The 453448-nt window shown below is 43.7% G+C and overlaps 2 protein-coding genes across 2 annotated transcripts; one reads left to right on the top strand and one right to left on the bottom strand.

Annotated features, from left to right (window-relative positions):
* Positions 1–13202: 13202 nt before the first annotated feature.
* Positions 13203–43191, bottom strand: SERINC1 (serine incorporator 1). Its single transcript, XM_077487018.1, has 10 exons — positions 43024–43191; positions 33260–33421; positions 32981–33174; positions 30771–30850; positions 27340–27477; positions 26998–27167; positions 25507–25597; positions 25265–25406; positions 21682–21909; positions 13203–14502 (listed from the first exon to the last, which is right to left on the bottom strand). Exons 1-10 carry the CDS (start codon positions 43060–43062, stop codon positions 14364–14366), a joined length of 1383 nt encoding a protein of 460 aa, XP_077343144.1. The 5' UTR covers positions 43063–43191; the 3' UTR covers positions 13203–14363.
* A 125420-nt stretch (positions 43192–168611) lies between these two features.
* PKIB (cAMP-dependent protein kinase inhibitor beta) lies at positions 168612–413425 on the top strand. Its single transcript, XM_077487017.1, has 4 exons — positions 168612–168855; positions 235524–235663; positions 387791–387963; positions 412615–413425. The coding sequence occupies exons 2-4, from the start codon at positions 235653–235655 to the stop codon at positions 412686–412688; spliced, it is 258 nt and encodes an 85-aa protein (XP_077343143.1). The 5' UTR covers positions 168612–168855; positions 235524–235652; the 3' UTR covers positions 412689–413425.
* Positions 413426–453448: the final 40023 nt, after the last annotated feature.

Raw genomic sequence — 453448 nt, 5'->3', positions numbered from 1 at the left:
TAATAGGTTAGTGACACTTCAGACTCAAGATGACAGTTAAATTAAATTCTGATTTTCAGGTATGATCTTAGAGGAAGTAAACTATAATAAGGCTTACCTATAGGTAGTGTAAATATCTCCTAAACGTACCATTTTAGAAAAGATTTACATTACATGCAGCCAGTGAAATCGCTGACGCATGCACTCCGAAGGAACGGCCTCAGGTGCTGTTCCTTTCGAGCCCTGTGCCGTGAATGGCGGCTCCTGCGTGCATGCACTGGAGTGACATAATTGCAACTCCGGCCACCCACATCGCCGGAAGCCCACAAACCCAGAAGAAATTCTGGGGAAAACGTCAGCAGCCTCAGTGCACAGGTGCCACTGGAAGGCTTCGTTCTAAGGCAAGCATTTTATGAGCTAGTGTGCGATGCATACTAGCGCATTATGCCTTTATAAAAAAAAATAATTTACAACCTCTTTTAATTGCGTAGTTTCATTGGTCCAGCTTGCATATATGAACATCTGTGCAAGCTGATGATCTCCCTTGTAGTCGGCGCCATGACATTGATCATGGAAAATTTCTGTTTCCTGTACTGGGCGACTGCCCCACTGCATAGTAACCACAGATAGTCATTCTCAGCATTGCCACATTCATAGAATGCCTTGTCATTTTTTGACCAACACAAGGTATTCTCTGATTAGATGGGGAGATTGTCATTTCACATCCCTGCCTCTCCACCTCATCCAAACAAGGAATGCATTGTGTTCACTGGAAAAAAAAAAGGCTTTTTTGAATGGCAGTGGTGCCCAGCATACAGCCCCCTGTGGTCCGCATGCAGTGAGGCAGCTGTAAAAAAGACCCAGGAGGGTCTGCCATACCTGTACTAGCGCCAGCTACTAGAGATGCTCAAATTCCATAGCGGTCGCCAGGTATGAGATATGTATACAGTACTTGCATTGGTCCAAGCAGCACCAATATAACAATTCAGTTAAGATCATGGCTGGGATTTAGCTTTAAGATTTTTATATGGAGTTATGTAATGTACAGTACTGTGCAAATGCTTTAGGCAGGTGTGAACAAATGTCGTGAGGTAAAAAAAATAAAAATGCTTTCAAAAATTTTATTTCTCTTTCGTTCATTGACAGACACAGCTCCTTTTTAATTCTTAACCTTAGGGTTATCACGCCACCTTCAGGAGAGGACTAGGCAGAATATGTAACATATGTAAAAACGGCAAGACTGCACAGCACCGCCCAGGGGGTGATCCGTCTGGCTATAGCCCCTCACCCTGCTTCCTGCAGCTCAGTTTTTTCTGCCTAATGTAGGAGAAGGACCTGACTCCCTGAGGGGATCATTGGTCCTGGGAATTTTTTCTACAATTTTGATCCTGCGATCTTCTATCAACAGCCGGGCTGGGTGACAGGCTGGATAATATAGATTCTTGTCTCCCCAGCCTGGCCATCAAGCTTGAGCAGTCCCTAGCTATGCGCTGGGTCTGCTCCAGGGGCGGCCGATGAGCTATATGCTCCGGGGCACACACATGACCGGGCTACTGCTGTCCGTGTCAGTGTGCCGTGGTCAGCAGCCATCCCGTACTGCTTGAGTGATGGATCTGTGGTGGAATGCATCCAGCAATACTGACAGGAGGGGTAAGTACAGCTCTGCCTGCCTCGGCAGGATAGAGCAGCTGGGCATTCCCAGGGAGGGTTGACTAAGGGGTCTCTCACTCTCCCTTTCCTCTCTCCCTATCCCTCATCCCCTCCTACCCCTGCGGGGGTCGCTGTGTGACTGGACATGAGGCGCAGTGTATGTATCTGGCCGGGGGGGCTCCGGGTTTGGCGAGGGGCTGAGCTGGCTGTTGGGGTCCGGTTTTTTTTTACCTCTAGTGCTGGGTCTGTGTACCTCCAGAACAGCGCGGTTTTTACTCTGGGCACTTTGTGACTGACACAGGGCAGAGCGGTCAGCGGCAGCGCAGTACTCAGTCAGGGGAGGGGCCCCTCAGTCTGTGAGCAGCTAGGAGGGTGGGATTTTGTGTACCTTGCCTTAAGTCCCTAAGTTGTGGCAGGCGAGTGAGTGTCAGCATGGCGTCAGAAGCTGGTACTTCTTCCCCAGACATCCCTGCTATTGTAACTGGCTCGCCTACTAAAAATGTGCATATGAACGCTTTTTTTCGGCGGTCCTGGAGACCTTTGTTGCCATGTTGGAAGCAGCGTGCGGACGCAAGGGTGAGTAACAAATGCCCCCCCTGCGCCCCCCCCCCCTTCTGTGGAGAGCTCTGATTCGGATCCCACGGTGACTGGCGGCCCCTTTTCTGACGTGTCAGAGGATGCAGACCAGAACAGTGAGAATGACTCTGTCCAGATTAGCGCAGGAAAAAGCACTAGTAGGAGCACTTCTCACTGCAGTGTGGGATACCCTGAAAATGCAGGATGCAGCAGGAACTTTTGCTGAGGCGGCGGTCCCTTTTTGGGTCCAGAAAACCAGTGTGCACGCCTAAGGTGTTTCCGTATTTGACTTCTTTTGATAAGTTCATCTACAATGAATGGGGAAGCCCGCAACAGGCCTTTTCGGTCCCGAGAAGAATGGCGGTGCACTACCCTTTTGAGGAGAGCCTCCTGAAAAAAATGGGCGTCTGCCGAAGCAGTGGCCCGGTCCATGTTTGCGGCGGTGGGGTCAACGCTACGACCTGTGCTGGCCACGGCCTTGGTGTTGCAGACGCTTGCTGAATGGGCAAAGTTGTTGCACCGTCTCTCCCGGTCTGCGTACAACTGGCAGATCAGTTGGTGTATGGCCTTAAGTGTCTGTGATGCGGCCCTGGATACGGTCCCTCTGCTTTCTAGAGTATTAGCAGTGGTGCTACGGCGCCTGATTTGGCTGAAATGCTGGTCTGCGGACCAGGCATCTAAAAAAATAAAAGTTAAAAAAAAACTGTCGATTTGCCCTTCCAAGATGAGAGGCTATTTGGAGCTTCGCTGGATTACCATTATTAAAAATGTTACCGGTGGGAAGAGCACATTGTTCCCACAACCCAGGATGGGTAAGGAGCCACGCCGTAAGCAAGGGGCCCTCCTTTATCGCTAAAACTGCTTTTTTGCCGGCCCAGGTCGGCAGGTAAGTGTTCCCAGTCCGACAAGGCACCTGCTGAAGGACAGATGTGTCCCTTGTTTTTTAAGCCAAACAAGTCTGCGAACAAAAATGTTACCACTTGAAGGTTTGCCCCCACCCATCTCTCGGGTGGGGGGGTTGTCTTTGGGAGTTTGCAGCTCGGTGGACCTCCCTACTGTCCGACCAATGAGTTTGCGAACTGGTTTCATCGGGATACAAGCTGGTTTCTTTCTTGTCCACCAAACAGATTTTTTTTTCCCTCGAACCTACCTCTACTTCTGGCTCATCGGGGAGCCCTGTTTGGGGCAATACCTGTACCTGCTGCTGCGCGGGATGATAGTACCTGTACCGAAGCTGGAAAGGTTTCAGGAATTCTACGCCAATCTGTTTGTAGTCCCCAAAAAGGAAGGGGTACGTCCAATGCTGGGCTTGAAGGCCCTCAACAGCTTTATGAAAGTGCAAAGGTTCAGGATGGAATCAGTTTGCTCCGTGGTCGCTGCACTCAATCGGGGGGACTTTCTGGCGTCCCTGGATATCCAGGATGTGTACTTAAATGTACCCATATGCCTCAGAGGTTTCTGCGATTTGCAGTCAGGGAAGAGCACTATCAGTTTGACTCTCCCTTTTGGCCTGGTGTCGGCACCCCGAGTCTTTACCAAGGTGTTGGCTCCAATTCTGGCGCTGTTAAGGCAACGTGGGATCACAATCGTGGGTTACCTAGACGAGCTCCTTCTCTGAGCTTCCACCTCAGAATTAAGGGAAGCTGTAGCGATCACCATGCAGACTCTCCGGGAGTTTGGTTGGGTGCTGAACCTAAAGAAGTCGGTGTTGGTGCCAACTCAACGCCTGGCGTACCTAGGCTTACTGTTGGACTCCTCAGAAGCAAGATTTATTTTCTCCCTTCAGACTCTTCAAGCTGCGGTGAAGTTGTTGGTGAACCGCAGGTGGTTGTTGCTGCGCTTCTGCATGTGAGTTCTGTGCCTCATGGTAGCCACTTTCGAATCGGTACCATACGCTCAATTTCGCCCTAGAGTCTTGCAGAAGGAGATTTTGTCAAAATAGAACAAATCTCCATTATCACTGGGTTGTCAAATTCGGGTGAGCCAGTTAGTCAGGGATTACCTTCTGGTGGCTGAGGTCTCTAGCCCTTCCTCTCCATTGGATCACAACGTACACCAGCCTGACCAGTGAGGGGGAGTTTTGGGCGTACAGTCAGCCCAGGGCCTCTGGTCGCGGGAAGAATCCCAACTGCCGATCAATGTGCTTGAGCTTCGACTGATCAGACGGTGCCTCGCCACATGGTCCAGGAGGCTGCAGGGGTGTCCGATCAGTATCCAGACGGACAACGTCGCGGCATATTTCAACCCTCAAGGAGGAACGAGGAGCTCGGCCGCAGCACGGGAGGTTGCTCACATCCTCCAGTGAGCAGAGCAGCACGTGCCAGCCCTGTCGGCCATATACACTCTGGATGTAGAAAACTGGCAGGCAGACTACCTAAGTCATCAGATGCTGGACCCAGGGGAATGGTCGTTGCATCTGGATGTAATCCGGCTCCTTTGCCTAAAGTGGTGCACACCAGATGTGGACCTCTTGGCTCAATCAGCAGGTGCAGAGGTTTGTGTCCAAGACGAGAAACCCCTGGGCAGATGTGTCAAACGCGTTGGTGGCTCCATGGGGGTATTATCGGCTGATTGATGCCTCCCCCCCCCCCACTTTAAACTTCTACCACATCTGCTGCGCAGAGTGGAGGCCGAGGGGATTCCGGTGATTCTAATTGCCCCAGATTGTCTTTGACGTTCTTGGTACGCCGACCTAGTACGACTGGTGGTGGATGTTGCTTGGCGGCTGCCAATGCGAGAAGTCCTTCTATCGCAAGGTCTGATACTTCATCCTACTTTACAGTCACTGGTTTTAATGGCATGGTTGTTGAAAACCAGGTACTAAGGGGCCGAGGTCTGTTGGACTTAGCATTTTCCACTATGCTGAGGAATGTGGAAGGCTTACGTCTCCATGTTTGAGGAGATGGAGTGACGTCTGCTCACATACTCAGTTTCCAGGATCCTGCGGTTTTTTGCAGCAAGGAGTGGATCAGAAACTTGCCTTAAGCACCATCAAGGGCAGATATCAGCCTTGGCTGTCTTTTTTTCCAACATCTCTTGGCGACTTGCTCATTGGTGACTATTTTTTTGCAAGGGGTTCGGCACGTAGTTCCTCCTGTTCAACCACCGCTACCTCCATGGGATCTGAATCTGGTGCTATCAGCGCTTCAGAAACAGACGTTTGAAAACATCAGGGCGATTCCCTTGTTAACTCTCTCAGAAAGTAGTCTTTCTAGTGGCTATTACATCTGCCAGGAGGGTTTCTGAGTTGGCAGCCTTGTCATGCAAGTCTCCCTACCTGGTCATCCACAAGGATAAAGCGGTGCTACGTCCGCAGCCATCTTTCCTTCCAAAGGTGGTTTTGGCATTTCATCTAAATGAGCACATAGTGTTACCATCCCTATGTCCTAAGCCGACACACCTGAAATAATTTGCCTTACATTCCCTGGATGTATCTATCTGCTACGGCTCCTTTCTGGAAGTCAGACTCTGTCTCGGTGGCTGGTCTGAAAAAAGGTCTGGCAGTCTCATCTGACACAATTTCTTGGTGGATCAGACAGATTGTGGTTCAGGCCTATTCCTTAAAGGGGTGGGTGCCCCTTTTCCTGTCATGGCTGATTCCGCCAGGGCAATTTGGAACCTCCTGGGCTTTCTGGCATCAAGCGTCTGCCTCTCAGTGTAAGGTGGCAACTTAGTCGTCCGTTCACACTTTCGCTGTTGACGTAAGCGCATCTTCGGATGCTTGCTTTGGCCGCAAGGTTTTACAGGTGGCTGTGTAAGGTTGCAATTTACACTTTCTTTCAGTTACACGTTTGTTGCAAAATGCATCTTTTGATGCATAAGTTTGGCTGCAGGTTTTGATGGTGGCCATTTTAAGTTGGCAACTCCTCTGTTGAGGTGTTTCTTTTGTTGTCGGTGACATTATGTTTTTCCTTTTTCCACCCCTCATTTTTTTTGACACTGCTTGGGGATGTCCCTAAGGTCAAGAATTAAAGGAGCTGTGTCTGTAAATGAATGAAAAAGAAAATGGGATTTTTGTACTCGCCGTAAAATCCTTTTTTCTGTATTTTATTGACTGACACGGCACCCACCCCTTCTATTTATGTTTGTACTGCTTTTTGACAAACTGAACTGCAGGAAGCAGGGTGAGGGGTTATAGCCAGAGGGGCCATCCACTGGGCGGTGCTGTGCAGTCTTGCTGTTTTTACATGTTATGCCTAGTCCTCTCCTGAAGGTGGCGTGATAACCCTAAGGTCAAGAATTAAAGGAGCTGTGTCCATTAATGAACTTCAGAAAAAAGGATTTTACGGTGAGTACAAAATGCGAAGTGAGCAAGCAGAAGAATCAAAATCAAATCAATATTTGTGACTACCCTTTAGCTTCATACCAGCATCAATATTGGAAATTAAGGCAGAGATTTTGTAGGATTAGGCTAGGTTCACACTGATACAATTGCAGACGATTCACACTCCATTGCTGTTTACATCACATGCAATGTCTGTGCGGTGTGAATTCTGCCAGTTTGTATGGCTAAAGTTGCATCACATTTGCACCACAATGGTGCACCTGAATCAGACTAGGTGTTCACACCGATGCCAATGCACTGCCTTTTGCAATCTGGTGTGTTTTTGTGTGTTAAGATAACATATAGATGCTGTGCAATGTGATGTGGGGAAAGCATGGGATTTGTTAAGTTTCCCACATTGCATAAGTGTGACCTGAGCCATTCCACGAGCGGGCGCAATTTTGAAGCGTGACATGTTGGGTGTCAATTTACGTGGCATTACTTTTTATAACGGTTTTATTTATTTTTTATTCAAAAAAGTGAAATTTTTCCCCCCCAAAAAAGTGTGCTTATAAGACTGGTGTGAAAAAAAAAAAAAAGTATTGCAATGACTGCCATTTTATTCTCTAGGGTGTTAGAACCCCCAAACATTACATATTGTTTTTTTCCTAAGTAATTTTCTAGCAAAAAAAAAAAAATGTAAACAGAGTCTGAAAAAGAGGCCTAGTCCTTAAGTAGTTGATCAATAGCACCTGTTTGGTAAAATTGGTTATCAATTTCATATGTAGGTTGAAACAGTCATTAACTGGAATGGAAATAGTGGTGTAAAAAGCTTAAAACTGGGTGAGGAACAGCCATCTGCTACTAAGCTGAGGTTGTGGAAGATAGATTCAGGTCACAAGTCATATCAAATTCGCACAGGACCCTTTTTTTGGCCCGCAGCAGAATCGGATCGCATGGGTGTTCACACCATGCGATCCGAGTTTGCAGATCGCACTGCGATATGCGAACTGATCTGGGGGTGTCATTAACATTTCACTGACACTCCCAGCAGTTCGCATAGGGCAGTGTGAACTGCCGCCGGGAGGCATGCGATGCGGGAACCCGCCGCGGATTCGTGGCGTTCCCACATCGCTCCAGTGTGAACCCAGCCTAATAAGCGATCGTTTTTCTGATCGCTGTATTAGTGTCACAGGTGACGCTAGTTAGGCAGGTAGGTATTTAGGTTCGTCGCAGCTTTTTATAGCGCCAGGGACCCCCATATACTACCGCATAAAGCCCCCTGATTGCCCCCTAGTTAACCCTTTCACCAGTGATCACCATATAACTGTTACAGGTGACGCTGGTTGGTTAGTTATTTTTTTTATAGTTTCAGGGCACCCGCCATTTATTACCTAATAAAGGTTTAACCCCCTGATCACCCGGCGGGTGTCATTTGTGACTGTAATAACTGTTAGGGCAGTTAGGGTTAGCCCCCTTTAGTTCTAAGGTACCCCCCTAACCCCCCCCCAATAAAGGTTTAACCCCGTGATCACCCCCCGTCGCCAGTGTTACTAAGGCTGGGTTCACATTGCAGCGGTTTATGAGAACGGATGTGATTCGCACCGCACTGCAGTGCAAATCACATCCGATCTCTGTGCGATTCGAGTTCAGCCATACAGATAGTATGGCTGAATTCGCGTCGCACCCGCCGCAAACTCGCACGGGACCCTTTTTTTGGTTCGCAGCAGAATCGGATCGCATGGGTGTTCACACCATGCGATCCGAGTTAGCAGATCGCACTGCGATATGCGAACTGATCTGGGGGTGTCATTAACATTTCACTGACACTCCCAGCAGTTCGCATAGGGCAGTGTGAACTGCCGCCGGGAGGCATGTGATGCGGGAACCCGCCGCGGATTCGTGGCGTTCCCGCATCGCTCCAGTGTGAACCCAGCCTAATAAGCGATCGTTTTTCTGATCGCTGTATTAGTGTCACAGGTGACGCTAGTTAGGCAGGTAGGTATTTAGGTTCGCCGCAGCTTTTTATAGCGCCAGGGACCCCCATATACTACCGCATAAAGCCCCCTGATTGCCCCCTAGTTAACCCTTTCACCAGTGATCACCATATAACTGTTACAGGTGACGCTGGTTGGTTAGTTATTTTTTTTATAGTTTCAGGGCACCCACCATTTATTACCTAGTCTCACTAGTGTACCCCTAAATTTAGGGGTGTCTACTTTCCAAAATGGGGTCATTTTGGGGGGGGGGGGGGGTTGTGCCATCTTGGCATTTTATGGCCTTCAAAACTGTAACGCCCTTAGAAAGCCTGAAGGCGGTGCTTGGTTTTCGGGGCCCCGTACGCGGCTAGGCTCCCAAAAAGTCCCACATATGTGGTATCCCCGTACTCAGGAGAAGCAGCAGAATTTATTTTGGGGTGTCATTTCACATATGCCCATGGCATGCGTGAGCAATATATCATTTAGTGACAACTTTGTGAAAAAAAAAAAAAAAAAAGTTTGTAATTTTCTCGCAACTTGTGGCAAAATATAAAATATTCCATGGACTCAACATGCCTCTCCGCAAATAGCTTGGGGTGTCTACTTTCTAAAATGGGGTCATTTGTGGGGGTTTTGTGCCATCTTGGCATTTTATAGCCTTCAAAACTGTAATAGGTAGTGAGGAGTGAAGTCAAATATTTACGCCCTTAGAAAAGCTGAAGGCAGTTCTTGGCTTTCGGGGCCCCGTACGCGGCTAGGCTCCCAAAAAATCCCACACATGTGGTATCCCCGTACTCAGGAGAAGCAGAATTTATTTTGGGGTGTCATTTCACATATGCCCATGGCATGTGTGAGCAATATATCATTTAGTGACAACTTTGTGAAAAAAAAATAAAAAAAAATTTTTTTTTGTCATTATTCGATCGCTTGAGGCAAAAAAATAAAATATTCAATGGGCTCATTTGGGGGGGTTTTGTACTGCCCTGCCATTTTAGCACCTCAAGAAATGAGATAGGCAGTCGTAAACTAAAAGCTGCGTAAATTCCAGAAAACGTACCTTAGTTTGTAGATGTGACAACTTTTGCGCAAACCAATAAATATACAATTATTGACTTTTTTTTTTTACCAAAGACATGTGGCTGAATACATTTTGGCAGAAAAATATATGACTAAAATTGAGTTTATTGGATTTTTCTAATAACAAAAAGTAGAAAATATAATTTTTTTTCAAAATTTTCGGTCTTTTTACGTTTATATCGCAAAAAATAAAAATCGCAGAGGCAATCAAATACCATCAAAAGAAAGCTCTATTTGTGGGAAGAAAAGGACGCAAATTTTGTTTGGGTACAACATTGCATGACCGCGCAATTACCAGTTAAAGCAGCGCAGTGCCAAATTGTAAAAAGACCTCTGGTCATTTACCAGCAAAATGGTCTGGTCTGAAAGTGGTTAAATATCACTATGCAGTGGTAAATATAAATAACAAACTATATTTTTGGGGAGCAAAATCTCAACTCCACTCTGAGAATAAACAGACAGAAGAGATATACTATTAGAGGTTAAATCAGGTAAATATCAGACTCGGAGATCTATTTTTTTTTTTTTTTTTTTAACCACTTCTGCCCAAGAAAAATTTATCTCCTTCCTCACCAGAGCAATTTTTGCGATTCGGCACAGCGTCGCTTTAACTGACAATGGCTCCCAAACAAAATTGACGTTCCCCCCACAAATAGAGCTTTCTTTTGGTAGTATTTGATCACCCCTGCGGGTTTTATTTTTGCGCTATAAAACAAAAAAAAAAAAAAGCGACAATTTTGAAAAAAAAACGTTTTGCTCTAATATCCCCCAAAAATATATAAAAAAAAAATTTCCTCCGTTTAGGCTGATACGTATGCTACATATTAATTTTTTTTTTTTTTTTACCAAATTCACAATAAGCGATTGATTTGCGCAAGTTATAGCGTTTACAAAATAGGGGCTAGTTTTATGGCATTTTTATTCATAATATATATATATATATATATATATATATATATATATATATATATATATATATATATATATATATATATATATATATATATATATTTTTTTTTTTTTTAAATGGCGGCGATCAGCGATTTTTATCGTGACTGCAACATTATGACGGAGACATCTGACATTTTTGGGACCATTGTCATTAATACAGCAGTCCGTGCTATACAAATGCACAGATTCCTGTGTAAATGACACTGGCAGTGATGGAGTTAACCAGGAGGTGGCAGTGTAGGGGTTAAGTGCGTCCTAGGGGCATGTTTCTAACTGGGGGGCATGGCTGTGTACATCACTGACCTCTGCTCCAATCACAGGGAGTAGAGATCAGGGTCACTTGTTGCTGGGCAGAACTGGGAAATGCTTGTTTACTATAGCATCTCCCCTTTCTTCCTCTCCGTGAGGCGATCGCAAGTATCCCCGCGGCGATAGAGTCCATGGGACCCGACTCACGGAGCTTCCCGCGAGCGCGCGTCCCCGCCGCCTCTTAAAAGGCAAAGTACAGGTATGTGATTCTGCCTGTATGTGCCCTTCTGCCGACGTATAGCGGCGTGAGCCGGTCGGGAAACTGTTAAAGAGAAGAAAAAGTTTGAAAATCTGCAAAACAGAATTGTAATATATTATATGCTAGCCATACAAAAACAATGTCTTCCTTCAAAAAAGTCATTTTAAGAACGTTCATTTGATTTTCAAATTGTTAGTGGGGTCAAATCGGCGTTTGTTTTCAGCCACAGTGATGGGAAAATTTAGAAATGAAAAATTCCTTTGACCAAGAAGTTTTCTGATGGTTTGTGGTTTTCGTTCACAAATTATATTATAAAAACAATGTTAAAAGCAAGTGGCGTTTTCAAACAAAATGCTTTCATTCAGCAAATGTAAAGATTTTTCATATGAATATCCATGTGGTTAGCATAAGGCTCGGTACACACTAATGCAATTTGCACACGTGATTTTGGACAGTTTTGTTGGGCAGATAAAAAAAAAAAAAACATTGCTACAAAAAAGCATTACATGCTTTTCTTCATTGAAGTCTATTGAACCAAAAAAACAGTTGTGTTGAAAAAGTCCTTGATCGTTTCCAAATACGCAGCAGCTGAAAAAAAAAAGCATAGATGTTAAAGTGTCCCATGGGAACCATGTTAAATAAACTGTAGCAGGTTTCTGCAAAAAGCACCAAAAAAAACCACATAGGTGTGATCCAGGTCTAAGACGTTTAGTAACAAAATCGGGGTAAAAAAAATAAAATAAGGCCTTTTGTAGTACGAAAAGAGCAAATAATAGCTACTATAAAAGGTTTTTTTTTTTATTTTACTGTGGAACAATGAGTAATATTTACAGTAGCAGTTTGCTCTCTGTACTATAAAGGGCTAATTTTTGTTTTTTTTAACCCCATTATGTTACTGCCTGATTAATCGATTAGTTGTTTCAGCCCTACTCGAGACGTACAGCAGTGCTATTAGCACAGAACTGGCAGAAACCAGTGGGACCCAGGTCTACTCATCCACTGTCTGGAGAAGTCTGGCCAGAAGTGGTCTTCATGGAAGAATTGCGGCCAAAAAGTCATACCTTCAATGTGGAAACAAGGCTACAACTATGCATGAATTGGGGTACAGAAAAATGGCAGCAGGTGCTCTGGACTAATGTGTCAAAACGTATAATGTATTTGGCTGTAGCAAGAGGCAGTTTGTTAGCCAAAGGGCTGGAGAGACATACGACAATGTGTCTGCAGGCAACAGTGAAGCCTGGCAATTCCCTACAAGTTTGGAGCTGCATTTCTGTAACTGGAGTTTGTCAGGATTGAGGGTGTCGTCAATGCTGAATAATGCAGAGATATACATATATATATATATATATATATATATATATACACACACATATACACACACACGAGGCAGGCGACTGCCCTAAAACAGTCCCAAATATACAGCCAATGTCATTAGGATCTCCATTTCCAAGACTGGAGCCCGGTATGAAGACTGCCTAAAGGTGGAAGACATATCCGTAATGACAGCATGCCGCTGAAGGGCTTTGTTTTAAGGCAAGTCTTTCATAAACGTGCCATTTATGCCATTACCTTTCAGGAAACCTTAACTTTAAGAGGGAAGTTTCAGAAAAAAAAAAACTTAACATTTAAAAAAAAAGGGTAAGTGCTCATCAATGCAACCTGATGTATGCCCATCTGCAGCCTCTAACACATGCCCATCACTGCAGCTCGTTTAGTATCCATCTGCAAACTCACTAGTGCTGGATTACACACAGTCGCGATCTCTTGTGTATCCAGCGTTCAGTCATTCACAGTCCCGCCCAGCTCATATGATGGACAGAACACTGGTCCAATGCCGGGCCAGGGGGGGTGGGACTGTGTGTGACTGAGCGCTGGATACACAAGAGATCGCGGCTGTGTGTAATCCAGCAATGCTCATCCACTCCGAGGCAGCAGAAATGGGCGTATAACACACACACACACACACACACACACACACACACACACACACACACACACACACACGCACACACACGCACACGCACACACACGCACACACACACACACGCGCGCGCAATTTTCCCCTGAAAAACGCATGTGAGCTATGCACTAATTTGCAAAGGATTTGAATACCTGTACCATTTCACATGGAAGTGGACTGCACACTATTACTGAAGATTGTTCAGAAAAAAAATATTTTATTTTAAGATAGCAGCAAGAAAACCAGTGCACAATGAAGTTCAGTTTACTGCTTTATTCAATAGGATAAACAGTAATGGTTCCACAGAGTTAGGTACAAATAAGATGAGCTAATGAATCATTCTGGAAACAACAATATTGGTTTTAACACATATGTAGGACACACACATACAAAGTAACAAGTACTAAGCATGTCTTATTCATAAACAAAATATATATAAAATCACACACTTGCTGTATTACATAATACAATGAAAATTGCACATGCTGACTACACTGTCAGTTTAACATATTGTAGAGAATCTATAACCACACAATGTAAATAGAAATACAAATACCATCTCTCAATATGCATTAATCACTACAACTACTGACCTGTATGTCACCTCTCTAATTTATTCAGCAAAATGTTTTTGTAGATCTCCTCAAACAGAACAAAAGTGAAATGGTGTGTCATACAAGCCGAGTCCGCTGAGTGCTCTTTTAAAGGAGATCCAAAAACCATGCATGGATGTTGACAAGAGGTTAGATAATACACTGCACTATAACTTACTAGGTCACTAACCTTCCCTTGTGATTTTCTAGATATCATCAATATACCCAATACGATGGAGCTGCTCCATATAATGCTCTCTGATAAAAATGGCCGTGCCTACAATTTGGAGTCAATTTTGAAAAATCTGGTTTAAACAGGAAATATCCCATCTGCCATAATGTGGATTATATTGGAGTGAGCTGTATTTGTTTTCTACTGGCCTGCGATGGGTATGCTTTAGGTAAAGCTTTATTCCTGGGTAAGTAGTCCAGTACCAGCAAACACTAGACTAAATATGTTCAAGTGAGGAATCACTTTAATTTTACCACAGCATATGACTTGTGATCACATTCATACCAAAAATGTGACAAAAACACTAATACCAACGGATCATTGAATGAATACAGTGACAACATTTCTTGCCTCAATACTACTGTTCAGTAAGTCAAAACTACAGGAGCAATTAAATATTAGACTGCAATGCATATGGTTAATACAAATGCCTAAAGAACACAGCTTCAAGTAGCTAGTTTTACTGTCCATATACTGTGGCATCATGCAAGGGAATTGTTAAGACAAAGCATGCAAAACTGGCAAATGTCTATATAGCTTAGTGCTCCTGGCACAGTCAGAGAAATTGCACACAACACTTTTGTCTTCCCTTTGCTAATCAAAGTCACGATTGGTTAACACCAATGGAGCAGCAAGTGTCCACACATACAGAACAATGCACACCCAGCTGGACGACATCTTCACCCAGACTGAAGGCCACTTACTAGTCATAGTCTCGTAAGTAGAGTCAGGACTGAAAAGATAAGAAGATTCACGTTATTAAACTGTTGTCACACCAGAATATCATACATATTAGAAGAATCAAACTAATCAGCACTTTGTTACTACGATGGCTATAAACCCGCCATATCTTTAAAGCGGTTCTTCACCCTAAAGGGGAAGTTCCGCTAGTATTATCCCTCCCCCCCCGAAAGGTGCCGATTGTGGCACCGGATAATCCAGGTAACTGCACCCACTTCCGGCCAGACTGCCGCATGGCTCCGCCCCCCCCGTTGTGTTCTGGGAAACACAGAGTTCCCAGAGACACAGCGGGGAACCAGCGCAGCGCGACTCGCGCATGCACAGTAGGGAACCGGGCAGTGAAGCCCTCTTGCTTCACTTCCCGATTCCCTGACAGAGGATGGCGGCGGTGGCTGCAGCGAGACGAGCGATCGCTCGTCATCTGCCGCCGACATCGCTGGAACCTGGGACAGGTAAGTGTGATATTATTAAAAGTCAGCAGCTGCAATATTAGTAGCTGCTGGCTTTTAATATTTTTTTTTTTTGTGCAGCTCCTCTTTAAAGTATGGCTGTTACTTATTAAAATTTGTGTTCGATTAATAGTTTTTCCTTAAATCTATTTCAATTTAAAATTAGATCTCGGCAAGGATGCCAGATCATGGGTAGAAAGAAAAGATCTAAGTGCTCGCCGCTTAATTATAAGATTTCATTTTTGTGTTCAAACACAAGCTACTCATAATAAAAACAGCATGTAAAGCTGACAATTGTGTTAGTTACGTAGGGCAGCAGCAGGCGACATCGTGTGTAGCTCCTCCCCCGTACACGTTCAATCAGAACTTTGACGTCACCGGACTCCCCCCCCCCTCTTCGTTAGCAGATGGAGGCACTTGGGGAAGGGAGGGGGCGGAGAGGTGAGTACTGATCAAAAAAATTCATAGATTAATCGATCTTTGCTTTCCACAGCCCTACTTTAAAGCAATTGTAAAAGGCAGGAGAGATATAGAATATGAATATAAATATATATATATTTTTTTTCATATTATTCTATCTATATCTATCTTATTGCATAGTAGGCAAGGCTGAAAAAAATAAAATAAAAAAAAACACGACAATAGTCCATCCAGTTGACCCCGTGTAGGTGTACGTGTGTTAGTGTCTATAATAGTTTAATATTCATGAAGATAAAAAGCAGTCTGTGTGCAACAGCAGAACCCACCTAACACCTGAGGTCCCTCTCTGTCCACGAGTGTCTCAGTCATCCAAGATTCTCCCTCATTGGCCGAGGCACAGCAGCGGCGCCATTGGCTGTCATTCAGCTAGCCAAATCAGGGGAGAGAGAGGGCAGGGTAGGGGGCTCAGTGTGTGAATGGACACAGGGAGCTAGTCTGGTTGGGTGCCTTCTTGGCAAGCTGCTTTCTGTGGGGGCACTGAACAGGAGGGAGGTGCCAGGAGCACAGAAGAGGGAATCGAGAAGAGGAGAATCCACTCCAACAGAGCAGGTTAGTATATCTTTTTTTTTGTCCCCATAAAAATAACACTTTAGTATCACATTAAGGTTGGTCTTTCTTCATAAAAACACCTGACCCATGTGACAGTTGGGGGTTGATTCACTAAAACTGGAGCGTGCAAAATATGGTGCAGCTGCACATGGTAGCCAATCAGCTTCTAATTTCAGCTGGTTCAATTAAACTTTCACAATAAAACCTCAAAGCCGATTGGTTTCTATGCAGCGCTTCACCAGATTTTGCATGCTCTAGTATTAGTAAATCAACCTCTTCTGTTCAGGCACTTGCTATCATATAAAGACACAGTGGTAGAATTGTCAGATCCTATAGATTTTTTTTTTATTGCTTTTCATGCCAGGTAAACAGATTAGAGAAACAATGGGAACAAACATACTCACCTTGATGAATTTATAAAAGAGTTCAAACAAAAAGGTTTAAGCTCCTGACAAGATGAAAAACTATTAAGTCACATGTGACTTAAGCCAAATCGGCAGGAATTTGAGTCATGGGTGACCCTGTCTGAACCATCCTGTTTAAAGGATACGTTCACCCTTCGTTAACACCCATATTCAGGGTGTAACATGTTACGAACTGACCAGTCCTCACACCTCCCCGAATCTCCAAATCTGACCACTAGCAGGGGATCTTCTACCTCCCTGCTAGCGTTCACAATAATAATAATAATAATAATAATAATAATAATAAAATAAAAAGTGGCTGAGCGGCACTCATTCACAGCATCCTGTGAATGGGAAAACTACAAGGTCTGGCAGCCTTTGTGCCTGTCGTTTTCAACGAACGACTATGGCACATTCTCTCTTCCTGTCAGATTGTATCTGCTTGCCTGTATGGGATGTACAGGCACACAGATATACTGGCAGATCTGCTGATGCAATGCTTTACAGGCCATAAAAAAAAAAAAAAAAAAAAAATATATGCAGGTTTTTACCTGCAAAAGAACATGCATTTGTTATTTTTTTTCTAAAAAAAGGGAACTTATCCTTCATCCACTTATCTGGCACTTTTTATTTACAAGTTTAAAATTAGTAGTTTTTGCTAGAAAATTACTTAACCCCCTAAACATAAAAAAAAAAAAAAAAAGTTTTTAAACAAGGACCCTGTGGAAAAAAAAATTGAAATTTGATGTCTCATGGTATTTGCGCAGTGTTTCGCAAACATTTCCCCCCCCCCCCCCCCCCCCAAAAAGTAAAGTACTTTAAACCACTTTATTCCTTATAATAGAAAGGAAGGATGGATGAAAGGTCCTCTTCATGGAGAGATCTGGGGTCAAAAGACCCCAAATCTCTTTACCCCTAACCACTTCAGCTCTGTAAGGTTTACCCCCTTCACGACCAAGTCATTTTTTTGAGATATGGCACTGCATTATTTTATCTGACAATTGCAAGGTCGTTGTGTATCCAAATAGTTTGTCCTCCCCCCCCCCCACAATTAGAGCTTTTTTTTGGTGGTGGTATTTGATAGCTTCTGCAAAAGACCAATTTTGAAAAAAAAAAAAAAAAAAAGAAGAAGGCTAAATCCCTTTCTCTGTAATTCACCGACTGACACAGCTTCTTCTCTTTAGACCATTGGGTTGTTATGCCACCTCCAGGAGAAGACTAGGCACTACATGTTAACATGTGATAATAAAACTAGAACTTTCTAGTTCCGCCCAAGGGGCGGTCCCTTAGGTAACAACCCCTCACCTATTTTCTCTTATATTCACCGACTGACACAGCTTCTTCTCTCTAGACCAGTGATGGCGAACCTTGGCACTCCAGATGTTTTAGAATTACGTTTCCCATGAGGCTCATGCACTCTGCAGTGTAGTGGAGCATCATGGGAGATGTAGTTCCAAAACATCTGGGGTGCCAAGGTTCGCCATCACTGCTCTAGACCATTGGGATGTCCCCAAGCAGTGCCAAAACGAGGGATGGGAAACCAGCATAAAACTCCATCCACCATGGCATGTGGGAACTAGTACAAACTTTACCCACAAAAAAGGGTGTGGAAAAACCACCACAAAATATATATAAAAAAAACAAAAAAAACAAAAAAACACGGTGCTCCTCAACGGAGAAGCACTACCCTCAAACCACACCAAAACTGCGGTAACGAATGCAACAGTGCATTAACTTAAAAAAGGTACTGCATGTTTTTTTGGGGTAAAAAGGAAACAAAAATTGCATATGCAATTGCAACTATACAGCCGCCTGCAAAACTTTGTGGCCAAAACAGGCATCACTCAATGCGCTGACATCTACCTTGTAAAACTTTGTAAACGTGTGGATAGACAACCAGGTCGCCGCTTTACACACTTGAGCGACAGACGCTTGATGTCGGAAGGTCCAAAAACGTTCCGAATGCACTCATAAAGTTGGCTGTGACCGGAAAGGGGGGCACCTGCCCGTTCAAGGCGTAGAATCTCTCTGATCCACCTGGAAATGGTGGCCGACGAGACCACCATGCCTTTCTGTGGACCAGCCACTGAAACAAACAGTGAGTCTGACTTCCGGAAGGGAACCGTGGCAGACAAATACACCTTCAGAGCCCGAACCATGTCCAGAGCATAAAGGGCCACCTCCTTAGGATGTGTCAGCTTATGACACAGAGATGGTAACACAATGTCCTCATTGATGTGAAAACGCCGAGACTACCTTCTGCAGGAAAGACTGTTGCGGACGCAACACCACCTTATCCTTGTGGATAACCAGATAGGGCGACTTGCAGGACAGTTCCAAAACCCTCCTGGCCAATGTAATGGCCACTAGAAAGACCACTTTCTGGGAAAGAGTCAACAGGGGAAACTTATATTTTCAAATGGTGGTTCAGATCCCACGGGGGTAGCAGTGGACGCAACCCCTTGTGCAAAAGTACTCACTATAGAGTGAGATGCCAGGGGTCGCTGAAAAAGGAAAGCCAAAGCCCTTTAATGGTGCTCAACACCAATTTCAGGTTCACCCCTTGCTGAAGAAACAGCAGGATCCTGGATATAGAAAAGGAGAGTGGATGCCATCCTTTCTCCTCACACATGGAGATGCAGGCCTTCCAGGTACGAAGCTATATCTTTAAAGAAGATTTGTGCTCTCATAGTTGGAATCACCGTGTCCGACAGACCCCGGTTCCTCAACTGGCTCTCGATAGCCATGCCATTAAAGCAGAATGGAGAATCAGACCTTGAGACAGAAGGTCCTCTTGCAACGGCAGTCGACAGGGAGCGTCTCCCACCAGGCGCATTAGGTCTGCGTACCAAGGACACTGAGGCTAATCTGGGGCAATCAGTATTATTGGGATCCCCTCGGCTTCCACTCTGCGAAGGCGTAGATCAGCTGGTACTGATCCCACGGGGGCCACCAGCGCGTCTGCCCACGGATCTCTTGTCCTGGACACGAATATCGGTACCTTCCGATTGAGATGGGAGGCCAGAAGATTCATGTCTGGTGTGCCCCACCTCAGGCACAGTAGCTTGAACACCTCAGGATGCAACGCCCATTCTCCTGGATCCAGCATCTGACGACTTAGTCCGCTTGCCAGTTCTCCACACCCGGGATGTAAATGGCCGACAGGGCGGTACATGTCGCTCTGCCCACCGAAGTATGTGAGCGACCTCCCGTGCGGCGGCCGAGCTCCCTGTTCCTCCTTGGTGATTGACGTATGCCACAGCAGTGGCTTTGTCTGACTGGATCCTGATCAGACGCCCATGCAGTCTCATTGACCATGTGGAGAGGCATAGCCCGATTGCTCTCAGTTCGAGCAGATTGATCGGCAACTTGGATTCCTTTTTAGCACCGTGCGCCTACGAACCGCCTCCATCTTAGCAACGAACGAATTGAGGACCACTGACAAGGCGTCCAAGGCCACTGCTCATTCCGCAGGTGAAACGGTTGCCTGGACTTCGGGGGAAGAAACACCAGTGTCTGAAGCCATGCTGACCCTACCCTGCCACCCGAATGGGACTTAAAACAGTGACAGTCCCACCCTCCTTACTGATGCTGGCTGAGGGGCTCTTTCCCGCAGGACTCACCACCCTGAAGGGTTCTGCACTATCCAGCAAATAGTGCCAGTGTTCTCTGTTGGCTCCCAGGTGCAGAGGAATCCGCTCTGTGTCAGTGAAAGCTGCTGCTAATGGCGCTGAAACCGCTCTGCAATGTGCTCAGGCTCAAAGGAAATGGCCACCCAGGGTCCAGTATAGGGACAAAAAACACTGGGAAAATGGCCGCCAGAGCACAGGGATACATGCTGCCACTAGAGAAAGCGGAAAAACGTGTTCAGGCTTCTAGAAAATGTCCGCCGGCATCCAGTATAAGGACAATCACAGGGAACATGGCCACCGAACCACAGGAGAGCATGGTTTGCCTTGCCCAAACCTAAGATGGCCGCTGATGCAGAAACCATGAGGGACAGAGCTAAACAAATGGCGGTGATCATCGCTGCAAGGGACACAGGCACCTCCAGGGACATGAGAAACAGGACTCAGGCCACAGCCAGTCCCTCCCACAGTTGAGGGGGGGGGGGGGATAGGGAGAGAAGAGAGGGAGGTGAGGGACCCCCAAATTGACCTCCCAGGGAATGCCCAGCTGCTCAGCCCCACCGAGGCAGGGAGAGCTGTACTTACCAGTCCTGAAGAGCTGGGAGACATTCCATTACAGACCCACTCTCTGATCAGTACAGGGTGGCTGCTGGCCTCGGCACACTGACGCAGACATCAGTAGTCCGGTCATATGTGCGCCCTGGAGCATAAAAGTCACCGACCATCTCTGGAGATGAGGTTTCTCGTGGCCGACCCAGCATAGAGCGCTGGTCTGCACACGCTCCATAGCCAGGCTGGGGAGACTACAAGGATAAGATTATCCAGCCTGTCACCCAGCTGGCTGTTGATAGCAGATCACAGGATCTATCATCTTGCGCAAAAAGCCAAGCTTCTGCAGAAAAAGGGTTAGTAGGTCCTTCACTAGGCAAAATAAAACTGAAGCTGCAGAAGCATGCTGAGGGGTTGTTACCTAAGGGACCGCGCCTTGGGCAGAACTAGAAAGTTCTAGTTTTATTATCAAATGTTAACATGTGGTGCCTAGTCTTCTCCTGAAGGTGGCATAACAACCCAATGGTCTAAAGAGAAGAAGCTGTGTCAGTCGGTGAATAAGAGAAAATTCTAATTTCTTCATAAATTTCGGTCAAATAGGCATTCTACATATTGTTGGACAAAAAAATCCCAATAAGCGTATATTGATTGGCTTGTGCAAAAGTTATCTACAAACTATGGGATATTTTTCAGGTTATTTCTATATATATATATATAAAGTTTATGCATTATGAATTCTAGAATAACTGAATCAAATGAAATACTTCGGTCAAGATGGCCTTTTCCCAAAAGACAGAATTTTTTTCCTGAAAAATAAATAACTCGGGGGGGGGGGGGGGGGAAGTCCCGCAATGTACATTCACTTTCAATCAAGTCATCCAGCGATGCAGGTCCAAGTAGAGTATGATGAATGACACTGGTTGAAACACTCCCATTCCATTGCTACCCTTGCACCCAATGACATCTTTGGGTCCCTGCCGCTAAAGTAAACAAAAAAGGTGCAGGATCCTGTATGAACAGGAAAGTATTTTGCACATTTTCTTATAAAAAATATAAATACAACGCACAAGAAAATGGTAACATGACTAACATAGCAGTACATCTAACTCACCTGTACCAGTTGGTAAGAGTCATCATAATATAGAGTGAGGCCAGGAAAAGCATGAAGTGAAAGAAGGAATAGCTGTAAGTAACTCCATCACGTTCATTATCAACAGCACGGTGAATATCATCAGAGTCGCTTAGAGAACCATCACTCCTGGCTCCATCCTCTATGAGTGTGGTCTCATCACTGGTCAAAGTCAGCTTGTTAACTTGGCTGTTATTTGAGGTCCGAATACTAAAAATGTACAAACAGAACATAAACATTAGAATAAGGACTTCAGTATGTAATAAATATTGCTTAGATCAAAATAAATGTTACGAAAAGCGGAATGACTGATTTGTTAAAATTTCAGATCTTGAAGTACAGGACAGAGGCTGAATACACCATGGATTGTAGGCATGTGCTTTCATGAGACTGGACACTGGAAAAGATTTAGAGGACATGCCCTCTGGGCACCTCCCCTTTAACTCTACCCCCCTCTGCAAGTCCTCAGTTTGTTAGGAAACAATGAAGAATAAACCAAGGAATTGAAGGGTGGCCCATATCCTGTACTGCAATTTATGGAATTTATAGGCATGTCAAAATTACTTATCTCAGTCGTGCAGGACACAGGCAGAACATTCACACATCATAGGACACCACAAACAATGAAGAAGTGTGAGCAACAATGAGACAGAGTACTGTGCCAACAGTTTCCACAAATCGTTCGATAAAACTTTGACAAGGTATGAACAGAAGGCCAGGTGGCGGCCTTACACAACTGGACTAGAGGCTTGGTGCTGAAAAGCCCCTGAATGCCTACTGATCTGGTAGAATGGACAAGAAAAAGTGCAGAAGATTTCTGAGAATGTAAGCTTTTGCAATTCGATTTCGAGGTCCAGAGAACAGAAAAAAAAAAAAAAAACAAAAAAAAAAAAAAAAAAAAAAAGTATACCTAAAGACTACCGCTTCAGTCAGACAGATGGATTCCTAATGACTAATTACATCCAGGCACCGTAGAGAGATTTCCTGATAAACTGAATGTTTAGCAGCAGGGCATACAGATGGGACGACATGTCCTCACTGAGGTGGTATTTCAAGACCACTTTCAAAAGAAAGGATGGCCTTGGACATAAAAGACAACTTTGTCATTGTGAACTATACGGAGAAGCTCTTTACAGGAAAGGGCTGCCATTTCAGAAACAGGTCTAGCAGATGTGACAGCAATCAAAAAGGCTATTTTGCATGTAAAATCCTCTGAGTGGATATGCCCGATAAGCTCAAAAACTGTGGTTTCTGCAGAGAAGAGAAGCCCAGGTTGGGATCCTAAGGAAGAGCTAGAGGATACCTGGTTCTGACAACAAGCCAAAGGTAGTTTGTTGTTGAATCTGGAGGCTAGGATATCTACATTCGAAATCCCCCATTTTAACCACATCAGATCAAAGATATCTGGATGAAGGGCCCATTTCCCTTGATTTGGTGATGGCAGCTGAGAATCTGCTTTCCAGTTCTCACCTGTGATGTGGACCACCGAGATCACTGGACAGTGAGTTTTTGTCCAAAAGATGATCGTGTTTGCTTCCTTCAAGGCAGCCAAGTTCTTGCCACTGCCCTGGCATTCTCTGACTGTACACTGATTGGGTGCCCTTTCAGAAGGCAGGTCTGGTGCTGCAGAGCCAGCAATAGATTCAATTTCAGCCGGAACCAGCCAAGATCGGAATCATGTATGGGCAGGCTAAATTTACCCAAAATTATTGATCAATTTGGGTACAACCAGCCTGTCGGATTTTACATGCACATTATAGCTAGTGGCTGTTATAGTCACGGATATACAGTTATAGTCATGGGGGAGGCTTTTCCCACCAGGAGAACAGAAGGTCTCCGCAGGAGGAATTCCCCATCAGCACTGACTGTATATAAAGCCCAGGTATTGCCTGTCATGGTGGGTATATCCCTAAAGGAATCCTTAGGGACCAGGTTCCATAGTGATGGACCATGGCCCTGGATCTGTATAGCACCCTGTGGCTAACTCACACAATTGCCAGGGTGAGTACACACACACAGGATCCAGTGCCCGAAGCAACAGGCCATTCCTCACAGTATAGGGTTTGGATATGGCTCCCAAGGTTTTACAGAGGTTGCGCCAATCCAGATATGCTGCTTCTATGTTGGCAGTAGAAGACTGGGTTTGATTGAAGAATCAGAACAAAAAATAATAAATTGCTCTTTTGGCCTTGCTTTTCCTGTGGGTAGGAGTGCACTTAGTTCTACACTCCTGTGACTTGTATTCAGCTGAGAGCATGCTAAAAAGTCTGCTGTTGGTCCAGAGAAAATCCTGACTTTAAATGTCGAGATTCACCCAGATGCCTAACTCCAGCCCCCTCCACAGCCCAGTGCTCTAGTGAGTGTTGGAGGGGCAGAGCAGAGAGCTGGCTCTCCGCTCTAAGAAGACTACAGTCTTTGATTGCTCAGTTCTTGGTCTTAGAGGCAGCAAGGGACAGATGACGCATCATAATGCTTCAACCACCCAGGTAAGCATGTATGTTTGTTAGTTGAAATCACCTTACTTCTCTTTTAAGCTAAGGCTGATTTTCTCTGAAGGAGAGAAAGTCCATCACCTTCAGAAACTAGCACAAAACTGAGGATTCACAGAGTGGGGTAGGGTTATATGGAAGGCACCCAGAGGGTGTCCTCTAAAGTTTTGCCAGTGTCCAATCATCTTAAGGCACATTCCTATAAATACTGTGCCGTGTCTTGTGCTGCACTATTAAAACATCTAAAATTGTGACACAAATACCAAGGATTAAGATTACCAGTATGTATGATGTAAACAATTACATCAGCTCGGTGTCAAATAGCAGGACCTTGGTTATCAGGATGGAAAATATGCCCAATATCTGAAATTAAAATTTGATTTCTGAAAGGGCCATCAGTGGACTGAGTTTAACAACAATTTCATGCTGTGCCACCAATGCCATAATGAGCTCTCTGAATACCGGCAGACAGTGTGTCAAAAGGGGTCTAAACAAAACCGTAATACTGTATTAGTGCTCTAGTTACTGACAAGATGGAGGTTAGTGACAGTTGGTTTCCTCTTACTAAGCAGACACAAAGTTACAGTGTCTCAGAAGTTGACACTGGGAAAAAAAAAAAAAAACAGAAGTAAATTATTTCTATTGTACAGATGACAGGGGTTAGTTTCATTACACATTCACAGTCCCTAAAGTAGCCATCAAGTCAGATATCAGCACTCAGTCTAAACAGTAGAACACCACTGCCACCAGAAACCTGTCATCACTGACAAGGAGAAGTCAAACAAATCCATGTTAAAAAGCAACATCGAATTTTTTGGGGAGTTTGCCTCATCACCAGAAGCACACTAAAAGTTTTGGTTCAATAATACAAAATATTACAAATTCTGGTTCATGAAAATATTGCATACTTCATTTTCTGATGCTTAGGGTTGAGTGTCTTGTGGCAGCAGTCGTACTAGAGATAGACGGAAAAGGGAGTGCTGGGGTAGATCATTCTTTAACGTTACAAATTTTGCATATGATTTTCACTGAAAAGGGAAAATGCCACATGGATACTATACGATAATTTACTTTACCTGGAGTATAGGACACAGAGGAGAAAGAGGACAAGTCCCACAATTCCTTGAGCATCCCACCATTGCACAACCTGAACCTGGCCTGGAGTGGTTGTGGTATTGTATCCGATTATGCCAAGCAGGCTTGGATTGCATTTGCGATCTTAGAGTGGGGAAAAAAAAAAAAAAAAGTATCAACTATGTATATAGACATAAAGCACATGCACCCATTACGTCATAATGACATGATCTTATATGAATACCTGGTTCATTAGTCATGGCTGACCAGGTCAAATACATTGTGTAAATGGTTATTACAGATGACTGTAGAAGACCGGATCTAGGCTGAGATTCCTATAGGGTAAAAAGAATACAAAATTAAATAGGAGTGTGTTGTAACAACCTTTAAAGTGACACTGAACTCCTTAAAAAAAAAAAAATAATAAATAAAAATCCAAATTTAGCCAGATATGTATTCTTGGATTTTTTTTCCAACTGTATTATTCTACTGCAGTGTTATGCCCTGTGTGGCAACCAATTTTGTTACTTGTGCTATGCATAAACAAATTTGCAAAAAAAAAAAAAAAAAAAACATTCCAGGAAAAATAGGATTACAGGATGTGTATTATGTTTGGGAGAATAAGACCATCGCTTAGTGTAACTAATATAACACTAAACAACAGCCTTATTCTCCCACAAATAATACACATCCACCACTTAATCTGTAATATATTTTTCATGAAATTCTCTTTTCTGCAAAAAGAAAACAGATCTTTGACATACCTATCCCCATGGTGGTCTATAAGGCATATTTTCCAATTCTACTAAGAATTAAAACAGTATAGAATATCTAAAGAAACAGCACTGTAGAGCAACATTCTCTGCAGCTCTGTTTGATACAAAGCTTGAACAGATTTATGGGTGGTCCTGTCGGGCAGCTCTTGCCTGGCATCCTTCATAAAAACAAAACCAAAAAAAAAAAAAAAACAACACCTTTTTACTTTTTTTTACATGTAGGAGAGGAATGTCAGAATTTGCCTAAACTGGAAGTGATTAAAGTCCACGTACATCAAAGTTCAAACTTTGAAAGAAGGAGCAGCACAAGGTTGCAATCAGTTGATGTGCTGAAAAGGAAGCAGAGTAACATATGAGCCCTTCATTGTGCTGCTTCTCTTCCACTGTCCACTCACAGACAGTGGCAGCCAAATTACAGCCTGGGCTCAGAAATAGGTTGAATGATGCTGACCATCATTAAGATAGCAGGAGAGGGGGACATATACCTATTAACCCCTTCTCACCCAACATCTCTGTATACAGAGGGGGCTTGAAGAATTGGAAATCAACTGACCACTATGATTGGCAGTCACAAGATCAGGAGCCAGTCATGCAGGCTACTGATCGTTAGTGGGGAAGAAGAACTGTCTGACACAGTCCCTGTGCTGGGTGTGCGCAATAAGAACGCTCTCTGCACAGAAGTCTCGGCTGTCCAGTTGTGCGATGTGATGTGTTAAGTGGGCAGCAACAAGTTACAAAGTTACAAATGTGAATATTGCAGCAAAATATATTTTTTATTTGATCTTGAATGGGGTTTTTTTTTTTTTTTTTTTTTTTAAACTGGTGTTTTGCTTTAAATACAGTGCAGCCTATACTGATCAAGAAAGTCTAAGATAGATTAACATGTGGTAATATGGTTTTATCTGTTGTTACAATACCACACCTTCTGTGTTCACAAAAAGGAAAAAAAGTGAACCTACCTGGATTTTAGGTAGGACAGACAATACAGAGGATCCAAGACACAATAGCATATTCACGCTTATAAAAGCTTTGTTTTCAGCGCAGCCTTCAGGGTGAGTGTAGTAGACATAGAAAAGCACTATTGCAACCAGTGATAAGGCATAGTTAATGGCAGTAGCCGAGAGCAGAGCTATGGAAAGAAGGGTACAGACAATCAGTATTTCATTGATGACACACATAAATAAAATGGTTTTATGTAATGTGTCATCCAACACACACTTATATCTGTGTTACATGTGACGTTTGTGAACCATCATCACAGTAATTAAGAACATCTGTAAAAACATTTGAGTGTTGCTCACCTGCATACCAGCATCGAGAATTGCCCTCTTCCATCTTTTCAACCCAGGATTCATTCCATGAGTGAGCAAAGTCAATCAGCAGCACAAGTTGGATAAGAATGAAGCAAAATGCACCTCCCATTCCAACATAGAACCAGACTGTATTCAGAAGGAAGCAACAATAAAAAGTGTGTCAGGTCGAGAAAAAAAAAAAAAAAAAAAAAAAAAAAAAAAAAAAACACAGTACATTACATGCACATTTACTCATTTTATACTTTTAAAAATGCAACAAGTACAGAAATATACCTGTTGATATGCCAGAAATCCAGTGTGTTCCTAATTTCCTATGTGTGGACAGGACAGTTCAGTTCCTTAGCTGCTCTGAAATCCCAACCAGCATCGTCAGCCTAGCCTGATAGGAGTAGTTCTGTAACCTATCTACCAATGCATTCTGTCTCTCTGCACAAGCATAGATTTGATCTTTCCCAGCAAAACAATGCCATTGTCTTGACTCCACACACCATGTTTAACCACTTCCCACCCGGCCAATGCGTATATACGGCCGGGTGGGAGCCGCCTGCTCCTGATAGGACGTTTGGGAACGTCATTCAGGAGCAGCGGGATCGCGCGCGCGCGCGCCCGCGCAGCGGCGCGATCCCGATGTGCTCGTGTCACCCGGACACGGCACATCTCAGATCGGCAGGAGGGCTCTGTGATTGGCCCTCCTGATCACATGACGGCCGTGTCCAATCACGGCCGTCATGTGATGTAAACAAACAGCCGGTTGCTAGGCAATCGGCTCTCCTCTCCTCACACGGAAGTCACCGCTGAGGAGAAGAGAGCAGATCGCTGCAGCCGGCTGATGATCAGTGAGTATGGGCTGCTTTTTACAGCTTTTTACTCACTGATCATCAGTGTAGTGTACACACACAACACACCACACAGTACAAACACAGTCCCCACATATGTCCCCAAAACACACATGTCCCCAAAACATACATGTCCCCAAATAATAAAAACACATGTCCCTAATAATAAAAACATGTCCCCCACATATGTCCCACTAAAATCACATGTCCCAATGATTATCTGCACACATATGTACGTGATCACCTGCACACATATGTACATGATCATTTGCGTACATATGTCCGTGATCACACAAACCAATTATTATACACTTAACGGAATTTTTTTTACCAAAAACATGTAGCAGAATACATTTTGGCTTAAATTTATGACAAAATTTGATTTTATTGGATTTCTTTTCAAATAGAAAAAAGAAAATATAGTTTTTTTTCCAAATTTCCGCTATTTTTGCGCTTATATCGCAAAAAAAAAAAAAACGGAGTCGTGAATAAATAACACCAAAATAAAGCTCTATTTGTGCGAAAAAAATGATAACAATTTCATTTGGGTACAGTGTAGCATGACCGCGCAATTGTCACTGAAAGAGCGAGAGCGCTGAAAGCTGAAAATTGGGCTGGGAAGGAAGGGGGTGAAAGTGCCCTGTATTGTAGTGGTTAAGGACAGGGCTCTCAATAGATATATTTCTAGAGGCATGCCTACATCATTAGCAGCATCATTTTACAAGCCTGTTGAGGACATCACAGGGTGTAATAAAAACCTGTCTGCCTCTACTGGAATAAAAATTATATAATATATATATATATATATATATATATATATATATATATATATATATATATATTTTAGGGGGAAGGTGGTGTATTGCGGGTACATTTTGGTCATGCCTATAAATATCCTTTAACCACACGCCACATGAAAAAAATAAAAAATAAAAAATCTACCTTACAGCTTCCCAAGCTGTGTTCCCACACACCACACTCTAGTAACCATTCTGAATTCAGCTTTAAAAAAACAATCGGACTACTACACCAATAATTCATAGCTCTGGGTTGCTCCGCACTACAACAGAAAAAAAAAAAAAAAAAATTGTGTGTGAACCCAGGCTTAAAGTTACCTATGTACAACTAACTGAAATCTATCTTTTAGGTGGCAGGAAGTAAAAATAAAATGGTTGCATAAGTGTGCACACCCTTAATCTAAATACTTTGTTGAAGCACCTATTGGTTGTATTACAGCACTCAGTCTTTTTGGGTATGAGTATCAGCATGGCACATCTTGACTTGGCAATATTTGCCCACTCTTTGCAAAAACACTCCAAGTCTGTCGGATTGCAAGGGCATCTCCTGTGCACAGCCCTCTTCAGATTGCCCCACAGATTTTCAATCAGGTTCAGGGCTGGGCCATTCCAAAACTTTAATCTTCTGGTGAAGTCATTCCCTTGTTGATTTGGATGTATGAAGATGAAGTTCCTCTTCATGTTCAGTTTTCTAGCAGAAGCCTGAAGGTTTTGTGCCAATATTGACTGATATTTGGAACTGTTCATAATTCCCTCTACCTTGCCTAAGGCCCCTGTTCTAGCTGAAGAAAAACAGCCCCAAAGAATGCTACCACCACCATGCTTCACTGTGGGTATGTTGTTCTTTTGGTGATGTACAGTGTTGTTTTTGAGCCAAACATCTTTTGGAATTATAACCAAAAAGTTCAACCTTGGATTCAGACCAGAAAACATTTTCCCCACATGCTTTTGGGAGTCTTCAGATGCGTTTTTGCAAAATTTAGTCAGGCTTCCGCCTTGGCACTCTACCCTATAGCCCAGACATATGAAGAATATGGGGAGGTTGTCACATGTACCACACGGCCAGTACTTTCCAGATATTCCCGCAACTCCTTTAATGTTGCTGTAGGCCACATGGAAGCCTCCCTGACCTGTTTTCTTCTAGTCTTCATTAATTTTGGAGGAACGTCCGGTTCTTGATAATGTCACTGTAGTACCATACTGTCTCCACTCGATGATGAATGTCTTCACTGTGTTCCACGGTATATCTAATGCCTTGGAAATTCTTTTGTACCCTTCTTAAACAAAGAGATCCCTCTGATGCTTTGGAAGCTCTCTACGGACCATGGCTTTTGCTGTAGGATGCAACTAAGAAAATGTCTTGAAAAGACCTAAGAGAACAGCTGAACTTTATTTGGGGTTAATCAGAGGCACTTTAAATGATGGCAGGTATGTACTGACTCGATTTAACATGAGTTTGAATGTGATTGCTTAATTCTGAACACAGCTACATCCCCAGTTATAAGAGGTGTGCACACTTATGCAACCACATTATTTTAGTTTTACTCCCCCACCCCACTAAAAAGATTTGTTTTTTTTTCCAATTGAGTTGTAGAGTTTATAGGTCACATTAAAAAATAAAAATAAAATAAAAAAAAAGGAAGGTGGAAAAAGTTCTGAAAGGATTTCTCTTTGTCTAATATTTTTACATCACAGAAACCTAACATTTTAACAGGGGGGGGGGGGGTGTATGCGCATGTATACACACACACACACACAGATAGATCTATCAATTGAAAGAGCTCACCTGTTGTAAAGGGTCCTTCTGGAATGAAAAATGCACCAACAGTAATTGCAATGGCTGCAGCAAACTTAAAGAACCAGAAGCTGGGGAAAAGGAATGTGAATAATCAGAAAATTAAAAACTTCATCTAAATGTTATACCTGTACCTAATGCAATTGTTACTTCTGAGGAGAAAACAATGTAGACATTTTTTCCTCATACTGTAGGCTGGATACATTACTTACATTATTGATCTTAGCACTAACACGAAACAGTAGTGCTAAGTACAGCAGTAAATAACAGTTAGGCCTCATGCACACTGGAGATATTTACAGCTGCTCCTAGGTGCCTGCCCCTCCAAGTTAGCCCATGTACACATAGTCTTTAAGCAGAGTTTAGTGGTAGGAGTTTAGAGGCAAAAAATAAAAAAAAATAAAAAAAAATAAAAAAACACTGCCAGTGTGTCCAGCAGCTGCAGTTTGGGCAGAAAAAAAACTAAAACAAAATGCATGATACTTCTAAATGCGCGTTAACCCTAAGGCTCGGTTCACACAGTACGCGGCACGACTTGCAGCGCCGCGACCTGCACACGATCAGCGGCGACTTGCAAAACGACTTCTGTATAGAAGTCAATGCAAGTCGCCGCAAAAGTAGTACAGGAACCTTTTTTCTAAGTCGGAGCGACTTGAGTCGCTCCTATTAGAACGGTTCCGTAGTACAGAACGGGGCGTGACTTGTCAGGTGGCGAAGTCGCCTGGACAAGTCGCCCCTGTGTGAACCACTAGCCACACTTGGTGAAAATGAATAAATGCTGCTAAACATTTACAATAAGTGTCAAAAAACACCTTGAAATCAAATTACTCTAAATGATGCAGTGCACCCTTTTTCTAAAACATAACGAAAAACAATTAATCAAACTATAAACTACGTAACAATGTGTACCTTTAAAGCTATGTTGTACAGACATTATATAAAGCGTAACAATATTGTATTTAATATTAATTCTACGTAGTCTTTGTATCTAGCGGAGACCTCCAAATTGTGCAATTCAATCCTGTGCGAACAAAGTAATATTAAACCCTTATATATTTTAAGCACTGACAGCAGGCAGGCAGCTGATTTAATCACTTACTGAATATGCAGCTTTATCACTTAATCCTTCCCAATGTTCTCATTTAAGTGGTTGCCATGACCACTGCGCACCCCAGGTTTCCCATTTCAAGGTGGCTCCTTTCCCTTGCAGCATCCTATGGAGCCACCCTTGCATGCAGAGACTAGAAGCTGTTTCACCCTACACTGTGTGCATCAACAGAAACACAGTCCAGCAGCCTAGGTGGTAAGGCACTTCTTTGATCCTCTCTTCACCAGGCTAATAGGCAGTACACAGGCCGAATATCGGACAGCATCAGCACGGTCATCCTGAAGGGGTATGACGAAGAAAAAAAAAAAAAAAAAAAAGTCTGCCGATCAGCACGTTAAGCCAATGGATGAGAGCTCTGACCAGTGTGTTCTGGCAGAACACAATAGCTCAGCTGGATAATACACAGCAAATTCTTCCTATGCTCCTCAGGTTTTTTTCTTTTCATTCAGCCCACTGGAATTTACCTTCACTTCCTGTCCCATAGTCAAAACAGGAAATCTCTCCAATATAAGAGAATCTACTTTGCTCCTGCATTTTGGTCAAACTGCATACCAGTTTACATATTCTATATTAAATATTAGTAGACCCCCTCACCATAACCTGCTTAGTTATACTTTATTGATCCCAATCCACGCTACTACATAGAAGACATGACACAGATGATGGCTAACAATCCTGAAACATCTCTATGCACTATGAAATAACTGACCCTATGATATTAGTAGCCCTTTTTACCATACCTTGTTCCCCAACTCCTACTCCACTGAAGCCATGGCTTCCTTACACAACACACATATCATGGTCAACAAGTCTGAAACTAGTCTATACATTGTTGAAAAAATGGCTTTAGCATAATGTACTATATTTGTAGACCAGCAGTTCTAGTTGTATAGTTGGCCCAGAGGCATTAAGGAATAATTTGTATGGTCATATTCACTACAATAAAATAAGATTGAACACATTTTCAGGATTTGTGATGGAAAGACATACAGATACTTTGTTTTATGAAGGCCCTATGGTGCTTTGCATTTGGTTATAAACAAAAGCTACTACTTTGAATGTTTAGAATTTTGAACATCAAACTGTATCTTACCCATTATGTACAGAAGCCCTGGGATCCTGGCTACTCTTCACTTTAATCATAAGAAGAGAAAAGAGGAGGAAAAACATGGCCATTCCAAAGCACACACGATATACAGCTTTGTACCCAACCAGCACGTCACAGTTAACATGGCCGCTTACTCCTGGGATCGACGTACCCATTCCATCCTCACAAAAGCCAGGAATCTGCAAAATAAAATGTGATTTTTTTAAATCTCACAACAGTACATATTACAACACATTTTCCTATTTTCATTTACAGCTTCCAAACCTTTTTAAGGTGTTCCTCCATTCCTGGCATCAACATTACGCAGGCAACTACAACTCCAAGAAGTAAAAAGGCAGCATAGATTAGGCGAGTCACTGTGGAATTGTTCCCACTTGGGCAGCAGCGGCACAGCAGGCATGGTGCACTGCCACACAGGCAAGGGATCTGAAAAAAATAAAACATGGCTTTAACACACCATAAACAACCAGGACCTACAGCGGTGTTTGTTTCTTTTCAGTCATGGCACCCTTTGCAAGCATTTTTAGTCTTGATTCACTCCAGTCTAAGTGCCAGCTTACACCGGGTCATGTGTATTGGAAGGCTGTCAAGCGCATTCCATTGTTGACAGTCTATTCATTTCAATGGACTGCCAAATGCATGGGAACACACAAAGTAGGACAGGTGCCGCTTTTTAAAATTTGCCGCACCAAACCACATGGTACCAGGAACCATGCCCTTTTGTGGCCAAAAATGCGCCACATTTGCTAGCTGCGTTTGGGGTGCCATCAAAAAATAAATAAATCTTTTTTAGCCTGTAGGCCAAGTGAAAAAAGGGATTTCTTCATCCATGTTATGCAACACAGATGGACGAATCACCCACTGCAGCTATTGCATCCAAACATTAAGGGTTCATGTCACACAGGTGTTGAAAATAGGAGGTTGGGTCGCTTTAAGGCTTCCCGAATACCCATCAATGGAACTCAAAACAATAGGGAGTGGATGGAGGCGGTTACACTGCAGTTAGCATTGCCTTGTGTTGCAGCGAGGGAAAAATAATGCTGCCTGCAGAGTTTTGCAGGCATTGACGCTTTACAACTGCCTCCATTCACTTCTATGGAAATGCAACACAAGCACGCCGTAAATGCACTGTAAACACACGTGTGACGTTTACAGTGCATTTAAGGTGTGGTTGCAATATGTCAAAAGTGATCATTTCCCACTTTAGCTTTGTACAAAAAATAAATAAAAAAAACATCCCACAGTGCATTTGAGGAGTGTTGCCTGACACATGAATGCCTGTACAATACATCCAAAACGCTCATTAAGGCTATAAAAGCGTTATTACGCTTTAAAATTCAACACCTGTCTGAAAGAGCCCTTGCTCTTTGCACTGAAGGGCCACTGCAAAGTGAATTGTTACAGCTGAATGGAGTATGGCTACATAAAGATAATCAGCCTTTGGCACTTTAATCCAGGAATGATAAATCACCTTGCATGCAGAAAATGTCACCATGAAAGTGAAGGTCACCTAAGGGAATTTGTACACACTCCATACAAACCGAGCAGACTGGATAAACCAGGTTAAGCGTCGCACAGCAGACTGGAAATTGTGTTGGCTGTACACACTAAGGCCGGCCATAGAATGAGGAAATTTGGTTGCAGGAAAGAATTTCACTTGGATTCCCCCACCAACACAGACAGTGATAATGGGGGAATCCCTACAGTGGAACCATTGTGTTCTCCCAGTAGGAGGGTGAGAGAAGCCATCCCTGCCAAGAGAACACAGTGATTAGTGCTAGGTTATAAAAGCCACTAGCAATGATAGCATGTAAAATCTGGCAGGCTGGTTGTACCCAAGTTAATAGATCAACTTGGGTACATTCAGCCTGCCTCTACATGCTTCCAGCTGAACTGGCCAGGCTTAAAACTGTCCATGGCTGACTTAAGATCATTGGTTTGCTCTGAACAAGCATTAGGTTAGGCAAGAAATAGTGAGTGGTGGTGTCAGGTGAAGTATTAAGACGGATTATTTACAGACAACAACCTAAACACATAACTGGGTAGTTCAGTAGTAAAGCAAAATACTGGCAGAGAGGACTGGAGCCAATAACCAGTTAATTCCTCAACATTCTAGATTAGTAACCGGATTATTATTTTTTTTTTTAAGCAATGTGGACATGTGACCACACAAGTGGTGCACGATTACAGCTCTTGTACAAGTATTCCCATTTAACGTTTAAGAATGTGGGCAGTAGTCAGCACCCACCTAGATTATCCATAGTTCTTAGGACACATTCACACTTGTATTCTGTCACAATGCATGGCATTTACTCTCTGTGTATTGCATTGCCATTGATGGTGACTGGCACCCCACACACACACAATCAAAGAGTACAACAGAGATCAAAACATGCAACACAATATGCTGTGTGTTGTGTGCTGGGTTCATTTCCATTTGTGAAGGTGCATAATTAATAATCATTGATAATGAATGGGCTGCCCTAAAGCAAACCACATTAATAGTGTGAATGGATGCTCTGCGTTGGCCATCACCAGCGGTAAACAAATCCATTGCAGGTTGGACTACCCACACCTTTGTATACAGCAGTATGCAATGCCAACCTCTCTTGCTGAACACCACCCAAAAAACACATTCCACTATCCGACGAGGGTGTCCTCACAACTGACGGACTTCTACCAGATAGGGGGATAAGGGGAGAGTGCGGTTTAGCTCTTTTAGTGTTCAGCCGATTCCTTGAAGCAGAACTTCACTTAGTAAATAGAAAAAGTATATTATACTTACTTGTTTTAGACTTTTTTTTTTTTAATATAAATATATATATATATATAATTTCTTCAGTTACTTCCTGGTTTCCAGGCCTAGGCAAATTATGTCATACATCCCAGAAGTCTTCGGGAGAGAAGGAGGGGCTATCCCAACTAAGCATACCCTCCTGCCTGTATGCCCGAGTTAAGGGCAGGTGGATCCCAGGAAGTAAATGCTCCATGAATCATCTGCCCTTACTCAAAAGCAATTTCTAAAGCAAAATAAAGCATGGAGACATGGATGGATGGTTGGATGGAGTTTGATTTGAATAATAAAAAATAATTTGCGTTTGTGGTGCTCAGATGCAGTGAAGATTCATTTTAATGAAAGATCACTCAGGCATACAGAAGAACATTTTTAAGCCAACAAGCTCCTTGTGGCTCTTGATTTTTTTTTAACATAAAAAGGTCGTTAAAGCGGAGCTCCACCCGATTTAAAGACAATAGCTTCTGACGATTCTATCGCTGTTCTAATTATAAAACAACTTTTTTTTTTTCACTGTACCTTTGTTTTTCTTCACATTTATTCTATTTCTTGGATCTAGGGATTGCGGATATGGGCGGGGTTGGTGCGGCCATTTCATCAGTTCCTCTAGTTCTGCACTGTCTCCTGGGATCTTTTGCGTTTGTTCCCAGGAGTCTGTGTGGCGGCCTGGCGTAAGTTATCGCGCAATTTAGAAACCAAAGCTGTTGATGGCGCTCCTCTTTCCTTACTGCGCATGCGTGAGATCTGAGCTACAATGGCCGTTGCATGATGGGAGATGGACGTCACAGAATCCCAGAAGAGAATGCCCGTGGGCTTCACATGCCCACAGGCAAGATGAAAACGATCTATATCTTTTTTATAAAGCTGTCTTTTACTGAGAGAAATCAATGGGCAAAAGTACCAAAAACGGAACATGTGAGTAACAGATTTAAACCCTAAATTGATTTTAATTCTCCCCCCCAAAAAAAAAAAAAAAAAAAAAAAAAAAAAAAAATAAAAGTCGTCAGAGGCAGTGGAACCCCGCTTTAAACCCAAAATCTTGCAGGTTACCTAGTGAGTCACAGACCTAGAACAATGCAGCCAGTAAAGCTTGACCTCTTCTGCTCGTTTGGTCAGTGACTTTCTAGATGGCAAAACCATGGCCAAGAGGACAGGCATAGCCTACACAGGTTATTTTCATCAAATTTTTTTTTTTTTAATCAATCGATTTTTATTGATTTAAAAAAATAAAGCAAATAGAAAATACATCGTACATCGTATTTTCATCAATCTTAATTTCCACTCTTGAAATGCCTGCATATACCTGAAGCAGCTTTTGTGACTTCAGCTACACCCGTTTGCTCGCCTCCTCTTACACAATTCTACTGGCCAGTGAGGCACCCCAAAATAGTAATGGGTAAACCAATACCATATCCCGCCCGAAGCAGGAGACGAACACCATCCAACCACTCCCCACTTTGATTGACTGGGAAGGGAATCAGTGTGAGAATAGCGAATATTTATATTTAATTGCCGTTATCACACACTTGAGTGGGCTTAGAGCACAGTACTCTGTGCCCCAAACCTACCCTTTTTTGAAGCCTACTAGAGCCTCTGCCTCTAATCATGTGCTTCAACCCCCCCCCCCCCCCCTTCACCATTGGAAGCCATAGTCTGGCATCCTGTATATAGATCAGTGGGGTCAGACGCATGGTTAGGGCGTGGCGGCACCCGTGTGCCCCTAATGGATGGGCCTCCACTGCTGGGAAGGCTGAAGCCTCACCAATCTGAGTGCTGATAACTAAGGCCTCCTGTACACATGTAATTACCCAAAAGCATCGGATTACAGTGACAATAATCAGAAGATTCTTACGGCTGGGATGGCAGGTTTATTTGAATAGCGGTGGCCGCACGCACAGTCTGTACAAAGTAACGACAGGATAACAGCAGCAATTGCTGCTCGCATGTATCCGATTACCTGTGGTTCATAATGGATTTTCGAGCCTGGACTCAAACAGCGATGGCTGCCATTACATCACACAGGCTGTGTGTAGAATACACCCTGCCACCCCAGATGTAAGAATCTTCAGATTCTTGCCACTGGAATCCGGTGTATGCAAATAATCACCAGTGTGAAGGACAACTAACACTTTTGTCCAGGCTTCTGAAGGAGGGTGAAACTGCCAATGAACTAATATTGTAGCTTTTTTCCATGCAATCCTGCCAGTATCTTTGTAAGTATCAAGTTTCTAAGTGTCTGTTTTCAGCTGTTAGAAAATAGGGCAGACGGTCAAATCGCCCTGGATACCAGGAGAATACAATCAGAAGTCAAGCAACACCTGAGAAGTAAAGCGGTTCTAATAATTTATTAACCACTTTCAGACCGGACCAATTTGCTGGTCAAAGACCAGACCACTTTTTGCGATTCGGCACTGCGTCGCTTTAACTGACAATTGCGCGGTCGTGCGACGTGGCTCCCAAACAAAATTAACGTCCTTTTTTTCCCACAAATAGAGCTTTCTTTTGGTGGTATTTGATCACCCTGCGGTTTTTATTTTTTGCGCTATAAACAAAAATAGAGCGATAATTTTGAAAAAAACGCATTATTTTTTACTTTTTGTAATAATAAATATCCCCCAAAAATATATAAAAAAAACATTTTTTTCCCTCAGTTTAGGCCGATACGTATTCTTCTACATATTTTTGGTAAAAAAAAAAAAAAAAATCGCAATAAGCGATTATTGATTGGTTTGCGCAAAAGTTATAGCGTTTACAAAATAGGGATAGTTTTATAGCATTTTTATTAATCATTTTTTATTATTATTTTTTTACTAGTAATGGCGGCGATCTGCGATTTTTATTGTGACTGCGACATTGTGTGGGACCCATCGGACATTTTTGACACATTTTTGGGACCATTGTCATTTATACAGTAATCACTGATATATAAATGCAGTGATTCCTGTGTAAATGACACTGGCAGTGAAAGGGTTAACTAGTGGGTGGCAGTGTAGGGGTTAAGTGTTCCTAGGGGTGTGTTACTAACTGTGGGGGGGTTGGGCTGTCATTTAGTGTACACTGATCTCTGCTCCAATCACATGGAGTAGAGATCAGCGTCACTAGTTGCTAGGCAGAATGGGAAAATGTTGTTTATACAGCATTTCCTCCATTCGGCCGCTCCGTGAGACGATCGCGGGGATGCCCGCGGCGATCGAGTCCGCGGGTCCCGCGACCGGACTCACGGGGGTCCCGACCAGCGCGGGAGCGCGCCGCCGGCGGCGCGCTCCCGATGGCATGGTGGCAACGAATATTGGACGTACATGTACGCCAATATGCCTGCCCGTGCCATTCTGTCGACGTACATCGTCGTGCGCTGGTCGGGAAGTGGTTAAGCGGGATTCAGATTATGACACATGCTCATTAGTTGCTTTATTTTTAAAATGCAGCATTAGAAACTCCTGAATTTCTATCCTTAACGGGTAAATCTTAAATTCCTATCACAGGCAAGAAAGGAAGTAACTCAGCTACTTGCTGTTTACATGATCAGTTCTAAAACATGATCTCCTCAGTCTGCTGAAACATTTCTTCATCACATGCAAAGTCTTGGCTCCATCTGATAAACCTGTTGTGCTGCGTTCACCCATTCAAATCAATAGGCTGCCTTAACACGATGAAGGTTAAAATACTGGGTATAATGTGCGTTTGTCAACGTACCACAATGGTATGCATGGGGCCCATTTCACATCTACCTGTGTAATACCACATAGCTGTGAATGGGCCCTTAAAGTGGAAGTCCATCCAAAAGGGGAAGCTCTGCTTGTTTGCTTCCTCCCCCTCTCCATTGCCACATTTGGTGGGGGGCTGGAGCTCCAATTTGACCCCACAGCTCTCTCTCTATATGTGGTGACATCCTTCTAACATGACTCACAGATTTTCAAAATTTGCAACGACATGTACAATACTGCATACAGTGGACATGGTACCCCTAAACTAAGTATATATAAAAATATGTGTGTGTGTGTGTGTGTGTGTTTGTGTTTGTGTAACGTTTGCACCAGCTCCTGCCCTCAAAGAGCTTACCATCTAAGGTCCCCAAATCACGTTCATACATACAATTTAGACAGGAACGAATTAACTAACCAGCATGTCTTTGAAGTGTGGGATGAAACCAGAGCACCCAGAGGAAACCCGCACAAGGAGAACATGCAGACTCCAGGTAGTGTCATGGCTGGGATTTGAACAGATGACCCTAGTGCCCCTAGGTGGAAGTGCTAAACACTTAGTCAATATATACTACATATTGATAAGAATTAAAGTGGAACTACAGTGTATCGGAGCACCACAAACCAAAAACACTATTTAATTGTTTACATTTCAAGGCAAACTCCCCCATCCATGTCTCCATGATTTTGCTAAGAATATACTTTGAAAAACACCCCCTAAGGCCCCTTTCACACTGGGGCGGTGCAGGCGAACCGAAAAAGGGTTAAAACCGCCCGCAAAGCGCCGCTCTAGCGCTGGTATAGCCACGCTGCCCCATTGATTTCAATGGGTAGGAGCGGTGAATACACCACTCATTTCACCTTTCTAAAGATGTGGCTAGCAGGACTTTTTTCACCATCTTGCTAGCGCACAGCTACAGTGAAAGGGGCCGTTTTTTTCAGGCGCTACACAGGTGCTATTGAAAACCGCCCCAGTGTGAAAGGGGCCTAACATTTCTGCCCATATTAAAGGATGAGTTCAGGCACCTTCGCAACACCACATGCCCACCATGAAGCCGACACTCCACAGCGCTAATCACAGGCATTGAGACATTTCCTGAACTGCGGCTGCACAGATCGGGAAATGTCTCACTACCTGTGATTAGGGCTGCGGAGTGTCAGCTTCCTGTCGGGCACATTGTGTTTTGCGAACACGCCCGGGCTCATCCTTAATGTTAAGTAAGGGCAGATGATTCATGTAGCATTTACTTCCTGGAATCCATCTCCCCTTCGCTCAGGCATGCAGGCAGGAGGGTGTGCTTGGAGAGAGCAAGGTTACACCGCTCCAGGTGAGACTAATCCTTCCTCTGATGAACCAGGTGCAGGTCCAGTCCGCGATCTGGGTAAGTACCCAAACAAATGGAGGGCGTGCTTAGCTGAGAAACCTCTCCTCCCCTCCTGAAGACTCTTAGGTTGTACGACTTCAGTTGCCTAGGCCTGCAAACCAGAAAGTAACTGAATACATGGAAAAAAATCTTAAAACAAGTAAACGTGATCTACTTTCCTATCTATTTACCAATGTTAGCAGCATAGGGATTAAAAATAGTCAATGTTGATTGAGAGAATGCTGCTTTAAGCTGGCCATACATGGGTCTGTTTTATTTTTGTTCAACCACCAGGTCCAACAAAGGCTGTCCACATCAATGACACTTGAGCTGGATGGAGGAATCCTCCCCGCTATGTCATTGTATTATAATGGCGGGGCGGGGTGGAAGAGACTCCGATATGGTCAAAATACAGAGATCAGTGCTGCAGTCTAATGCCTACAGTGCTGATTGCGGAAAAAATTACCGACAGGGTGGTTGAACAGAAGTCAATCAGTAGATCAATTTCTGTTTAACCACAGTGGTCACACATTTACCAATCAATTTGTGTACAACCACCCTGTGGGGGGGTTTTCCCAAATCGATCAATGCCACCGGCTATAGCTGGCAGTGCTGATCAGGGAAGCCTCTCTGCTGTCAGAATACAATAACGTAGTGGGAAGGATTTCCCCATCTACATTTAAACATGTGGATGGGGGGGGGGAGTCTTTTTTTTTTTATTATTGTGCAATCCACTGGTTGAACAGAAAATGTGACTAACGTATGGGCTGCCTAACTTTTGCATCTCCCTGGCAGGCTAGGGTTGCCATCTCATCCCTTTAGACCCAAACACATATTACCACAGAACCTGTTTAATTAATATATGTTTGGGTTTAACAGGACAAGGTGGCAACCCTACCCTGGCAACAGAGTTTGTCCTATCACCCCCATGCGTTTCTTCCCTCTCTCGCTAAGCTGTCTTCCTGCAGCACAGTCTGCGATTCCCGTTTCCTCCCCTCACTGTAAAGCTTAAAGCTATCAGCTGATTGGCCTCTACTGGCTCAGATTTTTAGGCAGTGCTGAGAATAGAGAACAATTGAGCATGTACAGAGCAGGGTGAGACAGTGTATTACTGGATTTTAGGCATATAGTACACAGTATAGGCCAGTGATGGCGAACCTTGGCACCCCAGATGTTTTGGAACTACATTTCCCATGATGCTCTGGCACTCTGCAGTGTAGTGGTGCATCATGGGAAATGTAGTTCCAAAACATCTGGGGTGCCAAGGTTCGCCATCACTGGTATAGGCTCTTCTGTGCAGTGTTTTACGTCGCTATACCTGCAAAAGGAGCCAGCCTGACGCTATCTAGCAGGACTTAATTTTCTGACTAAAGTTCTACTTTAAACACATTTTTTTAGTTTTGAATAGACTGAGGAGAGGCTGAACCCACTCTCAGGTTTTTATTATTGTCTGGGGCCCCTGCTATGCAGATTCCCCCTCATGGCCTGTCCCTGAGTCAACACATAATGGAAAACGAGCTACATCCAGTTATCACCAGAACAGGGATCAATGGGAAATGTTCACATAGGGGACACATACCTCCAAACATTTTGAGATGGGAATGAGGGTCAACTACTAGCAAATGTATGTAGGCATAGGAATCGCCCTCTGCCACACCCCTTAAAAGGAGAATTAAACCCCCCCCCCCCCAAAAAGGTTAATTAAATCCACAAGTATTTTTTTTTACCACTCCTATTCCTTTATATTTGCTTTTAAAGTGTACAAATGCAGCAATTTAGAAATTGGATGAAAGGTTTAGTGTTGGAAAACACCTTTTAAAAGATAAAAAAGTGCATTTTATATATACACAACTATATAGATCAGACCAAAATGAGGGACAAATGAGGAGAAAAGAGGGGCATTGCTCCAAATCAGGGACAGTTGGGAAGTATGGGGACACGCGTTCCTCCCACTTTCTAATGTCACCAGGTCAGGAAGTGAAGGGAAATCTAACTAAGGGACATAAACAGCAAAAAAATTCTTTATCCAAAACTGGCTTTAAATATACTTAGTTTCTTGAAGTCACTATTACATCACATATACTAAAACTGAATTCATTTCTAACATCTTAAGATGTTTCACTCATATACATGACCTGCTCGTGGCAAATGTCCCCAGTCAGTAATTACCCAGCTCGCTGCGGTGCACAGACCAAGGACTCCCCCCATGGCGGCCTCGGCGTCGCACAATAAAAATGGAGCCTTGCTACAAAAGCCTTGTTTACAAATGAGACAAGCAGAACTGGCAGCCAAACCAGCCTGTCACTTCCGTCTCTGGGGCCACCTCCTCTCGCGGTGGAAAGGAGCCTGATAAGAAAACAGGTTTAGCGGCCATTTTATTGAAGACCGGCGTTATCTATCATAGGCAGAAGACCACGGTATGATGGCTTCCTCAGAGAAGACTGCTCAGCACAAAACTCTCCGCTCTCTTGTGCATGGCAGAGGATTCGGGTCACATGTTGGTCTGGTGTTGTGTTGATGTCATTCCAGCTGACTAATGGCATTGTGGATGCTTGTAATCAGTGTATACATTCTGCTGAGGGACAGCATTTGTAAACACAATACCTGCACAACCAGTGAGCTTGTGTTGGATAGTTACAGATTTCCTGTGATACATGCACGTTCCAGCAATAGCAGTGTAAAGTTAGCTGGGGTGTCCTTGAGCATTGTAATGCACTGACGATTTCTGATAGTGAGCAATCACTTAAAGTGGAACTAAACTCAATATGAACTATATTTAACACCTTGGCTGCTGGGCACTTTCTCCCCCTTCCTGCCCAGGACAATTTTCAGCTTTCAGAGCTGTCACTTAGAATGACAATTATGCAGTCATACAACACTGTAACCATGTTACATTTTTATCATTTTTTTTTTACACAAATAGAGCTTCCTTTTAGTGGTATTTAACCCCTTCCAGACCAGCAGCCGAAGTTGTACTGCGACACGTTGGCTCCCCAGGGCGAAACTACATTACCTTATGTAGAGCCCTGCTCCTGATGAGCAGACACTCATTCGGCTGCTAGGTCAAGTGAGAGGGGCCTATCCGGTGACTGCTGGATCCAGTCTGTGGAGCTGTTTGTCCACTGGATCTGACTAATACCTCTAACCCGCAATTACTAGGTGCCTGAACTCCCCTTTATCCATTATTAAGTGTCAGATTTATCATAATTTGGGCTACTTTCCAACGGGACCCCCTTAAGACGAAGAGGCGAGCAGGTGAGGTAACAGTAAGCCCGAATAAAACCAGCAGCTCCTTCGTGGGTTAGTGCTACACTTACATTGCTTTGCCTTTTGACCACTAGGGCTCCCGCGATCGCTCATGACAGAGCGAGAACAAGGATCTGTGTGTGTGTGTAAACAAGGGAGAGGAGACAGATTGTGTGTTCATACTATGTATGGCAGACACCCCAACCTGCAAAAACTAATTTCAGGGAGGTTTCAAACTCATTTCAGGGAGGTGAGGCTTCATGCCAGTGTCGACCCCCCCCCAATTAAATGCAGCCTTACCAGCACCAATTAAATGCAGCTATACCAGTGCCTAATGAAGTGCAGCCTGATCACAAAGCTGCTGGGGCTAAAGCTGCTGGGGCTGGGCTACTGGCCCTAGGGTCTGGCTGCTAGGGCCAAGGATCTGGCTGCTGGTTCTGGAGTCTGGCTGTTGGTTCTGGAGTCTGGCTGCTGAGGCCAGGGGTCTGGCTTCTGGAGTTGGGCTGCTGGGGCCAGGGGTCTGGCTGCTGAGACCAAGGGTCTGGCTTCTGGAGCTGGGCTGCTGGTCCTGGAGTCTGGCTGCTGGGGCCAGGGGTCTGGCTACTAGGAACAAGGGTCTGGCTTCTGGAGCTGGGCTGCTGATCCTAGAGTCTGGCTACTGGGGCAAGGGGTCTGGCGGCTGGGCTGCTGATCCTGGAGTCTGGCTGCTGGTCCTGGAGTCTGGCTGCTGGTCCTGGAGTCTGGCTGCTGGTCCTCTGGCTGCTTGGAACAAAGGTCTGGTTTCTGGAGCTGGGCTGCTGGGGCAAGGGGTCTGGCTGCTGGAGCTGGGCTGCTAGTCCTGGAGTCTGGCTGCTGGGACCAAGGGTCTGGCTGCTGGGACCAAGGGTCTGGCAGCTGGAGCTGGGCTGCTGGTCCTGGGGTCTGGCTGCTGGGGCCAAGGGTCTGGCTGCTGGGGCCAAGGGTCTGGCTGCTGGTCATGGGGTCCAGCTGCAATGGGGCTGGTGAGTAATCCCAGTCAGAGAATTCCCCAGAAGGAAGGGGGTGAACTGAGGCGGGGGGGGGGGGCAGGCCATACTGCTGTCCACAGCCTGCTGCATGGGTACTTTTTTGGGGGGTTGGTCCAGCCGATTCAGCAGGAAAGGAGAGGTTGGGTGGAGGGAGAGAGAAGACTGTGATCTGCAGGCTGTAGCAATTAAAAGGGAAAAAAAGAACAAAGAACTTTCCCTGTCAAGGGGACTCTTTCTTCATTTTTGTGTGCTGCTGCGCAGTGATCTCCTGTGTGATAAGTACATGACAGTACTGGTCTGCCTGGCGGATTGATATAGAAGCGACTGTCATGTACTTGTCGCACAGGAGATTACTGTGCAGCGGCACCCGAAATTGGAAAACTAGTCTACTTGACAGGGGAAAGTTTTCTTTTCTTTTAATTGCTACAGCCTGCAGATCACAGTCTTCTCTCTGCCTCTACCCACCCCCTCTCCTTCCCTGCTGAATCAACCGAACTGACCCCCAAAAAAGTACCCATACAGCAGCCAAAGCAGGCTGGGGACTGCAGTATGGCCTGTCCCCCCCCCCCCCCTCTGCCTCAGCTCGTAGTGCCTTGCATCTGCCTGTCATTCAGCCACAGACAAAGCGGCCGTCAGTGGCGTCGGCAGGGGGGGACTGACGGTGGCTGGGGCCCCCGAGTGGCCACTAGGCTATCTGGGTATGTTTTGATTTTGATTTTTTGCCCTCAAACATCATGAAGCCTGTGGTATCCTGTGGCCGCCATGTTGGTATGACATACTTCCGGTTTTCCGAGGTCTCCGACATACGGCCATTGAACTAATCTAGTATGTTTTGATTTGTATTTTTGTTCACATTCAGCATGGAGCCTGTAGTACCATGTGGCTGCCATGTTAGTATGACGCACTTCCGGTTTTTGATATTTCCGGTTTTCTCTTCCCTCAGTTATTCTATTCTATTTTTGCCCTCATTTAGCATCGAGCCTTTGGCATCATGTGGCTGCCATGTTAATATGACATGTTAGATGCTAGAAAATGACATAAAAAAACATATATAATGTTTTGGGGTTCTATCAAAGACCCTAGAGAATACAATGGCGGTCGTTGCAACTTTTTATCTCGCACGGTATTTGCGCAGGAATTTTATCGAACGCATTTGTTTTGGAAAAAAAGTTTTGTGCTTAAAAAAAAAAAAAAAAAACAGTAAGTTAGCCCAATGTTTTTGCATAACTTGAAAGATGAAGTTACGCTGAGTAAATAGATACCTAACATGTCACCCTTAAAAATTGCATACACTCGTGGAATGGCGCCAAACTTTGCTACATAAAAATACCCATAGGTGACGATTTACATTTTTTTACTGGTTACATGTTTTGAGTTACAGAGGAGGTCTAGGGCCAAAATTATTGCTCTCGCTCTAACTTTTGCAGCGATACCCCACATGTGTGGTTTGAACAGTTTTCATATGTGGGCGGGCAGGCCTGTACTGGGACAAAAAATAGGCCCAGGCATTTTAGACTTCGTGGGGGTGGTTGATGATGGGATGTGGGGTTCCAGCACCTTGTACCTCTGGACCCCTTTACATTACACAGCACCCCACAGCTCTGGATCCCTGTTTGTTACACAGAGACACCCCCCTAACAAGTCTGGGCCCCCTGCATGTTACACAGACCCCCTCCCTACAATACAGAACCCCCCTACATACAGAACCCCCCTACATACAGAACCCCCCACTACATTACAGAACCCCCTCACTACGGAACCCCCCTACATTACAGTCTGGCCCTCAGGCCGCAATTTGGAGACCATTGATTTGCATTCATGTTTGACCTATTTAGCTTGATGAGACTGTTAGGATATTTGTTTGGTATTATTTTCAATCAAGATTATCTGCTTTGTACTGTGAATTATTATGTTCTACTATTTAGCTTCCCTCACCTCCTTAAGAAGTTGGGTACTTCCGCGAAACGCATTGAGATTAAGCAAGACTGCCTACCCACAGAAGACACTTCACATGCTATTATATTCTCAGTTGTGAATTTGTCAGTTTGATATATTATATGTCTATTATTCTGTGGGATGTACCTGAGGTCCATTTTATAATATTGTCTTTGTCTTTTACTAAGATGTTTTTACACATGTTTGGAATGTTTGGAATAATAAAATGTATTGATATTATTTGTGCGTTCTTGCTGGCACCTTAAAAAGTCCACCTTGTTCTTCTATCTTTTTGACTATAGTATAGGATCTTGGTGCTTTTTGGCAATCCTTAAAGTGCTAGTAAAGTCTGCTTTCTGATTTTTACCTACAGGTAAGCCTATAATGGGGCTTTCCTTTCATAAAATGAATATCCGTTTTGGAGAGATTTTCACCATGAATGCTGCCAGCGACGTCACATGTGCTCTGAAGGTCCAGCATACCATGCCTGACTTTCAGAGCTTCGCACGGAGCTGAGGGCTCCTGCGTGCATGTGCAGGAGTGACATACAGCTGGAGCCTGCGAACCCGGAACAATGAACATTACTATATTTTAATAACATATATATCCCTGTTATTCAGTGTTATAGATAATTATCTTTATCTCTCTGGTACACTTTAAGTGTGCAATAATCATACTAGCAATGCATTGCTTTAATACAAATATTTTCATGGTAGTACTCTTTTTTAACCACTAGATGGTGCACATTGCATGTCTGTATGATGCAATACATAAGCTTTACATACAATAGGTTTTTTCTATATTAAATAACAGAAAACATGTGCTTCTATAAATCTATGCAATTTCCAATAAATCAGGTTTAAATATACCTATTTAGAAAGGTTTAGTGTTTATCATAGACATTTGTTCTGACTAATGCAGTATTTTCATGTTCTTATGCACTTTTCCCTTGTTTCTGACACATGCTGTTCTAAACTTCTAATTACAGCAAAACTATAGCATAAAATCTGCTGAGACTTTTTCTGCATCTGCTCAAGATGTTTAGGAATCTTTCTATTACAGGTTAATACAGATTAGGAACAATTTAGAGTACATACCTGCAAAGAATCACACAAACAGCATGAGATATGACCACTGACTTTATGGCTGGAAGTAGTTTAATTTCCAGTCACATGGTGTGTGGCCTTATATAGACTCTGTTTGTGTACCTTCTCTGCCATCTACTGGTTATTAATAGAATAGAAGGGAGATGTTTAGAAATATAAAAAAAAATGAATATGTACTTTGCTTTGGGGTGTCTGTTTTGTGACCATATAAACCCCAGTCCGTCACACTCTCCCCTCCTTCAGTTAATGGCTCCCGACATTAAACTCAATTGGTATCTGAACACTATTTCGTGATTTAAGTAACCCAAATAGGTACTTGTTGCCACCAAGGAGCTACGTTAACTACCTGGCATGTCCTGGGAGTAGCTAGCATTGTAGGAGTTTGTATGGTGTGAACCTGACTTGGTATGTATCTTGGCTGACCTAGTGTGTCATATGTAAAGATCTCTTTAGGCTTAACTTGTCTGGTAGATCTTCTGACAGGAGTTGAGTCTTCTCCATCAACATCATTCTCCATTTGCATATCTTGGTTCACAGGTAAGTCTTGACTTAATGAGGGTAATTCTGCAGTGTCTAGTCCCACCATGTCTGTAGCCCAGAGTTGGTTGCCAACTACTGTTCCATCATTTTGTTCTTGTTCAAGATTGGGTGTGGTAGTTGTAGGATAGAACTCTTCAGCAGAAACTCTTAATGGAATTTTCTGTACGTTTTGAGAGTTTGGTTGAGACACAACACAATCATGACTTTCTGTAGTCTCTGGTATATAAGGATAATACCATCTTTCTTCATCTGAACATTCCTCCTCCTGGTCCACATCCATTCTGGTATCCTTTCTGTTACTTGATTGTCTTTGTTTCATCGGTACTCTTGGAATGTGTCCTTCAATTGGTAGGTCATTTACTGATAGTAAAAGATTTCTGTGCAGTACTCGAATAGTCTTTTTACCACTTTCAGGCTGAATTTTGTACACAGGCCCATCTTTGATTCTTTCTACCACTTTGTGTACTGATTCTTCCCAGTATGAACGAAGTTTACCAGGTCCTCCTCTTTCAGAGAGATTTCGTACTAAGACCCGATCACCCGGTTGAAGAGGTGCTCCTTTTATCTTTTTGTCATAGTACTTCTTCCCTTTAGCAGATGATTTTTTGCTATTCTCGGATGCGATTTTGTAAGCTTCTTGCATTCTAGATGCCCATTTCTGAGTAAATGTTGGTTGACTTTCTGATTCCTTTTTCAAATTTAGGTTGAGCATTAGGTCAATTGGCAAACGAGGAGATCTTCCATACAATAGAAAGAATGGCGAGTATCCTGTGGCTTCATGCCTGGTGCAATTGTATGCATGAACCATATGTGGAAGATGTTCTTTCCAATCTGACTTTTTCTCTTCCTCTAAGGTGCGAAGCATCTGTAACAAAGTACGGTTCAGTCTCTCCACTGGGTTACCCTGTGGATGGTATGGAGTAGTTCTTGAATGAGAAATCCCTGCCAATCGTTGCAATGTCTGAAATAAGTTGTTTTCAAATTCTCTTCCTTGGTCATGGTGGAGTTTCTCTGGATAGCCAAAACGTGGTATGAAATCTTGAAAGATCTTTTCTGCCGCCGTTTTTCCAGATTTGTTCTTAGTTGGATACGCTTGTGCAAAGCGTGTGAAATGGTCAACTATTACAAGTATATACTCATATCCTCCTTTGCTTTTCTCCAAGTGAAGATAATCAATGGATACTAACTCCAAAGGTGAACTGGTAGTAATCGAACCCATAGGTGCTCTTTCGGTGATATTTGGACGCTTTTGTTTGATGCAGCTGCACTTCTTCAGCACATATTCATCAATGTCTTTTTGCATAAATGGCCAGTAAAATCGTTCACATGCTAGGTGGGTTACCTTGTCAGTACCAATGTGACCCATGTCATCATGAAGATTTCTTAAGACCAATGGTTTTAACTTTTCTGGTAGAACTAGCTGTTTTCGGGTTCCAGAGTGTCGGTAGAGGATTCCTTCATCGACTCTGAGTTTATTCCATTCATGTATCAAACGTCTTGTTTTGCTGGTCATACTCTCCTTTTCTTTGTGGTTTGGAATCCAGTCGTTCTCCTTAAGCCAGACCACTTCTCTAATGTTGGTATCGTCTTGTTGTAATGCTCTGATATTCTCCTGAGTCATTGGGCAGATTGTCTGTCCTTTCAGCAATTCTTCGGCCACATCACTTTCTGAGTGAAGAGTCAATGAAGCCACCCATAATGCCTCTTCTTCGTCAACAGCTTCGCTCCCTTGCCAAATAGCTGACACAACCTCAGATGGTACAAGCTCTGTGTACTCACTCAGATTCTTTGTGAGTTCCACCGGAAATCGTGACAGTGTATCTGCGTCTGCATTCTGTTTACCTGGCCTGTACTTGATATCAAAGTGGAAATCAGCCAACTCGCCAACCCAGCGATGACCCACAGCATTCAGTCTGGCAGTACTCAATACATATGTCAATGGGTTGTTGTCTGTGTAAACGGTGAATGTTGGAGCGTAGTACAAGTAATCTCTGAATTTGTCACAGACTGCCCACTTGAGAGCTAAAAACTCAAGTTTACCAGAGTGAAGATGGTAATTGCGCTCTGCTGGAGTCAATGTTCTGGAGCCAAACCCAATAACACGAAGTTTTTCTCCTTGTCGTTGGTATAGTACAGCACCTAGGCCTTCATTGGAAGCATCAGTGTGTAAGACGAAGGGTAAATCAAAATCAGGGTATGCTAGAATTGGTGGATTGGTTAGCATGTCCACCAGTCTGGATACTACAGCTTGATGTTTGGGTGTCCATTGAATCAGTGTTTTAGATGGCACTTGTTCTTTGTTCCTGTTTTTCTTCATAGATTCCATCCGATTGTTTTTGGGGATGGATGTAGCAGATTCTTTCTCAGTGTTCTGCAAAAGTTCATACAGTGGTTTAGCAAGTCGAGAGAAATCTTGAATGAAGGACCTGTAGTAGCTCAGGAATCCTAACAAAGATCTGACTCCGCCCACTGTTTTTGGTTCTTTCCTTTTCAAATGTAATACCGCTTCAAGATCTTTTGGGTCAATTTTTATGCCTTCTTCTGACACCATTCGTCCAAGGTATCGAATCTGTCGTTTAAAGAGTTCACACTTCTTCGGTCTAAGTTTGATACCATGCTCACGCATTCGACTAAGCACTTGCCTAATATCATTGACATGCTCCTGAAAAGTTTTGGAGTAGCAAAGTACGTCATCCAAGTATGGAGAACAACATTTGTCTCTGATGCCCTCTAATACATTCTCCATGCATCTCTGAAAAGCTGCTGGGGCATTCGTTAATCCAAATGGAATACGGTTCCACTCCAGGAGTCCCCAGGGGGTGCTGAAAGCCGTCAGATGTCTGGAGTCTTCATGCACAAAGCCTTGATGATACGCACTACCCTGGTCCAGGATTGAGAACCACGTAAATCCTCCTAAGCTATCCAGCAGATCTTGTATTCTGGGTAGTGGATGTCTATCTGGAATAGTCTTTCGGTTTAACTCCCTAAAGTCAACACATAGTCGTAGGCTACTGTCCTTCTTTCGAACACAAACAACTGGTGATGAGTATGCGGAAGAAGATTTTGTTACCCAACCTCGGTCAAGAAGGTTTTGTATATATTCTTTCACTTCTTTGTATAGGGGTTTCGGTATCGAATTGTAGCGTTTCTGGACAGGAGTTTCATCTTTCAGATTTATCCTCAGTTTCAGGTTAGGGATGCATCCTATGTCTCCCTCATCTCGAGCAAAGACATCTGATTCATCATATAACATTTGTCTCGCTATCTCCTGTTCTTCTTCTGAGAGATCTTCCAAATTGACAGGTGGGTGCCACTTAACAGATTTGTTAGTGGGTAGCTGATTTCCAGTGTCCACTTGATTCAACTGGTTTACATGAAACACCCTTTTCTTCTGGTCAATTCCCTTTCCATCGTCTTTGTTTGGAGACAATGGTAGAATCTCAGCTGCTGGAGAGATGGTACCCAATACTGTTCTGGGTGGAAGGTAGATGTCATGTTGAGCACCGTTCAGTATAGGTATCTTCACCAGTTTAGAGAACCCATCTGGCACATCTACCACTGAAGGAAATAGTTCAAGTCCTTCGTCAACTGGATATTCGGGAAGTGGTTCAAATGACATGATTCCTCCTTTCGGCCACGCTCTAATTCTGCATTTGACTTCACAGAGCTCGCCTCCTTTAATCTGGAGTCCCTTCTTCCCCACTTTGACCATACGACTATCGAATATTTCTCCTGGGCCAGTTGCTTGACTGACAGCATTGACAATGTTATTCGCTACACTCTGTCTTACTTTCATAGCTTCACTCAGCAAGATAGTCAGGTTTTGGGTGCTGTTTGGTCGGTCACGGTTTTCTCTGATCAATTCTTCGATAACATTAAACCCAAGAATTGGATTGTCATTACAGCAGTCACTCACCAGTATTGGCACATCAATGGCTGAGTTTCCATGTCCACTACTTTCGAATTCCAGGCAGACTTCAATCCATCCGATGAATGGAATGATAGAACCATTTGCAGCTGTAATGGATAAGTTGTCATCACAAAGTAAATCTTGTATGTGCCTAATGGAGACGCTGGGTAGAAACTTTTCTAACCATGCCTTCCTGACAATGCTGACCTGAGCTCCTGTATCCATCAACATGTCAACCGGTACACCATTCATCCGACATGACAGTAGGCATTTTCCTCCAATTAATTGTGCTACGTGTTGTTTGGAGAATCCATTCTCTTTTGGGAGTGTTCTAGTTGACCGGTGGGTGAATACCCTGTTTACCTTAGCATGGGACAGATCATTTGAGGTGGGCACTGGTTGTCCCTTTCCCAGTGACCGTCTGTCGTTTCCCGACTGCCTTCTTTTCTTCAAGCAATCAACCGCTCTGTGTCCTGTCCAACCACAGTAGAAACAATGGTAGCAGTTCTGACTCTCTCGTTTAATGCAATCATCACACCTGGGCTTGCAGTGAGTTGTATCTGGAACTTGAACATTGGTTAGTGGCTTAGTCATTTGGTTTCCAACAAGAGGAGTTAGCTTCATCATCTTTTCCAGGTTCTTTGTGAGAGCAGAGACCTGTGTTGTTAGTTCCATTAATGCAGTGTGATTTGCTTTAACATCTCCCTCAACTCTCTTTTGCAAGGTGTCTTTTTCACTATTACCTGGTGTCTGTGATGAATGAACAGTAAGAGGTTTATGTTTAGGTGCACTGTTTAAGCGTCTCTGCCTTTCTGTTTCCTCATCAACTGATCTGGTGACTTGCTCTATGATAAAGTCATCCGTTACTGTCAAATCAGACACGTAAGGCTTGATATCTCATCTAACATTAGAATTTTTCTCATTTAGTCCCTGATACAGTGTATGAAGGAATATGCCTTGCACCAGTTTTTTGTCATAGTTAAACTCTTGCCTATCATGTTGTGATGTAGACAGAACTTTTTGTTTTAACCCCACTAGCCTGTAAACAAATTGTTGTGCTGTTTCTCTTTCTTGCTGGGTAGCATTGCTAAGGTCCTGAAATGACTCATTACCACTTCGTTCTCTCATGTGTGACTTCAAAAACCTTTTCAATTCAGCAACAGTAAGATCATCTTTGTCAGTCAACATATCTTTAAAATTACCAGGTTTGATTATTCTCAACACTGTGCGTATAATTTCAGATTCAGGGAATTTTTCTGTTAGACCCTCATCAATTTGTCTGCACACGCTACTGTAACTCATGTCCGAACCATGATCTGAAATTACACCACCATGCATTTTAAATTCTCTACGTGGCAATAAAGCAACAACATCAGTTAATCTCACCACCTCCGATACCTGTTCAGTCCTTGCAGTTCCACTACTTATTTTTTTTGCCGCGGTTGCAATGTCCACAGTTGGTGTACTTTCTTTGTTAAGTTTTAGTTCATTGATCTTGTCTTGGATGATGAGTAGGTAAGACATACCTTGATCTTCCAACTTTTCCAGCTGATCACTTCTCAAGTAGCCTTTAATAAATTCAACAAGTTCCATTTCGTTGGTACCAGTCACTGATGGAACGTCCACGTCTCTTTCATCTTCCAGCGTAATAGCGAGGCTATGCAGCTGTTCTTCATTAAGCAGATGAATTTGTTTCCGGATATCCCACATCAGCGCACGATGAGGAGACGCCATCTCTGTTGCAATCTGAAGACTTGCACTCACGAGGCAGACGACTCTCACGACTCTCCTTGTAGCTCTGTAGCAGGCTCACGCTTGTCTCGCACTTCCTTCTCACTGGTAACACAACGAATCCCGGCACACGAGCCCCCAAAATGTTACCGGCCTCAAAATGTGAATTAAGAGAGCCGATGATTGTAGACGCGATGAGATAAGGTGATCAGCTTGGCGTGGACTGCAAAGAATCACACAAACAGCATGAGATATGACCACTGACTTTATGGCTGGAAGTAGTTTAATTTTTACATAACAATACATCTTTTACATTTTTATAGTCACATATTTATAAACATTAACAATATATATAATACCGATTTTAACTAAAGTATTTTAAAACGTAGTTATAACAATGAACATTACTATATTTTAATAACATATATATCCCTGTTATTCAGTGTTATAGATAATTATCTTTATCTCTCTGGTACACTTTAAGTGTGCAATAATCATACTAGCAATGCATTGCTTTAATACAAATATTTTCATGGTAGTACTCTTTTTTAACCACTAGATGGTGCACATTGCATGTCTGTATGATGCAATACATAAGCTTTACATACAATAGGTTTTTTCTATATTAAATAACAGAAAACATGTGCTTCTATAAATCTATGCAATTTCCAATAAATCAGGTTTAAATATACCTATTTAGAAAGGTTTAGTGTTTATCATAGACATTTGTTCTGACTAATGCAGTATTTTCATGTTCTTATGCACTTTTCCCTTGTTTCTGACACATGCTGTTCTAAACTTCTAATTACAGCAAAACTATAGCATAAAATCTGCTGAGACTTTTTCTGCATCTGCTCAAGATGTTTAGGAATCTTTCTATTACAGGTTAATACAGATTAGGAACAATTTAGAGTACATACCTGCAAAGAATCACACAAACAGCATGAGATATGACCACTGACTTTATGGCTGGAAGTAGTTTAATTTCCAGTCACATGGTGTGTGGCCTTATATAGACTCTGTGTACCTTCTCTGCCATCTACTGGTTATTAATAGAATAGAAGGGAGATGTTTAGAAATATAAAAAAAAATGAATATGTACTTTGCTTTGGGGTGTCTGTTTTGTGACCATATAAACCCCAGTCCGTCACACATGCGATGCATACTAGCACGTTATGCAATTGCCTTAAGCCCTGTACACACGAGCGGACTTTTCAACATCCAAAGTCTGACGGAATGATTCTGTCAGACTTTTCGATCGTGTGTGGGCTGCAACGGACTTTTGATTCGCAAAAGTCTGACAGACTTTAGAAAATGGAACATGCTTTAAATTTTTCCGACGGAACATCGCCGGACCCAGTTCCTACCGAAAAATTTGCTCGTGTGTATGCTATTCCGACGGACTAAAACCGACGCTAGGGCAGCTATTGGCTACTGGATATGAACTTCCTTATTCGAGTCCAGTCGTACGTCATCACGTTCGAATCCGTCGGAGTTTGGTGTGATTGTGTGTGGCCAAGTCCGCTCATTCGAAAAGTCCGTCAGAACTCTGTCGGAACTCCGGCAGAACTCCGGCAGAACTTCTTCGGAAGTCTGTCGGACATAAGTCTGGTCGTGTGTACGCGGCATTAGTTTTTTTTTTTTAAACTGCCGTAATTTACTACTGCTTTAACCTTTTCACACACACTAGTCTGCATGCAACAGAATGTGTGTAAAAAATGATGTCACATGAAGAGTCCGGTGAGGTTTAAAAATGATCCAAGTCTAAAATACAGATCCTTATCCTTGTGTTACAGTTTTGTGGATTAAGTCCTATGTCTCCCTTTAGAAATTGGCTTAAAACACATGTAAAAAGAACAAAATTCAACAAAAACATTTTGTCATGTGTAATGTTCTAATTCTTTCACTAGATGGCACAATACATCAATGAAATGTGTGATATTCATTAAGTGATCACACAGGAATAGATCATGGAAAAAGTATTTCAAAGCAGCAATGGTACAAAGTCTCTCTTTTAAATGAAGACTAATATACTATCATGTTTAATTGTATAGATTATTAAAACACAACGGAGTGTTTTTCCACATTAATCCAAAAATGAATTGAAATTGAAAAAAACAGAACCATTATTGTTTCATGATCTGTCTATATTGTAGTAGACAAAGACTGTCCTCTGAAATAGGATAGTGCTTGTACTATTATGACTTAAAGTGGAACAAGTTTGAAAAAATTAAATAAAAATCAACTACAAATATTGTAGATTCTGACTTCTGACTGAGTTAGGTACTTACCAATCCATGGATTCCATCGCTGTCTTCCAGAGTTGATTCTTCTCACTGCTGTGAGTCCTCGGCGATACCATCTTGGATTAAGGAGCCGGATGTGACTTCTTAATCTTCACAATGCACATGTGCAAGATCAAGTGGCGCAGGGAGACTGGTCCTGCAGCCGCCTGAAATGTGTCCCCGGCGGCTGTAGACAGGGAGGGGGACGGGAACGGTGAAGTCATTGAGGATCGAGGAATTAAGCACTTTCTTACTGGGTAATTGAACCCCCTCCTGCCCAGACCGGGGTGGATTCAAGATCTACTACTAGTGCCGGCAGCATCCTTACATTATGCCATTGACGGCATGGGTGGCACTGTCTGCAGGTTGCACATGCGTTATGGGAAATAACGCATGCGGCATGGGTGGCACTGTTACAGCACAATATGGCATTGGCGTCATGGGTGGCATGGTCTCTGCTGGCAACACATGCACTATGGGCCATAACACATGTGCTGCCTGCAGAGACATTGCCGCCCATGCCGCCAATGCCATAATGTGCTGCAGACAGTGCCACCCATGACGCTAATGCCATAACGCATGTTCTGCCTGCAGAGACAGTGCCATCCATGCCATTATGCCATTGGCAGCATGGGTGGCACTGTCTACAGCACAATATGGCATGGGTGGCACTGTCTGCAGCACATTATGGCATTGGTGGCATGGGTGGCACTGTCTGCAGGTATCATGTGCCGCCTGCAGAGACCGTGCCACCCATGCCGCCAATGCCGTAATGTGCTGCAGACAGTGTCACCCATGCCGCCAATGCCATATTGTGCTGCAGACAATGCCACCCACGCTGCAAATGGCACTTTGCCATCGGCGGCATGGGTGCCACTGTCTGCAGCACAATATGGCATTGATGGGCAGCATGGCATTGGTGGCACTGTCTGCAGCACAATATGGCATCTGGGGAAGGGCCAGGGGTGGGGCTAAAGGAGGGACCAAGGGTGGAGCTGAAGGGGGGCCCAGTCAGGTAGGCTGTACGGGGCCCCATGATTTCTATCAGTGGCCCTGCGAACCGGGGGGTGTTCAGCTCATCCTTATCTACTAATGTTGGAACATCTCTTGTCCAGCTTTCACATAGCTTGCTTATATCTGAAAATGTAGATTTGGATAGGTAGCTATATAAAATTGAAATTTGCTTTTTATCTATAAATTGTAGGATCCCCTCTGGGAACTGAGCCAATAGAGCATGGACCAACTGCATGTATCTAAAAGTGTAGTTCCCAGGTATATTTCAAAATTTTCTTAATTCGGCAAATGAAATACCGTATTAATCGGCGTATAACACGCACTTTTTCCCCCCTAAAATCAGGGGGAAATCGGGGGTGTGTGTTATACGCCGATTCCCCCCGCTGTTTCTATACCCTTCTGCCGCCTCTCTGCAGCTTCCGGGTATTTTCGGCTATCTTCGGCCGTTCTCGGCTATCTTCGGCCACTCTCGGCTATTTTCGGCCATTCTCGGCCGTTCTTGGCGGCTTTTAGAAAGCCGAAAGCCGCCAAGTGCGGCCAAAAATAGCCGAGAACGGCCGATTGCGGCCGAAAATACCCAAAGGCCGCCGAGAATGACCAAGAACATTTTCAAATGACTGGCAAGGCTACAATAGAAGGCTGCAAATGACTGACAAGGCTGAAAATGATTGGCAAGGCTGCAATAGAAGGCTGCAAATGACTGGCAAGGCTACAATAGAAGGCTGCAAATGACTGACAAGGCTGCAATGGAAGGCTGCAAATGACTGGCAAGGCTACAATAGAAGGCTGCAAATGACTGACAAGGCTGCAATGCAAGGCTGCAAATGACTGACAAGGCTGCAAATGACTGATAAGGCTGCAATGCAAGGCTGCAATTGACACTGACAAGGCTGCATTGATGGGCATTTAAATGTAAGTTTTTTTCCTTAGCCCTTGTACACACGGTCGGACATTCTGACAACCAAATCCGTTGGGTTGTGTCCGATGGATTTTGTCCGACGGATTTTGTCCGAAACTGTTGCATACACACGGTCGGACAAAGTTGTCGGAAAATCTGATTGTACATAACGTGATGACGTTATTTCGTTACGACGAGACCACGTTCAGGCTAGTAGCCAATAGCTTTGGTGTAGGAATTTGATCTGAGCATGCGTGGCACTTTGTCCGTCGGAGTAAGCTACACATGATCGGAGTATGTCCAATCGGAGCATTTTGTCGGAAATTTTTAAGGACAAGTTGGAAAACTTGGTCCATCGGTTACCCTGACGGAAACAGTCCGATGGAGACCACACACAGTCGGATTATCCAACAAAACGGTCCGATAGGACACATTCCGTCGGAATTTCCGACCATGTGTACAAGGGCTAAAACTTCCCTCCTAAAAGTTTTTTTCCTTTTAAATTCCCTGCTAAACTTGGGGTGCGTGTTATGCGCCGGTGCGTGTTATACGCTGATAAATACAGTAATTCTCCCTTCGGGTACAACTTGTGATAGTTTTTTAATCCCAAATCTACTCCATGCCCCTGGATCTTGGATGGAATCCAAATGTGGGAGCTCTGGATTTCTCCATAGTGGAGTGTTTGAGGATAAATCCCCTCTCAAATGGTCCTCTTTTGCCATGGATGCTCTCCATATTTTTACTGTCGTAATCATCGAGGGAGTCAGATCTGGCCTATATTTTAATCCATGAAACGGCAATCACTGCAGTGCCTCCAGTGACTGGACCACTGCAGCCTCTACCATTGTGGCAGAGTCAAGCCATCTCCCTGTCACCAACTGTGTAGCCATATAATATTTATAAAGGTCTAGGAAAGCCAATCCCCCCTGTACCACCAGACGCATAAGTATGCTTAGTTTAATTCTAGCTGGTTTGCCTTTCCATATAAATGTAGAAAACATACCATGTAGCTGTGTAAAAAAACTTCTTATGCAACCACTGCGGAGAATTTCTAAATAAATACAGAAATTTAAGAAGAATCTTTATCTTTATTAAATTTATATCTCCCAGCAGCGACAGGGGCCTCCCAGATCTTTAACCTTTTTTTACACTCCTGTATTACTGAATCTAAATTCAGCATTTTAAAGTCTTTGACCTGTTGAGATATTATTATGCCTAGATACTTAAAATTTAATGGTAGATCGGGGGAGCTGTATCTTGTGCCCCTTTGTCAATAGAGAATAACAAATACTTATACCAATTCACTTTAAGCCCTGTAAACATTGAAAAAATATTCAGTAGTTCTAGAGCTCCTTTCAATGAAGGACCTGCATCTCTCAAAAACAGCAACATACCATCAGCATACAGGGCTACCCTCTCCTCTAGCCCCCCAATCCGAAGTCCCTGAATATTTGGCGAGGTCCTAAGAGCCTCTGCCACTAGCTCTATTGCAATCGCAAAGAGTGCCGGAGAGAGAGGACAGCCCTGCCTCATGCCTCTATGCAGCTGAAATGGGGACGAGAGCCTTCCTACCAATTTTACCGATGACATGGGTTTTTTATATATTGTTTGTATCCATTTAATAAATATTAATGGAAATCCCATCCTTCTAAGTATTTCCCAAAGAAAAGGCCATTCGACAGTATCGAAGGCCTTCTCTATGTCCAGAGAGGCCACCGTTCTAGATCCCTCATTTATACGTGGTGGGTATGTATGTTTGTATGTAATCTATGTAGATTAACATCTGTCATTCTCTCTGGTATGAATCCTGTCTGATCCGAATCTATGATATTCTTTAATAAAAGTTGTAATCTCAATGTTAATATTTTTCGTCAGTATTTTTAGATCTATATTTAATAAAGCTATCGGCCTATATGAAGAACATAGTTTTGGGTCTTTCATTTCCTTGTATAGTAAGGTTATATGTGCATGCCTCATTGAGTCTGGAAAGACTCCTTTCAATAGACCACTTGTAAATACTTCTGCTAATTTTGGAGCTAGCAAAGCTCCATATTTCTTATAATATTCCATAGGAATTCCATCTGGGCCTGGTGCTTTCTCCCCTGAGAATGTATGTATGTATGACCTTTATGATCTCTTCACCTGTAATCGGGCATATCAGTGCCTCTCTCTCCCTATCCGACAACCACCCGAGGGCTACCCGGTCCAAAGGGTCCACCAAAGCTGTTGGGTGGAAGTCGGAGGAGAGAGAAGAAGCATATAACAGACTATAGTACTCTCTGAAAGTCTCTAAAATGTCCTCAGGTTCTTTTTCTGTAGGGTTTCGATTTCTGATATAGTTGTAGTTTGATATTCTTGTTGCGCTAATCTTGCTAGAAATCTCCCACCTTTATCTCCTTGCTCAAAAATATTTTGTCTGTTTTTATGTAGTTCCAACCTTGTTATTTCTTCCATATGTAAATGGAGGTCTCTTTGTGCAGCCATCATTTGCTCAAAATTTACACCACTGGAGTCTTGACCATATTTCTCCTTTTTTTATCTCTATCTGTTTTTGTAATTGTTCTCGTATATACGCTTTAAACGCATCCCAGACAATGTCCACTGAGGACGACCCTGCATTATTTTCCCAGTACTCCATTATTAGGGATGCCATTTTTTCTTCTATCTTGGGGTGTGACACCCACTGCGGAGTTAACCTCCACAATGATGCACTCCTTAGGGTGGGGACACGTATTGACAAAAATAAGGGAGATTGATCTGATAGGCCACTCGGTGAGTATGTTACTTCTGAAAGAGAACTTGAAGAGAGAACTTGTGTGTGTTTTTTATAGGGCAGCTGTAACCAACGCCTCCAATCTCATCTCATTGATTGGACTCCAGTTGGCTGACACCTCGCTCCAATTAGCTTTTGGAGATCTCATTAGTCTACGGGTTCACATACTTTTTTCACCTGCTCTGTGAATATTTACATGGTGTGTTCAATAAAAACATGGTAATATTTAATTCTTTGTGTGTTATTAGTTTAAGCAGACCATGAATGTCTATTGTTGTGAAGATCAGATCATTTTATGACCAATTTGTGCAGAAATTCATATCATTCCAAAGGGGTTAACATACTTTTTTTGCAACTGTATATTGAAAAGATATAAAGTGGAACCAAAGTGTATCTGAGCACCCCAAACCAAAAACACTATTTAATTAATGTTTAAATTTCAAAGCAAACTCCCCCATCCATGTCTCATTGCTATATTTTGCTATGAAAATACTTTGAAAAACATTCCTCTAGCATTTCTGGCTGTGGCCATCTTGAGTAGGGGCAGATGATTAATATAGCATTTACTTTCTGGAATACATCTGCCCTTAGCTCAGGCATTCACGTAGGAGGGTGTGCTTAGCTGAAGACTCTGGGGATGTATGACATCATTTGTCTAGGTCTGGAAACAAGGAAATTACTAAAACATTTGTATAAAAAAGTTTACAATAAGTAAATATAATATACCCTTCTATCTATATCCTAATGCTAGCAAACTAATGATAAAAAAAGGCTTTTTTTTTTTTTGCTGTAACTGCCCTCTGCTCCCTTTACTGATCTGTAGAAAGATGGCACACCTTATTAAAGGCCAAGTTCATCTTTATAAAAAATATAATAAATGCACATATTTTTGTAAGAAAAAATGTGTATTTTTGTTATTTCTTTTCAGAGGAGCCTGTAGAGAGTTGCATCAAATCGTGTGTGCAGCACACGATCGGAAATTCCAACAACAAGTTTTTTGGTGTCTGACGCATTTCACGCTACAAATAAGCGCTGTTTGTAGCGTGAAACGCTTCAGACACTTTGTTCAAAAATCTTTTTTGTTCCCTTTTTGCTGTGATGTGTTGTTCATTGGAGTTTTGCACTTGCATTTGAAGAAATAAAGGCATCTAATTTTTACTCAGCCCGGAGTGCGGCTATCCAGAGTTTTGTCCTGTTTCTACACATTTGGCTTATGCAATCAGCCTGCACCTGGAACCCCTATCTACTTGGAGAGCTAGCAGCCTGTCAGTGGTTTTGACCTGGAGCGGGGAAATCTCTGTTCGTTTTGTTGACTTTCTGGATTCTTAACAAGTTTTGTTGTCGGAAAATTTGAGAACCTGCTCTCAAACATTTGTTGGCAGAAATTCCGAGAACAAATGTTCTATGGAGCATACACACGGTCGGACTTTCGGACAACAAGCTCACATCCAACATTTGTTGTCAGAAAATCCGACCGTGTGTACAGGGCATTAGAGTGTTCAGAGGAAAAGGCGGATTCTGAGATGTCAAATGGTGGCCTTCATTGAAATTGATGCATTTGTAGCCCATATGTGGTGGTCACATAAGTTGCTTTATGACTAGCAGCACAAAGACTGTAAAGCCCCTTACACAGTTTTTCTGCTGAGTTTTTCTTTCAGATTTACCAAAACCATATAATATGAGGTTAAACCTTAGGAGTTTCAATTTGTATGCAATCAGGCAGGCCCTTGCACTACATGGTTTTGGTAAATCTGAAGGAAAAATGCAGCAGAAAAACCGATAGTGTGCATGGGGCTTTAGGACAACAGAAAAGCAAAGCCCTGGTGTGAAGACAGACAGCATCTGAAATCTACACAAACTGGGAACAGAAAATAAATTCGTAGTAAGTTGCCACTGGGTTGTGGTTCCGCCACCATTGTATGCTGCCATGAAGATGCACCAGGAAAGGAAAATGACAGAAAAAAGGTTAGTATACACTTTTCGGTTTTTCTGACACACTGTGTACCAGGCATTGCACTTTCTCAAATAATGACAATGAAATAAAAAAATGGGCACCTAGATTTGAGAACAGTACCCAGCATGTTTTCCAGCCAGGAAGAGTGAAGGATTTCTTATGCTGCGTACACACGACTGATTTTCCCGTCGCAATAAACTTTGAAGGTGAAACTGTCGTGCGTACACACGATCACACCAAAGTCCGATCGTTAAGAACGTGGTGACGTACAGCACGTACGACAGGACTAGAAAAAGGAAGTTCAATAGCCAGTAGCCAATAGCTTCCTTCTGGTACTTGCTTCAGAGCATGCGTAGTTTTTGGTCCATCAGAACAGCATACAGACGAGCGGTTTTCCTGATAGGAATTGGTTCCGTCGGAAAGATTTAAAACATGTTCTATTTCTAGGTCCATCAGAATTTTTTTTAAATAAAAGTCTGATGAGGCATACACACAATTGGAATATACGATGAAAAGCTTCCGTCTGACTTTTTCTGTCGGACATTTTGCTCATGTGTACATGGCATGTCTTTTCTTCAACTTTTTAACCCGCACAAAAAGAACATTGACTAATGCCTATATCTAGCATCCTTTTTTTTTTTTTCAAGCACGTTTTTGCACTAATTAATGTTATTCATTTTTTATATATCCATTTTTGTATACAAAAAAAGTAACATTTTAGATTACAATTAATTTTACAAGCCAAAATCCACAAAAAATCTTGTTTAAAGTACTGAATACATTGTAACACAAGAGCTAGTTTTATTAAAAAATTGTAAAATACTGCAAATTAAACAACTGTTGTAGAAACATTTTTCAGTATCCCCCCAAAAGCCCTACTCTTTCTATGGCAAGAGCTCAAATAATGGGGGTAATTACATGCCACCATATCAACACCAAATCCAGGGACAGGAGCAGATCCTCACTTACCATGTGCTCTCTACCCCAGCACAAGTTCCAGAGAGTGGCCATTTAACAAGCGGCGCATGCTCCCTTGCAACACCACCCCAGTTTTTTAATTATTTTTATAGTTTCATTTTTTGTCGTTTTTGTTATTTATGTTATTATTGATATATTTATTTTTTGATGGCGACAATTTAATTGCCTTTGCTCAGTTGTGCCTATTTGTATTATAATTGTTCTTCATCAAATTGTTTCTTGACAATTTTATGTTTACTTTTGTTTAACAAGTGGTTTAAGAGCCCCATAAAAACAATTTGTTTTTAAACTTATGGTATGATTGTTTTCTGTAGTATAACATACCTATGTTTTATGTACATACAATTAATTGTATGTGCAATAAGATGTCAAAGGTAGCAAAGACTGTACAAAAAAAATGAGCTCTTTGGATTGAAATACTGACCGGAGGTAAAAAAAACAGGTGCTTGTTAGGTGACGCTGCCTTTCGGGTATGTTGTGTCCTGCAGCTTAAGGTTAGGTGTGAGGATCTCAAAAAGGTTGTCAAAACTGAAAAAGAAGTGTTTTCATCGTTGTGGCTTTGTGTGTCACATAATTGTGAGGGAACACAGTTTACAGTGACTTACCTTGCAATGGACATATGTGCATAAGCAAAGTCGTTTACTGGGTGATGTTGTAAAACCTGGTATAAGTTTCCAAAACTGCCCTTTACTCTCACATTGTGTGAGCAATGGGTGCACTCAATAGCGCCATTTAGCTTGCCCTAATTTCCTCATCTGCCTCTTCCTTCTCAATATAACTGTAGCACCCCGGAATTTAAGCAGGGTGGCTCCCAAATTTACTTGCCAGGTATAGCTTCCTTGGCTAATTATTGAGGATCAATTGATTTCACTCTAAGTCTGTAATTGCTGCACTCCTCTCTTTTGCCGTTAGGTGGCCGGGTAACTGGTTGCATTAGATATGAGAAGGGCACTGCAAAGTTAGATTATGGGTATTTGGGGTATCCCAGCCAATGGGCAGGGGTTTTCTTAAACCCCTTGGCCTGCTGGGAGAATCTATATATTTGGGTGGAGTCAGGTGATCTATATTCTGTGCCACCTGGACGACTGTCTGGGTGGAGGTGTGTTGTATTCCCCGGGCTGCTAGGCTGGAGATTGGGCCTATCCTGGGGGCATCTGGCTCTTAGGCTGTCTGAGGGCCTATCCAGAAGCAAGAGAGTAGCGCAGGGTTGGGATTGTGGCTTGCAGTCCAACCAGAAGTCTGCCATGGTCAGAGGTAGAAGGGAAGCTGTCGCCATTAAGGGACCAACCATCTTATTATTACCAGGGACCACAAGGAGTATTCTCACCAACCAGGGATGGTGAAGAATCGGACAACTTCAGTGGGTATCAAGCAAGGGACTCAGCCAGCAGAGGTGATGTTTGAGTAGTATCTTGAATGCCAAGCTAGGGACCCAGCAGGGGTGACGTTTGAGGAAGATACTACAGTGAAGATTGGAAGAGCTCAAGGGGTTGAGTGGCAGAGAATCATCTAGTCTAGTGAGAGAGACCGGGAGCTCAGTGATCTGAAGAACTACAAGAAGTGTTTCTAGTGTAAGTGAAGGAACTGGTACAACTCGTGTTAGGAACTGTTATTTACATGTGCCATAGAAGACAGCATTCCTACACATGCAGAAGCTGAATGCCTTTCCCTGCATGGCTGTCGGTAGAGATGCCACAGCTGATTTAATAAATTACTTAAAAAATGTGTGTAGTGTTTTCATTTATTGCCACTTTCTTTGGTGAATTGGTAGGGGTACCATGTACCCCATACTCATTCACCTAGGGTGGGGGGCCGCTATCTGGGAGCTGCCCTAGCCCTGCCAACCACTGGCTAGGGTTGTTGGGAAGAGGCTCTTGTCCTCATCAACATGGGGACAAGATGCTTTGGGGTAGAGGGCCCCCCTGCCCCACAGCGCCCATCCCCCCATAGTGAGGGCATGTGGCCTGGTATGGTCCGAGGGGGGCTCGCTTGTCCCCCCCCTTTCCTGACCTGCCGAGCTGCATGTTTGGATAAGGGTCTGGTGTGGATTTTGGGGGGACCCCACGTAATTTTTTTGCCATTGGGGTTCCCCTTAAAATCCATACCAGATCGAAGGGTCTGGTATCATCCATTCCATTTTTTTTTTCATTTTGGTGGGGTTCCCCCTCAAGATCCTCAGCACTCAAGTTCCACCGCAACTCGGATCATCATGATCCGACTTCTATTTAAATCAATGGGCTCCCATAGGGAACCATTGATTTTGAATAGAGTCAGAGAAACACTGCTAAAAGCTAGCACGGCAACGGCACTTTTTTTACTGGCGTTGGTAATAGCTTTACAGCTCGTTTTTTATAACGCCCGTGGGAATGAGGCCTTACTTCTAAACAAATGCCTTTTAAATTGCCGCTAAATGGCAGTTCACAGTTACTTATCTCTTATGCCGCATACACACGATCAAACAATCGGGTGGAAAAGTCCGGCAAACTCAAGTCCGCCGGACAATCCCCCCGTGTGTAGCCTCCGGCGTACTTTTTTGACCTGAAAGTACGGCGGACTTAGAAAGTAGTTTTGCACTCCAATCTTCCTGCCGGACCTGGCGGACAATCCGGCCGTGCGTATGCCAGTTCGCCGTACTTTTGAAATGAACAGACTTTTCCCGCCCGGAGAAAAGTCCGCTCATTTTGAGCACGTCTCCAGGTAGGCGGGGCCCGCGAAGGATGCGTCGCTGGCCCCCCCACCTGGTATGGACTTAAAGGGGAACCCCAACGCCGAAAAAATTGGTGTGGCGGTCCCCCCCAGGTCCACATCAAACCCTTGTCCGAGCACGCTACCCGGCCTGCCAGGAAAGGGGGGGGGCGATCGAGCATCCCCCCTCCTGAGCCGTACCAGGCCGCGTGCCTTCAACATGGGGGGTGTCTTGGGGAAGGGGGGCCGCGCGGCCCCCCCACCCAAAGCACCTTGTCCCCATGTTGATGAGGACAAGGGCCTCTTCCTGACAACCCTGGCCGTTGGTTGTCGGGGTCTGCGGGCGGGGGGCTTATCAGTATCCGGGAGCCCCCTTTAATAAGGGGGCTCCCGGATACCGCCCCCCACCCTATGTGAATGATTATGGGGTACAATGTACCCCTACCCATTCACCTGTAAAATAAAGTACAAAAAAACACAACACACAAGGGTTAAAATCGTTTATTGCACAGCTCCGGGGGTCTTCCGTCTTCGGGGTTCTTGTCGCCGGACTCCTCCGCTATCTTCTTCTAGCTCTTTTACTAGCGGAGGAGCCCAGCTTTCTTCCTCGCCGCCGCCCTCTTCTTATGACTTCAGGGGTCTTGTCCCCCTCTTCGGTTCTTCTGCCGGGCCACCGCGCCTTCTTCTAGCTCTTTCACAGGCGGTGGCCCGGTCTTCAGTCGCCGCTGTCGTCGCCGCCTTCTGTTCTTCTCTTCAGATGTTGCCTCATCGCTCCCTCCGCTCACAATGACGGGGACCGGGGAGAAGACCCCCGAAGACAGAAGACCCCCGGAGCTGTGCAATAAACTATTTTAACCCTTGTGTGTTGTGTTTTTTTGTACTTTAATTTACAGGTGAATGGGTAGGGGTACATTGTACCCCATACTCATTCACATAGGGTGGAGGGCCAGTATCCGGGGGCCCCCTTATTAAAGGGGGCTCCCGGATTCTGATAAGCCCCCCGCCCGCAGACCCCGACAACCAATGGCCAGGGTTGTCGGGAAGAGGCCCTTGTCCTCATCAACATGGGGACAAGGTGCTTTGGGATGGGGGGCTGCGCGGCCCCCCTTCCCCAAGGCACCCCCCATGTTGAGGGCACGCGGCCTGGTACGGCTCAGGAGGGGGGGCGCTTGCTCGTCCCCCCCCCTTTCCTGGCCGGCCGGGTAGCGTGCTCGGACAAGGGTCTGATGTGGAACTGGGGGGGACCCCCACGCCGATTTTTTCGGCGTTAGGTTTCCCCTTTAAGTCCATACCAGGTGGCGGGGCTAGTGACGTCTCCTTCACGGGCCCCGCCTACCTGGAGACGTGCTCAAAATGAGCGGACTTTCCTCCGCGTGTGTGGGCGAGTCCATTCATTTCAAAAGTACGGCGGATAGTACGGTGGACTTAGTACGCTGTATTAGTCCTCTGATAAAGTGCCGTGTGTGGGCAAGTAGCCGTTCGAAAAGTCCGGCGGGAAGTCCGTCAGACTAAGTCCGCCGGATAGTCAGCTACGTGTGTACGCGGCATTAATGTAAATTTATACCAAAAAATGGTGCCCTAATGGTGGGAAATAAGAATTAATAAACAGCTACTCCTTTAAGGTGGTGAAATCACCAAAGGAATGTGAATAAAATGAATGAATAAAGCGCTAGTTCTGTTCAAGTGTGTAACAATAGATATAAAAAAAAATACAATGTCATAAATTCCAACACTGCATTGTGAATTATATAACAAAACTTTAGCAAGCTTAAAGTCCATGTGTGATAGTAATCCCAACACCAGAAATTGATTGCTTTTAGATATAACTTCCAGTTCTTCTGCCACAAATGCTCAATAGAAAGGTGGCAACTCATCACAGGTGTTTGACCCTTTTTACAGGATGGTCAAATTATGCATTTGGAATACCAATTTGATTCCACTTTCAGCACCACTCCCCTCCAATGGCCCCTCAGGATGAAGCTAGGATAGGAAAATTGACTTCACAAGAGACATATATGAAAGTCTTATAGTGTAGTCATTTTAAGAAAAGTTTTAAAAGCAGTTACAAAAAAGATTGCACTCACATGGTCTAGCGCCTAGCCTGACACTAGGTATAAACAGCGTGTGCGGATATGGCTTAACTGGAGTCTAAGCCCTTGTACATATGGTCGGACATTCCAACAACCAAATCCGTCGGATTTTGTCCGAAACTGTTGCATACACACGGTCGGACAAAGTTGTCGGAATGTCCGATCGTTCAGGACGTGATGACGTTATTTCATTACGACGGGACTAAGTTCAGGCTAGTAGCCAATAGCTTTGGTGTAGGAATTTGATCTGAGCATGCGTGGTACTTTGTCCGATCGGAATTCTCTACACATGATCGGACAAGGTCCGATTGGATCATGTTGTCGGAAAGTTTTATAGCCAAGCTGGAAAACTTGGTCCGTCGGATATTACAACGGAAACAGTCCGATGGAGCCCACACACAGTTGGATTATCCGACAACACGGTCCGATCGGACCATTTCCGTCGGAATGTCTGGCCGTGTGTACAAGGGCTAACCAATATCCGCACACACTGTTTATACCTAGTGTCAGGCCAGGTGCTAGACCATGTGAGTGCTATCTTTTTGTAACTGCTTTTAGGCTACTTTCTCACTGGGGTGGGCGGGCACTGGCGGTAAAGCGGTGATATATTTAGCGCTGCTTTACCATCGTTTTAGTGGCGCTATTCAGCCACTAGAGGGGCTAGCAGCCGAAAAGGGTTAAAACCGCCTGCAAAACGCCGCTTTGCCGGCGGGTTTGCAGCACTGCCCCATTGTTTTCAATGGGAAGGGGCGCTTTAGGAGCGGTGAATAAACCGCCTCTATAGTGCTGCAAAGATGCGGCTTGCAGGACTATTTTGACTGTCCTGCAAGCGCACGGCTTCAGTGTGAAAGTCCTCCGGCTAGAGTGAATTGAGCACCTGCAAAGCGCCTCAGTGTGAAAGTAGCCTTAAAGCTTTTATTAAAATGTCTACAAATTGCTTACCTCTGTTTGAAAACAAAGCATCTGGGGATTGCATTCACTTATTTCAGACCCTTATAGTAGATAAGGGTCTGGTATAGATGTTGATGGGGGACCCCACACAGAAAACTGCATGTAGTTTCCCCTAAAACTACATACCACAACCCTAACCTGAATGAGGGTCTGGTATGGATGTCAAGGGGTACCCCACACAAAAAAAACTCATGGGGTTCCCCCCTAAATCCATACCAAACCCTTATCTGAGCATGCAGCCTGGCAGGCCAGGAAAGGGGCAGAATGAGTGTGCAGGCCCCCTCCTGAACCATACCAAGTCATACTGCTACAGTACAAGATGTTCAAATCCTGGCAAACAAAAAAAAGGTCTGGCAGTCGGACAAACACCCAACAGGCAAAGTTCAGTACCAACCTGTTTTTGGACCAAACCTTGAGCTCATCCCTATTTGTGACTAGTGTACTGTATACATAGACTATCCACTGGGGCAATATACTATATATGACGTTACTTATTGTAACACATGTAACACTCGTGTATTATATATAGTACATTATGATCATTGATTGTATCATTTGGACATATTGTTTTTGATTGCTGAAAAAGCATATAATGTAAATGTGTGGAATGCACTTATTGCTAATTTTACATTGAGCTCTATTGAGTTCTTGGGAAAGAGTTCTAGGGAAAGAGTTTTATATTAGATATATTAGTATGCTTACTATTTGCAAATGTTCCTAAATATAAGGATAATATCTGATTGATCTAAAACATACAGTATCTCACAAAAGTGAGTACACCCCTCACAATTTTGTAAATATTTTATTATATCTTTTCATGTGACAATACTGAAGAAATTACCCTTTGCTACAATGTAAAGTAGTGAGTGTACAGCTTATATAACAGTGTAAATTTGCTGTTCCCTCAAAATAACTCAACACACAGCCATTAATGTCTAAAGCACTGGCAACAAAAGTGAGTACACCCCTAAGTGAAAATGTCCAAATTGGGCCCAAAGTGTCAATATTTTGTGTGGCCACAATTATTTTCCAGCAATGGCTTAACCCTCTTGGGCATGGAGTTCACCAGAGCTTAACAGGTTGCCACTGGAGTCCTCTTCCACTCCTCCATGACGACATCAAGAGCTGGTGTATGTTTGAGACCTTGTGCTCCTCCACCTTCCACTTGAGGATGCCCAACAGGTGATCAATAGGGTTTAGGTTTGGAGACATGCTTGGCCAGTCCATCACCTTTACTCTTACCTTCTTTAACAAGGCAGTGGTCATCTTGGAGTTATGTTTGGGGTCATTATCATGTTGGTATACTGCCCTGTGGCCCAGTCTCTTAAGGGGGCGGATCATGCTCTGCTTCAGTATGTCACAGTACATGTTGGCATTCATGGTTCCCTAAATGAACTGTAGCTCCCCAGTGACTGCAGCACTTATGCAGCCCCAGATCATGACACTCCCACCTCCATGATTGACTGTAGGCAAGACACAATTGTCTTTGTACTCCTCACCTGGTTTCTAGCACACACGCTTGATACCATCTGAACCAAATACGTTTATTTTAGTCTCATCAGATCACAGGACGTGACATGGTTCCTGTAATCCATGTCCTTAGTCTGCTTGTCTTCAGCAGACTGTTTGCAGGCTTTCTTGTGCATCATCTTTACAAGAGGCTTCCTCCTGGGACGACAGCCATGCAGACCAATTTGAGGCAGTGTTTGGTGTATGTTCTCAGTAGTGACAGGCTGACCCCCCACCCCCTTCAACTTCTGCAGCAATGCTGGCAGCACTCATATGTCTGTTTCCCAAAGACAACCTCTGGATATGACGCTGAGCATGTGCACTCAACTTCTTTGGTCAACCATGGCAAGGTCTTCTGAGTGGAATCTGTCCTGTTAAACTGCTGTATGGTCTTGGCCACTGTGCTGCAGCTCAGTTTCAGGGTCTTGACAATCTTCTTATAGCCTAGGCCATCTTTATGTAGAGCAACAATTCTTTTTTTTCAGATCCTCTGAGAGTTCTTTGCCATGAGCTGCCATGTTGAAATTCCAGTGACCAGCATGAGAGAGTGATAACACCAAATTGAACACACCTGCTTCCCATTCATACCCGAGACCTTGTAACGCTAATAAATCACATGACACCGGAGAGGGGAAATAGCTAATTGGTCCCAATTTTGTTCAGGAAAATCTAAGCTTCTCCCTGTAAGCATACAATTTCTTTTCACTTAAAAGCACAAAAAGCTCTCTTATATAATGCTGGGAAAGGGTGCCCTTCTTTCTCTCCAAGTAACACAAACAGATGTTGGTATAGTCTCAGTATCAATCCTGAACCAGGTAGCCAAGTGGCTTTTATTTAGGCTGCTTTCACACTGCAGCGGGAGCGGCGTCGGCGGTAAAGTGCCGTTATTTTTAGCGGCGCTTTACCGTCGTTTTAGCGGCGGTGTGCGGGCGCTAGCGGGGTGGTTTTAACCCCCGCTAGCGGCCGAAAAGGGGTTAAACCCGCCCGCAAAGCGCCGCTGCAGCGGCGCTTTGCCGGCGGTATTGCCGGCGGTATTGCCGCGGTGTCCCATTGATTTCAATGGGTAGGAGCAGTTTAGGAGCGGTGAATACACCGCTCCTTCACCGCTGCAAAGATGCGGCTAGCAGGACTTTTTTCATCGTCCTGCCAGCGCATCGCTCCAGTGTGAAAGCCCTCCGACTTTCACACTGGAGTTAAAGGGGCCGGTTTTTTTCAGGCGTTACACAGGCGCTATTTTTAGCGCTGTAACGCCTGAATACCGCCCCAGTGTGAAAGCAGCCTTACTATATACTAAACACATCAATAACAAAAGAGGCTGCTGATTTCAGAATCAGACACTTGTATTCATTCAAAAGAACCAATGACACACATGCATATATTCAAATAGAAATACAGTAGTGACGTGTGCAGACGGTGGTATGGAAAACTATGTGGCAAGCACAAGGTTTTGAACACAACCGTGTGCACATTCCCACTGTTACCAGTGATGCAAGCCATACCACACTATGGCCCAGTGGGCCATAGTTTTGTATGTTTATGCTATGGTTCCCAAAGTACACAGACCTGTTTACTTAGGAGTTTAAATGCAGTCGCCATGGATTGGCCAGTTCCTTGGTGTGGCATAAACAGACATCCTTAAAAGAGCAAACAGATCCGCCGTGTCCACGGGAAGGTTTCCACATCCAATGATCTTCCACCAACGTCTGTATGTGCGAATACCCTCACCTGAGTGTATTGCAGCAAAACCGACCTCCAAACAAACCTCATTTGGCAATAACTCACACATGTGGGAACTTAATGACTGTTGTCACTGCATCTTACTCTCTGGGGTGTAATAAATACCTGGAACCATTGAAAAAAAGGTTCTTATGGGAGTGTCCTTCACCAGACTGCTGACTCAAATTCCATCAAAGGAAAAAAGTCGTGGAGCCTGACGTTCCTACTAGGTGACAAACTTGGCTAGAATTAAAGTGGTTAGTATTATTGGTTTGAAAATTTGTCATTCTCACCACTCTCATCCCCCCTTTTACTCCTCATTACAAACTGGGTTTAGAATGGTGCAGATAAAAACAGTGAAATAGCCTATGATACTTTTACCTTCTTATACACCTGCTTTCTATGTACATACACTTTCAGAAACTCCTTGGACCTGAAAAGATACTTATAAACAAAAGTTATTACTCTATCCTTCATATTTAACCTGCAAAGAATGGTAAACAATACATTTGTGTGCATTGGTAAATTGTCACTGCCATTCCTCAAAATCGATAACAACTAAACTATCTATAACCCTTATGCCGCGTACACACGATCAGACTATCCGGCGGACTTAGTCTGGCGGACAAACCGCCGCAAAGTCCTCCGGACTTACCAAACGAACGGACCTGCCCACACACAACCGGACTTTTCCAGTGGACTAGGTCTTCCGTACTTTTGAAATGAACGGACTTGCCCACACATGGAGGAAAGTCCGTTCATTTTGAACTCGGCTCCAGGTAGCCTTCGGCAGCGAGATTGACACGTCGCTAGCCCCGTCACCTGGTATGGACTTAAAGGGGAAGCCCTACGCTGAAAAAACGGCGTGGGGGTACCCCCAAGGTCCATATAAGACCCTTATCCGAGCACGCAACACGGCCGGTCAGGAAAGGAGGTGGGGATGAGCGAGCGCCCCCCCCCCCCCCCCTCCTGAGCTGTACCAGGTTGCGTGTCCTCAACATGGGGGGGTGCTTTGGGGAAGGGGGGTCCCTGCGGCCCTCCCACCCCAAAGCACCTTGTCCCCATGTTGATGAGGACAAGGGCCTCTTCCCGACAACCCTGGCCGTTGGTTGTTGGGGTCTGCGGGCGGGGGGCTTATCGGAATCCGGGAGCCCCCTTTAATAAGGGGAGCCCCAGATACCGGCCCCCCACCCTATGCGAATGAGTATTGGGGTACAATGTACCCCTACCCATTCACCTGGTGAAAAAAATAAAAAATAAAAAACACCACACAAGGGTTTAAAATAATTTATTGCACAGCTCCGGGGTTCTTCTTCCGTCTTGGGGGGTCCATTTATAACTAGGGTGCTTTGCCACTGGTTTATAATATTATCATTTTATTGTTTTAATTTCTAGCGCTGTTTTGGTATTTATATGATTCAGGGATTGGACTGTTTCTATAAATATATTATTTGTCTCCATTTTATTTGTTTTTAACAGCTGCTTTGTTTCCTTTTTAGTATTTTTGAATATTTTACACATCATATTTTTTAAAATACTGTTATTTATACATATATTCTGTCTTGGTGTGAACACTGCTATCAGAGTCGTGGGATTTATCTGGCACTGACTAGGAGTATTGCAGGCCTATTATATACTCCTTTCTTTTGTATATTTGCAAGCTTGTTTTTTTAATTACTATATTTTTTTCTCACAAAAGTGGATTTACGCTTTAAGTATTTATTTTTCTGGACAAGCAGTGAAAGCATTTAAAACAAGCCCTCATTCCCCTCCTATAGACATTGTTAATAAATAAAATTGACTCAGCAGGTGTTTCTAATGCCGCGTACACGCGATCAGACTATCCGGCGGACTTAGTCTGGCGGACAAACCGCCGTAAAGTCCGCCGGACTTTCCGAACGGGCAGACCTGCCCACACGGCCGATCAGGAAAGGGGGTGGGGATGAGCGAGCGCCCCCCCCCCCTCCTGAGCCGTAGCAGGCCACGTGCCCTCAACATGGGGGGGTGCTTTGGGAAAGGGGGGGCCGCGCGGCCCCCCCACCCCAAAGCACCTTGTCCCCATGTTGATGAGGACAAGGGCCTCTTCCTGACAACCCTGGCCGTTGGTTGTCGGGGTCTGCGGGCGGGGGGCTTATCGGAATCCGTGAGACCCCTTTAATAAGTATGTGTACAAAAAACACAACACACAAGGGTTAAAATAGTTTATTGCACAGCTCTGGGGGTCTTCTTGCCATACTCTTCTGCTCTTTTGCTAGCTCTTTTACTAGCGGAGTAGCCCAGCTTTCTTCTTTGTCGCCGCCCTCTTCTTCCAACTTTGGGGGTCTTGTCCCCCTCTTCGGTTATTCTTGCCGGGCCTCTGCTCCTTCTTCCAGCTCTTTTACTAGCGGTGGCCCGGTCTTCTGTCGCTGTCGCTGCCGCCTTCTCTTTTCTTCTTTTTCCTCTTCTTCCTTTAGATGTTGACTCGATGCTCTCTCTGCACAGAGAGCATCCGCTGGCACTGTGACATCATAAGAGGCGGGGACATCACCCGGTGACCCCGCCCATTGTCCCTATATAAGTCGCCGCGCAACACTGTCATTGCGGCCAGAGACAGTGTCGAGTCAACATCTCAAGGAAGAAGAAGAGAAGAAGAGAAGGCGGTGACATCAGCGACAGAAGACCGGGCCACAGCTAGTAAAAGAGCTGGAAGAAGAAAGCGGAGGCCCGGCAAGAAGAACCGAAGAGGGGAACAAGACCCCCAAAGTCAGAAGAAGAGGCAGCGGCGACAGAAGCCCGGGCCACCGTTAGTAAAAGAGCTATAGGAAGAAAGCGGAGGCCCGGCAAGAAGAACCGAAGAGAAGGACAAGACCCCCGAAGAGGGGGACAAGACCCCCGGAGTCAGAAGACGATGAAGAAGAAAGCCGGGCTCCTCCGCTAGTAAAAGAGCTAGCAAAAGAGCATAAGATAGCGGAAGAGTCCTGCGAGAAGACCCCCCAAGACGGAAGAAGACCTCCAGAGCTGTGCAATAAATTATTTTAAAACTTTGTGTTGTATTTACATTTTTTTCACCAGGTGAATGGGTAGGGGTGCATTGTACCCCATACTCATTCACATAGGGTGGGGGCCCATTATCTGGGGGCCCCCTTATAAAAGAGAGCTCCTGGATTCCGATAAGCCCCCCGCCCGCAGACCCCGACAACCAACGGCCAGGGTTGTCGGGAAGAGGCCCTTGTCCTCATCAACATGGGGACAAGGTGCTTTGGGGCCCCCCCTTCCCCAAAGCACTCCCCCATGTTGAGGGCACACGGCCTGGTACAGCTCGGGGGGGGGGGGGGGGCTCGCTCGTCCCTACCCCCTTTCCTGAGCGGCCGGGTTGCGTGCTCGGATAAGGGTCTCATATGGACCTCGGGGGACCCCCACGCCATTTTTTCGCCGTAAGGCTTCCCCTTTAAGACCATACCAGGTGATGGGGCTAGCAACGTGTCAATGTCGCCGCCTTCGGCGGCGACATTGACTTCCTTCGCTAGTCCTGGCTACCTGGAGCCGTGTTCAAAATGAACGGACTTTTCTCCCTGTGCGGGAAAGTTCGTTCATTTCAAAAGTCCGGCGGACTAGCACACAGACGGCCGGATCGGCCAACAATTTTTGAGTCAAAACTACTTTCTAAGTCCGCCGGACTTTTGGGAAAAGTCGGAGCCCACACACGGGCGGATTGTCCGGCGGATTCCGGTCCGCCGGATACTCTGATCGTGTGTACGCGGCATTACTTTCATGTTCTTACTAAAATACAACACCCGCAACACGTAAGAGGGCTGTCGCAGTAGGTTCAAACATATTCTTGTTACCATATACAAATATTGAGAAGACTAATACATGAGACAAACATTTAAATACAAATGTGGGGGAGATATTTCATAGTTCCCAAAACGAAAACAACCAGATGGAATGCTGCCTTCACTTGGTTAGCGATAGAAAAAAGTACAATGGGAAAGACACAAGAACATATCGGAATATTGTATGGACCAGCCACGCAAAGTCCAAAAACAGGGATGATCATTTTTAAACACACAAACGTGTACTACACATCCATCAACTCATTCATCATTACAGATTTCTGAAGCCATAGCTGAACTACTTCCAACTACTTCCAAGGTATTTTTAGTCTGGGGTCTCGATGGGTGCTAGATAGAAATACAGTAGTGACGTGTGCAGACGGTGGTGTGCAAAACCATGAGGCAAGCACATGGTTTTGAGCACAACCGTGTGCACATTCCCACTGTTACTAGTGATGCGAGCCATACCACACTATGGCTCAGTGGGCCATAGTTATGTATGGTTATGCTATGGTTCCCAAAGTACACAAACCTGTTTACTTAGGAGTTTAACCTCCCTGGCGGTATGATTCTGTCAGGAATTCTATTCCAAAAGCGGTACAATTCTTTTGCATGAAAATTTGGTGTTATGTATCATAGGCCTGTAATTCTTAGTAATTACTTACTAAAACCTGACCAAACAAGGCTCTAGTAGACATCCCAGATGTGATAAAGTTAGAAACACAAAATCATGAATTATAATCTTATAAATAATATAATTTTATTCAATAATGTAATGTGAAATAATGAAATTTGTCAAACAAAGAAAATTCAATAAACATCCTGAGTGTGATACACTTTGAAGCAAGGTACAGCACACAGTCCAACATCACAATCCGGACAATAGAACCGGCTTTCTTTTCGGACTTTTTTTCCACTGCTATCTCTCTTTGAGCAGCAAACCACGCACATCCTGGTAGGTGCTGCCTTTTTTGCGGTTGGTGGTATGTAGTCCACAAAGTGACGACCTGTTAGTCGTTCTGGGTTGACAACATCAACAGCATGTCGTCCAGGTCTGATCCCAGATCCTGATGGTGTCTGGTGTTGGAGGAAAATCTGCTCAGCCACCTTCCAGGTAAAATCAGCATGAATAAGAGGCTTGCGACTCTGTGCTCTATATAGGACATATGCGTTCCAAAGGCATTGCTCCAGAAGATGCCGGAAAATCTTTTTATAATATTTTTTTTGCTGCTTGCGCATAGCCGGATAAAATGTCATTGCCTGATCGGCTCTGTCCACGCCTCCCATAGTGCAATTATAGTCTATGACGACTTGCGGCTTCAGCACATCTCTCCCACGTTTGGTGTGGACCATGGCAGTGGCGGTATTGTGCACGGTACTCATGAGACACACGTCCTTCTTATCTCGCCATCGCATTGCCATCATCTTACCCTTCTGCCAGGCAACCATTTCTCTGGTTTTTAGATTTTTCCGGGAGAACAGAGATGGCATGTCACGTCGATTGGGCCTAACAGTACCATACGCATCGGTCTTGTTTTTTAGCAAAACATCAAAAAGTTCCGGAGACGTATAGAAGTTGTCCATGGTGACACAATATCCCTGGTTCAGCAATGGCTCCAGCAGTGTGAGGACTGATGATGTGGCCATCCCATAGCCGCTGTACCTGGGGTTGAACTTCGTGCCTTTACCGGTGTAAATGACCGAATTCCATATGTACCCGGTGGATGACTCGCAGAGCATGTAGGACTTTATGCCAAATCTCGCTCTATTGGATGCAATAAATTGTATCCAGCTCAGGCGTCCCTTGTAGGCCATCAAGCTTTCGTCCACGCAGACGTCCCTTTCTGGCATGTAGGTCCGCTGGAAGTTGCTCACAATAATTTGCGATACCTCCCAGATTTTTTTCAGTTTGGGTGCAGGATGCGTGGCCTCATCAAACTCTTCATTGTTCGTGAAATGGAAATTTTTCATGATGAGGGAAAAACGGTATTCGGACATTACGGTGCCAAAAAACGGAGTGGCCAGTAATTTATTGGTGGTCCAGTACCATTTTTGGAGCGGTTTTCCCACCACTCCCTGAAGAATGATGAGTCCCAGGAACTGCCAGATGTCCTCTTTGGTCACTGGTTCCCACTTTCTGTTTCGGGAAAACCTGGCATGCAGCGTAGCGGATTGCTGTACCTGGTAGCAATTTGTCTCTGTGACAATTTTTTCAATTACATCCTCAGTGAGAAATAATTGCAGGTATGCCAGAGCATTGTCACGTTCGACATCTACCTTCATCCCAGGTGATCCAGTGAAAGGGAATCTTGGCGGCGCTACCTGGTCTGTATCGCAGTCGATAGGGCACCAATTGTGCACATCGCTGAGGTCAGGTGCAGGATCATCACCGCTGTCACTTGTCAGATCCGTGTCAGTGTCAGACGACAAATCTCCCCACGACTCGCTATCGCTAATTTCTGCGAGCAACTCCGTGTCGCTATCGCTGTCACTCAGCTGGTCCAATGGCGATTTTGTAGCGAATTGGCGCTTTTTTGATGCCATGTTATATTTTATTTCATTGGAGGCAAAGGGCACTGTATGGTTTATCAGTCAGATAGAGATGATACAGTGTAATCCTCTCAGATTACAATGTATCACCTCTATTTATGTGTTTGTGTTGTGTTAACTTTTTGAATTTCCCGCCCAGTTCCGCTCCCGTGCGCCGCTGCTGCTCGCAGAAAACGGAACCAGGAAGTCTGAATGGCGTGATCTCGCCGGCGATCGCGTCGGCGATCACAGGGGAGGACACGGAGGACAGCGGAGAACATCGCTGGAGCGCAGGGAGAAGGTAAGATCTCCGCTCGCCGCTCTGCAATGTTACCCCGAGCGTGACTCGGGGTTACCGATAGTACAAGAAAAAACCAAACCCGAGTCACGCTCGGGGATACCGCTAGGGAGGTTAAATGCGGTCACCATGGAGTAGCCAGTTCCTTGGTGAGGCATAAACAGACATCCTTAAAAGAGCAAACAGATCCGCCGTGTCCACTGGAAGGTTTCCGCATCCAATGATCTTCCACCAACGTCTGTATGTGTGAATACCCTTACATGAGCGTATTGCAGCAAAACTGACACTGGGGGCATCTGACAACATACATTAATAAAATTTTCCACAACAATTTAGACATTTACACTTAGGGGTGTACTCACTTTTGTTGCCAGTGGTTTAGACATTAATGGCTGAGTGCTGAGTTATTTTGAGGGGACAGCAAATTTACACTGTTATACAAGCTGTGTACTCACTACTTTACATTATTATAAAAGTGTAAGGTCTTCAGTGTTGTCACATGAAAAGATATAATAAAATATTTATGAAAATGTGAGGGGTGTACTCACTTTTGTGAGATACTGTATATCTTGCGTTTAGTGAATACTCCAGCTCACGTATGTGCTAAATCTTACACTGAACATGTCTGTACTAAATAATGATTCTACAGGCAAAAAAAATAAAATAAAGATAATAATAAGACTTGGAACTTGGAAACGTCAATTTAGGATGTACGGTATTAGCCATAAATTCAGAAACACACCTAAAAAGCTTTAGATAAAGAATTTCAGGACTGGAAATAATTTACTAAAATGATACTTAACAAAATAACTGGAAACTTGAAAATATGTACAATGTATTATTTTTATTACAGAATGTAAACTGAAATAAAAAACCCATCATTGATGAAGTCAACACAATTGATTGAGCATAGTAAATAAGTAATATTAGCCAATGTAAGGCCTTCATCAAGTTCGCTGGTTAACATAAAAGACTTTTCTATGGGGTCCACTCTGTCCATGGTGCTAGAATAATTTATGTGCTTGAATTTTACAGATGCTGTGAATTCATTACATAACATCTAGGGAATTTGGCGTATCATTCATCTCGGAGACCCTCAATCTGCTTTATATGCTTTTGGCAACATGCCGCATGGCAGTTAATCTCATTTATCTTTAAAAGGAAAAAAATGCTTTTCTCCCAGCTAGCTATCTATTCTTTTCACAAGAGAGTGATTCATACACACTGAAGTACAGAATTTGTGTTGCAGAGGCTTAATATGTTTCTTAAAAAAAGGATTATGTAAAATGTAATTAGTGTAACTAAATTAAATATGTCTGATTATTTTCTATGCTACTAAAACCAGTAGAAACCAATAGAAATGTAGTGGAGTCCCTTTTCTGTGAATTTTTGTCGTTTATAATACAAGTTTTAAAGACCAGTTGCAATTTTTCAATGACCAGTTCTCTATTTTTCAAGTATGTCAGTTAGCTGTTAGATTCCTTTCAGATATAGTTTAAATGGCTGGCTTCCACAAAAAAAGGCATTCAAGTTTTAGGACCCTTCTATGTTATATACAGACTTCTGAAGCTTTCTGGTATCCTTGTTTTCTAAATGCCAGACACCCGAACATATAAAAATACCTGTTTTCTGAAGCTACTGCAGCCTTTCCTGCAATCTTTGGAGCATGCTTATTATCAAATTCTAGGGGCAGGAGGTTGCAACCCCCCAAGAAGAATAAATCTGATGACAAGTACATACATGAAACATAGAGGAAAGCAAATATATGCTTTATCCATGCTCCCCTTACCCGCAGCACATACTCACCTTTCCTTTGCATCCCCTCTACTCTGTTCAGCTGCTAGGGGCAACGAAAATACCTATCATATTAAGTGTGTTTGCATCAGCACAGGGTGGTACTATGGATACAGAAACAATAGCAAAGTGCCACGTCCTAACTTGGTTTATATGAAGTATTAGAAAGCTCATGGACTTTTATAGGCACCAAAGTACACCGGATTCTTTAAAAAATGATCTTCTTTATTAAAAAATATCTAAAACATAGACATGAATGAAAATATCATAATATGAATATTGCCTAGATAGAAATAATCACACCACCATGTACACCAGGGCCCATCCCCTTATATCGTATAAGCCCCAAAGGTTTGTAGCTGCCAGTATCAAGGCGGTCTTGGTGTAAGTTGATGTGACTTATTCAAGCTCTACGCGTTTTGCGCACCAGTGCTTCCTGGAGCCTAAGCAGATAATAATGTATGGTAGCACACAATGAAGTTGTGATAAACAGGTAAAACGTCATTTGATGGGGGAACGGAGCATGTCATCAATCATAATAATTATCCATGAAGCAATGATATTTGCTACCACAAGATACTCATTCAATCTTGATAAAGATCGAGGTATGTACAGTTGTGCTCATAAGTTTACATACTCTGGCAGAATTTATGATTATCATATGACCTGATAACATGCACACAAGTTGACACAAAGGGGTTTAAATGGCTACTAAAGGTAACCACCATCACTTGTGATCTGTTTGCTTGTAATTAATGTGTGTGTATGTGTATATATAAAAGGTCAATAAGTTTCTGGACACCTGACAGACCCTTGCATCTTTCATCCAGTGCTGCACTGACATTTCTGTATTCTGAGTCATGGATAAAGCAAAAGAATTGTCAAAGGATCTGCAGGAAAAGGTAGTTGAACTGTATAAAACAGGAAAGGGATAAATGCACTTGCAGTGCAAAGTGGATTTGCCTTTCGTAAATAACCCCCATTGTGTTTTGTTTTTTTCAAAATTGCCATGCACCTAGACTTATCTCTTCCTCTTCTGTACCAGTGTACATGATGAGAGCCCCGGCGGGTTAGCTCTGTTCTCGTTTCAATATATATTTTTTTGCATCAATAAAATGTAACAGAGACATTGTAGAAAATATTAAAACACAGCAAAAGGTAATACAGATGTGTAACCATTCATCGTCCTGAATCGCCTAGAGGGTGAACAGGCAATCAATATAATTGGAGAAGAACCATGAGCCCATATAAAGTAAGGGTTATAGGGAGTACAAACTTAAACATCTGGAAAAGTCAATAGCCTCCAACAGGCCAGAACTAACTAATACATTTGTGAAGAATCCTAGTAAGAAGAAATGTCCAGGAAGAAGGTAGAGTCCTCCACCACCCCATAAGGGCTCTTGCTGTGGCCGAGAACCCCCCACCCCCCGCCGTAACTCAGATCAGAGTAGACCAGGAACATGCACATCAGAGGTATTGATCTATTCAATGAAACCAAAATAGGAAACCCAAACAAATTGCATCTGGGGGTCCAACATAACTAGTTAGGTGTAAAGGAGCCCAGGTTCCCGGAAACCGAGAACAACAAACTGAGGTCAACATGGTAGCGCAAGGGCAGGTATTGAGTTCAATGGACTTGACCTCGCTCCACAATGAAGCGTCTATTGCAGATTGTACCACTCTAGGCGTCATAGAAGAAAGCTAAAAGTGGGGGAAAAGAAAGGGAACGGAGAAGAGGGAATAAGAAAGAAAAGAAAAGGAAAATAAAGATAAAAAGATGAAGGACAACTACCAGCAGGAGTCGACCGTGGGGGGATAAAATCATATCCAGGGTCCAAATCCTAGCGCAATTATGGGGAAAGGGCTACTCCCACGAAGCTCGCCCAGGGCTCCCAAATGGCCCTGAATTTGTCCGAGCGGTCCAGGAGTACGCTTGCCGACTTTTCTTGGAGCATGATCCAGGACACTTTTCTCTTGGCCAATACAGTGGAAATAGTGGGTTGTTTCCAGGCCTTGGCAAGAGTAAGCTTAGCTCCTAGTAAAATAAAAGTGATGAGGCGTTGCGTATTCCTGGAGGCTCCCTCTACAGGGAAATTGAGGAGCGCCACCAGAGGAGACATCTGAACCGGTATGGTAGAGATTTTGGAGATCCAGGTAAAAATCCTGTACCAGAACTGCCGTATTCTAGGGCAAGTCCACCAGGTATGTATCATGTCACCCCGTAGGCCGCAACCCCGGAAACACAGAGGGGAAGTGGATGGAAACATTTTAGCTAATTTCGAAGGAACCAAGTACCATCTTGTTATCACCTTGACACCGGCTTCTATCATACTCGAGTTAAGAATGCCTTTGAAGGATTTGAGAAAAAGCCCTTGCCATAAGTCAATGCTCCAGGATTGGTTAAGATCCTCTTCCCATGCTAGCATGTAAGTTGTTTTGGAGCGTGTAGAAGAGAGTGCCTTATAAACAACTGAAATCCCCCCCCCTCTGCTCGCTGGACTGACCGCACCATGTTTCATATGGAGTCACTTGGGGACCACTAGGAAGATGTCTACATTTTTTGTGCAGGAAATTCGTAATCTGAGTGAAACGAAAGAGTTCAGTAGAGGGCATGTCAAGTTTGCTGATACAATAGGCTTTAGAAACAGGGCCCAAAGGTCTAAGGAAGTGACCTATTCTATACATCCCCTTGTCCAGCCACCATTGAAAGGCTTTAATGTCCCGTCCCGGAGGAAATTCTGGGTTATGAAAGAGGTGGGACAAAGGTTTTAACGGGGAAATAAGGCAACAATTATTTTTTAGACCATCCCAAACTGAAAAGGAGTGGGAAAGAGTTGGGGACAGTATCGGGGGCCTCATTTTTTTGGGGCACCACATAAGAAAGTCCAGCGTGTGCCTGGGAACCGCCTGTCTCTCGATCTGTATCCCGTCCGGCTTCTCCCATCTAGAATAGATAGCTGATAGCTGTGCCAGCTGGGCTGCTTGGTAGTATAGACGTAAATTTGGGAGACCCAAGCCTCCTTCCGATTTGGATCTGAACAAAATGGATTTAGAGAATCTATGTCCTCCCTTTCCCCAAACAAATTTAACAACTTTAGCTTGAAAACGTTCTAAGCGCACCCTGTCTACTGGGATGGGAAGAGCTCTGAAATGATACAGAATACGAGGGAGCAGCGTCATCTTAATTGTGTTGATTCTACCTAGCCAGCCCAGGGACAGCCCAGACCACCTGTTTAGATCCTCCTCCAGTTTGTGGAATAACGGTGGGTAATTAGCTTGATGGAGGAGATCAATCCTGGAGGTTAATTTGATCCCCAGGTATGATATCGTAGTATCACTCCAGGTGAATTTAAAGCTGTCCCTGAGCCTATCCATAAGTGGGCCAGGGATATTAACATTGAGAGCCTGAGATTTATGATAATTGACCCTGAGACCTGATACTAAACCAAATTCCGTAAGGAGACTGCAAATGTTGGGCAACGAGGTCAGGGGAGACGAGACGAACATCAGAATGTCGTCTGCAAATAAGGCACATTTGTGCTGTTGAGAACCACAGTGAATACCTTGAATATTTGGATTATGCCTAATGGCTATAGCCAAAGATTCGATTGCTATTGCAAAAACCAAAGGGGATAGTGGACAACCTTGTCTGGTACCTCTTGATATGGGGAAAGATTCTGAGTAAAATCCCTGCATACGAACCTGGGCTGTAGGAGACGAGTATAGGGCACGCAAAACATTGAGGAAGGAATCGCCAAAACCCCAACGTTGTAATGTTGTAAAAATATATGACCAGTGCACGGAGTCGAACGCTTTTTGGAGATCTAAAGATAAGAGGCAACCCTGCCTGGCAGAATTCCCGTCCCAATTGGAATTAAGAAGCGACACGATGTCTATGGCCCTACGCGTTTGATCAGGGCCCTGTCGTCCCGGAATGAATCCTACTTGATCTTTGTGTATGTATAAACTAATGAAGGAAGCCAGACGGTCCGCAAGGATTTTGGTCAGAATCTTCAAATCATTGTTGATGAGGGAAATCGGTCTATAATTACTGACTGAACTAGCATCTTTATTTGGTTTAGGGAGGACCGTGATATAAGCCTCATTGAGAGAGGAATCAAGACTTCCCCCCCTACGGAGGTTGTTGAAGAAACGGGCCATGTATGGTGCAAGAGTGGGGGCGAACGCTTTATAGTATGGTATCGAAAAGCCATCCGGTCCAGGGGCCGAATGCATTTTCAAATGTTTAATCACTGCACACACCTCCTCTGCTGAGATGGGCGAATCCAACCTTGCTTTGTGTCTATCCTCTAATGAGGGGATCGGGAGGGTGTCAAGGAATTTGTTGATGTCCGCAGGGGATGGGCTGTGGGTACCACTGTATAATGATGTGTAGAAGTCACGGAATTCGTGCATGATGCGCTGGGGGTTTTGGGACATGGAGCCGCCTTGGATTCTAATTTTAGGGAAGGCCGGGGCTCGGAATTTAGGTGTTAGTCTCTTGGCCAGCATAGAACCAATATTATCGCCCTGATAGTAAAATCAGGCTCTGTTCCAGCGCAACCATTTTTCGGCTTTGGTGGTCAGGGCCAGGTTCAAAGCCAATTTAGCAGCATCCAGTTTGGAGACTGGAACAGAACTTGGGTTCTTTTTATGTTGTTTGGCTAGCTTTGTGTATTCCCAGTCTAAATTATCAATATTAGTTTTGTTGGTTTTGTTAATTTGGGAAGAAATATGAATAAGATGACCCCTAATTACTGCCTTATGGGCTGCCCACAGACAGGTATCATCTATGTCGGGAGTGTCATTAGTAGCAAAGTATTGTAGGATACTTTGTTCAATTTCCTGAGCTCTAGCGGGATCACTCAAAATAGACTCGTTGAGTCTCCAACGTCTACTTGGTCTGTGGCATGCAGGACGAGAGAGAGTCAAGACAACCATTGAGTGATCCGACCAGACCACTTCCTTAATACTAGCCCTTTGAGCAAGAGAAATGGAAGCAGATTCAACAAGAATGTGGTCTATCCGGGAGAAGGAACCGTGAGGGTTAGAATAGTGTGTAAAGTCTCTTAAAGTCGGGTTAACCTCTCTCCAGACATCAACCAGACCCTGCTGGAAAAGCAGCTTGGCTATACGTAAGCTTTGATTAGTGGGTCTAGTCAAGCGTTTGCCCAAGGGGCGTGATGTGTCCAAACCCTGGTCAAACGCGATGTTGGAGTCCCCTCCAAAAAGAACTGTACCCTCAAGTAACGGTGTTAAGGTGGAGAGCATACGGTGGAAAAAGGCTAACTGGCCCTTGTTGGGGGCATAGTAAGATACAAAGGAGTATAGTTTACCATCAAGCTCACCCACTAATAACAAAAACCTACCCTCCGCATCCTGGAATTCAGATTTCAGTGTGAATTTGCATCTATTAGAGATAAAGATGCCCACTCCCCTAGTTTTATCCTCTGCATTGGCCAGAAAAAATAGGGGAAATTTGGAGTGTATAAAGGAGGGGTTAAATCTTTTAGGGAAGTGTGTTTCCTGAAGCAGAGCTACATCCACCCCATGTTTGTGTAGATACTGAAATACTTTGCGCCGTTTAAGGGGAGAGTTTAGACCTTGGGAATTGTGGGAAATTATTTTGAGTGGAGTTAGTGGAGGTAAGGTCGCATCAGCCATTGAGCAGAGAGGGAGGACCGCCAGCAAAAACAAAAGCACTTACTCTGCAAAATCCTCTATTTCCAAACCAACTTACATTCCATGGAGGAGGACCCTGATGAGGATAAGCGCTGCTCCGAAAGGTCCCCCCGGCTACTCCTGCAATGATAATGATAAGAGAATAATTAGTACAGATAGAAGGAAGAAAGGGAAGAGGAATGAAGAGAAAGACGGGTGACAAGAGAGTCATCCGTAGAGTGGAGGGGACAGAGTCCTCCACCTGTGAGGACAAATCAATCAAACAACCCAACCCTACTAAAAGTAGGGATAAGGTTTGTCCAGTTCCCAGGACCAAAAAGTCCCAGTGAGCCAGACAAATGGGGGGTACATGAGCACCGCCCCAGCAGGAAGGCCTCAACAATTATGGAAAACCATAATACATAGTAAAATAATCTTGAACTTAAACACGGCACCCATAGAGCGATGGCCCTCATGTCTCCTCCATTGGCAATAAATTGGGATAAACTAAAAATGACATAAGGAAGGAGGACCGTGAGCCCATTATGTAGCAATAATTGTAATACATATGAACAGAACTATATATAACACCTGAAACTTAGGGGAAGCGAAAGTCTCGGATATTTGGCAGGGGAAATGGTGAAAAACAGCAATAAGGGGAGGCAGGGAGAGGGGCCTCCGGGACCACCCCCAGAGCCATCACAGGAGAAAAAAAAGAACCAATCTTCTTCTCCCTCCCCACCCCCTGAAAAAAATTATTAGGATTGGATGGGGCATTGTAAGCAACAATGGAAAGTCCCATGAGGGTAGCACGGCCTAGATACCCTCCAATGCCCGCCGCACCACCTCTATAGATGGGTGCTAAAATAGAGGACAGAGGAAAGGTCTAGAGTCCAAGGCACAAGTAAGGTGGTAATTACTCCCAGGGAGCATCTGAGAAGTTGCAAAATACTCGAAGGTCCTGTGGTTGATACACTCAGGGGGGACCAGTTTCCTTAGATTTCTTGGATCGTACAGTCTCCCACACTGGAGGTAGGGGGCTGGTGGGCAGTTGTCGTTTGGCTGACTGGAACGTGTTTCCTTGAGGAGTAGGATTTGGAATTTGGCTGATAAGGCCTAGCTGCAGCAGGAGTTTTTCCCCTTCATGTAGGGAACCAAAAGTGTAGGCTTTGCCACGCAACATGAATTTGAGTTGGAAAGGAAAAAGCCACCAGTATTTAATTTCTTTGTCCAGCAAAACTTGAAGCAGGGGTTTCAGGGCTCTTCTTTTTTGGATAGTGGACGGGGATAAGTCTGCAAAGATCTGTAAATGATGCCCTTGGAAAATGATCTTTGGTAGGGATCTTGATTTGCGCATTATTTCCTCTTTGACTGAAAAAAAGTGGGGCTTAACCACAATGTCTCGGGGGAGCCCATCCGCTCTGGGGGGCCTGAGAGCCCTGTGAGCTCTGTCTAGTTCCAGTCGGTGGTGCGGGATATCCGGAATAAGTGTTTTGATGAGAGATGAGACCGTTTCAGGAACATCCTTGTAGGATTCAGGGAGCCCCCTGATCCTAAAATTATACCTTCGATTTCTATTTTCGAGATCGTCAATTTTAGCTTGTGCAGTCTCCAATTGCTCCTGTAGATTCTGTATGCAAGCCGTATTTTGATTGGTCCTAGAAATTGTGGTTTCCAAATTAGATTCCACTATTTCTATGCGGGAGCCAATATTGTGAAGGTCTGCCTTAATATCGCTTGTAATTTTATTCGCTGTTATGTTCAGGAGATCTGCAAATTTTGCAAAGAGATCAGCCACATTCAGATTTTGCGGTAGGCCTGAAGCCTCAGGCTGTAGTGTGTGAGGAGACTGAGGTGGGCCAGCCTCCATTGGTGAGAGTCCCAGGTCTGCTAGGGTATGCTCCAGGAGGGATGCTGTAGAAGCAGGAGAAGTGGCTCCCAGGGGGGGAAGTCAGGCAAGGGGTCTGGTGCCAAAATGGATGGGGATGCAGCATTGTTTGAGTTAGACAGGCGAGCGGGGCCCGGGCAGCGCGAGGCCGCCGCCATCTTGGCTGAATCTGACAGGGACACTGCGGCGTCAAAAGCGGTCGTTAAATTTCTTCTCACCGCTCCCGCGTACATCGGAGGTGTCCCCGAGGCTTCCGCTCGTTTAGAGGCTTCGTTTCAGGCGAAGATTGCGTCCGAGGGTGCCGGTATAGAGGCCGGAGCTGCTGCGGCGGGACGGAGCTCTCAGACTAAGCGTCCATCTTCGGAGCCTCCGCGCATGCGCCCTTTAGCTCTGTTCTCATTGCTATGGGAGATGGATCATGGATAAAGGAGTGCCGACAACATTTCCTTCCTGCAAGAGGCTATCCCACCTGCCACACATACACTCTTAACGACTGGCTGCTAGAGAAACCTTTGTTACCCTTGGTAACCACTGTATCTTTGTCTTCATACCCAAATGTGTTTAGTGATCCAAACTGTAGACTATATATGCCAGTTAGTTAAATTGCACTTCTTTAGTAACTTCAGAACAGGCAAGGGCAGTTTCAAAAAGATTTACTGAAGAATTAATTAACATGATGACATTCACAGGTTACAGTTCAGAATAAAGTGCAGACATTCCCCTAGCATCCCTAGTCCCTAACTACAGGCTTGTGGTTGCCCCAGCATACCTGCTTAGATTAAGTCCATAATTGTATGAGTCCATAGTGGGTTAATCTCCAATTCCAGCAATTCCCTGGTCTCCAGACTCTGGTGACAGCATGGCAGAATTCAATACCCCTCATCTCTGTGCCATGGTTATGCAGTGATCTTCCTGTTTGCTTACCTTCCCTCATGTGTTCAGACTAAGAGGCCAGCCACTTCCACCTGGTGGTTTTTATAACCTCTCCTCTAAGCATGGCTCCACCCCAGGCCCTATCAGGGAACCTTATATTAACCTGTGCACTGCAAGCCAACAGTGCTGATCAACCATTGTGTATTCCTTTGTGTGTTTAGCTTCCTGTTACCTGCCGTGTGCTCTTCTGTTGTTCCGTTACCGACTTTGGCGTGTCTTTGACTATCCCTGTTTGCCTGTGATCCTGAACTTTTGGCGTGTTCCTGACTATTCCTGTCTGCTTGTGGCCCCGACCTTGGCTTTGTCCCTCACCATCCCTATCCTTCTGTTGCCTACTGTGGGTGTGAGCTGGGGGACCCTGGGGGTCGCGACTTGGAGCTAGTTGCAGCCAAGTCCATCCTCACCACCCGAGGCTCTGGTGAACACCTGCTGGCTCTTAGACTCCGCGCCCCAGGGAATCTTATGCTCTAACCCCCGGTGAGACCTGTCTCCCATCCGCAGCAGTCAGCCGTAGGGTCCACAACCTTGCGGTGCACTCCTGATCCCTACGGTGTGCATCTGTCACCTCACCTCAAGGTGACCTGACAGTTTGATCAGCCATGGACCCGGCTGACGTGCCGCTTCCTGCAGATGATCCATTGCAGAGCTTAGTTCGCAGACTTGAGACCCAAGAATCGCATCAGACCCAGGTGATGCGATTCCTTCAGGATTTGGCATCCCGTGTTGAACAGGTTCAGGCCTCATTAGGACCCCCGGTTCAACAACCTCAACCGCTATCTGCCGCTGCACCTATCGCATCAGTCGCAGCCACACATTCATTGCAACTACCAGCTCCGCCCCGTTTCTCTGGGGACTCCAAGGCTTGCAGGGGGTTCCTTAGCCAGTGCACAATTCATTTTGAACTTCAGCCCCAAAACTTCCTGTCCGATCGGGCAAAAGTTGCATATATCATATCCCTCCTGTCCGGCGAGACGTTAGCTTGGCCTGCCCCTCTGTGGGAACTGAATGATCCAGTGGTTTTTAGCCTGTCTGATTTCTTGAAACTTTTTCAGAATATCTTCGAGGAACCGGGTCCTGTTTCCTCAGCGGCTAGCACTCTTTTACGTCTCCGTCAAGAGTCCGCGTCTGTGGGACAGTATGCTCTTCAGTTCCGTCTCCTCACAGCTGAATTGAGCTGGAATAATGAGACCCTAGTTGCAACCTTTTTACATGGCCTCTCTGATAGAGTGAAGGATTAATTAGAAGGAAGATCCCTTCCTGCTGATCTGGACAGTGTTATCACCTTGTGTAACCAGATCGATATTCGCTTTCAGGAGAGGGCCCTGGAAAAAAGACGCCAGCACTCCCCATTCTTTAGGCAGCCTGAGCCCCCAGTCCCTTCTCTTCGATCTGAGGAGCACCCCCTGCCTACCGAGGAACCTATGCAGTTGGGCTGGACTAAGTTATCTCCCGAAGAACGTGCTAGGCGCAGAACTCTGGGCCTATGTCTCTATTGTGGGGCCAAAGGTCATTTCCGTGACACCTGTTCTCTTCGTCCGGAAAAACGCTCAGGGCTAATACATCTGGAAGGTGGAGTATTAGACCCTGAAATATCACCTTCACCTTCTCGTCTTCTCCTTTCTGTGTTGCTTCATGTCGGTGCTTGCTCTCGTTCGGTCTCAGCACATCTGGATTCCGGAGCCGCTGCCAATTTCATGGATTGGGAAACTGCATCCTCCATGAGACTTACCCTTTTGCCCCTTACAACACCATTGGTGGTCTTGGTGATTGATGGCACGGTTCTCCCAGGGGGCCCTATCTGTTTTCAGACTCTTCCTGTTAAGATGTCAATAGGGACACTCCACTAGGAGTGGATATCCTTCCTTGTCTTACCTAAGGCTTCATCTCCTATCATATTAGGTCTTCCTTGGTTACGGCTCCATTCTCCACACGTTGACTGGTCTGCTGGACAGATCCTGGCTTTGGGTTCCTCCTGTTCCTCTTCCTGCCTACTCAAGGGTACCCCAAAGGAGAAACTTCCTGTTACCACCATCCCAGTATCTTCTGCTCTTCCCGATGTATCTAGCGATCTCTTGGATGCATCCTGCAATAGCCGGACTGATGCACTCTCTAGGTCATGTGGTACTCTGGATGAGGGGCCCACCTATGAACCTGAGTCGATCATTCACTCCAGTTCGCATAACCATTTACCTTTGCCTGTCCCTAATCTCCCTTGGACGCACAGCCAGGCTAACTTGTCTGCAAGTTCCACAGTTGCTATGCCCTGTGATGCGATTGAGATGGTCGCTACACCTGACAATACTATTCAGTCGACCTCTGCAACAGTTATGCCAGTCCAGCCCATGCCCAATGAGCTTCCTGCTTCTTGTTCAGCACCTTCTGTGACCTGGCCTCACCCTACTGCTACTATGTCCATTCAAACCCGTTTAAGAGGCTCAATCCATCCTTTGGATAGAATACCTCATTCGGCCAGGAGGGGTTTTTAATCTTTTTCTCAGGGTTCTCTGCATCCTGTTGGTGTTGCAGCTATCCAGCTTGACTCTTGTGACATGTCACCTTCTAACCAACCTGACCTCAGGGATCCACTGACCTCTGCCCAGTCTGGTGGTCCTGTTATGGATGCCCATCTCATCTTTAAGGGTGTGGGGGACCCTGCTCAGACTCCGGATCTTCTCATGCCCTTACCCATTCCTAAAAAGCCTTTAGTCCTCAAGTCCTCTCGTCCTCTCCTTACCTCGGTTTCGGTCTCTGAGGATAATCTAAAATACGAGGTTAGTCAAGTTTTGGATTCCCGACTCCATAAAGGCATTCTTCAGTACCTCGTACTTTGGAAAGGGTTGGGCCCTGAGGAGAGGTCTTGGATCACTGCATCTGAGGTCTTTGCTCCTCGTCTGTTGAGGAGGTTCCATCTGGAGTTTCCCTTTAAGCCTGGACCCAGGCGGGGGAGGGGGAGGCCTCGTAAGAGGGAGGGTACTGTCATGGTTATGCAGTGATCTTCCTGTTTGCTTACCTTCCCTCATGTGTTCAGACTAAGAGGCCAGCCACTTCCACCTGGTGGTTTTTATAACCTCTCCTCTAAGCATGGCTCCACCCCAGGCCCTATCAGGGAACCTTATATTAACCTGTGCACTGCAAGCCAACAGTGCTGATCAACCATTGTGTATTCTTTTGTGTGTTTAGCTTCCTGTTACCTGCCGCGTGCTCTTCTGTTGTTCCGTTACCGACTTTGGTGTGTCTTTGACTATCCCTGTTTGCCTGTGATCCTGACCTTTTGGCGTGTTCCTGACTATTCCTGTCTGCTTGTGGCCCCGACCTTGGCTTTGTCCCTCACCATCCCTATCCTTCTGTTGCCTACTGTGGGTGTGAGCTGGGGGACCCTGTGGGTCGCGACCTGGAGCCAGTTGCAGCCAAGTCCATCCTCACCACTCGAGGCTCTGGTGAACACCTGCTGGCTCTTAGACTCTGCGCCCCAGGGAATCTTACGTTCTTACCCCAGTGGGACCTGTCTCCCATCCGCAGCAGTCAGCCGTAGGGTCCACAACCTTGCGGTGCACTCCTGATCCCTACGGTGTGCATCTGTCACCTCGCCTCAAGGTGACCTGACACTCTGGGCTCCATCCAACTCGGTTGTCCCTTCATTTCTTCCCCTTTTTTAGGCTCAGGCTTTCTCCCCTTGGGTGTGGACCCTGCATTCCTTTTATATCACATGCAACCAGTGGGCTGGACCCAGCAAAACCTGCCAAGCAGAAAACCAGGAAACACACTGATCGTTTAGCTTTCAGACTAGGCAGTGTAAACAGGCAGCACCTTTGGCAACAGACAGAGGAGCTGCAACATTGCTGGGTTACGAATATTTACGTCCCCCTGGCCAACCACTAGTAGGTACAGTATCCACAAAAGTGAGTACACCCCTCACATTTTTGTAAATATTTTATTATATCTTTTCATGATAACACTAAAGAAATTACACTTTGAGTGTACAGCTTGTATAACAGTGTAAATTTGCTATCCCTCAAAATAAGTCAACACACAGCCATTAATGTCTAAATGGCTGGCAACAAAAGTGAGTACACCCCTAAGTGAAAATGTACAAATTGGGCCCAACTAGCCATTTCCCCCCCCCCCCCCGTGTCATGTGACTCGTTAGTGTTACAAGGTGTCAGGTGTGAATGGGGAGCAGGTGTGTTAAATTTGGTGTTATCGCTCCCACTCTCTCATACTGGTCACTGGAAGTTCAACATGGCACCTCAGAGATACTGTATATTGCCAGTGGCACATTCCTGGGAAGGATATAAATATTTGGGAACTAGCCTGGTCAGGGGGTCTTTCTTCCTAGGCTTTGGCATGAGGAGGTGTGCGCAGAGGGGATGCATGACTTGGCCAGAAACCTGTTGAACCTAGAACAGAATCCTGGAGCTGTCCTGCCTGGCTGAGGAGGACACAGCATACAAGTTGGCGAGCCAGGGGGCAATGTCATGCTGGTGGGGGAATGAGTTAGACCCTCAGAGGAATCTGGTGTTTCCTTGGAGGAAGCATGAAAGCACCCACCCAGTGGCGTTCTAAAGTTAGTGCTACTGGTGTTTGCCTGATGGTCTTTATTTTTGCACTACACCGTGGTCCTTTTTCAGTGTAAATACTGTGACAGCAGGAGTGGAGTCAGAGTCTGGGGAAAAAAATGTTGCAGAATATAATTATCAACCCTGTGTCTCCTGTTCTGATGAGCCTAGAGCAAACATTCTGTTAGAAAAGACAAAAAGTGACTTGCACCCAATGTTCCGTTTGATCCATGGATCCACTCTAGGGTCCTAGCATCGGGGGTTCTCTTTCTAACCAGGGGTTGCTTCACATGGGGCGTTCATAGCTCTGTTTAAGCTTAAATTTTGGCAACTCATACCTTACACTGGACTTTCTTTCATGCCTGATGGCTAAATGACATAGATGTTGATGCAGGCACATGCACTTGTCCTGGCACATTGCCCTTCAAATTTGGCCACCGCTAGCCACGTATCAATCGTTCAAAAGTGTTTGGCGGTACCCACACCCAACACTGACGTTGATGTCAAACAGACAATTACGGCTCAGCCTTCACTGGGACCAGTACAAAGTGGCATTCATTGATGATATAATTATTATATGGGCTGGTGATAAGGATAGCCTGATTGAATTTGGTCTTGATTTACAGTAAATATTAATAATAAAAACATCAAACTGTCATGGAAGATCAGTGAAGAGAAGATTAATTTCTTGGATTTGGAGATAAGAAAGGAGGGAGGAAAACTAAAAATGCAAACATATTTCAAACCAGTAGACAGAAATAGCTACCTATCCTATAGATAGTTGCCACTATGCACCTTGGTTAACCAATATACCAAAAGGTCAACTAGTGAGATTAAAGCGGAGGTCCACCCTAAAATGGACCTTCCGCTCACCGGAATCCTCCCCCCCTCTAGCGCCACAATTGGCACCTTTCAGGGGGGAGGGGGGTGCAGTTACCTGGATAATCCAGGTAACTGCACCCACTTCCGGGATAGCTCTCTGCGGAAAGGGGCGTAGATTACGCCCCTTTCCTCAAGTGCCTGCCCCCTTCTGCAAGTGCCCCGCTGCCTGCTGGGAAACACACAGATCTCAGAGGCAGCGAGGACCGTCCTTATTGCGCAGTGCGACTCGCGCATGCGCAGTAGGGAACCGGGAAATTAAGCCGAAAGATGGCGGCGGCAGCACCCGAGTGACGATCTAGAGATCGGCTTCGGGTGCCGACATCGCGGGCGCGCTGGACAGGTAAGTGTCACTATTTTAAAAGTCAGCAGCTGCAGTATTTGTAGCGGACTCCCACTTTAAAGAGGGATTTCACTGGAAACAAAAATATTAAAAGCCAGCAGCTATAAATACTACAGCTCGGCTCTTGGCTGCTGCCGCCGCCATTCTCGGTGAGGGAATCAGGAAGTGAAGCGTTCCCGTGGGAGTCTATTCCCGGAAGTGGGTGCAAATACCTGTCTTAGACAGGTATCTGCACCCCCTCCCCCCTGAAAGGTGCCAACTGTGACACCGGAGGGAGGGAGGGTTCCGATGAGTGGAAGTTCCACTTTAGGGTTTAAGAAGGAACTGAACTGTACTGAAAAGACAGAATTCAATGAACAAGCAAAATTGATTGGAGATTTATACAGAAAGGATACCAACAAGAATACAGGAAGTATCAGAGATGGAGAGATATGGATTGATTAGGGATACAATAAAAGTGAATGAAGGAAACCAAGCTATTCCCATTATAATGGATTATCATATCCAGCATAAATAAATTGAGAGTATTTAAAAAAAAAAAACATTGGGGGTATTAAAATCCAACCGACACCTTGGACAAATATTATGTGACATTCCTAGATTTACATATAGAAGAGCACCTACTTTGAGAGATACAATGGCAAAAAATGTGGTAGATCCACCATCAAAAAAGAAATTTAGTCTAAGGAAAGGGTTTTTACCCATGTAAGGAAAGCTGCACTTGCAGACATACTAAAGAAAATAAGAGGGAAAAGGTTTAATTTAGGTCTGTAATAACTGGTATGGAATATAAAATTTATGATTTTATATCATGTAAAACGAGGGGAGTGGTCTACCTTCTAGAATGTCAATGCCTTATTCAATACTGTATGTAGGGAGAACTAAGACACCATTATGAAAGTGTTTTAGGGAACATACTCAGAATATTTAAAAAAGCTTTCCCAAACATAGCCTATTGAGGCATTATACTCAATACCATAACAAGGATGCCTCATCACTCATGGTCTGTGGTATAGAAAAATATAAACCCCATTGGAAAGGTGATAATAATTAAACCTAGCCAAATGGAATCTCGGTGGATCCACAAATTACAGTCCTTGATGCCCTTTGGGCATAATTTAGACTTTGATTTGAATTGTTTCATATCAGATTTTTAAATTGTTTATTTTTATTAGATTAAGAGGGGTCTTTTTACTATATATATTTTTTATTATTTAGTGTCACTTACTTTGAATATGAAAATCCTGCATTTTTTACTATTCACCACTAGATGTCCCTGTCAGAGAGTCTGTTCATTTTGTTTATTTTTAGGAATTTTTTAGTCTCTATTTTGTATATTGTTATATTGTCATATATGTTTTGAGTTTATATACCAGTTTTATATACAGCTTCGATAGGATTAGAATTTATTTTTTTCTATAGAAGGTTCATGAATGGCTGCTATCAGGTTACCATGACATTAGGAAGCAAATTTAATTCCAGCTGCGTCTACCTAACTCCAGCCCTTGAGAAAGTCACGTGATCTGTGACGCAACGTGTCAGTTGGAGCCGGAGGGGATGACGTTTCACTTCTGGATACTGGAGGTTTTCCCTTGATTTTATCAATGCCGAATGATCTTAATTTATATGTAAATTGCTCCTGTGATTAAATTTATGTTTATGAAATCACTGCACTAAGTTTTTTCTTGTATGAGCTCTATATGGAGGAGAGTGGAGGAGATTGAGGAGCATATATATTAAAACAGCAGGAGATTTTTATCGCACCCGCTTACACCTCATCATCATCAGACCTGTTGGGATCTTTATTTGAGGTGAGAGGCTGGGGCACACTTTTGGTGGATTGCGGATGGTGGAAGAAATTGTGACTACACGTTAGGATTTGCTGCGTTTCCTGCACGTTGTTACCGGACTTCTACTTATTGCCACTTGCATGATTTTTGGATTTGATATCTGCACTTGCACATCATGTATTTTTGATTTTTATTGAATGGACTATTTACATGGACTTTGAATTTTTATTTATTTTTATTGATCTGCAGATTTTTGCACATGCACCTTATATTTGTCAACACTTATTGTTCACAATTTTTCACATATATTATATTATTATTATTGTTTAGAGTTAGCGCCACATTAATATTATTAATTCATTAGTATACTGTGACCCATGATCTGTGACCTGATTTGCTATTTTGCCTCCTGTTACTGTCCGTTCTTTGAATTTGTTTTGTTTTGGTGATCTATATCTCTGCCTACTGACTTTACACATCATTGCACGCTCGACTGTGGTCTGTGTTGTGATCTTGCTCTTACTGTGTAGCCTCCTGTCCATCAATTCTACAGCTGTCATGGTTCTGTTATCATCTGCATCAGAGCCTCCCATTTCTATTGAACTCTGTAACACACCATTAGTATTTATGCAGATCCATATTTCTTGCACCACCTGTCATATCACTCAGGAGTGTTTGAACTGTAGTTGCTATTGAGAAATGGCTCACAGGCACCAAATATATTAAAACCTGCCTTTCGTTTGTAGCAAAGAGGGATCAATACATAGCACAGACACACACAGAACATGCTGTACAAGGGGCTCTGAACAGGCTTTTAAAATGGTCAAGTTGTAAAGAATGATTTGCACCACAGTGATTTCTGAAGCTAAAACTTCAGACTAAAACTATTATTAAGTCCTCAGTGTATTTTTTTTTTATAAGTTAATACATTGAGCACAAAAAAATAATAAATCTCTTGTAAGCAATTTTTTTTTAATTCTTACCCAAGTACTTGACGTTTATAACTTTCAATGCTGCTGGCTCATGCTTTGTCAGTACTGCTTCCCTGAGCTTCCAGCCCCCACAAGAAAAAGTTAACAGTGCAGTTTCTAAGCCAGTCTGGTAGCTTGGATAATGAAGGGTGAGGGAAGAGCAGGGCAGTGCTTTGCCATCCTCAACTACTGGGCTGTGGGTTTCTATTGATGCACACAGTGTAGGGAGACGCAACCCTAATTTCTGAATGTCAGAGTAGCTCCATAAAACGCTGCAAGGGAAAGAAGACACACTAACACAGGAAACCTTGGGCAGCAGTGATGGCATCAGCTTAAACAGGAACATACAGTAGGCAATGATTTAGCCCTTGTACACACGGTCGGAGATTCAGGCGGAATGTGTTCTATCGGACCGTTTTGTAGGATAATCCGACTGTGTGTGGTCTCCATCGGACTGTTTCTGTCGGAGTATCCGATGGACCAAGTTTTCAAACTTGTCCGTAAAATTTTCCGACAAAATGCTCCGATCGGACATACTCCGATCATGTGTAGCCTACTCCGATGGACAAAGTGCCACGCATGCTCAGATCAAATTCCTAGAACAAAGCTATTGGCTACTAGCCTGAACGTAGTCCCGTCGTAACGAAATAACGTCATCACGTTATGTACAATCGGATTTTCCGACAACTGTGTCCGACCGTGTGTATGCAACAGTTTCTGACAAAATCCGTCGGACAAAATCCGTCGGACAAAATCCAACGGATTTGGTTGTCAGAATGTCCGACCGTGTGTACAAGGGCTAAGAGATGAAGAAGCTGCATATTCAATAAGTGATTAAATCGGCTGCTAAAAGTGTTTAAAAAGGGTTTCATATCACTTTCATGTTTCATTTTGCATAAAGTAGGGTATGGTTATTTAGTACAATCCCCTATATGAGCCGCTGGGTAGATAGATCCTCTGTTCTTTGCCTCAACCTTCCCAAGGGCCTCAGCTCCTCTGACACATCAAGTTGAGATGGAGAGCAGATAAACACTGCAAATAATTCCTATTGCTAGGCCTAAACCACCCCGGAAAGCGCACTTAGATTTGAACAATATAAATAAAATAGGGGAATGTCAAGGAAACCTGTAAGGTTAATATTAGGGGCAATCCTTCAAGTTAGTCTTCTGCCGGTTTTAAATGAGCGTTAGTGCACTTAGGATAGTCCTGCAACCCTGCAAGCAGTAAGGTGACCACAAGTGCTACTCAGTCCAGTGCAGGGTAGAACAGAATCGTGCTGGAGATAAGAATAATTATGCAGTATGGCCATAGCCCTGAGTTAGTAGTGATGCAGTACAGACTTCAAAGCGACAGAGTACCATATTGCTATAAATGAATGTACGTTGGATGCTATTATTGTCCTGCTTTCAGTGGCTTATCTACGTATAACAGTACAAGGTGGGCTGGTGGCCCTCTCACCAAGTCCTGATTAGGCAATGGGCTCTTGCGATGGAAGGAGCTCCTTCAGTCTGGTTCTGGAATGGCTGTAACTTGAATGGTAGGAGCATAAGGTCTAGCGAATGCTCTAAACTCTCAAAGGCAACCCCAAAAGATGGACTAGACCAGTGGTTCTTAAATCCTGTCCTCAGGGCCCACTAACCGGCCAGATTTTAAGTATTAACTTGGGGAGATGCAGACTAGAATACTGCAATCACTGAGCAGCAAATTATATCACCTGTGATGTATTTCAGTTATCTTGCAAACCTGGCCTGTTAGTGGATCCTGAGGACAGGAGTTGAGAACCACTGAACTAGACTAACAGAGTTGCTAATCCCCGGAATGTTCCTCTCCACCGTAGGTTTCATGAGTTACCTTGTCTACGGGTCTGTATGCTTTGACTCCGGCTGCTCGAAGAGAGTGGGCTTTCCTGCTCTCTGATGCTCCTCCTACTTGTACAAGGTCTTGTGGGGCCTGTAGTTCAGAAAGTTGATGTCACGATCGCCCTAACGTCTCGACTAGACATAGAAACCTTACCCGCCGGAGCCTGTCGTGGAGAGTCCGTCGTTTCCCGTCAACGCGCGTCAAAGCTAACGAACGCACTCGCGTCGACACGAACGCGCGCACGCGCACACGTAGGTCACGAACGGGTGCACGTCTACGTGCGAGGGCGCGCTGACCCGTCGTACGTTCGCTTGGCGCCCTGAAGCCTTCTTTAGTCATTGGCTCCCTTCCATCTGTGCTGTCCAGGCTACAGCGTGTCCGTGATCCGTGCTGCTTGTATCCGAAACCTGTTATCTGATTCCTGACATCCGGCTTGTTCCTTGACTCTGATTGATTGCTGCCTGCCTACGACCTCTGCCTGTTTGACCACGTCTTCTGCCTCATCCCTTTGTACCTTGCTGATCGTCTCCTGCTGACCCGGCCTGTATCTGATTCCGCTGTTCCTGCTACCTACCTGAGTTCCTGCTTTACGGAACATCTGCCCACAGCCAGTTCCCGCACTTGTGCCTGCCAGCGACAGTCAAGCACCATCCGCTATACCAGCCTGTTATCTGTGCCCAGCTGACCTCCCGGACTAATACCATCTACCAGGCACTTGTGCCCTCTGGACTGTTGAATACCTGTCTCCACCTTCAGGGGTTCAATAGCCAGGGGATACGAGGGGCCGCTCCCTGCACTCCAGGCTCGACCATCAGGTACGTGACAGTACTGGACAGCCATGTCCGAGCCTGCGCAGGGAGCCTCCCCCATGGATGAACTCTGCCACCATCTGGCCGGCCTTACACAGGCAGTTAAGAATCTACAAGAGGGCTACGGCAGACTGGAGGAACAAATCCAGGCGCTATCCGCCTCTGCACCAGCGGCTCCTGGGGCCCATGCCCCGCCGTCAGTCGTAATGCTGCCACCGGAACCCAGGGTCCCAACCCCGGAACGGTTCACAGGGGACCGGAGCAAGTTCAGGGCATTCCGCAACTCCTGCGAACTCTACTTCGCCCTACAGCCCAGAACTTTCTCCCTTGAGGCAACGAAGGTGGGGTTCGTCATCTCCCTATTAAGCAATGAACCCCAGGCCTGGGCTCACCGACTGTTGGAACAGAAGGATCCGTCCCTAGACTCCATGGACACCTTCTTCCGGGCAATGTCCAGGCTTTATGAGGATCCCCAGCTAGCCGCCACTGCCGAAGCAGCCCTACATGCCCTACAACAAGGACGCAGACCCGTAGAAGACTACGTCTCTGAATTCCGACGTTGGAGTGCAGACACGGACTGGAACAATGCGGCCCTGCGGTACCAGTTCCGCATGGGGCTTTCCGAGGCCCTGAAAGACGAGCTGGCACGAGTGGGTGTTCCTGAGACCCTGGAGGCCCTGATTGACATTGCTATCCAGATTGACAGGCGTTTGAGGGAGCGCCGCCAAGAACGATCCACCACGACTCCCCGTCCGGTTTGGATGTTACCACGGGTGCCTAGTCACCCACCTCCGCCTGTTCCAGTTGCATCCACATCGGACGCTCCGGAGCCTATGCAGCTGGGGCTACTACGCCCGTCCCTGACCCTGGAAGAACGCCAGCGTCGTCGGGTCAATAACCTATGCCTATACTGCGGGGAACCAGGGCACTTTGCTCGTTCCTGCCCGGCGAAGATGCGTAAGTGCCTCCGTGTTCCACCTGTCTCGTCTCCTATGTTGCCAGATAACATCTCCCATCTAGCTGTTCCTGTTCTCTTGCAGCTCCCAGGAAGGACTATCTCAACCCACGCGGTAATTGATTCCGGGGCATGCAGTGGCTTTATTGACTCGTCTTTCGCCCGAATGAACAGGATCCCTCTTAGACCACGAGAGAAGGGGCTCTCGGTATACTTGGCTGATGGGTCTACCTTGGAATCAGGACCAGTAATTCAGGAGACCAGTCCTCTACCCGCCATCATCGCCGGGTCTCACCAAGAACTCCTTTGCCTGGATGTCATCCAGTCTCCCCTGTTCCCCATCATCCTAGGCATGCCTTGGCTGAGGGCACACAATCCACACATCAACTGGGCCACCGGAGTAATCAAGTTCCCCTCTGACTACTGCCACCAGCATTGTTGTCCGACTCCCAATGGGGACTCGTCAGTCCTTCTCTGTCTGGATGCGGATGAAGAAACCCGACAGGCTGTACCTGAGCAATACCATGCGTTTCTCGATGTTTTCAGCAAGAAGGGCGCAGAGACTCTCCCTCCGCATAGGCCTTATGATTGCCCTATTGAACTGCTCCCGGGGGCAGAAATTCCGTTCGGAAGGATCTTCCCACTGTCCGAATCCGAATTAAGTACTCTAAAGACCTACCTGGACGATAATCTTAGAAAAGGGTTCATCCGACCTTCCACCTCCCCAGCTGGCGCTGGAATCTTCTTTGTCGAGAAGAAGGACCAATCCTTACGTCCGTGTGTGGACTATCGGGCACTAAATAAAATCACAGTTAAAAATCGCTACCCTCTGCCATTAGTACCCGAGCTTTTCCAGAGACTGGGTTCCGCTAAACTCTTTACCAAGCTGGACCTTCGGGGGGCTTACAACCTCGTCCGTATCAGAAAAGGCGATGAGTGGAAAACAGCTTTTCGTACCCGCTTCGGACACTATGAATATTTAGTGATGCCTTTCGGGTTATGTAACGCCCCGGCTACGTTCCAGCATTTTGTGAACGACATCTTCAGAGACTATTTAGATTTGTTTGTTATCATTTATTTGGATGATATACTAATCTTTTCCTCCACTTTAGTCACCCACAGAGAACATGTCAAGAAGGTCCTGACTCGCCTCCGCTCTCACGGCCTGTATGCCAAGCCAGAAAAATGCGTTTTCGAGAAGGAAAGTATCCAGTTCCTTGGTCTGATTATCTCGATTCGAGGGGTCGAGATGGATCCCCAGAAGATAACTGCAATCCAGGACTGGCCTGCCCCATCCGATAGAAAAGGAGTTCAGCGGTTTGTGGGCTTCGCGAATTTCTATCGCAAATTTATAAAGGGATTCTCCTCCATCATCGCCCCCATTACCGGGCTAACCAAGCTGGGCACCAAGTTCCGCTGGACACCTGAGGCACAAGAGGCCTTCGAAGCCCTGAAAAAGCTATTCGTTTCAGCTTCGATTCTGAAACATCCTGATCCTACCCTGCCATACACCCTTGAGGTTGACGCTTCGGAGGTGGCAGTCGGAGCTGTGCTGTCCCAGAGGCAGGGACCTAAGTCCGTACTCCACCCAGTTGCGTTCTTCTCCCGCAAACTATCCGAAGCCGAGAGAAACTACGACGTGGGCGACCGTGAGCTACTGGCAATTAAGTCGGCACTGGAGGAGTGGCGCTATCTGTTAGAAGGGGCTATCCACCCAATCCTGATTTATACAGATCACAAAAACCTCGAATATCTGAAGACAGCTAAAAGGTTGAAGCCTCGTCAAGCCAGGTGGGCACTCTTTTTCTCACGGTTCGTATTCCACATAACCTTCCGCCCCGGATCCAAGAACACGAAGCCAGATGCTTTATCTCGCATGTTTAGCCAGCCGGAAGATCCACCTCTCAGTGACACCATCCTTCCTGCTGGAAACTTCCTCTTACTCCAAGGAGATGTGGTCTCTCAAGTTAAACAGGCTTCCAGAGGCGCCTCACCTCCACCCGGTATCCCGCTGTCCTCCAGCGATGATCTTATGTGGCATGGGAACAGGATCTTCGTCCCCCCAGACAGCTCGGACCTTAGTTCTGGCTTCCTGTCATGACCATCCCATGGCTGGCCACTTTGGAACGTTCAAAACATTAGAATTACTCAGGCGTAACTTCTGGTGGCCGAAGATGAAGAACGACTGCAAGAGTTACGTACAGACCTGCACGACCTGCATTCGGAGTAAGGGCAACAAGTCCAGAGCCTGGGGCTTACTAAAACCTCTACCTGTCCCTGATAGACCATGGAGAATGATCTCCATGGATTTTATCGTCGAACTCCCCCCTTCGGAGAACCATACAGCGATCTTCGTCGTAGTCGACAGGTTCACGAAGATGGCTCATTTCTTGCCCATGAAGGGCACTCCCTCTGCCGCGGAGACAGCTAACGTCTTCATAAAGGAAGTTATAAGACTTCATGGCATCCCCACCAATATCACGTCTGACAGGGGGGTGCAGTTCACATCTAGATTTTGGAAGGCACTCTGTGCAACTCTGAAGATCGACCTCTGCATGTCCTCAGCCTACCATCCGCAGACCAACGGTCAGACCGAGAGGACGAATCAGACCTTAGAGCAGTACCTGCGTTGCTTCTCGTCCTTCTCACAAGACGATTGGGTCTCCCTGCTACCTATGGCCGAGTTCGCCTACAATAATTCAGTCCATTCAGCCACCAAACAGTCCCCTTTTTATGCAAATTTCGGGTACCATCCGTTGTTCTTGTCTGGCGATCTTCCTGAATGTCCGGTGCCAGCGCTTCAGAAGAGACTTGCTTTCTTTGAAGAGAATAATAAACTCTTACAGGAAACCTTGACTAAGTCGCAGGAACATAATAAGAAAGTCTTCGACAGAAGAAGAAGAGGGGAGCTGGATCTCAAGACCGGGGATAGGGTCTGGCTGTCCACCTTAAATCTCAAGTTAACCTGTCCCTCCAAGAAACTGGGTCCAAAATTCCTGGGTCCCTTCCCGATCAAAAGGAAGCTAAATGATGTGGCATTTGAGTTGGAACTCCCTGAGTCTTTCCGAATTCACCCGGTGTTCCACGTATCGCTCCTCAAGCCTGCAGTTGAGGATCCTTTCTCTGACAGGACTTCCTGCCCTCCGGAACCGGTGTTGGTCGATGGAGAGATCGAGTTCGAAGTTGAGGCCATCATGGACTGTAGGAAAAGAGGAAACCAGGTCCAATTCTTAGTTAAATGGAAGGGCTACGGACCCGAGGAGAATTCCTGGGAGCCAGAGGCTAATATTCATGCCAAGAGACTCATCCGCGCCTTCAAGAACTCTCACCCGAACAAGTGGGCTCGGTTGGGCATCCGGGGGCTGCCCCTTGGGGGGGGCAATGTCACGATCGCCCTAACGTCTCGACTAGACATAGAAACCTTACCCGCCGGAGCCTGTCGTGGAGAGTCCGTCGTTTCCCGTCAACGCGCGTCAAAGCTAACGAACGCACTCGCGTCGACACGAACGCGCGCACGCGCACACGTAGGTCACGAATGGGTGCACGTCTACGTGCGAGGGCGCGCTGACCCGTCGTACGTTCGCTTGGCGCCCTGAAGCCTTCTTTAGTCATTGGCTCCCTTCCATCTGTGCTGTCCAGGCTACAGCGTGTCCGTGATCCGTGCTGCTTGTATCCGAAACCTGTTATCTGATTCCTGACATCCGGCTTGTTCCTTGACTCTGATTGATTGCTGCCTGCCTACGACCTCTGCCTGTTTGACCACGTCTTCTGCCTCATCCCTTTGTACCTTGCTGATCGTCTCCTGCTGACCCGGCCTGTATCTGATTCCGCTGTTCCTGCTACCTACCTGAGTTCCTGCTTTACGGAACATCTGCCCACAGCCAGTTCCCGCACTTGTGCCTGCCAGCGACAGTCAAGCACCATCCGCTATACCAGCCTGTTATCTGTGCCCAGCTGACCTCCCGGACTAATACCATCTACCAGGCACTTGTGCCCTCTGGACTGTTGAATACCTGTCTCCACCTTCAGGGGTTCAATAGCCAGGGGATACGAGGGGCCGCTCCCTGCACTCCAGGCTCGACCATCAGGTACGTGACAGTTGATTATGTCAACATATGGTTGCAGCCTCCAATAGATAGACCTTCACTTCCTGTCCTGTAGTCATAACAAGAAGTGAGGCCAAACTGCTGCAATTGGATGATGTCCTGTTTTTTGTGTTCTAATGGCAATTTAAAATTGAATATTTCCTCCCCACTTTTAGTCTCAGCGACATTCATCACCAGGAAGCATAATGTCAGGGTCTCTCCCGCACAGAACGGGCGGATGCGTGAGTGCGCGTACGCGGCGTTTGGTGCCAGTGGGCCTATTTAAAGGAGGCTGCTGCATCTACTCAGTGCTGTTTGTCTGCAGCTCTGTACCCAAACTACCTGCTATCTGCCTGCTGTTGTGATATCTGACCCGGCTACCGTCTGACCTCGCTGACCTCCCCTGCTCTGACCCTGGCCTGCCTGACCTTGCTTGGACTGTACCTCTGTTGCCAAACCTCTGCCTGCCTGCACTTCTCTTCTGCCTACTGTACTTACCTGTCTGCTTATCCGTTGTGACCTGGCCCGCCTGACTATTCTTCTGCTGTTTAAGTGTGCTGTACCCGGTCCTTGCTGCCGCTGCCTTGCCTGCTGAACGCTGCCTGCCTGTCTACCATCTTCTCTGCAGTTCCAGCATCCAGAAGTTACCAGCCGCTGTTTCCAGTCAGACACTCCTACGCCGCTGCGCTCACGGGGCCACTGTCTCCATTCCAGTGGTCCCTGAACCAGAGCTTTAAGAGAAGTCTTTTTCCGTCAAGTCGGGCTCATCACCAGGTACCTAACAGTACAAACAGCCATGACTGAGCCTGCGGGAGAAGCTTCTGCCATGAAGGAGATCTGCACCCACCTAGCGGCCCTTACACAGGCTGTGAAGTCACTCCAAGAGGGATATACCAGACTGGAAGAGCGAGTTCAGCACCTTTCCAGTACCAGTCCTTCCACCTCAGCATCACCTCCTCTTCCTACTCCTGCTACCCAGCCTGCAGTGGTGATGCTCCCTCCTGAACCGAGAGTACCTGTTCCAGAAAGGTTCTCGGGAGACCGATCCAAGTTCCGGGCCTTTCGTAATGCCTGTCAGCTATACTTCGCCCTCCAACCCAGGACTTTTTCACTTGAAGCTACCAAGGTGGGGTTTGTGATATCGCTACTACAGGGAGAACCCCAGACGTGGGCCCACCGTCTCCTGGAGGGTGACAGTCCTATTACCCATTCCCTTTCTTCATTCTTCGAGGCTATGGAACAGCTTTATGAAGATCCTCAGCGAACTGCCACAGCCGAATCCGCTCTGTCTGCGTTCCAGCAGGGCCGCCGTGCGGCCGAGGACTATGTTACTGACTTTCGGCGCTGGAGCGCAGACACCCAATGGAATGACTCTGCTCTAAGACATCAGTTCCGCATGGGCCTCTCTGAGGGACTGCAAGATGAACTGGCCCGTGTCGGTATCCCGGACTCTTTGGAGGAGTTGATCACCTTGGCCATACAAATTCACCGTCGACTTCGGGAACAGCTGGCCGAGCGCTCAACTCAGCCCCATCGCTCGAATTGGATGACTGCAAGGGTTCCTATTCCCGCCTTCTGTTCTCAGCCTGCTCCGCAAAGGGACCCTGCCAGTCCTGCTCCTGACACTCCTGAGCCAATGCAGCTGGGATTGATGCGTCCCACCTTGTCTCCAGAGGAACGTGCCTGTCGTCGCCAGCTGAACTTGTGTCTTTACTGCGGGGGGTCCGGACATTATGTTAACAACTGCCCTGTTAAGACACGTAAGTGCCTTTCCTCTGTGTCTCCTGTTCCTGTTTCCCTGCCAGCCAGCACAACCCACCTTGCTCTCCCTCTCTCATTGCAGTTCCAGGGAAGGACGGTCTCCACCAGCACCATCGTTGATTCTGGGGCTTGCAGTTGTTTTGTCAATGCCACCTTTGCCAGTCTGCAAGCCTTGCCCCTTCAGAAGAAAACCCACGGACTGTCTGTGTTCTTGGCTGATGGGTCCCGCATCAAGTCGGGACAAGTAACCCAAAAGAAGCTACCCCTGATGGCTTGTACCCCTTCTCAGCACAAGGAGCTCCTCCTGTGATCCTGGGCATCCTCTGGCTTCAGGCCCATAATCCCTGCATCAACTGGGCCACAGGGGAGATCAAGTTCCAGTCCAGCTACTGCCAAGAGCACTGTCTTCATGTGAACTCTGTTGTGCCCTCTACCCTTCGTTGCTTTGATTCTGATCAGGACTTGTGCCATCTTCTCTGCAGTTCCAGCATCCAGAAGTAACCAGCCGCTGCTTCCAGTCAGACACTCCTACCCCGCTGCGCTCACGGGGCCACTGTCTCCATTCCAGTGGTCCCTGAACCAGAGCTGTAAGAGAAGTCTTCTTCCATCAAGTCGGGCTCATCACCAGGTACCTAACACATAGAGATAGTAAATCTCTCTATTCTGTTCAAGACAAAAAAGTTTTGCCTTCAGATATACTTTGTTATTTTTCTCTAATAAACATGGAACAGTACTTCATAGCTGTGAGCTGGAAAAACATTTTACATTTAAGCAGTTCCAATCTCTGATGAACTTTGCATCTTTAAAACCATGTTCTTGAAGCATATTCAAAATCTGTATCTGGAAACTAAATTTGCAAACATGTCCATGATTTCACTATTGACCTTTAAGGGATACTTAGTTGATATCAAAGAACATGATAAAATTGAAAGATAGGACACGAGACAAACTTTTGTAATTCATTTGTCCTCAAGGCCAGGAGCCAAGTGCTCATAGTTTTGGCACCCGGCTCCTGGCAATGACACCATGGAAAAATCTGCAGTTCCTCTTATTTCCCCTACTGAATGCCATCTCGGTAATAGATCTTTACTGCGACACTAAACTCTGCTTTAAATTTTTTTTAATTAAGTATGTATTCCTAAAGTGTAACTATAGGCAAAACCTTATTTTTTAGTTTTAGATTTTAAGTTTATAGATTAGAACACCTGTCAGGTTTTTATTATGGTTTGTGTCCCCATTAGGGGAGATTCACTCTCTCCGTTTGTCATGTTTACCACTGTCAATGAAAGTGAAAGTGAAAGTAAAAGGAAATTTTGGGTTGTCACCAGAACAGGAATAGGGAACATAGTTCTGGTGACCAGGGGTGTAACTATAGGGGTGCAGCAGTCGCAACCGCAACTGGGCCCTGTGCTGCAGGGGGCCCATGCAGCCCCCTCTACATATGGCCGGCAGCAGCATAGGCAGCTAGGGGTACCAGTGCGCCATGCACACGGGTGGCTGGAGGTGGAGGGTGACTAGCAGAGCTCCATGCTCGACTATCGCACTGGCTGCTCTTTAGTTGTGCATTTCCCGCATGACCTGTGTCCTCGGCTGGCTCCTCAGAGTACCCCTCTCCTGCTCCATGCATTGCCGCTCAGACTTCTCCTGGGTACACAAACTTTAAGCACACAGATGCAGTGCAGCCCTATGAGAGCTCCCCGGAGGACACTGCAGGCTTGTCTGCCAGCCCCCCTCCTCCCCCGTCATACACAGATGATGAAAGGTCTTTCTGGGAGATATGCTGATCACCCGTCCAGCACACTGGATGGAGCCCAGGCCAACATAGATGAGTGCCCGGCCTGCAGCTTGGTCATGGTGAGTGAGAGGACCCCATCCCCCACACACCATCACTTACCCCCTCCATCTCCCCCTGGGGACAGGGGCCCCTTCTCACATGGGGACAAGGACCCCCCATCTCCCCTGGGGACAGGAACCCCTTCTCACCTGGGGGCAGTAACTTCCTCTGCCCTGGAGAAAAGGACGTCATCTCTTCTGGGCATGGGGACCCCATCCTGCCTAGGGACAGTCCCCCAATTGGACACCTAAAAATGAAAAAAAAAATAATAAAAAAAAACAACTGATGACAGCGGTGGAACTACAGGGCTCACAAAGGTCATACCTGTGACCACTCCCTGGAGTTCCACCGCCGGACTCAGGGGGAAGGGCCCTGGCTGGGAATCAGGGGGGCCCTTCATGGTTTCTTGCATCGGGGGCCCTGAAGGTTCTAGTTATGCCACTGCTGGTGACCCTAATGACAGTCATGGATACCCTCACTCTGAAGGGATTTCTCATTACTTTCTATTCTGGCTCTGTCACAGGAAGCAAAAAAAAAAACAAAAAAAAAAACTGACAGCAGTTATAACCCTCCCTTATTCTATTCAAAAATTCTAAGTTCAGCTTTGTGAAAAAAATTCTAGAGGCACATATTTTCACAGGTGCCTGCAGAGCATTGCACCCATGATCAATAGATCAATTATAGGCAGCAGCCACGTGACATCACCATACCCCGAAAGTTGTGTAGCGCCTATTGTAACATATCGTCTCCAGATGTCCATACTTAAGGGGGCAATATACATGTAATAAACTTCTTGCTTTTAAAGTTGTGCACAGGATTCTTAGTGGACTTTGTGAGTATTATTTAATATTTTGCTGAATACATGGTTTTGATCTAAACATATTACACTACGGAAGGTTTTTTGTTTCATTTATGCTACTGAGTGATACGTATCCTGAGGCATTGTTTGGGGATCTGATCTCACCTGTTCTTTGGAGTATTGCTGCAATAATTTACACCCAGGTGTCTTGATTACACCAAGTACTGACGGCCTATCTCATTTCTTGAGACCCTAACAAGCCAGGAAAATACAAATACCCCCCAAATGTCCCCTTTATGGAAAGTAGACAGCCCAATGTATTTAGTTAGAGGCATGATGAGTTTTTTGAAGTTGTAATTTTTTCCCACAATTCTTTGCAAAATCAAGATTTTTTTTTTCATTTATTTTACAAAATTGTTATATTAGCAGGTTATTTCTCACACACAGCATATGCATAGCACAAAGTACACCCCAAAACATATTCTGCTACTCCTCCTGAGTATGGCGATACCACATGTGTGAGACTTTTACTCACCGTGGCCACATACAGAGGCCCAACATGTAGGGAGCACCAATTTTAGGCTTTCTCTGAGCATAAATTATATATATCATTTCTTGACTACCTCTTACAATTTTGAAGGCCCTAGAGCACCAGGACAATGGAAACGCTCCAAAAATGACCTCATTTTGGAAAGAAAACAACCCAATGTATAATCTAGGAGGCATATCGAGTCTTTTGAACATGTCATTTTTTTCCTAACGTTTTTGGAAAATGTGTAAAGAAAATGAAGGCACATTTTTTTTACACAAAGTTGTCCATTTATACAATATTTCTAACACATAGCATGTACATACCAAAAATAACACCCCAAGATAGATTTTCCTACTCCTCCCAAGTACAGCTATACCACATGTGGCAGACTTTTACACAGCCTGGCCACACACCGAGACCCAACATGCAGGGAGCACCATCAGGTGTTCTAGGGGCATAAATGTCAAAATCGAATTTGACTACCTATTACACTTTTGTGAGGCACTCTAGTGGCATGGATGAGAACTGATGCGGCATGGATGAGCATGAATGGGGGTGGATGAGTCATGGATGAGGATGGCTGAGTATGGATGGGATGACTGAGCATGAAAAAGTATGGCTGAGTATGGCTGGTATGGCTGAGTATGGCTGGGTATGGCTGGGTATGGATAGGGGTGGATGGGATGACTGAGCATGGATGGATGAGTGAGTATTGCTGAGTATGGATGGATGGCTGAGCATGGATGAGTAATGCTGATTAGGGATGGATGGCTGAGCATGGATGGATGAGTATTGCTTAGTATGGATGGATGGATGAGTATTGCTGAGTATGGATGGATGGAATAATATTGTTGAGTATGTTGAGTATGGATGGATGGCTGAGCATGGATGAGTATTGCTGATTAGGGATGGATGGATGAGTATTGCTGAGCATAGATGGATGAGTAGTGATGAGGATGGATGGGGATAGATGGGATGGCTGAGCATGGATGGATGAGTATTGATGAGGATGGATGGCTGAGCATGAATGGATGAGTATTGATGAGAATGAATGGGGATTAGATTGGATGGCTGAGCATGGATGGATGGATGAGGCAACAATTGTCACATATTTGCGCTGTGGGCATCCAACCCACAGCGCTGCTGCATCTGATCTCTTCCCTCTCCACTCACACTGTACTGATCGGTACAGAGAGGGGAGAGATGAACCGGACATGCCGGTTTGTTTACAAGTCATTAGATGGAGCGATCACGTGGCACCGGGACCTGATCCGATGAACGCAACGGCCTTGGGCGGCCAACATCACGGGCACCCTGGACAGGTAAGTGTGCTTATTAAAAGTCAGCAGCTACAGTGTTTGTAGCTGCTGACTTTTAACAAAAAAATGTTTCAGCTGCCCCCCCCCCGCTTTAATGTATATAGTATTATAGAAAAAGCATTGCATGTCACAGTTTCTATTAACATACAGTAGCAAAAAAAATAAAACTACTTTTGTTGTTTCCATTGACTGACTTATAAAATAGTCAATACTTAGTAAATGGTAATGTATTTATTTACCATTTCTTCTAATAGCTGCATTCGTTTTCACATTTTAGGCTACGAACATTTTCAGGAAGTACAGAAAATACCTGATGATCTTGCCAGCAATGCAGTATCGTTTTCACTCCCTATTAATTTAAAAGAAAGCACAAAAAAATGTATCTTTATTGTGTGAACTACTAGTCCCTTCAATCAACTATGTAAAGGAGAACAAAAGCAGATGTACTTAAAGTCCAGCTTGTCTGGTAACCATGACTCTCTATAGGTACAATAAAGTAAATAGGGTATACATGAGGGAACAGAAAATGTGGTATTATCAGAATAAAGAGGTGAAAATAAAGCTGAAATATAAATCTAATAAAGCCACTACATCTTTGTACTGGTAAGGTGCTAAGGCCAGTCATTTTTTTAATATAAAAACTTAATGGGTAAATCCACTTTTGTGGGGAAAAATATAACAAATTAAAAAAAATATAGCATATACTATTGCTACACAAGCCATAAATTAATTCATTGTTTTTACAACTTACCTTTCCTTTTCAATCTGCAGCACTGTAATTTTCTACAAAATGCAATGCAAGGTGGTAACCTAGAGGCGTTCCCAGAAATGTAATTTCCTGCTTGTGTGATTGGCTCACTGAATTTCCCTGAAGTCTGCACAAAGATACAAGTCAGATTTTAGGCATCCTCTGCAACAAAAAAGAATCATTTTTGGTGAAATATTCCAAAATAGAGATGGGTGAACTGTTTGGGCTGAGCACTGGTTTGGCCCTGAACAGCACTCGTTTGGGTGAATAGCTGCCGGTTGTTAAGGAGCGGGCCGGGAAGATGGCCTTAACAACGGATGAGTCATCAGCTGTCAGCAGGCTTCCTGTTTAAACGGCATGGGGTCCCCCCCAAAATCCATAACAGACCCTTACCTGAGCATGCAGCCTGGCAGGCCAAGAAAGGGGGATGAGTGAGCACCCCCTCTCCTTAACTATTTCAGGCCACATGCCCTCAACATGGGGGGGGGGTGCTTTGGGGCAGTGAGACTCTGATGCATCATCAATCACGATGCCTGCTGCACCACCAGACCCAAAAACAGGAAAAAAAAGCTGTGCCCATGACAAAGGAACCTTCCATCTGAAGGTTCTTAAATAGGTAAGGGGCAGGGCCACCTGGCAATGTCATCTGGTGGCACCGCCCCATGTGACATCACCGATCCAGCATGCACCAGTTGGTGACATCACAAGGGGGCAGTGGCCCCACCCCTTACCTATTTCAGAAATGTCAGACAGTGGAACAGGCAGTCGGCAGTTTGTCTTCATCGCGGGCGGAGCTTTTTTTTTTTTAGGTCTGACGGTGTGGCGGCTGTCATGAATGGCATCTACTAAAGCAATTGTCAAAAACTGTGTGTGTGTTTTTATTTCTTTTTTGGGTGAATGAGTAGGGATACAGTGTACCCCTACTCATTCACATGGGGGACAGGATCTGGGGGTCCCTTTGTTAAAGGGGGCTTCTGGATTCTGATAAGCACCCTGCCCGCAGACTCCAACAATCACCACCAAGGGGTGGGGAAGAGGACCTTGTCCCCATCAACATGGCCTCAAGGTACTTTTGGGCAAGGGAGGTAGAGCCCCCCTCCCCAAAGCACCCCCCCATTTTGAGGGCATTTGGCCAGGACACTTGGAAATGCTAAACGCAGCGTCTTTGCACGTTTATGTGCTTTTATTAGGATTAAGTATTTTTTTCTGTACAAAAGCTCCTCTCAAAAATGCAATTCTGAAGAGTTTTTTTCTCTGCCTCTAAACGCTCCTCAGAAAATATGCCTGTAAACTCCCTAATGCGCATGGACACAGAGGCTAACATAGAGCTGCTTCTACAAAAACACAAAGCGCCAGTATAAGCAGTATAATTTTTATGCCCAGTGTGCATGGACCTTAAAAAGATACAAAATATGTCTGAAAACTGCACGCATGCTTGAAATGGCAAAAAAACTACTCAAACTTGTCCATAGGGGACACTTTACAGCTTATCAATTTAGGCCTTATGCCAGGACTTTTGGAAACTCTACTAAAAGCCTTTCCTCCTGGCAGCAGCTTTTTGGCAGGAAAAACGCCTAACACTTGTAAAAGTGTTTAACGAGTCAAGGTGAATTTACAGGCGTCAAACATTTGGGCGTTAGGGAGATCATGCTTCTCATCCTGACACCCACCATGGAAGTCCAGAGCAGAAGTCCTTCACCCAGGACACGTAAGAGGGGTGACATGACAGGCAGGGTGTGTAGCTGCATTACTAGTGTAGCTATAAAGCCACCTGAATTACTTTTATGTAAAAGCTGGCAATTTACTGTGAAAATATAAATAAACTCCCGACTGCTATACAGTGCCTTGCGAAAGGATTCGGCCCCCTTGAACTTTTCAACCTTTTGCCACATTTCAGGCTTCAAACATAAAGATATACAATTTAAATTTTTTGTGAAGAATCACCAACAAGTGGGACACAATTGTGAAGTGGAACGAAATCTATTGGATAATTTAAACTTTTTTAGCAAATAAAAAACTGAAAAGTGGTGTGTGCAAAATTATTCGGCCCCTTTACTTTCAGTGCAGAAAACTCACTCCAGAAGTTCAGCGAGGATCTCTGAATGATCCAATGTTGTCCTAAATGACTGATGGTGATAAATAGAATCCACCTGTGTGCAATCAAGTCTCTGTATAAATGCACCTGCTCTGTGATAGTCTCAGGGTTCTGTTGAAAGTGCAGAGAGCATCATGAAGACCAAGGAACACACCAGGCAAGTACATAATACTGTTGTGGAGAAGTTTAAAGCCGGATTTGAATAAAAAAAGATTTCCCAAGCTTTAAACATCCCAAGGAGCACTGTGCAAGTGATCATTTTGAAATGGAAGGAGTATCAGACCACTGCAAATCTACCAAGACCTGGCTATCCCTCTAAACTTTCAGCTCATACAAGAAGACTGTTCAGAGATGCAGCCAAGAGGCCCATGATCACTCTGGATGAACTGCAGAGAACTACAGCTGAGGTGGGAGAGTCTGTCCATAGGACAACAATCAGTCGTACACTGCAGAAATCTGGCCTTTATGGAAGAGTGGCAAGAAGAAAGCCATTTCTCAAAGATATCCATAAAAAGTCTCGTCTAAAGTTTGCCACAAGCCACCTGGGAGACACACCAAACATGTGGAAGAAGGTGCTCTGGTCAGATGAAACCAAAATCAAACTTTTTGCCCACAATGCAAAACGATATGTTTGGCGTAAAAGCATCACAGCTCATCACCCTCAACACACCATCCCCACTGTCAAACATGGTGGTGGCAGCATCATGGTTTGGGCCTGCTTTTCTTCAGCAGGGACAGGGAAGATGGTTAAAATTGAGGGGAAGATGAATGCAGCCAAATACAGGACCATTCTGGATGAAAACCTGTTGGAGTCTGCAAAAGACCTGAAACTGGGACAGAGATTTATCTTCCAACAAGACAATGATCCCAAACATACAGCAAAATCTACAAAGGAATGGTTCACAAATAAACGTATCCAGGTGTTAGAATGGCCAAGTCAAAGTCCAGACCTGAATCCAATCGAGAATCTGTGAAAAGAGCTAAAAACTGCTGTTCACAAACGCTCTCCATCCAACCTCACTGAGCTCGAGCTGTTTTGCAAGGAAGAATGGGTAAGAATTTCAGTCTCTCGATGTGCAAAACTGATAGAGACATACCCCAAGCGACTTGCAGCTGTAATCGCAGCAAAAGGTGGCTCTACAAAGTATTAACGCAAGGGGGCCGAATAATTTTGCACGCCCCACTTTTCATTGTTTTATTAGTTAAAAAAGTTCAAAAATCCAATAGATTTCGTTCCACTTCACAATTGTGTCCCACTTGTTGGTGATTCTTCACAAAAAATAAAAATTTTATATCTTTATGTTTGAAGCCTGAAATGTGGCAAAAGGTTGAAAAGTTCAAGGGGGCCGAATACTTTCGCAAGGCACTGTATATGCCAGGAAACTATGTACACTCAGGCGCTGCTGTCAATGTAATAGTTATGTCAGCAGCAATGAAAGCGTTAAGGGATTTGTGTATTTTCAGTGTTGACCTTGAACTATGTCCCTGATAGCAGTGCACAGCTTTCCATACTTTTTTCTTTTTTACAGTAGTTGCCTTAAATTGACCATTTACTGTACTAACATGATTCAGTCCCCATAGACTTTAATGCGAAACACCAAATTAAAGTGTTACTAAATCCACAACAGTAAAATTGATTTGTATATGCAGTAAAGCATGCTTATTACAGTCACAGTGGAACCTGAGGGGTTAATCCTTTGCATTATGTAAAAAGACTGTTTGACCCTGTTTTCTCTGATCCTCCCTTCTTCCACTGTCCCCAATCCATCTCCTGATAAGAGAGCCTTTGGAGTCACTCTGCACATGCTCAGTTTGGTGTGTATTGCTAGAGGTTTTTTTTGCTTCGGAGGATGCATGTGATCAGCACATGCCCAATCAGCACTGCCCAGACAGAGGGTCAGGGGTCCTGCAGGCTCATAGGACAGTCAGAGTAGAATGAAAACTCCTCCTACAAGCTTTAACCAGACACTGATAGAAGTCCCAAGACTTATATACTTATATACTGCTGTTAGGAAAATATAGTTAGCAGAATATATTTACTAAAATAATTGCATTTCCATGTTCAGTGTACTGTGGGAGACCAGATATAATGAATGCAGGGTCCTGGGTTTAGTAACACTTTAAGCCCAGACTTTGTGCGTAACACTTCCCCTGGGGGGCTGTGCAAACAACAGGTTGGGCTCCAAGGGAATGGGCAGAAAGATGCAAGTGTCATTCTGCCCTAAGAAGACCACCAGCTCTAGACCTAAGAGAAAGTCAGTGACAGCTTTGCAATTTGGATAGGGGAAGTGGAGATTAGCAATGATTTTCTTTTTCTTTTTATGGCAGGAGTATCAGAAAAATTAAAATAATCTTGCAGTTATACTTTAAGGGATTTGCCACTTATGAGGGTTTGCCAGATTTAAACAGAATCAACAAGTCGCATCTAGGCAGATTCACTCATATGTATAAAGTATAAAGCTATACAGATTGCTGGTAGAATTTTGCAACCATACCTGTACCAAACAACAGATATTGACTTACAATTCTAAGTTGAAATGGACCTACTGTTGACTCCTTAGATTTTAGTAGTGTAGCACCCTGATCCTAAACAGGGCTGCTAATAAATCTAGTTGTACTAGGTGGTAACTAACCTGGCTAATTGGTAGTCTTTAATCCCCTGATTTCTGTCCTAAGTCTGAGTTTAATTTGTAGCCTCTCTCTTCTGTCAACAGGTGGCACTGTTGCCTTTGGCATTAGGATGATGGATTACAGTGAATTCATGTGATGGGTAAATAAGTTGTCTCAGCCAATTGGCAGGAATTTCTTTGGCTGATTTGCATGCTGGGATAGGTTATTTATTCAGGAGGAGTCAGGTGATCCAGTTCTTCCCATCCGGGGCTGCAGCCTGGGTGGATGTGTGTCAAACAGCTCCTGGCTGCTGGGCCTGAAGCCTGAGGCTTATCCAGGTGTCCTACTGGTTGCTAGGCATACTTGAGGCCTATCCAGTAATTCAAGGTTCCGCAAAGGAGGAGCAGCAGAGGTTAGGCCTGAAGCCTGGGGCAGAACCACGTGTGTTAAAGGCTTAGCCCCAGGGGAGCCTGATTGTTGCGAGGGGATAAAGGAGAAGCAGTTGCTGGAGTTACCAGAGGCAAGTTTGGAAGGGATTACGTTCTGAGTACCAGAGCAGAAGCTTCACTAGCCGGGGACTGTGCAATCTTCAGTGGAGCCTCATTCAGGAATACAGCGGGTAGCTGTTATTAAAGCTTGAAGATAAGTACAGCGGTTAGCTGTGGGTGAAGCTTGAGGGATCCAGCAGGTAGCTGAGAGTCCAAGAAGTCTATTGAGAGATGACGAACTGAGCTTGAGTTTACCTGATTGCTATTGCATTTGCCTACAGATGTCCTGTGCCCTAACCCTCTCTCTCACCAGTTCCTGTTAAGACAAATAAAATCTCTTTGTTAATTTTTACAAAAAGTGACTGGCGCCCAATCTTTCCACCTTGCACCATGCCCACTATGCCTAGTAACCTGCACCCTGAGGAGGAATGTCAGTTCTCCCTGGCTCTGAGGGTCACCATCAGGCCCTTGGAAGTCTGGGAGACCGCTACAGTAGTATAAATGCTACAAAGATATTGCTACATCTAATTTTTGACTGGTGAAAAAAACTGGATGATATAGGGTATATTTAGCTGTTATAGGTCTTATTTTGTTCTGGCACAGGAATTAGTACCATTAGAGAAGATGAGTTAAGCAATTTGTTCGATAGCATTAGGTCAGATACAAAAGAAAAAGCCATTAATGTGCTGGAAGAAGCTAAAGAGTTATAGGAAAACACAAAACATTAGAGAAGGGGGAATTAGAGTCATTATATATTGCTCAAGCGTGCTTGTTTTTTTCATCACAGTGAAGGGAAAAAGCAGAAGCTAAAAATACAGCGACTGTTCTACTATGATGTGGAGAAATTGGAGAAAATTACACATATGGAATGGTTTGTCTCAGGGACAGTTTGAGACAGAATGGGTAAAAACAAAAATGGAAAGCCCCCAATTTATAACTAGCTTTTAAATTAGGTGCATGAGGAAGGGCTTTGCACTGTCTGGGATATAAACAAAACATATTTTCCAGCACACTTACTAGCTATCTAGCAAAAAAATATATATATGATACTGTCTTGTTTAACAATTTTCATTAAAAACAGAGGTTTTAGTTGCACAACATTTGCAAATCAATGTGTAAGCCACACTCTGCCTCATTCAGGCCCTTCTTTATAGTGTGGTCAATAAATCTAGTCTATGAGGGCCTCCATTTATGAGCATATAGGGGAATGGATAAATTGAAAGCAGGTATGCTTGAAGGCAGCTCATTCCTTCTTCAAGTCAAAGGGACATACCAGAATCCCAGTGCCAATTGGGATAAGCTAAACCAAAAATGGCAATCGCCCAATCTACAATTAGCTTTTAAAGTAAGATGAACGCGTAAGGCAGAATGAGACCCTAGGCCTGGTAACAGCTCTGCCCCCCCCCGCCCCCCCCATTCCAACCCATCAACTGTTTTTAATAAGGGCTGAAATAGGCACAAAGAAGCCACTCCATCTGCATTGTGTATAGTGGCATGACCTGCTCCATCAAACACCAATAGCCTTATAAGTGCATCTTCCCCTGTAGAGTGACATGCAAGTATACAGTTTAGACCCTTTGCGCAATCCCCTGGTTAACTATAGGAGCATAAATGTTTTAATATATATTAGCTAGGCCTCTTGGACACCCTTTGCTCCCTAGGCACCTTCCTAGATTGTCTTGAGATGAACCAGTTCTGCTCTGTGTATGCAAGTATTCCATAAGCCAGTAGTATAAAACTATGGGTTTGCACTCTCACATTTTGTGGTCCACAGAAAAAAAAAATTTCTTTGCTTTCATATGCTTCTGTAGCGCTATCCCCATAGGGGTCTCTGGTTAAGATGAGTCTACTGCACATGTACCAAGCCTATAGGTTTGCTTGGCTTTAGCACTCCCCCTGCTGGCCAGAGGGGAATGGTGCAGCACAATATCAGTATCGCAGTTGAAATGAAAAACTAAGTGATTATAACAGGGACAATGTCTCCTTCTACATGTCTCTGTAGTCCAGCACGTGGGTATGCTCCTCTTGGGAGCAATATGTTAATGAGAACCACAACAATGACAAACTTACAGTTAAGATTTTTTTTTTTTTAAATGAACATTCATTTAGGATCCCATCATAAAAACCTTAAGTGCTGCTGCCATGTTGTACATAACTTTGCACAGTCTTATCATAATAATCTATATCTAGCCACTTTAAACATAGCCAACACTTTAGTGGCTGAATGATTGAAGATGAGACCTAAACTCCACATGATCTCTCCCTCCCAACTATCAAGTAAACATTCAAGCTCAGATCTCATGAGAATGACTGCTTATGAGCATTACAGATGCCCCTGACATTCCATGATCACTGGAAACAAAATGCCACTGAAAACATTCCAACATACTTGAAAGCAATTTTTTTTTAACTAAACATAGACTAAAAAGCGTATTGTTTGCATTTCAACATATTTTGTTTTATACAATATTCATTTATGATATGATAAAAGGATAGCTCAAATTATTAGGGTTGTCTTGCTAAAAAAACACAGCCGCACGCTGAAAAAGGGTCCTTGTCTAGGTGACAGGTGAGCTATTGCAAGAAGCAGAGAAAATATGAAATAATTTTAAGAACTGTACTAAATACTATTTGTATCTAAAACTGCAACATCATATAACTCTTATGCCCTATACACACTGTCGGACTTTCCGATGGAAAATGTGCGATCGGATCGTGTTGTCAGAAAATCCGATCGTGTGTATGCTCCATCTGACTTTTTCCTTCGGAATTTCCAACACACAAAGTTTGAGAGCAGGATCTAAAACAAAATCTGATCCTTTAAATTCCAATTGTCTTTAGACAATTCTGACGGACAAAGTGCCACACATGCTCAGAATAAATTACGAGACGAAAGATATTGGCTACTGCCCTTTTTATAGTCCCGTCGTACGTGTTGTACGTCACCTCGTTCTGAACGATCGGATTTTCTGACAACTTTGTGCGACCGTGTGTATGCAAGACAAGTTTGGGCCAAAATCCGTCAGAAAAAATCTGACTGATTTTGTCGTCGGAATGTCCAATCGTGTGTACAAGGCATAATAATTCTGAAGTACAATACCAGCCAAAACATTTCTGTTTCGTTTTGGATAGAGATGAGAAAGGTCAGACCTTTGGTCAGGTTTTATAGCTGTTTGTGACCCCACTGTCTTGTCCTGGGAAGAGAGTTGAGAGGGACAGGAAGGGATATGAAATCTCTCCAGTGGGAACAGGGACAGAAAAAAAGAACACTTTTCACACTTTAGTGCAGTTATCCTTTAAATGTCGCACCACAGATTCGCCAAAAGTCTCTTGGGCCCTACTTTTAACTCTCATGTGTGGAAGATTCTCTAGTTATTCCTATGGAAAAGTGTAAAATAATATGCACGCTTAGTAAAAATTAAACAAAAACAGCAGCTGAACACTATAACCCAGATATTGGGCACTAAGTCAAATGTGAAAATATAAAGTGCAGCACTAAAAATACAATTCAAAATAATGCAAATGTGAATATAGCATATAATAACTATAAAGTGCAGATGTGCAAAAGTAGCTATGACTACTATACAATAATGATTTCATATGTGACCAACAAAATACATTAGATACACACGTTATATTATAAAGTGCAGTAACATATAAAGTGCCAAATAATAAATCATTCAAAAGTGTGAATATGAAAAAGTTCATTAAAGGGGAGTTCCAGGCCTTTTATGTTTGTTAAAAGTCACAGCTACAACAAGTGTAGTTGCTGACCTCTAAGAAACAGACACTTACCTGTTCCACGGTCCAGCGATGCAGCCAAACAGGGTGTCGCTCCTCTCCCCCTCCTTTCCGCCGGCGCCTCCATCGACACTCTGGGCACACATGACGCATGCGCGAGTCGCGCTGCGCTCCCGGAGTGGACAGGTGATCTCCTGGGACCTGTCACGTGTCCCAGGAGATCGCCTAGAAGGAGGTGAAAGGAGGAATCGCCTTGGTGGTCCCTGGGCGGAAGGAGGAAGTGGGACAGGAAGTCCCCCTCCTAATCAAGCCCCACTCCACCCCAAAAAAAATTACATGCCAAATGTGGCATGTAAGGGGGTGAGGAGTGCTTAAAGCAGAAGTTCCATTTTTGGGTGGAACTCCGCTTTAATAGGTGGAATTTAATGAAAAAGATCCCACGTGAGCCTGGATCAAAAGCTTGACCGCGTGATACCCGTCACCACAGTAAGGTAAAAGGATTACCAGAAACACCTGACACATCTGACACTTTTGTGTACTGTATGTCAGATTGTTAAACCCATCTGTGGTATATGGTTCAATTTGTTGGCCCCTACGTCACTACAGGGCACAGAAGTGTCGGGTGCTGAAGATTTTTTAGCAAGCATTAAATCTTTAAGAGATCAAAGCTTAGCAGTGCAAATCATGGCATGGGTACGTATTCATTTTTCTTTACAGGGCGTGCCTATTTTTAAGTTTTCATCCTAGTAACAGATCACTTTAATTTGTTATAATTAGGGAAGTCAATATCTTATTTTAAAAATATCCTGCTTCTTAATTAGCCCAGGGTTCTTTAAAGGGCCGAGAAAGGTGTTCTAGCTCTTAGAAGATAAAGGGCAAAATGCCATATGAATTGCTAATAAATGCCTTTAGATTGATATTTTGCAGTCAATAAACTGAGCATGTGGATATCTGCAATGCTGATGGAAACACAAAGACACTTTGAAAATTTTCAGTAATGTCGTTTACACTGAAGACAAAGTGCTCTATTTATCAGTTTCAAATACTACAGTTTCTTCTGCTGATCCTCTACACTGGAAAGCAACAGTAATAAATCATGCCATGTTTTCCATGCTTCCATTAGTGCAAAGTTTCACTTGTATCAGCAAATACTACGTAAAGTTAGCAAACCAAAAATGACTGCTTCATGTGTCCAATTATGCATGTTATGCTCTGTTTTATAGAATACACAGAGGTGTTCAATAATGGTTTATGCGGGGCTGGGCCAAGGGGTAGGTTGAAGAGGTAACTGCCTTGGACTCCTTAGTAGGAGCAAGGGTGCAAAAATTGTAGGACATGCACCTTTTGCTGCTGAAGTAGTTCACAGTTTATTGGGTGCGAGATTGCATTGTGGCTATTTTGCATTGGGCACTAAAGGATTTTGTTCTGGCACTGAGTATATGGAAATTGTCGCAGCTATGGCAATCCCTTTCTTCTGTAGATACATGTAGCATAAAGGCTGGGGCCCAAATTCCACTGCTGTTTGTCAAGCATAGTTGTCCCCTAAACATATAAATTATTTGATGATGTTCTGGTTAATTACATTATCTGCTTTTTTAGCCCTTTGCAGAATCTATTACTTACGGTACATCTTTGCAGATTTTTTGAGAATTCTTCACTTGATAAATCACCTGAAATTTTATAGTAGATCTAACGTCAATAATGATGAATGCAGATTTTTTTTGGGGGGGGGGGGGGAGACACCCATGCCATTTTTTAAATTATATTAGCGTGGGGTTCCCCTCAAATCTTTACCAGGGGTCTGGTATGGATTTGCGGGGGGCCCACATGCAATTTAAAAAAAATTGAGGGGGGTGAGGTTCCCCTTTAAATCCATACCAGACCCCAAGTGCCTGGTATGGATTGAGGGAGAGCCCCATGCTGTTATATTTCGCTTTTTTTATTACCAGCAATTATTTTGTGTACTTATAGACAGCTGGTGAGTTATCCATTGTTAATAACGTGGCAGCCTCCTGCATAGAGAAAAAAAAACGTGGACACCGGCTCTTAGTAGCGGTTAGCAGAGTTTAGGAGAGTTTAGGAGCTGTTAGCATTTTTTGTTTTTTTTTCTGCCACTAAAATCTCCTGCCACAAAAGGTTGCTAAAAGCCTATTTGTGCATGAACACATAGGATAACATGCAGGGGAGTTTAGAGGCAGGAACAAAAACTAATATTCACTGTAATATATTTAATAACACAATTTTAAAGGTTTGTGTGGTTAAATAAGAAGAATACATGATATTATTTTTAAACAAAATGGAAGAAAAAGCGGGCCTTGCTCTGCTTTATTCTCTCGGCAATTAAACTCTTGAGGGTCCAATAGGGACAATTCATCCCAAACAAGAGATGGGTCATATAAGAACTGTAGTTTATCTATCTGCTTGTGATAAAAAAAAGATTCAAAAGAAAATGTAATCAACAATAACATTTTGGACCTAGATAAATTCAAACACTGGTCATTCATTTAGGCTAGCTGTGCTTCCTAACACCCTGATAACCTGATTTAAATTAAAAAATGTCCACATGAAACAACAAATTCCACTTTTATACACCTTATAAATAATACATGTGTAAAAAATCGTTTTTTAAAGTGCGATACAAAACTGAACCAAAAAATTAGTTAAAATATTAATATTTCTTTAATAATAGGCTAAAATATTATGTCCACATAAAAACATATACATATATAACCTGTATAGTACAGTCCTTATATTTATAGCGGCATTTATGTAGATCTGACATGTTTCGCCCTGATACTGGGCTTCCTCAGGGTACTGTCACGTACCTGATAGTAGACTGAATTGATGAGGTCGGCCTCTCTTATATCTCCTGCCCTGACCCCACTGAAGATGAGACAGAGGGCATCGAGAGACAGGAGGGACATGAGTGCCTGTAGATGTTGATTTCAGAACCTGCAGCAGGGAATGCGACTCCAACGAGACTGTGAAACCAGAGGAGCAGGAACAGCAGTAAGGTTCAGAGGACTGGTTCAGACTAAAAGGGCACACGGCTTATGCTGATGGATCTGGATAGGCAGCTTGTCAGCACTCTGGAGGGTGGAAAATACAGCAATGTAAAGAGCTGGTGCGGCAGAGAGCCAGGCAAGCACTCGAGTAGTACAGAGAGCCAGGACCAGAGGCAGAAGTAGAGTCTCAGGAATAGCCAGGTTCATCAATAGGCACGCAGCTACGTACCAAGTCATGTCCAGAGTGAAAGTCAGCAACGGAGCTGGGTCAAGGGTAAACAATGCAGCAAAAGCAGAATCCAAGATCAGGTCAAGAACACACCAGGTAAGCAACGGGGAGCACATGCAGGATCAATCAGGGCACAATGCACAGCTGAAGATCAGTCAGCAAAGGATATGAGAATGAGCTCCCTTTAAAAACCCCGTCTGGCGCCAAGAAGGGTTGTGCCTGTGCGCATTCACGTCCGCATCTGCAATTTCCTGCACGCATGCCACACCTGTTAGACGTTCTATGGGAAATACCGCGCGCATGCGCATATCTACGCGTTAGACATCTCACTGTGATTCCCTGACAGGTACGCTATACTCCTAGAATCAGAGCCATCTAATGAATAAAAAATACACTATGAATAACACAAAGACAACATTCAAAAAGGCTTTTATATTTAAAAAAATAGTACACATGTGTGTATTAATCTTTTTTGGGTACAGCATCGCAATTGTTGGTTAAAGAGAAGCAGTGCCGTATCGCAAAAAATGGCCTGGCCATTAAGGGGGAAAATGTTCTGGTCTGTAAGTGATTAAACAACTAGTTGACACACTGGTATAGACAACTTTAAATAAACTCCTGTAAGACCTTGAAATTATTATGTATGTTAAATTATCCTTACAACGTGTTTCATAAATATATAAAATTATTTTTTCAAATATTTATACATACCCCAGTTACATAAAACACAACCTTAAAATAAAGTTCTCAGGAATGCAAAACCCCACAGAAATTATTAATAAAATGTCCATATAACTGTTTATGGGAACACTGTTGTAAGCTTACGGTGATTCATTACTCCAAGTGGTTATACACTTTATATTGTTTATCTAACCCCACCATGCTAGAGGTGTAAACTAAGCACTGGAACCTACTTACACATATAATTTACATACCCTGTAATTTATATTTTTGGAGCAAAAGTGATTTTTACACAATTGTTATAACACAATCGTCTTTTAAACTATTGACAGCGATTGCTCTTTTAAATATAGAGTCTTAAAGTGAAAAATATATAGTAATTATTAAATGAGTAATTCTAGAATATTTAATCAACTAAGATCTTCACATTTAGATAATTGGCTAAAAGAAATAAATGCTTATAATGGTCAGCTTTTATTCCTTTATGTAAAAGAAAAAAATGTTTGCTGTAACTGAATGAAAAGGTTTAGCTGGAGTCTGACTTCACTTTGTTTGTGTATCCAAATCCAATGCTGCTATGTGCTGACCAAAGGTGCCTTCCTGTGCTCCTTTATACAGACGGGAGGCACTTTACCACTTGCCATCAGGGCAATTTCTGACACTTCGCTCCTACAGGTAAAAATCTTTTTTTTGCTAGAAAATTACTTAGAACCACCAAACATTTTATATATATATATATATATATATATATATATATATATATATATATATATATTATTTAGCCCATATAAAATAAAATGGTGGGCATTGCAATTTTTTTATGTCATACAGTATTTGCGCAGCTTTTTTTTCAAAAAAAAAATGTTGAAAAAAAACTTTCATAAAAAAAAAAAAACACTAAAGTTAGCCCAATTTTTTTTGTATAATGTGAAAGATGATGTTAAGCCGAGTAAACAGATACCTAAGATGTCATGCTTTGAAATTGCGTCTGCCCATGAAATGGCGGCAAACTACGGTGCTTAAAATTCTCCATAGGCGATGCTTTAAATGGCTTTACAGGTTACCAGTTTAGAATTGCACAGGAGGTCTGGTGCTAGAATTATTGCTCTTGCTCTGATATTCGCAACAATACCTCACATGTGTAGTTTGATCGTCATTTACATATGCGTCCGGGAGTAACGTATGTGTTCGCATTTGCATGTAAGCGCAGAGGGATGGGGCACTTTAAATTTTTTTATTATTATTTATTTATTTATTTTATAGAAAAATATAATTTTTTACACTTTTTTTTTTTTTGCACTAACTTTATTGCTGCTGTAAGGGATGAACAACATTCCTTGTAATAGCATGGATCGTGACAGGTCCTATTTATGAAAGATTTGAGGTCTGTAGCTGATCAGACACATATCGGTCTGATCAGCTACTTACCTGCCCGTTGGTGACCAGGTAAACAAAGGGGCGGAAATGGAAGTGATGAACTACACGTCACTCCCAGGTTTCCAGGGTTACAGAGAGAGGTGAAGGACGTCCGTTTCTCTCTCTCTGTACAGGGCAGCCATTGCCGCCGGCCACATCGCTCCCAGCCTTTGGAGGACCAGAGACCCCGGGAGAGGGAGCGGAAGGGGGTCCCATCTAATTAGCAACTCAGATTTCTTCTGCCTTGTACAGAATCATTGGGCTGAAAAGATTGATAACGGGATGATGCCTGTAGGTGCAGGCATCATCCCGGCATAACCACTGAAATCGGAGGACGTCCATGTACGTCCTGCCGACGGGAAGTGGTTAACACAGCAAGTGTGTTACTGGTCAGATCACTAGGAGAAAACAGAGGGAAAGAAAAAAAAAGAAAACAAATGCAGCCACCACATCTAATTATTATTAAGCTGCAATATATTACATTTTTGGTTTTGGGTTTAATACCACTTTAAAGTCAAAATATCTTTTTGTCTTTTAAATTAAAGTAAATAAACTACCAGACCTATTTTATTACATTGCAGAAACAATTAGAATATGTTTCATAAGTGACTGTGAAATTTAAATTTGACGGTGAGATTGTTTGACATTCTTTTACATGGTATACATACAATGGAAGTACAGTATCATGGAATACCACGAATCTCTGGTATTTTTTGTACCCTGTTGTTCTCATTACTTGCAATATTATGTATAATCCTTGGTTAAATTTGAATCTATCCAAAAAGGAAAAAATAAAACAGGGAGGCCCATTGACAGAATCAAAGTATGAGCTAAGATTATAGTTGGAGGATGTACCAGGCAACAACCAACTGACCCAGAAATGCATCAAACCAAAATGTGGCACATTGTTAAAGTTATGTCAGGGTAGGGGGAGATCAATCAAGACGGAACAGGACAAGGTCCAAAAATCACAAATAGAATCATATTCATGAACTAGTAATTGTCACTACAGGCAATCAGCACGTGAAATTAGTCAATCAGGGCACGCATTTTTGTGGGTATATATAGCCATGCCCCCCCCCCAAAAAAAAAACTTTTCTTCATCAGTTTAGGCCAATATATATTCTTCTACATATTTTTGGTTAAAAAAATTGCAATAAGTGTATATTGATTTTTATATATATATATATATATATATATATATATATATATATATATATATATATATATAGTGTTCGCAAAAGTTATAGCCTCTACAAACTATGGGAAAGATTTGTGTCCTTTTTATGGCATTTTTTTTTTTTTACTAGTAGTGGCGGTGATCTGCGATTTTTAGCAGTACTGCAACATTGCGACGGACAGATCGGACACTTTTGACACATTTTTGGGACCATTGACAATCATACAGCGATCAGTGGTATAAATACAGTGATTACTGTGTAAATGTCACTGGAGGGGAAGGGGTTAACACTAGGGGGCGATCAAGGGGTTAACTGTGTGTCCCCTAGATGTGTTCTAATTGTATGGGGATAGGACTGACTGGGGGAGGAGACATATTGTTGTTCCTACTTAGTAGGAACTAGTGATGGACGAACTTCCGACGGGACGTTCCGCGAACGCGAACCTCGAACACGGCCAAAAGTTTGCGAACCAAAAACCTCCGGGTCATATTTTCAGCCACAAAATACTTACTAGCTGTGCACACATAGTCCCACAACAGGGACACTGACATAACAAAAGTATTAAGTGAATCTGGGATCGACAACGACAAGCATTCTTTTTTTATCTGTGAAAATTTGACAATTCAGGAGTGCATGAAGGGCATGGAGGAGAGGCAAAGTCAGGCCAGGCTATGAAGGGGGTGCAGGAGATGATCAGTGCCACAGTCAGGGCAGCGCAGTCCTGTGCCAGTGTCCCAGTGTGCCAACCTGTGCTTGAGCCCCTCCCTCTGCCCGGCCCTTACTGCCACCTATGCAGGGCTCCACTGCGGTGGTCCGGAGGTGCCAGTCCAGTGCTGATCCTCAGCCATGGTGCTGGCACTGCCTGCTAATTGGCTTCTCCGCTGCTATTTCTCTCACTGCCTGAAACCAGCACCGCGATAGAGACTGAGCACTGACACCAGCACCATGATAGATAGCACTGACACCAGCACCGAGATAGAGAGCACTGACACCAGCACCGTGATAGAGAGCACTGACACCAGCACCGAGATAGAGAGCACTGACACAAGCACCGAGATAGAGAGCACTGACACCAGTACCATGATAGAGAGCACTGACACCAACACCGAGATAGAGAGCACTGACACCAGTACCATGATAGAGAGCACTGACACCAGCACCAAGATAGAGAGAGAGCACTGACACCAGCACCGTGATAGAGAGCACTGAGACCACATCAGCACCGAGATAGAGAGCACTGACACCACACCAGCACTGAGATAGAGAGCACTGACACCAGCACCGTGATAGAGAGCACTGACACCAGCACCGTTATAAAGACTGAGCACTGACACCAGCACCAAGATAGAGAGCACTGACACAAGCACCGGGATAGAGAGTACTGACACCAGCACCGAGATAGAGAGCACTGACACCAGCACCGAGAAAGAGAGCACTGACACCAGCACCGTGATAGAGAGCACTGACACTAGCACCGTGATAGAGAGCACTGACACTAGCACCGTGATAGAGAGCACTGACACCAGCACCGAGATAGAAAACACTGACACCAGCACCGAGATAGAGAGCACTGACACCAGTACCGTGATAGAGAGCACTGACACCAGCACCGAGATAGAGAGAGAGCACTGACTCCAGCATTGTGATAGAGAGCACTGACACCACACCAGCACTGAGATAGAGAGCACTGACACCAGCACTGATACCAGCAACTCACTGCGGGACCCAAAAATATGACACCGCTCAATCTCTTCAAACAGGAGGGTACGGGCATATAGTACGGTGTGCTTTTTTGTACAAGGAAGTGAGCCAAAGGTATAAAAAAGGTCCGTAAGCTCGATTAAATAAATCGTTTATAGAGTTATGCATATACATGGTCTACTGGTAACATGTGTTGAATTCCTCCGAGATCCATTCCTCATTCATTTTTAAAAATGTGAGGAAGTCAACACTGTCGTGAGCTAGGCGAGTGCACTTATTGATCACGATCCCTCCTGCTGCGCTGAACGTCCTTTCGGACAGGACACTGGGCAAGGGGCAAGCCAACAGTTCCATTGCAAATTGGGCAAGCTCTGGCCAGAGGTAAAGCCTGCCCACCCAGTAGTCCAGGGGTTCATCACTTTTCAGAGTGTCCAAATCGGGCGTTAAACCGATGTAGTTGGATACCTGCCGGTCTAAGCATTCCCTGATACTGGATCTGGATGAGACCTGTCGATGGGTCGGCTGAAAGAATGATCTCATTTTAGAAGTCAACAACACATCTTCAAACCGCCCTCTTCTTGCAGGTGCTGTTGGATTGGTACCCGCAACTCTTTCTCTGGCAGTGGGAATTCCTCCTCTGCCAGAGCACGCAAAAGCAGAATGCAGCATTTCCTCGAAGCAAGGCCTGTAAGTGCTCCATTCTGACAGCCCTCTGTGATGGTGGTAACATTTCCACCATTTTGTGTTTGTACCGGGGGTCTAAGTACGTTGCCACCCAGTACTGGTCCTTGACCTTTATGCTTTATATATGGGGGTCCCTGTTAAAACACTGGAGCATGAAGGCCCCCATTTGCACTAAACTGGAAGTGGTGTGGTGGCCTGGTTCCTGCTCATCATCCAGGATAATGTCGTCCTCCTCGTTCTCCTCTCCCCATCCATGGACAACAACAGGGATCCCAGAAAGGTTTAAAGCATGCTCTTCTTGCTCCTCCTCATCCGCCCGGCACCATCCTCCTCTGACTCCTCTTCAGACTCCTGTTGTTGACTTGTCTCAGATAGAGTAGCCCCCCTTGGGAATTCATCCATCATTGCGACTTCCTCATCTTCCTGCTCCTGCTCCTCCACGGCTTGATCAATGACACGATGCAATGCACGCTCCATAAAGAAGGCATAAGGTACGATGTCACTGATGGCGCCATGGCTGCGACTAACCAGTTTGGTGATCTCATCAAATGGCCGCAGAAGCCTGCATGCATCGCGCATGAGCAGCCACTGGCGCGGTGAAAAAAACCAAGCTCCCCAGAAACTGTTCTGCCGAAGAGTTCGTACAGGTAGTCGTTAACTGCACGTTTCTGCTGGAGTAGCCTATCAAGCATATAGAAGGTTGAGTTCCATCACATCGGGCAATCGCAAATAAGACGTCTGACCAGCAGATTGTGTCGCCGCTGAATGTCAGCAAGGCGAGCCATGGCCGTGTAAGATCTTCTGAAATGGACCGAGATTTTCCTTGCCTGCCGCAAGATGTCCTGGACCCCAGGGTATTTGACAACAAATCGCTGCACGACCAAGTTTAAGACGTGTGCCATGCATGGCACGTGTGTAATTTTGCCCTTCTTCAATGAGCTAAGCAGATTGGCACCGTTGTCACACACCACTTTACCAACTTTCAAATTGAGCGGTGTTAGCCACTGATCTGCCTGTGAACGCAAAGCTGAAAGGAGTGCAGGGCCAGTGTGGCTCTTGGCTTCCAGGCACAACAGATGCAGCACAGCATGGCAACGTTTCACCTGGCATGTCGAATAGGTTCTGGGGATCTTGGATGGCACAGCAGAAGAGACGCTAGCAGCGGAAAAGGAGGAGTCAGCCGAGGAGGAGAGGGAAGATGGAGTAGGAGGAGGAGAAGAAGAGCCAGGTCTGCATGCAATCTGTGGCGGTAAAACCAAATCTACACGGGTGCCACGGGTTACATGCTTGACGGCCGTCAGAAGGTTCACCCAGTGGGCAGTAAAAGTTATATACCTTCCCAGCCCGTGTTTACTAGACCACGTGTCTGTGGTCAGATGTATCTTGGCACTGACACTGTGTGCCAGAGATACATTCACTTGCCGCCGAACATGGCCATATAGCTCTGGGATGCCCTTCTGTGAGAAATACTTCCTTCCTGGGACCTTCCATTGTGGTGTTCCAATGGCCACAGATTTTCGAAAGGCCTCCAAGTCCACCAGTTTATATGGCAGTAGTTGGCGGGCTATCAGTTCTGACAGTTCTGACAGCCGTCAACCGTTGGGCAAGAGGGTTATCCCGCGTCATCATTTTTTTATGCTCGAACATTTGGCCACGGAAGCCTGCCTTTTTCCAGAAAAATGTGAGGACGTCATGATGGAAGGTGGAGTGGAGGACAATTGTGAGGAGAGAGGAGAAGGAGAAGTAGAAGACAAGGCAGGATGGTGAGAGCCTGGAGTGTGGCTTTGTGGGTTCCGTTGCTCCCACTGGGCTTGGTGATGGCAGCTCATGTGCCTTCTTAAGGCGGTCATCCCTAGGTGAGTGTTGGGCTTACCGCGACTTATGCGTTGACTGCAAAGGCTGCAGATGGGAACACTATTGTCAGCAGCGGACACGTTAAAAAAGCCCACACTGCGGAGCCATGTGCCAGCATCCTGGGAGCACCAGATGTGACCGTATATGGTTGATGCCTTGCTCCTGATACATTAGCAGTCTGCTTTGTTCCTCCTGTGCAATCTAAGTTCCACCTGCTTCTCCTCCCTATCTGCTGGTCCATATCTCCCTCTGAACTCCCCTCCTCTTCCTCTCTTGTGGGCACCCACGTGACATCACTAGACACGTCATCATCGGCGTCACATTCCCCACCGCTATAATTAGAGATCTCGGAGTAGGCAGCAATACCGGGGACCAACCTCCTCCTTGGGCTGATCTGGGTACTGTCGTTGTGGTTGTTGCTACCTCCTCTTCCTGATCCAATGCCAAGAGTGGCTGCGCATCGGCAATGTCTTGTGATGGATCAGAAAATAATTCCTGTGACCCAAGCGGAGGGTATATGGTGGTGGTGTTGGTGGTAGTGTCTTTGGGGGTGCACACAGCAGAGAGTGAAGAAGAGGGTGCAGATCAAGAGGATGAGGAGGGTGCAGAAGAGTAAGGCTGAGTGAGCCACTCAACCAAGTCTGGTGCGTCCTTTGACGTAATCGAATGCACCTTCTGTAATTTGCACTTTGGCTCAAGCCTGTTGCTCCTGCCCTACCCCTACCACCCCTGCGGAAGGGCCTGCCTCTTCCTCTGCCTATCATTTTTTAAATGACCCTGTGACAAAAGTCTCTAGAGAAGTGCAGTATATGTGGAAGAAGGTATATAACACCCCGCTTCAATCTGTCGTTTTGGGGAGCCACTGGTCTATCACACCAGTTATAATACTTTTTTCTAATTGCTTTTGTCACTCTTTGTAGTATCGCTGCAGAACCGCTCAGCAGTCACATGCTGCACAGTGGAAATGTACTATACTATGCTTTCTATATGTGCAAGTATTTTATACATGTATTACACCCCTATATACTGCACACCAAATAGTACACCTATACCAGTCCTTAAAAGGACCTTTGTGGACCTAATAGTAGCTAGCTAGTAGCTAGTGAATTGCAGACTGTCCCTGCTCCAAAAACCAAACTGTCACTCCCTACACTGAGAAATGACAGCTGCAGAATCGGTCAGCAGCACTGCATGCAGTGCACTATAATATGCTTTCTATATTTGAAAGAAAGTATATTATACGTGTACAACCCTATATGCTGTACACCTATACCAGTCCTTAAAAGGTCTTTTGTGGACCTAGTAGCTAGTGATTTGCAGACTGTCCCTGCTCCAAACACCTAAATGTCCCTCAGTCCCTACACTGAAAAAGACAGCTGCAGGATCGGTCAGCACTCAGCTCAGCAGCACAGCAGTCAAGTATAATATGCTTTCTATATTTGTAAGAAAGTATATTATATGTGTACAACCCTATATACTGTACACCTATACCAGTCCTTAAAGGGACCTTTGTGGACCTAGTAGCTAGTGATTTGCAGACTGTCCCTGCTCCAAACACCAAACTGTCCCTCAGTCCCTACACTGATAAAAGACAGCTGCAGAATCGGTCAGCACTCAGCAGCACAGCAGTGAAGTATAATAGGCTTTCTATAGTTGAAAGAAAGTATATTATTTGTGTACAACCCTATATACTGTACACCTATACCAGTCCTTAAAAGGGCCTTTGTGGACCTAGTAGCTAGTGATTTGCAGACTGTCCCTGCTCCAAACACCAAACTGTCCCTCCCTACACTAATAAAAGACAGCTGCAGAATCGGTCAGCACTCAGCAGCACAGCAGTGCACCATAATATACTTTCTATATTTGAAAGAAAGTATATTATAAGTGTATTACAACCCTATATACTGTACACCAATACCAGTCCTTAAAAGGACTTTTGTGGACCTAATAGTAATAGCTAATTAGCTAACTAGTGATTAGACTGACTGCCCCTGCTCCACACAGCGTCTTTTCCCTACACTGACAAAAGACAGAATATAAAATGGCCGCCAGATCAGGTCTATTTAAAAGGTAGGGGGTATGTCCAATTGTCCATGTGCTGAAATGTCTCAATTGGCTGTCCTGTACCCCATGATGGATGTGTCATGGGTCAAAGTTCTTCACAATGTAAACAAATATGGCTGCCGCAAACAGCGCCAGAAGTCCGCCGGTTTGGCGAATCGCGAATGAGCAAAGTTCGCCGCGAACCGTCCGCCGGGTGAATCGCAAGGCCATCTCTAGTAGGAACAAACAATATGTCTCCTCTCCCCTGACAGAACAGGGATTTGTGTGTTTACACACACAAATCCCCATGCTGGCTCTCGTGCACGTGATCGCATCCGCCGGCCACGCACATCATGAACCCCCGCTGTGCAGCAGGCATGCACGCGCCCTCCGGCGGATTTTAAAGGCAAAGACGTACCCTACGGGGTTTTGCCCAGGAGAGCCATTTTGCAGCAGTATATCTACATGAGCCAGTCGAGAACCAGTTAATGAATTTACCTGCACAAAAACACAGTATAATACCCAATTGTTTGATAAAAAAATAAAAGCTGTTAAAAGATACCAAACATGTATGTAAAACGCTCCTAATAATGGTACCAAATGATGGTACTTAAAAATCTCCATAGGTGACACTTTAAAAGCCTTTTCAGGTTATGAATTTAGAGTTACACAGGAGGTCTGGTGGTAGAATTATTGCTCTTGCTATGAAGTTCATGACAATACCTCACATGACATGTGTGGTGCGAACACAGGGGGATGAGGGTGCTTTAAAAAATGCTTTTATTATTTATTTGATTAATTTTTTTTTTTTTACACTGCCCCTTTACATTTTTTTTTTAATCACTTTAATTGTTATCACAAGGAATGTAAACATCCCTTGTGATAACAATAGGCAGTGACAGTTTCTCTTTACTGAGACATCTGGAGTCTATCAGACCTCAGATTTCTCCTGTGCCCTTGAAAGCTGCGGATCAAACTCAGTCTCAGATTGGTTCCATCCAAAGCTTTCCCTTGCCGGTATTCTGTTGAGAAATGCTCCCCATCGGATAGTGCCCGGCCTGAAGGGCGCATGCATCATACATAACAGCAAAACAGCGGATCGGCTGTTGTGACGGCGAGACGGAGAAGGCGCACACTAGCTGATAGAATTTTTTTTTTCTGTCAGCTTGTGTCCCGCGCTCTGCCACGCTCCTGCGGCGAGTTCTTGTCCATGATGGGTGGTTTTCTACACATTGTAGGCGGAATTTACATTTCAAAATGTAAAAATCTGCCCATCACAAAGATTTATTTTCCGCTCACAAGAAATCTAAAAATCCGCCCATCACAAAGTTTTTATTTTCCGCCCACAAGAAATCAAAAAATCCTCCCCTCATAAAGTTTTCTTTTTTTGCTGGACAGGCCATCTAATTCTGCCCACAATCCACCCACAACGTGTAGAAAACCGCCCATCATGGACATGAACACACGGAGCTTGGCAGAGCGTAGGGCACAATCTGACAAAAAATAAAAATTGTATCGGATATTGTGCGCCTGCGTCGTCTCGCCGTCACAACAGCTGATGTTAAAATCAGCTGTTGTGCTGTTACGTATTGCGCATCTGCCCTTGCACTATCCGATGGGGGGCATTTCTCAACAGAAAACCGGTAATGACCAGTAAACAAAAGATGAAAACCGAAAGTGACAAAATACCTGTCGCTTCTGGTTTTGTATACCATAGAGATGGGGAATGTTTTGGTCGCCCGATCAGCTCTATGGTAAGCTGGAGGAACAGTGACAGGCTGCCGGTGGGATGGAATAGCCTGAAAAGGGAGCGGTAAGAGGCAGGGGTAAGACAACCCCTCTAGCCAATTGCCTGCAATTGTGACAAACAACATTGTGCGAAGCTTGTTGCCCCAAAAGAAGCTCCTTCTCCTTTTTAAGCTTGGTGCGGTTTTGCCGAGATTGCAGCATAATTTGTTTCGCACAACAATCGCAGAAAAATATCACCACGTTTAGGTGCTATTGAAAACGAATGCACCCGAACACGAGTGCTGCATTTTGCCAGCATCGCAGTGCGATTTGGATTTGAGGACAGAATCATGGCAATTGCGCTCGCGATCCCAAATCGCTAGATGTGAACAGGGCCTAACACAGCTGATGTTTTGATGCATCTGGAATGTATTTAGGCCGATTTAAACTGTAGGTTCAGTTGGGCTTTAAAGATTACTGACTTATTTATGTAAGACTTCTACAAAATAATACATTTCTGCAGACTGTTTATAAGAAATATAGAAAATTGTAGAAGTTGCTGTATGTAGGTTTTTTATTTTTTATTTCATGTAGGTTGTGTTGTATACTGTATATTAATATTATTACACAGAATTTGGTTGATTGGAAACATATACGGAATTTGGCCTGTAAAAATACACTTTCTGTCTTGTTGCTAGGAACCTTTGTTTCCTAAAAAGAAAAATCTATTTATTATAGTTTTGAGCAGCATGACAGCTGTGCAATTGTATATATTCACATTGAATAAACCTATGAAAAAAGACATATGGGCCCTTCAGAAAAATGCCTAAGTTGGATCATAACAGCCATAAATACAACAATAAATGTCTCTCATTTCTAAATCACATTCATCTTGTATAAATATAAGGGATGTAAAACTTGTGGGAAAGTGTAGCATCCATTTCATTATCCCACACATTCATTGTTTCTGGCCACATGAAGACTACGACATCCATCACTGCCTGGGGGAAATCTTCAATCTTTGTTAGATGCTGTGTAAAGGCCTTTCTATATAGACAAGAAATCTTTAATCTTCTCAGTGTCAGGGGTCTCTGTTGTTTAATCTACATAATGTATCTATTATTTCTGAGAAATCTGCTTATCCAATCAGCATACAATTAGGATAACCCCAAAGTGAAGGCTTGGCAATGAGCTGAGTATTGTATATGCTGCTCCTTCAATCATACTCAAATTAGAGATTTTAACGCAAGGATGACAAATTGAAAATGTTTGAATAGAAACTACTTTATTTTAAAGTTGCCATTTTTATTTATTTTTCATAAATGATTTAAATGAAGCGACTTTTTCAGCCTTGAACTGATCCTTTAGGTTTTATAATAGACCTAGTACAGAGATAAACTGGTAAAGCTGTATGTTGATACTAAAGATATATGGCCATTTTCAGAGTAAATGATGGTACTGATTGGATTGTAATACGCAGTGCCTGCAAATTATTATAGATGTGGAAACTGATCTGTTGCCTTATGGTTGCAATTTGGATTTGACTAATGAAGGGCTTGAGAATATCCACAACAAATTGAATTTTTTTTCAGGATTCTGTGCACGGGATTTGTTTATCTTTTGAGCCTATTTTTTTTTTTTTTTTTACTGCCCATTACATTTATCACATCAGACACAGGGGCTGAAATTCCTATAGCAGGAAGCTACAACAATGTGAACGCAATGCTTTGTTAGTATCAGGCTATATACTGTTTAAAATTGGGCACGTATAATAACAAACATTAGGCCAGACATACACGGTTTGAACCGCTAATGGGCAGACTGCATGTACCCTGTGGATCGATCAACTTGGGTACAACCAGCCTGCCGGATTTGCTTTCGATTATCATAAGTAGCTGCTATGCCCACTCCCTGTCTTCTCCTGGTGGGGATGGGTTTCTCCTGGGATGACTCCCCTGTCTGCATTGTCTGTGTTGATGGGAGAATCTTGCGAATTTCTTTCCTGCATGAAAGAAATTTGCTCCGTGTATGGCTGGCCTTATGCCGCATACACACGATCGGAAATTACATAGTTACATAGTTAGTCAGGTTGAAAAAAAGACACAAGTCCATCTAGTTCAACCACAAAAAAAATTCCGCCAGCAAAAGTCTGATGTGAGCTCTTGGTCGGAAATTCCAACCGTGTTTATGTTCCAACACACTTTTGCTGGCGGAATTTCCGCCAGGAAAAGATTGAGAGCAGGTTCTCTATTTTTCCATTGGAAAAAATTCCTATCGGAAATTTTGTTCGTCTGTATGCAGTTCTGACTCGCAAAAAAAACGCATTCTCAGAATGGAGAAGGAGCCCACAGGGTGGCGTGCTTCATATGGAACTTCCCTTTTCTAGTGCTGTCGTACATGTTGTAAGTTACCGTGTTCTTGACGGTTGAAAGTTCAGAGAACTTTTGTGTGACTATGTGTATGCAAGCCAAGCTTGAGCGGAATTCCGTTGGAAAAACCATCCAAGGTTTTTCTGACAGAAATTCTGATCGTATGTACGGGGCATTAACCTCTTTTACACTAAAAGATGGTGTGGAGATTGGAAGGATTTATGTGGAACTTCCTCCTAACTGCTATCCTCTGTTTAGGTGAAGAGACACTACTACTTACTTAAAGGGAACTACTTACCCAGGGATCCTCAAACTACAGCCCTACAGCTGTTGCTGAACAACACATCCCATGAGGCATTGTAAAACTCTGACATTCACAGACATGACTAGGCATTATGGGAATTGTAGTTCCTGAAAAACTGGAGGGCCATAGTTTGAAGACCCCTTCACTTACCTGTTCCCCTAAAACCATGTGAATGTGTAGAAACAGATTTGGTAAAAAACAACCTTAGTTTCAATAATGGAAAACCACAATCTTCACAGTTACTTACTGATTTATTAAAGTGACTCAAACACTAAAAAGTAGTTAAAGTGATTGTATTTTTTTAAAATAACAAACATGTGATACTTACCTGCTCTGTCCAATGGTTTTGGACAGAGCAGCCCTGGTCCTCCTCTTCTGGGGTCTCCCACCAATGCTCCTGGCTCCTACCCCCTTTCGAGAGCCCCCATAGCAAGCCACATATATGCAATCATGTGGGCACAATCCTGAGCCAGGTTCTGTGTGTCCATTGACACACAAAGTGCAGCCTGGCCCCACCCCCTCCACCTCCTCACTTACTGTGATTGACAGCAGCAGGAGCCAATGCCTCCCGCTGCTGCCTCCAAGTCCAGTGAGAAGAGAGAGAGCTGCTGCTCTCTGGAACAGTGCTGGTTTGAGATTGGGCTCAGGTAAAAATTTAAGGAGGGCTTGGGGGGAGTTGAGCACAAAAGGGTTTTTACCTTAATGCTGAGTATGCAAATAAAAAGAAAATCTGACTTTACAACCACTTTAATAATCACCATTTCTGCACCATTGTTATCCTCTGTATTAAAAGAGAAGCAATCGCTTGAAGAGTCTTTGTAATCTACTATGTTGTGGATAGGCAGATTTCTTGTTTCCCATGGTACACAAGGTTCATTCCGCTGGCACCTACATCACTATAGGACAAATTAGTGACAGGTGGTTTGAAGCACTGAGCTCAGCCCCATGTAATTTTTCAGATGGGCCTCCAGAGAAATGGGAGGGGTCTGCAGGCAGTGAAAACGATAAGGTGGTTTTATAGCTCGTTAGATCACTTCTACAATACAGCATTGACCAAGATATAAACACAAGCTCATCACAGCTATTGTAACCACGAGGTTGTTTTCATCCCTTTACTGCCATGCTTTAGAATTTAAAATGGTAGTAAAAGTTGCCCATAGATGGAATTAAATTCAGCTGATTCAGAAGGGACCGAACAAATTTCGATCCATATATGTGTGCACATTGGTTGTTCTACCAATTGACTTCTGTACAACCTTCCTGCTAAAATATTTATATTCATCAGCACTGCAGATTATAACCTGCAGAGCTGATCCAGACATGAAATTATCCCCACTATCAGAACACGACGAGAAAAATCCCTCATCCACACATTCAAGGTGAATCCCTTTTTGTTCAACCCGCTGAATGAACCAAAAAACCGACCTGTCTATGGCCAGCTCTATTGTGACAAATTGAGTAAGTAAAAATGTACTTCCAACATACTATTCCAGTTTAGAAACAGTAAAACACTTCCACACAAATATACCATTTTATTTACCTTACTGATATTTTACTTGTGTTGCCACTCATGGTAGAATTGGGGAATAGTTTGCAAGCTTGAGCACAAGAAAAAATGACTATAGATGGCCTGATTATTATAAGGAATGCTTGTCCTCTGAGCATTACATTTTAAATTATATTAATTCCATCTTTGATCTTCTGTCATGGAGATTTTCTGATCAGTTGGAAAATCTTTGTGAAAACAAGACCCAGGCACTTGGCTGTGCTCAGGAGGAATGGATGAAAAATCTGGTGCTTAAACTGGTGTCAGTAAAGATGAGCTACAGTCTGCTGCTCAAAAATGCAATAAAAACATCTCCGTGATCCTTAAAAACACTTTTTTAGATTTGGACACTGTCAATATGAAGTGCTTACTTGCCAAATCTCTGGATTACTAACCCCTGATGAAATGCTTGCGGTGGCCATTATAGGTGTGGACATCTAAAGCTGGTGCTGGGATGCAGTGCAGCTGATTTACCCAGCGTGAACCCCCGATCTCGTGCTTGCACGTTAGTGACAGTGTCCACATCATATAGGTGTGACGGACTGGGGTTTATACAGTCACAAAACAGACACCCCAAAGCAAAGTACATATTCATTTTTTTAAATTTTATTTCTAAGCAAAGAAATACCTTCCTGCTATTCTATTAATAACCAGTAGATGGCAGAGAAGGTACACAAACAGAGTCTATATAAGGCCACACACCATGTGACTGGAAATGAAACTACTTCCAGCCATAAAGTCAGTGGTCATATCTCATGCTGTTTGTGTGATTCTTTGCAGGTATGTACTCTAAATCCTTCCTAATCTGTATTAACCTGTGATAGAAAGATTCCTAAACATCTTGAGCAGATACAGGAAAAGTATCAGCAGATTTTATGCTATAGTTTTGCTGTAATTAGAAGTTTAGAACAGCATGTGTGAGAAACAAGTCAAAAGGGCATAAAAACATGAAAATACTGCATTAGTCAGAACAACTGTCTATTATAAGCACTAAACCATTCTAAATAATTATATTTAAACCTGATTTATGAAAAATTACATAGATTTAGAAAGCACATGTTGAAAACTGATATTAAAATGGGTAAAAAAAAACTATTGTATGTAAAGATTATGCAATGTGCACCATCTAGTGGTTAAAAAAGAGTACTACCAAAATAATGCCTGTATTGAAGCAATGCATTGCCAGTATGATTATTGCACAGTTAAAGTGTACCAGAGAGATAAAGATAATTATCCATAACACTGAATAACAGGAATATATATGTTATTAAAATATAGTAATGTTCATTGTTGTAACTAAGTTTTAAAATACTTTAGTTAAAATCTGTATTATATGTTGTTAATGGTTATAAACATGTGACTATAAAAATGTAAAAGAGTAAAAGATGTATTGTTATGTAAAAGTCAAACTACTTCCAGCCATAAAGTCAGTGGTCATATCTCATGCTGTTTGTGTGATTCTTTGCAGTCCACGCCAAGCTGATCACCTTATCTCATCGCGTCTACAATCATCGGCTCTCTTAATTCACATTTTGAGGCTGGTAACATAGACAGTCCCTGGATTACAGTGTCCACTTACAATGCTCAATTAGTCATGTGATGTCCTGATTACAGAGCCTGTCCTTCCTACTGGCAGATCCTGTTCTTCAAAAATGGTGCCTAATTCTCGAAATACCGCAAGAGTACACTTTTAAGCTGTGTACACACGATCAGATTTGCGACGGGAAACGTTTGATGACAGGCTGTTGGTGGAAAATCCAACCGTTGTGTATGCTCCACTGGACAATTGTCGGATTTTCCACATACAAATGTTGGATGGCAGGTTTTCAAATTTTCCACAGAAAAATGTCTGTTGCCGGATTTTCTGAGCGTGTGTACACAAGTCCGTTGGACAAAAGTCCAAAGTACAAACACACATGCTCGGAAGCAAGGAATAGCAAGGACAAACACACATGCTCGGTCTTGTAAACTAGCGTTCGCAATGGAGAATTAACATATGTGACGTGGCAAATTATGAAATCTTGAAATGCAGCGCACATTCTCTTCTTCTTTAATGGGATAATAATGAAGCTGCTTTGCTGGTGATACTGATGGAGTTATTGCAAACTAATTTTCAAAGGCTTCTTTTTTCTAGTGATATCAAGAATAATATATATATATTTTTTTTATTTAGCAAGTTACCACAACACCATTTTCCTGTAGTTTTTAAGAACAAAAATACAACTATGTTGGTGTGTCCCTTGTTAATTTTACATTGTATTTTTTAAAATATAACTGCCTACTCCCAAAATATCATTTGATATCATTTGATAGGTGTGTTACCCAAACCGTCATTTGAAGTAAAACACATAGCCAAGTATTATTCTATACAATTTTTTTATTGTGCATTAAAAAAATAAAATTAAACATGCTATCTGCCAATAGAACTTAATCAAAAAGTGCATTCTATGCATCCAAAAATATAGAAAATATAACAAATCAAATCATTATTCAACACAAAAAAATAATGTCAAAGCAATAACCCCAAGGCCAATAATAAATAACACCTTATCTCCTCCGATTCCGCAACGTGTCTGGTTGACAAACAGTCGTTCAGAAACAAACTGAAAGGCACAAAATGAAAAGCGAAAAATATAAAGCTTGAAATGAAAAGCATGAAATGAAAAGCATGAATTAACACTCACCAAACTTCAACCAACACGAAATTAGCACAAGGAGCCCAAAGGGTGGCGCTAAAGAGCTGAACAACCATGTAGTACGTTACTACTAGTGATGGCCGAACGGTTCGCCCGGCGGTCGTTTCGCGGCGAATTTCCGACTTTCGCCGTCCGCGGGTTCGAACGCCTTTTTCCGTCGTTCGCCCCGGCGGACTTACGTGTTTAATGTATACAAGAACTTTAACCTTTCGTGACACGTTTATCATGTGTTACAGGACAACCAATTGAGACATGACAGCTCATGGACACTTGGACATTCCCCCTAACCTATAAATACACCCGATCCGGTGGCCATTTTACATTCTTTCTTCTGTCACTGTAGGGAAAGGATCCTGTGTGGAGTAGGGACAGAGAAAACGCTAGCTATTTGGTACACAAAAGTTCTTTTCAGGACTGGTATAGGTGTTAGGTCAGCAGCCTGAGTTTCTTTTGTCAGTTTAGATAAAGGGACAGAGCGCTGTATGCTGCTATTTTAGGGACAGCTCAGCCAGATTAGTCTTTCTTCATCATCATCATCATCATCATCATTAGCTGTTACTATCAGGTCCACAAAAGAGCTGTTCCAGCTAATCGTTCCAGCCTACTCTTTTTTGCCAATTTGTATAGGGACAGGCAGGAAGCAGTGTGTCAGGCAGTGAGGATAATTTTAAAGACTTGCTGTTACTATTAGTTCCACAAAGGTTCTTTTCAGGACTGGTATCAGTGGTACGGTAATAGGCTTGTACACGTATAATATTCTTTCTTCCAAATATAGAAAGAATATTATACTTGACTGCTGCCCTTCTGCTGCAGTCTGCTAATCATTCACAACTCACTTGTTCCACAAAAGTTCTTATAAGGACTGGTAACTTGGTCTGTCTAGGGTGCTACGGTACATAGGCTTGGGTGCGGTACAGTCTGCTGTTCTGTAAGGACCGCTATCGGTCCACAATAGATAGGGTTGCCGTGCACTACTGCTGACCGCTGCCCTATACTGCAGCAGTCCTTCAGCGGTATAGGGACTGACGCACAGTCTGCTAAACACTAATACACAACCTGCTTGGTCCACAAAAGTTCTTATAAGGACTGGTAACTTGGTATAGGGTGCTACGGTACATAGGCCTGAGTGCGTTACAGTCTGCTGTTCTGTAAGGACCGCTATCGGTCCACAATACATAGGGTTGACGTGCACTACTGCTGACCGCTGCCCTATACTGCAGCAGTCCTTCAGCGGTATAGGGACTGACGCACAGTCTGCTAAACACTAACACACAACCTGCTTGGTCCACAAAAGTTCTTATAAGGACTGGTAACTTGGTATAGGGTGCTACGGTACATAGGCCTGAGTGCAGTACAGTCTGCTGTTCTGTAAGGACTGCTATCGGTCCACAATACATAGGGTTGCCGTGCACTACTGCTGACCGCTGCCCTATACTGCAGCAGTCCTTCAGCGGTATAGGGACTGACGCACAGTCTGCTAAACACTAATACACAACCTGCTTGGTCCACAAAAGTTCTTATAAGGACTGGTAACTTGGTATAGGGTGCTACGGTACATAGGCCTGAGTGCGTTACAGTCTGCTGTTCTGTAAGGACCGCTATCGGTCCACAATACATAGGGTTGCCGTGCACTACTGCTGACCGCTGCCCTATACTGCAGCAGTCCTTCATTGGTATAGGGACTGACGTACAGTCTGCTAATCACTAACACACAACCTGCTTGGTCCACAAAAGTTCTTATAAGGACTGGTAACTTGGTATAGGGTGCTACGGTACATAGGCCTGAGTGCGTTACAGTCTGCTGTTCTGTAAGGACCGCTATCGGTCCACAATAGATAGGGTTGCCGTGCACTACTGCTGACCGCTGCCCTATACTGCAGCAGTCCTTCAGCGGTATAGGGACTGACGCACAGTCTGCTAAACACTAATACACAACCTGCTTGGTCCACAAAAGTTCTTATAAGGACTGGTAACTTGGTATAGGGTGCTACGGTACATAGGCCTGAGTGCGTTACAGTCTGCTGTTCTGTAAGGACCGCTATCGGTCCACAATACATAGGGTTGACGTGCACTACTGCTGACCGCTGCCCTATACTGCAGCAGTCCTTCAGCGGTATAGGGACTGACGCACAGTCTGCTAAACACTAACACACAACCTGCTTGGTCCACAAAAGTTCTTATAAGGACTGGTAACTTGGTATAGGGTGCTACGGTACATAGGCCTGAGTGCAGTACAGTCTGCTGTTCTGTAAGGACTGCTATCGGTCCACAATACATAGGGTTGCCGTGCACTACTGCTGACCGCTGCCCTATACTGCAGCAGTCCTTCAGCGGTATAGGGACTGACGCACAGTCTGCTAAACACTAATACACAACCTGCTTGGTCCACAAAAGTTCTTATAAGGACTGGTAACTTGGTATAGGGTGCTACGGTACATAGGCCTGAGTGCGTTACAGTCTGCTGTTCTGTAAGGACCGCTATCGGTCCACAATACATAGGGTTGCCGTGCACTACTGCTGACCGCTGCCCTATACTGCAGCAGTCCTTCATTGGTATAGGGACTGACGTACAGTCTGCTAATCACTAACACACAACCTGCTTGGTCCACAAAAGTTCTTATAAGGACTGGTAACTTGGTATAGGGTGCTACGGTACATAGGCCTGAGTGCGTTACAGTCTGCTGTTCTGTAAGGACCGCTATCGGTCCACAATACATAGGGTTGCCGTGCACTACTGCTGACCGCTGCCCTATACTGCAGCAGTCCTTCATTGGTATAGGGACTGACGTACAGTCTGCTAATCACTAACACACAACCTGCTTGGTCCACAAAAGTTCTTATAAGGACTGGTAACTTGGTATAGGGTGCTACGGTACATAGGCCTGAGTGCGTTACAGTCTGCTGTTCTGTAAGGACCGCTATCGGTCCACAATACATAGGGTTGCCGTGCACTACTGCTGACCGCTGCCCTATACTGCAGCAGTCCTTCATTGGTATAGGGACTGACGTACAGTCTGCTAATCACTAACACACAACCTGCTTGGTCCACAAAAGTTCTTATAAGGACTGGTAACTTGGTATAGGGTGCTACGGTACATAGGCCTGAGTGCGTTACAGTCTGCTGTTCTGTAAGGACCGCTATCGGTCCACAATACATAGGGTTGCCGTGCACTACTGCTGACCGCTGCCCTATACTGCAGCAGTCCTTCAGCGGTATAGGGACTGACGCACAGTCTGCTAAACACTAACACACAACCTGCTTGGTCCACAAAAGTTCTTATAAGGACTGGTAACTTGGTATAGGGTGCTACGGTACATAGGCCTGAGTGCGTTACAGTCTGCTGTTCTGTAAGGACCGCTATCGGTCCACAATACATAGGGTTGCCGTGCACTACTGCTGACCGCTGCCCTATACTGCAGCAGTCCTTCATTGGTATAGGGACTGACGTACAGTCTGCTAATCACTAACACACAACCTGCTTGGTCCACAAAAGTTCTTATAAGGACTGGTAACTTGGTATAGGGTGCTACGGTACATAGGCCTGAGTGCGTTACAGTCTGCTGTTCTGTAAGGACCGCTATCGGTCCACAATACATAGGGTTGCCGTGCACTACTGCTGACCGCTGCCCTATACTGCAGCAGTCCTTCAGCGGTATAGGGACTGACGCACAGTCTGCTAAACACTAACACACAACCTGCTTGGTCCACAAAAGTTCTTATAAGGACTGGTAACTTGGTATAGGGTGCTACGGTACATAGGCCTGAGTGCGTTACAGTCTGCTGTTCTGTAAGGACCGCTATCGGTCCACAATACATAGGGTTGCCGTGCACTACTGCTGACCGCTGCCCTATACTGCAGCAGTCCTTCATTGGTATAGGGACTGACGTACAGTCTGCTAATCACTAACACACAACCTGCTTGGTCCACAAAAGTTTTTATAAGGACTGGTAACTTGGTATAGGGTGCTACGGTACATAGGCCTGAGTGCAGTACAGTCTGCTGTTCTGTAAGGACCGCTATCGGTCCACAATACATAGGGTTGACGTGCACTACTGCTGACCGCTGCCCTATACTGCAGCAGTCCTTCATTGGTATAGGGACTGACGTACAGTCTGCTAATCACTAACACACAACCTGCTTGGTCCACAAAAGTTTTTATAAGGACTGGTAACTTGGTATAGGGTGCTACGGTACATAGGCCTGAGTGCAGTACAGTCTGCTGTTCTGTAAGGACCGCTATCGGTCCACAATACATAGGGTTGACGTGCACTACTGCTGACCGCTGCCCTATACTGCAGCAGTCCTTCATTGGTATAGGGACTGACGTACAGTCTGCTAATCACTAACACACAACCTGCTTGGTCCACAAAAGTTCTTATAAGGACTGGTAACTTGGTATAGGGTGCTACGGTACATAGGCCTGAGTGCGTTACAGTCTGCTGTTCTGTAAGGACCGCTATCGGTCCACAATACATAGGGTTGCCGTGCACTACTGCTGACCGCTGCCCTATACTGCAGCAGTCCTTCAGCGGTATAGGGACTGACGCACAGTCTGCTAAACACTAACACACAACCTGCTTGGTCCACAAAAGTTCTTATAAGGACTGGTAACTTGGTATAGGGTGCTACGGTACATAGGCCTGAGTGCGTTACAGTCTGCTGTTCTGTAAGGACCGCTATCGGTCCACAATACATAGGGTTGCCGTGCACTACTGCTGACCGCTGCCCTATACTGCAGCAGTCCTTCATTGGTATAGGGACTGACGTACAGTCTGCTAATCACTAACACACAACCTGCTTGGTCCACAAAAGTTTTTATAAGGACTGGTAACTTGGTATAGGGTGCTACGGTACATAGGCCTGAGTGCAGTACAGTCTGCTGTTCTGTAAGGACCGCTATCGGTCCACAATACATAGGGTTGACGTGCACTACTGCTGACCGCTGCCCTATACTGCAGCAGTCCTTCATTGGTATAGGGACTGACGTACAGTCTGCTAATCACTAACACACAACCTGCTTGGTCCACAAAAGTTTTTATAAGGACTGGTAACTTGGTATAGGGTGCTACGGTACATAGGCCTGAGTGCAGTACAGTCTGCTGTTCTGTAAGGACCGCTATCGGTCCACAATACATAGGGTTGACGTGCACTACTGCTGACCGCTGCCCTATACTGCAGCAGTCCTTCATTGGTATAGGGACTGACGTACAGTCTGCTAATCACTAACACACAACCTGCTTGGTCCACAAAAGTTCTTATAAGGACTGGTAACTTGGTATAGGGTGCTACGGTACATAGGCCTGAGTGCGTTACAGTCTGCTGTTCTGTAAGGACCGCTATCGGTCCACAATACATAGGGTTGCCGTGCACTACTGCTGACCGCTGCCCTATACTGCAGCAGTCCTTCATTGGTATAGGGACTGACGTACAGTCTGCTAATCACTAACACACAACCTGCTTGGTCCACAAAAGTTTTTATAAGGACTGGTAACTTGGTATAGGGTGCTACGGTACATAGGCCTGAGTGCAGTACAGTCTGCTGTTCTGTAAGGACCGCTATCGGTCCACAATACATAGGGTTGACGTGCACTACTGCTGACCGCTGCCCTATACTGCAGCAGTCCTTCATTGGTATAGGGACTGACGTACAGTCTGCTAATCACTAACACACAACCTGCTTGGTCCACAAAAGTTTTTATAAGGACTGGTAACTTGGTATAGGGTGCTACGGTACATAGGCCTGAGTGCAGTACAGTCTGCTGTTCTGTAAGGACCGCTATCGGTCCACAATACATAGGGTTGACGTGCACTACTGCTGACCGCTGCCCTATACTGCAGCAGTCCTTCATTGGTATAGGGACTGACGTACAGTCTGCTAATCACTAACACACAACCTGCTTGGTCCACAAAAGTTTTTATAAGGACTGGTAACTTGGTATAGGGTGCTACGGTACATAGGCCTGAGTGCAGTACAGTCTGCTGTTCTGTAAGGACCGCTATCGGTCCACAATACATAGGGTTGACGTGCACTACTGCTGACCGCTGCCCTATACTGCAGCAGTCCTTCATTGGTATAGGGACTGACGTACAGTCTGCTAATCACTAACACACAACCTGCTTGGTCCACAAAAGTTCTTATAAGGACTGGTAACTTGGTATAGGGTGCTACGGTACATAGGCCTGAGTGCAGTACAGTCTGCTGTTCTGTAAGGACCGCTATCGGTCCACAATACATAGGGTTGACGTGCACTACTGCTGACCGCTGCCCTATACTGCAGCAGTCCTTCAGCGGTATAGGGACTAAGAGTTTTGTCACAGGGTGATTTAAAAAATGACAGGCAGAGGAAGAGGCAGGCCCTTCCGCAGGGGTGGTAGGGGTAGGGCAGGAGCAACAGCCTTGAGCCAAAGTGGGAAGTTGCAGAAGGTGCGTTCAATTACTTTAAAGGACGCACCAGACTTGGTTGAGTGGCTCACTCAGCCTTATTCTTCTGCACCCTCCTCATCCTCTCGATCTGCACCCTCTTCTTCACTCTCTGCTATGTGCACCCCCAAAGACACTACCACCAACAACACCACCACCACCACATACCTTCCGCTTGAGTGCAAATGGGGGCCTTCATGCTCCAGTGTTTTAATAGGGACCCCCGTATAAAAAGCATGAGGGTCAAGGACCAGTACTGGGTGGCAACGTACTTAGATCCCCGGTACAAACACAAAATGGCGGAAATGTTACCGCCGTCGCAGAGGGCTGTCAGAATGCAGCACTTCCAGGCCTTGCTTCGAGAAATGCTGCATTCTGCTTTTGCGTGCGCTGGCAGAGGAGCAATTCCCACTCCCAGAGAAGGATTTGCGGGTACCAATCCAACAGCGCCTGCAAGAAGAGGCCGGTTTGAAGATGTGTTGGTGACTTCGGATATGAGGTCATTCTTTCAGCCGACCCATCGACAGGTGTCATCCGGATCCAGCATCAGGGAACGCCTAGACCGTCAGGTGTCCGACTACATTGGGTTAACGGCCGATGTGGACGCTCTGAGGAGTGATGAACCCCTAGACTACTGGGTGGGCAGGCTTGACCTCTGGCCAGAGCTTGCCCAATTTGCAATCGAACTGTTGGCTTGCCCCTCATCCAGTGTCCTGTCCGAAAGGACGTTCAGCGCAGCAGGGGGGATTGTGACCGATAAGCGTACTCGCCTAGCTCACGACAGTGTTAACTACCTCACATTTCTAAAAATGAATGAGGCATGGATCTCGGAGGAATTCAACACATGTGATCAGTAGACCATGTATATGTCTATAAACAATTTTTGGAATCAAGCACACAGACCTTCTTAATTCATTTGGCTCACTTCCCTGACCCAAAAAAGCACACCGTACTATATGCCCCTACCCTCCTCTTTGAAGAGGTTGAGCGGTGTCATATTTCTACTGGGGCTGCTTATTATGAGGGGTTCCCACCATCCCTGTGCTGTGCTGACTTCCTCCTGGGTGTTCTTATTATGAGGGGCTCCCACCATCCCTGTGCTGTGCTGACTTCCTCCTGGGGGTTCTTATTATGAGGGGCTCCCACCATCCCTGTGCTGTGCTGACTTCCTCCTGGGGGTTCTTATTATGAGGGGATCACACCATCCCTGTGCTGTGCTGACTTCCTCCTGGGGCTGCTTACGGTGCTGCTGTCAGCGCTGTATGTCACGGAGCTGCTGTCAGCGCTGTATGTCACGGAGCTGCTGTCAGCGCTGTATGTCACGGAGCTGCTGTCAGCGCTGTATGTCACGGAGCTGCTGTCAGCGCTGTATGTCACGGAGCTGCTGTCAGCGCTGTATGTCACGGAGCTGCTGTCAGCGCTGTATGTCACGGAGCTGCTGTCAGCGCTGTATGTCACGGAGCTGCTGTCAGCGCTGTATGTCACGGTGCTGCTGTCAGCGCTGTATGTCACGGAGCTGCTGTCAGCGCTGTATGTCACGGAGCTGCTGTCAGTGCTGTATGTCACGGAGCTGCTGTCAGCGCTGTATGTCACGGAGCTGCTGTCAGCGCTGTATGTCACGGAGCTGCTGTCAGCGCTGTATGTCACGGTGCTGCTGTCAGCGCTGTATGTCACGGAGCTGCTGTCAGCGCTGTATGTCACGGAGCTGCTGTCAGTGCTGTATGTCACGGAGCTGCTGTCAGCGCTGTATGTCACGGAGCTGCTGTCAGCGCTGTATGTCACGGAGCTGCTGTCAGCGCTGTATGTCACGGTGCTGCTGTCAGCGCTGTATGTCACGGAGCTGCTGTCAGCGCTGTATGTCACGGAGCTGCTGTCAGCGCTGTATGTCACGGAGCTGCTGTCAGCGCTGTATGTCACGGAGCTGCTGTCAGCGCTGTATGTCACGGAGCTGCTGTCAGCGCTGTATGTCACGGTGCTGATGTCAGTGCTCTGTATTACGGTGCTGCTGTCAGTGCTCTGTATCTCCTGCACCCTCTTGTTTGCCTACCCTGGTCCCTGACCTTCCCTCTCCTCCATTGCCTTCATTAGCTCCATAGTCCTGAATTGTCAGAACAATTTCCCAAATAAAAAAAAAATGCTTGTAGTTATCGATCCCAAATTCACCTCATACATGTATTATGCTATTGTCCAGGTGGTGGGACTGCGTGCTACCCCCTAATAATTACCCCGTGGCCGCAAATTCGACCTAAAGGTTTGCGAAATTCGCCTCCCATTGAAGTCAATGGAGCCCGCGGCGAACGGTCGTTTTCGCGAACGTTTGTGCCCGTTCGCGTTTCGCGTTCGCGAAACGTCCCGTCGGAAGTTCGTCCATCACTAGTTACTACATTTGGGATTGTTGGCCTACAATTGTGTGCCGTGTGTATGCAAGAGAAGTTTGGGCCAACGCCCTTCGGACAAAAGTCTACGGTTTTGTTGGTGTGTATCAGGCTGTAGGCTACCCGGTGACTCCTAGGATAGATATACCAAGAGTCCAAGGGAATCACCTAATGATGTAACTGCCTAAGCGACCGGGACGGGAAGTACTGGATAACTGCATCATAAAAAAAGGTATTTATAAATAATAATAATTAAAAAAAAAAAATACAATATCCATTTAGCACTGTACTGTGGGCATTATGATACGAGGATGCTGAAAAAAATGGGTGACGCTCCACTTTAAGTGAGAAACCAGGTAGACCCCAACACATTCCAGTTAAAAGTAGGCAGATATTTCCCTGGCTTCCTAAGGCCAGCTATACACTGCTCTAGGTGCAGCAGTATTATACATCCTGTACTCAATAAAAAGTAAACAAAAATGACTGCCAACTTTGATTTACAGCCCCCAAATGTGGAACAGACAGAGCAAATAACAGACTGAAAATATAACTTGAATATGTTTTTTTCTGAAATGAGATACTCATTTCTCTGCTTTTCAGGTAATGAATGTGTCAAGATGTTTAAACATCTCTTTTTCTTTCAGCTTAAATAAACGTTTTTTTTTTGCACTAGGAGGAAACGTGAAAGAAACACATTTCTCGTATTCCCAAATTCATTCCTTGGCAAATTCCTCAGAATTATCTCCTAAATTTTGTCCAAAGACTATAATGTTCTTTACACACTTACGTCATTACCACAACTTCAGTCAGAGCTTTTTCTTGTTTTACTTTGAAGAAAGCTTGGGAGGGTTTGAATCTGGAAAGGACTACCCTTTGTCCCCATTGGGGAGGTTCCTGTTACAATAATGGGGTTGGGAGGACAGCAATTGATTGAAAATATCTCTAGTGGGGACAATATACATATATATTGTACAGGATACCAGAGATGGGTCCTGGAGGGTCCTGAAGAACAGGTCCCCATGATTTGAGTTGTGGTCTCTTTAGGTGGAACAATTTGAATACAGTTTTGGAGTACTCAGGGGTTATTGCCTATGCAAGGTGAGGGGTTCCAAGTAGAGAGGACAAAACTAACAAAGTCCTAAAGTACTTTTTTATGGGATCCAGAATTTGGAGGCTCAGAAAGACGTTGTTTGGGAAAGAGCCTTTTCCAGCTTTTCTTGAACCACCCCACAGTTTATTCTAACCACTGTATATTGTTGTATATTAAACCTAAAACCAAAATGGAATATATTGCAGCTTACCAATTATTAGATGTGGTGGATGCATTTGTTTTCTTATTAAAGGGCTTTTCCATCTCTGTTTTCACTTAGTAATCTGACCAGTAACAGACTTCATGTATGAGTGTCCCCACATGATGAAAGAGCACAGGGGCACCTTTGGATAGCAGCGTTGTCAGTCTGGGGTGAGGGGAGTGTTAGATGTATTAACAGATTTAGATACACTAACACATTTAAGCCAAAGTCCAGCTAATTCTTTAAAAGTGGTTACGGTATTCTGACGAGAAAGGTCCTCCCATCGGATAGTGTCCACCCTTGCGCAGTATGGGGGGACAAAGGAGACTCCGAAAGTCTCCGAACATGAACAGCTGTTCGTGAGCTCTACACGGCACCTGCGCAATTAATAGTATATTCTGTCACACGCTCCTGCGCGCTCTTGATGCTCGTGGGGGTGGATTTCTCAAATGGGCAGATCTTTACGGGGCGTGTTAAGATATAAGCATCATTGTAAAACTCCTTCAGTTCTGTAATCAGCTCTGCCCATTCTGTAGGCACACCGCCCCTTGCAGAGTTGTACCAGCATCGGGAGCGTGTCACAGAATGTACTATTAATTGTGCAGGCGCCGTGTAGAGCTCATGAACAGCTGTTTATGTTCGGAGACTTTCGGCATCTCCTTTGTCCTTCGTACTGCGCAAGCGATGTGCCTTCGCAGTATAGGGCGGACACTATCCGATGGGGAACAGTTCTCGACAGGACAACAGCAGTTTTTTTTTCTTTTGGATAAAGGTTTTACATAAATAAATGAAAGTTGTTCATTGTAAGCACCTCATCAGTGTTAAAGTGGTTGTATACTAATTTTTTTTTACTTTTACCTACAGGAAAGCCTGTAGGTAAAAAAAAAAAATACCTCGGTATGCGCCACTGACTGCAGCGGCGCATGCGCACAAGGGGATTCTCGGCTGAAAGCCCGGCAGTGGCCGGACCCGGCCAGGATGAAATCTCCCCCGCGCATGCGCGGGAGTGGCGATATCGTGGCTCCGGCCACTCACAGCGCCGGAGCTGCGATACCCGGAAGAAACGCTGAGGGAGCATGTTAGCTCCCTCGGCGTGGATCGGACCAGATGTCGGGGCCTCATTCTAAGGTAAGTATTTCATAATGAGCTAGTATGCGGTGCATACTAGCTCATTATGCCTTTTCCTTTGCAGGTAGAAAAAAAAAAAACCCATCTGCGGGTTTACTCCCACATTAAATGGTTTGTCTTAACCCTCCAACTAGTATATCTGCAGGGCAGCTTGTTCTGTTAATATAACAACAGACTTAGTGGCAGAATGTGAAGGATGAAAATAAAGAAAGAAAACCTAAAAAAAGCAAATGCAACCAAGAATTGGTAAGCTGCATAAAATAATAATACATATTTGCTTTTGAGTTTGCATAAAATACTGAAGTCTTTTAGCCCATCGCAAGAAGTCTATTTTTTATCTTTCTATGGCAGCAGATAGTCCTGAATTCTGTAGACAATTAGGGGGATTTACTAAACCTGATTCACTCAGAATCTAGTGCAGTTGTGTAGGTATCCTATCAGCGTTTAAAGCGGGAGTCCGCCGGGACTCCGTGTTTATTTTTTTTAAAAGCCAGCAGCTACAAATTATGCAGCTGCTGACTTTTAAAATAGTGACACTTACCTGTCCAGCGCGCCCGTGATGTCGGCACCCGAAGCCGATCTCTAGATCGTCTCTCGGGTGCTGCCGCCGCCATCTTGGGTATGGCAATCAGGAAATGGAGCCTTTCGGCTTCATTTCCCGGTTCCCTACTGCGCATGCGCGAGTCGCGCTGCGCAATAAGGACGGTCCCCGCTGCCTCTGGGATCTGTGTGTTTCCCAGCAGGCAGTGGGGCACTTGCGGAAAGGGGCATAATCTACGCCCCTTTCTGCAAAGAGCTATCCCGGAAGTGGGTGCAGATACCTGTACTGTACAGGTATCTGCACCCCCCTCCCCCCTGAAAGGTGCCAATTGTGGCACTGGAGGGGGGGAGGGTTCCGATGAGCGGAAGGTCCACTTTAGGGTGGACCTCCGCTTTAATTTCAGCTTGTTCAATTAGGTTTTGACAATAAAACTGGAAGCTGATTGTTTTTTATGCAGCGCTGTACCAAATTTTGCACTCTCCAGTTTTAGTAAATCTCCCTCAATGGCACTATGTTGTAACAATTAAATCAAAAAGAACCGCGCTCTCTTCAAAAAGTGCTTAGAACATACACCTCCCACATGAGACCAATGTCCCAACCGGGAAGCTGTGTATATAAAGAATTTAAATAAATAAATAAAGTGCAATGTAATTAAACAATCATAATAAATGTGACTACCAATAACCCATAATGCGAAATTTCAATCGTGAATTACATATAAAAATAAATACATGTATATGCAAAACTGTTCTAAAAATTAGAAAAAAAGCTTAAATACACATATAAATGAACAATCGAATGTGTCCTTAATAGCAATTAAATGTGTCCTTATGTGGTAGTCCTCAAAGTGGATCCATCTATGAAGTCAAATATTCTCAAATGCAAAACACCACGTGTTAATTATAGTGTTCAGAGAAGGTAAATCTTTGCTTCATATTCCAAGCCGTGAAGCATGCCACAGTGCACCACCACCAGAAGTCAAGATTGGCTCCTTACCAGATGTCACAAAATAATTCGCCTATCAAAGGATCAGACCAGGCTATGTATACTCCTCAATCCTCCAAAACTCCACCCTCCTCCAGCGTCACGGTTCAAAAGGACTCCAGTTTGTATATATTATATGATCCACCATAAAAGAGGGAAAAAAAGGCGCTCCAATAGTGTAAAATCGCTTATTTAATAAAAATCTAAAACTAAAAAACACACTTACAAGCATGCAGTGAGGTATGGCATAACAGGTGGGAAGCGTCGGCCATACGTAAATCTCCACAAGTCTATCCTTCTCCAGCTGGTACAGTTCACAAGGCAATAAACAGCGTGTCACACCGCCTTACGCGTTTCGTGATACTTCACGTTGTCTCGGGGACACACAGATTCCCGTTCTGGCTCTCGTGCCTGTGATCGCGGGTGGCCACGAACATCGTGGCCGCCGTCCACGCACATTTTGCCCTTTAAGGAACCAATGTACACCTATGGCGATTTACAGGAACGAGCCAACCTGCCACAGTATAATGACGGCTGGTCGGCAAGTAGGTAAAGACAGGAAAGGGGATAGCTTAAATTGTATTTCCATTTTTACAACCAAACTAAGATTTGTTCTCAGGGCTTTTTTTTCTCTGAGAATAGGTGCAGGAACTCTCTCCTTCTGGGTCACCCCTTGTATCTGCCCCTACCCACCTCTGGTGACCGTTCCTTGGTTCCACCCCCTAGACTAGATATTCAGTGTAGACTCTATATTCAGTCAGTGCAGGCAGTGTAGTATATAATACAGTGTATTAAAGTGGTTAAGGGGAACACCGTGCCAAAATTAAAAAAAAAAAATGGAGTGGGTGTCCCCCCAAAATCCATACCAGGCCCTTAAGGTCTGGAATGGATCTTAACCTCCCTGGCGGTATGATTCAGTCTGGAATAAGGTGCTGAAAGCGGTACAATTATTTTGCATGGAAATCTGGCTTTTATTTTGTAGTCCTGTAATTCTTAGGAATAACGCTCTGAAATCTCTTCAAACCAGAGTCTAGCGGACATCCCGGGTATGATAAAGTTTATAATATAATAAAGAATAATAAAAATTATTCAATAATGTAATCAAATCCAAAAAAAAATGAAAAAGGGACATGTTTTGGTTGCTATGGACAATCTCCAAATTACAAGCAGTAAAAAACAGTATTTATAATATAAAAGTGCATGCAGGGCATTGCACAGACCACTAGGGACAAAGGGGGTGTGTATTTTTTACTACAGCACTGTAATCTGTAAGATTACAGTGCTGTGTGTCTTTTGTGTCTTTTTACATTTTTGAATTTGCCGCCGCTCTCCGCTCCCGTACGCCGTAACGTCGCAGGGAACGGAGCTCGGCGGCATTCGGCACTGTGAATCGAGCGCAGGACGGCTCGATCACACAGCGCGGCGGACATCGCTGGATCCAGGGGACAAGGTAAGTGACGTTACCTGTGTCCTCCCCTGCATCGAGCGGTGCAAGCCCGAGTCTGGCTCGGGGTTACCGCTATTGTAATGAAATTCCCAACCCGAGCCAGACTCGGGATTACCGCTAAGGAGGTTAAGAGGAACCCTGTGCCAAAAAAAAAAAAAAAAGTTTTTTTAAAAAAAGGAATTGTCCAAAACTGCCTCCTGTCATTTCTACTTTATTTGACACGTTTTTGGTGACTGGGTAGGGGTACAATGTACCCGATACCCATTCACATGGGGGGGCCGAGTTGTTAAAGGGGGCTTTTTTCGATAAGCCTCCCGCCCGCAGACCTCCACAACCACCGGGCAAGGGTTGTGGGGATGAGGACCTTGTCCCCATTAACATGCTCAGATAAGGGTCTGGTATGGATGTTGGGAGGGGCCCCCATGCCATTTTTCTATTACATTTTGGCGTGGGGTTCCCTTTAAAATCCATACTAGACCTGAAGGGCCTGGTATGGATTTTGGGGGGACCCCCACGCCATTTTAAAATAAAGACTTGGCATGGAGTTCCCCTTAATATCCCTAATTGACACTGGGGTTAGTTTACTAAAACTGGAGGGCAAAATCTAGCACAACTCTGCATAGAAACCAATCAGCTTCCAAGTTTTATTGTCAAAGCTTAATTAAACAAGCTGAAGCTAGAAGCTGGTTGGCTACCATGTACAGCTGCACCAGATTTTGAATGCTCCAATTTTGGTAAATCTCCTCCACTGCATGTATTGTGTTTGCAAAACTCTTTGGGTTGGAATCTCCAGCTATGAATACATGCATACCCCACTTTTAAGTACACAATGGGGTTTATTTACTAAAGCTGGAAAGTGAAAAATTAGGCTCACTTCTGCATAGTAACCAAGTGAACCTGATTTTGCACTATACAGCTTTAGTAAATAAACCCCATTGCATACTTAAAAGTGGTGTATGCCTATATATAGATTTACATTTACAGTCTTTGTAAGAAAAAAAAAAACCTTTATATATAAAAGAAACTGAACACATAACTGCAAATATTTCTTCCATTACTTCAATGGGATACTCTCCAGTCTCAGGGGATATGAAATCTTTATAAACTATTCAGGGCTTTTTCTCTCATAGAATAGGTGCAGGAACTCATCCTCTCAGTCCAACTCTCCACCCAACCATGCCCAAACTCCACCCTGACCACACCCAAACCCTGCCCCCAGCCACACCCCCTTAGAGGAGAGAATTATAGCAGCAGAAAAAAATTGTAATGAGCTAAGGCTTAGAACTGTATCACATAATGCGAATCCTCCAACTCTCCTCTCATCACAAATCCCCCCAGCTCTCCTCTCATCACAAATCCCCCAAGATCTCCTCTCATCACAAATCCCACCAGCTCTCCTCTCATCACAAATCCCCCCAGCTCTCCTCTCATCACAAATCCCCCAAGATCTCCTCTCATCACAAATCCCACCAGCTCTCCTCTCATCACAAATCCCCCCAGCTCTCCTCTCATCACAAATCCCCCCAGCTCTCCTCTCATCACAAATCCCCCCAGCTCTCCTCTCATCACAAATCCCCCCAGCTCTCCTCTCATCACAAATCCCCCCAGATCTCCTCTCATCACAAATCCCCCCAGCTCTCCTCTCATCACAAATCCCCCAAGATCTCCTCTCATCACAAATCCCCCCAGTTCTCCTCTCATCTCAAATCCCCCCAGCTCTTCTCTCATCACAAATCCCCCAACTCTCCTCTCATCACAAATCCCCCCAGCTCTCCTCTCATCACAAATCCCCCCAGATCTCCTCTCATCACAAATCCCCCAAGATCTCCTCTCATCACAAATCCCACCAGCTCTTCTCTCATCACAAATCCCCCCAGCTCTCCTCTCATCACAAATCCCCCCCAGCTCTCCTCTCATCACAAATCCCCTAGCTCTCCTCTCATCACAAATCCCCCCCAGCTCTCCTCTCATCACAAATCCCCCCCAGCTCTCCTCTCATCATAAATCCCCCAAGCTCTCCTCTCATCATAAATCCCCCCAGATCTCCTCTCATCACAAATCCCCCAAGATCTCCTCTCATCACAAATCCCACCAGCTCTCCTCTCATCACAAATCCCCCCAGCTCTCCTCTCATCACAAATCCCCCCCAGCTCTCCTCTCATCACAAATCCCCCCCAGCTCTCCTCTCCTCATAAATCCCCCAAGCTCTCCTCTCATCACAAATCCCCCCCAGCTCTCCTCTCATCACAAATCCCCCCCAGCTCTCCTCTCATCACAAACCCCCCCAGCTCTCCTCTAATCATAAATCCCCCCAGCTCTCCTCTCATCATAAATCCCCCCAGCTCTCCTCTCATCACAAATCCCCCCCCAGCTCTCCTCTCATCACAAATCCCCCCCCAGCTCTCCTCTCATCACAAATCCCCCCCAGCTCTCCTCTCATCATAAATCCCCCCCAGCTCTCCTCTCATCACAAATCCCCCCCAGCTCTCCTCTCATCACAAATCCCCCCCAGCTCTCCTCTCATCATAAATCCCCCCAGCTCTCCTCTCATCATAAATCCCCCCAGCTCTCCTCTCATCACAAATATCACAAATCCCCCCAGCTCTCCTCTCATCACAAATCCCCCCCAGCTCTCCTCTCATCATAAATCCCCCCAGCTCTCCTCTCATCACAAATCCCCCCAGCTCTCCTCGCATCATAAATACCCCCAGCTCTCCTCATCACAAATCCCCCCAGTTCTCCTCTCACCCTCACCACAGATCCCCCAGCTCTCCTCTCATCATAAATCTCACCAGCTCTCCTTTCATCATAAATCCCCCCAGCTCTCCTCTCATCACAAATCCCCCCAGTTCTCCTCTCATCACAAATCCCCCCAGCTCTCCTCGCATCATAAATCCCCCCAGCTCTCCTCTCATCACAAATCCCCCCAGCTCTCCTCTCACCCTCACCACAGATCCCCCAGCTCTCCTCTCATCATAAATCCCACCAGCTCTCCTCTCATCCCAAATCCCCCAACTCTCCACTCATCACAAATCCCCCCAGCTCTAACCTCATCACAAATCCCCCCAGATCTCCTCTTATCACAAATCCCCCAACTCTCCTCTCATCACAAATCCCCCCAGCTCTCCTCTCATCACAAATCCCCCCAGATCTCCTCTCATCCCAAATCCCCCCAGCTCTCCTCTCATCACAAATCCCCCCAGCTCTCCTCTCATCACAAATCCCCCCAGCTCTAACCTCATCACAAATCCCAGCAGATCTCCTCTCATCACAAATCCCCCCAGCTCTCCTCTCATCACAAATCCCCCCAGATCTCCTCTCATCCCAAATCCCCCCAGCTCTCCTCTCATCACAAATCCCCCAGCTCTAACCTCATCACAAATCCCCCCAGCTCTCCTCTCATCTCAACCCCCCCCAGCTCTTCTCTCATCACAAATCCCCCAACTCTCCTCTCATCACAAATCGCCCCAGCTCTCCTCTCATCACAAATCCCCCCCAGCTCTCCTCTCATCACAAATCGCCCCAGCTCTCCTCTCATCACAAATCCCCCCAGCTCTCCTCTCATCACAAATCCCCCCAGCTCTCCTCTCATCACAAATCCCCCCAACTCTCCTCTCATCACAAATCCCCCCAGCTCTCCTCTCATCACAAATCCCCCCAGCTCTCCTCTCATCACAAATCCCCCCAACTCTCCTCTCATCACAAATCCCCCCAGCTCTAACCTCATCACAAATCCCCCCAACTCTCCTCTCATCACAAATCCCCCCAGCTCTCCTCTCATCACAAATCCCCCCAGCTCTCCTCTCATCACAAATCCCCCAAGATCTCCTCTCATCACAAATCCCCCCAGTTCTCCTCTCATCTCAAATCCCCCCAGCTCTTCTCTCATCACAAATCCCCCAACTCTCCTCTCATCACAAATCCCCCCAGCTCTCCTCTCATCACAAATCCCCCCAGATCTCCTCTCATCACAAATCCCCCAAGATCTCCTCTCATCACAAATCCCACCAGCTCTTCTCTCATCACAAATCCCCCCAGCTCTCCTCTCATCACAAATCCCCCCCAGCTCTCCTCTCATCACAAATCCCCTAGCTCTCCTCTCATCACAAATCCCCCCCAGCTCTCCTCTCATCACAAATCCCCCCCAGCTCTCCTCTCATCATAAATCCCCCAAGCTCTCCTCTCATCATAAATCCCCCCAGATCTCCTCTCATCACAAATCCCCCAAGATCTCCTCTCATCACAAATCCCACCAGCTCTCCTCTCATCACAAATCCCCCCAGCTCTCCTCTCATCACAAATCCCCCCCAGCTCTCCTCTCATCACAAATCCCCCCCAGCTCTCCTCTCCTCATAAATCCCCCAAGCTCTCCTCTCATCACAAATCCCCCCCAGCTCTCCTCTCATCACAAATCCCCCCAGCTCTCCTCTCATCACAAACCCCCCCAGCTCTCCTCTAATCATAAATCCCCCCAGCTCTCCTCTCATCATAAATCCCCCCAGCTCTCCTCTCATCACAAATCCCCCCCCAGCTCTCCTCTCATCACAAATCCCCCCCAGCTCTCCTCTCATCACAAATCCCCCCAGCTCTCCTCTCATCATAAATCCCCCCCAGCTCTCCTCTCATCACAAATCCCCCCCAGCTCTCCTCTCATCATAAATCCCCCCAGCTCTCCTCTCATCATAAATCCCCCCAGCTCTCCTCTCATCACAAATATCACAAATCCCCCCAGCTCTCCTCTCATCACAAATCCCCCCCAGCTCTCCTCTCATCATAAATCCCCCCAGCTCTCCTCTCATCACAAATCCCCCCAGCTCTCCTCGCATCATAAATACCCCCAGCTCTCCTCATCACAAATCCCCCCAGTTCTCCTCTCACCCTCACCACAGATCCCCCAGCTCTCCTCTCATCATAAATCTCACCAGCTCTCCTTTCATCATAAATCCCCCCAGCTCTCCTCTCATCACAAATCCCCCCAGTTCTCCTCTCATCACAAATCCCCCCAGCTCTCCTCGCATCATAAATCCCCCCAGCTCTCCTCTCATCACAAATCCCCCCAGCTCTCCTCTCACCCTCACCACAGATCCCCCAGCTCTCCTATCATCATAAATCCCACCAGCTCTCCTCTCATCCCAAATCCCCCAACTCTCCACTCATCACAAATCCCCCCAGCTCTAACCTCATCACAAATCCCCCCAGATCTCCTCTTATCACAAATCCCCCAACTCTCCTCTCATCACAAATCCCCCCAGCTCTCCTCTCATCACAAATCCCCCCAGATCTCCTCTCATCCCAAATCCCCCCAGCTCTCCTCTCATCACAAATCCCCCCAGCTCTCCTCTCATCACAAATCCCCCCAGCTCTAACCTCATCACAAATCCCAGCAGATCTCCTCTCATCACAAATCCCCCCAGCTCTCCTCTCATCACAAATCCCCCCAGATCTCCTCTCATCCCAAATCCCCCCAGCTCTCCTCTCATCACAAATCCCCCAGCTCTAACCTCATCACAAATCCCCCCAGCTCTCCTCTCATCTCAACCCCCCCCAGCTCTTCTCTCATCACAAATCCCCCAACTCTCCTCTCATCACAAATCCCCCCAGCTCTCCTCTTATCACAAATCCCCCCAGATCTCCTCTCATCACAAATCCCCCAAGATCTCCTCTCATCACAAATCCCACCAGCTCTCCTCTCATCACAAATCCCCCCAGCTCTCCTCTCATCACAAATCCCCCCCAGCTCTCCTCTCATCACAAATCCCCTAGCTCTCCTCTCATCACAAATCCCCCCCAGCTCTCCTCTCATCACAAATCCCCCCCAGCTCTCCTCTCATCATAAATCCCCCAAGCTCTCCTCTCATCATAAATCCCCCCAGCTCTCCTCTCATCACAAATCCCCCCAGATCTCCTCTCATCACAAATCCCCCAAGATCTCCTCTCATCACAAATCCCACCAGCTCTCCTCTCATCACAAATCCCCCAACTCTCCTCTCATCACAAATCCCCCCAGCTCTCCTCTCATCACAAATCCCCCCAGATCTCCTCTCATCCCAAATCCCCCCAGCTCTCCTCTCATCACAAATCCCCCCAGCTCTCCTCTCATCACAAATCCCCCCAGCTCTAACCTCATCACAAATCCCAGCAGATCTCCTCTCATCACAAATCCCCCCAGCTCTCCTCTTATCACAAATCCCCCAACTCTCCTCTCATCACAAATCCCCCCAGCTCTCCTCTCATCACAAATCCCCCCAGATCTCCTCTCATCCCAAATCCCCCCAGCTCTCCTCTCATCACAAATCCCCCCAGCTCTCCTCTCATCACAAATCCCCCCAGCTATAACCTCATCACAAATCCCAGCAGATCTCCTCTCATCACAAATCCCCCCACATCTCCTCTTATCACAAATCCCCCAACTCTCCTCTCATCACAAATCCCCCCAGCTCTCCTCTCATCACAAATCCCCCCAGATCTCCTCTCATCCCAAATCCCCCCAGCTCTCCTCTCATCACAAATCCCCCCAGATCTCCTCTCATCCCAAATCCCCCCAGCTCTCCTCTCATCACAAATCCCCCCAGCTCTCCTCTCATCACAAATCCCCCCAGCTATAACCTCATCACAAATCCCAGCAGATCTCCTCTCATCACAAATCCCCCCACATCTCCTCTTATCACAAATCCCCCAACTCTCCTCTCATCACAAATCCCCCCAGCTCTCCTCTCATCACAAATCCCCCCAGATCTCCTCTCATCCCAAATCCCCCCAGCTCTCCTCTCATCACAAATCCCCCCAGCTCTCCTCTCATCACAAATCCCCCCAGCTCTAACCTCATCACAAATCCCAGCAGATCTCCTCTCATCACAAATCCCCCCAGCTCTCCTCATCACAAATCCCCCCAGATCTCTTCTCATCCCAAATCCCCCCAGATCTCCTCTCATCCCAAATCCCCCCAGCTCTCCTCTCATCACAAATCCCCCAGCTCTAACCTCATCACAAATCCCCCCAGCTCTCCTCTCATCTCAAATCCCCCCAGCTCTTCTCTCATCACAAATCCCCCAACTCTCCTCTCATCACAAATCCCCCCAGCTCTCCTCTCATCACAAATCCCCCCAGATCTCCTCTCATCACAAATCCCCCAAGATCTCCTCTCATCACAAATCCCACCAGCTCTTCTCTCATCACAAATCCCCCCAGCTCTCCTCTCATCACAAATCCCCCCCAGCTCTCCTCTCATCACAAATCCCCTAGCTCTCCTCTCATCACAAATCCCCCCCAGCTCTCCTCTCATCACAAATCCCCCCCAGCTCTCCTCTCATCATAAATCCCCCAAGCTCTCCTCTCATCATAAATCCCCCCAGCTCTCCTCTCATCACAAATCCCCCCAGATCTCCTCTCATCACAAATCCCCCAAGATCTCCTCTCATCACAAATCCCACCAGCTCTCCTCTCATCACAAATCCCCCCAGCTCTCCTCTCATCACAAATCCCCCCCAGCTCTCCTCTCATCACAAATCCCCCCCAGCTCTCCTCTCATCATAAATCCCCCAAGCTCTCCTCTCATCACAAATCCCCCCCAGCTCTCCTCTCATCACAAATCCCCCCCAGCTCTCCTCTCATCACAAACCCCCCCAGCTCTCCTCTAATCATAAATCCCCCCAGCTCTCCTCTCATCATAAATCCCCCCAGCTCTCCTCTCATCACAAATCCCCCCCCAGCTCTCCTCTCATCACAAATCCCCCCCAGCTCTCCTCTCATCACAAATCCCCCCAGCTCTCCTCTCATCATAAATCCCCCCAGCTCTCCTCTCATCATAAATCCCACCAGCTCTCCTCTCATCACAAATATCACAAATCCCCCCAGCTCTCCTCTCATCACAAATCCCCCCCAGCTCTCCTCTCATCATAAATCCCCCCAGCTCTCCTCTCATCACAAATCCCCCCAGCTCTCCTCGCATCATAAATCCCCCCAGCTCTCCTCATCACAAATCCCCCCAGTTCTCCTCTCACCCTCACCACAGATCCCCCAGCTCTCCTCTCATCATAAATCTCACCAGCTCTCCTCTCATCATAAATCTCACCAGCTCTCCTTTCATCACAAATCCCCCCAGTTCTCCTCTCATCACAAATCCCCCCAGCTCTCCTCGCATCATAAATCCCCCCAGCTCTCCTCTCATCACAAATCCCCCCAGCTCTCCTCTCACCCTCACCACAGATCCCCCAGCTCTCCTCTCATCATAAATCCCACCAGCTCTCCTCTCATCCCAAATCCCCCAACTCTCCACTCATCACAAATCCCCCCAGCTCTAACCTCATCACAAATCCCCCCAGATCTCCTCTTATCACAAATCCCCCAACTCTCCTCTCATCACAAATCCCCCCAGCTCTCCTCTCATCACAAATCCCCCCAGATCTCCTCTCATCCCAAATCCCCCCAGCTCTCCTCTCATCACAAATCCCCCCAGCTCTCCTCTCATCACAAATCCCCCCAGCTCTAACCTCATCACAAATCCCAGCAGATCTCCTCTCATCACAAATCCCCCCAGCTCTCCTCTCATCACAAATCCCCCCAGATCTCCTCTCATCCCAAATCCCCCCAGCTCTCCTCTCATCACAAATCCCCCAGCTCTAACCTCATCACAAATCCCCCCAGCTCTCCTCTCATCTCAAACCCCCCCAGCTCTTCTCTCATCACAAATCCCCCAACTCTCCTCTCATCACAAATCCCCCCAGCTCTCCTCTTATCACAAATCCCCCCAGATCTCCTCTCATCACAAATCCCCCAAGATCTCCTCTCATCACAAATCCCACCAGCTCTCCTCTCATCACAAATCCCCCCAGCTCTCCTCTCATCACAAATCCCCCCCAGCTCTCCTCTCATCACAAATCCCCTAGCTCTCCTCTCATCACAAATCCCCCCCAGCTCTCCTCTCATCACAAATCCCCCCCAGCTCTCCTCTCATCACAAATCCCCCCCAGCTCTCCTCTCATCATAAATCCCCCAAGCTCTCCTCTCATCATAAATCCCCCCAGCTCTCCTCTCATCACAAATCCCCCCAGATCTCCTCTCATCACAAATCCCCCAAGATCTCCTCTCATCACAAATCCCACCAGCTCTCCTCTCATCACAAATCCCCCCAGCTCTCCTCTCATCACAAATCCCCCCCAGCTCTCCTCTCATCACAAATCCCCTAGCTCTCCTCTCATCACAAATCCCCCCCAGCTCTCCTCTCATCACAAATCCCCCCCCCCAGCTCTCCTCTCATCATAAATCCCCCAAGCTCTCCTCTCATCACAAATCCCCCCCAGCTCTCCTCTCATCACAAATCCCCCCCAGCTCCCCTCTCATCACAAACCCCCCCAGCTCTCCTCTCATCATAAATCCCCCCAGCTCTCCTCTCATCATAAATCCCCCCAGCTCTCCTCTCATCACAAATCCCCCCCCAGCTCTCCTCTCATCACAAATCCCCCCCAGCTCTCCTCTCATCACAAATCCCCCCAGCTCTCCTCTCATCATAAATCACCCCAAATCAGGGACAGTAGCTCAAATCTCCCGGCTTCCCTCTCTGTACAAATCCCCCCAGCTCTCCTCTCTGTACAAATCTCCCCCAGCTCTTCTCTCTGTACAAATCCCCCCATATCAGGGACAGTCCCTCCAAATCAGGGACAGTCCCCCCAAATCAGGGACAGTAGCTCCAAATCAGGGACAGTCCCCCCAAATCAGGGACAGTAGCTCCAAATCATGGACAGTCCCCCCAAATCAGGGACAGTAGCTCCAAATCAGGGACAGTCCGTCCAAATCAGGGACAGTCCCCCCAAATCAGGGACAGTCCCCCCAAATCAGGGACAGTAGCTCCAAATCAGGGACAGTCCGTCCAAATCAGGGACAGTCCCCCCAAATCAGGGACAGTAGCTCCAAATCAGGGACAGTCCCCCCAAATCAGGGACAGTAGCTCCAAATCAGGGACAGTAGCTCCAAATCAGGGACAGTCCCCCCAAATCAGGGACAGTAGCTCCAAATCAGGGACAGTCCCCCCAAATCAGGGACAGTAGCTCCAAATCAGGGACAGTCCCCCCAAATCAGGGACAGTAGCTCCAAATCAGGGACAGTCCCCCCAAATCAGGGACAGTAGCTCCAAATCAGGGACAGTCCCCCCAAATCAGGGACAGTAGCTCCAAATCAGGGACAGTCCGTCCAAATCAGGGACAGTCCCACCAAATCAGGGACAGTAGCTCCAAATCAGGGACAGTCCCCCCAAATCAGGGACAGTCCCTCCAAATCAGGGACAGTAGCTCCAAATCAGGAACAATTGGAAGCTATGATACATTAACCAGCTGCATTGCAATGCACGTTAAATAAAAAATCAACAGGCGATTTAAATTACATCTCACCCCCCTCCTTCCATCCTTACAGCCCTTGACTCATGCTTTTTACATTTTGTTGTGATTTTGCATCCAATTTTTTTTCCTTTACAGTATTCTGTTACCTCTTGTTATTATATCCTAATAAAAATCCATATTATCCTGCACTGGAAACGTGGCCAAAGATTTGGCGTAGAAGGTCCAACGCATGATTCATATTAGCTAAGCCACAGGTGAAGTCGCTTCACACGGCAGAAATGTAAAAGCAAATATTATTTCTACGTCCACTTGATGGCAGTGCGATGATTTTGCTGGAATCGCTCATTGCCTAGACAGGGGAGGGAAGGGGGGGAATCTGTCCATTCAAGTCACATAATAAAGACAGTTGACTCAAAGTAAAGGTGTATGTTGGATTACAAGTGTAGCGGTGTCTCAGGAGACGCAGGGAAGCTGTGTGCGGCTGCTGTGCTTTTACATTCTGAGGCTGTGCTGCTAAAAAAATGACCTCCACAGCTATCTGCAGAGGTCTGGATTGTAAAGGCTGAACGCTTCTGAGTCAAGAGGGGCACACAGTCCCACATTGTCCATACTGATCATCTCATTGGTGAGTGACTACATCACAACTTGACCATGGATTAGCAACCGTAGAGGTGTATATATATATATATATATATATATATATATATATATATATATATATATATAATGTGTGTGTGCGCAATTTAATATCTAATCTTTATTTGATTAAAAAAGGCAGTGCATTTCTACCTTCTGTAATAAACTGAAATTTAGACTCAACAGATGGCAAATGGAAAGAAAAGGAGGAGGTGAGGAAGATTATTTCATTCATACTGGTGTTAAAGGATGCCTTAGCTGCTAGCGTGTAAAAAATAAGCATGAGAGATTCAGAGCGCAGAGGTTACGTGTTTGTGTATTGTACCGATGTCCTTGCCCAGTGTTTTTCATGGTTATTTGTGCACATCTTACCGTAGAGCACATTCCATTCTAACCTACGAGAATAAGCTTTGCCCCTTAATATACAAAAAATTTCATAAAGTTTCTTTTTTAATGTATAGTATAATTAACATAATTGATCTTTTGATATATATATATATATTTTTAGGAAGAAGTGTAATGTTGCTTATTAAATCATGTTGGCGAGATTCATTAGAAACAAAAATGAATAATAGATTTATATAATTATCTTTCAATGCACGTTTTTTTTTTTTCTACAAAGTATTTCATAGCTTTTTGACCGATTCATGTAAATGTGGTGTGTTAAAGTCACCTTACCTCCTCGCTCGCCACCGCTTGCTCAACTTAATACACACTGATCGGAATTTCCATCGGAAAAATCTTGGATGGTTTTTCCGACGGAATTCCGCTCAAGCTTGGCTTGCATACACATGGTCTCACAAGTTCTCTGAACTTTCGACCGTCAAGAACACGGTGATGTACAACACTACGACGAGCTGAGAAAATGAAGTTCAATGCTTCAGAGCATGCGTCTAATTATACAGACTATCGGAATTTCGCGTACGACGGGACTAGAGAATGAAGTTCAATACCCAGTAGCCAATAGCTTCCATCTCGTAGTTGAATCTGAGCATGCGTGAGTTTTTGCGCACCGGAATTGCATACACGCAAATGCCTTTTGGGATAGGAACTTTTTCCAACCGAAAAATTGAGAACCTGCTCTCAATCTTTTGCTGGCGGGAATTCCGCCAGCGAAAGTCCGACGGAGCATACACACGGTCGGAATTGCCGACCAAAAGCTCACATCGGACGTTTGCTGACGGAATTTCCGATCGTGTAGTCGGGGCATAACTTTCATTTTTTTCCCCCATGGCTGGGAGTTTAAAAAGGAGTAGTTGAGCACAAACTGGCTGAGCTGAGTGTAAAAGTTGCCGGGGCAGAAATTAAAGCAACGAAAAAAAAAAAATTGCTTAAAGGGGTTGTAAAGGTAAATGGTAATGTGAAAAAACATCTGACACTGCCTGCGCCCCCAGCCCCCCCGTTTTACTTACCTCACCCTTCGAAAGTCCCGCGCTCGTCCCCCGACGTCCTTTCCACCGTTCAGCCTGGCTACTGATTGGCTGGAGTTAATGTATGGAAAGCAGCGCAGCCATTGGCTCGCGCTGCTGTCAATCACATCCACTGACGTGGAGCGCAGGGGGGCGGGGCCGTGTGATACAGCGAGCGGCTATAGCCGCCGGCTGTATCACGGGAGCGCGCCCGCAGATGCTTCTCACCATGCGAGGGAGCTCGCATGAACGTGAGAAGCACCTGCGGGAGGAAGCCGAGACAGCCACCAAGGGACCCCACAACAGCAGGTTCGGGGCCACTTGGTGCAAAACGAGCTGCACAGTGGAGGTAAGTATAACATGTTTGTTATTTAAAAAAAAAAAATTCACTTTACAATCCCTTTAATGTCATATGCCAAGTGGATTAAAAAACATGTAGAGGACAGAATAAAATAGAGCTATGGAAAGACCCAAAGGACACATAACTATGTATTATCTATTGTTGTTTATTTATACTATAATGATTTTATAACCATTAAACATTTTTGATGAAGGATGAGGCACCAACAGATTTTGTCTGGTAAAATGATTAAGTACCGTGTCTCACAAAATAGAGTACACCCCTCACATTTTTGTCAATATCTTACTATATCTTTTTATGTGACAGCACTAAAGAAATAACACTAATAACAATGTAAAGTACTGAGTATACAGCTTGTATAAAAGTGTAAATTTGTTGTCGCTTCAAAATAACTCAACACGCAGCTATTAATGTCTATACCTTTGGCAACAAAAGTGAGTACACCCCTGTGTGAAAATGTCAAAATTGGGCCCAATTAGCCATTTTCCCTCCCCGGTGTCATGTGACTTGTTAGTGTTACAAGGTCTCATGTGTGAATGGGGAGCAGTGTTAAATTTGGTGTTATCGCTCTTTTACTCTCTCATACTGGTCACTGGAAGTCCAACATGGCACCTAATGGCAAAAAAACTCTCTGAGGATCTGAAAAATTTTATTGTTGCTCTACATAAAGATGACCTAGGCTATAAGAAGGTTGCCAAGACCTTGAAACTGAGCTGCAGCATGGTGGCCAAGACCATACAGCGGTTTAACAGGACAGGTTCCGCTCAAAACAGGCCTCGCCATGGTCAGCCAAAGAAGTTGAGTGTACGTGCTCAGTATCATATCCAGAGGTTGTCTTTGGAAATAGATGTATGAGTGTTGCCAGCATTGCTGCATAGGTTGGAGGGGTGGGGGGTCAGCCTGTCAGTGCTCAGACCATATATCGCACGCTGCATCACATTGGTTTGCATGGTTGTCGTCCCAGATGGTAGCCTCTTCTAAAGACAAGAAAGCCAGCAAACAGTTTGCTGAAGACAAGCAGACTAAGGACATGGATTACTGGAACCAAAATAAACTTTTTTGGTTCAGGTGATGTCAAGAATGTGTGGTGGCAACCATGTGAGGAGTACAAAGACAAGTGTGTCTTGCCTACAGTCAAACATAGTGGTGGGAGTGCCATGGTCTGAGGCTACATGAGTGCTGCCAGCACTGGGGAGCTACAGTTCATTGAGGGAACCATGAATGCCAACATGTACTGTGACATACTGAAGCAGAGCATGATCCCCTCCCTTCAGAGACTGGGCCGCAGGGCATTAGTCCAACAGGATAACGACCCAAAAGGTGGATGAGCGCAAGGTCTCTAACATTCACCAGCTCTGTGATGTCATCGGGGAGGAGTGGAAGAGGACTCCAGTGGCAACCTGTGAAGCTCTGGTGAACTCCATGCCCAAGAGGGTTAAGGCAGTGCTGGAAAATAACAGTGGCCACACAAAATATTGACACTTTGGGCCCAATTTGGGCATTTTCACTTAGATGTGTACTCATTTTTGTTGCGAGCGGTTTAGACATTAATGGCTGCGTGTTGAGTTATTTTGAGTGGACAGTAAATTTACACTTTTATACAAGCTGTATACTTCGTACTTTACATTGTTATTAGTGTTATTTATTCAGTGTTGTCACATAAAAAAATATACTAAGATATTAACAAAAATGTGAGGGCTGTACTCACTTTTGTGAGATACTGTACTTAATCATTTTAATAGACAAAATCTATTGGTGCCTCATCCTTCATCAAAAATGTTTAATGGTTATAAAATCATTATAGTGTAAATAAACAACAATAGATAACAATAGATTTCTGGTGGAGGAGAGTGATTAATATTAGTGCCGACTGGGTGGAACATCACAGGTGATCAATGTGTTAACCAATTTGACCTGTTTGATCAGTATAATTTGGGGTCCATCTTGTCCGGTAAGAGGCCATCTGTTTTTTATCCTTCTCCGCTGGGATGTAAAAGCACCCACTATTAATCATTGCAGACATCCAGGTGCTGCATTGGAATCATATATGAATATTCACCATTACTTAATTTATGTTTTTGTTCTGTGGACTTCAAAATACCTTTAATTTTTTATTTTTAAATTAATTTTTTTGTATTTTTTTCTCACTTGTTTTGAATAACATCACTTTTGGGGTTTCACTTGTTTTGCAACTTTATGCGATTTAGAATTGCACAATTCCATTATATATACATATGTTTGAATTGAGTATTTAATTCTTTGGAGTAGCGTTCCCTACACATATATGTATTTTTTTTCACTATTTTTTATGTTTATACAACTAAAATAATATTCACATCACCATCTTGGTAAGCGCAGAATATAAAACTTATATCTCTATTGTATAATATATGTATAATTTGTATCTTTGCTCTGTTGAAGAGGACACAAAACCATTTGAAATGTGTTGGATGTTGAATGATATATGTTTAATAAGCTTATTTTTTAACATTCCTTTCATGAAAAGTTTGGAAATTCTACTTTAATGCTGCATAATTAAGGTGAGGAGGCAAAGGTGAGAGATACACTTTTTTTTATGTTACAATCTGGAGTCAGGCTCGGAGACCAGTAGCTATAGCAGTAGCGAGGCACACACCAACCAGATGGATAAGTACAGAAGCAAATCGCTCTGGCGGTTGACATGGAATCATCTGTGGTGCGGAGTTTAAGTACTAACCGATGTTCATTAGAGCTCTTGTTGGTGAAGATGGATTTTGACGCATGTTAGTACCAGGTTATGGTCTTCAGGGTTGCCCCACCAGGAGGTGAGCAAGCCAGGTTCCAGTAGCAGATAAGCAGATACGGATAAGCAGAAGCATAGTCAGTAAACAAGCCAAAGATTGGTGGTAATAAGTGGTTGCAGGTTGGGATCAAGCAAGAGCATAGGCGAAGAACAAACCAAAAGTCGGTAAGGAGTGATAGCGAAGATACAGATGGCAGCAGCAGACACAAGTGAGAGATGTTGGCTGCAGGGAGCACAATAATCCGGCAAACAGGAAGTGCAAGGGCATGACATAAATAGTAAGTTCATGGGAGGAGCAAGGAGTTCAAAATTCAAGACAAACAAGATTCAAGGCAGGAATTGTCCAGGGAGCTGTCTAGCTCCCTGGACAGTGGCTCAGCAGGAAGAGACTTTGCCAGATGCAACCGAGTTCGCAAGGTTTAGATCCGGGTCCTGCCATTTTACTCAAAATTGGCTTCCCTTGACTTCCAGAGATGGGTAGTAGGAATGAGCATCACAGTTTATTGAATGGACAAACTTGAACCCCCATCATGGTTCCCTCCGAATGCGTGACCCTATTGTCATGTGGGCTACATAGATAAGAAAAAGGGAATGAAAGGCTTAGAAGGAAACTGAAATTGAGGACACCAGCTGGTTTATACAATCTCAGTTTGCAATGGAGAAAGGGAGGGAGCAACCAGGTATATTTCACTCTACACAAAATGAATGCTTTTGTGTGGCTTTGTTAGTACATTCTGTTTTTTAGCATGTAACGAGTTTTTCATAGTCTGGGTTTAATGGCACTTTAACTTTTCAGAACAATAATCTTTCCAGGCTTTGATTTTAGGATCTCTCAAAATGTAATAGATAGTTTTCCAACTATCTAACATACCTAGAGACCCTTCTTGTGCAGAATTGTGTGCCGTGCTATATCCTAGACTGTACCGTGCTGTGCACCCTAGACTAACAATCTACTATGGTGTGGTAGCGATGGAAGGAGTCCTTGATGCAGAGACCTGATTGGTGCATTTATCACAGACACTATACCTTTTTTGGGGTGACCTTTGTGTTGGTGTACATGAGGGGTCATCTGGAAAATGGCTCTCATGCTGCCGGTTAGATACAAAAGGGCTGAGATGATCACTTCCTGATATTTTAGGAAGGATCCAGTTCCTCCAGTATTTTTGTAAATAACAAAAGCATTTTATACAGCCAATTGAAATACATATAGAGGGGGATGTGGCCATTGAGGAGACAAACTTCATATCTGGTGGCCCTACCCCCATCTGGTGGGATTCTGGTCAAGGGTCTTCGGATTGTTGTTCACCCTCTTCCATGTACCTATTTGTGAAGATGCCAAATTAGCACTGCTTAACTGCCCGGTCCCGGGTCTCTCCTCATACCAAGGACCTTCATAATCAATAAGAAGATGAGTAGTATCCTCCACAACCTCACACTAAATTTCTCAAGGTGTGGGCCCTATGGTGGTCTTACGCTCTCCATACTCCCTACTCTGCATCCGACCAGCCTAGGCCTGTCTAATTTACCCCAATCATTTCTAAGCCTGGCAGACCTTTCTCTCTTTTCCTCCCTTTCTCTTCCTCTTCCACTGTCTTTCGTCTTTCTTCTTATCTTTCTCCTCCCCTGTTCCTTGGACCCCCCCTCCATTTTTTTACATTTATTTTTCCCCCTTAACCTCTTTAAATATACAGTCTAAGACTTGTTTCCATCAATTTTTTGTGGTTTAATCCACACCTCAGCCCCTGAGCCCTTAGGCCCAGCACTCTATGTTGACCCCTGGCTTTGGTCAGAGGGCCCCTGTGGATCGATAGCACTTCCTTTAAAACATATTTCATATGTGTACTTGTTCATGCTGTTTTGCTCTAAGCCTACTTTTGGTATCCCCGCGAGGGAATGTTGCATTTGTTTTCTATATTCCAATAAACATATTGTACCAGAAATAAATATATAGATACTTTTTTGTACCAGAGTCTAGCTTTAAATTTGGAAACTGTAAACGGTTCGGCCTCACCTCCTCTCTCTCCTCATTGGCTCGCTGACTTTGAATGACAGCAGCATGAGCCAATGGTGCCCGCTGCTGTATCAGCCATTGAGGGAGAGTCCAGTTCAGATTTGGACTAGGGTTACCTGTCAGAATAGCCATAGATGAACACGGGGATGTAATAAAATACAGCAATTTACATGGAATTTAATGGTAATATAAGCCACACTTTACATTGCCTAAATTGCTATTTACTTCCATTTGTTTTTACATCAAGTGTTCATTGTTACATTAGTTGAATTTTTTATAGTCAAATTATTTATTTCTAAAGTAGTATATCAAGCAGTACTATAGGAATAAGAAATCAAGGCCAATAGGATTTCAGGGGATTAAAAAATGATGTGGTTATGGACCCAGACATAACTAGAGCCTCCTGAGAGCTTGTTGCAAGGTGTAAATGTGCCAGGAATTAGAGCAAACTGTACGATGATCAGACTGCTGTATAGAGTTACTAACTCAAATCATTCAGTCATTCAGATGATCTTTTTGTCATATTATTGGGTTTAGTAACTATTTAACCACTTGCTGACCCAGCCTTTGCTCACAAAGTTAAAATAAGTATTTTTTGCTAGAAAATTACTTGGAACCCCCAAACATTATATATATATTTTTTATCAGAGACCGTAGAGAATAAAATGGCGGTCCTTGCAATAGTTTATGTCACACTGTATTCGTGCAGCTGTCTTTCAAACACATTTTTTGGGGAAAAAAAATACATAAAAAAATAAATAAAAAATAAAACAAAACACAATAATTACCCCAATTTTTTTATATTTTTTTGTATAATTTGAAAGATGATATTATTCTGAGTAAACATGTCATGCTTTAAAATTGTGCATAGCGATTGCGACGATACCTCACATGTGTGGTTTGAGCACTGTTTACATATGCGGGCACGACTTACATATGCGTTCGCTTCTGCGTTTGAGCATGGAGGGATGGGGCAGTTTAAATTTTTATTTTTTTATTTTACTATTTATATTTTATTTTTACACTGTTCCTTTATTTATATATTTATTTTGATCACATGTATTCCTATTACAAGCAATGTAAACATCCCTTGTAATAGAATTAAGCAGGACATGTCCTCTTTATTGAGAGATCTTGAGTCAAAAAGACCCCAGATCTCTCATTTTCCTTTAAAAGCAAAAGAAAATAATTATTTTTTTGACATTTTGACTTTAGGGGGAAAAAAAATCCTTTGTTTATGACATCAGAGGTCACTCCAGTCCTCAAAGGGCATATAGCCGAGTGGTGGCCATCTTGCCCTCACTCAACTCCTGCCCAGCCTGGCCACGGTAAACTCGAAAATAACCAGGAAGCTGTGGGAGGGTGGGGGTGGGGGGGGGGGGGCACCTCTACCACCGTCTATAAAAGTGGTCTTGCAGCAAATTCGTCGTTGGGATCACTTTTTAGCGGAAAGCCAGCCACCTAAGGAAAAAAAAGATACTGAGGTTAGGTTATGGCAGCTAGCTGCAGCCATAACCCTCGTATTACATGTTAAAAAACATGAGGTACATTTACAATTAGGCAGTCGGCAAGTATAACTAAAGGTAATTTTTTAAACTTTTGGATAGCATGGAGGTGGATTAGAACACCTGTCAGGCAGTTATTGCTGTCTGTGTACATTTCATGCGACTTGGGGTCTCACAAGTCAAATTCAAAGTCGTGGCAGTATGAACCGAGCCTTGGTTATACTTTAAGTAAATAAAAAATATCTAAATAAAAAATAGTAAATAATAGTAAGTAAATAATAACATTTCAAATATTGAAAGTATCTATCTATCTATCTATATATCTATCTCTATCTCTATCTCTATCTCTATATATATAAATACCCTTCTTCCACCAGTAAAAAAAGACACCATTGTAGAAGAAGGGTATTTGTATACGTGTGTGATTTTTTTATATTTTCTTTCAATATTTCACATTTTTAAAAATAATTTGTATTTACTGTATTGAACTTAGTTGTTTTTTGTATACCACGTGTCCTGTGAACGCAGCTTCCCTTTGACTGATATTCTAGTCACCCTTTTTTCTTTTGTATTACACCCCTTTCACACCGAGGGCGTTTTGGAGGCGCTATAGCGTTAGAAATAGTGCCTGCAATCTGCCCTCAAACTGCTGCACCATTGTCTCCAGTGTGAAAGCCCGAGGACTTTCACACCGGAGTGGTGCGCTGGCAGGACATTAGGAAAAGTCCTGCCAGCAGCTTCTTTGGAGTGGTGAAGGAGCGGTGTGTTTACTGCTCCTCCGCTGCTGCTCGCCATTGAAATCAATGGGGCAGCGCTGCAATACCGCCGGCAAAACGCCTCTGTTGGTTTTAACCCTTTCTCGGCTGTTAGCAGGGGGTAAAAGCACCCCGCTAGCGGCCAAAATGCGCTGCAAATCTGACTGTAAAACGCAGCTAAAAACAGCGGTGTTTTACTGCCGACGCTGTGGGCGTGGCAGTGTGAAAGGGGTCTAAATACATCCAGTGGGATGGATACAGTGGAGAAGTATTAGAACACCCAGTCAGTTTTTTTTGCTAAGAAACAGGTAAAATGGTTTAAAACATAGAAATATGGCAACTCACTAAGTCAGTTTGGTCCCTGCAGTGTATTTAGTAACCATTTTAAGCCCGAGCCTCTTTTTTAGATGTGCTGTTTACAAGTTAAAAACTGTTTGTTTTTTTTTTGCTAGAAAATTACTTAGAACCCCCAAACATTATCCATTTTTTTTTAACATCCTAGAGAATAAAATGGCAGTCGTTGCAATACTTTCTGTTACACCGTATTTGCGCAGTGGTCTTACCAGCACACTTTAAAAAAAAAAAATCTGCTTTTTTTAATTAAAAAATAGGACACCAGTAAAGTTTGCCCAATTTCTTTTATATTCTGAAAGAAAATGTTACACCAAGTAAATTGATACCCAACATGTCACACTTCAAAATTGCGCCCGCTCATGGAATGGCAACAAACTTTTACCCTTAAAAATCTCCATAGGCGACATTTAAAAAATTCTACCGGTTGCATGTTTTGCGTTACAGGAGGAGGTCTGGGGATAGAATTATTGCTCTCGCTGTACCGCTGTACTCGCTGAAAATTAACAAGTGGGCTTACAATCGCTTTAATTACTGCATGCATTTAATTATTTATTACCTTCTGTGAATTGAGTTTAACATCTTTTCATGCGGTATTTACCTTCAGTTTTGAATGTTTTGCGGTAAATACCACAAAATGGTATAGTGAATTGACAGTTGCAGGATCACATGCAATATTTAGGGACAATGGGGGGTTATTTACGAAAGGCAAATCCACTTTGCAATGAAAGTGCACTTGGAAGTGCAGTCGCTCTAAATCTAAGAGGTAAATGAGTGGAAGCTCTGCTGATTTTATCGTCCAATCATGTGCAAGCTACAATGCTGTTTATTTTCCTTGCATGTCCCTTTCGGATCTACAGCGACTTTACTTCCAAGTGCACTTGCAGTACAAAGTGGATTTTCCTTTAGTAAATAACCCCCAATGTGTCCATACACCTACATACTGCATGCAATCTGGTTTTGTGAATGGGGCCCAGTGTGCATGGACCCTTAGTGAGCCTTTCTCAATGAAAAAAACTCTTGAAATAAATAATGGGTCTTTTGCTAAAAATCTTTATATCTACAGCACATTATCATGATCAGTAGGCTGTAGATATGATAAAAAAAAAAAAGTAATGAAGTGTACCTAGAAGATTTGGCATAGCAGATCATTTTTAATGTGCCCCGCACTACACAACAACTTTACATTCAGTAATAACCATAAAACAAAGCTAATGCTAGTTATGGACAGAAAAGAAATTCAGACAATGAAAATTGTCCCTTTGCATTGATGATCCTAGTCAATGGAAAAATGCCCCCTTGGATTTTAATTTGCAAAGCCCACCCCCTAACTGTGCCCACTAGTGCCGCCTATCAGTGCTTCCACTACTACCTATCAGTGCCCACCAGTGCCGCCTATTAGTGCCTATCAGTGCTCATCAGCGACACATATCAGGGCCACCTATCAGTGCCCATAAGTGCAGCATATTAGTGCCTCCTCATCGGTGCCACCTCATTAGTGCACATCAGTGCCACCTCATCAATGTTCAGCCTATCAGTGCCCATCAGTGCCGTCTTATCAGTGCACATCAGTGAAGGCGAAAAATGACTTAGTTACAAAATTTACTGACAGAAAAAAATTAAAAAACATTTTTTTTTTCAATATTTTTGGTCTTTTTTTTTTGTAAACAATAAAAAACCCAACAGTGATTAAATACCATCAAAAGAAAGCTCTATTTGTGTGAAGAAAATTATAAAAAATTTGTTTGGGTACAGTGTAGCATGACCGTGCAATTGTTATTCAAAGTGCGACAGCGCTGAAAGCTGAAAAATGGCCTGGGCAGGAAGGGAGTGTAAGTGCCCAGTAGGCAAGCGGTTAAAGGTAAATGGGCTGTTCACTTGGCAAGGAAGTGGATTTTTGCAAGGGAATTTCCCAGAGCTTAGTAAATGAGCTCTGTTGACTTCCATTGTCCATACATGTGCAAGCAAAACATTTTTTTATTTCCCTTGCATGTGATTGGGTATTCTTTGGAAAGTAAAACCTTACCACATTCAATAGACTCTGGTGGCTAATTCCCTTGTAATGTGAACAGCCTGTTTGTCTTCAGTTTGTCTTGTGCCAGCCAGTGTTGTAGTGTGGTATGTTAGGAAGGGTTGTGAGCATTTTTTTTGTCCGTTGTTGTGGTGCGTTGGCAGCCCATTCATAAAGAACACACCACAAAGGATCACAAAATTCTATATTCATACAGTGCCTTTAAAAAGTATGATGTAAAACATACATGTATTTTTATTGGGATTTTATATGCTGGATAAACACAAAGTGACATAATTGTGAAGTGGAAGGAAAATGATAAATGGTTTTCAAAATTTCTTACAATGAAATATGTGAAAAGTGTGGGGTGCATTTGTATTCAGCCCCCCTGAGTCAATACTTTGTAGAACCCCCTTTCGAAGCTGCAGGTCTTTTTGGGTATGTCTCTAACAGCTTAGCACATATAGAGAGTGACATTTTTACCCATTCTTCTTTGCAAAATAACTCAAGCTCTGTCAGATTAGAGAGTGTCTGTGAACAGCAATTTTCAAGTGTTGCCACAGATTCTCTAATAGATTTAGGTCTGGACTTTTACTGGGCCACTCTAACTCATAAATATGCTTTGATCTAAACCACTCCATTGTATCTCTGGCTGTATGTTTGTGGTCTTTGTCCTGCTGGAAGGTGAACCTCCGTCCCAGTCTCAAGTCTTTTTCAGATGCTAATGCAGCGTACACATGATCGAAATTTCGGCCAGCAAAAGACTGATGAGAGCTTTTGGGTGGAAAATGCGATCGTGTGTATGCTTCATTGGACTTTTGCTGGCTGAATTTCAGCCAGCAAAAGATTGAGAGCATGTTCTCAATTTTTCGGTCGGAAAAAGTTCCTATCCAAAAATGCATTTGTGTGTATGCAATTCCGGTGCGCAAAAACTCACGCATGCTCAGATTCAACTACGAGACGAAAGCTATTGGCTACTGGGTATTGAACTTTCTTTTTATAGTCCCGTTGTACGTGTTGTACATCTCCGCGTACTTGACGGTCGGAATTTGATGTGACCGTGTGTATGCAAAACAGCTTGAGCGAAATCCCGTCGGAATTCCGTCAGGAAAACCATCAAAGCTTTTTCTGACCAAAATTCCGATCATGTGTACGCAGCATAACAGGTTTTCTTCTAAACTTACTCTGTATTTGTCTCCATCCATCTTCCCATCAACTCTGACCAGCTTCCCTGTCCCTGCTGAAGAAAAGCATCCCCACAACATGATGCTGCCACCACCATGTTTCATAGTGGGGATGGTGTGTTCAGAGTGATGTGCAGTGTTAGTTTTCTGCCACACATAGTGTTTTGCTTTTAGGCCAAATAGTTCAATTTTGGTCTCATCGGACCAGAACACCTTCTTCCACAAGTTTGCAGTGTTCCCCACATGGCTTCTCACAAACTTAAAACTGGACTTTTTATGACTCTATTTCAACAAGGGCTTTCTTCTTGCCACTCTTCCAAAACGATTTGTGGAGTGCACGACTAATAGTTGTCCTGTGGACAGATTCTCCCAGCTGAGCTGTTGATCTCTGCAGCTCCTCCAGAGTTACCATGGGCTTCTTGGCTGCTTCTCTGATTAATGCTCTCCTTGCCTGGCCTTTCAGTTTAGATGGACGGCCATGTCTTTGTGGGTTTGCAGTCATGCCATACTCTTTCCATTTTTGGATGATGGATTGAACAGTGCTCTGTGAGATGTTCAAAGCTGGGGATATTTTTCTATAACCTTACCCTGCTTTAAACTTCTCCACAACTTTATCCCTGACCTGCCTGGTGTATTTCTTGGCCTTCATGATGCCGTTTGTTCACTAAGGTTCTCTAAGAAACTTCTGAGGGCTTCACAGAACAGCTGTGTTTATACAGAGATTAAATTACACAAAGGTGGACCCTATTTACTAATTAGGTGACTTCTGAATGCAATTGGCTCCACTAGATTTTAGTTAGGGGTATCAGAGTAAAGAGTGAAAACTGAATACAAATGCACGCTACACTTTTCAGATATTTATTTGTAAAAGATTTTGAAAACCATTTATGATTTTTTTTCCACACTTATGTGCCACTGTGTGTTGGTCTATCACATAAAATAAACTACATTTACGTTTTTGATTGTAACATGAAAAAATGTTGAAAATGTCAAGGGGTATGAATGGTATTTGAAAAAGTAGGCACTGTACTAATTTATGGTATTTATTTTCCTTTCTTCAAAGAAACATAGCCAAGTAGGGTAGTGTTCATGTTTATATTTTTTTTGTCAAAAAATGGAGGAAAACATGAATGAGTTTATCCTAGTATTCAAGGTGTTCAATGTATAAGTCTGTATCTTAACAGCGGCAATAAAATTCCGATTCTCACTATGAAAGTGGCATAAGAAACACAATGATTCATATCTGGAGACCTGTCACTTGTAATAATGCCATTTTGCGAATACCTCAGCATAGAGCCCGAAGCATTACATGCTCCATGAAAGGCACTGCAGAAAAAGATCTGTCTAAATCAAAATGACACCAGAAGTATTAGCTGGATACAGTTACAGTGCTGGCCTTGAGACCATAAAATAAAACATTTATTTATAGATGTAAATTTGTTCACAGTCTTTGGGTTAATTTCGCAGAGGGCAGATTTTCACTGATTATGGCTTGTTGGTGACAGAGCCATTCACCCTGTAGGAAATTGGCCTTTACTGTGGATCATTGACATTGGTGTTCTGATGTGGATCTAGTTCATTTTTATTTCATATTAGGTTAATTTTATTTATGAAATATAATCAAAACTAGCCATATAAATATTTTTGTGGCTATTTATAAAACGCAACAGTTGTTTCTAAGCTTCCTTCTTGAAGTCCTCCTAAAAATAGAGCTTGTCATAATTTTTTTAAGGAAACCCCCCAAAAAATGGTGATTTCTAAAAAGTAGCAACTCAAAAGTCAATATCTATAAATAATTTCCAAATTTATAGACTGATCTGTTTCTATGGGGTACTGTCCTGTATGATTTATTTATTCCAGGTGCTTATATAGAGCCGTCCATGTATATATATATATATATATATATATATATATATATATATATATATATATAGCTTTTCTTTCAGAGAATAGGTGCAGGAACCCCTCCCTTCCGAGTCACCCCTTGACTCTGCCTCCTACCCACCTCCAAGCAACCATTTCTTTGTCCACTCCTTACCCCTTAAAGAAAACAAGTATCATTTTGTATGGAATCTTTTAATGATGACAAGAAAGGCAGTAAAATAAATCTAGCAACAATGTACACACCAGTGACAATAGATCCACCTTAGCAACAATTGGCTCACAAAAGCCAGCATCATTAGACCCTCCAACAGCAAGGAACATTAGAACCTAACCTTAACAGTAGATCCCTCCCAGCACTGACTGACCCTTGCAACATAAGACCCAACCCAGCAACAATAGATCCTCCACCAGCAACAATAGACCCCACTGCAAAAATAGCTCCCCTCCAGCAACAATAGATTCCCCAGCAGCCAGCATCAATAGACCATCAAGCAGTCGGCAACAAAGACCCCTCCTTCAACAGTAGACCCCCCCACAACGACTGACCCCCCCCAGCAACATAAGACCCACCCCCAGTCACAATAGATCCCCCACAAGCAACAGAAGACCTCCCCAAAAATAGATCCCCTCCAACAACAATAGATCCCCCAGCATCAATAGACCCTCCAGCATGCCCCAGCACCCATTGTGATTACATACATTTAGTGCTGGAGGTGCCGGAGGTGCGTTCCAGCTGAAAAAAGCCCTATATATATATATATATATATATATATATATATATATATATATATATATTGTACATTCACATCAGTCCCTGCCCTCAAGGAGCTTACAATCTAATGTCCCCAACTCGCATTCATACACATATTAGAGCCAATTTATCTACCAGCAGGTTGGAGTGTGGGAGGAAACCCACACAGGCTTAGAGAGAACATGCAAACTCCAGGCAGGTAGTACCGTGGTGGGGATTCAAACTGATGTATCAGTTTTGCACTGATTTTCGTTTTTTTAAATCGTTAGTTTTTTTTTAACTTACTTTGTTAAATAATTTACTTCACATACAAATCATGCAACAGCAGAACATAGCAATGTAAAATAGCAAGAAAAGGCAAACACTAGTATCAGTGGTAAGGATGAGCCCAATGAATTTAGAACATTGTGGGAAGTTTTGCGGGAAATTCAAGCGCCCACGGAACACCCCGTAATGAACTGCGAGACCGTCAATGCACTGCAAGATCGCAGTGCATTGATGGCTGCTGATTGGCCAAGGCATGCACCTGACCTGCAATCACAGCACGCTCTACAGTGAGTGGGTGCCTTTGGCCAATCATGGCTCAGGGGCCACACTATGTATGGCTGCTTACATAGCGGCCGTACATAGCGAAATGAATGAGAGCAGCAAAATTATTAATTATTTGTAAAGGAAAAATGTCATATAAAACTACTTGTGGCTGTAATGTATTGTTGGATCCTGGCAATATACATAAAAATCATTAAAAAAACAACGTGAGTTCCCCCCGCCCCCAGTCCATTACCATGCCCTTTGGGTCTGGTATGGATATTAAGATTTATTAAAATGTACAAAAAAAAATGACGTGGGGGGTCTCCCCTAAAATCCATACCAGGCCCTTCAGGTCTGGTATGGATATTAAGGGGAAACCCATGCCTAAATGTAAACAAAAATGGCATGGGGTCCCCCCAAAATACATACCAGACCCTTATCCGAGCACACAACTTGGCAGGCCGCAGGAAAAGGGGGGGCGAGAGAAACCCCCCTCCTGAACCGTACCAGGCCACATGTCCTCAACATGGGGAGGGTGCTTTGGGGCCACCCCAAAACATTTATGGGGACAAGGACCTCACCCCCACAATCCTTGCCCGGAGGTTGTTGGGGTCTGCTGGCAAGGGGCTTATCGGAATCTGGAAGCCCCCTTTAACAAGGGGACCTCCAGATCCCAACCCCATGTGAATGGGTATCTGGTACATTGTACCCCTACACACCCCTACACATGCACCCCGGAACATGAAAAAAATTTGCACTAGATACCCCCAAGTCTTAGAATTCTGAACTGCACCCCAAAAATGGACACATATTACTAACTTTTCTTCTTTTTCTTGTAGCATATAACCTAGCCTTCTCCCCCTTTCCTTTAATTTTTTATTTTTTAGCTACATACAGCGAAAAGCCTATAGAACCGGGGAGACAGAGGTAGAGCTCAGGTAACATGTTATACAGTTATACCGTTATACCGTTATGATTTGGCCATTTGATGCTGTTTTCTTATGTTACTAGATTAGTCAGGTGAACTATAACCTCCTAGGTTGATAGCTAAAGGGTTTCTAAGTTTGTGGCATAATTCTTGTTTTCACATGTCTAAGGTACACCGTAATTACTGGGTTATATAACTTAATACCCAAAATATCTATCCCTTACACTAATCAAGCTACACACCCCCACAACACACTGTTAAGCACCCAAACATTCAGAAGGGAGAGCTGATGGTGACACTCCTTTCCTTTAACTCCCAGCCTGTATCTACCCCTAACACCCCTCTAAATCAACCAGACCACTTACGAACACGAGATTGACTCCCTCTAGGAACCATAACCAACCACCCTCACCCACAGCGGACTTAGGAAGTTCCAGCTGACCATTACTGGACACCTCTTTTGAAGGTGGGACTGCAGGTTCATTCCCACATCCGGATACCATAACCACATACCCCAGAACTTCCCAATCCACCCTTACCCTCTCTTTTAAGCTCAAGAGAGTTCTTTCTTTCATTGCTACACTTTATCACTCTTCATCTCCTTCAGCCCTCCACCCTTCCTCCCACTTTTCTTCCATCCTTGTCCTCCCCGTTGGTCTAAGTCACCCTCTCTTTCTTACCTCCCCAAAAAAAGTAACTACTAGAGATATATATCAACCCTAAATAATCATGGCCTCCGCCAAAATCAAGACTAAAAATGAGACCCTTAAGCTGATCTCTTTGAACGCCAAAGGCTTAAACATACCAGAAAAATGATTGCAAGTCCTGTCCAGCATGCAGAGCATGCTCAAAAGAAATCCCTAAATTAACAAACCATTTCTTCCCATACAGCTACCATGCTACCTCACCAATTTCCTTTCCAGGTGACAGATACTCTCACTGATGACCAAGGAAGATACATTTTTCTAAAAGGAACTCTAAAAGACAAACTTATCACCTTGGCTAACATGTACAGCCCAACACTGCCCATGTCCCATTCTTTTGTACTATAATGCAACACTTGTCTACTTTCCAAAAGGGAATATTAATCTTAGGTGGAGATTTCAATGTCCCTATAGATCCCATTCTCAATACTTCTTCAGGCACATCTTACCTACCATACAGGGCATTACCTCAAATCAGACTATGCCTCCAAAACCTTCTACCTCATGATACGTGGAGCACACTCCACACTAAAGAAAAAACGTCACCTTCTCTACGCCACATAACAGATACTCCCGCTTAGACTACTTTTTCTTAACACAACAGGACCTCTCATACCTGCAAAAGGCAATGATAGAAACTATGACCCTTGCCGACCACCACCCTATCTCAGTCATACACTCTTTCCCAGACAAGACCCAACATGCGCAGATTTGGAGACTAGACCCCACCATTTTAACAGATAATACTCGCACAACAGAGATACGTAAATGTCTTGGTGACTATTTCAGGGAGAACAATGCGCCGGACACATCAAACTTAACTCAATAGGAGGCACACAAATGCGTAGTGAGAGGGAAACATGCTCAAACTTATTCTATCTTCGTATACTAATCCCGCAGCCAGAATACGAGTTAATAACACCCTGTCGAATGCCTTCACCATCCACAACGGGACAAGTCAGAGCTGCCCCCTTTTTCCCATTCTCTTTATACTTACTCTTGAACCGTTTCTCTGAAACTTAAGGAATAACCCTAATATCCAAGAGATCCAGGCTAGTAAGAAAGAATTCAAACTCGCAGATTTCGCGAACGATATTTTACTATTCCTCACGAAACCACTCACCACACTACCAGTCCTACTAGAGTAATTCCAATACTTCAAAATACTCTCCAATCTCAAAATAAACTTTTCTAAATACTTTGCCCTAAATATATCCCTACCAAAACACCAAGTGGACCAATGCAAAGACAACTTCCCGTTCCACTGGAAATCAGACTCAGTTACATACTTAGGAATACAATTCCCCGCCAAATTAGCGGATTTGTACACAAAAAACGACATCCCAATTCTAAACAAGCTGACTATGGACCTTAAAACCTGGACCAAACCGATCTTTCCTGGTTTGGCAGGGCAGCGATATTAAAAATTGAAGCCTTACCAAGACTACTGTACATAATACAGCCGGTACCTATACACATACCACTGGCCTTCTTCAAAACTTACAAAAGCCTCTGCTCTAAATTTCTCTGGGGAGGAACCAAACCTAGGATAAGCTACGCACAACTCTCCTTACCCAAACACCTAGGAGGGATAAGTCTCCAGGACCTTATAAATGATTACAAAGCAGTACACCTGACTAGAATAATTGACTGGAACATACATGCACCCAACAAAGACTGGGTCAGCCTAGATGCGTATTTTACAGGCTACCACCTTAAGTCTCTTCCATGGACACTAGAACGTCATAGCCCTCCTGAGATAGACTCCCACCCGCTAATCAGGCCTACTATCCAATGCTTCTGCACAGTATGTAAACACACCTCCCTATCATCCATACTGGGCCAGTGACTGGGCGGATGACCCAATTCTAGCCCACCATTTCTATGATGCAGGGAAACTCCGACCTGCCTCTCACCTATCCACCCAAATAGATAAACCCCCCCATTCCTCCATGGACGTACCTACTGATCTCACATTACTTAGGATCCTTGGACAAAAACTCCTCCTGCTCAAGACAGCTTACACCTTTCGAAAGACTCTGTGAACAAAAATCCCCTCCAAAACCACCTCATATCCACCATTCATAACCTTCACTTTATACGCTACCACCCCAATGACACCTTAGCCTGCAAAGCTTGGGAAAAAGACATACCCTTATCCCTTACATTGGAGGACTAGGAACAAATTTACCTTAATATCCATAAGGGCTCTGTTAATGTTTCCACACAAGAAAATGGATACAAAATTCAATCACGTTGGTATCGCACACCAGCCCTATTGCACAAATTTGCACCAACAATCCCAACAATCAATTTGTAAAGAAGTACAACGCATCATCTCTCAAGTGACATCATATGATTTTGATCTCCAGCTCAGTTTCTTCTACACTACTCGCCTCTACCACACAAATCCTACCACAAATCACTTGCAATGCACCTGATAAATGCAGCAAAGCAATGCATCCCAATACATTGAGGATCTGCCAACACTCCTTCACTCAAAGAATGATTTAGTAGAAATAAAAAGATTGCTGAAATGGAAAAGCTGATTCATATTGTACAGGATATCCCCAATAAATTTGGAACCAAATGGGTGTGCTGGACACACTTCGACACTGCAGCAGAATTCTCACAATTAAACACTTAACCTACTTAAATATTGGAATTCCCATACTCTATATCTGGCTATCCTGAGTAGAGACTAGATTTATCGAGATAAGATTTATGCATTGTCAATTGGATTGTAACTTTATGTTTGATTTATTCTACCTACTATTGTTGTACAATCTCTGTTCGAAATACATGTACATTACTTATTGCTATGTGGTTTCATAAATAAAAACATTTGTGAAAAAAACAAAAAAAACAAAAACAAATGAAATCTTGCTAGCATGCCTGTGAATGAAAAATCACCAATTTATGTTTTGATCCCTTCTAGATGCAAGTGGAATATTGAAATGGTCAGTTTGACTTTTGTAAAAGAAATGATCAGATTGAAATGTGCTTAAGCAGCTTCAGAGATCTTAGTTACACATAGGTCTAAAAAGTAAGTGATTAAATCAGAAATCAGATATTTCGATGTAGCAAGAGAATCGCCTTCAGCAATGTGCAGTATGTCAAAACTGTACCCAATGCCAACCAATTAATTATTTTATTATTATTGTTTTGTGTGTATTTTCAGTTTCTTAAATTTCCCTGAACAGTTTTAGCTCTAAAAGTGTCTACTTTATATGTGTATCGTTGTCTTCTGAGCAAAGTTTGAAATCATTGCTCTTTGTGCATGTTAAGGGTTTATAGTAAATAAAGTCTAAAAATACAACTTCTTGTATATGCTAATCCTCTCTAAACCGCCGCACATAAGAAGCTCACAACCAACTTACATAATAGAGTCTCAGTGACAAATCCTTATTAACCTCTCGTCTGCCAAAACTGATGGGGATTCTTAAGATTAGCATATTAGAGAGGAAAATAAGTTCCCATTACATGGCATATGATTAAACAAACTAGTTGTTAAATATGCTCTAAATTATATTTTGCTGTAGTCTCAGTGGTGACATCATAGTCTTTTCTCATGTGTAATGATTAACTGAATAATTGTTTATACCGGTGCTAGTGTTATGCAATAGCTTATTTCTTAAAGCAGACCCATGGAGTTAAAACTATTAAAGCATTACTTCATCTTCAGATGTCTGCATTCTAACTCTGGTCCCTATAGTGCAACCATGCACCCCAAAACTGAGGCAGCTCTGTAATGCAATGTGGTTACTGCTTTGGCAGTTCTTCCTCCAACCTGATACACTGCCATTTGTCCATCACTGTGATTGAGGGCCCTATTAACCATTGGTAATTCTTATGAAGCAGAAACAGCAAGGCGACAGCAGCAACTTTCTTTCAGTTGTCAGTGCATTACAATGACTATATATATATATATATATATATATATATATATATATACATACATACACATTTTTGAAATATAGGTGCTGATTTGGTGCCTGCAGAGCACATAAAATTCATGGTTGTTAATAATGAGCATGTGTATTTACATGCCATCATACAGGTAAAAATATTCAATGCCTAAACCCTTTGTTTAGTGTTTAATACCATCTAATGGCTATAAGTACAGTTAGCTTGTTAGACTGCCTACCTCTATATGATAAATATTAATGTAATCTGTATAAATACTATGTTTTATTTGCCGATATTGTGTCTCTAATGGCTTGTCTTTGTACTACCCCACTACAAGCTTTTGACAATCTGTATGGTTTGCTAGTTGAAGGTCAGACACTGTCCGACCTTCAGAGCTGTGGTCTGAAGATAACATGTTTACTTAAGGCTTGATTTTAATCTTATATATAGTGCTGGTGCTTTTCCTTCAGTCCATCTTATCATTTAATATTGCTGCAACTGCCAAATATATGCCATGTAAGGTCATTTTTGATAAAAACTAGGAAGGGGGGATCTGGGGGCCCTCTTATCATTAAAGGGGCTTTCCAGATTCCAATAAGCCCACCACCTGCATAATCTAACAAGCATCAGACAAGGATTGTGAGCATAAGTCCCTTGTTCACATCAACCTTTGTTGAGGGGCATGCTCCTCCCATGTTGAGGGGCATGCGGCCTGGTAAGATTTAGGAGGGGTGCACAGCACACGATAGTTCCCCTTTTCCTGGTTTCCCAGGCTGCATGCTCAGATTAAGAGTCTGGTATAGATTTTTCATCAATTTGTACTAGACCGAAAGTCTAGTATGGCTATCCTGGGGAATCGCATACTGTTTTTGTTTTTCTTGCATGAGGTACCCCCTTAAATTCCATACCAGACTCAATGGGTCTGCTATGCACTTTATTGGCCAGTCTATGAAATCGTTTTTTTCATTATTGCTACAGCAAAAAGGTAATTTACAGACAAAATAAATGACACCGTTTGAATTGCCAGCTAATAAAACTTCATTGTGGGCTTCTTTTTAACAAAAAAAAGCATAAAAAAATATAAGGCTGAGGCGGCGTACACACGCGGGGACTGTCTGCCGAAACTAAGTTCGTCAAACAGTCCGCTCAAACTTTTGAATGAACGAACACGCCCACACACGGCACTTTTTGAGCGGACAAATACGGCAAACTTTGTTCGTCGTACTAAGTCCGCGCAACTTTTGAAATTTCGAGCGCGTGTGCAGGTAGGCGGGGCCCGCGACGGAGACGTCGCGGGCTCCGCCGCCTGGAATGGACTTAAAGGGGAACCCCAACGCCGAAAAAAATCGGCGTGGGGGTCCCCCCAAAGTCCACAACAGACCCTTGTCCGAGCACGCTACCCGGCCGGCCAGGAAAGGGGGGCGAGCGAGCGCGCCCCCCCTCCTGAGCCGTACCAGGCCGCGTGCCCTCAACATGGGGGGTGCCTTGGGGAAGGGGGGGCCGCGCGGCCCCCCCACCCCAAAGCACCTTGTCCCCATGTTGATGAGGACAAGGGCCTCTTCCCGACAACCCTGGCCGTTGGTTGTCGGGGTCTGTGGGCGGGGGGCTTATCGGAATCCGGGAGCCCCCTTTAATAGGAAGACCCCCGGAGCTGTGCAATAAAATATTTTATCTCGTGTGTTGTGTTTTTTTTTGGGTACTTTTATTTTACAGGTGAATGGGTAGGGGTACATTGTACCCCATACTCATTCACATAGGGTGGGGGGCCGGTATCCGGGGGCCCCCTTATTAAAGGGGGCTCCCGGATTCCGATAAGCCCCCCGCCCACAGACCCCGACAACCAACGGCCAGGGTTGTCGGGAAGAGGCCCTTGTCCTCATCAACATGGGGACAAGGTGCTTTGGGGTGGGGGGGCCGCGCGGCCCCCCCTTCCCCAAGGCACCCCCCATGTTGAGGGCACGCGGCCTGGTACGGCTCAGGAGGGGGGGCGCGCTTGCTCGCCCCCCTTTCCTGGCCGGCCGGGTAGCGTGCTCGGACAAGGGTCTGTTGTGGACTTTGGGGGGACCCCCACGCCGATTTTTTTCGGCGTTGGGGTTCCCTTTTAAGTCCATTCCAGGCGGCAGAGCCCGCGACGTCTCCGTCGCGGGCCCCGCCTACCTGCACACGCGCTCGAAATGAGCAGACTTCCCTCCGAGCGGGAACAGATTGCTCATTTCGAAAGTGGCCTACACACGGGCGGACTGTTCGCTCAAACCAAGTTTCAGCGGACAGTTTTTCGGAATTTCCGAAAAACTTTGTTCGTCAAACTGTCCGCTGAAACTGTCCGCTGAAGCCCCACACACGAGCGGACTGTCCGCTGAAACACTGTTCAGCGGACAAAGTTGAGCCAACAGTCCGCCCGTGTGTACGCGGCCTGAGGGGTCATTGTCAGCAGTCAGCAGTCCAACAATACAAATAATGCAATAAGAAATGTAAGAGCACAATCAGGTCAGCTAAAATTTACCATGAAAGGCATATAGCCTAAAGATAAAAAAAGAAAAACAAGAAGTTTTTAAAATATATTTACAGTGAGAAAGTGAGGCCAGAACATATTGGCCCCATAAGGGACGATGAAGGGAATTTGGTTACAAAAGACAAGGAGAAGGCAAAGGTTTCACAAAGAAAAAAAGGGGGATATAGTAACCAAGACTGTAATGTTAATAACATGGGGGGTGGGCAGGTACTGCTTCTACTTCCGTTCTGGTCAACTAGGCGATCGGAAGCAGAAGCTCTCCCTCCCGCAGTCTTCTGGGACACATGATTAGAAGACTAGAAAACTTCGGGGCCAGTTACAGACCACAGGGCCGCTCACACATGCGTAGTGGGCACCCGGCTGTGAAGCCGCAAACTGTCACAGCCGGGTGCCCATAGTAGAGATGCCAGTGCGAGGGAGGACACTGGGAAGACATGGCTGCGGTGAGTAAACCGCTGGACCATGGGAATGGTAAGTGTCTGTTTATTAAAAGTCAGCAACTACATTTTTAGTAGCTGCTGACTTAATAAACAAACAAATGACTGTGTATTTGGCAGGTGAAAGTAACTCCTGCAGTTTACATCCTGCACTTTGTCTGAATTACCTAGATTTGTGACAGTTCTACTTCAAACAGCGGCATAATCTATCATAGCAAAAGCTTCCTAAAAGTACAAGCAAAAATATAATTTATAATATACCCACTGTTATTCATAAACATGATATATTTAGATTATCGCTTATACTGATGATTCATCAGTCATGCTTTGCTCTGCAGTATGTAAAACTTAACATCTGCATTTATGCAAACAAGTCCCTTTGTATACAATTTCTGTAATTAGAGAGTTCTGCAGACGAATCCCAGGATAAATTATTATATCTTTAAACCACCCATTTCTTTTTCTTGGTTGTTCTGCATCCTGAAGGCAGTCATGCTTCAAATATGTTATGTGCTTGTGTTTGTCATTTACAAGAGAATAAAAATCTTGGTAGTAATTCTACATCATCTTTCTGTACACACTTTGCTATAATGTAAAGTAGTGAGTGTACAGCTTGTATAACAGTGTAAATTTGCTGCCCCCTCAAATTAACACACCATTAATGTCTAAATCGCTGGCAACAAAAGTGAGTACACCCCTAAGTGAAAAGGTCCAAATTGGGCCCAGTTTGCCATTTTCCCTTCCCAGTGTCTCGTAACTTGTTAGTGTTACAAGGTCTCTGTTGTGAATGGGGAGCAGGTGTGTTAAATTTGGTGTTATCACTCTCACTCTCTCATACTGGTCACTGGAAGTTCAACATGGCAGCTCATGGTAAAGAACTCTCTGAGGTTCTGAAAAATAGAATGGTTGCTCTACATAAAGATGGCCTAGGCTATAAAAAGATTTCTAAGACCCTGAAACTGAGCTGCAGCACGGTGGCCAAGAGCATACAGTGGTTTAACAGGACAGGTTCCACTCAGAACAGGCCTCACCATGGTTGACCAAAGAAGTTGAGTGCACATGCTTAGCGTCACATACAGAGGTTCTCTTTGGGAAATAGACGTATGAGTGCTGCCAGCATTGCTGCAGAGGTTGAAGGGGTGGGTGGTCAGTGTTCAGATCATACGCCGCACACTGCATAAAATTGGTCTGCATGCCTGTCGTCCCAGAAGGAAGTCTCTTCTAAAGATGATGCACAAGAAAGCCTGCAAACAGTTTGCTGAAGAGAAGCAGACTAAGGACATGGCTTACTGGAACCATGTCCTGTGGTCTGATGAGACCAAGATAAAATGATTTGGTTCAGATAGTGTCAAGCGTGTGTGGCGGCAACCAGGTGAGGAGTACACAGAAGTGTGTCTTGCCTACAGTCAAGCATGGTGGTGGAAGTGTCTTGGTCTGGGGCTGCATGAGTGCTGCCAGCATTGGGGAGCTGCAGTTCATTGAGGGAACCATGAATGCCAACATATACTGTGACATAATGAAGCAGAGCATGATCCCCTTCCCTTCGGAGAAAGGGCTACCAGGCAGTATTCCAACATGATAATGACCCCAAACACATCTCCAAGTTGACAAAGGTGGAGGAGCGCAAGGTCTCTAACATCCACCAGCTCCATGATATCATCATGGAGGAGTGGAAGAGGACTCCAATGGCAACCTGTGAAGCTCTGGTGAACTCCATGTCCAAGAGGGTTAAAGCAGTTGTATAGTCAAAATTTTAGCTTTTACCTACAGGTAAGCCTATAATAAGGCTTACCGTTAGGTAAAGAAAATATCATACAGGTTTAGGAGATATTCCCCTTGCAATGAGCTGCTGACTGCAGCAGCACATGCGCACAGGGGATACTCAGCTGAAAGCCCGACGGACTTTGCCGGAAAGAAGTCTCCCACGCGCATGTGCGGGAGTGACGACATCGCAGCTCCAGCCACTCATAGCGCTGGAGCTGCAATACCCAGAAGACACGCCGAGGCAAGATTTCAGCTACCTTGGCGTGGACCAGGTGAGATACCGATGCCTTGTTCTAAGGTGAGTATTTCATAATGAGCTAGTATGCGGTGCATACTAGCTTATTATGCCTTTTGCCTTACAGGTGTAGAAAATAAAAACATGTCAGCTGGTTTACTACCGCTTTAAGGCCTTGCTGGAAAATAATGGTGGCTACACGAAATATTGACACTTTGGGCCAATTTGGACATTTTCAATTAGGGGTATACTCACTTTTGTTGCCAGCGGTTTAGACATTAACCACTTATGGACTGCCCGCCCACATTATATGGTGGAATTTTGTAGAGAAATATTGTTGTTATAGCAGCAGATAGCTGCCATAAAACTGGTATCCTCTTCTTCAGAGGACGGTCCTCTTTCAGATAAAAGTTGTCTGTGGCGGATCACCTTTATCGGTGGCGGGAGAGGGACCCCCCTCCTGTCGCGCTTCAGTGGACTCCTGTGTGAGCCAATCACACAAGCAGAAAATTACATTTCTGGGAAAGTTTTGTACACCAACTGTGTATAAAACACCTCTAGGTTGCCATATTGTATTTTACAGAAAACCGCAGCAGCTGCAGATTGAGATGGAAAGATCACTTCTAATAACATTAAATTACAGTATGGCTTGTGTAGCAATTGTATATACTATATTTTTTATTTGCTACATTTTGTTCATGAAAGTGGCATTAATCTATAAAAAAAGACATACTTAATAGAATTTTCTTTTTGAAATCAGAGTTTAGTGTCACTGACACTGCACTTGGAAAAAATATTGTATGTTTAGCAGACAATAGTGTTTACTGTTATAACAGAAGAGCTCATGTTGACCAGATCAGGTTTACCTTAATCCCTGGACAAAAAGGTGTAGCTGGAATCACGTTACATGAAGCTATGTGGAAAAATACAGGGTGCACTATAATTTTCCTTTGATTTTACATTTGTGTACCGCTGCTATTGTATAAATGATATTTACTATTTCATTGTGTGTTGTATTTCTAAAAATGAGCCTGTATCTGATCTAGAACAGTCAATAAAACCCATAGACATAGATGCTTCTGATCCGTTGTTTAAACCAACATGCTTTCTCCTACATTTGGTGTTGTTTTACAAGGGTAAGCAAAGTTTGATGTACTCCAAGATAGAAAATAATAGCTCTAAGCCCTTGTACACATGATCGGACATTCTGACAACAAAATCCGTCGGATTTTGTCCGATGGATTTTGTCCGAAACCGGTGTTGCATACACACGGTTGGACAAAGTTGTCGGAAAATCCGATCGTTCTGAACGTGATGACGTTATTTCGTTATGACGGGACTACGTTCAGGCTAGTAGCCAATAGCTTTGGTCTAGGAATTTGATCTGAGCATGCGTGGCACATTGTCCGATCGGAATTCTCTACACACAATTGGACAAAGTCCGATCGGATCATGTTGTCGGAAAGTTTTATAGCCCAGCTCTAAAACATTGTCTGTTGGATATTCCGATGGAAACAGTCCAATGGAGCCCACACACAGTCGGATTATCCGACAACATGGTCCGACCGGACATTTTCCGTCGGAATGGGCTTAGATTTTTAGGACCAAAAATATTCAGTTAGAGCCACATGTCCTAAATTACTGTCATATGACCATCATCTGCATGTCTCTCTGTAATTGAGACCTGTCCATGCAAATGACTAGTTGCATTATGGCTTTTCACCATGTTCATGATGTTATGACAACAGGGCTGTAAGCTATAGTTGTATACTGCAGAACTTTAGAGTTGATTACTAGAAAGTGGACACTGGACAACTCCTAAGTCAACAGGATGTAATGTTGGCCCCATTAGAACTATCCTTCTGTTACATAATGATGCCATGAGAAGTTTGATGCTGCTTGTTATGTTTACAATTTTAGGTAGGAAATTGTGGCTCTTATTTAAAATATCTTTTTCAAATAAAAATTATAGATTTTTTAAAGCATCTCAAGCAAATTTAAAGTTCAGCTTGGACCCCACATGAGATGTTTGTTGTCTGTGGATTCAGCACCAGTGTCCACAAAACCCCATAGTGTACCTATCTCCCATAGAGTGCTACAGGAGATGGATGTTCTGTACATCTGGAAATGATGGCTTTCACATGGTGTAATAATGGGCTCATATTTGACAGGCTTATATTCACAAAGGCAGCTGAATCTGGTCAAATGCAGGTCAATGACACCTACGATGAATTCAGAATGATCTTAAGAGCATCTCAAACTGTCATTCACAAAGGCCCTTTGTGGAAGTTTTTCCTTTGTTTGGACAATGGCATGGATCAGTGTTTTTCAGACTTGGTTTATAGTGTATGTTTTCAGACTTCCAGGTATAATTGCTGTAATTGCTATTATTGCAAACCAAAGAGCTACTTCTCTTGGTGTGGCTTGTTGTGAGTTACATGAATCCACAATACTAACCACTTAATAGCGCTCTGCTCAAAGGAAAGGAAACTTATCGCAGAGTGCTGACGCCAAATTAATAATTATTATTAACTTATTGCCAAGTGTACACATATATAACTATTATGGCAATCGCTACTTCTTTTTTTGCGATACGGCACTACGTGGATTTAACTGACAATTGTGTGGTCATGCAATGTTGTACCCAAGCAAAATTTACGTCCATTTTTCCCCACAAATACAGCTTTCTTTTGGTGGTATTTGATCACCTCTGTGGTTTTTATTTTTTGCGCTATAAACAAACAAAAACAACAATTTTGAAAAAAAACACAATATTTTGTACTTTTTGCTATAATAAATATCCCCCCAAAAAATATATAAAAAACTAATTTCTTCCTCAGTTTAGGCCAATATGTATTCTTCTACATATTTTGGTTAAAAAAATCGCAATAAGCTTATATTGATTGATTTGCACAAAAGTTATAGTGTCTACAAATTAGGTAATAGATTTGTCATTTTTATTATTATTATTTTTTTTACTAGTAATGGTGGCAATCTGTGATCGGGACTGTGACATTGCGGTTGACAGATCTGACACTTTTGACACTTTTTTGAGACCATTGACATTTATACAGCGATATAGTAGCTAAAAATAGCCACTGATTACTGTATAAATGTTACTGGGAAGGGGTTAACACTAGGGGGCGATCAAGGTGTTAAATGTGTTCCCTCACTGTGTGTTCTAACTGTGGGGGCATGGGATTGACTAGAGGAGGAAACAGATCGTTGTTCCTACTTAATAGGAACACATGATCTGTTTCCTCTTCCCTGACAGAACGCACACAGTTCTCGTTCTGTCATGATCGATCGCGGGTGCCTGGTGAACATCGCGCCCGCCGGGCACGCGCATCGGCTCCGGGGACACGCTGCATGTGCCTGCAATAGCGTCTTAAAGCGTCTTAAAATTTGCACTTCCACCATTAATAAATCTCTTTGAATTTTTTTCAATTATTACAAGGTATTCTGTGATTGAACAAGGCAGAGAAGATTCCACAAATGCCACCTCATCCAACCAGCTGGTGATACAACCTAGCCCAGTCAGATTATGTCTTGTATTCACAAAAAACAAACAAATACCAGGTATTCTACAAACGGATGAGGTGCCAAGCAAACGATCCCCTATGGTCAGTGTGCAGAGGAAAAGCTGTTTGCACAGAAGCTGGAAGAAAACAGCTAACATTGTATGTAGCATAGACTTGCACAGTTATTTACAGCATACCCAAGGTGGCCCAATGCATTTTAAGGGTGGAAAGCAAATTTATTTATTAAAAGGGAATTTACCACCAGGGATAAAAGAAACATTTGATTTTGGTTTCTTTCTTTAAGTGCATGTTCTGAATTGAAATGGCACCACATCTAAATGGGGGTACAATAGAATGCAAAGATATAAAGTTAGAGCAAAATATACCGTAAGCCCCATTTAATGATAAAATATAATAAAAATGGTCTCTGCAAAGGGTGCAACAAACAAGACATGGACTAAAAATAAGAAAAAAAAAGTAGAAGCATCAAAGAGAATTTGAAGAGTTTGTGGTTTTAGTAGGCATATACTGAGCCAAGAAATGTGGTGGAATAAATAAGTGAACATTTTAGTCAAAGAAAAAGGGATTGCAAAAATGCGTGATAAGTTTTCTTGTATTTATATTTGTAGCTGGAACATACAGTATATGTTATATTGTATATAATAGCATGTACTTGGACACACCTCCTGGTGTGAACAAGCCCTCAGACTGGTGTGTCCTAGGGTTGTGCACAGTTGTAAGTGCCTTGTCTGAAAAAAGGTTGAGAAACACTAATATAGAATATACTGTAAGTGCCACAATATATTCTCTGCCACCACCGTGCTATCAACAAATTGAGTTGAAATAAATACATATAGATACATATAAATAAATATAAGCTGCTGTCAAATACAAACAAATTAAAAATCAGGAACCCAACAGCTGACAGCTCTAACAAAAATCAATATAATAAATAAAATACATAACCACTATAGCAAACAACTGGCGTTATGATTAAAAACAATCTCCTGAAACAAGTACAAATAAATCTAGTCTCTCGGCCTCTATTTCTCAGTTGAAAGGCAATCTAGCTTAAATGACTCCACCACAGCAATTCCGATATCTCCCAATGAGTGATAAATTCACATCTCAATCATCCCGCTGTGAGCTCCATTCTCCACCTTTCAGAACGACACTTGCCGAAAATGATGAGTTTATAAAGGTTGTATCACACAATATCCCAAATGTTAAAAGGAAGTTTTCCTTTCTCCAAACTATCCCACATTCTCAGCAATCATCAAATGTAAAAGCTTACGAAACATAAGGGAGGCATCCTCATAGTGCATTAAGGTATTATTGCACATATATATATATATATATATATATATATATATATATATATATATATATATATATATATATATATATATATATATATATCTAAGCCACACACACAAACTGGGGGTTATTTACGAAAGGCAAATCCACTTTGCACTACAAGAGCAAAGTGCACTTGAAATTGAACTGAAAGCGCACTTGGAAGTGCAGTCGCTGTAATCTGAAATGATGGGGAAGCTCTGCTGATTTTATCATCCAATCATGTGCAAGCTAAAATGCTGTTTTTTCTTTTCCTTGCATGTCCCCCTGGGATCTACAGCGACTGCACTTCCAAGTGCACTTTCAGTGCAATTTCAAGTGCACTTTGCACTTGTAGTGCAAAGTGGATTTGCCTTTTGTAAATAACCCCCAATGTGCTGTACATTAAAAAATTCACCAAGTTCTATGTTCAGCGTAAAAGTCAACCAGCAAAAGAGAGGTTAAAAGTTGAAGTCTGATATAAAAAGCTATGAGAATGTTTCCAGCCTATGTCCCCAACAGTAATTGGACAAAAGTCATCTGACTAATACAGTGATATAGCCTGGAGCTGTGAGTTACAATATCAGTTGTTTGAGCTGGATAAATCTTCAATGCAAAATATATTCATGCAAGGCTGCCACACAATGGGCATTTGTAAAAAGGGAACACGAAAGTGCTGAGTGATACAAAATTGGATTATCACTGCGATATTATACACTTCTTTGAATTATTTTTATTGTGTTTAAAAAAAGCCAGTGTTCAAGATGAGGCACCGCTCAAACCAACCCGGTGTTTTAGAAGTGGATGTAACAGTGTATGGCCTCAGCGAGTGCTGCTCCGACTATTCCTTCTGATGCGTTTCACCCTGCCCACCAAGGCTTGGTCACAGAAGTAGGGAAGATGAGCAAGACTGAGGTTTATATGTGCATCACCGGCCATGGAGGACAAAAAGAAACGGGTGTGTGTAACAAGATTCAAAAAGATCAAGCTCCAGAAAGAAGACAAGAGCAAAAACAGAAAATAAAAATGAATGAACGGTGTACTAATATATGAAAAACAAAAGTATGGAGATGTAAAAGTGTATGATCAAATATGGGGAAATATAAAAGAGCAATCTAAAGCCTCGTACACACGATTGGATTTTCTGACAGGAAATGTGTGATGACAGGCTGTTGGTGGAAAATCCGACCATTTGTATGGTCCATCGGACAATTGTTGTTGGATTTTCCACGGACAAATGTTGGATGGCAGGCTTTTTTTTTCTAGTGATATCAAGAATAATATTATGATGCTTTTTTTTTTTTTTTTTAGGCAAGTTACCACAACACCATTATCCTATAGTTTTTAAGATCAAAGATACAACTATGTTGGGGTCCCTTGTCAATTTTACATTGTATTTTTTTAAATGTAACTGCCTGCTCCCCAAACTGTCATTTGAAGTAAAACACATAGCCAAATATTATTCTACACAATTTTTTTTATTGTGCATTAAGAAAAGAAAACAAATAAAATTAGACATGCTATCTGCCAATAGAACTTAACCAAAAAGTGCATTCTATGCATCCAAGAATATAGAAAATATATCAAATCATTATTATTCAACCAAAAAATAAAATAAAAGCCTCATGCATGTGCCTTGCTTCTTAATGTATGGGGTCAACAATGCCAAGAGTTGGTGAAAGCAGGGGTCCGTCATACGGAGATAATTCAGAAAATTATCTGGATTATTCTCCTGGAATGGATTGGTCACGATTAATAAAGCAACCAAATTTTTGGTCCAAGAACTCCTCCTCCTCCTCTTCCTGGACTGGACTTGGGTCAAAGCAATAACTTCAAGGCCAATAATAAATAACTTGTTCCCTCCTCCGATTCCGCAACATGTCTGGTTGACGAACAGGCGTTTAGAGACATACTGAAAAGCACGAAATGAAAAGCGTGAACTGAAAAGCAGTAAATGAAAAGCGCTAAATGAAAAGCGCGAATCAACACTCACCAAGCTTCTACTGACACGAAATTAGTAGAAGGAGCCCAAATTAGCTGAAAAAACACGTAGTACTACACTACGTTCGTGTTTGTTGTCAGACAATTCCTTGCCGTTTGTATGCAAGACAAAATCCAGGCACACGCCTTTGGACAAAAGTCAGAGGTTTTGTCTGAGGAAAATCTGATCGTGTGTATGAGGCTTAAGAGAGATACAATGGAACGATAATGTGAGGTGAAAGACAAAAAGGAATGTAAAAAGGCAAGTGAAAATGAAAAATAAAGATGAAAATGAAAAATGTGTTAAAACAGAAAAGTTAAAATGAATGTTCCACTTGCCGAATGTTCCAAATGAATGTGCTACTTATGAAGATGTTAAAAAAAGACCAAGTAAATTACCAAAAATTAAACACTATTCTTTTTGGAATTCACATCTCAATCATCCCACTGGGAGCTCCATCCTAGACCTTTCAGAAACACACTCGCCGAAAACAATGGGTTTATAAAGGTTGTATCACACAATATCCCAAATGTTAAAATTAAGTTAATCATTCTCCACATTGTCCCACGTTCTCAGCAATCATCAAATGTAAAAAGCACATGAAACAAAAGTGAGGCATCCTCATAGTGCATTAAGGTATTGCACTAATGTTCTAATGTACTAATGTTCAATAAAAAGTGCACCAAGTACTATGTTCAGCTTAAAAGTCAATCAGCAAAAGAGAGGTTAAAAGTTGAAGACTGACATAAAAAGCTATGGGAACGTTTCCAGCTTACATCCCCAACAAAGTAAAAGTCATCTGACTAATCCAGTGATATAGCCTGGAGATGTGAGCTACAATATCAGCAGCTGAATTGATACTTTTTGATACATCCCCAGAAATGCATCAAAAAGTAGAAAATGCAGAAGAGTGAAAAGAACAATGGGACATTACTCATAATAATGAGTGACGTCCCATTCTTAATTGGAATCCAGGTGTCTAGTAAACAATATATTTCTCTTTTACAAAGAGAAGTGCCCCCCCCCCCCCCCGATGGGGTCCATCAGTGCCACCTTATCAGTACAGCCTCATCATTGCCTCTTCATCAGTGCAGCTTATCATTGCCCATCAGTGGCCAATCCATCAGTGCAGCCTCTCAGTGCCCATCAGTGCAGCCTCATCAGCACATCAGTAAAAAGAAAAAAATACTTATTTGCAAAATTTTATATCAGAAACTAAGAAAAATCTGTCTAAAAAAAATGATAAAAATGTAATTTGGGTACGCTGTTGCATGGCTGCGCAATTGCCATTAAAGGTGCGACAGCGTTGAAAGCTGAAAAACTGGCCTGAGCAGGAAGGGGGTAAAAGTGTCTGGTATTGAGATGGAAAATCAGACACCCGAATTCCAAAGGGTATCAGTTACAAACAGGACATCACTCACTCCTGGTTTATAATATGATATGGTACAGTAAATATAATATACTTCCCTATTTATTTACTAATGCTAATGCTGCGGGACTGGCAGGACGTCATATGATGCCCTCACAAAACCACCAGCCATCATATTACTATAGTTTGGATGGGAAGTGGTTAAATATGGGCATGTGTTCATATCAGGGCACTGATGTCTGCAACACCCTGTCTCTTTTTTTATGTGCGTTGTAGAACAGCAAATGACTGGACCCAAAACTGATTAAACTAAAAATGAGTAAAGTTTGGATAGATCATGTGAGTTTAGAGGATTTCCAAACTTATCTCTACTGGTCACTAGTCCTTTTTGGGCACAGCTTCCTGAGATCAGTTCCTTTTTAAGGCTTTATTTTTTTAGCATTTTTTTGCAACTATATCTAGAACAGGTGTCTCCCAAACTTTCTAAGCAAAGGACCAGAACACTGTCCTTCAGGCTTTAGGGAGGCCAGACTGTGGCCAGTGGGAATAGAAAATGCCCCAGCATCAGTGCCTAATCATTGGTTTTAATGGGAGGAATAGTGTCCCATTGTTGGTAACAATGGGAAGACTAGTTCCTCATTGATGGTGCCAGTAGGGGAAATGGTGTCCCATCATTGTGTCCATTGGTGGAAGGGTGCCCCAAGAGCCAGATATAGACAAACAAAGGGCCACATCACCCCCCCTCCTCCCCCCAGGCCACAGTTTGTAGACCACTGATCTAGAGCATGCAATATTTTCTGTTTGGGACTCAGGGAAACATTTTGGTTGTACTTTAAAGAAGAATTGTGTGCAATCTGAGCAATTCAAGCTGAACATATGCCAAAAGAGAAAAATCAAAGTTTACCTTCAGTAAAAATCACATTAAAACAATCAGTAGATCCAGGGATACAGACAGAAGAAATTCTGTGCAAATCTCTACTTGAGCTTGATGCCACCCTCTTCTGCCTCCCCAAACTTCCTTTTGGTCATCAACACCAACCATATCATTAAATTGGTTGTAAAGGCAAAAGGCTCTGTGTGTCTTATGGACACACAGAGCAGGGCCTGGGTGCAAGCACACACAAGTGTGCCCATAGAATATGGCTTGCGACTATGAGAATTCACAACTCCACATGCTGCTGTTTATTATTCTTGATGATAATGCTAGCAGAGAATTGATGTTGTATTACCTGTGCTGCCTTTTTATCTGTAAGCTATGTGGAAAGTATGTAACCTGTTGGTCTATGTGGACCCATTTCTCGTTATAAATAAACAATTAAAAAAATGTAATAAAATATGGCTTTGCTATGAGGGGCACTCTGTGTGTGTGTGTGGGGGGGGGGGGGGGGTGGAGCCCAGAGCGCTGGTGGGGGACCCAAGAAAAGGAGAATCAGGGCTGCTCTGTGCAAAACCATTACACAGAGCAGATAAGTATGATGTATTAGTTGTTTTAATCACTTTAATGATCAAATGGGGAGGATTCAGAGGTGAAAGGGAGTGGGGTCAACCCCAATTATTACAGAAAAAGTCAATATTTGCTATCAGCATAACTTCCTTTATCTCTGCATTTACTGGTCATTGTGATATTCAGTTTTCACTGAAAGTAACCTCAGATTATGCATTTTCTATTATATGCATAATGTAAAATGCCCTGCTTTGTGGCAGTTCAATTATCAAAGGAAGTTAAACCGAGAAAATATTGTTCCCTTAGGCATTGCACGTTGTCAGGAAACCTTTATAATAAAGTCACAAGAGATACATGTCTAATGTGTTAGGAGAATAAATCAATGTAATCATATGTACTCTTTTACTGTATACAATATATACAACATATTTACACAATAAATAAAGGAGGTATCATTTATTCTAGAGCTACAGATTTCAGAATTACAATTCAAAATCATTGTTTTGTCTTTGTCATTTTTTTAGACAGGAGCTTAATAGTAGACTTGTATTTTATAAAGTTCTTGTACATCTGGGCATTTACATGTAATATAAATTTCTCTCCGATGGATCAAAACTTGTCATTTCCCAAGGGTTTCTAATGTTATGGAGACAAGCAGATGCTGTTTAGTTTATGGCTTCGGGTGCAGGTGTTGCTAACTGGAACATTATTAAACATATTGCATGATTCCTTTTGTGAGATGTGTGTGGTTCTCAAAGCACTCGTACTATAGGAAACCAGAACATATCTGTTTTTAGCTACTATTGTTTGATTTGCACTAAAATTATTTAAAGTATGCAGCAGTTATAATCAACCATTGTCCATGGTTTGTTGTAAATCACTTGTAGTTATTTTGGAAGTGCTTTACATTTGTTAAACTTAGCTCTGGCAGTTGGTTGTAAGCTTGCCACCCACTCTTTCAGAAGAGGTCTTTCCTAATAATAGCTTCCAGATGGCCAACGTGGTTATTTAGGGCCTTATTTATGTCCGAGCGCTAGGTCCATGGCCAGCCTACGCCTTATGGGAGAATTTGATTAGTCCCCTATCCACATCTAAGCACCTATTTCTTTGTCTTGTGACATTTATGAGACTTAAAGAAGAAAAATTTAATATCGCTACTCAAGCCATTTTGCAACATTATATTATAAATTACCTTTTACCTCATTTTCTAAATTTTTTAAAAAGATCAATGCAACGTGGCCATAAGGAGGTATTTTGTACATGCTAGTGTATAGAATGCACCCAGAAATGTCTTGCTTATGTGCTTGGCTTGCTGTTTTTCTAACATGTCTGCACTAAGATACAAGTACAATTTACATTTTTTTTTCAAGAATCCTACTTACCTACAGTAAGTGGATGCAGCATCGGTCCGATGCTGCATCTGTCCCCCCTAGCTCTAAGCCCTTGTACACATGGTCGGACATTCCGACAACAAAATCCGTCGGATTTTGTCAGACGGATTTTGTCAGAAACTGGTGTTGCATACACACGGTCGGACAGAGTTGTCGGAAATTCTGATAGTACATAACGTGATGACGTTATTTCGTTACGACGGGACTACGTTCAGGCTAGTAGCCAATAGCTTTGGTCTAGGAATTTGATCTGAGCATGCGTGGCACTTTGTCCAATCGGAATTCTCTACACACAATCGGACAAATTCCGATCGGATTATGTTGTCGGAAAGTTTTATAGCCCAGCTCTAAAACTTTGTCCGTCGGATATTCCGATGGAAACAGTCCGATGGAGCCCACACACGGTCGGATTATCCGACAACACGGTCCGATCGAACATTTTCCTTCAGAATGCCTGACCGTGTGTACAAGGGCTAAGACTGAGAAGAGTGATCGCTCGGTTCTCAGAGCTCCATGAGCAGGGAGGGGGTGACTGTCAGTCACCCCCTCTCTGCTTTGCCCCCCTGGAGCACTGGGCTATGTAGAGATGGGAGCGGCTGGCTTAGTCTCTCAGCGGCTCACTGGCACAGGGTTGTGGGCAGATCCCGACCATATTGTCGCGACCTTGAACCAGCCGGGACTGGCTGTGTGATGCCAGCCAACAGTGTGCTTCAGAGAACGAACTGCACTCCTGTGATCAATAGGAGTAGTACAGCCAAACAAACTTTTGCTTTACTTTTCCTTTAAGGGTTAACGACTTCTACAGGAAAGCAGACACTGCAGCTTTTTTCATTGAAACAAGGTGGTTATAATGAACACAGGCTTTCCTAGTCAGGGTCCTGGAAAGGACATGGTGAAACAAACAGTTTTTCTTCAATACAGAACAAAGTAGGAATTTTCAGCAGAGTTGGTATTGATCTTTATAGCTGGGGAAAAGGTTTTAAGGAAAAAGCGATCCATGCAGTTCTCCTATTTAAAGGGCTCCAAAGCCCTCTCCACCAATGCCGCAGTGGTTCCCTGACTTCCCTGTTCCTCTGGGGAGCTCAGGACCAAGGTAAATAGTCGTAACTAAGAGAGCAGGATGTGATTAGGGAATTTTCATTCCCCAATGCTTCCTTTGATTAATGAACCCCAAAGTGATGTGTGTTACACCATTTACGGGTTCACAGCTGTCATTCCTGGGCTACTGTAACCAAGTATGCAGCTAATCAAGCACAATCTGTGCTTGCTTAGCTGCAGTGGAGGGCAGGAAAGACATGTGGGGTTTAAGGTACCCCTCACTGCTCTATAAAAAGAACCTGTCACCTACCCAATGCTATCAAATAGGGGGTTTGTTAGCCCAATTACTATACCGGATGTGAGGTAATGATTGGTTTAAAAAAATAGGTGGGAAAGGGCAAGCTGGAGCAGGTGTCAGCTAGATTCTGGAGTTATCTCTGAAGGCTGGCAGATGGCATAGCACAGAGGTTGGAGCCCTTTAAATTCAGTCTTCTGGAAAAGTAATGCAAAAGAGGAGGAAGAGAAGATCTTGAGTGGTCCTTTTAAAGGAAAGATGCTTTAAGGAGCGCACGTTGCTGGATAAGTTCACGGATGTTGATACCCTGTAGAAGTACTGTTTATCCCAGGCACTAATCATGGAGATGTATACCCAACTCATAGGGTACCTTAAACCCTCAACCCAGAGAAGCTAGGCCATAACAGCCATGGCTAAATTGCTGGCTGCCTTACACTCTTTTGGAAAAACCTCCTATCAGATGGTATGGTAGCTGGAGAAGCAAGATGCTTGCGATAACTTACTGCACAGTTTTATGTGGTATTTAACCTCTTCATGCTGGCGCCTCCTGGCCCTTTAAGAGGTTTAGGTTGTTTAGGAGGTGGGGCGGGGGCTTAGGATCACATGACAGCCAATCACAGCATTCACGTGATCAGAAAATCAAGATCGCAAGCAACGATAGGGAGCTTTTGGTTAGGCCAGGTAACTGTGCCGGGAGTACACAGAGTGAGTGCTCTCGGCACAGCTGTATTGACCGTAATTTGCGCAAATATGCGTCCTCTCTGTGCCAAAATGTAACGCATGCGAGATTATAAGGAGAGTTTGTTTGTGAATTACACTGTTTTTTTTATGAAACGCTGTGCGTTATTTTACTGTACACTCGAATTGCTTAATGAATTGTGCGCACATTCCTATAAATCTTGGTGCCTGTACATTCTAAGGCCAGCCATAGACGGAGTGATTTTCTTTGTGTCCCCACAGTGAGTATTTCTAGCGATTATTTCTAGCAGCTATAACAGCCGCTAGCAATAATCACATGTAAAATCCAGCAGCCTGGTTGTACCCAAGTTGATTGATCAACTTGAGTAAATTTAGCCTGCCCATACATGGTTCGAATCTCGAGTAGTTCCTGCTGAACTGGCCGATATTTGAACCATCTATGAGACAGATCAGCCTACTGTTGCAGCCTCTCACATTTTGTAACCTGCAATCAAGGTTCCAGTGTTTTCAGTCTGATCACTGGCACATGGGAGATGGAAGAAAAGTTTCCTTCCATTTGTAGCAAAGTGATGTACTGTAATCATCTCAGCCAAGGCAAAGTCACTGGATTGGAGCTCAAATACTGACATTTCATTTTAAAAAGAGTTTGGTCTGAAAGATCATGCTGTGCTGTACGTTGTGACATGTCAAGCATTTATCCATGCAGACTTGTAAAGCTACTGAAAGGTCCACTTTAAAAGAGAAGTTCAGTATTTTTGTTCTTTTACTTATCCTTTAAGTAAGGAAATAAACCAAACAGAGGAAAATTATTGCTCTCGCTCTAATGATTGCGGCAATACCACACATGTGTGGTTTGAACACCGTTTTCATGTGCGGGCACGACTTACATATGCGTTCGCTTTTGCGCACGACCTCGGCAGGTCAGGGCGCTTTAATTTTTTTTTCCTTTTTCTTATTTATTTCTCATTTTATTTTATTTTTTTACACTGTCCTCTTAAAAAAACAAAATGGGTCACTTTTATTCCTATTACAAAGAATGTAAACATCCCTTGTAATAGAAAAAAAGCATGACGGGATCTTTTTAATGTAAGATCTGGGGTCAAAAAGAACTCAGATCTCACATTTACACTTAAATGCAATAAAAAACAAAATAAATAAATATCTTTAAAAAAAAAAAATTCCCCTTTAAGACCATTGGAAGGAAGTGACGCTTGATGTCACTACCGTCATCCAAGCCTGTGATCGTCTCTGCTGCTACTGACAGCTCTGGTAAGCGGTGGAGACGACCGGAGCGCGTTGGAAAGGGACACCTCTCTCGCCAGCCGATAAAAGTGATCTCACGGCAAATCTGCCACAGAGACCACTTTTATCTAAAAGCAAAATGACTTGCTCTGTATTTTTCCCAGCACAGTTGCCTTTAACCATTTGCCAACCATGATATAGCCAAAAGATGGTTACAGTTGCGGCCGCCTGCTGTTTAAGAGGATACCGGGGTTATGGCAGCTATCTGCTGCCATAGCAGCGGTATTCCACGTCAAAGTACCGACCTATAATGATGGAGGCTGGTCCGTAAGTGTTAATATTGAACTTTCTTCTTCTAGTCTGCATGTCCTGGCTTTACTGGAGTGATTTATAATACCGGGGCAAGCGTTCTGGCTGACAAATTTGCATGCACATAGCATATTGAACGAAAAGCGCAAGTGGAAAATGAAGTTTGCAGTAGTAAAAAGGTTAATAGCTGAGAGATGATATGTGCTACATTGCTGAAGAAATAGTTTTGCATGCCTTAAACTCTGAAAAAGAAATGAAAGTGAAAAAAATGTTGCTAGCTGCCGGAGAATGGAAGATGTATTTCCAATTGCAACTGGTAGTTACAAATTCTCATTGTCATTCAGTGAGGTCCGGTCAATCAAAACTTATTAACTTGGGGCATATCAGTTTCACAGACAGGGGAAGCACAAAACTCAAAACAAACGTGGGAGCTGAAACATATTTAAAGTGAAACACAAAAAAAAACAGCAAATAATATATTTACTCCTTTACCTGATTTTCTATCTCTGTTCAACCAATCTTGTCATTAAGCAAAGCTCAACAAAACAGATGGTGCCCTTATTTCCTGGATCAGTAAAGCAGCTTCCTATATCAACTCCCTGTGTAGACAGTTAAAGCAATATTAACCACTTGCCGACCCGCGTACGCCGATATACGTCGGCAGAGTGGCACCACTGCGCAAATGTGCGTACCTGTACGTCTCTCTGTAAAAGAATGATAGCGGGCCTGCGCATGTGCTTTGCCGTGCACCGCGGGTCCCGTGGACTCGATGTCTGCCGGTGGCCCGTGATTGCGGTGAGGAGAGGCAGAACGGGGAACTGCCTATGTAAACAAGGCATTTCTCCATTCTGCCTAGTGACATGACAGGCATCTACTGCTCCCTGTGATCGGAAGCAGTGATCTCTGTCATGTTCTAGTGAGCCCATCACCCCTACACCTAGGGAACACACTTAACCCCTTGATCGCCCCCTAGTGTTAACCTCTTTCCTGCCAGTGTCATTTATACATTGATTAGTGCATTTTTATAGCACTGATCAATGTAATAATGTCGCTGGTCTCTAAAAAGAGTTATTTGGGGTCAGATTTGTCCTCAGATCGCCGCCATTACCAGTAAAAAACAATAAAAAAAAGAAATAAAAGTCCCTAAATCTTTCCCGTAGTTTGTAGACACGATAACTTTTCCTCAAACCAATCAATATACGCCTATTGTAATTTTTTTACCAAACATATGTAGAAGAATATATATTGGCCTAAACTGATGAATACATTTTTTTTTTATATTTTTGATCAAATATCACCAAAAGAAAGATTTCTTTGTGGGAAAAAAAGGACATTTTGTTTGGTTACAATCCTGGTGTGTTCCCAGTGTCACCAGAACTAGTGTCCCCATTGGAAGATTTCCCAACTATTATTGTTGTAATGTCATCCCCAAAAATGTGAGTTTTTTTTACTTTCACTTTTGATGATAACAGTAAACGAGACCAATAGAGCGGGGGAATCTCCCTAACTGTGGCATAGACAGCAATAAAAACCCCTTCCCACTCAACCTTTCCATCTCTTTAACTGGGCTATTCCATCCAGGGATGGCAGGAAGGTCTGCCTGATCACATGATCACTGTGATTGGCTGTCACAGTGGTCACATGATCAGGAGCCAGGGATGGAAGCCCTGGACCTTACTGGGCCATGGCTTCATTTAAAGTCCCAAATCCCTTTTGCCTTGTATTATCAGGAGCCAGTCTCAGTGGCTCCCGATCATTAATAAAGACCAGAAGCTGTCGTTGACAGCTCAGTCTCTGTGCTTTGAGTGCGCACTGAGCATGCGCTCTGCACAGAATCCTTTGCCACCTATAGATGCATCACTGACTTATAGTACGTACAGTATATAAAAGTATGTAGGTAAATAAGTCTAACTCCACTTTTCTGATCTGCATACTTGTTAAAGGTTAGTGTCTCAGAAGGTTTTGCAGCCGGGAACATCCAAGCATCTAGCATTTTCTTAATGAGGTCATTAATGAATTGCTCTGTATTTTTCCCAGCACAAGTTGCCTTTAACCATTTGCCAACCATGATATAGCCAAAAGATGGCTACAGTACGGTTTCTCAGTTCTGGGAAGGCATCCAGTGTCGTCCTCCCAGAACTCCACCCCGACGTGCATTGGGCGTGCTCTGTGATTGCTGTGTCTTGTGGACACAGCTGATCACAGATCTAGGTAAAGCGCCAATCACAGCAGCCCTTTACCATGTGATCAGCTGTGTCCAATCACAGCTGATCCCATGTAAACAAATGCCTGTTAACGTTTCTTTCCTTAGTGCTGTCACTGTGTGCGGAAAGAAAAGTCGATAACCGGCAAACCTGTGGCAGCACACATTAACACTGATATTTAGGGCACTAATCATCAGTTCCTTGATTATCAGTGTAGCCCAATCAATGCCAATCAGTGCCCATCAGTGCAGCTTATTATTGTCCATCAGTGCAGCATATCCACGTCTTTCGGTGCCAGCTATCAGTGCCCATCAGTGTTGTCTACTAATGCCCATCAGCGCCGCCTTATCAGTGCAGCTTCATCAGTGCCCATCAGTGCAGTTTATCAATGCCCATCTGTGGCACCTCATCAGTTCAGGCTCATTAGTGCAGCCTCATCAGTGCCTATAAGTGTAGCAGTGCAGCCTATCAGTGACCATCAGTACAGCCTCATCAGAGCACATCAATGGAGAAGAAAAATTACTTATTTGCAAAATTTGTTTTTTTTTTAGCAAATTTTAGCAAATTTTGAATATTAAAAACCCAGTGGCGATTAAATACCACCAAAAGAAAGCTCTGTGTCTCAAAAACAGGACACAAATTTCATATGGGTACAATGCAATTGTCATTCAAAGTGCAACAGCACTAAAAACCAAAAAATGACCTGGGCAGGAAGGGGGTGAAAGTGCACAGTAGGCAAGTGGTTAACGTCAATGGGTGCCTTAGGAAATTACTGTATCAACAGAAGGAACAATATCTACAAGCACAATATTTATTTTGCTGCAGAATTGTGCAGTATGTTCCTGAGTAGTTTGTACTAGGTAGAACTTTGGGCAAATGAGCTCTTAACATTAAACCATCTGTTTATTTTCTTTCTAAGAATCAATCAACTATGGATCTAATCACTTAGTGTCTATTCATACTTGTAAGTGGGTTGGAATAGCTATTACACCAGGTTTTTATAAATGCACAAGCATATGTTACTGGAGTATATTGCAAAATGAAACATTCATGCAGTTTCTGGGTTTTTATCCCCTGCTGTACAACATACAATATGGACTTTAAGTTGCATTGTGTTACCCCATAATTGTATACCATTTTTTAAATTTCATTTTCTAAAACCAAGACGGTTAACGTACACATTTTGAGGTGATGACAGTTCACACAACCAGAGCAATGTTATGTGCTGTGATAATCAACCTATTAACAGGTTCTTTATAATTGCAACTTTGGCCCGATATTTCCATATTCTTTAAGTAGTATTAAACCAAATACATTGAGCATAAATAAATCACCCTTCCTCAGTGAACTATTTGTCAAAGTTCTTATCCCAGCACCTGCAGTTTACAACTTTCAATGCTGCCGGCTCCTGTTATCTCAGTGCTACTTTCCTGAACTTCCAGTCTTCACAAGTCTTCGTGTTAACTTGGTGATAAGAGTGGGTGGAAAAGTGAGAGGGGAGGGGACAGGGAAGTGCCCTGTCATCCTAGGTGATGTGTGTTTCTATTGATGCACACTGTGTACAGAAACACAGCTCTGATCCCTTCGTTATTAAAAAATAATAAAGCTGCATACTAACGAGTGAATACATCAGCTGCTGAAGATGCTTAAAGGGGTTGTAAAGGTGTTTTTTATTTTTTTTTAAATAACAAACATGTTATACTTACCTCCACTGTGCAGCTCGTTTTGCACAGAGTGGCCCCGAACCTGCTCTTCTGGGTTCCCTTGGTGGCTGTCTCGGCTCCCCCCCACAAGGACTTCTCATATTCATGTGAGTTCCCTTGCATGGTGAGAAGTGTTTGTGGGCGCGCTCCCGTGATATAGCCAGCGGCCATACCCACTCACTGTATCTCTCGGCCCCGCCCCGACGCGCTTTGTCATTGGATGTGATTGACAGCAGCGCAAGCCAATGGCCGCGCTGCTTTCAATCCATCCACTGTAACCAATCAGGGGCCAGGCTGATCGGCGAAGAGCATGTAGGGGGCGAGCGTGGGACTTTCAAAGGGTCAGGTAAGTAAAACGGGGGAGCTGGGGTGGCCGGCATTGTCTGATGTTTATCTACCTTAATGCAAAAAAGGGCAAAATTCTTTAACTTTACAACCCCTTTAAGAAACAGAGTGTTTCATATCACTTTAACAAGCAATAAATCATTTTATAACAGAAACTAAGAAACACATCACGCAAAAATTTTAAAACACAGTGGTGGTAAAATACCACCAAAAGAAAGCTCTGTCTCAAAAAATTATATAAAATTAACTTGGATACAGTGCTGAGTGAATGAGTAATTACCATTCAGAGTGTGACAGAGCTAAAAACTGAAGAATGGCATGGGCAGGAAAGGGCTGAAACAGTCCGGTCTTGAAGCAGTTAAGATTCCCTTGTTTTCCTCCATTGTATGTATAGTCAAATCAGATCTGATTGTGTAACTGATAATGATTTTTTTAGACTTTAAATACAATGTGTTAGACAGTGGCGAAAATACCGGGGTCGCAACAGTCGCACTTGCGACTGGGCCCTGGTGTTCTGCCACTGTGGGAGCCCCAGACAAGTATGAAAGACTTCTAGTATGGCACCTGATGTAACGGTCGCAAGGAGGGTGAGCTCTAACACTGCTGGTAATGACTTCTGGTACTTGGCTCCAGTGACTGGCTCCCAGCTTGTGTGAGAAGTTCTCCATCGACTCGGATGTCACAGACAGGAAAAGGGGGGAGGGGGGGGAATGGACACAGCATCAATGAGACGGGATGTGCTGATCCAAGGTTTGTATAGTGCAACGTGTAGCGAGTACTGGATGATTTCTGTGCGTGTGGGTGCCATGTAATGTGCAGTGCGCACTGGATTTGCGCAGCGGATATGCCATGTGCACTGAAAGGGTGCACTGCGCACTAGTGGGGCAAAGTGCAATGTGCAGCGTGCTTGGATTTGTGTAAGTTGTCAGAGAAGGATACTTGCAGTTATTTGGGGGAGACAAGAGGATGCTGTATGTGCAAGGGAGCACTTTGGGAACAGAGAGAACTTGTGCTAGAAGGGGGGTTTGAATATGATTCCCCCCAGCACAAGTTCTCTCTGCTCCCAAAGTGCTCCCTTGCACATACAGCATCCTCTTATCCCCCCCAAATCACTGCAAGTATCCTTCTCTGACAACTTGCTCCCTCCCCCTTCAGAGAGAGGCTGGCTGCTATTGAGGGGACAATCATGGTTTCTGGGATTCCGAGAACCTCGCTAGACATTTGGGGTAATCACTCCAGGACTCAAGACCAGTTCACACCACGAATCACAAAGAAAAGCACTGTGCGTTCTTAAGTGATGCACATGACTTCCAGGTGCTGTGCGATTTCAGCCCTTTATTTGAATGGGCTTAAATTGTGTTGGTCTGCACCAAGAGCTGTGCATTCACTACTTTACAAAACACACTGCAACTGGATCTGGTGCAGGCAAACACTGCATTTGCAACCTGCATTTGGGGAGTCATTAGGTTGAGACCAGCTGCAGGTCTCCCTCAAGGCATTCTGGTGTGAACAGACCCTTATCCAGAACACAAATATTACAGCGCACACATGCAAAACTAACATTTACCTCCAGCAAGGCTTTTTAAAAACACCTAGACATTTTCAAAAAACATTATCAAAAAATATGGGGATTTGGGTCACACCATATTGCTATACGGTGCTTAAGCCCACTTACTGCGACAAAGTACCCCATGATTAGTGGGTCCTACACTATCCATAGACTAGGAGATCCTGCTTCTCTGAACCATGGGAGCTATACTCCTCTATAAGGGAGAACATGAGGTCTTCACCATGACACAAGTGGACCCTTATCCAGATACACAGGATTTAATTTGTAACAGTTTAGAAGTATGGATTTGTTTTAGAGTGGGAGAAGATTTGTGTTTTGGGGGTTTGTACTGTGAAGGGGGATTTGAGTATTAGGATTTGTGACAGAACTGGGGAGAATACATATGCCGGAATAGGGGGAAGAATTCATGTTGGGGGGGATTTGACCCAGGATGGGGAGAGGGGTTTTACTAGAAGGGAGGACCTGGTGGGGGGATCTATGCTAGAAATGGTGAGAGGATTTTTTGCAGAGAGGGGGATTGGGTGGGGATGGCTTTGTAGAGACGTCCTACACATTGCACCCCATCACAAATACGGGCGTAGTGTGAAGGAGGTTCCAGCGTGGCTGTAGACAGTGAGGGTCAGGGGTTGCATTGTGGAGGGGAGAGGGGTGGCAGGGCATCAAAAATCAAAATGCACCTTCATCTGTGTAGCCAAAAATTCTTGCACTGGCCCAGCTGGTACTGATAACGGCTGCCTGACTTGCCCCCTGCCTCTCCCCACCACTGCTAGCCCAATGCTGCCAATCTGACCTTCCATCCTCCATCAGTGTCCCCAGTGTGAGCCACTTGCTGTCAGAGCTCTCTTCCTGCACCACTGCGGGTTATATTCCTGGGGTCAGCAATGGATATGCTGGTTCTCCAGTCATGGGTGATCTGTTCAAGGTCCGTTCACTGAGCTTATAACATTTTATGGCAGTACCTAAATACAGGTGGAACACAGTGGCAGAACTACCAGGGTCACAATGGTTGCACTTGCGACTGGACCCTGGTGTTCTGCCATGGTGGGCCCAAGATGACAGGAAGGGGGCTGCTGTGGGACCGTAATAAAGGGCCCCAGGTCCAGAGGTCGCGGGGGACCCTTCATTATTTCTTGCATAGGGGCAATGCAGGTTGTAGTTAGGCCTCTGGTGTTAGATGCTGAAGATTCTGCTTGAGGCCAAAACTCTTGAAGATGATACCCCACCTAAGAGGTTTTTATATACTTTTTTACTCGACTGACAAAGTTATTTTTATATAAAACTTAAATTATAGACAGTGTAACTATTCAAGACTTTCCACAAGAATAGTTTAATTTTTTCTTCCTTTTTCCCTTTCAATTGTTTTTTTATCAAGATTTAACATTTGACAAGGCATAAAAAGCATAGACATCATTCAAGTGTTGACAATAGTAGAGTAGTCATTCAAATTATGTGGAAATACTACAGAACTTTTATGGCTTAGAAATGCTTACGTAGTACTTGTCAGTGAATGAGTAAGATTTATCATTCATTTAAAGTCTAGGTAAGGTTGGACCTTCTATAAACAGGAAAGTACAAATGAGAGGCTTTAACATATAAGCCAAAACCAACGAAACAAAAAAGAAAAATAAAGAAATAAAGAAGAGACAAAATTAGACATTACCACTGTCTTGTTTGTTATAAGTCTTCATTTCTTCTGAGAAGAAAATTGATGTTGCCCTTTTGGAGTAGTGATGCTTAACTTAGTGTCGTTTCCTGGACACCCTGAGTTAATTTTTATTTCTCTTTCTCTCTCACTCATGTTAGGTTGGAAAAGGGAGTTGAGAGGCACAGCTCACCTCCCATAGCTTGCCAGTCGTATTAGCAATAACACTATCGGAAAAATACTGAGCTCAAATCCTTTAGCATTTATTCCAAGGACATGGCAGGTCAATTAGAGGTTAGCTGAGGGGCTTTACTTACGCATACTAGAATAAAGGAGACAAATACTACTATATGTCCTGTGACTCTTGTTTTGACACCGCTGAGCTTGATTTTTATCATACTTTGGTATACTGTAGAAAGCCACTTGGGTTTAAATTCTTTTAATGCTGGTATATACTGTTCTTCTAATGGGAAGTATTTTGCCAAAATTGCCTAAATTGATAATAAACAATATCCTTATTGTCTAAAAATAATCTATACATATCCACTACTTATTGCCCCTGCAACTATCTTTCATGATACTGTTTTTTACTGTGCTTTTCTGCCTCCTTGTAACATCTTATGTGAGCTCCCCTTAACCCCCCCAATTTGTTTAAAACAGGCAGTGCACTTTAGTTTCAGTCATGTGCTCTACTTTATGTACTAAGTATGTATAACTTTTGACCCATATTGTAGCCCCTTATTATTGCTACTAAAAATAGTCTGACACCAAAGGGTAGAATAAAACTGTCTGTTCACGGCCCCTTTATTAAATAAAATAATTAACAGTATAAACCAAAACAAAGCATAAACTTTTTGGTTGCCGACCCTTGGAGGCACTATATATCCAACTCTTTACCTTATATCTGCTTAACCACTTATGGTCCCTGTCGCTTTGCATCCAACTCAGGGACGAACCACCTTCAGCAGATAACCATAAACTCCCAGTTAACCACTAACTGGCATTCACCGGGGACCCATACCTCAGATGTGTCCCAACCATAAACTTCCAGTTAACCACGTAACTGGCATTCACCGGGCAGGGCAGCCAGCAGAAATTGTGGGGCCCCTTACACAGCTTTAGGCCTGCCCCCCCCCCCGAGCCTGACCACCAACATTCCCCAGGGTCCCGCCCACTGGCTGTCCCACCGATTCTGCCCACTAGCCATCCCACCAAGTCCTTCAGTGCCTCACCCCCTCTGACACCTGTATGCTCTGAGCCCCCTCACACCTGTATGCTCTGAGCCCCCTTATACCTGTATGTTTTCAGCCCCCTCACACCTGTATGCTCTCAGCCTCCTCACACCTGTATGTGAAGCAGCGCTAAATAACTCATAACTAATCCTTAAATATTAAGTGCTGATAGTAAAGTGCTAATAATGTTCATAGGATAACCTAAACCAATCCTTAGGCATAAAGGGCTAATAATAAAGTGCTGTTAATGTTATTACTTCCCAATGTGCAAAATAGTGCAATACAATGACATCAGAAAAATAATAAATCAAAAAGTCAATATAAGGATAAGTGATCCAAAGTGTATACAAAGTATCTAAAGATACTATGCAATAGTCCCTTTTGGAAATAAACAAATGTGCAAAAAAAGTAAAATAAAAGGGAGAGGGAAAGAGTCCAATTGCAGGTATATAATTAACTTGTAGATATCCTTCTCCAATCCACACCCTGTGTGTGCTAGCCTCTCACCTTAAAAGTAGACCCCAATGGGTCTAGTCGTGCATCAACAGATGTATAACACCGGTGTGTTCTTTCCTCTTCCATGGGTATATCCTGGACAGATGATCACTGCAGTATCAAGGCTGTTTCTCCATAAGATCCAAGCTCCAAAACCAGCTCCTGGTCTGTGGGCTAACCCACAGACCAAGAGCTGGTCATGGAGAAGGAGGACAAGGGGTTCCATGCTGCTCCACACCCGGCGCTAACTCCCAGGACCTGTCCAACTGAAAACGGGAAAGAGCATCATCCTGAAAGCGAGTTAAGAACCTGCACTACCCCCAGGTTGTCACAATGCACCCGTACCTTCTTGTTGCATAGGACTTCCCCCCCAAAGCGCAAAGACAACCAAAACTGGAAAAACTTCCAGCACCCTCAAATTCTTTAAGTATCCCATCTCCTGCCATTCTTTGGGCCAGTGCTCCGCACTCCACAACCCCCCCAAAATGCCCCATACCCAGTAGAACTAGCCGCATCTGTAAAGAGGTCCAAATAATAGTTGTTGATTGGCCCCTCCATGCAGATGGACTACGCATTGAACTCATCCAGAAATGCCTGCTAAACCTGCAGGTCATCCCTATGCTCCCTAGTCAGTATGATAAAATGCCTGGGTGAAGTGACCCCAGCCGTGGCGGCCGAAAGCTGTCTACAAAAAACTCTGCCCATGGGCATAATTCAGCAAGCAAAACTGAGCTTGCCGAGTAAAGACTGCAGGTCCCGCAGTTGAATCTTCTGTTTCTTCTATAGGCCCTTCTATAGGCTGCTTCTATATCCATTTTGGCCATAAGGGCCCCCTTGCCGTATCGACGGACCCCAACACACAGCAGCATTTAACAAAGTATACAATACTGCACATGCCTCTGGGTCAATGGCATCGTTAACAGAATGCCCTTCGGAAACGATAGGTGGTGTATCAAACGGAACTTATTAGGCTCCTTCTTCTGAACTACACCCAACAGTGACACCACTAAATTCTCCAAAGGGGGAAGTGGAAAGGGGTCGCCCATGCAGCCCAAGGATACTTCCTTAGAAAGCTTCTCAGAAACCACTTCAGAGTGTTCCTTAGCAGATCTCAGGTTGTCCGCTACAGGGGGAATCTGTGTAAGTGAACACAGAATAACAAAACCCTTCATGAAACCCTTAGTAACCGATCGGCATGCCAGTCCGGATATTTATTTAGAATGCGTCCTCTTATCTGCAGTATCATCAATACGAGATTTTCCAGCCTTAAAACAGCAAGACAAGGGGTGAGCCCTTCCACAGTGTGAGCATTCATGTTTGTAACGGCAGTTGGCGCCAAACCTACAGGAACCCTCATTGAACTGCCAGCACTGACCTCGCTTTTTTGTTTGGACTCCTGGCCCCCACTTGAAAAAACACCGTAGAGGCTCGTGGGGAGGACATAAGTTTCATCCACAAACTGATGTCCTTATGGTCCCAACGCAGGGAAGGGAATTGTTCGTCATATCGCAGCCAAGCCACACCACCGTACACCCTCTGGGCCTTGCCAATGGAGTCCAGATAGCAAAACAATGCAGACAGGTCAGAGGTGCAGACTTCTTGTCAGCATACGAGGATAGGAAAAGCTAGTGTGCTGACGTGTCTGCCCCTGCTGTCCTCTGCGGATCGATGGCTGAATCTGACAGGATGGCTGAGCAACTCAAGGTAATGACTGTGACTATGGGCACAGCATGGCTGCAGAGCCAGTTCGCAACCATGCAGGGGACGGGTCGCAGACACGGCATGCTTGGCAGGCATGCCTGCCAAAGTGCTACAGCCCATCTGGATCCCCTTGGGCTCAGCGTGGCTCGGGGGCTCTGGCTATCACCCTCAGACACCACTGGCTCTGCCACCATCGGCAGGAGCCGGGGCCCGGTGCCGGGAGGATGCCTCGGCAGGGGCAGGGTCAGACGGGACGGCGACGCAGCACATCCCCACCCCCGGCTTCCATCCACGCACAGACCAGGGGGAGGGCGGCACTTTGACGATACCCAAATCTATCTCTCCACCTCTCAACTCACTCCATCAGTCTCCTCACACATCACTAACTTACTAACAGACATATCTGCCTGGATGTCACACCATTTTCTCAAACTCAACTTGTCCAAAACTGAGCTCATAATATTTCCTCCCCCACGTGCCTCTTCTCCTGACTTCTCTGTCAAGAGCAATGACACAACCATCCACCCACCCCAAAATGCCAGAATGCTGGGTGTTATCCTGGATTCTGAACTCTCCTTTTGGCCCCCGCATCCAATCAATTTGCAACGCTTGCTGCCTCAACCTCCGCAACATCTCCAAACTACGTCTTTTCCTAACCAATCAAACCACAAAGCTCCTGATTCACTCCCTGGTTATCTCTAGCCTCGACTACTGCAACTCCCTCCGCTTACCTTTAAATATACTATCCCCCCTTCAGTGTTTCATGAATGCTGCTGCCAGACTCATCCACCTTACAAACTGCTTAGCATCTGCTACCCCTCTCTGCCAATCCCTCCATTGGCTGCCACTTGCCCAATAAATTAAAGTCAAAATACTAACAATAAGTTACAAAGCCATCCACAACTCTGCCCCAGCTACAACACTAGCCTAGTCTCAAAATACCAACCTAATCGTTCTCTTCGTTCCTCCCAAGACCTCCTGCTCTTGAGCTCCCTCATCACCTCCTCCCATATTCGCCTCCAGGACTTCTCCCAAGCCTCTCCCATCCTCTGGAATACCCTACTCCAATCTTTCAGACTATCTCCAAATCTTTTTACTTTTAGGGGATCCCTGAACTTTTCTCTCCAGGGAAGCTGCCTACCCTGCCTCCACCTAACAACTGCACTTTCATTTTCTTCATCTGCTCATCCCCCACAGTTATTACCCTTTCGTATAACTTGACCCTCCCTCCTAGATTGTAAGCTCTAACAAGCAGGGCCTCTTGATTCCTCCTCTATTGAATTGTATAGTAATTGTACTGTCAACCCTAATGCTGTAAAGCTCTGCACTGTACAAATCCTGTAGAATAATAACAATAACATAAGCAAGAAAATACTTTTCTTCTTCCATTTAGTAGAAATCTTTCTCCGAATTCCACAGGGAAAACAACAGGAGTCCAGGAGTGACAATTTCTCAGGCTCTCGCAGTCTCTCACTGGTTCCCCCCCATGACCTCCATATTTTACAGGACTCGCTAGTGATGAAGAGGACTGCAGAAGCAACATACAGTGGGACCATGGAGAAGTAACATAGCTACACATTAAACGGGGTCATTTCACAGATGCAAAAAATAAATAAAAAAAATTTGAAGATTTGTATGAGGCTAAGAGCAATAGGAGGTAGTTTTTTGAGTTAGGAATTTATACTTGAATAGATTTTTTTAAACCAGAGTTTAAAGTTAATTTAAAGCAACCCTGTCATAGTAAACATACTAACAAAGAGTTATATCTGCAAAATAAGCAAGTAAATATCTTTCTTGTTCCATTTAGTAGAAATCTTTTGAGAACCAGTGACAGTCTGCAAGAAAACCAACAGTAGTTGGTGACAATTTCCGAGTCTCCTGCACCTCTCACTGGTTCCCCCAACAAAGTCCATCTTGTTAATGATGTAGAGGAATGCAGAAGGAACCAGAGAGAACTGCAGGAGATTGATACTCCTAGAAGTGTTGCTGTACCAGATGACTCAGGGGAACGTTTATTCTGTAGGTAGCAGCATTCTTGAAAAGAAGGTAACGGAAAAGGTAAGTATGTACTTGCCTATTTTGCAGGTATGCCTCTTTAAAATAATGTTTAGCAATGATTGGATGACTTTGAATAAAACCTGTACTAGCATATTCATAAAAAAAAAATGGCTGTCTACTACATATTTCTTTCAATGCTGTTTTGCTTCAAAACACAATCTGTAATGCTAATGGAAAGTCTCATAAGGAATTGTAGCTTTTGCTATGCAAGAGCAGTGGATGCAGATGAAGAATCAAAAAAGAACACTGATCAAACTTTCCTTTGAAGTGCTTTGCAATTACTGTTGCCTTAGTTACCCCCCAATCTTTTCCACAAGTGTTCAGTGTCAACCCTGTACAACTCTTGGTCTCTCTGAGAACATTGGGATCCGACTCGCTGTCAGCTGCAGAAGTAAACCAAGAGAAACAAGCTTCACATTCAAAAATCACAGTCAAGCTCGTTTAAAATTAGCACACATAAATGATCAATTTTCTATGCATTTACAAAGAGCTTACAAATGAATTGAAAGGCACAATATTTGCCTCTAGTACATTTTAAAAATCAACGAGTACAAGTTAACCACTTGAGCCCCAGAAGAATTTGCCCCCTTAATGACCAGAGCATTTTTTTGCAATACGGCACTGCATCGCTTTAACTGACAATTGCGCGGACATGAGACGCTGTACCCAAACAAGATTGGCAACCTTTTTTTCCCACAAATAGAGCTGTGTTTTGGTGGCATTTGATCATCTACACCCCAACATCTGCGGTTTTTATTTTTTGCTCTATAAACAAAAAAAGCGACAATTTTAAAAAATTTTTTTTTTTTTTACTTTCTGTCATAATGCATATCCAAATAAATATATATAAAAAAATAATTTATTCATCAGTTTAGGCTGATATATATTCTTCTACTTATTTTTGGTAAAATATGGCATATATTGATTGGTTTGTGCAAAAGTTATCGCGTTTACAAACTATGGGATAGATTTAGGGCCTTTTATTTATTTATTTATTATATGTTTTTTACTGGAGGCGATCTGTGATTTTTAGCGTGTGACTGTGACATTGCGGCGGACACATCTGACCCCAAATTACACTTTTTGGGGACCAGGAACATTATTACATTAATCAGTGCTATAAAAATGCACTGATCAACATAGAAATGACACTTGCAGGGAAGGGGTTAACACTAGGGGATGATCAAGGGGTTAAGTGTGTTCCCTCAGCGTGTTCTAACTGCAGGGGGGATGAGTTTACTGAAACATGACAGAGATCACTACTCCATATCACTGGGATCAGTAGATCCCTGTCATGTCACTAGGCAGAACAGGGAAAGGCCTTGTTTACATAGACAGTTCCCTGTTCTGCCTTGCCACGATTGCGGGCCGATGGCGAGACACCCTATCCTGCTTTTATGGACAGAAATACAGGTACCTAATTACACCCAACATATTTTCTTTTCCACGCTAAACAGTAGATTTTGCATGAAGGGTGGGACATCCACACAGAACATCACATTCAGTGCAGGTTTAAAAACTGTTACAAAGCATTTAACTGTTCGTGTATTCAGTATAAATAATTTAATTAATTTTAACTGCAACTAGATTAAGTCTGTCTTAGTACAAACCATGGCAAAAAGTATGGAATCACACTCTTGGAAAATTTTCATTCAATTGTTTATACATGTAGAACAAAAAACGAATCACAGACATACCTCAAAACTATTTTCATTTAAAGGAGAAGTGCAGCATGAGCTCATTCAGCTGGGCTTATCCTATGGGTCACAGGAGTGCAATTCGTTTTGCACTCCTGTGACCCGTTTTCAGCAGACAGTGGTCTGGAGTCCGCTTTCTGCTGACGTCACCAAGATCAGTCCAGGCACTGCGTCATCCTGACTCTGGGAGTCTGGATCCGCCAGGTGCTTGGACTGATGTCAGTCTCCGCCTCTCAGCGAGCTGTTGAGAGGCTGAGGCAGAAGATCCCCACTCCTCCACAGCTCAGTTCTCCAGTGAGTGCGGAGGAGCAGAGCAGGAGAACTGCTGTCTGACAGGCAGAAGCTCTCCGCTTGAGGAGGTGAGAGAATCGAGCCATCGGTGGTCGGTGGCTCGGTTCTCAGTGAAGAGGTGGCGGGGACAGATGCAGCGTTGAACACATGCTGCATCCACCTAGGTAAGTACGATTATGGGATAAAATAAAATACCATACTTCTCTTTTAACATTTCAACCTTCTGGCTTTAAGAAACACTTTAAAAAAAAAAAAGAAGAAAACAAATTGTAGTCAATTGCAACTGTTTTTTTGCAGGAAAATGCTAAAGAAAATATTATGAAATCATGAAAAAAAACACTACAGTAAGCCACTAGTACCACCTCTGGCTTTTGTAACAGCTTGCATTCTAAGAGGCATGGATTTAACTGTCCACAAACAGTATTCTTCATCAATCCGGCTCCGACTTTCTCTTATTTCAGTTGCTAGATCAGCTTTGCAGGTTGGAGCCTTGTTATGGACCATTTTCTTTCATTTGCACCATAGATTTGGATTGAGGTTTGAGCTATTTGCAGGCCATGCCATTGACATTATATTATATACATTATACAGTGGTGTGAAAAACTGTTTGCCCCCTTCCTCATTTCCTGTTCCTTTGCATGTTTGTCACACTTAAGTGTTTCGGAACATCAAACCAATTTAAACAATAGTCAAGGACAACACAAGTAAACACAAAATGCAATTTGTAAATGAAGGTGTTTATTATTAAAGGTGAAAAAAAATCCAAACCATCATGGCCCTGTGTGAAAAAGTGATTGCCCCCCTTGTTAAAACATACTATAACTGTGGTTGTCCACACCTGAGTTCAATTTCTCTAGCCACACCCAGGCCTGATTATTGTCACACCTGTTCACAATCAAGGCATCACTTAAATAGGAGCTGCTTGACACAGTAAGGTCCACCAGAAGATTCTTAAAAGCTACACATCATGCCGAGACCCAAAGAAATTCAGGAACAATTGAGAAAGAAAGTAATTGAGATCTATCAGTCTGGAAAGGGTTATAAAGCCATTTCCAAAGCTTTGGGAATCCAGCGAACCACAGTGAGAGCCATTATCCACAAATGGCGAAGACATGGAACAGTGGTGAACCTTCCCAGGAGTGGTCGGCCGCCCAAAATTACCCCAAGAGCGCAGCGACGACTCATCCAAGAGGTCACAAAAGACCCCACAACAACGTCCAAGGAACTGCAGGCCTCACTTGCCTCAGTTAAGGTCAGCGTTCATCCTCCACCATCAGGAAAAGACTGGGCAAAAATGGCCTGCATGGCAGAGTTCCAAGGAGAAAACCACTGCTGAGCAAAAAGAACATCAAAGCTCGTCTCAATTTCTCCACAACACATCTTGATGATCCCCAAGACTTTTGGAACAACATTCTGTGGACCGATGAGACAAAAGTGGAACTCTTTGGAAGGTGTGTGTCCAAGTATATCTGGCGTAGAAGGAACACTGCATTTCATAAAAAGAACATTATACCAACAGTAAAATATGGTGGTGGTAGTGTGATGGTCTGGGGCTGTTTTGCTGCTTCAGGACCTGGAAGACTTGCCGTGATAAAAGGAACTATGAATTCTGCTGTCTACCAAGAGATCCTGAAGGAGAATGTCCGACCATCTGTTCGTGTACTCAAGCTGAAACGAACTTGGGTTCTGCAGCAGGACAATGATCCTAAACACACCAGCAAGTCCACCACCGAATGGCTGAAGAAAAACAAAATGAAGACTTTGGAGTGGTCTAGCCAAAGTCCTGACCTGAATCCTATTGAGATGTTGTGGTATGACCTTAAAAAGGCCGTTCATGCTCGAAAACCCTCTAATGTAACTGAATTAGGACAATTCTGCAAAGATGAGTGGGCCAAAATTCCTCCAGGACGCTGTAAAAGCCTCATTGCACGTTATCGCAAACGCTTGGTTGCAGTTGTTGCTGCTAAGGGTGGCCCAACCAGTTATTAGGTTTAGGGGGCAATCACTTTTTCACACAGGGCCATGATGGTTTGGATTTTTTTTCACCTTTAATAATAAACACCTTCATTTACAAATTGCATTTTGTGTTTACTTGTGTTGTCCTTGACTATTGTTTAAATTGGTTTGATGTTCCGAAACACTTAAGTGTGACAAACATGCAAAGGAACAGGAAATGAGGAAGGGGGCAAACACTTTTTCACACCACTGTATGTCTTTCTTGAAGGAAAGTTTTCACAGCTTTTGCCCTATGGTAAGATGCATTATCATCCTGAAAAAATGTCATCATCACCAAACATCCTTTCAATTGATGGAATAGGAAAACTGTCCAAAATCTGAATATAGGCTTGTGCACTTATTGAAGATTTAATGACTGTCCTCTCCCCCGTACTTTTTGCAAATATCATTTTTATTAGTATTTCAAATAACAAAGAAAACAAAAACAAAAACCACATTTGGGGAGAACCCCAAAACAAACAGTAATAAGGAAAACAAAGGAAACAAAAGAGGTCGCAGCCTCACAAACATGCTGTATATGTAGTGGCATGGCAACATATGAAGTATTAGTAAAACACGTCCTATCCACCGACCTTGGAGGACTTGGACTGTTAGAGATGCTCCTGCCTCCCTCTAAAAACAAAACGGGCATGCCGAGGCCTAAACCAGCGCCTCAGCACAAGGTCAACGGGAGCAGGTCTGGAGCCGCGACCCAGAGAGAGAGCGAAAACTGAGACGGAAATAAAAGAGTGGCAGAGAGAAGAGAAAAAAGAAAAAAGGAAGAGAGGGGCGGGGGGGGGGGGGGGAGGAAGAGTCAAGGGGAGGAGGCGAAGGATAAGGGAAGGAGGAGGGAGGGGCGGAGTGGGAATGGCCTTACCTATGCGGTCTGTCAGCTACCAGCAGTAAGTGAATTAATGGCCAAACAGGGCTTTGCCCTCATCCGAGTATACAAACACGTTCCAGAGAGACCAAGTCTTGCGATATGTCTCCTGCCGATCCTGAGCTGTGAGCACTAGGTCTTCCATTTTATTAATATCCTCCACTTTCCTTACCCACATTGCCGCTGAAGGCGGAGTCTGCTGTTTCCAAAGCAAGGGGATGCAGGACTTGGCCGCATTCGTTAAATGTCGTAGTATCGATCGCGCGTATTTCCTAGGGGGTATGTCCGAAACATGCAGTAAAAAAAAGGCTGGATCATTAGGGATCTGCCATTCGGTAAATTTTTGAGAAATGGTCCGGACCGCGGTCCAGAACTCAGAGAGCCTAGGGCAGGACCAAAAAATATGAAAAATAGTGCCCCGTTCTTCGCGACAGCGCCAGCAGCCCTCAGACGTGTCCGGGTAGATAAGGTGGAGGCGACTAGGCGTCAGGTACCACCGGACAAGAATTTTATAGTTCGTCTCTTGTATTTTGGTGCATATTGAGGACCGCAAAGCGAACCGCAGTATGTTGTTAACTTGTATTTGTGTAAAGGTGTGGCCCAAGTCCGCTTCCCATTTAGTGAGACCAGCGACGCATGGCGGGTGTGCCGGTGTATTAAGTAGGGCGTACATTTTAGAGAGGGTTCGGGAGATCGGTTCAGTGTCAGAACAGTATGTTTCAAAAGCAGTAAGCGGTCTGGAGTAGTCTAGGGGGTTCGGGAGAGAATGGAGAAAGTGGTGTAGGCGATTGGCGTTCCAAAAATCCAGACGGTACGGACCCAAAGGGTCCATAAGATCCGGGATGGACGTCCAATTTCCCCGCAGCACAAAATGAGAGGCCGTAGAGAGACCGGAGCTCCATAACGGTTGAAATTGTGCACGTGACAGACCTGGTGTAAAGCTGGGATTACCAAGGATAGGTGTCAACGGTGACGCTGTGGTCGTCAGAGACTGTTTCAGTGCCGCCTTTGCGCCTTGAAAGATTGTGACGCCAATAAGAGGGTGGGATTTCACTGCTCGCGGTAGTGCCTCGTAGCACCAGAGGGCCGTCTGCAACGGGATCGAGCACTGTTGTTGCTCAATTTGTGCCCATAGTTTAGCGTCGAGATTGCGACCCCAGTCCAAGATCCTACCTAAGTGTACAGCAGAATAATACTGTCTAACGTCTGGTAGCGCCAACCCCCCATAAGGTTTCGGTAGAGAGAGTTGGGATCGAGGTATCCGAGGCTGCCTCTGGGCCCAGACGAACCGGGTAAACAACGCCTGTACCTGTTTAAAATACGTGGGCGGAATTTTAATCGGTAACGCCTGAAAAAGGTACAAAAATTTGGGCAGGACGCACATTTTCAGCAGATTGCACCTACCGAACCAGGAGTGGATCCCCTTCTGCCATGAGTCCAAAAGCAGCCTCACCCTAGCAAGGAGAGGAGGGAAATTTCGTTCATAGAGGTCCGACACATTCGGGGGGATGCTAGTCCCCAGATATGTCAGTGTGGTAGACGTCCATTTAAATTGGAAAGCGGATTGTAAAGTAGGCAGTAATCGGGGTGGTAACATAATACCCATAGCTTCTGATTTGGTAAAATTTATTTTCATGTTGGAAAATCTCCCATACTTCTCAAATTCCCGAAGCAAATTTGGCAGCGATATCCCTGGGTTAGTCAGCGTAAAGAGCATGTCGTCAGCATAAGCTGAGATTTTATGCTGAGACTGTCCAACGCGCACCCCTTGTATATCGGGATTAAGCCTGATCATGGCGAGGAAGGGTTCCAGGGATAATGCAAACAAAAGAGGGGATAAAGGGCAACCCTGCCGTGTCCCATTGGTTATCGGGAAAGGGGTCGAGAGAGTCCCGTTAACTTTAACTTGGGCTGTGGGATTAGAATAAACACCCGCTATCCTGTTGAGCATTTGTTCCCCCAACCCCACATGTCGGAGCACTGCGAACATAAATGACCAGTTCACGCGGTCAAAAGCCTTCTCGGCATCCGTATTCAGCAAGACACAGGGGGTTTTAGCGGCCGTCGCCAAATGGAGCAGGTTTAGAACCTTCGTGGTACTATCACGGGCTTCTCTAGAGGGGATGAAACCCACCTGATCCAGGTGGATTAAGTGTGGAAGATGGGTGGCTATTCTAGTGGCCAGGATCTTAGTATAAATTTTCAAATCTATGTTCAAAAGAGATATCGGCCTGTAACTACCACAAGACGTAGGGTCCTTCCCCTCTTTGGGTATCACCGAGACATGGGCACTCAAGAAGTCTCTAGGAAAGCACCCGCCCGAGCCCATTGCATTAAATAGCGTGAGCATGGGCGGACCCAGTAGATCTATCAATTTTTTATAGTACTGCAGAGTATAGCCGTCTGGGCCCGGGGCCTTCCCAAGCTTCATGGACCCCATAGCTCTATGAATCTCCACCAAAGTTATTGGGGATTCCAGTTCTGCACTGGCCTCTGGCGAAATGGAGGGCATACGGGATGCCACAATATAATCGACCATGGCCGACCGCGGTGGGGGGTCAGCCTGGAGATTATAGAGATCGGAATAAAAATTACGGAATTCCTGAGTGACATCCTGAGGCAAAGTAACCTTCCGTCCCCCTGGTGCAACAACGTGGGGGATATATGTCAGAAGTTTACGTTCCCTTATCAGCCGCGCTAGCAGCTTTCCACACTTGTCACCCGCCTCGTAGGTCATCTTACGACAGGATTGCATGGCCGCTTTAGCCCTGTAATGAAGAATGTCCGTAATTTGTTTCCGTAGAAATTGTATATCGGTATCAGAGGAATGTGTAGGGGCATGTTTATGTCGGGCCTCCGCTAAGTGTAGGTTCTCCAATAACTGGTCAAGAAGTTTAGTGCGTTCACGTTTAAGCCGTGCCCCATGTTTGATAAGAACACCCCTGACTACAGTCTTGTGAGCCTCCCAGAGCACACCCGGATCACAGTCCGGAAGATCATTTTCTCGGAGGTAATGACGTAATGTCGCGGTCACCTCCTCCAGAACCTCTGGGATCTGCAGCAAGCTTTCATTTAGGCGCCAAAATCTGGTCGTCAGGTGTGGGGTGTCAGACAGTTTGTAAGTCAAAAAGATCGGTGCGTGGTCCGACCAAGTCCTGCTCCCGATGGAGGAATGTTCCACCGCATGTAGTTGGGAGTGAGGGATCATGAAATAATCAATGCGAGTGTAAACCTTATGTACAGAGGAGTAGAATGTATAGTCCCGTTCACTAGAGTGCTGGAGTCTCCAGACATCAATCAGTTGGGAGTTGTGGAGTGCCTTCGCAACCCTTTTAAGCTGATTCACTGGCAAGGAAGTACGACCCGCCGAGGTGTCTACAGATGGCAATAAGGGGACATTAAAATCCCCACCCAACAACAATTGACCTGCCCTAAAGCCCTGTAGTTTCTCCATAATTCCCTCCACAAAGGTGGCTTGGAGCTCATTAGGTGCATATATAGTTGCCAGGGTCACTTGAACTGTGCCAATGAGCCCCTTCAGAAAAACATAACGGCCAGCCGTGTCTATCAGGGAGGCTTGACATCTCCACGGAAGTTTGTGGGAGAGAAGTATGGAGACCCCCTTTGACTTGGCCAGCGGATTGACAGAGTGATACGAGAACGGGTAGTGTCTATTGCGGAGGTATGGTAGCGCATTAGATTTAAAATGCGTTTCTTGTATAAAGGCAACATCCGTGCGTAGCCTTTTCAGATCCGCCAGTAAAATACGCCTTTTTTCGGGCGTATTAAGGCCCTTCGCGTTAAGCGACAAAAGGCGGAGGCGAGGTGAGGCCATACCTAGACAAGGGGGACAGAAGGGGACGCAGGGGGGACGGGAGTCGGTAGGGAGGGGGGGGAAAGGGTAGGTGAGGGAAAGACAGAGGGGAAGTGTGGGAGGGGGGGTGACTGGAAAGGAAGAGAGAAAAAAAAAAAAAAAAAAAAAAAAAAAAAAATAAAGGGAAAAGACAAGAAATCAAAGAAGTAAAACTGTTGTCGGAAACCGGGCCTAATGCCCTATGTTTCCAGAGAGGACTAAAATAGTTAATTGCATATAGTGCTTTGAGGGCAAAACATACCCTCTAGCAGAACATGCTAGCCTATGGGGGGGAGCAAACCGTACAGGGAAGGAAATAACCAGTTCCCTATACCAGTCTCCCACCTTGTAGTATCACTATAGCAAAATGCGCAACCCCAGATAGAATGGAGCACATGTAGCGGGATAAACAAAAAATAACAAAATAGAAAGCAACCCACATATAACCATCAAGCAGAAAATAAAAAAGGGAAGAAGGAAAAAAAAAAAAAAACCAAACAAGCAAGGAAACACAATAATTGTGAAAGCATACCGAACTCAGACGATACACGGCCTAGTCTATGCAAAATCGCAGTCAGGAACCAAAACCGTGCACCGTCTGTAGGGCGCCGGCAAATGGGCACCTCCCCAAATCCCCCCGCCCCCCACACAGCACAGGGAGACATGAAGGCACACAACGTGTAGCCGACCAGAGCGACACAAAGCCCCATCCGTGCAAATCCGGGCACTGGCATGGGCGCCGCGTACCGTCTGTCTCACCCCCACAATAAAACACAGCCCCAATCTCCCCGCCCATCGCAACCAACCACCCCCCCATGGAGTCCCCGCTCCACAACCAACAGATAGAGAAACATTAAGTCCCACCAGGTACGCCCGGTATAGAGTCCCCATACCAACCTCAGGGGGAGATCCACCAGCCCCCCACCCACCACCCACCAAGTCCAGAACCCCCATCCGCATGAATCCTGGTCGTCTTCGGAACAGCAGCTCCGTTCGGTAGAGGGTAGAGCAAAAAGAGGGGGGGGGGTACCCAAAGACAGTCTAGGTACAACGGGATGCTGGGAGGGGCGGCGGAAAGACCCCCCAGAGTCCAGGCAACAACACAGGCCGGGGCACCCACGGGACCCAAGGACCACAAGCCAGGGGCAGGAAGGGCTCAGCAGCACCCCCCCCTCCATCAACATCCCAGGGCAGGCTGTGGGCAGGACAGAACATCAGTGCGGGGGAAGCCACCCAGCAGGTCGGGCAGAGGAAGTGGGCCACCGCCGCAGCGTGTGGCCCAAGTCAGCGGGGGGGGGGGAGCCAGGGTAACTACTATGGTCGCAACCGGCCAACAGGGGGAAGCCGTCCAGACACGGATAGCAACCGGAGGGACAGAGGCAAACGGGGCCGCCCAGAACATTAGCGGCATCAGCATCAGCAGGCGGGGGGGGGGGGAGGAAGGGAAACCCAAAGATAAAAGTCACCTTACAGTTCCCTGGAGATCTCCGGAGAAGACGCCCTGGGCCTCCGACGGTTCCTCTGCTGCCTGGGCGGCAGGTCTCCGCGGCGGCCAGGGCCCGCAGCTGCACCCTGAGCCCGGGGCAGAGGGGCTAGCCAATTCGGGATTGTGATAGGGTCCGCCGCCAGGAAGTCAAACAGGTCCGGTAAGGAGCCAGGGTGGCGGAGATGGAAGAAACGCTGGTCCATTCGGAACGTGACCGACAGGGGGTAGCCCCATCTGTAAGTTGCTCCCCTGCGACGAGCTAGCTCCAGTAGAGGCTTCAACAGGGCCCGCCTCTGTAGCGTAGCACGAGAAATGTCCGGCAAAATCTTCAGGTCCACCCCATCAAACTCTACGGCAGGGGCCTCCCAGGATTTCCGCAGGACCTCCTCCTTATGAAGGTAGTGGTGCAGTCGACAGACTACATCGCGTGGTCTGTCAGGGTCCGTCGATCGTGGGCCCAGGGCCCTATGAACCCGATCGAACTCCAGGCGAGGCGGCAGGTCCACTCCAGGGATGCTGCGGAATATCGCCGCCACCGTGGCCGCCAGGTCCTCTGATCCCGTCGCCTCCGGTAGACCTCCATCTCCTCCAGCTTTAATTGCTGCCCCAGCAAAGCTTCCGCCTGGGCGGTCCGAACGGCCTCCAAGGCCGCCACCCGGCCCTCCAGGGCCGCCAAGGACGTCTCGCCGCCTGATACTCTGGTGGTGAGGACCTTCACCTCCTCCCGGACGAGGGATATCTCCTTGCGGTGGGCAGCCTCCACCGCTCCGATAAGCGTGGCAATGTCCGACTTGGTAGGGAGGGACTGCAGCAACGAGCGGAGTTCCTCATCCAGCTGGAGCGGCGGCACCGCTGCTCTCGGGACGTCAGGCACTTCCCGGTGGAAATCCAAGGGGGTGTCCATCAAGGGATCCGCTATGGAGGTCTCTGGGTCGAGGTCCGGGGAGGCGCAGGCAGCACGGTCCCCGCTGCCGCAGGCACGTGGCGCCGCCATGACAGGGCCCGGGGAGCGGAGCTGGGACAGATGGAAAAGCCTCTCTATATCCCCCGTCTGCGGCGCGGGAAGGGTCGGCCCGGCAGGGATGCTCTTCCGCAACGCAGCCCGCTTTTTCGAGGAGGGCATAATGCGGTAAACTGGTAAACGTCTGCAGAGAAGGTGAGAGACGGCCGGGAGCTCGAGCAATGCACGTCCCTACTCCGCCATGTCCAGGCCACGCCCCCTCTCCCCCGTACTTTAACCTGACATGCAACCCCATATCATCAATGATTGTGGAGATTTGCATGTTTTCTTCATACATTTCTTTGAAATGGCACCAAACAAAAATTCCTGCATCATCACTCTACCCAATGCAGATTTGTGATTCATCACTGAATATCACTTTCATCCAATCATCCACAGTCCATGATTGCTTTTCTTTAGCCCACTGCAAACTTGTTTCTCCTATTTAGGTGTTAATGATGGTATTCGTTTGGCTTTTCTGTATGTAAATCCCATTTCCTTTAGCCGATGTCTTATGCCACGTACACACGATCGGAATTTTTTGGTCCCAAAAAAAAAAGCTTTCATAGTTTTCTCGATGGAATTTCGATGGGATTTCACTCAAGCTGGCTTGCATACACACAGTCACCCAAATTCCGACCGTTAAGAACGTGTGCGCGGGGGGGGGGGGGCAGATTTACTTTTAGGACTTAACTAGTGCTTTATAAGGAACTGACAGCCAAATGCTGAACAGAAAAATAGAAGTTTCACCACACTAGCTCCGGTTCTCAAACTGCAAATTTATGATTTCAATTTTGTTCTAAATGATTAAAGGTTGCATTATAGTAATTGCCAGAAAGCATTGCAAATTACCTGTTTGCAGTAATTTGAATGTACAGGTTAATTCAGGTCAATTATACAATGGTGTTTGCTTCTATATAATGCTAACTTTTAGCTTATTTTAACAATGAGGAAATCAGGAAAGGAACTTTCAATAGTCATACTCATTTCATGCCGAAACAAATAATAATTACATTCCAAAGTAATACTTCTTTTTGTGAACTGAACATGTACTATACTGTGAACTGAGTATGTAGAACATTGGGAATGGCCACTGATAGAGAGGGGGGGGGCACTTATCAATTCTATCACACAGCAAGGCTGTGCTAAACAGGGGCAGCGAGATCGATTGTACTACAGAATTACTACGTGGTTTCAGTGTAAAGCTTGGTACACACCACTAGTTTTCTTTTCAGAACACTCTAGTCAGCGCTCTTATTCCGCGTACACACGATTGGAATTTTGGTCGGAAAAAGCTCTGATGTTTTTCACGAGGGAATTCCAACGGGATTTCACTCAAGCTGTCTTGTATACACACGGGCACACCAAATTACAACCGTCAAGAACGCGGTGACGTACAACACGTACGACAGGACTAGAAAAAGGAAGTTCAATAGCCAGTAGCCAATAGCTTCCGTCTCGTAGTAGAATCTGAGCATGCGTGAATTTTTGCACATCGGAATTGCATACACATGATCGGAATTTCTAATAGAAACTTTTTCTTTGCTCTCAATCTTTTTCTGGTGGAAATTCGGCAAGCAAAATTCTGATGAAGCATACACAGTCCCATTTTCCGACAGAAAGCTCTCATCGGTCTTTTGCTGGCTGAAATTCCGACTGTGTGTACACAGCATTACAGTTTGGTCACAGACATTGACTCCAGTTTCTGACCATTTGTTCCTCACTTGTTTTGTTGTGCAATTTCTGTTTTTAAGGCATATTGCTTTATGTTTTCTATGTTAACGTTTTGACGTCTTCCTTGGTCTACCAGTACGCTTCCCTTCAACAACCTTCTCATTTGACTTGTTCTTGGTCCAGATTTTAGACACACTAGACTGGGAACAACAAACATCTTTTGCAACAGTCCATGATGATTTACCTTCTTTGACAAACTTTTATAATCCTCTCCAGTTTCAACTGACATCTCTCATATTGGAGCCATTATTCATGTCAATCAGGTTGGTGCAAAAGCTCACCAGCAGATTAATTAGAAGATGTAATATGATGCAGATATTTGTTTTAGAACTGCAAAGCAATGTACATAGTGATCCCATAATGTTTTCCTCAGAATTTAGTGATTCCATTGTTTTCCTCTGCTTGATCTGCAAAAAGAGTTGCAATTGACTACAGTTTTCTATCTTTTTAAAAAAAATGTTAAGTGTTTCTTAAAGCTTAAAGGTTGGGATGTTGTAGTTCTGCAACAGCTGGAGGTCCGCTAATTGCATATCGCTGGTATAGACACTGAAGCTGCCTCCCTTATTCATGATTGTGATCACTGCAAGGTGGTGCTCGGGTTTTTATTTTCCATGATAATTTTAAGGTTATTAAAGTTTTTCATCTGTTCAGCTCTTTATTTTTGTCTATACGGCAGGAAATGGTGGTAATAGTGTGCAAAAAAAAAAAATGGGCTCGTTCAGGATAATGTAGTGATGTGCTAGTATGCGTTGCAACTGCAAGAGTAAGTATTGTAAGATGAATCTCAGGCTCCCTTTTACACTAGAAAGAAATGCCCTCGTTTGAAGATTTTCCTAACGAGGACTTGGAGATCGATGAACATCCAACAGTTCTGAACCCTTACCGCTCTACTTAACCACTTGCTGACCACCTTATAGCAGTTTTTATTGGTACTGCTGTGCGCCGAACCACGTATATATACGTATTCCAGAATTTCTGGGTAGTGGGTGCTCTTGCGCGCCGCTGGTGGATCGCTCTTGCTGTGATTATACACAGTGGGAACCGATCATCAGGTACCGTGGACTCAATGTCCACCAACACCCACCAATCATTCGGTACACAGGCAGAACAGCAGTCTGCCTATGTAAACAAGGCAAATTGCCGTTCTGTCAGTACGGAAGGCATGGATCCTGTGTTCCTGCAAACCAGGGACATGGATCCATGCCTTCCTTTAGTAAAAGCACCTCCCGTATTGTAGAAAAAGCACTTGCGAGGAACACAGTTAACCCCTTGATCACCCGTAATGTTAACCCCTTCCCAGACAGTGTCATTAGTACAGTGACAGTGCATATTTTTTAGCACTGATCACTGTATTAGTGTCACTGGTTCCCAAAAAAGTGTAAATGAATGTCCGGTTTTTCCACTGCAGTCCCACTATAAGTAGCTGATCACTGCCATTACTATTAAAAAATAAAATAATAATAATAATAAATATTATATTATATTACATACATAATTATATCCCATAGTTTGTAGACGTGATAACTTTTGCACAAACCAATCAATATATACGCTTATTGGGATTTTTTTTTTTAACCAAAAATATGTAGCAGAATACATAATCACTTAAATTGATGAAGAAATTAGATTTTTAATTTTTTTTTATTGGTTATAAATAAAATAATTTTTTTTTTCAAAAGCCTTTTTTGTTTATAGCACTAAAAATAAAAAGCGCAGAGGTGATCAAATACCACCAAAAGAAAGCTCTATTTATGGGGGAAAAAAACACATGTTATTTGGGTACAGTGTCACACGACCGCGCAATTTTCAGTTAAAGTAGCGCAGTGCCGTATTGCAAAAAGTGGCCTGATCATGAAGGGGGAAAATGTTCCTTAGCTGAAGTGGTTAAAGCTGTAGCAAAAGTGGGTTTCTTTCGTTTTGAATGGAATGGTGAAGGGTTAAAACCCTCTGACCATTATTATTGCTATGAGTATCTCCAGTTGGAAGATTTTGCCTCAGTTTTTGTCTTTCCTGAGATGTAAGAGAAAAATTTTCGGGGGGGGGGGGGGGGGGGATCCCAGTAAACGATCATTTTAGCAGCAAAAATAATCTACTAGAGGTGATGTCTGCAGTTTCACTTTAATATCGTACAAAGTAGAGTAGCACATGGCAATTAGTCAAATTTCAGCAAGTGACTTGACTGCAATTAATTGAATTTTAATTGGTTGCTATGGGTCACTGCACTGATTTATTAAATATGCTTGCAAAAGACTTTAAAGAGCCTTCACAGAGTGAAGATTATCAGTACAAGCTGCAAAGTTTTTAATCTGTTATTCCTGACCAAATTCATAAATGTTTAATATTTTCAGCCCCTGGCAGAATTCAGATACAGTATGTATATGATTATGTTGCGAAAGTATATACTCCCTTACATAAGACATCAGAAGATTCTGGAACTAGTTCAATCTGAACTGAACGCTTCATCTAGTTACATACAGTCATAGGGGATGTGCACCAAATCTGCTAATGAAGCTTTGGATGCAGGTTTATTTGCTGTGAATGCATCTTGTATAATTTCTATTTTTGCAGTCATGGTCCACTGTATAAATCAATTAAGTACAGCGTAGAGGTGAAATTAGCAGGAAACTTTGCCTTAAAGCAACCTTTCTCAACGTTTACAATACAGAGGAACCCTTAAAATAACTTTCTGGTTTCAGGGAACCCCTGCTAAATATGACTACATCTACAACTCATGATACAATAGTGTGATGGTCAGTGGGAAGAATGTTCCTTACACTTGTGGTCATTGGGGAAGAATGCCCCCCTTATAGATAGCTAAAAAGATCAATGGTGTCAGTGGGAACTTATCTGAGAGGCAAAAATTGTTTATTGCTCAAGGAACCCCCAGCAACCTCTGGAGGAACCCTAAGGTTCCATGGTAACCCTGGTTGAGAAACCTTGCCTTAAAGTATTGGTGATGTTGTTTTTTATCAAAGAATATGTTCTAGTTTATGATGAGGGTTAATCAAAAACATTTACATAACAAAGCCAGTACCAGTAAACCATCATCTCCAATGAATAATTGATCATATTCAGGGCTTTTTTTCAGCAGGAACGTGGGGGAACGTAGTTCCGGCACATCCAGCACTGAATGTATGTAATAACATGGGGTGTGCTGGAGGGTCTATTGATGTTGGCTGCTGCTGGGGGATCTATTGTCACTGGTGGGGAATCAGATTTTGTGTGAGGGTCTATTGTTGCTGATGGGGAATCTATTGTTGCTGGGGGGTCTTATGTTGCTGGAAGGGATCTACTGTTGAGGCTGGCTGCAGAGGATCTATTTTACTGCTTTTCTTTTTATCATCAACATGTGCCATACAAATGATTTAGCACCACAAAATGATACTTGGTTCTGTATTCTCTAAACGGGGCAGTACTGGTAGGTGGGTAGGGGGTGGAATCAAGGGACGGTGGTCAGAGGTGGGTAGGGGGCAGAGACAAGGGGTGACTCAGCCGGGGGGAGTTACTGCACCTATTCTCCAAGGAAAAAAAGAATGGATCATATTATTTTAATAATTTAAAGAATCTCAAAGTAGTTAATTTGGGTTTTAGTGGATGATCGCCACTCTGCGTCTATATGTAAAAGGGGGGACAAGGAATTGGGACTTTGAATGAAGCACGTAGGTATAGAAGTTACATTTTATTGGAAATCACTATAATAATACATAATTGTAATCATAAATAAGCATATAATATCCAATACAATTCATATAAATCAATGTACATACAATGAGGGCAGTTTGCCACATTGTATGTACATTGATTTATATGAATTGTATAGGATATTATATGCTTATTTAAGATTACCATTATGTATTACTATAGTGATTTCCAATAAAACGTAACTTCTTTACCTACGTGCTTCATTCAAAGTCCCAATTCCTTGTCCCCCCTTTTTCATTTAGATAAGGATGGAGGTACCAGGAAACCACCTCACTCAAAGTCCCAAGTGTTCCTCCTCCTTGTTTTCTTTACACTCTGCGTCTATAACAGTGATTCTCAACCAGGGTTCCTCCAAAGGTTGCTAGGGATTCCTTCAGCTTTGGGCCATTTCTGCCTCTCGGATAAGTTCCCACTGACACCATTGATCTTTTTAGCTATCTGTAAGGAGGTAATTCTTCCCAATGACCACAAGTGTAAGGACCATTTTTCCCACTGACCATCACACTAATGTATTATGAGTTGTAGATTTCTCATTTTTAGCAGGGGTTCCCTGAGACTGGAGAACTATTTCAAGGGTTCCTCTGTGTTGAAAAGGTTGAGAGAGGCTGGTCTATAGTATCCACTAATCCTTCCATAAAACTTTAACTACCGCCTTTGGGTACTCTCTCACCTTTGGGGTTAGATTCTCACTACAAAGATCACAAGTGTGGGTCCCTTTAAATCCTAAGGTCATGCTTAAAGTGTTACTAAACCCAGTAATATGAAAATAGTTATTCCCCCCCCCCCCCCCCAGCAGTAAACACAGCTTATAAATCTTCTTTTTACATTAAAATATTGCCACTGTATATATACCTTTTTGGCTGATCTGATAAACTGCAGGGTCTGCCTGAGTGCAGAGTGTTCAGGTAGGAGGAGATTTCTACTACAGCCTGTGTCCTCATGCTGTTATGGGATGCAGATCATCCATGAATCAAGATGTGACATCCCACCCACTGTGTTCTTTTTTACTTACTGGACATAGAGGAGGAAGGAGGGACTGAGTTGTAATTTAGAATCTCTATACACACCCACATGTGTGATGTCAATACCATGTGACCTGAAAAGCTCAGCTCAACAAGGAAATATGCTATACAGCAATAGAGGCTGACAAACTGAGCATGTGCAGGGGGACCACTCTGACTGTGTCTTATCTGGCCTTGCCCAGAGAGACTCTGCAGGAGGGGGAGGATCTGTGCATACAGGATCAAAGAGCCTTAACTTCCTAAGTTCCACAGTGAGTATAACAAGCATGCTATTCTGAAAATACAGACAGATTTTACTGTTGTGGGTTTAGTAACACCTTAAAGAGTCCTTAACCACTAGATGACCAGCCTCATTAAACTGCACAGCTATAGCAGCCCCCCGCTGCACGGCAGGGAACCCAATGCGCGTGGTTGGCAGACATTGATCGTGGGCACAAGAGCCAGAATGGGGATGTGTGTGTGTAAACACACACATATCCTTGTTCTGACAGGAGAGGAGAGACAGATTGTCTGTTCCTACTAGCTAGGAACAGCGATCTGGCTCCTCCTTTAGTCAGTCACATCCCCATATAGTTAGAAACACTCACAAGGGAACACAGTTAACCCCTTGATCTACCCTAGTGGTAACCCCTTCCCTGCCAGTGACATCAACACAGTAATCAGTGAATTTTTATAGCACTGATTGCTGTATAAATTTCAATGGTCCCAAAAATGTGTCAAAAGTGTCCGATCTATCTGCCTCAATGTCGCAGTCCCGCTAAAAATCGCAGATCGCCACCATTACTAGTAAAAAAATTATAAAAATGTCATAAATCTATTCCTTATTTTTTTAGACGCTATAACTTTTGCACAAACCAATCAATAAACACTTATAGCGATTTTTTTAACCAAAAATATGTAGAAGATCTTTCTGCCCAACATGCTTTGAATATCAAAAATGAATTAATTCAAGTTTTTGGTTTGTAGTGCAGTGTAGTTCCTCTTTAAGTACAAGCTTTTGATAGTGCTCCTGTTTGTTATTTAGGTCTCTGGGGTCCAGCCTAATGGACAGCCTATGGACATAGGTTTTTAAATTTGAACCTTGAAATTACCTATTCTTTGGGTTCATCAACTTTAAAAGTCACACCTAATTTTTCCATGTTGTCAAGCTCATTTTCAGATTGTTTTTGAAGCAGTCATGCACTGTTGGACTAATTGTTTTATACTCTTGAGTTTTGTATAATGCAGGAAAGTTGCAGGAACTATATGTCCTTGTATCATTTAAAAAAAATCAGAGCTATTTGTAACACTTGACTGTGCATTTTGAAAGTCTTCAGAAGACACAAGGGAAGTATGGCCAAAGCTTTTTTGTACATACTTCTCTTGTGAGTTACAGAAGTGCACTTACCGTCTTTAATATTGATTGGACCCTGGGCAACCATTTTCTTGACCCCCCCCCATAGAATTTCACACTCTACCTGCTCTGAGATATATAATAAATAGTAGCAAGACTTAAAATTTACTGTATCAGATCAGGCGGCGATTGCGATTAGTTGCCAGAGGTCACAGTGTATCATTACGGCTTACTAAATGGTTGCTAGAGGTTACAGCACCTGATTTCTGTTTGTTGATTGGTATCTAGAGATTACTGTACAGTAATACTGCTCACTGATTGGTTGCTAGAGATTATAGCACATCATCTCCTCACTGCAGGGGGCATGATATGCATATGAATGCCGCCTTTATTTACATATCTATGCCACCTGATGCAGCTATTTACATATGAATGCAGGTTATTTACATGTAAACACAGGGTCTGCAGGTGAGTCTTCTGTACACAACAATAGCAGCATTAGTAGTAGCACTTCACACTGAGATATCAGGACACAACATGAGACTAAAACTTCAAGGGACAATGGAATTTAAACTGGCATAGTTGGCAAGTATAAGGCAGCTGCTTTGGTCCCCACAACAATGACAGGGCCCGGGGAAGCTTCCCCTTTTGCCCTGCCTTAAAGACGGCCCTGACTTTTGCTCTCCTATGACCCAGAACCAACCCGCTGTCAGCTGAGGTCACAGAGGCACTCCGGGCTCTGAAGGATCCCGACTATGATGGGATTCTCCCTGCTCCCTTATTGACAGCTGACTATGGCTCTCAGCGCTCAGCCAAAGCAAGCTGCACCCTCCTCCTCTCCAGCCCAATGCTCTAGTAAGCACTTAAAGGGCAGAGCAGAGAGCTGTGACTGACAGTTGCTTATCTTCACTCTGAGAACACTGAGAACAGAGTGATCAACAGTTATGTGACTGCTCAGTTCTAGGGCTTAGAGCCAGAAGGGGACAGCTGCAGCTTCACACCAATTTTGCATCATGGAGGTCAGTATGTAAGTTTATTTGTTTAACAACCCCATACTTCTGTTAAGTCTGCACACTTTGTGAGCCCAGCACTAGATTATCAACAGTGTTTACGTTGTAAAACTTTGAATTGTGTTCTTTCCCTTTGCAGTCACAAATCAAAGTGCACATGCCTTTCATTTCTAATTTCTGTCTTCAAAATCTGCAATGCTTGCGTCTCATAGAATAGATTGACTGGGATACATTTCTTTTGCAGTATATTTAATGGGTCACATTCACTTATGTAGCTGTTTCCAGCTCGATTTGAATTTTATGCGCTTTGTATTTTCCCTACTTACATTTTTGTTAAAACTGATCCCTTTTATCAGGCCCATGACAGACATGACAAGTTCAGTACCACCTGGTCTTGCTGGTCCCACTTTAGAAGTCAAGTAGTACATAACCACTCTGCAACGGTTCAATAGCTCTAATTGTGAATCATTCTAATAATAATATATTTATCTACACATCCCATTACCCCCCCCACCCCCTCCTCTTTTTTTTTCTTCCCATAGATTTCTTATCAATACCCTCGCTTGATTTAGGCCCTGGATCACTAGGTTCTTCCCCATGCTTACCACGTTGGTCCTCTCCTGTCCACAGCAAGTTCCCTGTAGGGGTGGACGTAAGGAGATGAGACATGCTTTCGGACCCTGGCCATGTTTAGCCATCTATATAACTTCCCCTTGGTTTGAAGTCTTTTTTTTTTTTTTTTTTCTGATCTAGCAGTTAATTGCCTATTTTTGCTACGGTATTTCATGTTCACCTTTCTACTAATATTATATGCACTATATTGCTTATAGGTGACACATAACAGTATTGTCTATTGTTTATCAATTGATGGCAATTGTAAGACTTTTGTGAGTATTGGTACTATGCAAATGCTGTGAAACTTACCCTATGCGCCTCATTATAACTGTTTTGTGTTATATAAAACTCAATAAAAAATTTCTATAAAAAAAAAAAAAAACTGATCCCTTTTATTGGAAATGTAGGTTATTCACTAGGTATGGTAACCATTTTTCTCAGAAAGTCATTGAATCAATATTAGTTGCTGCATTCCGTTTATACAGTATTTATATATTTTATTTGTAGCATATCTAACATATTGCAGGACAGTTTTATGTTGTGTTATCTTCAACTATTTTTGAACAGCTTTTGTTTTGTCTGAAACTAGCTGAGCCCATCTGATAGCAGTTGGTGTCTTTCATACTTGGTATACTACATCTAATATTAATAATGTCTAGTATTTATGGGTTGTTTATTTGTAATAAAATTATGTAACATGCTAAATTTATGCAGCACTCCACACACACATTGGTCCCCACACCCAAAGAGCCCACAATCCAAGGTCCCCAACTCACATTCATTTACTAGGGCCAATTTTTGGACAGAAGCCAATTAACCTGTCAGCATGTCTTTGGAGTGTGGGAGGAAAATGGAGTACCTGGAGGAAACCCACGCAGGCACAGGGAGAACATGCACACTCCAGGCAAGTAGTGTTGTGGTTGGGATACAAACCAGCAACCCCTTTTACTGCTAGGTGAGAGTGCTAACCACTACACAACCACTACTTTCACCTATATAGTCCTATGGGGAGAACTGTATTTCGCAGTAATGCAGAAGACTGCCTCGAATATGGCTCCCCATAGGAATGAATGGTACTGCATTACACATGTGCAGCATAAGGAGGACCTGGCGGCGATGCTTTTAGAAGACAGACTGTTTGGCTCTTTGCTGGGTTGAAAAATGAAGATTTCTGGGACAGGAATTAAGCTAAGTAACAATGTAATGGCTCAGATGGGCTGCTTTCCAGGGGTGGGGGCAAGTCTTCAAGGACAACTTGTACCAAAGGTACAATTATTCTTTAAGAACATGTTTGAAAAAATTCGATCTGTGTAGTGTGTACACCAACCCTTCCCTTAAAATATTTACATGACCCAATTCATGAAAGCTATTTGTATGACCAGCAAACTCAATATTGCCAAGTGTTCTACGGCTTTTATAAATAGTATCCAGTAGAACAAACATTTGTGCCAAATTCAGGGTTCTACCACAAGCAGGTATACAAAAACAAACATTTTATCACATGATATGCAAGCTTAACATGACTTTATTGATATGACTAGCATGTTGGGAAAACTCTCAATAAATAACTCTCAAAAAGTTTGCACATTAGACAAAGCCAAAACAAAGTTATCAGTATTAACAGCAACAGCCTTTGGAGGTCCTATGCTGGACAATATAAAAGGTCTAGCTGGGGATCTGGCGTAGATCACCTGACAGGGATAAACTCCATGGGATAATGTACAATACTTACAAACTCATAGTTTGTGAGGAGAATACATAATGACAGTGAATCTTTACACAAAGAACAAAAAAAACCCAGAAACCATGCAAAGGTGGAAAGGAACATGACAGGATGGTCATCACACTTAGGGTTTGGTGACTTCGAGGTAAACTCTGTGCTTCTTTACGTGAAATGTTTTCTTGTCTTGCTAGTCCTGTCACAGAATGGGACATTTTTTGTATTAGATTATTAAAACAGTTTTTTTCCTCCACTAATGGATTGAATATATGTATTAATTGACAATTCAGGGAAACTCCACCTTTTAGGTGAAGCTCCTCTAAGTGTGTCCAGAGGCAACTTGCACTAATCTAATTTGCTGAATATTGCAATGCTTTCAAATGAACGCCTAGACAAGGAGCAATGTGTAAGATGCAACTAAACAAGCCTGGCCACATACTTAGATAACTACAGTGAGCTAAAATCATGTTGATTGATATGGATAAGTTTATTGATGTGGGTAATATGGGAACATATCATTGTTGTGTTGATATGAATATAAAATAAAACAGATCCTCATGATTCCTGGCCTCAAGTTGCCTAGGCCGTCTCTGTACATCTTTGGAAATTGATGTCAACAGACTAATCTGCCCGATTCAGGATTGACTGGACAGATGGGAAGGGCCGCGACCTTATTTCATCATCCTCATAAGATGCATCTGGACAGCCTAGGCTCAATTGGGAAGATTTATTACAGGAGCTACCTTTACATAACATATTGTGTGAATATTTACTTTTATCATCCCCTCATGTGCAGATCAATTAAGTAAACAAGAAATGCTTTTAACGTGATTGGAAAACTGAAGTGAATATGCACACATTTTTTGTGTAAAGATAATCAACTCCTTTAGTAAATCAGTCTCAATACATTGCATGTTTGGCAAAATTGAAGGATCACCCATGGAATTGTGAATTGCTAGTCAGCTATTTGGTCCACTTTAATTCGATTTGACATAAATTGGCCCTAATGTTCCAGTATTTCTGACAAGTATTTTAAATTTTACTAAAAGAATACAAAATTAAATGAACAGGTTCAAACCACTGCGCAAACATTTCCAAATTCCATTTTTTTTTTTATATAAACTCCTTGAAGAACGTATATTTTTTTGCATGTACAGGTTTTATCACTGCATTTCTATAGTAGCAACACTTCACAATGTATAAATTGCTATAGGAAACTGTATTTGGATCACATTAGTTCTGTATCCGTGAGTCAATTTATTTTACATCTAGGTTTGAGAAGAAATTAACAATTTATTTTAGCTAGAGACAACAACTGTGAATTTCTAAAGTACCATTGGAAATGCTTTGGCTTTGGAATTATGTTATAATAAATTCTCACAGAGATTCTTTTCTGATGGTATTATGTTAAAAGTGGTTGAGTATTACTGGGAAGCCCAACCTTAATGGAATCGGAAAGTAAAAATAATGTATTTCAGTACAGAACTGTGTATTATTCAAATTTGTATTGCTACAGGACGGTTAATATATGTTTCCTGCTGATTCCTGTATTTAATGTATCAATCTGGAGAAATAATGTCATGCTTTGTTTAATGCTACGAACAAAACATATTACTTAATTTAGCTTAGTCCTTACATAGGTAATTAGACTGAAAAAGAAAATAAATCTATATCAGCCAGCCTCAATTACTTACAAATTCCGGAATTTTCGGTTCAGGAGAAGGCAAGGCAACCCACACTTGGACAGCTATAGGCAGTTTTGCCTCTTCAGGGGTAAAACAAAATATTCCTTCCTGAATTAGTAAGGCAGTTAGATTCATTCCCTAAAATGAAAAACATATTACACTATCCATAGTTTTACATTGGACAACTGAGTTGTTAAAAAAAAATAATAATCCAAACGTTTTTGTTTTTAAGTTCCATGATTGATTTTGCTATTACTACTATAATATTATCATGCAGTATGACAATGTTTGAGCATCCATATATTGACTAGATGATGAATTATCAATCAGTTGATTTTTGGTTGGATTGTCTCAATGATCTTTTGCTGAAAAGCAATTTTCCAACATTACAAAGAAAATATTAGCTTGGTCTGATTAGATAAAATGTTTAATTTTTCATAAGTTCTTTCATTAAAATGACTGTTATACTGAACATCTGTATTACATGTATGGCTATCATTACTGGAAAGAACCTCTTCTTTTATTCTGAGAGTAAAATCTCTTAATTCATCTAATGTCCCTTAATAATTGTACGGTCCTTGGGATAAAATGTTGGCATTTCTTTAAAATGTTGCTGGATATTTGTATGCATATTATTGAGTCTGCATCCTAATCGTCCTTTACAAACTAAATAAGCCCAGATTTTCTAACTTTTTGTTACAAGTGAAATCATCCATCCCTTTTATTATTGTTGTTGCCTGCCTGACCTTACAATATGGTGCCAGAAATTTAACCTCATATTGACAATTTCACCTTACAAGGAATTTATACATGGTATATAATATATTTGCATCATACTTTATATTCTTTGTATAAATAGAAGGATTTTTTGGCAGTGTTTGCTTAGAATTGACTGCTGCTGTTTAGCTTTGGGACATATCTCTACAGTAGTAAATGTGACATTTACCATACATTCAATTCAGGTGAATCTTCCTGGTACATAAATTATAGGAAATGACTCTTTAGTGATTATCATATTTATTCACTACTTTATAAATATGCCCCTTAGTGTTAATGAGTACATTCCAACACCTTCCCTAGGTCTGTTGCCATTAGCAGAGCCTAGGGACCTAATCCTAAACTTATCAAAATCAATATTATATGTAGCACCTTCTATTGTAGGAAGATAGGTTAGTAGAGTAGTTTTTTTTTGTGTTACAGCCAGTGCAGGTAAATTTAGACAGGCCTATCTGCGAGCTTGGCCTGTTTATTTTTGATCTGGGGTCTGGGAGTGGTTTTGAGTATAGCAATAGGTGACTGACATGTACTTCATCTCTCTGGTGTCACCTCTGTTTATAGAGGGTTCTGGAAAAGAGGCAGGGCAGAGGATGGGAGTGGCATGGAGTGTATTTGGGAGTCCTGACCAATCCACAACTAGCATTGGCAGGGGGCGGGCCTTCTATATATATTCATGGTCAGCCTGCTGGGGATGGAGTTGTCGGGTGGAAGAACTAATGATGGAGTGTTGGGCTGTTATGGCCCTTGAGGGAGCCTCTTTTGTGGGGGGGGGGGGGATGTGAACTCGGGTCTGGAGCTCAGGAGCTGGGAAGGAACCTCTACATACATGGTCATTGAGAGGTGTCTGGAACAGGAAAAGGGCAGCGGGGAACATTGCCAGGCAAGTCACTGGGAGGGATCCATTCCACGGTCGGTGAGTGACAGGCACAGTGGAGAAGTCTGGGAGAGACATGCCAGGAGTGGATGTGAAGCCAGGGGGAGAGGCTGTGATGTCACCGTGTTTGAGTCAAGTTGCTGCAGCCAGAAGGGTCGGTGGGACTTGCACAGGACTGTCTGGGACCAGTAGTTCACTAAGCTGTGCAGCTAGCACAAGAAGTATTCTTTTCATTGATATTGGTTGCTAAATCAACAGGGACTGCAGATCCCTGTCATCAAATGGCTGTTATGGAACTGTTTGGACTTATTCAGAGTAGGGCCTAAACACGTGTTAGCTGTATCAGGAAACTATGATTGCGCAGTAGAGAAAATAGAGTTTACTCAAGTGATGTGCTGAAGGGGTATGGAGAGCTTTAGAGACTGCCAATATCGATTCACAATCATTTGTTCAATTCAACAAGATCAATTATCTGGGCATCCTATGTCCCTTTCCCCCAATTCAAGTTAAATCCCCTAAATAAAACAACAAAAACAAGCTAAAGGACTGTTCATTGACTGGCAATGTGTGTCTGAAGTGAATGCCTGGCCAAGCAGGGTGACGTGTAGAACTACTACATTCAGTGACCCCACGGGGCATCATACAATTAGGGCACTTTCCCACTGGGGCAGTGTCGGCGTTTAGCAGGGGCGCTTTACCGCTATTAAAGGGTTAAAAGCGCACAGGTTGCAGTGCTGCCGAACTGCTTTGCAGGTGCTTCAGCAGCGCTGCCAATTCATTTCAATGGGCAGGACATTTTGAGAGCAGTGTATACACGGCTCCTGCACTGCCCCAAACACGCTGCTTGACTTTTTTTCCCATCCTGCAAGCGCACCTGCCCCAGTGTGACAGAACTCGAGCTTTCACACTGGGGAGGCATGAGAGGCAAGGCTATTACTAAAAATGACTGTGCTTTAGTGCTGTAAACAATATCTGTTGTACATAATCTGTGCTTTTTAAGTGAAAATGGCCATACCAAAAAGAATAACCTTATTAAAAAACAAAATAAATAATAACCTTACACTGTTTTCTCAGGGCTTTCTAACCCAAGATAGTTTGCCATATGTTGTTGGCTCCTAGAGATGGTCAAGCCAATGCAGAGTTTTTTTTTTAAAGGCGCCTAGCTTGGGTAAGGGGGTTTTTTGGGGTTTCTGAGCTCTGTGCACAGTGGTATATTCAGCTAGGAATAAAAAAAAAAAAATGATATGTACTGTTTTTCAGCATAATGTTTGTAATAATCAAGCACTGTTTGGAAGTGTAACCTTTCACTGTTGCCTAAAATATGACATATTTAAATTAGTGTGGTAACAATGTGATATAATTAAATTTGTAATCCTGTGACATTGGATTATACAGTAGGCTTAGTATAGCTACACTGATATACTGTATGCAGGAAATGCTTAATTATCAGTGTCTGGTCTTGTTCAAATTAGAGTCACATATCTAGGGATGGATGGCACTTAGCAAAGTGAATGATCTGTTCGAAATGTGCATGTACAGTTTGCTTGGGGATTGTTCACTTTGCAAAATGAGCTTTCAGTTATCCTTGTAAGGCTACTTTCACTAGAAATAGTGCCTGTAAAGTGCCTGAAAAGAGCCTCTCATGCCTCCCCAGTGTGAAATCCCGAGTGCTTTCACACTGGGGCTGTGCTCTTGCAAGACGAGAAAAATCGCATGCCAAATTGGAGCCTATTGCTGGCAATGGCACCTTCCAAATCAGTGCAATGCTGACTTTGCGGCGCCGCACCAAGTCCCAAAATTATTTCCTGCACTACTTTTGGCGACTTGGGGGGACGATTTCAATAGAAATCTGTGCATGAACTTGCACAATTTCAAACCCGCCCTCAGTGTGAACGAGGGGTAAAACCTAGAAGCTGTGTTCACCAATTTTAGTAAATCCCTTGCCCCATGGTTTCACATAGTAATAGCTCTCTAATACCAAATTATGTAACTGTTACCAACAGATTCTGCTAACAGGATGTAGTGTAATGCCCCATACACACGGTCAGACATTCTGATCACAAAATCCGTCGGATTTTTTCCAACGGATTTTGACCGAAACTAGTCTTGCATACACACGGTCGCACAAAATTGTCGGAAAATCCGATCGTTTGGACGAGGTGACGTACAAAACGTATGACAGAACTATATAAAGGCCAGTAGCCAATAGCTTTTATCTCCAAATTTTTTCTGAGCATGCGTGGCCCTTTTTGCGTCAGAATTCTCTACACAGGATCGGAAAAAGTCTGATCGGATTTTGTTGTCGGAAAATTTTAGATCCAGCTCTCAAAATTTTTCCGTCGGAAACTCCGGTAGAGCCCACACACGATCGGATTTTCCAACAACATAATCCAATCTGACTTTTTCCATCGGAATTTCCGACCGTGTGTACAGGGCATAAAAGGTAAAATCAGATCTGTTCATACTATTTTCATTGTTTCCAGGCCCCAAAACACATACTAGTTTGGTGAATTCTATAGCATGTTGGTCTATAAAACTTTCCAAATGGTTTCAAGTGATCTCAAATTGTCTCGGAATTAATGTGTTTCTTTAAAATCTGCAGAATATAACAGCTTTAGTAAATGCATGTAGTTCCTAAACATAATTGAATCCACTAATGTGTCCAATGCAAAGACATTTGTTATAGCAAATCCACTGCAAAAGATGTGTATTGCAAACGAAACAATATCCTTCAATGAAAAAAGATATAACCAGGTATTTCTTTGTCATAAAGTACAAAACTGCAGAGAGCAAAGAGTGGATTTACTAAAGGCAAATAGGTTGTACAAGGGAGTTTGCACTTTACTTTAGTTTGGTAAATGTGGTGAAAATGTACTTTGCAAAGAGTATCCAATCATGTACAAGGAAAAAGGAAAATGAACAATATTTTGATCCATCTCCTGTCTACATGCACTCACTCCAGCATTGACTGTAAATCATTGTTTGCCAATAGTGCCAATAGTGCAACCTAGTATAGCTGCGACACGTATGTAAGTGCAACCACCTGTAGTCTTCTTCCCAAGTGCATGTTTATAATGCACATTCTATGCATTAAGCTGAAAAACCTTCTGTGCTGCAACTGCCCCCCAGATCCCCTTTTTCTTACCTGAGCCCGATCATTCCATCGATGTGCATGAGTCCAGCGACTCCAACGGTTGGGGGCAGGGCAGAGTCCTTCTGTCTGTGTCAATGGATGCAGCATTGGGACTCATGAGCACACACACACGGGTGCCCCATGGAAAGCTACTCTCCGTGGGGGCACCCGATGAAGAGGAGGAGCCAGGAGCGCCACTGGGGCACTCCATAAGAAAAGGATCTGGGCATCTCTGTGCAAAACCCTTGCCCAGAGTAGGTAAGTAAAACATGTTTGTTATTAAAAAATAAAAAATAACCTTTACAGTCACTTTAGAGTGCACCTGTAGTTTTACAGAAAATGCCATGCTACAAATAAGAAGAGTAAAAAAGTGATGACTGTTTCAGTTTGTGTTGTTAGGGGTTTTATTTTAGAGCAGTGATGTCCAAACTGTGGCCTGGGGGATGGATGTGGCCCTTTGCTTGCCTTTATTTGGCCTTTGGGGCACTGTTCCACAAACTGACATCAATGAAGGTGCACTATTTTCCCTAATGACACCATTACTGGGGCACTATTTCTCCCATTAAAACCAATAAGGGGGCACTGATGCCGGGGCGGGGGGGTTACATCCACTAGCAACAGTTTGGCCCCCTAAAGCCTGATGGACAGTAAATTGACCTTTTGCTTAGAAAGACTGGAGACTCATGTTTTATAGAATTGACATTAGGTCCAATATCCTGTATAAACGAAACCCTTCCTTACATAATATTTAGCTGTGCATAGTTTAGCTTGAAAGAGCATAGTTGGTGGTAATATTAGTGAAGCTTTACTGGGCTTAATGACAGATTAGCTGTAGAACCTAATTCCCCGCGCAACACGATCGCACTTTCCGACAACAAAATCGTGGATTTTTGTTCGAAGGGTGTTGGCTCCAACTTGTCTTGCACAAATGTTCGCCAACAATTACGAACATAGTGACATACAAGACATACGCAATATCTTCATTATGAATGCTAGTTTTACAAGACCGAGCGCTTCCGGCTCATATTTGATTCTGAGCTTTTGTGCTACTTGACGGACTTGTGTACACACGCTTGGAAAGTCAGACAACAAACATTTGTTGGCGGAAAATTTGAGAACTTGCTAGCCAACATTTGTTGGGGGAAAGTCCGACAACAAATGTCCGATGGAGCATACACACGGTCGGACTTACCGCCAACAAGCTCACATCCAACATTTCCCGTTGGAAAATCTGATTGTGTGTATGCAGCATAACTCTTTTAAATTTATCAGTGAATACTTTCATGGATACATGCAAATGGTGTGGAATTTCAGGAATTTTCCAAAATACACTAAACATAATCACTAGAAAACCATTGTTAATGTATATCACATGTGGAAGAGCCATGGGCCAAATAAACACAGGTTAAATTCAGAGTTTAGAGTTTGCTGTTGTGCAACAGGGTTATTTAAAAAAAAATCTCCAAGGCCTGCTACAGCATATTGGATTTCTCATACATTAGCTTAGAATACAGAAGATGTTGGGGTTGATTCATTAAAGGAATAGGGGCTTCTCATTTAACGTGTATGCTTATTTTGCAAAGTGAATGCTAGTAAATAAGGGTAAATTATATTCCCTTTGAATTCCCAAATATATGTCAGGAAAATTTGTTTTTTTTTCCTCTTGTACAGGATTGAGTATCTAAAGTAAAGACAGCTTTACCTTCTTTGCTATCATTCAGTTTGCTAGGTGAAGAGCCTCTACTCTATCAGAAAATCAAATCACATCATCTGAGTGTTCTGGGATGCAATCTCTGAAGTATTTTATGCAATCTCTGAGGTGTTAGAGCTTAATTATATAATCAGAAAAAGTCATAATATTATTTCAGAATTTTGAGATCTCATAGAACGCCTTAGCTCGGATATTTAACATCTGGAAGCTATTTTTTTAGTGGATGACTCAGAGATTTTTCATAAGCTCTCCTGCCCTTTTCCCTCACAACACTACTTGTATTAATAAATGAAAGGTGCTGTTTAGAACATTGTTCTGAAAAACGGGGCAATAAAATTATTTATTTTGTACTAAAATCAAAGATGTCACATGTAGACCAATATTTCCTCTTTCTACAGAACACTGCCAGCATAAGTTGCTAAATTGCCCAAGATATTTCCCCGAATTGGGATGGTGGGCAGCTGCTTGTTCAGTGCAGACACCCAATAACTTAATACTTCACCTTTATAGGTGTCAGAAAATTAGCGAAAATTACAGCGGATGCCCATAGAGGGCCGTGGTTTACCCACATGTGGATGCACAGGTGTTCCATGCATCTCTCTGCAGAAAGTCCTATACATGTCAGCTGGGACACCGCACCTGCAAGGACAGATCTGACATCCATCCAAGTGGTGATCCAGGTGTAGGTGCATGGCCCCAAACATAGACAGTGTGAGTTTAGGGACATACACCCACATGGATGTCAAGTTGGGAGCCACTTCCTCTTAATTGATATGAATGGAACTGCCTGCACAGGTATGCACAGAACACCTGTGAATTCCAGTGCAGCCACTGTGTCCCCATTGACATCAAAGGAACTGTCTGCATAGGGATTCATAGAACACCTGTGCATCCCCATGGCCTCATTGTAGTATGACCCACGTAAACGAGGCCTTAAGCCTTGTTTCGATTTGTGTAAACAAAAAAAGGACCTAAATATGTGTGTAGTGATGCACAAGTATGTCCTCAATACATAGTGTACCCAATGTGGGTAGTGTCACTCTAGTCAACAAATATAGCATATACAAAAAAACTGGATTGTCCTAATCAAGACTGAAAGGAACCAGAAGACCAAAATGAGTGACACAGCATACAATGTATAGGAAAATGAAAAATGATTAGAATGTTATTGATAAGTAAAAATCACTATAAAACTCCTCAATAGGAGAAAATAATGGGTATACTGAAAAAACTCGACAAATAGCCAGAGACGCCAGCATCAAGTCATCTCTGGATGTGGCTACAAATAGCACAGGACATAGACAAAACACACAAAAATGAAAAACAAATAAACAATCGTCCGGATGCGCATACCACGTCAATAACCACAATTGTGAAGGATAAGGCATGGGCATCCATATAAGGGTCCCTAGGAGGCTCGAGCCCATAGTATAAATGGGAAGGGAGGGGAAAAAAAGGGGAAGAGGGAAGGGAAAGAAACTGTGCCTCAAGAGAGAACTGACTAATATATAAGGGGAACTCCAGTAAAGTCAATATCTGCTGATGGTGGAAAAAACAGCGTGGATGGAAAATAATTTCATCTGGAAAAGAAGCGTAATTGCTGAAAAATAAACAGAAATGGTATGTAATCATTCCATATAGATTGCCAAAAACAAAGTCCTGTTTCAAAGTGATGGGGACAACAACCCTATAATGGCAAAAAAGGAATAAAGTTAGGACCAGTTCGTAATACACCTGGATTGAGGTAGTTCATAAATACAGTCACTTCCTGGTATGCTCTTGCATTAGATGTATCATGGATAGCAATCAGACAAACCAGTGTATAATGTACACAAAAAAAACTCCAAGGTCTGTTGCCAAAATCCACTCTATTGTGCACAGTGTCACAGGCAATTTGAAAAGTAAAGATCTAGCATACGATACGCTCCTGATATGATGTGCTCTATATCAGGTCCAAATCCGAGGTACTGCTTAGTATCTGTCCTCCGTTATGCTTGAAGACACACTGTAATACACAATGTAGGCATTAATCTGGTCCATAGTATTCCTCTGGTTGTAAACAATCCCCACATAGAGCGGCTGCTGTCGGGTTCCCCCAGCCTCTCGTGCATGCCGTAGGTGGACTTCCTGGACACGATGGAAAGGAGGCATCACGTGATGCTGGGGACATCTAGTTTAGGTGATGCTTGTTTAGAATTGTGGTTGGGGGTGGCAAAAGCGCTGTTTTCTTGCCGTCTGCCAAATGCCCCCACCCTTAAGCTGCAATAGACAGTGAACAGGGTGCTGATGCAGTTAAGTTTTCTACCCACAGCAAAGTTGACCCAACTTGTAGTGATGCTGTCTGTCGAACACTACACGTTCATGTCAACGGGGAAATGCCGCAAAGGCCCCCCCGCAACCTCATGCAATGCATGTGGTTATGGTACATTTGTTGGTAGAATAGGATTAAAACAGGTGGTCAGGAGGCATTGCGTCACTTCCTCACTGCCTGTCAGTAGCCACTGGAGTGCGATCTGAAAGTGGATTAGGCTTCAGAGGCAAGGGAGATTTAAACGTATGTCTAAAGCTACCCTTATCTTTTTTTTTCGTTTTGATTTTTACAACTTTACTTACGGACCGCTGCATGCCAATATACGTCCTAACTTTGAAAAGGAATATCGTTGTTATGGCAGCAGCTAGCTAGTATTCTCTTCTTCAGCCGGCAGTCCGCTTTTCGATAAGAGTGGTCTCTGCAGCGCATTCGCCGCAAGATCACTTTTATCGCAGCAGGAGAGGGCCCCCCTCCCGCCACACTCCGGTGCCCTCCACCGCTTACTGGAGCCATCAGCAGCGGTGGAGGTGATCTGATGTTGCTCCTTGCTGGGTATGGAGATGAGTGAGGGGAAGATGGCCCCCACCCGTCTCCATAACATTACAGGGTGGAAGCAATATCAAAACTTCACTTCCGCCCATAGCTCTTAAAGGTGCATTTAAAAAGAAAAAAAAATGTAAATGACAAATTTTTGTTTGTTTTTTTAATTGCATTTTAGTGTAAATATGAGATCTGAGTTCTTTTTGACCCCAGATCTCATATTTAAGAGGTCCTGTCATGCTTTTTTTCTATTCCAAGGGATGTTTACAAGTGACACATTTTTTTAATTTTTTTAAAAGAACAGTGTAAAAATAAAAGGTAAAATAAATAATAAAAAAATAAACATTTTTAAACGTGCCCCATCCCGCTGTGAACAGTGAGTAGCGCCCGCATATGAAAACGGTGTTCAAACCACACATATCGCCATGATTGGTAGAGCGAGAGCAATAACTCTAGCCCTAGACCTCCTCTGTAACTCAAAACATGCAACCTGTAGAATTTTTTAAACCTCGCCTATGGAGATTTTTAGGGGAAAAGTTTGTCACCAATCCACGAGCAGGCACAATTTTGAAGCGTGACATGTTGGATATCAATTTACTCGGCATAACATTATCTTTCACAAAATAAAAAAAAATGGGCTAACTTTACTGTTGTCTTATTTTTTAAATCACAAAATTGTATTTTTTCACAAAAAGTGCGGGTTTTGGGTTTTGTCATGTGACCTTTTCCACTCATCCACTCATCAGTAAGTACTGTTTTTCACTATAGAAACTCACTTTACTGTTATAAATATGTCTAAAATGCGTGGGTGTAACAACATGTCCGCTTTCCCCCTTCTTAGGGTATCCTTACTGTGGATGAGTGTGGGGTGTAGCAAGATGGCGGCGACGGCATGTCACTTCTGTAGTAAACTGCAATGGGTCACCGAATATGTCATTACACAGGTCATCTTGGCTTATCCAGCCTCCTCGTGGGGAACCGTTGATGAAAGCGAGCCAATAGTAATAATCACAGGATATCCACAGAAGGCGATTCAACCATTAATCATATGAGAAAAAGAAAACTCATTGTTCAGCATGCACAATAAAAACAGGCAATTTATAATTTATTAAAATACTACTTTCAACAAAACTGTAATCGCAGGCATTTAGAAATACACCATCCTAACACTCTCACAAGCGTACTGACGTCACCACTCTATCCTGCCCTGCCTTCCTGATGAGCTTGCTATGGTGGCTTGCTATGGTGGCTCCTGAGCTGAGCTAAAGTTCTGTTTGTCCATTCAGACATGAAGCTGGTGTTCGGCCCTGCCCCCCCTCTCTCTCTTGATTGGCTAACTGACTTTGACAGCAGCAGGAGCCAATGGCGCCACTGCTGTGTCTCAGTCAATCAAGAGTGAGAGTCCCGGATGACTGAGACACTCGTTGACATCGCTGGACAGAGATGAGGCTCAGGTAAGTATTGGGGGGGTCGAGGGGGGCTGCTGCACACAGAAGGCTTTTTATCTTAATGCATTCTGACATCGCAATCCCTTTAATGTTTATATTTGTAAGAAGCCAGCTTGTATAATGAAAAAAAATACATAACCATTAAGCCTTCCTATGTTTTTTTTTTCAGAGTGCGGGGCCAGATAGTGTGCTTGATTTTAGATTTATATATTTATAACACTTTACAAATCTCTGCAGCAAACAAAAAAAACATTTTTTTTTGTGATTCTAATTTATTTGTGCGCACACAATTCGTGCATTTTGCAGATACGTTGTCCTAAATGAAAATTTCACCTTGGCCAAATTCTATTTTAAGATACAAGCAACAGTTATAATCTCTATGGGAGCTTTGTCTAAAGCGGGAGTTTTGCCTGGATTATTTTCAGCCCCACTATCCTAAAAAGAATGTGTTGGCTAGATAGGAAGTCTCCAGTCTTTAGCTTGGATAGCTGTATCTGTTCTCCAAGCCTCCGCAGCAGCACATCTAGGGATTTGTATGAAATATTTAACAAAGATTAGCTTACACCTCTGTAGGGATTTTGCAAAGGCAAACAGACTTGAAAATCTGAGAGCATAATTTAGCTTTTTTTTTTTTCTTCTTTTTTCTACTGTAGCTGATTTATTGAAAAGTGAATAATAAAACAGCTTCACAATACACCTCAGGATACTGGGCACATTCCTGCCTTTTTGTAGGAATGACAATATACACTTCCCGTTTTTTTCACTGTAGAGAATTTGTAGTGCTGGCAGTTCAGCATGTTTGATATGAAATATTTTTATTTATTGCAACTGATAAAAAGACAGAAAGACCAAGAAAAAAAAAGGGTCCTTAAAGGAGACTGGGAGACAGAAAGAAACAAAATGCATACCTGCCCTCCTTATTGGAGAGTCTATTATTGTTATTATTATACAGGTTTTATATAGCACCAACAGTTTGCACAGTGCTGTACAACATGAGGGCAGACATTACAGCTACATTACAATTTGGTACAAGAGGAATCAGAGGGCCCTGCTCGTTAGAGCTTAGAATCTAAAAAGGAAAGGTCAATTGATAAAAAAGGTAAGAGCTGTGGGGGAGGAGCTGATGGAGGAAGTAAAACAGTGTTAGTTAGAAGCAGGATAGGCTTCTTTGAAGAGAAGGGTTTTCAGGGATCACCTAAATATGAATAGATTAGGGGATAGTCGGACAGATTGGGGTAGGGAGTTCCAAAGGATGCGAGAAGCTCCGGAGAAATCCTGGAGGCGAGCATGGGAGGAGGTGACAAGGGAGCTAAAGAGCAGGAGGTCTTGGGATGACCGAAGAGAGCGGCTTGGTTGGTATTTTGGGACTAGGTTAGTGATGTAGCTGGGGGCAGAGTTATGGATGGCTTTGTAAATTATTGCTAGTACTTTGGTTCATTTGGAACCAAGTCCTCTGTCCCTCATATTTTTGTCTGATATTTATATAAAAATTTATTTTGAAAAACAATTATACAGCACTAAACTTTTCATTCAACCTCTAAACCAGGCCTTGACAAATCTAACTTAAAACTAGAAGCCAGATTTAAAAACCTAGAGGGCACTGCTCAACCTGAATGTGACTATAATCCTGGATCTGACAAATGTTGACTTGAGAAGGTGGGGGGAGCATTAATCGCATGAGAAATACTTAGCTAATTTCACTTTTCTCACATGTTGCCAATGCCAAGGCTTTTCTCACGCTTCTAGATTTTACTTCTCACCCCCATCATCACAGCAGTGAGCTCTCAAACCCTTGCACATCTGTGGTCCACTATCTCCTCCGCCGCACCATTGCTAAAAGCTACTGTGACAGGGAAGAAGGAGCACATGCAGAGGGGTTTAAATTGGCTGGGAGTGCCAGCAACAAGGCAGGATGGGATGATTCCATCTCTGGGAGTTTTTTTGGCCAGGCTTCAGGGAGGTATATAAATGGCCTTTAGCTATAGCAAGGGCTTTATTAAACTTTTGTCAAAGCTGCACAGTTGATTTTGTCTACAAGGGCAGATTTTAACAATGCTAACAGTCCCAAAACGCTTAAGGTGATACATTTATTATATTGCATCTTACTAATTGTTAGATGTTTCCTTAATTTTCATCTGGTAATCCTGCCAGTAAAGCTGGGTACACACTATACTGTAAGGCTGGATTCACATCTATGTATTTTTAGTGCTTTTTGCATTTTGCAGATTTGCACTACAGAACGTGTCCCATAGGAAACCATGATAAATGGACTGTAGTGCAAATCTGCAAAATGCAAAAAGCACTAAAAATGCATAGGTGTGACTCCAGCCTAAGTTTGTTTTTGTTCAACCCAGCAGGCTGAACGAAAAAAACAAAGAGATCGCTGTACTAAAACAAGCAATGTTATTGTAGCAATCTTCCAAAAGAACAAAAAACCTGCTTGTAACTGCTTATAAAGTTTTAGCTGGAGTTTGGCTTCAGTTTGCTAGTGTATCTAAATCTGCTAATATATCTAACACTCCCCAGGACTGACAATGTTGCTGTCCAAAGGTGCTCATTCATCCAGAGTGGTGACTGACAGCCAGCAGCTCTCCTCTCAGGGATCTGTGAAAACCGAGCCATCAGCGTTGGTGGCTCGGTTCTCAGCGCAGAGGCGCCAGGGGACAGCTGCAGCATTGGTCTGATTCTGCATCTATCTAGGTAAGTATGAATCAAAAAAAAAACCCAAAACCCATACTTCTCTTTCAAATACCGCCTTTACGTTTAGCTGTAAATTTAGGAATACAGTTTTAGTGCAAGCAAAGGGCTCACAGTTATGGATCTTCAAGGTAGAACTCCAGTATTTATGCATTTTTTCAAAAATTACTTGCCACCTTTTGCATTAAAAAATGTGGCAAATGCTCCAGGATTGTCCCTAGCTTCTTTTTCCATCCAGTGCCTCTGGTCTTCTTCCAAGGTCAATGACAGCCAGTGTCATTCACCCCAATACCCATGAGTCCAGGCTGTTGAATATACAGCCCCTAGGGGGCATTATCATACATCCAGCACTCCTGGACTGAACATTATCACTCATCATTTTTTGAACACCATTTAGTCCAGAAGGAAGGATGCCACTGATGAGGAAAAAGTGATAGAACTTGTGACGTCACCAGACTGGACTGGCTAGTGGACTGTAAGGAAAAAGGTAAGCATGTGGTGTTTTTGTTTAAAAAAGTTTAAGATTTTCCAAGTTGTGGGTTTAGTTAAAAAATAAAAATGTATGTTAATAAAATAATAGTGATAATAACTACCTTAATAAATAATAATATTTTAATAATAGTAACAGCAACAGAAACAGTAGTAATATAGACAGAAGCAGTATTTGTTGACACTAGGGATGAGCTTCGTGTTCGAGTCGAACATACGTTCGACTCAAACATCGGCTGTTCGCCCGTTCGGTGAATTCCGAACATTATGGGCCGTTCGCGCCAAATTCGTGTGGCGCTCACGGCCCACAATGCACTGCGATGGCGCAGTACATTGCTGGCTCATGATTGGCCAAGCATGCACTGTGACCCCGCATGCTTGGCCAATCACAGCGCCGGCAGCGAGGAGAGCCATGATTGGCTCCAGGCAGGATGACTGTGGCCAATCATAGCTCAGGCTGTGTAGTACACGCCCCACACTATATAAGGCCGCCAGCGCGGCGGCCTTGTGTAGTGTGTTGGTGTCTGAAGCAGTTAGTGGGTGTTCTGAGTACCTTCAACACAGTATACACCAATCGTTATCGGCCGATTTTTTCGATCTTGCTCTTCTGTAATGGTTGTTGTCTGCGTGCCCTGATCGCAGTATACACCGCTATATTCACCTCACCTATATAGCTAGCGATATATCAATCTTTTATAATAGAGCTTGCAGTCAGTAGTGTTAGGAGCTTGTGCGTGCTGTCTGCGTGCTCTGTACCCAGTACACACCGCTATATCCACCTACATAGCTCTTCTCTATTTGAGCCATCTGCCATCTGCAGGAGTTATTGGAAGTTGTGTGTGCCTCCAGCACAGCACAGTATACATCTGTATTTACCCTTTATTGCTGGTGTTCTATAATAAAGGCATCTGCAGGAGTTAGTGGGTGTTGTGTGCCTCCAGCACAATATACACCTGTATCTACCCTTTATTGCTGTTCTCTAATAGAGCCATCTGCAGGGCTTAGTGGGTGTTGTGTGCCTCCAGTACAGTATACCCCTTTATCTACCCTTTATTGCTGGTGTTCTATAATAAAGGCATCTGCAGGAGTTAGTGGGTGTCGTGTGCCTCCAGCACAATATACACCTGTATCTACCCTTTATTGCTGTTCTCTAATAGAGCCATCTGCAGGGCTTAGTGGGTGTTATGTGCCTCCAGTACAGTATACCCCTTTATTTACCCTTTATTGCTGGTGCTCTATAATAAAGGCATCTGCAGGAGTTAGTGGGTGTTGTGTGCCTCCAGCACAATATACACTACCCAATTGCTGTTTTACCCAACTCCCTTCAGGCCATTACCATGTCTGGAAGGCCGCAAGGAAAGGCAGACAGGCGCGAGCCGATAAAAGAGGGCAAGCAGGCTCTGTGTCTAGAGACAACAGTGCTGGTCGTGGACGCGGTGCATCGTCATCAGCAGGTGGCCATGGGACACACTTGTCCTTCTTTTCGGCAGCTGGACATGTTGAGCCGCAACATGCCAACGACTTGGTAGAGTGGATGACCAATCCCTCTTCATCCTCATTATCCTCTCTCACCCAGTCTCAGGGTACTAGCAAAGCAGCTGCCAACGCATCGTCTTCCCTCGTCTCAATGTCATCATCAGTGACTCCTTCCCTAGACCCACCACGTCCTCCTGAGGAGTCTCCTGAACTCTTTGAGCACAGTGTTGGGTGCATGCTCCAGGAGGATGCCCAGTGTTTTGTAGGCTCTGATGGTGACACTCAGCTAGAGGAAGGCAGTAGCGTGAATGCAGAGAGAGGGGATGTTTAAGAAGGACAGCAATCTGGCAGTCATGTTCCAAAAGCTGCAGCATACTGCCAGGTTTGCTACAGCGATGAAGAGGGAGGGGATGATGAGGGCACTGACTCCACGTGGGTGCCTGGTAGGAGAGAGGAGGAGGAGGCACATGTCCAACGAGGCAGGATGCCCTCCGGGGGCCAGCTTAGGGGCAGCACACTGACTGAATCACACCGCAGAGCTCCGCCTGTGCAGGGCACTGCCTCTGTGCGTTATTCTAAAAGTTCTTTGGTGTGGGCCTTTTTTGAGATGAGTGTATCAGATCGCACCGCTGCTATTTGCAACATATGTCTCAAGCGTATCTCACGTGGCCAAAACATCAGCCGCTTGGGCACCACATGCTTGACCAGACATATGTTGACCTGCCATGCAGCTCGTTGGCAAGCGTATCTCAAAGACCCACACCAAAGAACAAAGCGGACCTCTCCTTGCTCCTCATCAGCTGGCATCTCCAACCCCACTAGACCTTCAGTCCTCTCTGAAACCTGCTCTGAGAGGAATGAAGGTGTAGAATTGGGTGTGTCACAGCCAAGTGCTCCCGGGCACTCTGCTAGCAGTACACCCACATCAGATTATAGCAGGCAAATGTCCCTGCCCCAGCTGCTGGACCGGCGAAAGAAGTTAACTCCCAGCCATCCACATGCCCAGCGGTTGAATGCTAGCTTGGCTAAATTGCTAGCACTTCAACTGCTGCCTTTTCAATTGGTAGACTCGGCCCCCTTCCATGAGTTTGTACAATGTGCGGTTCCTCAGTGGCAGGTCCCCAAACGGCACTTTTTCTCACGGAAGGCGATTCCGGCTCTCTACCGGCATGTGGAAGGCAATGTCCTTGCCTCGCTGGACAGGGCGGTCAGCGGTAAGGTGCATATTACCGCTGACTCATGGTCCAGCAGGCATGGACAGGGACGTTACCTGTCTTTCACGGCCCATTGGGTCACTCTTCTGGCAGCTGGGAAGGATGCAGGACAAGGTGCAGTAGTGTTGGAGGTTGTTCCACCACCACGCCTCCAAAATGCTACTATTGGTTGTGACACACCTCTCTCCTCCACCCCCTCCTCTTCTTCTTCCTCCATGGCCTCTTCCAGTGCTCTGTCCTCAGAACCAGCAGTGCTCTGTAGGCGTCCCAGGGGCTATGCAAGTACGCAGGCAAAATGATGCCATGCTGTGCTTGCGCTGGTTTGTTTGGGGGACAGGAGCCACACTGGAGCAGATGTTTTGTCAGCTCTGCAGGGGCAGGCCGAGAGGTGGTTAACGCCATGCCAGCTTAAGCCAGGAATGGTGGTTTGCGACAATGGCACCAACCTCCTCTCCGCCCTCCGACAGGGACAACTGACCCATGTGCCCTGTGTAGCTCACGTCCTTAACCTGGTGGTGCAGCGGTTCTTGGGCAGGTACCCGGGCTTACAGGATGTCCTGAAGCAGGCCAGGAAAGTCTGTGTGCATTTCTGCCGATCATTTAATGCCTGTGCTCGGCTGGCTGAGCTCCAAAAGGAGTTGAACCTGCCCAAGAACCGCCTTATATGTGACATGCCCAACAGGTGGAACTCAACGTTGGCCATGCTGAAGCGGCTGCACACGCAGCAGAGGGCCATCAATGAGTACCTGTGCGACTACGGCACCAGGACAGGGTCAGGGGAGCTTGGTTTTTTCTCACCACGCCAGTGGGGCATGATCAGGGATGCATGCACTGTCCTGTCACCGTTGAGGAGGCCACAAGGATGGTGAGCAGTGACAGTGCATGCATCAGTGACACTGTACCTCTTGTCCACCTCTTGGAGCATACGCTGCATGGAATAATGGACAGGGCACTTGAGGCAGAACAGAGGCAGGAAGAGGAGGACTTCCTTGCCTCTCAAGGCCTCCTTTATCCAGACAGTATTCCTGCTGTGCCACCCATCACACAGGAAGAGGATGAGGAGGAGGAAGAGGAGGTGGAGGATGATTGTGTCAGTATGGAGGTGGAGGCTGGCACTCAGCATCAGCAGCAGCAGCAGTCTTGTAGGGATGATTTACAGTCCCAAGAAACCCGTGGACTTGTACGTGGCTGGGAGGAGGTAGCTGCGGATCATGTTGTCCTTAGTGACCCAGAGGACTCCGAACCGAATGCCTCAGGTAACCTACGCTGCATGGCCTCCCTGATCCTGCAATGCCTGCGGAAGGATCCTCATATTCTTCGGATCAAGGAGAGGGACCATTACTGGCTGGCCATTCTCCTTGATCCACGGTACAAGGGTAAGGTTGCCGACCTTATCTTGCCATCGCAGAGGGAGCAGAGGATGAGACATCTCCGGGAGGTCTTGCAGAAAGGTCTGTGCAATGCGTTCCCAGAGACTGGGAGGTTACAAACTCCTGGTCCTGGACAATGTGTTGCTGAGGCATTGGTCAGAAGGAGCGGTGGAGAAGGTGGCCGTCTGACTGATGCTTTCAGACAATTTTTTAGTCCGCAGCCCCAAGGTATGATCGGTTCCAGCAACCATCGCCAGCGTCTGATTTACATGGTGCAGGAATACCTAGGGGCAAGGTCAGACTTGGACACCTTTCCCACCGAAAATCCTCTGGCTTACTGGGTCTTGAGGATGGATCACTGGCCAGAGCTTGCACAGTATGCAATTGAGCTGCTGGCCTGTCTTGCATCCAGCGTTCTTTCGGAACGCACCTTCAGTGCTGCTGGTGGCTTTGTTACCGATCACAGGGTGCGCCTGTCCACCGAATCAGTTGATCGACTGACCTTCATCAAGATGAATCAGTCTTGGATAACCCACAGCTACCAAGCACCTGAAGCTGATGTAACCGAATAATTTTTTTTGAAATATCACATCCCTTCAAGACTGCCTATGCTGATGCTGAGTGACTGTCCTTTTATGTTGATTGTCTATCCTCTTCCTCCTCCGCTGATATGTTGGAAGAACATTTCTGGTTCTGGGTGATGCCATCAGCCCAATTTTTCTGCCCCTGTTTAACAGGGGCGTTTAATTACAATTTTTGATGCAATGCTTTGCAGCAGGGCTAATTCCTGCAATAAAACTAGAGTATATGGGAGAGGTTGCAGTGTCGTGGCACCAGCACCAGTGCCTAAGGCCCAATTTTTCTGCCCCTGTTTAACAGGGGCGTTTAATTAAAATGTTTGATGCAATGCTTTGCAGCAGGGCTAATTCCTGCAATAAAACTAGAGTATATGGGAGAGGTTGCAATGTCGTGGCACCAGCACCAGTGCCTAAGGCCCAATTTTTCTGCCCCTGTTTAACAGGGGCATTTAATTACAATTTTTGATGCAATGCTTTTCAGCAGGGCTAATTCCTGCAATAAAACTAGACCACCAAAGGTCAATTTTTCTACCACTGTTCAACAATGGCATGTAATTACAATTCTTGATATAATCGTTCACAGCAGGGCGCTCCAGCGCCCACCAAGAGTCACTTTGAGGGCTTACAATGTTGTGGCAAAACCAACACCTTGTTCCGCCATTTCTGCAGAGCATATAGGGCAGGCCCCTACTTTCAAACATCCAACTTACAAAATCTCCTACTTGCAAACGGAAAGAGACAACAGCAAGTGAGATGAAAAAAGATGTACGACAAAACAAATTATACAGGGGTGATAACCCTTCCCTATGTTTTCCAAAAAGCTTAAAAATAGTTTTTTTGACTGGAGCTACACTTTAAAAATGTACCAGTTGAAAATTACAAACAGATTAAACTTAACACAACAAACCTACACAGTCCCTGTCTTGTTTGCACCGCCTGTATACTGCTGTTCTGAGTATATAGGGCCTGGGGGCCACACGCATTTCCTTTTTTTAATATGGGTACGGGGTTCCCCTTAATATGCGTACAAGACCCAAAGGGGCTGGTAATGGGCAGGGAGGGCTACCCATGCCAATTTTCTCAATGATTTTCAACCATATTGCAGGAACCAGATATAACATTAAAACCGCAAGCAGTTTTAAATGATGTTATTTCCGTTTAATGTCATTTTGTGCAGGGACTGTTCTAAACACGGGAAACACGTGGCACTTCACAGGCATACTACAGATACCCCCCAGGCACGATATTTAAAGGAATATTTCCCTTTTTTTTCACTTTAATTGTTATTAAAATCAGTGCTCCCGCCAAAACGGCCATTTTTAAAAACATTTTAGGCATTGACCCAGGTCCCCAAACCCTTTTTAGGACAGTATCTTGCATATTAGCCATTAAAATTAGCACTTTTAATTTCGAACGTTCGAGTCCCATAGACTTCAATGGGGTTCTAAAGTTCGTATGAATTTGGGGTCCGTTCGAAAGTTCTGGTGCGAACCGAACCGGGGGGTGCTCGGCTCATCCCTAGTTGACACTATGTTCTGCTAGCCTAAGAGGTTATGCATGTATTTCCAGTATACCTAATGTACCTTGTCCTTGTTGCGGAAAAAGATTCATTGCATTGCTATGACACAATATTTGTAAGAGCGAGCAGTAACGATGAACTCTTTTTTTTTTAAGCAGGTTTCAGACTGCGGAGTTCCTTGTAGTAGCTGTGTTTTTCTCTTTTTATTTTTTATTGTTTTGTGCTGTTAGAGCCATTAAGTGCCCAAAGGCTCTATATTGTACAACTTTTTCAGAAAAACAATAAAAAGTATTTAAAAAAAGTCACACTCTAAAGAAAATCTGATGTAAAATATTGTTGTGTGGTTGCCATAGAAATTCATGCACAGTATGAATACTTTTAAACTATATTTCTCTATAATTTATCATGCATTTGACAATGTATTGCGCATTACAAATACTCTCTTAGAAAAAGTCCATACCTTATTATGATATTCTGTATATATGCTCAAAGTAATGTAAACTCGTCTAGGAATGATGATACTAGCAGTCACCAAGGAGCTTTACACTCACAGAGCAGAACCAGGCTAGAATATTAAGAGCAACTTCACGGTTATTTCTAAAGTACAGGGCAGGAGCTTAGGTGCAGCATAAGCGGAAGGCCTACATGATGGGGTTTGACTAGAGAGGCCATACTAAGGTATGGGTTAAAGATGATTTCAGTTAAGAGGAGGGATATTATTAGGTAGTATCTTATTGGAGGATATTAGGGTGGGGCAGGGTGGGGACAGAGAGTGATCCTAACGCCGCGTACACACGGTCGGAGAATCCGTCGGAATGCATCTTATCGGACCGTGTCGTCAGATAATCCGACTGTGTGTGGTATGCATCGGACGGATTCCGTCCGAATCTCCGTCGGACCCAATTTTCCAACATGTTGGAAATATTTCCCGACCAAATGGGCCGGTCGGACGTAATCCGACCATGTGTAGAGAATTTTGATCGGACCAAGTGCCACGCATGCTCAGATCAAATTCCTACATCAAAGCTATTGGCTACTAGCCTGAATCTAGTCCCATCGTAACGAAATTACGTCATCACGTTCTGAAAGATCGGATTTTTCGACAACTTAGTCCGACCGTGTGTATGCAACAGTTTCAGACACAATCCGTCAGACTAAATCTGGATTTGGTTGTGGAAATCTCTGACCGTGTGTACAGGGGCTTAGGTTGTCATGGCAGCTGGCAGAGGTCATAGGTTTTTTGAAGGCAATGATGGTTACATCTCTGGTATGGGTGTACCTGTCCTAATTAGAGCGGAAGTAATATGTGTTGGGGCAGTTGGCTGTAACAGCTGGTGAATTTGCCTAACAATTGTCCTCATGCTGGTGTAAGTTGCGGCTGGGGGTCGTGAAAAGGCAGGGTGGTGCCAGATATAGCTAGTTGGTCAGTCAAGGGATTCAAGAGTTTGGGACATCCTATAAGAATGTACTCCACAATTTTTTTTATATCTCAAGAATGTAATAACATACATTCATACATACATAACATACATACATTTAATTTAAAAATAACATGTAACATTACAATTGTGATGTTTTTACTATCATTTAAAATAAAATGTGTATTTTTAAATATAACACTGTGCAAGAGTGGTTCTCAGAGGCATATTTAAAGTCCCACCTTAAAAATTGCATATATATCCTCCTTCCTTTTATGGTACCTACACCATTCGGAAGTCGATTCTTAGAAACAGTTGTCCTGATATTAACAACCTGGAGTTATACTTTCACTTTCTAAAATGTCAGACATGAACATGTTAAACTTAAACCCAGCTGGGGACATAACCTACTTTCTAAAAGTGCTCTAATATTCATCCTTGAATTTATCTTTGGTAGCTACCAATTCTACTCACTAACACCCTATGGTATTTTCTGCATAGTCCTGTAGGTCAAGTCATCCTAAGGTCCATTCATCCTTATTTATACAGAACCATGAAATAAGAAGCTGATTTACAGCAAAGAAGAGATTGTTGAATTCAGTTACAATGGATTAACAGTGACACTATAAGATGCAATTTCTAGTGTTTTTACTTTATGGACATTAGAAATAACCTTGAAGTTGCTCTTAAAAAATGAATTAATATTCGAGCCTTGCTCTGCTCTGTGAATGTAAAGCTCCTTGGTGACTGTTAGTATCATCATTCCTAGACAAGTTTGTATTACTGTGAGCAAATATACAGTATTTCGTATTAACGTATGGACTTTTTCTAAGATAATATCAACATAATTATTATTATTTTTTTTAATATAACACCGTATAAGAATGTTTCTCAGATGCATATTTAAAGTCCCACCTTAAAAAGTATATTTTCCTTCCTGTTGCTACTTAGGATGATGCTTTTGATAATCTTATAGGGGATTTTGCTTAGCACCCCACCCTATTTATATTTGGTAGCTAGGAACCATAATAGCTTACCTTATACAACAGGCTGTTAAGGAGGACTAATCTGTGGAATTTCTTACCTATGCATATGGGCATATGACATCTTTCTGAAAATGCTAGCTGCCTCTGGAAATCCCAGCCTGCATATTACTCTCAGGATGGGTTTCCTTTAAAAGGTACTTAAAATGACACAGTCACTAAACAAAATGGTAGCTGGTACTTGCTCTTTATTACAGTAGCCTCTGTGCTGTCAATTTATGAAATCATAATCTTAACAACATTTCAATATAGCAAGCATTTCATTTATCAAAGTGTGTGATCTTTGATTTGCCTATGATATAATTCAAAGCAATACTATCATTAAATGTTTTTTTAAAGAACATTTGTTCTTCTTTAACTCCTTATTAGACCTTAGTTAATGCTAAGCAGCCCTAATGAGTTCAGTCCACCTTCGCCAGATACCTATTATTTTTTTTATTATTCATTTATAACTATTAATACTTGTTTTCATTTTTATTCGTTCTGTTCATTATTTTAGTGTTGCATTAAGAAAGTGCAAAAAATTCATTTTAAAAAGTATTTTTTTTTCAATTTTAATTAACTCTGCAATGCTTTCTAATGAAATTATATTTGTAATAGTATTATACAGTCTGGTCCATAAATATTGGGACATTGATACAATTCTTATCTTTTTGGCTCTATATACCACCACAATGGATTTGAAATGAAACAAACGAGATGTGCTATAACCACTTCAGCCCTGGAAGAATTTACCCTCTTCCTGACCATAGCACTTTTTGCATCAATTTAACTGACAATTGCGCAGTCGTGCGACGTGGCTCCCAAACAAAAACTGACGTCCTTTTTTTCACACAAATAGAGCTTTCTTTTGGTGGTATTTGATCACCTCTCTGGTTTTTATTTTTTGCGCTATAAACAAAAAAATAGGGATAATTTTTAACAAAATGCATTTTATTTTTTACATTTTGCTATAATAAATATACCCCAAAAATATATATAAATTTTTTTTTCCCTCAGTTTAGGCCGATACGTATTCTTCTACATATTTTTGGTAAAAAAATTGCAATAAGCGATTATTGATTGGTTTTTGCAAAAATTATAGCGTTACAAAATAGGGGATAGTTTTATGCCATTTTTATTAATAATTTGTTTTTATTTTAAATGGCGGCGATCAGCGATTTTTATCATGACTGCGACATTATGGCGGACACATCGGATATTTTTGACACATTTTTGGGACCATTGTCATTTATACAGCAATCAGTGCTATACAAATGCACTGATTCCTGTGTAAATGACACTGGCAGTGAAGGGGTTAACCACTAGGTGGCAGTGTAGGGGTTAAGTGTGTCCTGGGGGGTGTTTCTAACTGTGGGGGGTGTGACTCTGTGTGGCACATCACTAAACTCTGCTCCAATCACAGGGAGCAGAGATCTGTGATACTGTCACTAGGCAGATTGGGGAGATGCTTGTTTACATTAGCATCTCCCCATTCTTTCTTCCCGCGAGGCGATCGCAGGTTGGCAAGCGGTTAAGTGCAGCCTTTTAGCTTTAATTTGAGGGTATTTACATCCAAATCAGGTGAACGGTGTAGGAATTACAACAGTTTGTATATGTGCCTCCCACTTTTTAAGGGACCAAAAGTAATGGGACAGATTAACAATCATCTATCAAACTTTCATTTTTAAATTTAAATTTTTTTTTTTTTAACTTGGATTCAGGTCAGGTGATTGACTTGGCCATTGCATAACATTCCACTTCTTTCCCTTAAAAAACTCTTTGGTTGCTTTTGCAGTATGTCGTCCAATGAGTTCTGAAGCATTTTGCTGAATATGAGCAGATAATATTGCCCGAAACACTTCAAAATTCATCATGTGGCTGTTGTCAGAAGTCACATCATCAATAAATACAAGAGAACCAGCCATACATACCCACACCATGACACTACCATCACCATGCTTCACTGATGAGGTGGTATACTTTGGATCATGAGCAGTTCCTTTCCTTTTCCATACTCTTCTCTTCCCATCACTCTGGTACAAGTTGATCTTGGTCTTATCTGTCCATAGGATGTTGTTCCAGAACTGTGAAGGATTTTTTAGATGTTGTTTGGCAAACTCTAATCTGGCCTTCCTGTTTTGAGGCTCACCAATGGTTTACATCTTGTGGTGGACCCTCTGTATTCACTCTGGTGAAGTCTTCTCTTCATTGTTGACTTTGACACACATACACCTACTTCCTGGAGAGTGTTCTTTATCTGGACAACTGTTGTGAAGAGTGTTTTCTTCACCAGGCTAAGTATTCTTCATCATCCAGCACAGTTGTTTTCCGTGGTCTTCCGGGTCTTTGGTGTTGCTGAGCTCACCGATGCGTTCTTTATTTTTAAGGATGTTCCAGACAGTTGATTTGGCCACACCTAATTTTTTAGCTGTCCGGGGGGCAGGCAATCGGTTGCTGAACAGTGTCACATAGTAAGGAGCCGCAGGAGAGCGGTGATATGGGGCAAGCAGTATGAGATGATGTCATCTCTATTCTCCCCGCCGCACCCCCGACACTGAGACAGAGCACTGGCTTTGAGGGCGGAAGAGCGGTGATGCAGGGGGCAGAGAGAGATGATATCATCTCTGCCTTCCCGCCCGCTTGCTTCTTACATCCACCTTGCGCTTTCATGCTGGCAGCCCAGCATTTTTCCCGCCAACAGGTGGAATAAAACAAACTAGAAGGTATCGGTGCCGGGTATCGGTACATTTCCACGAGTACTAATACCCTTAAAAATGCTTGGTATAGGCACCAATACTGATACTGGTATCTGTGGTTTTAACCATACTTGTCTGCATGGTACTTCTATGTGGGTACATGTCTTTACTGAAATTGGAATGATGCAAAACTATTGCAGCTATGCTTTCTGTGTTACTCAATAAAAATTTATTGAAACAGAAAAAAAAGTTTTGTTACATATTTCTGTCTAAAGATTGCACTGACAAAATCACTAAGAGAAATATTTGTGGGCAATGACAAAGTTACTGCTAAATGATCCAATTGGCCGATAGCAAAAAATGTCAAAATTAACCTGATCCATAAGGGGTTTGACATGGAAAATCATTGCTCCTCTAGCAGTCTGTCACCACAAATACAAGTCTAGCGAGGAATGGATCAGATGCATAGAGCCTACAGTCAATACTGGTGACTAGTCCTTTGCCCTCTGCTTGCTTTTTTGGGACACAGCTTCCAGATTTCAGGTTTTGAGAGGAAATGGCATCATAATCACTGGTATTAGTATGGTTTTTTTTTTCAGTCCAAGAGATAATGCGGCTGCTTTGCACATAAAACACTGATAAACTGCAAGTACTCACAGATATCTGTACAACAAAGCAGTTGCTTGGATATCATTTACTGCTCAAGTGCTCACTTATTAGCTTGTAACTAGGCCAGCACTGGTACAAATTAACTAAACCTTGTGTCTATCATAAATTATTGCCATGTTCCTCCATGTCAGTAGAAATTAAAGCAAAGTTCCACCCAAAAGTAGAACTTCTGCTTATTAGTCTTCTCCCCCATTCTGTGCTTTTAGGGGAGGGGTAGCGTATACCTGTCTTTAACAGGTATCCTGTCCCCCCTTCTAGGAGTCCGGGCTGTGGTGAATTACGTCAAAGCTCGGCTCCCTCCTTTTCCCTCCTCCTTCCCCCTGCTGCAGGACCAGTAGGAGAGCACAGCAGTGGCTCGTGCATGTGCAGTAGGGACCTGGCATGAAGTCGTAATGCTACACTGTCGGTAGCCTTACCCGCAATGGCAGCAGCACCCGACAGCTGATGGAAACATCAGCTGCAGTGCTAACACCACTGGACTCCAGGACAGGTAAGTGTCCTATTATTAAAAGTCAGCGGCTGTAGTATGTGTAGCTGTTGGTTTTAATTTTTGCAGGGGTCGGCAGCATACAGTGCATCTGGAAAGTATTCACAGCACTTCACTTTTTCCTCATTTTGATATGTTACAGCCTTATTCCAAAGTAGATTAAATTCATTATTTTACTCAACATTCTACAAACAATACCCCATAAAGACAAAGTGAAAGAAGTTTGTTTGAAATCTTTACAAATTTATTAAAAATAAAAAATGAAAAAAATCATGTGTACATAAGTATTCACAGCCTTTGCCATGACACTCCAAATTGAGTTTAGATGCATCCTGTTTCCACTGATCATCATTGAGATGTTTCTACAACTTAATTGGAGTCCACCTGTGGTAAATTCAGTTGATTGGATGTGATTTGGAAAGGCACACACCTGTCTAAATAAGATCCCACAGTTAACAGTACATAGCAGAACATAAACCAAGCCATGAAGTCCAAAGAATTGTCTGTAGACCTCTGAGACAGGATTGTATTGAGGCACGGATCTGGGGAAGGGTACAGAAAAATTTCTGCAGCATTAAAGGTCCCAATAAGCACAGTGGCCTCCATCATCTGTAAATTGAAGAAGTTTGGAACCAACAGGACTCTTCCTAGAGCAGGCCACCTGTCCAGTCTGAACGATCAGGAGGGGAGAGAAGAGCCTTAGTCAAGGAGGTGACCAAGACAACCTGATAGTCACTCTGATCGGGCTCCAGTGTTTCTCTGTGGAGAGAGAAGAACCTTCCAGAAGAAAAACCATCTCTGCTGCACTCCACCAATCAGGCATGTATGATAGAGTGGCCAGACGGAAGCCACTCCTCAGTAAAGGGCACATGACAGCCCACCTGGAGTTTGCCAAAAGGCACATGAAGGACTCTCAGCCCATGAGAAAGAAAATTCTCTGGTCTGATGAAACAAAGATTGAACTCTTTGGGCTGAATGGCAAGCATCATGTCTGGAGGAAACCTGGCCAATACCATCCCTACAGTGAAGCATGGTGATGGCAGCATCATGCTGTGGGGATGTTTTTCAGCGGCAAGGACTGGGAGACTAGTCAGGATTGAGGGAAAGATTAATGCAGCGATGTACAGAGACATCCTTTATGAAAACCTGTTCCAGAACTCTCTGGACCCCAGACTGGGGTGAAGGTTCATCTTCTAACATTGATCTGTGTGTGTAGATGAAGGGAAGCACTGAGAATTCAATTGATTAAGTCTACTGCACCTGAAACACCCTGAATACCAGGAATGAAAAGTGATTGATATACATACAGTTTTAAGAAATTTTGCTTATCCACATGTGTTACAGGTCAATCTAGACCACACATCAATTTACCCATTGTGTTCACATTGGGCAACATTATTGTGCATTACATTTTATATCACTGTGGGATTTCCCACCCTTTGCATAGAACCAGTGCACCAACAAAGAAGTGGCTATGGGACATGTCCTTGAGTGGCCCAGCCAGAGCCCAGACATGAATCTGATTGAATATCTCTGGAGAGATCTGAAAATGGTTGTGCACTGATGCTCCCCATCCAACCTGATGGAGCTTGAGAGGTCCTGCGCAGAAGAATGGGAAAAACTATCCAAAAATAGGTGTACCAAGCTTGTAGCATCATACTCAAAAAGACTTGAGGCTGTAATTGGTGCTAAAAGTGATTCAACAAAGTACTGAGCAAAGGCTGTGAGTACTTATGTACATGTGATTTGTTTTGTTTTTTATTTTTAATAAATTTGCAAAGATTTCAAATAAACATCTTTCACGTTGTCATTATGGAGTATTATTTGTAGAAATTTGAGGAAATTAATGAATTTAATTCATTTTGAAATAAGGCTGTAACTTAACAAAAATTTGGAAAAGTGAAGCGTTGTGAATACTTTCCTGTATCCAATGTATTTTTCCTGACGTCTGCCACTGTTGTCTTCTTTGTACACTGTCCATTTTCTATAGTAGTAAATCTTGCATTGGGTTGTAGTGGTGCTTAAAAGTATCTTATTCATCACCAATTGGATGACAATAAGTTGCTCTCAGTAAATGTCAGGTGGAACACGACAGTTAAAATAGATCGTGAGCTTCCCACCCCCTCTTACTTTTGTACTTTTGGATACTCACCCAACCAGTGAATCCAGCGTTGACCTGCCAAGTAGGCTTGTGCAATCCGTTACGTAACGAATCGAAATTCGGTCGAATTTTGCATCTTTCAGACATTTGGATGCATCCGAATGTCCGAATAAAAAAATAACGAATAACACCGAATACGAAAGAAATATAACGAATTAATTTGAATGAATTCGAATGAATTCGGTAATTCTTTAAAGATCGAATGAAACAAAAGGTCAGCTCAAAGTAAATCTTATAGTCCAATCAGCTAATTAATTTTGTGCCGGAGGTTGGAGTACTGGCAAAGTGCATTCCTGAGAACTGAGTTAGAAGGGTGTTGTATTGTATTTGAGCCGAGGAGAAGAGACGTTGTCATTGTGTGTGTTAAAACATTCAATAAACAAACGACTTTCCAAACTACGAATCATTAATACGAATATCTATACATACATAAATAGCGAATTTCAATGAATACGAACGAATGAATTCGATGCTCTACAAATAATAACGAATTATCCGAAAACGTATTAACGTAACATAACGAATATAATAGAACAAAATTATGTATTTTACGAATGACAACGAACCGAAACTAAACAAAATTTTCCGTTGTGCACAAGTCTACTGCCAAGATCCTCTTCTCAGCAGACGCTGCTCAGGTCCCACAACGCCATGTTTGTGTGTAACGTCATTGGGAGTCCCATTGGCTCTTCCGTGTTTAGCCAGTGGGACTCCTGATGATGCAGGCTCACCCCCCTCCTCTGCTGTGAATGAAACACTAAAGGTTTTCTAGGATATGTGAAGTAAATATTCTAGGAGGCACAGCGGGCATAGTACACGTCATTCGCCTGGGCAAATATTGTGTATTGGAGGCAGGACCAAACCCTTTTTCTGAAAAAAAAGGTTAAAAAAAAGTCACTATACCGGTAGTGAAGTGATGAAGGGATGGACAGGAGCCACTTTCTATTTATGGGTGAAGATTTGCTTTAGAAACAAGCAGTGGGAGAAGCCGTGGTCACTTTTTTTACAAAACAAAGGTTGAGATAAAAGCACACATTGCTAGACACATTACCAACTGACACATTTACTGGCAGAAGTGCAAGTATGAAATTTGATAGAATAAAAGGGGCACATGTAGAAAAAAAACTAAGTGAAAGCTTTCATTTATTTATACTGTATTTATTACAGTAAATGTACTCAAAGGTTAAATTAGGTTGAGAGCACATTTAGATTATTGCGTTGCGATAACATACATTAAAACATGGCACAATGCACAGATCTATGTGCCATGTATTGTAGTGTGTTGCGCTGTATTTTGTGTTGGGGAGTTGAGCTAGCAGATTTTACCAAACAAGCCTTAAAATAAGGCTATCTATAAGGGGCAGGGTCAAAGATTTGACCATTGAAGGATGCTCAAAATGTTCATATCACAGTGTTCCGGGAGTCAAGATACCTATAATCCCAATAGCTAACCACAAGGTGCCTGATATGCAGTAGTAAGGGCAGTTTTAATACTTTGATGTCACTTCAAATGCACTTTAAAGCAAATCCACGATTAGGCTTTTCCAAGAGCCATAGTATGTAATGTTAAGGTGACACTAGATGGAAGATTGTGTAGTTGATTTAATAAAGGAAAAAGGCTGTTTTCTCTAAGCCCTTGTACACACATTCGGAAATTCCGACCACAAAATCCGTCTGATTTTTTCCGACGGATTTTGTCCAAAACTGGTGTTGCATACACACAGTCGGACAAAGTTGTCGGAAAATCCGATCGTTCGGAACGTGATGACATTCGTTCATTACGATGGTACTACGTTCAGGCTAGTAGCCAATAGCTTTGGTCTCGTAATTTGATCTGAGCATGCGTGGCACTTTGTCCGATCGGAATTCTCTACAAACGATTGGAAAAAGTCTGATCGGATCATGTTGTCGGAAAATTTTATATCCAGCTCTCAACCTTTATTGGTCAGACATTCCGACAGAAAAAGTCAGATGGAGCCCACACATGGTCGGATTATCTGACAACACGGTCCGATCGGACATTTTCCGACGGAATGTCCGACCGTGTGTACAAGGGCTTAGATTATGAATGTGGCAAAAATTTTATTTTCAAATAATACCAAATCACGTACAAGGAGAATAATAAAACCAGTAATTTAGCTTGCACAGGATGAGGGAAGTCGGCAGAGCTTCACTTCACTCACTAAGCCAAGGGAAATTCCCTTGCAAAGTGAACAGCCTATTTGACTTTGGTTAATCAACCCCTGTATATTTAGTAACTGCTCAAACAATCTAGTAGTACATGTTTTATTGTTGCTCACTTGCCCCCAGGATTATTTATTATGATCAGTAAAAATAAATGTTATTGGTAATTTTCTTTTCTTTCAGTTAACTATGAAGTATTGTATATTAGTATTTCACATTTTAGCCCTTAAGTTGACTGCTGTCCAAATGTTCACAGGCTATCCCTAGGTCCTTTAAGAAAATAATAAAACAAAACTGTTGCTTACACAGTTCAATAGCACAAGCTGAACTATACACACAAAAGTGAATGAGTCACAGAATTTGTTTATCTCCTATCAGATGGCTATATCCAAAGTTTCATTTAGACAAAGGGTGCCTGAAGGCAGGCTGCTCTTGCTGTGCTTTCTTTTTAAGTAAGCCCTAGGGCACTGGGAATCTAATGTATTTAAAGCATAGTTCCAGTCCCCAGATGCCATTTTTTCGAATACTCACTGTCATTGTTCATACTTCTACTTTAACATTTAGATACAGTCAATAAAGTTTTCCTTCTTGCTTGTTTTAAATTGTTTAAATCATACCTGATCTCGGAAGCAGGCAGGATCCATTTCGGTTGTTGTGCATCTGAAGCCCGCTAGTCTTTATTTCCGTGATTTTGGTGCAGCTGGCTACCCAGCATGAGCCTCCCAATTTCACACCTGTGCAGTAATGTCACTGCACGATGCTGATCACAGTAATAGACAATTCCCATGGAATTCTGAGATAGATGACACTGATATCCCAGGAGTCTATGGGAATTGCCTTGTGACTTAATCGCCTAGTCAGCCGGACCAGGAGGGCTGCAAGAAGAAAACAAAAAGAGGTATTTAGAAAAAAATAAAATCATTTTGGCCATTTACAACAGCATTGTGGATGGGAATGCTTGGGAGGTTAAAAAAAATGGGTTGAACTCCGCTGTAAGCTAAATGTTTATTTGTAAAAATTTAAATTGTATACATTTACAAAACCGATAAAAACATCAGTTTCCAGATATAAAACATGTTTATTACATTTCACAAAACATGTAAATAAAATTGCCTAAATCCATTGTAGAATAACACAATGTCCATATCCACTACATGTAACAATCTCTGAATGAGGGAGGGTCAAATGAATGACAGAATTCTCTCTATCATTCAGAGATCATGCTACATGCAGTGAGAGTAATAAAATACATTTTCTCAATGGAGGTGACGTGGATGTGTCTCCATCAGGAGATTTGTCTACTGAATTCAGCCCGGAAACCCAAAGCTAATAAACAATTGCAGTGCCAGTGCAGTAGCATCAGTTTAGAGCTAGGAAGAGGACTGGCATCCCTGTGGTGAATATTTCTTCAGGATCCAGCTCCCTGAATGATGTGGAACATATTCATTACAGGTAAATTAGATCACTAATCATGTGGGGCTACAAAACATTTTTATTTAAACTTCAGCTTTAAATTGCCTTATACAGTTAATCTTCATTTTTTCCATAGTATAGTGTAACCCCCTTTAATTATAAACAATATTACAGATAGAATTCTCTACAGCTCAAAAATTCCCATGCGGTAACAGAACTTTAGGAAGTATCAGTGTCTTCTTTTAGTTAATGCTCCACATAGCAATTGCTGTCCAATCACTGTGTTTGGCAAGATAAGGCAGAGCATGAAGATTGTAGCATTCAGGATGCAGCCTGGTCCATCTAATTAATTTTAGATGGAAAACTACCATTCCTTATCTACTGAAAACACATTGAAACTCTATGCCATACATAAGAAGAAGCCTTTAATGCATCAATACATTACTGTGTGTACTAAAGGATACTAATATATTCATATAATATGTAAAAATATTGTAAGCTAAAGCAGGGTGAGTAGAATCCAGTGAAGTTGCCCTATATGTTGTGAGTAGGCACAGAATTCAACTTTGAATGTATGTTTTCATGCCAAATGTTTTATATTGTGATGCAAGAATCAAATAAATTATGATTCACTATTGCCAATATTCCTGGATTTGCAGAACTCCTTATATATTAGATGTATATGCATGAAAATATTCAGGCAAATAAAAAAAATAGTGAATGAGGTATTCTCAAAATTCAGTCGCTCCTATCCCTGCCTTGATATGATCATTATTACGTTAATAGCCAGTGAAAGAGAAAATGCATTCCTGCTGTGAATTTTGGAAGTGTGACCATTTAGATATTGTCACTTCAGTTGTGAGCATTGAGCAGCATAATAACCCTAAGTGGACAGAAATGTTCCAAGAAACTGTATGTTTAATAGTAGATTCAGTGCAGAGTATCTGTCCATTTTCTATAATGGAAGTAAATCTTGCATTGGTTTGTTGTGTTGCTTACATGGATAGTTCACCTTTACAAAAAACCTATGCATGTAAAGGATGTTTGTATATTAAAACTGTGCAGCTCTGACTAAAAATAAATATCACCCTTGCTATAGGTGTAGGCCGTTTACATACCCTATGAAGACTGACTGGAATACTCCCAGGATGTTGCTAAGTACTCCCAGGACATTACTAAGTAAGGCCTAGTCATCACTGTGCATTTGAGCGCTCGCTCTTGTGATGGTGGAGGTGAGAAGTGATGACTAGGCCCCGCTTAGCAACGTCCAGGGAGTACTTAGCAATGTCCTGGAAGTATTCTAGTCAGGCTTCCTAAGGTATGTAAAAAAGATACACCTATAGGAACGGAAGGGCATTTTTCAACTTTAGTCAGTTTGTTTTTATCTACAGATGCCCCTTATCTGCATAGGCATTTTTGTGATAAAGGTGAACTATCCTTTTAAAGAATACCAATCTTCATGCTAAATGTACTATGTTACAATCTCCATGGGATAGCAGGAGTCTCCAGGTGCTTTACACCCACTTAGATTTTAGTGCCCTGGAACCCCAAAAAGCTGAAATGTTCTAATAGACAAATAGAACTTCTATCAATAGTTGACAAATGGACCCTCTCCCCTCCTTTCCATCAGGTGTTACTATTGGTCAGTAGGGATGAGCCGAACACCCTCTGGTTTGGTTTGCAGCAGAACATGCAAACAGGCAAAAGATTTGTTTGAACACGCAAACACCGTTAAAGTCTATGGGACACAAACATGAATAATCAAGAGTGCTCAATTTAAAGGCTTATATGCAAGTTATTGTCATAAAAAGTATTTGGGGGCCTGGGTCCTGCCCCAGGGGACATGTATCAATGCAATTGTTTTCTTTTAAATGTCATTTTTTTTTGGGAGCAGTGATTTAATAATGCTTAAAGTGAAATATTCCTTTAAATTTTGTACCTGGGGGGTGTCTATAGTATGCCTGTAAAGTGGCGCATGTTTCCCGTGTTTAGAACAGTCCGGGAGAAAAATTACATTTCTAAAGTAAAAAAAGTCATTTAAAAGTACTTGCGGCTATAATGAATTGTCGGTCCCGAAAGCACCCCCCCCCATGTTGAGGGCATGTGGCCTGGTATGGTTCAGGAGGGGGGCACTCTCTCACCCCCCCCCCCTCTTTTCCTGGGACCTGCCAGGTTGCGTGCTCGGATAACGGTCTGGTAAGGATTTTTGGGGGGACCCCCACGCCATTTTTTTTTACTTTTGGCATGGGGTTCCCCTTAATTTCCATACCAGACCTGAAGGGCCTGGTATGGAATTTGGGGGGACCCCCACGCAATTTTTTTTTAAAATTTTGGTTCGGGGTCTTCCTTAATATTCATAGCAGACCCAAAGGGTCTTGTAATGGACTGTGGGGGAATCCCATGCTGGTTTTTTCAATGACTTTTATGTGTATTGCCAGGACCGACAATTCATTATAGCCGCGAGTACTTTTAAATGAATTTTTTTCCTTTAGAAATGTCATTTTGCTCTTGGACTGTTCTAAACATGGGAAAAATGCACCACTTTATAGGCATACTATAGACACCCCCCAGGTGTGAAATTTAAAGGAATATTTCACTTTTATTGTTTAATTTTAAGCATCATTAAAATCACTGCTCCCAAAAAATTGCCATTTTTAAAACTTTTTTTGCATTGATACATGTCCCCTGGGGCAGGACCCAGGTCCCCAAACACTTTTTATGACAATACCATGCATATAAGCCTTTAAAATTAGCACTTTTGATTTCTCCCATAGACTTTTAAAGGGTGTTTTGGGGCTTTCGAATTTGCCGCCAACACCCCAAATTATTTACTATTCGGCGAACAATACAATACTTACGTTCGACTCAAACATCGGGCTCATCCCTATTGGTCAATGAGGTCACCCATCACTGATATGGCCTAACACAAATGAGGGCATGGAAGTGCAAAGGGATGGCTCGAGCTCTCATGTAAAATAGAGCTAAACATGTGTATATGATATCAGTATGGTCAGAGATGTCCTTGCATATTTAAAAAAAAAAAAACATGCAATATAATTAAATTAGCAAGAAATGTGCCCAACATTTACCCATTTTTAACCATGATTACATTTTCCATACTCAACCACAGTGGTTTTAGCCTGTTTTTACACAAGATGCATCCTTTAAGAATTCCCTCAAGCAAGAATCACCCATGAGAAAATTTGATCAGCCAAGTTTCATCCAACATCTACTCTTTAATGTGGAAGTGCTTAACTGTAATCTTTATCCTACTTGTCAGTCAGTGAATGTAGAGTCTTTCTGATATTCATAGATCATACTTTAGTCATACACTAAATAGTAAATAAGTGACTGGCTACATGATGCACAATGTGCCTTTGGAGTATTTAAATGGAAACTTTCTCAGGCTAAAGTAGAACTAAGGGCAACTTTTTTTATTTTATTTTAATTTTTATTTTAGATAGAGAGTAAGGGAGGCTTATAACCTCTGTCAGTTTTGTTTTCCATCTGTGCTCCATAGGGAAGGCTTCCCCTCGCTTCCTGTCTCATAGCTAAAACAGGAAAGGAGATTAAATTCCTCCAAAGTGAGGAAACCCTGGATCTCTGGTTATCACCAGGGTCATGAGAACTAGTCTCCCCATTGAAAGAATTTCTCCCTATTCCTGCTCTGATTCTATAGCCCAAAATTTGGGATTTTCTTTTGATTTCACTCTTGGTAGCAATGATTAACAGGACAAGTAGAGTGGGTGAATCTCCCTAACGGGAGCACAGATAGCAATAACAACTTGACAGGTGTTTTAGGCCTCTTTCACACGGGGCGGATCAGTAATGATCCACCCCGTGAAGATCCGCTCGCTCAGCGGGGATCGCTCCGTTGTCCCCGCTGAGCCGGCTGCGGACAGGGCGGTCTCCGCACACTGTGCAGGGACCGCCCTGTCAGATCTCCGCTCTCCTCTATGGGGATCGGACGAGCACGGACCGTGTGTCCGTGTTCGTCCGATCCGCTCTGCAGAATCGGACTGTTGCGGAGGCGGACGAAATCGGGTGTCTGCAGACACCCGCTATCCCATAGGGATGAATGTATGTCCGTATTTCATCCGCAAACGGATGGATGAAATACGGACATACCATCCGCATGTGTGAAAGGGGCCTTAATCCCTCTTCATTCTATTCAAAACAAAAAAGTTTTGCCTTTTGTTATAATTAAAGTAAACAATATACAGAATATCTTGTTTATATCAGTATTTAGAATGCTATATGGCCAAACGTTTGTGGACACTTGATTATAACACCTCCGAGGCCCACTGTACATTTCAAAACCATGGGTAGCAATGTGGAAATTGCCCTCACTTTGCAGAAATAAAAGCCCTCACTCTTTTGGGAAGGATTTTTGCAAGATTGTGGACTATATTTGGGAATTTGTACCCATATAGACAAAAGAACATTGACGAGGTCTGTACTGATGTTGACAAAAAAGACCTAGATCCCAATCAGTGTTTCAGTTAATCCCAAAGGTAATCGATAGAGTTAGGCCCCTTTCACACGGCCGTTCCATATGTTCGTTTTTCATTCAATCCATTGACAGATGAAAAAGAGACATACATGCTATGGGATAGTGGACGTTAGTGGATGATCATCCACTGGCATCCGTCTCCACTAAGCTCCATTTTTTATGACGGAAGAAAACCCTATTTTTTCATCCGTAAAAAAACCCGGAACGGACAAAAACGGATGTTAGTGGACGATCTGCTTACATCCGATCCGCTGACATCCGTTTTAAACCCTTTTTTTCCTCATTAAACGCACTCTATATAGCTGGTTGCTAAGAAGGGGGTCGGGAAGCCGGCCGCCGCATCCTTGACAACCAACCAGTCATCAGCTGTCAGCTAAATCCAAATCCAAAGACATGCAGGTAGGTTGATTGGCTTCTGTCCAAAATTGGCCCTAGTATATGAATGGGGACCTTGGATTGTGGGCGCCTTGAAGGTAGGGACCAATGTGAGTGTGCAATGTACAGGGATAGGGTCCATTGTAGACACTCACTCAGGTTGAACTGGATGGACTGGTGTCTTTATTCAACCTTACTAACTATGAAACTATGAAATGTAACAAAAAAAAAATGCTGCGAAACAAAAAAAAACATTAAAAAAACATTGTGGGCCCCCCCCCCCAGGTCCAGAGCATGCAGCCCGGCAGGTTTGTAAAGGAAGGGAACGAGCAAGCCCCCCCTAAACCATACCAGGCCGCATGCCCTAAACATGGGGGGTGGGTGCTTTCTGCCCCCATGTTGATGGGCACAAGGGCCTCTTCCTGATAACTCTGTTCGGTGGTTGTTGGGGTCTGTGAGAAGGGGGCTTATCAGAATCTGGCGGTGGGAGGAGAAGATGGCGGCAGCAGGAGAGAAGGCATCAGGAGAGACAGCAGGAGAAGATGGTGGCAGGAAGAGACGGTGGCAGTAAGAGATGATAGCGGAGAGGACGGTGTGGGAGAAGACAGAGCTATTAATAAAGGAATTGTCAAAAACTGGCTCTTGATTTTTTTTTTTTACATTTCACTGCCTTTTTGGTGAATGGGTAGGGGTAGTATGTACCTGATACCCATTCACATGGGGGGCAGGAACTGGGGGCCCCCTTGTGAAAGGGGGCTCCCAGATTTGGATAAGCCCCCCGCCTGCAGACCCCAACAACCACCGGCCAGGGTTGTCGGGAAGAGGCCCTTGTCCCCGTCAACATGGGGGCAAGGTGCTTTGGGGGGTGCAGAAAGCACCCACCCCCTATGTTGAGGGCATGGGGCCTGGTATGGTTGGGGGGGGGGGTTATACTTACCTGCCCTGTTGTGGTGTATTTGCACAGGGCAGCCCCGATCCTCATCTTCTCGGGTCCTTCTTCTGTGCTCCTAGTCCCTCCCCCCCATTCAGTGACCCCATAGCTAGCTTGCTATGGGGGCACCCAAACCAAACCAAGTCACAGCTCCCTGTGTCTATTCAGACAAGGAGCCCTGACATGGCCCGCCCCCTCTCTCTCCCGATTGACTAGCTGACTTTGATTGACAGCAACGACTGCTTAAGACGTCGCTGCTGTGTTTTAGCCAATCAGGAGGGACAATCTCCGATGACTGAGACACTCGTGGACATTGATGGACAGAGATGGGGCTCAGGTAAGTGTTAGGGGGGCTGCTGTACACAGAAGACTTTTTATCTTAATGCATAGAATGCATTTAGATAAAAAAAACTTTCTGACTTTACAATCCCTTTAAGCACAACAGTCCATTTAAACAGTGTGTATTTTTCTGTAGGGTAACATTCATCAGGGATACTCATAACCTAAATTACTTTAGACTGAGCAGATTGTGATAACGTCTGGTTGCTCACAAAATAGCTTTGTTCTTTTTCAGTCTTACAGCGGATTCCTTTATTCTACTCAGTTTATATACTGTAAACATTTAGACAAGGCTTCATATAAAATAGGATGAATGCCTATTTTATGCAAAGTATGTGAAAAAAAGTACAGAAAAGTCTCAGATGTGGTGAAAAAACGTTTTTCTGCCATTATCAGTAGCTAAGCAATAATCACATTTTTAAGAACCTAAGCTGACAAGTATTAATCATCGATGTTTTAAAAAATTTTTTTCCTGCATATTAAAGGTTAGTGTTAGCTTAGCTGTTAATTTATATACTCAACAGTCCTGGGTAGTGTAAATTTATAACATTCAGTAAGTGCTATGTCTGCTGGCCTGTCACTTTTGCAAGCCTGGTAATTGTAAGAACTGGGTTAAACTGTGGGATTTACAAAAAGCATTTTTATTTTATATGCATTACATTTTAGAGTTCTGGTAAGTAAAAATTCTACTTATAACATACAGCAATTACATATCTGCTGGGGTGGTATTAAATAAAAATTATAATGGTTTTAGGTGAATTTTATTTTATTTCTAAACAGTCTTTTACAGTATATGTATGTTTTGTCATTTATATTGAAGCTTGTAAAATGTAATAAAGGGGACTCATCTGACACAGGGTTCACAAAAGAAACGGCTTGCTTCCTTTAGGCTCACTCTCTCGCCCTACATGTAGATTAGATGCTGGGTGCATGGATTAGGGGGGCCGGTGCCTCTGCGCCCCTAATAGAGTGCCCGCCACTGCACAGCTGCACCAGATTTTACACTCCAGTTTTAGTAAACCAACCCCTATTTGTCTCTATCAAATAAACAAAACCTGTAGCAACAATATTGTATACATAAAAGAACAACAAATACAGTTCACACATATGTGTTGAAAGTACATTTTATCACTACTGAAAGCTAATTGTGTAATACAAATAAAATGTAGGCACACTTTGGAAGTCCTGAAACCTACAGAGCTATATTTTTCAACTAGGTCCTTCCTCTCCGGTATCTCCCTATTGGTCTGTGGGGCTGCCCTTCAAATACCTGGAGGATTAAACAAGTGACGCAAAAGTGATATCTTCTGTGCTAAAATCAGTAACCTGCATTTCAAGACTCCCATGACTTTTTGGGAAACAGCTGCTAGTATACTGTGCCTGCATTATATTACCATTGTTTAGCATGCTTAGAATAGTGACAAGCTATGGACATTCAGGGTTTTACAAAATTACCTTTTAAACAAACCCTTACTGCCCCTTGTAGATGCAAGCAATATGGAGCAATTCATCCTCAAACTTCACATTCAAGTTGTTCTTTCAGCAATCCTCCACCCCCCATGACAGTAGTGACTCAGCAGGATTTCGGCTTTTAAATCACTAATGTAAAAAAGTACTGAGTCACTGGTGGGATGGGAGCAGGATGGGGGGAATGACTCGAAAAATGTCAGTACGTTTTTGAATGTTGAGGATGAATTATATCACAGTGCCTACACCTACAGAGGTCATGTCAGTGTATAATTCCATAATCAGCATTTTGTATGATGAGGTGTATAACCCCTTTATGACTAAGGGTAAGGTACACTGTGTTTGTAGGCATGAGATAATGAACATCTCTCACCCATGTCAGCAGCATTAGCTTGGTTTTAATAAGACATGTCCTACAACTCTAGTAGCACACGGATTTCCCCTGATAAAGGAAGTGCAGTCAATGCACCAGTACATAGCTTAGAATGTGAGTTGAGTTAAGTATTAGTTAAAGAAGAACTGCAGTTTGCTCACATAATTTGTAATTTAAACATCTTTGCCATTCTAAAGCTTCCCTCTTCTGTACTTGACAAATATGCCACCAAGACTGGCTGCAACCATTTTAACTATGGGCAGCTAAAGCTGCTGCCTGTTCACTTCCTGGATTTACACAGACACACAGAGGCATACCTCCAGCTCTGCAGCCCTCATTGGACCTTTTATGACCCATACCCCCTCCTGGGAAACTCTCACAAGAGTTAGAGAGAGAGAGAGAGCTGTGTGTGATGTCATACACCTAGGCTAATTACCAGAAAAGAAAGAGGAAGTGGGTTGTATAAGGTATTTACTGGCAGAAGAAAAATGTTTTACTATCCAAAGTTAAAACAACAAGGGCAGAACATTTAATAGATGGAAAGATAAAAACATGACTGAAGGTCCACTTTAACTGTCCCATATCCAAACTCTCTATACATAAACTGAGTTTTTCAACAGATAAGTTTGAAAACCTAACCCTGCAAAATACTATTCAGCACACGATGAGAGAACTGTGCTTCACATCCACAACTTTGTGATAATTTTCAGCTTGCTTTTTTAGCTTAGCATATAAATTGCTTTAACAGCAGCTTTTAGAAAGCAGACAATCACTCCTTTGTGTACTAATAACACAAATCAAATATATTGTATAGGCTACATACATAAATGCAAGCTGTCATTGACTGGTATGAAATATGGTTAGTAATTACAACATTCGGCAATAGAGCAACTAACACGTACTGTATGTAGACCTGAACTATAATCATCATGGAACACAACAGTTTTACAAATTCTAATGCAATAGACATTTTTATTAACAATAGAAAAAGGAACAATGCAAAACTTGTAATCATGTTTTGATGTTTCTGTTTCCATAAGGTAGAAAATGTAATTTTCTTTTTCATTAAAGATCTAACTTATCAGGATTGATTTACTAAATAAAGGCAAATAAGCTGTTCACTTTGCAAGGGAATTTTCACTTTGCAAAGGAATTTTCCTTAGCACAGTATATACGGTGAAGGTAGGAAAATGAAAATAAATAAATATGTTTTTCAAAGCACATAATTGGAAGACAATACTTTGCATATTAACCTTTAACATTAGAAATTTTGATTTCTACCATAGACTTTTAAAGAGTGTTCTGCGGCTTTCGAAATTGCTGTGAACACCCCAAATTGTTCGCTATTCGGCGATCGGGCGAACAGCCAATGTTCAAGTCAAACTCATGTTCGACCCGAACATAAAGCCCATCCCTATTGTACACACATATATGTTACTTATTATACAAATCTGTTCATGTATGTTCATATATGGTCTGTATTTTCAGAGAATGGCGATAGGAACTTGAGAAACATAGACAAAGACATAATAGACAAATATGTCCTCAGCAAAAATTTTTGATCAATCAAAGTACTAGAGAGATAAACAATGGGGGCGTGGCTTGGACATACATGTGAGCAGACATGCCTCACATCAGCTCCCGTATCCTGACACAATTTATCCTGTTGTGAGTATATATCCCTGCAGAAATTGACTGGACACTCTCGGCGTGGAGCTACCCCCCGGGACTCCTGGTCGAAATCCCCTTAAGGCAGGGATGACTAGAAGGCAGGAGGAGAGCCTGCATGGCAAGTGGAAGATCCAACATGGCGTATCCCAGCTCCAGCTGCCGCAAGTGAAGGATCGAGGCAACTTGGTGGTGTCCTAGCTGGAGAAATATACCCACGACCTGGGTGCCAAGAAATCTGCACAGCAGCCACATACATCGTATGCAACAAAAGAAGCAAAGAACAGCCTCACTGTGAAACAGCAGCACATGGACAAGCATGCAGCAGAGAAAATGGCGGCGGCAGCATATGGAAGCACAGTGAGTAACATCTCCTTTCCCCTCCCTTCTCCTGGCATAGCAGACCACTCTGGCTTTGAACATAGAGAACCCTCTCTGCAAGACATCCTTACTGCAATACATACCTATGGCTCATAACTCACTGAATTGTCCACAGAAGTTGGAAGTATAAAGGAAGTTATACAGCATATTAGACATGACATGCAAAATATCAGACAGAGGGCCACTGCTTTGGAGGGTAGGGTGAGCTCCATAGAGGACGAGCTGCCTCCACTCTTGCAAGATGTGCAAATGACAGCATAAATGGCGGCCAGAGTGGAGGACATGGAAAACAGGCTGCGCCGTAGTAATATCCGCATTGTTGGCATGCCTGAAAATCCGAAGGAAAGAAACCTGAAACCTGTTGACTTCATTGAAACTTGGCTAGCTGACATGTTTGGCAAAAATAACCTTACTCCATTTTTCTCTGTGGAAAGAGCTCTCGACCACTGCCACCAGGGGGCAATTATAGACCATTCCTGCTGAAACTCTTACACTATAAAGATAGAGATATTAGTAGTGGACAGTATAGTATAGTGGTCAGTGTAGTGTAGTGGTCAGTGTAGTATAGTGGACAGTGTAGTGCAGTGGTCAGTGTAGTGTAGTGGACAGTATAGTGTAGTGGTCAATATAGTTTAGTGGTCAGTGTAGTATAGTGGACAGTATAGTGCAGTGGTCAGTATAGTGTAGTGGTCAGTATAGTGTAGTGGACAGTATAGTGTAGTGGTCAGTATAGTGTAGGAGACAGTATAGTGTAGTGTTCAGTGTAGTATAGTGGACAGTATAGTGTAGTGGTCAGTGTAGTATAGTGGAAAGTATAGTATAGTGGTCAGGGTAGTGTAGTTGACAGTATAGTATAGTGGTCAGTATAGTGGTCAGTGTAGTATAGTGCAGTGGTCAGTGTAGTTTAGTGGTCAGTGTAGTATAGTGGATAGTATAGTGCAGTGGTCAGTGTAGTGTAGTGGTCAGTATAGTATAGTGACCATTCTAGTGTAGTGGTCAGTATAGTATAGTGGACAGTATAGTATAGTGGTCAGTGTAGTGTAGTGTAGTGGACAGTATAGTGTAGTGGTTAGTGTAGTGTAGTGGACAGTATAGTATAGTGGTCAGTGTAGTATAGTGGACAGTATAGTATAGTGGTTAGTGCAGTGTAGTGGACAGTATAGTATAGTGGTCAGTGTACTGTAGTGGGTAGTATAGTGGTCAGTGTAGTTCTCAGTGTGGTGGACAGTATATGTTGAAATCAAGTAGGTTAGTGTAGTGATCAGTATAGGAATCAGGTAAGTCAGTACTATTGTATTGGAAGGGACTTGGGGAGTGCTAAAAGTTCGCAGGTTAGGGGGCGCAAATTATTTGCCTTGCCCTGGGTGCTGACAACTATGCGACTGAGCAGATGGATCTGTGCACTTTTTTAAAACCCGGCTATGGCTGCCAACTGGTTTGATCGCCATGAGCGACACCTGCGAGTGGCTGCTTGTGATGCTGACCCGAGCTAGAAACACAGAAATATGTTGGTTTAAACGAGGTGAGCTGGAAGACAAATTGTCACTCTTGTGGCGCCCTTACCCCAGATAGCAGAACAGATTAAGGTGGTAGATAACTTTCGGTACCAAGGCATAATTGTACATCCTAGCTTAGATCTCTATATCAAACAATATAAACCCATTGATTCACAAATTTCAGGAAAAAAACGCTAGCTGGATTAAATTATTCCTATCAATAGTAGGCTGCTGTAACTTGTTAAAAATCATTTGAAATCCACAACTCTTGTAAGCGTTTCACAATGCACCCATCTGGATCTCTATCCATGTGTTTAAAAAATGCAATATCATTTTCCCCACATTGATATGGAGAAAACAGGTTCCACATTGGAAAATCTGCAGGAAGCAAAGGACTCAGTGGCCTGGCAGTTCCATTCCCGTTTTATTATTTCATAGCAGCTCAGTTGCAGCATTTAACGGGCTGGCTGTACCCCAAGCCCTCTGATCATATAAGGGATATTATGCAAACACAGCTGTCTAGTGATGACCTTGTGGAATGCATAGAAGCGATGGAGCTGAGAGCGTTCCCATCTTACCTCACCCTGGCACTCATGCACAGAGTGTGGTGTAAAGCCAAACAGCATCTCCAATATTCAGGATTTACTAACCAATCGCGCATTTGGAACAATAGGAACTACCCATAACTAGGTAAATTACAGGGTTTCTCAGCCTGGTCTAAGACTTGTGTTGTGTATATTCCACAGTTGTACCATGGAGGCCTCCTGCGAGACTTCCAAACTCTTCGCGTGGTATTCAAACTTGCAACTTAGGCATGCTATATTGGCACAATCTACAATCTCTACTTGGGCACTAACTAGGCCCACAATACTTACACAACTAGTTACGTCATCATCCCGAAAGGGACAAATATCCTCCCTATATGGCTCTCTGCTATGTCAAGTATCTAATGCTATGTCACTGAACTGCAGAGCTGGCTGGGGGGATGATATACGACATCTTTAGCATGAGGAATGGGCCACCCTACTTGATAATGCACTTAGAGTATCACTTTCCTCATCTCAAAAACGTACCCAATTTTTTTATTATGCACTTACCGTACCCCCGAGAAATTGCACAAATGGCATAGAAGGGACGACCCGTTTTGTCCTCGCTGTCTTTGGATAATGGGACACTTATACACATGCTATGGAAATGCCCAAAATGTCAAATATATTGGTCCACAGTAATAAGTACTATTAATAGAGTGTGGAACCTGTAGCTTGACGTAAACCCTAAGCTCTGCCTACTTGGCTGGTTAGATGAGGAACAGTATACATCCCATAAATATATAGCCATCCTCAGGGCATTATTTATAGCTAGAAAACTTATTGCCAGAAAATGGCTCTCTGTATCACCTCCTACACATATGGAATGGGTTTCTGCTGTAAATTACTCTCTTATAAGGGAGCAATTGACATACAAACATCGAGGTAGCCCAAGGAAGTTTGAAAACATCTGGGATGCTTGGCTAGAGGTTCCTGGTTTAGCTCTCTTATGCCTGGTTCAAAATAAAATTCTCGGTGGCAGGACAACATCGTCTGCTTAACCATAGAAAAAGTTAGACAGTAGGATAGGGTATGTGGCCGGTGGGAACGGTACAGAAGTGCTCCTTGTACAATTTTAACTGAAGGAATATACTTACTGTGGTGGTATCTTGATCTGCAGTGGTTGAACATATTGTTTTGTTTTACCCAATGGTTAATCTATACAAATACTGAACCACTCCCCCACTGTTTAGGGGTATGTGGCAACCCTACACCCCTTGATAGCCCTGGTAAGGGCTGGGAGCGAAGTTGGGGGTTAGGATATAATGAGGGCACACACAATATAAATTAATTTGAAGGATTATGGATTCAGATGTACCTTTTCTGGATAATGCTTCTTTGTTTTGCATCTGTAACTGTTGCCTTTTGTACAGTGTGAACGCATGCATTATGTATCCTGCTAGCCACAAGAATGGATAAATCTGTGTCCTCTCAGTTATGTGATATGTTTGTTGTAAAAATAAAATTTTACTTTTGTTCTCAATAAAAACAATCTGATTTAAAAAAAGACGTAAACAATAAAAGGAACAACAAAGCAATAACAAAGCAGTAGCAACTAAATTAAATAGGGAGGGAGGTAGAACAGTAGTGAAATATTGTCGGTATTGTCCGACATTGGGGGTTCATGTCGCAGTAGTTGTGATGGTATGTACGGTTTTACTAACACATGTCAAAGCTTCAAAATTGTTCTTAGGCATTAACATTTGTTTTACCCTTAGGCGCAAAGGGGTCAATCTAATTTGTTTTAATCATGAAACATGCATAAGAATGCTCACAGTGTCATATTTAATTAAAGACAGTACTTCTATGCTATGGATTAGATAACATAAAGTACATTAGTGTTGAAAAGAATATGAACCTGCTGCCATCCTTAATAGGTTCTGATATTGATAGCATTCCGATTTCAATTTAGATGATTAAAAAATTAAATATACATAAACACACCTAAATAACTGATATTTTAAAGCACATTAAATTTAAAAGTTGAACTTTATCCTGGATCTTTGTTAGTGAATTGACCTGAGTGTTTTTGTGTGCTTGCATTGTTTAATTAGTCTTCTATCCCACATACTGTCTTGTGTTCATGGCATCACTATAGAAACCACTGCAACAAATAATATTGAGCTGCTATTGGAATGATTTTGTATCCCTAACTCTCTCAATTTGACAATCTGCAATTAGTTATGACTAGTCTTATTCAATGACACACAAAGTGAATAAATTACTCAATTCTCCAAGATGGGATTGTTAAACATTTTTTGGAGGTATCAGATATTTATACTATTATTCTGTTATTTTTCTCTTTCTATTGTGTATTATTATTATTATACAGGATTTATATAGCGCTGACAGTTTATGCATCACTTTACAACATTTGGGGCAGACAGTACATTTAAAATACAATTCAATACAGGGGGGAATCAGAGAGCCCTGCTCGTTAGAGCTTACAATCTAGGAGGGAGGGTCAAGTCATATAAAAGGGTAATAGCTGTAGGGGATGAGCTAATGGAGAAAATAATGCAGTTGTTAGTTGGAGGCAGGATAGGCTTCTCTGAAGAGGAAAGTTTTCAGGGATCGCATACAAGTGGATACATTTGGGAGGATACATTTGGAGACAGTCTATGTATCTATTATCAAACTGTTAAAGGTTCAGGCCTTAGGTTTGTCATCCTGGCTTTAATACCTAAAGCGTGTCACTAACTTTAAACAAGTAAATGTAGCCAATAAAATCTGAAAAATCTGCTCTTCTGCATGCTGGTATGACTTAGGTAGGTAGTGACACCATAGGCAGGATGATTTGCAAAGTGTGGGTAAGAGGCACCAGGTACAGTGGATATAAAGCCTACACACCCCTGTTAAAATGTCAGTTTTCTGTGATGTAAAAAAATGAGTTAAAGATAAACTATTTCAGAACTTTTTCCACCTTTAATGTGACCTATAAACTGTACAACTCAATTAAAAAAACAAACTGAAATCTTTTTTTTTGGGGGGGGGGGGGTAAAAATAAAAAAATAAACTAATATGGTTGCATAAGTGTGCACACCCTTAAACCAATAGTTTGTTGAAGCACCTACTGATTTTTTTTATAGCACTCTTTTCGTGTATGAGTCTATCAGCATGGCACATCTTCGCTTGGTAATTAGCCCACTCTTTGCAAAAACACTCCAAATCTGTCGGATTGTGCGGGCATCTCCTGTGCACAGCCCTCTTCAGATCACCCCACAGATTTTCAATCAGATTCAGGTCTGGGCTCTGGCTGGGCCATTTCAAAACTTTAATCTTCTTCTGGTGAAGCCATTCCTTTGTTGATTTGGATATATGCTTTGGGTCGCTGTCATGCTGAAAGATGAAGTTCCTCTTCATGTCCAGCTTTCTAGCAGAAGCCTGAAGGTTTTGTGCCAATATTGATTGGTATTTGGAACTGTTCATAATTCCCTCTACCTTGACTAAGGCCCCTGTTACAGCTGAAGAAAAACTGCCCCAAAGCATTATGCGGCCAGCACCATGCTTCATTGTGGGTATGGGGCTCTTTTGGTGATGCGCAGTGTTGTTTTTGCACCAAACATATCTTTTGGAATTATGGCCATAAAGTTCAACCTTGGTTTCATCAGACCATAACACATCTTCTCACATGCTTGTAGGAGACATCAGATGTGTTTTTGCTAAATTTAGCCAGGCTTGGCTGTTTTTCTTCTCAAGAAAAGGTTTCCGTCTTGCCACTCTACCCCATAGCCCAGACATAAGAAGAATACAGGAGATTGTTGTCACATGTACCACACAGCCAGTACTTGCCAGATACTCCTGCAGCTCCTTTAATGTTGCTATTGGCCTCTTGCCTGTCTTCCTGACCAGTTTTCTTATTTTTATATCCACTGTATGTTTTGCCCCGTACACACGAGCGGACTTTTCAACATCCAAACTCCGACGGACTGAGTCCGTCAGACTATTCGATCGTGTGTGGGCTGCAACGGACTTTTGATTCGCCAAAGTCTGACGGACTTTAGAAATGAAGCATGCTTCAAATTTTCCCGACGGAACTCCGCCGGACCCGGTCCCCTTCGAAAAATCCGCTCGTGTGTATGCTACTCCGATGGACTAAAACCGACGCTAGGGCAGCTATTGGCTACTGGCTATGAACTTCCTTATTCGAATCCAGTCGTACGTCATCACGTTCGACTCCGTCGGAGTTTGGTGTGATGGTGTGGGTCCAAGTCCGTTCGGTCGAAAAGTCCGCCAGAACTCCGCCAGAACTCCGTCGGAACTCCGGCGGAACTCCTTTGGAGGTCTGTTGGACATAAGTCCTCTCGTGTGTACGCGGCCTTTGATGCTTTACGGTTGGTTGCTTGTAAAAGACTGTAGTAATTCTCTTGTTTTTTATAAACCCTATGTGTAAATAGGACTTTTGAAGCCCTGATAAAAGGAGCCTCCTTGGTGCTCCTGAAACCATTGGATTATCTTTTTCAGAAGAAATATAACACTTTTAGGGACTCTATACATTTGGTGTGGTGCTCTTCTTTTGCTAAATAAAATAAAAGTGTGCCAGTATGAGCAAATTTACAATGGGGACTTCCATATTGCCATTTTGCAGGTTCTCTTTAGGAACTTTTATGGTTTCCTACGGAAACATATTTGGCTGGGCTTTATCTAGAAGGCTGGCTTATGTATTTAGAGTGGAAAATGAAAAACAGATTCTTAAAGTATAGGTCAAGTCAAAACCTCTTTTATCTTTGGATATAGTAGAAAAGGTCCAGAACCTCTGTCAGGTTTTTAGTGACATCCTGAACTGTGTTAGAGAGATTTATCCTCACTTCCTGTCCTGCTGCCTAATAGCAATACAGACAGAAATAAAAATGCTTTTCTTTTAGTAGCGTAAAGAGAGGCTAGAACCCGTGTCAGGTTTTCCTTTTTTTATGTCTTTCCCTTCTTGTTGCAGAGTTATTCTCACTGGTGAAATGTCATCAACAGAAAAAAAGTTGGATTGACTTTAATAAAAGTTGCTAATCTCGAAGGTAGTAATAGTTAAAGTAGAACTAAAGGCAAAACTTTTTTTCCCATTTTTATACAGTAAGGGGGTGTGTTAATCCCTGCCGGGTTTGTTTTAGCCATCTGAGTCCCATTATAGTGACTTCCCTTCATGTCCTGTTCAATAACTAAAACAGGAAGTGGAAGGAAATGCCTTCAAAGTGAGGGAATCGCTGGTTGTCCCTGGGGTCACCAGAACTAGTGTCTTACTGTTCTGGGGACTACCCATTTTTTTTTTTTTTACTTTCAATTTCAATGATAACAGTAAACATGACAACCCTAACATGGGCATTGGCAGAAATTTAAATTGGCAGGTTTTCTAATCCTGTCCACTCTAAAAGTAACACTTTTTTTTTAGTTTTAAACAGTTATATTTGAAGTAAATGATTGTTTTTGATAGTGTTTAAAAACATATTTTGTAAAAGAAACCTCATTTGCAACAATCTTTGCTGCTTTGGGCAACAATTAACCCCATGGTATACCACTGCAGGTGTTTTATGTAACTGAGCAGACCTGTGGGATTTCAACAGAAAAACATATTTTATATTCAAGAAGATACTGACATGTTTTGTCTATTTTTAAATATATTAAAGGTCTGGCAAAAAATAATAAGACTATCAGACCATTTATTCATTGCAATAATTGCACTCTATTACTGCCTCAATTAAATGTAATTTTAGGACATACTTTTCTTTGCAATTACTAATATGTACATTGCAATATAGCGCAATTAACATTGGCAATATTTCAGTAGACATCCTTTCCCCTGGCTTGCTAACATTTAGTACAGAACCAAATCTTGTTATATTTCAATGATATACTGTATTAAATAAAAGGTTGGAATAATTTCTTAAAGTGATATTAAAGGCTTGGCTTTTTTTAATTGTTAATAACAAACATGCTATACTTACCTACTCTGTGCAGGGGTTTTGCACAGAGCAGCCCCTGTCCTCCTCTTCTCGGTTCCCCTGCTGGTGCTCCTTCCTCCTGCTGAGTGCCCCCAGAGCAATCCTATTCACACACAGAGCCGCAGAAGTTCAATTTGTGGGTGGAACTCCGCTTTAACATATTATTTTTTTTTTAAATGTGCAGGTTTCATTAAATTAATACCAGGTGGCCCGTCCATGAAGGCCCACTTTTAGGCACTTCCTGTTGTGCCCTGCTTTGTCACATGCACTTCTGGTGAAGACTACAAGTACCATGCCATCCCAGATTGCATGAGCTTGGTCCACCATTGTCAATATCAGAAAGCAAATCTAGATCAATGATGCAAGGCTGATGCTGGAGTGAATGCATGTGGACTGAAAGAGATTAGCAGAATTGAGATACATAAAATATTAAAAAAGAAAGAAAAACTGTATTTTATGGGGGGGGGGGGGGGACTGTTTATGATGCACAGTAGTCATTTACCTGAGGTTTAGATCTTTAAAAAACATTTATTTACTTACAAAATTATTTTAAAAATCTAGTATTTGTTTTGTCATTTGGTGCTCCCAATTAGTGAAATATTTGCAGGTGAAAAAGTGGAAATATGAGAGAAAAACAGAAATGCCACCTTGTCGGATGTGGAATGAATTTAATGAGATAATGAACAGTCTGAACAGTACATTTGAAGTTTCACGTAAACACTCAAGGACACATGTTTCAAATCAAATATGAAAGATGAAGAGGAAGTAGAAATGATTAACGTGGGAGTGTAGGAAGGAAGACAGGTGATTAGAGAAAATATAGATTTGTACAAGTGATATGGAGAAATAAAGACTTAGCTGTTTACTGGGCCAGTACTAAGTGTACTGTTAATGATTAGTGGATGTTATAAGCCGCATTCTTCATTATATTGTTATGCTTTGGATGACTTCATTTTAGACAGGATGGCAAAATCAGTTTGAGTCCCTTCATCTACAACTGATTTTTTTACAGACATTGCTGATATTTTATTTTTCTAGGTGATGTGATCTACAGTGTTTTGAAGAAGTATTCACACTCTGAAATTTTCCACATTTTGTCATGTTACAACCAAAAACGTAAATGTATATTATTGGGATTTTATGTGATAGACCAACACAAAGTGGCACATAATTGTGAAGTGGAAGGAAATTGATAAATGGTTTTCCATTTTTTAAATAAAATATATATGTGAAACGTGTGGCATGCATTTGTATTCAGCCCCCCTCACAACTTTGTAGAACCACCTTTCGCTGCAATTACATGGGCCTCTTGGCTCCTTCTCCGATTAATGCTCTCCTTGCTCGCCCTGTCAGTTTAGGTGGATGGTCATGTAACTGACCAGCTTCCCTGTCCCTACTGAAGAAAAGCATCCCCACAAAAAGGATGCTGCCACCACCATGTTTCACAGTGGGGATGGTATGTTCAGGGTAATGTGTAGTGTTCTTTTTCTGCCACACATAGCATTTTGCTTTTCGGATATTTATTTGTAAATAATGTTGAAAACCATTTGTCATTTTCCTTCCACTTCACAATTATGTGCCACTTTGTGTTGGTCTATCACATAAAATCCCAATAAAATACATTTACGTTTTTGGTTATAACATGATAAAATTAGGAAAATTTCACAGTACTGTATAAGGGACTAATACTTTGAGTTATAATTGCAGGATGGTGAATGCAGCATTTACCAAACATTCACCACAGGTGAATCTTCCTGGAACATGTGCTTTAAATGGCAAAACCAGAAAATAATCAATGAACTCCTAATGCTGTACAGTAAACACAGCTGTTCTTAAAAAAAAAAATGTAAACTCTAACTGAAAAAAATCATAAACAATTATCACCAAAAATAAAATTTTCATCTTTTTTTTTCCATCTCAGTGCTGCTGATCTTCCCCATCCTTTATCAGGCACTTACTGGCTACATCTACTCACTTCAGCATTGGCTGCACATCATTGCTCAGAACCACCTTTCTGACAGTGACAACAGAGGATCATGCCTGTGAAATTTGTGTCAACATGGCTTGATAAAAATCTGAAGCCATGAGTAGATTGGTTGGTTTTATTGCATGCATTTTGGGCAAAATGTAAGGCTAAATTCACCTTCTGCAAGGTGCAAGGTCAGCCTCCTACAGACAAGTCCTACAGTGTTCAGCCCATACCTCCATACAGACTGTCAGTCTGAAATCTGCAGGGCTTGCGAATGAACTATGAGGGTGTTCATCAGCGTCACCATAGTTTATTGAGAACTACAATGGTGGCACACGGGACATAAAGTTTTTTTATTCACAATTTGTTGTTTTTAAAATTTGACAGCGGGTACAGGGAGAAGAATCCCTGCTGTTCCATGAAAGGGGTTGGGGGGAGGGGGGGGGGTCATTTCGAGATGCACATGTGTAATATGAGCGTAAGGTGTAACATGCTCCAAAAAGTGAACATATCCTTGATACATTTTAATTTGCTTTCAGGTAACTGCATTGGAGTTTTTTTTTTTTTTTTATAAAGCCAATATATATATAAAAAAAAAAAAATCCCTCAATTACATTAGATTGAATTGCTGACCACTTTTTTTTACAAACAAAATATCTGGCCATCTTGCCAGTTCCATCTTATTTCATGATGGGCACAGCAATACTCTGTCTCTCCAGTGTTGTCGGCCTTGCAACTCATTACTTTCCATTGTAATTTACATTGTGTTTCAACATGGCATGTTCTTCCTTTTTCACTATTACATTCTTTATGTGACAGGCAGCAAGGGCATACATGGCAAATACCAGGGGAGGTTAATTTTAAGCGAGTGATAGCAGAACCAGCTTAATTTCAGGGCTCCGCTCCCCCAGTCAGTGGCAACTGGTGTGTTTTTTTGGGGGGTGGGGCAGCAAACAACCCGGGCCGTCAGTGGAGAGACACTAGCACAACTGCCAGCTGCTGGCGGGTTATAGAAGTTCCTTTTACTAGCCTGGACCTGTTCTTGCATAAAAAAACCCTCATTAGTTGGCAGCATGACTTTCGATACTGTAAGGAGCATGGCATTTTGTAACAGAATTGTATCACAGGACTTTCAATGCATAGGATGGTAGATCATTGATTTTGAAACAGATTTCACATAAACAGACAACATTGTGAATATATAGGCTAATGTCGTTGAAGTTTCAGTGAAACCAAAATTGTGAATTACATGGCAATAATAATTTAGTTGAAACCACTCATCATCAGTCTTAAAAGAGACACTGTTGTTAGGATACATGTTACCTAACAAGAGTGTTTCCTTAAAATTGGTATTATAAATACTAATATAATCACAGGTGAATCCAACCTTTTCTCTCTTGTAGAATAAGAACAAAGCAATGATCTTTGGCATCTGATATTTCCAAACTTGTTGGATGTCAGCATCATCCTGTTGTTTGCTGCAGATCTTGGTGACACTTCCGACTTTAAAATACATGCATTGTTTACCTCTAGTGATTTTTTTTTTATTGCAAAGGGCCACGAGGCAAATAGGCTGTGCACTTTGCAAGGGAACTTGCCCAAGAACTTAGTGAATGAGATGGAGTTCTGCTGACTTCTAATTATCCAGTCACATCCAAGCAAAGCTTATGTTTTTTTATTTCCTTGCACATGATTGGGTAATCTTTGCAAAGTGAAACCTCACCACATTCACTAAACTCTGGGGCAAATTATCTTGCATGGTGTAAATTCCCTTGTAAAGTAAACAGTCCATTTGCCTTTAGAAAATCAACCCCAGTTTCTTTAGAATACAACTAAATATTTTCAGCCTTTGAAATCTTCAGGTTTCATTAAGATAAGTGATCCTGGTGAACCTGCCATGAATATCCTTGTTTAAGCACTTTCTGTTACATGAGGGACAGGTTATGCTCTTGTTGTCTTCTGGACTCTAGTTGGAACTATGGATTGCCCCGCCAACACCCACTGCACAAGGCGTGGTCCACCATAGTCACTATCGGTGGCTGAATGAGGCTGAAGGAGATCAGCAGGTGAAAATATTTATTGCAATAACAAAAATAAGTAGGAATAAGCTAGTAAAAAAAAAAAAACAACAGATTTAAGTTAAACACTACAGGAAAAACTCAAAATATGCAGTCTCTGAACTATATGATGTATGCACTTATCAACAGTTATTCTTGTTCATTTACAATACGTTTTTATTACAAAGATTAAAACAAAATTAGATGATCTATAAAGAAAAAGGGCACACCATCAATCTAACAAGAAATAATGACAACATCTTGTCAGCTCATATCTATGTCTTGGTGTACTACACTTAAATTAACATAAAGGTCAAAAAGATATTTTTGAACAAGCCAGACAGATAATTGCTCCCTTCACAAAGTAATTATGTTTCGTTCCAGCTTTTCATAGAAATGTTCAAAGGGTGCTTACAAATTACACTTTACATATTGCAACATGTTTATATCTACTGTATATCTATATCTAAATGATCACATTGTATCAGTAGTTTATAATGCAGCTCAAATTCAAAATCATTTTAAGAGGTTCCAATAAATTCTTGCTATTGTTTGATCATTAGTCACTTTATTAAGTTATTTATTTATTTGTTTAATTTAGTGATGTCTACTCTATCCCCAAGGCAGGCCATAGATGTGACTTTCTTTGGTTGCAGGAAAGAGAATCACTCAATTCTCCCATCAACACAGTGGGGATATTGTGCTCTTCTGGTGTGGAAGGGGGGGGGGGGGTCACAGGGAGCCATGAGAAAACAATGATTATTACTAACAGCTATAGCCACCCGCAATAATTGTATGTAAAAATATGACATGCTGGTTGTACCCAAGTTGAGCGATGGATCGACATAGGTACAATCAGCCTGCCCACAGATGGATCGAATCTCGGCCAGTCCCAGCTTAACTGTTCGGGAGTCTATGGCTAGCTTTAAGATTTTAATACAAGGACAGTATGTAGTTGTGCAAACAGTACAATCAAAAACCACAAAAAGGTGCAGTTCTGCAACTGTGCAGGTTTGATGATGCATGCAAGTATCACATAACAACTTAAGTTATGAAAGATGCAAGCTTTTGGGATGTCTTAGATCCTCTCTCTGGTTGTATACATTTCAGATTAAATGATGGCCAGCCAGGGCAGGACTTGGGGTGGTGGGGGCACCTGGGCTTGTGTCACTTTCGGGCCCTACCTTCTATACATTACCATATTTATTGGCGTATAACACGTGTCAACGTATAACACGCTCCCCAAGTTTAGGAGGGAATTTTAAGGAAAAAAACTTTTAGGAGGGAAGTTTAAGGAAAAAACATTTAAATGCCCATCATTGCAGCCTTATCAGTGTCCATCTGCAGCCTTGCCCATCCATCTGCAGCTTTGTCCAGTGTCATTGCAGTCTTTTCAGTATCATTTGAAACCATGTCAGTGTCATTTGCTGCTTTGTCAGTGTAGCTTTGTCATTTGCACCCTTGCCCCAGTGTCATTTGCAGCCTTGCCCCAGTGTCATTTGTAGCCTTGTTATTGCAGTCTTGAAAATTAAAAATGGCACCGCCGAGATACAGAGTCCTGTGTACCTCGGTGGCTCTTGGGTCCTCTCGGTGGCTCTCCGTTCCTCTCAGCGGCTCTCGATGACTCTCGGGTCCTCTCGGCAGCTCTCGGGTCCTCTTGCAGTCCAGAGTGGAGCTGAGAATAGCCGAGTGTACTGGGCTCGGCTCACAGTCATGCCCAGTCCCTGTGTTATGTCCATCATAGGGCGGGACTGGTTGTGACTGTGAGCGGAGCCGAGTCGAGTACACTCGGCTATGTATCTCCGTGGGGCCCATGGGCTTGAGCCCAGTCAAGCCCAATAGTAAGTCTGGCCCTGTGACCAGCTCTTTACAATACAGTACTTGAAAATGTTTCCATTAATAACCTTATTTTTCAAGCTATTTGTTTGAAAATGTCAACATGATGAAAGCTGACATTCTATATTATTGTAAATATCTGAATTATTATTATTATTATATTTGGTATTATTATACCAAACATACTGCTTATGAGAATGTATCTGTAATGAGGTTTGTGCATTCTCTATAACAGGTGGACGGAAAATGCATTCACTTAACGTAGTATTAAAGTAGTTCTAAAGCCTCATCTTTTTTCACATATTTCAGGTCCATGCAGTACAAACATCTGTAATTCTTGTTTATTTTTGGGCCAAATTATTTTTTTCAATGTTTTTTGCCATACTGATTGTAGCCTCTTCCTCCTTTATTTCCAGCTTCTGGTCCCTGGAGTGCACTCAAGACCACTACGTCATATGACTTTGGGGCCTACAAGTCTTAGCTATCACATGCGCATTTCCGCCATTCCAGAATGCTTGCTCAAAGATGAGCCGAGTTCTTGGCAGTTGCTCCTCCCAGCAGTCATGCCCATTCCCGCCTCCCCAGCATGTCCATCATCTTCAGATATTTATTAAAGGACATGGGAGGGAGGGCTTTAGTCTCTGCCATGGTCGGGGCTCCCGTGCGTGTGGGCGCATCTGGCATCTCTCCACAAGGATGTAGTCCCAGCAGTGAGCATGCACAGGTACCCCCATGAGAACGGTGCTGTTGAGGGGGCACCCATCAGAGAGGAGAACCAGAAACCCGGAAAACAGTCCCTCCCCAAAAAAAGGGAGGGTTTAATATCACTTTAAGCCCTCAGTATTTTTTAGCTTAATGGATTGAACACAATAAAATAAACATTCCCAAATAAACAGTTAAATTTCTTACGCCAGCATGTGCAGTTTACAAGGTTAAATGCTTCTGGCTCTTTGAGTGCTGCTTACCTGAACTTCTGGTCTTCACAGGAAAAAGCTAACATTGGAGACAATGCTGCCTTGGGTCATTCTATTAGCTCAGAGAAGGGTGGGGGAGGAGCAGGGGATTGCAGTTCAGTTCACAGTAGAACATGCGCACAGGCAAAACATTTGTGTGAACACCGTTAAAGTCTATGTGACACGAACGTGAAAAATCAAAAGTGCTCATTTTAAATGCTTATATGCAAGTTATTGCCATAAAAATTGTATGGGGACCCGGGTCCTGCCCCAGGGGACGTATATCATTGCACAAAAAAGTTTTAAAAACGGAAGTTTTTTCAGGAGCAATGATTTTAATAATGCTTAAAGGGAAATAATAAAAATGAAATATTCCTTTAAATATCGTGCCTGGGGGTGTCCTTAGTCTGCCTGTAAAATAGGACATCTTTCCCGTATTTAGAACAGTACCGCAGCAAGATGACATTTCTAAAGGAAAACATGTCATTTAAAGCTGCTGGTGGCTGTAATGTATTGTCAGATCCCAGCAATATAGATAAAAATCATTGAAAAAAACGGCATGGGTTCTCCTCCTAGTCCATTACCAGTCCCTTTGGGCCCCCTAAACACCTTGTGCTCATGTTGACTCATTCACCAAAAAAAGTGTCAAAAAAGAAAAAAAGACAGGAGACAGTTTTTGACAATTCCTTTATTAAAAAGAAAAAAATGTCCCGGGATGTATATCCATCTTCAATCACAGCGCCGACGATCACCATTTTTTTTCATGATGACAGCTGTAATACAGCAGAGGTTGGGGCAAATGGTGATGTAATCGGGTGACCCCACCCCTTCTGACTTCATGTGACATCACAGGACATAATGACATCAGAGGGGGTGATGTAACCCATTTACGTCACCAGGTGGCCCTCAGCTATATAATAGCTGTCATCGCAAAAAGGCTGAAGCCGGCAGGACATCTCCCATGGAGGCAGAGTTTTTCCTCTTTTTTTGGGGGGGGGCTGTCGGCCCTGTGATTGAAGATGGATGGACATTGTGGGACACTTTTTTTAAATAAAGGAATTTTCCAAAACTGTCTCCTGTCATTTATACTTTTTAGACACTTTTTTTGGTGAATGAGGAGGGACGGGATCTGGGGGCCCCCTTGCCTGCAGACCCCTACAACCACAGGTCAAGAGTTGTGGGGAAGAGGCCTTTGCCCCCATCAACATGAGGACAAGGTGTTTTGGGGGGACCCCAAAGCAACCTTCCCATGTTGAGGGCATGTGGCCCGGTACAGTTCGGGGGGGCTCTCTAGTCCCCCCTTTTTCTGCGGCCTGCCAGGTTGCATGCTCAGATAAGAGTATGGTATGGATTTTGGGCGGGACCCCCCACGCCAGGTTTTTTATTTTGGTGCAGGGGTTCCCTTAAAATCCATACCAGATCTGAAGGAGCTGGAATGTATTATGGGGGACCCCCATGACTTTTGTTTTTTTGTTTTTAATTTTGACGCAGGGTTCCCCATAAAATCCATACCAGACCTGAAGGGCCTGGTATGGATTTTAGGGGCGACCCCCACGCCATTTTGTTTTAAATTTTGGCGCGGGGTTCCCCTTCATATCTATACCAGACCTGGACCTTGTAATGGACTGGGGGGACGCTGTTTTCAAAGACTTTCATCTATATTGCCGGGATCCGACAATACATTACAGCTGCGAGCAGTTTTATATGACATTTTTTCCTTTAGGCTACTTTCAAACTGAGGTGCTTTACAGGGCTAAAATTGCACCTGTGTAGCGCCTGTAAAGAACCTCTCCTGTGTCTCCAGTCTGAAATCCCGAGGGCTTTAACACTGGAGCGGTGCGCTTGCAGGACGGTCAAAAAAGTCCTGCAAGCCGCATCTTTGCAGCGCTATGGGAGTGGTGTAATCACCGCTCCTAAAGTGTCCCTTCCCATTGAAAACAATGGGGCAGCGCTGCAAACCCGCCAGCAAAGCGCCGCTGCAGCGGCACATTGCGGGTGGTTTTAACCCTTTTTCGTCTGCTAAAAGTATGGTAAAGCGGTGCCCTGCACCCTGCTTTTGGCCAATCATGGCTTTTACAGCAAAGCACGCTGTGATTGGCCAAAGCATGCAGGTCAGGTGCATGCTTTGGCCAATCAGCAGACGTCAATGCACTGCGATCTTGCAGTGCATTGACGATCTCGCAGTACATTATGAGGCGTTTCGCGGGTGCTTGAATTTCTCGAGAACGCCCCATAATGTTCTAAATTTGGCAAACGACACGAAAATCGGGCTCATCCCTAATTGCTATCCTAGGCATCATACACACAGTGTATGCAGTCTGTAGTTGATGGATCCTGCTGGGTTCCTCCCACAGGTCTTCTTACTGCACAGGTTATTTGGCTGCATTGAAATGGTTATATCAGGGTTTGTAAAGGCATTTTGTGGATTTATATAATTAGTGGCTGTTAAGGGATATATTTTAAGCCCAGAGTTCACTTGCAAATGTGTGCTCAGTGTGTCCTTCCACCACAATTTCCAATACATTCACTAGTAGAATGAGCTTATTGATATGGTTTAAAAATATTCTTAAGTTTATTTACCATTGTGTATATGACATTTTGTATATTAATCAATGATACTATCATATTAGGGTATCTGTCATTTATGTGATTAGCTTAGTTATTGTGGCTATCAGTAATTGTTAAATAATACAAAAAGTGTTGTTTTTTATGCTTTTGCATTGATATAGTCATTGACTGGTCTCTGAAAATGGGTGACCCAGCTTTCTCATTCAAACACAGCTGCCATGACTTCAAGTAGCTTTAGGAACAATAGCAGTAATCAATCTTTTGCTTGATATGTCCAAACAGAACAAAAGGGAGTGTAACAGATCTCTCATGCTGTCTAATTGTGATGTGCCATCAAAATGCTATAATATTTCCTTGTTAGTAATTCCATTCAGGAAGGTCTCCATGTCCATTGTAAGTCAGCACTGAAGAATGAAAGCGTGAACTAATTCCTCATGCATATCACTTCTCCAGTAATGCAACGTCTATTAATGTAGAAAGCACATTAAGTTCATTAGATAGGAGTTTAAAGCCTTAATTTAGTTAAATGTTTTTTTTTTTTTAATCAGCACAAGGGACGGTACTTATATTCAATGTGAAGTGTTCCTCGTGCTACTGGCTGCTCTCTTTACCACTTGCCGCCCAAGGTACGTAAACAGGTGCCCTTTGGGTTTCAGTGATTATTCCCGGGATGATGCCTGCACCTACAGGCATCATTACGGTATCATTCTTTGCAGCCCGCGATTCTCTTTTTTTTTTTTGCAGAAGTGGTCTGATTGGCTAGTTAATCACTCAATCACTTCTGTGCATGGCAGAAAGGGGGTCCATGGAAGGCCGACACGTAGTTTGTCACTTCCTGCTCTAGCCCTTTGTTTACCTGGCCACCAGTGGTCAGGGAAGCAGTCGATCAGACCGATCTGTGTCTGATTGGCTGCATGGAAGGCCGGAGGAGTAATTTGAAATCTAATAGTCCCCAAATTTCTCCATAAAGAGGACCTGTCATGGCCCATGCTGTCAGAAGGGATGTTGTTCATCCCTTGTGATAGCAATAAAGTTAGTACAAAAAAAGTGTAAAAAACTAAATAAATTTTGTATAAAATAAATAAATAAATAATAAATTCCCTGCCACCATGCTTACGTGCAAATGCGAACGCATACGTTACTCCCGCATGCATAAGTAAATGGCGATCGAACCACGATGCACGATGTATTGTATGTATATCTCAGAGTGAGAGCAATAATTCTAGCACCAGACCTCCTGTGCAACTCTAAACTCATAACCTGTAAAGCCGTTTAAAGTAGGGATGCACCGAAATTTCGGCCACCGAAACATATCGGCCGAAAATGGTGTTTTCGGCAAATTGCCGAAAGGAAAATCTTGCCGATAATGGGGCCGAAAATGGGGGTGGGGCCTGTGCGGGGCTCCGTCCCCTGGTGCCGCCCATTGCACGGGTGTTTTCCAGACTCGTCCTCCGTCCTCCCTCCTCTTTTCCTCTCTCCTCCTTTCCTCCCGCCCGACAGAGCGGTGATCTCCGTGTGTCACGGAGCTGTGCATTGAATTGCCTGGGCGGTTGCAGTAACAATGTCCCGCCTCCTGTGACAGACGGTACACTGATCCAATGGCGGGACATTGAATCAGCGTGACGTGATTACAGGAGGCGGGACATTGTTACTGCAGCCTCCCAGGCAATTCAATCCACAGCTCCCTGACACACGGAGATCACCGATCTGATCCGGGCATGGGTAAGTGGAGATGCATGTGTTACATTGGATCCTTAATACATATTTGGTGGCAGTGTGCCTTAATCATCCCTTTTTAGGAAAAAGTTATAGAACTAATCAAATTGATTACAGAGATCACATTGGTACTTGATGCAACATGCTGCTTACTGCATATATCAAACTGGCCCAAAAAAAATAAAAATAAAAATAAAGTACAAGTCTGAAACTATCTACCTCTGGCCACTTGTGTGAATGTAGCCATGCTATATAAACCAGGTCACAGGACAAAGGCTGTACTCCCTTTATTGGCCATATAAAAAAGTTTTTTTTTTGATCCAGCTAGGTTTTTATCGCCATGTGATAGAATGGGGAAGGGTTAAGTTATTGCTAGTAGAGGTAACGATATGAGCATTCCCAATAGAAGTCTGTTGGAACGGAACCAGGTAGCTTGCTTGGGGCCAGTTCACACCAGATGCAGTTCCGTGTGCTTTTTTTTTGCACAAAATGCATGCACAGTGTTTTCCATGTATTCCATTGGCTCTAGTTCACATCATGCAGTCAGTTTCCGCACCGGAAACTGACTGCATGGTGTGAACTAAAGCCATTGGAATACATGGAAAACACTGTGCATGTATTTTTATCAGGCAGGCTGCATCTGAGGGGAACTGGTGAGGCTGCTTTAATCTCCTGTACCATGCCTGCAGTCTCTGACCATCTCCTGTACCATGCCTGCAGTCTCTGACCATCTCCTGTACCATGCCCGCAGTCTCTGACCATCTCCTGTACCATGCCCGCAGTCTCTGACCATCTCCTGTACCATGCCCGCAGTCTCTGACCATCTCCTGTACCATGCCCGCAGTCCCTGACCATCTCCTGTACCATGCCCGCAGTCTCTGACCATCTCCTGTAATATGTCCCCAGTCTCTAACCATCTGCTGTATGAAAATATTTTTTTAAAAACAGTCATTTTCAGTATCGGTGCTGTTTCGGTATCGGTTTCGGTTTTCGGCCTAGTGTATTTTTCATTTTCGGTATCGGTTTTGGCACCAAAAAACCCATTCGGTGCACCCCTAGTTTAAAGCGTCACCTGTGGAGAATTTTAAGCACTGTAGTTTGCCATCAATCCACAGACTTGCGCAATTTTAAAGCATGACATGTTAGGTACCTATTTACTCGGCGTAACATCATCTTTTACATTATACAAAAAAATCTGAGCTAACTTTAGTGTTCTTTTTTTCATTTTAATTCATGATATTGTTTTTTGTTCCAAAAAATTGCGTTTGAAAAAACGCTGTGCAAATACCGTGTGACATAAAAAATTTCAATACCCACCATCTTATTCTATAGGGTCTCTGCTAAAATATATATATATATAATGTTTGGGGTTTCTAAGTAATTTTCTATAAAAAAAAGTCGATTTTTACATGTAGGAGCGAAGTGTCAGGAAACTGGCACGGATGGCAAGTGGTTAATTGAAATCTGAAATCCTCTGACCACCCACCCATACCCCTTGCAGCAGTACTGTAGCTTCCATCAATGAAAAGCGATCTATAAATTGAGGAAGCACACCTTTTAATCATCCACACTCTTGATGAGTACCCGTGACAGGCCCAGTGCTCGGTTTAACACCCACGGGTAATGATTAAGCACAGGATGTATGTGTGAAACACGTCTACGTGACCACAGTTTGGTGTCTTTGGTGTTATCTTTGTGAAACAAAATAAAAGGCAATCAGAAGTTCTGGATGTGCAGCCATTTCTTTCTTCTTTCCAAGTTAACCCCCACAGCACTGGAAGATTATGGCTTTAGGGCAATGGGTGGCAGAGGACTTTGGATTTCAGCTAAGAGAGCAGCCAGCAACATAAAGGACACAATTATGTCAAAAAGGTTTTATTCTGCTGAAAAGCTAGCAATTGCCTTTTATTTGGTGTTCACAATACATTTGCTTAAAAGTTACTTGCTATTGTAGAATTACAAATAAGGGTGATAGTGGAAGGGGCAAGAAGGTGGGTAGGTAATGTAAATCTCTAGTGTAAAAGGCCTCAATAGTGGCAAAGGGGGGGGGGGCATGCCGAATAGGAGTGGAGAAGTACAGACAGCGGCTTTTAAAAATATGGCTATGGGCTAGTCATATTTTTATTAAAGGCTAGAGTTTGACCTTAAAAAAAAGAAGCATTACTGACACAGTAGAAAGGACACCAGCAGCTGGGCAATTCTGCAGGTGAGGGATTTTCCTAACAACCTCTAGATTTACCTGGAGCTGTATTGGTAACAAATAAGTCTTGCTCTATTGACAATACCCATTGCCATGAAAATGAATCAAGAACAGGTATTCCAAACAACTACATTCTTAAGAGCAGCAAAAGTTGTGTTCCTGTTAGAGCTTAAGTAAAGTGACACTGGGAATAACATACAGTATGAGTGGACAGTTATAATATAATACTTTTTCTTATAATAAAAACATCTGATTAATAGAGAGTATCACACGTTGGATTACCTTTCCCCATCTTTTTTCTGTTACAGAGGACCTTTAAGGGTGCAGACCCACGGCCAATTGCACTTTTGTTCCCTCTTTAATCTGCCCATGACCTAAGCAACTAAAGTACAGCTTTCGTTATATTAAAAATGTTGCCGCTAAAAGTACATTTTGCCATTTGCCATTTTCTTGTCCTTTATTGTACATTAAAAACAGCATGTTCTAGACACCATTAAATCTATTTTGACATGCAGTAGCTAATTAACAAAATATGTTTGTATCTCTCCACTTTTCTTTCACTTGAAAGCTCTATTCAGTAGGATGCTGTGAATTTTTCTGTGCTCAGGCTACCTTTAATTTTTGTATTCGTTTTATTTTGGTTTTTATATTCTAAATTTCACCATGCTGCATATGAAACAATAGCAGGAGTAATAGTAAAAGTGCGGTAAAATGTTCATTCACGTTATTTTATATTTAAAAATATATTTTTGTAGTACATTTTTGCTACCTGTAAATAACCTGGGAAAACAATAGTAAACAATATTCACCTCTATCTAGTAGATGCAGCTGTAAATTTGTTTTCTGTGCAGTACAGGTAAGTTAACCTTTAAAAAAAGATGGTTGCACTAAGGTTCCTGTGACTATATTAAGTCTAAAAGGGTTAATTTAGTAAAGTTCCCTTTGCAATATGAATTCCCTTTTCATTCCTTGAGGAACACAGGAAGTCTTTAATCATCAGGTTATACTGCCATCTACAAGAGGACTGGACATTGCCAAACAAAAAAGTGTAAGCAAGCCCAGGATAATCCCTAGAACTACCGGCATCCCTCAATTTTTTGCTAGTGTACTAGAAGAATGAATAGTCTAACCTATTTTTTGCTAGAACAAATTTTTTCTTTGATTTTTTTCCATCTAGACATTCTCTTTAATCAAGATATTCTGTACATCGTTGTTAAAGCTTGTCCCTCTGATAGTAGCTATCCAGTGTGGTCACCTCTGCCTTCCTTTTGGAGTTTCGGGGATAGCCTGGAATTGACCATCGGGCACTGGGTTCCATGAAGGGTGCTTTTTCAGTACTTTCCAGGTCCAGAACCATTGGCAGTGCCTCAGTTTTTTACTATGGATGGGATTAGTTGTGTGACTGGTTTCAGATATTATCAGCTTGGTGAAGTGTTTGCTTTTTTTTCCCTTCAACCTGTAGGGGGCTGAAGAGAGCTAGTGTGCAGGTCGTGAGACTAAGTGCTGTGCTGCTGAGGAGTAAGGGCAGACTGCCCTTCTTCCTCTTTGCCTTGTCAGGTGACATCTTGAGCTGTGGACTTTCACTGCCAGAACAAACTCCATCTGCGTCTGTCTAATCCATAGGACAAAGAAAACAAGGCTGCTATCTTACCATACATACAGTTGAGAAAAATTAGGTCAGTCTGTGCTGTTTTTTCCTTAATATGCACACAGAGCATGGCTCAGCCCACCCTCCTGCTCTCTCCTCACAGGCTGTGATTGGCAGCAGCAGAGGCCAATGGCTCCCACTGCTGCCTCCTTGTCCAACGAGGAGATAGAGCATGGAGAGAGCAGCTGCTCTCCATCCAATGCTGTGCTGTGCCTGACGCACTCAGTTCAGTAGTGCTGTAGAGGTATTTGAAGAGGGCAGAGCGCACTATGGGAAGGTTTGTGATCAGAGAGGGGGTAGTGCTCTAGTGGGGAAGTGAAGGGGCAGTAATGTGGGGGGTGATGTGAAGAGGGCAGAGCGTACTACTGGGGGGGTTGCGATGTGAGAGGTGCAGTGCAATAGCGGGGTGCAAAGGGGAGCAGTGCTGTGGGGAGAAGTGAATGGGAGGCAGGTGATGTGAAGGGGCAGTGCTATGGGAGGTGATGTGAAGGGGGGTGGGTAATGTGAAGGGAGCAGTGCTGTGGGGGGTAGTGCAAAAAGGGGCAGTGCTGTGGGGGGGATGATGTAAAAGCGGTAGTGATTTGGGGGGGATGTGAAGCAGCCAGTGCACACTACTGTGGAGGGGGGCTGTGATGTGAAGGATCTGAGTCATCACACAAAACTGCAATTCTGACCTCAGCTGGAAGAACATTTTACTGATTACACCTCTGTAAATTAAAATTCAATAATAGAGTAAATAATAGACACTTGAAATATAGCAGAATACATTTTTGCGTTTATGTAAAAAAATTACTTATTTGCAAAATTTTTAAGACAGAAACTAAGAAAAACTTTTTTTTTCCTTTTTCAAAATTTTTGGTATTTTTTCATTTGTATAGCAAAAAAGAAAAAAAACCCAGTGGTGATTAAATGCCTTCCATTAATACTCCTGAAGAGGCAGAAAACACTAAAACTGTGAAACATGTCAGGTTTGGTGGTCCCTTGCTTTCTGAGAAACTAATAGTGTGTACTAGGACTTGCATGTACGTAGACATTCTCTCTGACCCTTCAAATAATTCATTATTGTTTTTATGTATTCTTAAAAAAAAGATTTTTCTTGTTCATACATCATGGGACACAGAGCCTTCATTACTTAGTGGGTTAGATAGTCACCTTCGGTGATTGGACACTGGTTAACTCCAAATAACAAGAGTTCCTCCTCTATTTAACCCCTCCCATATGGGGAGCACCTCAGTTTTTTCGCCAGTGCCTAAGGTGGTTGGTCACATAAAACATGTGCTAAACTGAAAGCTTTTTATTTAAATAAAAATCATCCTTTGAAATAAATAATTTGTGTAAGTGGTGCATGAAAAAAGTTTCCTTCTAGATTTTGTAGTTTAATAATAGATGTGGCATCACAAATCCTATAGAGCAGTAATTAATATCAGCATACACACCTATTAAAAATACACAATAATTGTGACTTTTGCTTTTTAATTGTTATGCTTGTATTAAAGATTATTTCTGCATACAAACCAAAGCTATAGTAATAATGAATCATAAAACAGCAGCCACAATATCAGTGGTTCAATGCTAAAAGTCAAAGTTGTTGAAAAACAAAAAACAAAAAAACAACCACACGTTATACACTCAACTGAATGATTACATAAAAAGCGCAGATTGATCAATGCAGTTCCAGGAACTCTTTAGTTGCTGCAGAGAAAACATTTCTGCTGTAGCTCATTTTTAATTTTAAATGAACAGGTTTAGCCATGCTGGAACAGTTTGTTTTAATATGGTAGAGAGAGTTTGAATAGCTAAGCTTCATGAAAGACATTTAAAGTTTGCACTCGACATAATGTTTAATTACTCTAAAAATAGTCTGTTTATTATATTAAGAAGTGTCTTACTGGTAGTTGTTACCATCTAAAGCTCATTTTATTTTGCATGTTAAATATTAGGCAAACATTAAATACATTTTACACTAGTAATACTATAGAAATTTCCAAAATTAGGTCATGTTCTGTATTTTAGAATAGTGGGTGAAAATATATGATTTGTTATGTTTATGTGGCCAACTATGAATCCTGTATTATAGTATTTTGGTTAGGAAGTAGGAACCGAGTATTCAAGAATTAGAGAGAAAACACTGGCTTAAACATAGTTAATATGAGTAAAAAAAAATGGTTAAAAAGCAAGACACAGGGTATCTGTAGAAAAAAAAAAAAACATATAAATAAGTTAATATTAGCTGGTTTACTACAATGGCTATTAGCTCTTTAAGGTTAGAGATTGTGCTGGACTGACTTGGTCTGTCACTGCTTTTAGATGTTAGGAAGTGTGGCCAGGTGGGAAAGGTTACTCTTCCAGAGATTAATGCCTGCTTTTGGAGAAGGTGTTGCTACCTTGGGGTACAGACTGATGTAGATTCTGCATGCAATCGAGAAAAGTGGGTGTAAAGGAAAGCCAGTGTCCAGTAGATGTAGGTATAAAAACTTTTTATTAAAGTTACCTGCTCTGTGTAGTGGGTTTGCACAGGGCAGCATGGATCCTCCTCTTCTCGGGTCCCTCTTCTGTGCTCCTGACCCCTCCCTCCCTCCTGTTGAGTGCCCCCACAGCAAGCAGCGTACTATAGGGGCACCATTCAAACAAAGAGCCGTGGCCCGGCCCCCTTTCTCTCCTCATTGGCTCACTGAATTTGAGAACAGCGGGAGACAATAGCTGCTGTCTCGGCCAATGAGGAGGGAGTCCCAGACAGCCGAGTCTCTCGTGCAACATCGCTGGATCTAGTTGGACCTCCAGTAAGTATTAGGGGGGCTGCTGCACAGAGAATGTTTTTTATTGTAATGCATCAAATGCATTAAGATAAACAAACCTTCTGCCTTTACAACCACTTTAAGAGTAACGACAATAAGATAAAGTCAACGTGTTTTGGGGGAACAATGAGTCCCCCTTCCTCGGGGCTGCTGCTGAATGCTACTGGGAAAGGATCCTGATTGGGTCTGTCTATGAAGCATATATCAGACTTATTGGTATCCAGGTGCCGGATGCTGTCTCTGAAGTTACAGCCGGCACCTGGATACCAATTGGTCCAATATATCAGGATCTTTTCCCAGTACCATTCAGCAGCAGCCCTAAGGAAGGGGGAGACCTTGTTCCCCAAAAACATGTTGGCTTTATCTTATTGTTTTTACTCTTAAAACATTTTTATACCTACATCTACTGGACACTGGGCTCTCCTTTACACCTACTTTTCTCGATTACAATGGTCATTTTGCATGGGTCTTTATAGTCTTTTTTTGGCATAACTCTTTACGTTCCATACAGATGGTGTATGGGCTGCAAATTAATCTTCTTTTTGATGATGTCACAGAATTAGGTAGATTTAGGTAAAGCTCAGCTTGATAGTGGCCTATTACCTAAGAATCAGTGCAATACCATGAAAAGTTATAATGTGCAATAATGCAGCTCTGTTGCGCATGGGAGTTCTATCAGTGTTGGCTATCCAGTGGGAGAAGAAGGGAGGCTTCAGGTGGGGAAGGAGCCTCAGAGCAGCAATGGCTATTGTAGAGCTGTCATTGCTAAAGTAAGGCAAGCTCAAAGATATGTTTGCCATTAGGTGTGAGCTCAAGGTTTGTTTTTTGTCATTCTAGCTGTAGCATGTATTACAGCAAAAGTGACTTTTACAAAGAAAAAAATTATATCGTTTTAATCGCCAAAAAAATGATATATTACTGCTGTCTTCTTAAAAAAAGAAAAAAAAACAGCCCTCCAAAGGTCCTCCAAAAAACATAACAGGCCCTGGATAGAACTGTGTGCTCTTTCATGTTTTTAAAACTAAGAACCTGGGGTTCAGGTTCAGAAGTTTACTGAACCCTGCTTAAACACAAACCCAGGGCAGTTTGGCTTATCCCTGTTTACCATAATAGGTAAGTAGGAAGAACATACTGTCACATACAGGCAAGTACTGCCATCACTGAAAATTGTTGTAGGGAAAAGTAATGCCACGTACGCACAAGCATTTTTTCAGTCGGAATAAAATCTGAAGGTTTCTCAGACGGAATTCCGACGGAATTCCACTCAAACTGTCTTGCATACACATGGTCACACCAAAGTCCGACCATCAAGAATGCGGTGACGTACAACACGTACGACGGGACTAGAAAAAAGAAGTTCAATAGCCAGTAGCCAATAGCTTCCATCTCGTACTTGCTTCGGAGAATGCGTCATTTTTGGTTCGTCAGAACAGCATACAGACGAGTGATTTTCCCGATAGGAATTAGTACCGTGTGAAAAATTTAGAACATGTTCTCTTTCTAGGTCCGTCAGAATTTTTGACGTAAAAAGTCCAATGGGGCATACGCACGATTGGAATATACGATGAAAAGCTCCCGTCGGACTTGTGTGTACGCAGCATTAGGTTACAGTATGCACCTTAGGCTGTGGTAATTTCATTGCTCTCATATGGTAAATGAAATTATACAGTAGATGTGGAAAAATAAAAGTGGAGAAGGATATACTGAATAGTCAAGCAGCAGCTCCCAAAGCCAGGAATTGGGATGTATAAAAGTGATATAAAATCATGTGTTACTAGTACAATATTGCCCTTGTGCAAGTAATTTAGAAGGCTACATATTGAATAAAGAGAGCCTTTTTTTGGCACCATGTTACCAGAAAGATTTAAGAATTTTAAAGGACTATTCAAAGACGAACAACTATATTTATATAATAAATAGGAGGTCTCAAATACTATGATCACAGAGATCACAGTAGTTCCCAGTGGCTATATGAATGGCAGCCATGTTGACTAGTAGGTATGTGATCGCTGTAATTGGTCACAGCGATCACATGGTATCAGGGCAAAGCACCGCCGCTTGGTACCCAGGTCAGTGATCCGCTGTATATGGTAGACACAGTAGTGACAGGATCCTGGCAATTCGCACCCCTAGGGTTTAACTATTTCCTGCCCGGCCACTGCATGTATATCACCCTTTCATTGCCACTCATCTTATTGGATCCTTGTGCTGCTTCTTCCTTGCCTTGTTTGAGCTCTGCTGTACACTGCTTAATGATGTACAGTATTATTGAATACTGATATCTCCTCTTTGAGGTTCTATAATATTTAGTATTTTCAAAGAATAAGCAGTAATCATGGGCTTCCTAAAAGCTTGTTTACAGTGCACAGTTGGTTTCTTAAAGTTGCATTTACACCTAAGCATTCTTGAAACGTGGGCAGAAGCACAAGTTTCTGCCTGCATTTCTGAGAATGCACTAAAAATACGGCAGAACACATATCGCACTTGCGGTGCCATTATTTGACCAAAAAAGTGTCAAAAAGTAATAAAAACACAATGGCTTCCAGATTCCAATAAGCCCCCTGCCCCTAGACCCCCACAACCACTAGCCAGGGTATTGGGGATGAGGCCCTTGTCCCCATCAACATGGGGGCAAGGTGCTTTGGGCAGGGCCTCTAACCCAGGAATGTATCATCAAGAGTGTAGAAGTAGAGCGACTCACTGAAAAGTGAAGCCGATACATGCCCGGGTCAGAGGCCCATCCCCTCTCCACTGTATACATTCAGAGAGAGAACTACAAGCCCCAGGGAGATCCCCCCCCCCCCCGCATGTTAAATGGACAGCCAGCGCTGCAGGGGGAGATGCAGGGTTTTGGTGGGACTGCAATTGCAGCGACCCCTATAGTTCCACCACTGATCTGATTAAAACTTTTACATGACTGGAGCACTTATAAACCTAAATTTAACAAGGAAAGTCCCAATTCAGTTGTGATATACAATGTGCAACAACCCACAGCAATCAGTCAGGTTTTATATTGCTGTAGTCAGATGAAAGAATGTTTGTATCTGGCTACCATGGGTTATTGCATTTAGCACAGCTCATTCTTTTATTAAATAAGCCATTTTGTGCTCAATTTCCCATAAAAGTAATCTATTGAGTGTTTTGGTGTTATGAACCACTGGAGTGATTACAGTTTTGATTGCTATTGTTGTTTATGTTTGATGCCTATGCGTCTTTACAATATATCCACAACTTGGCTTGAATTCCTGAATGTAATTCGACAGGTTTAATGGATATTTCAAGATGTTTCTGCCATCTGCTGATTTAGTAACTCTTTGAGAATCATTGTATTTCAAAGTTTAAACCTCAGCATTTGGGATTGGGACACTGAGGAACAGTCTAAGTAGGGTTATCCTGCTCTATTATGCAGTAAACAAACATAGTGTGAATGCAGGAGGACTTTGTACACCAAGTTCATAGCATTAAGCAAAACATTTGCTCATTCAAGCGACTAGCTAAATTCAAGCTAAATTCAAGTCTGACCTAACAGGGTGCCCCATAACAAACAGGCAGCACAAGTACTATTTTAGTGTTCTGTCAGCAGTAAGCTTTTTAACTCAACACCAAGCTCCAACAACAGAGAGGGAAAGCTCTAAGTATCAATCCACTGTCATAAATAAAGGCTTGTGGACAGCTGGAACTAATTAATGAGGTCTGGCTTAAAGGTAAGATGAGGAATGGAGGCTTTATCTTACCCAAAGCAATACAAAATTTCTGGAATCCAAAACCCCAGACTAAAACATATTAAAATCTGAGAAAACACTCCATTCCTGATGGTGAAACCCTTCATACTGATACCCTCTTAGCCACTGTTACCTTAATCCCGAAAGATGGCAAGAACCAATACAGTATGGAAACTTCCGGCCAATCAATATTATTGAATAAAGATTCAAAACGTTTCACGAAAATCATAGCGATTAATTCCAAGGATTGCCCACCAAGACTCAGTGGGCTTTGTCCAACTGTGGCAAACCAAGGACAACATTACAAAAGCCATTATTTGGAGGTGTTAAACATTACCCTACCAAGTATGATGGTAGGCCTTTTTCCCTTTAAGTAGACTACACAGCATCCTAAATACTTATATCTGAGGTATGGAATATTTATACTGCAAATTTTCCTGCCTATCTCCGTTCAGACCTTTCTAACTGGACCTCAAAGTACTCTCTTGGTTTGGTAGGTGCAAGGGGTTAAAGATGATGATACACCCTCGTCTGCTCAATTTATTTCAGGTTCTTCAGATTCTTGTTCCTGGGACCTTACTCAAGCAGATCAGAAGTGAACTTAGTAAATTCTTGGAGGCAGGCAAAGCCAACAGGCTTAGTCATCACTTTCTAACGAGGCCTAAGCAACTCAGAGGCATGGGATTACCAGATGTTGGTAAGTGTTACAAGGCATCTCATATGGCCCACATTATACACTGGTGCCAGCTAGAATCGCACCCCCCCTCACCCCTCCATGTCTACACTTACCTGATTATCTGGACTACCCTCCAAGTAGTCAAGACTCTTACAGGTCCCATTCTGGCAGCCTTAGGCTCATCATGTATGACTCCTTCAATCTCCCACCCATCTTTAGAACCAGGATTGGCTGACAGGGCCTTTTTTTCTTCTCTTAAAGAGAAAAGTTCAGAGCGCACAACTTCTGGCCACACGACCATTACCATTCCTTCTCCAACATGCAAAATATTTTTGATCCACTGCTCCCCTTATGAAAAAACATGCAGCTGAGACACTTTATATCTCATAACTGGGCTCTTCACTTCATTCGTGAGGCTTTGCCTTTCAGAGGACCTAGTGGTAAAACATGCTCTATCTCAGTCCTACTGCATGTTAACGCATCCAGCCAATCTCCCACCTCTGAAGTACATGATGCAATGAAAGGAGAATTTACAAACTACTTTTGCAGAACAGCAACAAGAAAGCAACATTTAAATCACACACAAGGCCTTAATATCTTGCAAAACACAGTAAACAAGCTATATTTTTTTAACTTGGCAGTATAGGGTCCCATCGACCCTTCACAAGTTGTTTCCACAGAGTTCTCTGCACTTCTGGAGCTGCCAAAAGGAGGAAGAGAGCACGATGCTTTGTGTCTTCAGGTCTTGCTCTGGGCTTACAGCCTTCTGAACCCAGGTACATTATTGCATCTTGAAACTGACAGATATATAAATGCCCATAGAAGTGGCGGCCTTCCTTCTCCATTTAACACCTATGTTGTTGAAATGGTATAAACACTCCCTTTTGCTGCATTTATTAAATGTAGTGAAGGCCTGCATACCATTGTGTTGGAAGCAGACTACTGCAAATGAGACTGACCATATGGAAACTTTGACAGCCTCTGATAACTATTAAGAAGAATGCTGTACTAAAACCTGGTTCTATTGGATGAATTTCAAGTGCACCCCTGGATATCAAAACATCATCATGGGCTCCCAGGTATAAGACACATTTTAGAACTTGCTTAACCCTTTAGAATATTCCAGTTGGACTCATATTCGTGCAGCAACTGGATTCTGCACAGGGTCTGTTTTTTTACTCCCTGACTTTTTCTTCTTATATTCCCCTCCCCCCTTCAAAATCCTTGCCCCCGTTTCAGGTTTATTATGTTCTATGCTTGTGCACAGCCTGTGGTAAATGTTAATGAATGAATACTATGTATTGCTTTACGATTGCTTTGGAGAAATTGCCTGGACAGGTCATTCTCTGCTGGTGTATAAGAAATTTTGAAAAATTGTTTAGAAAGAGAGATGGACTTTAAAGGCACATAAAAATATAATAGCAAAATGTATTCAAAGTTCACAGATTATACATACAAATTACATATCAAAAAAACAAAGAAAGAGGCACAAAAAGAAAACAAAAAAGAGACAAAATAGGGGGAGGGACCCGCAGGTACACCCACACCAAATACAGATAGCCCCTATGGTTGCTTTCCTGTGGAGTGTATGTATCTACTTCCTAATAACTTCCACCAAGGTGTGGCATGACGTAATGGGGTATCCACTTGTCCCAATAAGTTAAAAGGCGCTTCTGCTCGACACGTTTCGAGATTAAAAACTTGCTTCCTCAGGAGCTTCTATGTAGAGATAGAAAAACATAACATTTATAGTATATCTTATACTCTGCACTAAGCAGCAAATTTATACACATGAATATAACCGTACTTTCACATTATGTACAACACATGAACTCACCACTCTTAGAGTTTGACGCGCTCTCTGAACAAACCACACCGCAAAAATGCCGCCGCTGTCCCCAATGAGGCAACCCTAACGGATGTAAGAGGGGGTCATAAAGCGACACCCCTCTAAAGAATCCCTCGAAGGGGATCAAGAGATATAATTTGCAGGTAAACAATGTGGGGATGTATCAGGTAACTAGAAAATAAAATAATAAATATTCATAGAAAAATGCTGATTCCAAACAAGGGGAGGGGGGAATGTTAATGAATGAATACTATGTATTGCTTTATGATTGCTTTGGAGAAATTGCCTGGAGAGGTCACTCTCAGGTGGTGTATAAGAAATTGTTTACTGTGTAGATTGACTTGCACTAGCCTATTGAGATTTTACCTCCTGTACATACAATTAAAAATGATATATATATACCGTATATACTCGAGTATAGGCCGACCCGAATATAAGCCGAGGCCCCCAATTTACCCCCAAAAAAACTGGCAAACTTATTGACTCGTGTATAAGCCGAGGGTGAGACATGCCTGTCCATCCCTGTGTGTGTGTCCGTCCATCCCTGTGTGTCCGTCCATCCCTGTGTGTCCGTCCATCCCTGTGTGTCCGTCCATCCATCCCTGTGTGTGTGTGTGTCCATCCATCCATCCATCCCTGTGTGTGTGTGTCTCCATCCATCCATCCATCCATCCCTGTGTGTGTGTGTCTCCATCCATCCATCCCTGTGTGTGTGTGTCTCCATCCATCCATCCATCCCTGTGTGTGTGTGTATCCATCCATCCCTGTGTGTGTGTGTGTCTCCATCCATCCGTGTGTGTGTGTGTGTGTGTGTGTGTGTGTGTGTGTGTGTGTGTGTGTGTGTGTGTGTGTCCAGCCTACCTGTGTCCCGAGCCTTTGTCCCGAGCCTCCGTCCCGTGCCTTGCCTCCTTGCCTCCGTCCCGTGCCGTGCCTCCGTCCCGTGTCGTGCCTTGCCTTGCCTCCGTCCCGTCCCGTGCCTTGCCTTGCCTCCGTCCCGTGCCCTCTTCGTCGGCGCCTCGGCGGCCATTGTAAAATTCAAAAGCCGCGCCTCCGCCTTCGCCTGTGATAGGCGGAACACTGAATTTCCCAGCAGCCTGTGTTCCGCCTATCACGGACATCGTATCATCCTCGTCCGTAGTACATAGTATAGTAGGGAGTAGGGAGTATATATATATATATATATATATATATATATGTATATATATATATATATATATGTTTATATATATATATATATATATATATATTGTATATACTATATAAAGGGGAATGTTGTGAAAAAATAAATAAATAAAATAACAAGAATAAAAATCTACTGGTGCCAGTGGCCGAACTTCCAGGGTCACAAAGGTCACACTTACTACTAGGGATGGGCCGAATGGACCCCTGTTCGGTTTGGACCAGAACTTTCGAACACCGCAAAAGTTTGGACCTGAACAACAAACCCCATTAAAGTCAATGGGACCCGAACATCAAATATCAAAAATGTCCATTTTGAAGGCTTAAATGACACTAATTAGGCATACAATGGTTATAGGGGTCCAGGTCCTGCCCTGGGGGACATGAAACAATAAAAAAAAAGTTTGTGAAAAAATGGAAAATTGTATACTCACCTTTCCGTAATTTTCCTTTCCTGACGCATCTTCATGGCAGCACACACTGGGCTGTGACTCCACCCCCACAACTTGACAGGATTGGATTAACTATAAATTTGAAGGGGAGACCCCCTGCTGCATTCTCTGTAAATACCATCACAAAAGAAACAGGGAGGGCAACTGTGTGCTGCCATAAAGATGCGTCAGGAAAGGAAAATTACGGAAAGGGGAGTATACAAATTTTCCTGACGCCTTCATGGCAGCACACACTGGGAAATAACTCGCCAGTCGGGAGGGTGCAAGTAAAATAATATTTATTCCTTATAATGCTGAAGACTTGGCTCTAATGACGGATCTGCTGAAGTCTGCCATGAATAAATGAGCGGAATCCACCTTGTAGTGGGAAATAAAGGTATTCCTGGAGGACCATGTTGCTGCCCTGCATATTGTCTCTGGTGAGACCCTGCAATACGCTGCCCAAGAGGTAGCCACTGCCCTAGTTGAATGAGCCCTGATGTCTTCAGGAATCGCCATATGCTGGGTGGAGTAAGCTTTTTTTAATGGTTCTGACTAACCAGGATGCAATAGTGCGTGAGGAGGTGGCTTGCCCGTGCCTGGTTCCATGGGGAATGATCAAAAGAGAGTCAGTTTTCCTAAAAGAGGTGGTAACAGTTAAATAGTTCATGATGGTTGTTTTGACATCTAGTGGATGAGGATTACCCTGATCGTCCGTGAAGGATGGAAGGATGATGTCTTGGTTGTAATGGAAGGAAGTTGCCACTTTGGGTATAAAGAGTTTGGAAAGGTCTTAGGACTACTTTGTCGGGAAAGAGAACTAAGTGAGGCTACGAAACCATTAATTCTTGGGTCTCCGACACTCTCCTAGCTGATGTAATCACAATGAGAAAAGACAGTTTTAAAGTTAAGTCCCATAAAGAGATAGTTTCAAATGGAACAAACGGAGGAGAAGAGAGAGCATGGAGAACTATTGAAAGATCCCATGATGGAAAGACTGGTCTCCTGGGGGGTTTAATCTTTAGATAGGCTCTCAAAAATTGGATTACCAATGGGTGGAATGCCCACTTAGTATCTGTTTTAGCTGACAGAGCTGATACCTGAACCTTTAGGGTACTTAAGCTTAGACCCTTGTTGACCCCCGACTGGAGGAATTCCAGGACTTGAGAGGGTTCTGGAGAAAGGGAATTCCATCCTTTCTGTTGTGCCATGAAGCAGAATCTTCCCCAAACCTTTGAATAGATGGTATTGGTAGTGGCTTTCCTGGCTTGCATCAGGGTTGATATGACTTCATGAGAACAGCCTAGCCCTCTCAATCTCCAGGCCATCAGGTGCAATTTCTCTGGTGCAGGATGTAAAAATTGACCTTGAGACAGAAGATCCGGAGTTATTGGGAGAGGAACTGGAGGTTGAAGGCTGAGCTGTAAGTGTCGTGAACCACGGCCTCCTCGGCCACAGTGGAATAATCGCAATTACCGTCACCGAGGATCTCTGAAGCCTGGATAGGAACCTCGCAATTAACGGAGTTGGAGGGAATATATACCCCAACTTGAAGTTCCATGGGTGAACTAGACAGTCCACTCCCTCCGCCGATGGGAATGAACCTCTTGACAGGAATCTGTGGAACTTGGTATTCATCGGAGTGGCTGCTAAATCTACTTCCGGCGTTCCCCAGATTTCCGTAAGGAGGGAGAAAGTCCGAGGGTTCAACGACCACTCGTTGTTGGATAGCGTTTCTCGACTCAGGCAGTCGGCCTATAGAAATAAAAGATGGATATTAATATTTAAATAAGAGGAATTAATAGGCAAAAGAAGAAGGGGAGTCCACTGCAAAGGTGAAAAAGCTTCTTTAAAGCTTTGGTAATGCCAGAAATCCAGTAGCCCCCTGAGACCACCAGAATGGGGGTTCCCTCCATAGAAGCTCCTTTAGAGACTGCACAGGAGGGACTTCCAAACAGGAGAGGCTTGAATCTGCTGGGGCGAATGCGGTAGAGGCTTATTCATCTGTAACAGGAAAAACCCTGTCCGTCCAACCTGTCAGGTGAGGATAAAAAAGAGAATGCAGCAGGGGGTCTCCCCTTCAAATTTATAGTTAATCCAATTCTGTCAGGTTGTGGGGGCGGAGTCACAACCCAGTGTGTGCTGCCATGAAGGCGTCAGGAAACTGCATTTTTAAATGAGCAGTGATTTTTTTATTTTTAAAGTGAAAGCCTAAAAATGAAAAATTCCTTCCAATATGGTGCCCGGGGGGGGGGGGGGGGGGGTGGGGGGTGGGGGTCCCTTTAGTCTAACTGTAAAGTGGCAGATCTGTACCATGTCTAGAATCTGCTGCAGCAATAATTGAATTTATAAAGCCAAAACAAAAAAAAATTGTTCCTGCAAGCTGCCTTTATTTTGCTCAGTAACAGCTGGGGAGCCAGGGTGTATGATTAGGCCACAGTGTAGTGCACTGGGAACAAGATTAGAGATTTTGTGGATACATTCTGATGTCACTTTGACTTTGGATAGAAGTAACATAACCCTATAGAGATAATCTTGATGAAAGCAAGAATTTGCCTTGCTGTAAAAAATTGCAATGATATGCACCTGTCAGACAGGTGCAGAAAAATTGGTCTTTGAGTGTCGGTGGTGCCTTCCCACCGTAACCCTATAGAGGTAATTGGTCTTTGGGTGTTAATTGTGTCCATGAAACCTATACCAAAAACATTCTTCCAGATGAAATAATTGAACATCCTCAAAGCTATGCAGCCTCGATGTCCTGCAGAGATTCCACATCCCAAAAAGACTTAATCAGTGACATCGGCATCAGAGGCTTCATAGCTGGTAATCCAGGACTGATTCATTTTTATAAAAATCAAACGGTCCACAGAGTCTGTGGACAGACACATTCTATGATCAATAACGAAACCTCCTGAAGCACTGATTAGGCGTTCTAAAAGCACACTGGATGCAGGGCAGCCCAACAACTCAATAGCATACTGGGAAAGTTTTGGCCAGTCGATCGTCTGCTGGAAAGCTCTCCATCTCTGTTTTGGCCCCGAGGTAATCGTCTACCATGTGTTGCAGATGCTGCCGATGGGATCCAGAAGTTGACAGCCCTGGGCAGCGAGGACTAAAACAATTCTGAAATGCCTCACTTAGGCAGATGCCTTCTCCAAAGCTCCTTACTTGACGAACGGAAAACTCAAAACAAAGTTTTCCACCACACTGTAACCTAGTAGAGTCAGGAAAAACGTTCAATAAAATGCTCTTTAATGTGTCCTTGAGAGATTTTATCCTCTGCACTCTCTATGGGCACGGGATGAGTTCAGAGACCTTCCCCTTATAATGTTGGTCAAGGAAGGTTGCCAACCAGTAATCATCCTTCTCCTTTATGTCACGTTTTCTTGGGTCCTTTCGCAGGCTTTGAAGCATGAGGTTGTCTATGTGCCTCAAATTTGCAGAGACTTGAGAAGCAGACTCCTCGGGGTCACTCAGGATGACAGAATCTGGAACTTCCTCCTCCCAGCCACATACTACTCCCAAGGGTCCTGGGGTTGGAAAGCCATTGCTTACAGATTGACACATCTTCCTCTTCTTCAAAGCCTATGAAAGTGCCAGAATCCTCCTCATCCTCCTCCCCTCCTGTGTGTTCTGTGACATAGGAATGATGGTGTCTGCATAAAGTGGGCCTTGAGAGGAAAGGAAGTCCTCATCTTCCTCCTGCTGCTCTGCCTCCAGTGTCCTGTCCATAATGCCATGCTCAATCTGCTCCAGCAGGAACACAACAGGGATTGTGTCACTGATGCATGCACTGTCACTGCTCACAATCCTTGTGGCATCCTAAAATGGTGACAATAAAGTGCATGCATCCTTAATGATCCGCCATTGGCGTGGGGAAAAAAAGTAGAGGCGGCCTGAGCCTGTTGTCGTGCTGTACTAACACAATTACTCGTTGATGGCCCTCTGCTGCATGTATAGCTGCTGCAGCGTTCCCAGATTAGAGTTCCACCTGGTGGGCATGTCATAAATCAGGCGGTTTATGGGCAGGTGGAATTCCCGCTGAATTTCAGCCAACTAAGCACTGGCTGTGTACGACTGCCTGGAATGGCTAGAGACTCTTGGCCTGCTTTAGTACATCTTGCAACCCTGGGTACCTACTTAGGAAACGCTGCACCACCAAATTGAAGACATGTGCCAGGCATGACACATGTGTCAACTTTTCCTGTCTAAGGGCGGACAGGAGGTTTGAGCCATTATCGGACACCACCATTCCTGGCTCCAGCTGGCATGGTGTGAACCACCTCTGGGCCTGTCCTTGCAAAGCTGCAAGAATCTCTGCTGGTGTAGTTCCTGTCCCCTAAACACACCAGCTGAAGCACTGCATGGCACCTTTTAGCCTGACTCTGGGAAAAGCCCTTTGAACGCTTAGGAGGTACCTGATGTTAGAGCAGAGGAGGGCATGGAGGTGGAAGAGGAGGAGAGGGTAGAGCTCACAGGCCTGACATCATCACCACTAGCTTTATGAAGATGTGGGGGTACAACAAACTGCAGCACTGAGCCCTGTCCTGCATCCTTTCGAGTTTCAAGATGGAAATTGGCCGGCTACAGTCTACAGCTAGTGTTGTGCTGCTGGTAGAGGAGCTGCTAGGACCTTGGACACCCCATGCTATACCATCATCCCTTTCAGTGGAGGCTGCTAAAAGGTAATGACTCAGTATCGCAGGGGCAGACTGAAGTGGGTAAGGAGGAGGAGGAGGGGGGACATATTTGTGCCCCTTTTGTGTGGCTTTTAGGTGCTCTTAGTGGTTGGATGTTAAATGCCTTGTTAGGCATGTGGTACCCAAATGGTTGGTGTTTTTGCCACATTTGATGTGCCTGTGAAACAGTTTGCAGATAACATCAGTGCAATCTGCTGCAGATGTGCTGAAAAAGGCCCAGACAGCTGAGCTGTGGGGAGTGGGCTGGACGATAACAGCTACAGAATGTGATGGAATAGTGGGCCTGTTCTTTACTCTTTCTTGATGTTGACCTCCGTGCTGTTGTGCCGTCTCACCTTCAGTTTCCTCCTCTGCTCTATCTGGCACCCAAGTCGCATCAGTGACCTCATCATCTCCATCTCCTCCATCTTCATCATTACCACTGGAGACAACTTGGCAATCCGCTGCGGCTTGGGGAACATGAATGCCAATTTGTCTACCAGTGTTCCTCCCTCTCTCTAGGCTCATGTTCCTGTCATCCTGTCATCCTCAACCTCAGAACCAGCATCTGAATCCAGTAATGGCTGGGCATCATCAAGGGGCAAGTGGCTGACGCTGTGTTCAAATAACTCAGCTGACTCCTCAATGGCTGATATTAGGGCTATGGCAGGAATAGATGTGGACAAGGATTAGTATCTCACTTTCTCATGTTGTCTGGGTTTGAACTTTAATGTATGACAATTGTATCATATGCGAGAAAAAGGGGGGGAGAGGGAGACATTTTGGGACTTTGAATGAAATTACGGCCTGGTAAGGTCGTGTATTTCCATCCCTGTCAATATGACTATATATTTTTCAGCACGCGGGCAAATTGCTAGCGATTTGAAAGAAAAGAAGTTGGGACTTTAAATGAAGCACATGGTTTGCAAGACAACACAAAATGGTGGATAAATAAACGATTTAATAATTCATATACAAAACAATAGTATAAAACAATATCCTATTAATATTTGACAAGATATCTAGAATGGGTAGTGACACTGATAGCCAGTGAAAACATATAGACCATGATATCAAATGGCAAGATAGGTAGAATAAGTAATAACAATGGTAAAAATGTCTTTGCTTGGTACAATCAAGGGACCACCAGTGTTGAATCAGGTAAACAATTATTGCTCGATCATGCCTGCCCGATCTCAGACCTCAAGAATCCTGTTAAAAGGGTAATTCGTATGTTGTCCAATGAAATTGGCAAATAAAAGATGGCCGGTAGCTCGACGCGTTTCGTGGTTCAAGACCACTCATCAGGAGCGGACACGTCATGTTTCTAAGGTTAGAATGATATAATGAGTCACCATGGTTAAAGGGTACATCAGGGGCAGATACATCTCCTGAAGGGCTGAAATACTCACTAAAGTAAGTTTGTTGGTGGTGGAAGGGCAGGAATGGTAAGCCATCCAAGAAGACTGCAACCAGGAGTTGGGGCGGATGCCCCCCGCCGCGGCGAAAAAACAGAGGCACCCATCGAGGAAACATAGGACCACGGGGCACACTAGGGGGAGGATGACAAATGAGAATGTGAAGTGTGCAAGTATGTGAAACAGAGTGTGTGTGGGGAGAAAAATGGTAAGGGTTGTAATCTAGGGTGTAGAAACCAAAAATGGGGAAAAAAAGCAACACAAAACAAAAACAAAAAACAGAAAAAACAGAAAAACCCCAAACGGGGAAAATGTGAACTATATATTGAAAGTGAAGTGATAATTGTCAAGAGACAGAGAAGGGGGGACCAAATTAGTTGTGGAGAGGTGCAGAAAGTGAAGGTGCCTAAAATGGTACTGTTTACCTAATATGGCTTTAGAAAGAGCATGGTGTGGTGAAGGATAAAAGCCACCCCAATAGTGCGTCTCGGGTGCCGCGTCTCCTCATAACATGATGGGTGTCCATATATAGACGCCGCCGCAGGATAGCTCGCCCACGTCGCGCGCGCTGAGTAAAACAGGTGGGAGGAGTCCCGGCCAAAGGCCGACGATCGTCGGCGGTGGACCGGGCGCTCCCAACAAAGCCCGCGAGTGTGGTAACAGCAGCGCAGCGGGCGCAGGCGCGCCTAATGGCACGTCGCAAGCCCGCCGCGGGTGGCGCAACGTCGATGCGCAGTGTCGGCAAGCCCCGCCCCCCACCCCCACCACTACAAGCGGGAGAAAATAGAGGGGGGGAGGGGGCCGACAGTGCACAACGCATCTCCCGGATAATGCAGAGTCCGGACGACCCCACACATGGACCAACCACACACCACCAAAAAGGGAGCATTGAACTTACATTTAAAAAAACGAATATGTATGGGTCAAATGGGTCAGAAACATGACGGGTCATAGTAATATTGATAAAAATGATTGAAACAGGTGAGATTATCAGAGAAACAATTGGGGCAGAATAATTATTAATATCAAAGTAACGGACATAGAGCAAACCATGTGTTTCCATCCCTATGCAATATGCGAGAAAAAGGGGGGGAGAGGGAGACATTTTGGGACATTTTTTACCTGATTCAACACTGGTGGTCCCTTGATTGTACCAAGCAAAGACATTTTTACCATTGTTATTACTTATTCTACCTATCTTGCCATTTGATATCATGGTCTATATGTTTTCACTGGCTATCAGTGTCATTACCCATTCTAGATATCTTGTCAAATATTAATAGGATATTGTTTTATACTATTGTTTTGTATATGAATTATTAAATCGTTTATTTATCCACCATTTTGTGTTGTCTTGCAAACCATGTGCTTCATTTAAAGTCCCAACTTCTTTTCTTTCAAATCGCTAGCAATTTGCCCGTGTGCTGAAAAATATATAGTCATATTGACAGGGATGGAAATACACGACCTTACCAGGCCGTAATTTCATTCAAAGTCCCAAAATGTCTCCCTCTCCCCCCCTTTTTCTCGCATATTGCATAGGGATGGAAACACATGGTTTGCTCTATGTCCGTTACTTTGATATTAATAATTATTCTGCCCCAATTGTTTCTCTGATAATCTCACCTGTTTCAATCATTTTTATCAATATTACTATGACCCGTCATGTTTCTGACCCATTTGACCCATACATATTCGTTTTTTTAAATGTAAGTTCAATGCTCCCTTTTTGGTGGTGTGTGGTTGGTCCATGTGTGGGGTCGTCCGGACTCTGCATTATCCGGGAGTTGCGTTGTGCACTGTCGGCCCCCTCCCCCCCTCTATTTTCTCCCGCTTGTAGTGGTGGGGGTGGGGGGCGGGGCTTGCCGACACTGCGCATCGACGTTGCGCCACCCGCGGCAGGCTTGCGACGTGCCATTAGGCGCGCTTGCGCCCGCTGCGCTGCTGTTACCACACTCGCGGGCTTTGTTGGGAGCGCCCGGTCCACCGCCGACGATCGTCGGCCTTTGGCTGGGACTCCTCCCACCTGTTTTACTCAGCGCGCGCGACGTGGGCGAGCTATCCTGCGGCGGCGTCTATATATGGACGCCCATCATGTTATGAGGAGACGCGGCACCCGGGACGCACTATTGGGGTGGCTTTTATCCTTCACCACACCATGCTCTTTCTAAAGCCATATTAGGTAAACAGTACCATTTTAGGCACCTTCACTTTCTGCACCTCTCCACAACTAATTTGGTCCCCCCTTCTCTGTCTCTTGACAATTATCACTTCACTTTCAATATATAGTTCACATTTTCCCCGTTTGGGGTTTTTCTGTTTTTTCTGTTTTTTGTTTTTGTTTTGTGTTGCTTTTTTTCCCCATTTTTGGTTTCTACACCCTAGATTACAACCCTTACCATTTTTCTCCCCACACACACTCTGTTTCACATACTTGCACACTTCACATTCTCATTTGTCATCCTCCCCCTAGTGTGCCCCGTGGTCCTATGTTTCCTCGATGGGTGCCTCTGTTTTTTCGCCGCGGCGGGGGGCATCCGCCCCAACTCCTGGTTGCAGTCTTCTTGGATGGCTTACCATTCCTGCCCTTCCACCACCAACAAACTTACTTTAGTGAGTATTTCAGCCCTTCAGGAGATGTATCTGCCCCTGATGTACCCTTTAACCATGGTGACTCATTATATCATTCTAACCTTAGAAACATGACGTGTCCGCTCCTGATGAGTGGTCTTGAACCACGAAACGCGTCGAGCTACCGGCCATCTTTTATTTGCCAATTTCATTGGACAACATACGAATTACCCTTTTAACAGGATTCTTGAGGTCTGAGATCGGGCAGGCATGATCGAGCAATAATTGTTTACCTGATTCAACACTGGTGGTCCCTTGATTGTACCAAGCAAAGACATTTTTACCATTGTTATTACTTATTCTACCTATCTTGCCATTTGATATCATGGTCTATATGTTTTCACTGGCTATCAGTGTCACTACCCATTCTAGATATCTTGTCAAATATTAATAGGATATTGTTTTATACTATTGTTTTGTATATGAATTATTAAATCGTTTATTTATCCACCATTTTGTGTTGTCTTGCAAACCATGTGCTTCATTTAAAGTCCCAACTTCTTTTCTTTCAAATCGCTAGCAATTTGCCCGCGTGCTGAAAAATATATAGACAATTGTATCATAATAAAACATTTAAAGTGGAAGTAAACCCATAAATTTAAACAGTTAAAAAAAAGGCACGCTGGGAATGCTAACTGCACATTGGCTGTGGTCTCAGCCAAACTATCAAACCATCCAATGGCTGGTGTCATAACAAATCACATGTGCAGCACCATAGAAGTTGAAGTTTAAACAGAGGCAAAGATGCCAGCTTCCTTGGCTGAAAACGATAGGGGAGTTTACTTCCACTTTAAATTAAATGAAAAGCACAGTTCCCTACAAACCCAATGTTTTGTAGAGAAATTAATTAGTACTTGTTTGGTGTTTTAAATCTGTACACAAACTGTCATTTTTTCCCAAGGATCTTCTGATAAAAGCCATTAACATGGCAACACATTGTACACACAGCTTTTAGTGCTATATATTGTTATATTGTTTCCTCTCCTTAGATATAACATTTGGTCATATACACAAAGAGCTAACTGATTAAAATAAAAACCCTGCCTTACTTTAACTGTGTTCTGCTTTTGTACTTTACATACAGTACATCACTAAAGGTTAGACCCTTATGACTCCATTGTCATGAATTATCTGTGAAATTGTTTCTTCCTACTCTACTGGGCTGAGTCATCAGTATGTGTTGTGACTCATAGCAGTAGAGAAAAGAAATTCACAAAGCAGGCCATAAACAAGATTACAAGTTTCTCGAAAGAAGGCAGATTTGACAGTATTTTCTATGGAATGACAATCACAATTGTACAGGATCAAACCTAGGAGGAAATTGTATCTGCAGTTAGTTTACGTCTTCATTTACAAAAACTCAGCATGTAGATCAAATTATAAGTGAATAATCTACCTTATGGTTGAGCATCTCCATAAAACATATAGTGGTGTTTTTAAAATGCATATATTTTAAAAACTAGTATTTCTATCATTTTAACAAAGAATTGTTGGAGTAACGAAATGTAGCAGAGAAATCGGTACTAAGGAAATATAAGCGCTGCCATTACTAACCTATATTTCTGAAAATGATACTTTTCTGAATGTCATGCAGATCAAATGTCTTTAGTATTCTGAGGCATTGAACTTCCTCATTCCTTGAGGGAGATCAGGAGCTCTGATTTCACGCTGATGTTGCTCATTGTTTGCTTTCCAATAATGACTCCACGATACTTACCTTTCTTTGAAGAGTCTGCTCTCCCTTGCTAGCACCGGCATCTTCTACTCGGCTTCTTCCAAGTGTTGGACTGCGGCTGTCTTCTTTGGGTGGCCTGTGACGATGCTACTTCTGCACGTGCACAGAAGGTCAGTCATTCCAGCACACAGGATCTGTGTTGGAATGTGAATTGAGCTGCAATTGCACAAGAAGACTGCAAGTTAGCAGGTAGTTTTCTTTTATTACAGAAGAGACATTGCACGTCTCTTCTGTAATAAAGAACCTGCCTACTTTTGGTTTTGCAGACCTTAGTTCCTCTTTAAGCTGGCCTCAAACATTACACCTTGATAACACAATCTGATTTAGATGCACCAACAACCATGAAGTGCAAGGGCCTACCTAGCTAGATCTCACCTAAAAGGATTGCTTAGGTAGGTACTAAATCTTTAAAAATTGTTGATAAATCAGAAGGAGATTGTATAGAAATTGTACAATTAAAATTTTCAGAAGGTTGGCAGTTGAATCTTCCATTTTTTTCCCAGTATAAGTTTCCTTTAGGGAACTATTGTTTTGTTATTAAAAAAGTGCATTACTTAAATTTGTACACGTTTTATCATATGTGACTTTTGACAGCCCATATGCAAATCACTTTCTGATAAATGAATAAAGGGTTAGCTAGCTTACCAAATAAACTGTGAAGTGCTCCTTGCCATATTTTAAGGGAAAAGTGATGCATTTTTTAAATAGAAAATAACACACATGCCGAATTGGCCCAAATCGGTTGACCTGGAAGGTGAGTGAGCGGTTGAATTGCAAGTAATTCCAATAACCACTGCCATAGTGTCACATTAACCATGAATCGTTTTTGTTTCACAGTACATGTACACCTTTATAAATATATATTTCTATAAAATAACAATAACACAATAGTTGGAAAATGACAAACTTGAAAAGTGGTGAACTTTCAAATTTTCTTGATGATGAGAATTACTGAACATATTTCTATAAACAGCACAAACAAGCTCTAAAAGTAATTCACCAAAGAGTATTTTAAACGGAGGGATTACATTCTGTTCCTACCAGCAGCACAACACAATGTAACTTTTGTTTGGTTGTGTTGTAACATCAACTTTTCTTGCTAGGTAAAAATAGAACAGGGAGTAATTGTTGGTGAAAATGACTTTGTCAGGTGCTGAAATTGGCAAATTTAAAGTTGGATCCTAAGCCTGAAATTTTTTGTTTGTTTTGGATATAGCAGGGAATGGGTAACTTGCCAATTCTTTTTTTTTTTATGCAGTCTGCGTCCTATTGGGGAAATGATCCCTTCACTTTCTTTCCCTTCACCAGAGACATAACAAGAAAAATAGAGAAACTCTCTCCAAAGGGAAATCCTCTCTTAGAGAACTATTACTGGAACAGGTGTCCCCATTGCAAGATTTTCCTATATTCTTTATTTTGTTTAATGTAATCTTTATTTTAGGTTCAACCATTACAAAGACTAGAGTGAAGAAAAGGAAAAACAAGTCTGCATCCAAAAAAACAAGAAAAAAAACACATAGGGGGTTATTTATGAAAGGCAAATCCACTTTGCACTGCAAGTGCACTTGGAAGTGCAGTCACTCTAAATCTAAGGGGTAGATCTGAAATGAGTGGAAGCTCTGCTGATTTTATCATCCTATCATGTGCAAGCTAAAATGCTGTTTTTTATTTTCCTTGCATATCCCCCTCGGATCTACAGTGACTTTACTTACAAGTGCACTGCAGTGCAAAGTGGAGTTGCCTTTAGTAAATAACCCCCATAGTATCCAATGTTTACAGATAAAAACACTATTATCACAGCAATCACAAAGCTTCCAATGCCGTAATCTCCATGAGTCATCCATGAGCGCCAGCACCTACAGTATATTCTTTATTCATTGACAACTGAAGTAATTTGTAATTGCCATCACGTTTTTCTCAGCTGACACTGGTCACCAGGACAAATATAAAATCTGAAGGTCTAACTACCATGTTTTAAAAAAAAATGCTTTATATGTTTTTTAACCTCACTTTAAATGTGGGAAACATAAGCAAAATTCTGATGTATTAAGTTTCCACTTAGATTTAACCAAAACCTACCAACTAACTATGGCATTTTTGCCTCCTACCCTTTAATTTTTAGCTCCTTAAATCCTTGAAATTTCCAAGACATATTAGCAATGTTAACCACTATGCTTATTTGTAATGTTATAAATTACCTAGTTGTATTCTTTTTGTAGCTCTGTCGACCGTGAACACCTTTGTTTCCAATACACTGTGTAAAAGAAGTTAACTGCTAGTTTGTCATATTCAGAAATACATTTTAGCTCCTATCAGTGTTTGATATATATTAAAGACTATCAGCAAGTATGAATTTTCTGAAAATTTGCATTCTTGCTGCAAAGCATGGAGAAGGAAACTTAAGATCAGAAGCAAAAATTACCTTGGGAGGCGGAGTGTCTCCACATGGATTCTAAGTAAGGCTGAACTTATACAATCATTGTTTCTCTATAGCCTACTGTGCTCAAATAGTCTTATAGCATGTTAAGAATATTATATTTTTAACAATTTGAATGTGCATGTGCAGTATGCAAACACAAAAATTTAAAGGGCATTTATTCTGACCCGCATTAAATTACAGATAGCAAGTTCATTTGATTGTGAACCAGGTTGCACATGTATCATATATTACACAATTGCATTATTATTATTATTACAATAACTATTATTATTATCACATAAATTTGTCCATCCATGGACATTATGTTTGCCATTAGATCCCACTGCTTAAATGTACAGTACATATAGAGTATGAACAGTACAGAGATTGGTCAGTTTCGTACCTGAAATATGGGCATATCTTCTCTGCTTAAAGGATAAGTTTACCTTTTAGAGCATGTTATACATTACACCCAAATTTAGGGAGTAACGTGTAACATGTCCTAGACCTGCCCCTTTGCACCACCAACCCCCCCCCCCCCCCCCGTGACAGTAGGAGGAAGATCCTCTCCTCGAACATGCTATCACATTATAAAAAAGGTGCTGTTGTGCGGGGCTCTGCCCACTTAGCCATGCCATTTAATCTCATAATTCCGTGAATAAGAAAACTACAAGTCCTGTCAGCCACCATTGCAGTCGGCTTATAGTTCTTAATGGATTAGCACACTTGTAGTCCATTCATAATGCCTAAAGCTTTGCAACAGAAAGTCTGTACAAAGGTATGGGCAACAAAGCTGTAGGCAGTGTGTGCAGGAGCCTGGCATTGCACCCTTGATCAACTGATCAGGGTGCAATTTTCTGCAGGCCCTTGTGAAAACAATAATAAATGTACATGTTTTTTTCCATCAAAAATATGTGCATTTATAATTAAAAAAAAAAGAAGTGAACTTAGCCTTTAATGTAACTAACTTTGCCAGCTGAGAAAGTATTAGGAAACCAACTGGAAAACAATTGGGAAAACAAGTTATCTCCTGTGATCAAAACAAATTGCTTTCAATTTCCTATAAACATGTATCTCCATAATATAACCATTTGAAGCTGCATCAGCTTTCTTATGCCCTCCTTCATTTCTTGTCTAAATTAGTTTAATCATCATTCAATCCCTTTTCTTCCTGATCAATTCTGTCATTGCCTGTTTCTCATAGCTTTTAGTTTTATCTGCCATCAGTCATAATGTGCTCAAGCTTTTTATGAAAGAACACATCCCTTTAGATGAGTCTGCTCCTCCATCCCACCAAACTCAGAGCAATGACCAGAAGACAGACCTAGTGATTATGTCACTGGGTCTCAAAATAATTATTTCTTTAAAAAACAAAGTGATTTGATTTAAAATTTTTAAATGCAGACTTTGGGAGAGAAAGGGTGGCTAACAAGTGTTTCTCAACCAAGTTGTACTTCTCAGCAAGTGTTTCTTAAAATGTAATTGCGGACTTTGGGACAGGAAAGGTGGCTGATAGTGTTTCTCAACCTTTTCTCAGCCAAGGAACCCTTTAAAACTCTGCACAATCTTAAGGCACCCCATTCTAAAATGTAAAAAAAACCTAAACTAATAGTTTTATATAAAGCAGCAACATCCCCACACGTAGGGCACCTAACATTAGAGTTGATTTATTTTTCCAAAAAGAATACACCTTTGCAAACTGGTACTGTACTGACTAGTAGTCCAAAGGATGCTGTTGAGGGGCCTGACGTCGTCCATATCAACCAATGTCATGATTGGTTGTTAGGACGCTGGCAGCTAGAAGGTGCATAATGAAAACTTGTGGCTTTGTGTAACTAAAAGGTAGGCTTGATTGCCAAAATTAATGAGTGCTAGGTATCAGTATGTGCCATCAATATCCAAATTGCATAAAAAAACTGAATAAAAACCCCCAAAAAAACCTTGTGTGATAATACCAGTTAAATACTTTAGCTCTTGTGCACAAAAAAAGTTAAGTGTTCATAAATGTCCATACATTAATAGTCCATTTTAGAAGACCACAGTGACTGAAAACTTTTAAATGTGCCCAACACACTTCATGCAGATAATGTGCTCTCCAAATGTCCAAATCTCCAAGTGCTCTTCAGTGATTTCTCTCCATCCCCCTTATATACTAAAACTCACCAGACTGTTAGACCCAAATGTTGAATAAGTCTATATGCACTTGTGTGTTAATTCCAGGATCTGGGTATCTGGATATCCACCTCATTATGGTCCCTTTGCACTCGTCGACTCAGGAATAAAAGTTAGTTGTTGTCCAGTTGTAAAAGTTGTTGTCCAGTTTATTAAAATAAGTAAATCTTAACCAAAGGTAAAAAATGTACACACACATACCTCGGCGCCTTGACCAGCATCCAACAGATTTCAGCTGTGTATTATGCACCGATTTGCCGGCTGATGCTCTTCCAATATGGCAGAGCAGCATGCATTTCACTGGCTGGAGATTGGGTCACCGGAAGTGTCACCAGTGGCTACATAACCCCGTGTTTTACTGTCATCAGCACCATCAGGAAGCTACTAAGTGCGCTCAGTACATCGCTCAGCTCTCAAGATATTTTGAAGAGCACCAGGCATATTGTAAGTGTCTAAGAGGGAGTCTGTAGTGCGGTGATTTGAATATACAGCTAAAAAGGCAGCCTTGATTTACTTGCTGGCTTGTATACAATTTTTGGGTAATTTTTAGGCATTTTGCCAAGGCATCCTTGAAGAAAGCTGAAGACATACCAAACTGCCTGGACACTTTGGTTGAAAGGGGCTGTATTATATACCTCATTATACTTCAGCTTTAAAAACCACCCACATTCAAAAACTGTTTCCATTTAGTACGCCTTCATTTTGGCATTTAGCCTGCATGATGTGATGAAGTGTTAACAGAAAGTGTAGAACAGATGTATTTGCAAAAAATGAATCATTTTGGATTCCATGATAGACATTTGGCCTCTGCCAAAAGATCTTGAGGAACTAACATTCATATACAACCAGCAAGTCAGCACCTCTGCCTAAGTAATGCTTGATGTCAATCCCCAAGATCATTCAAATGCTTTATTTTAGAAAAGCTAATTGTTCCAAATATTAGTTTATATTTCTTAATAGGCCCAATTAGAAGTTCTGTGTGAACACTAGAATTATTAAGTGTAGCAGGATCGAATAAAGGGTAGATTTGCGAAGAGCTGTGGGGTTGATTTACTAAAACTGGAGAGTGCAAAATCTGGTGCAGCTGTGCATGGTAGCCAATCAACTTCTAACTTCAGCTTATTTAATAAAGCTTTGACAATAAAGCCTGGAAGCTGATTGGTTTCTATGCAGAGTTGCATCAGATTTTGCACTCTCCAGTCTTAGTAAATTAACCCCTCTGTCTGCACTTTATTTCAGATCACTGCTTTATGCCATTTCAGTGTTAGTAAATTAACCCCTCTGTCTGCATTTTATTTCAGATCACTGTTTTATGCCATTTTGTAGTAAAATACATATTCACAGAGCATTGTAATATCTGATCATTTTGCCAAGAAAGATATTCCCTTATCTGTATACATTCAGGGTAAAGAAACAGGGTTTCCTTAATTCCCCTATAGCAATATATACAGTACTTACTTTTCCTTTGCTAATCCATTCCACACTAGGATCCCAAAGAAATATCCAGTAGTTTTGAATATTGAGGAGCATGTTGTAACACACAGAATCCATAGACCTGTTTAAGCTATAAGGGGCTCATAGCTTAAACAGGATTTTCCTTTACTCCTGAACAGGGTAGCAGGCAAGTGCAAGAAGGGTAATATATAATCTGTGGAAGTCTGTTTTAAAGCAAACCTATTGTTCTGTGTGGGCAAAGCACAGATTAATGTAAAGGTTGTCTATAAACTTTTTACAAAAGTCATCATTTTATCATCTTCAAGCTAGGAAGCCTTTATACTGCTGTAAAGCACACCATAAACTTGTATGTATGGGAGGAGGTTTCTTATGGCTCATGTCTTGGCTGGTCCTTAATGATAAAAGTCAGTTTGGCTAAGTGTTAATTTTCATGGCATGCATACAGTTACTCTATGCTCACACCAATGCGCTTCTTGGTGCGTTTTGATGGTTTCCTATGGATGTAGTTCACATTTGTGCATTTTGCGGTGCTGCAGTTTTTTGAAAAGGGTCTGGACTTTTTTTCCCCCAGCAGATTGCGTTTTGCATGTAATAGACTTCAATGGAGTCCCCCCTGCCCCAAAGCAACCGCCCCCCTAGCCCCATGTTGAGGGAATGTAGCCTTGTATGGTTCAGGACGGGGGCGCCTCACTCATCTCCTCCCTTTCCTGACCTGTCGGGCTTCATGCTTGGATAAGGATCTGGTATGGATTTGGCTATTTTTTTTTTTTACATTTTGGCGTGGGGTTCCCCTCCAAATCAATACCAGACCCAAAGATCCTGGTATGTATTTGTTAAAGGGGGGACCCCATGCTGTTTTTTTCACAGATTTTTTTTTGCTGGCAATTATTATTATTTTACATTCACTCATCAGTAGTTAAGGACACATCGGCCTGCTTCTTAGCAACCAGCTGTATACATTGTGTTTAAAGACAAAAACCTCCCCACAAAATGCATAAAAACTGCATGCAAAAAAGCATAAAAAATTAGGGTTTAAAAACGCGAAATACACTGCAAAGCGCTCCTGAAAACAGCAACCGCATAGATGCGAACCTAGACTTAAGGGGAGTAGTTGTGCACCACTGCTAACTGATATGAACAGTAGCAACTGGAAAAAGTTTTCTGTCCGACTAATTCTTAGGCATGTGTCCAACCCACCAATATGTTTTCGACTGTCATCTCATGTCTGTCGGCACTATAACCTACCTAAATGATTATTTCCTGAAGAGCTACTGGCTGGTAGTGTCTCTGAGTAACCATGGACATACATTGTTGGTTGACTATCATTTAATTTCAAAGGTTCCCTGTTGTTCTGTGTGGGAAAAGCACAGATTAATGTAAAGGTTGTCTATAAACTTTTTACAAAAGTCATCCTTTTATCATCTTCAAATACAGCAGTATCAATACAAAATATACTGATTTAAATAGTCTTAAAATGGCAGCAACCTTATTATACTATATAATCTAATCCCGATAATGTAAATTATAAGATGCATCTTTCAAATAAAGATGTATTCTTACTTAATTATAATGCTCCTGTAAAGGAATGCAAAATTTCATTACATCATTACATTTCACAACTGCATTTTCTCCCTCATATTCTTTACTTTCCTATGGTAACACGCGCTGATTAAGTGGCGCTTCTGATCTGAGGCCAAGATTAGCTTACACACGTGAGCTTTAAGATGTGATATGATTATGTAGTTGAATCTAAAAATAGAAGGTGTAAGAGGTTATCAGTAAACGGAAGGACAGAACATGATCACTCAGCAGTTTGGTAGGTACATGCACATATTGTGATGTAAAATTAAAGTGCTCCATATTGATAAAATATTTAATTTATACAAAACATATGGCAATCACCATAATTAACTTAATGAAAGTGAAGCACTACAGATATACTAGGTAGGTCTCCTGCATGGCATAGCCTAATATAATAAACTCTCATGGCCTCACAACTTACAGTATGGTCCCATTCTAATGGATTCCAAAGCAAGCCAAGAGATTAAGAGGAAATTGTGGTCTTATCAATGATTGTGTTCTAGATGTAAATGAGATCAGATGGATGTAAATAATCGTATCAATATGAAAGGTGTCTTAGGAAAAGGGTTAATTCTACAAACAAAACAGCGCTAGCAAGGTGCCCAATAATATATAAAGGTAGCGATCCTCTACAAAATAGGAATTATCATTTAACAATCCAATCTAAATGATATATACAATGGGTGTAAGATATATATAGCAAAAAAGTGAACGTCTTTGCTCAGATATGAACGTGCTGTATATCTCACAGTGAAAGAAACAAAAAAAGTTGGTACTCCCAGCCGATTCATAAACAGATGGAATTCCTAACATCCCACAGTGGAAGAAACAGCAAAGTTTGGTACTCCCAGCCGATTCATAAACAGATGGAATTCCTACTCACCAAATGGAGTTCCATTTCCTAAGACACCGTTTTCACCTTTATCACTAGATTGAAACAGCTGCTGCATTGAGTTTTTGTTAGTTCACTGTTTATCCTAGACGCAATTGTTTTTTATTTTTCAGTCGTATCAATATGTGTTAACATTTTAGAAATACTGTTACTTTTTATTGTGTATACATTTGAATTATATATAGGTAGACAAGGGGCAGTTATCCGGGGCATTGTTAGAATTAAAATGTATCTGGACATTCATTGAACTTATCGTAAAATCCAAACAGTGTGAACCCAAATTCTTTAAATCAATTATGGTAATTTTCAAGGCTCATAGGCAAACGATTGTCAAAAAAGGAATGGTGAGCTGAGCACCGCCATGAGGGATGTTTATCAACATTTTAAAAATACCCAATACAATAGGAAGAGGGTCCTCAGTTTTAAGTGATTTTAAGGGTGACATTGGAAAACTCCATCCATTGTATGTTGTGTTACAGATCAAAACGATTCTAACAGATAGCTACACCGGTTTTGGAATTACATATTTTGCACGTGTATAATATTGTTTTACATTAATGATTGGATTAAATACAGAAGCCTTCAACTTCAAGGCTTTTTTTTTTACTAGCTTTGGCTGTGATACCTGATATTTTCAACCAGTTGTAGTAGGTCTGAATTAAAATGGTGGAATCAGCAGCTGCAACAGAGCTAAAAGCTATAGAAAAGTATACTCTTAAAAAATGAGGTGAACTTTGTGCCAACAGTTTCATAGTATAGTTTGTTAGGCTTCTTTTTTTTCAGTACCCCACTGCATTGTCTCAAAAGTTTATTAAAGTGTTAAAACAGAGGGGTCGATTTACTAAAAGCAAATAGACTGTGTATTTTACAAATGTAGGTGCACCTCTGAAAGGGCAAAATGTTTCGGAGCTTAGTAAATGAGGGGAAGTTCCACTGACTTCCATCATCCAATCGTGTAAAAGCAAAAATGCATTTTTTTGTAATTTGTCTTGCAAGTGATTGGGTATTCTTTGCAGTAAAGCTTTACCTTGTTTACTAAGCTCTGGTGCAACTGCATTTGCAGAGGTGCAACTGCACTTGCAAAGTACACAGTCTATTTGTGTTTAGTAAATCCATCCCAGAGTGCACAAAAACAACCTAAAACTACAGTTTCACATTCTAGAGACAAGGCAGTTTTTTTATCCTGAAATAAAAATGAGACAATAACCACATACAGTATATAATCTAGTGGCTGAAAAGTATGTAATCAGCTTGATAAGGCTGCAATGTAAGAGGGTGTGACGAGACAGTTTATATAATGAAATAAACATTAGAGTGTGTTATTTCATAGACAATATCTACATATATAGTACAGTGTCTGTAGAGTATGTAAGCAGCCTGATTAGGTCACAATGTGAGGGGGGAGATGATGGAGTTTTTTAAACAGTAGATTATATTATTCCAGAAACAATAAGCAAAAATATTGTTTACCGCTCCACAGTATGCAATGTAAGCAGCTTTATTAGACTGCAAAAAAAATGGAAAGACAAAGCAGGTTTTATAAAAAAAATAAATAAATATGAGTGTATTATTTAACAGGCAATAGTCAGAAATATTGTACAGTTGACATACAAGTAAGAAGCTTTATTACTCCCCAATTTAAGGGGGAGCGATGAGGCAGCATTTAGACACATCAGCCACAAATATGTTTGATTGCCAGGGTACTGGAATATACCAAAAACTAACAGATAGAACATGATTTACCCTGCAGTAAACATTTCAAAGTTTTCAGCTGAGGTCCAGCTTATGAAATATTATGTGTGGCACCTTTACAGAGCAGGGCAACGAGAATAGGGAAGGAGAAGCTGCATGAGCTGGTAATGGTGGCAATCACCTAGGGATGGCATGAGCTGGTAATGATGACAGTGCAGAAGAGGTCAAGGTGCTTGTATTGGTACCAGAAGAACAGGAGAGGTAACATGAGCTGGTTAAGGTGGCAGTCCAGCAGAGGTTGTGGAAGCTGGCAATGGAGGCAGGCCAGCAGAGGTGGCAGGAACTGGCACAAGTGGCAGTCCAGCAGCGACGTCAGGAACTGGGAAATGTGATAGGCACTGGGAATTGTGGCTGGACAGCAGGGGTGGCAGGAGCTTGGAGAGTTGGCATGTCAGAACACAAGGAAAAATTAATTGCAGCTGTGGGTGTTTTGTAGTCACTGCTGAGATAGGACTTGTTTATTCAAAGTGAAGCTTTTAACAGTGTTAGGGGACAGGTGGACTCATCCCTCTGTCATAAAACCACCTGCTTCTCTAAATGCCCTCTCAAAGAGCACACTGGCTGCAGGGAAAGCCAGAAGCTTCAGCATGTACTGTACAAGCACCAGCCAGTGATCCAGTGGGACACCAAAAAGTCCATGGGGTCCTCACTTTAAAGAGTTTCTGCATCAACCCTGTACCCCAAGTAGTCTGCAATCATATGGTTCTGGAACTGTGTATGACATCTGCGCCGTAGCCAAGCCTGTCCGCAGTGTTTGGAAAAATTACATAAAAGCCTTGCTGAGGCAGCTACTTTTGCCAAGCTGGCATTCTTAGCCCCTCTAATCTACCTGACCACACTTCAAAGTCCAAGAAGTTACTACACTACAAATGGCTTGTGTGTGCCTTACACTCATGTTTGACCTGTAGTCAATCCCTCGCTAGAGTTGTGAAAGACCTGAGGCACATTAAGCAAAGTAATTCGGCATGAGTAGTGGGAAATGGTGGAAGTAGCCCTATAGCACTGAACTGTGGAAATGGCTTAAAGGGGGATGGTTAACTTGCTGTATACAATAGAAGAAGGTATAAAGGCTAGAACATATATATATTCAATTAGGTGTGTTTCAGTAACATGGGTATCAATCTGCATATTACAGCAATGCATACTAACGCATGCTACATGGGTTAACACATTATGTAGCTATTCATTTTGAACGGTACCACCATGTAATAAGGCAACACAGCATCAATTCACATGCGTTGCAGTGCACCACAACGCCTAATAATTGCTATAGATTGTGGTGCCCTGTGCCAGAAAAAAATGTATGTTAATTTTTTGGATTCTACTGTGCGTAGGCAGCCCATTCAACATTAATGTGTTGCTTTAAAGCAACGCACAATAATACATGACATGTTGCACAGTAACATTTTTTAAGGCAACACACAGTACTGGAGAAGGGTGAATAAGCCCTGATTCTTTTCTTTCTAGATGTAAATTCAGTGCACCTGCTAAGATATATAGAGAGGGCTAATGTCTGTTTTTAATGTTTAGTCAACTCAAACTGAGGACTCCAGCAACAAGAAATGGGTGCTTAAATTGATGAAGAAATTCGTTTTTTTTTATGTATTGGATATGTTATATCAGAAAGTAAAAAATATTGCTTTGTCTGTCTTCTTTTGTTTATAGCACAAAAAATAAAAACCGCAGAGGTGATCAAATACCACCAAAAGAAAGCTCTATTTGTGGGTAAAAAAAGGACATAAATGTTACTTGTGTACAGCCATCTAGATAAAGGAAGGCCTGTAGACATGGTATATCTAGATTTTTCAAAAGCATTTGACACAGTTCCCCATCAACATGTCCCACTTGGCAATGCCAAGCTTCCTTGGCCTTTTTATAACAGTAGTTTCCCTATTAGTCCTAAAATGACTTGCATTTTAAACAAGACTTACTAAACCCTTGTTAAATTGAACCTGAGCGGGTTCACCCATTCCTAATCACAGATTCTCTTACATAGTTACATAGTAGGTGAGGTTGAAAAAAGACACAAGTCCAACCTATGTCCACCTCTTGAGTGTCATAATAAATTAGAGTGAATGAATTGCATGGAATAACATGGAAAAAGGAGGCTATATATTACAGATTATAGTTGTATAGGCATTTTTACATATTAGGCATTGTGTGAGCTTAATGGTGTCCTGCATGCAGTAGGCATTTTTTGGGCTCTGCATTCACCCTGAGCTGTGTTCAGGCAGCTTATAGCAGTAGATGCAGTAGCTACAGTATATAGACAGCTGCCTGTCAGAATTTGACAGCTGTGCACCCATTCCAAATGTTAACATATAGCTGTGTCCATGCAGTCACTGCACCTGCATCCACTTCAATCGGCTGCCTGCCTGCAGCTCTGGACAGACGCAGATGCCAAAACAAATGCCTCTTACACATTGGATGGGAGAATGATACCTTAATGCCATTTGAAATAGCCTTTTTTATTATTTTAGATCACTTATATTCATATATACATATTTTATTCTTCCAAACTATATATGTCAAGATCAATTATTTTTTTTCTTTTAGTAAACAATGTAATAGGATCCAATATTTCTGTTCCTGAAAGAACATATCCCTCGAGGTCTGACCCGCGTGCCTCTCTGTCATCAGTGCAGTTGGGCATGAATGCAGAAACAATGATGTACAGTTACCTACTATTGTTCGATTCCAATGTCATTTCGTGTCATTGTTTGGCAGTAACCTTACGTATGAGGAACACATTCATACAGCTGAGACAATAGTTGCTGCTGGTTTCCTGTTTACATTGGATGTTGGGAAATGACTAACCTGAAAACAAGTAATTTCCCATGCTCATTGTGCTTCCTATTCATACACTGTATGGGTCAGGGAAATCCACTACAATTGCAAGTAGAACAGTGCCTCGTATTTATTAAAATATAAGCTTTGATCTTGAAATGAAAGAAAAAAAAAAGCAATATTCCTCTACCTTCATTTTTATCTAAAGCTGGCCATAGATGGATCAAAATGTGGCCTGTTCAGCAGAGACCAGCCACGTTTCAATCCATCTGTGGCTGTTTCTGTTAGAGAGGAGTCAATCCACTGATGAGCTCCTTTCGAACTGGACTAGTGGCAAATTTTCATTTGATCAATGCTGCAGTCAACTACAGCACTGATCAGTATATTGTGAGTGGAGTGGAGGAGTCCCTGTTGTCAGAATACAATAGCCCAAATTTTAAAAATAGTAGCAAACTGAAGTGTGAAACCAAGGGTAGGCAATCTTTTGAGCACAGTGTGCTGAAAATTTTTTTTCAAAGAAATTGAGCGTGCCGATTTTATATTTATAGATTTTTTATAAAGTAAATTCTGTACACTACTCAATAGTAATAGTGACTAATTAACATCCTGCACTCTCATGCCTTAGTTCGGCCCCAATTCCTCTACCTCCAGTCCTCAGATCAGCCCCAATTCCTGCACCTTCACACCTCAGATCACTGTACCCCCTGTACCCCCTGCAAATATGTCCCCCCACTGTACCGCACTGCTCATCTGTACCCTCACTGTACTACCCTGCGCATCTGCCCCATATTTGTACGCCCTGCTCATCTGTCCCACCACTGTAACCCCCTGCACATCTGCTCACCACTGTACCACTCTGCTCTTCTGTCCCACCACTGTAACCCACCTGCTCATCTGCTCTAGCACTAAACCCATCTGCTCATTTGCACCACCACTGTCCCCTCTGCTCATCTAACTCACCTCTGTACCTCCCCACTCTCTTATGCCCCACCACTGTAACCCCCCTGCTCATCTGTCCCAACAATGTGCCTTCTTTCTCATCTGCCCCACCACTGTATCTCCCTGCACATCTACTCCACCACTGCACCCCCATGCTTTTCTGTCTCCCCGCTGAACCACCTTCTTACCTGCTCTAGCACTGAACCCATCTGCTCATCTGCCCGACCACTGCCCCCTCTGCTTATCTGTCTCACCTCTGTACCTCCCCATTCTTCTGCCCCACAACTGTAACCCCCTGCTCATCTGTCTCACCAATATACCTCCTTCCCCCCCCTCCACACTGTAACCCCCTGCACATCTGCCCCACCTCTATATCTCCTTGCTCCTCTGCCCAACCTCTGTACCCCCTGCTATTCTGCCCCACCTCTGTACCCCCTGCTATTCTGCCCCACCTCTGTACCCCCTACTCACCTCCCTTTCACAGAAAAATTGGTTGTGATTTTCATTGAATACTGGCTGTGGCTTAAAGGGACACAGAGTGCAGAGGTTCAGTCGTAAGTGAGGCAGAGTACAGAGGTTGGGAGTATCATCTGGCCCAACACTGAACCCCGCTGCTTGTCTGCCCCATCACTGTACCCCCTTGCTCTTCTGTCCCACCGCTGAACCCCCTTCTCATCTCTTCCACCACTGTACTTCCCTACATATCTGCCCCACCGCTATATTCTCCCGCTCTCCTGTCCCACCTTTGAACCCCTCTTGCTCATTTTCCCCACCACTGTACCCTCTTCTCATAAATGATATACGATATGAGGAGTGGTGAAAGGAAGCAGAGATGAGACACATCTACTTGTCCTGGTACAACTCATCCTGCTGATCCACCTCTCACATCCAGCCCACTTGCTTGTATGTGATGTCACATACAAGCATCTAGAATGGACACGCAATGATGAGCTCAGGTCAGGGGCATTTTCTGAAAGCAGTGGGCCTGTGTGCAGGATCATAAGTTGGGCCCCTGCAGCTGAGGAAAAGAAGCTCCGCAGCAAAACTTCACTGTGATTTTCATTGCGCTAAATACTGGCTGTGGCTTACACAGAGTGTAGGGGTTCAGTAGTAAGTGACGCAAAGGTTCAGGAATAATTTCAACAAAGTTCCCAGAAGCTCAACAGTAATTCCACAGTCACCTGATTGTGATTTTCTCAATCACAGTGAAATCCCTTCTTTCTGAGATTTGTAGTGGCAACCAAGCGAGTCTTCTTCCTCCAGATGGTGGGCCGGGCTAGCAGGACTGTGATTGGCTTTGGCAGTGGCCAATAACAATCCTCCCCTTCCTGGAAACCTGGAAACAGGGACAGCCCCCCTAGCAGAACTGCACCCATCTCTTCCGCCTTAACAAGAGCTGACGATCGCAGCTACAATAATGTTAGATAATCGATGTTTCCCATTGTTTACAATGTGTGGGGCCACAATGCCTCCCCCTCAGTGCAGGTGCAGCATGGGGAATTGTGAAATTGGAATGCGTTAGCGTCTCACTGACACTTCCCTGTGCTGCTCTGCTAATAGAGATTGAGTCGGGTGCTGGCAAAAGAGGCTTCGCATGCCGCTTCCGGCACTAGTGACAGGGGTTGCCTACCCCTGTGTGTGTTTTGATCAAAAGCAGTTATGGATGTTTGTGTTTATTACCCTTTGTAGCAAAGATCTTTTGGTGGTTGAACCCTCTGCCTGTGCTATGGCCTGCTTTGTTCTCTTCAAGATAAACAATATTATTTTATTGAGTTCAGCTAGAACCAAGCTACAAAGTGGCAGTGGAAGCATGTAAACAGAATGTCTTTCTGTCGATCTCTTTTTTTCCTGGAAAATTAATGAGATTCACATTTAGCTGAGATCTAATTATTCCCAGCCTTGTATTAAATGTTAATCAAATCTTGGGAATTAGTCTTTTGCTATTTATATAGACATTTATGCAAATTGTTCTTCTAACATACAAATTATTTCTGTGTTTTTTGGATTTTAACATTTCATATACTCCAAGATCATTTTTAATGTTAGCATGACCACCAAAAGCCTATACGGTCACAAGTGATATAACTGATTTGATATGATGTCTTGATTAAAATAATTGGGCTGGATAGGCAGTAACAAAACAAACAATAATGACTAGCACAGCTGTGGATGGAATTCTCTGTGATCCTCTAAAGACTGTTGTCTTTTTCTTAAAAATAGAGCTGCCCAGAAGTGATGGGTCAAATGTTACAACAGGACATGGAAAACTGGTCTGTGTATCCAAAACTGACATTTTAGTTCGTGTTAGTTTCTTCTGTCTCCTGGGTTTTGGCGAGCTGTTCATTTTGCAAGAGAATTTGCCTTGGAGCTTAGTGCATGCTGACTTAGCTAATGCCTACTGAAAGCTCTGCTGACTTACATCCTCCAGTCCTTTGAGAATGTCATATCTGACGAAACCAGTCAGGAAGGGGCCAAGCACGTGACGTCATCACGATCTGAACTGTACCTGCAGCTAGTTTTCACAACTATATTTTTTCTGTCTATTTTTGGGGAAACTGTCAAGACAGAAGAAGGAGAATGGCCGATGCTTACTTATCTTTGAAAGTGCAAGCTCATGGGGCTATCATCTTTAATTTTCACTACCTGACAGGTCCCTGACCCAGAGTAAGAGTATTAATTTAGCTATCCCAAAACTTCCCTGACTGCATGCTTCTCCTGGGCAAGTGTCAAAAGCCGGCCATAGACAGTTTGAATCTTGACCGGTTCAGCAGGAACTGGCAGGAGTGGGCAAGCTGAATGTACCAATAAGCCGCTAGCAATATTTACCATCTGCTCCCAGTGGGGATGGCTTCCCCCGCCCTCCCTCGCCACCCTGCCAGGAGCAGACAATTGTTTGACAGGAGGGATTCCCCTGTCAGCATTGTCTGTGTTGATGGGGGAATTGTGCGAATTTTTTTCCTGCAACCCATGGTTGCAGGAAAGAAATTCACACCGTCTATTGCCTGCTTTACTGACAATTGAAACACAAATAACAGTCCTGGATATTGCAAAATATTCAAAAACAAGTCACCTATGGAAACTCCCATACTTCAATTCTGATAAACTCCTTTTGAGGATTCTTACTTATACCCTGTAATGAAAAACTTGGAGCTTACTAAATCATTTTGCATATCTATGGTAATGAGGGCAAGGAAAGAGAAAGTCAGAAAGTCATTCAGTTTTTGAATTACCCCGAGGTAATAACTCTAATGGATTAATTTGCAAATACAATGTTGGTTCTTTTTCATAAATAATAAAAAAAAAAAAATGTTTAAAAGTATTTAGTGCCACATCAATGCTTTTGAAGACAAAAAACTCTGGCTTATATAACTATGGATGCAAGTACACACATTAGAATGTAATTACCAGGCATTAGCATAGTAAAAGTCACTAAGGTTTGTAACAACAATATTCTATATCAAAATACATTCCATGAACACAGAACAAATATTACTTTTATTAAAATTACATTTTGCCTTTGTTACTGTCATGTACATTATAACGAATTTAGGTAATAAACTTGCAAATAACAGGTAATGAAAATTCAATTCTGATTACAAGGCTGATAAAGCAAAATACATTTCCTATTTATACACTACAGGACATTGAATCTTAACCTGAATCTTATCCATGGGTTATAATGTATGCAGCTTTCTATAGGTGATTGGACATCGGCACATTGGCAAAAAAAAAAAAAGGCTTCCAGGACACCCCCTGTTTAACCCCTTCCACTCTCAGCAAATCTCTTCTTTTTTTTTTTTGCTGGTGTCCTTAGGTGATGAATTTCTTCTCGATACTGAGAATAAAATATACCTCAGGAACATTGTTCACCCCTCCATATGTCCTACCTTGAAGCACCCTAAGGGAATTTCTCTCCATTGTCTCAGTTTTGTACTCATACGCATAGTGTTTCTACCTCTTGGCTATAGCTTCCTTCGGACAGTCAGATTGCCTTTTTGTCATTCCAGAAGCAGTGGCATCACTAGGGTTGGTGTCACCTGGTGTAGTAAAATATGATGTCATCCCGCCTTCATCAAGTATAGCCCCCTCAGTACAGGCCCCCTCTCCACTAAGAATAGACCCCCCTCCCTCGGTACAGATCCACCTTCCCTTAGTACAGACCCACCTCCCTCAGTCCAAACCCCCCTTCTCTACTAAGTATAGACTCCCAGTCCCTCAGTACAGACCCTCCCTCCACTAAGTACAGATGGTCCCTCCCTCAGTACAGACCGCCTTCCCTCAGTATAGACCCGCCTCCCTCAGTCCAGACCTGCCTTTTCCATTAAGTATAGACTCCCCCTCCCTCAGTACAGACCCTCCCTCCACTAAGTACACATTTGCTTGTTTTAAACGTCTTTTACATTTCTTCATTTACTTCCTAGTTTCCAGGCCTAGGCAAATATTGCAAAAATGCATCCCAAGAGTCTTGAGGAGGGAAGGAGCATTTTTTTCAGCTAAGCACACCTATTTGCTTGTATGCATGAGCAAAGGGCAGGTGGATTCTAAAAAGTAAATGCTACATTATTCATCTGTCCTTATTCAAGATGGCCATGGCCAGAAATGCAAGGGGGTGTTTTTTAAAGTGATTTTTCAGTAAAATAAACCATGGAGATATGGATGAATGGGTGTGTTTTCTTTGAATATTAAAAATGAATTAAATAGCATTTTTTGGTTTGTAGTGCTCAGATGCAGTGTAGTTCCACTTTAAGGCCGGCCATAGACCGAACGATTTTCTTGGTTGCAGGAAAGAAAATCACTAAATTCCCCCATCAACACAGACAGTGTTGACAGGGGAATCCCTCCTGTGGAGCCATAGTGTTCTTCCGACGGGGGGGGGTAAGAGACCATCCCCACCAGGAGAATACAGTGATTATTGCTAGAGGCATTAACAGCTGCGAGCAATAATCCCATTTAACATCCAGTAAGGCTGCTTGTACCCAAGTTGATTAATCGATCAAATTGGATACATTCAGGCTGCCCATATACAGTTCGAGAACTTGGCCGATTCTTACTGAACTGGCTGAGATTTGAACCGTCTATGGCTAGCTTAAATGTGGGAGGCCTTGTCGTATTTAAACAACAGAAGTCTGTCTCTTCACTTTCTATGTCTCATCCTAACAATATAGATTTGTAGAAGTGTGTCACAGCTCAAAAAAAAAGGACATTTTTGAGAAAAAACTGTTATTGGTGCTCCCCAGGATAAAAAAGGTTGCAAACTATTTTTACAGGGCTTGGACCAGTCCACTGTCAGGTAGATCATGTACCAAAGGAAAGCAAGGTGTGTATTGCTTTAAGCAATCTCAAAGAACCCAAGACTAACTTTTGGTAACTAAAGGCCTCTCTTGTATTGGTGAATGTTAGTGTTCATGAGTTCCCCTTCAAAACATTGAACAACAATGGTGGGCACATCAGCAAGGAGAATGACACTACTATGCTATAAGACATTGCTGCCAATCCCTAGCTTGATAAAGACCAAGACTCAATTGAATCCATTGGTGGGTGATCATTGTGAGCTCCACATTCCTAAACTTGTCAAAATCCACACATTCATTATAAATGGAACTTTATAGGTGTGCAATATGCATTACAAAATCATATTTTCATAAAAATCTATAAACTTATTATTAGTATTATTTATGCATAAATGTGGGGCTGCGACCCAGTAGGCTACCTGTATTTTACTTCTGTCTCCCTGAAGCTACAGTCGTTCCACTGTTAATAGTTAGGAAAGCAAGATTATATGCTGTAAAATAATAACAATAGTTAGTAAGGCTCGGTTCACACCAGACGTGGCACGACTTGCCGCGCCGCGACCTGACAAGTCGCCCCCGTTCTGTATTACGGAACCGTTCTAATAGGAGCGACTCGAGTCGCTCCGACTTAGAAAAAAGGTTCCTGTACTACTTTTGCGGCGACCTCGGGCGACTTGCATTGACTTCTATACAGAAGTCGTTTTGCAAGTCGCCGCTGTGGTCGCGGCAGGTCGCGGCCTGGCAAGTCGTGCCGCGTCTGGTGTGAACCGAGCCTAAGGTGTGTTTATTCTCATCTTGTGGTGGTGGAAGTAGGTGCTGAGAACCAGCTCCCTCCACAGTCCAGCGCTCCAGTGAGTGTGGGGACAGAGAGCCAATGACTGACATTACCCCGCTCTCTGCTCACAGAGCACTGATAACTGAGCAACCAGTGGCATTTGATCGCTCAGTTCTCAGCCTTATAGCTGGCGGGAACGAATGCAGCTTTGGATCAATGCTGTATCCACCTAGGTAAGTATGATTACAAAAAAAACACAACTTCTCTTTTAACAAAATCTTAAATGTGGTGGCTGCATTGGTTTTCTTTTTTAGTCTTGTTTCCCTCTGTTTCCACGTGGTGATCTGGCCAGTAACACACCTCCTGTATTAGAGTGTCTCCACTCTGGAAGAAGGCGCACCTTTTGACAGCAGATTTAAATGAGAGAGAGATGCAAAAAACAACATATATCATAGAATGTGCTACCTTTTGCCAGTGCTGTATTGGAGCTGCAGCTCCAGGCCCCTACTGTAATATCGGCCCAGCCACCCAAAAAGGACAGACTGCCCATGGAAAGCAATGGGCCAATGGGAAGAGATCTCCACTGACGGGCCCTGCATTCCACATGCACCGCCTGGGCAGGGTGGTGGGATTGATAATAGGCACTGCATGAGCAGTCCTAATAGAAGCCTGGGGCACGCAAATGCAGGGCTCTTACAGAAGTCTGGGGCTTTCATACTGTTAGGCCTGCGCAGCTGCACTCTTTCAGCTCAGAGTGCACGCCGATGCACGGCTCTTATAGAAACTTGACAAATCAAATGCCAGGCTTCCCTAGTGTTATGACTGTGTGGCTGTGCCCTTTTAAGTTTGGGCGCATGCCAGCACGGGCTCTTGAAAAGCAAAAGGGTGCCCAGTAACAGGTCCACCAAAATTCTCAGCACCAAGCACATGATGCTATTAATCCAGCCCTGCCTTTTGCCTATCTGCTCTAACAAGTGGTAAAAGTACAAAGCTGTTACATTATTATCAGATCAATGCAATTTGCATATTAATGAAGACTAAATTGTTGACTGTTTCCTTCTCCCAGAAAAATCAATGCAGTTGCTTTGTTTATTTGATCATGCATCCATTGTATACAAGAATACCTCAAAAATGGAAAGGACAAAGCAGGAAACTGACTGATCCAAATGTGCAATTCACTTCTAGGATGTTAAATCACGAAGAAAGCTTATTTATTTTTCATTGAACTTGACACAAGGTCACATACATTAATCAAAAGCACCCATACTTTGTCCTTGCGTCAGTTTTAATAACTTCATTCACATAAAAATGTTTTCAATAACTGTGCCTTACTTATCTGATATTGGCTGGTAATGTTGCATAACACTGTGACTAATGTTCTTTCATTTCAAATGTCTTTAACCACTTATTTACCCGGCCCTTTCACCCCCTTCCTGCCAAGGCAATTTTTCAGCTTTCAGCGCTGTCACACTTTGAATGACAATTGCACGGTCATACAACACTGTAACCATGTGAAATTTTTATCATTTTCTTCACACAAATAGAGCTTTCTTTTGGCGGTATTAAATCACTGCTGGGATTTTAATTTTTTTCCTAAAAAAAAAAGACAGAAAATGTGGAAAAAAAAGTAATTTTCCTCCTTCGCTGATGTGCGCTGATGAGACGGCACTGATGGACACTAACAGGCTGCACTTATGGGCACTTATGGGCACTGATGAGGTGGAACTTATGGGCACTGATTAGGTGGCACTGATGAGGAGGCACTAATATTCTGCACTTATGTGCACTGATAGGTGGCACTGATAGGCGGCACTGATGAGTGGCACTGGTGGGTATTGATAGGTGACACTGGTGGGCACTGATAGGTGACACTGATGGGCCCTGAGAGCTCGCACTGGTGGGCACTGATGTGCGGCACTAATGGGCACTGATGGGCATTAATGGGTGGCACTGATGGACATTGATGGGCTTTACTGATGGGCATCACTGATAGGGGGCACTGAAATTAAGCACTGGCTGGCATCACTAATGGGCACTAATTTCTGGCTGTGGTGGGCACTGATTGTTGGCACTGGTGGGCACTGGTTGCTGACACTGGTGACGCTCTATGTAATCAGGTCACTGATCAGCTGATTACATCTCTCACTGTCCCCTGCGAGGAATTGCCGCTGATTGGCTCTCCTCACCACTTACTCTGTCAGTGTAAGGCGAGGAGAGCCGATTACCAACACTTCCTTTTTTACATGTGACCAGCTGTGATTGGACACAGCTGATCACAGGATTGAAGAGCCTCATGATTATAGAGCAACACGACGTGACCATGATTGCCACTTTGCAGACCCCCACGGGCGTGCAGGAGCGGCCGTTCAGGTGCGCCGTCATATGACATCCACCCAGAACGAGAGCCACACCATCCCGCCATCATTTGATGATGGGCAGGCGGCAAGTGGTTAAAGTGTAATTCCTGATTAACATAAAGCAGCCCATAGATTATCCCATTTTCTTTCCTTCCACCATGTGTTGGTGCGTGGAGGCTTCCCAGGCCAGCTGAACACAAAGTTTACTGCTAGCGAATGTAAAAAATCTGACAGGCTAGTTGCCCACAAGTCCATCACTGGAACAGTCAGCCTGCCCATACATGGATTGAATCTCGACTCGTCCCTGCTGAACCTTTCCACCCATGTATGACCGGCTTAACTTTGTTAGAAAATGTCCCCTCTTCTGCTATCTATGATACCTAACCCGTGTAAAAAAGATGCTTATAAGTAATTCATTTCAGCCTGGGTCAGTGAGAGTGGTAGCTTCCGGGGAGAGGAAGGATTACTCAGCAATGGCTGGAAAATCCAGGAAAGGTGATGTCACCGATTTTTCACAATGGTGGAATTCGTAAAGGGTGTTGTAGATTGAACACTCCTTCCTCAGCATGCTTTCTCCCTCCCCAGCCATTCCACCTGTCACACTGACAAGCTAATGACTAAAGCCCCATACACACTATCAGATTTTCTGCTGATTTTTGTCTTCATATTTACCAAAACCATGTAGTGCAAGGGCCTGCCTGATTGCATACAAATTGAAACTCTTTCACATAGCCGATCCATTCAGGTCCGCCTGTCAGTTTTTCAGGTGGACCTGAACGGATGCTCAATAGACCTGTATGGAGCATTGGATGTCAGTGGTGACATGTCCGCTGACATGAATGAATGAATGAATGAAATACTTATATAGCGCACAATGCGAACTGAATCGCCTCTCGGCGCTGTGGCGAGCTTTGATCATCTGCTAAAAGAGGAAGGTCTTGAGTTTTTTCCTAAAAGCCAGGTGATTTTCTTCCAGGCGGATGTTGATTGGTAGAGCATTCCATAGCCGAGGCCCTTGGACAGCGAATCTCCGATCACCCTTGGATTTATACCGGGCTTTGGGCACGAGGAGGAGGTTTTTGTTGGCTGATCGAAGACTGCGGTTTGGTGTGTAATGATTTATTTTCTCCATTAGGTATTGCGGAGCTTCTCTATGCACGCATTTGTGGGTGAGGCAAAGGGTCTTGAACGTGATCCGATTTTTTACGGTTAGCCAATGTAAGCTCTTCAGTGAAGGAGAAATTGATTCCCAGGGTTTTTTTCCTGTTATCAGCCTTGCCGCCGTGTTTTGGATCAGTTGTAATCACGCAAGTTGATATTGTGGTAATCCTATGTAAAGCGAGTTTGCGTAGTCCAGTCGTGAATTAATGATTGTTCCAACTACCACTGCTTTGTCATTCTTTGGGATAAAAGGGATGAGTCTGCGAAGCATTCGCAGCAGATGGTGAGATCGACTGACTACAGATCCTATTTGCGCATCCATTGACATTTGTGCGTCTAAAATAACCCCGAGACTCTTCGCTTTGGTCTTTGGGGAGATAGTCTGCCCAAAGACAGTTGGTGGAGACCAGGAGGTTTTGGTTGCGGGCTTATGATTTGGGTGTAAGATAAGAAGCTCTGTCTTTGATTGGTTCAGCTGGAGGGAGTTGGTGGTCATCCAGTCCTCTATTGATTTGAGGCAGTTTTCAAGTTGTTGTTGGTGATCTTTTTTTCCATTGATCCGGAAATAAAGTTGCGTGTCGTCAGCGTAAGAGTGGAAGCAGAGATCTGAGCATCCGACCCGCTCCGATCAGAAAAAGTGTGACGGAGGAAAAACCTACTTTTCCATCTGTCATCGGATTGGGTGACGATGGACTGTGCGGTCCGTCGTCATCTGATCTCCCATGGGGAGAGCTCTGACAGGTCCGTCCCTGCGCAGTGTGCAGAGAAGGGACCTGTCATCTTCCTGCTCAGCGGGGATCGACAGATTGATCCCCGCTGAGCAAGCGGATATTCACGGGGCGGATCATCAACGCCCCGTGTGAAAGGACCCTTAAGGTTTGACCTCAAATTATATGGCTTTGGTAAATCTGAGGGAAAAAAATCAGCAGAAAATCTGATAGTGTGATAGCTTTAGACATTTTGTAGTAGGGGAAGCCTGATGGGGGAACTAAGCGACTAATTTTCCATCTGGTCTTCCTGCTTGTGGTTGACAGAACTTGGCAATGCGAATATCTATCGCTGCTGTTTAATCCAATAGCAGTTTTCAAATCCACCCTGCTGCCATCCACTATTTATCAACAAGCAGGTGGACCTGATATGGAATTAGTCCCTCAGTTCCCTATTAGGTTCTGCCCACTCATTGAGAAGCCATTTTCGAAATATGGGCATTGCCATATTTGAGTTATTACATTGGCACTATTCCTGGCCCCTTTGTTTACATTTAACTTTTAGCCAGGAAATCTCAATGGGGCCAGGGATACAGTTTTGTGTGTGAAGCTGTCACATACATGACAGCTTCCCAGTACAGACAAATTTGAGTACTTCTTTACCTGTATATGCCAGATGAGAGTTGGTCTTAAAGTGGTTGTAAACCCTTGCAAACCACTTTGACCTACAGGTAAGCCTAGATTAAGGTCCAAGAAATAGATCCAAGAAATATCTAAGAAATATCTCCTAAACCTACACGGTTTAGGAGATGTTTGCAAAAAGACAGGCCCGCTGTCTACGGCGCACTGAGCATTCCGCTGCTAACGGCCATATGCAATTAGTGGCGGCTCCCGTGCACATGCAAGGGAGTGACGTCATCGCGGATCCGGCCAATCACGGCGCCGGAGCCACCATACCCAGAAAGAATATGGATGCTCCGAGGAAGAGGGGACAGTGGTGACATCGCAGGCTCCTTTGTCAGGTAAGTGACACATAATAGCATAGTAGTCCATTATGCTTTACCTTTGCAGGGAAACAAAGAGGAAGTAAACCCATCAGGGTTTACTTCCTCTTTAATTACCACCAGTTTCTTAATCTGCAAACTGGCAGTAATTCTTGAAAATCAGTCACTGCCATAACAACAGGTTCTTAAAGTGTCAAGGGTCGAAAATTCTTGGATTTGTTACCTGTGTCAGTAATGCTGCTTAACCTGGTACAATGGTTGCCTGAGTTAGGGGCAGGTATTTTTAAAGTAAACAGAAATGTGTCAAAAAGGTTTTACTGAATTCCCTTCAACATGCCTTACCAAGGCAACACAAGGGAGAAAGGTTCCCCCAAAGTGGGGTTTTTAGGCAGCAAGGTGAAAATATTAGTCAATATTGTATTAAAAAAAGAGTTGTTTATTAGTAGTACCATCATTTTTTGACAATCATGTTATGCCCTTTGGTACTACTAAAAAACAACTCTTTTTTAATACAATATTGACTAATATTTTCATGTTGCTGCCTAAAAACCCCACTTTGGGGGAACCTTTCTCCCCTGTGTTGTATTTTCGGGGTGAGCACCATTCTTCCATCTCCCTTTGTATCTTTTCTTTGCTAGTTACCAAGGCTGAGTTACCACAGTTCTAAACCCATTACTAAAATCTGTTAAAACGTTTGACAAGCTAGTCTAATTTCAAAAGTTATTTTTAATCCTCTTAAACAAAATCATTTATTCTAGTAATAATCGATGATCCTGCCATGAGGGTCCTTGTTTTGCTCTTGTAGGGTGAGTATGTTTCTCCTATTGGGCTCTTGCATTATCACCCAGTCACAGACACCCCTAGTGGTGACTACAAGCAGCTTACACACATTGTGTAGGCATGTTCCACCCTTGTGACACGATGTGTCATAGTGTACAGCCAACACTGGGGCGAAGGTATGTAGACAGAAAGTAGTCAAAAGAGGCTGGAGATTAGTAGCATTGAAATAATACATAAAAGGATAAAAACAGGTTAAAATAAGTATTTTATAGGGAAAATACATGGCAGTTGTTTAAAATATATCTACTTTAACCCTGTAATACATGGTTTTGAATTGAGCAATAAAGAACACGCACAAGCAGTAAAAATCTTTAATGTCGATTTTAGAAATTAGACCTTCTAGATATGAATAGCTCTTGATGGCATAAAATCTGTCAGAGAGTCGCTTAACAGTATCTCCTGCACTCTGTGTAAAATAATGTCAATGAAAGATACTGGATGGGGAGTGACAGCCTTTGTACTGACTGTGTCAGATGGAGGGACCCACTGCCAGGCTTCCTGAGAGACATCGGAAGTCAGCAGGTAATTCAATCAGGGTCTAATTCAAAGTGAAGGATCAGGTTTGGGTTGTCTTATCCTTTTGGAGTTTTCCTTGCATCATTGGCTGCAATAAAAAGCTTTATACGTAATTTGCCAGTTCTCTATCACATTACTGGATTTATAGAACTCTCTGATGTCCTTAACCTGGCTAGTCTGTGGTGGACATAGTTAAAAGATACGTGAATTTTAAAACAAAGGGTGCTCACTTATTCTTTTTGCCCCCTTCTTTGACCTAACCTAATCTAATCTTACCCTCTACAGATGCTTACTTTCCTCAATCTGACCGCTGTGGTTCAGATGTTTGTTTACAGCAAGCATTGAAAAAATCTTCACTGTCCTGGTGCATTAGTGCCTCATATATTTCTATAAGACTGTGTCCTGAGCCCAGAGACACTGGGAGACAGTCATTTGAGAATTTGTGGGACTGTAATGTGCAGTCATGGATAGGGCAATAAAGACCTGTGACACTGGATGTAAACAAACAGCGTAGCCAAGAACATTGGATGGAGGTAAGTATGCATCACAAAAAATGAAAAGGTGAGCTTACTCTTTACATCCTCCCCACCTGATGGTCCCTGATGTGATCCCCATCTTCTGATGTCCTCTATTACCAGTATACAGGCCAGCACTTTAAAACCTCACAAAACAACCCTGGAAGTTGTATAGCAGCATAGTTAGAAAGAACCGATGAGAATGACTGACCAAAACAAATTCTCATTGGTCATCCTTACTCACAATATGCTGTTACACAGCCTCCAGCACTGTGTAGTGATGTTTTTAAGTGCAGAACTGTTAAAAAAAGGGGTGGGTAGGGTCATGGGAGTTAGTCCACTTTGTTATCTTTTGTAAAAAGATGAACTAACCCTTTGCATATTAGCATCTTGTGGCAGACTTACCTGTCAAGTGAAGCCCTCCTGCACTGTCTCTGCTACTGATCCAGCTGCTCCTGGGCTCTTCTTTCTTAATCGGGTCTTGCTTTTGGGTTCGTCTTCTGGCCACTTGAGTTGCCAGACGTGATGAGGTTGATCTTGCGCATGCGCAAAGAAGTCCCTTCATCGCAGCACAGAGGAGATGTCATAAATGTGGTCTGAGTTGTGCATGCACAGCTCAGATCTCAGTACTGCTGACAAGCCCGGGAGAGACATTTAGGGCAGAAGATATCTCTAGGGTCTTTTCTGTTATAAAAATCCTGTCTGTCAGCAGGTTTTCAAATTTTGGCTTCAAAGAATACCGCATTGTTTACTCTCCTGTGCTGTGCAGTAAGCCCCAACGTAATTGCAGTCTCCTATCTTGACATACTTATGTGGATAATGCACACCTCGCTACCCTCCAAAGACCAGGGAAGTCCAAGGACACTAATAGCATAGAAGAAAACAGGGTGCATAGGGCTAGGCCATTATTCTCAATACATGTCTTTATTAAATAAATTAGAGGTAAGCATACTCACAAACCAGTGCTTGTTTCTTTAACATAAAAAATCATCCGCTTAAGTCCATGTAGGAATATCCACATCACTTTTTCAGGTTTCCCTTTTCTTCAGAGCTTTGTCTGGATGACTCTTTATAAGGACAAGGAACTTCTTTGGTCTAGATCTATAGTTATCTATTTGGTACTGGTGCTGCCTAGAGCCTCCTCTTGTTCCCCATGTTTACATGTGATCCTCCGTGATTGGACACAGCTGATCACATGGGTAAAGAGCCACGTCATTGCGCGTGCGAGAGCAGCGAGACTGGTGCAACGTCATATGACACCGTCCCAGAACAAGAGGGGAACCCGCCCGCTGTCATTTTGCTATACAGCAGGTGAGACGTGGTTAAAGCCACTTTAATGAATCAATTGTATCACCACAAGAATGCTGCACACTCAGATGTAAAATAATCTTCCTTTATGAAAAAAGCTAACAGGAACAAATTCTATTCTGATATGCTTGTGCTAGGCACAGTGCTTTCTCAAAGAATTCTCTCATAGGATATATATATGCTCCTTTGCAGCATTTAGTGGCCATAATATAGTATTTTTGACATGTACCCATTTGAAATACATATAATATATCCTGAGAAAATATTTGCATTGCTGTAAATTTGTTTTGTGCGAATAAGGCAAAAGATTGAGATGCTTTTTTATGACTTATTCTTATTTTCTAATTTGTAATATAGAACACAAAAGCTACACGGATTTATGAAAAAAAGTATGTCTGTGTACATACAGTATTTGTAATGTGAATAGTAAAATGATAAAGCCTTTTATTTCAGGGTTGGGCTCATGCTCACAGGCAATGTTCCTGTTTTCCAGAGCCAAGAAAGAGATCACATAACATCCAAGCATTTATACTAAACAATAGCTGGACTAAGAACACTAGAAAAGGTGCATCCTGAGTTTGTGATATGTACAACAAATTCTTTTTATACTTTAAGGAATTGCACTGACAGAACCTAAAATCTTTCAGATTTTTGTATGTATACTGTGTATATATACAGTATATATGCACAGTATCTCACAAAAGTAAGTACACCCCTCACATCTGTGTAAATATTTTATTATATCTTTTCATGTGACAACACTGAAGAAATTACACTTTGCTACAGTGTAAAGTAGTGAGTGTACAGCTTGTATAACAGTGTGAATTTGCTGTCCCCTCAAAATAACCCGTCACACAACCATTAATGTCTAAACCGCTGGCATCAAAAGTGAGTACACCCCTAAGTGAAATTGTCCAAACTGGGGACAATATTTTGTGTGGCCACCATTATTTTCCAGCACTGCCTTTACCCTCTTGGGCATGGAGTTCACCAGAGCTTCCCAGTTTGCCACTGGAGTCCTCTTCCACTCCTCCATGATGACATCACGGAGCTGGTGGATGTTAGAGACCTTGCGCTCCTCCACCTTCCATTTGAGGATGCCCCACAGATGCTCAATAGGGTTTAGGTCTGGAGATATGCTTGGCCAATTCATTACCTTTACCCTCAGCTTCTTTAGCAAGGCAGTGGTCATCTTGGAGGTGTGTTTGGGGTCATTATCATGTTGGAATACTGCCCTGTGGCCCAGTCTCCAAAGGGAGGGGATCATGCTCCGCTTCAGTATGGCACAGTACATGTTGGTATTCATGGTTCCCTCAATGAACTGTAGCTCTCCAGTGCCGGCAGCACCCAGCTTTTAGACCATGACACTCCCACCACCATGCTTGACTGTAGTCAAGACAGGCTGGTCTTTGTACTCTTCACCTGGTTTCCGCCACACACGCTTGACACCATCTGAACCAAATACGTTTATCTTGGCCTCATCAGACCACAGGACACAGTTCCAGTAATCCATGTTCTTAGTCTGCTTGTCTTCAGCAAACTGCGGGATTTCTTGTGCATCATCTTTAAAGGAGGCTTTAGGCAGTTTGATGCAGTGTGTGGCGTATGGTCTGAACAATTAACAGGCTGACCCCCCACCCCTTGAACCTCTGCAGCAATAATGATTAAACACATTTCTGTTCTGTGAAACAAGTCTACCTTGACCACTTCTGGTGTCCTCTGGTGTAATTTTGGATATTTTCATTTTCATATTCAAATAAACTTTACTTGGAGCCCAGGTGAGGTGCAGCTGTTTCTTATTTTGACAATTCACCATGGAGGTGAGCCGGGGCTAGCACTCAGGTGTGTGTTCCAATGGGCGTATCAGTACACCTGGAGTGGTGAGTTCTTTTCATTTTAATCTCTGCAGCAATGCTGGCAGCACTCATATGTCTATTTCCCAAAGACAACGTCTGGATATGATGCTGAGCATGTGCACTCAATGTCTTTGGTTGACCATGGCAAGGCCTGTTCTGAGTGGAAACTGCCCTGCTAAACCGCTGTATGGTCTTGGCCACCATGCTACAGCTCAGTTTAAGGGTCTTGGCAATTGTCTTATAGCCTAGGCCATCTTTATGTAGAAAAACAATTCTTTTTTTTCAGATCCTCAGAGAGTTCTTCACCATGAGGTGACATGTTGAACTTCCAGTGACCAGTATGAGAGAGTGAGAGCGATAACACCAAATGTAACACATCTGCTCCCAATTCACACCTGAGACCTTTTAACACTAATAAGTCTATGGAAAAATGTGCACTGTACCAGAAAGAAGGCATAGAACCAAGTACCACTTAAATAGAGCCTAGGGAAATAATATCCAGTATCACAACAAAATATATCAAACATATTTTAATGTAAAAAATGACAAAATAAACACCCAAATAGAAAAAAAATAATTACTTAACATCATAAATAGACAATGTTGTCTATTTATGGTGTTAAGTGATGCATTTTTGCTATTTGGATGTTTATTTTGTCTTTTTTTTTTTTTTACATTCAAATATATTTTTTGTTGCCAGCAGTTTAGACATTAATGGCTGTCTGTTGAGTTAGTTTGAGGGGAACAGCAAATGTACACTGTCATACAAGCTGTACACTCAATACATTGTAGCAAAAGTGTAATTTCTTCAGTGTTGTCAAATGAAAAGATATAATAAAATATTTACAAAAATGTAAGGGGTGTACTTACTTTTGTGAGATACTGTATATATACGGTATATATATATATATATATATATATATATAAAATACGGTATATATATATATATATATATATATATATATATATATATATATATATATATATATTGTGTATTATCGTATATTATATTAAGTTATTCAATATTTATAGGCCTCTTCATACCTGTGGGCCACTGTGCCCCTGAGGTCAAGGTTTTTAACTGTGCCTTCTCCCAAGGTAAAAATTCAGAAGAGAACAGAGCAGAAAAGGCAGGCAATAAAAAGACAGACACCTTCATGTTTCTAGGTGAAATAAAATGTCTTAAGGAATGGATATAATAAGGGTAGTATTGGACCAGTTTTGAAATACAGTTGTCTATAAATCTACCACTTAAAGCAATTCTGCCATAATAAAAAGAAATAAATGAAACTGCTGCAGGTATAAAGTTCAATCATCTAGAGGTGCCGGCACAAATCGCTCTGAAAGAAAAATGTCTGATGTTTCCAGGTAGTAGCCTTTCTGTTACTACCCGCTACTCACAAATTCCTACAACCGCGCAATTGTCAATTAAAGTGACGCAGTGTCGTATAGCAAAAAAATGGCCTGGTCATTGAGCAGCCAAATCTTCTGGGGCTAAAGTGGTTAAGGTATTCCTGCATGACTATTGCCAATCTTACCATCACAATCTCCTGTCTGTTAGGTACTCACTGACAGTACTAGCCAAGTCTATTCAGGTGAAGTATACTTAAGACAAGTTAGAAAATCTTGTCCATTTGATATTTTTCATCAAAATTAAGACAAAATGTCTGGAGCATGGCTCCCTCATTCCTCTGCATTAAATGAAAACCAAGAAGGATATTTGTATATAAAGGTATGCACAGCAGATGCTAGAGATCAAATAAAACAAGAATGTCTCTGTGGTTGGAAAATATTGTAGTCAAACTGGAAGAACTGTTTTCAGGGTGATATGGAGAAGTGGACATGGCTAAAAGGTACAGGGATTTTACTGGCACTGCCTTATTACTCTCTGCAGTTTATAATATTTACCATAGGTGGCCTATTCTCCTCCCTCGACTGTTCTTCTTTATCAGGCCAAACAAACCACATGCACTACTGTCCCCCATGCCATCCCCCGCCTTTCTCTCTTGTTCCTCCAATAAACCCAAAATTCACATTTCACACAAGCTGCAAAGGGGTGGTAAAACAGTCTATTTACTGCCATCCATGCTTCTACGGAAACAATAACATGGTGGGCACTCCATTCACATTGACATGTGACAATTTTAACTTGACATGTCACATTTGGCCGGTGTTTCTACTTGCCAAATGCACCTATTAAAGTCAATTGGACCATGCCGTAACCATGTGCCAACTGTGAGTTTTCACAAGTTTCCATGTTGATGTATGGCTCCTGTCCTTCTGTATTGTCTAAAGGTGCCATGGACCCTGTATGTTTGAAGGAGAACTGGTAGAAGGGCTTGAGTTACATGAGTTAGATCCCTTTCTTGGCAACTTAGTATGGCTATTGCAGTGAAATAAGTGGCTATAGTTTCATTCTCCATGTAAGGTCCTCTACAAAAGTCTTGGCCACAATGACCTCCGGTCACTGGGGTGTGCTTACACTCAAGTGGGAAAAAAGCAGAAATATTCCAAATGGGGACGCAAAGAGAGATAAAACCCCTGTTAAAAAAATTGGTTAGCATTGGGCTCTATTGCAGACCTTTAGGTGAATAGTTTTGGGCCTGTAAAATTATGTCTTCAGGTCTAAATGATATTCTTCAAGTGATATTAAACCTAAAAGCAAACTTTTATTACATTGCAGCTTACAATTTCTTAGATATGATGGCTGCATTCATTTTCTTTTTAGGCTCTCCTTCTACTTTTTCACCTGATGATCCAGCCAGTAAGTCTTTTTTTTTTAAAAGAACAAGCTCCCTAGCATAATGTATCAGTTACAGAGATAAGTCAAACCATTTAACATCAATGGGGGGGGGGGGGGGCTTACAATGACCTGTTTTATTTCTTTATGTAAAACCTTTATTAAACAGAAAAAAGAAAATGTGTTCTGTAACTGCTTATAAAGTATTAGCTGGGGGTCTGGTTTCAAATTGTCAGTGTATTTAAATCTGATCATCTTAGGCCCCTTTCACAAGAACGTTCCGATCGTGTCCACCTGTTCCGTTTTTCAGGTGGACCTGATTGGACCATCTATGGCTCCCCCTATGGAGCAGGGATGTGTCTGCTGACAATGCCGGCATCTGATCTGATCCAGGCCACCAAAAACAGACATATGGGGATTCCCATCTGTTCAGTGGATTGGATAACAGTCAGATGGAAACAGACAGGTGGTCCATTTCCATGATAGAGGAGCTGCATAGCGGAGTGGCCACAGACCTGTCATCTGCCTGCTCAGCAGGGATCAGCGGAGAGATTCTCCGCTAAGCAGGTGGATCCACTGGACAGAGACCACCTTGTATGAAAGGGGCCTAACATGCTGCTTTCCCCAGATTGACAATGCTGCTGTCCAAAGATGACCCCTGTGCTCCTTCACCCAGAGTGGGGGCTCTCTAATACAGGAGGCGTGTTACTGGCCAGCTTACCAGGTGAAAACAGAGGCAAAAAGCCTAAAAAAAAAAACTAATACAGCCACCACATCTAGTAATTGTTAAGCTGCAATATATTACATTTTTGGTTTGGGGTTTTAATCTTACTTTAAGATCAGCCCATACAATATCACCAGTGCAATGTTTGAGCAGTAGAGACATCAGTACACATTGCTCACTTTCCAGTACCTAGTGCTACATTTTTGTATCTACTAACAATTTAATGACACACTTGGATAGAACATTTCCATAGTTCCAAGTGAAGCATCAGTCTTAAATAGAATGCCTTGAGTGGTTTGACTTAATGGTTTAATTTTCATTTATCTCAAGTGAGCACTGACATTTCAATAATTCAATAACAATGATGTTGCCTCACTTGCTGCTCTGTTCTGACTTTCCGTTTATAGTATTTTTTTTTCTGCCGTTATGGCCAGAGATTAATGTAAATGATTAAATGACTGGGGATCTGGTGATCACTCATACCTTCCATCTTTCTAAGGTCTCATTCACACAAACATGCAATGATTTGCATTTATAGGATATTTCTACACACATACTGTATAAATACATGTAATGAGTTTAAATAGCATAATTCACATTGTACAATTAAGATGCGTTCAGCTTTTTAAGCAATTCGAAAAAAATAGATATCTGTGCATTCAGGGATGTAATCCCTGATTTCATTTTTGACCATATAAGATTATATTCAGTTTTTTTTATTACAGGCTACTCAACTTTTTAGTACACCTGTAATGTTACAACAGACACACTATGTTGCTATTACTTCCAGATCTCGGGTTTGCTCATGACACAGCTGTGACTGACACTGGCTTTTAAGTTGAGATACTGCTGTCAACATATGTAATATTGGTTAGTCACATCTCTCTTGGCTTGTTCTGTAATATTGAAGAAGTGTTTTGGCTTGTCAAAGCCACTTCTTCAATTCTAAGGCCTCATGCACACTGGATGCTTTGGCCATCTCTCCTAGACGCCATTCCTCCTGGCAACAGTGCTATGGTAGAAAAAACGCTTGATGCTTGTAAACACGAAGTAGGGATGTCAAATGCTTAGGTGTTAATTCACTTAATTGGCCAGAATTATAATGATTTCTGGCCATTGAAATTAATAAACGGGTAGCAGCAACACATTGATCCAATTCTCATGGAAAGGAAGATGTTATTGTCCAAGAACAGGATGGAAGGTGTGAAAATTGTGGAACCAACCTGTGGCAGATATACTATATCATCCTTGATGTCAGGAAGGCTTCATTATAATGACTTCTGGCCATTGAAATTAATAAATGCTGTAGCGGTAAATGCATCTAGTGTTAACGCGCATTTTATACACGCCATTGCATCTGAATGCACAGACAGCGTCTTTTTTTCTTTTTGTTCGTTGCCTCTAAACGTTCCTGCCTCTAGACTTCTCTAAACGCCTATGTGTGCACGGACAGGCTAACATGCAAGGGCATTTAGAGGCAGAAAAAAATAAAGCCAGACTATCCTAAGAGCAATGTTAAAAACGTCCAGTGTGCATCTGAAATGATGAGTGTCAGGAGAATATCAAAACATTTTTATCCAAAAACCTTGATCCAATTCCCATGGAAAGGCAGATGTTATCGTCCAAGAACAGGATGGAAAGTATGAAAATTGTGGAACCAACCTGTGCCATTTATACTATACCATCCTCAGTGTCAGGAAGGCTTCATTAATGTTAATCCTTTAATTTACATGGATGAAGGTGTGAATTGAAGTGAAAATGCCAGGGTAGAGATGTTAAAATGGCATTATATACAGTACGTAAGGCAGATGGTGTTGGAGGTTCTCCCCTCTGTTAAATGATGGTTGTTCTAGTTTGACATATTCACGCTTCTTGAAAACCAGTTTTTCCTCTGTCCAAAATATGCACCTCACTGTCCTCAAAAGAATGTCCCTTTACCTATGGCCCCGTTCACATCTGAGCGATTTTCTGCTTAAAGCTTATAGCTCTAAAACAAGCCAGATCCCATTCATTTCAATGGCCCCTGTTCACATATGAGCATTCTGTCATCTGAAGCAAAACACCTGAAGCTCAAAAAGCACATGAGCTTCTTTTTGGCAGATTAGAAGCGTTTTTGGCCGACTTCATAAGAAACGCTTGACTTGAGCATTTTACGAGTGTTCTGATGCTCGTTTTCTGCTCAAACAGCAGCTCCCCACCCCTAATTGTCTCTCCCTCCCCTCTCCTCCCTCTACACCTGAAGCTGTAAAACGCTTGTAATACACTTCAAAAACACTTTAAATAAGCTTGTAAAATGCTGCAAATAAACTTAAAATAACTCCAGAAAAACACCAGTAAATAAATACGCTCAGGTGTGAATGGAGCCTTGAGGTGTAGGTAAACTGCTGAATCTTGACCTGCAGAATTTGCCCTTCTATACTGGGTCATTCTTTTGGAGAGAGGTTACTTTATTTCCCTAGTGTACAGGTCTTTGCATTCCTTACTGCACTGCATATACCAAGTTATTTCAAGCAGTAATAAACCCCAAATCAAACATTTATTATATTTCAGCTTACCAGTTCTTAGATGTGATTGCTGCATTTGTTTTCTTTGCTAGGCTTTCTTTCTTCTATTTTCACCTGGGGATCCAGCCAGAAAGTCTGTTGTTTTTCAAAAGGATAAGCTATTTTGCAAATGTATCAGTTTACAGGGATGAGGCAAACAATTTAACGCTGGCATGGGTGCTTATAATGGCTAAATTTTATTTATGTAAAACCTTTATCCCAAAACAAAAAAAAAAGCTTCTGTAACTTAAGAATTAGCTAGAGTTTGACTTCAGCTTGTTAGTGTGTTTAAAACTGCAATCGTATATACCCAGAATCAACTGTACCTATAAATTTTAGTATACAGTTATATTATGTGCATTTAGGAAATATTTTTTTTTAAGCAATCTACTGATCTAGACAAAACTAGCTCTTGAGGGAGTCTATTCCACATTTTCACAGCTCTTACTGTGAAGAAACCTTTCCATATTTGGAGAATAAATCTCTTTTTCTCCAGAAGTAGAGTGCCCTCCTCTATGATGACCTTAAAGCGAATAGCTCAACAACAAGTTCACTATATGGACACCTTATGTATTGTACATGTTGATCATATCCCCACTTAATCTCGACTTCTCAAGAGAATAAATTCAGTTCCTCTAATCTTTCCTCATAGCTGAGCTCCTCCATGCCTCTTATCAGTTTGGTTGCCCTTCTTTGCACTGTCTCCAGTTACTCAAAATCCTTTTTTGTGAACTGATGCCAAAAACGGAATTGCATATTCCAGATGAGGTCTTACTAATTATTTGTACAGGGGCAAAATTATTTCTCTGTCTCTGGAGTCCATACCTCTCCTAATACAAGAAAGAACTTTGCTCGCTTTGGAAATCACAGCTTGGCATTGCATGCTGTCAAAATGTTTAAACTGAAATATTAAACAGTTTTTATATTTATGAAAATAAGCAAGGATCTATGGTTAAGGAGATTTCCACTTATTTCCACAAATCAACAAAATAACTCAAATTTGTTTATTCACGATAACCTGAAGACAGAAGGATGCACAAACGTGCAAATATATATATATTTATTTACTAAAAATCTGTGCAATAATATCAAAATATAACTGGGGACAAGCAAAGAATATGGATCAACATTTCAATAATATGGACGATACAGATTATAAGGAAATAACCCCAGGATCTTGTTTTAAAATATCAATATAACAAAACAGAGTAATTTCTTTAGAAATGATTAATTATATAATCAGTGGCTGAACAGAATGTGAAAACAATAAAGTGTTGACTTTGACACGTGACCTTTCTCAAACAACAAACATTTGCAAGCTCAATTGAGTTTAACGGCACATGTACAAATTTGTTATACCATGTACGGAGTAGGTGCTTTTAACCAAGACTTAGACAAAGTAAAGGAAAAGACAAATTTCGATAAATTACATTAATTGAAGCATACATCATCACTAAACCATTGACTAGAAACTGAAGACAGTTCCAATTAGATAAATACATACAGTTCTGCTCATAAGTTTACATGCCCTGGCAGAATTTATGAATTCTTGGCCATTTTTCAGAGAGTATTTATTTCACCTAAAGTTATTTGTGAGTTTTTCTTTGCCTCCCGGACAATTTTCCTGTAAGTTGTGGCTGAAATTTTAGTTGGTCTACCTGACCGCGGTTTGGTTTCAACAGAACCCATAATTTTCCACTTTTTGATTAGAGTTTGAACATTGCTGATTGGTATTCTCAATTCCTTGGATATCTTTTTATATCCCTTTCCTGTTTTATACAGTTCAAATACCTTTTCCCACAGATCCTTTGACAATTCTTTTGCTTTCCCCATGAATCAAAATGTAGAAACATCAATGAAGCACTGCATGGAAGATGCAAGGGTCTGTCAGGAGTCCAGAAACTCACTGACCTTTTATAAATACACTAATTATAAGCAAGCAGATCACAGGTGATGATGGTTAATAGCCATTCAAACCCCTTTGTATAAACTTGTGTGCATATTATCAGGCCAAAATCACCAGGGTATATACACTTTTGATCAGGGTCATTTGGGTAGTTTCTGTTTTCATTATGATTTAAAAAGAGTAAACACAATTGATTGATGATACATGGATTCAGTCAAACACTAACCACGAGTGATAGAAACGTTTTTGTGTTATTCTTATTCTCTGAAAAATGGCCAAGAAACTATAAATTCTGTCAGGGTATGTAAACTTATGAGCACAACTGTATATGTGTATTTCTCTCTTTGAATGAGAAAAAAAAATCATACTGCAGTTAGAATTTATTTCAATTCAAATCTAAAACTACAAAATGTAAATGGTTCAGCTATATGTATGTCTAATTAATTTCCTAGAGATAATTAGAAGCTTTACTGGAAATATCAAAATCTTTTGTCTGAGAGATGTCAGCTATTTGTTTAGATGAACATCTCTTCCTTCTTTGATTTTTCCGTTCTCCCTCTTTTGTCTACAACTTTTTATCTCCCAAAGAAAGTAGGCGTGGATCTGTTTTCCATGTAATGAATGGCGTCAAATGACATCATTTTCCGCATAGCTAACTACAGGGGAAAATATTGGATTTATCCACACTACTACCAAAAGGGGGCAGTGTTGAATTAAAAATTATTTTGGAACTTTCCTTAAAATGCCAAGATATCACTTCAAATAACCTTTGACCTGATCCTTAAACAAAACCATAAATATAATAGGGATGTCTATTCTATATCAACGTATGTCAGACTTCGTGTCTCTACATGAGATATATTGTTTTAAGAAAGTCCAACCAATGCAATTAGATTTTACTCCAAATACCTTTGGTAGTGAGGTAATTGGTTTTCAAAACAAAATAATTATTTTACATATATTTACTCTTATTCATAGTACTTGCTATGCTCATATTAATAATATATTTCAATGAGTACAGTCAGACAATATATAATGAATATATAGGAAAAAAGAAAATAACTGCGCTAAGGTCAAGAATGTGAATATGTAAATGTGTAAATATATGAAGAAATTCCTGTGAGGATGTTCAGCTGCGGCTTCGCTATGTCACATGCATGCAAATAAGAAAACGAAAAATCATAAGCCGCGCTAAATGGATACCAAAGCAAATACAACCAACTATTTGTGCAATAATATAAAAATAAATATTGAAATAGATATTAGTAAATACAACCAACTGCTAGTGCAAAATATGCAAGTAAATATTGAAATAGATATTATATAGGGTATAGCAACCCTATATGTGTAAATACATATACGTGATACAAAACATATAAGTATTAAAATTTCTGATCCCAAAAACCCACAAATGCTGATGGGCACGTATAATAAGAATCAGTGACATACACCTATGATAAAAATAAACATATAAAGTATAAACACCCAGTGTATGAACAATGAGTCCGTATAAAGAACAAGAAGGGGTTAACGTGAGACAAAAAAAAAAAAAAAAAAAAAAAAAAGGCCTCTGGGTAGGAACCACACTATTCCTGGAAATCCAAATATAGGAGCAGTTATGTTCAATCCACCACCAACACACGATAAGATTTACTGCTTACCGGATATGAATGACCCCCCACTACAGAGGGTCACACGGGGCTTTATAGGGATGGACGTCACTTCCAACCACAAGGTAAAAGGGGTTCCTCGGTGACTTCCTGGCTTCGCTCTTTTAGGAACTCTTGGGAAGAAAACTCACTCCCGGACACTCAACTCAGTAGTCCAAACAGACTCAGAGCCAGGGGCATCAAAACCATAGGGAAAAGATAAAGCTCAAAATAGTGTAAAACCCTTTTTATTTTAGGATAAAAATATAAAAATACACTTACAAGTGTGTAAAAGAAAAAAGCGCCTTAAGTCCGTGGCGCCGGCCGGACACACACGGACAGACTCGTTCTCCTGGAACCCGTCACAAAACCGAGGTGAATGTAGCGCACCGCTCAGCCCTACGCGTTTCGCAACAAAATTGCGTCATCCAGGGGCACGAGCGGCACGCTGTGTCACCTCCATTTATATGTCTCTAATCATCTGAGCCTCACTCTGGGCACCTGGCTTTTCCCGCCAAAACCAAGCCTCGTCTTGGAATCAGCGTCTGATTCGTCAGGCAGTGATTCCAAAGGTCAATCCACAAGGTTGGGCCCACCCACACCCCGCCCTCATATGTAACCTGACATGTCTGTTCTAATACTCAGCTGAATTAAATTAGGCACTGCCAGTGTCTCAATATGTCATATGGGCCATGTATCCCAACTATACAGATACATACCCTTATGCTGGCCAAAGGAACGACAGAAGGGGGAGGGGGGGGAAAAAGGAGTGTGTATGGAACGCCAAGACCGTGTCATTAGCCCCACTTCCGGTTTGTAACCATCCCGGATATCCAAGCCTCACTATCGTTCTGACATGACTTCCGGTCCTGCGTCGCCCAATAGTCCAACTCCTAATGTGCCTTTTGGTATGAATGTTGACACGGACGTGAACGCTTTCATAAATAATTCGTGAGGACGCTCACGCCCTTGCCTCATTCTCCTGTCCATTCTATGGATGTTCTTTAGGAAGTTAGGTGTCCCATACAGTACAATCGTGCTAGATATATTCGCGATACCTATAAAAATAATTTTACCATGTTCTTTAATGTTTTTGTTTGTAATATTGTTGAATTTATTTTTGCCATCTGTTTATCATTGTCAGTTACTAAACGATTTGGTTTATTGTTTTGCCATATCTTTTGTGAGCTCTTCTCATTGGACCTGCGCTCTGGGCCGGCGGCTCTAAGACAATTTTGGGGCCATCTATGATGGGGTTCCTATAGCCACAATCTGACAAATATTTGACATATCCTGAGTTTGCAGTTAAGATGTAGGAGACACATGTTGTTGCGATAATTTATAAAGGAAACACACCATGCACTATTGAGTGACCTTATAGTGAATTATTGAACACTTTAGATCGCCCATCCAGTGTTATGATTTAGATACCAACACAGACCAGCTATGTGAGTTTGGTGTATGTGGTGGATGTAGTTATGTCATTAGTTCACTGGGGGCGCAGTTCTGGTTGTTGCCACTGCGAGTTATGGGTTGTGTATTTGATTCTGTTAAATGACCCTGCACATGCGCAGGGGGTATGCGGACGGATGTAAGGAAGCGTCGGGTCTCTTGTTACGCCGCGCCGTAGGCGGCGTGGAGCCATTAGGGCGGGACCATCATAGTCACATATTGGAAGTGACCTCATGTGACGAGAACGAGGCTTGGTTGGTGCAGGTACAGTTTCCGATCGGGTGACCGGAAGTTACCAAAAACGGAAGTGGGGCATACGTCCGAGAATTAACGACCGGAAGTGAGGCATGGGTGATCCCGATGGGACGCCCTGCACATGTACCGGTCGTTCTTTCTTCTTCTTCCGATCTGCACCACTGGACAGGGCTGGTGTCCTGTATTTATAAATAAAAGAGGGATATTTTTGGGGAGTTTGTGTATTAAACATTAGGAGTTGGACTATTGGGCGACGCAGGACCGGAAGTCATGTCAGAACGATAGTGAGGCTTGGATATCCGGGATGGTTACAAACCGGAAGTGGGGCTAATGACACGGTCTTGGCGTTCCATACACACTCCTTTTCCCCCCCCCTCCCCCTTCTGTCGTTCCTTTGGCCAGCATAAGGGTATGTATCTGTATAGTTGGGATACATGGCCCATATGACATATTGAGACACTGGCAGTGCCTAATTTAATTCAGCTGAGTATTAGAACAGACATGTCAGGTTACATATGAGGGCGGGGTGTGGGTGGGCCCAACCTTGTGGATTGACCTTTGGAATCACTGCCTGACGAATCAGACGCTGATTCCAAGACGAGGCTTGGTTTTGGCGGGAAAAGCCAGGTGCCCAGAGTGAGGCTCAGATGATTAGAGACATATAAATGGAGGTGACACAGCGTGCCGCTCGTGCCCCTGGATGACGCAATTTTGTTGCGAAACGCGTAGGGCTGAGCGGTGCGCTACATTCACCTCGGTTTTGTGACGGGTTCCAGGAGAACGAGTCTGTCCGTGTGTGTCCGGCCGGCGCCACGGACTTAAGGCGCTTTTTTCTTTTACACACTTGTAAGTGTATTTTTATATTTTTATCCTAAAATAAAAAGGGTTTTACACTATTTTGAGCTTTATCTTTTCCCTATGGTTTTGATGCCCCTGGCTCTGAGTCTGTTTGGACTACTGAGTTGAGTGTCCGGGAGTGAGTTTTCTTCCCAAGAGTTCCTAAAAGAGCGAAGCCAGGAAGTCACCGAGGAACCCCTTTTACCTTGTGGTTGGAAGTGACGTCCATCCCTATAAAGCCCCGTGTGACCCTCTGTAGTGGGGGGTCATTCATATCCGGTAAGCAGTAAATCTTATCGTGTGTTGGTGGTGGATTGAACATAACTGCTCCTATATTTGGATTTCCAGGAATAGTGTGGTTCCTACCCAGAGGCCTTTTTTTTTTTTTTTTTTTTTTTTTTTTTTTTTTTGTCTCACGTTAACCCCTTCTTGTTCTTTATACGGACTCATTGTTCATACACTGGGTGTTTATACTTTATATGTTTATTTTTATCATAGGTGTATGTCACTGATTCTTATTATACGTGCCCATCAGCATTTGTGGGTTTTTGGGATCAGAAATTTTAATACTTATATGTTTTGTATCACGTATATGTATTTACACATATAGGGTTGCTATACCCTATATAATATCTATTTCAATATTTACTTGCATATTTTGCACTAGCAGTTGGTTGTATTTACTAATATCTATTTCAATATTTATTTTTATATTATTGCACAAATAGTTGGTTGTATTTGCTTTGGTATCCATTTAGCGCGGCTTATGATTTTTCGTTATAATGAATATATGTTGGATATTATAAAAGTTCATAAATCTAAATATGTGAGATTATTCAATTAAGAAGTCATATAAAGCCGCATACAATGTAATAATAATACAATACGAATGATTGCTTATGCAATTACATGCAATCAATAATACTTGTTCATAAGGCAATTTTTAAATAAGCCGCTTTTCTTTTTAGTATTGAAAATGAGAAAAAAAAATAATCAAAGCCTCTATTTTAGTTGAGAGATGAGTTATCAATCTCATTATAGCACATTCTGGTCCGATGGCTAGTCATATCGTCTGGTTGTCTGGGACTCACAATTTATAACCTGGGGGAATATGAGATTATGCTCTTAAAATCCTTAGTAAAAGTCAGTTTATTAACAAGCAATGAACTTACATTAACCTTTTAACAAAAAGAACAAGATGGCTTCTAAGATGCTCATGAAACTGTATATAAAATAATATGTATAGGCCTTAGAAACTAATTCTTTTTAACTTCAACAGTTCTGACAATGCTATTATTAAGCTTATGATCGACCAGAATACCCAGATCCTTCTCCACCATGGATTCCTCCAGTTGTACTCCCCCTAGGATGTATGATGCATGCATATACTTAGCCCTCAAGTGCATAACTGTACATTTATCAACATTAAACCTCATCTTCCACATACAGTAGTTGCCAAATTAAACAGTGCTTTGAGGTTGGTTTGTAAGTTGGAAACATCATGTAAGGTTGTTATTCCATCTAGTCCAGTTGCTTTACTTTATTCTGTCTAAATATTTCTGGACCATATCAATATTGGGCTATGTTAATACCATTCCCATTATGGACATAAGCTCCTCCATGCTCCTTTATATACACAGAGCTGAGGTATTTAACAAATTTGACTTCTCTTTGTCCCCAGTCACCCACTCTAAATTATTCTGTAAAGGGCCTACATGTAAAGCTTATGTCACAGTATATTGCTAGACTTAAAGTGGTTGTAAACCCTTACAACACACTTTGACCTACAGGTAAGCCTAGATTAAGGCTTACCTGTAGGTCCAAGAAATATCTCCTAAACCTACACGGTTTAGGAGATATTTGCCAAAAGACAGGCCAAGGTCAACGGCGATATGCCGCGAGCGGCGGCTCCCGTGCGCATGCGTGGGAGTGACGTCATCTCGGCTTCGCCGAATGACAGCGGCGGAGCAGCGAGACCCACCAAGAAGATGGATGTGGCGAACTACAGGGGACAGCGGTGACTTTGCTGGCTCCTGTGTCAGGTAAGTGACACATAATGGACTACTATGCGATGCATAGTAGTCCATTATGCTTTGCCTTTGCAGGGAATGAAAGAGGAAGTAAACTCATCAGGGTTTACTTCCTCTTTAACCACTTCCCGACCAGCGCACGACGATGTACGTCGACAGAATGGCACGGGCAGGCATATTGGCGTACAGGTACGTCCAATATTCACTGCCGCCCTGCCATCGGGAGCGCGCCCCAGGCGGCGCGCTCCCGCGCTGGTCGGGACCCCCTTGAGTCCGGTCGCGGGACCCATGGGCATCCCTGCGATCGTCTCACAGAGCGGCCGAATCGAGGAAATGCAGAGTAAACAGCATTTCTCCATTCTGCCTAGCAACTAGGCAGAATGGAGGCTGATCTCTGCTCCATGTGATTGGAGCAGAGATCAGTGTTCACTAAATGAAAGCCCAACCCCCCCACAGTTAGTAACACACCCCTAGGAACACTTAACCCCTACACTGCCACTCACTGGTTAACCCCTTCACTGCCAGTGTCATTTACACAGGAATCACTGCATTTATATAGCAGTGATTACTGTATAAATGACAATGGTCCCAAAAATGTGTCAAAAATGTCCGATGGGTCCCCTACAATGTCGCAGTCACAATAAAAATTGCTGATCGCCGCCATTACTAATAAAAAAAAATAATAAAAAATTATTAATAAAAATGCTATAAAACTATCCCTATTTTGTAAACGCTATAACTTTTGCGCAAACCAATCAATAATCGCTTATTGCTTTTTACCAATATGTAGAAGAATACGTATCGGCCTAAACTGAGGGAAAAAAATGTTTTTTTATATATTTTTGGGGGATATTTATTATAACAAAAAGTAAAAAATAATGCGTTTTTTTCAAAATTGTCGCTCTATTTTTGTTTATAGCGCAAAAAATAAAAACCGCAGGGGTGATCAAATACCACCAAAAGAAAGCTCTATTTGTGGGAAAAAAAAGTACGTCAATTTTGTTTGGGAGCCACATCGCACGACCGCGCAATTGTCAGTTAAAGCGACGCAGTGTCGAATCGCAAAAAGTGGTCTGGTCTTTGACCAGCAAAATGGTCCGGTCTGCAAGTGGTTAAATGGTACAGGGATTTGATCTTTGTTAAGTCTTTTTTTAAGTTGTACCTGCAGGTATGCCTATAATAAGGATTACTTGTATGTACCATGAATATCTCTTAAACTTGCGGTGTGTCACCACTACATGCGCTCTGAAGGTCCAGCATACTGCACCGGACCTTCAGAACTCTTTGCCGCAGCCAAGGGCTCCCACATGCGCAGGAGTGACATCATTGCGGCCCTGGCCACTCATACAGCCGGAACCCGCAAACCCGGAAGGAAGAATAGGGGAAGATGGAAGTCCTCTCAGCGGTGACAGCGTGCTGCTGGAGGTCTTCATTTTAATTTAAGTATTTAGTACTAGCACATTATGCTATTGCCTTGCAAGTTTTTTTTTTATGTTGCTTTTTACTGCCGCTTTAATGGATTCTTCAAAGTTTTTTTCAACACTTGGATATGCAAAAACATATAGTAATAAGTATATTTCTTTAAAAAAAAAAATGAAAAAAAAAAAGTAGTTGCGCCGTTGGGTCTCTACAAAGATATGGAATGATGGTCTGCCTGTGAATGTCTTGAAATTAGAACACAGAAGCTGGGCAGGCTTTCCATTACTCCATTACAATGGCTATACCCCCTCTCTTGGAGCATGTCCTAGATTCCAAATGGATGGATGTACGGAAAGCTAGTCATTTTTATTTTTCTGAAATGTGTTGTTTGGAAGTTATTACTGCACACAAGTACTAGAGTCTACAGACCTCGGAAAAGAGCTTATGATTTTCTTTCTGCAGATATTTACCATGGCCTCAAGTAGAGAAAAAGCAGAGGGTAAAACAGACTTAAAGGTTAAAGATGTTTTGTTAAGGAATTAATCATCCTGTTGACCGATGTTGAGATATGGTTAGACAGCTGCCTCGGGTACTTTCCAGTCTTACATTTACCTGCCTTTATAAAAAGATTTTGCTCTTATTTCTCATCCAGCATTTGTTAGTTTCTATATTCAGAACCTTAAACAATCAAGTCTTGTATTGCAAGAGCTATGATTCATGTCCTCCAAAGGTTAAAAACAATATATATATAAAAAAAAAAAAAAAAAAACTCTGAAGGAATAGGATAAGTGGAAGACAAAATGTAAAGGAAAAATAAACCGTACTGTTGAGTTGTTTCTTCCTTTTGAATGAAATACTGCAAATACTCTTTGTGATTTTGTTGTCAAGCCAGCTGACAAATCCCAGGGGCAAAGTCTATCAGCTTGTTTTGGCTAGTTTGAAGGATAAACTTGTTATTCTAAATGATTTTCGCTTATTTATGCACTTTTTTTCCCGAAACCTTAACATACCTTTTTTTTTTTACTATGGCAGAGGTGTCTTTAGACTTCATTGATGAGTACATCCATAACAAATTAGCCTGATTGTTCTTGTAGAGGTTCTTAGAAGCATCAAAGAATGCTTGCCAAATCCATTTCCAATTACTTTCTACTGTAATGCCACGTACACACGATCAGAATTCTGGCCAGAAAAAGACAGATGAGAGCTTTTCATCGGAAAATGCGTGTGTATGCTCCATCGGAATTTAGCTGTCCGAATTTCCGCCAGCCAAAAATTGATAGCATGTTCTCAATTTTCCCGAAGGAAAAACTTTCTATCGGTAATTCCAATCGTGTGTATGCAATTCCGACACGCCAAAAATCACGCATGCTCAGATTCAACTACGAGACAGAAGCTATTGGCTACTGGCTATTGAACTTCCTTTTTCTAGTCCCGTTGTACGTGTTGTGCGTCACCGCGTTATAAATGATCGGAATTTGATGTGACCGTGTGTAGGCAAGACAGCTTGAGCCGAATTCCATCGGGAAACCCATCAGAGCTTTTACCGATGAGAATTCCGATCGTGTGTATGCGGCATAAGAGGTGGGTGTTGGGAGTGGTGCTCTAAAATTTTCTTCATCCTGTCTATAGGCAATGCATGTTCACTGAATGAGAATGTGTAAGTAAGTTCTTGTTAGAAAAATTATGCCCAAGGACAACTTTTTTTCAATAATTCAATGCAAATAGCAATGATAATATGTAAAATGCAGCAAATGATTCAATAAACAGTAAACTGGTAGATGAATTGTTGCTCTGAATTACAGCACTTTGCACCTAAATACTGTTATTTGCATTACATTTGTCTTAAATTGTTACTAAACCCACAACAGTAAAATCAGTGTGTACCAAGGTAAAACTTGCTTGTTATACTCACTGTGGAACCTAGGGTAATCCCCTGCATTGTGTTCAAAGGCTATTTGATCACGTCTTCTCTGATCCCCCCCCCTTTTCCACTGTTCCCGACCTAACTTCTGATAAGACAGAGACTAGGGGGCAAGCTGCACATGCTCAGTTTGATGTGTATTGCTAAAGATTTTTTTTTCCTTTGGGTGAGTGCATGTGATTAGCACAGGTCCAATTAGCACTGTCCAGACAGAGGGTCAGGGGTCATGTAGCCTGGTAGGACAGTCAGAGCAAAATGAAAACTCCTACAAGCTCTAACCAGACACTGACAGAAGTCCCAAGACTGCTATATACTGCTGATGAGAAAATGTATTTAGCAGTTAATATTTACTAAAACTATTTGATTTCCATGTTCTATGTTCTGTGGGAAACCAGATCTAGTGAATGCAGCGTACTGGGTTTATTAACGCTTTAAATACCTGTTCTTTGCAGGTACTTAATAAAATGATTATATATATTTATTGTCAGTACCCACAAAGTGTTTGTTAAAGTTACATTGTTAAAGGGTAACTCCACTTTCATTTAAAATTTAAATTAAAATACATTTTTTTAAAATAATATAGCATATACAATTGCGACACAAGTCATAATGTAACTGAATGTTATTAACTGCTTGCCGACCAGCCTCTGCAGTTTTACTGCAGCAACATGGCTCAGTTGCGCGAATCGCCGCCATACTACGTTGCTTCTTACTGCAGCCACTAGGAGCACGTGCGCCCACTGCTCTCCCCCCTGGACCTGATGCAAGTGATGGCGGTCACGAACACTGTGGTTCTCCCGCAATGGCTCGTGACATGGCAAGAACCAGGATCTCTCTGTGCAAACACAGAGATCCTGGTTCTCTGAGGGGAGAGGAGACAGATTGTATGTTCATACAATGTATGAACACTGATCTATCTCATCCCCTAACAAGTCCCATCCCCCCTACAGTTAGAACACAAAGCAGGGAACACAATTAACCCCTTGATTGCCCTCTAGTGTTACCCCTTCCCTGCCAGTGACAGTGATGCAGTGCCGAATTGCAAAAAATGGTCATTCAGCAGTCAAATCTTCTGGGGCTGAAGCGGTTAAAAATGACCTTTCCTTTTCAATCTGCAGCTCTGTAATTTTCTGTGAAATGCAATGCAATATGGCTACCTGGAGGTGTTCTGTACACAGAATGTGTACAGGATGCCCCCTCCCCAGATATGTAATTTCCTGCTTGTCTAATTGTCTCACTGGTTTTCCCAAAAGTCTGCACTAAGATACAAGTCAAATTTCAGGCAACCCTGCAACAAAAATGTTATTTATAGTGAGATACTCCCAATAGAAACACATCTAAAGGGATGCAGGCCCAGTAGTTTTCCTTATTAGAGCTCTGCAGGTGCAGCAGCTGGTTCATAATTATGAAACCACTCCCATTAGACCCACTTCTGCACATGGGTTCAGAAAACATACAGGGATTTCTTCAGAATAACACAAAGTAGGAATCTGCAACATAGTTTGTCAAAATCCTTATAATGTACATAGATCACCCATAGGCGGGGTGTTTTTTTTTCAACAAAAGCGTAGTTACACTTTAAGCTGCGTCATATGCTTTTGTATAATACAACATATATCTTTGCTAAATATTAAGCTGCTGTCAGTGTGAAGTGAGCTTTTGGTTGGGCTATGGACATTTAAGTGTTTACAATTACTTAACAGGCAATAAATGAGCAATGAGGCAATAAACAAACCCTCATTAAGATCACTAGCTGCAGGCATTCTGTAGCAATTTATCCTCAAAGTTCAGGCAGAAAGTACATTCAAATAAAAAAAAAAAAAAAAATGAAAGCCATAAAATGCATTGCTTCTACTTTGCTATACAGCATGCGGTCACCCTTTTCTCATTTTAGAGTGGGACTTCACTCTCTCAATCAACATTGACTATATTTATTTGCTAAATACATAGTAAAGTATATAATATTGAGCTATCTTAACCACTTGCCTACAGGACACTTTCACCCCCTTCCTGCCCAGACCAATTTTCAGCTGTCGCAATTTGAATTACAATTGCACGGTCATGCTACACTGTAACCATATGAATTTTTCATAATTTTCTTCACACAAATAGAGCTTTTTTTGGTGGTATTTAATCACTGTTTTTTGTTTACAAAAAAAAAAGACCAAAATTGTAAAAAAAAACTAAAAACAAAGTTTTTGTCAGTAAGTTTTGTAAATAAGTAATTTTTCTCCTTCACTGATGGGCGCTAATGAGGCTGCACTGATGAGCACTGATAGGCTGCACTGATAGGCACTGATAAAGTGGCATTTATGGGCACCAATAAGGTGCCACTTATGGGCACTGATTAGGTGGCACTGATGAGCACTTATAGGCGGCACTGATGGGCAGCACTGGTGCGCACTTATGGGCACTGATAGGTGGCACTAATAGGCAGCACTGGTGGGCACTGATAAGTGGCAAGGATAGACGACACTGATGGGCACAGATAGGCAGCACTGATGGATGGCACCGATGGGCGGCATTGATGGGCATTGATGGGCAGCACTGATGGCAGGCACTGATGGACACTGAAGGGCAGCAGTGACTGGCATCACTAATCGGTACTGATGGGCACTGATTGGTGGTACTGGGGGGCTTTACTGTAATCAGGGCACTGATGAGCAGTGTCCTGATTACATGTTCAAGTGCTCCCTGCGAGGAGATGCCACCGATCGGCTCTCCTCACCCCACACTGTGTCAGTGTGAGGTGATGAGAGCCGATCACGGCACTTCCGTGTTTACATGTGACCGGTGGTGATTGGACACAGCCAATCACACGGTTAAAGAGCTGCGAGAACAACCATTCTGGGGCAATGTCATATGACATTCTCCCAGAATGAGAGCTGCACCATTCCTGCGTCATTTGACGGTGGGCGGGTGGCAAGCGGTAAACCTTTTTTTTTACATTTCTTCAGTTACTTCTGGATTTCCAGGCCTAGGCAAATTATGACACATGAGTCTTCAGGGGGGTAGGAGGAGCTTTGTCCGCTAAGCACACCCACATGCCTGCATGCCTGAGCTAAGGGCAGATGAATTCCAGGAAGTACTTGCTACATAAATCATCTGCCCTTACGCAAGATGGTCACAGCCAAAAATGCTAGGGGGATGTTTTTCAAAATGATTTCTCAGCAAAATAAAGAATGGAGACATGGATAGATGGGTGAGTTTGCTTTGTATATAATAAATGAAAGAAATTGTGTTTTAGGCTTGTGATGCTCAAATGCAGTGGAATTCCGCTTTAAAGAGGAACTGCAGTCTGCTCAGATAATTTGTAATAAAAACCTCTTTGCCAGTCTGAAGCTTCCCTCCAACCACTTTGCATATAATTTTATATATACTGTGATTCTGTACTTGACAAATATGCTGCAGAAATCTCCCTCCACTGAGTCTGGCTGCAACAGTTTTAACTGTGGGCAGCTGAAGCTGTTGCCTGTTCACTTCCTGGATTTACTCAGACACACAGAGGCACATTTCCAGCTCTGCAGCCCTGCAGCATTCATTGGGCCTCTTTTGACTCACCCCCCTCCCTTCCTGGCAAACTCTCATAAGCGTGAGAGAGAGAGAGAGAGAGAGCTCTGTATGATGTCATAAGCCTAGGCTAATGACCAGACAAGAAACAGGAAGTGGGCTGTGTAAGGTATTTACTGGCAGAACAAAATGTTTTACTATCCAAAGTTAAAACAACAAGGGCAGAAGATTTATTAGATGGAAAGTTGAAAAAATGACTGAAGGTCCGCTTTAAGGTGCAGTGGGTTATCCCTGACCAGACTCAAGGAGTGCTCTGTGTCCTTCATCTTTTCCCCTCTTTCCCAGCAAGAAGTACCACAAGGTGAAAAATTATTATAGATTAAAAATTAAGTAATAAATTACTAAGTAAAGTATTAACCACTTTCAGACCGGACCATTTTGCTGGCTTAAGACCAGAGCACTTTTTGCGATTCGGCACTGCGCCGCTTTAACTGACAATTGCGTGGTCGTGCGACGTGGCTCCCAAACAAAATTGAGGTTATAGCGTTTACAAAATAGGGGATAGTTTTATGGAATTTTTATTGTGATTGAGACATTATGGTGGACACATCGGACATTTCTGATAAATTTTTGGGACCATTGTCATTTATACAGCAATCTGTGCTATACAAATGCACTGATTCCTGTGTAAATGACACTGGCAGTGAAGGGGTCAACCAGGAGGTGGCAGTGTAGGGATTAAGTGTGTCCTAGGGGCATGTTTCTAACTGTGGGGGGCGTGGCTGTGTTTTACAGATCACTCATCTCTGCTCCAATCACAGGGAGCAGAGATCAGTGTCACTTGTTGGTAGGCAGAACGGGGAGATGCTGTCTACTTCGGCTTCTCCCCGTTGTTCCTCCCCGTGAGATGATCGCGGGTATCCCGCGGTGATCGAGTCTGAGACCCGTGGTCGGAATCACGGGGGTCCACTGGCGGCGCACACGATGGCACGGCAGCAAATTCAAAGGGACGTACCTGTACGCCCATTTGCCTGTCCGTGCCATTTTCCTGATGTACATCATCGTGCGCTGGTCGGGAAGCGGTTAAGTAATAAAAATTATTATTATTCTTGCCCGAGTCTGATCAAACAACTTGTACGAGAGCCACAGCTCTCACCACTGTCCCCCTCCTCATTTGGCAGAGTGATAGCATGGCTCCCGCTCCTGTCAAAGGACGAGGGAGTGGGGAGCAAGGTCACACAAGTGCCCCCATGGGAAACAGTTTCCTATTGGGGGCATCAGCAAGAGAGGAGGAGCCAGGAGCGCTGGCGGGGGATCCGAGAAGAGGAGGATAGGGGCCACTCTGTGCAATTCTTTTGCACAGAGCAGGTAAGTATGACGTGTTTGTTATTGAGGAAAAAAAAATCCTTTTACAGCCACTTTAAATCAGGTGCAAATGTGAAGTCAAGCATTTTTTTTCTACTACATATGCAAACTTTAAGACTGCAGTTTAGGTGATTTTGCTTTTTTCATATAATTATTTTCCATTTTGTTAATTTTATTTGGATGAAAATCTTCCTTTTTTTTTTCCTACAAACACAAATTTAGTGGTTTATTTATACTCCCTTTTTGGTAAGAGAACTGCCTTTCATCTAACCCAGAAATGGCTCGAATGTCTATTTGTTAGCTCTTATAATTAATAGTTTTTGTATTCACAGTTACTGTTTCAGACTTATGGAATATAATGGTCAGTGAATTACTATGATTACAGCTGAGCTGTATCTTTATATAGAAAACAAATGTCAGTAAGCTCCGACAAGCAGTGCTCAGGCAGGTTACATGACTCATGCTGAGTCTCCCTAGGTAGCATACATTTCTGGGACTAGAGTCTACTGTCTACCATTCATTGGCTAATTTCTATGGAAATTGTACCGTGGTATCTAGGCAGCCAAATGTCTCGCACAATAAATGCCTTCAAAGTTAGCTGTGTATACCGTGCATCTACACAAATGCTCACAGATTCAGTCCTTAGACAATAAATGAAACTACACACATGAATTACATAGAATATTTGCATGATGGTCTTGTTAGGAGCTTATATCCAAAATGTTCTACAATATGTTTTTACAGTACCTAATATGCTAACATTATTATGTTCCTTAGCTCCTGTAGACACGGTCGGAGATTTTGCCAACCAAATCCGTCGGATTTTGCCCGTCGGATTTAGTCCGACGGATTGTGTCTGAAACTGTTGCATACACACGGTCGGGCCAAGTTGGCGAAAAATCTGATCTTTCAGAACGTGATGACGTAATTTAGTTACGATGGGACTACATTCAGGCTAGTAGCCAATAGCTTTGATGTAGGAATTTGATCTGAGCATGCGTGGCACTTGGTCCGATCAAAATGCTCTACACATGATCGGATTAGGTCCGACCGGCCCAGTTGGTCGGGAAATATTTCCAACATGTTTGAAAATTGGGTCGGACGGAGATTCAGATGGAATCAGTCCGATGCATACCACACACAGTCGGATTATCTGACGACACGGTCCGATAAGATTCTCCGACCGTGTGTACAGGGGCTAACAATACATATAGTCAAATGCAAATCGTCATTGTTGTAGTTTACATATTTTTGCAAATTGATCTACGTACCTTTTAAAGTAGATCTAAACTGAGTCCCTAAAAAGTCATATAACCTTTACCATGTTATTGCAACTTCATGAGTCATTTTTAATATTATAAGACCCCTTTCACACTGCGCCGCCCATAGCGCCGGCAGTAAAACGCCGCTATTTTTAGGATTTGCGGCACATTTTGGACGCCAGCGGGGAGCTTTTAACCCCAGCTAGTGGCTGAGAAAGGGTTAAAACCACCCCAATGCAGCGCAATAGCGGCGTTTTGCCAGCGGTGTAGCCGCGTTTCCCCATTGATTTCAATGGGGAGCAGTGGTGGAGGAGCAGTAAACACACTGCTCCTTCACTGCTACAAAGAAGCTGCTGGCAGGACTTTTCCTGACGTCCTGCCAGTGCAATGGTGCAGCTGTTTGAGGGCGGATTGCAGGCGCTATTTTTAATGCTATAGCGCCTGCAAAACACCCTCGGTGTGAAAGGGGTCTAAAAGCATGAGGGATATTCTGTTGACCAGAGAGTGATCATAAGTACAACAGGAGGTCAAATCTTCTCTACTAGTTTTGCCAAAGCATTGGCTTCATCAGGGGAATAGAATATAGCAGGAATCAAAAGAAAAATTGCTGTATAAAAAATAATAATAATGATAATAAATAAAATAGCATAAATCACATCAATGAATGATTAAGTTGCAGATAAAGCATGTCTGATCCTCTCCCCTCCCCAGTAGCAATGATCCCATATGATGGAATAAGTATATCCCTATCCTTTCATTAAATCAATCAAACATACCATGTATGCCAAGCAGGGCGAGACAAATGCGATTCAATATCAAAAAAAAAAACTGTATTTTATTAACAGAAAACATAATTGTATTTACACAGTGCTTTAACAAAATAAAAGTCTTCCAAATAGGGTTTATAAATATTTAAATGAGTTTAGTATCTGGCAATTGGCAAATAGTTTCAGATATATTTAAGACAACCCCAAACAGATCATTCCTTTATTTTTTTTAAATATTTTGTTCCATCTAGCAGCGGTCTGACTTTGCCCTTTGTCTCTTCTAGATGTTGCTATGAAGAGAGCACAGCAATGACTGATGTGGAGCCTGTGGTCACAGATTTTGCAGCATCAGGAAGATCAGGTCGCCGCAATGCCTTACCAGACATTTTGGGTTCTCCAGCAGGGGCAGAAGCCACTGATCTACCGCAAAAACTAGCAGAGCTCTCTGTATCTCAAGGTAACGTCTTACAATATAGGTATTGAATCAAATGTCGATCAGGTATTAGTCAAATGTCCTTATCTACATCTGTTCTGCATTAGTTACTCAAAGTACTGAAGCAAGAGGATCATCATGATAGCCAGACAACCAGCATTTGCAGAAGGAGAAGCCAGCAATGACAGCCTCTGTACTTCTCATAAAGAAATGTCAGCAAAGCAGGTTGAACTTTTCTGTAATAAAAAACCCAACTGAAAATATATCAGTTGACAGCTGTCTAAACCAATTCTAAGGGATCACTGATGGTTGCTTGAAATGCCCAAAATAGCAGGAAACATTGCTACTGAAGTTGAAAAAAAAATAACTGGTCTGTGTACTGAAAATTCCAAGGACAGCAATTGTAAGAAAAAAACAAAAACAACTTCAGCCCAAGTCTACAGAACGTTTCTGTTTGTAATCACTGCCTAAATGTACTATGTCTTCCCATAGAAACCCTACACCTTTGAAGCTTGTAGTCAAGTCTTGGGTTGCAGTTTGTCTGTCCACCTTAATGGGGCACTGTGCAATTTGTCCCCTGTTATGGGCTCCAGACAGTCACCTTGCGCCTGGGGGGGGGGGGGGGGTAAGAATGTCCTGCGGGATGCCAATTTCCTTCAAGGTTTTGGAGGCCATCTTGACACAGGAAGCTTAAACAGCAGATTCTGCATCATTCAGTGGGTCCACAGTGTGGCAGCAGGTCAGGGATAGAACTGTGCTTGTTAAGGAGAGAGTAGGAGCAGTGTTAGGGAGAGGTACCTGACGAGGAGGGAAATAGTAGGCTTCCCTTACAGGGTATCTCTTCTGACAATTTCTTGGAACTGTCTCCTGCCATAAGCCAGAATCCATTCAAGGACTTTATGGACGTTAGGACAACACAGTAACCTGGATATCTTCTTCAATGGAGAAGTGAAGTCCTCAGGGATCCTGTGGTCTCTAAACTCATTATATTCCCACTGAAAAATTGCCTTTTTGACAGAGATTACCCTACTGCATGAATAAGTATGTAACCTAAAACCCATTTAATGCCTTTACACTATCTTATTTCTGTGATTAGTCAATTTCTACACCATAAAATAATGTTGAAGTACCAATGTTTATTGTTTTCTCCCCCTTTTTGAGTACGCTGTTTAAGCCCTGCCCACAAGCTGTGCCCATATAAGAAAATCCTAGGGCAAAGGACTAGTAAAGCCCCATACACACTATCAGATTTTCTGCAGATTTTTTCCTTCAGATTTACCAAAACCATATAATATTACCTTAGGTGATACAATTTGTATGCAATCAGGCAGGCCCTTCTACTACACGGTTTTGGTAAATCCGAAGGAAAAAATCATCAGAAAAACCTGATAGTGTGTATGGGGCTTAACAAGTATTGTATTTTGGATCACAGTAGCAGTTCTTTTTCCCATTACTGGTGTTAGGATTTCAGATGGTGAGTCTGACTTGGTGGAAGGAGACCTCTCTTACGACTCTGGTTCAAGTCTCTCTGGAGTGGGAACAGAGGGACAGGAGCACAGCGGGGTAGGAGCGTCCGGCCAGATGCAGCAGCAGGTGCTAGTAAGATGGAGAAGCCAGCAGAAGAATCAGATAACAAGCAGGGGTTCGGCAACAGGTATCAGTCCAAGAAGGGTCAAACAAGCCGGGGTCGGAGCAGGAGAGGTCAGCAGAGTCAAACGGAGCCGGGTCGGGTATCAGGTAGGGTTCAGGCAGAATAACAGATAGCTTCAGGTACTAGCTGCAGACGAACAGCACAGAACATCCACAGCTGTGCCTTTAAAAAGGGCCACTGGCGCCAATCGCGCTAACGCGCACACGTGCGTGCGTGTGCCGCGCGCAGATACGAACGTGTCCCCGACGACCCGCGGCACGAACGCGTGTGCGCGTATGGAGACCCGAACGGACGGATTCCTGACATTTCCCCCCCACAAGGGGCAACCTCCGGGTGCCCCTAGCGGCTCTTTTTTCCGGGTGTGCAGTAAAAAAGGCCTGGATTAACCTATCAGCATGTAAATTAGCAGCAGGTTCCCATGAGTTATTCTCCGGGCCATAGCCCTTTCACTTAATCAGAAACTGACCTTGTCCTCGTCGTTTTCTGAAGTTCAAGATGGCCTCTACTTCATATTCCTCACTGCCATCAATCAGCACAGGGTCAGGTGGCCTTGTTCCTCTACCGGGGAAGGGATCAGGTACAGCAGGCTTAAGCAGAGCTACATGGAAGACTGGGTGTATTTTTAAGGAATCAGGTAAGGACAGTTCATATGACACCTCGTTAATCCTCCTCTTGACTGGAAATGGACCCAGGAATTTGGGTGCCAACTTCTTAGAGGGGCTAGCTAATTTTAAGTTAGAAGAAGAAAGCCATACCTGGTCCCCGACTTGAAGGATCAATTCTCCCCTTCTTCCTCGATCGAAGCTCCTCTTGCTGTCAGCCTGAGCCTTAGTTATGGCCTCCTGCAGGGTCCGGTTATTCCGTTGAAGAAAAGATACTGTGTCCTGTACCGTTGGAACATGGGACTCTGTAAGGATATCAGGAAGAAAGGACAGGTTAAAAGCGTAATTAGCAAAAAACGGGGATTGCCCTGTGGTAGCATGGCTGGCATTGTTGTAGGTGAATTCCGCCAGAGGTAAAAGGGAAACCCAATCGTCCTGAACAAAGGATGAAAAGCATCTAATGTATTGCTCGAGGGTTTGGTTGGTACGTTCCGTTTGCCCATTGGTCTGCGGGTGGTAGGTGGAGGACAGTGCCAATTCTATTTTCAAAGCCTCACATCGGGCTCTCCAGAAACGAGAGGTGAACTGGACCCCCCTATCGGATACGATGTTGGTGGGTACCCCGTGAAGCCTGATTATCTCCTTGATGAAGATGTGGGCCGTCTCAGTCGCGGAGGGGGTTCCCTTCAAGGGTAGGAAGTGGGCCATCTTAGACAAGCGGTCACAAACCACAAAGATGGCTGTACAGTTCTCAGAAGGAGGGAGTTCCACAATAAAATCCATAGTAATCATCCGCCAGGGGCGGTCTGGTGCGGGAAGTGGTTTAAGCAGCCCCCAGGCCCGGTTTCTGGGGACCTTATTCCGGCAACACACGGGGCAAGAATTCACATATTGCTTGCAGAATTCCCTCATGCCTGGCCACCAGAAGGAGCGCTGTACAAGCTCCAAAGTTTTGCGGACACCAAAATGCCCTGCGAGAGGATGATCATGGAGGAGACCCAAGATCTTTATTCGGACATCTTCAGATTGTCCTTCCAAAGCAGCCCTTCTCTGGATGCTAATGAAATCTCTGGGGGACAGGAGGATGTGGTGGAAGCTCTCTTTAACTGGGACAATAGGTCTGGCTGAACGAGTAGGAAGGTGTTGGCAGGGAGGATGGTATCCGGGGGTGCGATGTCCTTGGAGCTATCAAACATGCGGGAAAGCGCATCTGGCTTCACATTTCTTGACCCAGGGCGATAGGTAATGTGAAAGCAGAACCGAGAGAAGAAGAGGGCCCAGCGGGCCTGCCGAGGTTTTAGACGTTTAGCGGTACGGAGGTACTCGAGGTTTTTGTGATCCGTGTAGATGAGTACGGGATGTACCGCCCCTCTAGTAAGTATCTCCACTCCTCCAAAGCAGACTTAATGGCAAGTAATTCTCGGTCCCCCACATCATAGTTCCTCTCTGCCGGAGAGAGTTTTCGAGAAAAGAACCCCACGGGGTGCATCAGGTCATCTTTACCTAGACGCTGGGAAACCACCGCCCCTACTGCTACCTCTAGATGGATCCGGGTGGCTGAGGATGGGAGCAGAGGTGAACAAGTCTTTGAGTTTCTTGAAGGCGGCCTGGGCTTCAGGATTCCAATGAAAACGCATATTTTGTTTAGTGAGCTGGGTGATGGGAGAGATAATGGCCGAGAACCCCTTAATAAACTTTCTATAAAAATTGGCGAAGCCCACAAAGCGTTGGATTCCCTTTTTATCGGTGGGGGCTGGCCATTCGAGGACAGCAGAAACCTTTTGCGGGTCCATCTTGATGCCTGCTGGGGAGATTTCAAGGCCGAGAAATTGGATATTTTGTTGCTCAAATTTACATTTTTCGGCTTTAGCGTAAAGTCCGTGTTGCCGGAGCCGAAGCAGTACTCTGCCGACGTGCCCACGGTGCTGTTCCAGGGACCCGGAGAAAATCAGGATGTCGTCTAGGTATACAATGACGAAAATGTCCAAAAAGTCCCGGAAAACATCGTTAATCAGGTGCTGGAAGGTGGCTGGGGCGTTGCAAAGCCCGAAAGGCATCACTAGGTACTTGTAGTGCCCAAAACGAGTTCGGAACGCAGTCTTCCACTCGTCACCCGCTCGTATACGGACCAGATTATAGGCTCCCCTCAAGTCCAACTTGGTGAAAATAGTAGCTGACCTCAGTTTTTGAAAAAGTTCCGGAATCAGGGGTAGGGGATAGCGATTCTTAATCGTGATTCTGTTTAGCTCCCGGTAATCCACGCAGGGTCGAAGGGTCTGGTCTTTTTTTGTAACGAAAAACATTCCGGCACCGGCAGGAGATGTGGAGTGGCGGATGAACCCCTTCTTGAGGTTCTCGGAGATATAGACCTTCAGGGCCTCTTGCTCCTTCTCGGACAAAGGGAAGACGCGCCCAAACGGAATCTCTGCCCCAGGAAGGAGCTCAATGGGGCAATCGTAAGGGCGATGCGGGGGAAGGGAATAAGCCCCCCGTTTACTGAAGACGTCCAGAAACTCGTGGTAAGGCTCGGGGACTGACTGACATAAGTCCAGGTCTGGGTCCAGGCAGAGAAGCGTTCTGGGCTGTACAGGATTCCCAGAAAGACAGTGGTCCTGGCAGTAAGGGGAGAGGAACCTCACCTCCCCGGAAGACCAGTCAATGGAGGGATTATGTGCCTGTAGCCATGGTATGCCCAGGATCACAGGGAAAAGTGGTGATGAAATGACGTCAAATGTTAATAGTTCCGTATGTTGGCAGGAGGTGGTGGTTGGTAGTGGAAGGGTCTCCTGGGTGACTCGGCCGGATTTAATTTGGGAACCATCGGCCAGGAAGATGGAAAGTCCTTGAGACTTTTTCTGAAGAGGAATGGAGTGTAAGGTGGTGAAGGCAGCGTCAATGAAACAACCGCAGGCCCCGGAGTCAAGGATGGCGTTGACGTGGATCGTTCTTTCCTGCAGCTGAAATGAGAGCAGAAGGGCAACATGGAAAGTGTTGGAAGGCAGAGTTACGGAACTGTGAGACACAGAAGAGAGACACTTACGTGTCTTAACAGGGCAGTTGGTCACGTAATGTCCGGAACCGCCACAATACAAGCACAAGTTCATCTGTCAGCGGCGGGCTCGCTCTTCAGGTGACAGGGTTGGCCGGAGTAATCCGAGCTGCATGGGTTCCTCAGTAGCTTGAGCAACACTGGCAGGCCCCCCTTGAGGGGGAGGAGTGAAGAAAGGTGCAGAAGAAGGGGTTCTGGCGGTCATCCAGGCTGGTCTTTGGGGTTGGGAGGAGCGTTCGGCCCTACGCTTGCGAAGTCTCCGATCAATCCGAATGGCCAAGGCGATTAGGTCTTCCAAAGAGTCGGGGGTACCAACATGGGCTAACTCATCCTTAAGGCCCTCAGACAGGCCCGTGCGGAATTGATGTCTTAAGGCCAACTCGTTCCACTGGGTATCTGCGCTCCAGCGTCTAAAATCCGAGACATAGTCCTCAGCCGTCCTACGGCCCTGCTGGAGCGCAGTTAAAGCGGATTCCGCAGTGGCGGCTCGCTGGGGATCATCGTAGAGTTGAGCCATCCCTTCGAAGAAGGTAGAGAGAGTCTGGGTAAGGGGACTGTCATTCTCCAGAAGGTGATGGGCCCAGGACTGGGGTTCTCCTTGCAGAAGGGAGATGACGAAACCCACTTTAGTTGCTTCCAGCGAGAAGGTCCTGGGCTGGAGAGCAAAATATAACTGGCAGGCGTTGCGAAAGGCCCGGAATTTAGAGCGGTCCCCTGCAAACCTCTCCGGGATGGGAACCCTAGGTTCAGGTGGAAGCATCATAATGGCCGAATGGGTGGCTGGCTGAACAGGAGGAGGCTGAGGTGCGGTGACTGATGAACCGGGAGTAGAGAGATGCTGAACACGCTCCTCCAACCTGGTGTAACCATCCTGAAGGGACTTCACGGCCTGGGTGAGAGCCGCAAGGTGCGAGCAGATCTCCTTCATGGCGGAGGCCCCTTCCGCAGACTCAGTCATGGCTGTTCGTACTGTTAGGATTTCAGATGGTGAGTCTGACTTGGTGGAAGGAGACCTCTCTTACGACTCTGGTTCAAGTCTCTCTGGAGTGGGAACAGAGGGACAGGAGCACAGCGGGGTAGGAGCGTCCGGCCAGATGCAGCAGCAGGTGCTAGTAAGATGGAGATCTTCAGGTGCAGGAGCTCTCTGTAGCAAGAAGGCTGCCGGTGGAGATTGGCAACAGGCCGTGGTACCAGGACGGGTGGTGCACGGATCTGGAGAGGCAGAGGCAGGCCCGGATGGATCTCTGGACGAGGGTGCAGCAGACACAGAAGCAAGCAGGAGCCAGCAGAAGAATCAGATAACAAGCAGGGGTTCGGCAACAGGTATCAGTCCAAGAAGGGTCAAACAAGCCGGGGTCGGAGCAGGAGAGGTCAGCAGAGTCAAACGGAGCCGGGTCAGGTATCAGGTAGGGTTCAGGCAGAATAACAGATAGCTTCAGGTACTAGCTGCAGACGAACAGCACAGAACATCCGCAGCTGTGCCTTTAAAAACGGGCCACTGGCGCCAATCGCGCTAATGCGCACACGTGCGTGCGTGTGCCGTGCGCAGATACGAACGGCGTGCACCCGCGCGCGTCTGGAGACGCGCATGCCCACGACGACCCGCGGCACGAACGCGCGTGCGCGTACGGAGACCCGATCGCACAGAACGGACAGATTCCTGACAACTGGCTTGTTATAATCTGCACCGCAAATGAAAATATGTAGATTAACCACTTCCCGACCAGCGCACGACGATGTACGTCGACAGAATGGCACGGGCAGGCATATTGGCGTACAGGTATGTCCAATATTCGATGCCGCCCTGCCATTGGGAGAGCGCCGCCGGCGGCGCGCTCCCGCGCTGGTCGGGACCCCCGTGAGTCCGGTCGCGGGACCCGCGGACTCGATCGCCGCGGGCATCCCCGCGATCGTTTCACGGAGCGGCCGAATAGAGCAAATGCTGTGTAAACAACATTTGTCTATTCTGCCTAGCAACTAGTGACGCTGATCTCTGCTCCATGTGATTGGAGCAGAGATCAGTGTACACTAAATGAAAGCCCAACCCCCCCACAGTTAGTAACACTCCCCTAGGAACACTTAACCCCTACACTGCCACCCACTGGTTAACCCTTTCACTGCCAGTGTCATTTACACAGGAATCACTGCATTTATATAGCAGTGATTACTGTAAAAATAACAATGGTCCCAAAAATGTGTCAAAAATGTCCGATGTGTCTGCCATAATGTCGCAGTCACAATAAAAATCGCAGATCGCCGCCATTACTAGTAAAAAAATAAATAATAAAAAATTATTAATAAAAATGCTATAAAACTATCCCTATATTGTAAACGCTATAACTTTTGCGCAAACCAATCAATAATCGCTTATTGCGATTTTTTTTACCAAAAATATGTCGAAGAATACGTATCGGCCTAAACTGAGGGAAAAAAATGTTTTTTTATATATTTTTGGGGGATATTTATTATAACAAAAAGTAAAAAATAATGCGTTTTTTTCAAAATTGTCGCTCTATTTTTGTTTATAGCGCAAAAAATAAAAACCGCAGGGGTGATCAAATACCACCAAAAGAAAGCTCTATTTGTGGGAAAAAAAGGACGTCAATTTTGTTTGGGAGCCACGTCGCACGACCGCGCAATTGTCAGTTAAAGCGACGCAGTGCCGAATCGCAAAAAGTGGTCTCGTCTTTGACCAGCAAATTGGTCCGGTCTGAAAGTGGTCAAAGTATTGTCAGTGGGATTACTTTGATTTGTAATAAATAACTTTAAGTGATACACTTAGATATTTATTAGCTTCCATGAAATTTACATGAAAAAACTGATGCGTTTTACTTTAATATCAGCCACTTCAATACTTTTACCCCCTGTTTTACCCCCGTCCTGCTCGGGCCAATTTTCAGCTTTCATTTCTCTCGCACTTTGAATACCAATTACGCAGTCATGCAACACTGTACCCAAACAACATTTTTGTAATTTTGTTCACACAACTAGAGCTTTCTTATGGTGGTATTTAATTACCACCGTTTTTTTGCTAAATAAACAAAAAAAAGACTGGAAAAAACACGCTTTCTTTGTTTATAAAGTTTTGCAAATAAATAAACTTTCTTCATGAATGTAGGCCAAAATGTTGTCTGCTACACTTCTTTGGTGAAAATAACCCAAATCAGTGTATATTATTTAGTCTGTAAGAAAGTTATTTAGTCCATAAAACTATGGTATATATCTGTATAAGGATTGACAAACTCAAAAAATTGGGGGACTTTGTGGGCACATAATGAGAGGAGAATTCATTAAAAAAAGATATACATTTTATTACAACATGATTAAGAAACATATGAAAAACATACAATCAATACCCTATATAGACACAGTTTACCAGTTACCCAATAATGCAGTTACAGAAGGCTGGATAGAAAGTGTAAAGATTGAGTTTGTAATAAGTCTAATAAAGAGAATTGATCCAATAACACCTCCAAAACTTGCTAGTTGACGCGTTTCACTAAAATATTAGCTTCCTCGGGACAAATACTTGGTAGTTGCTGGTACATATGTAAGTCAGGGTATAGAGACACCTCACAAGACTAGACAGACATCCAACGTGACGGATTTTCAGGTATCATGTATATATATATATATATATATATATATATATATATATATATATACGAAAGCGATGCATATACATGATATGTAGTCTGCAATAGACACAACTGATGTATAACAAGTGTATAAATCAGAGATGTAGCAGAGTCAGAGTTCAGACTGCCACACAAAAGTAGATCATAAGCTATGGCTATGAATGTTTCCAAACAAAGTACCAACAGCACAAATTATAGTCCTGAGATGCTACACCGATATATATCAGATGGATAGATACAAAGAATTATCCAAATTATGAAAGACGAGACAGCATTTGACACGTACCTTGGAGGTGAGCCTGATGTGCAGAGGGAGACCTCTCGTACAGCTCTAGCTCCGGAGTCACTGGAGATGCAGATGCACACAGAAGCAAGACAATACAGCAGGCAGGAGCAAGGTCAAATTAGCCAGGTAATACACAGCGGATCAGTCAGGCAGAAACAGCAGGCAGGGAATGGTCAGAGTTCAGGCTGGGGTAGTAACAGCGGATTAGGCAGACAGGTAAAGATCAGGACTGGAGACAGCAGCGAGGTCAGGAAGCCGGGTCAGTATTGGATCAGATGCAGAATCAGGATCTCTGAGATTTTTGTACGCGCATTGGGGCACGTCTGTTCACCGCTGGATGCCTGTTAGCCGGACTGCGCCTCTGTGAACCTGTGCGCCTGAGACCTGTTGCAGAACTATATTCATGACAGCATCTGAGCATATAGATATAGCAGATATCCCAATTAGGGAGGCTTATTATTGAGGCCCTAGCAGTCAATGCTGTGTAGGCGGTGGAGATCTACAACACCTTAAAAACTGCTCAGATGTGTACAGCTGTCCTTGCAGTGTGCAGCCACACTGCGAGGACAGCTGTTTGGAAACGTTCATAGCCATAGCTTATGATAATCTACTTTTGTGTGGTGGCCTGAACTCTGACTCTGCTACATCTCTGATTTATAAACTTGTTATACATCAGTTGTGTCTACTGCAGAAACATATCATGTATATGCATCGCTTTCGTATATATATATATATATATATATATATATATACACACACACACACACACACACACACACACACGACTGGAAACTTTGTCATATTGGATGTCTGTCTAGTCTTGTAAGGTGTCTCTATAGTCTGAGTTACAGATTTATCAGCACCTACCCAGTATTTGTCCTGAGGAAGCTAATATTTTAGTGAAACACATCAACGAGCAAGTTTTGGAGGTGTTATTGGATCAATTATCTTCATTAGACATATTACAAAGTTAATCTTAACACTTTAGATCTAGCCTTCTGTACCTGCATTATTGGGTAACTGGTAACTGTGAATATATAGGGTGTTGATTCTATATTTTTTATATGTTTCTTAATCATGTTGTTATAAAATGTATATATATTTTTTAAATTAATTCTCCTTTCATTATGTGCCCACAAAGTCCACCAATTTTTTGAGTTTCTCAATCCTTATATATATATATTTTGGATGTTTACATGGCATATAACAACATCCTATGGTATATATCTGAAAATTGATCATTCCTGATGTACTGACAGCCTATTTCATTTCTTGAGGCCCAAAAATGTCAGGACGGTACAGATGTCCCCCAAATGACCTCTTTTTGGAATGTACACAGTCCAAGGTACTCTGACCAGAGCAATATAATATTACCATAGTAACATTGTACTACTCTGGGGAAGGGATCAGTATTTTTCTTTTTACACATTATATTTGCATATATGTATAGCAAGCATTTTACTGAATGAAATAGATTAATTTTGTTTGTTTTGTTGTGATTAGCCACAGCTGATCACATGGCCCTGATTGGCCCAGTCTGTACCATGAGATCACTGTGACCAATAACTGAAAGGAAGCCATCCATTGTTTACAACTGTCATGTGAGTTGCTGTGATTGTTTACAGCAGTCACATGGTACTGACAGCGATCAGTCTTCGGCTGTGTTCAGTAGATGCAGCCAGTGACAGATCGCACCGTTCCGTGGCCCGCGGCCACATTCTAGGCAGGATTCGGGAGGACATGATATGATGTCCACCCGGATCGACAAGATGCTGACCCCAAGCATCATTCGACCATAGGCTGGATGGGAACTGGTAATTAGTGATGGACGAACTTCCGACGGGACGTTTCGCGAACGCGAAACGCGAACGGACACAAACGTTCGCGAAAACGACCGTTCGCCGCGGGCTCCATTGACTTCAATGGGAGGCGAATTTCGCAAACCTTTAGGTCGAATTTGCGGCCACGGGGTAATTATTAGGGGGTAGCACGTAGTCCCACCACCTGGACAATAGCATAATACATGTATGAGGTGAATTTGGGATCGATAACTACAAGCATTTTTTTTTTATTTGGGAAATTGTTCTGACAATTCAGGACTATGGAGCTAATGAAGGCAATGGAGGAGAGGGAAGGTCAGGGACCAGGGTAGGCAAACAAGAGGGTGCAGGAGATACAGAGCACTGACAGCAGCACCGTAATACAGAGCACTGACATCAGCACCGTGACATACAGCGCTGACAGCAGCTCCGTGACATACAGCGCTGACAGCAGCTCCGTGACATACAGCGCTGACAGCAGCTCCGTGACATACAGCGCTGACAGCAGCTCCGTGACATACAGCGCTGACAGCAGCTCCGTGACATACAGCGCTGACAGCAGCACCGTGACATACAGCGCTGACAGCAGCTCCGTGACATACAGCGCTGACAGCAGCTCCGTGACATACAGCGCTGACAGCAGCTCCGTGACATACAGCACTGACAGCAGCTCCGTGACATACAGCGCTGACAGCAGCTCCGTGACATACAGCGCTGACAGCAGCACCGTGACATACAGCGCTGACAGCAGCTCCGTGACATACAGCGCTGACAGCAGCTCCGTGACATACAGCGCTGACAGCAGCTCCGTGACATACAGCGCTGACAGCAGCTCCGTGACATACAGCGCTGACAGCAGCTCCGTGACATACAGCGCTGACAGCAGCTCCGTGACATACAGCGCTGACAGCAGCTCCGTGACATACAGCGCTGACAGCAGCTCCGTGACATACAGCGCTGACAGCAGCTCCGTGACATACAGCGCTGACAGCAGCACCGTAAGCAGCCCCAGGAGGAAGTCAGCACAGCACAGGGATGGTGTGATCCCCTCATAATAAGAACCCCCAGGAGGAAGTCAGCACAGCACAGGGATGGTGGGAGCCCCTCATAATAAGAACACCCAGGAGGAAGTCAGCACAGCACAGGGATGGTGGGAACCCCTCATAATAAGCAGCCCCAGTAGAAATATGACACCGCTCAACCTCTTCAAAGAGGAGGGTAGGGGCATATAGTACGGTGTGCTTTTTTGGGTCAGGGAAGTGAGCCAAATGAATTAAGAAGGTCTGTGTGCTTGATTCCAAAAATTGTTTATAGACATATACATGGTCTACTGATCACATGTGTTGAATTCCTCCGAGATCCATGCCTCATTCATTTTTAGAAATGTGAGGTAGTTAACACTGTGGTGAGCTAGGCGAGTACGCTTATCGGTCACAATCCCCCCTGCTGCGCTGAACGTCCTTTCGGACAGGACACTGGATGAGGGGCAAGCCAACAGTTCGATTGCAAATTGGGCAAGCTCTGGCCAGAGGTCAAGCCTGCCCACCCAGTAGTCTAGGGGTTCATCACTCCTCAGAGCGTCCACATCGGCCGTTAACCCAATGTAGTCGGACACCTGACGGTCTAGGCGTTCCCTGATGCTGGATCCGGATGACACCTGTCGATGGGTCGGCTGAAAGAATGACCTCATATCCGAAGTCACCAACACATCTTCAAACCGGCCTCTTCTTGCAGGCGCTGTTGGATTGGTACCCGCAAATCCTTCTCTGGGAGTGGGAATTGCTCCTCTGCCAGCGCACGCAAAAGCAGAATGCAGCATTTCTCGAAGCAAGGCCTGGAAGTGCTGCATTCTGACAGCCCTCTGCGACGGCGGTAACATTTCCGCCATTTTGTGTTTGTACCGGGGGTCTAAGTACGTTGCCACCCAGTACTGGTCCTTGACCCTCATGCTTTTTATACGGGGGTCCCTATTAAAACACTGGAGCATGAAGGCCCCCATTTGCACTAAAGTGGAAGCGGTGTGGTGGCCTGGCTCCTGCTCATCATCCAGGATAATGTCGTCCTCTTCATTCTCCTCTCCCCATCCTCGCACAACAGGGATCCCAGAAAGGTTTAAAGCATGCTCTTCTTGCTCCTGCTCATCCGCCCCGGCACCATCCTCCTCTGACTCCTCATCAGACTCCTGTTGTTGACTTGTCTCAGATAGAGTAGCCCCCCCTGGGAATTCATCCAGCATTGCGACTTCCTCATCTTCCCGCTCCTGCTCCTCCACAGCCTGATCAATGACACGACGCAATGCACGCTCCAGAAAGAAGGCATAAGGTACCATGTCACTGATGGCGCCATGGCTGCGACTGACCAGTTTGGTGATCTCCTCAAATGGCCGCAGAAGTCTGCATGTGTCGCGCATGAGCAGCCACTGGCGCGGTGAAAAAAAACCCAGCTCCCCAGAACCGTTTCTTTCGCAGAGTTCATACAGGTAGACGTTAACTGCACGTTTCTGCTGGAGCAGCCTATCAAGCATATAGAAGGTTGAGTTCCATCGCGTCGGGCAATCGCAAATAAGACGTCTGACCGGCAGATGGTGTCGCCGCTGAATGTCAGCAAGGCGAGCCATGGCCGTGTAAGATCTTCTGAAATGGGCCGAGATTTTCCTTGCCTGCCGCAAGATGTCCTGGACCCCAGGGTATTTGACAAGGAATCGCTGCACGACCAAGTTTAAGACGTGTGCCATGCACGGCACGTGCGTGATTTTGCCCTGTTTCAATGCGCTAAGCAGATTGGCACCGTTGTCACACACCACTTTACCAACTGTCAAATTGAGCGGTGTTAGCCACTCATCTGCCTGTGAACGCAAAGCTGAAAGGAGTGCCGGGCCAGTGTGGCTCTTTGCTTCCAGGCACAACAGACGCAGCACGGCATGGCAACGTCTCACCTGGCATGTGGAATAGGTTCTGGGGAGCTTGGGCGGTGCAGTGGAAGAGACGCTAGCAGCGGAAAAGGAGGAGGCAGCTGAGGAGGAGAGGGAGGAGGATGGAGTAGGAGGAGGAGAAGAAGAGTCAGGCCTGCATGCAATCCGTGGCGGTAAAACCAAATCTACACGGGTGCCACGGGTTACATGCTTGACGGCCGTCAGAAGGTTCACCCAGTGGGCAGTAAAACTGATATACCTTCCCTGCCCGTGTTTGCTAGACCACGTGTCTGTGGTCAGATGTATCTTGGCACCGACACTGTGTGCCAGAGATACATTCACTTGCCGCTGAACATGGCCATATAGCTCTGGGATGCCCTTCTCTGAGAAATACTTCCTTCCTGGGACCTTCCATTGTGGTGTTCCAATGGCCACAAATTTGCGAAAGGCCTCCGAGTCCACCAGTTTATATGGCAGTAGTTGGCGGGCTATGAGTTCTGACAAGCCAGCCGCCAACCGTTGGGCAAGAGGGTTATCCGGCGTCATCATTTTTTTACGCTCAAACATTAGGCCCACGGAAGCCTGCCTTTTTGCAGAAAAATGTGAGCTTGGCGTGATGGAAGGTGGAGTGGAGGACAATTGTGAGGAGAGAGGAGAAGGAGAAGTAGAAGACGAGGCTGGACGGTGAGAGCCTGCAGTGTGGCTTTGTGTGTTCCGTTGCTCCCACTGGGCTCGGTGATGGCTGCTCATGTGCCTTCTTAAGGCGGTCGTCCCTAGGTGAGTATTGGGCTTACCGCGACTAACGCGTTGACTGCAAAGATTGCAGATGGCAACGCTATTGTCAGCAGCGGACACGTTAAAAAAAGCCCACACTGCGGAGCCATGTGCCGGTGTCCTGGGAGCGCCAGATGTGACCGTACATGGTCGATGACTCGCTCCTGATACATTTGCAGTCTGCTTTGTCCCTGCTGTGCAATGTAAGTCATTGCTGCTTCTCCTCCCTATCTGCTGGTCCATATCTCCCTCTGAACTCCCCTCCTCTTCCTCTCTTGTGGGCACCCACGTGACATCACTAGACACGTCATCATCAACGTCACCTTCCCCACCGCTATAAGTAGAGTAGGCAGCAACACCGGGGACCAACCTCCTCCTTGGGCTGATCTGGGTACTGGCGTCAGACTGCTGAGTAGCGCTTGTTGCTACCTCCTCTTCCTGATCCAATACCAAGAGTGGCTGCGCATCAGAAATGTCCTCTTGATATGGATCGGAAAATAATTCCAGTGACTCAAGCGGAAGGTATGTGGTGGTGGTGGTGGTGGTCGTGTTGTTGGTGGTAGTGTCTTTGGGGGTGCACATAGCAGAGAGTGAAGAAGAGGGTGCAGATCGAGAGGATGAGGAGGGTGCAGAAGAGTAAGGCTGAGCGAGCCACTCAACCAAGTCTGGTGCATCCTTTAAAGTAATTGAACGCACCTTCTGCAACTTCCCACTTTGGCTCAAGCCTGTTGCTCCTGCCCTACCCCTACCACCCCTGCGGAAGGGCCTGCCTCTTCCTCTGCATGTCATTTTTTAAATGACCCTGTGACAAAACTCTTAGTCCCTATACCGCTGAAGGACTGCTGCAGTATAGGTGAGCGGTCAGCAGTGGTGCACGTCAACCCTATCTATTGTGGACCTATAGCGGTCCTTACAGAACAGCAGACTGTACCGCACTCAAGCCTATGTACCGTAGCACCCTATACCAAGTTACCAGTCCTTATAAGAACTTTTGTGGACCAAGCAGGTTGTGTATTAGTGTTTAGCAGACTGTACGTCAGTCCCTATACCGCTGAAGGACTGCTGCAGTATAGGGCAGCGGTCAGCAGTGGTGCACGTCAACCCTATCTATTGTGGACCGATAGCGGTCCTTACAGAACAGCAGACTGTACCGCACTCAAGCCTATGTACCGTAGCACCCTATACCAAGTTACCAGTCCTTATAAGAACTTTTGTGGACCAAGCAGGTTGTGTGTTAGTGTTTAGCAGACTGTGCGTCAGTCCCTATACCGCTGAAGGACTGCTGCAGTATAGGGCAGCGGTCAGCAGTAGTGCACGGCAACCCTATGTATTGTGGACCGATAGCGGTCCTTACAGAACAGCAGACTGTAACGCACTCAGGCCTATGTACCGTAGCACCCTATACCAAGTTACCAGTCCTTATAAGAACTTTTGTGGACCAAGCAGGTTGTGTGTTAGTGATTAGCAGACTGTACGTCAGTCCCTATACCAATGAAGGACTGCTGCAGTATAGGGCAGCGGTCAGCAGTAGTGCACGGCAACCCTATGTATTGTGGACCGATAGCGGTCCTTACAGAACAGCAGACTGTAACGCACTCAGGCCTATGTACCGTAGCACCCTATACCAAGTTACCAGTCCTTATAAAAACTTTTGTGGACCAAGCAGGTTGTGTGTTAGTGTTTAGCAGACTGTGCGTCAGTCCCTATACCGCTGAAGGACTGCTGCAGTATAGGGCAGCGGTCAGCAGTGGTGCACGTCAACCCTATCTATTGTGGACCGATAGCGGTCCTTACAGAACAGCAGACTGTACCGCACTCAAGCCTATGTACCGTAGCACCCTATACCAAGTTACCAGTCCTTATAAGAACTTTTGTGGACCAAGCAGGTTGTGTATTAGTGTTTAGCAGACTGTACGTCAGTCCCTATACCGCTGAAGGACTGCTGCAGTATAGGGCAGCGGTCAGCAGTGGTGCACGTCAACCCTATCTATTGTGGACCGATAGCGGTCCTTACAGAACAGCAGACTGTACCGCACTCAAGCCTATGTACCGTAGCACCCTATACCAAGTTACCAGTCCTTATAAGAACTTTTGTGGAACAAGCAGGTTGTGTGTTAGTGATTAGCAGACTGTACGTCAGTCCCTATACCAATGAAGGACTGCTGCAGTATAGGGCAGCGGTCAGCAGTAGTGCACGGCAACCCTATGTATTGTGGACCGATAGCGGTCCTTACAGAACAGCAGACTGTAACGCACTCAGGCCTATGTACCGTAGCACCCTATACCAAGTTACCAGTCCTTATAAGAACTTTTGTGGAACAAGCAGGTTGTGTGTTAGTGATTAGCAGACTGTACGTCAGTCCCTATACCAATGAAGGACTGCTGCAGTATAGGGCAGCGGTCAGCAGTAGTGCACGGCAACCCTATGTATTGTGGACCGATAGCGGTCCTTACAGAACAGCAGACTGTAACGCACTCAGGCCTATGTACCGTAGCACCCTATACCAAGTTACCAGTCCTTATAAAAACTTTTGTGGACCAAGCAGGTTGTGTGTTAGTGTTTAGCAGACTGTGCGTCAGTCCCTATACCGCTGAAGGACTGCTGCAGTATAGGGCAGCGGTCAGCAGTAGTGCACGGCAACCCTATGTATTGTGGACCGATAGCGGTCCTTACAGAACAGCAGACTGTAACGCACTCAGGCCTATGTACCGTAGCACCCTATACCAAGTTACCAGTCCTTATAAGAACTTTTGTGGACCAAGCAGGTTGTGTGTTAGTGATTAGCAGACTGTACGTCAGTCCCTATACCAATGAAGGACTGCTGCAGTATAGGGCAGCGGTCAGCAGTAGTGCACGGCAACCCTATGTATTGTGGACCGATAGCGGTCCTTACAGAACAGCAGACTGTAACGCACTCAGGCCTATGTACCGTAGCACCCTATACCAAGTTACCAGTCCTTATAAGAACTTTTGTGGAACAAGCAGGTTGTGTGTTAGTGATTAGCAGACTGTACGTCAGTCCCTATACCAATGAAGGACTGCTGCAGTATAGGGCAGCGGTCAGCAGTAGTGCACGGCAACCCTATGTATTGTGGACCGATAGCGGTCCTTACAGAACAGCAGACTGTAACGCACTCAGGCCTATGTACCGTAGCACCCTATACCAAGTTACCAGTCCTTATAAGAACTTTTGTGGACCAAGCAGGTTGTGTGTTAGTGATTAGCAGACTGTACGTCAGTCCCTATACCAATGAAGGACTGCTGCAGTATAGGGCAGCGGTCAGCAGTAGTGCACGGCAACCCTATGTATTGTGGACCGATAGCGGTCCTTACAGAACAGCAGACTGTACTGCACTCAGGCCTATGTACCGTAGCACCCTATACCAAGTTACCAGTCCTTATAAAAACTTTTGTGGACCAAGCAGGTTGTGTGTTAGTGTTTAGCAGACTGTGCGTCAGTCCCTATACCGCTGAAGGACTGCTGCAGTATAGGGCAGCGGTCAGCAGTAGTGCACGGCAACCCTATGTATTGTGGACCGATAGCGGTCCTTACAGAACAGCAGACTGTAACGCACTCAGGCCTATGTACCGTAGCACCCTATACCAAGTTACCAGTCCTTATAAGAACTTTTGTGGACCAAGCAGGTTGTGTGTTAGTGATTAGCAGACTGTACGTCAGTCCCTATACCAATGAAGGACTGCTGCAGTATAGGGCAGCGGTCAGCAGTAGTGCACGGCAACCCTATGTATTGTGGACCGATAGCGGTCCTTACAGAACAGCAGACTGTACCGCACCCAAGCCTATGTACCGTAGCACCCTAGACAGACCAAGTTACCAGTCCTGATAAAGAGCTTTGTGGAACAAGTGAGTTGTGAATGATTAGCAGACTGCAGCAGAAGGGCAGCAGTCAAGTATAATATTCTTTCTATATTTGGAAGAAAGAATATTATACGTGTACAAGCCTATTACCGTACCACTGATACCAGTCCTGAAAAGAACCTTTGTGGAACTAATAGTAACAGCAAGTCTTTAAAATTATCCTCACTGCCTGACACACTGCTTCCTGCCTGTCCCTATACAAATTGGCAAAAAAGAGTAGGCTGGAACGATTAGCTGGAACAGCTCTTTTGTGGACCTGATAGTAACAGCTAATGATGATGATGATGATGATGATGAAGAAAGACTAATCTGGCTGAGCTGTCCCTAAAATAGCAGCATACAGCGCTCTGTCCCTTTATCTAAACTGACAAAAGAAACTCAGGCTGCTGACCTAACACCTATACCAGTCCTGAAAAGAACTTTTGTGTACCAAATAGCTAGCGTTTTCTCTGTCCCTACTCCACACAGGATCCTTTCCCTACAGTGACAGAAGAAAGAATGTAAAATGGCCACCGGATCGGGTGTATTTATAGGTTAGGGGGAATGTCCAAGTGTCCATGAGCTGTCATGTCTCAATTGGTTGTCCTGTAACACATGATAAACGTGTCACGAAAGGTTAAAGTTCTTGTATACATTAAACACGTAAGTCCGCCGGGGCGAACGACGGAAAAAGGCGTTCGAACCCGCGGACGGCGAAAGTCGGAAATTCGCCGCGAAACGACCGCCGGGCGAACCGTTCGGCCATCACTACTGGTAATCATCATATTAAATGATGCACTGGATATTACAGTTGAAAGTCAGAAACCCAATCATAAAATATTGTTTTTAAATATTACTGCTACCGTGTCCTATAACCGTTATCTTCCATAAAGTGAGCCTTTTTACGCTTGCTAAATTTTTTCTCTGGAGACCATATTGTTATTTTAAGCCTCACCAATGTAATTTAAAGTGGTTCTAAATTTTTTTTTAAATGTAACCTTAATGCATTCCCTGCAGTCCCCTCTCTTTCCAGCACTATGCCAGTTTGCAGCAGTATTGCTCTCTCCTCCTCTTCTCACAGGACACACAGGCAGAATGGGGGCCCATAGGCTCCTGCTGCTGTCAGCAAAACCTGTGAGGAGGGAGTGTGGGGCATAGCTTGGCCGCGCTGTTGCTATGTGTGTCTACAGATGCACACGGAGTGGTTCAGAGGTGTTCCCGCATGGGTGCTCCCATAACACATGGCTTGCTTAGGGTGTACTCAGAAAAGAGGAGAAGCAGGGAGCACCAGCTGAGGAACCCCAGAAGAGGAGGTAAGGGACCATTTTGTGCAATACAGGTAAGTAGAACATCTTTTTTATTTTAGGGGAAAAAAATTATCCTTTGGAAGCACTTTAAACAAATTGGGAATCTGGTAATTTATATCAGTATAGATCAATGCAATTCAAAGGACAGAAAGTGCTGAGGAATCCAAAATGTCATGGCTGTTGCTGTTCTAAGAGGTGAGGAGCAATCTTCCAGGACAAACACCTGTTTGGATAACAGCTGTCTATGGGTGAATATCCTCTCACTTCCAAAAAAAATCCTTTTACTTTCTGTTGTGTTTTCCCACAGGAAGATAAGAGAAGTCTCCCAAACAGGATACAGACAACATAATAAACACAAGAATGGGATTTTAACCATTCACTACTAAATTATAGAAAAAGCTTTGACCTTTTTTTTATCACATCTACAAAATTTAGAACTCTATGCATAAGCCATTTTGCAACAACTATCAAGAAATGATCGAACAAAATTGTAAAGTACTCATTAAGTTTAAAGTAGTTGTAAAGGCACATTGGTATTTACGTTCATGCATTGTATGTATAAAGGTAAAAAACCTTCTGTGTGCAGCAGCCCCCCAATACTTACCTGAGTCTCCTCTTGATCTAGCGATGTCCAGGAGAGCCTTACTTCTCTGGGGACTCGCACTCCTGATTGTTTTTTGGAAAAAGTGGAAGTCATTGGCTCCTGCTGCTGTCAATCACAACCAGTGAGTCAATCAGGTAACAGAGGGGGTGGGCCGTGCTGCAGCACTGAGTCTAAATGGACACACAGAGCAGTGGCTCAGCTGCCCCCATAGCAATCTTCTTGTGGAGCACTGTGGAGCACTCGGTGGGGGGGAGCAGTAGTGCCGACGTGGGACACGAGAAGAGGAAGATCCCGGCAGCTCTGTGAAAAAACATTTCACAGAGCAGGTAAGTATAACATGTTTGTTATTTATTTTTTATAATAAAAGAGACTTTAATATCACTTTAAAGAAACCCTGTAGCTAGTTTAGGCTACAAGTACATGAGATGTTTTAAAACTCCTCCTGAATGATGGAACTTGATAGCTAATAGAGATGAGCCCAATGTTCGAGTCGAACGTAAGCCAAATAGCGAACAGTGAGAGGTGTTGGCAGCAAATTCGAAAGCCACAAAACACCCTTTAAAAGTATGGGAGAAATCAAAAGTGCTAATTTTAAAGGCTTATATGCATGGTATTGTCATAAAAAGTGTTTGGGGACCTGCGTCCTGCCCCAGGGGACATGTATCAATGCAAAAAAAAGTTTTTAAAACTGATGTTTTTTCAGGAGCAGTGATTTTAATAATGCTTAAAGTGAAACAATAAAAGTGAAATGTTCCTTTAAATTTCATACCTGGGGGTGTCTATAGTATGCCTGTAAAGTGACGCATTTTTGCTGTGTTTACAACAGTCCCTGCACAAAATTAAATTTCTAAAGGAAAAAAAGTAATGTAAAACTACTTGAGGCTATAGGGAATTGTTGGGTCTCGGCAATAAAGTTAAAAGTCCTTGAAAAAAACAGCATGGGGGTCCCCCCAAAAATCCATACCAGGCCCTTTGGGTCTGGTATGAATATTAAGGGGAACCCGGCACCAAAATTTAAAAAAAATGGCATGGGGGTCCCCTCAAAAATCCATACTAGACCCTTATCCGAGCATGCAACCTGGCAGGCCGCAGGAAAAGAGGGGGGCAAGAGAGTGCCCCCCCTTCTGAACCATACCAGGCCACATGCCCTCAACATGGGGAGGGTGCTTTGGGGTAGCCCCCTAAAGCACATTGTCCCCATGTTGATAAGGACAAAGGCCTCATCCACACAACCCTTGCTCGGTGGTTGTGGGGGTCTGTGGGCGGGGGCTTATTGGAATCTGGAAGCCCCCTTTAACAAGGGGACCTCCAGATCCCAGCCCCCCTGTTTGAAATGGTAACATAAAAGCCATTGGGAAGGCCCCCGTGCGGAGGGGGGCGGGGTCACCCGGGTATGTAAATGAGTGGTCCCGTCCCCCACTGACGCCACAGGGAAGCCATAGAGAAGACCCTGTGTGTCAGAGGGGGGCGGGGTCACCCGGGTACGTCACCGCGTGGCCTCGCCCTCAGTTATAAAACAACTGTCACCTGAGAGGAGGCGGGTCGGTGCATTTTTTTGGAGGTTTCTTTTTCGGTCTGTCGGCGTAGCGAGATAAGAAGATGAATGGACTTTGTAGAACGTTTTTATTTTTTAATAAAGGACTTGTCCCAAGAAGTGTACTGTGGTTTTTTAACATTTTGACACTTTTTTGTGAAATGGTAGGGGTACAATGTACCCGTTACCATTTCAAACAGGGGGGCGGGATCTTGTTAAAGGGGGCTTCCAGATTCCGATAAGCCTCCTGCCTGCAGACCCCCACAACCACAGGGCAAGGGTTGTGGGGATGAGGCCCTTGTCCCCATCAACATGGAGACAAGGTGCTTTGGGGGGCCTGGTACGGTACAGGAGAGGCTGGGGTGCTCTCTAGTCCCTCCCTCTTTTTCTTCGGCCTGCCAGGTTGCGTACTCGGATAAGGGTCTGGTATGGATTTTTGGGTGGACCCCCACGCCATTTTTTTTTACATTTTGGCATGGGGTTCCCCTTAAAATCCATACCAGACCTGAAGGGTCTGGTATGGATTTTGAAGGGGACCCCTACGCCATTTTTAAAAGAAAGCTGGCACAGGGTTCCCCTTAATATCCATACCAGACCTGAAGGGCCTGGTATAGAATTTTGGGGGACCCCCATGCAATTCTTTTTTCAATTTTGGTTCGGGGATCCTCTTAATATTCATACCAGACCCAAAGGGCCTGGTATAGATTTTTGGGGGGACCCCCATGCCGTTTTTTTTTCAATGACTTTTATCTGTATTGCCGGGACCGACAGTTCATTATAGAGTAGTTTTAGATTTTTTTTTCTTTAGAAAGGTAATTTTGTGCAGGGACTGTTCTAACCAAGGGAAAAATGTGTCACTTTAAAGGCATACTATAGACACCCCCCCCCCCCCCCCGTATGAAATTTAAAGGAATATTTCACTTTTATTGTTTCACATTAAGCATTATTAAAATCACTGCTCCCGGGAAAAAAGTCAGTTTTTAAAACTTTCTTTGCATTGATACATGTCCCCTGGGGCAGGACCCAGGTCCCCAAACACTTTTTATGAAAATAACTTGCATATTAACCCTTAAAATTAGCACTTTTGATTTTTCAAGTTCGTGTCCCATCGACTTTAAATGTTTTGACTGTTCGCATGTTCTGCTGCGAACCGAACTGCGGGGTGCTCGGCTCATCCCTGATAGCTAGTGACCAGCGTTTAAAAATGCCCATTGTGTTGCTTTTAAATTCCACGTTTGCACTTATAAGTGTTTTTTACATTGTAAATGGTCAGAAATGTATCTCCATTAAAAACGCCTGTAAATGAAAATATGGCTAAACGCGAGTTACTGCATTTACACGTGTTTACAAGCTGTTACAAGCATTTGGCATTTCAAATGCCTCTGAACATCCATCCTGAACGCATTTTTCCACTTTACAAAAAATCCTTCTAACCTCAAATGCCTTGAAACTACTATAAATGACCCTGTGTACATGTACTTACATAGTTACATAGTTACATAGCAGGTGAGGTCGAAAAAAGGCACAAGTCCATTAAGTCCAACCTATGTCTGTGATTATATGTCAGTATTAACTTGTATATCCCTGTATGTTGTGGCCGTTCAGGTGCTTATCTAATAGTTTATTGAAACTATTGATGCTCCCCATCAACTATTGATGCTCCTGAAACTATTGATGCTAAACCATCACCTGTGGAAGGGAATTCCACATCCTTGCCGCTCTTACAGTAAAGAGCTCCTCTACGTAGTTTAAGGTTAAACCTTTTCTTCTAATTTTAATGAGTGGCCATGGGTCTTGTTAAACTCCCTTCCGTGAACTCATAAGATAACACAGAGGAGAGTTCAGGAGCAGCTGAAAAAAACACCCAACTGCTCCTAAACATCTGTTTACCAACAGCAGTGAAGCCTAAAAAGTTTCTTGTTAAAACAACGACTGCATTTTAAGAAAAGGTCTAACACCTCTTTCACAAGCGGGCCCAATCGGTCCACCTGTCAGTTTTTTAGACCAAACAATGGAAGGGGATCCGTCGTCCTCCATTTAGGCGGATTGGAACAAAGGGTAGTAGGGTGTAAATGAACAGCCCACCCTTAGACCAGAAAGAACTCTGTCCATGTCCGTTCTGTAGAAACGAAGCAGACATGGATGTGTCATCCACTCGCTCTGCTTTGATCAGCAGGGGATCTGTGAGTGGATCACCTGCTGATCGGGACGGAGTTGGCCCCATCTGATAGGGGCCTAAAACTTACCTGTTGCACCATTGGTCTTTACTCTATACAAGACCTAAGCTGATTAATAAATCTTCTGCATCAAACACACTTCTGGATATGTCAGGTAGAGTTGCCATTTCATCCCTTTAAACCCGAACACCTTTGAATTACACAGGTTCTGAGGCTAATTAAATGCAGATAAGGCACCAAGTGAGTTTAATTACCACCTTAATCAGCCACAGAACCTGTGTAATTAATATGTGTTCGGGTTTAAAGGGACGAGGTGGCAACCATAATGTCAGGTAACTAGTTCCCCACTTCAGTTCCATCTGTTGGCCCCTCTACTATGCCTCTACTTTGTCCTGCAACGAAAACTTGAATGCTTGATAAGTACATTACCAAAACACTAATTATATTACTTTTTTTTATTAGATGATGGTGCAGGAGGAGGGGAACCTTCAGGAGAAACCCCAGCTGAAACTCCAGAAGAAAAATCAGATACTTGAACGTGATCCTGAATGGGAATTTTTTTTGCTGGGAGAAGCAGCACTGATGTGCTCTAATCGGCAGGCTGTGCGCGGACTATGCAACATATTAATGTGGGAATGATATATCTCTTGGTACTCAGCTCTCTTGCTGAAATATAGAAATATATTTTCTACTCTAGATGGATATAGTCTAGATCTGAAACACATGTAGGAAAGAGCTATATGACAAAGAATGTTACGTGGGTTATATTTCACAAAGCAAGTTTATTGAACTCTCTAAACCTAAAAGCACCAACTTTCGGAGGACAAGGCATAAACGATATGTTTTGTTTTTGTTCTAGAAGAAAATGGAACAGTTATTTGTTTTGAGGACAGCTAATCGGGTGTTTCCTTACTTATATCACCATGTCTCACACCTATCATTTAACGTGTTGTTAGAAATCATTGAAAGAATTAGGTCACCCTATGATATGGTTCCAGCTATTTGTCTTTGCAAAATAGGAAAAAAAATTATAATAATAATCAAGGCAACCAATGTCTCAGTGCCTTATGTCATGCATTTTCTATGTGACAGTTCCATAACCTAAAAAGTGTCCAGGGAAAAAAGAAAAGTCACGTGAAAGGTTGACAGAATTAGTAGCCAGCAACTAAGAGCTGCATTTCTGTGTGTTACGTTGTCCAACACTGTAGCAATGTTTGTGACTTCAATTGTTCAATATGAAAATAAAAGTGATATTGGCATTGCTGTGGATTAATTGTAATTCTGAACGTGTCTTTCTTGGGTGATGAGAGATGAACTATGACTATTTTCTCTTTTATCCTGAAAGTGTTCGCCTAACAGGATTACTGCTATAAATAAAACATTGATTTATAAGCCAGATGAACACATTTACATGAGGCATTTATAACCCAGCTGGGAGTAACATTCTGTGCAGTTGCTGTACATCTGCTAATAATTCAAAATACAATATGCCTAGAGAAAATGAAGTGGAACATGGCACTTTATTATGTAATGACAGCATTGTAGTCCCAGTACATGTATATAACAGATGTACAGTCAGCTAAAACTTCTGTTGCCAGGAATAACCTCAATACATTTCCCCATGCAGTTCAAAAGCCATGCAACAGATTTTAGCCATACTTCACCACCTCAATACCGGGCCCTTTTACACCTTCCTGCCCAGACCAATTTTCAGCTTTCAGTGCTGTCGCATTTTGAATGACAATTGCGCAGTCATGCTACACTGTACCCTAACAAAATTTTTGTAATTTTGTTCATACAAATAGAGCTTTCTTTTAGTGGTATTTGATCACCTCTGGGATTTTTATTTTCTGCTAAACAAATAAAAAAAAATGAAAATTTTGAAAAAAAAAATGTTTTTTTTTGTTTCTGTTACAAAACTGTAAATAAGTATGTTTTCTCCTTCACTGATGGGGCTGCACTGATAAGGCAGCACTGATGGGCACCGATGAGGTGGCACTGATGGCCACTGATGATGGTCACTAATATGCGGCACTGATATGCAGCACTGCTGGGTACACATAGGTGCCACTGATAGGCTCTAAAAGGCAGCACTGATGGGCACTGATAGGTGACACGGATGAGCACAGATAGGTGGCACAGATGGGCACAGATAGGTGGCACAGATGGGCACTGATAGGTGGCACTGATGTACACTAATGGATGGTACTGATGGATGCCAATCAGTGCCAAACAATAATGCCTACCAATCAGTGGTTCCCATTGTGGGCACTGATTGGGATCCATTGTGGGCAATGATTGACATCTCTGGTGGCCATGGGTGGCATACCTGGTGGTGTCTAGTGGTGGGTGTGATGGAACATCCCCCACACTCCGCTTGAGTGCTTCCGTCAGTATACAGCTTCCTAAGTCCTGGAACACAAGTCCAATGGATCTGGCTATAGGAACCCCCAAGAACTAGACAACACCAGTCTTGGAGTACACCAGGAAAATGACCTTGAGATCTCTCACAAAATATATACAACGGGGTGACTAAAACCTAACCTAATTAGCATGAGCTAATTATCTAATCAACACTGGACTCCTTCATTCAATTGCAGGTTAATTAGCACAAACAACAAAACAACAATAGGTGAAATACTCTTTAGAATCTGTGTCAAGCCAGACTAGACTCATTTACAAGACAACAGACAGGTGGCTGGAGTTAAGGATATTAGCATCTAAGAGTTTGTGTCCCAATAGTGTGATTCAGTCTATTGCTAACATGGTATTTACATATCCAGAGTCTGTGTGTCTTGGGGGGGGGGGGGGGGGGGCACGGACCTGAATCCAAGTAAAACCACCTCAGGGGTCCACAGGCATACAGCTCACAAAGAGCACAGTTCCCCCAAATGCGAGGGCCCATAATCACAAGGCAAGAGGCTTGCATTCAGTCCCCTCCAAGAGCCTCGGTCCCAGCTAGGTCTGTCACAGTGGGCATCCCTGGAGGTCCTGGTGTTGTCCCTGGTGGTCCAGTGTGGGCACCCTGGGGGGGCTGCGCTGATAATCAACCAGCACAGACACCCCCCCCCCCCCCGTCAGAGGAGTAAGCGATCAGCTCACCTCTACTCGCGTCTGGCAGACGCAAGTGAGGAAAAGTCGGTCAATGGCTCTTCTTGTTTACATCGTGATCAGCCGTGATTGGACACGGCTGATCACATGGCAAAGAGCCTCTGTCAGAGACACTTTACAAGGTAAACAAAGAAAGAATTTCTCCCACGCTCCCTAAGGCGTTATTGATATACCATGGTAGGCCTTTTTTGGAAAAAAAAAGGGGGAGAGGGGTAAAGAAAAATTAGAAATGAATGTGGCAGTTGATCGTACGTGTCCCGCTGCCTAAACTGAGCTGGGGGTGATCTGAGGAAGGCTGAATGGAAAAAAAGAAAGAGGAGGAAGGCGTGTGATCAATCGCTAGGATGAAGACAATATAATTTATTCACGTGCAAAGTAAACAAATGCATATATAAACCATAAAAAAGTTCCTATGTTTTCATAAAAGCTGGGTTACAAAATATACACATTAAAAGTTTAAAAATTAGACATGCCCATGCAAAGGCAAATACTTAAAGTGGGCTAAAAGTAGCAAAGTATAGCCCACTTTGAGTATTTGCCCTTGCATGGGCATGTCTAATTTTTAAACTTTTAATGTGTATATTTTGTAACCCAGCTTTTATGAAAGCGTAGGAACTTTTTTATGGTTTTATAAATGCATTTGTTTACTTTGCACTTGAATAAATTGTATTGTCAGAGGCTCTTTACCTGGATCAGAGTTGCGGTGTGTCAGACTGACACACAACAACGACGATCACCGCGACGTGCACCCCCAGGGGCGTGCAGCGGCTTGATATCCTGGCGACATTATTTTTTTTGTTTTCAAAAGAGTTTTATTAAAGTTATTAACAGAAATACAAAGTCAGCAAAAAGCATCATATTTCAACATTGGCATAAAATGTTGGAAGACCAGGTGATCAAAAGTAATAAACACATGACATAGCCCTGCAAGGCCAACCATAGATAAATGATACCCTGTATAGGTCATGGATTCCAACCATTAATCATAATAGTAACGAGAGTGACAAGGTAACGAGCTGACCATCATAACCCAATTATCAAAGAAAGATCATGACAGGGAGAAGGGGGAGGGAGAGCAGAGCGAAACAAGGGAAAAGAGGAGAAAAAGTAGACAGAAAAGAGAAGCAAAAAGGAAAAACCTAAGGTGCGATCATCTCTGTAAACGGAACAGGAACCATGGGTTCCATTTAAGGTCATAGATGTGTTCAGTATCATGTAGAGTGTGAAAGATCTTTTCAGACAGCATAATCTGATCAATACGAGTGAGAACCTGTGCTAAAGGTATAGACGGGGATTTCCAGTTAAGAGCGATAGTCCACAGCACAGCAACACAGATAGAGTGCACTAGTCTTATAAAATGTTTAGGGGTGTCGGGGGGGGTCTGGAATAGAAGGCAGTGGTGAAAGGAGAGGGACAGTGTTCGGCCCGCGAATCCATCCATCAGCCTTAAGACCTCCTGCCAGACAGGGCGAATTAAGTCACAATCCCAAAAAATGTGTACAAAGGTGCCGGGATGATTGCATCCTCTAAAACAGTTAGGGGATGTAAGGGGGTAAATCTGGTGCAAGCGTACCGGGGTATAGTACCACCTAGTGAGAACCTTGATGGCCGTCTCCCTAACAGTCAGGGATCTGGTGCATTTGCGCATGTTATTCCAACCTTCCTCCCAGTCCACCACTCCCGTCTCCAAAGCCAGTTCCTCCTCCCAGCGAGCTCTATATCGAAGGGACTGGCACTCCGACTGTCCCTCAAGGGCCCTATACATCAGAGAGATCAAACCCCTCTGTCGTGGGAAATTGAAACACACGTTCTCAAAGACAGTGAGCTGTGCCCGAGGACGGAGTCCGTACCGGGAGAGGAAGAAGTGGCGTATCTGCAAGTATCTATAGCATTCAGAGTCCGGGAGTTGGTGCCGGGCCTGCAGAGTCGAAAATTGAACAAAGTCGGGGCCCATCGCAAAGTCTTTCAGCTGGGTAAGACCACAACGGACCCAAATATCGAAAGATTCAGGATGGAGATAAGCCGGGGGGAACCTAGGGTCGCCTAGGAAGGAGGCCCCTAAAGAGCGCCCCAGTGTGATGTCGTATTTCTGTCTGAAGCGGTGCCACAATTGGAGGCAATCCGCCACTATAGTATTGCGTGTGGTTAAAGTCAGGAGGGGATGATTGGTAGACCACATAAGGCCGGGGAGATAGAATGGAGTGATCGAGTCACCCTCAAACCGCACCCAGGGGACCTTAGAATTAGGGATCGACCACTGTGCCTGCTGAGTAAATCTACAGGCAAGGTAGTACAACCAAATCTGGGGCACCCCCAGACCTCCATTTTTCGTAGATCTATAGAGTACCCCTCTCGCAAACCTGGGGGGTCTACTGTTCCAAATAAACCTATTGAAATGAGACTGCAGGTCAAGGAGAAAGCTCTTAGGGAGCTTAACCGGTAAAGAACGAAAAAGATAAAGCAACCTGGGCAGGATGACCATTTTGAGGGCAGTGATACGACCTATAAAGGGGATACGTAAAGAAAGCCAACTTCTCAGGGTGTTTTTAAGTTTGCTAATCAGTGGGGGATAATTGACCCCAAAGAGGTCCCTGAAATTCCCGGGGAGACCAACCCCCAGATAAGAAATGTGGGTGGAGGCCCAAGTAAATGAGTAGTTTTGTTTAATAAGGGCCAAATCATTGGGTGTAAAGCCTATAGGGAGGGCCACAGATTTATTTACATTAATGGACAGGCCAGAGATTTTCTCAAAATGAGACAGAGTCAAGAAAAGATTAGGGAGAGAGACATGAGGGTTAGTAATAAACATCAAAACATCATCTGCATACATGCAAAATTTATACGTTTCGGACCCCTTAGTATAACCAGTGATATCAGGATGTCTAAGGAGAGCAATTGCGAGGGGCTCCAGGGCTAAGGCAAAGATTAACGGGGAAAGGGGACACCCCTGTCTAGTGCCTTTACCTATGGGGAAAAATTCTGAGTTACAGCCGGGCAACTTAATGCGAGTCATAGGATTATTATAGAGGGCATGGAATCCTGCCAGAAAGCTGCCCTGAAAGCCCATGAGAGGCAAAAGTGCGTCTAAATAGTTCCATGTAACACTGTCAAATGCCTTCTGTATATCTAAACTCAACAGGAGGAGCTTACGTGAGAACAAGTTGGCATCCTGGATAACATTGGAGGCAAGGCGTATATTGTCAGTGATAAAACGATGTGGAATAAACCCAGACTGGAAGGGAGAAATTAGAGAAGGGATAAATTTTGCTAGCCTGTCAGCTAAGATTCTGCTAAATACTTTGATATCATTATTTATCACGGAAATTGGCCTAAAGTTTTGAGGTAAATTATGATTCTTATTGGGTTTAGGGATCAGTGACATGTTAGCTAACAGCATTTCCTCTGGGAAGCTACCACCTAATAGAATCGTGTTGAAAAGTTGCATCATTCTGGGGGCTAAAATCATGGAGAATTTCTTGTAATAGAGGGCTGAAAAGCCGTCCGGACCCGGGGCCGAACCCAACTTCAGTGACTTGAGTACCCCCAAGATTTCCGGAACAGTAAAAGGGGCATTCAACGCCTCCGCTTGAGAGGAGGAGAGCGTTGGGAGAGGGATGTCTTGCAACCAGGACAGGTCGTCAAGAGAAGGAAGTGTATGGGGGGCTTCTAGGAGTTTGGAGTAGAACTGCTCAAAGATCTTAAGGACCTCCCTGGGATGTGACGATACAAACCCCTCATTATTAGAAAGACGGTAGACGTGAGGCGGTCGAAGTGTGCTAGACAACTTCCTAGCAAACGAGGTCGAGGCAGAGTTGTTGAATAGCAAACTGCGAGCCTTGGCCAAGCGTAGCGTCTTCTCAACCTTGGAAGACAACAAGGAGTCGAGTTCCAGGCGCTTCTGATCTATGTTGCGCCTGGACGAGTCCAAGTGCAACGAGGATGCGTCTTTGTATAGGTGATCCAATTCTCTGGTCAGTTCTACTATCCTAAGTCTGTTAGCTCTATTCCGGGCCGCGGAGAGACTAATAAGTCGTCCCCGGATGACGGCTTTATGCGCCATCCAGAGGGTCGCGGGTTGCATGTCCGGGCGAGCATTCAAGGAGAAATATTCCTCCAGAGACTGAGCTACCTGGGCTTCCACACCTGAGTCCGAGAGAAGGGATTCATTCAATCTCCAGGAGTGAGGCGTGGGGGCGAGCCTAATGAACTCTGTGGTAAAAGAAATTGCCTGATGATCGGACCAAACACAGGGGTGGATGGAGGCATCCACCGAGTTAGCAAGAATAATTGGAGTGGAGTAAATGTAGTCTAACCTCGCATAACTGTTATGTGGGTGGGAGAAAAAAGTGTACTCCCTGCAGCCTGTGTTGTGAGCTCTCCAGGTGTCAGTGAGTTGCAGTTCACGTAGGCCCCTGGAAAGCGACTTCGGGAAAGCTCTAGAAGCGATCGGTGTAGATGAACGGTCGAGAGTGGCGTTGGCAACTGAGTTAAAATCACCACCTACGATTAAGTGAGGGGAGTGGTATTGAGCAATCTTCTCAAAAAGTGACCCGAAGAACGTGGCCGATCCCTCATTGGGTGCGTAAATACTAGCAATAGTAAGTTCCCTGTCGTGGACCACACCCTGAATAATAACATAGCGGCTCTCAGGGTCTTTAAATATATGCTTGACCTCCATCGGGAGGGAGGAGTGAAGGAGAATGGCGGCACCCCTGGTCTTGGACGAGTGGAGCGAGTAAAAGGCTTGAGGGAAGTCCTTATGGAAAAATTTAGGGTGAGAGGAGCGGGAGAAATGCGTTTCTTGGAGCAGAAGGATCTTAGCTCCAAGGCTTTTATAAAAGGAGAAGGCTTTACGCCTTTTGGATGGTGAATTAAACCCCTTGACATTATGTGAAACACAAGTTATTGCCATAGCACATAAAAAAGGACAACTATAGTGGAGAGGTCATGAATGGTGGTAGGGGGAGAAGGGGAAACTCTCGGGGAATACTCGTCCAACAGGTGCCAGAGACACAGGGGGGCCCTCATATCATCCGCAAGACAATAGAAAAATAAGACACAGTGCAATAAAAACAAGTGCATAGGGAAAGTACCAATTTTAAGTATAAAAGGCATCTGAGTGAATATAAGAGCATAGAACAAGGAATATGATCGACCTAAAAGGGAGAAAATCAAAAAACATAAAAGAGGGGAATATGCGTCAAAAGGAAAGGGCCCAAAGCCCAAGAAGGGCCAGGGGCAAGACATTAAAGCTAAGTTTAATAGCGTGTGGAGAAACATAGCCACACCAAAAAAACGATCAAACATCGAGACCACAAGGTCTCGTGTCCAGTAGGGTTGCGCAATGGTAGGAGGTGCCCACCAAAGAAGCAACCGACCACTGGAAAGGGGAGCCATACAACAGCTCCTAGGGACTTGTAAATGGCTGGAGGATTGGGTAGGAACAACCTAGGACACATAAGGCCCCCACTCCGACAATCTCCACCATCGCCCGATAGGACTGAGGTGTGGAGCAAGCGGGAGCTAAGGGGGGGAAACAGTATAAAACCAGAAACTTAAATATACACTACCCTGTACCATATAAACACGAGCAGCATATAAACAGCCATTGAGAACTTATAACAAACCACAGTCTGAGCCTTCCAATAAAGAAGAGCAAAACAACCTCATCGAGGACTATTATCCACCCGATCATCTGCGCCGTATCTGATTCTACGTCTGTCTCTTCTGGTCGGAGGGGTTTGCCAAATAGGCGTAGCTCTGGGGGTGGAGGGTAATCTGCGAACCGCCGCGGCGTCCAAAAGCCCCAGCTTCACCAGGATCTCCTGACCCTCCAGGACCGAGGTAGCAGAGTATGTCGAGCCATTATGTGGAATCACAAGACGAAACGGGAACCCCCAGCGGTACCTGATGCGGGCCGACTGTAGGACAGTGGTTATCTCCTTTAGGTTCCTTCTACGCTCCAAGGTCGCAGGTGCGATGTCTGGGAAAATTTGGATAACTTTGTCATCGAGAGTGATCCTCTGTTTGTTACGAGCTGCTCTCAAAATCTCCTCCTTGACCAGAAAGTCTTTCATGCAGAGAATGATGTCTCTGGGAGGTTTGTCCTCCGGGGGTTTGGGGCGCAGAGCTCTGTGTATCCGATCACATTTGAACATAGTGGCTTCATGTTCAGGGAGCAAAGACTTAAACAACCTGATAACTACCGGAATAAGCTCAGATTCGGACTCCGGGATGCCACGGATACGCAGATTATTACGTCTATTTCTGTTGTCGAGGTCTTCTATTTGAGACTGTAGAAGTTGGACCGTGGAGGAAAGGGCTTCGTGTTCCCGGCTGAGGTCATTATGAGCTATTGCCAACTCGTCATGTTTAGTCTCTAGCCTTTCAGTCCTTGCTCCAAGGGCCGATATCTCCTGTGAGAGAGCATGAGAAGTTTTCTGAAGTTCTGACTGAAACTTGGATGCCAGTCTATTGTACATGGAGTCCAGACTGTCCTCTAGGTCAGCTTTTGAGAGGGCACTGGAAGTTCTTGTATCCGACAGAGGAGCAGAAGAGGTAGGGCCCAATCTGCGAGGCTGAGAGGCCGGGTCCGGAGAGAGGCGCCCATCAACCGATCCCTCACGCTCCATGCTGGAATGTTCTTGAGAGCGGAGAAGGTATTGTGTGAGAGTCTTTTGGGCGGTGCTCCGTGCCTTCTTTTTTTTAGACGGCATACACTAAGGCTCAGCGGGTTAAAAGATGAGGTAAGGAGAAAAGGAAAAATCGTGGATGAAGAGAAACGTGGTGCAGAAATACCTCTGAGATAGACTGAAGTCCCGAGCGGAGCTAATCCGGGGTCTTAGAGAAGCATTTGAAAACTAGGTGCGTGCGCTGCTACTGTGTAGGGTTGCGGTGCAGCGAAGCAGCAGGAATTAGCACAATGTCATTAGGCAGTCCTTGGGGAAGCTGAGGGCTGCTGTGCACCTGAATTATAAAACTGCCTGGCAGCAGCCGGCTCCAAAGCGGCCGGTAGGCGGGGGGACCCCCCAGAATGAGCAACCAACGGGGGGGAACGGGTGCCAGGAGACAGTCTACATCCAGGGGGGGAGGGAGGGGGGGGGGAATGTGCAGCACTCACCGCTAGTCCAGGGGTCACAGGAGCAATACTTGTAGCAAGAAATCCTGCGAACTGTATATGGTACAGGTGAAGAAGTGAGGCAAAGCGAAGGCAGGGAAGCCACAATAGGCCCAGGTAGCTCCAACACCGCTCCGTCCGAGGGATAATACCTGCTGCGGGGGCTGGGGAGGCCCCTTTTGGCCCCAAGGTTGCTCCACTGCGCCTGGGAGAGCAGAATTCCAAAAGGGTGTAGCACTATGAGCGGTTTTCGGCGTCAGAAGTAAGGGCAGAGGGTTGCGGCCTGCTCCGGGTGTACCAAGATGGCCGCCGTTTGTAGTAATGGATCGCTAGGCCTCAGACCACTATGTGCCAGTAAAATGCCTCGGTCGTGCACCGGATCCGGGCCGGGATGCACCGCCAGGTGGATGCCCAGGGATGGGAGCCCCTCCGGGGCCGAGGGACGACCAGCGGCTCCGGGAGCCAGGTAGGCCGCAAGATGGCGGCGGAGCGCCTCGCGTGTGTGCGGCAGGCCCGGGGCGGCCCGGAGCTCGCAGAAGGCCCGGGGAAGCGCCAAACGATCTCCGGATGACAGCGGGGGATGTTAGCAGGGCCTGCAGCCCGAAGAAAGGCCGATCCGCGTTGGTAGGAGTCCGGATTGCGGTGGATGCAAGTAGGCCTCAGCGGAGCTCTGGCTGAACGCGTCCGTCCTCACCGGCTTCCGGCCACGCCCCCCCCCCTGGCGACATTATTTGATGTCCGGTCAGCATATCGCAACCTTTTTGCCAACATCATATTGCTATATGGCAGGCAGCAAGTGGTTAAACAGGCTAGCGAAGGGTTTTTTCACTGTTCTTCCTCAACATTTCACACCATTTCCTGTCCTGGTGAAACAACAGTCACCAGGACAGAGACAAACAAAAATCATACAGAGGTTCTGCTTCAACCACTTGAAGACCACACCTTTTCTGGCACTTTTTGTTTACAAGTTTAAATCAGTATTTTTTGCTATAAAATTACTTATAACCCCCAAACACATAACAAAACAAAACACAATATATACCCCAATTCTTTGAAAAATGATGTTACGCTGAGTAAATAGATACCTAACATGTCATGCTTTAAAATTGCGCACACTAAAAAAACGGTACTTAAGCAACGTTTTTAAATGCCTTTACAAGTTACCTGTTTAGAGTTACAAAGGAAGTCTCACACTAGAATTATTGCTCTTGCTCTAACGTTCATGGCAATACCTCACATGTGTGGTGCAAACACCGTTTACATATGCGTGCGTAACTTATGTGTGCATTCACTTTTGCACGCAAGCACAGAGAGATGGGGACGCTTTAAAAAAAATTTTTATTTTTACACTGTCCTTTTAATTTTTTCTTTTTTTTTTTATCACTTTTATTCCTATTGCAAGTAATGCAAGGGTGACAGGTCCTCTTTATGAAGAGATCAAAACGACCTCAAATCTCTTATTTACCATTAAAAGCAAAAGATCAAAAACTTTTTTTTTTTTTTAACGTTTGTGTTAAAGAAAAAAAAAAGTTTACTTCCACCCTGGACGTTTCTCCTGTCCTCCAAGGCCATAGAGGTGATCAAAGCAGATCTACTCTTTGATCGCCTTGTGGCCAGCGGTTGGCACTGTTGGATTGCTTCTCGGGCGAACCAGTGTAAACCCAAGAGACACCAACGAGTGGCGGAAGGGGAGGGACATCTACGTTTCTGAAAGTATTCTACCGGCTGAGAAAAACAATAGTGGGGTTATGGCTGATATCTTCAGCCATAATTCCAGTAAACCACTTGCAAACCGCAACGTATAATTACGTATTCTGGTCGGCAAGTGGTTAAAAGTGATCTCCAGTCACATCATACGCTTTTACTTTAAACATCGGCAATGCAAACAATGCAAACAATAGTCACTCTTGACAATCTAATATAAGCTTTCTTGAAAAATGTACCTTAATGTTGTGATTGCTGCCTGTCTACTGGCCATCCTTTAACCTAGGTTCACACATATGCGGTGTGGGAAACGCAGCGATCCCTGCGCGTTTTCTGCACCGCATTGCAATCACATTGTGTTTGTGATCCGCTCCGGGTGTCAATATGAAGTTAACGACATCCAAAAAGGATTGCAAACGCAGTGCACTTTGCACGCATTGGATCACATGGTACAAAACGACCATATGATGCGCTTCTTTGGTGTGATGCAGTATGATTTGAGCTCTTTTAAAATGAATGGGCTCAAATTGCACGGCACTGAATAGCATGTGAATTGCACAGGAATGTGCTGCTATATATAGTTATAGTGTGAAGAAGGGCTCAACTACTTCAATGTTTCCCTAAATTCCCTGCATGCTATGCATTCCTTTGGCTTAATTTCAATTTCTAAGGACTACATGGCCATGCTAACATGCTATTAGCAATCAATGCTTCCTGTACTGACTCCACCTCCTGAAATCCCTCCTCTCAGAGCCTCTACAGTTCAGAAGGCAGGCTCTGTAAAATGTGTGACACAGCAGCATTTATTTTGACGTCAAATTTTAATTTTGTTTTAGTCATAGTCTTGTGACTAAATTGCCATTTTATTTTTAGTCATATTTTAGTCATCTGAAATGTTTTAGTTAGGGTTGCACTGATACCAATACTAGTATCGGTACCAATCCCGAGCATTTGCATGAGTACAAATGCTCCGATGTTTGACCTAATACCTGAGCAGTCAGGGATCATCGGTGCAGAGGTGGGGGGAGTTACAAGCACCGATCTCCCTTTATAGATTTCAATAAAGCAGCTGACAGCTGCTTCGCCTTCTCTCCCTCCCACAGCTTTCAGCTGCTTTATTGAAATCTATACAGGAAGATCAGTGCATGTAACTTCCCCCACCGCTGCACCGCTCACCCTTGACTGTTCCTCCGGTCCCCCTCTCTATGCTCCTCTGGTCCTCCTCTAGTCCTCTGCCGTGTTCTCTGTGCTCCTCCAGTCCCCCTCCATGTCCTCTGTGCTCCTCCAGTTCCCCTCCATGTCCTCTGTGCTCCTCTGATCCCTCTCTGTCCTCCTCCAGTCTCCTTCCTTGTCCTCTGTGCTCCTCCTTTACCCTTCCATGTCCTTTGTGCTCCTCCAGTCCCCCTCCATGTCCTCCGTGCTCCTCCGGTCCCCCTCTCTGTGTTCCTCTGGTCCTCCTCCAGTCCCCCTCTGTGTCCTCCGTGCTGCTCCGGTCCCCCTTCTGTGCTCCTCCGGTACTCCTCCAGTCCCCCTCCATGTCCTCCATGCTTCTCTGGTCCCTCTCTGTCCTCCTCCAGTCCCCTTCCATGTCCTCTGTGCTCCTCCGGTCCCCCTCCATGTCCTCCGTGCTCCTCCAGTCCCTCTCCATGTCATCAGTGTTCCGCCGGTCCCCCTCTCTATGCTCCTCTGGTCCTCCTCTAGTTCCCTTCCATGTCCTCTGTGCTTCTCCAGTCCCCCTCCTTGTTCTTCATGCTCCTCTGGTCCCCATCTCTGTGCTCCTCCAGTCCTCCAGAGGGGGACCGCGTCCTCTGTGCTCCTGCGGTCCCCCCTCTGTGCTCCTCCGGTCCTCCTCCAGTCCCGCTCGGTGTCCTCCATGCTCCTCGGGTCCTCCTCCAATCCCCCTCCATGCTCCTCCAGTCCCCCTCTCTGTGCTCCTCCGGTCCTCCTTCAGTCCCCCTCTGTGTCCTCCGTGCTCCTCTGGTCCCTCTCTGTCCTTCTCCAGTCCCCTTCCGTGTCCTCTGTGCTCCTCTAGTCCCACTCCATGTCCTCCGTGCTCCTCTGGTCCCCCTCTCTGTGCTCCTCCGGTCCTCCTCCAGTCTCCCTCCATGTCCTCTGTACTCCTCCAGTCCTCCTCCAGTCCTGCTCCGTATCCTCTGTGCTTCTCTGGTCCCTCTCTGTCCTCCTCCAGTCCCCTTCCGTGTCCTCTGTGCGCCTATGGTCCCCCTCCGTGTCCTCCGTTCTCCTCTGGTCCCTCTCTGTCCTCCTCCGGTCCCCCCCTCGTCCTGAATCTGTCAGGATGGAGAGCGGAGGAAGGAGCCAGTATATATGTAATTTACCAGCTCCTTCCTTTTATGAATGTGCAGAGTCAGTGATCACTGACTGTCCATTCATAACTGCAGCACAAACTGTGTTTGAGCTGCTTAGTTTATGAATGGACAGGAGCCTCTGTCTCCTGTCCATTCATCTTCAGTGCAGCTGAGGCTATAGAGAAAAGGACTGGGGAATCTGTGTCCTCAGTCCCTTTCCCTGTCTCAAAGGGGAGATGGCAGGGGGGGGTGCTCCTCCAGTCCCTCTCCATGTCCTCAGTGTTCCTCCAGTCCCCCTCTCTATGCTCCTCTGGTCCTCCTCTAGTCCCCTTCCCTGTCCTCTGTGCTTCTCCAGTCCCCCTCTATGTTCTCCATGCTCCTCTGGTCCCCCTCTCTGTGCTCCTCCAGTTTTCCAGAGGGGGACCGTGTCCTCTGTGCTCCTGCGGTCCCCCCTCTGTGCTCCTCCGGTCCTCCTCCAGTCCCGCTCGGTGTCCTCCATGCTCCTCCGGTCCTCCTCCAGTCCCCCCCCCCCATGTCCTCCGTGCTCCTCTGGTCCCTCTCTATCCTCTTCAAGTCCCCTTCCTTGTCCACTGTGCTCCTCCAGCCCCCCTCTGTGTCCTCCATGCTCCTCCAATCCCCCTCCATGCTCCTCCAGTCCCCCTCTCTGTGCTCCTCCGGTCCTCCTTCAGTCCCCCTCTGTGTCCTCCGTGCTCCTCTGGTCCTTCTCTATCCTTCTCCAGTCCCCTTCCGTGTCCTCTGTGCTGCTCTGGTCCCACTCCGTGTCCTCCGTGCTCCTCTGGTCCCCCTCTCTGTGCTCCTCCGGTCCTCCTCCAGTCTCCCTCTGTGCTCCTCCGGTCCTCCTCCAGTCCTGCTCCGTATCCTCCATGCTTCTCTGGTCCCTTTCTGTCCTCCTCCAGTCCCCTTCCGTGTCCTCTGTGCGCCTCTGGTCCCCCTCCGTGTCCTCCGTTCTCCTCTGGTCCGTCTCTCTGTCCTCCTCCGGTCCCCCCCCCCCCCCCCCCCCTCGTCCTGAATATGTCAGGATGGAGAGCAGAGGTAGGAGCCAGTATATATGTAATTTACCAGCTCCTTCCTTTTATGAATGTGCAGAGTCAGTGATCACTGACTGTCCATTCATAACCGCAGCACAAACTGTGTTTGAGCTGCTCAGTTTATGAATGGACAGGAGCCTCTGTCTCCTGTCCATTCATCTTCCGTGCAGCTGAGGCTATAGAGAAAAGGACTGGGGAATCTGTGTCCTCAGTCCCTCTCCCTGTCTCAAAGGGGAGATGGCAGGGAACAGATATCTCACCAAAGCCCAAAGTATTGGTACTTGTACTCAGTCTTAAAAAAGAGGTATCTGTGCAACCCCAGTTTTAGTTTTAGTCGTATTTGAGTCAACTATAATCTCCAGTACATTTGAGCACTGGTTCACACTGGTGCGATTTGACATGTCAAATTGGCACCAATTGCTGGCAATGGCACCGTCCTAATCGGTGTGACACCGCACCGATTTCAAAAAGTAGTTTCTGTACTTCTTGCGATTTCAGGTTGAGATTTCCACTGACATCTGTGCAGAAAAACACACAGATGTCTGTGAAATTGCTGCTGAAATTGGGACTGACATGCGGGATTGAAAACTGAACTCATCCGGCTTCATTCCCGCAGCTCGGTGTGAACCTGGGCTTAGTCGACTAAAATTTCAAGTCTCATAAACAAAAACATTGCTTTTTGACAAACTTTAAAAAAGCAAAAAACTGTCTATTTGTTAACAAACAAACAAACAGAAATGATTGAAATACAATGCAAGAATGAATATATGATTTTATTTTGACCATAGATACACTTTATTGGAAATAGTTTTTTTTTTTTGTGTTTTTTTTAGTGATGCTTAAATGAAATCTTTTTTCGCAAAGGTCAACCAGGTACAAAAGTAAAAATGAATTAGGATCTTTCTCTTTCTATCTTAGCATCCCAGCCAGGTGCCCCTATAATCTTCTCGGCTCAGCAAGGTATGCTCCAATCTTCCTCTTTTTGCACAGCATGCCACCAAAGTTCCATTTCAGTGACACATTTGGGACATTTCAGGCTCCTGAAGGTAGAACCTTTAATGAGTCAGCAAACATTGGCTTTGTGGTTGGTTGTACAAACATTTTTGTACTTCAAAAACATTGTTTTTTTTTTTTTGTTTTTTTTATCACATCACGTAGCCATAGACATTTTTGATTATGTTAAAAATAGGTTTGTGGTTGTTTGGCAATTCGAGAGAAGGAATAAAAACAGAAACTGATGGAATAAAAATACAAAGACTTTTCAGTGTGAGAAGCGGATAATTGATTCCTTGTGTGCGGAACAAAAGCAAACCAAGCACTGTGTACCTCAAGGTCTGAACTAAGGAGGCGATTTCCTCTTGGAAAAAACTGGAGCATGGTACTGTAGATCAGTGTTAATTTCGTCGACTAAAACCGTCTAAAACACTTTAGTCGACTAACTTAATACCACTTTAGTCTACTAAAATACCAAAACTAAAACAATTGAGATGACTAAAATATGACTAAAACTAAAATGGCATTTTAGTCAAAAGACTAAAATGGTACTAAAACTAAATTGGCATTTTAGTCAAATGATTAACACTGGTCTGTAGTGCATGTTCATACACCAGTAACATAAATAATAACATATTCGATTTTTCACTCCAGCAGTATATAACGAGTTTGGAAATTGTAGAGAAATGCTTACATAATGCATTACAATTTAACTACACCCATTACATTTTAGATGACTAAAATTAGTTTAAGTAGACCAAAATTATTTTAGTTGACTAAAATGTCCTGGAGATTTAGTTGACTAAATACGACTAAAACAATTGCAGAAGACTAAAATGGGACTAACACTAAAATGGCATTTTAGTCCTAAGACTAAAACTAAATCGAAATTTGCTGCCAAAATTAACACTGCTGTGGATAATGTTAGTAGGACTAGTGTGACAAGCATTTTTTTTTTTAAATCATCATCTCATTTACCACACAAGCTGAAATCCGTATGCCAGGCTAGGCAGTTTTTCATCATATCTGCAATATTAAAATACTGTATATTGTTAAAGCCCCTGGGATGATTCATGCTAAAAACATACTGTACAATTACAGTTAATCAGCAAATATATCTGGGTTCGGTTTGCAGGAGGTTCATAAAATCCATCGTAAAAGCAAAAAACTGTAAATGCAAAACTGACCCCCCACTGAAGTCTGAGGGGCGAATCTTGAAAATCAATTCTGGCCAGCTCATCTGTGCCCACCTGTGCCACCTACCAGTGCGCAACAGTGCCGTCTACCAGTGCCCACAGTGCCACCCATCAGTGCCCACAGTGCCACCTAACAATGTCACCAACCAGTGCCTCATCAACAGTGCTGCACATCAGTGTCACTTATCAGTGCTCATCAGTGTCACCTACCAGTGCCCATCAGTGCCACCTATCAGTGCCCATCAGTGTCATCTATCAGTGGTACCTATCAGTAACACCTATGAGTGCCCATCAGTGCCACCCATCAGGTCCCATCAGTGGCATCTTATCAGTGGCCATCAGTGCCACTGTGGGCCTTTTTTGAGACGAGTGCATCAGATCGCACCACTGCTTTTTGCAACATATGTCTCAAGCGTATCTCACATGGCCAAAACATCAGCTGCTTGGGCACCACATGCTTGACCAGACATATGTCGTTCTGCCATGCAGTTCGTTAGCAAGCGTACCTAAAAGACCCACACCAAAGAACAAAGCGGACCTCGCCTTGCTCCTCATCAGCTGGGATCTCCAACCCCACTATACCTTCAGTCTTCTCTTAAACCTGCACTGAGAGGAATGAAGGTGTAGAATTAGGTGTGTCACAGCCAAGTACTTGTGGGCAATCTGCTATCTGTACACCAACGTCAGATTGTACCAGGCAAATTTCCCTGCCTCACTGCTGCACAGGCCAAAAGAAGTTCACTCCCAGCCATCCACATGCCCAATGGTTGAATACTAGCTTGGCTAAATTGCTAGCACTTCAACTGCGGCCTTTTCAGTTGGTAGACTCTGCACCCTTCTGTGAGTTTGTGGAATGTGCGGTTCCTCAGTGGCAGGTTCCCAAACGCCACTTTTTCTCATGGAAGGCGATTCCGGCTCTCTACCGGCATGTGGAAGACAATGTCTTGGCCTTGATGGACAAGGCAGTCAGCGGTAAGGTGCAGGCATGGACAGGGATGTTACCTATCTTTCATGGCGCATTGGGTGACTCTGCTGGCAGCTGGGAAGGATGCAGGATAAGGTGCAGTAGTGTTGGAGGTTGTTCCGCCACCACGCCTCCAAAATGCTACTACTGGTGATTCTGACACACCTCTCTCCTCCACCCCCTCCTCTTCTTCTTCCTCCATAGCCCCTTCCTGTGCTTTGTCCTCAGAACCAGCGGTGCTCCGTAGGCATTCAAGGGGCTACGCAAGTATGCAGGCAAAAAGATGTCATGTGGTGCTTCGCTGGTGTGCTTGAGGGACAAGAGCCACACTGGGGCAGAGATTCTGTCAGCTCTGCAGGGGCAGGCTGAGAGGTGTTTGACGACACGCCAGCTTAAGCTAGGAATGGTGGTTTACGACAATGGCACCAACCTCCTCTCCACCCTCTGACAGGGACAACTGACCCATGTACCCTGTTTGGCTCAAGTCCTTAACTTGGTGGTGCAGCGGTTCTTGGGCAGGTACCCAGGCTTACAGGATATCCTGAGGCAGGCCAGGAAAGTCTGTGTGCATTTCCACCGGTCATATAATGCCAGTGCTCGGCTGGCTGACCTACAAAAAGAATTTAACCTGCCCAAGAACCGCCTAATCTGTGACATGCCCACCAGGTGGAACTCAATGTTGGCCATGCTGCAGCGGCTGCACATGCAGCAGAGGGCCATCAATGAATACCTGTGCGACTATGGCACCAGGACAGGGTCAGGGGAGCTTGGCTTTTCCCCCCACGACAGTGGGCCATGATCAGGGATGCATGCACTGTCCTGTCACCATTTGAGGAGGCCACGAGGATGGTGAGCAGTGACAGTGCATGCATCAGTGACACCTGTTGGAGCACACGCTACATGGAATAATGGACAGGGCACTTGAGGCAGAACAGAGGCAGGAGGACTTCCTTACCTCTGGCCCGCCGATCACACAGGAATAGGAGGAGGAGGAGGAAGATTGTGTCAGCATGGAGGTGGAGCCTAGCACTCAGCATCAGCAGCAGTCTTTAAGGGATAATTTACAGTCCCAAGAAACCCATGGACTTGTACGTGGCTAGGAGGAGGTGGCTGCGGATCATGTTGTTCTTAGTGACCCAGGGGACTCCGGACCAAATGCCTCAGCTAACCTACACTTCATGGCCTCCCTGATCCTGTAAAGCCTGCGGAAAGATCCTCGTATTCGTCAGATCAAAGAGAGGGATCATTACTGGCTGGCAATCCTCCTTGATCCACGCTACAAGGGTAAGGTTGTGGACCTTATCTTGCCATTGCAGAGGGAGCAGAGGATGAAACATCTTCGGGAGGCCTTGCAGAAAGGTCTGTGCTGTGTTCCCAGAGACTGGGAGGTTACAAATTCTGTCCTGGACAATGTGTTGCTGAAGCCTCGGTCAGTCACAGAAGGATCAGTGGAGAAGGTGGCCGTCTGACCGATGCGTTCAGACAACTTTTTAGTCCAAAGCCCCAAGGTATGATTGGTTCCAGCAACCATCACCAGCGTCTGATTTACATGGTGCAGGAATATCTAGGGGCAAGATCAGACTTGAACACCTTTCCCACTGAAAATCCTCTGGGTTACTGGGTCTTGAGGATGGATCACTGGCCAGAGCTTACACAGTATGCAATTGAGCTACTGGCCTGTCCTACATCCTGCGTTCTTTTAGAACGCACATTCAGTGCTGCTGGAGGCTTTGTAACCGATCACAGGGTGTGCCTATCCACTGACTCGGTTGATTGACTGACCTTCATAAAAATGAATCAGTCTTGGATCACCACCAGCTACCAAGCACCTGATGCTGATGTAACCGAATATTTTTTTTTTTGAAATGTCAGATCCCTTCAAGACTGCCTATGCTGATGCTGAGTGACTATCCTGTTATGCTGAGTGATTATCCTCTTCCTCCTCAATGATCATGCTGATAGCTTGTAAGAACATTTTTGGTTCTGGGCGCTGCCACCAGTAGCTAAGGCCCAATTTTCAGCCCCTGTTTAACAGGGGTGTGCAATAACAATTTTTGATGCAATACTTTGCAGCAGGGCTCATTACTGTGCTCCAACTAGAGTTTCTGTGAGGTGTTGCAGTGTTGTGGCACCAGTGCCTAAGGCCCAATGTTTCTGCCCCTGTTCAACAGGGACATGAAATTACAATTCTTGATCTAATATTTCACAGCAGGGCTCATTCCTGCGTCCACCTAGAGTAACTGTGAGGGCTTACAGTGTTGTGGCAACACTACCACCAAAGGCCCAATTTTTCTGCCCCTGTTCAACAGGTGCATGTAATTACAATTCTTGATATAATATTTCACAACAGGGCCCATTCCAGCACCCACCAAGAGTAACTGTGAGGACTTACTGTGTTCTGGCACCAGCCCCACCACCACCAAAGGCCATTTTTTTTCAACCACTGTTCAACAATGGCATGTAATCACAATTCTTAATATAATATTTCACAGCAGGGCGTTCCAGCACCCACCAAGAGTAATGCAGGCCATACACGGTCGAATTTCGAACGAATTTTCTTTTCAAAATCAGAAAATTCGTTTTTTTTGTGATCCGATGATGCCACCATTGATTTTCGAAATTCGGCCGACCAAGCCTTCAATTTCACCTCATGTTGCTACAGAAAAGAATTTTCTTGGCTGGGAATCTTCTTTTCTCTCCATACATTTTCTTTTATCTCCGTACATTTTCTTTTATCTCCGTACATTTTCTTACGTTTCTCGCACGATTCTCCCATCATTGATTAGAAAATCGTTCGTTTTTCTAAAAATTTCCAACATGTCCGATTCCTCAAATTTTATTTCTGCACGAAAATCGGCTGTTGCTGCAGCCCACTAATGGTGCGAAATTCATACGAAAATTCTTAGATACGATTTTCGAAAGAAAATTCTTTCGAAATTCGAACCGTGTATGGCCGGCATAACTGTGTGGGCTTAGAGTGTTGTGGCAACACCAACACCTTAGGCCCAAATTTCTGCAGAGCATATAGGGCAGGCCCCTACTTTCAAACAACCAACTTACAAACAACACCTACTTGCAAACGGAAGGCGACAACAGGAAGTGAGATGAAATCTACCCCTAGGAAGGGAAATTCTCTCCTGTAAGAGTTGATATGGGAAAAACATGTCTCCTCTCCACTGATGCTTTATCACCAATCCTTGTTTCACTAAAAATCCCAAATTTTCAAAAAACATTTGTCATTGGGACAGAAAGTGAGGTGAAATCTTCTGAAGAGGTGCACAGAGAGCAAAACAAATGTTACAGGGCTGATAACCCTTCCCTATGTTTTCCAAAAAGCTTAAAAATACTGGAGCTACACTTTAAAAATGTACCAGTTCAAAATTACAAACAGATTCTACTTAACAACAAACCTACAGTCCCTGTCTTGTTTGCGCCGCCTGTATACTGCTGTTCAGAGTATATAGGGCCTTTCCTTTTTTTAATTTGGGTGTGGGGTTCCCTTTAATATCCATACAAGACCCAAAGGGCCTGTTAATGGTCTGGGGGGGGGGCGTACCCATGACATTTGTCTCACTGATTTTCATCCATATTCCCAGGACCAGACATTACATTAAAGCCACAAGCAGTTTTAAATTACCTTTATTCCTTTAAAAATGTCATTTTGTGCAGGGACTGTTCTGACAGGAAACATGTGCCACTTCACAGGCATACTATAGACACCCCCCCAGGTACAATATTTAAAGGAATATTTCACTTTTTTTTTCACTTTAACCACTTAAGGACCAGGCCTCTTTTTCAGACTTGGTGTTTCCATGTTTAAAACAGTTTTTTTTGCTAGAAAATTACTTAGAACCCCCAAACATTTTATATTGTTTTTTTCTAACACCCTAGAGAATAAAATGGCGGTCATTGAAATACTTTTTTTCACACCGTATTTGCGCAGCGGTCTTACAAGCGCACTTTTTTGGGAAAAAATTCACTTTTTTGAATAAAAAAATAAGACAACAGTAAAATTAGCCCAATTTTTTTTATACTGTGAAAGATAATGGTATGCCGAGTAAATTGATACCCAACATGTCACGCTTCAAAATTGCGCCCGCTCGTGGAATGGCGTCAAACTTTTAGCCTCAAAAATCTCCATAAGCGACATTTAAAAAATTCTACAGGTTGCATTTTTTGCGTTACAGAGGAGGTCTAGGGCTAGAATTATTGCTCTTGCTCTACCGATCGCGGCGATACCTCACATGTGTGGTTTGACCACCGTTTTCATATGCGGGCGCTACTCACGTATGCGCTCGCTTCTGTGCGCAAGCTCGTCATAACGGGGTGTTTTTAAAAAAAATTTTTTTTTTTCTTATTTATTTTAATTGATTTTATTTATTTTTACACTGTTTTAAAAAAATAAATAAAATGGATCACTTTTATTCCTATTACAAGGAATGTAAACATCCCTTGTAATAGAAAAAAGCATGACAGGTCCTCTTAAATATGAGATCTGGGGTCAAAAAGTCCTCAGATCTCATATTTGGGCTAAAATGCAAAAAAAAAATAAAAAAATAAAAGAAAATCTGACATTTAAAAAAAAAATATACCTTTAACAGGTATGGGCGGAAGTGACGTTTTGACGTCGCTTCCGCCCTCCTATGGTATAGAGACGAGTGGGGGCCATCTTAGCCTCACTTGTCTCTATGCCCAGCAGATGGAAGGACCGGATCGCCTCCGCCGCTACCGACGGCTCCGGTAAGCGGCAGAAGGTGCGGGAGGGCGGCGGGAGGGGGGGTGGCACCTCTCCCGCCGCCGATAGCGGTGATCTTGCGGCGAATCCGCCGCGGAGACCACCGTTATGGTACAGCCGACCGCCGCCTGAAGAGATGGATATCTCGGTTGTGGCAGCAGCTGCTGCCGTTACCGAGATATCCCTCTTCAAAAATAGGACGTACATCGTCGTGCGGCGGTCGGCAAGTGGTTAAGCATCATTAAAATCACTGCTCCTGAAAAAACTGCAGTTTTTAAAACTTTTTTTTTGCATTGATACATGTCCCCTGGGGCAGGGCTCGGGTCCCCAAACCCTTTTTAGGACAATAACTTGCATATTAACCTTTAAAATTTGTACTTTTCAAACGTTCGAGTCACATAGACCTTAACGGGGTTCTAAAGTTTGCGCAAACTTTCAGTCCGTTCGCAGGTTCTGGGGCGAACCGAAGCCGGGGGGTGTTTGGCTCATTCCTAGTCAGGAGTAAGAAATTTAAAACAGTAAGGGGAATTTATCAAAACTGGTGCAGTCAGAATTTGGAACAGTGCATGGCAACCAATCAGCTTCTATTGTCAGCTTGTTCAGCTTCAAAAATTAAAGCTATGAGCTGATTTGTTGCCATGCAGAGCTGTTCCAAATTCTGTCTGCTCTAGTTTTTATTCCCCTAAGACAAGCCCTGTATGCTGTGACACTTTTTGCTGCATCTGCATCCACCAGAGAGCTTCACCTATAGAAGTGGGTGTATGGATCCGAATGCAGACACTGTTGCCTTGTTGTATGTCAAATTTTTCATTTGACTATGTCCATGCAGCTGCTGCGTTCCAATTGACTTTGACTGGACTGCCTGCACAGGAATGTACAGAATGTACAGAACACCATGCATCCCCACATGGTACGCGATCGTCACACTGAGCATGGACGCATATGCTCCATGCGAATGAGGCCTAATTGTCATGTGGGCCAGATAGCAGGAAAGAAGAGATGTTGGGTAACTAAAACCTCATCCCTTTAAACCCAAACACATATTAATTACACAGGTTCTGTGGATGATTAAGGTGGTAATTAAACTCACTTGTTGCTTTATCTGCATTTAATTAGCCTCAGAACCTGTCTAATTCATATGTGTTCAATTTTAAAGGGATGGGGTCGCATCTGTCCCCCGCCGGCTCCAAGGCTGAGAGTTGAGTAATTAAACAACACCAATAGCTCAGTTCTCAGTTCTCCCTGAGAAGATAGCTGGTGGCTGTCAGTCTCTGGCTCTGCTCTGCTCCCCTCCGGTGCTTACTGAAACACTGGGCTGTGAAGGGGGCGGGACTAGCCAGCTAACGCTCTCAGCAGCTTGCTGAGAAGCTGAGGTGGGTGCGGGTCAAGGCATGTAGGCAGATCCCAACCATATGGTTGCTATCTTTCCCCAGCCTGGACTGACTCTGTGACATCAGCCGAGAGTGGGCTTAAGCCCGCTGTCAGCTGAAAAAGGGCCACAGGAGTGCAAAAGAATCTGCACTCAGGGCCGGTGCTACCACTAGGCGGACTAGGCAGCCGCCTAGGGCGCACTTCTGCCTAGGGCGCCCGGCCACTGGTGACCCTCTTCCCTCTGTCTGCATCCAGAAACTGTGTTGGTCTCAAAACAACAGGCAGCCACTCTGTAGTGTCAGAGGCGCAGCGACGGCGGGCGGAGGTCTGTGCCACCTGTGACCCATCTAAAGGGATGCCGGGGATGCTCTTCGCCTGTGTTCTCACTACATCCACAGTGCAATCAGAGCAGAGAACATCAGAGGCAGAGATCCACTAACCTTAATCACTGGAGGCTGGGCAGGGGGGGAGGGGTGGTCCGGACGGACGGACGGAGCACACTAGATCCCAGTGACTCTGCCTCTCCTTCCCGGGATCACACTCGGCCCAGTGCCGGCTGAAGCTCCATGAAGATCAACTGGTGAGAGGTACAGAGACACCGAGTCGTCCCGCTGCTTGTCACCCGCAGCTGCCTGACTACCCATCACCATGGGGTAAGTGTGTGCCAGGACACCCCCCCCCCCACCTGTATATAGTTCACTCCTCCTACTATCACCTCTATGCAACTTTCTCTACTGGGGGTCACCAATGTGTAATAATGGGGTTCCTCCTGTGTAGTGATGGAGGGGTCTACCCTGTGTAATAATGTGGGGTTATCTGTAATAATGGGGGCAACTCTGTGCAGTAATTAAGGGGTCACCCCTGTGTAATAATGCGGGGTCACCCCTGTGTAATAATGCGGGGTCACCCCTGTGTAATAATGCGGGGTCACCCCTGTGTAATAATGCGGGGTCACCCCTGTGTAGCGATGTGTAATAATGCGGGGTCACCCCTGTGTAGCGATGTGTAATAATGCGGGGTCACCCCTGTGTAGCGATGGGTCACCCCTGTGTAGCGATGTGTAATAATGCGGGGTCACCCCTGTGTAGCGATGTGTAATAATGCGGGGTCACCCCTGTGTAGCGATGTGTAATAATGCGGGGTCACCCCTGTGTAGTGATGGGTCACCCCTGTGTAGCGATGTGTAATAATGCGGGGTCACCCCTGTGTAGCGATGTGTAATAATGCGGGGTCACCCCTGTGTAGTGATGGGTCACCCCTGTGTAGCGATGTGTAATAATGCGGGGTCACCCCTGTGTAGCGATGTGTAATAATGCGGGGTCACCCCTGTGTAGCGATGTGTAATAATGCGGGGTCACCCCTGTGTAGTGATGGGTCACCCCTGTGTAGCGATGTGTAATAATGCGGGGTCACCCCTGTGTAGCGATGTGTAATAATGCGGGGTCACCCCTGTGTAGTGATGGGTCACCCCTGTGTAGCGATGTGTAATAATGCGGGGTCCCCCCTGTGTAGCGATGTGTAATAATGCGGGGTCACCCCTGTGTAGTGATGGGTCACCCCTGTGTAGCGATGTGTAATAATGCGGGGTCACCCCTGTGTAGCGATGTGTAATAATGTGGGGTCACCCCTGTGTAGTGATGGGTCACCCCTGTGTAGCGATGTGTAATAATGCGGGGTCACCCCTGTGTAGCGATGTGTAATAATGCGGGGTCACCCCTGTGTAGCGATGTGTAATAATGCGGGGTCACCCCTGTGTAGTGATGGGTCACCCCTGTGTAGTGATGTGTAATAATGCGGGGTCACCCCTGTGTAGCGATGTGTAATAATGTGGGGTCACCCCTGTGTAGTGATGGGTCACCCCTGTGTAGCGATGTGTAATAATGCGGGGTCACCCCTGTGTAGCGATGTGTAATAATGCGGGGTCACCCCTGTGTAGTGATGGGTCACCCCTGTGTAGTGATGTGTAATAATGCGGGGTCACCCCTGTGTAGCGATGTGTAATAATGCGGGGTCACCCCTGTGTAGCGATGTGTAATAATGCGGGGTCACCCCTGTGTAGTGATGGGTCACCCCTGTGTAGCGATGTGTAATAATGCGGGGTCACCCCTGTGTAGCGATGTGTAATAATGCGGGGTCACCCCTGTGTAGCGATGTGTAATAATGCGGGGTCACCCCTGTGTAGTGATGGGTCACCCCTGTGTAGCGATGTGTAATAATGCGGGGTCACCCCTGTGTAGCGATGTGTAATAATGCGGGGTCACCCCTGTGTAGTGATGGGTCACCCCTGTGTAGCGATGTGTAATAATGCGGGGTCACCCCTGTGTAGCGATGTGTAATAATGTGGGGTCACCCCTGTGTAGTGATGGGTCACCCCTGTGTAGCGATGTGTAATAATGCGGGGTCACCCCTGTGTAGCGATGTGTAATAATGCGGGGTCACCCCTGTGTAGCGATGTGTAATAATGCGGGGTCACCCCTGTGTAGTGATGGGTCACCCCTGTGTAGCGATGTGTAATAATGCGGGGTCACCCCTGTGTAGTGATGTGTAATAATGCGGGGTCACCCCTCTGTAGTGATGTGTAATAATGCGGGGTCACCCCTGTGTAATAATGCGGGGTCACCCCTGTGTAGCGATGTGTAATAATGCGGGGTCACCCCTGTGTAGCGATGTGTAATAATGCGGGGTCACCCCTGTGTAGCGATGTGTAATAATGCGGGGTCACCCCTGTGTAGCGATGTGTAATAATGTGGGTTGACCACATGATACAAGAGGCGTATCATAGTGTGTGTATTCCCAAGTGTCATGTTTTAGGGCAGCCTATTAATATCAATGGGCAGCCATGTTTACATGAAACGTGCAATAAAGGTGCAGATGTGTTTTTATTTTATTTTTTATCACTTCACACCAATCTCCATTATATTGCAGTGCGGTCCGTTTTGGGGGGCGTGAATGTGTGTTTGCTGCATGTGTGGGGATCCCGTTAAAAAAAAAAAAATCAATGGCACCCATACATTTCTGTATTTTCAGGTGGTGCTGTAAAACGTGTGATTTTATGTGCCGTCACATGGGTTCTGAGCCCCGTACAGTGTGATAGGACAGTTATCTGTGTTGAGCTGCATGTATGGAGACACAGCTGTGCTGAGTTTTGAAGTAACGCCTGGTACACATGATGGGATCATCGGACAAATGATCATCTGTTTTTTTTTTTTTTTTTTTCATGCTAGCCTTGCATCAAAAATGAAGAGTTTACTAAAGTTACTAAGATTCTCGTACAACAGAATAAAAATTTGGAAGTGATGCTAGTATTTTTAAATGACAACTGTACTGATTAAACCAAAATCATACTACCTGGTATCGTACAAAGACATTTTTCACACATGTCCGATCGTATATATCGGATTAACTGTCATGATTGGCTCTGGAACGCTGTGTACAATCAGATTATCGTACGATCGATTCAAAAGCTATATTTTTTGTATAATTTTCTGATCATGTGTACGGGGGCTTAAGGGGTTCCACTGTCTTCATTCGATGCTGCATGCCCATCCAAGACGCCTCCGCATCTCTATATATATATATATATATATATATATATATATATATACAGTGGTGTGAAAAAGTGTTTACCCCCTTCCTCATTTCCTGTTCCTTTGCATGTTTGTCACACTTAAGTGTTTCGGAACATCAAACCAATTTAAACAATAGTCAAGGACAACACAAGTAAACACAAAATGCAATTTGTAAATGAAGGTGTTTATTATTAAAGGTGAAAAAAAATCCAAACCATCATGGCCCTGTGTGAAAAAGTGATTGCCCCCTAAACCTAATAACTGGTTGGGCCACCCTTAGCAGCAACAACTGCAACCAAGCGTTTGCGATAACGTGCAATGAGGCTTTTACAGCGTCCTGGAGGAATTTTGGCCCACTCATCTTTGCAGAATTGTCCTAATTCAGTTACATTAGAGGGTTTTCGAGCATGAACGGCCTTTTTAAGGTCATACCACAACATCTCAATAGGATTCAGGTCAGGACTTTGGCTAGGCCACTCCAAAGTCTTCATTTTGTTTTTCTTCAGCCATTCGGTGGTGGACTTGCTGGTGTGTTTAGGATCATTGTCCTGCTGCAGAACCCAAGTTCGTTTCAGCTTGAGTACACAAACAGATGGTCGGACATTCTCCTTCAGGATCTCTTGGTAGACAGCAGAATTCATAGTTCCTTTTATCACGGCAAGTCTTCCAGGTCCTGAAGCAGCAAAACAGCCCCAGACCATCACACTACCACCACCATATTTTACTGTTGGTATAATGTTCTTTTTATGAAATGCAGTGTTCCTTCTACGCCAGATATACTTGGACACACACCTTCCAAAGAGTTCCACTTTTGTCTCATCGGTCCACAGAATGTTGTCCCAAAAGTCTTGGGGATCATCAAGATGTGTTGTGGAGAAATTGAGACGAGCTTTGATGTTCTTTTTGCTCAGCAGTGGTTTTCTCCTTGGAACTCTGCCATGCAGGCCATTTTTGCCCAGTCTTTTCCTGATGGTGGAGGCATGAACGCTGACCTTAACTGAGGCAAGTGAGGCCTGCAGTTCCTTGGACGTTGTTGTGGGGTCTTTTGTGACCTCTTGGATGAGTCGTCGCTGCGCTCTTGGGGTAATTTTGGGCGGCCGGCCACTCCTGGGAAGGTTCACCACTGTTCCATGTCTTCGCCATTTGTGGATAATGGCTCTCACTGTGGTTCGCTGGATTCCCAAAGCTTTGGAAATGGCTTTATAACCCTTTCCAGACTGATAGATCTCAATTACTTTCTTTCTCAATTGTTCCTGAATTTCTTTGGGTCTCGGCATGATGTGTAGCTTTTAAGTATCTTCTGGTGGACCTTACTGTGTCAAGCAGCTCCTATTTAAGTGATGCCTTGATTGTGAACAGGTGTGGCAATAATCAGGCCTGGGTGTGGCTAGAGAAATTGAACTCAGGTGTGGACAACCACAGTTATAGTATGTTTTAACAAGGGGGGCAATCACTTTTTCACACAGGGCCATGATGGTTTGGATTTTTTTTCACCTTTAATAATAAACACCTTCATTTACAAATTGCATTTTGTGTTTACTTGTGTTGTCCTTGACTATTGTTTAAATTGGTTTGATGTTCCGAAACACTTAAGTGTGACAAACATGCAAAGGAACAGGAAATGAGGAAGGGGGCAAACACTTTTTCACACCACTGTGTATATATATATATATATATATATATATATATATATATATATATATATATATATACACACACACACACAGACTGCACACCGCTCAGTGCTGGGTCACAAATGTGATCAGCTCTTCACACCGTATGGAGCTCCGCGCCGTTGTGAATGTAGACTTTCAGCTTCACTCCTTCCACGCTGTTAGGGCTTGTTCATGTGTTCTTTGGTCTCTGAAGAGTGATCCATGTCCGGATCACTCTTCAGAGAGCATTTGACAGGTTGTATTGCCTCCTCACTACCTGCTTTAACTTCTTGAGTGCCACACTAGTGCGCCGCAACCACGTGCATTTCACATGATTGCAGGGTGTTTGCAGAGCGGCCCTTTTCACTTGAACGGATCATGGTTGATGGGCACTATGCCCGCTGAAAGCAACCGGGTATAATTCCAGGAAGGCATCATGCCCCCACATGTGTTCACTCCTCGGCACTGATGTAAGTATATTTCTTTAAATTTTTTTATATATGACTACCTGCTGCTGCCTCTGCAGCTGAAGCAGTTGCAGTTGAGTGCTCAACCATGGAGTTTTATGGTTATGTAGTAGGAGCAGGGCCGGTGCTACCACTAGGCAAACTAGGCAGCTGCCTAGGGCGCAAGGTTGCCTAGGGGCACCTGGCCACTGGTGTTCCTACTCTTTTCTCTCTGCAGCAAGCAACTAAGTCTTAGTATCAGCAGGCAGAGAACTGTGTCTGTGTCCCAACTCTTGAATTAATGGAAGCAAGCAAACATTCATTGGTAGGCTGTATTGATGGGCGCTGGCGAGGCTGCATTTGATGGATGCTGGTGAGCCTACAATTGATGGGTGCTTCATTAAAAAGGTGGTGTATACATGGGCAGGGCAAAGTGGATGGAGTCAGGGGTGGAGCCAAGGGGGGGGGGCGGCAAAATGAGGTTTCGCCTAGGGTGTCAAAAATCCTTGCACCAGCCCTGTCTGCACTGATGTGATCAACTGAAGTACAACCAAACAGGCTTTGGCTGTACTTATCCTTTAATAAATCTATCACATGACCTGTCTCTCTGCTCCTGTTTGGCATTACTTGCAACAAATAAAAAATGTCCCCATTTATGTTGTGAACTCACCCTCCAGGGCCCTGGCAGGCTCTTCCTCAGCCCAGGCTTTAAATCCAGGCTTTTTCTCCTTAAAGTTGGAAGGTCCTTCAGGTATCCTCTTTCCTAGTCCAGAGGTCCTCCACAATCCCCCTCTCATAGTCCAGGGCCTCCAGACACTTGCTGCCCTAGTCCAGAGCCTCTAGACACTCCCTCTCCTAATCTGGGACTTCCAGGCACCCCCTCACCTAGTCCAGTACCTCCCCTGTACCCCCCCATCCAGGGGCCTTTGACACATCAACCACCATTTCCTAGTCAATGGCCTCCTCTCCACCCACCCCTCTAGTTCAGGGCCTCCTCTGCACTCCTCTCCCAGTCCAAGGCCTCTTTTACAGCCCACCCCAAGTTAAGAGGCTCCTCTGCACCCTGCTCTCTGAATCCAGATCCTTTATCAACCCCACTTTTCAAGTCCAGTGCTTCCTCTTCACCCCCCCCCCCCCCCCCCCAATCCAGGCCCTCTGGTGTACTCCCCTCCTAGACCAGGACCTCCTCTGCACCCCTCAGTCCAGGGCCTCCTACACACCTCCCCAGTCCAGCACCTCCTCTGCACCCCCCCAGTCCAGGGCCTCCTCTGCACCCCCCCAGCCCAGGGCCTCCTCTGCCTACCCCAAGGTCCAGGGTCTCCTCTGTGTGCCGCCCCCCAGGTTAGGGCCTCCTCTGCACCCCCTCAACCAAGGACCTCCTCTGCATCCAAGTCCAGGGTCTCCTCTCCCCCCCCCCAGGTCATGGCCTCCTCTGCACCCCCAGCCCAGGGCCTCCTCCACATCCCCCATCAGCCCAGGGTCCCCGCTGCACCCTCCAGTCCAGGGCTTCCTCTAACCCCCACTCCCACTCTTGGACCTCCTCTGCACCCCTCCAGCCCAGGACCGCCTCCTCTGCACCCCCAGCCCAGGGCCTCCTCCACATCCCCCATCAGCCCAGGGCTTTCACTAAACAACCCAGTTCAGGGCCTCCTCTGCACATCCCCTTCCAAAACCTCCTCTTCACCTCCCCCCTGCCCTGGGCCTTCTTTGAAGCTTCCCTTGTTTGGGATGCCCCACGCAGAAAGACATAGGCTGTTTGGGCACTGGGCAGGACTAGGATGGAGACCTGTCTGTCCATTACACTTAACGGCAGCAGTTAAACCCTTAGAGCAGCGCTTCCTAGTGTGGGTGGGGGCGGCAACCCCTGGCGACGCCCCCCTAAATGCGTCACCTGGGGCAGGCGCCCCCCATCCCCCCTAGTTTGGGCCCTGCACTATACTGTATACCATTTTAAATGTATACACCCCCTCCTCTGGCCTGTGCTTAGGAGATTCTCTATGGTGTGGCACTAGAGTGGGTATGCTGCATGGCCAGGGCCAGTACATTCGATTTTGAGATGGGTTACTGTGAATGGTTCTACATACTCTGCATAATATGTCAATTCAGTAATAATAAGTAAAATAAAAATTCACTCCAGCAGATTGAAAAAATTTGACAAAGGTCATTTAGTGTTCTTACTCGCTTCTGTTGTCTTGTTCCCAAGGAGACTGTGAAGCTGTAAGATGGGAAATTAAATATGTAACACACAAAAAAGTACAATATACAATACTTTTTCAGCACACTTTATAATGGCATGCTTGAACATTATTCTTTATTTTTTTGTAAATTTTTTATTGGACCGCCCACTACACATATACTGTGGCAGGGCGGCCCGGCTGTGTAAAACAATGTACCTGTACGTTGTTCACACTTCCTGGTCTGGGGGGCCGCCTGCGACCTGCTGTGATTGGACAGCAGGAGTCAATTAGCGGGTCCGGCTGCTGCGATGGCCACTGGCCACCCGCGATCATTCGGGGGGGGATAACAGAATGGCAGTCTGCCTATGTAAACAAGGCAGATTGACGTTCTGTCACAGAGGAAGAGTGAGATCTGCGATTCCTACTAATCAGGAACACTGATCTCTCTCTCTTAGTCTAGTTTCAGCATCCCCCACATAGTTAGAAAGCACACATAGGAAAACATTTAACCCTTTGATTTCCCCTGATGTTAACTCCTTCTCTGCCAGTGTCATTTATACAGTGACAGTGCTTTTTTTTTTGCACTGATCACTGTATTGGTGTCAATAGTTCCCAAGAAGGGTCAATTAGTGTCCAACTTGTCCCCTGTAATGTCGGAGTCCCACTAAAAATCGCTGATCGCTGCTTTTTTCAAAATTGTTGATCTTTTTTTGTTTATAGCGCAAAAAAAAAAAACTGCAGAAGTGATCAAATACCACCAAAAGAAAACTCTATTTGTGAGGAAATAGGACATACATATTATTTGGGTACAGTGCAGTACCACACCGCAATTGTAAGTTAAAATAACGCATTTCCGTATCGCAAAAAAAATGGCCTGGTCATTAAAAGGGTAAATCCTTCTGGGGCTGAAGTGGTTAAACGCTTACATACAGAATACAAACTACAGAAGGTGCAGCCTCCTGTGTACATCTAGACTGACAGAACGAGTTAAATTGTTTTCTTCGCTACATCAGCATTGCATTGCATGAGAAACAGAAGCTACACGAAGATTAAATTGGAAATGAATAACCAAGAGCACAATAACCAAAAAGTAGAATCAACTTGCCAAATATTTAATGTATTTTTAGTTATAAGGAAGGTAGCTGGAAATCAGAAAAAAGGATAAATTTTCAGGGAAAGAGATAAAAGAAAGAAGCATGCAGAGGGGCAGCTCCAAATAAGTGCGAACATAAATTTTAAACCACATTTTTATATAAAATATAAATGACAAACACAATAACTACTACAAGCACAAAAGGGAAAAAACTGAATTTATACGATATTAAAAAAGGAGCTCCAGTCTCCCCCCCCCCCCCCAAAAAAAAAATCAGCAGCTACAAATACTGTAGCTGCTGACTTTTAACATAAGGACACTTACCTGCCCAAGAATCCAGCAATGTCCGCACCCGAGCTGCAGAGGGAAGGACCAAACATGGTCATAGATTGGCAAAACTGGCAAAACTGAAAGTGGAAGCAGGTACTGTACCTGTCAAAACCAACAACAAAAAAGTGCCAAATGTGGCAGTGGAGGAGGGAGGGTGCAAACAAGCAGAGCTTCATCTTCAGGGTGGATCTCCACTTCAAGAAGAGAGTTCAGGTGCTGACCCTTGAAGCCTATCTGGTAAGGAATATCCCAAAACTATTAAAGGGGTTGTTAAGGCAGTGCACACAATTACTGCCAGTCCCTCTGCTAGTATAACCTGTAGTAAATACTGTATGCCTTTTTGTAAAATTCATCTTCTAAATACCTTATTCTTTCTCCCTGATCAGCAGTCACATAACAGCCTGTCGCTCTCTTCCTCCAATGTATGGAGGGAGGGAGGGTCTGAGAGGAAGGAGCGGTCCAGATCTCCCTCTGACACTTGCCAGGGGTCACTCTGTAGTGTGTACATTGGAGAAAGAGAGTGATGGGCGGTCACATGACCGCTGATCGGTAAGAAGGAATAAGGTATTTAGAAGATTAATTTTACAAAACGGCATACAGTATATACTGTAGGTTATCCTAGCAGAGGGGCTGGCAGTGATTGTTTGCACTGCTCTGGGCGGTGCTGGAGGGGGAGGGGAGGAGTGGCTCACACACAGAGCTGACAGGCAGGGAGGGGGGAGCAGGACAGGAGAGCTGTGGATGACGGATGTATGTAAACTGACCACGGTGTCAGGACTCATCAGCCATGATTAACCGTGGTCAGTTTACGGAGGGGAGAGCATAGCCAGGCAGAATCAGCCAGGTATTTTAGGTGATACAAGGGGCCAAATTACACAGCACAAGCACTGTGTTGTTATTCATGTTTAAAGGAACAGGATCCTTTTTTTTAGGGTTACAAATGCTTTAATGACAATAGTGAAACAAACTAAGCCTCACTTAACATTCTTTTAAATAGTGACATAGTTAGTAAGGTTGAATAAAGACACCAGTCCATCCTGAGTGAGTGTCTACAACTGTCCCTATCCCTGTACATTGCGCACTCACATTGGTCCCTACCCCCAGAAGCCAATTAACCTACCAGCATGTCTTTGGAGTGTGGGAGGAAAACCACACAGGCACAAGGAGAACATGCAAACTCCAGGCAGGTAGAGTTGTGGTGGAAATATGAACCAGTGACCCTTTTTACTGCTAGGTGAGAGTGCTAACCACTACACCACTGTGCCGTCCAACATAATAATTGTTACTATAGATCTCTGCTATAAACGATAACTTGGAGAGTTAATATTTCCTTTTCAAGAATAGTAAATCAAAATGCTCTTATCTGTATTTTTTTAAATTAAAATACTTTGTAACAAAAATATTAAGCAAATCAGGATAAATAGAGAAACACTGCCACCTAGTGGACAATATACTTCCACACGTAATCTACAAATATAAAATTCATTAGCAGCTATTCCTATAAAGATACAATTTTGTTCTAGTTTACATTAGATTTCAAATTAAGGGGAAGCATTTAAAACTCACTCCTTTTGTAATAGATAATTTGACATGTACTAAATTTTTAATATTAGATTATTAGACTGCATCCACAAACATGTAGACCGAATCCTACAAATTATCATAGATTAGTTGTCCAGTTTATAAACAATGGATTTCATAAAGATGGTGCAGACAGCTTTTGCAAAATTGTCTTGAAAGCAAAGTAAAAGTGGGGTGGCATTTAGTGGAATTTGGTAAATACTGCGCCACATTTAGGCCTCATGCACACTGGGCATTTTTACAGCTGCTCCTAGTTTTTTTTTTTTTCTGCTCCTAACACCCCCTCCATGTTAGCATGCCAGCAGCAGAGTTTGGGCAGAAAAAAACACTTGATGCTACTAAAAATTTCAGTTCAGGTTTCTTTTAACCAATTAAAGACCAGGCCTCTTTTTCAGACTCGGTGTTTACAAGTTAAAAACATTTTTTTTTGCTAGAAAATTACTTAGATCCCCCAAACATTATACATTTTTTTTCCTAAGACCCTAGAGAATAAAATTGCGGTCATTGTAATACTTTTTGTCACACCGTATTTGCACAGCAGTCTTACAAGCGCACTTTTTTGGAAAAAGTTCACTTTTTTAAATAAAAAAATAAGACATCAGTAAAGTTAGCCCAATTTTTTTTTATATTGTGAAAGATAATGTTACGCCGAGTAAATTGATACACCACATGTCATACTTCAAAATTGCACCCACTCGTGGAATGGTATCAAACTTTTACCCTTAAAAATCTCCATAGGTGACATTTAAAAAAATTCTGCAGGTTGCATGTTTTGAGTTACAGAGGAGGTCTAGGGCTAGAATTATTACTCTCGCTCTAACGATTGTAGCGATACCTCTTGTGTGTGGTTTGACCACCATTTTCATATGCCGGCGCTACTCACGTACGCGTTTGCTTCTGCGCGTTAGCTCGTCCGGAAGAGGCGCTTTTTACTTGATTTTATTTATGTTTTCACAGTTTTTTTATATAAAAAAAAAGGTCACTTTTATTCCCATTACAAGGAATGTAAACATCCCTTGTAATAGAAAAGAGCATGACAAGTCCTCTTAAATATAGATCTGGGGTCACAAAGTCCTTAGATCTCATATTAGGGCTTAAATGCAATAAAAAAAAAAAATGTTGTCATTTGAAAAAAATGACAACAGAAAAATTACCCCTTAAGATGCATGGGCAGAAATGACGTTTTGACGTTGCTTCCGCCCTGCTATAGTATGGAGACAGGTGGGGGCCATCTACCCCTCACTCGCCTCCATATCCAGCCACGAACAGGTCCTGATCGCCTCCACCACTGCCGAGGGCTCCTGTAAGCGGCGGAGTGCGCAGAAGAGCGGCGGGGGGTGGCACCTCTCCTGCCGCCAATAATGGCGAATCTGCTGCAGAGACCGCCATTATCGTAAACAGGACCACCACCCGAAAAGATGGGTACCTCAGTTGTGGCAGCAGCTGCTGCCGTTACCGAGACATCCACCTTTAAACTGCCGAAGTATGTAGGTTAAATCCGTATTTTAGTAATGCTAAACGTAAACTTCGTAGCTTTGCAAAACTTTGCTTTGCCCCATCAGTTGTTAGAGTGACTCAGCACAAATACTACTGACCACAAAAATGTTCTAAGCACTTGTGGTTAGTGTAACAGCTGATGGACTGAAACAAAGTTTTGCAAAGTATAAAACTAGCACTGCTGCAATATAAATTTGACCTGCATGGTTTTTGAATCCAGGAGTGGATGTAAAGGTTGCTGCCACGACTAGCAAGAAAGGAGCTTGGTGCAAAGATTGATCGATAGACTATTACGCTAATCAAAGCAATTTAAAGTGTAACTTTAATCTCTCAACCAGCCTTACCTATTGCCAATCCTCATGCTGCTAGCGTTAGTAAACAGATAGGAAGGTAAATTATATTTGCTTGTTTTAAACATTTTTGTTTTGCATTTCTTCAGTTACTTCCTGGTTTCTGTCAAAATTAACAACCTCCTGCGCTTAAGGTGGATGTTCCAGCAATGGAGACCCTTAGGTCTTCGACAACTTGAAGCTAAGCAAAACTTTGCAACCCCCTGAGGTCAGGGGAAACCCAGAAACATAGTTGCCAACATTGTAAAAAAAAAATTCGGGACACTTTTTTGGCAGTAGGTGGAGTCGTGGTATAATTAGGGGGTGGGGCATGCATTTATAGGTGTGGCATGCGAAAAGGAAAAATGTGTGATGAAAATGGGCGTGGCTTACGTAAATGGTGGGTGTGGCTTACGCGGGGCGTGGCTCAAAGGGGTGTGGTTAGAGTCTGAGATGAATGCGGGATGGAGAGGGAAAGGAGGGGGATGGAGAGAGGGAAAGGAGGGGGGGGGAGAGGGAAAGGAGGGACAGCAGCCCCCCGATCCTACACCACAATAGCAATATGTGTTTTCCAGAGTTTGACAATCAGCAGATAAAGATACTCCAAATACCTGGTGTTGGCGCTTCAATCATCCCGACGCCATGATTTTTATGGTGTCAGCATGATTGAAGTGCATTATTTCTATTATTACATTGTAATATAAAATGAAATCATTCAACTCACCATAATGCAGAATCAGTGGGAGCCATGTGCGCGTCACTAGCCACATGCCATCAGGTGTCCCAAGCGGAGTCTGTCCTTATATCAGGTGCCCCATCAGAGGTACCTTCCTCACATCTGTGTCCATCAGCATCCACAGACCGCCTCCCCCCACATCCACAGACCGCCCCCCCCCCACATCCTGCACAGACCTGCCCCCACATCTCCAGACTGGCCCCCGACATACCACCGGCCCCCGACATCCACAGACTGGCCCCCGACATCCACAGACTGGCCCCCGACATCCACAGACTGGCCCCCGACATCCACAGACTAGCCCCCACCATCCACAGACTGGCCCCCGACATCCACAGACTGGCCCCCGACATCCACAGACTAGCCCCCACCATCCACAGACTGGCCCCCACATCCACAGACTGGCCCCCGACATCCACAGACTGGCCCCCGACATCCACAGACTGGCCCCCGACATCCACAGACTGGCCCCCGACATCCACAGACTGGCCCCCGACATCCACAGACTGGCCCCCGACATCCACAGACTGGCCCCCGACATCCACAGACTGGCTCCCGACATCCACAGACTGGCCCCCACATTACTCCCCCCCCGACATCCACAGACTGGCCCCCAACATCCACAGACTGGCCCCCACATTACTGGCCCCCACATTCACAGACTGGCCCCCAACATCCACAGACTGGCCCCCAACATCCACAGACTGGCCCCTAACATCCACAGACTGGCCCCTAACATCCACAGACTGGACCCCACATTCACAGACTGGCCCCCGACATACCACTGGCCCCCACATCCACAGACTGGCCCCCAACATCCACAGACTGGCCCCCACATTCACAGACTGGCCCCCGCATACATTCACAGACTGGCCCCCGACATCCACATACCATGACTGGCCCCCGACATCCGACTGGCCCCCGCCCCGACATCCACATTGACAGACTGGCCCCTGACATGCCGCCGTTGCCGCGCTGAGACATTTAACTGTGGCGCCACCCACCGCACTTTACACTGACACAAACACACACCACAGGTGTAGACCAACTTCCGGTCTTCTTAAAAATGGCGGCCGGCGGAGACCTTGTCTCCGCCGGCCGCCGACCTCTAGCGGCCGGCGGCAAAAAACGGGAAGTTCAATTTCCCGGGACAAACCGAATTTCCAATTTTACAAAATTAATTCGGGACAAATGTCCTAATCCCAGGAATGTCCCGGGAAATTCGGGACAGTTGGCAACTATGCAGAAAGAACAATGGATAAACAAAAACAGAGGGCCCACCAGTCTTGTGCATTGCCTAAAAACTCTTTTTTTTTTTTTTTTGATGAAAGGAAACAGATGTGTGCTCACAAACAGTACATGATATCATGCTCATCAATAAGCTCATTACTGTTTGTATTTCACAACACACCTAGCAGGAAGCCCCCCAACCAGGAACACTTAAAGCCCTTTCACACTGGAGCGTTTTGCAGGCACTATAGCATTAAAAATAGCCCCTGCAAACCACCCTAAAACAGCTGCTCCACACTGAAGTGGTACGCTGTCAGGGCATCAGAAAAAGTCCTGCCAGTAGCTTCTTTGGAGTGGTGAAGGAGCAGTGAACTCACCGCTGCTCCCCACTGAAATCAATGGGGCAGCGCTGCGATACCGCCAGCAAAACGCCACTCCGGCGGCATTTTGCGGGCGGATTTAACCCCTTTTTCAGCCGCTAATGAGGGGTTAAAACTGCCCCGCTACCGGCCGCTACCGGCCGAATAGCGTCGCTAAAACGACGGTAAAGTGGCTCTAAAAATAGCTTTTGCTGTCAATAAAATCCATTGATGCGGGTGCTGGGGGGCGTGGTCGAGTCATACATTCGGCAGCTATGGACGCCGAATGATGGACTCAGGAGAGTGCCCGCAAGGTTACCCCCTCTGGGGAGCGCTTCTCCTAGGGCAGTGATGGCGAACCCATGGCACGCATGCCGCTGCCGGCACGCGTGCCGCTGCCGGCACGCCGAGCCCTCTCTGTGGGCACGCCATGAAAGGAGAGCCATTAAATGAGAAAAGCACACAGTGAAAGCATAATCGTCCGCACCGCAAACTACATCTCCCACAGTTCTGTAGGCGAGTGGGCGTGACAAAGAATAAGTGCCCAGAGGTGACGTGCGCATGCTAATCCAATCATAGAGGCTGTCTCATCCACACCGCACCCACCATCAAACAAATCAGCGGTGACGCGCTGGGCGTGACTGGGAGAACATGCGGCTGGGATCAGAGGAGACTTGTGGGCGGGAATGAGCTGCCGTTGAGACTGGAGACAGGTAAGATCAATGTGGAGTGGATCCATTATTTCCCTGCATCTAAACATTTCTAAAGTAAGCCTTTCACTGTTAAAGTTTATTGCTTGTTTAACGGTATGTAACAATCTACAAAAAAATAATACAAACCAACTCACGACAATGCTGACATGTGCTCTGTACAGTTACAGATTTTACTCAATTTTGCAAAATAAAGGTGTTAATTCGGTGAGTGCATGTGTCAGGTAGGTGAGTGCATGTGTCAGGTAGGTGAGTGCATGTGTCAGGTAGGTGAGTGCATGTGTCAGGTAGGTGAATGTATGTGTCGGGTAGGTGAATGTATGTGTCGGGTAGGTGAATGTATGTGTCAGGGAGGTGAGTGCATGTGTCAGGGAGGTGAATGTGTGTGTCGGGTAGGTGAATGTATGTGTCAGGGAGGTGAGTGCATGTGTCAGGGAGGTGAGTGCATGTGTCAGGGAGGTGAGTGCAATGGGTCAGGTAGGTGAGTGCATGTGTCAGGTAGGTGAGTGCATGTGTCAGGTAGGTGAGTGCATGTGTCAGGTAGGTGAGTGCATGTGTCAGGTAGGTGAGTGCATGTGTCAGGTAGGTGAGTGCATGTGTCAGGTAGGTGAGTGCATGTGTCAGGTAGGTGAGTGCATGTGTCAGGGAGGTGAGGGTAATGGTCAGGTAGGTGAGTGCATGTGTCAGGGAGGTGAGTATAATGGTCAGGCAGGTGAGTGCAATGGTCAGGTAGGTGAATGCATGTGCCAGGTAGGTTAGTGCAATGGTCAGGTAGGTGAGTGCATGTGTCAGGTAGGCAAATGTATGTGTCAGGTAGGTGATTGTAATGGTCAGGTAGGTGAGTGCAGGTGTCAGGTAGGTGAATGTATGCGTCAGGTAGGTGAATGCATGTGTCAGGTAGGTAAGTGCATGTGTCAGGTAGGTGAGTACAGTGGTCAGGTAGGTGAGTGTAATTGTCAGGTTGGTGAGTGCATGTGTCAGGTGAGTGTAATTGTCAGGTAGGTGAGTGCAATGGTCAGGTAGGTGAGTGCATGTGTC

The sequence above is a fragment of the Lithobates pipiens genome, unplaced genomic scaffold (assembly GCF_037356315.1).
Source record: "Lithobates pipiens isolate NorthernLeopardFrog02 unplaced genomic scaffold, aLitPip1_a1.2 Scaffold_18, whole genome shotgun sequence".
In the NCBI taxonomy this organism is placed as follows: Eukaryota; Metazoa; Chordata; class Amphibia; order Anura; family Ranidae; genus Lithobates; species Lithobates pipiens.
This window is presented reverse-complemented; position numbering and strand designations above follow the sequence as displayed.

Excerpts from the sequence above, each read along its gene's own strand:
- SERINC1 (XM_077487018.1), bottom strand. The coding sequence starts at position 43,062 with ATGGGGGGAGTCCTTGGTCTGTGCACCGCAGCGAGCTGG. Across the intron at positions 33,422-43,023 it reads TGTGCACCGCAGCGAGCTGG|ATCCCTTGCCTGTGTGGCAG; the intron begins GTAATTACTGAC and ends TATTTTTTTCAG. Across the intron at positions 30,851-32,980 it reads AGGGCTTCTGTACATAATGG|CTTCTGGTTCTTTAAGTTTG; the intron begins GTAAGATACAGT and ends CCTTTTCCCCAG.
- PKIB (XM_077487017.1), top strand. Across the intron at positions 387,964-412,614 it reads AGAGCTCTCTGTATCTCAAG|ATGATGGTGCAGGAGGAGGG; the intron begins GTAACGTCTTAC and ends TTTTTTTATTAG.